At 44.7% G+C, this 576,716-nt stretch overlaps 6 protein-coding genes, 3 long non-coding RNA genes, 1 other non-coding gene and 1 pseudogene across 18 annotated transcripts in view; 7 read left to right on the top strand and 4 right to left on the bottom strand.

The window, feature by feature from the left end:
* CDKN2AIP (CDKN2A interacting protein) overlaps positions 1 to 327 on the bottom strand; it is a 4,614-nt gene extending 4,287 nt beyond the window's left edge. Inside the window, exon 1 of the mRNA XM_069573180.1 lies at positions 1 to 327. This exon is cut by the window's left edge and continues 1,176 nt beyond it. The gene's annotated coding sequence lies outside the window, so the exon portion shown is untranslated.
* A 2,547-nt stretch (positions 328 to 2,874) lies between these two features.
* Positions 2,875 to 4,661, top strand: LOC138431128 (condensin-2 complex subunit H2 pseudogene; annotated as a pseudogene).
* A 23,607-nt stretch (positions 4,662 to 28,268) lies between these two features.
* On the top strand, positions 28,269 to 35,944 carry LOC138431056 (uncharacterized). Its single transcript, XR_011253515.1, has 3 exons — positions 28,269 to 28,388; positions 31,775 to 31,884; positions 35,579 to 35,944. It is a non-coding gene; the product is annotated as an uncharacterized lncRNA (long non-coding RNA).
* Positions 35,945 to 71,127: 35,183 nt separating this feature from the next.
* TRNAG-CCC (transfer RNA glycine (anticodon CCC)) lies at positions 71,128 to 71,200 on the bottom strand. The gene has a single exon. It is a non-coding gene; the product is annotated as a tRNA-Gly (tRNA).
* Positions 71,201 to 93,162: 21,962 nt separating this feature from the next.
* On the top strand, positions 93,163 to 93,825 carry LOC138430898 (putative claudin-24). The gene has a single exon (XM_069572916.1). The coding sequence runs from the start codon at positions 93,163 to 93,165 to the stop codon at positions 93,823 to 93,825; it is 663 nt and encodes a 220-aa protein (XP_069429017.1).
* Positions 93,826 to 95,267: 1,442 nt separating this feature from the next.
* On the top strand, positions 95,268 to 95,961 carry CLDN22 (claudin 22). Its single transcript, XM_069573192.1, has one exon. It carries the CDS (start codon positions 95,296 to 95,298, stop codon positions 95,959 to 95,961), a length of 666 nt encoding a protein of 221 aa, XP_069429293.1. The 5' UTR covers positions 95,268 to 95,295.
* Positions 95,962 to 97,013: 1,052 nt separating this feature from the next.
* WWC2 (WW and C2 domain containing 2) lies at positions 97,014 to 245,927 on the bottom strand. Its single transcript, XM_069573191.1, has 23 exons — positions 244,554 to 245,927; positions 167,164 to 167,273; positions 161,138 to 161,341; positions 160,356 to 160,432; positions 146,989 to 147,068; positions 143,453 to 143,582; positions 140,334 to 140,480; positions 139,107 to 139,180; positions 134,636 to 134,878; positions 129,803 to 129,892; positions 128,073 to 128,695; positions 125,507 to 125,636; positions 124,435 to 124,515; positions 124,256 to 124,342; positions 122,580 to 122,772; positions 121,187 to 121,351; positions 118,287 to 118,408; positions 115,994 to 116,192; positions 114,116 to 114,280; positions 112,227 to 112,319; positions 104,540 to 104,782; positions 102,090 to 102,217; positions 97,014 to 99,817 (listed from the first exon to the last, which is right to left on the bottom strand). Exons 1-23 carry the CDS (start codon positions 244,682 to 244,684, stop codon positions 99,751 to 99,753), a joined length of 3,582 nt encoding a protein of 1,193 aa, XP_069429292.1. The 5' UTR covers positions 244,685 to 245,927; the 3' UTR covers positions 97,014 to 99,750.
* LOC138431053 (uncharacterized) lies at positions 245,342 to 317,664 on the top strand. Of its 2 annotated transcripts, none has more exons than XR_011253511.1 (7): positions 245,342 to 246,108; positions 246,913 to 247,041; positions 288,475 to 288,548; positions 310,251 to 310,425; positions 311,209 to 311,276; positions 315,360 to 315,463; positions 315,884 to 317,664. It is a non-coding gene; the product is annotated as an uncharacterized lncRNA (long non-coding RNA). The 2 variants fall into 2 exon arrangements; XR_011253512.1 differs by lacking the exon at positions 245,342 to 246,108 and adding an exon at positions 246,316 to 246,392.
* Positions 317,665 to 326,454: 8,790 nt separating this feature from the next.
* On the top strand, positions 326,455 to 331,833 carry LOC138431054 (uncharacterized). Its single transcript, XR_011253513.1, has 2 exons — positions 326,455 to 326,536; positions 331,647 to 331,833. It is a non-coding gene; the product is annotated as an uncharacterized lncRNA (long non-coding RNA).
* A 9,225-nt stretch (positions 331,834 to 341,058) lies between these two features.
* Positions 341,059 to 367,857, top strand: DCTD (dCMP deaminase). Of its 4 annotated transcripts, none has more exons than XM_069573187.1 (6): positions 341,059 to 341,205; positions 343,806 to 343,920; positions 344,262 to 344,397; positions 362,487 to 362,603; positions 363,946 to 364,042; positions 366,599 to 367,857. In XM_069573187.1, exons 1-6 carry the CDS (start codon positions 341,153 to 341,155, stop codon positions 366,675 to 366,677), a joined length of 597 nt encoding a protein of 198 aa, XP_069429288.1. In that variant the 5' UTR covers positions 341,059 to 341,152; the 3' UTR covers positions 366,678 to 367,857. The 4 variants fall into 4 exon arrangements, with proteins under 4 accessions (XP_069429288.1, XP_069429290.1, XP_069429289.1 ...); XM_069573189.1 differs by lacking the exon at positions 341,059 to 341,205 and adding an exon at positions 341,585 to 342,265; XM_069573188.1 differs by lacking the exon at positions 341,059 to 341,205 and adding an exon at positions 341,635 to 341,820.
* A 100,918-nt stretch (positions 367,858 to 468,775) lies between these two features.
* TENM3 (teneurin transmembrane protein 3) overlaps positions 468,776 to 576,716 on the bottom strand; it is a 629,396-nt gene continuing 521,455 nt past the window's right edge. For 3 of the 5 annotated variants that reach the window (XM_069573182.1, XM_069573183.1, XM_069573186.1), the window contains 17 exons: positions 558,081 to 558,227; positions 543,955 to 544,171; positions 542,826 to 542,945; positions 541,742 to 542,003; positions 537,749 to 538,016; positions 536,334 to 536,477; positions 529,464 to 529,713; positions 528,736 to 528,756; positions 519,301 to 519,533; positions 518,048 to 518,202; positions 516,393 to 517,267; positions 498,450 to 498,625; positions 492,791 to 493,026; positions 483,283 to 483,579; positions 478,694 to 480,305; positions 475,007 to 475,137; positions 468,776 to 472,346 (listed from right to left, as the gene is read on the bottom strand). In XM_069573182.1, coding sequence (XP_069429283.1) covers positions 471,591 to 472,346; positions 475,007 to 475,137; positions 478,694 to 480,305; positions 483,283 to 483,579; positions 492,791 to 493,026; positions 498,450 to 498,625; positions 516,393 to 517,267; positions 518,048 to 518,202; positions 519,301 to 519,533; positions 528,736 to 528,756; positions 529,464 to 529,713; positions 536,334 to 536,477; positions 537,749 to 538,016; positions 541,742 to 542,003; positions 542,826 to 542,945; positions 543,955 to 544,171; positions 558,081 to 558,227 — 5,900 coding nt within the window. In that variant the 3' untranslated portion in view covers positions 468,776 to 471,590. The remainder of the gene's footprint in view (positions 472,347 to 475,006; positions 475,138 to 478,693; positions 480,306 to 483,282; positions 483,580 to 492,790; positions 493,027 to 498,449; positions 498,626 to 516,392; positions 517,268 to 518,047; positions 518,203 to 519,300; positions 519,534 to 528,735; positions 528,757 to 529,463; positions 529,714 to 536,333; positions 536,478 to 537,748; positions 538,017 to 541,741; positions 542,004 to 542,825; positions 542,946 to 543,954; positions 544,172 to 558,080; positions 558,228 to 576,716) is intronic. The other 2 variants (XM_069573184.1, XM_069573185.1) reach the window with 2 other exon arrangements.

Genomic DNA, 576,716 nt, shown 5'->3' with positions numbered 1-576,716 from the left:
CCCCTTGGGTGGATTTTTGGTCAATATGAAACGCTGCACCAGGACCTTCTGTCTCCGTATTTCGTTAAATTTACAAACAGGAACGCCTAGCTGGACGGAAGGGAGGAATGCATTTGTCTCCACGGCCCCAACTTTACCCTCTTATAGCATTTTTTTCTTTGCATTTTTTTTTCCCTTTTAGAATGTCCACTCCCGACTTGCTTGTTTCCAATATTAGGTGTTGAGATGGTTGGATGGCATCACCGACTCAATGGGCATGAGTTTGAGTAAACTCCGGGAGCTGGTGATGGACAGGGAGGCTTGGCATGCTGCAGTCCATGGGGTCGCAAAGAGCGGACACGACTGAGCGACTGAACTGAACTGAGGCAGTCAACAGTCCCTCCCCCTCAGCCCACCCTACCCTCATTGGTTTTCACAAGTTCCCTTCTCTCATTTTCTCTCTGAATTCTTCCTCCCTCTAGTCCAGTAATGTCTCCTTATAGTGAGAAGGCAGTTTGATAGTACGATATATGGTATTATTCTTAACTTCGTGGTCCGTGGTCTATGCCCTGAACCTTCATATGCAAAGTAAACCTTAAAAAAAAGGCATATATCTTTTAGGTCAAGCATCTGGCTCCTGCAAATCACGAATACTCCAGCTTTCAGCCCAAAATCCTTTCATTATAATTTTAACAATCAGTTTTGAATCCAGTGCCCTCCAAAGCAACATGGCTGGACTGCTACAGGGGGAAAAAAAAAAAGAAAATTCTTGGTTTAAAATGTCCAGATATCCAGTATCCTTGCCTGGAAAATCTCATCAACAGAGGAGCCTGTGGGCTGGGGTTCATGGGGTCACAAAGAGTAGGACATGACTTAGAGACTGAGCAGTCTACAGTAATGCTAATCTGAAATTTATGTTATTTGAGGAAAACCTCAAATAATTCAATTTACTAAGTTATTAAATGCCCCAAACTAGCAATCATGTTTTCTCTATATTACAAATAAAAGTAATTTATTTTTGAATAGCTAGGAACATTGAAAGGTCATTTTTATTTCTTAGACTAAGTTTATATATACCTACACACACACATACACACACACATATAATTTGAAGTCATTAAATCATTAGCCTCTTTTTTGGCAAAGTGGAATCTGTGTATTTTTTAAAAAGGAAGAGGAAAACAAATATTGTATATTAATGCATAGATATGGATTCTAGAAAAATGATACTGATGAACCTATTTGCAGGACAGGAATAAAGATGCAGACTTAAGAGAATGGACTTGTGAACTCACGGCGGAAGGAGAGGTTGTATAGCACACAGAGCTCAGCTCAGTGCTCTGTGATGAGCTAGAAGGGTGGCATGCATGGGAGGGAGGCTGGGGAGAGGCGCTCAAGAGGGAGGGGTATATGGACACATATAGCTGATTCACCTGGTTATACAGGAGACACAAACACAAAGCAAACTGTAAAGCAATTATATTCCAATAAAAATTTAAATAAAAAATAATAAAATATCCAGATATCATCTAGGTGTGGAATCATACTTACCATCTCCCCCATGCCAGATAATTCATCAAAGGAACAACCAAGAGGCTCTTCAGTTCTTCTTCACTTTCTGCCATAAAGGTGGTGTCATCTGCATATCTGAGGTTATTGATGTTTCTCCCAGCAATCTTGATTCCAGCTTGTGCTTCATCCAGCCCAGCATTTCTCATGATGTACTCTGCATAAAAGTTGAATAAGCAGGGTGACAATATACAGCCTTGACATATTTCTTTTCCTATTTGGAACCTGTCAGTTGCTCCATGTCCAGTTCTAACTGTTGCTTCCTGACCTGCCTACAGATCTCTCTGGAGGCAGGTCAGGTGGTCTGGTAGTCCCATCTCTTTCAGAATTTTCTACAGTTTATTGTGATCCACACAGTCAAAGGCTTTGGCATAGTCAATAAAGTAGAAATAGATGTTTTTCTGGAACTCTCTTGCTTTTTCCATGATCCAGAGGATGTTGGCAATTTGATCTCTAGTTCCTCTGCCTTTTCTAAAACCAGCTTGAACATCTGGAAGTTTGCAGAGCACATATTGCTGACGCCTGGCTTGGAGGCTCTGCCTAGACCTTTGGAAAAAGACAATCCACTAGTGCCCTGAACCAGGTTGGGCTGGCCTTCAGGAGAGAAGTGAACACAGAGAAGATCAAGAAATCACCTGACATGAGATTAAAGGGATCAGACACACTTATTAAGATTAGGAGGCCATCACGTGAGACAAGATTAAGAGGTTCTCCGGGGGGCTCAGACAGTAAAGAATCTGCCTGCAATGCAGGAGACCCAGGTTCAATCCCTGGGTTGGGAAATCCCCTGGAGAAGGGCATGACAACCCACTCCAGTATTCTTGCCTGGAGAATCCCATGGACAGAGGACCCTGAGCGACTAACACACCCACACACAAGCCGTGCTCATGCCCTAATCTTGTCAGAGACTCCCACCTTTTGAACTCCTGTTCAAACCCCTCAGCAAGTTCTCCAGGGTTGAGACACAGTTTCTCGAGGCAAAAGTCTAGTCTGTCACCCTTTGCCTGGTAAAGCAATAAAGCTATCTACCCTTTTTTATTTCTCCCAGAACTGTTCCCAGGATTTGATTCAGCATTGCTGTACAGGGAGGCTGAGCTTTTGTTAACATAATTACAGTGGTGATGTGTGTGTGTCCTGAAAGTCAATGATGAGAATGTTTTAAGAAGAGCGTAGTGCCCTGTGTCAGAAGCTGTTCTGTGAACAGAGAGAAACTTCATTTAAAATGGAGTGGAGGAAAATGGCTCCAGAACTAGTGGCGGGCTGAGCACACTGGCCCCTCTCGAAGCCAGCACTGTGGTCCCCGGGCTGATCCGGCCCCTCCCGAACATGGAGGATGTTGAGGCGCTTCTTCGCCCTCCTCCTGCTGCCCACCCGCTACCCCAGCAGAAACTGGGAGATGGACGTGGCGGCCCAGCTGGGCGAGTATCTCAAAGAGCTGGACCAGATCTGCATTCCTTTCGACAAAGGCAAAACCACAATGGGCTTCACTGAGGCGGCACAGCTGATGCAGGGCTCCGCTGTATCTCCAGTCAGAAGGCGGACTAGCTCTCCTCCCTGGCCCACCAGGCTCTCGACTTCATCTCTGACCAGAGGCAGGCCAAGCAGCCCTCCTCCGAGCTGGAAGATGGGACGGTAGGGGAAGCAGCTCTAGGGCCCCCCAGGAGGCAGCGCATAAGTTCCTGTCATTGGACGGCCTCTCTGACTCCTGTGTTAACGCGCTCTCAGGGTGACCAGGTCCCCAGTGGGGCTCTCATCCGCCTCCTGCCTGATGCCCCGGTAGCCCCCGATGAGATGAAGAATAGTAACCCCCTGTACAGCCATCAGGGGGAGGTCCTGGCCCGCCGGAAGGATTTTAGGATGACTGCCCGCCCCAGAATAAGGTTCTTGTTGGAGCCGGTGAGAGTGTCTCTCATGGAGGCACTGCTGCCAAGGAACCAGAAGGAGCCTGGTAGGGTTGAGGAGCAGCCCATGGAAGTTTCTGTGTGGGGGAGTTCCGGCCCGGTGCTCAGCATCTCCCAGGAGCCAGGCACCTCTCCAGAGGGCCCAGTGCCCAGAAGCAGGGGTGCGGAAGAGGCGGAAGAGAATGCAGAGCGGACAGCCAAGCCCACTGAGGCCTCAGCCCCTGAGGTCCCGATCGAGCCCCAGGAACCCAGAGCAGACTGCTGCCCACTCCGGGAGCAGAAGGGGGCCTTGAAGCCTGCATCCTGGCTGCAGGAGACCCCAAACTCCTGGCAGGGCCTGGAGCCCTTCCACTCCCTGGATTCTGAGCGCTGCAGGAAAGGGAGGCCCTACCCCATGCCTCCCGCGTGGAGGGGGTGCCAGGACAGAAGTGAAAGAGGAAGGGTGGCGTCAAGCTGCAGGACTTCCACCAGAGGTACCCGGCCCCGTGCCATCAGCAGGAGGCCCTGGCGAAAGGGCCCTTCCTTCGCAGCCAAGGAGGTTCTTTACTGGAAGCATGGGAGGGAGCAGCTGGAGACACTCCAGAAGCTGCAGAGAAGGAAGGTGGCTGAGCAGTGCGACCTCCAAGGGCTGAGGAGGGGCAGTAGCCTGTGGAGGAAGACCACCTGAAGGACTGCGTGGAAGACCTGGGAGCAGCAGATGACCTCCCAGAGCCTGAGGGGTACACAGAGCCCAAGGAGGCAGAGCCCGGGGAAAAGGCAGACAGGGAAGCGGCAGCCACGCCAGTGTCCCTGCGCTGTGAAGAGCTGGTCCAAAAGAATGTGGAGCTCTTCGTCACCGCCTGGAAGCAGGAGCTCATCCAGGAGACAGAGCTGAAGCAGCACGTCCGGGCCTGGGAGGACACCATCCAACCCTGCTCCAGGAGCAGGAGGAGCATGTGCCCTTTGACATCCACACCTGTGGGGACCAGGTCTCGAGGTTCAGCCAACTCAACCAGTGGCGTCCCTCTGCAAAGCTAGTGGTAGGCCAGCCTGCTTTTGAAGTGCGTCGCTCCATGCCGGCCTCCTTGTAGCTGGCTAATGACAACACGGTGGAGGTCACCCAGCAGCCGGGTCTAGAGGTGGCCGTGGACACAATGTCCCTGAGCCTGCTCACATACCAGCAGGCCCATGAACACCCAGACCTATGGTGCGCCCTCCACTGTGCTGCCCTGAGAGGGGAGCACCAGGGTTGGGCCCTGGAGCCCATCTCCCACAGATGCTGGGCATGCGTCATCTCAGTCCACTTTGCTTCCTGGCTGGTCCAGCCTAATAAAGTGTTGCCATCTCACCAGTCCCTTAAAAAAAAAAAAAAAAAAGATGAAGTGGGGAGGCCAGAAGGGAGCCTGCTCAAGCCGTTACACTCAAGGTCAATTGCTGACCCAGTAAGAAAACAAGTGCCTTTGCATCTTCAACAGGAAGCAGGCTATTACTTCACAACCCAGCTGGGGGATGCATTTCTCCTCCCCAGGCAACAACCTAGTCAATGAGAGACTGAAAATCAGCCAAGGAACTCAAGCCGGGGCCTTGGTAACAACCTAGAGGGGTGAAATGGGGAAGGAGGTGGGAGGGATGTTCAAGTGGGAGGGGACATGGGTAAACCTATGGCTGTTTCATGTTGATGTTTGGTAGAAACCAACACAATACCGTGGGAGAAGGCAATGGCACCCCACTCCAGTACTCTTGCCTGGAAAACCCCATGGATGGAGGAGCCTGGTGGGCTTCAGTCCATGCGGTTGCTGGGAGTCAGACATGACTGAGCGACTTCACTTTCACTTTTCACTTTCATGCATTGGAGAAGGAAATGGCAACCCACTCCAGTGTTCTTGCCTGGAGAATCTCAGGGACAGGGGAGCCTGGTGGGCTGCTATGTATGGGGTCACACAGAGTCGGACACGACTGAAGCGACTTAGCAGCAGCAACACAATACTGTAACACAATTATCCATCAATTAAAAATAAAATTTTTAAAAAGCCACTACACTTGAAACTCCGTTTCCTCCAATGGACTCTTTGTTTATACTAGCTCCACCCAACTCCTTCTCCTCTATAAAACAGCCCTCCTCTCCTTCCGTTTTTGGACTTGCCTATTTTTTCTGTGGATTTGCATGTTCTAAATTGCCATCCTTTGCTGTTCCTGAGTAAGTCCATTTTTACTGGGAAAACAATTGACTGTCTTATTGTTTTAGGTCAGCTATGCCAAAGCCTTTGACTGTGTGGATCACAGTAAGCTGTGGAAAATTCTGAAAGAGATGGGAATCCCAGACGACCTGACCTGCCTCTTGAGAAATCTGTATGCAGGCCAGGAAGCAACAGTTAGAACTGGACATGGAACAACAGACTGGTTCCAAATAGGAAAAGGAGTGTGTCAAGGCTGTATATTGTCACCCTGCTTATTTAACTTCTATGCAGAGTATATCATGAGAAACGCTGGACTGGAAGAAACACAAGCTGGAATCAAGATTGCCGGGAGAAATATCAATAACCTCAGATATGCAGATGACACCACCCTTATGGCAGAAAGTGAAGAGGAACTCAAAAGCCTCTTGATGAAAGTAAAAGAGGAGAGTGAAAAAGTTGGCTTAAAGCTCAACATTCAGAAAACGAAGATCATGGCATCCGGTCCCATCACTCCATGGGAAATAGATGGGAAAACAGTGGAAACAGTGTCAGACTTTATTTTGGGGGGCTCCCAAATCACTGTAGATGGTGATTGCAGCCATGAAATTAAAAGACACTTACTCCTTGGAAAGAAAGTTATGACCAACCTAGATAGCATATTCAGAAGCAGAGACATTACTTTGCTGACTAAGGTCCGTCTAGTCAAGGCCATGGTTTTTCCAGTAGTCATGTATGGATGTGAGAGTTGGACTGTGAAGAAGGCTGAGCGCTGAAGAATTGATGCTTTTGAACTGTGGTGTTGGAGAAGACTCCTGAGAGTCCCTTGGACTGCAAGGAGATCCAACCAGTCCATTCTGAAGGAGATCAACCCTGGGATTTCTTTGGAAGGAATGATGCTAAAGCTGAAACTCCAATACTTTGGCCACCTCATGAGAAGAGTTGACTCATTGGAAAAGACTCTGATGCTGGGAAGGATTGGGGGCAGGAGGAGAAGGGGATGACAGAGGATGAGATGACTGGATGGCATCACGGACTCGATGGCTGTGAGTCTGAGTGAATTCCGGGAGTTAGTGATGGACAAGGAAGCCTGGCGTGCTGTGATTCATGGGGTCGCAAAGAGTCGGACATGATTGAGGGACTGAACTGAACTGAACTGTGGAGAAATCAAGAAAGAGGAATACTGGTATTAATGATCCAACGGCTTCCCAGGAGGCTCAGTGGTAAAGAATCAGCCTGCCGATGCAGGAGACATGGATTCGATCCCTACTCCAGAATTCTTGCTGGGAAAATCCCATGGACAGAGGGACCTGGTGGGCTAAAGTCCATGGGGTCACAAAGAGGCTGACATGACAGAGCACACAGAACGCACACATTAGAGACTGGAACCATTGGCTTAGCAAAAGCAGTTTTGGTGGAGTGACGGAGGCAGACTCTGTCTTGGAGTAACCTCAGGAGTAGGAAGTGGAGACATCGGCTGTGAAAGAGAGAAGAGAGAGGAAGCTAGAGAGGGTCATGGATCCAGGCAGTTTTTAAATTTAAGATGAGAGTAGCTTCATTGTGTGTACCAGCTGACTGATAGGAGCTAAGGGAGACAGGGATTGAGGATATGGTCGAAAACGGGGGTAAAAGAAAATTTCTGAAGAAGTCCGAGGGTCTGGGATCCAACATGGAGGAGGAGAGATTAACCTCAGGTAGATGGAGAAACCTTTCCTCCATTTTAAAAGAAAAAAAAAAGTTTGTAAAGATTGGAGATGGGAGGTGAGATGGAGTCTGTGTGATGGAGTAGAGAATGTTTGAAGTGGACATTTCAGAGAACAGGGAGCAAGCTGCCCAGATAAACAGTTAGTGCAAGCGAAGTCGCTCAGTCGTGTCCGACTCTTTGCGACCCCATGGACTGTAGCCTACCAGGCGCCTCTGTCCATGGGATTTTCCAGGCTATAGTACTGGAGTGGATTGCCATTTCCTTCTCCAGCGGATCTTCCTGACCCAGGGATGGAACCCAGGTCTCCCGCATTGTAGACAGACACTTTACTGTAAGTTCTGGTCAATTTTTTAAAAATTGTAAATTATACATACATACATACATACAAAAAGGAAATGTCTAAAGAGGATTGAAAGTGAAAACATCCCTCCCTTCTCAGCCTGGTTGCCCTTAGAGAGATTATAATGAATATCAGTCTCTTGCTTTCTTTGGGGGGCTATTTTCATAACTCCACATTATATGCTTACATTGTGTGTGTGTGTGTGCGCGCGCGTGCTCAATCATGTCTGATGACTCTTTGTGACCCCATGGACTGTAGCCTGATAGGGTCCTCTGTCCATGGAATTCTCCAGGCAAGAATAATGGGATTGTCCCTACCCAGGGAAGGAAACCGCATCTCCTGCATTGGCAGGTGGATTCTGCACCTCTAGCGCCACCTGGGAAGCCCATAGTTACATTATTTCTTGATTTTTCAACTTTATGCATTTCATTCCACCTCTGAATGTGAAAAATGATAAATCTGTATCACTTACACAGTCTCTTCCCTCACCTAATGTTTATTAAATATTTAGTGTTCTTCTGTTGGTCACCTGTCACACATTAAAATATTATATCTAATCTTTAATTTCTTAATCTATCAACTTTAGATGGTTAGCTCTTGATTCCCATGTAAGGTAAAAAATTCTGGGGCAGAGGCCATATAGCAGATATTTGGACATTCAGAAAAATCTGGCTTGAAGAGAAAATCTAACCCCTAGTGGTGAACTGGCAACAGGTAGAGAATTCTAAAGTGTTCCTCCAATATCTATGCGATTTTGTTTTTACATTAAGCCTTGACATTAATAAATGTCCACAAATGTGTTTGCTGCTATGAGAGTTAAATAGGATTGTGAAGTTACATCTTTCACGAGGGTTAGTTTCTAAAAAATCAGCATCTAAGATGAAAGTCAGATAAGACATGATAGCACTCTGCTTTCTTTTCCTGTGGCATAGCAATCACCTCAATTTTAGAAGGGCTTCCTGAGTGTCTAGTGATGTGAAGAAGTGGGGTAACTGTGGGCTTCCTCTACAGATTCACAGGTTCTAGTTTGATTAATTTTAGTTGCATGTGACAAACCTAATTATGAGTTAAAGCAACTTCTGCTCAAACAGAAAAGGGGAATTTATTGGCTATATTCCCGATATTTCAGGAAGTAGACTTTTGGGATCCAGGTACTCAATGTAATCAGGAAGCCTGTTTCTTTTCATCTCTAGGCTTTGCTTTTTCTGTGTTAGCCTCAATCTCAGATAAGCTCTTCTTGCAGAATGGCAAGATGGTTCCCAGCGGCCCACAGCATGTACATCTGCCAGAGCTCAGCAAAGACTTTGGAAAGAGCCTTTCCTGGTAGTTTCTGTGATCATCTGGAGGTCCTTTTGGGAATTCATTCATTCTGCTGAGGTGTATTTTTATTCCTCAAGCAGTCTAGCCAGGAATGTGAAGTATTCTGGTTGTGCAGGTCTGAGCTATGCGTCTACCCTAAGAACAATAAAACATCTGAGTAGAGTCAATATCATGCAAGAGAAATAACAAAATCAATAAATAAAGAATTCACACTCAAAAAAGTGGGAGTAACAGCCGTATGCACTGTAGAATCACCAAATACCAGAAAATATTTTAAAGAAAGGATGATAATAATGTTTCAGATGGCACACGATAATCCTATACTGTGGGAAGCCCTTTTATAAGATGACTTCCCTTCCTGCACATTTTAGCCAAAGCGATAAAACCTTTTCACAGCAATTAGTATAGTTCCTTACCTAATACTGGGCTTCCCAGGTAGTGCTAGCGGCAAAGAACCTGCCTGCCAATGCAGGAGACAAAGAGATGCAAGTTTGATCCCTGGGTCAGGAAGATCCCTTGGAGGAGGAAATGGCAATCCACGCCAGTATTCTTGCCTGGAGAATCCTATGGACAGAGGAGCATATAGTTCCTTCTGGAAAACAATTCCATTTTTTTAGTCTTCATGTTCCTCCTAATGCTGGTAAGATGAGGTCATTATTACCTGTACTTTCCCATACGTTTGTGACAGTCTTTCTTTGTGCCTTATCCTTAGGTTTAAATCTAGGAGTGAGATACAGATAGAGATCAGACAAGAGTTGGTGCTTGAAGAAGCGCAGTTCAAGCTCCCATACCCATAAAATAATAAACTTGATCCTGGCTCTTCGAAATCATGGAAAGTTAGCACCAGAAGGGAACCATGAGATCGTGTTTATTTCACACGTGAGGAAGCTGATGGTGAGAGTGGTTAAATAATTGCCCAAGGTCAAACAGTGGGTTAATGGGAAAGCAAGAACGAGAAACTAAGAAAAAACAGTCAGCCTGTTGCCTTTTGGTCTAGGACCCTGTCCCCTGTCATATATTGCTCCCTGCTGCTGTGCTCAGTCATGTCCAACTTTCTGCGACCCCACAGACTATAGCTCCTCTGTAGGTTGGTCATAACTTTCCTTCCCAGGAGTAACCGTCGTTTAATTTCATGGCTGCAATCACCATCTACAGTGATTTGGGAGCCCCCCAAAATAAAGTCTGACACCGTTTCCACTATTTCTCCATCTATTTCCCACGAAGTGATGGGACCAGATGCCGTGATCTTGGTTTTCTGAATGTTGAGCTTTAAGCCAACTTTTTCACTCTCCCCTTTCACTTTCATCAAGAGGCTTTTTAGTTCCTCTCCACTTTCTGCCATAAGGGTGGTGTCATCTGCATATCTGAGGTTATTGATATTTCTCCTGGCAATCTTGATTCCAGCTTGTGTTTCTTCCAGTCCAGCGTTTCTCATGATGTACTCTGCATAGAAGTTAAATAAGCAGGGTGACAATATACAGCCTTGACGTCCTCTTTTTCCTATTTGGAACCAGTCCGTTGTTCTATGTCCAGTTCTAACTGTTGCTTCCTGACCTGCATATAGGTTTCTCAAGAGGCAGGTCCGGTGGTCTGGGATTCCCATCTCTTTCAGAATTTTCCACAGTTTCTTGTGATCCATGCATTAAAAAGCAGAGATATTACTTTGCCAACAAAGGTCCATCTAGTGAAGGCTATGATTTTTCCAGTGGTCATGTATGGATGTGAGAGTTGGACTATAAAGAAAGCTGAGCCCCGAAGAACTGATGCTTTTGAACTGTGGTGTTGGAGAAGACTCTTGCGAGTCCCTTGGACTGCAAGGAGATCCAACCAGTCCATCCTAAAGGAGACCAGTCCTGGGTGTTCACTGGAAGGACTGATGCTGAAGCTGAAACTCCAATACTTTGGCCACCTCATGCGAAGAGTTGACTCATTGGAAAAGACCCTGATGCTGGGAGGGATTGGGGGCAGGAGGAGAAGGGGATGACGGAGGATGAAATGGCTGGATGGCATCACCAACTCAATGCACGTGAGTTTGGGTGGACTCCGGGGGTTGGTGATGGACAGGCAGGCCTGGCGTGCTGCCACTCATGGGGTTGCAAAGAGTCAGACACGACTGAGTGACTGAACTGAACTGATGTGGAAGTTCCCAGGCAAGAATACTGGAGTGGGTTGCCATTGCTCCTTGGTGAAGTCTAATTAATTCTGATTAAGTGTCAAGGTGTAGTGGCTGAAAAGAAATAGGAACTAAATCAACATTGGCTAAATCCAGGCACTAAAATAGGACAGCAATATTCCACTTAATTATTGGGCAATTTGAAAACTAGGAAGAGGAAACATTGAAATGTGTGCTTCGTTATGCTCTGGGCTCCAATACATGAATGTATGGTTGCCTTGAAACCATGGGCAGGGGAGGAGGTAGAAAGGTACGTTTCTGGATGGATCCAGGATGCCAAATGAGAGGCTGGTGCTTCACCTAACTTAGTGGTTAAGAACAACCATTTGGCGATCAGACATTCGTAGGGTTGAATTCTTGCTCCATTATATATCACCACTGCCGCCTTGGGCAAATTGTTTAACTTCTGCAAGTCTTTGTTTTCTTTTTTTTAGGTATTTTTGTGTATTTTTTTATGGCTGTGCTGGGTCTTCATTGCTGTGAGGGCTTTCTCTAACTGCGGCAAGCATGAGCTACTCTCTAGTTGCAGTTTGTCAGCTTCTCACTGCTGTGGCTTCTCCGGGTGGAGCCAGGCTCTAGGGTGGGGCTTGGGTAGTTGTGTACACTGGCTCAGTAGCTGTGGTTCCCAGGTTCTAGAGCACAGGCTCAGTAGTTGTGGAGCATGGGCTTAGTTGCTCCGAGGAATAAGGGATCTTTCCAGAGCAAGGATCAATCAAATCGGTGTCTCTTGAATTGACAGCTGGATTCTTTACTACTGAGCCACCAGGGAAGCCCCAAGTCTTTGTTTTCTTAATTTCAAAACAAGGATAATGGTACATATGAATTATAAGGAATAAATGAGATCACGTTGATAATACTTCTTTTGCCTTCTACATTCTGCTCCAACTTGCAAAAGGCAGAGACCACAGCTACCCTCCCCTCCACCACCACCACCATCACAAACTGGCCAAGTGGTAACAGAAGTCAGAGCCACCTCTGGAATTCCTGAGGAAAATGGGCAAAGGAAGCATCTTTAGCTATATCTGTCACAGGAAGGGGGCCCCCTTCCAGAGCCTGACAGTGGGCTCTTGCCTAACACTCTGAAATGAACTGTCCAAGGAGACACATGTACTGAAAAATCAAAAGGCTTTGTTGGGAATGGGAACCCGGGTGGAAGGCAGGAGGGTAAGGGAACCCCAGGAGGACTGTTCTGCCACGTGGCTCGCAGTTTCAGGTTTTATGGTGATGGGATTAGCTTCCCGGTTGTCTGTGGCCAATCATTCTGACTCAGGGTCCTCCCTGGGTGTGTGTGCATTGCTCAGCCAAGATGGATTCCAGCAAGGAGGATTCTGAGAGGTTGGTAGGACAGGGATTGGCATCTCCTCTCTCCTCTTGACCCTTCCCGAATTCTTCAGTTTGGTGGTAGCTTGCGAGTTCTGCATTCCTTACCAGACCTCCTGTGTAAAGTAACTCATACAAGTGGTTACTATCTTGTGTGGTCAGGGCAGACAGTTTCAGTCAGTGAGGCTCCCCTTGACCTATCTATCAAGACCCCTCAGATATTAACGTTAGACACTACTTTAAAATTTTTAATCAGCAATTTATTTAACCCCGCTGAATAAGTAGAGTAGTCGTGTGAAAAATCTGCAGGCTTATAAGGAATATCTGGGTCAATGGATTCAATCCTTCATTCTTTCAATCTAGCAAGTACCTATTAACTCCCTTCCAAGGGTCATATCAATGAGACCAATGTTATAATACATAATTGGGGTAGGGATAAAGCTGAGGGGCAGAAAAGTGTTCAGCAAGTGGTCTAAACAGAAAGAATGTGCTGGAACCTTTGATGGGCTACCAAAGGCTACACTTAAAAATCCCATCTTCCTGCCTCCCCTTCTATGCAAATGTTGGTTGAATAAGGATGTTTTTAAAAACCTCAATTAATTTTAAGGAAGGAAACAAAGTAAGTGTTTTTCTTCTCACCAGGGAAGGCAATTTTGATGTTAAACACCTCATTGATAGTGGTAATACCATGCAGTTAATTTTGAAATGGGAACAAAAGAAGTGTTTTCATTCTCACTAGGCAAGGCAGTTTTAAACACCTCATTGAGGGTAGTACTGCTAGGCTCATTCGAGACTTGATTATAGCCCCTCTTGATATGACAATACCGAACGCAGGGTGAAACCTATCAGCACTTCGACGAGTTTTCACCCCCCACCCCCACCAGCAAAGCCACATTTTCTCTATTTCTTGAAAGGAGTATCGGAGAGCTGCGCAATCCAATTATTTTTACAATGCCAAGTCCCATGGAAATGAATTCAGGAGCTTACTCCATTGATTTCAGTAGGGCTTGGTGTGGTGATATTGATTCCACAGGGCTTTGATAAAGAGTGGAGAGAGTGGGCCAGTTTTTATTCACATTTATTTATTTTTCCAAGCTCAAGCTTAAGAGGATCAGAATGCGCTTTTTATCATGCCTTATGACATTTTGACACTAGAACTAGTAAGCAGGGAGGGGAAAGAACATAGTTCTATTACCTCCATAGCCATGAATTTACTCACTTTTTGTGCAGAAAATCTGAGTGCACTTTTCAGTAAACATGTGACAGGAATCAGACATTAGGCTTCAGCTTGGAGTCACAGGAAGAGACTGAAGGGTTGGACTGTTCAGCAGCTCAGACTGGCCATATCATTGCCTGGGTGGCTCTGGACCTACTGGCCTCCTTTTTTTTTTTTTCTCTTTTTTTGAAAGACAAGGGTCATAGTTCTCTAGTTTTTGGTTCCAAGAGAGGAGATGTAATATATCCATTTGAACAAATTTGAAGAATTACTTTAATTCTCTTCTGACATGTAATTCTCTTTCTGGCGGTTTCTATAGCTGATGCCGTTACCTTGTTTTCAGGAACAAGGAGCATCAGGAGACAGGGTCAGAGAGGCCCTTGAACAGTGCCTAGCACTTGATTTCCAGGCTGGCATTCTTTCTACCAGCTCTAGTTTTTGAAAAGGGGTTAGCCTCTCATCTTGAGAGGTCCCTGAATCATACAGAAAGAAACTATCACTTCCAGGGAACCCACTGATTTATAGTGAACCTCATGTGGGGACTTCACAGTGGCTGAAAGGGCAAGAAGAAGATGGAGACCCGTTCACAACACAAGGCAAAAAAGTCTGGAACGACAGCTGCCACCTAAGGTGTGATTCCCTCTCTGGCTCAGAAAAAGCCCTCCCTTGGGAGATTCCAGAATGGGGCCCACATGGGCTCAGTGGGAAGAGTGAAGTGGCGCCTGGGGGCTCTGTTGTAATCCTTCCTTGGGGAGGGAGGGGAGCTTTTTCATTTAGCAACTGACTTTCACTCTTGCCAAGCGTTCTTTCTTGAGTCTTTCCTGTAAGCAAGACATAGGTTTTGAATATTCTAAGGGTTTTTTGTTTTGTTTTGTTTTTTACAAAAGAAGCATGGTCAAGCAATAAGATAATGTTGGCTAGGTGCTTTGTACTGAAATCGCCCCCAAAACAAAAGCACGATAGAAATATAAAGCATGCTATTCTATTTATTTTGTTCCAGAGTAATAAAATGATACTCCATTCGCTTTGACCATATCAGGCCATTTTTCTCTGGGGACAGCGAACTCTCTCCCAATACATCTGAGAAGGAGCTTAAGTAACCCCAAGGGTGACTATTAAATAAAACCGCAAGTGTGAAATCTGTCCCTTTACGGTCTATAGAATCCCACTCCAGGATCTTTTAGTTTCCCTCACGGGCAGCCGGAGACTTTCATCTCTTCTCGGTTCTCGCTGGGCTCTCAGGAATCCAGAGAAGTTGCTGATTACTCCCGGCTTCAGTTCTTTCTGCGCTTCAGTCCTTCTGCTAAGCCACTCCCGGTTCCGCCTCCTCTGAAGCCTGGTGGGTTCTGCCTGCGGCCAGTGCCAGGGCCCCAGCGTTGAAGGAGCCCGAAGCAGAAACGCGGAGGAGTCGCGCCGCCCAGCGGAGAACCTGCCAAAGCACAGGTTGGGGCTCACCCGCTCTTTCCAGGTCTTTCTCGCTATTCTGGATTAGCTGGTGAGAAGGAGCAAGAGGGGAGAGCTATGTATCCCCGCTGCTGCTGCTGCTGCTAAGTCGCTTCAGTGGTGTCCGACTCTGTGTGACCCCATAGATGGCAGCCCACCGCCCCCCTCCCCGTCCCTGGGATCCTCCAGGCAAGAACACTGGAGTGGGTTGCCATTTCCTTCTCCAATGCATGAAAGTGAAAAGTGAAAGTGAAGTTGCTCAGCCGTGTCCGACTCTTAGCGACCCCGCAGACTGCAGCCTACCAGGTCCCTCCGTCCATGGGATTTTCCAGGCAAGAGTACTGGAGTGGGGTGCCATTGCCTTCTCCATGTATCCCTAGGGTGGGATATTTACAAGTAATGCTACTATGAACATTAGGGTGCGTGTATCTTTTTGAATTAGTGTTTCGTTTTGTTTTTTCCGGACAGACGCCCAAGAGCGGAATTGCTGGGTTTGGGGGCAGCTCTATTTTTAGTTCTTTGAGAAACGTCTATGCTGTTTTCCACAGTGACTGCACCAATTGGCATTTCCAGCAACAATGTACAAGGGTTCCCTTTTCTCCAAACCCTCACCAACATTTGTTATTTGTAGTCTTTTTGGTAACAGCCTTTCTGACAGATGGGAAGTGATATCTCATTGTGATTTTGATTTTCAATTCCCTAGTGATCAGCAAGGTTGAGTCTCTTGTCCTGTGGCTGCTGGCCATCTGCATGTCCTCTTTGAAAAAATGTCTATTCAGGTCTTCCATTTCAAAAAATCAGCTTGTTTGTTTTTTTCTTGATGTTGAGTTGTAGGAGCTGTTTATATATTTTGGATAGTCATGCCTTATCAGTGTTATGCCCAAGTCCCGAAATCTCCCAATGACCACCAGGGAGCCAATATCCGATGCAAAAGCAAGAGAGTTTTTATTACCAAGCTCGAGCTGGGGCTCCCACCGATAGGGATGCAGCAGCTATAGGGAGGAGCCCTGAGCTCTGGGTTACATTGCTTATATAGGGTATTCTCCAGCGAAAAATTCGAAAAACAGGAGTCTCCGGGTCTGATTGGTCACCTTCTGGTGAAGGGTTAGGTGTTGAGTTCTGATTGGTTCTCGTTTCCCGGGCTGGCCACGGGTGCTGATTGGTTCCCATTTCCTGGGCTTGATTCCAATTTCCCCTGGGCTGGCCAAGGGTTCTGATTGGTTCGCAGGTGGTGGGGTGAGGTCAGGGGATTTCCAAAGGCTCTTGGATTTCCAAAGGCTCTTGGATTTCCAAAGGCTCTTTTCCAGAACCTTACAAAATGGAGTAGCTTAGATTCTTCCATCAGTTATATCATTTACAAACATTTTCTCAACTCATCATTTTCTTAAAGACTCTTAGTCACCATCATGAATATTGTTCATCACTCCTTGGCACGTTGGTGGACTGTACAGGTGGCTCTACCGAGATGGCCTTCCAACCACTGTCTGTGCTGGGTGAGACCTTGTGTTGGCTGTGGGAGTCACAAAGACTGTTGAGGCACTGTTTGTGCTCTCAAGGAGCTTACTATACAGCATGGAAGCAAGAATATACATTTAAAAATATATACAAAATACATAAAAATACCAGATGGATGCTGCAGGTGCCTTAGTGCTTCAAAGGTGACAGAGACACCAGGGTGCCTTGGAGAGAGGGGCTAGGTCTGGACCTTGAAGGAAAGCATGGTCTTGGCTCAGAGCAAGGGGAGATGGTGATCAGAGGGCAGAGTGAGGAAGGTGCTGGAGATGTGATGGGAACGATGAGTGGACTTACCAGAAACCAGCTGTTAGAACTTGGGTGAGTTATTTAACCTTCCCAAGTCCTGCCTGCCTCCTGTGTACCCCCTCCCAGGGTTGTGATGAAGATAAAATGAAATACTCCACACGAATTTCGTGGCCTAGCACCTAGCACTTTGTGAATGCTCAAAAATATGTCTACGGTTAATAATACAGACTCTGGGCCTTTTGCGGCTGTTGTTGTTTCGTCTCTAAGTTGTGTCCGACTCTGTGACTATAGCCCTCCAGGCTCCTCTGTCCGAGGGATTTCCCAGGCAAAAATACTGGAGTGAATTGCCATTTCCTCCTCCACAGGATCTTCCCAATCCAGGGATGGAATCCATATCTCCCTACACTTGCAGGTGGGTTCTTTATTGCTGAGCCACCAAGGAAGCCCCTTTTGCAGATGAAAGCCATGTTTACCTGGCCTCTCTGATCTCAGGATTTCAAAAGATGTTAGACAGACACCTAATAGCAGATATGACTTTTCTCTGCCTTCTACATAAGACCTTGGAGGCTCAGTCAACAGGCAGTGGTAGAACCAGGAATACACCTGAGGTCACATATTTAGAGCTGAGATGGGATGTTGCAGATGCACTAATGAAGTGGGTTTCAAACTTGAGGGTTCGTAAAACTCACACGAGAAAATTTCTCAAAATTTCCTGAGCCCCACCCAAAGAAGATTCTGATTTAGAAGATCTGGGTGTGGCCTCTGGATTCTGAGTTTTAAACTAGGTTTTCAGGGACTTCCCTTGGTGGTCGGATGGCTAAGACCCCACACTCCCAATTCAGGATGCTGAAAGGTTGTTGTTGAATGAAAAGACGCCGGGATTTTTGGCCTCCAGAGGAGAAGAATTCAATCTGGGGCCAGACATGAGGCTTGATCACTTAGAGCTTTTGTATAATAAAGTTTTATTAAAGTATAAAGGAGATAGAGAAAGTTTTTGACATAGGCATCAGAAGGGGGCAGAAAGAGTACCCCCCTGCTAGTCTTCAGCTGGATGTTATATAGTCACTAGCAGTTTGTTAAGGAAAGAAAGGAATGTCTTAAAACTCAGAATGGCACCAGGTCCCTCACCCATAAAATGCATCTTGGCACCAAATGGTTCATCCTGGGCCATAAAATGATTAACTTGAATTTTATAGAAGGACGGATTACCATACAAATAGTTTCATTTACATAGATTAGGGGAACAACATCTGAGTATAACATGTTGCTTTGTCAAGTAGGTTCTGAGCCATGAGGCGGAACCGACTTGAAGACAGAGTTTGGGGTAAATGCATAGCACATTAGCATCAGTTCAGTTCACTGCAGTCGCTCAGTCGTGTCCGACTCTTTGCGACCCCATGAATCACAGATGCCAGGCCTCCCAATCCATCACCAACCCCCGGAGTTCACTCACACTCATGTCCGTTGAGTCGGTGATGCCATCCAGCCATCTCATCCTCGGTCGTCCCCTTCTCCTCCTGCCCCCAATCCCTCCCAGCATCAGAGTCTTTTCCAGTGAGTCAACTCTTTGCATGAGGTGGCCAAAGTACTGGAGTTTCAGCTTCAGCATCAGTCCTTCCAATGAACACCCAGGACTGATCTCCTTTAGGATGGACTGGTTGGATCTCCTTGCAGTCTAAAGGACTCTCAAGAGTCTTCTCCAACACCACAGTTCAAAAGCATCAATTCTTTGGCACTCAGCTTTCTTTATAGTCCAACTCTCATATCCATACCTGACCACTGGAAAAACCATAGCCTTGACTACATGGACCTTTGTTGGCAAAGTAATGTCTCTGCTTTTCAATATGCTATCTAGCCTGGTCATAACTTTCCTTCCAAGGAGTAAGCGTCTTTTGATTTCATGGCTGCAGTCACCATCTGCAGTGATTTTGGAACCCCCAAAATCAAGTCTGACACTGTTTCCACTGTTTCCCCATGTATTTGCCATGAAATGATGGGACCAGATGCCATGATCTTAGTTTTCTAGGATCTTGGCAATTGAACTTTAAGCCAGTCTTTTCACTCTCCTCTTTCCCTTTCATCAAGAGGCTTTTTAGTTCCTCTTCACTTTCTGCCATAAGGGTGGTGTCATCTGCATATCTGAGGTTATTGATATTTCTCCCAGCAATCTTGATTCCAGCTTGTGTTTCCTCCAGTCCAGCGTTTCTCATGATGTACTCTGCATAAAAGTTAAATAAGCAGGGTGACAATATACAGCCTTGACGTCCTCCTTTTCCTATTTGGAACCAGTCTGTTGTTCCATGTCCAGTTCTAACTGTTGCTTCCTGACCTGCATACAGGTTTGTCAAGAGGCAAGTCAGATGGTCTGGGATTCCATCTCTTTCAGAATTTTCCAGAGTTTATTGTGATCCACACAGTCAAAGGTTTTGGCATAGTCAATAAAGCAGAAATATATGTTTTTCTGGAACTCTCTTGCTTTTTTCATGATCAGCAAATATTGGCAATTTGATCTCTGGTTCCTCTGCCTTTTCTAAAACCAGCTTGAACATCTGGAAGTTCACGGTTTATGTATTGCTGAAGCCTGGCTTGGAGAATTTTGAGCATTACTAGTGTGTGAGATGAGTCTAATTGCGTGGGAGTTTGAGCATCCTTTGGCATTGCCTTTATTTGGGATTGGAATTAAAACTGACCGTTTCTAGTCCTGTGGCCACCGCTGAGTTTTCCAAATTTGCTGGTATATTGAGTGCAGCACTTCCACAGCATCATCTTTCAGGATTTGAAATAGCTCAACTGGAATGCCATCACCTCCACTAGCTTTGTTCATAGTGATGCTTTCTAAGGCCCACTTGACTTCACATTCCAGGATGTCTGACTCTAGGTGAGTGATCACACCATCGTGACTATCTGGGTCGTGAAGCTCTTTTTTGTACAGTTCTTCTGTGTATTCTTGCCACCTCTTCTTAATATCTTCTACTTCTGTTGGGTCCATACCATTTCTATTCTTTATCAAGCCCATCTTTGCATGAAATGTTCCCTTGGTATCTCTAATTTTCTTGAAGAGATCTCTAGTCTTTCCCATTCTGTTGTTTTCCTCTATTTCTTTGCATTGATCACTGAAGGAGGCTTTCTTATCTTTCCCTGCTATTCTTTGCAACTCTGCATTCAGAGTCCAAGGAGCAACGGAGGCCAAGAGGAGCTACTCCAAGTTCAAGGTCAGGAGGGGTGGCAATGAGGAGATACCCCTTGTCCAAGGTAAGGAGCAGCGGCTGCACTTTGCTGGAGCAGCCGTGAAGAGATACTCCACATCCAAGGTGGGAGAAACCCAAGTAAGACGGGAGGTGTTGCGAGAGGGCATCAGAGAGCAGACACACTGAAACCATAATCACAGAAAACTAGCGAATCTGATCACCTGGACCACAGCCTTGTCTAACTCAATGAAACTAAGCCATGTCCTGTGGTGCCACCCAAGACGGACGGGTCGTGGTGGAAAGGTCTGACAGAATGTGGTCCACTGGAGAAAGAAATGGCAAACCACTTCAGTATTCTTGCCTTGAGAACCCCGTGAACAGTATGAAAAGGCAAAATGGTAGGATACTGCAAGGGGAACTCCCCAGGTTGGTAGGGCCCATGAATATGCTACTGGAGATCAGTGGAGAAATAACTCCAGAAATAATGAAGGGACAGAGCCAAAGCAAACACAATACCCAGCTGCGGATGTGACTGGTGATAGAAACAAGGTCCAATGCTGTAAAGAGACAAATTGGGAGTAGTCAAACAGGAGATGGCAAGAGTGAACATCAACATTCTAGGAATCAGCAAACTAAAATGGTCTGGAATGGGTGAATTTAACTCAGATGAGCATTATATGTACTACTGTGGGCAGGAATCCCTTAGAAGAAGTGGAATAGTCATCATGGTCAACAAAAGAGTCTAAATGCAGTACTTGGATGCAATCTCAAAAACGTCAGAATGATCTCTGTTTTTTTCTAAGGCAAACCATTCAATATCACAGTTATCCAAGCCTATGCCCCAACCAGTACCGCTGAAGAAGCTGAAGTTGAACAGTTTTATGAAGACCTACAAGACCTTTTAGAACTAACACCCAAAAGAAGATGTCCTTTTCATTATAGGGGACTGGAATGCAAAAGTAGGAAGTCAAGAAACACCTGGAGTAACAGGCAGATTTGGCCTTGGAATGTGGAATGAAGCAGGGCAAAGACTAATAGAGTTTTGCCAAGAGAATGCACTGGTCATAGCAAACACCCTCTTCCAACAACACAAGAGAAGACTCTACACATGGACATCACCAGATGGCCAACACCAAAATCAGATTGATTATATTCTTTGCAGCCAAAGATGGAGAAGCTCTATACAGTCAGCAAAAACAAGACCAGGAGCTGACCGTGGCTCAGATCCTGAACTCCTTATTGCCAAATTCAAACTTAAACTGAACAAAGTGGGGAAAACCACTAGACCACTCAGGTATGACCTAAATCAAATCCCTTATGATTATACAGTGGAAGTGAGAAATAGATTTAAGGGACTAGATCTGATAGACAGAGTGCCTGATGAGCTGTGGATGGAGGTTCTTGACATTGCACAGCAGACAGGGATCAAGACCATCCCCATGGAAAAGAAATGCAAAAAAGCAAAATGGCTGCCTGAGGAGGCCTTACAAATAGTTGTGAAAAGAAGAGAAGCAAAAAGCACATTAGCATAGCTTAAGACAAACATTTTCATAAGAAAAATGCATCGGTTATCTCAAGGTTTGAGAATAGTTAACTTCAGGTGAAACCAGGTGACATTATGGCAACACAGTATTTTAAGAGAAACCTCCTTTTAAATGTATATAGAGAAGAAAAAAATATCGCTGGTTTGTTACCTCCTGCCACTTAAGAGAGATAAAAATGTCTGACACTTGCAGGCTGTTTCCTCCGTTTGGAGACCCCTGGCCTTCCTGTCTGTTACCCTCTCATTACCCCCTTTTAAAGGGGTGTCGTTCTCATTCCATAACTGTTTCTGAGCTGACACGGGGCGTTGTCCCTAAATTGGTGAGGCAGCTTATTCTCCTAATCCTCATATTGAGGATATCTGATCCAGGGGCCCCAAATCTTAGTTGGAAGAAGCTGTAGCAGTAGCAGAACTTTGAGCAACCAGTTGTAACTGAAAAGCTTTTATGCGGCTAGAAACAAGCCTAGTTACACAGTTACAGATGCAGGGAGCAAACAGCAGTTGTCCACCATGGGGAACCTGTTAAAGTCTCCCAAAGTGAGGCAATTGAGGCTTCAGGAGTATCCATGGCCCCAGTCATCTTGCTCATGTGCTTGGTAAAATGAGTAGCATGCGTGCTCATATCAGGTGCATATGTACAGCATTGGGTATGAATAATGGCACATGTTCTTCCTTGCGCAGCTGTCAGAATATCTAAAGCCAATCTGTTTTGTAAAACCACCTTTCTAACTTGTGCTTGTTCAGCAGTAAGAGCTGAAAGAGCTTTTTGAGACTCTTGTAATGCCTGTTGAGTAAAATTAGTCAAAGCACCCACTCGTAGTATAACATCTGTAGTTCCCAAGGCGGGAACAAGCACTGCAGCCAAATAATCATACCAGTGAAATACAGACCTTGCCCACCGAGTTTTAAGGTGGGGGTAAATTAGCAGGCTTTTCTGGAAGCTCTGAAAATATTAAGCCGTGAGTAAAGGCTAGACCTAGGGTGCATCTCCCTATCCAACCAGGGGGAAGCCATGCCCACAGGTAAGAGCCACATATCCAAAAAGTCCCGTTTGGAGCAAGCCAGTGTGACTGAGATATCCAGTCCCAATTAGTGCCTGGCCAGACAAAGGGAAGACCTGAACTGGGGTTGGAAAACATGGGAATGATTATGTTGCATATCTTCTGAGGCAAAAATTTCAATTGTTTCTAATCATTGTAATTAAGTTGTTGGCTAACTTTTGGGGATGGCTTTGTGCACCAAGCGCAGGCGGCTGCGACCTGGTGCACCAAGCGCGGCCAAGAGGAGTTACCCCACATCCGAGGTCAGGGGCAGTGGCCGAGAGTACCAGGCTGCGACGGCGCAGGAACGGCCGAGAGGAGCTACCCAAGTCCGAGGTCAGGGGTGGTGGCCAGGAGGAGCTACCATGCGTCCGAGGTCAGGGGCAGTGGCTGAGAGGAGCTACCCCACGTCTGAGGTCAGGGATGGCCGGGAGAAGCCACCTTGAGCTCGAGGCCAGGGGCGGCAGCAGGGAAGAGCTACCCCTTGCTGGAGGCCAGGGGTGGCTCCTGAGGCCAGGGTCAGCGGCCGGGAGGAGCAACCTGAGGAGCGGTGGCTTCGCTGGCGCAGGAGGGCCTAGAGGAGACATCCCACATTGAAGGTCAGGAAGGGCGGCAGTAAAGAGACACCCCTTGTCCGAGGTAAGGAGCAGCGGCTGCACGTTGCTGGAGCAGCCGTGAAGAGATACCCCATGCCCAAAGTAAGAGAAACCTAAGTAAGATGGTAGGTGTTGCAAGAGGGCATCAGAGGGCAGACACACTGAAACCATACTCACAGAAAACTAGTCAATCTAATCACACTAGGACCACAGCCTTGTCTAACTCAGTGAAACCAAGCCATGCCCGCGGGGCAATCCAAGATGGGTGGGTCATGGTGGAGAGGTCTGACAGAATGTGGTCCACTGGAGAAGGGAATGGCAAACCACTTCAGTATTCTTGCCTTGAGAACCCCATGAACAGTAGGAAAAGGCAAAATGATAGGACACCAAAAGAGGAACTCCCCAGGTCAGTAGGTGCCCAATATGCTACTGGAAATCAGTGGAGAAATAATTCCAGAAAGAATGAAGAGATGAAGCCAAAGCAAAAACAATACCCAGCTGTGGATGTGACTGGTGATAGAAGCAAGGTCCGATGCTGTAAAGAGCAATATTGCATAGGACCCTGGAATGTGAGGTCCATGAATCAAGGCAAATTGGAAGTGGTCAAACAGGAGATGGCAAGGTTGAACGTCGACATTCTAGGAATCAGTGAACTAAAATGGACTGGAATGGGTGAATTTAACTCAGATGACCATTATATGTACTACTGCGGGCAGGAATCCCTCAGAAGAAATGGAGCAGCCATCATGGTCAACAAAAGAGTCTGAAATGCAGTACTTGGATGCAATCTCAAAAATGACAGAATGATCTCTGTTCGTCTCCAATGCAAAACATTCAGTATCACAGTTATCCAAGTCTGTGCCCCAACCAGTAATGCTGAAGAAGCTGAAGTTGAACGGTTTTATGAAGACCTACAAGACCTTTTAGAACTAACACCCAAGAAAGATGTCCTTTTCATTATAGGGGACTGGAATGCAAAAGTAGGAAGTCAAGAAACACCTGGAGTAACAGGCAGATTTGGCCTTGGAATGTGGAATGAAGCCGGGCAAAGACTAATAGAGTTTTGCCAAGAAAATGCACTGGTCATAGCAAACAAACTTTCCAACAACACAAGAGAAGACTCTACACATGGACATCACAAGATGGTCAACACTGAAATCAGATTGATTATATTCTTCGCAGCCAAAGATGGAGAAGCTCTACACAGTCAGCAAAAACAAGACCAGGAGCTGACTGTTGCTCAGATCCTGAACTCCTTATTACCAAATTCAGACTCAAATTGAAGAAAGTAGGGAAAACCACTAGACCACTCAGGTATGACCTAAATCAAATCCCTTATGATTATACAGTGGAAGTGAGAAATAGATTTAAGGGCATAGATCTGATAGATAGAGTGCCTGATGAACTATGGAATGAGGTTCTTGACATTGTACAGGAGACAGGGATCAAGACCATCCCCATGGAAAAGAAATGCAAAAAAGCAAAATGGCTGTCTGGGTGGCCTTACAAATAGCTGTGAAAAGGAGAGGCGAAAAGCAAAGGAGAAAAGAAAGATATAAGCATCTGAATGCAGAGTTCCAGAGAATAGCAAGAAGAGACAAGAAAGCCTTCTTCAGCGCTCAATGCAAAGAAATAGAGGAAAAGAACAGAATGGGAAAGACTAGAGATCTCTTCAAGAAAATTAGAGATACCAAGGGAACATTTCATGCAAAGATGGGCTCGATACAGGACAGAAATGGTATGGACCTAAGAGAAGCAGAAGATATCAAAAAGAGGTGGCAAGAATACACGGAAGAACTGTACAAAAAAGATCTTCACGACCCAGATAATCATGATGATGTGATCACTAATCTAGAGCCAGACATCCTGGAATGTGAAGTCAAGTGGGCCTTGGAAAGCATCACTATGAACAAAGCTAGTGGAGGTGATGGCATTCCAGTTGAGCTACTTCAAATCTGAAAGATGATGCTGTGAAAGTGTTGCACTCAATATGCCAGCAAATTTGAAAAACTCAGCAGTGGCCACAGGACTAGAAATGGTCAGTTTTAATTCCAATTCCAAAGAAAGGCAATGCCAAAGAATTCTCAAACTACCGCACAAATTGCACTCTTCTCACACGCTAGTAAAGTAATGCTCAAAATTCTCCAAGCCAGGCTTCAGCAACACGTGAACCCTGAACTCCCTGATGTTCAAGATGGATTTAGAAAAGTCAGAGGAACTAAAGATCAAATTGCCAACATCTGCTGATCATGGAAAAAGCAAGAGAGTTCCAGAAAAACATCTATTTCTGCTTTATTGACTATGCCAAAGCCTTTGACTGTGTGGATCACAATAAACTGTGGAAAATTCTGGAAGAGATGGGAATCCCAGACCACCTGACCTGCCTCTTGAGAAATCTGTATGCAGGTCAGGAAGCAACAGTTAGAACTGGACATGGAACAACAGACTGGTTCCAAATAGGAAAAGGAGTACATCAAGGCTGTATATTGTCACCCTGCTTATTTAACTTCTATGCAGAGTACATCATGAGAAACGCTGGGCTGGAAGAAGCACAAGCTGGAATCAAGATTGCCGGGAGAAATATCAATAACCTCAGATATGCAGATGACACCACCCTTATGGCAGAAAGTGAAGAGGACCTAAAAAGCCTCTTGATGAAAGTCAAAGAGGAGAGTGAAAAAGTTGGCCTAAAGCTCACCATTCAGAAAACGAAGATCATGACATCCGGTCCTATCACTTCATGGGAAATACATGGGGAAACAGTGTCAGACTTTATTTTTGGGGGCTCCAAAATCACTGCAGATGGTGATTGCAGCCATGAAATTAAAAGACGCTTACTCCTTGGAAGAAAAGTTATGACCAACCTATATAGTATATTCAAAAGCAGAGACATTACTTTGCCGACTAAGGTCCGTCTAGTCAAGGCTATGGTTTTTCCTGTGGTCATGTATGGATGTGAGATTTGGACTGTGAAGAAAGCTGAGCGCCGAAGAATTGATGCTTTTGAACTGTGGTGTTGGAGAAGACTCCTGAGAGTCCCTTGGACTGCAAGGAGATCCAACCAGTCCATTCTGAAGGAGATCAGCCCTGGGATTTCTTTGGAAGGAATGATGCTGAAGCTGAAACTCCAGTACTTTGTCCACCTCGTGAGAAGAGTTGACTCATTGGAAAAGACTCTGATGCTGGGAGAGATTGGGGGCAGGAGGAGAAGGGGACGACCGAGGATGAGATCGCTGGATGGCATCACTGACTCGATGGACGTGAGTGTGAGTGAACTCCGGGAGTTGGTGATGGACAGGGAGGCCTGGCATGCTGCGATTCATGGGGTGGCAAAGAGTCGGATATGACTGAGCGACTGAACTGAACTGAACTGAACTTGTGTGTTTTCAGCATATAGGTGCAGAAGATATTAGACGTCTTTTCTCAGGAGTTAGCCATATAACCTCATCTCATATTTGATAAACGTCAGGTAAAAAACCATTAGATCTAGACCTATTTGCCTTATGTGTAGCAAAATAGTCATTGAACCGAGCCAATGTATAATCAAAATTAAAAATCACATTATGTCTATAGTTAAAGTGAAACGTGTTGCACCATCCATTTTAGGGTTGTTAGATGTCGTCAGATGAAAAAGAGACATCGCATATGATTGTTGTCGAAGGTATTCATAGACTTGGAGGAAGTCTTTTCCTTGAAGTGGAGATATCCACCATGGGAAGCCTTCCACTGATGACTAGGGGAGTGCTCCGCAGAAGCAGCGTAGGAGTGAGCCCAGGACGGGAAGGCATTGTCTTGAGGATCAAACAGCAGACCCAGGATTTTTGCAGCCAGCAGAAGTAAGCTCACATAGGGTATCAGGCCCATCTGAAAAGTACAAAGTCAGAGCATAGAAAGTAAAGACACAAAATGAAGTCACTTAGTTTTGGTCAGGATGCCACCTCTTAACTCGAGTATGATGTACCCACGAATCAATTCCTGGCACTTTGACAGCTGTGGGAGAAGAAAGAATAACCTGGTAAGTGCCTTCCCAGAGGGGCTCGAGGGATGGGCCCCCAGATCCCAACGTTTCTATGAGGACCTCGGTTCTTGGCTCAAACAGAGGCTTACTTGACTCAGACTGGGTCAGGAGTCGTCTCCCAGAGTTTTGTTAATGTCTGTTGAAAAGCCGAGAGCTGAGTTACATAGCTAGTTAATTTCAAGGCTTCAGGGTCTATAACAATGTCTGTGTGTAAGAAAGGCCTTCCATAAATGCATTCAAAGGGGGACAGTCCCTCCTTTTTGGGGGCAGTTCGAGCCCTCATTAAAGTTCTGGGTAGGACTTTAATCTAATTGTCTTGTGTCTCTTGAGTTAATTTGTGCAAATGTCTTTTGATAATGGCATTAGCTTTTTTAACCTTTTGTGATGATTGGGGTCTCCAGGAACAGTGTAAGTGATATTTTATTCCTAGAGTTTTAGATACCCCCTGAGTTACAGCAGCTTTAAAGGCGGAGACATTGTCACTCTGAAGGCTCCGTGGCAGCCCAAACCTGGGGATAATTTCATGGATTAAAATCTTTATAACCTCTTAGCCTGTTCACTACGACAGGGAAAAGCCTCAATCCATCCAGTAAAAGTATCTACCCAAATTTGTAAGCAAGAATATCCATTAGCTTTTGGCATATGAGTAAAATCAATTTCCCAGTCCTCTCCAGGATACTTCTCACTTAGTTGTAACCCAGATTTTGTTAGCTGTTCAGTCTTTGGGTTATTTTTCTGACAAACTTTACACCTTTTGATAGCGTTCTTTAAAGTTTTCATTACATTTTACCTTCAAACAAATGAGAAGCCATTTGATAAGTACTCTCTGTACCCAAATGATAACTCTGATGTAAACCCTTAAGAATTTTGCACTGAGCATTTTCAGGAATTATTAATCGCAGATCCTCGGACTGTAACCATCTTTTATCAGTAATCTTTGCTCCTCTTTCTTCATGTCTTTTTAGTTTTTCCTCAGTATATTGTGGTTTTTCCTGTTCCACAGGACCGGTCAGATCAAAGGCGTCTGCAGTGAAGGGGTTTCGTCAAGTGCTGCTTTTCTCGCTGGACAGTCAGCCAACTGATTACCTTTGGCTACTTTACGCCCATCCCTCCCGTGCCCTTGGTAATGTATAACAGCTACTTTTTTGGACAATAGCTTCTCTGGTGGCTCAGAGGTTAAAGCGTCTGCCTCCAATGTGGGAGACCTGGGCTCGATCCCTGGGTCAGGAAGATCCCTTGGAGAAGGAAATGGCAATCCACTCCAGTATTCTTGCCTGGAGAATCCCATGGACGGAGAAGCCTAGTAGGTTACAGTCCATGGGGCTGCAAAGAGTCGGACACGACTGAGCGACTTCACCTTCACCTTAGCAGTTAAAAGTCTCGATCTCTCTGAAATGTTGAATAGGTTCTCCTGTTGTTGTTTTAAACTGTTTTTCTTTCTATATTGTAGCATGAGTATGTAAAGTCAAATAAGCATACTTAGAATCAGTGTCGGAGAAGGCAATGGCACCCCACTCCAGTACTCTTGCCTGGAAAATCCCATGGACGGAGGAGCCTGGTAGGCTGCAGCCCATGAGGTCGCTAAGAGTCAGACACGACTGAGCGACTTCACTTTCACTTTCCACTTTCATGCTTTGGAGAAGGCAATGGCAACCCACTCCAGTGTTCTTGCCTGGAGAATCCCAGGGATGGAGGAGCCTGGTGGGCTGCTGTCTATGGGGTCGCACAGAGTCAGACATGACTGAAGCGACTTAGCAGCAGCAGCAGCAGCAGAATCAGTGTAGATATTTACTCGATGTCCTTTGTTTAACTCTAGAGCTCAGGTCAGAGCCACAGGCTCCGCTAACAGCACTGGTTCCCCGGGGGAGAGATTTTGCTTTTAAAACCTGTTCAGCAGTCACCACGGCACATAACCTGCTTTATGCTTTCCATCCCGAACAAAAGAACTGCCATGTGTAAATATGTCCACGTCAGGATTGTTTAATGGGGTATCCATTAGATCCTCCTGGGCTGCATAGTTTAAAGTTAGCTTAAACTTGGGAACAATCATGATCAGGTGTTTCATTTTCCTTCTCAGGATGGAAAGTGGCAGGATTTAAATTTCCACAAACTTTAAGCTTAGTTATTGGACTTTTTAACAACAATGACTGATATTTAAGAAGCCTACTGTCTGTCATCCAAATATTAACCTTAGAATTTAAGATTCCATTCACATCATGAGAAGTCAGTACAGTAAGGTTTCATCTATTAATTATTTTTAAAGCTTCAGGAGCTAATAAAGCCGCTGCCCCAATTACTCTTAGGCAGTGGGGCCACCCACGTGAAATTACGTCTAATTTTCTGTTTAGATAAACAATAGATTGTTGGTGAGTCAAAACTCCCAAGGCCACACCTTTTCTTTCAGTGACAAACAAGTTAAATTTTGACCCTGTGGGCAAGCTCAGAGCTGGAGCTTGTAGGAGAGTAGTCTGAAGAACCTTAAAAGCCTTTTGAGTTTCTGGAGACCAAACCAGTTTGTCGGTTTGGGCCTGTTGAGTTTCAGCTATAAGTTTATATAAAGGCCGGGCAAGTTCCGCATAACCCGGAATCTAAACGTGACAGTAATCTGTGATTTCCAAAAATCTTCTCAATTGTCTTAAAGTCATAGATAGGGGATAATTTAGTATAGGTTTAATTTTCTCAGGGCCTATGGCCCTAGTCCCTTCTGATATGATTAGGCCCAGATATCTAACCGATTGTTGACGAAGCTGAGACTTTTTTCTTGATGTCTTGTAACCACAGCCTGCCAGAAAGTTTAAGAAATCTTCTGAGGCTCACGAACAAGCTTCCTCTGTCTCAGCACAGAGCAAAATATCATCTACATATTGTAACACCACCACTTCAGAGCTATTAAGGTTTTGTAGATCCTGTGACAACTTTGTCCAAATAAGTGAGGACTGTCACGGAATCCCTGGGGCAAAACTATCCAGGTTAACTGAGAAGCTGGCTGCATAGGGTCTTCAAAGGCAAATAGAAATCGGCTTTCCTCCACCAAAGGCACTGAATAGAAAGCATCTTTCAAATCAGTTACTAAGAAATATTTGGCTCGTTCAGGAATTTCAGACAACAGGGTATAAGGGTTAGGCACCACGGGGCGTAAAGGAACCACAGCCTCATTTATTATTTGTAAATCTTGAACTAGTCTCCATCTACCATTTGAGTTCTTTATACCCAAAATAGGAGTGTTGCAGGGACTGTTACAGGGAATTAATAGTCCCTGCTCTTTTAAATGTTCAATGATGGGTTTTAACCCTTCCTCAACCTCAGGTTTCAGTGGATACTGTTTCTTATGTGGAAATAAGTGTGGGTCTTTGAGCTTGACAGCTACAGGAATAGCATTTTATGCTCGACCCACAGATTTTCCATCAGCCCAGACTCTAGGATTTACATTTTGTTTAACTAAAGGGAGAGAAAGGGAGGGCTCCATATTCATGAAAACAGAGGCATGGACCTTGTTCAGTATGCTGCTAAGTTGCTTCAGTCGTGTCCAACTCTGTGCAACCCCAGAGACGGCAGCCCACCAGGCTCCCCTGTCCCTGGGATTCTCCAAGCAAGAATACTGAAGTGGGTTGCCATTTCCTTCTCCAATGCATGAAAGTGAAAAGTGAAAGTGAAGTCGCTCAGTCGTGTCCCACTCTTTGCAACCCCATGGACTGCAGTCTACCAGGCTCCTCCGTCCATGGGATTTTCCAGGCAAGAGTACTGGAGTGGGTTCTCCATTGCCTTCTCCATATCCCTCCCCAAAAGGGGTGAGGGAGATTCTGGCACAATCAGAAACTCGTGTGAAAATAGCACATAATCCCAGTTATAAGATAAAGAATAACTGAAATAATACCTTTTGGCTCATCTAGACAGTCTCATTATGGAAGCAGATCGGGAAGAAAGTGGGCCAGGGGCTTTAGTAAGTACAGAGTAAGTTGTCCCAGTATCTAAAAGGAAATTGATGGATTGGCTCCTCACAATTATTAATACCTGGGGTTCCTCAGGTGTAATTAGGACGGGAGCTTGTGTGGGGACCCCCGGGCACCTTCAGTCTTGCTTGTCTTGAGAGTCTGACCCCTGAGACCTATGCCTCTGGGGACAGTCTCTCTTACAGCATGGTCCTTTGTAGACCGGACATGGAGCCGGGGGCGGCTTAGATACCTGAGGGCAATCCCTCTTGAGGTGCCCCTCTTTTTCACAGTAATAGCAAGCCCATCTCTTTTCACCTGGGTCCCTCTGGGCATTTTTCTCAGGCTGTTTAAGAACGTTTTTTATAGCCATTGTGAAGGCTTCCACCTTTTCCTTTGTCTTTTTCTGCCTTTCTTTCTTTCCTCATATTTCCTACCATAATAGACTGTCTGAGCCAGTCGTAACAGAGTATTTAAAGACTGATTTGGTCTTTACGCCCATTTTAATAGCTTATGGCAGATATCTGGAGTCTACTGAGAAACCTATCCTTTAAGACCACTTTTTTCTTGTTCTTTACAGAACCCGTCTAATTGTAAAACAGTGTTATACTTAAGAGACCCTCCAACTGGCCACTGTTCGCCGTCCTCCAGTGGATACCGTGGCCACGCAGTATCACATAGGAAGACCAGGTGTGTCTTCTTTAAGCCCTGGGGATCAAATCTACCCCTATTTTTCAGGATACAGTTCAAAGGAGTGAGGCTGGAATTGTTAGCTCCCATCTGTAAGAAAGAAAAAAGCAACCAGTGCCATCTTTTTGCAGGAGGCGTCCCTCCTTGCTCTAGATGGGGGTGTAGACAGACTTTACACCAAAAGCTTTTCCTTCCTGGTCGGACTTAGTCAGTTCCTTATCGATGCAGGTGCTGTACTCGTCCCTCTCGGTTCTACCACCGAGGCAGGGTGGGGATGTACCAGGGGTGGGTCTGATGGCATCCTTACCTCACATCCAGCTCTTCACCATTAACCTTGCTTGCCTCTGATGTCACCCTGGGTGCAATCAGAGTAACCTTCCGGAATGCCTCCCGAGCTAAGACCTCTGGGGGAAACATTCGTCACCGGAGCGCCCGTGCTGAGTATATTCCTGACCACAACAAGAGCAAAATGAACATAAAACTGAGATGTTCCTTCCAAGCATCACCACACCAGAATAAGAGCCTCCTCTGGTCCACTAAGAGCCAGTGTTACCAAAGCGAAAAACCCATTGCGGTCCCAATCTGAGTAACCTTTAACCTCAGAGATGTTCTTGGAGCTAGAGCTCCATCTAGCTTCTGAACTTTACATTCCTAGCAAGGCTAGGTGCCTTCCTGACTACCAATCCAAGTTTGGGACCTAAGCCACAGTAACAGTATAGATCACAAGTCCCTTGAAAGTCGATGATCCGATAGATTAGGTTAGTACTTCTAATTCCCAAGGAGTTATGAACTGGTCAAAGAGACCGAAAATTTTGACTGCGAAAGGGGAGTTTGGTCCACATGCTATGCCCATTTTTGGTCGGTTCCCAAAGGAGACATTCGGTGCCTCCTGGCATTGGCAGGTCGGTATAAACCCCCCACAGGTTTCTGCCATAAGCCGTATGAGATCACCGTGGAACTGCAGAGCAGGGCTCCTCACTTGCTTCGTGCAGGGCATGTCATTCATTCACACAAGCACACCGTAGAGTTAGTAAAGCACAGCAGAAAACGTGTTCCCTAAGAGAACAAAGAACTAGAGCTCCAAGCATCCTTACCTTCTCCTGAAGGATCCGGGACGAGCCCCCAAGATGAAAGGTTGTTGTTGAATGAAAAGACGCCAGGATTCTTGGCCTCTGGAGGAGAAGAATTCAATCCTGGGCCAGAGATGAGGCTTGATCACTCAGGGCTTTTGTATAATAAAGTTTTATTAAAGTAAAAAGGAGATAGAGAAAGCTTATGACATAGGCATCAGAAGGGGGCAGAAAGAGTACCCCCCCTAGTCTTCAGCTGGATAGTCACTGTGTGTGTGCGTGTGTGTTAGTCACTCAGTCGTGCCTGGCTCTTTGCGACCCCATGGACTGCAGTCCACCAGGCTCCTCTGCCCATGAGATTTTCCAGGCCCAGGATACTGGAGTGGGTTGCCATTTTCCTTCTCTAAGGGAACTTCCCAACCCAGGGATCGAACCCGGGTCTCTTGCATTGCAGGCAAATTCTTTACCAACTGAGCTACAAGGGAAGCTGTTAATGAAAGAAAAGAATGTCTTAAAACTCAGAATGGCACAGGCCCCTCACCCATAAGGTGCATTTTGGATCATCTTGGCACCAAATGGTTCATCCTGGGCCATAAAATGATTAACTTGAATTTTATAGAAGGACAGATTACCATAGAAATAGTTTCATTTGCATAGATTAGGGGAACAACATCTGAGTATAACATGTTGCTTTGTCAAGTAGGTTCTGAGCCATGAGGCGGAACCACCTTGAAGACAGAGTTTGGGGTAAATGCATAGCACATTAGCATAGCTAAAGACAAACATTTCCATAAGAGAAATGCATTGGTTATCTCAAGGTCTGAGAATAGTTAACTTCAGGTGAAACCATGTGTCATTATGGCAACACAGTATCTTAAGAGAAACCTCCTTTGAAATTTGTGTAGAGAAGGAAAAACATATTGCTAGTTTGTTTCCTCCTGCTGCTAAAGAGAGATAAAAATGTCTGACACTTGCAGGCTATTTCCTCCCTTTGGAGACCTCTGGCTTTCCTGCCTGTTACCCTCTCAGTGCCTGGGTGCAATCCCTGGTTGGGGAACTGGATACCACACGCTGCTACTAAAAGTTCCGATGCTGCAACTAAGACCTGGCCCAGCCAAATAAGTCAATAAAAATAAATAAATAAACTAGGCTTTCAGGTGGTAGTCTACCACACTTCGAGACATACTGGTCTCTTTAATAGTCAGAACAAAGCTCCGTCTTCTGTTTGGGGCTTGGCCCCTGCATGACCGACAGAAGCATCTCCAGGCTTTTTTATCCAGTGATGAAATGTACATAATTTACATTACAAAATTTTGTCTTCTGGGGGAAAGGCACGACAGAATACAGACTCAAATGTTGTAGGCTGACTCAGGTTTATTAATGAAGCAAAATTGATTTCTCCGAAAAGTGAAAAGCGACGCAGGTCCTTGAGGGAAGGAACCTTTCAGCTGCCCCTACCAGGATCCCTGATCCTGGGACAAGTTGTAAAAGGCTTGGAATTGGCTGATCCATGGCCTGAACCTGCCCCTTCCCACTGCTGGCAACTCAAGGTGTTTCTTGGCATTGCTCCCATCACTGACTCCATACATGTGGAAATTAATTTAGGACGAATGGCCATACCCCAATGTTGAGTCTTCTCATCCAGAAAGATGGCATGCCTTAATCTGGATGAGCTGTTCACCTACATTTCAGCTTTTCTTTCCTCCCGAGGTGGGACAGGTGTGGGGAGTGGATGGAAAAGGTGGTGCCCGCCCTGTCAAGGCAGCACCGCACCCTCTTATGCTGCAGGTAAAGGGTGAGCCATCCAGACCACATTTCTGCTTGGGGAGGCTTCCCTGATGCTCAGTTCTTGTCCACCCTTGTTCATTGGGCATTTATGGGGTGGTGCTAGTGGTAAAGAACCTGTCTGCCAACGCAGAAGACAAGAGACACTGGTTTGATGCCTGGGTCGGGAAGATCCCCCGGAGGAGGGCATGGTAACCTGCTCCAGTATTCTTGCCTGGAGAATCCCATGGACCAAGGAGCCTGGAGGGCTACAGTCCATGGGGTCTCAGAGTCAGACAGGACTGATGCAACTTAGCATGCTTGCTCATCAGGTCCATTCTTTCCCAAGGTCAAGGATGGAAGGATCTCCCCACCCTTGTCCACCCTAGAACTTTAGCCAGAGAGGGCATTCGGGATGCAAAGGGAGCGGTGCCTGTGAAACTTTGGCTTTGTTCCATTGTTCACTCTTGCTCCGTATACTTTTGCTAGTATTTTGTGCATCCATTTAAATAATATTGGTCTTGTCTGTGTGTGTGTGTGTGTGCACTTGACAAATGTTGGTGTTAAGGTAATGTCGAACTTCCAAGAAATGAAATGGAAAGCCTCTTGTCCTGTGCGCTGCAGCAGGCAAAAAGCAGGGACTATTAGCTATCACTGTGCCAGCTGGCCTCAGGGAGTTTTGTGCAAAAAAGGCGCAGAAAAGGAACAGTTAGAAATACTACTTGGTGGGGGAGTGGTCTCTGGAACTGGCAGACAGAGCATCCTGTTTCCAGATGTTCGCCACATGGAACAGATTGCATCTCCACCGTCCCAGCTGGCTTAGATCGTCAACTGCACTGACCTCACAGCTCACTTGTCAGAATTTCACAGGACACTCCTGTCTGGGTCTGAGCCACCTCTTCCCTGCCATCCCCCGACCCCAGCTGCGGCTCTCAGCCCTGCGCTCCAACATAGGACACGCGGAGGAGCAAGGAGGAGCCCCGCGGAGGAGCAAGGAGGAGCCCCGCGGAGCGCCGAGGGGCGGAGGGAGACCTGGCTTCACAGTCTGCCGACGATGTGTCTTCCTTGCCGAGGCCAAGGCGAGTGAGCGGGGCTCTGGCTGCCCGAATGCAGGGCCAGGCTGTACAGGCGCCGAGGCTCCTCGGTGGCCTTAAAAGTAATGTTCACCACAGTTGGTCTTTTTAATTAAAAAAAAAAAAAAGGCTATAAGATGCAAGGAGATGAAACTGTGAGTCTAATTTTCTTCATCTTTGTGGAAGAGGAGGTTTTGCTGGAAAGGTTTTCTCACCAGCAGGTTAATGGACTGCTGTAGTCAGGCGCTCCATTTTGAATGGCACTGGGAAGTAAGAAAAACCTTTTCCTATTTTATAGTTAGTTCCCCGGAGCCTGTTGGATGGACTAGGTGATGTGTGCTGCAGGGCGGGGGTTGGGGGGCGACTGGGCGGGTAATGGAAAGGGATGGAGGAAGGCCCCGAGTGTCTTGTTAGAGACACTGGTCACTCTTCTCAGCTAGAACCAGATCACCTATATATGCTTCCCTGGAGGCTCAGTGGTAAAGAATCTGCATGCCGGTACAGGAGATGCAAGCTCAATCCCTGGGTCAGGAAGATCCCTGGAGTAGGAAAGGGAATCCCACCCCAGTGTTCTTGCCTGGAGAATTCCATGGACAGAGGAGCCTGGCGGGCTACAGTCCATGGGGTTGCAAAGAGTGAGACATGACTGAGCATGTATGCATATATAAATTATATTTTATGTACAATTATATCTTACATCATTACCTGTAAATATAACTACATATAGTTTTTAAACTATATGAAGAAGTGAAGTGAAAGTTGCTCAGTTGTGTTTGACTCTTTGCGATCCCATGGTCTACAGTCCATGGAATTCTCCAGGCCACAATACTGGAGTGGGTAGCCTTTCCCCTTCTCCAGGGGATCTTCCCAACCCAGGGATCGAACCCAGGTCTCCCGCATTGCAGGCTGATTCTTTATCAGCTGAGCCACAAGAGAAGCCCAAGAATACTGGAGTGGGTAGCCTATCCCCTCTCCAGTGGATCTTCCTGACCCGGGAATCAACACAGGTCTTCTGCATTGCAGGCAGATTCTTTACCAACTGAGCTATCAGGGAAGCCCTATTTAACTATATAGTTAGCTATAAATAACTATATATTATATATACTTTAATAAAAATACTTGTATTATAAAATGTGAAAAATATCTGTGAGAAAGAGAGGAAGTGCTATTTGATTTAAGGAACACTGTTCACTTCAATATACAGACATTTTAACTAAATTACATAAAGGTTTTCCTAAACTCCACCTTAGGGTTTATGAATGAAATTCCTTTCTGACATTGTTCATGATAAAGATTTAAATCATGATGAAGATTTAAAATTAGAGTATAATGTGCCTGGAACAATACTGACACAGAAATAATTGCTTTTATTTTTTTGGTTGTGCTTCATGACCTGTGGAATCTTAGTTCCCCATCCAGGAATTGAACCCAAGCCTTCATGGAGCCCTAAGCACTGGATCACCAGGGAATTCCCTTTGTTCTGCAACCCCCCCCACCGCCCCCACCCCAGCTTTGGTTTTTTAGACACCACAGATGTGCCGGTGATTCTTCTGTGACCCTGGAATGGGAGGAGACCTGAAAATGACTGAGGTTGAACTGTCTCACCACACAGGCAAGTCGACTCAATACGACTTGGAAAAATCTAGAATGTGGCATTTTTTAGTATGACTGTTCTGTAATAAAATTCATGACCATTATATATATATATATATATACATATATATATATATATAATCTCATTAAAACTCACATCACTCCTACTGAGTAAATAGATATTACTGTTGTCCCCAATTTGCAGAGGACATCAAGCCTTTAACTCAGTTACTCACAGCTACCAGGTGGTGGGGGGAACCACCTGAAAGGGATCATCCTCCTCCTTCGAATTCTACTTTGCATAATTGGCTATGGACTTTTCATTTTTAAATCTGTCTAAACCTTTATTATGAAGTTGTTTCTCCTGAATCCCTTCATGGGAATTGAATTCATTATATAGTGCAGATCTAGCCGGTCACTGCAGCCATATGGCGAGCTCCGCTGATGGACGGTTGCTTGGTGGAGAACAGGAGGGTGTCACTCACTGCATCTCCCCAAGCCTCCTTGCTTTCCACCACGCAGGAAGCAGGGAAAGGAAATGCAGGCTCAGCGTCATTAAAAAAGAAAAAAAAAATTCTGAAAAAAAGTCAAAGAAACACCTATAAGAGAGTCCTTTGTAATAGTAACATTTTGGTCACCCGAACAGAAACCCTTTGATAAGATCCCCAGGAGCGTAAATAATTCTCTCTCACTCTCCGAGTACGGATGGCTGCGGGTCAACTCTGAAACAAGATGACCGGTTCCACCAGCATCAATAAGGCCCTAATCCTGGAGGGAGGAAGTGAGGTTCGGTTTCCACTGCTGCTATTAAAAAAAAAAAAAAAAATCAGGGCTTTGTTTCCATGATTGCTCTTTCAGTCGTTGTAACACACAGCAGTTCGCTTTGGCAGGAAAAGCGCCTTCTGAACACAAAGGGCTGTGGTTTTGCGGGAGTCGCGCTGGGCCGGCAGGATGTTCCGCCCTGAGGCCACTGGGTGGCGCTCGAGGAGTCGGGATCGCGGGGGAGGGACCCCAGGCCCCCCGCGCCCCGATCCTAGCGCTTCCAGCTCCGTCCTCTTCCAAGTGGGCCACACGCGGAGGTGACTCCAAAACCGCGAGAGTGAGCCCATCCCTCCTCCCAAAGCCATTTTCAGTGAGGACACTCTTGGTTTGCTCCCTCTTACACAAAGACGAGTAAAAGCGTATTTAGAAATGATGTTTGACTTGTAAAATGCTGTGTGTATTGGTCTGTACTCCCCAGCGTCTCCGCCTTCCCCGAGGGCCAGCGGATGGTCTTCCCTTGCGTTTTGAATCCTGGGTACCACCCCCTTCGACCTCTCCAGGGAGCGACCAGGCCTTAGAGGTCAACCCTTCCCCTGGGCTGCTCTCTTGAATAATCTTGCTTAACACTCCTCTTCTTGGAAACCAACCATGAGAAATAAGAGGTGCCCAACGCCCCCGCCCCACTGCACCTTTAGCTACAGATTGCCTGCCGCCTGGCTCCTATTCCCAACAAAGAAAATGGATTTGTCCTTGAGCATGGCCCCGACTTCTTTCCTACTCTTTACTCAGATCCACCGGGTATAGTTTCTAACTCTCTAGCTCCCTGAAACTGGGTTTGCTCATCATCCCAAATCCAAGAGATGCTTCTATCTTTTCTCTGTTTTGTTTGATACAGATCATCCCTGTCTCCTCCTAAACCTGCTAAACTTCCAAACCACCCCTTGGCTCCTGAGACCTTCCTTGGGCTTCCTCCAAGGCCCCAGGCCTCCCAGACACCCCCATCCCATAATCCCCACCCCGCTTCTGGAATCCACTTGCCCACAGCACTGTGCAGAGCTGTGGCTGGGAGTGCACAGAAGTCCCCACTAGAGGGTAGTGAACTTGGGCCTGGTAGACAAGGTGACGAGTTCTCAGTCTCCATTTATTTATTTATTTACAAATAGCCCAGTAAAGAATCTGCCTGTAATGTAGGAGACCAGGGTTCAATCCCTGAGTTGGGAAGATTCCCCTGGAGAAGGAAATGGCAACCCACTCCAGTCTTCTTGCCTGGAGAATCCCATGGACAGAGGAGCCTGGCGGGCTACAGTTCCACGGGGTCACAGAGTCCGACATGACTGAGTGACTAAACCGTCACCCCCGTTTATTTGTTTGGCTGTGCTGGATCTTAGTTGCCCCTTGGAGTATCTTTGATCTTCATTGCAGCATGAGGGATCCAGTTCCCGGACCAGGGATCGAACCTGGGCTCTCTGCATCGGGAGCGTGGAATCTCAGCCACTGAACCATGAGGGAAGTCCCCTCATTTGTTTTTCCTACGTTAAAAGGAACTGGGGGAGGATCTCCAGTCCTGGGCAGGTCCCCCTGATCAGAGGACATGTGAGGGGCATAGTGGGAAAGAGGGTTGGACAGTGTGTGGAAGGTGTTCAGGGCTGGGCCAGCCGTCTTGCGACCCCACCTCACAGACTCCACATTATCGTGGAGAGGCTGAGCGGGGGGCCGCTTCTTGGGGAGGGGGCTTGGGGAAGGTCAGCGTCCCTCCCTGGCTCCCCCATAGAAGGCTGGTGGAGGCGCTCCAGTTCCTTACTGCTGTCTGACAAACCATCCCAAAGCTTAGTTGCTGACAGGTCAGATCTGCCATTTGGATGGGAATCGGGGAGTGGGAGAAGGCTCATCTCGCCTCCACGTGGCATCACCTGCAGCTCCTCGGGGGCTGAGGATCCTCTGACAAGATAGCTTTTGCCCGGGGAAGAGAGTCGGCGTTGGCTCTTGGTCCAGAGCTCAGCTGGTGCTGAGAGCCCGGGGCCTGGGTTCCTGTCCCCACGGGGCTCTCCCCAGAGGCCTGGCCTTTCTTACATTTAGCTGGCTGGTACCTGAGGGGCAGAAAGGGGACATTCCCAGTTTCTTAAGGCCTGGTCCCCAGATTGGCACAGCAGTTATCTCGCATTCACTGTATTCTGTTGGTTAAATGGTTGCCGGCTCTACTTCAAGAGTACAGAGATGCCTCCTGTGGGTCGAAGGAGTACAGGAGAGTTAATCTGGGGCCATGTTTTCACGGCCACACCTAAGAGTCTGCCGTTACCCCTCTCTCCTCCCTGGGCTGCTTGTTAACCTTCCCCTCCGTCCTTTCAGTTGGGGCTGCGTGGGGACAGTCACTGAAGTGGAGCCCAGGAAATCATGACCACAGCTCACACCCTTTCTCTCTCCACCCCAACCGCTTCCTTGAAGGGTGGCCAAGCTTGCAGATGAAAGAAAGGCTGTGGTAATTTAATGTGTCCCTTCCAGGAGCAGGGAGGGGAGGGAGGGGAGGAAGGAGCCTCAGAGAATTTCAAGCAACCTTGCATCCGAGGCAAGAAGAGAGCTGCTGGAGCCCCTCTCGGTGTTTCTGAGAGGCCTCGGGCTGATGGCCTGCTCTCCCAGGGCAGGGCAGAGGTCCTGCTGTTACTGTGATGGTTATAGATGATGGATTATTATTAGAATGAGTTTAAGCTTCTTTTCCATGTTTTCTCATTGTGCTTCAAAAGTAATAGAAATTAATAGTCACGGGGCCCAGCCAGCCCGGGGAATTTTCCTATGAGGTTGATGATGAAGAAATGAGGTGTCTGCCAACCAAGGTGTCAACTGAAGCCACTAATTCAGCTCACAAACGCTGCCAAGTGACTGTGGGAGCAATCATGGTCTCCCTCCAGACCCAGACCACACTTGGGCCCATGACCTTGAGCGTCACTGTACCTCCCATGGTGGTTCTGAAAAGGGGAGAATGATGGCAGGTGGTGGCCTGGCTCCTTCCAATTAGGAAGGTAATGAAAGGCATAAATACATGAAGTGTCAAGGCCTGCAGGGTGAGAGTGGCTCAGTGCAGCAGCCTTTTCACACCATGAGGCATGCTTTCCTGTGACAATCTTCTTTTTCTTTCGAGCCTTGAATTAATTTCTCTTACACACACACTGGTGGCTGAGCAATAAAGAATCTGCCTGCAATGCAGGAGCAAGGCAATAAACATAGGTTTGATCCCTGGGTTTGGAAGCTCCCCTGGAGAAGGAAATGGCAACCCACTCCAGGATTCTTTTTGTGTGAGTGTGTAAGTGTGTTTTAATTTATTTATTTTTAATTGAAGGGTAATTGCTTTATGGTATTGTGTTGGTTTCTACCAAACACCAACATGAATCAGCCATAGGTTGACCTCTGTCTCCTCCCACTTGAACATCTCTCCCACCTCCCTCCCCATCCCACCCCTCTAGGTTGTTACTGAGCCCTGGTTTGAGTTCCCAGAGTCATCACTCCAGTATTCTTGCCTGGAAAATTCCATGGACAGAGGAGCCCGGTGGGCTGCAGTTTGTGGGGTCACAGAGAGCCCGACACAACTGAGCAACTGAGCACACAGACAAATTTCAAGGAAGAAGCTGACACTAAGGACACTCCATAAATAGTTGCTATTAACTACCATGCCTTGCTTTTTATTACATGCTCATTGAGACCAGAAATTTCACATCCTCTATGTTGCCTGAAGCCCTGGGCAGATTTAATACAATGCCATTGCTACTGAGAAGCACTTGGGAAACATTACTCAGTGTTGATGAAAATGGTGACCACTTTCATTGAGAAGCAGACTACAGAAAGGGACTAAATACTTTGGGCTCTTCACCTCCGCTGTATTGGGAGAGACTGATTTTTGCAGGCTTCCAACTACTTGTCCTTCCCTCTCTGAAACTCGGACGCACTTGTGTCACTGAGCAGGTGTGTAGGTGGATGAGAGGCTTTCTTGGGCTTAAGCCAGAGAACCAGGCTATCTGCAGCAGGTTTAGACTTTTAAGATATGGAAACTTGTTAATATGCCAAGTAGGAGACAAGGATGAGATGGCTGGGTGGCATCACTGATGCAATGGACATGAACTTGGGCAAACTCTGGGAGATGGTGAGGGTCAGGAAGGCCTGACGTGCTGCAGTCCATGGGGTCGCAAAGAGTCGGACCCGACTGGGTGACTGAACAAGGAGACAAGGAACCAGGCCACGTCAGGTCAGGCCCCCGCATGGGGCATCCAGAGAGGCTGGGAGGCCATGAGGGCGTGTGAGTGCAGAGACACCAGACAGTGGGAATTCCTTTGAGCAACAGAGGGCTTGGGGTAGCTTTGCGGCCAGTTGGCTGTGTCTCGTCCCCAGTCTCCATTCATTCCTTCAAGCTGCATTTTCAGCTGAAAGTGCGATCACTATCTTGCTGAGTGCAGGCAAGATAAAATCTGGGAGGGGCTGCCAAGGTTCACATTTCCATCATTCTTAAGAAGTCAGAACCCAGAGTTCTCACTCCTTGCCCAGGGGTAAGTCTGTGGTCAGTTTAGTTCCCAGGATTCTCACCCGGGAGTGTTGGGGGGAATACCATACTCAGTGATTTCTATACAGAAGCTTGGGGAAAAAGCCCTAGGTGGGACTGAAGCTTTGTAGAGAATTAACACCACTGTGAGTTTTAAAACCAAAACTAAATTGTGACTGTCACCAACAGCCAATATCTAGGGACTTGGGTTCCTTTGCAGATTATACTTTTATTTTGTCCAACTCTTATACATGAGACAATAACATTTGTCAATGACTTAGGCTTACCGGGTCCGACTCTCCTCAAATATCTGGCAAAATGAAACCCACTTTGTTCTAAAGAAAGAGTAGAGAGAGTGGAGGGTTGTGTTTAAACTGCCAGGTTGACTTAAAACACCGTCCCCTCCCATTCAATTTATTTTCCCTAAAGCCAAAGATTCCATTTTCATTAGCCAGGAGTGTTACATAATAAAAGCAAGCTGCTTTTATTTATTTTTTCCTTCCCAGGTGATCAGGATTTGGATCAGTAAATTTTGGTCTTTCCTCCTTCCCGGAGCTAGAATGACAAGGACCCAAGGCAGGATGTCTACGTTGATTTTAATGACTTTGCCAGAGGTCACTTGGGCTTCCCTGGTGGCTCATGGTAAAGAATCTGCCTGCAGTGCAGCGGACTTGTGGCAGACGGGGCCTCGATGCCCGGGTTGGGAAGACCCCCTGAAGTAGAAGTGACAACCCGCTGCAGTATTTTCTTTCCTGAAGAATCCCATGGACAGAGGAGCGTGGTGGGCTACAGTCCATGGGGTCTCAGAGTTGGACACAACTCTGAGCGAGTAAACAACAGCAAGGTCACTTTGGGGGGAAAAGGTTCAAAGGCAATCCACCCAGCAGTGAAGACTACACTAATGGTCTGTGTGATTCCCCTGGGCATATTAATATGCGAGTATGTGTAACACTCAATTCCTGGCAAATGATACGTCAGGGCAAGCTTGTCACCACGGTGAAGAATGCAATTACCTACCTTATATGACTGTCCCTCTCCTCTGACCCTGAAGTCAGCCCTTCCTCCAGCTCTCTTCCTGGGAGTGTCATCCAGGTGGCTGAAATAGTAGGAAGACTGCTCACATGCTTGTAGAAAAAGGAAAATGCATAATGTCTTTGACTCCATTTAGATTTCTATTGACATCACAGACCATCCTAGGTTAAGGTTGGTCTGCTGAATTAAATAGACTTGGTTTTGAGTCTTGGCTCTGCAACTTCTTAATGTTTCTGTGCTGTGCTTAGTTGCTCAGTCATGTCAGACTCTTTGTGACCCCGTGGACTGTAGCCCAGCAGGTTCCTCTGTCCTTGGGGATTCTCCAGGCAGGAATACTGGAGTGAGTTGCCATGCCCTCCTCCATGGGATCTTCCCTACCCAGGGATCGAACCCAGGTCTCCCACATTGCAGGCAGATTCTTTACTGTCTGAGCCACCAAGAAAGCCGTCTTAATGATGAGATCTTGGGAAAGTTTGGAATCTCTCACGTTCTCATTCGGTGCTCACGCCTCTGTCATGGGCTTGGGGGAATATAAAGGATGATGTGCACAAAAGCATAGGGTCTTGGCACCTTGCAGAGACTTGGGGTCGGCAGGGAGGTGAGTCTTTCTCTCCTGGTCACAGCCTCTCCCGGAGATGGTCCTGCTGTCTCCCAAGCAGCACGGGGACATGTGGGAAAGAGAGGCGACCTCCACCACGTGGGGATCGTGGGAAGTCCTTCTCAGGAACTAGCCCAGAGTGGCTGCGTGGATGGGGACACCTTAGAGAGACAGGGCTTTCTGTTGCCTCACCGATCACAGAAGCTTCAGATGCCGAAGGCAGGGTAGCTGGGTGAGGCAGTGAGCAACAGCCTGATCAGGAAACGGGTCACAGAGCAAATGAAGGAGGTGGGCGGGAATGTCCTGCAACAACCCACACAACACCGTGTTCCTGACATTATAATTCAAGACCCAACCCTTTCCCTGTGTGTCCCCACACCCCCAGGTTACATTCGGAGACTGTTTATTCGCAACTGAATTGCCAGTGCTCACCCACTACCTGGCACTTAATTATAGGTGCCCTATCATAATTGATGACTAATTAACTGAATGAATGACACTCTTCTAGTCTCCTAAGGACCCAGATTTGCATTTTTCTCTGCCTCTGAGGAAAAAAGTGGGCACTTTATAAGGCAGTTCCCAGAGTCTACTTTCCCGAACTACTATCTGAAATCCTTTTAGAATTCACTCAAGGTTCTCCTCTGGAGCCACAGGACAAGAGCAGAGGTGCCAAGAAGAGATTGTTTGTTTTTTAGAAAAGATTGCATTGCAGTATAATGGCAACCCACTGCAGTATTCTTGCCTGGAGAAGCCCGTGGACAGAGGAGCCTGGCGGGCCGTGGTCCACGGGGCCACAGGGAGTCGGACACGACTGAAGCGATGAAGCATGGCTGCTTTAGAGTGTTGTGTTATTTTCTGCTGTACGGCAAAGTGAATCAGTCACACCTTTACACACATCCAGTCTTTTTTTGAACTTCCTGCCCGTTCAGGCCACCACAGAGCACCGAGTAGATTCCCCTGCGCTATCCAGTAGGGTCTAATTAGTTATTTATTTTATACATAGTCGTGTATATACGGTCAATCCCACTCTCCCAATTCATCCCACCTGCCCCCGTTTCCCCTCTTGGTGGAAACCATTAGTTCTGGTTTTCTGAGTGCCCTTTGTGACAGAAGTCCAGAATGAGGGAGGCTCTGCTGCGGATTTTGCCGGGAGGCCAGCAGAGAACAGACCTGCTGAGTCTGAATTCACAGCAAAAGGACGGGTGTAAAGTGCGGTACCTTTACTAATAATCTTGGTCAAAGGTTCTACTTTTATTGCCTTAAAAAAAGTGACTGAATATTTAAAAGCTTGGAGTCTCCAGGCCGATAGCAATTACTGCCATTGTTCTCAAAGGATACATTCCCAGTGTTTTCACTTTTATTTTCTATGGATAAGGCACCTCTTCTTTGTTCCTTTGCAAACTACTGCACACTGGAAGCCAGCATCTTAAGGACTACACAATCCAGGGGTTCCCTGAAGGATCCTTTGTACCTGGAGCTGGTGTTAAAAAGATTATTAAGAACAGAGCATCCAGTCATTCCCTGGAGCTCCTGGTAATTTGTGTTTAAAGACCTAGACTCTAGCAGAGTTAATATTTACAGTGAGGTAATATATTATTCACATGGACCCCAGACACCAAAGCATCTATAAATTCACACCTAGTTAAGCTCTTTCTGGTCCTTCCTTTCTTTACTTATTAAGTCAATTCAAGACCCCATCTATTCTCAGAGATAATGTTCTCTCAATAATTTCACCCACAAGCCCTTTAAAAGGAAAAAAAAAATTAAGAACTTGCCAGATTCTCATTTAACATGAAGAACCTTTACAGACTTCAGAAGGAGTGGCTCTGGGTAAGGAAATGATAGAAGCAAATTATTGCCATTTTGTCCTTTGGAGTTATATACATATTGAAGAGTAGGAAATGGATTCTAACGGGTGAAATCTTTGTCCAGAATATAACAGGCTGTTCCTAAGGATTTCCAGGGATAAAAGAGTGTGCCTATGAACAAACTAATCCAAAAGAGAAATTGTACTGCTTAACAGGATGCGCTCATTAACAGGAATTAACAAAGTATAGATTAGTGTTAGTCGCTCAGTCGTGTCCCACTCTTTGCAACCCCAGGCTCCTCTGTCCGTGGGATTCTCCAGGCAAGAATCCTGGAGTGAGTTGCCATTTCCTTCTCCAGGTGATCTTCCCAACTCTGGCATCGAACCTGAGTTTTCTGCGTTGGCAGGCAGGTGGGCTGCCAGGGGAGTCGGATCTCAGGGTCGTAGACCTTCTTTCTGGGAGTGGCTTCCGGAAGAGCTTGCTATCCAGTGAGTGGTAGACGGCGCAAGGTTCCTCTGACCTAGCCTTGGAACTCACTCAGTGCCCCTCAAGCTGTGTTCTTTTGGTTATAAGGAAGTCACAAGGCCAAACCAGATTCAAGAGGATGAAACGATACACAGGCATGGATGTCAGGAGTTTTAGCCCAATCAGTGACCCATCTTTGAAGCTTACATACTACACCCTGGCTGTGTGTCTATGTCCAAGTGTTTGATGTAGTCTCGTATTTATAAAGTGGGTTAGAGTTAAAGTTACTTATTTTGGTTGTGAGACTTCCCCGATGGCTCAGCAGATAAAGAATCTGCCTGCAGTGCAGGAGACACAGGAGACTCGGCTTCCATCCCTGGGTTGGAAAGATCCCCTGGAGGAGGAAAATGGCAACCCACTCCAGTATTCTTCCCTAGGAAATCCTATGGACAGAGAGGCCTGGCAGGCTATATAGTCCACGGGTCACAGGAGTTGGATAGGACTGAGTGACTGGGAACATAATGATAATAATAATATCTGCCATCCATGAAGCAATTGCACTATTGTGCAAAGAGTTGTGCAAAAATAAATAAAAAATTCCTGCTCTCACAGAGCCAGTAGGAGAGAAAGGCAATCAAGCGAAAAAGGAAATATGAATTATATCAGATGGTGATAAACTCACCAGGGAAAAGTGAAGCAGGAAGAGGATTAGGAAATGTGTGCCTGGACAAAATTTTAAATAGGCTCTGGGAGGAGGCGGCCCTGATGAGGGGACACCGTTCTGCCAATGGGACTGAGGTTCGGGACCTGGGCGCCCACGGTCCCCTCCTCTGTGCTGCAGCGCTTTTCCTGCCGACCCTCTGGCCGCCCCATCCTGCCGGTAGGCATCAGCGTGGAAACCGTGCCCCCGGAGGCCTGTCCCGACCCCCTAGTCAGTGCTGCGGTCTTGGTCCCCTGCATTTCTCCTCCTACGTGATTGTCACACTGTATCTACTCATCCTCTGTATCACCAACTTGACCAAGGAAGCGGAGCTTCTGTCTCCATCACTGACAGGTGTATGCACCGTGCTTACAATGAGTCCTGGCACGAATCTGGACCCAATGAAAGTGCTGTGGATAACCGGCCAGTCACCCCCTGCCTCCCCAGTCTTTGTTTTTGTTTTTTTTTTTTCAGATTGCATAGCTGGTAGGTTCTGGACTCATCCCCGGGCCTCTGACTCCACCGCTGGCCTCCATTATTCTCTGGTTCCCTGGTGGAGGACTTCAGCTCAGACCCCTCAACAGTCAACCAGCACCGTTCGGAGGACGGCTTAGGTCTCCTTGTTGCTTGTCTTGTAGGCTCAGTCCCAGTCCCAAACTTCCAGCCTTGCGTTTCTGATGTGCATTCTTTGGAGAGCGAGAGCAAAGAATCTGCATATTTACTTTGGATTTGATCCGTGAGGAAGGGACAGTGCAGTTGGCTTGGAACAATTTCGGGAGCTGGCTCTCTCTTTTTGGCTGTTGTCAGCATGCTGATTGTTTAACTTTATAGCCACCATCCGTGTGCCCCGAGGGGCGGACAATGGGAAGACTTTAAAAGTCTAAAAATAAAAGTCAATAAACCGATAATGAGGATTGTCGAGCTACCGTAACTCACACACGACTGAATTTTTTTTTCCCCTAAATCCCAACCGCTTGTTTCCAACACTGACACCAGACTCTGTATCCGAGTTTGATTTGTCTCGGCTACTTACTCCCCGCCCTGGTCCGATTGGCAGCAGGCGTTCTGCCCGTCTGGCGAACCACTGGTCTAGGGTTAGGTGTATCTTTGCATCGATTGGCTTTAGGCTCAGGCAAAGTTCCTGTGCAGACAAAGACCCAAATCTTTCCTGTCAGGAGGGAGAGCACAAAAAATCCCAATCATCCGTGAAAAATTCATTTCCAAAAACACAAGGGAAATACAATAACACAGGAACCGTATTGAAAGTAATTAAAAGCCGGAGACACTGCCTTTCAATGTGGCTCCCGGTTCTAGTTATCAGGGCTGCTCAGAACAGCCTCTGTATTTTCTCACTGGGCCCTATCGCAAAGGGTTTCTTGCATGGAAAGAACAAAGCTCCACTATAATTAAATCAAAGGGTGATATTATCCTCCCACTGAAGTGTAAAAATTCAGGAAGGGCTATGGTCAAATCAGTAATCCTGGCTCCCTTTCTGAACTGTCAGTGGGTGGTTCCCTTTGGTGGCAGCCCCTGGGGGCAAGGTCTGGCTTCTTGTTCTGCATTCTTTCTTAATGGTGTCTCAAGAAGTCTGGCTGTTTCTCAACTGGTCACTGAACTGTGGGTTAGAAAGGGGTGGGGTGGGGTGGTGTTTAGTTGCTAAGTTGTACCTGACTTTTTGAGACCTCATGGACTATATCCCACCAGGCTCCTCTGTCCATGGCATTCTCAAGGCAAGACTGCTGGAGTGGGGTGTCATTTCTTCCTCCAGGGGATCTTTCTGACCCAGAGATAGAACCCACATCTCGCAGGCAGATTCTTCACCATTGAGCCACCAGGGAAGTTAGAAAGGGATGTGGGGGAGGGGGGAGATCAGAAAAGAAGGAGAAGGCAGAAAAGAAGACGAGAAAGCAGCAGAAGAATATTTTTGTGCAGAGAAAGGTAAAAAAAAAAAAATCCCCTTGTGGTCACGTGACCTTGATTCTTCTGCTCATTCTTACTGTGCCCAAGGGTGAGCCCCTCCAACCTCCCAGAAGAAAAGTCCTCCCTGAGCACACACAGAAGTTCCCTTTCTTGTGACTCTTAGTACAAAGGAGATAAGTTGGCATTTTCCAAAGTGTGTTGACAAGGGACAGGGGGAAAAAAGTGCTCCAGGAAATATCAGTGGTATGCAAAAGTCAGATTTCCCAAAGACGGATTTATTTTTTTAAACATTTTTAAAAGGTTTTTTTTTTTTCTATGTGAACCATTTTTTAAAAAAAACCTTTATTGAATTTGTTACAATGTTGTTTATGCTTTATGTTTCGATTTTTTGGCCATGAAGCACATGGGCTTTTAGCTCCTCGAGGAGTTTTAACTACTGATCCACCAGGGAAGTCTCATATCAGTGGTTTTCTTTTTTTTTTTTTTTCTTTAGTTTTTTGCTATACCCCAAGGTATGTGAGACTCTAGTTCCCCAACCAGGGGTTGAACCCATGACCCCTGCTTTGGAAGGTGGAGTCTTAACCATTGGGCCACCAGGGAAGTCCCCTTCTTTTCTTACACATTTTTAAATTATTATTTATTTTTGGCCACACCACTTGGCATGGGGAATCTTAGTTCCCTGTCCAGGGGTCAAACCCATGCCCTCTGCATTGGGAGTTTGTAATCTTAGCCACTGGACCGCTGATGAAATTCCCCAAAGACAGATTCTGATCCTACCATGATGATAGCCTTACTCCCTATGATGGTGCAACACCACAGCCACCAGGGCATCCTCGTGTGATGCGTGCCACCTTAATCAGGTCACCCGGGAGCTGTGTCCTCCTTGACCCTGAGGAAGGCCCCGTTCCCCACATCCTCTGCCATTCGGGTCCACTTTTCCACATGAGGGGTTTACCAGGCAGACCCTCAAGACCTGTACAATGAACTGTCCACCTTCTTGGGGAAGCTGCCAACCCCACCTGCTGGAAGATGACTTTCCAAGTCTGCAGGTCCACTCATGTAACAATAGCTGAAACCCATGATGATCTGTGATGTTCATACAATCACATACACACATTCTATCCTCAGTCTCAGAGGCCCTGCACAGCCTCAATAAAGGCTGAGTGAATGAATGGTATTTGAGATTTCAGATTGATTTATAGAAGAGAAATGATGAGAAAGCCTGTAGCCCAGTGAATATGCTATGTAAGTATATTGCGGGATTTGTGAACTTCCCCGGGTTCTTCTAGACTGGGTCATTACTTAAAAATCTTTCATCTTTTTTGTTCCCGTTTTCCACCAACCCAAAGCCTTCTGCCTGTCCTCCACATTTTGTACAGAAAGAATCAAAAACAGGTATGTGTTAATGAGAAGTCCTCAGCTCTCTGAGGCAGTGGTGGGTACTATTCAGGAAAAATCGGGCTGGGGGCAGCCCCGTGTGGACGGAAAGAAACGCCGAGGGTTGCAGGCCTTGAAGCACAGCGGGTCAGGGAGGCTGGGGACCTCCACTGGACCGCCTGAAGTGACTTCAGCTTCTGAAGTTTGCCTGAGTACGAAAACCGAAGCATATCTTTGGGAAATTAAGCAATCAGCTTCTGAAACTGCGCTTACATGAAGGCAGGGTTGCTAAGTGTCTTTTTAACAAATGGACAGGACAATAGAAAGGTAACCAGAGATCTATTTACATAATGCCTATACCATGAGCTCCGTCAAGAGAGCAACTTTGACCTTTGGGATGGGCCAAGACGAAAATCAATGTGGGTTCACGGGGTTGCCTATGGAAGTAAGGTGCTTGCAAACCTTCTAGGGGAGGGTATATTTACATAAGGTTGCTCAGGGAGCAATTAGCTGAGCTGTAGCAAGAGCCTTTTTAAAATGCATTTCCTTTGAGCCAGAATACTCTGTACTTTCCCCATGAAAACACTCATCGCACTTTATTTGAATTCCTTGTTTAATTAATACTTAAATTTTCTACCAGACTAACAACGCTGAAGGAGGGACCTTGCTGGTCTAGATTCTTGCTCTATTCTCAGAGCCAACAGAAATGTGTGATAGTAGGTATTGAATACACGCATTAAAGAATTAGTCACTACCTCATACTTCTAGGATGTATCCCCAGGAAGCAGGTGGACAAGTGTGCAAAATGTTGGTAAAAGGCCATTTATCTCTTCATTGCTTCTAAACTGTCTGTAAATGAAAGACTGGAAAAAGAAATGAAGGGACTCTATCCAACAGAATACTATACAGCTGCTTAAAATGATGCTCCACATTCATTGACATAGATGTTCACCATATAGAGCTAGAAAGAAAAGAAGCTAGCTGCACAACTGTGCACCATCTCTTGGGCTCAGTGGCAAAGAATCTGCTTGCCAATGCAGGGGAGGCGGGTTCAGTTCCTGGGTTGGGAAGATCCCCTGGAGGAGGAAATGGCAACCCACTCTAGTATTCTTGCCTGGGAAATCTCATGGGCAGAGACTGGTGGGCTACAGTCCATGGGGTCACAAAGAGTTTGGCACGACTGAGCTCAGCACAGCAGCAGCACCATCTATTATGGAGTTTTTGCAAAAAAAAAAAAAAAAAAAAAAGCTGTGTTGTAGGAAATCAGGTGTTTTTATTTTCCTCTTTAGTTTTCTATATTGTCATCAGACAATCATTTAAAAAAGTTTCTTTTTTAGAAAGTTCCTTTTATCGTGTGAAAAGCCAAGAAAATCACTTCCATTTTGAAAACAATGTAATTGTTCGTTCCCATTTGGCCTTTCTTTGTATACAGGGCAATTCTGTGCTGCGCTTGTGAAAGGAGGAAGAATGGCTTCAATTAGAACACAAGAAATGAGCACATCTGTACCTGAAGGAATTAAAAAGGAGGAATTGTGTCTACTAGAGCCTCTCCCCTTTGTAGCAGACAAAACAAACAAACAAACAACACAGCAACAACTCTGAAAAGTCTTTTGGAAAAGCCCAAGAAATCATGTGGCATCACGGGCCACAGGTTGAGCTGGTGCCCAGTGAAGAAGTCAGAGCAGCAAATCTGGAAATGATGAATCACCAGGGCTTCTCTGCTTTTGGTCCACACTCATAATTATGTGGAATTGTCATCAGTGTCAGCGGCCTGGATGCTTCGATGTTTTCCAGGCTTTTGCAGATCTCCCTTTTTCTTTCATATTCAGACAGACTCGATGGAGGCCCTATGCCAAACTCTGGCTCTAGGACATTCACAGCTCTTCTGAGATTTCTAATGACGTCCCAGAACTGAGGGGAGGGGGTTTATGGGCTGTATTCCCACAGTCACCTGTTGGTACAAATTCCTGCCTTTATTGAATCTGAGCGACCTGTCCATCTTGTTGCTTCCTAAGGCTGCTCTGTCCACCCTAAACACACCTCTCTCTCTTTCCTAGAGCACAAACAGCAGTGAAATCTGGTGAACATTTAGGGCCTAAGAAGACTCTTACATCACTGCTCAAACAGGCAAAGACTTGGCTGCTATACTCTGCCCTCTGTATCCATGGGTTCCTAGTTTGTGGATTCAACCAAATGCAGATGGAAATATAATTTTTTAAGTTCAGAAAGTTGCAAAAAAGCAAAGCTGGCATTTGCCATGCCAGGAACATAATATTTGCAACTATTTAGGTGGAATCTACACTGTATTAGGTATCGGAAATAAACTAGAGGCAATTGGGATCAACACGTACATACTGCTGTATTTAAAATGGATCACCAAGAAGGACCCACTGTAGAGTGCTGGGAACTCTGCTCAGTGTTATGTGGCAGCCTGGATGGAAGGGGAGTTTGGGGGAGAATGGGTACATGTAGATGTATGACTGAATCCTTTGCTGCCCACGTGAAAATATCACAACATTGTTAATCAGCTATACTCCAATATAAAATTTTTTAAAATGTAAAAATAAATGTGAAGGTGTGTATGCTGCTAAGTCGCTTCAGTCGTGCCTGACTCTGTGCGACCCTGTAGACGGCAGCCCACCAGGCTCCCCGGTCCCTGGGATTCTCCAGGCAAGAACACTGGAGTGGGTTGCCATTTCCTTCTCCAATGCATGCAAGTGAAAAGTGAAGTCGCTCAGTCATGTTTGACTCCTAGTGACCCCATGGACTGCAGCCTACCAGGCACCTCCGTCCATGGGATTTTCCAGGCAAGAGTACTGGAGTGGGTTGCCGTAGTTATATGCAAACAATGCAGCATTTTATATGAGGGACTTGAGCATCCGTGGATTCTGGTATCTGTGGGTGGAGGGGGTCTGGAACCAGTTTTTCCACCTTGGATGCTGAGGGACGACTGTAGGAATCAAGCGTCGTAGCCCTCTGGTCCCTTTGCGCTCCCTGCCGCAAGTCTCATCGGCTGTCCTGCTCGTGTTGGTGTCTGCCAGCATATCTTCTCAAGACGCCTCTTTTCATCCCCGTCAGCTCCTCCTTTGACCACCTAGGCCCCTAGAGCCATTTTCCTCCAGAATGGCCAGAGGACCGTGCCTGCTGCCCTTTCTTTATCAAGAGAGTAATTTGGTTTTCTCTCACTCTCTGCCCTTCCCTGCCTAATCTCAACCCACAGAGAGTGAGTAGGGGATGTCCCCTTTCCTGACCCAAAGGTCCCCTTTATTTTCTTCTGTGGCACTAGTGGTAAAAAATCCGCTTGCCAATGCAGGAGACGTGAGACATGGGAAGACCCCCTGGAGGAGGACATCGCAACCCACTCCAGTAGAACTCCCTGGAGAATCCCATGGACAGAGGAGCCTGGCGGGCTACAGTCCATGGGGTCACACAGAGTCGATGTGACTAAGCACACACATGTTTTCTCAAGCGTTTGTGCTGCCCACTATGAGTACCGCTTTTTCCCTAGAATGTAGAAATTCTGCAGTAATTCTATTCTTTAAGCAGTCATTTCCCTTTCTCATAAGGGATGCCCAGATCTCAGATGTCGGAGGCACCTAACTGCGTGGATATTTGCTGCGTTTCTGTCTGTCTGTACACCCCTGCTTATTCCTTTACGTGCACAATTAATTTGTTAAATAAATCAAAGCTGGTACATTCTTCCAGAATCTGTTCCCATTTCTGCTGGGCAAACCTTAGAGATGGGGAAGTCAAACAAGAACATATGGAAAAGGTATTTTGGGCGTTTGGCACAGACAGTTCATAAGAAGCAGCCGTGTATCTCAGAGTGTGCTTGCAGGGTGGGGTGATGAACCACAGAGGCCAAACAGTTTCCATTCGGAGGGCGGTGCCTGCCCCTCAGAGGCTCAGCTTGAGAGGTGTCTGCCTCTCGCTCCTGGCAGATGGTCCCCCGGACGGTCCCCCCTCAGCAGGGCTCCTTCTCCCTCACCTCCAGTGGCGAGGGCACCCCCAGGTCCAGAAGAAAGATGGTAGCCTTTGATGTGGCCCTTGGAATGTAGAGCTACAATTTTTTTTCTTGACTTATTCCAAGCCATTAATAATTTCAGGTCTCATTTCAACCCCTAGACTCCATTGAGTATTCAACAAATCTCTGCTCTTTTCCCCACTTTCTGTCTTTGATTGCCCTGGGAACATTTAATAGAGGATTTTGCATTGAGTTTGTGCCTAAGTGTTCAAGAAACATGACTGAAATAACCCAAGCTGATGCGTGTGCATTGACTGGAACTGGCATAAATGTTGTCTTGAAGTCACGTCTGGGAAGCACGATACCCACGTTCTGGAGGGACATTCATAGCAGCAGCAAAAGGGCCAGATAACGGCCCCATTTAGCCCAGCCATTTAGTACCATAAATGCATCCCGTCAAATAAATCTGCGGTGATGCTCGGGCTGACTCCGCCGCTTGGCCACGTGGTTTGCCCTAAATGCAGCCCAAGGCCCCTCCGGGCCTTCATCCCACATCTGGGACATGAGGAGAAACCCAATCAGCGGGCCCTTTTTTGGAAGTGATTGCACAAAATGAGCGAAGAAATGGGGGAAAAGAATCTCACAGGGGCAAGCATTTATTATCTGGCTGGTCGTCCTTACAGAATCATAACTACTGCTACAGGAAAAAATGGGCCACCCTTCAAGACCCAGACGAGTGTTACTACAACTATTTTTGAGATAACAAAAGAAAAACATAGGTTTTCTTGTAGATACACTATAAAGATCAGGGTGGACGGCAGCACGCTGGTTTGTTAACCCTTTAGGGGGCGGGCTTGTTTAAAATCCCCCAGGGCCTCCCCTTGGCTTTCAGGATAAAGCTCAGCTCCCCGAGGATGGAGAGGATGGCGGAAGGGCTCTTCCTGGTTCAGCTGTGTCTGCTCTGCCACCAGGCGTCCTCCAGGGCCTGCTCAAGCCTTCCAGAACCACCAGCACGTGTCTCTTGCCCTCTGGGGTCTTCTCCCAGTCCTGTCTGCTCCTCTCTTCATCGAGTGAACAGTTGCAGGGGTTCAGCACACGGGGCATTCCCTCTGGCAGGTCTCCCTGGAATCTCGCCCTCTGCCCCAGAGTGGCTTGGGATGGCATCCTGCCTTGCTCCCCTCCCACCAGTGACTGCTCTGATCATCTCGCGGGATTTTCTTGCCCATTTTCCAGTGGGCTGAGACACGGGCCAGCTCCCTGGCTTTGAAACGCAGTGGGTGTTTGATAAACATTTCTTGCCTCATAAGAGACAACACGTATGTATTCCTACAGTGTAGCAGGCATTCTTCTCAAACCTCTACACGTCTGACCTCCTTCAGTCCTTCAAACAGCCTTGTTTTTTTGGTCATATTCATGAGTTCATTGTATTTTTTAGATTCCACATACAAGTGATACCATACGGTATTATTATGCCTGACTTATCTCACTTTGCATAATACCCTGCAAGTCCATCCATGTGGTAGGTTTTCTTTTTACATATATATATATATATATATATATATATATATATATATATATATATGGCTGCTCCTGGTCTTTTTTGGGGGCACACGGGATCTTTAGTTGCAGCATGTGAAATCTAGTTTCCTGGTCAGGAATTGAACCTGGGTCCGCAGGCATTGGGAATACAGTCTTAGCCACTGGACCACTAGGGAAGTCCCCCGTGGTGGGTTTTATTTTTAACTTTCATTTTAACATCTCCTCCCCACAGCTCAGTTTCTTTCAGGTCTTAAATACATGTCAATTTTCCTATCTGCAGAACTTAGGTTTTGTGGGTGAATAATTTGCTTCCTTGGGATTCTGAACAGCCCTCCAAGGTCCCAAGGTAGCTCTAATGCAGGGATTTGTCACAGCTCTTTTCTGTATCCACTCAGCATCGCATGGTAGAGATTTGCTCCTGATTTCACTGGAAATACCAAATGACTTTACAACATGTGTATTTTAATTCTAGGCAAAATTGGTTTTGGAATAGTCTCAGAGAGTTTCAGAATGGGTTATAGAACTAGGTCACCGTAATCCACTTCCCACCATCTCACAACACAGGCCTCCTAATGAGATTATATCTAAACCTTACCCAGTTGCTCATTTATTATTTTCCTGGGTCTGCCCAGATAGAAGGCATTGACAAACCCAAACTCTGACTATCTTATCACTGTGAGGTCAGCTTAGTGAGAAATCTCCTGGCTGAGACCCAGAAAATATCAGAACTCAAGTAAGGTCAATGTCATGGTGTAAGTCACAGTCTCTATAGTTAGAACAACCCTCCCCTCCCTGCTGACGTCTGTTTTCAGAGTGTACTTAATCAGGTCTTTCAAACAATGTGTTCTTTATTGGACGGGTTTGCTGCTTTAATCTCAGACAATAATGGCCATTCACTTACTCAAGTGACCTTCTCCCCTCGGCTAAAATTCCTTAATTGGAATCACCCTCTCATTGACCTAAACCATTCATTGCAAACTATTTCAGACAAGCTCCTGATAACCTGAAGCAGAGGGGCTACCTGTTTTGCTCTCGTCTGAGATGCTTTCCATCCGTGAGGCTCTAGTCACTGCTCAGAAAGCTAATTTATTTTGTCCTCACATTCTCAACCAACAGTTTTCGCGTGTCTGTAGCAGCAAAATCTGAGACAACTAGATCTTTAGGTTTCTTTAATTATCCAACAAGGTTGATGAGAGCTGACGTGAGAAAATAGGTCTTCTATGTTCCTGAAGGGAGCGTAAGCTGATATAACAGTTTCGGAGGGGAGTTTTGTGCTATGTATCAAGAGTTTTGGATTAAATCATTAACAGAGAATAATATATATTAAATAAACTGTTAGTTAATAATTTAAAATTATTTGATCAAGTGAGTGTATTTCTAGAAATTTTTCTTAAATAATCAAGGGTCTATCAAATGATTTGATTCCAAAGATGCTCACTGATTAAATAAATCCTGAGGGTGTGATGTACAGGATACTGACTTTAGTTAACCATACTGTATCATGTTTGAAAGCTGCTAAGGAAAAAAACTTCCCTGGTAGCCCAGACGGTAAAGCGTCTGTCTACAATGCGGGAGACCTGGGTTCCATCCCTGGGTTGGGAAGATCCTCTGGAGAAGGAAATGGCAATCCACTCCAGGACTATTGCCTGGAAAATCCCATGGACAGAGGAGCCTGGTAGACTACAGCCTATGGGGTCGCAAAGAGTCGGACACGACTGAGCGACTTCACTATTCACTATGAGGAAAAAAAAAAGAAAGTTGCTAAGAGAGTAGATCTTTAAAGTTCTCATCACAAGAAAAAAATTGTAAATAGATGTAAACACGCAGAAGGTGGAATGTCTCTGAACAGGAGGAAAGAAAAGGGTGGAGTTTTGGCTCTGGGTGGGAATTTGAAGTTCCCTATGATCTATTTTTCCACATTCCAAGGCCAAATTTGCCTGTTACTCCAGGTGTTTCTTGACTTCCTACTTTTGCATTCCAGTCCCCTATAATGAAAAGAACATCTTTTTTAGGTGTTAGTTCTAAAAGGTCTTGTATGTCTTCATAGAACCGTTCAACTTCAGCTTCTTCAGCGTTACTGGTTGGGGCACAGACTTGGATTACCGTGATATTGAATGGTTTGCCTTGGAGATGAACAGAGATCATTCTGACGTTTTTGAGATTGCATCCAAATACTGCATTTGGACTCTTTTGTTGACCATGATGGCTGCTCCATTTCTTCTGAGGGATTCCTGCCCGCAGTAGTACATATAATGGTCATCTGAGTTAAATTCACCCATTCCAGTCCATTTTGGTTCACTGATTCCTAGAATGTCAACGTTCACCCTTGCCATCTCTTGTTTGACCACTTCCAATTTGCCTTGATTCATGGACCTGACATCCCAGGGTCCTATGCAATATTGCTCTTGACAGCAGCGGACCTTGCTTCTATCACCAGTCACATCCACAGCTGGGTATTGTTTTTGCTTTGGCTTCATCCCTTCATTCTTTCTGGAGTTATTTCTCCACTGATTTCCAGCAGCATATTGGGCACCTACTGACCTGGGGAGTTCCTCTTTTGGTGTCCTATCATTTTGCCTTTTCCTACTGTTCATGGGGTTCTCAAGGCAAGAATACTGAAGTGGTTTGCCATTCCCTTCTCCAGTGGACCACATTCTGTCAGACCTCTCTACCATGACCCGCCCATCTTGAGTTGCCCTGCGGGCATGGCTTAGTTTCATTGAGTTAGACAAGGCTGTGGTCCTAGTGTGATTAGACTGACTAGTTTTCTGTGAGTATGGTTTCAGTGTGCCTGCCCTCTGATGCCCTCTTGCAACACCTACCATCTTACTTGGGTTTCTCTTACCTTGGGCATGGGGTATCTCTTCACCGCTGCTCCAGCAAAGCGCAGCCAATGCTCCTTACCTTGGATGAGGGGTATCTCCCCACCGCCACGCTTCCTGACCTTCAACGTGGGATAGCTCCTCTACGCCCTCCTGCGCCCGCGCAGCCACCGCTCCTTGGTCGCGGGGTGGCTCCTCTCGGCCGCCGCCCTCTTCCAACAACACAAGAGAAGACTCTACACTTGGACATCACCAGATGGTCAACACCAAATCAGATTGATTATATTCTTTGCAGCCAAAGATGGAGAAGCTCTATACAGTCAATAAAAACAAGACCAAGAGCTGACTGTGGCTCAGATCATGAACTCCTTATTACCAAATTCAGACTGAAATTGAAGAAAGTGGGGAAAACCACTAGACCATTCAGGTATGACCTAAATCAAATCCCTTATGATTATACAGTGGAAGTGAGAAATAGATTTAAGGGCCTAGATCTGATAGATAGAGTGCCTGATGAATTAGGGAATGAAGTTCACGACATTGTTCAGGACACAGGGATCAAGACCATTCCCATGGAAAAGAAATGCAAAAAAGCAAAATGGCTGTCTGGGGAGGCCTTACAAATAGCTGTGTAAAGAAGAGAAGCAAAAAGCAAAGGAGAAAAGGAAAGATATAAGCATCTGAATGCAGAATTCCAAAGAACAGCAAGAAGAGGTAAGAAAGCCTTCTTCAGCGATCAATGCAAAGAAATAGAGGAAGACAACAGAATGGGAAAGACTAGAGATCTCTTCAAGAAAGTTAGAGATACCAAGGGAACATTTCATGCAAAGATGGGCTCGATAAAGGACAGAAATGGTATGGACCTAACAGAAGCAGAAGATACTAAGAAGAGGTGGCAAGAATACACAGAAGAACTATACGAAAAAGATCTTCATGACCCAGATAATCACGATGGTGTGATCACTAATCTAGAGCCAGACATCTTGGAGTATGAAGTCAAGTGGGCCTTAGAAAGCATCACTACGAACAAAGCTAGCGGAGGTGATGGCATTCCAGTTGAGCTATTTCAAATCCTGAAAGATGATGCTGTGAAAGTGTTGTACTCAATATGCCAGCAAATTTGGAAAACTCAGCAGTGGCCACAGGACTGGAAAAAAGTCAGTTTTCATTCCAATCCCAAAGAAAGGCAATGCCAAAGAAAGCTCAAACTACCACACAATTGCATTCACCTCACATGCTAGTAAAGTAATGCTCAAAATTCTCCAAGCCAGGCTTCAGCAATACGTGAACAGTGAACTTCCTGATGTTCAAGCTGGTTTTAGAAAAGGCAGAGGAACCAGAGATCAAATTGCCAACATCTGCTGGATCATCGAAAAAGCAAGAAAGTTCCAGAAAAACATCTATTTCTGCTTTATTGACTATGCCAAAGCCTTTGACTGTGTGGATCACAATAAACTCTGGAAAATTCTGAGAGAGCTGGGAATACCAGACCACCTGACCTGCCTCTTGAGAAATATGTATGCAGGTCAGGAAGCAACAGTTAGAACTGGACATGGAACAACAGACTGGTTCCAAATAGGAAAAGGAGTACGTCAAGGTTGTATATTGTCACCCTGCTTATTTAACTTCTATGCAGAGTACATCATGAGAAACGCTGGGCTGGAAGAAGCACAAGCTGGAATCAAGATTGCCGGGAGAAATATCAATAACCTCAGATATGCAGATGACACCACCCTTATGGCAGAAAGTGAAGAGGAACTCAAAAGCCTCTTGATGAAAGTGAAAGAGGAGAGTGAAAAAATTGGCTTAAAGCTCAACATTCAGAAAACAAAGATCATGGCATCTGGTCCCATCACTTCATGGGAAATAGATGGAGAAACAGTGGAAACAGTGTCAGACTTTATTTTTGGGGGCTCCAAAATCACTGCAGATGGTGATTGCAGCCATGAAATTAAAAGATGCTTACTCCTTGGAAGAAAAGTTATGATCAACCTAGATAGCATATTCAAAAGCAGAGACATTACTTTGCCGACTAAGGTCTGTCTAGTCAAGGCTATGGTTTTTCCTGTGGCCATGTATGGATGTGAGAGTTGGACTGTGAAGAAGGCTGAGCGCCGAAGAATTGATGCTTTTGAACTGTGGTGTTGGAGAAGACTCTTGAGAGTCCCTTGGACTGCAAGGAGATCCAACCAGTCCATTCTGAAGGAGATCAGCCCTGGGATTTCTTTGGAAGGAATGATGCTAAAGCTGAAACTCCAGTACTTTGGCCACCTCATGAGAAGAGTTGACTCATTGGAAAAGACTGTGATGCTGGGAGGGATTGGGGGCAGGAGGAGAAGGGGACGACAGAGGATGAGATGGCTGGATGGCATCACGGACTCAATGGACATGAGTCTGAGTGAACTCCAGGAGTTGGTGATGGACAGGGAGGCCTGGCGTGCTGCCATTCATGGGGTCGCAAAGAGTTGGACACGACTGAGCGACTGAACTGAACTGAACTGAACTGATGATCTATTTTATCTACGTGACAGCCTGCCAAGGTCCACATCCCACCAGTAGGAACCCACCTCTCCCAAGGCTTCTTTTATAAATGTGGCCATGTGAAATTATTAAAAAAAACTATCCCTAATAGAGAAAAGCATTTAATTACCCATTAGAAAAGGAAGGCTATTTTTGTTTTTAAATTTTAATTTTTCTGCTGCACTGTGTAACACCAGAAAGCAAAAGCTTTTGAGAATCATGTTTCAGCAGAAATTCCATTTATCTTGCAACTGGCAAGTCCTTGGTTAGTAGGATGAACAGTGATCTCCCACAAAATGTCCATGCCAAACCTGTGAATGTGGCCTTATTTGGAAAATCTACTTGGCAGATGTAATTAAGGCTCTCCAGAGATCATCCTGCATTATCTGGTGAGCCCTGAATCCAAAAACAAGTCTTTACAAAGAGGCGAGACACAGGCTGGAGAGAAAAACACACAGAGAAGGCCCTGACAGAGCCGAGGGACGCCAACAGCCGCTAGGAGGGGGAAGAGGCCAGGAACGCCATGCTGCACCACCATCCACGGCCTCCAGAGGGCGCTCAGCCAGCCGACACCGGGATTTCAGGCTTCCTGCCCCAGAACTGAAGGGGGATAACTTCCTATTGTTCTAAGTGTTGATGATTTTTTGTGACCCCACGGAAGGAAGCCCGCCGGGCTCCTCTGTCCATGGGATTCTCTAGGCAAGAACATTGGAGTGTGTTGCCATGCCCCCCTCCAGGGGATCTTCCCTACCGAGGGATCGAATCGGGGTCTCCTGCATTGCAGGCGGATTCTTTACCAGCTGAGCCACCAGGGAAACCCCCTATTGTTCTGAGCCATCTGTAACGTCTTACAGAAGCCAGAGGAAAGCAGTACACCTCATCTCGGCATATTATCCATCCTTGTTACTGCGCTGGTCACCAGGAGGCCCTGGAGGGGGTTATATGATTCCTGTCTATCATTCCTGTCAACTCCTCTCAAGAGCAGTTTTCCATTAAAAAGTTGTAGCTGTTTTGTTTGGAACACAGGCCTGCAAATGCATTTCAACTTTGCCTCTTGAATGTTTTCCCGAGTCTCAGCTTCTTTCTCTCATTTCCTGTCTGAGTTCTTCCCATTTGGGGGTGCCCCATTGATTTCTGGAGACCTTCTCAGGCAGCAGAGAGGATCTGAGAGGCTCCACTGTGCGTGGGGTCCAGCCTTGGTCCCCAGGAGCCCTGTCCCTGTGATCCATGATGGACCTCCTCTTCACCTTTTGCCCTTGACCTGAGTGAATATTGGATTATTGGATTATTTTCTTGTACATTCTCATCTATGCAGGGAGGCTGGGTTGTCTCATAAGAAGCTGGGGAGAACTCTTTCACTGTAGATTTCCATGGATTTAGAGGAAACTCCTTTAGTCTCACAACATGGATGGATTCCCTGTCGGGCTCACTTGGTTTGGCAGGGCTGTGTGGGTCTATTGTCGATACGTAGCAGAAAAGGAAGAAGGTCATTCAACTTGGGCCTGATGGGTGGAAGGTGATGCAGGTGAGACAAAGGCAGATGAAGGCATGAGAACCAGAGACAGGAGACAGGAAGGAGGGAGAGGCTTGACCCCAGGCTGAGGTCACTGAGTCTAGCCCACCCTGCGGGCGAGGCCCGTCCAGACCTTCCCAGTTATGTGTGCTGATAAATTTCCTTTTTTGAGGGAGGTAGTTCATGGTAAGTTTCTGTGACCTACCATTGAAAGAGAACAAACTCTTAAGCAAAAATTGCCAATGATATTCTGATTGTTAAAGTTTTTTTGCTCATAACAGGAAAGCAATAAAGCATTGGCATCTTCAAACTTTTAGTCCCATGTTCTTACATTTAAAAGGGAGCATATTTAAATTTGTCTCATGTGCCAAATGCAAGTCATGTGGAAGGTATAATCAAAAAACTCAGTAAATGATAATTTAAAATTTCACAAAATTCAGTTAAAAATGGACACAAGATTAGTGTCTTCCATTTGCTTCCCTGTTATACCAACACACTGATGTCCCCACGTGCGTGTCTTGTAGGCACAGGAAACTGAAACTCCAATCAGAAGGACTATCAGGGTGGATCCGGTGGTTTTGATGGTGGCCAATCCATGGGGGGAGCCTGGTGGGCTGCCGTCTCTGGGGTCGAACAGAGTCGGACATGACAAAAGCGACTTAGCAGCAGCAGTAGCAGCAGCAGCAATGCATCCCTATGGTTGGTCTCAATTTAAAGATTAGTCCAAAAGTTACAAATTGACTTTTTGGTGGATACATTTTCTTGCCTCAAATCACAGGATGGAAAGTGATGTTCACAAGTTACATGCTGCTTAAAATTCGACATTTTCTTTTTTTTTTTTTTAAGGCTTAAAATGTATTTTAATAAGTTCATGTTGCATTATTTCATTTCTCAGAAAAACTTCAAAGGTATTAGGGACAAATCAAACATGGTACACCAATAAAAAATGCACAGCATAACTACCTAAGATAGGCAAAGCTAAGAGCTACTGTCTGACATTCAGCATACAGCAACCCTGTTCTCAAGATTGTACTAGGCCTATCAAAGCTGTGAATGGCAACATCACAGACACAAAAGGGCCATTTCTGGGTTGTCCTTACCCAAGAAAAAGATGGAGGCAAGTTTAACACAAGATTTTTTAAAGATACACTAAATGAAAATCTCTAAGAGAAAATGTCTTCCTTGGGACATGAAAGGGTAATATATGGGACATAACAGAACCGTATGTATGTTGTCTGTGACCTCTATGGACATGTGCCTGAATTCCCACCTGGGAGTGATTGGAACAGTGGGGCCAAGGTCATTGGGGGATGTTTCGTTTTTGTGGTATATGTGGCAGGATCTCTGGGGTAAGAGAGTGCACTAAGTCGTGTCCAACTCTTGTGACCCCATGGACTGTAGCCTGCCAGGCTCCTCTGTCTACAGGATTCTCCAGGCAAGAATACTGGAGTGGGTTGCCATTTCCTTCTCCAAAAATTCGACATTTTCAAAGAAACTTGCTAGTAAGCTACTAGGTGAAACTCATTGGACACTCAATATAAGACCTGCCCTGAAAAAAAACAGACCTGCCCTGCCCAGAGGTCATCAAGCAAAGGTTTTGATCACATTGTCCATTAGCCTGACTAATTGATGTTTTCTGGTCCCCTGGGAAGTTCACGGATGGACGCCACCGTAGGCAGCAGGCTCTCAGCCCGCAGGCTGTTCTAAGCAATTGACTCCCCAGTTGAGTGGTATCATTGCCTTAAATTAGTGACATTTGTTTCCTAACTGGTTTATGCCATTTTTTTCTTGGTACTGATTTGTATTTTAGTTAAATATCACATGAACTAATTCAATTTGAGTGAGAATAAACTTCATTCATATGAAAACTAGTTTGAAAACTTCGGAAAAACGGATCGAGGTGAGTAACTCAAAACTGCTCTTATCTTCAGTGTTGGTGAGACAGTTATAACAGATGAGGGGCAAATCAGAAGAATCCTGACATCAGCACCTGAAATGCTCAAAAGCTGTAAATTTTTACTCTGTTTTAAAGAAACCAAGAGCCGATCCAGTGGAGGCTGCATTCAAGTTTGTTTTCTGCACAAAAGTCAGAAATTTCCTAGTCCATTGAGCCGTTCTCCTGAAACGGCCTGGCCTGATGTCGCGAGATGAGTGTCGACAGGCAGAATGTTTATTTCTGTCTGCGAGTAAAGTGATGTGATTCAGGTCAGCACGTCATTTACTCACGTGGCTGCATTGGGTTTAGTCCTGGCCCGCAGGATCTTTGTTGAGTCATGTGGAATCTCATTGGGGCATGGGATCAGTAACTCCAAGGCATGTGGGATTCTTAGATCCCCAACCAGGGATTGAACCTGTGCACTGCAAGGTGGATTCTTAACTGTTGGACCACCGGGAAGTCTCTGTGTCGTTGTTCCTGATTCCCTACTTTAAGAGACTGTTTTTCCATTTGATGACTCACTCCCCACGCTGATCTCATCTGATAAGTGGGCTTCTGCCCCTCTCAGCCCTCGTCTCCCTCCTGAACAGGAATCTGCAGAAATCAGCAGCGGCTGGAGGCTCACATGCCTCCTTCTTCCCCGCTCTCGGCTGTCATTTGCCTCTAGGTCAAGCTTCCACATTTTTAAAAACTGAAATACAGATGATTTACAATACGGAGCTAGTTTCAGGGGTACAGCAAAAGTGATTCAGTCATATATATTTTTTTTCAGGCTATTTTCCATTAGAGGTCATTACAAGATATTGAGTATAGTTCCCTGTTGTTGTTCTAGTTGCTTCAGACCTGTCCGACTCTTTCGCGACCCCATGGACTATACCCCACTAGGCTCCTCTGTCCATGGGATTTCCCAGGCAAGAATACTTGAGAGGGTTGCAATTTCCTTCTTCAGGGAGTCTTTCCAACACAGGGATCAAACCTGCATCTCCTGTGTTGGCAGGCAGATTCTTTATCACTGAGCCGCCAGGGAAGCCCCATGGATCACTGTTCAACACACTAGATACTCGTTGCTTATCTATTTTATTTTATTTTTTTTTTTAACATCATTACAGAGGTTTATTGAACGTCATGTATCAGTTACAGTAATTTTATATATATCATAGTAATGTAGTAATTTTCTATAAGTCTCTCACATAAAGATAGAGAGTATTCTTTCTTTTTAATTTAATTTAATTTAATTTTATTTTATTTTTTTTTATAATTTTAAAATCTTTAATTCTTACATGCATTCCCAACTTATCTATTTTATATGTGGTAGTGGGTATCTGTTAATCCCATACTCCTGATTTATCCCTCCCCCTCCCTTTCCTTTTTGGTAACCATAAATTTGTGAGTCTGTTTCTGTTTAAGCCTATGCAATTTTTTTTTTTTGTCAATGGGATAACATACTTAGTATTCACAGGGGCCAGGCAGGTAACATGAGGGAGTGAAATTGTCAATTGTAAGAGCAATAGATACACTCTGCTTTCATTTTAAAAGGGCAGGGATACTCTTTACACTTACAAATAACTATACCTCTTTGTTTTGCTGTTTTTAAGTTGAAATGTGTGCTTCGCCCACTGTCTTTTGATTTTTACCTTTGCTCAAGACTTGGGTAACTAATAAGGGCGGATCCAAGTTTTTCAAGAGAAACAGATACAGTTTGGAAGGTCTACTTTAAGGAAGAAGGTGTAGGGACATCCCTGGTGGTCCAGTGGTTCAGACTTTGCCTTCCAGCGCAGGGGGTGTGGATTCAGTTCCTGGTCGGGGAGCTAAGATCTCACATGCTTGCGGCCAAAACCCCAAACATGAAAAGCAGAAGCAATATTGTAACAAATTCAATAAAGACTTTAAAAATGGTCTACATCTATTCATCTATATATAAATAAACAAGTGTAATAGGAAGCACACTCATGAGCCATGCAAATACATTTTAAATGTTCTTTGTTCTGTTGAGCTGCACAAATGTGATGGCAAATAACTCTGAGATGAAATACATTGACACACTGACGACTGTGTGCCATTCTGTAACTGGAAATGCTTATCTCTTGGGTGATCTCACTCTGCTGGTAGAATTTTGTGTGCTGTTCTGTCAGCAGCTGCGAGACTTCAAGACAAAAGTCGTGTCAGATACGCCAACGCTTGATATAACACTTTGGATGCATAATGCATGCAACTTCAAGTACAGGTGGTTTTTCTGATTGAAGTACTGCTAGAGATTTGTGCCCTCAAACACAGGAATTTTGATAAATTCTGTTTCACACAGTTTTATAGTCGATCAGTCGTGTCCGACTCTTTGTGACCCCATGGACTATACAGTCCATGAAATTCTCCAGGCCAGAATACTGGAGTGGGTAGCCATTCCCTCCTCTAGGGGATCTTCCCAACCCAGGGATTGAACCCAGGTCTCCTGCATTGCAGGTGGATTCTTTACCAGCTGAGCCACCAGGGAAGCCCAGGAATACTGGAGTGGGCAGCCTAACCCTTCTCCAGTGGATCTTCCTAACCCAGGAATTGAACCAGGGTCTCCTGCGTTGCAGGCAGATACTTTGACATCTGAGCTATCAGGGAAGCCCAGAAAGCCAAACATGCACCCCTAACGGATGGCAAAGGATGCCCAGCTTCGAGTGGCCCACCTAGAGCTTCCTGGGGTCTGCAGCTTCCAATTAGGGCCGACTGGAAGCCTTCCCTTTCTTCCTCTACAATGCTCTCCCACCCCTCTGCCTGCCTTTGCGTCTCTGCCGGAGTTCCAGTCATGACAGTTGACCCCTTTACGTGTTCTCATTTGATTGTTTCTGTTTACCTCCATAGGCCTGAGGGGTTAAGCTGGATGGTTTGAGATTAATCCCACCCAATAAAAAGATAGAATCTAAAAATTATTAAGAAATTTCTTGATGGGAAACGAAACCTCTGTTCCCCTTCCACCCATCCTTCTGTGTATACAATCAGTATTGCTGGTAGACCAAGCTTTTTCCCTTGTTGTAAGTTCTAAGGTCAGGCCTTCCCATTAACCATCCCATGTCAGCCAGGATGCGTTAAACCGCCAGAAACTAAAACCTTGGCTTAAACAACAAGCAAAGTCTGGAGGTGGTGCGCCCCTGGGTCACTGGCTCCCAGGGTTACAGTTTCACCAAGGGCCGGGGGTCCTTCCGTTGCTCCATCGTCATCCTCAGCATTGCTTGAGGAAGCATCCTTGCTTCCTCCTCAGGCTGGAAGCAAGCAGTCGGGGCACTTCTGTGAAATGCAGCCGGATGAAGAAAAGAGACCCTGCCTTCCCGTGAGACTGTTCTAGGGCAGATGAAACTTTCCCCAGAAGCCCCTAGTCAGTTTGCCACTTCCTGTTGGGCAGCCTCGGGTCCTAAGCCCATTCTAGGACACTCACCTGGAGGAAGAGGATTATGCTCGGTCCAGGAGGGCCCACCCTGATGGGGTGAGGTTGGTCGGCACCCCCCTACCCCCAGGGTGCCCAGTTGCCTTTGGGGAGGAGTGGCTAACTGAACCGAGCTGGGGGTGGGGAGTAGATGTTGGGAAGGAGGAGGGGGTGATGAGCCCTGGGTGGGCAGGCATCACCCCCACCCCGACCTGGTTGTACACTTTGGTTCTGTGGTGACGGAGTAATTACAATCTTTCCACACTCTGCATGGATGATGAGGGATTAGGAGGTGATGGCTAAAGGGGACGCAGGGGTTTTGAAGTTGACCGTGGTGATGACTACACAGCTGTGACTACCCGAAAAGCCATTGAATGGTGCACTCTAAATGCGTGAACTGCATGGTGTATAATTACATCTTAATGAAGCTCTTACCAAAACAACAGCCTTTGGGTTGGAATCAAATAGAGGTAATACAATGAAGAAAAGAGAACTGATTGCAGCTATTTCCTGAAGCCCCACTTTGCACCAGGATTGGTGCCTATAAGCTTCTGAGTTGTTAGACCCTAAAGGTCCTCAATACCAGGTTGCCGCTCATTCACTTTCTTGCGTGTAGCTTCTTTACAGGCAGGCACAGGAGATGCCAGTCTGGCTAGACCAGCCCTCCCCGAGGAGAGGAAGATGTCTTGGCTTCTCCATCAAGCTGAGGAATTCCTCCCCTGCTCCTCCCAGGGGCCCCTTGTGAATTCCTGCTGGGCACCACCTGACGCAGGAATGGGACCAGAGGCTCTCCTTGCCCTGGGCTGGCCCGTGGTGCTTGGAGAAAGAAGAGGTGTGTCTTCTGTCTGACGCGGGTGTGTAACCATCAGCCCCAAGTCAGAGATGAAGCAGCATTAAGGACAGCAGCCTGGCAGCGAAGGAGACACAGACGTAAAGAACAGACTCCTGGCCTCTGTGGGAGGAGGCGAGGGTGGACGATGCGAGAGAGCAGCGCTGAAGCATACACGCTACCATCGTATGAGAGCTGACCGGCGGGAGTTTGATGTATGATGCAGGGCACCCGAAGCCCGTGCTCTGTGACAACCTGGAGCTGTGGGGTGGGCAGGAGGTGGAAGGGGGCTTCAGGATGGGGGAGACAGGTATACCTAAGGCCGATTCATATTGATGTTTGGCAACAACCATCACAGTATTGTAAAGTAATTGTCCTCCAATTAAAAAAAACAAACACCAGCAGCCTGGGGTCCTGACACTACAGGACCCTGGGGCTCCTTTGAGCCCTGGATGGGGTTTTGTTTTCCTTTTAAGGAGCCATCTGTACATCAGCTTTTCAAAAACTTGCTTTGTAAATGACCAACTTGAGCAGCTCTACAAGGCAAGGATTCAAGGACCACTTAAACTTCTTTCCTTTTAGGTTATCTTGTAATGTTTAGAGAATACCTACAAACTTTAAAAACTAGTCACCTTCAGCAGGACACGCCACTTTACATTCTATCCCGGCTTAAACATCCAGATCCGAACGTGCTGGCAAGGTCCGCACTGGTCATGGCTAACGGCCATAGGCTGTTTCATGTCATCATCACACAATTCTCTTAACCGTTTCCCTATTGTGTGTCCTGGCTCGTTTCCAGTTTTGTATTGTGTTGAATCGCAGTTGCTGTGCATATATTTGTGTGTGCTCGGTTATTTTTTTCTTGGAATTATTTTCTTGCATCATATTCCCAAAAGTGGAATGACTGGGTCACACCGTTCTTAGCTCCTGTTACATATTGTCCAAATTTTTTCTTAAGAAAGAGAGGAACCACTATAAACTCACCAGCAGTGTATGAATGTGCTTATTTCCTTAAAGGCCTGCCAGCATTGTGCTCTATTCTTAAAAAAGAGTTATGCTAGCTTAATAGATGGGAGATTGTTTTAAGTGACATATCTGTCATTGCTGGGGTTTGAAATCCATCAGCCTGGCATGGGGCCAGGTGGCCACAGGTCAGCAGAGTTTCTAGCATGAAAAAATGTAGCTGGCCGCGCCCAGGGGAGAGTAAATAGGTCACCTGGGAGGCAGGCCCCCAGTGCCCAGAGGTCATTTCTCTTTCACAGAAGCGGCTCCTAAGGAGGCTTGTACCACATGTGGGAGGTGTCTGTTGTCCCCCAGGGTAGACTCCAAGAATTCTGAGTCTGGCCCTTCAAACTCTCCCATCCCCATCCTTAGGTGGGTAATGCGTTTGGGGCTCGTGAGACACGTCTGGATGTTACGAAAGCGTGGGGAGAGCCCTGGGGAACCACACAGGGGCTGGGAGCACGGCTCTGCCCTTGCTTCTCTCCACCTGCATTTGTGCTGAGGTTGTGGGCCCGCTGCCTCCAACTGCATCTCTTCTCCAGCCAACAATGTCCTTCCACCCAAACTGGAGCCATTCCAGGTGTCTGAGCCCGGAGGTCCTTGCAGATGGAGTGTAATTTAACCCAGATGATGCTTGGTTGGGGGGCCCCAGAGGGCAGGGAGCTTCCTCCTGGGGCATGGCCTTAACTGTGGACATTCTCAGGATCAATCCAAGATGATCCCGACTGGAGAGGCGTCAATACACCACGGGGCTTCTCGCCTCCAGGTCTCCTGTTTCCTCTGCCTTGACGCCTTCCTCCACCTTTGCTCTTGCTAATACCTATTGTTTCAATGTCATCTTCTTCCAGAAGCTCGTTCCTGACCTCCAGTTCTGGGTTAGGAGCTGCTCTTCTGAGCTCCCATAGCATCCGGCACATACCCCTCCCTGTACTTTTAAAGAAAGATTATTTATTTGGCTGTACCAAGTCTTAGCTGCAGCATGCAGGATTTGTTGTTGTTGTTGTTGGGGGTGGCCTTGTGGGATCTAGTTTCCTGACCAGGGATTGAACCTGGGCCCCCTGCTTTGGGAGTGCAGAGTCTTAGCCACTGGACCACCAGGGAAGTCCCGCGTCCTGCTCTTTCCTCAGTCTAACACTCATCACACTGGACTGTGGTGGCTAGAAGCCTGTTTGAGCCATGTCCAGTCCATGGGGCAGGGCTCAATTTGTGGAATGAATAGATGTATGGACTAACATATGTGATGATGGAAGCATGGAGTAATTAACCCTGGTACTGACAGTGGCCACCAGGGCTGACATTCCGCAGCAATCCAGGGCTGGACCGGAAACTTGTGAGGCATCCACGGCAAGTGAGCCCTTGGATTCTCTTCAGTTCAGAACCTGGAGATGAGTAGGACTGACTCCCAGCTGAGGCAGCAAGGAGAGCGCTCTGGGGTCTCACAGTCAATGGGTTCTTCAGTTATCTCTCAGCTTTAATAAAGTCAGAATCAATTCTTCTGAACACATTCTGGGCTATGGTCTTAGAGCGTCAGATTCCCATTACGGAATGAGGCCAGAAAGGAAAAAGGAAATAAAAACAATCAATCAAAACTTCGTTGCGAGGAAGCAGATTTCCTTTTCTTTTATGCTGCTCTTGGAAGACCTCACAAAATATCCCATGCGTATTGCAGTCCGGGCCCTTGATGAGTCCTTACCACGCTTCATCCTGGTAAGGTTAGGGTTAGTCCTTAAGGTTAGGTAAGTCCTTCACCACGTACATCAATGAGCCACCGCAAAGTTCTGGTCACACTGGGGGCCAGGGCTGGGGTTCCTTGGGTGGGAAGTGGGCACAGAAATTCTAAATTTGAGGCAACTGTGAGGAACACAAAAATGAAACAGAGAGAAAATTTGAGCTGGAAATTGTGCTGAAAGCTGGGCCTAAGAACAAGGACAACTCTGAGAGTGGGTTGGCAGAGAGGAGAGGGCGTGAGCGTCACTGGGCAGGAGGGCACTGCGGAGTCCAAGCCTTGTTCTGAGCGGTCATGGCAAGATGGTCTCTGAAAGGCCCAAGGCCCCAGAGGAGATGAAGCTTCCGGAAGGGGACAGCATATGGCCACTGCCCTTAAGGACTTTCCCAAACATCTAGTCAGCAGGGAAACCAGACAAGCAAGCGGTCGCAGCACACAGAAGGCACTGGTGAGAGCGAGTACTGTTTTCTAGCCATGGATAGTTTCTTGTTGCAGTGACAAAAAATATACCAGCAGCAAATTTTTTATCTAATAATTTAGACAGGATTCACATTAGTCTTTTTTTTTTTTTTAATTTTTGATTCCTTTTTCCCCTTTATTTCTTTTAAAAACAATTTATTTTTGGCTGCCCTGGGTCTTCATTGCTGCTCTTGGGCTTTCTCTAGTTGTAGTGAGTAGGGGTTACTCTTTAGTTGCAGGGCATGGGTTTCTGTTGTTGAGGCTCCCAGATTCTAGAGCACGGGCTTCAGTAGTTGTGGCCCATGGACTGAGTTGTCCCGAGGCATGTGGAATCTTCCTAGACCAGGGATCGAACCCATGTCCCTTGAATTGGCAGTCAGATTCTTAACCACTGGACCACCAGGGAGGTCCTGCACTTTAGTCTTTGCTTAGGCAAAGAGTTTATTTTGTGTGTGTTTGATATTAAAAATGGTTGCATAAATCTATCGTTTCATGTAATCTTCAAAATTTAATGTTGGATGTATTCTGGTGGAAAAGTGATAAATCAGTAAGAGGAAAAATTCTTGAAACAGTGTTGCTTTGCAGGGTTTTTAATTTTGTCTTTGCCAACCTCAGATTCTTTAGAGAAGTAGGTTAGGTGGGATATAAATTATAAATTAATAAGTAAAAAGATAGAATCCCTAGATTCTACTATTTTCTCTCTACCATAGGTTGTGCCCATTAAAATTTAACTTTTTTCAGTATATCGTGTAAAGACAATAGCAACTATCCTTTCTTAAGCAACTAGATATCCTATTTATTTTAAATGTAATTTTTTAAAAGTTCCTCAAACTGGGAATCACAGATGATTAAGCATCTGCAAAATTTTAATTTTGGATTTTCACCTTATTGATAATTTTTTAAAATTGGCAATTATAAAGAGAAAACTTACAGTGTCAATTTGCATTTGGTATTTTCATAAAAGACTGCATTTCTTAAGTCATCGTTTCCTCAAACTGGGATTCATGAGCAAATTCTGAGATGACTTAAAAATTATTTCTCTGAAAATTCCTCAAGTTTAAGAAACATTCGCTCTAATCAGTTCAGTTCAGTTCAGCCACTCAGTTGTGTCAGACTCGTTGCAACTCCATGAACTGCAGCATGCCAGGCTTCCCTGTCCATCACCAACTCCTGGAACCTACTCAAACTCATGCCCATCGTGTCAGTGATGTCATCCAACCATCTCATCCTCTGTCGTTCCCTTCTCCTGCCCTGAATCTTTCCCAGCATCAGGCTCTTTTCAAATGAGTCAGCTCTTCACATCAAGTGGCCAAAGTATTGGAGTTTCAGCTTCAACATCAGACCTTCCAATGAACACCTAGGACTGATCTCCTTTAGGATGGACTGGTTGAATCTCCTTGCAGTCCAAGAGGCTCTCAAGAGTCTTCTCCAACACCACAGTTCAAAAGCATAATTCTTCAGCACTCTGCTTTCTTTATAGTCCAACTCTGACATCCATACATGACTACTGGAAAAACCATAGCTTTGACTACATGGACCTTTGTTGGCAAAGTAATGTCTCTGCTTTTTAATATGGTGTCTAGGTTGGTCATAACTTTTCTTCTTATAATACAAAGTCCATTTTTCTCTGGTTCTTTTGAGCCTCAGATTAATGACATATTAGCATTATAGCTCATGTTTTTCGATGTCTCTTTGATATTAAATTAAGTCCTAGCTTGTTAAAGATCTGCTTCTACCTTTATTTCCTGAAGCACTTTTGTTTTTCTATTTGGTTTTTGATTTATCAAGAAGCAACGTGTTTGGTTTTTTTTTTTCCCCCTTAAGACCATGATTTTCTAAAGATTATTAGAAAATTTTCTAAAGATTGTTACTAAGGATTCAAGTGGGAGTTGCATGAATGTCACAAGCCAGGTGAAATATCTTTGTCTTTTCCTTACTGTAAGGATCATGGAACTGCTCGAAAGCTTCACCTTCACAAAAATAAGTTTCAAATTATGCAGGAGTCCTGATGGCTTTTAAGTCCGTCCAATTGAACACTGAGGGCATGTGAAGTAAAATTCAGATGAGGAAGGTTTACTTACAGTATCTGATGGTTTGAACTGGATCTTTAATAAGGAGACATCAAGGAGATGGATGAAGACTTCCAATCTGTGATCACTCTCTACTGGCAAGGAATAAACCACGTGCAGTGAATTTTTTTCAAGTCCTGCCCAATCTCCTGGGCTGAACTCAAATGCCACTTTCTCTCTGACACCATCCCAAGTCAGTCTATTTCTTCCTTTCCTTAGCTGGCCCTCCTCCTTCCCCTTAATACATCTCCTTTAATAAGTCCCTGGTCTGTGGCTGGCCCCATCCTTACCTGTGTTATTTGTCTATGGCCCGCTGCCCCGTCTTCACCTGTGTTAGTTATACTGGTGCATGTCTTGTCTTCCCTGTAAGATGGTACACCATCTTCTAAAGAGGGGCCACATCCATCTGCCCAGAGCAGTCACAGCATTATATATGTATTCAGGCAGTCAGCCAGTAGTCTTGAGTACAAAATGTTGCGGGGGGGCGGGGGGACATGCTCCAAACTCACAGGGACCGTATCTATCCATCTTTGTGTGAGTCAGAGATCCTACTGCAATGCCCTTCATCTGTCAGCTCTCGGTAACTCTCGGCTGAGTGAATGGAAGGCAGGAATGGCAAGGTCATCACACAACCTTCAAAAGCACCAGAGTCACTCTGCACCCATCCTGACTCCGCCTCTGAGCCAGAATAGGTAGAATAGCATTGGTAACACCTCACTGGTTTTGGTTTCTTTTTTTCCACTCTGCTTGAAATCCGCAGGTACATCTCATGATGACATTGCAACCCCCGACCCCCAATCCCTTTCCAAACTCTAAAATCCTCAGGGTGGCATAACTCATTCACTCATTCAACAAACATTTACAGAGCACCTAACACATGCAGAGACTTGCCTCTGATAGGCTCCAGAGATACAGAGGTGAAAAGACAGATGGATTCGGGTGTGTAGGGAGCTCATGTTTTAGTAAAGACAGAAGGACAAAGACCAGGAACAAATACATCAGAATCCAGAGTGGCTGGAGGGGGTGGAGCTGGAGGAGGTAATCAAGTTGGACTAGGTGTTTGGAGGCTCAGAGTCAATGAACTCCAAGAGAGGGACTCTTCCAAATGGGAAAAATTATATTTTCATTAGCTTAACTTATTATAGGAACACAGCCGGAAATACCTGGTGCAGAAGGGAACAAGGTGATGGATGGCTAGGTGGATGGATGGATGGATGAAAAAATTCAGGGCAGATGCAAAGTAGTTCACATTTACAATGCCTTTAAATCAATTCTTCTCCTCTTAGAAGTACAATTTTCCTCCCAGCTAAGGCTGATGGAAATCTTTGTGCTGATAGTATCGACAACCCTACTCCCTAAGCAAGATCCTAGGGAGACTTGGCAAGAAATGCTGACTCTCGATTCAGCCTCCCAGGCTTGGCCACGGGTCGAGTAGGTGGGCTGATAGCCACAGGAACCACAGTTGATGACCGGGCCATCTAATCCTGCTAATCTGAGGGCAAGGGAGACAGTCACCCAAAACTGCCCTGGATGGAGCAGTGTCAGAGGAGTAATCCGATGAGAGAGTCATTCACTCTTGTCTAAAGGGAAAGAGCGGGTTTCACCAGCAGGCCGGCGGAGCCAAGCCCGCCTGCCAAGGCTTTTCCAATGGCACAAACCCCGGTTTTAGAAGACTCCAGGTGTACAAGGACTTTGGAAAGGAGGACTTGTACAACAACCACCCGACCGCTGAAGAGGCACAATTTCCCATCATCCTGCAAATGTGGGTTTGAAAGACAAAATGCAAGGTGAAAATAGTAGCTCTGTTGGTTGAGGGCCTCCTGTGCTTTGCACTTTCCACAGTTCTCCGCAGCCCTCTCTGTCAGCTGGTGAATGCTGGTGAATTGTTACTATTATCCCCGTCTTACAGATCAAGGCTCTGAGGCACAGAGAAGTGAAAGAAGCGGTCTCCACTGCAGAAGTGTACGTAACTAAGTTAAGTGTTTCAATCAGGTCTTTCTGATGCAGAGCCCAAGCTCTTGCATTTCCTTTAAGTAAGTCTTTGATTTATGGAGAAATCTCATTCTGTTCTGCAGGGGTAGGGGTGCCATGTAACAATTCTGAAGTAAGACCATTTTATGAGTGTTAGGTGTGGATTTTCCAAGGCCCTTTATATTGACTGGGTAAATACTATGGGTCTCTGGGAACTGCTCACAGGTGGGGGTCAAGTGGCTGCCGCCACCCCTTCCCTTGGAGCCAGGGAGGGGATAGCTTGAAATCCACTGCTGAATCTCATCACTCCACTCCAACTCCCAACCCCAAATTCCCTTCCAAACTCTAAAACCCTGAGCAGGAACAGGTGTGTTAATGAAGAGTTTATGAAAAAGAGGTCAAGACAAAAACTGTCATAGGGACAGAAGGATTTCCTTTGCAAGGGGATTTGTGAGTGAGACCACCTTCAGACCCCCTGAACACGCTGCCCTGGGGAAACCCGAAGGAAACAAGCTCTTGAGAGAACAGAGGGGCTTGTGTTCGGGGAGCTGGGTGCCTGGCAGCGGCAGATGCGCTGGGATGGGGAGGGCCAACGTGCCTGCCCCTCCACGGACTACCCCCCGCCCCGCCCCTGGACTGGGCAGCACCTGCCTCGCTCTGGGTTGGAGTGATGTATCCCTCCCGGCTCTGAAGGCCCAGGGGCACAGCCGGCTGCTCAGATGGGCCATCTCGCCCGGATTTTTAAATTCCCTCCGAAGGCCGGTGACTCCCAGCATAGGTCTCTCTGCTGGGATCTCTGAGTGCCGGGTGCCTTTATCCAGCCACCTACTTGGCATCGCCGTGCGGATAACTAACAGGATCTCGAATATGAAGCGACCCCAAAGGGCTCTTGAGCCTTCTACCCCCTGCCGTCTCCTCTGGTCTGTCTCATTTCAGGACACATTGTCACCAGCCACCCAGAGCTCAAGTCGCGACCCTGGGTGTCCCTGTCGACTCCTCCGTGCCTTCTCCCCGACCCCCGGTCCAGTCATCAGGAGGTCCTGCGGGCGTCCGCTCCGGGGACCCACCGGAATCCCTCCATCCCCGCTGAGCCGCGTCACCTCCGCCCTGAAGCTGCCTTGTCTGCTCCTCCTGACCTCTGGCCTGCACTTGCTCCCACCTGGTCCCGCCTCACCTTTAAGCAAGGAGACCTCACACGTCTCCTGCCACTCGACACTTTCTTTCTGGCTCCTCAGCCGCACCAGGCGAGTATCCCCTTGGCTCCTTCAGCCTGGAGCAGTCCCCCTCCCGGGTCTCAGCTCGGTAGACCTTCCATTGGTTAGTTCTCGGCTCATGCTTCACGTTCTCAGAGAGACAGAACCACCCATCTCGCATCTCAGAGCTTCCCCTTCACGCATCTCAGAGCTTCCCCGTCACGCATCTCAGAGCTTCCCCGTCACGCATCTCAGAGCTTCCCCGTCACTTGGCTTCTCCTTTCACTCCTGCACAGTCTGTCCCCCTCGCTGATGGGCGAGCACCGCGCATCTCTTCATCACCCTTCCTGACCCCAGGGCCTGGCGCTTGGCCTCACGTCTAGTAGCTGTTCTGGAGCCGAATGACTGTGACCCCAGCCTGTCTGCTCAGTATCACCCCTGTTACCCCACTGTCCATCTCATCCTCCCGCTGGCCAGAATCTGGGAAGAGAGGCTACTGTGGCCCCAGACTGGCTGCCCCATGCCCTCCACCTGGAGCCACACCTCCCTCCTGGCTTCTCCCCTCCCCTAGCTCCTAGCACTCTCCCCTGTGGGGCAGGTGTGAGGTTATTGTCCCATGGAATTTGGTCTCTCTCCTGCAGAAATGGCAAATAAATGCCTGGGTGGCCGGGGCACCATCGGGGGCTGTGGATTCCTTCCAGAGCCCGGCAGCGTGGGAGAGCTTCAGAAAGAGCTCCGCAGACCCAGCCTGGAGGCCAGGCCTTCATCTTGATGCTGGTCTTAACCAGGTGCCTGGTTTCTTTAGGCCTCAGTGTCCCATGGAAAGAAGCCACTGTGTGTCTGAGATGTGGGCTGACCCTGACTCCAGGCCTCTCCTGACATTCACCTCCCCAAGAGGGAGGCGCCAAGGCTGCCGCTGATGGGCAATGTACTTCCCATCTGTTAACTGGAAATTAACTTAGCCCCAAGGGTGGTGAGCCTAGATTAATATTTAGAAAGGATTTACAAAGAAAAGGACCCAGTTAATCCTGAGATAGAGGGCTTCTTATTTCTATTTGTGAAGTGGGTGGGGACAGAGTCCCTGGCTAGGACAGTCCCCACTTCACTTTCCTCCCTGAAAAGGTCCTTTGCTGACGCAGTTTCTAGCTTTGCAGCCAGGAAGCTGGCCCCAGATTCTGTGGCTTCAGCCTCCCTGCTGTTGGATGCACTCAGCGCCCAACTCTTGTCCAAGGAGGAGACACCGGGCCAAGTGGATGCTGACGGTGAGCGGGTAAAACTTCCAGACAGGATGAAGAGGTGGTGGTGACAACGGCCAAAGATGACTTTTTACACCATAAACTGATTAAGACCTGGACTGCTGCTGCTGCTAAGTCACTTCAGTCGTGTCCGACTCTATGCGACCCCATAGATGGCAGCCCACCAGGCTCCCCCGTCCCTGGGATTCTCCAGGCAAGAACACTGGAGTGGGTTGCCATTTCCTTCTCCAATGCATGAAAATGAAAAGTGAAAGTGAAGTCGCTCAGTTGTGCCCGACTCTTAGCAACCCCATGGACTGCAGCCCACCAGGCTCCTCCGTCATGGGATTTTCCAGGCAAGAGTACTGGAGTGGGGTGCCATTGCCTTCTCCGAAGATCTGGACTATTTGAGTTGAATTTGAGCTTGAATCTTCCTCTATGCAGGGCAAGCTAGTTGGCTTATTTAAGCCTCAAATTCCTTATCTATTAAATGGAGGTAACAATTGCATCTAATTACATGGTTCTTGTGAGGATAAGCAAGATAATACAGATAAAGCTCTTCTCCTAATGCCTGACAGGCAGTAAGTGCTTGGTAAACACTGGCTATTAATATTATATTTAAGTATGAATATTAAACTTTATAAAGTATGTGTGCTCATTGCGCTCAATCGCTCAGTAGTGTTTGACTCTTTCCCACCCCACGGACTGTAGCCTGCCAGGCTCCTCTGTTCCTGGGTCTTTTCAGGCAAGAATATTGAAGTGGGTTGCCACTTGCTTCTCCAGGGGATCTTCTCTACCCAAGGATCGAGCCTGCATCTCCTGCATTGGCAGGCAGGTTCTTTACCTCCTGAGTCATCGGGAAAGCCCTATAATATTTATAAAATTTTATAAAGTATATAGTATATTAGTATAATATATATAGTGTATAGTATAATATTATACTTTAATATTAAAGTGTCCCTCAATCCCATCAGTCACTGGATAACAGGATGTCCTCTTCATTCTCCAGAACTCAGATCTCACATTATCTTTTACACATTTGTCCTTTTAAGGCTTGGGATAAAATGTCAGCTGGGGCCTCAGAGGATGGAAACATCGCATGATTTAGCTTTCTGAAACATTCCACTCCCACACACCAGTGATGAAAAGGGCTTTCAATCCCAGGGCTGGAAATACACCCCTTCCTCAAGGGTTCCCATACTTCCTCTCTTAAATGCCACCTCCTGAAACCGCCCGAGAACTCCTGCAGTCGCTCACACACTCACACACACCAGTGCTTATGTGTGGGCGATGCATCCTGGTGTGGACATCCGGACACACCCTCTTTGCACTGGGGCTTGGAGGGCAGCCCCCAGGGAAGGGTCCACGTACTCCTTCCGGATCGGCTCTCTGGAAGCTCTCCTGCACTGGTCCCCTCCCACCACCTGCTCTGTTTGTTCATCCCCAGAAAGTCCTGAGCAAAATGTCAGGCAGAGGGAGTAACTTTCAGGTGCTGACCACTACCCCGCCTGTGCCCCCAAGATCTTCTAACGCAGGAGGCCTCTGGCTACAAGTGTAAAGACCGGCGCACGCATGTTAAAGTTGCAGAGCAGTACTAGTTTATACTTGATAGATGTTTCCTTACAGTTTTGTAATGTCCCCCAACTTGGGTTTTTATTTTTTTTTCTTTCTTTTCTTTTTCTTTTTTTTTGCCACTTGGTTTTTGTTTTTCTATCCTTTTCGGTTGTGCTACATGTGGAATCTTAGTTCTCTTACCAGGGACTGAACCAGGTTTTTTGTTTTAACTCCAATGGGCAAGGATGGGGTCTTTTCTTCTTACCAAACATTTTCGATGAAAGTTTCAAGAGCCACTCAATATACTGCCTGGCAATTGTATAAATTGATAAGGGCTCTGAATTTTTAAACATTCATGTGAAAATGAACAAGCATCCATTTCTAGCATCCGCTGAAAACTTTGGTTCAGCCTTCCTTCCTTTTCCCCAAACCTAGCCTAGGCCCATCTTGACACCTTTCAAGAACAGGGCTGTCTTGTAGGTCAGCTCCTGATGCTTTGACAGCATTTACTATCTCACTACAGGCGGTTGACTGAGTTCACAGCTTTGAGCCTGTTCATCCTGCTCAGGTACCAGCATGTTGTGCTGTTGAGAGGACAGGCCTTGAGATCAGCGTTTGCAGGGCTGCCGTCGTACACCAACACTCACTGTCAGTTCCCAGGTGCTGCAGTGGTAAAGAGTCCTCCTGCTAAGGCAGGAGATGCAGATTCAATCCCTGCGTCAGGAAGATCCCCTGGAGGAGGAAATGGCAACCCACTCCAGTGTTCTTGCCTGGAGAATCCCACGGACAGAGGAGCCTGGTGGGCTACAGTCCATGGGGTCACAGGGAGTCGGACACCACTGAGTGAAGACATGCACACGAGCACAAGGAAAAGCCAGCTCACGCGTTTCTGAGACACGTGCTTGTTGAGCGCTGGGTAGATACAAGGTGCTGCGCTCTAGGGGCTGGAAAGGTACAGGGTGCTTTGTCCCAGTCAGTGAGTTCACAGTGTTGATTGCGAGGATTACTATTTAGCAAACTAGGAATATTAAGAAAAAAAAAAAAAAGCTTAGGTTTCCTTTAAAAAAAAAACACAACAACCCCAAAAGCCTTTGAGGACTTCCCCGGTGGTCCAGTGGTTAGGGCTTCACCTAACCAGGCAGGGTGTGTGCATTTGATCCCTGATCAGAGAGCTAAGATCCCACGTGCCTTGGGGCCAAACCACAACATAAAAAACCAAAAACCAATATTTTAACAAATTAAAGATTTTAAAAAGGATCCACATCAAAAAGAAAAAAAATCTTAAAAATAAAACAGGGAACTCTGTTCAATGTTATGTGGCAGCCTGGATGGGAGGGGATTTGGGGAGTGTGTGGGATATGGATACATGTACTTATGTGGCTGAGTCCCTTGGTTATTCACCTGAAACTATCACAATATTGTTAATTGGCTATGCTCCAATTCAAAATAAAGTTAAAACAAAAAACCAACCTGTGTTTGGCAGGAGGCACCCCTTTTTTGGAGAACTTGTCCATAGAAAAGACAAGCCTGCCCTGAGCAAGAGGTGGGGACATTTGGTTTCTCTGAGTACTTGCCCCCAGGGCCCTCCTCTCTCAAAGCAGTTCTGACTCTACTGTCTTCATATTCAGTGGGTGTGTGTCCTAGAAGATCCTAAACCCAGCCAACCATTTCATCTTGTCCTCCACATGCTGAGCAACCTGCTGGTAATATTTGTTTCCTGGCTGAATTTCACTTCTACCTTCCCTTCTGGGAGCATCAGATCAGAGCTGCTAATCTGTGGACAGGGAGGTGGAGACAGGAGCCCCCAGGTCAGGGGAGCGGCGGCTTCATGCTTCCGGTTTCAGGCTGCTGCCCTGGGGTTTCCTCAGCCTGGAACACTCACACCCCCGCTTTTTTGTTTTTATTGCTTTGAATGATGGTATTTACTCATTTGCTGACAGCTTTTCCCACTTGAACGTGAGCCCACCCTCTCAACAACCACCACCCCCCCACCAGCCCCCGGACCCTGCCATCCCAGGTAGGGGTGGTGCCTGCATCCCTGTAGGTCTTAGCAGTGTCTCCATCACTTACTGCCTGGTCAGTAAGAGGTGCTAAAAAAAATTTTTTTTTTGCATGTTGCAAGAACAAAAGAGTTGGAGGTTATTTCCCACCACGGAGAAATTTCCTCCCCATAGCCCTGACAGGTGAGAATCACTTTTTTTTAACACATTGGAAATGCAGAGCAGCCTATTCCATTCCATTTTTAAAGTGTCAATGCAATATTAAGAACCATCTCTAGGTGGTGAGTGGTGAAGAATCTGCCTTCATTGGGTTCAATCCTTGGATTGAAGGAGGATCCCTCGGAGAAGGAAATGGCAACCCACTCCAGTGTTCTTGCCTGGAGAATCCCAGGGACAGAGGAGCCTGGCGGGCTGCAGTCTATGGGGTCACACAGTCAGATCCCACGGAGCACTCATGCACACACGCATGCTCTGTAACTGTTAGTGATGCTCTGGAGAGCTTGACCAACTTGACCTCCTCCTAGAAGGAAACTCTAAGTTGCCAGTATCTTATTCCCTGGGATGAGCCCGCCCCTGCCCTCCGCCAGCCCCCCCCCCCCCGCCCCCCACAGCAGGTTGTTAGCCCTTTCTGGATCCTTGTGCCTTTGTGCAAACTGAAACAACTTATTTCAGTATACTGAGGATAGCAATCGATCCTAGGGGATCCTGAATATTTGTAAAAGTTGAGAAAGAATTCATCCTGTTTAATTAATGTCTGATGATGGAAAATGTTGATGAAGGAATGTCTTCTAACCTGACTCCTGTGCTTACTTAGGTGCTTCAGGATCCAGGTGCTGTCTTTCTGATCACTGAGCGACATCATGAAGGAACTCCCTGCATCGTGGACTAGAAATCTGATGATGAGTGGTGGTCTGGTTCATGGATGAGAATCTTCAGGGTAGTAGTGGCTCCGTTTTGGAACCTGCAGGTCCTTTCTGTTCTGGGTGTGCCTATCTGGTCCTGCCCCTCTGGCTATGGGTACAGGAGCCCAGGGGCCCTGCCAGGAGGACCAGCTCTGGAGACATTGGGTGTGGTCTCTTGTCCTGGGCCCCTGAGGCCCCACATTGAGGATACTGTTCTGCAGAAGCACAAGCTCAGGTATGGCTTCAGTCAAAAACACAGACAAAGCCTGTGATCGCGGCGGCTGCTGCTTTCCCCCACTTTATGGTGCACAGTGTGTGTTGACCAGCAGGGTTCATACACTGTGGACTCAGCCAGGGAGAGGGGAGCAGAGCTGACTTTCTGGAGCAGCTGCCTGAAACCTCTGGAAACTGGCTGGAAACATGCTGAAAACCTCTGGAAACTGGCTAAGGAGCTGTGAGAGCAAGCCCTGAGCCTTTGGAGTGAGAGCACTGACTCCAAGACCCTAGACTACCAGCGAACTAACCCCAGGGAGTATCAAATAGTGAGAATTCACACAAAGGAAACCACTTGACTATAAGACCCGGCATCACCCAAACACCAGTAGCACCCTGTGCAGGACGCTTCACGTAAACAAAAAGCAAAACAAAAATATAAACACAGTCATCAGCAGACAGGATTACCACCTCACTCAGCCTTTCCCATCAGAGGAAAAACAAACAAAGAAAAAAAAAAACTTAGCACAAATCTCACCCTATATGAAGCTTACACAAACCACTGGACCAAAGAAAGAATTCAACCGTGAAGCCTGGAAAAGTGAAAGTGAAGTTGCTCAGTCGTGTCCGACTCTTTGCGACCCCATGGACTGTAGCCTATTAGGCTCCTCCGTCCATGTGATTTTCCAGGCAAGAGTGCTGGAGTGGATTGCCATTTCCTTCTCCAGGGGATCTTCCCAACCTAGGAATTGAACCCGGGTCTCCCGCACTGCAGGTAGACGCGTTACCATCTGAGCCACCAGGGAAGCCCCCAAAGCCTGGAAAAGGAGACCTCAAACACAATAAGTTTAAAAAAAAAAGAAACAAAGAAAAGGCAGAGAAATACTACACAAATGAAAGAACAAACTAGAAACATGAAGTCCAAATAAATGAAGAGAAAATAGGTAAACTACTTAAAAAAGAATTCAGAATAATGATAGTAAAGATGATCAAAAACCTTAAAAACAGAATGGAGAAAATGCAAGAATCAACTAACAAATACCTAGAAGAACTGAATAAACATACAGAGACAAACAACATAATTACTGAAATTAAATATACTCTAGAAGGAATCAATAGCGGAATATCTGAAGCAGAATGAATCAGTAAGCTGGAAGATAAAATGGTGGAAATAACTTCTGAAGAGCAGAATAAAGTAAAAAGAATGGAAACAACTGAGGATAGTCTCAGAGACCTCTGGGACAACATCAAATGCACCAACATTTGAATTACAAGGGTCCCAGGAGAAGAGAGAAAGAAAAGGTATGAGAAATTTTTTGAAGAGATTATAGTTGAAAATTTCCCCAACTAGGAAAAGGAAATAACCAATCAAATTCAAGAGCCGCAAAGAGTCCCATACGGGATAAATCCAAGGAGAAACTCATCGAGACACATACTAATCAAACTAACAAATGCTGCTGCTGCTAAGTCATTTCAATCGTGTCCGACTCTGTGTGACCCCAGAGATGGCAAAGACTAAACACAAAGAAAAAATATTAAAAGCAGCATGGGAAAAGTAACATACACAGGAAACCCCATACGTTTAAGAGCTGATATTTCAGCAAAAACTCTGAAGGCCAGAAGGAAATGGCAGGATATATTTAAAGTACCAAAAGGGAAATATCTACAACCAAGATTATTGTACTTGGCAAGGATCTGATTCAAAATTGATGGAAAAATAAAAAGCTTTTCAGACAAGCAAAAGTTAAGAGGATTCAGCACCACCAAACTAGCTTTATAACAAATGTGAACAGGACTTGTATAGTCAAGAAATACAAGAGAAGAAAAAGGTCTACAAAATCAACCCCAGTTAAGAAAATGGCAATAGGAAACATATATATCAATAATTACTTTAAATGTAAATGGATTAAATGCTCCATTTAAACCAAAAGACACAGATTGGTTGAATGGATACAAAAACAAGACCCATATATACGCTGTCAACAAGAAATCCACTTCAGACCTAAGGACATATATAGACTGAAAGTGAGAGGATGGGAAAATATATTCCATACAAATGGGAAGCAAAAGAAGGTTGGAATATCAATTCTCATATCAGACAAAATAGACCTTAAAATAAAGAATATTACAAGAGATAAGGAAGGACAATACATAATGATCAAGAGATCAATCCAGGAGGAAGACATAACAATTGCAAATATCTATGCAACCTACATAGGAGCACCTCAACACATAAGACAAACACGAACAGACATAAAAGGAGAAGTGGACAGTAACACAACAATAATAGGGGATTTTAACACCCCACTCACCCCAATGGACAGATCATCAAAACAGAAAATTAATAAGGAAACACAAGTCTTAAATGATACATTAAATGAGATGGATCTCCTTGATATCTTCAGGACAGTCCATCCAAATACAGAAGAATATACCTTCTTCTCAAGTGCACATGGAACATTCTCCAGGATAGACCACATCTTGGGTCACAAAAAAAACCTCAGTAAGTTTAAGAAAATTGAAATTGTATCAAGCATCTTCTCTGACCACAACACTATGAGACTAGATACCAATTATAAGAAAAATACTGTAAAAAACACAAACACATGGAGATTAAGCAATACATTTCTAAATATTGAATAGGTTACTGAAGAAATCAAAAGGGAAATAAAAAATTTTCTAGGAACAAATGACAATGAAAATACAACTCAAAACCTATGGGATGCAGCAAAAGCAGTTCTAAGAGGGAAGTTTATAGCCATACAGTCCTACCTCAAGGAAAATAAAACGTTGAATAGACAATCTAACTCTACATCTAAAACAACTGGAAAAAGAAGAACACCCCCCTCCTCCCCAAATTAGTAGAAGAAAAGAAATCATAAAGATCAGAGCAGAAATAAATGAAAAAGAAATGAAAGAAACCATATTAAAGATTAATAAAATAAAAGTTGGTTCTTTGAGAAGATAAACAAAATTGACAGACCTTCAGCCAGACTCATCAAGAAAAAGAGAAAAGAATCAAATCAACAAAATTAACAATGAAAAAGGAGAGGTTACAACACAGACACTGCAGAAATACAAAGGACTTTAAGAGACTATTATGAACAAGTATATAGCAATAAAATAGATAACCTGGAAGAAGTGGACAGTTTCTTAGAAAAGTTCAATTTTCAAAGACTGAACCAGGAAGAAATGGAAATTATAAACAACCCAATTACAAGCACTGAAATTGAAGCTGTGATCAAAAATCTCCCAAAAAACAAAAGCCCAGGACCAGATGGCTTCACAGGAGAATTCTATCAAACACTTAGAGAAGAGCTAATGCCTGTCCTTTCAAAACTCTTTCAAAAAATTGCAGGAGGAGGAACACTTGCAAACTCATTCTACGAAGCCATCACCACCCTGATACCAAAACCAGACAAAGACAACACAAAAAAAGAAAACTACAGGCCAATATCACTGATGAACATAGATGCAAAAATCCTCAACAAAATTTTAGCAAACAAAATTCAGCAACACATCAAAAAGCTCATACACCATGATCAAGGTGGGTTTATTCCAGGGATGCAAGGATTCCTTAATACATGCAAATCAATGTGATGCAGTATATTAACAAATTGAAAGATAAAAACCATGTGATAATCTCAATAGATGCAGAAAAAGCCTTTGACAAAATTCAGCACCCATTTATGATTAAAACTCTTCAAAAAATGGGCAGAGAAGGAACCTACCTCAACATAGTAAAGGCCATATATGATAAGCCTACAGCAAACATTATTTTCAATGGTGAAAAATTATAAGCGTTCTCCCTAAGATCAGGAACAAGACAAGGGTGTCCACTTTCCTCACCATTATTCAACATAGTTCTGGAAGTCCTAGCTACAGCAATCAGAAAAGAAAAAGAGATAAAAGGAATCCAGCTCAGAAAAGAAGTAAAGCTCTCACTGTTTGCAGATGACTTGATATTGTACATAGAAAACCCTAAATATAGTATCAGAAAATTACTAGAGCTAATCAGTGAATTCAGCAAAGTTGCAGGATAGAAAATCAAAACACAGAAATCACTTACATTTCTATATATTAACAAGGAAAAATCAGAGAGAGAAATTAAGGAATCAATCCTATTCACCATTGCAACAAAAAGAATTAAATATCTAGGAATAAACTTACCTAAGGAGACAAAAAGAACTGTACACAGAAAATTATAAGACACTAATGAAAGAAATCAAAGAGGACACAAACAGATGGGAGGTATTCCATGTTCCTGGGTGGGAAGTATCAATATTGTGAAAATGACTAAACTACCAAATGCAATCTATAGATTCAGTGTGATCCCTATCAAATCACCAGTGGCATTTTTCATAGAACTAGAACAAAAAATTTCACAATTCATATGGAAACACGAAAGACCCCAAATAGCCAAAACAGTCTTGAGAAAGAAGAATGGAGCTGGAGGAATCAACCTTTCTGACTTCAGATTATACTACAAACCTACAGCCATCAAGACAGTATGGTACTGGCACAAAAATAGAAATATAGACCAATGGAACAAGATAGAAAGCCCAGAAATAAACTCACGCACTTACGGGTGCCTTATTTTTGACAAAGGAGGAAGAATATAAAATGGGGCAAAGACAGCCTCTTCAATAAATAGTGCTGGGAAAACTGGACAGCTACATGTGAAAGAATGAAATTAGAACACTTCCTAACACCATACACAAAAATAAACTCAAAATGGATTAAATATAAGTCCTAAATGTAAGACAAGAAACTATAGAACTCTTAGAGGAAAACATAGGCAGAACACTCATGACATAAATCAAAGCTAGATCCTCTATGACGCCCCTCCTAGAGTAATGGAAATAAAAAGTGTGACCTGATTAAACTTAAAAGCTTTTGCACAGCAAAGGAAACGATAAGTAAGGTGAAAAGACAACCCTCAGAATGGGAGAAAATAATAGCAAATGAAAAAATAGACAAAGGATTAATTTCCAAAATATACAAGTAGTGCATGCAATTCAATACCAGAAAAACAACCCAATCAAAAAATGAGAAAAAGACCTAAACAGACATTTCTCAAAAGAAGACATACAGATGGCTAACAAACACATGAAAAGATGCTCAACATCGCTCATTATTAGAGAAATGCAAATTAAAACTACAATGAGATATCACCTCACAGCAGTCATAATGGCCATCATCAAAAAGTGTACAAACAATAAATGCTGGAGAAGGTGTGGGGAAAAGAGAATGCTCTTGCACTGTTGGTGGGAATGTAAACTGATACAGCCACAATGGAAGACTGTATGGAGATTCCTTTAAAAACTAGGAAGAAAGCCACCATCAGTTCAGTCAGTCAGTTCAGTCGCTCAGTGGTGTCCGACTTTTTGCGACCTCATGAATCGCAGCACGCCAGGTCTCCCTGTCCATCACCAACTCCTGGAGTTCACTCAGACTCATGTCCATCGAGTCCGTGATGCCATCCAGCCATCTCATCCTCAGTCATCCCCTTCTCCTCCTGCCCCCAATCCCTCCCAGCATCAGAGTCTTTTCCAATGAGTCAACTCTTCTCATGAGGTGGCTAAAGTACTGGAGTTTCAGCTTTAGCATCATTCCTTCCAAAGAAATCCCAGGGCTGATCTCCTTCAGAATGGACTGGTTGGATCTCCTTGCAGTCCAAGGGACTCTCAGGAGTCTTCTCCAACACCACAGTTCAAAAGCATCAATTCTTTGGCGCTCAGCCTTCTTCACAATCCAACTCTCACATCCATACATGGCCACAGGAAAAACCATAGCCTTGACTAGACGGACCTTAGTCGACAAAGTAATGTCTCTGCTTTTGAATATACTGTATAGGTTGGTCATGACTTTTCTTCCAAGGAGTAAGCATCTTTTAATTTCATGGCTGCAGCCATCATCTGCAGTGATTTTGGAGCCCCAAAAAATAAAGTCTGACACTGTTTCCACTGTTTTCCCATCTATTTCCCATGAAGTGATGGGACCAGATGCCATGATCTTCGTTTTCTGAATGTTGAGCTTTAAGCCAACTTTTTCACTCTCCTCTTTCACTTTCATCAAGAGGCTCTTTTAGTTCCTCTTCACTTTCTGCCATAAGGGTGGTGTCATCTGCATATCTGAGGTTATTGATATTTCTCCTGGCAATCTTGATTCCAGCTTGTGTTTTTTCCAGTCCAGCGTTTCTCATGATGTACTCTGCATAGAAGTTAAATAAGCAAGGGGACAATATACAGCCTTGACGTACTCCTTTTCCTATTTGGAACCAGTCTGTTGTTCCGTGTCCAGTTCTAACTGTTGCTTCCTGACCTGCATACCGGTTTCTCAAGGGGCAGGTCAGGTGGTCTGGGATTCCCATCTCTTTCAGAATTTTCCACAGTTTCTTGTGATCCACACAGTCAAAGGCTTTGGCATAGTCAATAAAGCAGAAATAGATGTTTTTCTGGAATTCTCTTGCTTTTTCCATGATCCAGCGGATGTTGGCAATTTGATCTCTGGTTCCTCTGCCTTTTCTAAAACCAGCTTGAACATCAGGGAGTTCACGGTTTATGTATTGCTGAAGCCTGGCTTGGAGAATTTTGAGCATTACTTTACCAGCATGTGAGATGAGTACAATTGTGCGGTAGTTTGAGCATCCTTTGGCATTGCCTTTCTTTGGGATTGGAAGGAAAACGGACCTTTTCCAGTCGTGTGGCCACTGCTGAGTTTTCCAAATTTGCTGACATATCGAATAAAGCACTTTCACAGCATCATCTTTCAGGATTTGAGACAGCTCAACTGGAATTCCATCACCTCCACTAGCTTTGTTCGTAGTGATGCTTTCCAAGGCCCACTTGACTTCACATTCCAAGATGTCTGGCTCTAGATTAGTGATCACACCATCATGACAAGGGTGAACGTCGACATTCTAGGAATCAGCAAACTAAAATGGACTGGAATGGGTGAATTTAACTCAAATGACCATTATATCTACTACTGTGGGCAAGAATCCCTCAGAAGAAATGGAGTAGCCATCATGGTCAAGAAAAGAGTCCGAAATGCAGTACTTGGATGCAGTCTCAAAAACGACAGAATGATCTCTGTTCATCTCCAAGGCAAACCATTCAATATCACAGTAATCCAAGTCTATGCCCCAACCAGTAACCCTGAAGAAACTGAAGTTGAACGGTTCCATGAAGACCTACAAGACCTTTTAGAACTAACACCCAAAAAAGGTGTCCTTTTCATTATAGGGGACTGGAATGCAAAAGTAGGAAGTCAAGAAACACCTGGAGTAGCAGGCAAATTTGGCCTTGCAGTACGGAATGAAGCAGGGCAAAGATTAATAGAGTTTTGCCAAGAAAATGCACTGGTCATAGCAAACACCCTCTTCCAACAACACAAGAGAAGACTCTACACATGGACATCACCAGATGGTCAACACCGAAATCAGATTGATTATATTCTTCGCAGCCAAAGATGGAGAAGCTCTATACAGTCATCAAAAATGAGACCTGGAGCTGACTGTGGCTCAGATCATGAACTCCTTATTACCAGATTCAGACTCAAATTGAAGAAAATAGGGAAAACTGCTAGACCATTCAGGTATGACCTAAATCAAATCCCTTATGATTATACAGTGGAAGTGAAAAATAGATTTAAGGGCCTAGATCTGATAGACAGAGTGCCTGATGAACTATGGAATGAGGTTATTGACATTGTACAGGAGACAGGGATCAAGACCATCCCCATGGAAAAGAAATGCAAAAAAGCAAAATGGCTGTCTGGGGAGGCCTTACAAATAGCTGTGAAAAGAAGAGAGGCGAAAAGCAAAGGAGAAAAGGAAAGATATAAGCATCTGAATGCAGAGTTCCAGAGAATAGCAAGAAGAGATAAGAAAGCCTTCTTCAGCGATCAATGCAAAGAAATAGAGGAAAAGAACAGAATGGGAAAGACTAGAGATCTCTTCAAGAAAATTAGAGAAACCAAGGGAACATTTCATGCAAAGATGGGCTCAATAAAGGACAGAAATGGTATGGACCTAACAGAAGTAGAAGATATTAAGAAGAGGTGGCAAGAATACACAGAAGAACTGTACAAAAAAGATCTTCACGACCCAGATAATCACGATGATGTGAAAGCCACCATATGACCCAGAAATCCTGCTCCTAGGCATATACCCTGAGGAAACCAAAACTGAAAAAGATACATGTGTCCCATTGTTCATTGCAGCACTGTTTGTAATAGCTAGAACATGGAAGCAACCTAGATGTCCACCGGCAGATGACTGGATAAAGAAGTTGTGGTGCATATACACAAGGGAATATCACTGAACCATAGCATATTTGAGTCAGTTCTGATGAGGTGGTTGAATCTAGAACCTGTTATACAGAGTGAAGTGAGTCAGAAAGAGAAAGATAAATACTGTATTCTAACACATAGATACGGAATCTAGAAAAATGGTACTGAAGAATATATTTACACGGCAGCAATGGAGAAACAGAGAGAATAGCCTTATGGACATGGGGAGAGGGGAGGAGAGGGTGAGATGTATGGAAAGAGTAACATGGAAACTTACATTACCATATGTAAAATAGATAGCCAACAGGAATTTGCTGTATGGCTCAGGAAACTCAAACAGGGGCTCTGTATCAACCTAGAGGGGTGGGATGGGGGGGTGGGTGGAGATGGGAGGGAGTTTCAAAAGGGAGGGGATATATGAGTACCTATGGCTGATTAATGTTGAGGTTTGACAGAAAACAATGAAATTCTGTAAAGCAATTATTCTTCAGTTAATAAATTAAAACGTAGTGAGAAAACACACACACACACACACACACACACAGACAAGATGAAGCCTCAAAGCTCAGCCCCAGGGAAGCTGTTTTGTCTTGGAATTGGTAGGAGTTTCCTTGCCTGGTGCTGCTTTGTCTTTGTGGCTTAAATGATAGTGAAGACAGCTTGATTCTGGACAAAAAAATAACTACCTGTTGGATACTAAGAAATCAGGTTCTATCTCAGGTCCTTAACAAGGATGGAGAAATTCTCAGAATGAAATCCAGAGATGCCCCCTTCCTCAGCTGGTACCTCTGGGCATGGCCTTGGTGTCTTTCATTTTAATTAATCCAGTGAACCCGCCTCTACCTTTCAAAGGAATCTGAGGGAAACGTTCTCTGCCAAGTCCCAGCCAAGTCCCTGGGACACTCAAGAACATGGGCCAGGTTCTCGTGTAGGTTAAGGAAGCCTGAGAAGAGTAAAGATTATAGACAAACAGTCTACCTTTCTTTACAAGGTCTTGTTTTGCATCTCTGAAATCTCAGATTCAGCTATTACAATGAGGTCCTGTTGTAGAAAGAGCTGGCCTTTTATCACCACTTAAAATCTAATTAATCCATATTGAAGCACAAAGATTTCTGTTGTATTTTAGGGTGAGGGGTCATAGAGCCCTCTTTGTTCATCCTTAGACTTATAATCATCAAGCATAGGGGATAGAATTTTACCAAGCAAATTGGAAGGTAACAGATCAAATCCTTATCGGAAAGCGTAACTCATAGTTTTAACAGAGCCCTTCGTCCTTTACATGAAATACTATATTTGAGAAGAACAAAAACGCATTTCAGAGTGCACAAAGAGTTAATGACCAAAGCTTATATTCCCTGAGCAGCGTTGAACCGAGATTGTCACGCTACTGCCCACCTCGAGACGGCAGCTCCTATAGGGGTTGCAAGGGTCCTAAGATCTGTTGCAATGGCTTTAGTTTTGAGAGTAGCAATGCAATTCGTGGGGATTTTGCTCTCATCGCTGGGATGGGTTTTATCCATTATTACGACTTACTTGCCACATTGGAAAAACCTCAACCTGGACTTAAATGAAATGGAAAACTGGACCATGGGGCTCTGGCAAGCCTGTGTTGTCCAGGAGGAAGTGGGGGTGCAGTGCAAGGACTTCGAGTCTTTCCTGGGTTTGCCTGCTGAGCTCAGGATCTCCAGGGTTTTAATGTTCCTCTCGAATGGGCTGGGGCTCCTGGGCCTGCTGGTGTCGGGCTTTGGCCTGGACTGCTTGAGGATTGGAGAGACACAGCGGGACGTCAAGAAACGGCTGTTGATCCTGGGAGGAATTCTGTTCTGGACAGCGGGCGTCACAGCCCTTGTTCCCGTCTCTTGGGTGGCCCACGTGACAGTGCAGGAGTTCTGGGACAAGCGCATCCCCGAGATTGTGCCCAGGTGGGAGTTTGGAGAGGCCCTCTTTATCGGCTGGTTTGCTGGATTTTCTCTCCTGCTAGGAGGGTGTCTGCTGAACTGGGCTGCCTGCGGGACCCAGGCTCCCCTGGCTTCCGGCCACTACGCAGTGGCAGAAATGCAAACTCAGTGTGCATACCTGGAAAATGGAACTGCCAACCCTTCAGTATAAGGCACTGAGGAGAAGAGAGAGGCATGTCTTCCTTCATCAACTGGGATGGAGTGTCTGCAGGAAAAAGGGGTCTTCGTTATGTAACTAATTCTGTGCTGCTCACATTTTCTCATCAGACAATGACTTTTCTATCCTAGAAAGCTCATCTTCCCCAAACCTGGAGAAGAGGCCAATCTTATATCTAAAAGAAAACTGTTGTGGTAAGCATTACATAGGTATGAACAAAAGAAATTTCATTGATCTGGTTATTTCAATCAAAACGTAGTGGTGATTGTTCAAGAGAGTCAGCATTAAGCTTAATATGTTAATTTGGTATTAGAAATTGTTTTTGGTTTTGTTCGTAGCTGAAAATGATAGCCTGTTTCCTCAAGAAAAAAAAAAAACTAAACTAACAATTTGAAATCCTTTAAGCATTCTGTACTAGCAAAACCACATGCTAAGCCTCTCCAAAGTAGCATTTTCACAACAATGACTTGGTCTTTCTTGAACAGAGGTGGTTTGTGTTTAGGAAATTACTAGGAACCCTGCTATGCAGGACTTTATGAGGCTGAAGGTTTTCAGTACATTGTGATACTCTTGAGATTTAAAATACCAGCCAATCTCTTCTCTTGTCTCTTCCCTCAAAAGCTTCAGACTTAAAAAAACATTTCTTTGTTCAGTTAAAAGTTATAAGCATGGGGACAAACTGAAACGGACGTGGATTCTAACCTACACAGTACTACTGCTTAACTTTTCTGCTGCATAATTATTCAGGAAAAGAAAGAAACAAAAAATAGCAAGTATTTATGCCCACATGAGTATAGCTGTCAGGAAGGCACTGGGGTTAAACAGACCTGATACTTAGTTCAGAATGGTTTGATATATTATAGGGTATATGTAGCCTAAGAGATTAAAAAACAAAAGTCCGATTTAAAGCCTACAGAAGAAATTTCTCTGTTTGATTTGGTTAAGAAATACTTTGTGTTGAACCTATTTTTAGAGCTGATAACACCACAACAGGCGTACTGAAATATGAGACCTCTGAAAAGGAGAAAGTCTGACAGGTGCAATTAGATAAAAAGCAGCAGGAGTTGACCCAAACGTCAATTAAACATTTTGCCTGCAGACTTCTTAATTCTTTGACTTATCAGAAAGTTTGGGAACATGAGAACCATTTATGCATTCACAATGAGAGGGTTATTACCAGTTCATGTTATTTTGGGGACAAACTGCACACTACGAAATGCAGTCCATAGGACGTGAACATGATCTTGGCCACACCTTGGCATGACTGGTTTGCAAAATTATTTCCCTATCCTTCTGAAATCTATTCAACACAGAATCGAACAATAGCAACTCTGGCAAGAATCCTCCTATATACACAATGAAAAAACCGTTTTGAGCTAAGCAAGTGATAATATTAATACAAGTGTCACACTTTTCACAGCCACTGAAAGACAGGGGTGAGCCTGGCTAAGGTCGCAGGATTTTATGATGGCTTTAGTGTTTAGGGCAGTGGTACAATTAGTTGGAATTTCATTATCCTTGCTGGGATGGGTTTTATCCTGTCTTACAAACTACCTGCCGCAATGGAAGAATTTCAACCTGGACTTAAATGAAATGGAAAACTGGACCATGGGGCTCTGGCAAGCCTGTGTCGTGCAGGAGGAGGTGGGGATGCAGTGCAAGGACTTCGAGTCTTTCCTGGGTTTGCCTGCTGAGCTCAGGATCTCCAGGGTTTTAATGTTCCTCTCGAATGGGCTGGGGCTCCTGGGCCTGCTGGTGTCGGGCTTTGGCCTGGACTGCTTGAGGATTGGAGAGACACAGCGGGACGTCAAGAAGCGGCTGTTGATCCTGGGAGGAATTCTGTTCTGGACAGCGGGCGTCACAGCCCTCGTTCCCGTCTCTTGGGTGGCCCACGTGACAGTGCAGGAGTTCTGGGACAAGCGCATCCCCGAGATTGTGCCCAGGTGGGAGTTTGGAGAGGCCCTCTTTATCGGCTGGTTTGCTGGATTTTCTCTCCTGCTAGGAGGGTGTCTGCTGAACTGGGCTGCCTGCGGGACCCAGGCTCCCCTGGCTTCCGGCCACTACGCAGTGGCAGAAACGCAGCCTCACCGTCTGCATCTGGAGATGAAAACCACTCACCTGAAACTCTAAGCCAGAAGGGGTCCGCGGTGTCTCCTCCTCGGATGATTTGGTAGGATTTCCTGGTTACATGGTCACCCATTCACTATGCTTTCCATTTTCTAAAATGCATTTTCCTTTGCTGTTTCTGAAATTGTCATTTCTTTCTAGGGTGGTAAATTATTTTCTTCTACTCTGAGACCAAAACCATTCAAGACTTAATAGTTATCATACTCATTACTGGGGATGGGTTTTCTCAATTTTAAAACAGATTCAGTGACTGCACGGAACTGGTTAATAAAACATTACATTAGCACCTACACATCTTTTGAAGGTGTTATTCATAGAGATAAAATCACTTGGCAAATGAAAATGTTACTGAGAATCATTGACTTCTTTTAAGTGTTTAAAATCATGTTATACTGAAACCAGAAGTCTGGTTTCCCTGGTGGCTCAGTGGTAAAGAACCGCATGGATTTGATCCTTGCGTTGGGAAGATCCCCTGGAGGAGGAAAGGGCAACCCAGTCCAGGTATCTTGCTTGGGAAATCCCACGGACAGAGGAGCCCGTCAGGCTACAGTCAATGGGGTGGCAGAGTCAGATGCAACTTAGCAACTAAACAACAGAAGTCTGGCTGTCTGATTATACTAAAAGAATCGCTGGTTGTCTGAAAGCATGAGAGATGCCTATGGGGGACACACCATCTCCTTTTTAATTGTAGAGCTCAGTGCCTCTTTGGAGACTGTCTGAAGCACAGGGCAGCCTGGAGGTTTAAAGATTCATGTAAAAATCTACCGCACAGATATGCTTTTGCTTCTGTGCCCCGTGTTCTGGAGTAGATGGAGCAGGCACAGGGGCGCTGTGGGCCAGGACCGGGGGCTGTGGGCAGAGCACCACCCCTCCCCAGGCCCCCTTTTAAAAGAATCATTGATATATATGGTCCAGCCAATAGCTATTCACAAGTGTGGGCTTGAGGAATTCTTCCTGAAAGATCTTATATTTGTTTGTTACATAGTTTGAGTAAACTTTTGTGTTTGTGCCAGTCAGGAAAATTAAGTGAACAATAAAGACACTGAAATAAAGTATTAGGCAATATGTATCTTTGTTTAAAAAAAAAACACTGAATTTTTTTCCCATCCACGAACACATGAAAAGTGCAGAAACCAGAGTTAATCTATGTGATGTATTTGCATACTTTTACAAACAAGACAAATTAAAACAGAAACATATTCAGAATTTAACCTGATTAAATATTTAGTTTCAGTCCTGAGCTTTTGATATTTAATACAATATAAAGTAATACCAAAAAAGATTTTAAATTTATTTGATTTGCATGCTACAGAGATTCAGCTAAACTTTGTTCATTTGGCTAGCAATATTCTTTTTGTACCTGTAACACTTAGATTCTGATATACAAAATTGTAATAACATACTGATAATTCAAACTTGAGAACTAAATATTACATTCTTTTTACCCTGTGAAGAATAAATTCTACCTTTAAAAAATAGTATTTATAATATTAAAATTCATGTTGTCCAGATGGTTTTGTGATCAAGTTATTAAAATGTTTTGTCACTGTGAATCATTTGGGTTAGTACAAATACGACAGGATTGTTAAAAGCTGCCTATAAATACATAACACTATTGCTGATTTTTAAAGTGTGAAAAAGGATTATATTAAAATAAGTTTGTCTTTCATGTTAGAAATGAGCAAATGCTGTAAAATAAGACCGAAGCATCTTGCATACAACTGCTAACTACCAGCCTGAGACAGCTTTTACTCTTTTATGCCTGTCTGAAACTCTTGTGTAGTACAAAAAGTTAACAGCTAATCTGATGGAATTTATAAAGCTGTAAATATTCCAATATAGCCTCTTCTATGTCAAACATTTAAGATGGCCAGAACCAAACTATATATTAAACAGAACATAAATAAGACCGTAAATAAATAAATGAAGAAAATAAAATCGTACGGTACAACCACACATAATCCTATAAACATTTTCATGGTCAAACTGAGAAGCTGAAGACAGCTGACCTTCATTTAACTCTACATTAAATAAACTTCTGTTTTTCACATTTGACCTTGACAAGGAAGACCGGTGCTCTTTCTCCGGTTCTCCTCGGTCACCTAATAGGATGAACTGGGCTGCCTGCGAGGACTGTGCTCAGTCAATTCACGAGGCTGGTTTTTGTTCAAAGTACTGTCACGTCCAGTTATCACTTCAGAGACTTTTGTACATAAACGGTGGGGACACTTAGGAAAAGTCATTCCAGTTCTAGGCTCAGAAATGGCTTGATTTGAATTCTGATTCTGAAAAAATGAACTTTCCAAAACATGTGTAATTTCTTTCAAATATAAATTCTTACCAATGAGGATTCTAGCTTAGGAATAGAACTCATGTTTCTTGTTTTATGGGACCCATTCCTTTAAGATAATTTTTTCATCTCTTAAAAAAAAAATTTTGATTTCACTTGCTACCTAAGGTGGCTCACCAAACCCTGCCTCTTCCAGTATTACAGACTGGGTAGAAAGTATGGCTTAACTTGCACAAAAACTTTATTTTAAAAGCCTTGTATGCAGGCAGGACTACACTGGGGATTTGTTTAAGAAGTGCTTGAGTTGGGTAAGCTAACATTCTCCACCGGAGGGAACTTTAGTTGGTTTCCATCTTGTTCGTCTGGAATATACTTTCTTTTTTTTTAACAAGTGACTCAGCCTTTACTTCAATTTAATAATCTTCCCAGGCACTCTCTTCTCTTTGCATCCTAACAGTTTACCACAATTTACAGACAGGATTCCCTAAAAATGACGGCTGCAAAGTAACTTCTAGTAAATGTTTGACGAAATCTGTTTACTGAAGTATTTGGCAACCCCGATTCAGTCAAGACATCCCTTCCTCTGCTCCCAGTTGCACCGCATGAGGCTGACGCGTCTCCCTTCGCATCGCCGGCACTGCCGTTCCTCCAAGCCCCGGGCCCCTACCTTCCTCTACCGGGTACCACCCTCATGCCTCGCACCCAACCCGCCTGGTGCACGCCTGGCACGTGGGTGTGAACACTTACGCTCACGCCGACTGAGAAGCAGCGGCTGCTCACTGATGTGCTGATTCTGTTGTGTTGGAGGCGAACTGGCCTTCTTCCCCTTGCATTTCCCGGCCTTTAAAGACACACGTCACGAGATGTGAAGTGTTGCCAGGAGAACGGCTCCTTTGCATCCTTACCTTCTTATACTCAGCGTTTTGTTTTTATTTTCTTTAGACACATAGAAAAGGACAAAAAGGAAGCTGTTCTCAGGACATGGTGTTCCAACAGAGGTGATGGAGATGAACGTGCCCTCTGTCCCACGTGGACCTGGGACCCTGCACTGAGGCTCCTGCTCCCGTGAAAGGAGCCGCCCTCAGGCACCCAGGGTCACCAGCTGCCAGCCTCACGGTGGCTCAGAGGAGGACAATGGAAACGCGAAACCGCCTTCTGCTAAACCAAGTTATTTTTCAGCAGTCGGTCCAGTGGGATACATGTGGGGTCCTGCCTCTATTCCATTTCTATAAAATAAAGCCCACTGGCAATACTGTACATTTGGGTACTGGGTGATCCTGTTTTGGTTATCTGATTTTTTTTTTCCTCTTTTTTTAAACAAATAAGAATTATATTCAAGGTACTTCACAAAGTAACATGTTTGAAAATCTGATGTGAAATAAAAGCTCTTTAAGAGTTGACAGTTATATTACAAAACAAAATCCCGAACAAGACACATGTTCAGTCTTTTGCCCTCCCTAAGAAATGAAGAGGTGGAAAACACGAGCTCATTGGCGATGTGGTCACACGTCATCAGCGGGCAGGGATGGGATGGTTATCTTCGCTCTGGTGAAGTAGGCAATCTTCTCCCTGGAACCAGGGGTGAGAAACACACCAGCTTAAACAGGATGCTGAAAATGCTCTGGGCCTGAGAGAAACAGTCCCAAGGACGCCAGTGTCTCTGCAGGCCTGGATGGGAGCTTTTGTCCTTAGCTAGAACTCCATTTAAAATCAAGATTGCCTTCCCCTTTGTCCGAAGGACCTGAGGGACAGCAGCAACTCTGTGGACAGAGGTAGTAAGGTCCTTCCAGCGTTTCCAACCTCAGTTTTTAAATCATTGCGGGGGGGGGGTGTCAGTCTAGGCCTGCGTGTTTCTCGACCAGGGGGCAGAGAATTCCAGAGGCCAGAATCCTTACAGAAAAGTAGATGCTCCTGGGAAAATTCTTCAAACTCAATACCACGCTAAGGTCGGGGGCAACTTAACAAGTGATGGGTACCGGGACGAGATGGGAGAAGAGATGGGGCCTGACCATTGTAAAGGCAGATCCGCCCGAATCCGACTTGGGCAGGGGCGAGTATGGTGGAAACAACCTTAGAGGCACAAAGTGACTAACAAGGGGGTGGGATGGTCTTCAGAGGTCAGCAGAGTGTTAAAGAAAGAAGGTTTCAGGGTTGCAGTGCCACCCAAGGCAGGAGCAATAGGTCTATCCTCTACAAAGTCTTCATGTGGAACACAGTCTGCTGAGGGGGTCCCCACGCGGGGCATGCTGGCTGCTATAAGGAGGGATACAGATTAGATGGTTGAGGACGATGGTGAAGATGCAAGGACTGAAGAGAGAAGCTCCAAGTCTAAGGAGAGAGAGAGAGAGAAGGAAGGAAGCATGAAAACCCCCAGGAAACTGGAAGGAGAGCTATTTTTGTGGTGCAGAGTCCTGTCCATTTGCTCAATTCCATGAGATAAAATGAAGAATTGAAGAGGCAGGTGAAAGTGGTCATGACGTCACTGAAGACAGACCTCAATACTGGGACCTCTGCTTTGACACTCTCTGAAAACAAATGTCTTCGGCTTACATGGTGCTTTATAAACTCCCGAGTTAGTTGTCAGGGTTTCCACTTGAGACAGGTCATATCAAATTCCTGATTTCTACCTTTGATTCCAGGTGAGACAGCAGCTCAGGCAGTGTCCCCGGGGCTGTGGAGGGACCCTGGCCTGGAGGCCTCCAGGCAGATGCCTTATCCTGGCCCACCTCCCTCATCTGCATCACCTGCCTGGTGACGTGCGTGGGTCTGGATGCTAAAGGACTGGGGAGTGTTTACAACTTATTTTGGGGTTAGTAACTGCTGGGGTTGGATGACTGTGTTTCTTACTCTCCAAGTGACCACAGCACCAAAGGCATGAGAAGGTTCCTCTTGCCGCCCTGCAGTTCCACAACCCCCCGCCACCCCAAGCAGCATCCTCTGCAAGTTCCAAGAGTGATTCTGGAGCTGAATGGAGACAGGAAGATGCTGACTCTTCAGGGCAGCATACTAAGAAGAGTCTGAGCCCATGATGCGCCTGTCCCCTCTCGCCCCCCTGGACTCACTCAGGCGACTCTGACCTCCCACTTCACCCTCTGGCACGAAACCCCATCCGTTCCCGTCCAGCCCCTCCACGTCACCCTGCCTCTGCCATCAAACACGCTCCTCGGGTCTCTCCCCTTCCACCAGGAGCTTCCTACAGTCTCCTCTACACCACACACACACACACACGCACCTCTCCCGCCCCACACACATGCACACACACACACACCCCACAGCCAATAAAGCCACACCTCTTCTGTGTCCCCCTCCCCGCTCCACTGAAAGTGTCCTTGGATGATCACATGGCTCTCTGTTCAGGGAGTGTCAAGCCTCTTCTTGCTGCTGTGTTTGACAACATCCTTCACCACGACCCCAGACCAGGACCAATCACCACCCCCACCCACCTCTCTGGCAGGTTCTTCCAGCACCCCAGCCATCTCCTCTGCTGGTCACCTTCTCACCCTCCTGGGGTGTTGGACCCACATCTGGTTGGGGAACCACTATACGTAGGATGCAGGCTGGCATTTTTATCTCCCACCTGATCCTTAATCCTGGCTCCAGATTTTTATCTCTGCTTGTCTACAGGCCGTGGCTCCCTGAGCTGCCCTACTGGAAACGTTAGGCTGGTGCGTACAAGAGCAGAAGTCACATCACCCAGCTCCGGCCTGCCACCCCTTCCAGCCTTCCGTTCCCTCCCCCGACTCCCCCTCACCACCCCTCCGTCCCCTTCCCCCACCGCCCCTTCCCAGGCCCCGTGTCTGGACCCTGCGAGGCACGGGCCCCCCGGGGTCCCCGCGCTCACCGGAAGGACTGCACCTGCCGGGGCACCTTGCGGCTCTGCTCGCGGAGCCGGCACACGTCCTTGGACACCTGCCGCATCAGCTTCTCCGCGTTCAGGTCCTGCTTCTGCTCCTCTTTGGACTGCTCGGCCTGGCGCGGAAACGGAACCACAGGGCCCCCAGGACGTTACTCGGAGGTTCCCGAGGTCGCGCTCTCAGGCCTGGAAGCTGCCGGGGCTCCCGTCAGGAGCGGGGCGGGCAGCGCAGGCCGCGGGCGCTTTTCTCCAAGTCCGGGGTTGGGGGAGGGGAAGACACGCGCAAGCCCACCTTGCACCGACCACAGGGAGCAGCCCCTGGGTTGGGGCAAGGGGGGGCTTTAACCCATTAAAAAAATAATCTTTTGATATAGGCAATATGGGATCATTTAGTTACCTCTAGAACTCCTAGTAACCCTCCCTCTCAAAAAAAAAAAATTAAAAAATTATAAAGTACTTATAGCACCACGTTCAAGAAGTAGCTACCGTTAAATTTTGGTGAACAGGCTTTCAATCTCTTACCTTTCTTTCTGTCTCACGCCTTTTAAAAGTTGTTTATTGATATAAAACTGACACACTGTGCCAGAAAAGTGCACAGGGGCGAGCGGCTCAGAGTTTTATAAAGTGATGTCCTTCTCACCCAGCAGACTGTAGACACCCTGGGGGAGGGGTTGGGGTTGGGGGGGGGCAGGGGAAGCCCCGACCCCTAAGTTTCCACAGAGCCTCCAGCTGCAGAGAGGATGAGCTGCGCTGCGGCCCTCAGCAGGGAGGAGAGTGTGCGTCGGGAGGGGTCACTTGAGCCGGGGGGCTGGGGACACAAGCTCGCTTGGGCACCCATGGCCTCCCAAGTGGGTGCTCCAGCAGCGAGGTTTAAGTGTGGTCCTGCCTCCTGGAGACCACTGGTCACGGTGGGGGCAGCGAGGGTAGTAAAGGAAATGGGTGACGAAATTCGGAGTCTTACAAGAGAGGTCAGCTCAGGCCAGAGGTAGGCAGTCGGCACTAGGAGACAGGCGGGAAAATGGCTTTGTTGATGGCGTTGCCTGCAGCGAGCTGATGGGTCCTCCCGTCAGTGGGACCCTTCTGGGCTCCTGTTATTAACGCAGGCAGCTATACACTTTAGAGTCAAAGAATAAGGTCTTCAGGCTTAAGAGACAGGACAAAGTCTGGTTTACAGCCAAGCTGATACAACAGCAATCGTAGGACTAGGAGTTTGTTCTTTGCAAAAGCTACTGAAATGAGAAAGGTGCCCCAAACTGTACAGGAGTGTTAACGTCCACAGGGTCCTGTGATTGAAATCTGGGAAGCCAGTGTTATGCCCCGGGTTTTAGGAGAGGGTGGGGTTCTCTCATAGCTCAGCTGGTGAAGAATCTGCCTGCAATACAGGAGACCCCGGTTCGATTCCTGGATTGGGAAGATCCCCTGGAGAAGGGAAAGGCTACCCACTCTAGTATTCTGGCTTGGAGAATTCCCTGGATTGTATAGTCCATGGAGTCACAAAGAGTCGGACATGACTGAGCGACTTTCACTTTCACTTTTCACTTTCAGGAGAGTGTGATTAACCTTCAGAGTACTGGATAGGGGCTTGCCCCACAGGGAAGTCCAGTGATTTAGTCCCAGTCACGTTAAGGAGCCGGGTGGAGCGGGAACATGATCCTCGATGATTTACAGTCCCGGCTCCTCGCTCTGCCTCCCACGGGGCTTGTATGGCGCACGAAGACACTGATTCTGATTCCCTTTTTATTCTGAGCTGCAAAACAGACTTCCTGCCATAAAGAAGGAAGGTAACGTGTGTGACCTGCAGGCCTGGTGGCTTTCCGGACGAGGAAGGCCAGCCTGGGCTCTGCCACTGACTTCTGTTCACGGCTTCCCTGGGAGCCATATCTTTTATGACAACTGGCAGGCTCTTCGCTCACTGCTAGACACTTTATGGCCACAGTGCTGAAAACCCCACAAATCCCCAACCGCAGGAGACAGGTGGACATGAAGGGGTAGGGGTGTGTGTGCACGTGCAAGTGTGCACTGGGGTGTCCCCGTGTGTGTAAGGAGTGGACGTGGGGCTGCAGAGCAAGCAGGAGAGAAGCCAGTGGTTCTCACTGACCTCCGTGGCCAGAATGCAAGGCGTACAGGGGACACAGTCTCCAGCTGGGGACAGCAAACTTCAGAGACGGGAAAGAAAAGCTCATGACTCAGGTGACCTGCCTGTACACAGAGCTGGTAAACACAGAGATGAAAAAGCACCTGTACTCAGGAGAGGCAGACCCTTCTCCAAAGCCGATGCCCTGTGTGCTGTGGTTCTTTCCTCTCTGCGGTCTGATGCCATGGCTGCCACTGGGCAGGAGAAACATGACGGGGATAGACACGCTGGGTGTGAAGACCGGAGTGGGGCGGGGTGCAGGCTGGCACCCTCCACTGGGGAGAGGCTTTCAGGCGCCACGTACCTGCTTCCCCGCCTGTCTCAGGAGCTTCTGGAAGCGCTCGTCGTCCAGCACACCTGGCGGCAGGTCCGTCTCGCCCTGGGCCTTCAGTTCCTCGAGCCTCTGCCTCAGGCCCCTGAGGGCCTGCAGCTCGTCGTTGAGGCGGCTCTGCCGGGTCAGGGAGGCCTGCAGGTCCAACTCCAGGTCCAGGGAGGTCCGCACGGGGCACTCGGGTGCTGCCCTCCGGAGGACCGGCTGGCACACCGCCTGCGGGGTTAGAGCACGACACGACAGCCCCGCTGCAGTGGCAGTCCCGGGACAGGAGGGCTCCTGGGCTCCTATGTTTGCCGCTGAGGGCCAAGGGGTGGTGGCCCGGTCCCCAGGGAGACAGGAACCAGGCACCGCCCACCTCGGAGCATGCTCGGCCAAGGCAAACGAGCTTGTCCTGCCCTGAACTGCAGAGTCTCTGAAGTTGTTACCAGGGTGCAGCCTAGCTCAGCCTGACCAGCTGACTGCCCAGAGCTGCCCTCTGCAGACCGCAGATACGTCGTGAGGAACTGACTCTGAGTCAGGCCTGCACCTGTGTCCCCGCAGTGCACGCCTTTGCCCATCACTTCTGTACGCCCAGCTCAGCGGAGCTGGGGTCCGGACGCCCTCCTCTAACCAACGTCCTTCGACTCTGGCTCCTTCCTCACTTCCCATTGTCTGACACCCACTCTCGCCCCTGAATCACTGTGTTCCTTCTGGGGCCAAGCTTATCCACTTATCAAGAAATAATCATTGACCGTGTATGAGTAAGACCCCCGCGGGGGGTCTGTAGGCAAAACAAACACTAGGAGGAGAAGACATGATTTCTGACCTAGAGGAACTGGTTTAGAGGATGACGTCGAGAGTCAGTTCCTAGGCAGGTTGATAAGAAGTCCGGGGCTCGAGGAGAAAAGGGTCTGGGGCTCTCAAAGTGGAGACAGGGGCCTGGAATCCTCATGGAGAAGGAAAGGACAAACATCTTTTTGTTTCCCCTACATTCCTTAGTCTAAGTCACATTAAATGTCTGTTTTTCTTTAAGTCCCCAACTGATGATAACACAACAAACAACTCAGTTTAAACTCTATACTAAGGATTATATAACAACATGTATCCTGCTTGAGGACAGTTTCTCCTTCCTGAACCTTTTGGCTAATCCTGTTATCTTAAAATGTAAATTATGGGAGTGGGCCTAGTAAGATCTTTATAACCTTGAGATATTCTTTTGATTTATTGTAATAACTAATTTAAAAAGTACATAACTCCCTTGCTAACACCAGCTAGGGGGCACTCTCCGTCCCCCTTCTGATGTCTGTGTCAGAAGCTTTCTCTGTCGCTTTTTATACTTTAATAAAACTCTGCTATATAAAAACTCTTGAGTGATCAAGCCTGGTTCCTGGTCCTGGAGTTAAATCTTCTTCAGAGATCTTGAATCCTACATCGTTTGGCTATCATCTTGGGGGCTCGTCTGGGATCTAGCCTCTCTGATTTCTCAGTATGCACGTTTTCCACTTTACTAACTCTGCAGTGTGCCTGTGAGAATGAATGACACGCCCCGCGAGAAGCAAGCGATGAGCCCTGCTCTGCGGTTTCGCGGTGCCTCGTCATGACTGAAGGCAGCCCCTAAAAGGGGAACCTTGTCGGGGTTCATACTGATCTGCCAATGCCAAGAGGCACCCAAGGTCCCTGCTAGGAGAGCGGCCAGAGATGGGCAAAGCGTGTGCACCGAACTTTCCTTCCTCGGTCACCTTTTCCTGGTCTCTTGGACCATTTCGTAATTGCGTGGGGAATTAGAACTACTAACATAATCTGCTGGATCACAGACTTTCAGTGGATTGTGATTCATGCCATTACTATGTGCTTTTACTTAGACCCTAAGCTTGGTCGTCATGGAAGCGCCTAGCCTTGCTAGGAGCTGAAAGTTACAGGAACACGTTTGGGAGTGAGGTGGAACTCCAGCTCCAGGAACGTCTCTCAGGCTAGAGGTCACTCTCCTGGTTGCTGGCCTCAGGAGCCAGCGACCTGAAAGTGAGTCTTTGTCACAGCTGCGTCTCCTGTCTATGTGGACAGAAGCACCGCTGGTGACCATGAGGTTTCTGAGGACACAGATCGGGGACTGCAGGATCTGGTCTGATTGGAAGTGCAACGGGCTTCTTCCCTTGGTAGCACTAGCTCTTAGCAGACCCGAGGAGGTTCTCTGGTGGTGTCTGTCTCAACTCCCTGCTACTGCTACTGCTAAGTCACTTCAGTCGTGTCCGACTCTGTGTGACCCCATAGACGGCAGCCCACCAGGCTCCCCCGTCCCTGGGATTCTCCAGGCAAGAACACTGGAGTGGGTTGCCGTTTCCTTCTCCAATGCACGAAGGTGAAGAGTGAAAGGGAAGTTGCTCAACTCCCAACTCTCAACTCCCTAGATACTCCTTTTGTGGAATCTGTGGAAATGAACCGGAAGGACTGGTCCTAAGAGCTCAAGGACAAAAATCACTTCTTCCTCGCTGGCCAGCCCTCCACCACCTCTTTTGCTATCACATATCCTGGCATGGAGACACTCAGAATGGGCATCCCGGTTGCCGTTCATCCCTTTACGACTCTCTGCTTTTCCTGCGGTCAGGACTACACTCAGGAATGCACAGAGGCAAATAAAGACGGACGCTTCCCCGAGGAGTCCTAGCTTGGCAAACGTTCTGGGAAAACTACTCTGCTCCACCCTGGTGGCATCAGGGCAAAGAGCAAACCACACCAAGGTCTTGATGGTAGGGAACCAAGTCAGTCTGGGGTGCCATAGGTCTACCCCTGGTGCATCTCCACCCCCTCGGAGGTAGAACCGGGAGGGAAGAGTAAGACACCTGTGTCGGTAAGGGACAGACTAAGTCCGACCAGGGAAAGAAAGCTTCGGTGGAAAGTCTGTCTACACCCCCACCTAGAGCAGGGAAGGATGCTTCTGGCTGAAAAAGTCATGGCTGTGGATGCTGCTTTTTTCTCTCTTACAGATGGGAGCTAGTAGTTCCAGAACCACTCCCACTCCTTTAAAATGTTTTTTTTTTTTTTTTTTTTTCCCTTAAAAAAAAAGCTGGGACAAGTTTGATCTCCAGTGTTTAAAAAGACATGCCTGATCTTCCGTGATACTGAATGGCTGGGTATCCTTTGAAAGATGGGGAACATTGGCCAGTTGAAGGGTTTCTTAACGATACTGTTTCACAACTAGACCAGTTCCATAGAAAACAAGAGAAATAGGTAGAAGTGCCCTATGTGTTGCTCTTTATCTCTCTGCGAGACATGCCAGACTTGTGTCCTAAGGGTACAGATTTGGGTGTGAAACCTTCAGCTCCCTCCTGTCCTCTGACTTTGCCCCTGTATCTGGGGCTCCCAACTGACCAGGCTGAGAGTCAGGGCACCTTTCCAGGAGGGCTTGCCTCAGTCTTGAAATTCAAACAGTACCAGTTGTGGTCGAGACTATCCAGAGGATCCAAAAAGTACACAGAAGCCTTTACAGGACTAACTTTACTTTATGAGCTTACTTGAAGAGATACAATGTATGTTTTGGGACAGACACTGACTCCAGACTTGAGAGCTTGAGTTTTGCAGGAAGCTTTTGGAGACCCCTGGCCTTCCTGCCTGTTACCCTCTCAATATGAGACAGTAAACAATAGAAAACCATAGAAATAGGGCTTCCTTGATAGCTCAGTTGATAAAGAATCCACCTGTAATGCAGGAGAGCCCGGTTTGATTCCTGGGTTGGGAAGATCCACTGGAGAAGGGATAGGCTGCCCACTCCAGTATTCTTGGGCTTCCCTTGTGGCTCAGCTGGTAAAGAACCCACCTGCGATATGGGAGACCTGGGTTCAATCCCTGGGTTGGGAAGATCCCCTGGAGAAAGGAACGGCTACCCTCTCCAGTATTCTGGCCTGGAGAATTCTATGGATTGTATAGTTCATAGGGGTCACAAAAAGTTGAACACGACTGAGTGAGACTTTCAAGAGACAGTAAACAATAGATAACCGTGAGACAGTGTCACAGGAAGGAAGGCAGGGAGGGATGCTCAGGGCTGGGTCACACCTGCGTGAGGAAAGGTGTTCAGATAGGGTGGGTGGGACTACTGGGGTGGAGGGAGATGAGATGGATGTTTCCTGCCTAGACTGTTGGCAGTGGGGATGGAAAAAAAGGGATTACTGCTCATGAAAACGGGTACTGCCTGATACGAGAGAGAAGGACTCAGGCTTGACAGGTATCCCAGCTGGGAGGGCTGGCATGACGACAGCGCTCATGACAGACGGGAGGGAGAGGTCCGTCCATCCCTCTTCTCGTTTCAGAGCCGTCGCCCAGACCTGAATAGCGCTCACTGTCTCCTCCGATTCCCCTTCTCCGCCCAGTGTATCCTGCTGGAACGTTCTCTGCTGCTCTTACTACTGGTGCTGTTCAGCTGCTCAGTCTTGTCTGACTGTGTGACCCCATGGACTGCAGCACGCCAGGCTTCCCTGTCCTTCATTACCTCTCAGCGTTTGCTCAGATTCATGTCCATTGATTCATGCTATCCAGTGATCTCATCCTCTGTCACCCCCTTCTCCTCCTGCCCTCAATCTTTCCCAGCATCAGGGTCATTTCTAATGAGTCCGGTCTTCGAATCAGGTGGCCAGAGTACTGGAGTTTCAGCATCTTATTAGCATTCCCTTTATTCAACCTCCTCTCTAACAGACAGCAGAATCATCTGGACACACACCCTCTCTGACTGTTTCAAGACCAGAAACCCTTCCCAGCTGTCGGGCACGAGGAGGGTTTGTAAAGAATCCCGTGTGCACAGCCTGCTGGTGAGTGTGTAACCAAGGGTGTGCTTGTGTGTAAGCTCTGCCCATCTCCCTGGTGTTGCTGAGCTGGGAAGGGGTGTGTGGACGAGCCCCCGGAACCCTGTGCCTCTCGTGGGGACCCTGCCTTCCCAGCCAGGACGCCCGTCCTGCTCCCTTCAGCTCCCTTCACGTCTTGGGCTGTAACTCCTACATCAGAATACTCTTCTTCACTCGCATCTACTAGACTCCACCTGCTCACTTCAAAAGCCATCAACAATGATCTCCTAAATGACGTTTCCGGATTAACCTTTATCCAGTTCAAGAAGCTCTGGGAACTAAGGTTTATCAGTAACTCCCCTGTTTTTCAGCTTCACCCAATTCATAAAACACTTCTGGTTAAAAGTTCTCTGAAGAGTGTTATCATTCTCTAAAAGTATGTGTTTTTAAAAGCTCAGGGGCCTTGCAATCCCACTTCTGGGCATGTATCTGGAGAAAAACAGGATCTGAAAGGATATAAGCATCCTATGGGAAATAGATGGGGAAACAGCGGAAACAGTGTCAGACTTTATTTTTTGGGGCTCCAAAATCACCACAGATGGTGACTGCAGCCATGAAATTAAAAGACGCTTACTCCTTGGAAGAAAAGTCATGACCAACCTAGATAGCATATTCAAAAGCAGAGACATTACTTTGCCGACTAAGGTCCGTCTAGTCAAGGCTATGGTTTTTCCTGTGGTCATGTATGGATGTGAGTGTTGGACTGTGAAGAAGGCTGAGCACCGAAGAATTGATGCTTTTGAACTATGGTGTTGGAGAAGACTCTTGAGGGTCCCTTGGACTGCAAGGAGATCCAACCAGTCCATTCTGAAGGAGATCAACCCTGGGATTTCTTTGGAGGGAATGATGCTGAAGCTGAAACTCCAGTACTTTGGCCACCTCATGCGAAGAGTTGACTCATTGGAAAAGACTGTGATGCTGGGAGGGATTGGGGGCAGGAGGAGAAGGGGACGACAGAGGATGAGATGGCTGGATGGCATCACGGACTCGATGGACATGAGTCTGAGTGAACTCCGGGAGTTGGTGATGGACAGGGAGGCCTGGTGTGCTGCGATTCATGGGGTCGCAAAGAGTCAGACACGACTGAGCGACTGAACTGAATGTCCACTGCAGCGCTGTTTACAGTAGACAAGACAGGGAAGCAGCCTAAGTGCCCATCGACAGAGGACCGGCCACAGGAGATGTGGTTCATTTATTACCACGGAATATCACTCAGCCAGTAAAAAGATGAAACAAAGCCACGTGCAGCAACATAGATGGAGCCAGAGATCGTCATACTGAGTGAAGCAAGTCAGACAGAGAGGAAGATATATCCTATGAAATCCCTTATATGTGGATTCTAAAAAAAACGATGCAAATGAACTTACAAAACAAAAAGAGGCTCACAGACTAAGAGAATGAACTTATGGTTGCCTGTTATATTTGAAATGGAAAACCAACAAGGACCTACTGTTTAGCAAAAGGGACTCTACTCAGTGTTCTGTGGCAGCCTGGGTGGGAGGGGAGTTTGGAGGAGAACAGATACATGTATATGTACGACTGAGTCCCTTCACAGTTCACCTGAAACTACCACAACATTGTTAATTGGCTACACCCCAATACAAAATAAAAAAGCTTTTTTAAAAAAGTGCAGGGGACTTAGGAACGAGTGGAAAAGAATTTTCATTCTAGTTGATGGAAACTGAGGTGCTTTTAAAGCATAAAGTTTGGTAACCTGAAACAGCTATACTTGAAAATGTCCTGAAAATGCTGAGGTTGAATCAATGCTTGCATATTTACCTTTGGAAAAAAAGAAATGTGCTTATGACTGTCAAGTAACTAGGAAGCTAAATCAGAAAGCGCAGTGTTAACCAGTCACTGCACTTTGCCCAGAGGCATTAAACTGGGGTCGCTGGTGAAGACAAACGATTCACCATGCCCTCCAGTCTTCACTCCGGTCCACCAGGCCCAAGCTCTGGCCAAGCAGGGTCACTCCTTCTCTGAATGTGTTTCTGGGCCCCGTGCCATGTCAGGCCACCTACCGGCAGTGCCCAGCATCCTGCTCCATTACCCCAACAAAGCTACCACCTTCTTTTGAGATTGTCGTCCGAGGGCCAGAGACCTTCCCCATGGAGGGTTTCTGATTCTCCAGACAAGGTGAGCTCACTGCATAGCTTAGCTCACACAGGGCTGTGCTCCCACTGAGCAAGACACTCTAAGCCGATACAAAGCAACTTCAGAAATCAGCCCAAAACAAAAGATTAGCAAACGAAAACTTTCCATTAGCATTTCAGCTGCAGGTAAGTGAACAGGAGTTTCTGAACACTCCAACTGTATTATTCAAATATTTGCCCAGAGCGGTCCTTGCACTCTTATCCAGAGATCTCTGGCTCCCAGGAAAACCTGACTTGAGCTTTTCCATCTACATTGATCTTAGTCTTCTGAAATGATCTATCTTCTAAGCAAGCTGCTGAAACCAGGACGTCCCCTTTACGTGCTCCTTTACCAGGACATCTGCCCTTCACACAAGGTACCAGGTGTTATACTCTCCCCACAGCTGCGCCAGAGCTAGCCTCCCCCAACCCCCAGTGGCCAAGACGCCCCCAATTCCCAGCAGCCTTTTCTCCGTCCACACTTCATACCGAATCTATCCTCCGCTATCACAGGTTCTACCCCAGCGATGAATGAGCAGTCTCTAACTCATCCTTCTCCGGAACAGACACTGCGTTTGTGTCTCCACGATTACAGTGGCTTCAACCCACAGACCAGGAGCATGGAGCAAGGAGGCCCCAAGGCCCTGGGCTTCTGCGTCTGACATGCCCGACTCGGGGTGGTCCGCGACCTCGGGATGCTGCCGATGGACTACATACCCTCTTGACTCTCAGACTTCGCCGTTCGGTGGAGTTCCTCACAAACAGTGATTTTTTAGCCAGCGTTGAACTGTCGCTGTCACTTCGATTTAACTGGCAACAAAGGATTAAAAAAGAAAAAAGGAAGAAAGAAATCAGTGCAACACCCTGTGCTAGAGGAAGTCTGGAACTGAGAGCTTGATCACAGAGAGAACGTAGCTACTAGTTTGTCTTTTTTTTCTCTTTTAACAGAGGGTTATGCCCTTGCAACTCAAAAGTGTGTTCTGAGGATCAGTGACATCACCTGTGTGCGCGTGCTAAGTCGCTCAGTCGTGTCCGACTCTTTGCGACCCTACGGACTGTAGCCCGCCAGGCTCCTCTGTCCATGGGATTCTCCAGGCAAGAATACTGGAGTGGGTTGCCATTTCCTTCTCCACAGTTAATTTTTTTTAAAACATCTTCCTCAAACAAGTTTTTCCCTGTTTGATGCTTTTCTAATTTTATTAAATAATTACCTTTTGATTTTAGTTAAAAGTTATGTGTTAAGATAATTACATACATTTTGAAATAAAATTATCCTTTGAATCGTTAGCTAATATGCATTATCCATTCTTTAGAAGAAAAGTTTGTGTGAGGCACAGAGCTCAGGGTCAGAGTGAGGTCACAGCATCAAGGACACCCTCACCCGGGTGGGCCGTCCCCACTGCCTCACCTGCTTTAGGTCTTTGCTGAAACATCACCTTCCAGGGACATCTGCTCTCAACGATACTTTAATTTGCGACCCTCATCCTCAACATCCTAACCCTTCTTAACTTGCTCTACGGTTTTCCATAGCACTGGGCCTCACCCAGAGACGTCAGAGGTTATTCACCATGTTTACTGTTTGGCTCAACTCACGAGAATGAAAGCCTTACAAGGGCAGAGCTCTGGGTCTTTTTTCACGGATGAATCCCAAATATCCGCAGTTATGCTTAATAAATAGCAGATGCTTAATAAAAATGTTTGTGGAACTGAATGGATAAATTTAGAATTTAAGTATTTTCTAACTCACTTTGTAACGTCAAAACTAAATTACTATAAATTACAAATACTTATGGAACTAGAATGTGATAAACTGATACATATCACACAATACTCTCCACAGAACTACGAATCTGTTTGGAGGCATCAATGAAGGCGATTTTTGTTCTGAAACGCAATTCACTATTTTTAATTCGGCAGGACCAACGTGGTTTGAAGCAGGCGCGATACACTGCCGAAATACACCAGCCACCGTAGCTCTTGCGTCACTGAAGGTTTTGAATACACACTGGGGTCCAGACAGACTGAGCGGCCAGGCCCTTAAGGTCAGTTATTTGCCAGATCAAAGGCAGTAGAAACGAACAGATGGTAAATGTGGGAAAAGAAAGGAAAGGAAAAAATTCCACAACCCACACTAAAAAGAACGACCGGGAGTGTGATATTTCATGTATATTTTCTGGCATTTCTAGTCATTAGTATTTGCTAATTTGAATTTGAAGATGCCCGTGGCCCCGGGGGCAGGGGGTGGATGTGGCAGCTCCCCAGAAATGACCTGCACCTGACCCTGCTGATCTGTCACTCTGCAGACCCCTGACCCTGCGGACCCCTGACCCCGCAGACCCGACCCCACAGAGCCTTACCCTTCAGACCCGACCCCACAGGCCTCTGATCCCGCAGACCCCTGACCCTGCGACCCCTGACCCCGCATACCCCTGACCCCGTGGACCCGTGACCCCACAGAGCCTTACCCTGCAGACCCCTGACCCCTTAGGCCCCTGACCTCAAAGACGCCTGATCCTGCAGACCCTGAGCCCGAAGACCCCTGACCCCTTAGGCCCCTGACCCCAAAGACTCTTGACCCCTAGGCCCCTGACACCACAGAGCCTTACCCTGCACACGTACTGGCTCCGCTCCCCGGGGGAGAAGGTCTGCGAGCGCACGATCACGCTGCTCCTCACGAAGGGGCGCTGGCGCGCACTCAGACTGCTGCGGTCTTTGGGGCGTACAGCCACGCTGGCACTGCCGGCCTCGTCGGTGTTTGTCTCTTTATCAACCTGGAAGAGAGGTCGGTGATCTGTCAGGGGTGGTGAGACGGGAGCATGGGGTGCTCCTCTCCTGAGTGTGGAAGGATCAGCTTATAAGAGACCCAGGGAGCACCAGGGCCTTTCTCCAGATGCAAAAGCGGTTTTCTATTAGTTTCTGGGAAGTCACCCTCAGTGGGTAGGATCGTATTTGTCCAACAAGGTCACCCATAAATGGAATGGCGGGGCCCCCTCTAATAGGTCAGGCCTAAAACAATGAAGCCTTGGTTCACAGAGGGGTAAATGTGCTTTTACAAAGAGTCTGATTTGGGAGTGCTTCATCATTAAACATTATTCAACCTCATGGTTAGTTTTTTGGCTGAATAAATGATAAAAGTAGTTAAAGATAGGGAGATGGAAATACACTAGTTAAACCTCTGGTTTGCACAGAATACAAATTTATATAGAGAGCCATCGTGGGTCTCCGTGGGGGTGGGGTTCCAGCACACTGAGCTCTGTGGATGCGCAGGGCCCACGGCTGGCCTCCCCATCTGGGGTTCCCCATCATCGCGGTCAGCCACTGGTGGACCACGGTTACTATCTGCAGGTCGCTGAGTCAGATCCGTGGTTGGCTGAATCCACGGATGCAGAAACCATGGACACTGAGGGCCGAATGTACTCATACACATGAAGTTTTCAGTCAAGGTATAGCACTGTTTTTAATCAGAAATTAATTGGAATTTTTAAAACTCCCACATTTGTTGGCACCCTCAAACCTTGAAAATGGTTTCCCCCCTTTGGAGATGGCAGTCTGGTGGTCTCAACATGTCTCTTTGTTGAGTCACTAAGTTGTGTTTGACTCTTGGTGACCTCATGGACTGTAGTCCACCAGGCTGTTCTGTCCATGGGATGACCCAGGCAAGAATCCTGGAGTGGGTTGCCATTTCCTTCTCCTGGAGCTCTCCCTGACCCAGGATCAAACCCTCGTCTCCTGCGTTGCAGGCAGATTCTTTACCACTGCACCACCAGGCAAGCCCCCACATCCATCACTAACCGGCAAAACCACCTGGTTAATGGGCCTGGCAACTGCATGGAATCAGGTCACCTGCCCCTTCCGGACTGGTTTCAGTGAGAATCCCATCTAACCAAAACAGGCTTCACACGCTCACCTCACGTTTGAGACCAAAACAGACTCGTAACATTTATGAAACGTAAAACAGTTAAGCAGGCATCCTGGAGTTTTCCAGGAAATCCTGAAAACGTAAATATTCACAGGACACTCACAGAGAGCTAAACAGCACTGTTTATCTTCTTTTATGAAATTTAAGCAGAGAATGAATATTTGGGGCCCACTTGAAAATGTTCATGAGAAGAGTTGACTCATTGGAAAAGACTGATGCTGGGAGGGATTGCAGGCAGGAGGAAAAGGGGACAACAGAGGATGAGATGGCTGGATGGCATCACCAATTTGATGGACATGAGTTTGAGTGAACTCTGGGAGATGGTGATGGATAGGGAGGCCTGGCGTGCTGCAATTCATGAGGTCGCAAAGAGTCGGACATGACTGAGCGACTGAACTGAACTGAAAATGTTAAGGCATTTATAATGCTTCTTGTGTTTCCACAAACACTCATCTTGATCAGCTCTGGCACAAAAACCCTAACGTGAATTATGCACAGAGACACGCTTGGACTCCGTGGTGCCTCTAGGAGACCGCTTTAGGAGGGGACGGCTGGCCACACTCACCAGGGCCGGTGTTCCTGCAGGGGGCTGACTCCCAAGGTCACTGGCACAGCTGCTTTCTTTCCTACTTGCGTCCTCATTCATCTCGGGCACACTTGGGCATGAGCTTACGTCTTCCACACAGCGACTGCCCTCCGCCGATTTCACTTCGGCCCCTTCCTCGGCCACAGTTTCATCCGAGGCCTCTCTCAGCATGGCCAACCTATGGGTGAAACGGAACACAGCCCCGTTCAGGGTCAGCCAGATGTGCTCTGTGCTCAGTGCTGCTGGGCATGTCAACCCGTCGTCTGGGTCACGAACAGACTCACGCATCACAATACAAGCCAGTTTTCTGGCTGGAACTTTTACTAAAATGCCCCTGAAAAATAAAGTCAACATCTTACTCTCCAGCAGTCTGCAGTAAAGTCACCACATTTCATACCAAAAAGTGAAATTCATGAAACTTGATATAATTCCTGCTGCTGCTACTGCTAAGTCACTTCAGTCCTAAATTATGCTAAATATGCTAAAACATCACATACGAAGTTTAACCCACCATTTAAAAATATTGTCAATATTTTTAGCTACACTATAACTTGGTGTCAGTTGTTCATTTATTACACAATTAGTCAAACCACAGAATAGAGCAACTCTGCTAAGAGTGAATAAAAATATCTATTATCAACTGTGCTCACGGTGTAGCAAAGGTGGAACCCTGGATAGAAGAGTCTTAGCACTCGGATAAGAGAAGACTCTGAATGGTCTGTGATCTTGTCTTTAACAAAAGCCACTACCTGGGCTTGGGTGGCCCTACAAGTCAGGCTCCAGGAAACAAATATGGTTCATATTCTGCATAAACTGATTTGACAGGAGAGCAAAGAGTCTCCGGATGAGGAAGAATATCTCATTCTTTGTTGAGTTTCATGTTCTTGGTATGGGAACACTTTTTCCACTGATAACTAAAGGTCAAGCTTTAGCGATCAGTGACATCCGACAAGTTGGAACAGACTAGTTGTTCAACACCTGGTCATGAAACGAACGTGGGGGAACTAGCAATGAGGACTGCAAGTCATCAGTGCCCGCAGGTTACAGTCTCAGCGTATTTTTAAAAATATTTATTTGTCTGGCTGCGCCAGGTTCCAGTTGCAGCACGTGGGGTTTTCGGTCTTCGTCGCGGCGTGCAGGACCTTCAGCGGCAGCGTGTGGGACCTAGCTCTCTGACCAGGGGTCGAACCTAAGCTCCCTGCGTTGGCAGCATGGGGTCTCAGCCACTGGACCACCAGGAAGACCCTCTAAGTGTATTTTTTCGAAATAGGTATAAAACAAGTTGTACTTTATGTAAGCAAGGTATTTAAAGATACGATGAACCTCATAATCACTCTCATACTTACTTTTTGGGGGGCAGTGCTCTGATTTTTATTCACTATAAAGGACTTTTGGTAAGAACAAGGTATCTCTGTACTTTTTTAGGTCGCTGTAGTAAACTGCTTCTTCCAAATATCCACAGTTTTGTTATTTACACCTTGTTACTCCAAGTTTGTAAAAACTCTTGTATATACACACACATACACACAAATGCTGCAATATATGTATGTAAATGCAAATATATGTTGACAGTAGTTCAAACGTAACAGTGTAACAATACACACAAAATTAGTCCAAATGAATTTACATATGTACTAGAAAAAAACCGACACCGTCACTAAAATATGTTTTTTAGAGAAAACAGTGCAAACTTGGAAATACAGTTCTTTATACGTATGTGTATCTAGACAAACGCTGTAATAACCTTTTTTTCTTTAAAAAAATTAAAAGACCGAGGTATGAAAAACGAGAAGGATATAGTAAAAGAAGGTAAATAGCGGCACAAACAGCAAAGTAACCACTCAGAAGCTGCTTTCTAAAACTCTGGCTTGAACTACCAGCGCCTAAATGGCGCCTCCAGTAGTTTTCAGAAAAAGAGTCTGTGTTTAAATTTACCTATGACTCTGTAGTAAACTATCATGTTTTTCAAAATAGTTTAGACTTTAAACAAACGAACAAGAAAAGCTCAGAAAGTTGTGTCAAAATTACTGAGGTAAGAACAAAGAATCTTGCTCACACGTTAGTAACTTTGCCCACGGTCTCACCATTACTTTTTCAACTCTCTAACACCAAGAAACAGCTTTGCCTGGGGCTACTTCCTGAAGCTGCGTTACTTTCTATTAATTCCAGAACAAGATCTAAACCCATGAAGGTGTCCCTCAAAGTGTCTTCTGAGAAACTAAACACACCCTCTTTGAGATCCCAGGAGCAGAAAGAAATAACTCTTATTTACCAGTCTCCATCTGGACCTCTGGGCTCCTCTTCCTGCCCTGGTTCTTCTTCTTCTTGTGCTAATTCTTGTTCCACGGCCAACAGCTCAGCTGATGTTCTTGCAAGTAAGGCTGACACTGCATCCTGGAGAAGGTACGACGTAGGGCAATTAATACCACAGACTTCAGAAAGGATTTAAAAACTTGTCAGATGGGGACTTGGGCTTCTGGTTGTGGAGGAGAAGGAAGTATGAGACTCCTCTCGCCGAGAACAAATATGAAAGCTGAGCACAAGAAAATGAAAAGCAAAAAACTCCAGTTGTTTCAAAGCAACGAAGAGCAACAAAGGCAGTTGGGACTCAAGTGTGAAGATCCCAGGGAGGAGGGGAATGTAAGGAAATTTAATGCCACTCTTCTTCTTGGGGGTGTGTCTCGATGCCGTGGCGAGGCACACAGGTGATGGGCCATGGTCGCCCGGACTGTGGCAGTGAGGGGAGGATGCAGAGATGAGACAGAGCTGAGGACAAGGCACTCCGCCTGGGAAGATAAACTGTGAAGTGGGCCCAATATTCTGTACAATATTCCTATCGAGACCTTTGCCCCGACTAAGCCACATACGTGCAGAGTGAGAAGGTGAGAAAGTAAAACCAGCTGCCAGGAGGCTGAACGGCAAGCAGACATTTCAGCTGCCTCACGGTCCTAGGGAGAGAATCACGAATTCAGGTCCCTCAAGTGATCCAGGTGAGCTGCCCATGTTGTCATCTGCCTTCCAGAAGGATACTGGATCATCTTTGGAGGAAGCTACCCGCCAGATCCTCTGCACTCCATACATAACATCCAGCACCCCGCTGGAAACAGAACCCTATGACTGAAAGCCAAGAAGAATGACCCGCAAAAGAAGCAGACCCATAGGTGATCCACATACCTAGTTACCTAGAGAAGAAAGTAGAAGTTTTGTAATTAATATGTTCAAGAAAACGGATGAAACAATGGAGAATTGAATTAGAATAAACAGAAAAACACATGAGCACATCTGAATGAAACTGCTGAAAACCAAAGAAAAAGAGGAAATTTTACAAGCAGTGGAAGAAAAAAGGTGTAATACTTTTTAAGAATCAACAATTAGCCTGTCCTCCAGCAGCTGAACAGAATCAATGGAAGCCAGATGACATCAAAACATTTTTTCAATGTGTCCAGAGAAATAATCGCTCACTTAGAATTCTGAATATGCAGGAAAAAGAGTCCTTCACAAATGAAATTGAAAGAATATGCCAACATACCTGTACTAAACGAAACACTAAAGGAAATTCTCCAGGCAGAAGGAGAGTGACCCTAATTGGAAGCACAATAATGCAGAAAGGAAAAGAAAGGCTAAAGGGTATAGGAGGAAACCTGACTAAATGCTGATAAATATCAATAAAACAATGATAATAATGTATTGCAGGATTTAAAATAAACGTAACTAAAATATATCTGGTAATTGCACAAGAAGAGAAAAGAGAATCATGAAGTAAAAAAAAAAGCCTTTAAAAATCTTTGTACCATCTGCAAAAAAGCAAAAAGCATTAATTTAACACAGTTTCTAATAAGTCAAGGATGCATGCTGTAATCATCAGGGAAACAACAAAAAAGAAGACTGTAGTACTAATTAATGATCTGATAGAAAAAAATCTAAGTTTAAAAGTACTTGGTTAATCCAAAAGAAGGGAAAAAAAAAGGACTAAAAGGGAACAAAGAGTAAGATGAAAGGTTCAAAGCCAAATATAACAATAATAGCATTAAGAGTAAATAAATATTTCAATTAAAAGAAGATTTTAAAACTGGATAAGACATCAAAACCAACTAAGTACTGCTTACAAGTGAAACACTTTAAATATAGGAACCCAGAAACATTGAAAGTAAAAGAATAATAAAAGATAAACCATGCAAATGCTAACCAAAAAAAAACTGATATGATTATTAATATCAGACAGTGTTATTAGCAACAGAGGGATATTTTATAATAATAAAAGGGTCAGTTGAACAGAAAGATACAATATGATGCTAAATTTATATTCATCTAATAACCTGGATTCAAAATACATAAAGCAAAGACTAAAAGAACTAAAAGAAGAAACAGTCATCTATAATCGTAAGCTGGAGATGTTACTGTACCTTTAAACAGTGATAACATAAGCAAACTGAAAAATCAGTAAATGCAGAAGATCTGAAAAGCAAAACTAACAAAGGTGACCTGCAGAAAATACATCCTTTTCAAGAGTACAGGGAACTTATACTAAAACTGAACACCTGCTAAGCCATAAAGCAAGTCTCAATATTCTTTACGATAGAATGTATGTAAAAACATGTATTAGATACACCACAATTCAGTCTGCTTTATTCCAGGAATCTGAAACAGATTTAGCATTCAAAAGTCAATCAATGTATAATCCACTACATTGAGAGAATAAAAGAAAACAGCTATGTAATCATCTTAGGAGATACAGTAAAAATGCTTGATAAAATCCAATATCCATGCATAATAAAACCCTTAGCAAACTAGAAAGAGAAGGAAACTTCCTTAATCTGATAGCAAGTATCTATAAACAGCCTCAGAAAAAAATCATTCTAAATGATGCATTCTTAAAAGCCTTCATTTTGAAAAAGCCTAGTATTGTCAACAGAGATAGACAGCTAAGCCAACAGAACAGAAAAGAAAGTTCAGGGACAGGCTAACACACAGAAGTCATCTGACTTAGGATAAAAGTTGGCACTGCGGTGCAGTTAAGGAAAGATATATTTTCAACAAATAATCCTGGGTCAATTGGCTATCACATGGTTTAAAAAAAAAACAACAACGATCCTGACCTCTCCCTCAAAGCCTACACAAAGATTAATTTCAGATGGACTGCAGATCTAAGTGTCTCAGTAAGACTTGACTCACCAAGTCTACGGAATCCACGAGTGGCTGGCTTGGTGGAAATACCGAGTCCTCTGTCTCCTCTTCGCTCTTCTTGCAGGGCGTTTGCTTTGAAGGAAGCAAGTTATACCACAGAGTGAAAATCTCACTGGAAAAGGGTAGGTCGGCCAGGCTGATCTGAGTTCCCGCCTGTGTGAAAGGAAAGGAAAAAAAAAAAGAGAAAGAGAGAAAATGAAATGTTTCAATCCATATTTGCTTCCTCTAACATAATGAAGATTATTGGACAAGCTTGTTTTAGGGGGACAAAAAGATGCCATGCTCATGATACAAAGCATTGGTGGATTTCTTTTTTTAAACCTGGAGATGCCTTATATTTTCAGGTGTGAAAAAAATGCAGTTGACTTTTGAACACCATGAGGGTTAGGGGGGCTGACAGCATTTCCCACTCTGCCGTTGAAAATCCATGTCTAACTTTACAGTTGGCCCCTGTATTCAAGGTTCCACAGCCTCAGATTCAACCAGCCACAGATTATGTAATGTTATGGCACGAATTTAGTAGGAAAAAAAAAAATCTGTGTGTAAGGGGACCTTGAAAGAATCCCAGGGTTGATTTTTTGATTGGTATTACAGCTGACCCTTGAACTACATGCGGTTCAGCTGGAGACCGCATGGCTTCCTGAACACCTGGGCACACCTCTACACACCTGTACCTGAACACCCTGTGCAGCTCTGCTGTGCTGTAATGATGTACACAACGGTGGGTTGAACCCGCTATCAGTGACGTACGAAGTCTTCCGTGCTGGCATGCAAGTGACCCATTGCTCTTAACAGTCACACTGAGGTCTTCCTACCAGCTCTACCCCCATCGCTGGGAGAACGTGCTGAAGTAGGGAACTTTACCCAGCGTCCTGCTTAAATTAAATCTGAACAGTGAACTAGGGGTGGGATGTCCTTTTGATATCTATCCATATTCACAAGCTGCGTGACCTTGAACACATGACCCCTCTAAGGAGTTCCTCATCTGCAAATGTCATCATACCCTTTTCCTAAGACTGTCAAGGGGATGAGTGAGATAATGTATGTAAAGTGCCCAGCACTGGGCTCATATTGGGAATAAATATGCATACTCTACAGTGATGGTCATAACAGAGGCCAAAGTTCTTTATCCAAAGGTTAGAAATAAAGAACTCGATTTTTACAGAGGATCATAATTGCTGAGCAAAATCAGAAAGGTCTGAAATAAAGAGAATGGAAAGCAGAAATTAAGACTTCCGGCAAAAAAATGAAGCCACCGCTGGACTGTGTTGGAGACACTGGGCAGACAGGCAGTAGTTTCGGGGCTGGCAGAACGGCCGCTGGAAAGGGACTCTCGGCACGACCAGCGGTGCCACCTGAGGGTCAAAACGAGAGGTCCTACCAGGCACTCCTCCCTGCGGTGTTTCCCGACGGAGCACAGGTCCACCCTCAGGGTCTTCTGCTGCAGGGCCGTCTGGGAGACGGCCACTCTGAACACATCACCGAACAGCAGGGACTCCGCAGCTGGGTGCACTTTCGTTCGAAACAGACAGCTGACGTCACTTGAGGAGGGAAGCAGAGCAACCCGGAAATACCTGCAAAGAACAAGGATGAAACAGATTCACCGGTTCAATCCTGGCTTCGCAGCTGGTGTGTGGAATGCTCCTCCTGGGGAAGGAGCACGGGGGGACACCGACTTCATCACCAACCCCAGCTCTCGGCCACCACGGTCGTCGTTGTCATACCCAGGAGCTCGGAGGCTCTGTTCCTAACACCCCGGTGCCCGCAGCATCCTGGATCATGCCAGGCAGAGCTTGCCCCCTCCCACCCTGCCCCACCCTGGGGCTGCAGCAAAGGCCCTCGGTAGGGAAGTGAGGGGGACAAGGACCTAGGAGCGGACGGATTTACGTCCCGCCTGCCCATGTCCGGCTGGTTCCACAGTGACCACCATCTGGACCTGGGAAAGTGGGGACACCAAGTAGACACGGGTGACTGTGTCCCAAAGAACACTCATCCTGTGTATTAGACAAGAAATGCTGATGGTCATTCCCTAGGGATGGGACGTCTTGTCCTTCCAGAGGAAAAGAAACACGAAGGAGCGGACAGTTATGACAATTTAAGAGAAATGAATTTTTAAGTTCAAAAAATCACTGCCTAGCATCTCAGAAGTCTCAGATATGATAAACGATTTTATGCTTTGTTAAATTCAGAGGAAGAGTCTGACAAAACAGTACCTTCTACCACCACTTCCAAGTGAGTTTTCTGAGCACATATTACGTGAGGACCCACAGTCTCTATAAACAGCATGAGGTATCTTCTGTTAAATTCCCAGAAACAGAATACCCATTAAATCCCTCCCCACAGCCCCATTTCCAGGCTTTCTAATTCATATTCTAAAGAGCTTCCTTCTCCGATCATGAAAAGTATAAGTTCATGTGAAGAACTGAGGAAGGCCATATTATTTCTGTGTTTTGTATCAACACTGATTACCGGGACTCAGCATGAAAAACCTCGTGGGCCCTGGGCCGCAGCCGTTAAGGCTGCAGGTGTAGAGGGAGAAATCTCTCTGCCTTCCTGTTGCTGTCCTTCAGTCGCTGAATCGTGTCCGACTCCTTGTGATCTCATGGACTGCAGCACGCCAGGCTCCCCTGTCCTCCACTGTGTTCCGGAGTTTGCTCAAACTCATACCCATTGAGTTGGTGATGCCATCCAACCATCTCATCCTCTGTCTCCCCCTTCTCCTTTTGCCTTCAATTAGGAGGGAGAAGTCACTGATAGACTCATCAGCCAGTCATCCCTGAACACTACTGATGGGGACCCCCAACCTCAGCTCTGGGAGGCAGGCTCCTGGGGTGTTGGAACCACCCCCTTAAGCCCCCACCTCGCTGCCCTGTTCTTAAAACCAAAGGAGGGGGTGAGCCCGCATCACTCCCTCTTCGTCTCTATCTAGAGCTCATGAAGGCATGACCAGCCCTGCCGCATCTTTCCCCGTGTCTTCACCTGGATGAACTGCTAGATGTAAAATTCTCTCTCGGGAATTTGAAGTTCTTCAATTTGTTCTCCACCGATTTTACTTACACTTTTGAAGAGTGAGGTATCAGGAAGGCATGCAGATTTCGGAGTTGTGCTACAATCACCATGAAACTCGACCTTTTTGCGTCGTATCTGTAAAGAGAGAAGTGGATGAGATAAGGCAGGGCACAGGCCACTTGCCGGTGCACGGAGGTGAGAAGCCGCCCTTCCGGAGCTGTCCTCACCTCAGCCCGATCTGCACCTGGGCCGTCTCCATGATTGCAGCGTCCTCCTCGCTGTACAGCACGTCCTCGGCCTCACTGGGCCTGCGGGCGGGGCAACGGCAGGCGCGGGTGAACGTTTTGCGAACCGGGAAACGCGGAGCTGTGATTGCTGTCTGCCTGCGTGCGTGCTAAGTCACTTCAGTGGTGTCTGACTCTCTGCGACCCCCATGGACTGTAGCCCACCAGGCTCCTCTGTCCATTGGATTCTCCAGGCAAGAACACTGCAGGGGGTTGCCGTGCCCTCCTCCAGGGGATCTTCCCGACCCAGGGATTGAGCCCATGTCTCTTACATCTCCCTGCATTGGCAGGTGGGTTCTCCACCACTCGTGACACCTGGGAACTGTTTGCCCCTCACCGATTCTGAACAAAAACCTGAACTAACGGCACTCCTGGACTGGCCCGTGGGCCTGACCCCAGTGCAAGCTTGCGCTTTCAAATCTGGCTTCCCCTCGTCGGGAGGACTCTGTACCTGGGCTCCGAGGGGGAGGCCTGCCTGGTGGCTGGCTTTCCCACGGCTCCCCGGGACGTGCCGCACCCCGGACTGGGCTGCCCAAGAGCTGCACACATGAGACGCTCCGTGAGCCAAATGGGCACTGGGCGGCCGCTGTGGCGTGCCCAGCAAATCACGCTTGCGGGATTTCCCTGGGGGTCCAGTGCGCAGGGGACACGGGTGTGACCCCTGGTCTGAGAACTCAGATCAACACGCCTCAGGGAAACGACGCCCTTGCACCACAGCTACATGGAAGTCTGGGCGCCGAAGCTAGAGAAGCCCACAAACCACAGTGGAGATGCCCCGTGCTGCTACCTAGACCTGACACAAAAAAATAAATAGATTTTTTAAAATCGCGTTTATGTCTCTTAAGAGGTTCAGCTGATGAGCACATCAACCTGTTCCTCACTTCCCTGCCAGTGGGATGCTGCCAGCACCTCTGACCTTCTCAGCCCTTCCCCGCTGCAGTGAGTGGACAGAGGGCAGGGCCCTCCCAGCCGGTCACCCACGTGCGTGCAGCAGCCACTCGGGCTGGGTCCTTACTGTTTCACGAACGCTTCGTAGACCCCGCTGTCCCCAGCCACCGACTCATCCGAGACCGCAGCCGACACACAGGCGGTCTTCTCCCCCAGCAGGCGGATTCCTCTTCTTTTTGGTAACGATTTTTCAACATCTAGGGAGACGAGAGTGATAGCAACCATTAATATTTCTTCTTAGGAAAAGTTAAGTCTAACACACGCACGCACGCACGCACGCACGCACGCACACACGCACGCACGCACACACGCACGCACATGGTTTGGTTCTGAGAAACTCAAAATAAAATTTCCACTGAGAATCAAGGATGTTACTATTCAAGTCAACAGAAGCGGATGATTCCAGGCGCTATGACTTACAAAATCCTGGGATGCTCGTTATTTTGGTCATTATTTGGGAAAGAATCTGGTGTTCCCGTCCCGGGATGTTTTAAGGGGAGGGATCAGTGGCACACTGTCTCCTGGGTCCCCTGCCTCCCTCGTCTGGGTGATCACTACAGATGCCACGGTCGGGGATAAGAAGCTGTCTGCCTCCCTCAAGTGTTGGAGAAGTTTCTGTAACAGCTTCTGGCACTCGATGGAAGAAACGTCTCTCCAGTCTCCATCTCCCCAGCTGCTGCTCTAATAGAAGTTAAAGGGGAAACGTCTTTGACTTACAGAATTCCTCACTGGCTAAATACCATTAAAAACTGTGAGTTACTGAATCCTCACTGACTCCCACTTAACTTTTATCTCTGACTCATATTCATGGCTGGGCGTCCTGCGGAGAGCCGGCAGCCTCCTCTGAAGCTGCGCTCCCGTGTAATAAGCTGCAAGCCTATGGTGCGCTTTCATCCTCGGCCAGTGGAGAGCCCGGCAGAGAGCAGGGATCCACACTGGTATGCATTTCGCCCCCCTTCTGAGTCGTGACTTTACATCTTGTTAAGATGTTTAAGTCTTGAGGCTCTAGATTCTGGATTGATTGCTGCCTTTCCCTTTCTATTTCTGGCAGGGGGAAGGCATCTTCCTTGATGATGGAGTGCCTTCTCTCCATCCACCCCTCCTTCAGGAGTGGTGAAGGTGATGACATGATTTATTGATTACCCCCAGGAATAACCACAGCAGCCTGACAGAGAGTGACTGCGGAAGGACTTCGGAGGTGTTCTTGATTTCCGCCATCCAGCAGGGACAGGATGAAATGCTCGGGAACTGGGGTCCTTCAGGCCCAGAGCAGAGGAGAAAGGCACAATACTCACTCTTCTCTCTTCCCTCTTTCTTGCTTTATCTTCCCTTTGTAGATGTCAGTGGTTTGTGGTAGGAACTGGGTTTGGCAGAGTTTGCACTGCTCCGTGTCATAGGGGTGATATTAACTCCCATGAGCGGCACACTGAGGGCCAGGCATGGCTGATGCTCCTGATGCATTATGAGAGCATCAACCTTCCCAGCACCCCACGAAGTAGATACCGTGTTGCCCCCACCTTGCAGGTGAGGAGCTAATGAGCCTGAGAGATGGGGCAATGTGCTCGCTGGAACTGAGGAGCCCCTGAGATGTCAGTGCAGGTCGGGCGGGCTCTGGGGGGTGGCGGGCCCCAGTGCCACACACCGCACGCCTCCCTGGGGGCAGGTGCGAGGCCCTGCAGCAGGTCTCTGCTTTGCTGGAGCCATTCTGTAAACACTGCTTCGGTGCTCCTTTTCTTTGCGGCTAATTATTTCAGTCAACACGTCACTTGCAGCTTTGGCACCTGCCGGGCGAGCAGCACACGAACCACCCAGCATCTCTGTCTGCACCCCGGGCGCTGGAGTCTCTTTCTTATCGTGTTCGGGGCGGGCTCCTCAGACCACAGCTGTGACCACCTGCCAGCCAAGGTGCACGCCATCCCGGGATGTTTACAACCACATCCACTGTATTAAAAGCTCTGGCCTCGCAAAGGCGAGCAATTAAAGCGTAGGAGACTCCCCCTCTGTTTCTGCTTCTCTGAGCTCAGGCAGGAGTGGGAACTCAACCCCATGGCAACTAGCTCTACAGCCAGAAGGTGGCAGGGCGACACTGCAGGCTGGGACCGCTTTCTCCAAATTAACTCTCTGCGGAAAGGGAGAGTCTGGCATGAAACAGAAACTGTATTTATAGAGAATTCCCATAGCAATCTAAACATTGAACCTTGGTACTAATTAGCTGCTATGCTAATTGCCTTGGTTTGAATCTGTTTTAGGCCAACTTTGAAAAAAAAATAAAAAAAGTCCTCTTCCCCACCTCACTATTTCAGAAACAGCCCCTTATCTGGAAGCCTGAAGAATGTTCACAAAGTATGTCCCCAGGCAGCTCAGGACACTGCAGGGTTCCAGACGACAAAATGGACATTTAACGGTTAAATCTATTAAATACGGAAGGCGATTTATATTCGATGAGAAAAAAAAAAAAAAACTGTGCGAGTTATAGCAATAAACGTTCTTTCCCAAATGAAGCCAAAATGAAAAAAGAGCAGCAGAAAGAGAAGGGGGACGTGTACCAATACTTGCTCCCACAGAAAAAGTAACCTCCCCTCATCCCTGAAGATGGTTTGTCGGGGGCAGCTTAGAGCGTGGTCTCTGTGTACCTGCGGGCCCCTCGTACAGTGGCTCCTGAGCACACTCGCCAAGCTCCTTGTTCTCGTCCAGCAGAGACGGGGGCGCTCCTCCCGGGTCAGGGTCCAGCAGCAGCTGATGCTCTCTGAGGCTGATGTCTGCAAAGTGGCCGCTCAGCTCACAGTCCTCGAAGTCAGCAGAGAACTGGTGGAGGGGGCCGTCGTGGGGAGACATGGGGAATGCGCCTTCCAAGACCAACGGGGAGCCGGGCGGGGACAGGGAAGACAGGGAGGACCTCGAGGACAGGGACGTTACGGACTTGGGGGCCTCTGCCAGGGGGGTGGGGTGGCCTGGGGCTGTGGCCGCCGCCCCCCCGGGGCCGCTCTGGCCAGGCTGGCTGGGGGACTTGGCCACCTCGTGTTCGTGGATGGTGGTGATGGGGCCGGAAGGCATGTAGCCGCCTTTCTCCTGCAGGAGGAAGTCCAGTTTGTACTGATAATCCGCGTCCAGCTGGTCGCCCTGGCTGGTGTAGTAGAGCTCGCTGGAGCTGAGGGAGTTGAGTGACCCTCTGCTGGATGTGTTCAGGGACCCCCGGCTGGAGGCCAGGGAGCCCAGGCTGCTCCCAGAGGACACGGACAGCGTGCTGGCGGAGAGGCTGGGAGAGGAAGGCGCACAGTGAGAGCCTGGACGTGGGCTTCCCTGGCGGCTCAGCGGCAGAGACCCCGCATGCTGAGCAGCCGTGCAGCCTGTGCACCACAGCTGCTGAGCCTGGGAGCTGCAGCTACGGACGCCCGAGCACCCTGGAGCCTGTGCTCAGCGACAAGAGACGCCACTGCCACAAGCAGCCCAAGCACAGCAGCTAGAGGGGCCCCTGCTCGGCACAGCTGGAGAAAAGCCCGTTCAGCGACGGAAAACCAGCGCAGCCAAAATAAATAAGTAAGACCAAACAGAAACAAAGCAAGAAGCTGCGATGATGTGGATGGAAGCCCTTGCTGGCTCCTTCGGCAGAGAGGGAAGGAACCCAGTGATGTCAAAGATCAAGGTCAGCGACCGGGGAAAGGGCACCTGCAGCCACGCCACACGTTTCCATGCCCAGTCTCAAACATTTCCAACCCGGCTCTCAAAAGATTCTCTAAGGAGCAATCCTACCTTACCAAAAATCATCCTCCTTGTGTAAAAGTTTACAAAAAATTTAAAAAGGGATCAAACATCTACTGATAAATCTATCCGCATAAATATCCAGAAGCAACTGTGCAACTAAAGATATATAAAAGTGTGTGTGTGGAGGTAAACAGCATGAAGGGTTACTGCTGTGACTTTACTTAAAGAACGAAATCTTTTATTGTGAGAGAGGAAAAAGCCAGCTTCTAAAGACAAAGGCCGCTAGGCTCACTCCCCTTCTTCCTCTTTCTGTGTATATTTTGGAAGTGAATGTGTGGCTATTTTAGGGCAAATCTCCCTTTTTAAAAGAAGGGATGATGTGGAGAAATGTGTTATTTTCCTAAGTATGTCCTGGTCATTAAAATATATCTTCTTCCCAACACACTGCAAACAGCTTCCAAATAGGACCCTGGGGTTCATGAAAGCAAACAAACAAATCTCTCCAACTTTAAATCTGGTCATTCAGGTTTTAACCGTACTAGTGCAACTATTTTCTTACTTTTAAGTCATCAAAAATAAAGAGGAGGTAATTGAAGCAGAATTGCAACATGCCTGAAGGTAGCCAAGAAAAATTTTCCCTTCAGGAACAAAACAGACTTACTTTTTAAGTTGTGAATGCAAATATGTAGTTAATTTAGTAGTTTCTTCAAGTTTCTGTAGCAGCTCTTTCCTTCGCTCTTCCAATTTCAATCTAGACAAAAAAAAAAAAGGAGATAAATAAATTTATTTTCAACATAACGAAAATAAGCATAGAAACTGAAGGGAGAATAAAAAGATTCTTATTATTTTCCCTTGTGAAATCCAAATGAACTCAACACAGAGAAAACAGAACCACCCATCAGAAGGAAAGTGGTCAGAGCCATCCGCAGCCACTGGGCGAAGGTGGAGGGATGTCCACATGGCCAGTGTTACTAGACCTTGCAGAGTTCTGGTATTCTAAAATTTTCTTAAATGAGTAAAAAAACCTCACACTCACAAATTAGGGAAAGACAGTGGGGAGGAAAAGAAAACAAAGGAGATGAGCGAAGATTAAGGATCCTTCTGCAGGCTCGTGACTTCCGCTTCCGTTACTAAAACATCTGACAACAATAACAGGAATTAGGAAATAACAGGAATTAGGAAAGATCATCTGAGCATGGAATTTGGTAAGGACTGCTCCGAAATCACATTCAGTGACAAGAATTCCAATCTCATTTTGATGAGAATTCTGGCGATTAAGAAACAAATTAGTCCAGTGTCCATATTGCCAATGTGAGCTAATCTTGGCTTAACCCTTTGAGCAAGCAAAAGACATAAAAGTGATTTCCATTAACAGCACCTCTCATCACCTGCGACTGGATTTTCATGAAATTTAATCCACATTCAGCTGAACAAGTGTTTATGAGATTGAAAAAAAATCCAAGTATTATGGAACTGTGTACTTGAGTAAGCCATTTTAAAAATACATCAAGCATACTGTCTACATCAGGGTCTTTAGACATCATTGAAAAGAGCAGAAGGAGACCCAGGAAACCACCACAATTTCGGTTCTGGAGTGGGCTGCTTACTGGCGTGTGCTTATGGTAAGTCACCTAACTGTGGCTCCTGACTTCCTCATCTGTAAAATGGTGATTATAATCCTGCCGTGTCCACCTGCTAAGGCTGTGCAAGAGATCAAACAGAGCCAGCCACGTGCGTGAAAGAACTCCGCAGACATCAAAACCAATCTCCCGTGTTCAGAGTCTCAGCACACCCCGCAAGGTGCCAATACAAAAATTAGCTACTTTTCTTTGCAGAGAAAGAAAAATTCCCTAATTTTTCAACCTCTTTGAAATCCTATGTACGTTTTAGGCAGCGAGGAAACATGCCCATATTTTATTTATAGATATCTATCCTTTGATGTGCCACCAACACAATTTCACTCTGTGTTAAAATAAAAAAAAAAAGTAACTCTTGTCATTCTGTTTAGTACTTCAAAGGGTGATAAATTCTTAATTCACAGCTTTCACAGGTGTATTTTGAAAAGGAGTACGGTCCCTTTTTTTAAAAAAAAATCTCTTAAATATAAACAAAAACAAGGAAAAATATTAATTCAAAGTAGATGAACTGAATTAGAAGGTACACAAGGTCTGGAGAAAGTCCTTCAATCCACCTGATACAGAAGCAGTACTTTTGAGGTAAGTTTTAAAACTGTCACATATACACAAAGGTGTTCTGGTGTGTTAAAAAGAGAGACATTACTTTGCCAACAAAGGTCCATCTAGTCAAAGATATGGTTTTTCTAGTAGTCATGTTTGGATGTGAGAGTTGGACTATAAAGAAAGCTGAGCACTGAAGAATTGATGCTTTTGAACTGTGGTGTTGGAAGACTCTTGAGAGTCCCTCGGGCTGCAAGGAGATCCAGCCAGTCCATCCTAAAGGAAATCAGTCCTGAATATTCATCGGAAGGACTGATGTTGAAGCTGAAACTCCAATCCTTTGGCCATCTAATGCGAAGAGCTGACTCTTTTGAAAAGACCCTGATGCTGGGAAAGACTGAAGGCGGGAGAAGGGGATGACAGAGAATGAGATGGTCGGATGGCATCACCGACTCAATGGACATAAGTCTGGGTAAACTCCAGGAGTTGGTGATGGGACAGGGAGGCCCGGCATGCTGCAGTCCATGGGGTCACAGAGTCGGATACGACTGAGTGACTGAACTGAACTGAGAGGCTTCAATGTGACTGTGTTTCATGCTGCAATTTAAATTCAAAGCTTTGTGTCCTAGTCAGTCATACTTGATGGTCCCTGTGTCCTCCCCTGATGATGGCTCAGGTGCTGCTCTTCTGGACCCTTTCTGGTTCCCTTGAACCCCCGAGGCCTGGCCTGTGTCCTGCCACTGTACCCTAAGCTCCTGGAGGGCAGGCCCCAGCTCTTTCTCCCCATTCCACCCAGGGTGCCTGGAGAGCCCGGGACCCCCTCCCCAGACCCCGTCCAGCAGGTGTCTAGGTAACAGGTCACTGGGAGAAGCTTAACGAAGGCAGGAGTCACAGAAGCCCCACCAGGTGGGTGCGGCTGTCACTGTCCTTGGTCAAGCGCCCCACCTCCTGTCTTTGATGGAGTCAGAGCCTCTTCCGGTGGGAGCTGGTTCCTGGTCTCCTTCCTGGAAAATGACCTCTCCCCCTTCCTCTGTGGTAGGGCCCAAGTTGCTCAGACGTCAGCTTGTCTCCCCTCACCCTTCTCCAGCCCCGGCTGGTGGTCCTCCTGAGCGAGAAGGATCTCTTCCATCTGGCCCTGAAGGAGCCCTCCCACGGTCCCACGGCTCCACACCACAGCTCATCATACCCCTCACCTCTGCCCCAGTGTCCCCAGGGGGAAGGCGCACATCATCTACAGAAGGAACAAGTTCCTTTTCCATTTAAAAAACCCCCAAAACAAAAATACATTCATACCCCCTCCCACTTGTTACAATTTTTTTTTTCAGTGAGTGAAGTGAAAGTCGCTCAGTCATATCTGACTCTTTGTGACCCCATGGACGGTATAGCCCATGGAATTCTCCAGGCCAGAATACTGCAGTGGGTAGCCATTCTCTTCTTCAGGGATCAAACCCAGGTCTCCCACATTGCAGGTGGATTCTGTACCAGCTGAGCCACAAGGGAAGCCCTTTTTTTCAGAACCAGTGGCAAAAATATTCATATAATTAAGAAAGAATGAAGACATCTTGGCAAGACGTAAGGCAAAACCTCTAGCAATGTTAAGATCTTATCAGCTGTAGGAAAGCTCAGGGTTTAAGGAATTTCAGTAACTGTAAGGAAAGGACAGGCAGATGCGTAGGAAGGCTTTTTTCGCTGGAGAGCCGTTTCTCTTTGCGGGAGATGGGTCACACGGGAGCATTACTCCGCCGGATGCGCCTTACGACCACTAGGGGGCGAGCTTGATCTCCTTGGTCCTGAGAGTCAGTGACCCCTCAAGGACTGGGGCTGGGGGATTCTAGGGGCTCACCCGCCGGCTGAAAATTCATGTGAGTTCTGTGGGCTCCTGCAGAGACCACAAGTCAGTAACGACCCAGAATCTCACCTGAGAATCTCTTAAATCTTGAAATTTAAGAGACACAGACACAGACGCTCAAGAGCATCAAGGTAATTCAGGGAAACAACTGAAGTCTGCCTTCTGACCCTTACATTTTTTCCTTTTGGTCTTGCTCAGATGGATCCCTACCTGGCCAGCCCGGCTCACACCTGCCTGCGGGCTGAGCCTGCAGCTCACAAGACTAGAGATGTCAGCGCGGGAGGGGAGGAGATGCGGGGGAGTGACGACAAGTGTTTAAGACAGTGAAAGGCCGTCATCTGTAAAGGGTCCCCTTGGATATTTTCTCACTCCTGAAAGCTGTGACGCTGCAGCCACCAGTCGTCGCCGTCAGCACCTTAACTCACGGAGGCCAACGCTCCCCACACAGTCACGGTCAGACAGGTGCCCATGCTAATGCGTGACCAGGAATGTCAGAGGTGCTTTTCCCTGCCCACCACCCTCACCTTCTCCAGCACTCTACTTCTCAAATGCTTTGGTATTATGTCAGCACACAACTTTAAACACGTATAGAGGACAAGGCATGCAAGAAGCTAAGAAGTTTAAAAAAAAAAAAAGGGAAAACCAAAAGTGACTGGATTATGGCTGGGGATTTTAAACTTACTTCCAGGTCACCTGAAAATATGCAAATGTGAGTTTCTTGCCCTTCATTCTGCTCCTTACCTGTGGGCCTAAATGATGGGTGCGGGGTGGGGTTCTAAAGGGCTGCTTGGCCTATGGTTGAGACAGGGAAACAGGTCTGGGCATCTGTCAGCGCAGCCTGGACCCCGGGGGGTGATGGCCTCATGGCGAACCTGCACACACAGGTCCCCCGGCCTGAGAGTGCAGCTGATCCATTTACAAAACTGCATTTTTTTTTTTTTTAGATCAAATGATCAATTTATACCTTCCCACAGGAAGATCTAAAAATGGCTTAAAGTATTTTCCTTTCTATTTTCCACCTGCTTCAGATGAGTGTTTCAACTGACAAAGTCCAAGCGAACGTCTTGTGACCTGGTGAAATATCAAAGGGAGCAAGACGCCTTTTCCTTGTGAACTGAAAAGCAATCAACTTTTGCATTCTTGTGAGCAATAAAGCCCAGAGTAGGAAGCTTTGCGCTGCTCTAACAGTCCAGATAATCTCTCTTATCAGAGTGCGATAGTTTACAGCCACTGTTATCAGACTGCATTCCTGGTTTTCTGTCAACATTCCTTACTTATTCAACATCTGTCTCAGGCATTTTCACGTTCTCAACAATCACGGAGGAGCCACGGGGCCCAAGGAGAGTGTGCTTTACTGCTCTATGTGGGGGGGATGTCCTTTCGTGCTGGCTCTCGGTCCACCAAGGGCAGGTGCATTTGAGATTTCCGGACCATGGAGGAGGGCCCGGAGCCCTGGGCGGGAACGCACCTCTCGGCCAGGGCCCGGCTGGGCGCGCCCCTCACGGCCAGCAGCTCCTCCTCCAGCCGCTGCCTCTCGGCCTCCAGGCTCTCCAGCTCGTCCTGCGTGCGCCTCTGCGGGGTGACGAACTGCAGCTCCTTTAGAAGCTCTTCCTTCTCGTGGATCAACATCAGTTTCTCCTTCTCTATGTCCAGCGTCCCAGGCCACGCCTCGCTGTCCAGCTTTGACAGTTCAATTTTCAGGTTGGCCATACTGAAATAAAACCTAGAGTCAGTATCTTCTAAGAACCTATAATGGAGAATAATCTGAAAAATAATATGGTGGTGGTTTAGACGCTAAGGTGCGTCTGACTCTTTTTCGACCCCATAGACGGTAGCCCACCAGGCCCCTCCATCAATGGGATTCTCCAGGCAAGAATACTGGAGTGGGTTCCCTTCTCCAGGGGATCTTCCCAACCTAGGGATCGAACCCATGCCCATGCATTGCAGGCAGATTCTTTACCATCTGAGCCACTGGGGAAGGCCCCCACCCCCACAATAATATATGTGTATATGTATAACTGATTCACCTTGCTGTGCACCTGAAGCATTGTGAGTCAACTGTACTTCTATAAAATATATATTATGAAAATAAAATAAAATAAAATGGTCGTGCACATTCTAAGAAGTCCCAAGGAGGGGGAAACACTAGGCAGGCTGAGTTTGGGGTTGACCCCCAGGGGCAGCTATGACAGGGAGGAGAGGGTGAGAGGCTGACCGAACCGCAGCCCCTAGTCGGGTCCCCAAGCTGACGCTACACTTCTCATCCGCCTCACCCTCCCCACCTTTAGAATCCAGGTTATCACACCAACTACCTGAAAAGAAGGATGAAGGTCAAACTATACAGATGCTTAAGAAGCAGAGGACCAGTCAGTCCTGATGCGTGGAGGAACACCTGAGGACTGTTAAAAAAAACAAACCAGCAACTCTGGTGAGTGACGCCTGAAGGGCTGTCATGCTGGCTCCGTTCCTCTGGGTCGAGATGCTGAACCCGGCTACGCTGGCAGCAACTGAAGAGCAGCCAGTTGGGGGAGGGGAGAAGACAGGGCTGGGCCACCCGGAACCACAACCAAGGCAGCCCCTCAAGGTCCCAGTGCCGCCGGGCTGGGCCTCCTCCAGCCATGTCCTTCGACGCGCACAGGGAGCTCGCTTCCCGCTCCGGGGCCTGGGTGGAGTCTACACCACGCGCCGCGCGCTCCCCGAGCCGGCCCTGCAGATGCCGCCTCGACCTGGTCTTGCTCTGCACGAGGCATCCAGCACAGGTGGCACCGGGGTGGCGGCAGGAAGGGGCAACGGAGAACACAGCCAAGGGACTCCTCCCCAGCTTCATGGTTTTGCTGACCCCACTCCTCACCGCGTCTAGAGCTTTGTATTCAACCATCAAGTCAACTCCGGATTTAACCAGAAGGACCACCCGAATCCAATAACTTGGTCTGGGGCACCATGAGGACTGTCGGGACTGTTCACTAGAGGAACGGCACTTGGCTGTTTTGACCACAAGCACAAGATCAAGACAAATTATGGGGAGTCCCCTGGTGGTCCAGTGGCTAAGCCCCTCACTCCCAACTCTGGGGGCCCTGGGTTCAAATCCTAGTCAGGGAACCAGACTCCACATGTCACAGCTAAGAGTTTGCAAGCTACAACTAAGATTTGGGGCAGTGAAACAAATAGATAAATAAATATCTTTCAAAAAGATAACTATGAACACAGCTGATATTGGCATTGCTGGTAAGTCACTTCAGTCGTGTCCGACTCTGTGCGACCCCATAGACAGCAGCCCATAGACAGCAGGCTCCCCCGTCCCTGGGATTCTCCAGGTAAGAACACTGGACTGGGTTGCCATTTCCTTCTCCGATGCATGAAAGTGAAAGGTGAAAGTGAAGTCGCTCAGTCTTGTCCGACCCTCAGCGACCCCATGGACTGCAGCCCACCAGGCTCCTCCATCCCCGGGATTCTCCAGGCAAGAGTACTGGATATTGGCATTAGGAACCCTATATTCCTACTTCAAAATGTTGGATGATTACTCTGGTATTATCACAGCACATAGCAGAAGATGATGAAGGCAGAAAAGGGGGCACCTGCCCCCTCCTTTTAGATGGAGGAAGTTGTAGAGGAGAAGAAAAAGTTGACTGAAAAATGTTATCAGGACCAAGAGGGAGGCAGCTCCACATTCTGGTGCCTTGAGTTTCCTGTTTGAGTTAAAAAGAAAGTTGCCACCTTAAACTATGCTGTGTGTATAATGTACTTGTGATTTTCACCTGTCGTCTGCACTTATGATAGATGTAACATCAGCTATTCTTCAGCTTTAACCACAAAACTGTAAACAACTGTCTCAACGTACTGGAAAATTAATCATCAAAATGCTAAATAAGCATGATATTATTGGCTTCATTAAGCATGTAAAACAAAGGCTGCAGGAGAAAACAGGTTTCCGAGAAACACAACCCAAACACAAGTAAACACAAAATTCTTTACTTATTCAGAATTAAGGAAGAAAAAGCACTTTCAACACATGCAGAAACCCCCGAGACGTACCATCTCCTCAGAATCACTAGTAACTAAAGCAAAACCTCAAATGGTAACAAAGAGCAATGTAACCGAATGGGAAAGAACCAACATCTTAAGTCTTGATGGGACTGAATTAAACAACTGAACCGTGAGCAATGATGTAGTGAAAGAAAGAACAGCACCTGTTGCTTGTGGGATTGGGCATTAGGTAGGTCTTGAATTTGATTTGGAAAGAGTGCGCTAAATCTGAGCAAGAAACTGTGATGCTTTCTTGGAACACCTAGAAGACAAGTGCTGTTTAAGCTCCAGATGGAGCCAGCGTCCAGCAGAAGCTCAAGCTGGCCCAAGGGAAGTCGAGTCAAACCCCAAGGACGAAGGCGGATGAGGCTCGCCTTCCCAAGATTAATTCTGAGTTACGGCCATTCTCCTTCGGAAAGCCAGACACTGATCCTGGCTTTGTTTATGTCAGAGCCAAGGAGTTCTGGCGGCTCGGGGGCTGGTGTGCTCATAGCTGGAGCGACCCGAACAGGCTCCCAGGTCCCCAGGCCGCAACAGCACAAAGGAGCCCTCAGTCCCGGTCGAGGGGAACCGCTAGTGCCGGACGTTAGAAGCAGACAACGCGGTGCATGACGCTTTTCCTACCCTCAAGAAATTTACAGTCCACCTGGGAAACTTTACAGGCATTAAAATTAGCCGGGTATAATTCTGCTCAGAGAGGCGAAGTGACTTGCTCAAGCTCACGGTGGTTAATAATTTGTGGAACAAAGCTTACGGTTCTTTCAGTAAATCAAAGAGCCAAGTAATATTAGTAACAGAGGCTACGCAGAGGTAAATATTGGATTGAGGCAGATCAAATAATGGCATTGTTAAAGCCAGACAACCTCTAAGAAATCTGGCCAATGACTATTTTAAAAAAAATTTTTAAGATTTATTTATTTATTTTTGATGTGGAATGTTTTAAAAACCTTTATTGAATCTGTTACAATACTGCTTCTGTTTTATGCTTTGGGTTTGTTTTTTTTTTTCGGCTACGAGGTCGATGGGATTCCCAGCTTCCCACCCCCTGCATTGGAAGACGAAGTCTTAACTACTGGACTGCCAAAGAAGTCCCTAGCCAATGACTTTTAAATTCTCATCATCACCAGCATTAACAGATGGACTTCAATATCCACCTACTGGGCTGCCTTGCAGTGGGAAACCACATACTTTCTCAACTGAGCAGCTCATGCTTCTGATAACACGGGCCTGTGCCCCCAGTGCCTTCCTAGACAATGGAACAGTAGAACCCGCACACTCTTAAAAGCAAAATTATGAAGGGTTTTGGTGTGACCCTCTCTCTCAGAACAAGCACAGTTCCTACGTTATGAAAACCTGCTCAGTCTGTCACCAACTTGAGGACAGAGGAGTCTCCCAGACACTCTCTGGAGGCACAGGTGAGAGAAAGGCAGTGAGGCTGTGCTGAAGAAGAGTGGAGAGAATAAAGGAGGGACCACCCCAAAACTGAGCGACACCCAGACATCCCCCAGGACACCAGTGGGGGGCTTCCCTCTGACACCGAGGAAGGTGCTGGAAGCTGTTTACCTTCAACTCCGAGCTGCTACCAAGCCCAGCACCCGAGTCTCTGCAGCACTGTCTGGGGAACCAACTTCCTCACTTTAAATTGTGAGTAGGTACCGTACAGCCTTAAAGCTTCTTCCTTCCAGAAAGAAGGGGACAGTTCCATTCCTGCCCTTCTCACGAATTCTCCTTGTTCTTTGGCTTTGGGTGGGGTGGGGGAGACCCCACAACATTTATATTCCAAGATCTGAAGGGTGATCTCAGTAAAACACGCTTGGCGAGTGCCCAGCAGATGTCACCACAGGAATAAAGACGAACTCTGGAAAACGCCGGGGAGCCCACTGACCCCTGACTGCCACACAGTGCCCTGCTCTTACCTTCTTTTCGCTTCTTCATACTGGAGGCTCAGCCTGACCTTTTCAGCTAAATTTGATCTACTTCTCACTCCGATCTAGTTAAAAAAAACAAAAGGGGAAAAAGTCAATTAACTCTGCTAATGAATGAAGTAAAACTGCTTTTGTTTCTAGGAAGTACGAGTAATTGAAAAGCTAAAGAAGATAGTTTTGAAATTGGGAACACCAGTTTGCAAAGGCACTTACTTTCGCGTCTCAGTGGGGACAAAACATTTCTTTTTAATTCAAGCTTGTTGAATTTTTTTCAAAGACTTTAACATCCTTTTCTCTACACATTATAATCAGGATTTAAAAAAAAATCAGGTAAATGCTTCTGGTGTCTAAAAGTTTATGAAGGGCGTACAGGTCAATAAAATTTATGAACTGGAACTAATTTCCTTGTCTCTGTGAGCCAAAATTTCCATCATTTAACTTCCAAACGCATAAACATAAATTACTTCAAAACTTAATTTTTCAAACAGGTAAGCCCTACTGTTGATCTCTATCTGCTCTACTTTCATAGCACAGAATTCAAAGAACACAATAATAACTGGGAGCTTATTGAAAAGTAAATATCTGCTAATGGTGTCCCAAAAGGTAGACTATAAACTGGTAATAATATTCAGACCACATTAAATATTTTCAAGTGCCAGTTATAAACCACCAATCAAACATTTTAATATAATCAACTTCAGATGTGTAAAAACAAGTTCTTTGGTTTCATTTTTAAAGGCATGTATTTATGTTTTTCATTAGCCTTAATGTGTATTTGGAAGGACCTTAATTTCCAAGGCTCTAAACTTAAGAGGAAAAACTTAAATTCTCACGTGTCTCTTATCTTTCAATAGAGCCTCTGAATAAATACAGTATGAGAAAGTTTGAACCAAGCTATTTATCTGGACAGATTCTGATATGCTTGGCTGCTGCTGCTACTGCTGCTAAGTCGCTTCAGTCGTGTCCGACTCTGCGACCCCATAGACAGTAGCCCACCAGGTTCCGCAGTCCCTGGGATTCTCCAGGCAAGAATACTGGAGTGGGTTGCCATTTGATATGCTTGGCACTTAGGCAGAAAAGATAAGGCTAAGGTTTGTAAATCCAGTCTTATGAGTACGAAATGCTGCATGCACACAGCTGGAACTCGCAGCCCCTTTCTGGCCCCCTCGCATCTGCCAGCAACGCCATAATCAGGGCCCTTTCACACGGATAACTTACGTCCCCAGAGATGCTGGTTTGTGAGCCCGCGTCCAGGGTCTGTCTGGAGAGGGAGAGATGCGAGTTCACAGGACTGGATCTCAGGTCTGGCTCAGATGTGCCGATGCTCTGGTCCATGTGAAACCGCCCCTGCAGCTTAGCAAGGCTCTGTTCAGGAAACACAAAGCACTTCGTAGAGCCGAGCACTGAAGGGGGTGAAACTTCCCCACCAGGGAAAAATTACGTCGAAAGAGCTAATCTCAGTGGAAATAATTCCTTTATCTTAGTGGGTGTTTATCACTTTAAATGACTGACAAAAATAAGGGTATAAGACAGTTTTTGCACATACATGCAGACTCTGAAAATATGTGAGATCATATTAAAACAGGTTATCTTCTCTTTCTCAAGACAGCCTGGGAATTCTTCACCCTGTGAATCATGGTATCTTTATATTGAATAGATGCATTTCTTATTTTAAAAAATTTTTGAATTAATTTTTAATTGAAGTACAGTTGAATTATAATGTTGGGGTAATTACTGCTGTACAGCAAAGTGACTCGTTATACATACAAATGCATTTCTCTTTTTGAAAAATTTGTTAAAAAGTCTATTTTAATGAGGGCTACCCATTTTATGCAGTAGAAATTCTGGAGACATGGGATACCTATAATGCAATCTCACTTTAGATAAAGTAGGCAAACTTCCTACTGATGTCTACAGTCATGCCATTTGATATCTGGATAGGATCCAAGAGATTATTTAGCTCACGTAGACGTCAGAGATTAGGAGACTGAGGCCCAGAAGCTGCAGTCGATCAGTACCTGCAATGATGTTTGTTTTGGGAAAGTGCATAATTACAATTGAACATGGCTGCTGTCAGCATCCAGGTTTAATATAGGGAGTTTATTTTAGAGGGAAGATGTGAGCCAGTGATAGCATTAAAAATGAAAAATCTAAACTTCTACCAACAACCCCCCCCTTGCAAAACACTAACCAAAACCTAAGAAGCTCATTATTATCAGCTTTAAGAAGAGCCAGGATTTATTCCTGATGTATAAAATCCTCATGATAAGAAATTAGGACTATCAGAGATCTGATACTTGTTTTTCACCTAACCTCTATTTTCTTTCAAAGGCATTTTTATACAAAATATATATTTTTATACAAAATGTATGAGGGATAAAATGTAAATGGTCACATGGGATAATACATTACAAAAAGAACAATGAATCCTTTTAAAGACTTTGGACAAGTCTCTTCTACATTTTTCTTGTGAACAGTGAAAAGATGTATATTTTTCAAACCTATCTGGGATGACCACGAATTCAATTAATTTAGTAGGTCATGACTAGTATGTTTTAAAATGAAATAGAGGAGACTAGGAAATAAAATCAAAGTATACTACTAGTATCAAGAGCAAGCATATTTCTGTGAAATTTGGCGTGTGTGTGTATATCTACAGGTGAAGAAATTTGTGTTACTGTGTTTTGATGAAAAATATATTTCCTACTGTGGGTCATATCCAAAGAGGTTTGAAAGTCACAGAAGATATCTAAAGTCCTTTTCAGCTCTGTTGTTGATTTCTAGATCTATTACTTACTTTACATATTTTAGTAATTTAAAAGTTATCTAATTTTTAAACTTAATCTGGCCTATGTATAAATTCAAAGTTTACAGGAAGAATCAAATAGGACCTAAAATTGGTAAATTATGAGGGTCCAATGTAATCTGTACACGAACCATTAACTTTTTTTCAGGGATGACTGATTTAATCAGCAGGCTTGCTGTAGAACAACAAAAAGCGAATCCAAGTAAAGTTCTGTATTCGTTATGTGCATATTAGAACCATCTATTCTGAAGCAAGGCTGCCTGGGTTTGAACCTCGGTCCTGCCACTTATCCGATGTGTGACTTTCAGTAACTTAACTTCGCGGTACAGTGGTTTTCGTATCTGTAAGTTGAGGATAATAACAGAGGCTATCTTTAGGGCTGCCGTGAGAATTAAATGGAAGTATTTCTATGCAAAGCAGGCAGAAGACCGTCTGGCCCGAAGTCAGTATTTTAAGTATTTGCTATTATTACCGTTGTCTTTTATATTTAATTGCTTCTTGAAAGCTATTTTAAAAATCCCCCAATGCAAAATTATATGGGTTCAAGAATATTCACTTGTATTCAACCAGAATTTTGGAAACGGACATTAAGTAGCTGAATATTTTATTTAAATGCAGAGGCGCTGTTCACCGTGGGCTGAAACATTTTTTGAAAGACACAGACTAAATCCTCACCCAGCCAGGTGAAGAATTCCAAATATCTGAACTATTACAAAGAATTCTCAGTGCTTGTGATAATTATGGGATAGAAGGAGGGGAGGAGGAGGAAGAGATACCTCTTAAAAAAAACACTTGACTATATGTGCTATATATAGATGCAGAACACTGCTCCTGCAACGGCTGTTTTATCTACACGTGGGGCTGGACCAGTGGCGCTCAGGTCCGTAAGGTGAGGCGTGTACAGGTATGACCAGGGCGTCTAGTGCCATAGGGCTGTCTCCCAGGTGACTTCACAGGTTCCTCCCCCCACCCGCCCCGCCGCTGGCTCAGCGTCTCTCCGTGCCACGCCCAGCTAGCACTTGAGAATCTCCTGGGGTGGGGAGTAACTTTTCTAAGCTCCTTGCCCTCCCCCACTTCTCAAGGCCTATTATCTAGTTACTGATGGCAGGCGACATGCCCTTTCTGTATCCTGGGCTAAGGATCACTGGTTTAGATAACCCTGCCTATCAGGGCTCCACCTGAAGTTTGCAGTGAGTTGCAGGGCGCACCAAGATGGCAATCTCCATACACAGGCTCCAGGATCCACCAGGCCCTGCCTCAAAGGTCACCCAAAGCCAGCCTTCAAATAAGCATATTGGAGCCTTAGAGCTCATCTGTCCTCCTCCAAGGCAGCGGCTGGCTCAGTACCTGTAACCATCTCCAATGAGACAAAATTCCGTACGAATGGGGTGCAGGCGGGGGTGGGGGGGATGGGGTCCTGGTGGAAAGGGGCCATCCAGACTCTGTTGGAGAACTTTCTGCTCAAGGACGACTTCTGAGGCCCAAGAAGGTAGTAGTTTGGCTTGACCCACAAAAATGTTCTATCACATACCTGCATCAGATCTTGTTTTTCTTTTTCTCCTGAGCTAATAGCCTTTCTGATAGATTTCAGTTCCGTTAGGATGGCTTTGGCTTCACTGAGTTCATAGCCACTCTGGCCTCCAGACATTTTTTTATCAATTCTGTTAAAAGAGAGGGGGAAAAAATCAAAGAATGTCAGAGTACAGGCTAAACAGACCGCGGGAATTGGGTGTGGGGATGTCGTGGTTAGCTGATGTTTACTGCTTGGACTCACACACAGCAGCTTCAGGGTGGTGGTTTCTCCTCCTTTCTCTCCTGACCGCTTCGAGCTGAGACCCCTGCCACCCTCGACCTCATACCCAGCCCACTGCCATCAGTGTCAGGCTTCTTTCTTTCTTTCTTTATTGTTCAGGCTTCTTGTTTACGGTCTGGTTGGGTGGTCCCACTGCTGGCTGAACCCAAACCTCATCACACGCTGATCCTGGCAAAGGTTCGGGGCCCGGGGAACTGATTTAGCAGGAAGACAGAAATGCCAGTAAACTGAGCGAGCCCAGGAACCTTGGGATTCATCACTGCCATCTAATTTTACGTGCCGCGATGTCTGTGCAAAAACCTAGCACAGGGAAGAGTCTGGTGACCGTTAACAAAGGGTGGTGATTTTCGCTTATACTAGTGAGTATCCTATAGTGCTTGGATTGTTTGGTTAGTCCCCTGTTTCTTTTTAAATATATGAAAAGTATTCTGTTTTCATGACAGTTATGAGTCAAGATAACATTGCCTGTCTTGCTGAATGAGTTCAAATCTAGGAACAAGACGCAAGGGCAGATGTGTTCATTTGTCCATTAGTGTTGAATCAAGAGCTCCCAGTGAGCTTGTTGACTAGTACTTGGTAAGCAGTACTTGCTGACTGAACGTCCACATAGTTCACAGGGTCACCCTACGTCAGAGGATTTCAGGTAACTGAAGGGGTCACAGGGCCCAACCAAATGACTTATTCTTAAAAAGAAAAAAAGGCTAAAGTTCTTCATTATCACCTATGTAGCTTGGGACTCATCAGGAAAAACCTGGGCTTTACTTCAGAAACACATAGCCACCCCCTTGCCCCACCAGCCAACAGCGCTATGACACAACGATCTCGGGCATGTCCTTGTCTAATTCCCAGACTCTCCAGAGATACAGCACCTATTAAATCCCAGAAAATTGTCTCTGAGCTAATTTGGTTTAAAACATTTACTAATTTGTATTTATTTCAACGTGAAGGGTATAGTTTGAAAAAAAATTAACTAACGTCATATTATCTTATTCACTCTTCTAAAGTTTACTCAAATGAGGGCAGTTTGTAGATAACTTATTTTTACAAGTAGCATTTTAGAAAATATTTTATGGTGCTGAACAAGTAATTAAAGTCTGAAAGAACCTAATAAAATAAAATAAATCTCATCATAAATCAATTCTATAATAAAGTACATACAACCAGTGCCACTGGACGGGCCAAAGTGGAAATACGCCTGTCTTGCTGGTGTCCATCTACACACAAGCTACACTACTGCTGAGGGCCAAAGTCCAACTTGGGACCACAGTCTTAAATGAATGACACGGAGAATAAAACTACATTCATTCATCCAGCATAAATGATGGCACCAGGTGGACTGACAACCGGGGCTTAAACCGGTCCACACTCCACAAAATTATTCCATTTTACTGTGAGTGTGAAGTTGCAAAATCCTACAGCGGGATTCTGCTTAAATTTATCCCTGAAGTATATTTTCGGTCATAACCCCAAGTAAGATTCCCTTTAGTATCAGGAACGTTGGTTTCTTGAAAAATATGGTCTCTGGGTATAATAAATTATTATTCAGTGTTCTGGTAGTATGGTGGTAATCATTTGAACGAAAACAGCTTTACTCTGTCTATAGTTCAGATGCACGAGGGGCGTCTAACGTTAGATATGGTATCTCTCTGCTCTTGCTTCCTCAGATTAGAATCGCTGCAAGAGAAAGCCTGGGTTTCTACAACAAATGGCTATTGTTTTCTTGTGGAATGTTATTGACAGATTCTTAAACATGCCTTGGATTCCTATAAAAATTGCTTGCAAGCAAACTGCTTTGAAACAATATATCATTGTTACATTGATATAACAAAAACAGTAAGTTTGGCTAACCTTTAATCCTGGTGGTGACATGAGTTATAATTTCATGTGTCTTAAAAGTATGTAACTTGTGGCTAAATGCTTCCTGGTGTTCCTACCCTGACACCCTTCTGTATGTTGATGGACAACTGACTAAACAACACATTTAGGGGAAGCCAGGTCTGCCCAGGTTTTGCGGGTGCGCTGCAACCTCCGCAGAGGTTCTCTGAACAGAGCTGGACCTGAGAACCACGTGGGGGTCTTGGGATGGAGACCAGACACGTGTATTTTTTTTTAAAGAGCGCCTCAGATTATTCTAATATGCAGTCAGGCTGGAGAACCACCAGGGTGGGAGCATCTGAAAGAATCTCATGGTCATGATCACATGAGGTGAGCGTCAACACCAAAGACTGAGCCGGAATGCCAAGTGTCTGAGATGAAAGTCTCCTGGCTGGTAACGGAGCGGAGCGATGGGAGTCCTGAAATACAGCTCTTCAGCCAAACACACAGAACGATCTGCTCAGACGGCCCGGCCAGTGAACACGTGGGAATCTTTAAGGGGGTGACACCTTGCTGCCTCGGATGCTGCGGAGGCAGACGGAGGAAGGGCGTAAACCTACCTGGAGAGGGGCCCCTCGGGAAGCCCCAGTGAATCCCGCCTCACTGCTGGGGCCCCACACGGGGCCGTGGGAGAGAAGGGGTCTGGAAGGGCCGCCGGATGCCTTTCAAGGGATGATGGCTTCAGCCCTCCCCGAGGCCGTGGGCTGCGTGAACCGCCACCGCGTCCCTGCCTCGGAGACCCTGGGGTGGGCGCTGCGGGAGCTGGACGCCTGGGTGCACATCAGGGTCTGGGAACAGGGCAGGGAGCCCCAGTCCTCCAACCTGCCCTCCATCATCCGCATTCTCCTTTGACCTGGCTCAGCCTGGGGCCGGGTCCAGCGGACTTCAGCACAAAGCAGGAAAGGGCAGAGGGAACTCGGGGGCCTGGACATGCACTCGGCCCCTCCGCAGACACCCCTGACTGGCTCCGTGAGGGCGGGAGGCATCAGAGGCAGACAGGCCCCCTGGGTCGGGCTCCACAGAGAACCTGGTCACCCCAGCCTGTCCTGGGCCCCATCTCCCCGCTCCGTCTCTACCTAAGGCCGGCTGGGGGCCTGCGAGATGAAGCTGAGTCTCTCCCTTTGGTTTCCTTGGGTCTTCCACCCATTAGGTAAACTTCAGACCTTTTCAAAGTGTATAGTAGATTTTCCCGAGTGTTTTTTTATTGTTCTGTGGTTGATTGTTTTCTTGGGTTTTTTTTTTTTTTGGTGCCAAGCTTTGCGCCTCCTACTTGACTACTCTTTGAGGAAACTCTTATGTCGTCTGCCCTTCTGCTTTCTTTGGACTGGCTCAGCGGTCTTGGATTATTTGAGAGTTAATTTCATTATATTCATACTCACTGTTTCAGAGTAGCGAAGCCTTGTTCTTTATAGAGCAATTCCTGCTTCATCTGTGAGAGTTCTCGCTTCAGCTTTTTGACCTTTTGTGAGAAAATGTAAATATGAATGTTTGTAAATAATTAGCAACACAGTTTTAAAAGGTAACCTATTAGTAAACTATTAAACACATAAATACAGCCACTGGTTTAACGTTTACTCGACTCGTTTCCCCTGGATATAAATTCCATGGAAAGAGATTAATAAGTTTAGATTAGTGGTGATGTGTATTATTACTCAAAGTTGCTCTCCTTATCTTGTGTAGCAGAGTTGCTCTGAGCTGGGCATCATGACTGGCAGTGCCAGGCGGCACTTCTCTGGCCACCCCACGAAGGCCATTCCTCTGTTTTGTTCAGTTTGCAGTATTTTCCGAGAGCTGGAATTGTCTGTGTACTGGTTTCCTGGCTGTCCCCCATGGCAGAGTAAGCGGAATCACTTCGGCTGCACCCCCAAACTTGCAGAGTGACACCAGGTGAACACCACGGGGTTAATACATAATTTGTTGTCGAACGGGTAACAATTATTTTTTCCCCATTATCTTTGGAAATAAGAATACTAAAACCTCCAGGTCAGAGATATGGTACAAGCCTGGTTCAGTCACAAACTAAAGGTCTTCTCATGGGTGTCAGAAGCTTATTTCCATATAGTAAGTTGCAGCCTGAAGTTTTAAGCACGTTCTGTTGTATAGTAATTCCATGTGTTTTGCACTTTTATTTTCTGTTTACTCATTCCATAAATATGTGTTGAATCCCCACAGTGTGTCAGACCCTGGGTCTGAAAGTGTGAACACAACAGATCTGATCTTTGCCTTTATGGGTATAATAGAACAACGAGGGAGCCTGACAGTGAGCAAATAATCATCCATTGAAATAAACCTTACCAATTGCCATTGGTGATTGAAAAGAAAAGCACAGGATACTTTACGATATAAAATGGGGACAGAGGGACTTCCCTGGCCAGAAGGCCCATAGGCCTCACTGATAGAAGGGTCCCTGCTGGGTGGAGCTTGTGCACACACCCTAAGCTGCGTGGGGCCAGGGCAACCTCAGCAGGCGTCTGGGATTTAGAGATGTTGCCACTGCTGGGTTACAGAGGTGCTGTGTGGGGCAGGAGGTGGGATGGGAAAAGGAGGCCCGCTGATACAGCACCTGAAGCCACGCTGAGGATCTCTAAATTTCCTCCCAAGAACGATGAGAATCACAGTGGGATTGTAGAGCAGGAGCTGCTCCATGGCTGCAGAAGGCCACTGCGGTGACTACAATGGCCCAAAGGGGCTGTCCTATCTGCAAGGTGGGCGGGCGTGCTACAGGGGACGCTTCAGAGGTGGGACCCACAGCGAGGGGTGATGGCCCCAGGGTGGGCGGTGAGGGAGAAGATGTGCCAAAAGGGAAAGGGAAAGTAGCTCAGTTGCATCCAACTCTTTGAGACCCCATGACTACACAATCCATGGAATTCTCCAAGCCAGATTACTAGCCTGGGTAGCCTTTCCCTTCTCCAGGGGATCTTCCCGACCCAGGGATTGAACCCAGCTCTCCCACACTGCAGGCGGATTCTTTACCAGCTGAGCCACCAGGGAAGCCCAAGAATACTGAAGTGAGTAGCCTATCCCATCTCCAGCAGATCTTCCCGACACAGGAATTGAACGGGGGTCTCCTGCATTGCAGGTGGATTCTTTACCAGCTAAGCCACACGTCAGAGGTCACTTCCAAAACATGAAGATGCTCTCATGGGGAGGGGGACCGGATTTGTCCGGGGGGAAGATCAAGGGTTTCTGGTAAGACAATTATTTTTCTGATACCCGCGGCACTTCGGAAGCAATTGCAACTGTCCAGACTAGAGATATAGAAGGGAGGGTCACTGACATAAGGATGTGGTTTTTACATGCATGCGCATAAGTGAGATCATCTAGAGAGAGCGTGTGCGCAGAAGGGACAAAAGTTCAAAAACAGAACTCGGGTGTCTGCAGCGCTCAGAGATCCATGAGCGGAGGAGATACAGGACATGGTGAGGCAGAGGCAAGAGAAGCCAGGGAAACAGAGAGCACTGTGGACCAGAAGGGAAAAATGTCAAGAGGGAGAAGAGCCACTCTGAGGACTCAGACGATGAGGACGAGGGCAGTATGACACTCACGATTCTAGACTGTGAGGCCCAATATTTTGGATACAGTAGATGCTGCATAATTTACCTGCTGGGTTTACCAGAAGGCTTAACAGTTTGAGCCCTAATGCACTTCTATTGTGTTAGGGAAAAGGAAACAGAAATAATTGTGTTAGAAGAACATAAATGTCTGTGTGTGTGTAACCAAATCACTTTGCTGTATCAGAGGGATGAACAGCATTGCAAATCAACTATACTTCAATAAAAGTAAACTAAAACAATTGTGTTGCAGGGCCCAATTCCTAACTACACAGAGAGGTACAAATGATGCTCCTGGACCCCAAGGAGGAGAGGATTTCCCTGGCCAGGGCAGGAGGGCTGGCCTGGGAGAGGAGGATCTTGAAGGTGCTTTAACATTCACACAGAGCAACAAGCTCACACACACTGTCCAGCGAAGACACTGCAGTTTTAGCATCAGACTCTGACCACATCAGGAGCCATCAACAATCTCAGTTCAGTCCACGTGCGATTCTACTTTTGACAGCACTCTCAAACAGTTTTCTACCAAAGAAGACCAGCATTTTCACTTAAAAAGAACAATAGCAGCAGCAGCAGAAATCCAAAAGATCAATAGTAACTCAACTAGCTGGGCTGAAACTTGTGTCCACCTTTGGAAACACAGTTGATACAAGCATGATGCTATCTATCTATTGAGCCCTCTTGGAACAACCAAATTAAAAGTGTCTCTCACAGACATAAAACTTGAAAATCATTTGGACTTCGATGACACACCCATCTAATTTCTTTCAAAAATGATCATTTAAGGACTTCCCTGGTGCTCCAGTGGATGGGAATCTGCCAGTCAATGCAGGAGACACGTGTTCCACCCCTGGTCCGAGAAGATCCCACGTGTCACGGAGCGACTAGGAGTGTACACCACAGCTACCCAGCCTGCGTGCTGCAACTATTGAAACCGGTGTGCCTAGAGTCTGTGCTCTGCAACGAGAGGCCACTGCCAAGAAGAGTTGCTCCTGCTCACTGCAACTAGAGAAAGCCCATGCACAGCAACAAAGGTTCAGAGCAGTCCAAAGAAAAAATTTTTTTTTAATGATCATTTAAAATTTAAATAAATTTCTGACAACTCAGACTCTGCTCTGCTTAAGTGACGTGAGGCTGTATTGTGTGCTGGGTAACAATGATGGAGGAGACTGACGCACCTGTGCTTTCCTTTCTCCTCCATTCTTTACTTTACCTACACTTGGCTGGAAGCTACTGCTTTTATCCTGGGGAGGCTTCTGAACGGATTACATGAGTGATTCTCAGCTGCCTAACACCAAGGTGCATTTTATTTTGTTAAGGATGAAAACATTTGATTCTATTATAATGATAAGTGAAAACAGGTATTATTTCCAACTCAATGTTATTTGGGATTGTTTCTGGTTTTCAAGAGTTTGGTCTTGGGACTTCCCAGGTGGCCCAGGGGCTAACACTCCTTGCTCCCAACCCAGGGGTTGCGGGTTTGATCCCTGGTCAGGAAACTAGATTCCACATGCAGCCAAATAAAGATCCTACATGCTGAAACTGAAAAAACTCCCGCATGCTGCAGCTAAGACTTGGTGCAGCCAAATAAATAAATAACAGAAAGATTTAAAAATAAATAAGAAAAATAAAATAGAACCCATTTCCATTTCTTATATAGGTCAAAGTTGCAAATGGAAATGTTAGAATACAATTGTATTTTTTAAAAAAGAGAGTTAGATTGTTAAATGTCCAATACCTTTTCTTCTCAGAGAACCATTTGACATCTTTAGCTATCACTGTTTTCTACTCTCATTCTCCAACCCAGTTTCAATGCAGGACACAGAACATAAAAACAAATACCCTCAGGTCACAGCAAAGGGTTACGCTAGTGCTGACTGGCACGTTTAGCACAATGAGGACTCTCAGTTCAGTTCAGTTCAGTCGCTCAGTCGTGTCCGACTCTTTGCGACCCCATGGATTGCAGCACGCCAGGCGTCCCTGTCCATCACCAACTCGCAGAGTTTACTCAAACTCACGTCCATTCAGTCAGCAATGTCATCCAACCATCTCAACCTCTGTCGTCCCCTTCTCCCACCGCCTTAAATCTTTCCCAGCATGAGGGTCTTTTCTAATGAGTCAGCTCTTTGCATCAGGTGGCCAAAGGATTGGAGTTTCAGCCTCAGCGTCAGTCCTTCCAGTGAATATTCAGGACTGATTTCCTTTAGGATTGACTGGCTGGATCTCCTTGCAGTCCAAGGGACTCTCAAAAGTCTTCTCCAACACCACAGTTCAGAAGCATCAATTCTCTGGCACTCAGCCCTCTTTATAGTCCAACTCTCACATCCATACATGACTGCTGGAAAAACCATAGCCTTGACTAGACAAACCTTTTTTGGCAAGTAATGTCTCTGCTTTTTAATATGCTGCCTAGGTTGGTCATAACTTTTCTTCCAAGGAGCAAGTGTCTTTTAATTTCATGGCTGCAATCACCATCTGCAGTGATTTTGGACCCCCCCAAAATAAAGTCTGTCATTGTTTCCACTGTTTCCCCATCTATTTCCCATGAAGTGATGGGACCAGATGTCATGATCTTAGTTTTCTGAATGTTGAGTTTTAAGCCAACTTTTTCACTCTCCACTTTCACTTTCATCAAGAGGCTCTTTAGTTCCTCTTCAATTTCTGCCATAAGGGTGGTGTCATCTGCATATCTGAGGCTATTGATGTTTCTCCTGGCATTCTTGATTCCAGCTTGTGCTTCATCAAGCCTAGCATTTCTCATGATGTACTCTGCATATAAGTTAAACTAGCAGGGTGACAATATACAGCCTTGATATGCTCCTTTTCCTATCTGGAACCAGTCTGTTGTTCCATGTCCAGTTCTAACTGTTGCTTCCTGACCTACATACAGATTTCTCAAAAGGCAGGTCAGGTGATCTGGTATTCCCATCTCTTTCAGAATTTTCCAGAGTTTATTGTGATCCACACAGTCAAAGGCTTTGGCATAGTCAATAAAGCAGAAATAGATGTTTTTCTGGAACTCTCTTGCTTTTTCCATGATCCAATGGATGTTGGCAATTTGATTCTGGTTCCTCTGCCTTTTCTAAAAATGTGGACTAAAAAATTATGGATGAAAATAATGTGGACTCTCTAAAAAAAACATGGACTCTACTTGGAGGCAAAGATGAGAGGTAACATTCTAGGCACTTCACGTGTTCCAGGCACTGTCCTCTCAATTCTCACAACTACTCTATTAGACAGATACAGTTTTAATGCTTATTTCACAAGTAAGGGATCTCAGTACTAAAGCGAATAAGTAATCCACTGAAGTTACTCTGCTACTAAGCAACAGAGAGTGGTCTAGAACCCTGGAGAATTTTTGAAAACTATAATTATAAAGGTTTTAGTTATCAGTGGTATGATAATATATGTAAGATCAAAGACAATCTTTGTTGCTCAGTCAGTAAGTTATGTACGACTCTTTGAGACCCCATGGGACTGCAGCACGCCAGTCTCCCCTGTCCTTCATTATATCCTGGAGTTTGCTCAAACTCATGTCCATTGATTCAATGATGCCATCCAACCATCTCATCCTCTGTTGCCCCCTTTTCGTCCTGCCCTCAATCTTTCCCAGTATCAGGGTCTTTTCCAATGAGTCTGCTCTTCACATCAGGTGGCCAAAGTATTGGAGCTTCAGCGTCAGTTCTTCCAGTGAATATTCAGGACTGATTTCCTTTAGGAATGACTGGCTTGATCTCTTCACTGTCCAAGGGATTCTCAAGAGTCTTCTCCAGCACCACAATTCAAAAGCATCAGGTCTTCAGCTCTCAGCCTTCTTTGTGATCCAACTCTCACATCCGTACATGACTACAGGAAAAACCATAGCTTTGACTATATGGACCTCTGTCGGCAAAGACAAACTAGACCTGTAGCAAAATGGCCCACATAAAAACCTAACAAATAAGCTAAGCATAAGGACGTCACTCATGTCTAGTCAAGAGACAATCCCTATTGGTAGCAATTTACATTCTCAGAAGGCATATTTCTTCCTATTTGAAGCACATAGTTATGGTTTTCGTAGGTTAGTTACAGCATTGGTTACAGCGCCATTGTTTGACGAGCACATGAGCTAACTCTGTTCACAGTTACAAACTAACCCCTACGGTGAACCACTATTCTTTTAGAATCTATGGACACAACTACAAATAGGTGAGATTGTGGATAGCTCTTCTGAGTCCATCACCATTGGTAAAAATAATTCAAAGTGAATTAATATTAACAACGTATGAGTAAATATATTTAAGAACAAAAGACAGCACACTGTTATCAATAGCAGTGCCCAGGAACCAGCTATGTATTTTGCATGGAGAGCAAATAATTTAACCAAAGGAGCGTTTGCTTCCTTTTTGACACAACTAGAAGTTGGTTCATAGAGCACATGCTGTAGTGACATGCTGGAAGTCTCGAATGTGAGACTTCCCTGGTGGTCCAGCGGTTAAGACTCTGCCTTCCAATGCAGGGGGTGCAGGTTAGATCGCTGGGTGAGGACCTGAGATGCCTCCCAGCCAATACACCAAAACATAAAGCAGAAACAATACTGTACCAAATTCAATAAAGACTAAAAATAATCTAAAACATTAACTAAGTTAATAAAAAAATTTCTCAACTGCATCTGTATTTCTAAAGAAATTTACACTTTTACACTTCCAACATTGTATTTCAGTTTGATAAACAATCAGTAAAAGCGAATTTTGGTCAAAATTCACCAAAATTTTCCTGCATCAAGTTTTTACCAAATCCCACTTATTTGTAATTTTTGCTATGAACTTTTTAAAATATCAGTTTAGTTGAAGGTTTAGTTTATGTAAGATATTCTCCTATCATAAGTATCCATAATGAACAAATGAAATGATGAATTTTGGCTTTGTAAGTATCTATAATTAACAAATGAAATAATAAATTTTGGTATAAATTTTTCACATTCCTCATCTTAAAAAAAAGGTGTTTTTTTGTTTTTTTTCTTTTACAAAAACTTGAACAAGTCAAGTGGGCCTTGGAAAGCATCACTACGAACAAAGCTAGTGGAGGTGATGGAATTCCAGTGGAGCTCTTTCAAATCCTGAAAGATGATGCTGTGAAAGTGCTGCACTCAATATGCCAGCAAATTTGCAAAACTCAGCAGTGGCCCCAGGACTGGAAAAGGTCAGTTTTCATTCCAATTCCAAAGAAAGGCAATGCCAAAGAATGCTCAAACTACCGCACAATTGCACTCATCTCGCATGCTAGTAAAGTAATGCTCAAAATTCTCCAAGCCAGGCTTCAGCAACACGTGAACTGTGAACTTCCTGATGTCCAAGTTGGTTTTAGAAAAGGCAGAGGAACCAGAGATCAAATTGCCAACATCTGCTGGATTATGGAAAAAGCAAGAGAGTTCCAGAAAAACATCTATTTCTGCTTTACTGACTATGCCAAAGCCTTTGACTGTGTGGATCACAACAAACTCTGGAAAATTCTTAAAGAGATGGGAATACCAGACCACCTGACCTGCCTCTTAAGAAATCTGTATGCAGGTCAGGAAGCAACAGTTAGAACTGGACATGGAACAACAGACTGGTTCCAAATAGGAAAAGGAGCATATCAAGGTTGTATATTGTCACCCTGCTTATTTAACTTCTATGCAGAGTACATCATGAGAAACGCTGGGCTGGAAGAAGCACAAGCTGGAATCAAGATTGCCGGGAGAAATATCAATAACCTCAGATATGCAGATGACACCACCCTTATGGCAGAAAGTGAAGAGGAACTCAAAAGCCTCTTGATGAAAGTGAAAGAGGAGAGTGAAAAAGTTGGCCTAAAGCTCAACATTCAGAAAACTAAGATCATGGCATCTGGTCCCATCACTTCATGGGAAATAGATGAGGAAACAGTGGAAACAATGGCAGACTTTATTTTTTGGAGCTCCAAAATCACTGCAGATGGTGATTGCAGCCATGAAATTAAAAGACGCTTACTCCTTGGAAGAAAAGTTATGGTCAACCTAGATAGCATATTCAAAAGCAGAGACATTACTTTGTCGACTAAGGTCTGTCTAGTCAAGGCTATGGTTTTTCCTGTGGTTATGTATGGATATGAGAGTTGGACTGTGAAGAAGGCTGAGTGCCAAAGAACTGATGCTTTTGAACTGTGGTGTTGGAGAAGACTCTTGAGAGTCCCTTGGACTGCAAGGAGATCCAACCAGTCCATTCTGAAGGAGATCAGCCCTGGGATTTCTTTGGAAAGAATGATGCTGAAGCTGAAACTCCAGTACTTTGGCCACCTCATGCGAAGAGTTGACTCATTGGAAAAGACTCTGATGCTGGGAGGGATTGGGGACAGGAGGAGAAGGGGACGACAGAGGATGAGATGGCTGGATGGCATCACTTGACTCGATGGACATGAGTCTGAGTGAACTCCGGGAGTTGGTGATGGACAGGGAGGCCTGGCGTGCTGCGATTCATGAGGTCGCAAAGAGTCGGACACAACTGAGCGGCTGAACTGAACTGAACTGAACTGATTCTCTAAAAATGATGAGTATATTATTAAAGAGCTTAATTTATTCATTTCACCTTTTCAACAACTAGACGCCAGGAAGGACTGCCATCCCATTAGCCTGAGGAGGAAACTAAAGCCTGGTGATCACCAACACCTACGACCATAACATAATATACAGCAGATGTTTTAGACTGAGGCTCCTATGTACCTGGTCCCCAAATACTTGACCCACTTGCTCTAATTCAATAAAAAGAAATAAAGCACACCTGCTAATATTGTTACATTAAAACAATGCGGTATGAAACCAGTGCTAGGCTTTGTACGAAAAACTGTTACTAGAACCCAAAATGGAGACAGGTCCTATAAGACACCAAAGCAATGAGGAGCTAGCTAATTCTTGAGTTATTATTTTTGTGAGTCCTCTGAACTGCAAAGAGATCAAACCAATCAATCCTGAAAGAAATCAATCCTGAATGCTGAAGCATTCAGGAAGCTGAAGCTGAAGCTCCAATACTTTGGCCACCCAAAGTCAAGAGCCAACTCATTGGAAAAGACTCTGATGCTGGGAAAGATTGAAGGCAGGAGAAGGGGACGACAGAGGATGAGATGGTTGGATGGCATCACCGACTCTATGAACAGGAGTTTGAACAAACTCTAAGAGATAGTGGAGGACAGAGAAGCCTGGTGTGCTGCCGTCCATGGCATCAGAAAGAGTCAGACACGACTGAGCGACTGCACAATTTCTGTGGCATTACTTTGTGAAAGGCATGGGTACATGCAAGGACTTCTCCGGGATAGGCGAGCCAAGAAAAGCTAGGTTGTCAAAATCCAGGAAACTCGGCTCAAGCTATCCAGGCACTTCAGAACACCTGCTGCTACTGCTGCTAAGTCACTTCAGTCGTGTCCGACTCTGTGCGACCCCATAGACGGCAGCATACCAGGCTCCGCCATCCCTGGGATTCTCCAGGCAAGAAAACTGGAGTGGGTTGCCATTTCCTTCTCCAATGCATGAAAGTGAAAAGTGAAAGTGAAGTCGCTCAGTCGTGTCCGACCCTCAGCGACCCCATGGACTGCAGCCTTCCAGGCTCCTCCGCCCATGAGATTTTCCAGGGAAGAGTACTGGAGTGGAGTGCCATTGCCTCTTGGGCATTCTCAAAGAGCTACCTCGCCAGAACATGCCCACGTGGCAGAGAGAGGGCACCATCTGCCTTGCCACGTTCAAACCATGATATGGCTAAAAGCATCACAAGAGAATGTGGACCATGAGGGCCCATGTGCTGTGGAAGCATTCCTATTAAAAGGCATTTTCACTGACAGGAAGTGTTGGACAAGCACCTCCTCCTTAATGGAAGAGAGGCTCTCATCTTTCACTCCAGTTACTCGTGAATTCTTCCTCCCCCTTCTTGAGGGGAGTGCCTTGTCGAGAAGGGCACTCCTCCCGACTCACTCTGTCATCCCACAGCGATGACACACAAGTGAACACAGGCTCCTAAGCGCGCATTAAACCTGCCGCAAAATAAGCTTTATCGGAGGGGTTCTGCGGCATCAGGTGATGGGTCTGGGGGACGTGACTCCGTGGGGTCTACTGGGATCTCTCCCAGTTACACAGGGCTCCGTTTCCTCCGGCGGCTATTGGTGTGAGGCAACCTGTATGCTCTCGTTTATTCTTTTTTGAATAATTTTATTTATTTCGGCTGTGGTGGGCTTTTGCTGTGCAGGCGTTTCTCTAGTGGCGGCGAGGGGGGCTACTCTCTAGTTGTGAGGGCGTCTCCTTGCAGCGGCTTCTCTCGCTGTGGGGTACAGGCTCCAGGGCATGCGCGCGCAGCAGTTTTCGGCTCCCGGCGCTACAGGCTCCACAGCCGCAGCACAGGGGCTTGCTGCCCCGAGGCATTATGGGCTCTTCCCGGAACAGGGATCAAACCCACATATCGTGCGTTGGCCGATGGACTCTCTACCACTGAGCCACGAGGGAAGCCCTGCTTTTGTTTTAAATAACCCGTCTCTTAGTTTGCATCTTTTCTGAAATGGGATTTAAAGAGGCAGACTACCATAGCCTGTTGAGGTATTCCATATACAATATGAGGTACTGCATTTATGTTCAAAGAAAAGAACTGTGAAGAATGGTTAACATTTTAAAGGGGAAGCAATAATACGTAGTGACGTCAGAGATGGGCACAGGTCCAGGGAGTACTGAAGTTTAGCAAGGGTAAGTTTTGACAACATACCTTCACCCGTCGTCCCACCCCAGCCTTTTTTTAGATAAGATGTCTGCCTGAGAGATTATAGAAATGTACAGACAAGACACAGAGACGCAGAAACGAGGTGTCCCACAAACCGCTCATGAGCTCCTGGAGGAACAGACAGAGAAATGAAGGCGGGTGGACAGGGCAAAGGGCTGTTTGTGGCAGAAAAGAAAACTTCCAACAGTGACTTCATAAATTACACCCAAAAGTCCACACCAAAGAGGTTTGCTTCCAGAAAGTATAGATGGACTTTCTTCATACGTTTTCTGAGAACAAATAGAAATGTTGTGAGGTTAAACAAACAAACATCTATTTGCACACACTGGAGAATTACCAAGACAGCAAGAACTTCTGTTAAAGAGCCAAATGATAAGAGAGGCCTCATAGGCAAGATCCAAACTTGGCATCAGTTTTCCTTCTGAGGCATCTGCGTACGTGATCGAGAAAGTGAAAAGCTGGGAAAATGCAGCGACCGGGAGCCTGACACGCAGAGAAGCACTGGCTGTTCCTCAGAGCCAAGGGCTCCAGCCTCAATCAGCCTGCTTCCTCAGGAAACAGCCCAGGAATTCCACTGGGATTCTGAAGACCTTTGACCTAAGAGAAAGGGTGCTTGGGAAATAGACCCACTCTGAGGAAAATGAATGAAGCCCAAAGACTTCCCTGTGGGTTCGATTCCCAGTCGGGTCACAAATTCCCCTTATGCCACGGGTGTGGTGAAAAAGTTAAAAGAAGGAGAAGAATGAAGCCCAGAATTCAGAAAACTCAAACCCTGACTGAATGGAAGTTATCTGCCCCTGAACTAACTTCCTCTAAGAAGCAAAAGTAAATCCTCTTTGAAGGATAACAAGATCATCCCAAACCTTAAATTATCTTTATTCTCTTTCATACATAATATATGGCTCTTAATTAAAAGCAAGCAGCTGTTGAGAGGTCAAATACTGACCAAAAATCCAGAGAAAAAAACCCAGACCAGACCGAAGAATTCAACACGTAAGTTTTAGATATTATACTAATCAAGACATGGAATTTTAGAATAACTGTGATTATTTTGTTCAAAAAATTATTACATTGATGTGCAGAATTTGGGCAAGTAACTAAAAACAAAAAATAAACAAATTTTAGAATTGAAAACGTGTGGTGGAATTAAGCTGAATAAAGGATAAGAAAATCCCTAACTGTTTAAAAACTAAGCAGAACACTCTGATGAGAAATCATAAAGAAATCAGGAAATATTTTGCACTGGTTGACTAACAAGGCCGGAAACTGTGTGTGAGTATCTGCTCGAGTGTATTTTAACACAGCAATTCCACTCCTAGTTGCATAACCAACAAAAACGCGTACATCTGTGAACCCAAAGGCATGTGTAACAGACACACACAGTAAGATGCAAGTTATTAATTACTAGCAATTTGTGTAAACTCTAACGTACATCAATAGTAGAAGAAATGAAGGATTCATGGTATCTATACAAAGGTGGGATGGTTTACACGAAATAAAAGTGTATGTGGATGAATCTCAGAATGTTGAACAAGGGTCCAGTGGTTGAGACTCCAAGCTCCCAATGCAGGGAGCAGTGGGTTCGACCCCTGGTCAGGGAACTGGATTCCACATTCGGCAAGTAAGAGACCCTGTGGTTCAGCTAAAACCCAACACAGGCAAAATAAATTAAAATAATAATAATAAATTTTTAAAAATACATAAGAAATGTTGAACAAAAGAAGCCATCAGTAATCCATGTGGTAGCAGTTCAGTTTCACAAAGTTCAAAGCAGGCAGGAAATTGATTTACAGCATTGTCAATAAAGGTCACTAGTGTCACCTTTAGGGAGAAGGACAAGGGCGACAAGGGAATACCATGGGGGCTTCTGGGGTCACGGCAATAATCTCTTTCATGACCTATGCAAGGGTTGCATGAGTTTATTTACTTGGTGAGCAGTCTTTAAGACTCCAAAACTCAAGGATAAACAAGCTGTGACCTTAACAGCCGTGTGGTCAGAAAGATTTAGGGTAAAGATCAGCAAACAACCCATAAGGAAGTGTGAGGCACCAGTAAAGTCTGACCTAGAAAAAGAAGTGATTTGGTAATGTGAACTGTGAACACCTTGATAGATTGGGCCGTCTGATGAAAAAGCAACTAAGCTCCACTTTGGACGTGTACTTTCAGCACAATAAGGAAAATTGAAGTTTTTTAGACTCAGAGTTTGATTCTATATACTAACTGCAAACAATAAAACTGCCCAGAAATGGAACACAGTCTGTCACATTAATAAGAACAATCTCACAAACGTGTTTCAACAAAAGTAGAAAGACCATCCATTGAGGATAAGTGGAACGGTTCCTTCACTGAATTGAGATGGCAGATGACCACAGAGGCCCCTTCCAGATTCTCTGCATATGTTCAGCATATTAATAAAACCACAGTCAAAAAAAAAAAAAATCTTACCCTTAATCGTGTAGTGGAGATCTCAGCTTTTAAGATATCAGGGTCATATTTAGTACTGGATGAAGAGCCTGAGAATACTTTCAAAGGGAGAAGAGAGGGGGAAAAAAAAAAAGTAACTTGTACAAGTTGCGTAACTAGCTGTCAACTTAGAAATTACAAACGCTAAAAACGACAGGATTTACATGCTTCTCGGATACTTACTTAACTTTACAACTCCTTTATTGTCATTCATCAGACACCTAGATATAAAAAGTCATCTTCAAACCTTCATCATTTTTTTCAATAAAAAGGAACGTTATCAAGACCCCAGTGCCTCAGTTTCCTGTGGATTTTATATCTATGGATAAAATCTTAGAGGAGCTTATTGCAGATACAGCTTAACTGCGCTTTGTGTTACCCAGAAACTTGTCACTTAAGTGGGACGTCTGAGCCCATCACGGCCGCTTGCTTTACAAAAGCCCAGCCTCTGAGATGAGAGAGAGATCGGTCAACTCAGGTGGTCAACAGAAACTTCGTCTGTGCTAATAACCGCTCCAGTTTCAGTTTAGTCCCACTAAAAACAACGTACAAGAGCAGCACAAGGGCCAGATTATTTGCCCTGATCTGAAAAGGTAAACGTCAATCCCTCAGCGAGGAGACCTTTATCTGAAACGGGGCTGAGGGGCTCCTCCTGCCCAAGAAGGGACAGGACCCAGAGCGCCGTCCCACAGACACCCAGTGGCCTCCCGTCACCTGCAGGTCGGTGCCCACTTCTCAGGTCTGAACAGCCACGCTGTACTTACAGCTGGTGCGAGAGCTGGACTTCTCCTTGTAGGCATCATTCAAGCGGACGTATTCGTCCAGGGCCAGGGCCAGCCTCTGCTCCTTCACGTGGTACAGCTCCCGCTGCGTCCGCAGGGCGTCCTGCGCCACCGACAGGTAGTCCTTGAGCATCTTCTCCTGCTCCCCCCGCCATTGTTTCCGCGGATCTTCGATCTGTGTAGTTTCTGGAAATAAATCAGGTGGGTTATTTTTCAGAATTTAAAAAAGAGGTAGCTGGGACTTCCCTGGTGCTCTCTGTGCTCTAAGTAGTGGCTAAGACTTTGCGTGCTCAATACAGAGGACCTAGCTTCAGTCCCTGGTCAGGAAAATAGACTCCACATGCTGCAACTGAGAGGCACAGCCAAAAAAAAAAAAAGAGTAGCCGTCTTTAATTTTTATCTCCTTCAAGTAGTTAGTATTATGAAGTGACGTCTCCAGAAACGTGACAGAGTTTTTGCTTTATTTTACCCAGTCCATCGCCACTCTGACCTCTTTCTGTCCTCGTCATCAATTTATTCACACTGCAAATATATCATATACAATGTCAAAGGAAGCACAGTGACATGGTTATGCCTGGGTCAGCCCTTCCCAGAACCCTCTGGCCCCTCAACACCTTCAGAATAGAAGCCACGCTACTTGTGGCCCTGTGTAATCTGAAGCTAACATACTCCCTACGCTTCCGTGCACTTAACACAGGACTCTTACCAGGCTGCCCTTTGCATCTACATCCCTCAAGGTCTGGGATGCAGACCCGCACCGGTCCATGAGCTCTGTTATGTGTCTGTGACAATACGTACAGGCGTCGAGAGTAAGCATTTTGAAACCTTACAGCAATTTCATACAGTTACTGTGTGCCTGTTGACTCTAATAATACTGGGGCTTGCATTTTAAATTTTTTCAACTTTTCTAATTCATGGTGATTGTTCTTTTATGAAAATACCAATCAGTCCACAGTGGATCAGAAATTTTAAAACAAGCAAAAAGACCAAACCCCGGTGTCCCGCTTCAGGAGAATAGCCCACGGGACTGTCCTGGGTCCTGCACTTCTGCACACGGGCATCACCTGGAGGGCTCTAAAAGAAATCCCGGACCAATCGGAGTGTCTGTGGGTGGAACCCAGGCAATGGCAGGTTTATAAGCTCCTCCAGCGATTCCCGGGAGCAGCTGCAGCTGAGAGCCTCTGCTCTGCGACAGCTCACCCACTGCATCCTGCGTGGAATTATGAAATTATTTGAAATATCTCATCTTAAACTTGCTGAAACCTGCCTCCTGCACCCCTCCCAGAGGAAACCACAATAAAAGCCCAAGTCGTAGACAGAGGTCAGCCAGTAAGAGCCCAAACATCTCTATTTCTAACATTCCTTATAACTCAAGGTCTATGGCCATGTAAATGTCCAATATTTACATTCAATTCCAGTATTTTGAAAAGTATGAATGCAAACTGTCTGAAAGTAGAGAGAATTCATCCTCTAACACACAGAAATGTATGGTCTTCACTCTGGATGACCCAGGATTATCCTTACCTCTTAGTGTGCAAGCCTCTGAGGGTATTCAGCACTTAGACCAAGTGACAAGCTTCAAACAGAGAGCACATGGATGAAGACGGGGTGTCTCTGGAGGCTGGGTTACAGGGTCTGCAACCACCATCTTGCTCTCTCTGCCTGACTCTTCCTGGCTTTTTCAATCTAATGAAGCCAACTTCCAAATTAAAAGCCGTCCTATGGACACAGCGGGCTCTTCTGGTGGCTCAGATGGTAAAGAATCTCCCTACAGTGCAGGAGACCTGGGTTTGATCCCTGGGTTGCAAAGATCCCCTGGAGAAAGGATTGGTAACTCACTCTAGTATTCTTGCCTGGAGAATCCCATGGACAGAGGAGTTTGGAGGGCTAGAGTCCACGGGGTTGCAAAGAGTTGAACATGACTGACCAGCTAACACTTCCACTTTCACACTATGGACATAGCAGGCTTTCCACCTGGCGCTAGTGGTAGAGAACCCGCCTGCCACTGCAGGAGATACAAGAGACGTGGGTTCAATCCCTGGGTTGGGAAGATGTTCTGGAGAAGGAAATGGCAACCCACTCTGGTATTCTTGCCTAGAAAAATTCCATGGACAGAGGAGCTTGGCAGGCTACAGTCCACGGGGTCGCCAAGAGTTGGACATGACCGCATGACTGAGCATGCGTGTGCGCACGCACACACACACACATACACACACACACACACACACACACGCAAGGAATGAGGAGGGGGCCATCAGCTGGCAGCTGACAAGAAACTGAATTGTTCTGACAGCCACACACGTGAGCGCAGAAGCATAGTCCCTCCGGTCATGCAGCCCGGCTCACACCTTGAGGTCAGCTGGAGAGAGCCCTGGAGCCAGAGGACCGACCCCGCCCAGCCTTGCTTGGATTCATTGCCCACAGAAACGATGAGATAAACGGACTTTAAGTCACAAGTTTGGGGGTAACTTGTTGCAGTGAGGTAAATAACTAGGAAACTAACCAAATAAAGAGTTGACATAAATTGAACGTGTAAATGAAAAACCTGAAATGCTTGTAAGTTATAAAAGCTGTAGTAAGATATGTATTCCCAGTTCTCTCTCAATATCTTTCGAGGTTTTACCGAATCGTATCTCCCTATATATTGGCGAATGGGCATACTTTTCAATAAAATGCTTGTCAACAGCTAAATTACCACAAAGCACTGAAAGTAACACTGATGCACACTTAAGTGACTAAAGTACAATGGTAATAACCATAATAATAAACTGTCAGCATTTGTTTTGGATAGACTAGCTGAAATACTCCAGTCAACTGGTTTAAATAGCGATGCTACTAGCTTCGGCAGGCACCACTGACATTTCTGATATACCGTCCCATTCAAATAGGAACTACAAACGTGGGTTCCCAGAGGCACTTTGAAGAAGGCTTCATAAAGTAGGACTGGGCTTTATCTCCATCACTTATGTTTGCTGAATAGATCAGTGAAGAATATTTATTAAATGTAAATACTCAAAAAAAGTATATTACACAAACGTGTTTTTTTTTTTTTTAAGACCTGGTGGCCTTAGGAGATCACTGTATTATAATGCAATATAATTTGCATGTTGTCTACTATATAAGAGAAGTAATATATCACATACTGTTAAGACATCACGCGCCTCAAGGGAATTCACATTTCATCAGTTTTACAGATGGGGAAATTTATAGATAGCAAACACACTGTGAGCTACAAGAACTTATCAGGGAAGATAACATTAAACTCTTCAAAGGAATATTACTTCTGTCTCTAACGCACATTTCTACTCTCTCTGCTGTGCTCAGGAAGAATGAATCAAGTGAATATGAGCGACTCTCCTTTTCTCCCATTTTAGAAATTCTCTGCTACGTTTACCTGTTATGGTGTGTTATTTCTATGGACAGTTGAGCATCTACGGCATGACTAGAGAAAACAAGATGCTTGGGCGTGATCCCTCCTGCCAAAGAGATTGCAAGACTCAGGACAGGCCATGACACAGGAATTAGAGCCATAAGGCGACAGCAAGCATTCTGTACGGTAGAAAATGGTGAGCGCCCGAAGAGAGCAAGGGTGAGTGCCACGGAGCCCAGAGACGGGGGGCCTCTTCCAGCTGAAAACGTCAGGTCCCGTGGAATCGGCAGTGATTAAGCAGGGCTTTGAAAGGTCTGAGACAAGAGGCCCTTCGAGCACCAACCCCTGTCTGGCGCTCCAGCCGTTCTCCCAGCCTCGTTCACACCAGCCTCTGATCACTGACTTTCTCTTCCTTCTTTCATTAAGTCCTGCTTCCTGTGGCCTCTTCAGACCTCTGGCTTTACTTATGGGGCTTCCTTCTGCAGCCAGTTTCTCCTTCCAGCCCCCAAACTGTACCCCATCCCCTCATTCCCCAGCCCTGGTTAACTCACTCATCCTTTGGGCATCAGCTTAAAGCACCTTCTCTCGGGAGCTGCAGGCACGCCGCTCAGAATGGCCGTGCTGCTTTACTTGGTCTCCTTTGATCTACTGGCGATGGTGGGACTAGAATCTAAGGCTCTGCTCTCTCACTTCTTCCCCAAGACCTCAAGAGGGACGAGCTGTGGTTTCTTGACTGTCACGTTGAGAAATACAAAACTCATTCTGTAAGCAACAGTGTGTGGCAGGAAGGTTCTGAGTAAGGGCATGAAAGGATCTTAGTTATATTTTAGGAAGATCACCTGAGAGAAGTGTGAGGTTCTCTTATCAAAAGAGTTGATATGATACGCAGAAAATTTTTTGGATGAAAGATTATATATTAAGTTTAAAAAAAGCAGTTTATAAAACTATGTGATATAGTTCCACTTGATGTAAAAAATATATTGAAAATGGTGTGTGTGTGTGTGTGTGTGAACATGAAAAGGTCTGGACAGACACACTGAAAGGTTTAGAGTATCTGGTTATTTCTGAGTTTTCTTCCTTTTCTTTTAACCTATAGTTTATACTTCTCTCCTCAGCACATGTATTGCTTCTATGAAAAATATTTTTAAAATTTTTAAATATTTTTTTAAAGGGAACGGCACAAAGTATCAAGGGTCTGAGAAGGCTACGGGAGCAAGTCTGAAAACACAGAGGGAAAAATTATGTATCTTGATTGAGAAGCAGCTGCAAAGGAATATATATTTGCCAAAATTCACTGAAATAACATGCTTAAAATTTGTGCATTTTTATATGTAAATGGACCTTAATTACTAAAAGACAAAAGAGTTAAGGTGCAACTCTGACTCTATCAAAAAGTGATTTACTTCTGATTGCAGTGATACTATCAAAACCTTACAGATAGTACTTCATAATTACCTTCTATAAATGGCAACCCATTCCAGTATTCTTGCCTGGAAAATCCCATGGACTGAGGATCCTGGTAGGCTATAGTCCGCTGGGTCGCAAAGAGTTGGACACGACTGAGCAATTTAACTAACTAACTAACTAACGAATAGTTAGTTACAAACACCCCCATCAGTATCTATACAGAACCCTGACTCCACACGCATAGCCACCGAAAGGTGAATTCTATTGCAGACACTTAGGGCCTAAAGTAACAACATTGTCAACATCAAAACTTTTACTTCTAATAATTTAATAGTGTGACATAGAAATAGTATTGAACAGCCAAACACTCTCTAATTTTTTCCTGAAAAAAAAGAGAAAGAAAGAAAATAATGCTGAAACCAAACAATATCAAGACATAACATACGTGCAGACCAGCTGCTAAGAGAAGAACATGCAACTTCCTCCCGAAACCACTTCACAGGAATGTCTTTAAGATTAATGAGATAACGGATCAGAGCCTTTTTAGTGGGAAGACTACTTGCTGTGGGTAACTGGGGCACTTCGGGGCACAGTAAATCCTGCAGGCCACTGGGATCCTATTACCGTACCAAAGAAAAATGGGAGACCTAAAACTTTATATTCTGATCATCAAGTTTTTAAACATTTAGAACATTTCTCAAGCATAATTTAGAACCGAAATGCACTTTAATTTCTTTAAAATCCATCAGAGAGGTTTTTAATCTGCGCGTCACACCGCAAAGCTCTGCACTGGTCTCACATGGAAGAATTTATCGCCATGCGAGGCACCCAGAGGTGGGGAAGTAAAGCTGTCACTGTGGACAGCCACTGTCCACAAGAAGCTCACAATTGAGGGAGAAAAAACCTGCAAACAGATAACGCGCGGGCAGTACAATGAGTGAGTAGCTGGTGCTGTGGGCATACCTGCATGGGGCGCGCCACTCGGCATGGGGGAGGGACTTGCAAGGGGAGGGTCTGGTGCCCTTCCAGACAGACAGACAGACAGACAGACTCCTCTCTTCCTCTCTGCCCTCAGAAGCCCAACAAAACTTCCAAAATGGACATTTCTGTTAAAGTGAGGGTTTGAAATACAGAAATGCCTTCTGCAGAGTGTTTGCTCTCCTGTATGACTCTAGGTTTGGGGGGATTACTTGTCTGACATGCTTGTCTGTACTGAAAAGGAAAAACTCACTGTTTATGTGATCGATGTAGTAGACACCAATCTGAGGGTCGAACCCGGCTTCCCATCCCCACGGCAGTTCATCGCCAACACAGTCAGCAAACGACAGGGGCTTGGTCAACCTGGAACAGACCAGAACAAAGGCACAGGTGACTCTTCCATCCAACCGCACGTGTCGAAGCCCAGCACCACCCGCGTGCTAAGCGTCCAGGCTGCATTTCTGTTTTGTTCTTTACTGTTTCTGCTACTGTGTTTGAAATCTTTAAAGAAAAAGAAAAACACAGGACTAAAATGTAGAGATGAATATAGCAAAAGTATACACCAAAAAAGTAGCAAGTCATGATACCTTCTGAAAGTTTACAGCTTAAGACTGGGAGATAAATCTGTACAGTAAATGAATAAGGTCATCCAGGAAGAACTCCAAGCTGAGGGTTAGGACGGCTGGGATACAGAGTGAGCTCTGAAGCTAACTAGCCTTCCTACTGAACAGAAAAGGGCTTCCCAGGTGGCTCAGCATAAAGAATCTGCCTGTCAATGCAGGAGCCGCAGGAGGAGTGGGTTTGATCCCTGTGTTGGGAAGATCCCCTGGAGGAGGGCGTGGCAACCCACTCCAATATTCCTGCCTGGAGAATCCCATGGACAGAGGAGCCTGGCGGGCTACAGTCCACGGGGTTGCAAAGAGCTGGAGCATGCACACGTGCTCAAGACAAGATATACACCTGGTTACACCAACTACAGATTTGGCTGCTCTTCGAAAAATTAACTCGACTGCAAGGTCCATGAAGAGCTCTCCTTGAGAGGAGGGACAAATAGATCTTATTTTCACACTTGGACTAAATAGTCCCTCAACAAAATGTTTAATGGAACCAAACACAAAGTATTAATATTTATATATCGACGTGACCTCACCTTTTGAGATGCCTTATACTTTTTCTTTAAGCCTTAAAAGTAATGGGGAAACTAGTTATCTAAGCAGGTACAGGTTTTGGGCTTTATCATGGGTTGATTTGCTCTCTCACTTGCTTCATTTTCGCTTCTCAGATTTTCCTTGGTTGTTAGAGCAGCTGCAGGCAGGCCAGCGCCAAAGACTGGTGACCACCCTGCTGTAGGGTGGCCAACTTCAGGTGACATCTCTGCTCACTTAACACTAGGGCCCCATCAGCGCAGTTCCAAATATGAAGTCACCTGGACTCTGTGATCCACGCTGGTGGGTATCAGTGATTTCACAGCACAACTGAAATACAGGTCATTTCTAGACTTGCATCATTCATCAGAGTAATGAGCTGTGTCGTGTTTCAGAACTCTGGGAGGAAAACATGAAAAGGAAGGAAATCCTTTCTTCCCAGGTGTGGCCTGCGACAGCCCTCCTCCGAGGACGTAGTACACTGAGGATCAAAAGAAAGACGCGTCTCCTTTTCTCTCAACCTTCCCTGGGCATGAAATCTACTTCTGGACGTGGCTACAGGGGTCCCAGCCTTCCCAAGCAGTCCAGCCCAGACAAGAGTCATGAAGAATGCCCTCCCAGGACCGACCTCGGGGCCAAGTCACTTCATTTCCATCAAGGGAATGATTTCTAATTCCTGACTTAGCTTTTTTCCTCTTTAGTCTCCCAACTAAACCAATCCTTTTCCAGTAGTCATGTATGGATGTGAGAGTTGGACTACAAAGAAAGCTGAGCACTGAAGAATTGATGCTTTTGAACTGTGGCGTTGGAGAAGACTCTTGAGAGTCCCTTGGACTGCAAGGAGATCCAACCAGTACATTCTAAAGGAGATCAGCCCTGAATATTCATTGGAAGGACTGATGATGAAGCTGAAACTCCAATCCTTTGGCCACCTGATGCAAAGAGCTGACTCACTGGCAAAGACCCTGGTGCTGGGAAAGATTGAAAGGCAGGAGGAGAAGGGGGTGACAGAGGATGAGATGGTTGGATGGTATCACCAACTATATGGATGTGAGTTTGAGCAAGCTCTGGGAGTTGGAGATGGACAGGGAAGCCTGGCGTGCTGCAGTCCATGGGGTTGCAAAGAGTCGGACATGACTGAGTGACTGAACTGAACTGAAAGCAATCATTTTAAGAAAATGATTTTGAGCAGAGAGCTGTTTATTCCCCAGGTCTTTTCTAGAGCTCTTCTAGATATGGCCAGTACATTGATGAGCAGCGAGGCCAGCATCACAGGCCCAAGCTTGCTGTTAACATCAAGCGAAAGCAGGTGACTGGCCTGGCCAGTGTTGTAAACATCAGGGGTCAGCACAGCCACGTCACAGGGCATTTGCATTGTACGAAACTGACTTGAGGAAAGCTTCTTTTAAAACCCCCATTTCAACACAGGAGGCTTTTCTTCAGTTGTTTTGAGGACTACTGTGGACACTGTATCTACTTGGGTGGCAAGGGCTGCTAAGAACTGTCAGATGCCTTTTCCATTTATCTCCAGGACTTGCGGCTCACTGAGATCAGCCCTGGGATTTCTTTGGAAGGAATGATGCTAAAGCTGAAACTCCAGTACTTTGGCCACCTCATGCGAAGAGCTGACTCATTGGAAAAGACTCTGATGCTGGGAGGGATTGAGGGCAGGAGGAGAAGGGGACGACAGAGGATGAGATGGCTGGATGGCATCACTGACTCAATGGACGTGAGTCTGAGTGAACTTCGGGAGTTGGTGATGGACAGGGAGGACTGGTGTGCTGCGATTCGTGGGGTCGCAAAGAGTTGGACACGACTGAGCGACTGAACTGAACTGAAATGAACTGAGGATCCTTTTATGATCATCTTGTGTATCACTGCAGGGAAATTGCCACAAACGGAGGAGCCTGGTAGGACTACAGTTCATGGGATCGCAAAGAGTCGACCTTCACGACTCTTGCGCGTGCAAGTCGCCCGACTGAGCAGCTTCACACCTTGTTTATCATTACCCTCACATTTTTTTTTTTAAATTTACAGAAAAGGTTGAATTACATTAAAGAAAAAATAACCTATAGGGTGGGGCTGTCTTACTGGACAGCCTTCCCTACCTCAGTTTCTTTCTCTTCATTTTAAGTGGTGGTCACAACCCCTATCATCTTGCAGTGTGACTACTGGCTACAATGAATGGAAGGATGAGAACGGATTAACTCAAGAGTGTCCAGGACATGGTTAGGCAGTCCATAGATGTTGGCAACTATGAACCCAAGCAAGACACGTGACTTCTCTCAGTCTCCAGGGAATGGAACCAGGCAGCACCGTGTACAGCAGTGTTTCTCAGAGTCCAGTCCACATGATCAGCAGCTTCTACATCTCAGAACCGGTTAGAACCAAATCCTTGGGCCCTGGAGTACAGTATATATTATGCCTACAGGATCAGAAACTCTAGGGCCCAGCAGTGTTTGTTTAATCAAGTGTTCCAAGTAATTTGAAAGAATTTGGCTCAGAAGTTAAGAACTTGAAGTTTGGCCTCAAAGGGACCTGGATTCAAGTCCTTGTTCTGCCATCTTACAACGCCGGGCAGGTTATCAACCTTCAAAGCCTCTGTTTTCCAATCTATTATTTTTTTAAAAAGGTAGGGACGGAGTCGGGGGGAGATCATGAAGTTTAAACACGAACCAACTGGTGTGATGCCTGACAAGTGGAAAGCTTCCACATGCAGTAGACGAGCGAAACGAATCTCAGCCGTGTTAAGCAAGGCATCTAACATGGCAACTGGCCACACTCACTCTGCAAACCTGGCGTCAATTTGAACTTAATCTGAGTCCAAAATCTGGCTCTTAGAATTGTGCTCAAATCCCACCTTATATCATGAAAAATGTGCAGGAAAATTGGGTTTTCTTTTGAAAAAGGGACTAGATTCTATGTGTATCAAACGCTCCCCACCCCATGGGACGCAGCCGTCTTCATACTCTGTCGGTGGGACTGAGCTTCCATCACCTGATTGGACAGAGCCCCTTGCACATCCTTCTGCTGGAGGATCCTCGCTCCCTAACCTCCTCTATCCTGGCTGTCTAAAGGGCACAGGCATCCCAAAGAAATAAAGGATAAGGAGACATGGAAACGGTATGTTTGAATGACAAAAGAGAGACATTATGCAAGTTTTATCCGGGCACCAAGTATGATGCGAATATACCTGCTCCTTCGACAACCAGAAGTCATGAAAGTTTCAGAACATGCACTATGATTACAAGTTATAGTAACTTGGCTACACTTGGAAATAATCCGGCTTTTCCTATTATTGCTTAAAGCAGATAATAAGCACTTTTTTAACTGTCACTGTCCTAACACTGGCATTACTTCTACACGTATAAATGTAACTGTGAACTCACTTAAAAATTCAGACATTTCCCTTCCTGGAACTTTAACATAAATGGTTCCTTGCAGTTATGCTGCAAAAATCAATTTAACACTGTATTTTCTGTATTTAGAAAAACAGATACACGATATTGATAAGAGTAAAACCATTAAATACACATTAATAAATTTCAAACTTTTAATTCTTTTGCAAATTAGGAAACAGAAATAGAGTAACATTCTCAGGTACCAAACAAACAAAAGCACTCAGATACGCTGCTATCCTGATAAAGAAAACACATTACTATGATACGCTAAGAAGTAACAAGAAACAGAAACAACAGACATATTCCAAAATTAGAAACAACGGGACTCAGGAGAAATGTTTCTAAATTTCTTCCTCTTGTTTTGCACAAGGAATCTCTGAAAGAGTCAATCTTCCTTTGATGTCGAGGAAGTAAAAAATGGATGGAGTTTGTTGGTTCTCCCACAAAGGAGCAACAGCAGGCAGAAAGCCTGAAATTACCAAGCGTCTTTATGCTAAATTCCAGAGATTACTCTTTGCTTAAAAAACAGTCTTCCTTTGCACCGTGACTAATGTGAAGAAAATGGCAATTTACTGCAGTACTTTGCCACAGTTTACATACAAAACTTGAACTCTGCGTGGTATTTCCTCTCCTTGTGGGCATTATATCATTCTTTCATACAAGCCATCACTGAGTGTTTATTGTCAGGCCACCGAGTCAGGGTCCTATGACAGGAGACGTCACACACAGATGACTGTACTCCTCCCGCTTATATGATGGCGAATAGTGTTGTGTGTGCAAGCGCACAACCAGACACACTCACTCAGTGCTAACTGCAACCGAGTTTGTGCTAACTAACGTTAGGTGAAACGGCACGTGACAGAACCGTTTTCAGGTTGACGAAACCCTTGCCACGGTTCCAGCCTCCCAAATGTACAGTTGAGCATGAATGTTAAAGGTCTGAAGAGTTATTTTTGCTTCACAGCATCTGTTGCTGCCGACGTTTAACTCAAGGCGGAGTCGCACCGTCAACTGCGATCGCTACAGAATCGGTCCACACAAACCTGCTTGAATTGCTCTGAGAATAGGGGTAGGGTTAAAGATGAGGTTCACAACGTGAATTTTACAGGGAAGGTAAAAAATTACAGAACTCTCTCTACTCCTCAAAGAATTTTAATTTACAATGATGCTCATCAGTCCCCAGAAAGCAACTTGTGTTTCCATCACTCTTCTTAGCGGGGAAACTACCACCACCAAGGAAAGAAAGGGAGTGGGGAGACACAGGGCTGAGTGAACAGCGGCAGGGAGAAGAAACCGACTTTTAAGAGTACAGACCTGTTCAGAGGAGGGTAGGGCAGTTAGTTAGTTCTGCATCTTTGGGAAAAATAGCTGAAATTCTTCTCAGCAGGTCCTGCTGGATAGAAGCAGGCTGGCAGACAGGCAGGACCACAGATTGGGGAGGGCACGGCTGCCCTGGGGCTTGAAGGGCTCATCCGAGGTTACCAGCCGTAAGGGGCGTCACAGGGGCGTCTAGCCGGGCTCACTTCTTCAGCCTGAGTCCACGTCCTCTCTGATCCACTGGCTCCCATTCCGGTCTCCTCTGCTAGACTCTGGTCTTCCTACAGCTGAGACCCACCGTGGCCGATTTTATTCGTGGTGCCACAGAGAGCCAGGTTCATCCTTCTTCCATGTGACGGGCTTTCAGATATTTAAACACAGCAGTCTTGTTTCTGAGTCTGTTCGCCTACAGCCTGGGATGCCCCATCCCCTCACCAGCTCACCTCTCTCCCTCCACTGAAAAGCCCGCCAGTCTCTGTCCATAAACCCCTCTGCTTCTCTCTGCGCTGCAACGACACTCCGTCAGTAATCATCCAGCGTTAACTGGATAACTGTCTCACACAGTTAATTTCTTCTCCCGCAGCCGACAAGTAAACAGGACACAACGGATGGCATCACCGACTCAACAGACATGAGTCTGAGCAAAACTCCGGAAGAGAGTGAAGGACAGGGAGGCCCGGTGTGTCCATGGGTCGCAAAGAGTTGGACACGACTGAGTGACTGAAAAGCAAGCAACAGTAAGAACAGTCCCCTCTTAACCCTTCAAAAAGCCTTCCCTCAGGTGTTCTGGCTTTTTTTTTTTTTTTTTTAATTTTTTGGTCACACCCCAGGCAATCTGGAGCTGTATTTTCCAGACCAGGGATTGATCCTGTGCCCTCTGCATTGGAAGGCAAGTCTTAATCACTGGACATTTACTTCCTAACTTCAGTCTAACTCTGGCATAGAGATTTCAAATCTGGAGGATGGCAGGAGGCCCGATTAGCACATCCATTACAGCACCAAACGGGATCCTCTCATTCCTTCAGAAATAGGAAGGAGAGGCAACATTTGTGAATAATTCACCTTCGAAAGCACACATGGCTTGTGTGCCCCCAAAGTGCTGCTGCTTTGGGGACGCAAACACAGTACCTACAAAAATGTCAATACTTCCAATATTCTATGTTAAAAAAAAAGTCAATTTTTACAGAGTAAATTATCCTAATAAACATTTTCTGAGTGCTTCCATGTACTACACACGCTTTAAATATCTATGTATGAGTTAAATCCCCATAAAATCCTGCCAAGTAGAGGCAAGTATTATCTCCATTTGAATACCCTGTGCAGGAAAAACAAAACAAAAATCAAAGGAGCTGGGACTGTGCCGCACACGCCCCTCCAGTCCAAGTTTGTGGTTTCCAGCCATTAAGTCTCTTGTGCAGGATACAGCCATTGGTACTGCCAATTCTGGGCATGGATTTAACTGCTGATACGCTACTTGGATTGACTGGCCACCAATTTCTGGAAGAAGCTGCAAGAAAGAATTTCCTTAAAAAAGTTCTGGAGGGCTACTTCCTTGGTGATCCAGCGGTTAAGACTCCATGCTTCCAATGCCGAGGGCCTAGGTTCAAACCCTGGTCAGGGAACTAAGATTCCACGTGACTTGTAGTGTGGACCCTCCCAGAAAAGAAATTCTGGCAGGAGGAGGTGGAAGGGGCCCTGGACTTTAAGACGACCCCACTGAGAATGGGTCCATCGCTGCCTCTGCCTGAGCACACCTGTGTCCAGCAGCAGCGGCTGTGAGTGCCCATGGGGGACTCCACACCAGAACCTTTGGCAGGAGGGGCTCCAAACAAGTGAGAAATAAAGCCCAGCCGCAGATGAATGAAAGATACACTCCAAGGACATGCAGCTCTTAAATTCTTTGGAGATTTGATCAAAGATCAAAAGCAGACTGGATAGCAATTTCTAGGTAAAACTATATGATGCGTGCATGTTTAAGAATTAGCAGGAGACTATAATACAATTCAATTTAACTGTTTGTATTGCCTGCCTACTAAAGCTAAAAGAGTTGATGCTAACAAAGCCAAAATTGTGAATTCTCTTTCCCTCAGGGGCTCTTTAATACTGGGACTGACCTGAAATTTTGAGTTAGAGCAGAGGTTCTCAAACCTAAGCGTACATTCCACTCATCTGAAAAGATGATTAAAACAGATTGCTGGGGCCACCTCAGGGTCTGGGACTCAGCAGATCAGGGGTGGGGCCTGGTCTACTGATACCAGGATTTGTAAGTTTGTTTTTTTTTTTTTTTTTTTGAGAATTTTTAAAATTTTCATACAGTTCAGTCAGTGTTCATGATTCAGTTCAGCTCCTTCACTGCCAAATCTGGGGGCAGGGACTGCTTCAGCTTCTCTGCCTGCTCTTTGTGATGACCAAGGAGTAAAGGGATCTGCTGCATCGAACTTTAAACTTCACATTTTTCTTATTTCTCTTGTCCTTCCCCTTGGCTGTGAGCAGGAAGTCCTTGATGTCCCCAGTTGTGTAAGACACGGCCACAAGGTGCAAAGAGCCTGGCTGGAACATCCATGGAAGGATCTGTGTCTGTGATGAGTTCCCCAGCGATGCTCAAGCCGTTGTTCCCTGGATCACACTTCTGAGAACCATTGTTTAAAGGCACATTATACAGCCCCAATCCACCCAGGTGATAGAGAAAATGAAAACAAACTCAACTTAAAAATGAAACTGAAGGGAATTCCCTTGTAGTCCAGTGGTTAAGACTCTGTACATTCACTACCAAAGGTAAGGGTTCAATTCCTGGTTGGGGAGCTAAGATCCTGCAAGACCTGCAGCATGGGGTGGGGGGCGGGGTGGGGAAACCTGGAAGCAAAAGCCTATGCTTCAGAAATCTCTATAATGACGATGACATATTTAGCAAAATTAGTAGCTTGCTAATTCTCAAATTTGGGCCACTTTGTTTAATTTTAAGTAAACTTTTTCCCTCAAAGAACACCTGAATAATTTTAAAATAAGTTCTTCAGAAACACGGTTTTCTCTTTATCTCATCTTCTCACTTATATACGAAATACACAGTAACAAGTATTCAACATTATTAGTCATCAGGGAAATGGAAATCAAAACCACAATGAGGTACCCACTAGGATGGCTATAATTTAAAAAACAGAAATACCAAGTGTTGATGAAGATGTAGAGAAATGGGACATTGTTGATGGGAAGCTAAGACAGTACAGCCTCCATAGAAAACAGTTCGGTAGTTCCTCAATGAGTTAAACACTGAATTACTGCATAACCCTGCAATTCCACTCTGAGGTGAATAACCAAAGGAACTGAAAACAGGTACCCAAACAATTACATGTACCTGCAGGTTCATAGCGCCACCGAAAGCCAATAGGTGCAAAGAACTCAAACGCCCATCAGTGGATGAAAGGATAAGCAAAGTGTGGTATATATGTGCAATGGAATACTATTCAGCTATAAAAAGGAACGAAGTATCAATACCTGGAAATACTAAATATGCTACAATGTGGATAAACCTCCAAACATTATGGTAAGTGAAAGAAGCCAAACACAAAGGTCACATATCATAATTCTATGTATATAAAACATCCAGTATAGATAAATGCATGCAAATACAGAGAAGATCAGTGCTTGCCACGGGCCACAGAGAGGAGCAATAGACAAGTGCCCATCGGTGGTAGAGTGATGGAAATGTTTTGGGACTAGAGAGAGGTGGGGGTTGGACACCATTGCGAACACATATACGCCATTGAATTGTTCACCTTAAAGGGACTGATTCTGTGCTTTGTGAATTTCACCTCAATAAATTGCTTCATAAAATTAGTAACAAGTTTTAAGAATGCCAAGACTCCAAGTGATTATTTGGAGTAAGTAAAATAATAAAAACATGGGAAAATACTCAACTTCACTAATAATAAAAATAAATGCCAAATAAAACAATAATGAGGCTTGATTTTTAAGACTCTCAGGATATCAAGTTTTTGTTTTGTTTTGCTTTGTCCCAAGGATGAAATTCAGTTCTGGTGGAGGATATGGGATCAGTTCCTTTCATTTATTGCTGGTCTTTCTGTAACTTGATACATCCTTTTAACAAATAGTTTGGCAGTATTAAAAAACCATTACACTGTTGATCCCATGTAACCTAGGAGTGCAATTCTTACACAGTGTTCCCCGAACCCTGTCCCACCTGATCACCCCCAGGAAGACTCAGGAGCCACCTTAAGCATCTTACTAGGTTCCTGTCTTTCCCATCAGCCTATGGGCTTCTCAAGGCCAGGGCCCCTTCAGCCTTCTCTGCACCTCTAGCCCGATGCTTTCCTCACACAGTCGGCATAGCATCTGTGTTGGCTGACTGAGTGGGTGCAGGTTAGAAAGGAAGACAAAAATGGAAACAAGGACACCATGGAAGAATGTCATTTTTAAAAATGTTCTGTTTACACAGATGTAACAGTAAATTGCATTAACTGAAATAATAATAGGAAGGTTGATATTAAGATGATGGGACAGGATAGGAGGAAAACATCTTTAAAACCTGAATCAAAATACCTGGTCTCATAATTTATTTCAGTTGACTATCATTACATTATGTATCAGAAATGAATAGCTAAACAGAAAACAGATTCTTAGTTACAAAGAGGGCAAAGAATTTATTTCAGGTGTTTAAAAAATTCAGCAAGTTCTTTTTTTTTTTAAAGTATTTTACCAGGAGAAAACACAGAGGTCAGCAAACACTTTAACCTGCACCTCTTTTCTCTGCTAAGTGCCAAGAAATGTTTGCTTGCTGGATTATTTGGTTTTGGAAAATAGTTTGAGAATTTAAGTGGATATGTTGGCAAAGAAGGTAGGAATGTTTAGAAGAGGAAGAGGGCTTAAGAGATTACTGTCCAAACAAACGAAAACCCACCACCAAGGTCTTGTTCTCCTACCTAGAGTTTAAACAACACACAATCGTTACAGATTGCATCACAGATGACAGCTGTTCAAGGACCAGGATGGGAAGAAGCTTGACATTCACTCTGGAGAACATACCCATCACAACAACAAAGAGATGACACACGGCTCACTCACCCTCTGTGTGGACAGAACCTTGTTAGATTCAACCTCATTCTTACAGAAGTCGACCAAATGAACCTGAGTTACTTTTATCAAAACTTAAGGAACTAGGCTTCCCAGGTGGCTCAGCGGTAAAGAACCGCCTACCAATGCAGGAGACACAGGTTCAGTCCCTGGTCTGGAAAGATCCCCTGGAGAAGGAAATGGCAACCCGCTCTAGTCTTCTTGCCTGGAAAATCCCATGGACAGAGGAGCCTGGTGGGTTACAGTCCATGGGGTGTCAACGAGTTGGACACAACTTAGTGAATAAAACAACTACAAAGTAAGCGAAGGTTCATTTAACCATATACCACCGTTCCTTGACAAGATAACTGGAAGGGGGACAGAATCTAAAAGACCACTAAGGTTCATAATCTTTCTATATGCTTATTTGCTTCTTCTGTGAATTGTCCTTTTAAAAATTATGTTGTTTATCCTTAATGATTTGTGACAATTTTTAATATATTTTGATATTAATCCTTTGTTAAGCTGTAAATATTTTTCCAAGGATATTACTTACCCATAAACTTTGTTTATGATGAGTAAAAGACTGATTATTTAAAAGTGTTAGGCTAATTGGATAGCCAGTTAGGGGATAAAAGCTAGATCCTCTCTCTTCCTTACAACAAAATTAATTTCAGATAAATCCAAAGAACTATACGTGATACATGAAAATAACTGAAGTATGAAACCCGCTGGAAGAAAAGATAAGCAAGAATTCTTTAGGACTTCTGGATTCCACCCCTTAACCTAGTGTTTCAAGCTGTAGCCTCTTAACTCTTGCCATTGAAAATAAGTTCAATGAAAATAAAATTGTAATATAAAATTTTATCAGACTGCTGGCAGCAGCTTTGAGCTAATGGCTTGCTCTCTTTGTTAAACAAGCAACTAAGTATTAGAACAACAAATGGATTCAAAATTGGGAAAGGAGTATGTTAAGACTATAAATTGTCACCCTGCTTATTTAAGTTATATACAGTGTACATCATGCAAAATGCCAGGTTGGATGAAGCACAAGCTGGAATCAAGATTGCCAGGAGAAATATCAATAACCTCAGATATGCAGATGACACCACCCTTATGGCAGAAAGTGAAGAGGAACTAAAGAGCCTCTTGATGAAGGTCAAAGAGGAGACTGGAAAAGCTGACTTAAAACTCAACATTAAAAAAGCGAAAATCATGGCATCTGGTCCCATCACTTAATGGCAAATACATGGGGAAACAATGACAGACTTTTTTGTGGGCTCCAAAATCAGTGTGGATGGTGACAGCAGCTATGAAATTAAAAGACACTAGCCTGGAAGAAAAGCCATGATAAACCTACACAGTGTATTAAAAACCAGAGACACTACTTTGCTGACAAAGGTCCATCTAGTCAAAGCTATGGTTTTTCCAGTAGTCATGTATGGATGTGAGAGTTGGACCATAAAGAAGGCTGAGCGCTGAAGAACTGATGTGGTGTTAGAGAAGACTCTTGAGAGTCTTGGACTGCAAAGAGATCAAACCAGTCAATCCTAAAGGAAATCAATCCTAAATATCCATCGGAAGGACTGATGCTGAAGCTCTGATACTTTGGCCATCTGCTGCGAAGAGCCGACTCATTAGAAAAGACTCTGATGCTGGGAAAGACAAAAGGCAGGAGAAGAAGGGGACGACAGAGGATGAGACAATTGATGGCATCACCGACTCAATGGACAAGAGTTCAAGCAAACTCTGGAAGATGGTGGGGGACAGGGAAGTCTGGTGTGCTGCAGTCCATGGGGTTGCAGGAATTGGACACGACTGAGTGACTGAATAACACCAGCAAGTGTTAGAAAGGTGCTAAAGATATAATATTAGCACCATTAGATCTCCTTGATCTAATAAGAAGACTTGAAAAGTAGGGGAAAAAAAAAGGCTAAAAATGACTGACTGTGATTTTCCTACTCCACTATACCTACCTGGGGAATACAGTCTTAGGCTGAATAGAAGACCTCAGCAAGGAATGCAGACCTGGGGCAAATTTTAATTTAGGAAGGCCGACCTGAGAGTGATGGACTGGGTGCATAAAAGTAGCGGGTCTCAAAGTGTGGTCCCTGAACCAGGAGCGTCAGCACCACCTGGAACCTGGGTGGAAATTCAAGGTATTAAGTTCCTCCCCCCAAACTACTAAATCGGAAATGGGGAGGGCACGGTCATGCTTTCCACAGGATCCTCAGGGATCCTCACGCCTGTGAGTGCTGCAGAGAGGCTGAAACGGAACCCAGTCCTCCCTCCCACCTGCGGAGAGGAGGTGATCACAGTGACAAGGAGGAAGGCGACCGAGGTAGGGGTGACGCGGAGGGCCGGGAAACGAAATAACAGGATTCGAGGCTCCTGGGGCTGGCAGCCCTGCTGGATATTTGAAAGCGGAAAAGCTGGGTAATGAAACATTGGGAGTGTTACTCAAACAGTGCGCTCAACAGACGTGAGAGCAGGAACCGAGAAAGCCCACAAGGCTACGATTTGCAGTTTCAAAGGAGTGTGTTGATACCAGCACAGGTAAGCAAAATGATAATCAATTAATGTAAAAATATGTCGTGTGCCAGCTGCCAGAGGGACAAGGCAGGTGAGATGCGGGGTGAAATTTCCAGGCGGAGATCAGATAATGGGTGAGACTGATGAGCCAGGCAAGGCCTTGGGATGGGCCCACGTTTAGGGAATAAAAGGAGGTCACGGTAAGGATGCCCAGGAAACCAACTTCAACTGGAAGAGGAAAAACAACCACAAGACACGTCAGTCTTTAGCCTTTTTATTCCTGCCAATAGGAAGTAACAATAAAACTACCGACAAAGAGACATTTCGTTCATGCGTCCGTCGGGTCTTCCGATGTTTACCGACAGCCTCTCTCAAGCTCTGGGACACACGAGACACGAAGTCTGGCTCTGGTCCCACCACTGCTTCTGCAGACCATGAGCGCCTGTCCCCTAGGTGCGAGCTGCATAGAAATCGCCTTGCCGGTGGTGGCTAAACGTTTGCTCAGGAGACAAATACACTTGGACTCTGCCTCTCCGTGGTGTCATGGCTGAACACCAGTGTCTTTGTGACCGTGCACAGAGCTGAGGGGAACACAGAGGCATCCTTGTAACGACAACACGGGGCTAGGCTCCTGGAACCAAAGTGCCCATTTCTCTTTTATGTGCGGAGGCTCAATGTTTGTTACCAGGGGATGTAACCTCCAGAGTCCGGAAAAACCAGCCAGCGCAGAGACCCTGTGGACGTGGTCTCTCTCCTTTCCACTGAGTCCACGGTAACTACCCCCCTTCGTGCCCCTGGTCACTCTGACCACAGGTAGCAGCTACGGGTCATGCTGGAATTGAATAATCCCAAGCCCAGAGCTTTTTTTTTTTTCCCATAGCATTACTGTAGTTTAATTTACATACCAGAAAATTTGCCCACTGTAAGTGTACAAATCAGAAATTTTTAGTAAATTTATAGAGTTAAAACAATCCCACAATCTAAGTAGAGCAATTCTGACCACCCCAAAAGATGACCCCTGCTCCAGCTGCTGTGCTTAGTCGCGTCTCTTTGCGACCCCATGGACTGTAGCCCGCCAAGCTCCTCTGTCCATGGGATTTCCCAGGCAAGAATACTGGAGTGGGTTGCCGTTTCCTCCTCCAGGGGATCTTCCTGACCCAAGAGGCCGAACCCCCAGATCTCCTGCACTGGCAGGGGGATCCTTTACCACTGCACCGCCGGGAACTCCGTCTCCCCCGCCCCCGGCTACCACTAATTTACTTTCTGTCTCTACAGGTTGACTTTTCCTGGACTTTCATACAAATGGAAATCTGTGCTTTCTTGTGCCTGCCTCCGTTTAGCATGTTTTAGTGGTACATCCACGTAGTCTAAAGATTGATTTATCTTTCTTCCCGCCTGCCTACGACCTGTCCTGTCTGCCGCAGGAATCTTTGGGGCCCGGAACGACGACGACATCCAACACGTGCTCAACGACTGTCCTCTCGGCCTGCCTCCTCTGCTGAGGACTGCATCTGCGCTGATGACGTCATGCCCGACTCCCCATTCCCCCAGTCACGCTCTAAAACCCTCTCAGGGTATAGGCTTTTGCATTAAAAAGTGCCTCATTCTGGTTCTGAGTACAACCAAAAGAATCACAGATTTCTTTTTTCTTTTTTTAAAGCTACAGGAATGGAATTCTGAGAATCAAGTATCAGAAAACGAAGAAATGTTCGTAAGCAGCCCAAGGAAAGGCGCTAACATGCTACAAATCAATTCCATCCCCAGCATTTGGTCTGCTGGCTAAACACATGATTGGCTTTTTATAACTTATAGGATGGCTTTCTGTGGCGGCCTTTCCTTGTGCCCTCCAGCCTCTGCTTTCCTCTGGCAGGGCACCAGGTCCCCGGAGCACTAGGAATTAGACGTGTGGCATGCCAGGAATGTCTGATAACTACACTAACTTCGGAGCTCACCCATTAGTCATAAACAGAAATGCCCTTTGAGCTCAGACTCAAATTCAGCTCGAAGCAAACAAAAGTCATGAGGCTGAGCGCTGGCCAAGCGCACAGGCTGCTGTCGGGTGGGCTGAGAAGGTTCTAAATGCAGTTCTTCATCGCAGCAAAGACTGCTTCATTATCCAAAATGTTAACACACCCAAGGTGCGGAGCATCGCTTGGTTAGGTTTTCGATTAGTGACACCTGAGTGAGAAACACCAACCATTCAAATTATAAAGTTTGCCCTATTCCTGTATACTTTTACTAGCATCTCCTTAACAGGGGCTCATTTTTAGTTATTAATCGAGTTCTATAGGTGGTGGTTGGAGAAGGCAATGGCACCCCACTCCAGTACTCTTGTCTGGAAAATCCCATGGACAGAAGGGCCTGCAAGGCTGAAGTTCATGGGGTCGCTAGGAGTCGGACACGACTGAACGACTTCACTTTCACTCTTCACTTTCACGCATTGGAGAAGGAAATGGCAACCCACTCCAGTGTTCTCGCCTGGAGAATCCCAGGGACAGGGGAGCCTGGTGGGCTGCCGTCTCTGGGGTCGCACAGAGTCGGACACGACTGAAGCGACTTAGCAGCAGCAGCAGCAGCATAGGTGTTGGTACTGCTCAAGATTAACTTAAAGAAAAAATACAAGAAAACGTTGAGGAGGGACTTCCCTGGCAGTCCAGGGGTGAAGACTCTGTGCTTCCACTGCAGGGGAACACAAGTTCAATCCCTGGTCAGGGAGCTAAGATCCTGCAAACTTCCAGGTGGGGCCCAAAAAAAAAAAAAGAGAGATAGAGAGAGGGAGAGAAATAACCAACTATAGCATGTTTATCTCAATTGGATCCCAATTTTTAATTTAAAAAAAAGGATAAAAGAATTATTGGGTAATTTAAATATACTAGATGTTATACTAGATGCTGGATGACAGGTGTTAGATGATATGACAGGATTTTTAAAAATTTCCCATAGTTGTAATAGTCGGTATTATGGTTTATAAGGATACTTCTTCCTTGGAAGATGCATGCTGAACTAGTTAATAGTTAAGGGTCATGATATCTGTAACTTACTTTCCAATGTTATAGCCAAAAAAACAAACAAACAAACAAAAAAAAACCAACATAAACACAATACACACACATATCTAAACAGAGAGGGAGGAGAGAATAAAGGAAATGTGATAAATTGTCAGATTTACAAATTTTTCATAATAAAACATTAAGGAAAAAAATCCCTCATTAAGGAAATTTCAATAAACACAACAGATTCAATACATTCCATCTAGAAAACTGCAGGAAAGGGATTTTAAAAAATCAAGCACAGAAGGACATAGGGTAGGGCTGGTGGAAAGTCGTGTGGTAACTGAGGTAGCAGAGCGGGGAAACAGGAAGCCTAAGTCAGCAAGGGAGAGCCAGGCAGCTGATTGATTCATGCTGCAAACCCCTGAAAGGTCTGGAATTCTGGCTTCAAGGACCTCGGAGAGTTGGGTGTGGCTGTGGAGGGCTGGCCGGAAGTCTGTTAAGAAGTAGCCAGCCCATCAGCCTGCCTTTGCCCAACCTCGGTGAAACTGAAGGTTTCCTCTCTAGAGAGACTCAGCCAAGGAGATTTTGCACTTCCCGGCAGCTGGTATAGGCGCCCCATCATTACTCAGCTCTCAGAACCCCTGGTAGAGGGGCTTACATTTACCAAGTTGTATCATGCAGGTGAGGCCAGGTAATGAGTTCTATAAAAAAAAATAATACCAAGGTCTCAGCGGACTCTGATTTCCTACTCAAGCCAAGTTCAAAGTGGTTCTGGATGACTCCCCCGGGCAGCTGGCCTCCACAGTACAGCTCAGGGTTCCCGGATATACCTCGGGTGACTGGCACCTCCATTACAATGCTAGATAGATGGACAAATCTCAATCAGTCTTGTGGGTGGGGGTTACATGTACATCCACACTCTTCACATCCCATGGCCAAAACACATCTCTTGGAGGCAGGGAAATTAATCCCCTCATGTGCCTGGAAGGAGTGGAAGAACCAGAATGATTGGTATTAGCTATTCTAAGGCAAAAGTTCAGGGCACTGGGCCTCTTAAATAAAAGCAGAATCTAACACAAATACACTAAAACAATGAAACATGCAATTTAACGCACTGGAGAAATTTTGAACTTCATTCAGAGAAACTGAAGGAAATTTAACCAATTACCATTTTTGGAGAGATATAACAGATTGTCTAAAAATAAACATTTGGAGTAAGAAATTTAAGACCTTTGGAAATGAACAATATGATAGAAGAAGTGATCCTATCTATTGAAGTGTTAGAAGATTAAGAAAATTTCCCAGAAAGTAAGACAAATAGAAAGAATGGTAGAAAAATTAGAGGACCAGTCTTGATGGGCCGGGGTAGGGAGAACGTGAGGTCTACTATTTGAGTAGCAGAAGTTTCAGAAAGAGAGCGAGCAAAGTACACATGAAAAGAGATGATATTATCAAAGATGCAATAGAAGAAAATTTCTCTGAACAACCAGTTTCTTGATTATAAACAGCCCGCCCAGAAGAACTGTTTTTTTTTTTTTTTAAAGAAAAGACCCAACTCAAAGCACAATACGTGGAATTTTAGAACACAGATGCAATTGAGAAGAGTCTAAAAACTTTCAAGAACTAGGTCACACACAAAAAAATAAATAAGTAAAAATCAAGAATCAGAAAGGCTAGGGCTTCCTAGGTGGTGCTAGTGGTAAAGAACCTGACTGCCAAAGCAGGAGAAAGGCTATACACTAACAACAAATTTCTGACAAAGAAATAAAGAAATTAATCTCAATTACAATGGTGTCAAAACCAGTAAAATACCTAGAAATAAATTTAACTACAGAGGTGACATACCTCTACTCTGAAAACTATAAGACACTGGTGAAAGAAATTGCAGACGACAGAAATAAATGGAAAAGTATCCTGTTTTCATGGACTGGAAGAATTAATATTTTTAAAATGGCAATACTACCAAAAGCCATCGATAGATTCAGTGCAATGCCTATGAAGATAACAATGACATTTCTGTTAAGCAGAAGTAAAGAAAATACTCCTAAAGTTTCTATGGAACCACAAAAGACCCTGAACAGCCAAAGCAAACTAAACTAAAAGCAAAGCTAAAACTCAACAGCAAAAATGAACAAATAACCGAATTAAAAAAAAAATGGGCACAGGACCATTGCTTTGGATAGTCTTCTTTGGATTTTTTTTTCCAAAGAAGACACAGGAAAGGCCAATAGGTACAGGAAAAGATGCTCAACAGCACTAGTCATCAGGGAATGCAAATTAAAACTGTGGTATCACCTCATGAGTGTTAGAACGGCCATCACCAAAAAGACAAGGGATAACAAATGGAAGATGTGGGGAAAAGGAAACCCCTGTGAACTCGGGGCAGGACTGTACAGCCACCATTGACAATAGTATGGAGGATCCTCAAAAAAATAAAAAATAGAACTACCATATGGTCCAGCAATTCCACTTCTGGAAATATATCCAAAGGAAACAGAACACTAACTCCAAAAGGTATCTGCACCTCTACGCTCATAGTAGTATTATTTATAATAGCCAAGACATGTAAATAAGCTAAGGGCCCATCAATGAATGAACGGGTAAAGAAGTTCTGCTATTGGTCCATATATCACACAACTATGTGTGTGTGTGTGTATACATCTATTATTCAACTATAAGAAAATGAAGAAATCCTATTATCTGTGCCAACATGGATGGAACCTGAAGGCATCAGGCAGAGAAGAACAAATTCTGTATGATCTCACTTATTCGTGGAATCTGTAAACAAACAAACAACAGAACAGAAAAACCCTCAGTAAAGAAAAGAGATCAGACTTGCAGTGGCCAGGGGAGGAGGATGAGGAAAGAAGGAATTGGAGGAAGATGGTCCAAGGCATAGACTCCCAACTGTAAGGTGACTGAGTGCTAGGGACGTGACATTGGGCATGACGGCCGGCAGCGAGCCCTGCGGTGTGATATACAGGGAAGTTGTCAAGAGAGTCAATCCTAAGAGTTCTCCATAAGAAGACAAGTTTTTCTTTTTTCTTCCTTTTCTTTTTAGTGTATTGGTTGCGATACACTATGAAATAGCTGAACCTGTGGTGGTGATCATTTCACCATATATATAAATCAAACCATCATTCTGTATGCCTTGAACTGATAGAGTGCTGCATGGCAATTATTTCTCAATAAAACGAGGGGTGGGGAGGGGGTTGGCTGGAAAGAATCAGAAGGGTACCAGACTTCTCAAACACAAGACTGGAGGCTAAGAAGTCTGTAGAAAAATACGGTCACATTTTTTAGTACAAAGTATTTCCAATCTGAAGTTATATCCCCAGGTACAACATCTGTCAGGTATGAGAATAGAATCATGTGGCATTTTCTGAGATGCAAAGACTCAACAAATTTATCTCCTAGGTCTCCTTTCTAAAGCAACTCCACCAAAATGAGAGACAAAAATCAAGAAAACTGAAAGACAAGGGTTTCAAACATGTAAGTGTTTCAACTTTTAGTAAATGGCCATCCCATGAGTGTATGATTCACGCAACAGTTCTGCTACGTGACTCACCAGGTTGAACTGGAGACCAAGAACAGAAGGAGCAGCAGGTGTAAAGCGGAGAGAATACCTGTTGTGCTTAAATGTGCTGAACGGAGACTCTGGCAGTAAATGGGCGGCAGGGACACAAAAAATTAAGCCAATGGAAAAAAGAGACAATTATTAACTACAGAGAGAGTCAAAGGAGATTCAGCTGGAGTACACTAGATCGGCCATCCAGAAACAATATTTATACAGCCAGAAAAAATGTAAACACTGAATACTGACTTCATGCTGAAGCTGAAGCTCCAATACTTTGGCCACCTGATGCAAAGAGCCGACTCACTGGAAGAGACCCGAATGCTGGGAAAGATTAAGGGCAGGAGGAGAAGGGGGCCACAGAGGATGAGATAGTTGGATGGCATCACTGACTCCGGCCGTGAGTTTGAGCAAGCTCCGGGAGACAGTGAAGGGCAGGGAAGCCTGGAGTGCTGCAGTCCATGGCACTATAAAGAGTCGGACACGACTGAGTGACTGAACAAGAACAAATAATACTCCGAGGATGAAAGGAAGGGGAATGTGTACATGGGGAGGGCGCCTAGGAGAGCAGAGTCCTCACCCCCAGGGGGAAGTCAGTTCTCCAAATCTACCAACTAAAAACTCAAGACATATCCAAGTGTTATTTTAAAATACAGAGGTGAATACCAAGAAAAGCCATTAAATACGTAAAAGTGGTCGGCTGGTGAAGAGTGGTGGGTTAGTCTGCCTCCTGCATCTGACGTTTTAAACTCATGTCGTGTCACAGAGGACCTACTATTTCCTGAAAAACCCACTGGTTTCCGAAGAATGGAAATCGCTCTCTGACCAGCACAGCAACTGTTCACCTAACGTTTCTGGGGTTTTTTTTGTGAATGACTAAGCACCTGGACTGTACATCTGGAATCGTCCTCTCATCATTATTTCTGCTGCGGCTTTATGCTCATTTTGTCCAACAAACCTACTACTGTCTTCTCTAAGTACCTTGAAAACTCATTTTCCAAAGAAAATAAAATCAGCCTTTTAAGTAGGCTCTTCTTTTGAAGCTCAGATTGTTATCCTGAGAAACTATTGATAGCTACTTCCTTACATAGGTGAACAACAACCTGATTGTTTATATTAAAGTAAACTAGAATCAGGTTTCAAACATTTCTGGGGTGAAAACATATTATTTTGATATTCATACTGAGTATTCAACTATCAGATACTCAGCAATTCTCTGGTTTACAATGGGAAGCTGTTTAACACTTAACACTTCCATGTTTCTACCCCAGGTCTTGAATCTCCAAAATTACCTCCTTTAATACAAAAACTATGTGATATAAACTACCTGGGTTTACATGCATCAAGATTTATACTCCATCACTTGGGTACACCAGAGTCATTCCAAAACTGTATTTCACAAACTCTCTGATGGACATCTAAAAATATGGTGATTAAAAAACCTAAGCTAACTTTCCAAAAAGTATACAAAATATGACATGCCTGTCTTTTCTTCCTCAAACATCTTTATAATAACGAATTTAATTAAATGAGTACCAAAACTGTGATTATGCAATTAAAGTTCTTTCATGCCAACGATTTCTAAGCTTGTACTTGTTTGGTCAATCTTGTTAATTTTAATATTTCCAAAAGTTTTTAAAAATGCAAAGATATAGACTTCATAATACTTTATGACGTAAAAAAGATATTTCATATTTAGAGATAACTAAGAAAAAAACTTTTGTAGTTCTACACATGCCGTGATTTAAAATCCTGTTTCAATGTGTGAAAATGGTATCTCTCCTCATTTTAGACTTCTGTCCTGGACAATTTCTACCGTAGCCAGCCTGCACCCTCAGACTCAGTGACAGACAGGGAGGGGATGACTGGCTTAACAATCTGTCCTTAATGTCTGTTTTCTTCAAAGAATTTTGAGGCACCAGACACTTAAAAAAATAAACCTCAACATCCCTGACGTTGAAGTAGACGTTTTTCACTCCATCACAACTAAGCCAAGACACAGATACGTGGATGTGTGGGCCAGAAGTAATCGTGGGGTCTCCCAAGATACAGCTCTACAGTGAACCGAAATATCCACCACACCGAAAATCAGAGCATCTGGGTTTGACCCTGTCTTTTCCAATAACTTGCTGGGAGAGCCCTAACACTTAGCAATCTCTCTGATTGTTAGTTTTCTTCAACTACAAAACAATGGGGTTTGAGTCAAAGACTTAAAGTCAATTTATGCTTTCAAGCTTGATGATGTTTTAGATTTTGCAACCCTTCAGTGTGTTGTCATTCATAACTTACTTTCCCACTGATCCAGACAGAAATCTAAATGATCCTTCATCTAAATGACCCTTAACTGGCAGTTGTTGCTGTTCAGTCGCTAAGTCACGTCCATCTCTTTGTGACTCTCCTGTCTTCCACTGTCTCCCAGAGCTTGCTCAGATTTGTGTCCACTGAGTTGGTGATGCTATCTAACCATCCCATCCTCTGCTACTCTCTTCTCTTTTTGCCTTCAATCTTTCCCAGCATCAGGGGCTTTTCCAATGAATCGGCTCTTCACATCAGGTGGCCAAAGTAGTGGAGCTTCAGCTTCATCATCGGTCTTTCCAATGAATACTCAGGGTTGACTTCCTTTAGGACTGACTGGTTTGATCTCCTGGATGTCCAAGGGACTCTAAAGAGTCTCCTCCAGCACCACAATTCAAAGGCATCAATTCTTCAGCGTTCAGCCTTCTTTATTGGCAGTGACCCCTAACAATTCTGTTTCAAACCCCTGTGCCCCCCCAAAAGCCCTTCACTGTATCTGGCAGGAAATACAAGGATCTTTTTAAATCTTAAAAAAGCAAACGCCACTCCCTGACTTCAAGTGCCAACTACATAAAATCCAAGGGATGTGGTCTGGCGTTTAGGACATTCAGAATCTGACCTCAACCCACCTTCCCAACCATTATCACCAAAGAGTCCCTTTCTTGTTGCCAAAGTTACAAACTAAACCTGTTTTTCTTTTCTTTTGGCTGTGCCACATGGCATATAGGACCTTAGTTCCCTGACCAGGGATCAAACCCAAATCCCCTGCATTAGAAGCAAAGCGTCTTCACCACTAGAGAAGTCCCTAAACATGTTTCTCTCAAGAATACCAAAGTCTTCCTGGTGCCCATGTGTTTTGCTCATAGTATTATCTTTACCTGGACTGCTCTCTAGCTCCAAAAGGTTAAGTTTTTCCTGATCCTCAGGTATGGGGACCATATATCATCCAAACTGGGACAATTTTGACAGTGACAGCAGACGCTAATTGGTAGGACACTGGAACATCAGGAATAAACTGGGGCTCCCCCAACACACCGGGCCATGTGAGGGCCCACCTATAGGAAATGTCTCTCCTTCCATCGACATAGATCTCACTGGAGATTTGTATCCCCTTTCGAAGATCATTTCTGCTGTGCATTTGAGTTATGGGTGTAACAGTCTGAATCATGAAATGATCTGGTGTTTGACTCCCCACAATGGCTGGCACTTAGTGGGTGTTCAGCAAACGTTTGATAAATGAGTCTCTTCCTAAGCACGTGTGATTCCAGTAGACAACATTAGGTTCTTTCAAGTCAGCAGAGGCCCTTGTATAACCAGCACCCCCATTCACACAGAGAAGAGCCATACTCCTCGGTCACCCCACAGACCCATCTCCTCCAGGGATGGCCCTATGCACACTGCAATTGGAGTAAGAGTCCTGTGGTCCGGCGGAAGCACGCTGTAAACACACGCTGATCCAGGCCTGCTTCACCCCTGGATCCCAGCTCCTCCATGGGTCAAAACATCCTGTGCAGTAAACACAATGAGTTCCCATTTTACGAACATCTTACGGTTCACAGAAATGATGAGCACTGTCCAGAATGGGCTGCTAAGCGAGAAGCCAGGTCTTAAATCCAGACACTGTCACCACCAGGCCTATCGTGGTCCCCTCAGGACACTTGCAATGAACTCGCAGATACGGGATCTGCATAACAGAAAACATCACTCTCAGCCCTGAATGCCGCAGGCCAGGATGCACAACTGCCCCAAGGGTCCTACGCAGTTCTGCTGATTTTCTCAAAATGAGAGGGAAAAAAATCTTTCAGTAGCTGCTTCTTTCAGCTACTGGTATAGAGCGAACGGGCTAAGTTTGGATAGGAGGGGAAAAAAGGAAAGGAAACGTAAGTAAGAGAAAGAGAAAATTTAACCCAGTACGAAACTGGAAGAAGGAAGTGTGTAGTGTCAGCGTATCAGTGGTGCTCTGGGTCTGCCCCAAGCACACAGCACGCTGGAGACACAAATGCGTCAGGTTACTTCGGGGACACAATAAAGCGGCACTTTATCATCCGGAATGTGCCCCCCGAAGATGGACACTTCTACTAAAACAGAAAGTCTTACGAATTTAACCAGAGCATTAAAAAAAAAAAAAAAATCAAACGCACTAATTTTTTTGTCCAAGTATTTTCATGATCCCCTGTTTCAAACACCACACATAGGGTTTGGATGAAAAATTAAAACTTGTACTTTGTGCCAGTTTTTTAAGTTCCTTCATTACCTATAGGGTTTCTACATTCTTTCTTTGTAACAGTAATTAAATTTCAGCCCCAACGGGCTTCGCTCCCGTTGGCTGAGTCTGAAGGCATGAGAAGTATGTAGCGTTTATACAACAGGAAATCTCTAAGAGCATGCTGCTGAGGTTTCCTTCCCCGACACCCCCTCCACACCCATTCCTTAAACTGCCTTCAAAAGGCCTGCTGTACTCCTTAAAAACGAAACACACGTCGCGCACAGAAGCAGCGCACCACTCCTTGGTTTGTTCCGACACCACCGCTGAGGCTGGATGGAGCCTGGCTTCGACAGCTCCCTGAGCCCGTCCCTGACCTCCAATGCTCAAATCCTGTAATGTCAGGCAGGCCAAATATGCTTTTCTGCTGTTATCAGAGTGGAATTTGGGAGGGAAAAAAAAGGAAGCTTACCAACTTGGCTTTCTACTCTCTACATACCAAACCTTCGTTGAGAGGCCCTTCCACGCCTTGACGCGAACGTGCCTCTGACTCTCCAGGTTGGGAGAGGCCTTTCACCCCTGCCCACCCCCGCCCTGCCCCCCAACCCCTGACCCTCAGATCAGTGCTGCCCAACCGTGGTCTGAGCTCCCATGGGTGTTTACTGAGTATATGTGAGACTCTGGAACAAAAGAAATGTTTCTTGATGGTCCATTAGAGGTAAAGCTTGTGAATATAGTGCTGAGATGAGACTAACATTTGTTAGTTGTTACGACTTCTGCAATGGGCTTCCCAGGTGGCACTAGTGGTAAAGAACCCTCCTGCCAATGCAGGAGGCCTAAGAGACGTGGGTTCGATCCCTGGGTTGGGAAGATCCCTTGGAGGAGGGCACGGCAACCCATTCTAGTATTCTTGCCTGGAGAAGCTCACAGACAGAGGAGCCTGGCTGACTATAGTCCAGGGGGTTGCAAAGAGCTGGACGCGACTGAAGTGATTTGTCACGCACGCAATACATCTGCAATAGTCCCCAATAACACTTATTAGTACTTCTGGTTTATGAAATGCCGCCAGTGTGCCTTTTCTACAGGGCATCATTGGTCAGGATAAGTTTCATTATGGTAATGAGGGTGTGAAGGCACCACACCACACACTGGAGGCTGTCACACAGAACTGGAAGCCAGCCAGTCATAATTTGCCTGGTTTTTTGAAAACATCTATCAATGCCCCCAGAAGCCAATCAAGGTCAAGGAATACCAAGGTCAAGCCAATCAAGGTCCAGGAATACCAAGGAGGGCTGACTCCACTGAGGAGCATCCTCATGATATGGTTTAGGGTCAAGCTGGCCTAAACCAGAGCTCTTCTGGGACCCAGACCCACAAGAAAGGACTTAATTCCAAAGTCATATGTATCACAGGGATTTTCTCCAACAGTGCAGACTGCCTTAAGACTTTTCTAAAATAGCGTCGATTTTTAAGAAAGCAGAATCTCAGGCTTACTTCAAACTTTGTCTTTTGAAGACCAGTTCCCAATCTCTTCTTTCTTTTCCCATTACTTAAAAAAAAATGTTGAATCACAGAGGACACTGACCTGCCATTAAGTTATAATATTTTACAAGTAAAGTAATAGGCAGTTTAAGATTATGAAGTCTTACTAAATGAAATTTAGAGCAGAAAGTGAATTTCTTATATGGACCTTCCTAATTGCTGCTCACAGAAATTATTTTGTCCAAATGGCATGAGAGAATTTTAATTTCAGTTCCATTTTCTCATTACCCTCAAAAACTCTCAAAGTACCATTTTGTTAAATTGAGTCTGTCCCAACTGAATAGAGTAATTCAGGGGCTTAGCTCACTTGTCCATTGGAACACTAATTTCATTTTTTCTAAAATTAATACAACCTGTAACATTATAGCAAACCACGCCTACTAATCTTGCCATTTTATTCAATAATTTAATTCTATGTGTAATTACGTTATAAAATTATAAGCTAGATCACAAATCACTTTTGTACAATGACCTAGAAAATACCCAACATCTCTTCATGAAGTTGAAAACATTTAGATTCAATTTAATAATTTTGGGCAATCTACACACTGTAACACAGTCAAGATGGAAGAGACTTCCAAAGTCATTTGAGTCAATTCAAACAATCAAATGAAAAATAATAAAGGAAATAGAACACTTGCTGGTTTACACTGGAGTTGGGTTCCAAAAGGTCATTTATTGTAAATCAGCTGCTTGAGCTCTTGGGCTACTTACTTGCTTAGGCCCCCAAATCAGATCACAGAAGTCTCTTAAACCCAGAGTTTATGTAAAGAAAGTTCTCTGCATCTACCCTGTTGTACGACAAGTTTTATCACTGGAAGAAGGATCTGTCGTTCTGTTCTGACCACTTCCATCAGCTGAGAGGAGACACTTTCCAGCTCCAGTTCACCAGGTTCTGCAGCCCCGTCGAGCTGGGAGCGCAGGTGGATAAATAACCCTGGGACGTCGAGCGCACACATCTCCCAAGACTCTGGCCTTCTGATCTCTCTGCGGCATCCGGGTGCACCTGCCTGCTTCCCTTTCTACTGTCATCACTGCCTCTCACCATCCAGAGCGTTCCTCCTTTATGTTCACTGGGGAAACGGTCTCATCGCTTCCTTCTGTTCTCTTTGCTCCCTACTCTCCGTCACAGTGATATCCTAAGGCTTCTCATTGCTAGTCTCTTAGGGGCCAGGGCTCCTCTTCCTTTAAGTCATCTCCTCTCGCCAAGGCACTATAAGTGACGTGAAAGTCGCTCAGTCGTGTCCGACTCCTTGAGACCCCATGGACTATACAGTCCATGGAATTCTCCAGGCCAGAATACTGGAGTGCGTAGCCTTTCCTTTCTCCAAGCGATCTTTCCAACCCAGGAATTGAACCCAGGTCTCCCACATTGCAGGCAGATTCTTTACCAGCTGAGCCACAAGGGAAGCCCAAGGTGTGAGAAGAACAAAACTTGAACGCTGGCAATAACAATGCCTCTTGGAACACAAAAGAACGAGGAACCTGTTTTGAAAAGGCAAACGTATAAAAGGCCTTTGGTAAAGACCTTGGGGTTAATGATGGGACCAAGTACATGCTCTAGGAACCAAAGATAACCACTGAACTAGATTAACTAGACTTGGCAATGGTATGGGGTGGGGGGAAGTGAGAAAATTGGGTGATAGAGTTGAGTTAGCAGAGTTGTTCCTTGTGAGTCAGAAAACCTAAAAGTCCCCCGCCCCCCCCACCACACACACACAAAAGAAGGAAGGAAAAGAAAAGGACACCTTTGCCAACATTGCAGACTAGAAGCAAGGCCAGGGGAGTGGAGAACAAGGTATCATGCATTGGTTTGAACAGAAAGTTTGTTCGGGGTTTTCTGTACCATCTTATGGAAAAACCCAAATGAACTTTTTGGCCAACCCGATAGAATAATGGGTAGCATGTTGATGGGAAACACCATGAAGAGTCTAACAATATGGCAAGGCATAGACAACAAAACAGCTGATAATGGTTGCTGCAGTGTTGGCAACGGGAGATGAAGAACTTTTATTTTTAGCACAGGTAGTCTGTGAGGTGGTGTAGGACCATAAAAATGAATGTAAAAGCCAAAATTGTGCAAAATAATCTTAATAATTAGTGAGAAAAGACTTCAATTGTTTCAGGACCTTTGGGATTTTTCAACAAAATATTAAAAGCTCTCAGTGTATAGGGAAATGAAAAAACGGTAAAATTAATATTTATTTAGTATACTGTAATTTACTAAATTATTTAGTATACTGTAATTTGGGGCCTTCCCTGGTGGCTCAACTGGTAAAGAGTCTGCTTGCAGTGTGGGAGAGCCAGGTTTGATCCCTGTCTGGAAGATCCCCTGGAGAAGGACACAGCAAACTACTCTAGTAGTCTTGCCTGGAGAATCCCATGGGCAGAGGAGCCTGGTGAGCTATGGGGTCAAAAAGAGTCAGACACGACTAAGCAACTTCACTTTCACACTGTAATTTAAAACACTGAAACAGAATTAATGTTTTTATTTGTGAAAAAAACTTATCAAGAGTAGTTTGAACAGGGCTTGTCTTCTTCACGTGGTATAACTTATGATTCTAAAAGAGAATCTCTTCAATACCTTGACAAACTGCCACACTCCTTTCTAAGTTTGGATCAATTGCAAACACTTTATCTTTTGTGAATTATCTCCAAGAGTTTTTTTACTGTTAAGATATTCGGTGGCATCACTTGATCTGGGATATCTTCGTCTTTTTCATTATAGTCACTCGCCTCATTTAAGCCAAAAAATTTGCCTTCACTAAGTTCCTAGGGGCACACACCTCGTCTTTCGTGTGGTGGCAGTGTCAACGTTCCCGCTGTCAACTATTTCTTCTGTAACTCTGTTCACATTTGATTTAAACCCTGTGGTGTAATTCCCACGGTGTGGCAAAAGTTTCTGCCACTATTACTCACTGTTACTTCCCACTGTAACGCTTGGTTGTTTCCAATGCATGCTTCATCTTGTATTTCTTCCAAAATTCAGCTGCAGAAAATGCATGGTCTCTGGTTGTAGCATCAATAATCAGTCTGAAAGTCCACTTATGATAACATGCTTCAAAAGCTATTGAAAAGCAAATTTTGTCATTTTCATGCAAGTTCCTGAGAGAATATAACTGTAGGGGTTGTGCTTCAAAAGTTAAATTATTTTGCATACTTCTGGACAAAAACACAATTGATCCGAGTTTTGAAACAATGATACTATAACCCATGATCTTTTATTTATGTGCTAAATGACTGGTTGAGATGCTTTTTCAGGCTGTTTAATGATCTAGGATTCTCAGATTGATGGATACACACAGGTTTTAATTTAAAGTCACCCAATGCAAACAGGGTAAACACAGTTACTCTGTGTTTATTTAGCCTCTTCCTTCATAACCACGTTGAGACCTGACATCTTTTATGGTACAAGTTTCAACCTGTCCCATCAACATCAATATCCGAGTTTCATCATCATCACTTGCAGCAAATAATCCTTGGGACCTGGATGCAAATTTCTCAGCAGCATCCTTATCTGTGCTACAGTTTCACCTGATGGCTTAGCAGTAATCAATTCATGCCAACTTCTGAATAATGAAGCCAGTCTTTACAGACAGTATGCCTTCTTCACTATCCATGTATTTACTGTTTTCTTCCAGTGTAGCAACTAATTTCCCTGTTTTGGCCTGAATGATAATCAAGCTGACTGGGATATTTAAAACTACAGTCTTTGGTCCAAAATATAAGGAAAGGCCCCATGTCAACCAAAAGCAACTTTCAGTTCCTAGCTCAATTTAAACTAAAAGATGCTGAATGGACTTCACCTTGTTGCCACATTCACAGGGCGTGTTTGATGAGTTTCACGCGGGCCTGAGCCGCACCTTCTCTGCTTTGCTGTCACACCTGCACGTCTCCTAACACTTCCAGTTTCACTTCTAGCACTCTCACTTTTCATTTCTTTGCCGCACCTTCAGTTTTTGTGGGTCCAATTTCCTCTTTCAATTATTCATTCTTGTAAAACGCCACAGGGGGTTATCACTGGGAGATAAAGAGGCGGTACAGATGTACACCCTGTTGTCTGTGCGTGAACTGAATGACTGACGCACGGCGAACAATCACTGGCAGAGTTGAAAAAAGGAACATGATTTGTCACTGATAATTGCACACATTTGTTATCTAGGCAGTGATTTGTGGATGGAAGTGAGGCTTGTACTTTGCACAGCTACAGTTAATATGTGCTGGAAGCTGCAACCTGAACCCTGTCACTGCGGGGCCGGTGTTACACACAGAAACCACACCGTGCATATCAAAATCGTGCAAAATGAGCTCTGCCTTATTTCATTCCAGTCCCTGCATAAAAATTACCAGGGCTGAATCAGGCTAAAGATTTTAAAATCTTACTGAAAAGATGAAACTTTAGGGGAAGACAAAAAGAGCTCTAAAGTCTGACGGATAGGGAAAGTGAATCCTATAAACAAGGCATATGGAAGTAGAGGAGAAGGGTTATAATAACATTTCATTATAAAGTACAATTATTCACAAAGTTGACTTACTGTGATTCAAGTGTTTCTAGTACATTATAAATCAACTCTACTTCAATACAAAATTATAGCCTAAAAGAGAAAGTCCCTCTAAATGTGAAAATATTGGGGAGTGGAGAGAAGACTACAGGGAAGTGCATCCGACTATAGATGATAATACAAACAGAAGAAAGTCAGAAAGACAAATATCATGTGGTATCACTTACGTGTGGACTCTAAAACACGACCCAAATGACACTATCTATGAAACAGAATCAAGGACACAGAGAGCAGACTAGTGTTTGCCAAGGGGGAGGAAAATGAAGGAGAGGGTTGGATTGGACGTTGGGGATTAGCAGATGCAAACTGGTGTGTATAGAATGGATGATAACAAGGTCCTACTGTTTAGCATTGGAAACTATTTTCAATATCCTGTGACAAACCATAATGGAAAAGAATATGAAAAAGAACGTGTATGTATGTACAAATCGGAGTCACTCTGTTGTATAGCAGCACTATAATTCAACTACACTTCGATTAAAAAAAAAAAAAAGCACATCCAGACACCAGGAGGCAGTCCTGGTAAGGCAACTATTTGGGGGAAAACAAGGTAGAAAGGAGAGGGGAGGCATTCTCTGGAAACTGCATGGTAAAAAGGAAAAAGCCAAGAGGTGGGAATTCAGAAAACTGCAAGGGAAGAAGCATGCCAACAACTGAGGGACACACAAATCCTCCCCCGGCCCCTGCCCTCCCAGAAGCCACCCAGCAAAGCAACCACACCATGGACACCGCCAGAACCCCGTCAGACACCCCCTGAAACAAGAGGCCAAAGTTCACATCACCAGCCATGGGACAGACAGAATCACAGACCCCCTGATATGATGCACTAAGAAGGATACTGGATCACTTCCGGGTGTTTTGAGCAAAAAGCACAACCTGAATCTAACTGTGATTCAACACCGGACAGACACAAATCGAGAGACATTCAATATACCAAAAAATGGCTGATACTCTTAAAAAAATGTTAAGTTCAAGGAAGACAAATAAGTACTGAGAGTCTATTTCAGATTGTGAGAAAGTGACGAGACATTACAACCAAATAAAACAGGTGAGCCAGAACTGTATGGCGGACATGACCTCAAAGGCCAATGGTGGGGCACAAATTCGACACAGCACAATTTTAAGTACATAGAACAGATCACTGTACTGTGACTAGGGGAAAGAGTGTCGTGTTGTAGGAAATGTAAAGTAATTTAAGGGTGAAGGGGGTATCAAGTCTATAATTTACTCTCAAATGGTTAATAAAAATTAATGTATATAAGGGAGAGAGAGAGGGAGAGGGGGAGGGGGAGAGAGAGAGAGAGAGAGAGAGAGAGAGAGAGTGTGTGTGTGTGTGTGTGTGTGTGTGTGTAGGGAGACAGGGGAAAAGGGAGGAATGTTAACAATTGAGGAATCTGGGTAAAGGATAGATGGGAATTCTCTGTACTCTTTTTGCAACTATAAGTATGTAATGATTTCAAAATAAGTTAAAAAGAAAGATAAATTTTGCCCAGCCTTCCCATTAGTACTTGCTGGTCAAGCCCTTAGTTCATTCACTGAGAACGACAAAGCCAACCAAGAGTAAAAGGGAGTATAATTAAAGAACAAAGAACAAAAGAGAACGGGAAATTCACAAATAACATTATTACATCATCCTCAAATCTGAATTCAGAAAGCAAAAAAAGGCAACAACAACCTTTTAAGTAATCAGGCTCCATAATATAGCTTGCAAAATCCTGATTTAAACCACCAAGCCTGCCAAGTAGCACAGGGAAAAATTCTTTCAGTCTTTGCTTGGGTGTTCCTGCATCAGTGACTCTGTAAGTATAGAGGGGTAGGCACTCACATACAGAGAAGGGCCAACCAAAAAGGTTATAGTATGAGAGATTTTCTTTCAAGTGCACACAGTCTAACCAACTGCTAACAGAAGAAAGGCTAATGGTGTAACCTAATATATCTTCATTCGCACAGCAGCACTTGACCAAGGCACCCTCATCACCCAAGATCATCATAGTTTTGTCCCAATTAGTCCCCCTCCCTCCAAGCACTCTTCCTTTCAATCTTTCCAGCCACATGCTTCCAGATTCTTCATTCTATACACCTTCCATGCCATGACTCCTTTATCAAGACCCTTTGAAAGACACTTATGAAGAATCAGGTTCAAATCTCTTTCCCTCAATACTCATGGTCTCCTACCAGCTAGTCTTCAGCTTCTTTTCCCAATTTGGTCTCTAATCGTCGTTCAACCAAAACTGGCTACTGCATCTGTGCTGACCCCCAACTATACCCGCTGATCCTCGAAGCCCGTCTGGTGGACCATCAGCTCGGTGAAGCCTGTTCTCACCATCCCAACTGCCTCCCTCTCCTTTGAAGATGTAGTAATTAGAACCTGCTGCATGTAAGGGTTTTTTTTTTTTTTTTTTTTTTTAAAGCATGGAAGGAAGGAGGGAAGGAAGTATTAATAGAAGCCCTACAAAGTTCTGGTTTCTTCGAGTATCGATTGTCTAACTTTGCCTATCAGTTCCCCCTCCTTTCATTCATTTTTCTGCTCCGGTTTTGCACATTCTTATTCTATGATAGGGCTTCCCAGGTGGCTCAGCAGGAAAGAATCTGCCTGCCAATGCAGGAGACACGGGAGACGCGGATTGGATCCTTGGGTCAGGAAGATCCCCTGGAGAAGGAAACCCACTGCAGTATTCTTGCCTGGAAATCCCATGGACAGAGGAGCCTGGCGGGCTAGACTCCATGTGTTAGAAAAGAGTCAGACACGACTTCGTGACTGAACCCCCACCATTCTATAATACAATAGGACAGAGCAGATGTGAGCGTATAGCGATAGCAAAGGAATTGTAGTTCTCAAAGAGGCGTGAAAAAAGAGCTTTCAGGGAGAACTGGCGCTGGTGCCCTGAGAGAAGGGCCGGGATGGAGGGAAGGAGCAGAGTGCTGGGGCGGGGTGGGGACGGCGCTGCCAATGGGCGCTTCCAGCAGAGGCCGCGGGCGCTATCCCAACCAGGAATGCAAGGCTGGGATATATACAAGGCTACATCCCAACCGGGGAGGGACTGATGATTAGTCAGCTTCGAATGCCACCAAACACACAAGGGTAAACTACATCCTAATCCAGTTCAAATTATTGTTATAATTAGATAAATCTCAGTTAGTGAAATGCTGCTACATTTTCAAAGTATAGCAGTAATAAAGGGTAGGTTCTCTATGGAAGACATAACCATGTGATTACAGAAATAGAGATCCCACTGGTAAATGTACTGGGGCAGACTCAAGGTTATACCTGACCCTTCCCTCCTCTTCATTCAGGACAGGAGGTTCAAGGTCATTTCAAGATATACCCTGGGGGTAACCATGTGTGGGGACCAATGTCAACTAGACTTATTGTGGAGATCACTTCACTGTAGACGTATAAATATCAAATCATTACGTTGCACACCTACACTCAGGATATATATCAATTACATCTAAATCTTTTAAATTAATGAATTTTTTTGAAAGAAAAATTCTTATAATTGCAGTCCAGTTATACAAACTCAGTAGCCCAGCTCAAAGGGGGAAATTTAAAAAATGTGTTTCCTCTTTTAAAAGTCTTTAAAATAAAGACAGACAAAAAGCACTTCAGCAATGGCATTCTGCAACCCCCACAAGGGCTCCCAAGGATCAGCCTCAGCCCAGAGAGCTACACGCTTCACTTTCCAAGTTTCCACATATGAAAACCCTGCACTCCCTTGCCCACTCCTCCAATGGACTGAGTTCTTTGATAGCAAACTGCCTTTTATTTACATATCTACTGCTTCCAGCCCAATATGGGCCCCAAAAATGTTTGTTATGAGAATAAATATTTAACCAGAATGGTGAGAACATAGCAAAAATAGTTGACCATTTTGATTAAAAAAAAGAGAGAGAAAGATTTTTCCTATAGGTCAGAAACTTCAGGAATAGTACGTTAACTCAAATACTCAGTCTGCACAATTCAAGGTAATCACAGAAACAGTTAACACATTTCCAGCAGGTATCTAATCACTTACTCTTCATTAACAAAAATTTGAGTTAGGTACTCCTATGACTTAACGAAAGAAGCAACTGAGGCTCAGACAGGTTAAGGAACTTGCCGCAAATCACACCGCCAGAGAAAGCAGAGCCAGGATTCAGAAGCAGGCAATCTCCAGAGTCCACACTTTCAATATAAATACAAACATATCCAAAAAATCAAATAAATGCATTATTAAAATTAAGCAAAAGTATTATATTTTATATAAAATATAATTTATATTATAATATTTTAATTGCATATTTTGGGGTTAATTTTTAGAATACAGTCTACTTTAAACAGAATTAAATGATTAAAAACAATTTTTGTTTTGCTTTTAAAAGCTACCTAAATTACTGTTAAAATAGTGAGCTCATTAATCATAACTATTTGTAGGGCAATAATAATTACTAAAAATTGGCATTTTAATTATTAGTTTAATCAAAATAACATTAATGTGGTATGGAGCTTTTTCTTTAATAACAATAATCATTTTTAAAAGGCATAAAACAATAATCATTTTAAATGTTTAAATATTTAGATGTAAATATGAATTACATATTTAAATATGAAGGAGATCCAACTAGTCCATCCTAAAGGAAATCAGTCCTGAATATTCACTGGAAGGACTGATGCTAAAGCTGAAATTCCAATACTTTGGCCACCTGATGCATAGAACTGACATGTTAGAAAAGACGCTGCTGCTGGGAAAGACTGAAAGCAGGAGGAGAAGGGGACGACAGAGGCTGAGATGGTTGGATGGCATCACCGACTCAATGGAGATGAGTTTCAGCAAGCTCTGGGAGTTGGTGATGGACAGGGAGGCCTGAGGTGCTGCAGTCCATGGGGTTGCAAAGAGTTGGACACAACTGAGCAATTGAACTGAACTGAAATATGAATTATAGTGGTAAAAACCAAAATGAAATAAACACAAATGAAATAGAACATTTCAGCTGGGTTACCATGAAAAAATACCTGGTATGTGACTCCATCTCCCCATCCCTTTTTCTGAGAGCTGGTGAACCACAAAGGACCACCTCCAGGCTGTGAAGCACTGTTAGAATCACAGCTGGTCCGTTCTCCAGCTCTGTGACCTCAGGGAAGGTATTTAACCTCTCTGAGCTGTGTAACTAACACCAACAGCCTCAAGTTATTTTGAAGACAAAAGTATGTAATATACACAAGACAGCATACCTAAAGGAAATAAATGTTAAATCCTTTTCTTTGTTATAAGAGAAACAAGCACTGACAGATTACCTTTTTCTTTTTTAAATCTTTTTGCCACTACGCTAGGCATGTGGGATCTTAATTTTCTGACCAGGGATTGAACTCACGCCCCTTGCATTGTCAGCAAGGTGTCTGAATCACTGGACCACCAGGGAAGTCCCAATAGATAGACAGCTTTTGGTCTCTCTTCATGAGTAAGTCCAAACTACACTGCTGTTTTCCAGAGTCCAAGGAACAAGAAATCTGTCAATATCCCTCTTTTTCATTTCTGACACTTTGAGGAAAACAATTGCAATAATATCAGCCCTGGGTGTTCCTTGGAAGGAATGATGCTAAAGCTGAAACTCCAGTACTTTGGCCACCTCATGAGAAGAGGTGACTCATTAGAAAAGACTCTGATGCTGGGAGGGATTGGGAGCAGGAGGAAAAGGGGACGGCAGAGGATGAGATGGCTGGATGGCATCACCGACTCGATGGACGTGAGTTTGAGTGAACTCCGGGAGATGGTGATGGACAGGGAGGCCTGGCATGCTGCGATTCATGGGGTTGCAAAGAGCTGGACATGACTGAGCGACTGAACTGAACTGAACTCCAATTGATATGGATGGCTTATGCGAAAACATTTACTTTAAAATTTAACTTCCGAAATTATTTTGTTTTAAAAAATCTTTTTCTAAAAAACTGACAACTTTGGCCTCTGTGAGCCTCTGTGATGACTTTAAACTCTGTGTAAGATGGAGATATCTTCACGTGACCCACTGAAGGCAAGAGATACGACCAGATGACATTCAGTGGTTTCACAGCCAATGCAGGAGATGCCAGTTCAATCCCTGGGTTGGGAATCTCCCCTGGAGGAGGAAATGGCAACCCACTCCAGTATTCTTGCCTGGAGACTCCCATGAACAGAGGAGCCTCTGGGGCTATAGTCCCTGGGGCCACAAAGAGTTGGACTCGACAGAGTGGTTAAGCACACATGCACACATTAGCAAAATAAGGTTTTAGATTTGTCGATAAACAGGAATAGATAAAAAAAAAACCCTGAGTAGCTCTAAAGCAAAGGCAGAGTTCATTCTCCTGAAAAAAGATCCACTGATAGTGAGGAGGTAACAGCTAACAATTTGCAGCACAACCACTTGTTCCCTGTCCAAGCCAAGAACCAAAATGCCTATCAAATGGCCTTTTCCAGGTCTATTTATCATCTCAGGCAGTCAGGTAGGCAGAAGAACTCCATGGCTCACACAGGTCCCAGCACCCCAGAAGCTCCCATGAACTCTGTGTGCAGCAACAGAGGGGCAGATGAAGGAAATCCTTCCTTACAGAAATAGTCCAGCTAACAAATGAATGAGGAATGCCTGAATGACAGCATCGGTTTGCAACTCCCTAGTATTCATAGGTCTAGACAATGAACATCCATGACTCAGACACTAATTGTTTTCCCAACCTCATTGAGAAACATCTCATATGTGTATGCTTTCTACTACCAAAATATCTGTTATCTATCTTTAATTTGATCAGATTTATAGCTCTATTATTCATGTACAAGAAACACAAAGTTGCACAAGGGAAATGCTATCAGGAAAAAAAAAAAAAGAGTGAAGACAGAAGCTGTGGATTAAAAAAGTATTCAGAGGAATTCTTTTTCAAAGAATCGATTCATGGTGCTTACAGTCTTTTCAGGATAATTACTTTGTAAGAAGGGATATAGAAGGCTTCCGGAGTGGCTGGTAAAGTTCTAGCATCCTGGGTGGTGTTAGAAAGGTATTTCCTTTATAACAGTTGATTAAGCTTTGTATTTTTAAAAATCTAGTTTCTCTCTCTCTCTACCTGCACACAAACACAGGCTTAAAAAAAAAAAAAAGAAGAGTTTAAAACTCTTCTTTCCTGTTCTTACACCAATTAGAAAGAATAATTTTGGATTTAATACTAAAAAAAATAGAAATGAAGAGGTCATTAGAAAAAGTCAGAACCCTGAGGAGGTCCTTTATAATTCTCTTACTCTTTAGTACCCTTTTTATTTTGAGGTATCCTGGAGGAACACCATATAATCTTTGCAATGCTCGGGGGCCCTAAAGGTTTGTATTTGCTCTGCCTTTTCTTAAAAAGTAAACCTCTGACCTTATCGTGGGGGTGAGACGGAGGTTTGGTGGATCTGTTCTTAATTGCTCAGGTCTACTAAACGCTTGATCTTTTTTTCTAGCTCTTTCATGACACCCTGATTGGGGAGAGAGAGCTTCTTCTAGAGATTCCAACTTGAATAAGAAAGTCCACGTCACAAGGAGTTCAAACTCAGGGAGAGAAGTTGCACAGAACCATGGATAACTACTTGGTGAGCTGCGAGCAGAGCTGGGATACAGACAGAAGAGCTACGATGCTCCACCATCCCCAGAACTCAACAGCCCACTCTTGTCATTTATCTTTGGATGGGAAGGGAGCCACGTTTACTCTGCAGGGAAATGGAGAAGGCAGCAGGAGAGAACAGAAAAGCAGAGTCTGGCAAACATCAGTTCACAAGAAAAATCAGAGACGTATCTCAGGTTCCTTATCTAGTTTCAAAATGGGGAGGAGGATGTAGAAGCAGCATGGTAATCTAAATATGTTCACTTCGTTAAAAATCTAAGATCTAGACATAATTCAAATAAGGGTCAACAGGCTTTCCATATCAGTTTATTAAATTTCACTATTCATTAACAGTGATATAAATATGGGCTATGTCATTACCAGATTAATTCTTGAATAGCGTATCTACACCTCTCTCTTTCTCTCTCTCTCTATGGTAGCAGTTGTTTAGTTGTTAAATTTTGCCTGGAAAATCCCATGGACAGAGGAGCCTGGTAGGCTGCGGTCCATGGGATCGCTAGGAGTTGGACACGACTGAGTGACTTCACTTTCACTTTTCACTTTCATGCATTGGAGAAGGAAATGGCAACCCACTCCACTGTTCTTGCCTGGAGAATCCCAGGGATGGGGGGAGCCTGGTGGGCTGCCGTCTATGGGGTTGCACAGAGTTGGACACGACTGAAGCGACTTAGCAGCAGCAGCAGCAGCAGCATGTCCAACTCTTGGACTCCATGGACTGTAGCCCACAAGGCTCCTCTCCTGAGCCACCCAGGAAGCATTTATACATACATATCCAAAAAACCACTTTATATCCCAAAACCACTGCTTAGCCAAGATAGGTATTTTTTTTATGGAGGAGAAACGGGCATACCAAAAGTACAATGAGACACCCACAATCTCACACGCTACATATAGCTTTTGTACTCAAGGAGGTAAACCAGGGTTTAAGGGCGGTTTGGTAAGATCAGCTAGCTGCAGAACTATAATTTCACAGAGTTCTAAACTTTCTTATAACCTACTTTTAATTTTTTTAACTACTCAAAACAAAAGGATTGTTCAATATAATCATTCTAAGTGTTTGTTTTCATACTGAACAATGACACAGAATGGAATATATTAGCACGTGCAAATACATACTTCACCGGAGAAACGTATGTTTCACCTTTTCTTCTTATATTTGCCCTCATCTGCTTTTGTGTTTGTCTTTATGTTTTGGAAAACAGAACTTAAAAGAAATAAATTGTTTGGACGAGTCTTCATTTTAACATCATTCAAGATCACTTACAAGATTTAACTGAAATCCTAAAGAAAAATGTGCCATAAACCTCTGTATCATTTTCAGCTTGATCCTAAACTTTAAAAAATTTCATTATTTTTTCAATATCATGTTTTTACCACATTCTAAGCAAAATGTTGAAGAGGTTTTACCAATTAAAAATATGTGTGATTCACGTGCCAGAATCTAGGTCCCAGTGAATGTAGCAATCTACAACAGCACTGGAGGAATCCAAGCATTTGTTCCTTATCACAGGTGTGAAGCCTCCCTCTAACTGCCCTGTTGTGCAGTTACTTGTAAGGAAAATAATATGAATTATAATAAGGACCTAGCTGTAACTCAGAAAACTAGTCATAACACAAACTAGCTGTGTGGCTTTGGGCAAATTACTTGGTCTCCTTGAGACTCCACAGCCTCACAGAAAACAGACTATATTATGTACGTGCGTGAGAATTAAATGATGCTATATATATATAATGTATATATATCTCATCTGATTTACAGTAAGAACTCAAAAGTTCCTATTTCCTTCTCTTTTCTCATCAGAGGTGTTGAGAGTGGAGGGATGAGAAGAGTTCACCTGAGATACCACTCTTGGTCTAGGATAATTGGCTCTTCAATTGCGGTCCACGGCCAATAGCGCTGACACAGCCTGTGAGCCTGCTAAAAAGGCAAACGCATGGCACACTGAACTCCATCTAGCAAATCACAATCTCTTTGGATGAGCCCAAGAAACTGTGTTTTAATAAGCTTTCTAGGACGGGGGAGCCTGGTGGGCTGCCGTCTATGGGGTCGCACAGAGTCGGACAGGACTGAAGAGACTTAGCAGCAGCAGCAGCAGCAGCAGGTGTTTCTTTTAATCTTTTTTTTTTTTTTTTGTCTTGCTGCCAGCTTGTGGAATCATGGTTCCCTGACCAGGGACTGAGCCCTTGCTCCCTGCAGTGGAAGCACGGGGTCCTAACCATTGGACCACCAGGGAAGTCGCTAGAAGCTTCTTAAGACCATTAAAGTCTGACAACTTCTGTTCCAAAAACAGAGTCCTGATGGGCGGCAGCCTCTCGCGACCCCTCATCCCGTTTCCTGACCCGGGCTGGCCACCTCCTCCCTCGGCTTGCCACGCCAGCTCCCGCCACTGCCCTGCTCTGGAGAGTCTGCTCTTGACTTCGCTGGCTCACTTCCCAGACCAGAGCTGGTTGCTGTCCCTCCCGGCAGTCCTCTCCTGCTGACAGCGAGGTAATCCTCACATCGCCATCCCCGGGACCGTGCTATTAGACAAACAGGTATCCACCCACTTTGCATGATGCCCCTCAGGAGTGGGCTGATCTGAGCCCATCTGAATCCCAAGTGGTCCTTTTCATCCAGAAAAAGCATCATTCTGCCAGCCCACGGCCTGGGGCAGAGAACTTGCAAGAACTCTGAATTCCCTGCACCTCACATTCAAGGCTTTCCTTGGAATTGACAAGTCAACTGAGGAAGGTCTTACAGATCTAGCTGGTCCAGGTCCCAGAACTGAGTCCACACCCACATCCCACTTCCCTGCCCCAACTGCAGAGAGGGTTTGTCCAAACACCTTGTATTGCGATGTTCTGAAGGCAGCTCATTGCAATTTATATCCCTTCAACCATTTCCATCATACCTATGTTTGTTGGTTGGTTTAATTGCAAAGTCGTGTCCGACTCTTTTGCAACACCATGGACTGTAGCCTCCAGGCTCCTCTGTCTTTGGGATTCTCCAGGCAAGAAGACTAGAGTGGGTAGCCATTCCCTCCTCAGGGGGAATCTTCCTGACCCAGGGACTGAACCCGAGTCTCCTGCATTGCAGGCGGTCTCTTGCACTGCAGGCGGATTCTTTACCACTGAGACACCAACTAAAAGCATCATACTGATTTATAATAGACAAATATTTCTGGATGAGAAAGACCGTCCACACAGTTTGAGGAGCCCACTGTGCACTGTAGTGGATTTCTGTTGCTTCAGCTGCTCAGTACCCCATCTATCTGCAAGAGGGAATATGTCCTGCCCTCTCCCTTGGGGCTACAGTGGGCACCACCGTGCCCAGCCTGCTCCCTAGCAAGGATATGACCAGGACGGGCCAGTCACATTCAGCTGCCCAAGGTGATTGCTTCAATTAATATAAAATATTCATGCAAATCAACTATACTTAGAAGATAATATGCAAGCATTATTTTAAAATATTGGGTATATGGGTAATTATTTGTAAATTCTTCCTTAGTACTGCTGGTCTGTCATCTTTTCAACAATATGAGAAAACAAGCTTGCCAGGTATGTTTCCAAACAGCTTGAGGAGATCAAGAAATATTACTCGAAAGTTTCTGTATTTATGTAAAAGTTATTTATATGCACTTATTGTGAGTCTGCTGTGATCCTTCAGTGTTTTCTAAATAACACACATTTCTATGGGGTTGCACGGAGTCGGACACGACTGAAGCGACTTAGCCGCAGCAGCAGTCCATAAAACAACCCTCTGAGGAAACAAGCAGAGAAGCCTACTGCAGCTGCACAATCAGTAATCCACAATGCCAGAATCAAACCTCAACTGCCAGGCCACTGGGCTTCTTAGCTGCAGGACTAAAACTCATTCAACCTCTTTTCCGCCTATGGGGTCCACACCCTAAGAAGAACAGAGAATTCTGTGAGCACCCCATCTCGTCTATAGCCATGCTCCACTGAGCTGTGATTTTTGTCAGATCTCATCAGCTAAATAAAACCAAAAGCAGCCGGTAGAAACATGAGAAGCGCACAGTGGCTTTAAGAATGCCCTAGATGTCACTGAGGTGGCACGTTTCCTCAATATTTAAAAATAATAACATTGTTTGCATACAATCTCCTAATTAGAATACAATGTGTTTACAATGAACAGTGTTCCACGTACAATAAACATCATTAAACAAATCTTGTCCTGTTAAAAACACTTTATATGAAAACAAATGAAGTCAGAATAACCTCTTATTAATGAGACATGGCATGAATGGATAATGACATCTGGGATCGTATATTTTCTCTCTATAAAAATTTCAATTAGTACTGGCAGCCACGGACTTAATTATTACCTTCAAATATTAATTTTAACCTTCAGAAGAATGATTTAGCAACGCTCCAAGATTAAGAAATTAAACCAAGCAGTTTTCTTCACTTGAGTACCTTTCAGTACTAATCTCCTAGTAAAACAATCTCTAAATTGGCAGACTTTCTTAAGATCGAACCCGGGTCTCCTGAATTGCAGGAGGATTCTTTACCATCTGAGCCACCAGGGAAGCTCAGAATTCCAAAACAGGTTACTAAATTAAGCACCAAGTTTTCACAGTAAATAATTACTATTTATTCAAGTCAAAATGGTCACATTTCACCCAATTATTACCTTATTAAATCATCTCTGCAACCTCATCAACACATACACACCAACCAGCGGAAACGCTCCCTGATTCAGACTAATAAACATTCCTAAACACTAAACTAACGAAATTAACTAACTGCCTAAAGAGCTGGACAGGACTTGGTGAGGGAACAACACATCAACTATTAAAAGGAAACTTAACTTTGTTACTTTTTGAATACTCAAGCCAGAGAAACAAATTATTCAGAAGTTCTGAAGATGTGTAAATGGCATGGGTTCACACAAGATTCTGAAATACAGACACCCTTTAAAGACCCTTGGAAACAGTTTATTATTACTTTCTTCTTCGTGGCTCTGAATCCATTATCTTGGTTTCATATTCACTGGTAGGTTAGCCTTTCTGCTAAGGAAGAGTTCACACTAAGAACATAAATGCCATACAAATTCATGACTCAAAATAAGTAGCATTTTCAGTTTTACTAAAAACTTTCGTTAGATTTTATTTACTATTCTAGAAATAGAACTGAGTGTAATTCTTACCTTAAAAAATGTTTGCATATTATTAAAAATACAGAAAGCTGAAAGAATGGTCATCGGATTATTTATAGCTGGTTCCCAATTATCCAAAAAGGTCCATACGTGCTTAACATGAAAGAGACAGCAAATGGGTCTCATCTCCATGGCAACCCTCATCAATTCGTAATGATCTCCCACAGCACATTTTCGAGAAGGATGCTTAGGCAGCACGGCCAGCGCTGGGACGCGAGGGGAGAGGGCAGCAGCCTGGGTGCCATGCTGCAGTCACCTCTGCCCACTATCAGTAAAGGTTCAGAGACCGGCAGGATAATAATTCAGTCAAACATAGTCCAGAAGGAAAATGAGCCTGCAAGAGTGAGTGGCACGTTACATGTTCCAAAGCCAGATAAAGGCGATTTGGGGGTAAATGCTTGTTGCTGCACCATCTATCTGGTGGTTCTCTTCCGATGGCGCCAGGGTCAATTTCACTGTTCGTTCTTGACAGGAGATTGGGTTTTCTTAGGCTTCACTTTACATTGCTCATTCTGGGAAGAAAACGGCATTTTCTTGGTTTTTACTTTATATATAATTTATGGAAGGAAGTTGGACATTCTTGTGTTTCACTTTACAGGATACTAACAGTAAAACCACCCAGCCCACACCCTAATCCCCCTGGGTAACATTAGCTGCTGCTGGACGCGGGCCAGGACATCCACACACGGCTCTGCTCCAGAGCTGCTCAGCCTGGTGCAGCCCGGGAATGTGCCTGGGGGCGAGGGTACGCAAACCTACAACACAGGCCGGGCATTTGAAACGGTATTTCAGTTTTAAAGTAGGCACAAATGTATTACTTAGAAGAACGTAAAATTGCAATGGATCTCTAGAAGGAGAAAAGAGATTACAAAAAAATGCTCCCTTTATGGAAAGACCTGTGCACATATGCACACACACACACACACACACACACACACTCTTGGGTTCAGTCTGTGCATCTATAACACTTTGGTGGAAAGCTCAGAGAAACACAGCATCGTTCCATTAGTGTCCATAAACTGAGGACTGACTCGGAAAATGGAACATTTAATCTTGATTTTAAAAGGGGAGAGGGGTGGCAAGCTGATCCTCATTACAACTTAACTGCCGACAAGTACATTTGGGCAGAAAAAGTTCTGTTTCTTAATCTGCACCATAATCACATTAATGGTAGCAATACTAAACATTTATTTGAGTATTTCCAGGCAATATGACCCAGTACCTGGTGTCCCCCTTCCAGTACTTGCCAAGAATATTCCATCTAGAAGTGAACCTCTGTATTTTGTATTACATCTCCTCTGTCCAGAACGTTCTCTCTCAGATAGTTCCCTGGCTCTTGCCAATACTTTTCCACCATTTTTCTAAAATAGCACCCCACCCCATCAAGACTTCGATTCCCCAGTGGCTTCACCTGTCTGTATTCTTCTCAGCACAGATACTGTGCTACGCGTTTCTGCTGATTGGTCAGTTAACCTACAGGGAACACACCGCTAAGGCAGCCCAGCATTCCATGCTGCTTATCACATACTGTCAAAGCCCATGAACAGTGCCTGGCATACAGCAGGAGGGTTAAATATTTGTGACATGACTGATGACCAGATGTATCTGTATATTCAGAAATGCATCACAGGAGGCATGACGACATCAGACCTCCACGCCCACAACACAGCCCTCCTGGCATGGAAAGACAGGCTCCCAGGCCTCCCCCGCAGGGCCACCGTCTGCCCGCAGAAATGCCAAATAAGCCCACTGGTGATACAAAGGTGAACCCAGTCCCTCTGGTGATACCTTTTTTTTTAAACTGCCACTCACCAAGAGGCAGTAGAGAACGTACTAGGCACAGGAGGGGTCATATTTGTCCCCTGGTGCAGAGGTGGGGTGCTGCAGACTGTGCCCTTCCGAAACCCAAATGTCAAAGCCCCAACCGTAAACGGGGGTCTTTCGGGGTTGATGAGGGTTCAGTGAGGTCATAAGGGTGGACCCTAATCTTATAGGACTGGTGGTCTTAAAAGAACAGGTGGAGGTGGTGGTTATTTGCCAAGGCACGTCCGACTCTCGCGGCCCCATGGACTATAGCCCGCCAGGCTCCTCTATTCAAGGGATTCTCCAGGCAAGAATACTGACGGGCCATTCCCTTCTCCAGGGGATCTTACTGACCCAGGGATTGAACCCGAGTCTCTTGCATCTCCTGCACTGCAGGCTGATTCTTTACTGCCGAGCCACCAGGGAGCCCCAATAAGAGAAGGAATAGAGAACAGTTCTTCCCTCTCCACACACACTGATGGCAAAGAGCCATATGAGGACACGTGAGAAGGGGGTCAACTACAAGTCAGGAAGAGAGCCCTCGGCAGGAAGCAAATCAGCCAACCCCTCGGTCTTGGAGTTCCAGTCTCCAGAACTAGTGGCATTGTCTTACGGCAGCATGGATTAACGGGCAGAGGGTGGAGACCCTTAACAGCCTTGAAATCCTCTAAAACCCATTTCTCCTTTCCTGTTAACTCCTCCTCAGGTAAAAAAAGAGGCAGTATATGTAAACATACAGCTGATTCAGTCTGATGTACAGCAGAAATTAACACAACCATGTAAAGCGACTATAGCTGAATGAAAATTAACACCAACCAAATCTTCCCAGTGTGGTTCCCACAAGCCTGGCTCATCCTCACGCAGGAGCTGCTCTGGCTGGGACTCCCCACTGCAGGAACACAAGCCAGCAGGCCTGAAAAGGCTTTCTTTCTATCCCGACATCTTTCTAAGGCTCAGTAAGTCTAAATATGGGGGGTTTGTTGATATAAACTTCTTAGGGGTCTATGAAAATTAAATTAACCTATGGTAAAAGTTTAGAACACTGTGTCACACAGAGTAAACGTCATATAATATTGGTTACGATTATTAGTGATGCATCTGGCCCCTTCATTTCATGGCCAATAGATGGGGAAACAGTGGAAACAGTGACAGACTTTCTTTTCTTGGGCTTCAAAGTCACTGCAGATGGTGACTGCAGCCATGAAATTAAAAAGACACTTGCTCCTTGGAAGAAAAGCTATGACAAACCTAGACAGCATATTAAAACGCAAAGACATCACTTTGCCCACAAAGGTCCATATAGTCAAAGCTACGGTAGTCATGTATGGATGTGAGAAAGTGAAAGTCGCTCAGTCGTGTCTGACTCTTCCATTGACTATACAGCCCATGGAATTCTCTAGGCTAGAATAGTGATTTATAGTGAAGTTGCTCAGTCGTGTCCGACTCTTTGCAACCCCATGGACAATAGCCTACCAGACTCTGCCGTCCATGGGATTTTCCAGGCAAGAATACTGGAGTGGGCTACCATTTCCTTCTCCAGGGGACCTTCCCAACCCAGGGATCAAACCTGGGTCTCCTGCATTGCAGACAGACACTTTACCATCTGAGCCACCAGGGAAGCCGAGGCCAGAATACTGGAGTGGAAAGCCCTTCCCTTCTCCAGAAGATCTTCCTAATCCAGGGATCAAACCCAGGTCTCCCACATTGCAGGCGGATTCTTTACCAACTGAGCCACAAGGGAACCCAATGGATGTGAGAGTTGGACTATAAAGAAAGCTGAGCACCATAGAATTGATGCTTTTGAACTGTAGTGTTGGAGAATATTCTTGAGAGTCCCTTGGACTGCAAGGAGAGCAAACCAGTCAATCCTAAAGGAAATCAATCCTGAATAATCATTGGAAGGATTGATGCTGAAGCTGCAGCTCCAATACTTTGGCCACCTGATGCAGAGTTGACTCATTTGAAAAGACCCTGACGCTGGGAAAGACTGAGGCAGGAGGAGAAGGGGACGACAGAGGATGAGATGGTTCGATGGCATCATTGACTCAATGGATATGAGTTTGAGTAAACTCCGAGAATTGGCGATGGACAGGGAGGCCTGGTGTGCTGCAGTCCATGGGGTCGCAAAGAGCCAGAAATTACTGAGTAACTGAACAACAACAACTATTATCAGAAGCAGGATCATTCAATTTTACTCCCAAAATAACACTATGCAGTGTATACAACCAGCAGCGCCGTTTCAGGAAACTGAAGCAAAGAAAGGTCACTCAGGTCTAACTGGGGGAGCCGAGATTTGAAGGTAGGCAGTCCGCGTCCAGGGTCTAAGCTCTCAACTCAGCAACCGGCTCAGGATGAAAACTCTGTAAAGGTTACTGCTTTTATTACTAATGCCACACTATCATATTAGTAAAAGTAAACAGAATAGGACATAAATCAAGTAAGCAATTACTTTTTTCCCATGCTGTTCTTATAAGGGCTCATCAATCATTTTATCAATGGCAAAACCCTAATTTTATCTGCTTATTGAAGAGAATGCTTTTTTGTGTACATGAAAAATAGTTGTTATCTCGATATATTCTTTAAAGTATTGAGAAGTTCTGAGTAAGTAGTTCATGTTTGTAAGTTCTATGGGAGGTAATACCATCACCAATAACAATGAAGGAAGTCAGCTTTGGTCTTTCTCTCTACGGGCAGCGTCTGACCACTCTCCCCTCGGAACAGTGGTCTCAAGTCTCATGTAGGAAAGAAACTTTGTAATAACAGCCTGCTGAATACACAGTATTTTCAAGCATATATGTATTGAATAATATTCACTAAAATGGCAATGGGCTCCTCTGGTGGCTCAGCGGTGAAGACTCTGTCTGCCTTTCATGCAAGAGACATGGGTTCGATCCCTGGGTCAGGAAGATCTCTTGGAGAAGGAAATGGCTACCCACTCCAGTATTCTTCCTGTGGATAGAGGAGCCTGGTGCTACAGTCCATGGGGTTGCAAAACAGTCAGACATGACTGGGCAACTAAACAACACAAATGGCAGTATACATAAACATGTTCTCTGACTCCAGTTTAACTGCATCAGGAATCAGATTCAATGACAAACCTTTGTTATGGGGAAAAAATAGCTAAAAATTATAAAATGTGTGAAACAGAACGATAAAATCCTACATGTAAAAATATAAACAAACTCAAGAACAATACCATTAGTTTTACTAGGTAGGAAGTACAATTTTTAAAGGGAAAAGACCAAAATCTTAACCATCTCTTTTAAGAAGTTTTAAGAAAAAAAATTCAGCAAAATCAACCCAAAGTATTTGAAGAATGGAAATAATAAGTGCAGAAAATCATAATAGAAAGCAAATGATAAGAAAGATGAATAATATCAATGTCAAAATTCATTTCTTTCAAAAAAAGTAAAATTGGTTAACCTCCTACAGGAACAGAAAAAGGAAGAAAATAAAAACACAAACAGAAAATAGCAGAAATGAAGAGGAAGTACAACTACAGATGCTACTACCTAGATTAAATATATATGAATTTCTCATGAATCATTTTGTGCTAACAGATTTGGACATGTGAATGTAATAAACAAATTCCTGAAAACTGAAACTCAAAAGAACTGAATCAAGAAGAAATAGAAAGCCTGAATTGTTTCAAAAGCATTAAGGAAACTATATCAGCAGTTAAAATGCTACACCCATTTGATTTTACAGGCGTGATCAACCAAACAGTCAAGAATGAATTACGGCCAATATCATTTAATCAATAGAATAGAAAAAGTGGGCACATTCCCCAACTCATTTTATCATGGTATAAATACATAACCTTAATACCAAAATCTGACAAGGAAAGAATGAGGAAGTACAATTATACGTCAAGTTAACTTAAGAATGTAAACATAAAACAGAACAATAGGACATTATATGTTAAAGTATTTTAACATCTCTGAAACCAAAATACATCTTATAGCCTAAGATACTTTACAATCATCATGTGCCACTTAAAATATTAATATCATTGAAATAGGACTGCATGTTGCCTAAATGGCATTTTAAAATTGAAAAAAAAGTATTGTAAGTAAAACTAACAATATGAATTCATAACCATCTTGGGTTTATCCTAGAAATGCAAGGTTGGCTTAACATTAAACTACCAATTATATTTAATGCAACATGCCATTCACAGAAGAAAACTTATTTGATTATCTCAAAGAGAACAGAAAACCTTTTAACAAAATTCAACACATTTGAGAAAGAAAAAAAAACAGCACCTTAATATGCTAAGAACAGAAGGGAACTTCCTTAACCTGATAGAGGTGTCCACAAAATGCCTATTTACATTCAAAGCATTTCCTGAAGGATTTAGAACAAAACAAAGGTGCCCATTATTACTACTTCACTTCAACACTGTATTACGAGTCCAAGCTAGTACTGTATGGCAGGAAAAAGACATAAAGGAATTAAGGATTAGTAAGGAAGAACAAAAGTGTCATTATTTGCAAATGTTATCATTCTTTTCATATAAATAATCTAGGAGACTTTTCCTACCAAATACTGAGATTCATTATAAAACTATAATATTTAAGATAACATTATAATGGTGAAAGGACTGAATATATAGACCAATAAATATAAATTGAAGAACATTGCAAAAATAGAACCACACAAAGACTGACACTTCATACAGAGAAGCGGACGTGAAAGATATATTGATGTATTACTGCTCAGTGGGAAAAGTTGGACTTTTCAACACATAGTGCTGTGGTGACAAGTTAGATATAAACGGGAAGAAATGAAATTGGCTTCATTCCACCCCCCATACTCAAAAACCAAGCCCTAGTGATCTGAAGACCCAAGTGCGAAAGGCAAATCTTTAAAGCTTTGCAAAGATAATACAGTAGACTACTTCATGACCTCAGGATACAGTGTTCTTACACAAGAAGCAAATGCACAGTCGTAGATGCGACGATGGGCAGAGCCAACTATATTAACTTAAGAACTGGCACTCAGCAAGTGCCCTGGAAGGGAGGCAGAAACAAGCTACGAACTGGGAGAAGAAACTGACAGCAGATATAACTCACAAAAATTTGTTTCTAAAATATGTAAGAAACTCTTTTAAGAATCAATATTAAAAAATAAAACAAAACAAAAAACCAGTAAGCCCACAAGAAGATGAGGAACCAAAAAAAAAAAAAATCCCCACCCAGGAGTTTAAAAGAAAAGGCAGGATGTCTCTGGTGGTTCCCTAGCTAAGACTCCGAGCTCCCAAAGCAGGGGGCGCAGGTTCAATCCCTGGTCAGAGAACTAGATCCCACATATCACAAGAAGAGTTTGCATGCACAACTAACAGACATGCCACAGCAAAGATCGCAAATCCCACGTGCCACAGCTAAGAGCAGGTTCAGCCTAATAAATAAATAAATATAAATATATATATATATATATATATATAAAAGGTGACCAAATGCCCCCTACACATACGAAAATATCCTCACCATGGATAAATTCTAAATTTTAATTGTGTGTTGGCCTTAATGGAGTCTTTTTATTTAGGCTATTTTTTAAGTTGATTGACATTTTTGGAGTGTTTAGTAGATGTACAGATTTAAGTTACCACCATCACAATGAGAATACAGAATATTCCATCACACCCAAAAACATCCTCATCTAGACCTCTGTAGTCACACGTTCCTCCTCCCACCCTGCCCCCAAACCCTGGCAAACACTAATGTGTTCTTCATCGCTATAAATTGATCTTTTTAAGAAGGCTGAATAAATGGAAGTATAGAGCATTGAATCTTTTGAGACAGAAGTCTTTCACTAAGTAAATACCATGAGATTCATCCAAGCTGTTGCCACCACTCTCTCTGCTGAGCAGGGTTCAACTGGATTTAAGAGCCATAATCTGCTCACACCTTCACCCCTTGAAGGACATCTGGGTCATTTCCAGTTAGAGAGAATTATGACCAGAACTGCTGTAAACATTTGTGCACAGGTTTTTGTGTGAATGTAAGTTTTTACTTTTCTAGAAAAAATGCCAATGAGTGGGACTGTTGGGTTTTATGGTAAGTGTGTATGTGACTTCATGAGAAACTAGCCAACGTTTTTCCAGAGGAGCTGTCCTATTCCACATTCCATCAGCAACGGATGAGAGTTCCGGTTACTTCACATCCCCATCAGCACTTGCTAATATCACTGCTTTTTTCATTTTAGCCATTTTAATAGGCATGCAGTGGTATCTCATTTTGTTTTCCAATTATCCACTATTAGCTTATACAAATACTGTTTTACACAGACTTAGAAAATGAACTTATGGCTGCCTGGAGGAAAGATGGGGGGAAGAGATAGTTAGGGAGTTTGGGGTGAACATGTACACACTGCTATACTTAAAATGGATAACCAACAAGGACTGCTGACTGTACAGCACCAGGAACTCTGCTCAATGTTATGTGACAGCCTGGATGGGAGAGGAGTTTGGGGGAGAATGGATACATGTATATGTATGGCTGAGTCCCTTTACTGTGCAGCTGAAATTATAAAAACATTATTAATCGGCTATAGGCCAATACAAAATAATAAGTTTTTTAAAATACTGTTTTAATTTATGTACATATGCACATCATCACTCCCCAGTTCTTAAGTGTGGGCTGTTCATGGTGACTTTCTTCTCAAGAGGACAGAATGGAAAGAGGGGAGGAAAAAGGAACTTTATAATATTAAAAAAAAAACACAACACCCTGACAAGACGCTGTCTCAGCTGAATTAAGGTCAACACCAACGGGGATAAGTGAAGCGAGTGAAAGTCGCTGAGTCGTGTTCAACTCTTTGCGACCCCACCAACCACAGAGTCGATGGACTCCTCTAGGCCAGAATACTGGAGTGAGTAGCCTTTCCCTTCTCCAGGGGATCTTCCCAACTCAGGGGTCGAACCCAGATCTCCCGGATTACAGGCGGATACTTGCATTATAGAAACACCTGTAGTAATTGTGGGAGACGACAGGTTAGGGGCAAGGATACACTGAGTCAGCTGAAAACGTGATTTAAATTGAAGAAACCTTGTCTTCAATTTCATTTGTATTCTCCATGTTCCTAGGAAAAGTGCTCTCTCACTCAGTCGTGTCCCACTCTTTGCGACCCCATGAACTGTAGCCCACCAGGCACCTCTGTCCATGGGGATTCTCCAGGCAAGAATACTGGAGCAGGTTGCTGTTTCCTTCTCCAGGGGATCTTCCCAACCCAGCGGCTGAACCTGAGTCTCTTGAGTCACTTGCATTGGCAGTCGGATTCTTTACCACTGAGCCACCTGGGAAGCCCATATTCAGTACTGTAGTATAAAGATTATGAAAGGCGTATTTTCCCTACAGCAATATCTGGGAACCTTCCCAGAATATGTGACAATTCAGTAAGGGCTTTCAAAAGAAAAAAAAAAAAAAAAGCTAACTTGTCACCATATCTTTTAAAATATAACATTTTGGCTCAGAATCAGATGCCATACAATGATTACATGTAAGAATGTTAATATAGGAAGAAACTCCATTTCTTGGCAACATTTAGAAATTCAAATACTTTTGTTAAAGGTATTCCAAAAGCAAAACCTGTATTTCCACCACCCCTGCTTCTCCAGGCTCCTCTTGATACAGGATGCTAACATACTTCATTTGGAGCCTACAGTAAAGGAGAAAAGTCTTGGCTTTAACCATAAAAAGGCAAATGTAACAAAAACATTTGCCCATGTTGGCTGCCACAGGAATTGGAAAACTTTCTACCAAAAGTCAGACTGCGAAACGATAAGCCAGCTTCCACTAAGAAGTAGAAACCACTTTCCTTCTGCTCTTATTTTTTTTCAACTTAAATCTCAACCTGGTTTTAGCAAATCCCAAGGAAAAACTAGGATTTCCAATCCTGATTAATCTAGATTAGCCTCTGTGTCAAGGACACAATCCTTACGACTCCCCAGACAACCTCCGTTTACACTGTTCTTTCACTGCATCTTCGGTTGCACATCGTGTGTGTTTCCAGAAAACTGTATGTGTTTAAGGATATCTCCTTCCTGGGATTATTTCTGTAGTTCATTACTAGACAAGTTTCCCTGAAAACAGCCAAAGCTATCTTGAGAAAGAAGAACAAAACCGGAGGTATCATGCTCCCTGACTTTGAACTGTACTACACAGTTACCATAATCAAAATAGCATGGTACTGGCATAAAAACAGACACACAGATCAATGGAACAGAACAGAACACCCAGAAGTAAACTCACACACATATGGTCAATTATTATGAAAACTTCTGGCAAAATTATGACGATGAAGGAAGCAAGAACATAACAACAGGGGGAAACACTCTCCAATAAGGGGTTTTGGGAAAACTGGACCGCGACATGTAAAAGGATGAAACTAGACCATTTTCTCACATCCTTTACAAAAATAAATGCAAAGTGGATTGAAGACTCTGATCTGATGGATTTTCCTGTTGAAGAATGCCATAGAAATGGATTCCCACCATACGCAACCACTTGAATTTGGCTTCCTTCCTTAGTCCATGCGTTCTCAGTGGGTGAGTGATACTGTCTCCAAAGAAGTGAAAACTGATTCCTGGCAGGTGTAAACATCTTAGATATTGCAATGGTCTGCCAAAGGGCTACAGCACATAAACAGAGAGATGATACTTCTGTGGCATCATGAAGGGAACAGGCAGGTGGGGGAAGTATGTAAAAGGGCTGCAGGGTGTAATAATTTTTTAAAGGCTGAATCATCGATTTTACGTAATGCATCTGAGATTCATCTACAACAGTTTGTTACTTTTAACAGTTGATGGTATTTTAGTATTTTAAAAAATGCCAGTTTGTTTATCATTCAGATGAATCTGAATGGACAAACGAGGAGACCTGGGCTTGGGTCCAGCTGAGACCCCTACTGGATGGGTCACTTCTGGCAGATCATCTAACCTTTCTAAACCTCATTTATAAAACAGAAAAACAGAAGCAGTCGTAGGTGCCTCTTCTGTTGTAAAGGACTCAGGCATGAAACCAGAGCTCCCTGGAAACCAAGGAAAGACCACAGCACCCACAGCAAGACATGAGCAGACCCGAAGCTGGGATCCCTGATCATATAAGGGGCTGCTCCCTTGTGGAAGAAGAGACATCTTCTATTTAGCATGAAAGCCAAGACTTGTGGAGACAGAAATAAAAAGAGAGGCATGCAGAAACCGGGAAGAAATGAACACGACAACAGCAGCAGAGGCCGTTAGTGCCCTAATGCACAGCGACTGGAGCCTGCAGCTGGGACAGATCAACCCGCTGCAGAGCCAGGCCTGTCGGAAGGGCCATCGCAGCCACGGCTCTAACCTTCGCCAGGCACGGGGCCAGCAACACACACACGGCCGGGCCAAACGTAATGGGGAAAAACGACATCTGCCGAGTACTTAGGAAGCGTGAGCACACAGACACTTGAGGGACTGGCACAATTTCATTCACCTAATCTGCACATTACCAAGACTTAGAAAGGGCAGTTAAAACTCTTGGCATCAGCAGTGATGGGGAACACACCCCCTTGTAATCTACTTCATTCTTCAACAACCGAGTATCAGATTGGGGCTCATTATAGGGAAGAACATGCGGGTCTTCTTGCAGTTGTGCCCACTGGCCCTATCACTCGAACAGGCAAAGTCCAAACTTTCTTTCCTGTAACAGACCTTCAAATATTTCAGATCATTGTCATTAGGTGATCATGTTCTCATTCGCCCAGGACAGTCCTAATTGTATGCACATCAGCCCAGCATAAGCACTAATAGCACCTTCTTTCACTCTCAAAGAGTTCTGGTTTAGACAATAAATTATAGGATCACTCAGTACTGAGATACCTTCACGATGCCCTCCTCTTCAGACTAAACATTCGCCTTCTCACCACCCACTCCACCTGTGACTTTGTCTCTGGACTCTCACTCTCCCTAAGCCCTGAGCTCTGAACAAGCTCCAGGTGACTAATATCCCTAAACCAAACCCAATAGTCTAGGTATAACATCACAGGAAAAATCAGAATTTATTCTTCTGACCATATAGGAGCACTTTTGCATTTTCAGAAATCAGCCCAAATTATCAATGAAAACTTTCTCACCCTTTCCCCTCATGTTTCCACTAGGCGATCCTATATTCATGCAACAGATTTTTAGATCCTGGTGCAAGGCCTTTAATGCTGCATTGGATTTTATTTAGTTCATTACTGTATCCAAGTCTATGCGACATTAAGGTCCTGATTCTCTCATGAACCTGATCTTTTGCTGCCTTGTCCTGTCTGCAAGTCTGATAAACTTGCATTATTCTCTATATTATTAATTAAAATAGAAAAAAAAAAAAAGACTGAACTTGGAACTATTATCAGAATCCTAGAATAAGCCCAAAGAAATTGCCTCTCCAGATTCCATTGACCCCTCATGGACACATTTAGGGATGCTCACTCAATTACCAGCATGTCTAACTAAAAAGGGTACCATGTCCGCATCTTACAATGCTCTTGGTAAGAACGGTACACAATATCTTATGTAGATGTTCCATGTCTACAGCAGGAGACTATTCTGGGACACTTAAGTTTGCAGGTAGCATCTGGATGTCAATGTGGAAATATCCTGAAAACAGATCACAAGGACAGAAGCACATTCACTCACTGGTGTTCCCCAAGTCATTCAGTACATACAGGTTCTCACGTGTGTCGAGCACCATGACTGCCTTGGTGGTGCAGTGGTAACAAGGTACCTGGCCCTACCTACATATGACTGTGAAAAAAAAAAACCACTCATTTTTAAAGAGTTAGAGGAAGGCCCAAGAAGAAAACAAAGTAGGGAGTCAAAGGTTACGGTGGAGAGCAAAGAGAATGTCTTACAGAAAGGGCCGAGAAAGAGGCTGGATGATGGCAGAATCAGAGGACCCTGCATCAACATATATGCACAAACGTGTAGAATGGACAGCTGGTGAGAAGCTGCTGGACAGCACAAGGAGCCAGGTCTAGGGCCCTGTGATGACCAAGGGAGGCGAGATGGGCGAGGGGAGTGGGCTCAATCAGAGGGGATAGATGCATAACTATGGCTGATTCGCGCTGTTGTATGGCAGAAACACAACACTGTAAAAATTAAAAAGCAAAAAAAAATTTTTAGAAAAGGACCCTGAGCCCAGACGGTGAAAACTAGTGATACAGACATCCCTGGAATGCAGACAAAGCACAAAGGACAGGTGGTGGTGGGTTTGGCTTTGTGCATGTTAAATAATGATGGGAAACTGATGTGAAGATTAAATGCATAAAAGAGTCCTTAAAAATAGACTGGAAGAAAAATAATGAATATTTGCATAATCTTCACACAGAAATAGGCTTTCTAGGGATTTTAGAAAACACCTAAGGGCTTCCCAGGTGGCGCCAGTGGTAAAGGACCTGCCTTCCAGTGCAGGAGACTCTGGCGACTCAGGTTTGATCCCTGGGCTGGGAAGATCCCCTGGAGAAGGAAATGGCAACCCACTACAGTATTCTGGGCTGGGGAGCCCCATGGACAGAGGAGCCTGGAGGGACACAGTCCATGGGGTCGCAAAGAGTCGGACCCGACTGAGCGTCTGAGCACACAACACACAAAGCATAAAAGCAAAAACACAAAAATTCAAAACAGTAAACATCATAAAAGTCTATAAAATCTAAATGGAAAATACACGTGCATCACATTACAGCTTTGACTTCACACTCAGGGCCACGTGTCTGAGAGTCCCAGGTGGGAGGAGGGCCCCAAGCACCCGGAAGAGGACGAAGTCAGAATCGGCGAGGGGCATGTCACGTGGGCGGAGGAGGCAGAGGAGGAGGAGGGTGGGCGCGGGACCCCGCCGAGGCCAGGACCTCATCTCTGTGCGTCCAGCCGGCGTGGCTGCTGGCGGTCTGTCCGAGGGCAGGACCTCCACGGAGGTTGGCAGTGGCTTCCTAGCCTGGGTCCTGAGAACCGTCCCCTCCCCGCAGTGTAGACAGGCCATCGGTGGAAGCCCACGGAACTCCAGCCGGCTCTGCGGTCCAGCCCGCGGCCCTGCCAGCCTCCCTGACCTGCAGCGGCAGCCTCTCCTCACTCTTCCAACAGGGGTGAAAGCAGCTGATTCTGTACTAAGCCCTTTTTCCCTTAGAATACAGACAGGAGCCTGTTTTCCTGAACGAACCCTGATTGACACCCCACTGGATTTATTAAGAGGATCACTGTTTACTTTTGAAAGGTCAGATTATAGTAAAGCAATGAACAGGAAAATGAGATCAGAGGGTATTAAAAAAAAAAAAAAAAACAGCCAGCCATCATTCATATCATTTATAGAGCATATGCTCAACAAATATTTGTTGAATGTTGAGTGTGGAAGGACTATTTCAAGAAGATAGGCAATAAAAAAAAAGAGACATATTAAGGTACTTCAAAGGCTCATGGGTCACTTTCTGTTGTAAACCCTAAGACAACAGAGAATACAATAACAGTGACACCAATAATAATAAGAAGCTATTTATTGAATGATGTTTGTGTAATATGTCCTGCATGAAAATCATCTCATTTAATCCTCCCAACAGTTCTAAGAGGTTGGCATTAACGTGACATCACCATTTCTCACATTAAACAATGAGGCTCTGAGAAGCTGGGTCAAATACGTCTGTTTTTGTTTCAGTTCTTACTCACAAGCTGAATTTCTCTCAACCTCAGTTTTCTTCACCTAGGAAATGGTAATATAAAAGGATTAACTGATATAATTATGTTGGCACCAAAACAAACTTAAGCCTCTCTGTTGTCATTGTTTAGTTACTTAGTCATGTCTGACTCTTGTGACCTCACAGACTGTAGCCCACCAGGCTCCTCTGTTCATGGGATTCTCCAGGCAAGAATATTGGAGTGGGTTGCCGTTTCCTTCTTCAGGGAATCTTCCTGACCCAAGGATCGAACCCATGTCTCCTGCGTCGGTAAGCGGATTCTTTATCACTGAGCCACCCTGGGAAGCCCTTTAAGGCAAAGTTAGCACCATGCATGATACTGTGAAGCTACCAAGCAGACAAAACAGCCAGCATTTTGATCCATCAAGATCCCAAAGCCTACATTCCAGAATCGCAACACCACACAGAGGGGCAAGGGTGACGTTTCTGCTGCAGATGAAAGCTTTTGGTCTGCAGCTGGATCACACAACAAGAAGAACCATCATCCCACCTAACACAAGGGTGGCTGGGACTCCAGCGCTGCTTGGCTCCATGGCTCAACAGTGTCACTGAAGACTTCGCCTCTGTCCATCACGACCCTGCAATCCTCCCCGTGGGCTTCATTCTGAGGCTGGCAGCAAGATGGGGACCATGGTTCCAGGCAGCACCCACGCAGAACAACATCCAGGAGGATAAGAAAAATTGTCCCCTTCTCGAGCTGTTTCCCAGCCTCAAGCAGACTCCCCCTGAAGTCTCAAGGACCAGAACAGGCCACCTGTCGACTACTGAACCAGTCTTCACAGAAGGGCTAGAAGTTGGCATACACTATAGATCTAAGGTAGAATGAAGAATTAAAAGATGTATTTCAGGAAACTGAAAACTTAAGGCATCTCTTCACAGACTCACAGGGCATGGCTTATAATGATGAAGAGGTAAAAGAATTCCGAGGTGGGGAGAGTGGAGAGCCAGAAACAACACAGGCATTGGAAAAACCACTCTGGTTGGAGAAACGTGGTACCCTATGACAAAGGAAGTCCAGTGTGAAGTCGGTTGTGGGGGTTTCACCGCCCCTGGTGTTAGTCAAGGAAGCACCCAGTAAAGCCACTAAGTGTACAGCAATAAAGACCTGAAATACTAAAAATATGTACACACTCAACCTCGCACCTAATTCAAAATCCAACATACTTTAGGGTGTAGTAACTCTATTGTAGTAGCAATAATTTTGGTACAGCATTCTGCTTCCTTCTTACAATTCTTTTTCCATTCTCACACATGAATAAAAATAAAGCAGTGTGTGCATACATAGCACATAGAAGACGTACCAGGTCACAGTCATTTTTCATACTCACACAACCAGGTTTGATGTAAAGGCTAACCTGTCCATCCTTTGACCTGAAAATACGGTAATAATGTAAACCCTACAGAGTTCTAAGGAAACTGCTTCCATTTCATCTACAACAGTTCTCTGCTGTTCCTAAGAAATGCCAGGTCTTTTTGCCTTGAAAATGACAAGAGTGGGTATGAAGAACATCACATATCTCCCATGGAGTCATTTTCATTATCCCATATATCTCCCAGGCACTGGATATTTAGAGGAGCCCCAGGATACACAGGGTTGGGAAGGGTATCAAGGTCACTGCATCTGATACCCTTCTCTGCCATAAGAGGATTCCAGGGGATCAGACGCAGGAAGAAGCTTCTAGGATCAGGTCTTCACTACGGCACAGGTCAGCCTGAAAGAGCAACAGTGCCGTCACTGCTCAAGAATCCAGAGCGTAACTGATTCTCACCCAGCTCTGGCCTGCAGCAGACGAAAGCTCCCTGCACACCTGAATGGCCAAGACGGTGGCTTCTCACTTACTTCGAGGACTGTTGGGCTCACCTGGGCAGCACCTTGGTTCAGCACTGGCGACACTTTGTGCACTTTAGATGGTTTCTTTGGCCACACACTGCATCAGAAAAAGGCAGTGTGTCTACCACATCTAAGCTTTTGTGGAGAGGTTTGAGCTATCATGGATTCGAAGTTCTGACATAAGGAGGAATTCAAAACTGAATACTGGTGATTAAGTACCAAATAACCATGAAATCATAACATTTCAGAAGCTCTGATACGACAGCAGGGTTCAGTGGTCTGGGGGGGAGAAAAAAGCCTTCCTCAACCCTCTTAGGGTCCTTGGCAGGGTTGAAAATTAAATTGACAAAAGACCGATTAGCAGAAGAACACACAAATTTATTTAATAAGCTTTACGGGAAATCTTCATAAGGAAATAGAGATCTGAAGAAACAGTTAGGCCTGTGTCTTCTTACGCTAAGTCTGATGAAGAGGGGATGGTTGTGAAGAACGTGACAGGTTCAAGTTTGCCCCAAACCATCAGAGAAAAAGAACATTCACAGCTTTAGCTGCTAATATGACTGAATAAACAATGAAAATAAATTAAGCATCTAAAGAAGTTACAAAAAATGAAAAGGCAGAAGGACGGAAGGAATAAAGATAAAAAGCCAAAATAACGGAATTGGAAAAAATAGCTGATAACAATAAACTTGGGAGGGTTACTTTAAAAAGAAATATGCAAAACAGCTGAGCAATTAGATACCCTAAAACCTGAAAAGAAAAAATGAAAAAGCACAAATTGAGTAATAAATGAGAACGGGGAACAACCAGAGATACAGTAGGAAAGTAAAGTATGTTAAGGGATTACCTCGTCCAATCAACTGGAAAACACTGACGATTATCCAGGAAAATATAAATACCAAACTGGCCCCTGAAGACAGGGAAAAATCTAATCAGTCGTATAGACACCAAAACTGTTAGCCAAGAACCAATCCCCCAGAAAAAGTACAAGACCAAGTAAGTCGTGAACATGAACACTACTAAACGGCAAGGAACACACAATTTCAGTGAAAGCTGAACTGTTCCATGGAAAACAGTAAAAGCTTCCAAATTCTTTTCAGGAAGTCAGCAGAACATTAGAACGAAAAATCTAATCAAGGGAGCATCAAAAGAGGGGAAGAAAAAAATTAGAAAATCAGACTTATGAATATTCATATAATATTCTCATGAATATTAAAGTACAAATCCTAATACTAGCCATACATTTTTTAAGTGACCAAGTGGGCTTTACACCAAAATTCAAAATTAGGATATCTATTAATAAAATTCATTATGCATGCTCAGTCGCTTCAGTTGTGTCAGCCCTCCCGGTTCCTCTGTCCATGGGATTCTCCAGGCAAGAATTCTGGAGTGAGTTGCCATGCCCTCCTCCAGGGGAGCTTCTCAACCCAGGGACTGAACCTGCATCTCTTATGTCTCCTGCACTGGCAGGCAGGTTCTTTACCACTAGCGCCAACGTGGGAAGCCTGAGCACTTGTATCCATAAATGCTGCCGCCGCTGCTGCTAAGTCACCTCAGTCATGTCCGACTCTGTGCGACCAGACAGAGGTCCACCAGGCTCCCCCGTCCCTGGGATTCTCCAGGCAAGAACACTGGAGTGGGTTGCCATTTCCTTCTCCAATGCATGAAAGTGAAAAGTGAAAGTGAGGTCGCTCAGTCGTGTCCGACTCGTAGCGACCCCATGGACTGCAGCCTACCAGGCTCCTCCGTCCATGGGATTTTCCAGGCAGGAGTACTGGAGTGGGTCACCATTGCTTACACACTCTAATTTTGGGGGGTTTAAAAAAATAATTTAACATGAACGATATACTATATATGTACTTCTGAAACCTTCCTTGTTTCTCTAAACACTATCAAGATTTATCTGTGCTGATATATGTAGGAATATTCTAGTTCATTTGTTTCAACCACTGTATAGCATTCCATTATATGACAAAACCACAAAAGTTGCTTAATGTCCCCTACTGATGGACATTTGGATTTCTGACAATTTTCTGTTTTTATAAATTCTGCTACAATGAACTTGCTTGTATATACTTACAAATATCGATACTAAGTGGCACTCCAGGCTTATGGGAATGCAAATGTTTAAACTGACATATATTGCCAGTTGCTATCTTAGTAGTTTTATCAATTCACCTTTTTATCAGCAGTGGTGAAAGCTTCTATTTCTCTGCATCCGCTCCACACCTGATTGCTACCAGGCTTATTAATTTTAGTAAATCTGGTAAAAATGAGCTGGTATTTCACTGTAGTTTTCCTTTGCATTTCCCTTATTAATAGTGAAAGTGAGATTTTCACCACATTCATTAACCAGGCATCATGAGGAGACATGAGTTCGATCCCTGGAGTGGGAAGATTCCCTGGAGAAGGGAATAGCAACCCACTCCAGTGTTCTTGTCTGGAGAACTCCATGCTGGTGGGCTACAGTCCATGGGGTTGCAGAATTGGACATGACTGAGCAACTAACACTTTCACTTGCATAATTATTTAACATGAATAAAGATGTTTCTCAATAAAATTTATATATTACACAAACACACACCCCTTCAGGCAGCTGATCGTGACCTTAAAAATTCTAAAATAACTGGCTTTTCAACAAACAGGACTTCTCTTTTTCGTCTTCAAGACCAGTGAAGGAAAGTCAGCTTTCTTATCTTTTCTTCAATCCCCAAATTATTAACTTAGAAGGATTTAAAGTGGTAAAATATCCTTTCTATATTTGCAAAGGTAACTTTTATCTCTATAACTAGAACAAGGCTTCTGATACCTTGATGAAACCGGAGGTTTAGATGACTTGTTTCCATTGTGACTTTCTTTAAAAGTCATCAACAAACAAATGCAAGTTCCTTGAATGAACAGCTTTAGAACTATATAATTATTGCTATAGATAAATATATGAATAAAGAATTTCTGGGTGAAATATTGACCTTGGAAAAAGAACTGACAATAGTGAAAGGAAATGTACTTTACATACGAGAGGCATGGTTTTCTATGATTTACACATAAAAAACATTCCTTGATGAGTTAAGAGAATATTCATCTCAAACACTATATGTTCATTTAAGTTCTCACTCTTAACTCAGAATATCTTTTAGAATTAATATCCAAACATTGTATCCCTGCTTTTAAAACTGGCATTTTAAAAAAATATAAAAATCCAATTTAAATTTTTAAAATTAAAATGAAACTGTTGTTTCAAAAAAGAAATCACTGTTTCCCAACACACAAGGTGCATAGATGGCTACACAGAGGTGCTGGGAGGTGGGTGTCTGACCCCTTCCTGAAGGTGGAGGGCTCCACAGGTTATTCTGAAATTTACAGAAGAAAGTTATGTTATCTTCCTGCAAACTGTGTCAAGGGCTAGAGCTTCAGGGTTTGCTCTCAAGAGTGAGCTGGGGAGGAGGCAAGGATGCAGGAGGAGGACAAAGGGCGTCTCTTCACTGAGTCCTGTATTCTCCGAGGGAGAATGAATTACATTATCGATATACATCCCTGAAACCCACTCCAGGATTCTTGCCTGGAGAATCCCCATGGACAAAAGTCCATGGGGTCACAAAGAGTCAGACGTGACTGAGCACACACCCATGCACGCATATGTCCCTGCAACAGTCAGTCCAGTTCCCAGCTCACATGCCTCTAACTGGGGAACTGGCCGCCACGGGCCGGCCCCATTCCTGGTACCCTTCTGCAGAGTGAATCCACGGAAATCCACCCAGTAGCCTCCACCGCGGGGCCAGCTCTAGATTTCCCTTCTGAGAGGACAACCTGGGCCTTCACTACTGCTGCTGATCTAGGTGAACACTGCTCGTTTCCACAGCACAGAGCAGTATAATCAAACAGTCACACGACAGACAGAATCAAACAGCAAGCCGTCACCAGGTCAGGGAAATTTAGGCTGAAGTAGGGTAGAGAGCAATGAGACAAACATCAGGACAAACCAAGTCTTTAAGGAGGAGATAATGTGCAGTGTAGGGAGGAGGAGAGGCGAGGTCTTTTTTTTTTTTTTAAGAAGAAGAAAGTTGGGAAATTTCAGATAAATCATGGGTTTCCTACGCAAACCACTACACACGGCTTCTTTTTGGCCACAATAATAAACGCAGTCAGACTCAAGGCTTGGCTACACTCGACTGCAGCCCGTGGTCTTTCCTCATTTGAATAGTATTTTAGGAATGTTTTGTCAAAGTGTGGATGAGTATTCACTTCTACTGCATTCTTCCCTTCACCGAGATCATTACGGTCCTAGTAACGATTTACTTTATAGGCAGAACATTCACAACATTCAAGGATGACTTTTTTTTTATCCTGTTAAAATTCATATATTTATTTGCCCACAATTCCTTTAAAAGGGAAGATTAACTTTAACAACTGTTGCTCATAGCAACACAGGAACAAAAGATTTTTCACATGCCTAATCTAAGCATTTAATTGAAATTCACAAACTTAGATCTCAAACCAAGTCAGAAGTGGAAATGTAAGAATACTAGCTTCCCATATAGCAGCAGATACAGAGTATATGCTTCAGCTCTCACAAAGGAAAAAAAAAAGCGTAGCTTGTGATAGGGATAAGGAATGCGAAAGTTTAATGATTCCTTTACAAACCACGGTTTTAGTGAAACGTTCATATTTTTCCAGGTAAGTTTCACAGCTTCATCTATTTGTTTCTGCCACTTCCTACTGGGTTGTATTTCAGCGTTTAGCTCTGTGCAAGGTCTTCATAAATATTTATTGAATAAAGGAAAGCTTTAACAGGAACCATTAGCGACCCAATTTTAGGAAGCTGAGGCTTAATAGGTGAAGTGTGCCTCTTAGTTTCTGCCACTTCCCCTTAACCGAGGCCAGAGCCTGAATCCAAATCTAAGCAGCGTAAAGCAAATGCTAACAGGGCAATATACAGAAAGAAACAATTGCCCCTGGCCAAGACTTGGGCTCAAAGGTTAAAAAAGAATTCCAGTCAAGGTCTGTAACTTACACACTTGTGGAACCAAGGCAGTCTCACAACAGACTGCTCTTCAGGGTTTCAATCAATGCGAGAGAAAGAGTTCTGTCAAAGAATCTGGGAGAGCTGGAGCTCAGCGTTATGGCTTTGAAAATTCTCCATCCTTTTAATAATCAGTTCACCTGTCCTGGACATGGGGGGGCAGTACAGGTGCTGTAGATGGCTCTACAGATGCCTGGATTGGGAGCAGGCTGTGGTACAAGGTCAGAGCGGTTTTAGAAACAGAAAGATGTAGGATACAGCCAATCAGATCTCAGCCTCTGAAAGAACTCAAAGCCCTGGAATGAGGCAGGAGTGACAGAATCAGATCTGGCTTCAACTGAGCACCAAATATGCACAAGACATTGGGCTGGGTGTCCTGTGAAGGGGCATTAAATAAAGAGGAGTGAGCATGGTTGACCCAAATGGAGCCTACCCACTTGTTCGGAAAAATAAAAAGTAAATTCTGAAAAAGGTAACAGTTCAATTACAAAAATCAATGAAGTATACATTTAGTTTTGATACTGATGCTGAAAACAAGCACCATGAGAAACAGGAGCTGGAAGATCTCGTGGGGCTGAGAGGTCCAGGGAAGCTTCCAGTGTTGAAACTGAATCTTGAAAGGTGGCCGTGGCCTCCAACCCCAAACCAAGGCCGAGGGCCCTTGTGAGTAGCACCTGGAGGTTCCGCATGGTGAAAGGCACAGCTTTGAAGTGAGATGGACATGGGCGAGTCCCACCACCACTGTTCAACAGCTTTGTGCCCTAGACAAGATGCTTCACCTATTAAGCCTCAGCTTCCTAAAATCGGGAGGCTAATGGTTCCCGTCAAAGGTTCATTTATTACATAAATATTTATTAAGACCTTGCACAGAGCTGAACATTGAAATACAACCCAGTAAACAAGACAGAGGCAGGACCTGCCCTCCTGGAGCCTGAAATGACATGCATGGTACTTAGATCATTATCATCACCGTCTTCATCATCTTTAGCACAGTGGTGGAAAGTACAAGATATGTTCCCATGAGAATGAATATAACATCTCAGCTGGAACAAGGATTCACTCTCCTGCTCCAAATACTTCATGCTTCAAGGCTCAGTCCTGGGACCTCTTCTTTTCCTGCATTCCCAAGAGTCTCACTCCATCCCACAATTTTGAAACACTAGCTATGTATCCTTGAGTTTAGCGCCTCCAGCTCTGGAGCTGTCTCCCGAACTCCAGACTCTACATCCAGCTGCCTATTCGATGTCTCCATGTACATGTCTTAACAACCATCTCAGACCGATTAATCTGCAACAGAACTCTGGAGCCACTGATGCAGTGGATGCCAACCAACCGTATTCCTTCCTCGGTCCTTACTGTTAGTTGCTCAGTTGTGTGACCCAAAGGACTGCAGCCCACCAGGCTCCTCTGTCCCCGGGATTCTCCAGGCAAGAATACTGGAATGGGTAGCCTTCCCTTCTCCAGGGGATCTTTCCGACCCAGGGACTGAACCCGGGACTCCTGCATTGCAGGCAGATTCTTTACCGTCTGAGCCGCCAGGGAAGCCCTCCACGGTCTTTCCCCACCAGTACATGTAAGTTCTTTCACTTTCACCTGAAAAAACAATCTCCAATCCATTGCCAAAGCCATCATTCCAGTTCAAGATCTGATTGTTTCTCACCTAGATTACACGACTGCAATAGCTGCTGTGATTCCTTCTCCATAATGATCTCTTTTAAAAAAATGGAAAAAAAAAATGGGCATACACACACACACACACACAAGCCCCATCACTGCTCCATTCAACCGAAAACTCTCCAATGGCCCCCAGATGCCCTTAAAATGTTGATGGTGTACAAGGCATCCCTGATCAGACACCCTTTTTACCTCTATGCTTCCTCTCTTGAGTTCCTTCTTTCCCCATCTCTGCACTGCAGCCACACGGGCTCTTTCAGTTCCCCGAATCCAGCAACCTCCCTAGCACTTTAGGACAATGTAGTCCGACAGCGCTTTCTGCACTGGCAGAAATGCTCTCTATCTGTACACTTGGCTACTGGGCACTTAGCATTCGGCTAGTGAGATTAAATATTTAGTAAGGAACTAAATATTTAACTTTATTTAATTCTAATTGATTTAAATAGCCACACATTCCTAGCAGATATTATACTAGGCAGGAGGGCTAGGAATCTAACCTGTTCCTCTGCTTCGGACTCTTCCTCCGGATTTTCACACGGATGGCGCGTTCTTATCCTCAGGCCATAATTTCACAGAAAAAAAAAAAAAAGCCTGGCATTTCAATTCATTCCTATTTAAAACCACAACACAAAGGAAAACTGTAAAGTTTTGCATTAAGTGAACCGGTGTGCTCTTCAAACCTTTGAGAGTAAACATTATCTACCATGCTTTACATTTGATTTGAGTTAACAGGGCCGCTTAACGAAACCACCCTCGCATACAATGGAGTGGTATCAGTCAAGTAATTTCTGGTCTCTCATTAAGTCAGAATTTTCATCAGGAGTTTGTAGCACAAATCTCTCTAGGTCAACCTTGCCTACAACGCAAACTGTCGGTACTCACGTTGGAGCCTGTGAGAAAACACAACACAAATGGACTCTAGCAAAGGCTCTCTGCCTGCCCACTCCTCACACACTCATTTCCCCCCCAAAAAAGGGACATTTACTTGGCTGAAAGTCACTATTAAGTCAAAATAATGTCTGAAAGTGTCAAAGTACTAAGTCGGTTGGTTGTGTCTGACTCTGCGACTCCATAGACTGTAGCCCGCCAGGCTCCTCTGTCCATGGGCAAGAATCCTGGAGTGGGTTGCCATGCCCTCCTCCAGGGGATCTTCCTGACCCAGGGATCAAACCTGGGTCTTCTGCTTTGCGGGCAGATTCTTTACTGTCTGACCCACCAGAGAAGCCCTCAAAATAATGTCTACATTTCTTTAAAAGTAAATCTCCTACTCTGCTCCCCCCAGCCCCTTCCCCCGAGACCGAAGCTGGTTAAGTGAACATCTCTGCTCAGATTCTCCACTGGGACCTCCTGGTGGGCCTTGATTCCAGTGCTACTCACTGCTGTCTTCTCAGAACTGTGATTTCTTTACTGACATCGGGGTTAATAGTGTCAGAAAAATTATTTGCAGAGGAAAATGATTTTAGCCCTTCACAGCATCTTTGCAACACCTGCACTTGTGAAAGCTTTGTGAAGAGAATACACACAAGTATTTTCTATTTGATCATCATCACCAACTCTGTGCTTTACAAACACTATCAAGATGTCCCTGGGAAAGTCAGCCCTTCCAATGATCAACACAGATCACTGTAATGTTTATACTTCCAAGAGTAAACTGGACACAAACAACTGGGGTACTTCCAAGAGTCTGTGGAGTTTTCTTCTGCCTGTTTCTCTCCTGTCCCAGTGTACAATTCCAGCTAAGACAGGCAAGAACAGGTCTGGAAAACTTTCAGGAGTGTGCTGTATGTCATTAGAAGAAAAGCAGTAAGAGAAACAAGGCATTTCCTCCGATTCAGCATCCATGTCTGATTTATTTTTATACAACAGTGCCTAGAGTCCAAATTATTTGTGAAATCAATGGTCAATGACCACTGATAAACATTCCACCCTATCATAAAAGACTAATATTTCTTTTAAGTGTTTGTATAAAATATTTTGGGCTTTCCTAATAGCTCAGCGGTGATAAAGAATTTGCTCGCCAAATGCAGGAGACGTGGGTTCCATGTCTGGATTGAGAAGATCCCCTGGAGAAGGAAACGGCAACCCACTCCAGTATTCTTGCCTGGGAATCCCATGGAGAGAGGAGCCTGGCGGGCTGCAGTCCACGGGCTCACGAAGAGTTGGACACGACTGGAACAACTGAGCATGCACGCACGCATAAAATATTTTTAAGGCTTTCTCATTTCACTTGACATCAGAGGTTGGCAAACTTCTTCTGAAAAGGGCCAGAGAGTAAATATTTAAGGCTTTGTGGGCCACGTACAATCTCGGACACATATTCTTCTTTGTTTTTGTCTCTTACAACCCTTTAATGATGTAAGACCCATTCTCAGCTAGAAGGCTCCACAAAAAGAAGGCTGTGGTCTGGGATTTGGCCCTTGGGCCATAGTTGGCCCACCCTGCTTTTCAAGTATACTAAAAAACCATAATTACATAGTATGGTCACACTTTGACGAAAGAAAAACACTTCCAACTGTTTTGCGTGTTTTTCTGTAATTTTTTAAAAAGTAAACTAAAATTTTTTAGAACAGTTTTAGATTTACGGAAAGCAAACAGTTGGTACAGAGTTTCCATACATCCCACTCTCAGTTTCCCCCACGGTTAAGCTTTTCAAATCCGTGAACCAATACTGATACACTGTTATTACCTAAGATGCAGGTTCCCTTAGCTTTAATGTGGTGTCCTTTTTCTGCCCCAGGATCCCATCGTGACACCCTACTGCATATTCATCCGGCCTTCCTAGGCTGGGACAGCTTCTCAGACATGCCTTGTTTTAATGACCATGTCAGTTTTAAGGAATACTAGTCAGATAGTTTATGAAATGCCCTCTATGGAGATTTGGTTGGTGTTCTCCTCATGATTAGACTGGTTTTCTGGGAGAAAGACCACCAAGAAAAAGTGACCATCACATCGTATCAGTGGTACCTCAACATGACTTATCACTGTGGACATTCACCGCAATCGCCTGGCTGAAGCTTTGGCGGCACACTTCCTCTAACTGCCTTTTTTTTTTTTAAACGATTTTAATTCTTACCATATATTACTAGTTTAAAGCTTTTAAACATCAAATCATCGAATAAGCTGGCTGTTTACATACACACAGATTATGATTCATTATCTATGCAATTCACATCTATGTCTCTTAGAATATCTTATCCAAGATGAAGACAAAAAATTAATATGTACCTTATCAGTATTTTCTACTTTTAATTCACCCTAACTCTTCTTCCTCTGCCTGTTGGGAGACACAAAAAGGTGGGTACAGTAGCAAAGGCTAAAAGGCTAGGATACAAGGAGAAAACTTGGGTCATATCCAGACTATCAAAACACGGAGGGAAATGCAAATCAAAACCTCAGTAAGGAAATTCCCCCAATGGTCCAGTGGTTAAGATTCCATGCTTGCAAGGCAGGGGGCATGGGTTTCATCCCTGGTTGGGGAACTAAGATCCCATATTCGGCGAGGTGTGGCCAAAAAAAAAAAAAAAAAAAAAATTACAGTAAGATACTAACTCTACTAGCTCATGTCCACTAGAAATGTTCAAAAAAAAAAAAACAAAACAAAACCAAGCATTGGTAAGGATGTGAAGAAACTGGAACACTCACACACTGCTGGAAGAAGTGAAAATGATGCAGCCACTGTGGAAAAAGAGTCTGGCAGTTCCTCATGAAGTCAAACATACAATTAACACATAACCCGGCAGTTCCACGTCTAGGTATTTTATCCAAGAGAATTAAAGACATATAGTCATATAAAAATCATGCACAAATGCTCATGGCAGTGTTTATTCATAGTAGCCAGAAAGCAGAAACAATACAAATGCCCAATAGCTGACGCATGGGTAAACAAAGTGTGGTATATCCACACAATGGAATATTATTCAAAGTCACAAAGAGGAATGAAATGCTGGTACAGGCTACAACGTGAATGAATCTTGAAAACCTCATGCTAAACATGAGAAGCCAGACACATAAGGAAATATACTGCATTTCTCCATTTATAATGCCCAGTTAGGCAAAAACATAGAGACAGAAAGGAGATTAGGGGTTTCCAAAGGCATCAGGGGTGGAGGAAGAATGGGGACTGAACTCTTAATGGGTACCAGGTTTCTCTTTGAGGTGATAAAAACGTTCAGGAATCACATAATGATCACAGTTGCACAACACTATGAACACACTAAAAGAAAAAAAAAAAAACAACAACCTCTGAACTGTGCACTTTAAAATGGCTAATTTTATGTGATGTTTTTATCGCAGTAAAAAATAAATAGCTGGGGAAAAAAACCCACTAAAGACACTGAAAACATTCTGAAGCTATATATTTGGGGAATCATTTTTACCTACAACTTACATACATAGTCAGTTCAGTTCAGTTGTTCAGTCATGTCCGACTCTTTGTAACCCCATGTACACCAGGCCTCCCTGTCCATCACCAACTCCTGGAGTTTACCCAAACTCATGTCCATTGAGTTGGTGATGCCATCTAACCATCTCATCCTCTGTCGTCCCCTTCTCCTCCTGCCCTCAGTCTTTCCCAACATCAGGGTCTTTTCCAATGAGTCAGCTCTTCACATCAGGTGGCCAAAATATTGGAGTTTCAGATTCAACATCAGTCCTTCCAATGAACACCTAGGACTGATTTCCTTCAGAATGGACTGGTTGTATCTCCTTGCAGTCCAAGGGACTCTCAAGAGTCTTCTCCAACACCACAGTTCAAAAGTATCTATTTTTCTGCGCTCTGCCTTTTCTGTAGTCCAACTCTCACATCCATACATGACTATTGGGAAAACCATAGCCTTGACTAGACAGACCTTTGTTGACAAAGAAATATCTCTGTTTTTTAATATGCTGTCTAGGTCATAACTTTCCTTCCAAGGAGTAAGTGTCTTTTAATTTCATGGCTGTAATCACCATCTGCAGTGATTTTGGAGACCAAAAATATAAAGTCAGCCACTGTTTCCGTGCCTTTAAAAATCCCTTTCCTTTTCTTTATATTTCTGTGGTGATTTTTCCAATTAAAAGAGCTTTAAAAATGGATGAAGAAATCAGCCCAAAATTCAAATAGGAAATCAGTTCAACCAGTTTCAGTCCAGTTCATGGGACTAGGGCGGTACACAGGACCAGGGCCAAGTCTCTAGGGATCTACACTGTATCAGGGCTAGAGCAGTTCAAGTCCCACCTCGGCTCCACGAGGCTGGCTACACTCCTCTACAGCGGGGACATGGTTTTCCTACAGACGTCCACGCAGAAAAACTACCCACGTGCCATCCGTAGGGCAACATGTCCAAGCCCCAGAGGCAGGTGGAGCACGACCCACCAGAGCTCACCCACAGAAAAGTGAGATCTTGGCTTGCAGGCCATGTATCATAGTGTCTGATTATGTAGCTCACAACTTAAGTAATTTGTTGCTAAAAATCAACCAATTGCCTATGCATAAATAATAGTCTTTCTTGGAAAAGGCAATTCTTGTCCTGAGAGTTCTAACAAAATTAAACTGCAATCTATGGACCAGTAAAATTCAGGGGAGAAATCTCAGTTGTGTACTCAGCAACCACAGCTCACTCCAGCAAGCGTCACAGCCTACTGTTGGAAACAAGAAGTATTTCTGCTGGGAACTTTTGGAGGACAGCACAGTTATATTTAAATTAGGGCTTCCCAGAGAGATTTTAAAAAAAAAGAAAAAAAACCTTCTTCTAAGAACCTCTCCACACTTCAAATACCATAATCACTCAAATCACAGTAAGCACTCTGGCACTCAGAGTTGGACAAGGCCCGGAGAGGGACAATCCCCAGCCATCTATGACAAGGGCGACTGTGATCAAGACAGTTGGGGCTGATTTTCTGTTCTTTGCTCTCATAAGTAATTCACATATTTATGCTGTTAGTCAAAATGCAGAGGCTTAATGTTCTCATTATTTTTAATCTAACTGGAAAATCAATTGTCTCTGGTTGTTGGTGGTTATGGGTATAGTTTTTGAAAACCCAACAATAAGAAATTGGAAACGAGAGTGGCTCCACTTGCATTCTTTCATTAACTTGACAAACTTTCTTCATCGAGCTCCCCAGGTGGCTCAGTGGTAAAGAATCTGCCTGGCAACGCAGGCAATGCTGGTTCAAGCCTTGGGTTGGGAAGATCCCCTGGAGGAGGGCATGGCAACCCACTCCAGTGTTCTTGCCTGGGAAATCCCATGGACAGAGGAGCCTGGTGGGCTATAGTCCATGGGGTTGCAAATTAGTCTGACATGACTTAGCGACTACACAACAACAGAACCAATGTTCATTTAACACCTACCAGATACAAAGGACAAAGAGAGTAATATTGAAGAATTCACACTCCAGCAGTAAGTTGAGAAAAATTACTTGCTTTGACTTTGAAAGAAAGATAACATAGAGTTTCCACAGAGCCTAACCAGGTGCTGGTTAGGCCGGGTGTGGAGAGCCAAAGGTAACTTAGACGCTGGTGATACCCAGCTGACATCCTCTTCCTATACCCCGCTCCCAATCCCCAGGATTTTTCCCCACCAGTCAGAAAGCACAAGTTGCTCGACATCTGACGCGAGCCATAAACCAAAGATTGTGGCCCATCAACCCGTTTTAACGTAAAGTGGCTTTGCCTGCATGCGTGCTAAGTCGCTTTAGTCGTGTCCGACTCTTTGTGACCCCATGGACTGTAGCCCGCCAGGCTCCTCTGTCCATGGGATTCTTCAGGCAAGAATGCTGGAGTGGGTTGCTGTGCCCTCCTCCAAGGGATCTTCCCGACCCAGGGATCGAATCTGAGTTCTTAGTCTCCTGCATTTGCAAGCGGGTTCTTTACCAAGTCGCTTTATGTGGTGATAAATCTTTTAAGTTCAATGAGACAAAGTTACTGTAACATCCAATTCGAGGACAGAAAATGAACAGAATTCCCCTGGGAGTTTGTAAAACCACTCATCCTGGCCCTGATGCCTGTTTGCCTTAGCCATCTACTCCTCCAAGAGGCAAATAAATCCAACATTCCACCTTTTTCTCCTTCATTGAATAGGAGAAAACATGGACTAGCTTTTTTTTTTAAAGCACCAGGCCATTTGGCCATGATCTATGGCCCACCATAAACACCATTTGGTGTGGTCAAAGGGGGCCTATGTTGAGCAAAATAAGAGGTAAGTGAGGGTCAGACTTGCAAAAGAACAGTTGGTCCACTTGGGGTGGGGTGGGTTGCCAAGGAATCATGGACACGGAGGAGAAGTTTTCCCCGGGGACTCGGGGAAGGGGAGAGGAAGGGCAAAGTCAGGGTTGTTACAGTAAAACTGTAATCTATTCACATTGATATGGAGCCCTTAACTCTTCCCCAAACTGAACTTCTAACGTGCTCAAGAGAACATTGAACTGCTAAGTTCTAGCTGGACCAGCTCTGTGGTTCAGTGGGGTCAGCCTGACGGGTCCCCAGCCCACATCCCAAGGCATTCACCCTGTGTGGCGAGCTCAGGCATCAGAGAATCCTACATAGTTGACAGGATCCTCTTAAGACCAAGAAAAATGGGTCATGTGAAAATAACTTAAGTGTCCATCAACAGATGAATAGACAAAGACGACGTGGTATATATATATATATACATATATATATATATATATATACACATATGTATGTATATATATAATGAACTATGACTCAGCCATAAAAAAGAACAAAATTTTGCCATTTGCAGCAACGTGGATGGACTTGGAGGGTATTTCACTAAGTGAAATAAGTCAGATAGAGAAAGATAAATACTATATGATATCACTTATACATGGGATCTAAAAAAATACAACAAACTAGTGACTACAACATAAAAGAAGCAGACTCACAGAAACAAACTGGTGGTTACCAGCGTGGAGGGGTGGCAACACAGAACTGAGAGAGTGAAAGGTATAAACTACTGACGTAAGACAGGCTGACAGAGGTACTGTAGAACATGGGGAATATGGGCAATACAGTGTATTAACTATACATGGAAGCAACATTTAAAAACTGTACAGAATGGAAAAAAATTATATGAAAGTAAAAAAGAAAAAAGACTGGTCAATCAGCCGAAAAAATCAACCTTAGGCAAAGAGGTTGTCTGCCACGCAAAGACCCCTGAGCATGCCCAGATGTCCAGTAAGCCCAGAGGGATGACAGCGGACACAGACTCTCCAGTCGGGTTCTGTGGCTGCAAATTCCCACTCCACGTGTCACAGCAACGGTCCCTGTGGCTCCATTTCCCCAACTGTAACTGGAAGATAAGAACGACACCCACCTCTCAGGATGACTGGCAGGATAAAATGAGATCCCAGTTAAAGAGCTTAGTGCGGAGGCTACCACACAATAAACACTGAGAAAATGTGTGTCAGAACATCTGTTCTTTCCAGGGCTGCCCTGAGCGACCAGTGGGTTCCTGAACTAGAACGACAACACTCCAACTACTCCTCTTTGGCTGGGCCCTCATCATGGGCACCCAAGATACCCCTATGGGGCAGGTGGTATGACCTTCATTTCAGAGGTGAAAAGGCAGCTTCAGAGGGGTTCAGATACTCATCTGAGCTTTTTTCCAGCTAATAAAGGTGGAGCAATGAGACCTCTGATCATGCCACAGCAGAGTTTGCATTGTCATCGACCTCCAAAAGCTTAAAAGCATTTAAAACAATACTGCAATATGTTAAAATCACCATTGATTTAATAAAATTATGTTCCTATGAAATCCCCCATTCTTCCTCCAAGATATCTGCATAATTACCTATGCAGTCAGAAATACCTTACAGATTCTGGTAGACCATAAAAAACACAAAATTATTTTTCTGAACATAAATATGGGTAAATAATCATAATGGCTTTAAAAGTTAAAAAGTACTGCAGACCCACAGTTTATCAAGTCACTTTTCTTCCAGGATTTCTCATTTGATCCTGTAAAAAGAAGGGGTGCACTCCAATTGACCTGTATGACACCTCTGCCCATGTTTGGTAAGTGTGTAACAAAACTGCCCACAGCTTCCTTCAAATAACATCTCCGACCATCTTCTACACTAGTGAGCAAGACCATATAGACACTTCACTGCCCTAAAAGAAAATACAACCAAATTTAAACTGAGTATATCAGCTCTGACTCTGATCTTGCAGAATATCTTTAAAACTCTTATTATTGATATCCAGAAATATTTATAAGCAGTCAGATTTACAAATACTTAAAGGTACAACAGCTTCAAGAAAAAGTGGAATAATAACAAATCACCTTAGTCAAAACTGTCCCCATCAAATGAAGTGGTTACACATTTCCTGAAAACAGAGTTCATGATAATTGTTAATCCATTAACAATTTAAAATAAAAGACATGCTTAACTTGTTTAAGAAGTGGTGATAAAGATAAGCCAAGCCATATAATTTTACTTCACTTTCTATTTGCTTTACCCAGGCATTACCTAGTCTTGTAGTCCTTATTAGTAAACACAAGAGAGATGATATTAACAAATCATGTAAACTGAAGCAGAAGAGAACCTCAAATGCCTAAATATTTCAAGAATGCATTGAAATTTCAATAACCTGAAACTCCAAGTATCAGAAAGCAGAAAGAATGACCCTACGACTATTAAAGTCAAGTATTTATACAGGTGCCTTAAAAGCCACTGTTGGGTGCACACCATCATCACTGACATTTACTATCTGTTAAGTAGTTTCAAAGTGCAATAACTGGCTTGGAGCGTGAAGTTTATGACAACAGCTAACACGCCTGGAGAGACTGTGAAGGTGTGATGCTTGTCATAACTTTCATCAAGCCAGTAACAGGCAACCAGGGTGGAGCAAGACACGACCTCAGCACAGGTGTCTTTTCTCATTTCAAGAGGGAAACCTAAACTGATACCTTCATGGATAATTTAACAAGGATTGCTCCATAAATTTATAATGCCACTTGTGACTTTCTTATAACTGCTCTTTAATAGCATTCAAAAACAATATTCTTAGGATAAAAGTAACTGAGAACATAAAGTAAGAATAACACACAAAGGTGGAAAGAAAATTCAGAAATGATAACCACCCAAGATTTGGAATTTTCCCTAACAGTATACTATTTAAATTTATAAGTAGGAATATTTCCTTAATAGACAGTTTACAAATTTACTATTAGAAATCTTTCCTATGATTCTTCTAAAAATCTAACTGTGAGACATTTTCTTTTTCAGGGTGAAAAGAAAGATGGAAGAGAGAAACAATGTTTGTGAACATTCACCTAAACTTCAGCTCCTAAACTTCTTAGAATGTCATGTTTTTCCTCTTTGCTTCTGAGCAGGAATAAAAAGTGTGTTAAAAACTTAAAGGAACACATGCTAAGCTCAAGTCCGCCAATTCCTCAATAACCAAGGTTCAGTTCTACGGTTCATGTCACCACTTCTTATTTCAAAACAGAATCTGTCTTTTCAAGATCTGGGAGGCAGTTCAAGTATTCAGGTGAAGATAAACGCCAGGCAGCAAACCCCCAAACAAGCGTCTCCAGAATCTGAGGGGCAAAGTCAATTGCACCCACCAGCCGGGTCCAGCAGGGAAGGGCTCCCGGACCCCCTCCCTCCACGCCCCGGGCCTCCGGCCTTCTTGCGGGCGCGCCCCGGGTCAAGAAGTGCACTCGAGGCTGGAAGCCAAGAACGGCCCTCAGAGATGCCACAGGTGGCCTAGCCAGTGGGTGACCCCCCCCCCACCTGGCGCTCGGGCCTTGCTCCTCTGGGAGGCCCCGGGCCCCGCCCCGCCACCCAGGCCGAGTGTGCCCTCCAGCCTCCATCTGGTCAACTGCGGGCGGAGGCGGGCTCCGAGCAGGGCTCAGGTGGCCCTTCTGGGTCCGTCAATCGGACACAGCGCTCGCCCAGGGCATCGATCCCACCCTCGCCTTCGCGCCCCGAGCGCCTCAAGGTCCCGGGGCGCTCGGGTAGGTAGTGGCCAAGGGGGAGCCCGGTTGCGGCGGCTCTCCGCGGGCCCCTCGGGCCAGGGCGCCTGGCCGGGCTGACGCAGCCCCGGCTCGGGCGGAGGGTCCCAGCGCCTCCTCCCCGGGACCCCTCCCGGCAGCAACCCCCGGGGGCAGGCGACGCCCCGCGCGCCCCACGCCCCCCGCGCCGCGGGCGCCGCCGCTCGGCCGGGTCTCCCGGACAACAGCCGCCGCCGCGCTCCCGAGGCAGGTCCCCGCGCCCGCCCCGCGGCCCGGCCGCCCACCTGTCCCGGGGGTCGATCCAGCTGGTCCTCCGGGTGTTGTGATCGATGTAGAAGACCTTGCCGTCGTAGTCCCTGGCCTCCTCCCAGCCCCGGGGTAGCGGCAGCTGCCCGCTCCCGGCCCTCCTAGGCATGGTCGGCGGCCTCGCCGGCGGGCGGCGCCTCCATAGGGGAACCGGGCGCGGGACGCGGCGGGAACGCGACTGCCCGGGCCCGGCCGCCGCACCCCAGATCCGGGCGCCGGCGAGGGGTGGGGGCCCGCGGGGCTGCGGCGGGGGCCACGCGAGGGGACTGGGGGCGTCTCAGGAAACCCTGCTCTCGGCCCCGCCGGGGATCAGTCCACCATGTCTGCGTCGGAGCGGGCGAGCTAACCCTCCTCCGCCTCCTCCTCCTCCTCGCGATCGCCGCCGCAGCCTCCGCCTCTTCCTCCTCCTCCTCCCCGTCCCCCTACGGCCGCCGAGGGTCGCGGCGCCCAGGCTGCCCGAGTCGCCGCCGTCTGGGCTCGGATCCGGGAAGCTCGGCAGAGCGGCGGCCGAGGCGGCGACGGGGCTCCTCATTTGCATGCGATTAGCATGTGTCCGCCCCTCGGCACGCCCCTGACCCGCCCTCACCACCCCTCCGGACCAGCCCCGCCCATCGCCCCGCCCCCCCCCCGCCCGGCTCATCTGCATGCACATTCCTCGCCGCCACATTCCAGGGCTTAACCCTGCCGCTCCCGCGGCTCTGCGCGCGGGCCTGGGCGCCGGCCGGAGCCGGGCGTCAGCGGCGGCGGGGGAGGGGAGCCGCGGGCCAGGTGGGAGGGAGGCGGACGGAGGAATGCACGGCTCGCTGCTTCCTCCGGACTCCCGAAGTCTCCCTACGGCCGAACGCTTGGGGTTTATTTATTTTTTAAGAGTTTCGGGTCGGAAAACTAACGAAAAAGCGCCCCGCAGCCCTCTCCTTCCACCTCTTTCTGACTTCCAGGGAAACTACAAGACTTTGCCCGAGAGGAAGGGGGTGTGGGGAGGCTCCCTTCAGAAGCAAAAGGTCCCGGCAAACAGCGAGGGCACAAAAGGGTCCCTCGCGCGGCGCTCCGCACCCCCTCTCGGTTCCCCGGGCGGGTCCCGTGGCGAGGGGTGGGGTAGAAAGTGTGAAAAGCCCCGCCGGCGCCGGAAAGCGCGTCCGGGGGCCTCTGCGAGGGCGCCCGGCTCTTCGGGAGCTCCGAGGGGCCCTGCGGGCCTCGCGGCGGACAGCGAGGGCGAGTCCCGAGGTCCGAGAGCGCCGCGACCCGCCTTGGCCCCTGAGGGGCCCCGCCGGGAGGACTCGGGCCAGACCCGGAGAAGCCGCTGACCACCCCGCCCTGGTCGTCGTCCACGTCCGCTCGGCCCGCGCGGCCCCGCGCTGGACGTGCCCGCCCCGGGCACCCAGCCCCTTCCGTCCGCCCCCGCCCCGGGAAGTCCCCGGCCCCGAGCCCAGCCGCCGCCCGGGGAGGTGTGGGCGAGCGCGCTGGAAGGAAACCGCGGCGGCCCGGCCCCTGGACGTGTCCGGGAAGGAACGCGGACTTTCTCTCATTCCACAAGTATTTATTCAGCAGCTACTAAGTCCTGGTCGGCCCGGACGTCGGGCTCCGGGCTGGACTGGGTCACGGGCAGCAGGCCTGGCAGGGCCCGGACCCACAGCATTTGCGCCCCCCAGCCTTTCCGTCTGAGAGGGAGCCTCCCAGTCCCCCAACTCCTCTCCAGCCCGGCCTGCACCACCGTCCCCACCATTCAGAGTCTTCCGGGTTACTGAGCAGCTGCTTTTATAGTGGGGGGCGGGGGCGGGAATCAAGGAAGACCCTGGGGATCGGTCTTTCACCACTAGGTGTGAAATCGCTTAATCCTGCCGCCTTATACGTAGACTTTTTCCCACCTTGCGCCGGACACAGCGCACAGCAAGGGCTTTCAGGGTGGGGGTGGGGGTCTGCAGCCGCGTCCGCCTCCCCTCCTGAATCCACCCACGGGTAAGGAGGTCAGGTTAATTGAGGTTCCCCAGGGCGCGGAGCTGCCCCCGTTAGTCTGGCAGCCGCCTTGGAGGTGGGGACGGCCTTTGGTCCTCTAGGCCGTCGGGGTGTCAGTGGTCCATCTCCAAGGAAGAGGAGGTTGGTCCCGCAGAGTAAGGATGGAGGCTCGGGGGCTTGGAACAGCTTCGTGGTGAGGACTGGACCTGCCTTCTCGGGCGAGGTTCTTAGAGGGGTTGTATCCGTACCTGGAGCATCTGAGTAGAAACTTTTACCATAAGACACTCTAGAGCGCCCAGAGGGTTGCACTCAGGAGCTACCCTAGGGAGCAGGAGGCAGGGAAGGTAGCCACCCAAGATGAATTCACTTTCTGTATCTTTCTAGGTCTTCCTTGTGTACACCCAGGGAGTCAGGCTTCACCGGTGACAAGGGAAGACCCCGCTTGCTCCCTCGTTCAGCCTCACTCCATTCATCAGGAAGTGATCCCACGGGGCAAGCTTTGCCCTATTCCAGGTGAGATGGGCCATCCTAGTGTGTAAGCTTAAGGTTATACTTCTGAATGCTGGGGAAAAGATAGGACTAAAACTAATCTCTCATGCTACTGAGTAAAGGAGAAGCTTTGTTTTGGACTGCTCTAAATTGGCCCATTACCATGGTCAAAATTTGTGTCCTGGTATACTATTAATAATAACATCATCTGGCAACCCAGCCAAGCCATTCTTTAAACCTTGCTTCCGATATGCTTCCCTCCCCTAAACAGAAAACATGTTTTATATTAAAAATGTCTGCATCCTGCTATCAGAGAAAAAAGTGACACAGTTTGCCATGGCCACATTTTAGTTTGTTTCACTGGGATAAACTACAACATGATACTTCTCAGTTAATTTCAAATTTGATAAGCTTTCAGATAAGTCAGTATTCTTACCCAACTTCTAAAATGGATGAGGAATCCAAAATAGCATACAGCTGTCAATGGCTGTTTATTGTTCCATAAATCTAAGACTTTGAAAGTGAAAGTGGCTCAGTCTAGTCTGACTCTTTGCCACCCCTGTGGACTGACTATACAGTCTGTGGAATTCTCTAGGCCAAAATTCTGGAGTGGATAGCTGTTCCCTTCTCCAGGGAATCTTCCCAACCCCAGGGATTGAACCCAGGTCTCCCACATTGTAGGTGGATTCTTTACCAGCTGTGCCACTAGGGAAGCCCAGGACTTCAAAAAGGGACCCTAAATAGACAGACAAAACTCGAAAGCATTTAAGAGACAAGCTCACTTCTTCTCCCCTCCTGGGTGGCACAGGGAACATTTGGCCACACAAAAGCAGTTCAGATGATAGGAAAGTCGCCCCTCTGCAGGGTTTTTGTCTTGATCAAGTTTTACTCTGCTGTTGTGAGTTCACTCAGTTTACATAGTACCACCCCTTCAGAGAATTCCTAGGGGTTAAGATGAGGACTTTTCATTTTGTTTACATTCACATCTATAAAAATAAAACCAACCTGAAGATTATCCACTGTTTTATAGGTGATATGTTTAGATTTCATTTGGTTCCAGTTCAGAAGGACGAGGCTGTCTCTTGCCCCAGATCCCAGATTATTCCAGTTTTCTGGCCTTCAATTCCCTTTTCTCCTAGCTTTCCAATGTTCTCCAATACTGATAGTCGGTGGGGATGAGCTGCCATTAAACAAAGCTCCCATGTCAATGTCCAGATCCTGGGTGGCAGGAAATTGAGTGGTATCAAAAACGAGAGTGGAGAGTGAAAATTATTTCAACAGAGAATTCCTTATATCTATCCAAATTGAAATACATGTTTTTAGTCCAGTATAGGTGCATATTTAGCAATCCTAGCTCTACGATATGTAAGATTAGTTCGTTTTGGCTGCACTGGGTCTTCGTTGCGGCGCCAGGACTTTCTCAATTGCGGAGAGTGGGGTCTGCTCTCTGCTGCTCTTCTCACTGGGGCGGCCTCTCTTGGTGCAGGCAGGCGTCAGTAGCGGTGGCACATAGACTTAGTTGCCCCGAGGCGTGTGGACCCTTCCCAAACCAGGGAAAGAAGCTCTGCCCCTTATACTGGCAGGTGGATCCTCACCCACTGGACTGCCAGTGAAGTCCCTCAGGGCTACTACTTTACCTATAGATAGTTCCCCTAGATACGCAAGAATGTTCATTGTAGCATGCTTGATAATAACGAAGCTGGAAAAATGACCAGTGTCCGTCATTAAGGGGCTAAGCAAATGCATTATCCATACGCAGCGGGCATTTAAAAAGCTTGCGTAAAAATGTGTTTGCTGATACGAAAGGATGCTCAGGATTCTTTTTAATCCAGTATATATACATATACTGGAAGAAAAGTAAGGTGCAAAAGACGCTTGCTTGTAAGGAATTCATTTACATTCTTTCTTACATAATGAAAAAACATAAGGTTCCATTCTCCTTTCACCATCTTTAGTTTGCATTTTTCCCCATTCCAACTTTATAATCCATGAAAAACAGCTTTTTTTTTTCCTTGCTAACTTCATTGGAGATGGAGCCAGTCATAAAATTCAAAGAACACAGTCTCGTGTATGCTTCCTTAGTGTCAAGGGGGGGGGGGGGGGCATTCAGACAGTAAATGAAGAGACTGGGGGCTGTTGGAAAGAAAGGTCTCATCAAGGCAGTATACATGATGAAAATGATCGGTAAGGCAAATGGATGGGGTTGAGATGCGAGGATATGATTCCAAAATGGACCAGCATGCAGGGACAGCAGGCTTACAGAAGGACATGGGTGCCGGAAACTCCAGGCTGAATCTGGCGTGCAAGGACCCAAGACTGGCTGGAGCCATCTAGTTAGGAGGCTGGCGTGATAGTATAGGTATGAGAGAGATAAAAGCCTGGATTAGAAATAAAGTGAGGAGGGCATGAAAAGGAATGATCCGGCAAGAATTTGCTCCTGATTAGATTAAGAGGTGACTAGACCAGAAGGAGGAACCTGGTCCGATTCCAAGATTTTAGGCCATCAGGAGAGACTCAAATAGCTGAAATAAATGAGGAAGTCCAAAAGGGGATCTGATATGGGCTTTGATTTTTAGAAATTAGAGATACTCCAGGAGAGAGTTAAAGGTCAAGACTCAAAAGGTCAGGACTGCAAGTGTATCATTCATTGAATGTTGCCCATCCGAAAATTCTGTAAAGGGCCAAGGATTTGGGACAAAGTCTTGGGAAGGAAATATCCAAGTCTAATAGAATTAAATAACCCATCTGTAATCCTGTGTTTGGCCTAGAACTCTTCAGTAATTTGATATGATTTAGTTTATTTCTTTGTAAAATGTGGTCTCCATTTTCAAGGATGTGTGTAGGAATTCGTTACTGGCTTGTAATACATCTCTGAATGAATTATTGTTATAACCTTTATCGTTAAGCTATTGAGTCAACTCACGTGTAGGACAAGAGGAACTGGTTTTTAATATTTTAATATCCCCTGTCTCTCCAGGAGATCAGGGATTATATAAACCAGAACTTCTAAATAAAGAGAACATTTTTTCCCCTAGATCGAGCTAGTGACTTTTTTGTTTTTGCTTTTCTGCATCCGAAGTGTTAAATAACATTTCTATCTCTATGAGTTATTATGAATAGGTAACCCTAATCCACAGTTCCTAAACGGTATTATTTGGACAGTCCTTAAAAAGACAGGCATATGAGGGACTCCCCAGGTGATCCAGTGCAGGAGGTGTGGGTTCAGTCGCTGGTCAGGGAGCCGACTAGTGCAACCAAAAAATAAAAATTTAAAAAAGAAAAAAAAAAAGAGAGGCATATGACCTTTTAAGAATTCCCAGTGCCAGGCCAAACCAGAAAGCTCAATTACCACAGCCACTTCCCTTCCAGTTAATAACAATACCAACACCTTAGGCAGCAACAGTCATTCCAGTTCAGTAGTAAGCAGCATCAAACAGGTTAGATTTTACCTATTTCACTGCAGATGGTGAGCCACATTGAGCAAACCCCATGATTGCTAAAATGATAGGAAACATTTAATAGCTGTCGTATTAGTGCAGAGGAACCAAAGTTCAAATGACATGTTTATATGTGTGAGGCACTCAGAAGGTACCTCTTATATGCTCTGTGAGGTAGACTTTCTTTTTTTTCTTTTTACATGATAAAATAACATGAGTTTCCATTTTCCTTTTACCATCTTTAATTTACATTTTCCCCCCATTCCAACTTTATAATCCATGAAAAACAGCTTTAAAAGATGGGATCTGGGACTCCTGGCTTCCAATGCAGGGGGCTTGGGTTCGATCCTGGTCGGGGAACCGAGATCACAAGTGCTGTACAGCGGGGCCAATAAGTAAATAAAGAAATAAAACAAACGATGGGATTGTATCCCCTCATCCCTATCTTTTAAAACAATTTTATATCTCCTTTCCTACCCCTCTGGATTTTCCACTAAAATCTTTCTTTTCTACTTATTATTGATCAGCCTCTCTTTCCCCGCTTCACCTTCTTTCTTCATCTTAGTTCTTGATTTCCTGATGTTGACTCAATGCTGTAGATTTGGCTTTGAGAAATTAACTACAACATAATCTCCCAAATTCATTTGATTTGTGGATTTTCAAATTGAATAAAGAGAAAAAAGGTCTGTGTAATAAAGCATGTTCAAAGAAATAGATTTTGCCAATAAACATGTGGAAAGGTGCCCAACATCATTAAAAGCCAGTAAAATGAAAACTAAAACCACAATGAGAAATACTCATGCAGCTGCTGGTGGTGGTGGTTTAGTCAATAAGTCGTGTCCGACTCTTGTGACCCCATGGACTGTAGCCCACCAGGCTCCTCTGTCCATGCGGCCACCACATGGGCAAAAACTTAAATGTAGTAATGTCAGGTGTTGGTAAGTATGTGGAGCAACAGGAATTGTCATCAGTGACGGGTGGGAATGCAGATTGCTACAGACACATTTTGGCTGTATCTAAGAAAATGGAGGATATCCACACATCCTATGACCTACTGATTCCATTCCCAAGTGTATCCCTAGAGAAATTCACACATACATGCATCAGAGCCATGTACCAGAATGTTTAGGGCTTATTATTTACAATAGCCCAAAAGTGAAGCATGCAAATGTCTGATAAAGACTGTAGTGGATAAATATAGCATGTGGTTTGTTTAAACAACACAATAGAGCGGTGATAAAAGGATAAACTATAGCTACACAAAAAAGAACTGATGCTGAAGCTAAGGCTCCCGTATTTTGGTCACCTGTTGCGAACAGCTGACTGACTACTGGAAAAGTCGCTGATGCTGGGAAAGATTGAGGGCAGAAGGAAAAGAGGGCATCAGAGGATGAGATGGCTGGCTGGCATCACTGATGCAGTGGACATGAACTTGGGCAAACTCCAGGAGGTGGTGAGGGACAGGGAGGCCTGGTGTGCTCCAGGCCATGGGGTTGCAAACAGAAGGACCTGACTGGGTGACTGAACCACCCCAACAAGAAGCAAGAAGCAAAATAATTTGTTCAGAAAGATTTCATTCATATAAAGACCTCCAGGGAAGTTCCTGTTTTTGTCTTTAAATATGTGGAATATTGTTATTACTGTTGTAACAGTGTTATTTTAATATTTAAACAATAAGAAATTGGAGCCATTCACTTCTTGAGACATGCCCAAGACAGTTGGATTCTTTTTATTTTGAAAAACGTGAAAACTAGAAAAATTGAGAGCAAGATAAAATGAATACCTAGACTGTCTTCTAGATTCACCAGGAGATAATGACATGTTGCCACGTTACTTTTATGTCTCTATCTATAAAGATTTTTTTATGCAACCATGAATAAAAGTAAAAATAAGGACATGAAAGTAAAAATGACATTCTCTGCTATAGCCATAGCATTATTATCAACGCCCCCCTAGTTAAAATTGATATAATGAGTATTAGTTAACATACAGTCCATACCCAAATCTCCCTGATTACCCTAAAATGTCCTGTATAGCTTTTTTTTTTTTTAAGAAAAAAAACAGGATGCAGTCAAGGACGTCATGTGGCACTGAATTGTCCTGTCTCTTTCATTTCCTTTAATCTTGAACATCCTTCTGCTTTTTCTTTTTTTTAGATTTTTTTTTTTTTTGATGTGGACCATTTTTAAAGACTTTATTGAATTTGTTACAACACGGTTTCTGTTGTTTATGTTCTGGGTTTTTGGCCCCAAGGCACGTGGGATCTTAGCTCAGGGATCAGGGGTGGTTGGTTAAGACTAACCACTGGACTGCCAGGGAAGTCCCCTTCCTAGTTTTTATTCTTTAAAAATTCTTCTATGACAGTGACGAAGAGTCAAGGCTAGCAGTTTTGCAGAATATCCCACAGTCTGGTTTTTGATGACTTCCTCAAGATTCAGATGAAAAGTCTTGTCAAGAAAATGCCACAGTTAGGTTTGTACTTCCCACGTCATCACATCAGGAGACCTCTCACGTCCTCATCGGTCCGGTGCACGACCAAGTCACCCAAGGTGGTGTCTGACAGGTGTGTATGTGATGCCATTGTAAAGGCGTCTTTTCTCCTTGGTAACTAGTAACCATCTGTGAGGTGATACTTGGAGACTATGTGCATATCCTTTTCCCAAACAAACCTCTCACCTGCTGGATTTGGCATTTATCCAAGATCCATGCTTCAGTCAGTTTAGTTGCTCAGTCGTGTCTGACTCTGTGACCCCATGGACAGCAGCACACCAGGCCTCCCTGTCCATCACCAGCGCCTGGAGTTCACTCAGACTCATGTCCATTGAGTCAGTGATGCCATCCAACCATCTCATCCTCTGTCGTCCCCTTCTCCTCCCGCCTTCAATCTTTCCCAGCATCAGGATCTTTTCAAATGAGTCAAGTTCTTTCATCAGGTGGCCAAAGGATTGCAGTTTCAGCGTCGGCATTAGTCCTTCCAGTGAATATCCAGGAATGATCTCCTTTAGGATGGACTGGTTGGATCTCCTTGCAGTGCAAGGGACTCTCAAGAGTCTTCTCCAACACCACAGTTCAAAAGCATCAATTCTTCTGTGCTCAGCTTTCTTTTTTCCACACTTGCATATATCAGTTATTACATTGATGGTTCCAAAATGGTGTGTGTTTCCCTTCCATTTATCAGCCAGCTTTTAAAATCTGGCTCTGTTTTCATTTTATTTTTTAAATGTTCACGCTGGCTCTTTGTTGTGGTGCACGGGCACTTCTCTAGTTGCAGAGCATCAGGCACAGTAGTTGTGGCAAATGGCCTCTCTAGCTGAGGGGTGAGTTGCCCCTACTTGGGATCGAACCTACGTCCCCTGAATTGCAAGGCAGATTCTTAACTGCTGGACCACCAAGAAAGTCCCTCAGCCAGCATTTTATGTGAAGACCTTTTCCTATCTCTTTTTGCCCTTATTGTCATTTAAAGAAAAAATTCTGATCATTAGGGACCTATGGACTGTTTTTTATTCTGTGTGTTATACTCCACTCCGTCATTTTTATGCCAAAATAAATACAGCGCTTGCTATTTTAGTCATTTTTAAGTGTACAGTTTAGGGGCCCTCAGCGCATTCACACTGTTCTGCAGCGTCGCCACCGTCCATCTCCAGGACCCCCATCCTCCCCAGACTCTGTACCCATGCTCCCCTCCCCTGAGTTCTTGGCAACTACACCATCTTTTTTTTTTATGCTCAAATTGTCTTAGGTTTGGCCAAGGACGCAAGCTCCTGTGGTCTGTTTCCTGTGTCCTCTGATGTAGCTCCATCTTTCTTTGAGCACTTCCTTGTTGTCTGGCACAAGAAGACTTTCCAGGCTCCTTTCATCCTTTCTCAGCCTCAGCGCCCGACTCCGCTATTTCTCCAGGGACCCCACCCAGTTCCTTTTTGTGGGCAAGGAACGGTATTTATAAACTGGCATTTGGGCACTTAGGTGGACTCATCGCTCTAGGAGGGCCATCCCAGCCCTCCTAGTGAACATATTTACCTGCGTATCTCTTTCTCGGTCTCAGGAATTCCTTCACGTCACACCCAGCATCACAGCATTCACTCCAGTCTTCTTCCTTTTCGTGTTTGTTCACTCCCTTCTCGACCTGGGAGAAAACTGACTCTTCTTGTCCTCACTGTATTTATGTGTGTAATCAACACCTGGGAATGTAACCAACAAGGCTGCAGAGGCGACTTCCCTGATGGTACCACCCGCCCCCACGTGGCCTGCATGCCTCATGCCTGGCCTACCCCCTCCTCTCGGAGGGCTCCCACATCAGGGGCCACCCCCTGAGGACAACATCCTCGTGTTGCCCATCTTCCTCCCCATCCAAGCACACACTTCTCTTACCCTCCTTGGGCTCTGATGTTCCATGTCCCATGCCGGGGGTGGGGTGGGAGGAACTACCCCTCTGTGTGGATGCCGCCATCTGCCCCCGGGCTAGGACTCTGACCCTCACACCTGCAAGGGCAGCATTTCTCCCAGCTTCAGTGAATCTTGTTCACCTCTTGGTAACCTTGTTAAAAATGCAGACTACAGGGTCCCGCTCCCAGAGGTTGTGTATGACTCAGTCGATTGACACGAGATGATGAAATCCGCAGCCTCAAAAGCTGCTTCTGATGCAAGTGGTCTGAGCGACAATTTCAGAAATTCCATTTTCATCTGGAATTATAGGATCAAAAGATAAAGCACATTTAATATTTTGACATGTATTGCCAAACCGTCTGTCTGAAAAGCTGTACCCAGTTGCAACTCCACTGGCCATGCATAGCAGCAGCTCACTGTCCCCAAACTTTCAACATACTTTCAACATAGGAGGAGGCACTTCCCAAAAACCCTGGGTGAGTGGATGGAGGTGGCGGGTGGTGGTAGGGAACTTCTTCCCTGGGATTCAGTTTCCTTACCAAATCAGGATCTTGGATTAAAATCAGTGTTTCCGAATGTACCTGGTGAGGAACATCACCTGGAACTCTTGTTAAAGAGTCCGATTTGCAGATTCAGGTCCGATTTGCATAAGATTCTCCTGGAGATGGGGGTAGGGGATTCTGTGAGTTTAATAATAATCCTGAGCTTCTCTTGAATAAGTTCCATCCACGTTACTCCTTAGACTAAGTGAGTTTTGTAAGTATTGCTGTGATTGACTTTGCATGTTGTCTCCAGTTCTATAATATTTTGATGTCGCCTGACTATACCAGACCTTGTTTAATTATGAACCAATAGCTGTGAACTTTAGAGGAAAAAGTACAGGCTGTCTACAGAGCAGCTATAATGCTCAAATAAGATATATCTGAATGATAAATTCAAGACATGTCTTTTATATCTTTGCGAAGGCTAAATATTTCAGACATTTTTTACATTTTTAAAGAAACTGCCAGTGCAGAGATTTAAAATATTCCTAAAATGTCAAGGTTGCATACTAATACCCATGTGCTGCTTTCTCATTGGGAATATTAAAGTGATGGATTAGTACGTAATAAAATAAAAACTTCAGACCTGAAGGAAGATCAGACTTCACGTAAAAAAAAAAAAAAAAAATTCAACTTTCTCAGCGAAAAGGAAATAAGTCCAGTGGAAAACAGTAATAATGATAAAAGAGGATTGAAAGTAGATAACATGACAGCACGCTAAAGGAATGATGTGTAATTTGGAGAAGTTATGGTTAAAGAGTTTGCTGCAGAGGAATGCATTGATTCATCTTGAGCAAATATTAAACCGCTGAGGATTTTCCACACTGAAGTGACTTTTCTTTTTGTATTAGATTGATTGACGAATCATATTTACAAAACACTCAGAATTGGAAGTCATCAGGTCACTTTTGGCTATTGGAGATTTTGGTCAAATAAATCTTCTGGTATATACTTTTTTAAAAAAGTTAATTACTGAGCATGTACTATGAGCCAGGCTCTATTCTAAGTGCTTTCTTCTATTAGCTTCTTTTCTCTTCCATCAACCCTGTGAGCTATGTCCTTTCTGAATCCTTTTGAGAGGGGAGGAAGCTGAGACAGATGGCTTAACTGGTTTGTCCACCGACAACACAGCTCTCAAGTGACGAAGCTGGAACTCCCACCCAGGGGGCTGACTCCAGGACCCACATTCTCCGCCACATCACAGCAGAGTGGTGGTTAGTGTGGACAGTTGTTATGAAGAGCACATTGCTTCTTTGTTTTCTATCTTCATTCAAAATTGATTCATTATTATCAGCGGTGGTTTGGGTAGACCTGAGCCAGGTTTCTCACTGTCAAAAAAAAAAAAAAAAGTTACAAATAAGCAAGGGGGAGATCTAGAATGAACCCCGTGGTTCTGAAATAGTTTTGGAGGCATCACTATGAAGTTGAATATAGGTAGAGAGATGATAGGTAGATACAGATAATCAGAAATGTGCATGTGGGACTTCTCTGGTGGTCCAGTGGTTAGGAATCTGCCTTGCAATGCAGGGTTTGATCCCTGTTTGGGAAGCTAGAATGCCACATGCCACAGAGCAACTAAACGTGTGTGCCGTGACTGCTGAAGCCCATATGCTCTGGAGCCTGGGCACCGCAACTCCGGAGCCCACACGCCACAACTAGAGAGTTCATGCATCGCAACGAGAGATTCTCCAACACAGCCAAGACCCGACACAGCCGGATAAAAGCAGTATGCATGTATATCCTTGGGTTTATGCACACACATGTATTTCCTGGCTTGTCTCATCAGAGGACCTGGAAACAATGGCACCTCACTGGCCAGAACTTACTACTGCAGACACAGTACTGAGGACCAGCGTTGACCGCTTGGTTTCCAACACCATGTTCCAATAAAAGCAACCTGGGATCCTTGAAGAGGCGACTGCTTCTAGGGGTGGAGCCGGGAAAATGCGAGAGGTGTCTGGATCACCCCGTAGGCCCAGAAAATAAAGAAGTTCCCAAAGGGACTTCCCTGGCGGTCCAGTGGCTAAGCCTCCAGGCTCCCAATGCAAGAGGCCCAGGTTCCGCCTCTGGTCAGGGAACTAGATCCCGCATGCTGCAACTAAGACGCAGTGCAGCCAAATAGATACAAACATGTGAAAAAAGAGGTTCCCAAAGGGCAAAACAATGGGGTATATTAAAGTGTTGTGATTGTGTTCGCTTAGATTCTGTGTTTGTCCACTTGGCAGTCAGCCATCCCAGGGCCAGACGAACAGCCAAAGTTGTTTCCATATCCACTGTGGTCCAGCTTTTGTGGGGGGTGGGGTGTGTGAAATTCGTGCCACAACCTGCCCCCCCCCCCCGCCCCCGCCACCCAATCCCAAACGCATATTCCCAACCACCTCCTTTATTTAACTCTCACACACCAAGCCAGTATTTCCCCAGCTCTGTATCAACCCAGGGCTGTGAACCAGACAACCAAGGACAGCCCCTATGCTTTGAAGCCCATGCTCGAGTTATTCAAGCTGACCCTAAACCTTGCCTTTCCCAGGGAAACCCCAGTAGAGGTTGGGGTCTGTGGTCTCCCCACTCCTGCTTGTGCTCTGACCAACCCTGGTGCTTCTCCACGTGCCCCCGTGTGCCCCATTTCCTTCGGAAAATGTAAGAAATTCTTCTTTCAACGGCGTTAACCTCTGCATGTTCACTTAGTCATCTGCGTAAGTTAGAATCCCACAGGTTTTAACACAGTTGGCACAGCGAGAGGGCGTCTGTATTCTGTAGACAGGCCTCTAGGTGCACTCGGCTTGCTAACTGGGCTCACCAACAGCAGCTCTGTCCGGGAGGTGTGCCCACTGCTGTGGTCCATGCCCTGCTGCTGTCTCTGCCTGATGCCGTGTCTGCCACCATGGCCTTCTAACCCAGACTGTAAGAGGACTCAAAGTCTAGTCTGGCAGCTGCCCTGATTCCCCAGTTGCCACCTTATTTTTGGACAACTTGGTCCACTGGGCCAAACCTGGTTTCCCCCATTCAGTAAACTTAGGTTCCAGGCAGTGACCCCAGGCTGTTTAGGATGAGGCAAAAACTCTCCCACAAAAGGAGCAAGCACAGGCTTCCTCCAATGAGACTGTGCTGGGGACAAGTGTGTCCAACCTACTCAGCCTTGAAGCCAACAGTGGGCCATCGGCTGCCCTATTGGAGTCTCCCTTCCTCTGCCCTTCAGAGGGTGCCTTATGGAGAGATTTCTAAATGTGCAGAGACCACCGTCGCCTCTTACAGGAGATTGGTTGGTGCATCTGCATGGGAGCAGGCTGAACCGTTTGCTAACTTGGGATTTCTTCCAGATCTATGATTCTACCTTGATAGGAATTTAACACAGTTCATGCAGCATGGGCTAGTACTCTAGGACTGCCATAAAATACATATCATATGGACAATTTAAAAATATTGTATATTTTGTATGTAACAAAAGTTTACTGTATGATACAATCAAACCCCTTGAAGTAATGTTTTTAGTACAAACAAGAATAATTAGAACTTTAAAAAACACTAGCCAAAATCTTTAAATAAGAACTATTTCTAAATAATTTTGCTTGCTTTTGCAGTTTATGTGGCCTGATTGGGACTTTCAAATATCCAGTATTCTTTTTATTATTGAAAAAATTTATTTGTTTTTATTTAGAGGATAATTGCTTTACAATACTGTGTTGGTTTCTGCCATACATCAGCATGAATCAGCCATAGGTATACATATGTCCCCTCCCTCTTGAACCTCCTTCCTGCCTCCCACCCCTTTAGGTTGTCACAGAGCTGCAGGTTTGAGCTCACTGTGTCATACAGCAAATTTCCCGACTCTCTAATTTTACATACGATAGTGTGTATGTTTCAACGCTCTCAATTCGTCTCACCCTCTTCTTCCCGCCCCAACCCCTTCTCCACAGTCTGTTCTCTATGTCTGCGTCTCCACTGATGCCTCACAGACAGGTTCATCAGTACCATCTTTCCAGATTTCGTGTCTGTGTGTTAATAAACAATATTTGTCTTGAATAGCTGTTTTATGCTAGACACTGAACTGGCAGGTTGAAGACTCAGAGAAATAGAATTCTGGAGCCCCAATACAATAAATTATCCAAGATTTATAGAGGAGGTGCACATAAAGCCTATTTAAATATGTAATGCAACACATCTGTGCCCAATCCTTGGCTAAAAGTTTTTGTTTGTTCTTAAAAGTTCAGGATGATGTAGAGGAAATAAAGTCCAACCGTTCAGACAGCCAAATAGCAGATGAAACAGATGGACTCTGAGCTGCCATAAAGCCCAGAAAATCCGCCTGCTCTTCTGGCTCTTATATTCTAACTGGCATGAAAACTCCATTTTTCTGCCATTGTGGTTGTAAGTTGCACAGCCTTCTGCTTTTTTCTCTCTTATATATTGACCCCTCAAAGTTTATATCATGGATAATAGAATGATAATTTATAAAGAATTTACTTGAAAATAAATATGAGAGATTGAGCTCCATAAGACTAATTTGGGCTCCGTGCCCAGAGAAATCTCATATTGAGAACTTCTTGACTTAAATATATTCACTGGAGCCACCTACTAGCTAAATCCCTTGGTGGATTTCTGTTTAACTCTGTGAAGGCAGAAAAATGTATCACAGGGCGGGTATTGATTAGCATTGAACGTAGAAAGGTTGTATGTGCTACAGTGACTTTCTATGTGAAAATACACGATGTAACATACATTTGTGTTTGCAAACACACAGCTAAAAGTCACGGTCATCCAACCACTGTTGGCTTCTAAACCATCTGGCTGGTCTTTGGTTTTTGAGTTAAATAGCTACAAATTTCACTCCTACGTTTTGCTCTGGTTTCTCAGTGCAAAAAGAAAAAAAAAATAGTGTGTTGACAAGTGACAGCAAAAGATGTGTTGAGAAAGGGGGTTTTTCTTTTTAGCAGAGAGCACTCTTGGCCTCTTTTGAAAAGTCCAAGGTGCAAGCTGGGAGACTCTCCTTACAAACGGGTGAAGCAATCTTCCACCTATTTGATTAAGCCCTGTTCTTGGCTCTGTTCAAGCATTCCTGGGGTGTGAATGCCTTTGCTACTCTGGCGTCAGTAAGAATCAGACACTCCCCTGCCTGTAAGTCTCTGACAGTATCCAGGAGGGGGTGGGGGAGCAGGACCGTACAGGTGAAGCTATAAAGACCTGCTGTGGAACTGTAAAGAGGGCATTTCCCTGGTGGTCCACTGGTTAGGACTCAGCGTGTCCATTGCAGGGGGCATAGGTTCGACTCCTGGTGGGGGAACTAAGATCCTGCATGCTGTGTGCCACAGCCAGAAAAAAGATCTGTTAAAAAAAAAAAACAAACTGTCACTCACAAGGAGGAGTGACACTCTTTGTCTCTCCCTCCTGCTGTATGGAAAGACGACTAGAGAGTCTGACTGCTGTTTCTGAATCTGCTGTTTCTTCCCGGTTTAGTTCTTTCTCTTTCAGTGAAGGTGGAGATGACAGACGTGCATAAACGTGGAGATGTGTGTGTATTCCTTTCTCCCGGTTTTTTTCTGTGTGTGTGCTCAGTCACTCAGTCATGTCTGACTCTTTGGGACCCTCTGGACTGTATAACCTACCTGGCTCCTCTGTCCATGGGATTCTCCAGGCGTGATACTGGAGTGGGTAGCCATTTCATTCTCTAGGGGATCTTCCCCACCCAGGAATCGAACCTGCGTCTCTTGCATTGGCAGGCAGGTTCTTTACCACTAGCGTCACCTGGGAAACCCCCCTTTGTATATATGTATGTATGTACGTATGCATATGTGTGTATATATATATAGGAGATAGTTGGATAGCATCACCAACTCAGTGGACATGAATTTGAGCAAATTCCAGGAGACAGTTGGAGAAGGAAATGGCAACCCACTTCAGTGGTTTTGCCTGGAGAGTCCCATGGACAGAGGAGCCTGGCGGGCCATGGTCCCTGGGGCCGCACAGAGTCGGACACGACTGATGCAACTAAGCATGCATGCACAGACAGGAAATAGTGGAGGACAGAGGAGCCTGGCATTCTGTAGTCTGGGGTCGCAAAGAGTCAGACATGACTAGCAACAACATGTGTATTTGAAAGCACACACACACACTCACACATATGCATATATACCGCAACTTCTTTATCTGTTATCTGTCACTGGACACTTACAAATAGTGCTGCAATGAACACGGGGTACAGATAGCACTTCGACATAATGTGTTCATTTTTTCAGATACATCCTGAGATGTGGACTTGCTGAATTATATGGTGCTTCTATTTTTCACGTTTTGAAGAGCCTCTGTACTGTTTTCCATACTGACTGTACCATTTTCCAGTCTTTCCAACAGGGCGTCAGGGTTACCATTTCTCTTCATTCTCACCAGCTTCTGCTATCTCTTGGCTTCTTGATGATGACAGTTCTAACAAGCACAAGGTTAGAGATCTCACTGTGGTTTTGATCTCATCCTATCTTATCCACATTAACGTGCAGAACTGAGGAGAATTATTTGGGTGCAGGCATCCCTCATTCATCCTAGGCCTATTGAAAAAACTTCCAGGATACCATGGATACCGTGGATACCAAGGATGCCATGGCCCTGCATCACTGTTGCAAATGGTCAAGGATCAGAGGCACTCCTTGGAAAGTGTCAAGAATCCTTGACTCAAGTCCATTGCAGTCAAATGCTTTCCTGGGGAGCCTTGCATAAATATTCCTATGAACTCTTCCACAAATGTTACGTGAATTCGTATGTGAAATCCTGCATAGTAAAGAAAAGGAAATGGAACCTCACTTCAATCTCGTTCTTGGGGCAGTTCAAGATCCACAGACTCCCAAGGGAAGGTCTTCAGCAGATAAAGGAGTGAGACTTGGTGGGGGAATGGAGATCTCTGTGAGGGCCGAAACTTTGCAGCTCTTCCCCAGGAAATCAACAGAACTTTGCCGAAGGATGGCTCGTCAGCCAGGGAATGCAGAAGGAGATGAGGAACTGAATCTTCTGTGTCCACACAGAGGAAGGCGGATTCATGGAAAGTGATCCCATTGTCAGCACTTCAGTTCAGTTGCTCAGACGTGTCCGACTCTGCGACCCCATGGACTGCAGCACGCCAGCGTTCTCTGTCCTTCCCCATCTCCCAGAGTTTGCTCAAACTCATGTCCATCGGGTCAGTGATGCCATTCAACCATCTAACCCTCTGTCATCTCCTTCTCCTCCTGCCCTTGATCTTTCCCAGCATCAGGGTCTTTTCTGATATGCAGCTTTTTGCATCAAGTGGCCAAAGTATTGGAGCTTCAGCTTCAGCTCAGTCCTTCCAATGAATATTCAAGACTGATTTCCTTTAGGTTTGACTGGTTTGATCTTCTTGCAGTCCAAGAGACTCTCAAGAGTCTTCTCCAAAACCACAGTTCAAAGGCATAAATTCTGTGGCGCTCAGCTTTCTTTATAGTCCAACTCTCACATCTGTATATGACTATTGGGAAAACCATAGCTTTGATTCTACAGACCTTTTTTGGCAAAGTAATGTATCTGCTTGTTAATATGCTGTCTAGGTTGGTCATAGCTTTTCTTCCAAGGAGCCAGTGTCTTTTAATTTCATGGTTGCAGTCACCATCTGCAGTGATTTTGGAGCCCAGATATGTCACTGTTTCTATTGTTTCCCCATCTATTTGCCATGAAGTGATGGCATGATCTTAGTTTTTTGAACATTGAGTTTTAAGCCAGCATTTTCACTCTCCTCTTTTACTCTCATTAAGAGGCTCTTTAGTTCCTCTTCACTTTCTGGCATAAAAGTGGTATTATCTGTATATCTGAGGTTGTTGATATTTCTCTCTGCAATCTTGATTCCAGCTTGAGCTTCATCCAGCCTGGCATTTCACATGATGTACTCTGCATCTAAATTAAAAAGCAAAGTGACAATATATAGCTGTGATGTACTCCTTGCCCAATTTTGAACCAGTCTGTCTGGTTCTAACTGTTGCTTCTTGACCTGCATACAAGTTTCTCAAGAGGCAGGTAAGGTGGTCTGGTATTCCCATTTCTTGAAGAATTTTCCACAGTTTATTGTGATCCACACAGTCAAAGGCTTTAGCGTAGTCGAAGAAGCAGAAGTAGATGTTTCTGGAATTCTCTTGCTTTTTCTGTGATCCAACAGATGGTGGCCATTTGATCTCTGATTACCCTGCCTTTTCTAAATCCAGCTTGACCATCTAGAAGTTCTTGGTTCTTGTACTTTGAAGCCTAGCTTGGAGAATTTTGAGCATTACTTTGCTAGTGTGTGAGATGAGTGGAATTGTGCGATAGTTTGAGCCTTCTTTGGCATTGCCTTTTTTTGGGGATTGGAATGAAAACTGACCTTTTCCAGTCCTGTGGAAGGACTGTGTCCAAGGGCAAAGGAGAAGCTCCAACAAGACCGTAGGAGGACGAAATCATGTTCAGAAGCAAATTCCATACCCACTGGAAGTGCTCGGAGGGCTCAAACAAAAACTTGTGTGCATCAGGACCCAGGGACCCCACAAGAGACTAAGCCAGACCTGCCTTTGAGCATCTGAGTATCTCCTGCGGAGGCGTGGGGCAGCAGTGGCTTGCCGCAGGGACAGGAGCTCTGGCTGCAGCAGACCCCAGTGGCGCGATGTGTGGCATAAAACCTCTTGGAGGAGGTCGCCATTATTTCCACCATAAAGCCACTGAGCAGATGACCCAGAGACTGGAGAAGAATTATACAGAAGTTCTCACACTGTTGGGAAAGTTCTAGGGCCCACAACAGATTTCCCAACCTGGCGATCCAGCAGAGGGTCTGAGAACCCCCAGGGAATTTGAATTTGAGGCCAGTGGGATTTGATTACAGAACTTCCACAGGATTGGGGAAACAGACCCTTGGAGGGCACAAACAAAACCTTGTGTGCACCGGGACGCAGGAGAAAGGAGCAGGGACCCCACAAGAGACTGAGCAGGACATGCCCGTGAGTGTCCAGGAGTCTCTGATGGAGGCGTGGGTCAGCCTTGGCCTGCCTTGGGGTCAGGAGTGCTGAATACAACAATCCTGGGATCCGCTGGCATAAGTCCTTTTGAAGGTAGTCGCCATTGCCCCTACCATAGGCCTCAGGTGATGAAAAGATGTCTTTTTCATCAAGGAGGACAGGAATGCAAACGTAGGAAGTCAAGAGATACCTGGAGTAACAGGCAGATTTGGCCTTGGGGTACAAAATGAAGCAGGGCAAAGGCTACCAGGTTCCTCAGGGAACACAGCCCCACCCATCAACAGAAAATTGGATTAAAGATTTACTGAGCATGGCCCCACCCACCAGAGCAAGACCCAGATTCTCCCATCAGGAAGCTTCCCACAAGCCTCTTATCCTTATCCATCAGAGGGCAGACAGAATGAAAACCACAGTCACAGAAAACTAACCAAACTGATCACATGGATCCCAGTCTTGTCTAACTCTGTGAATCTGTGGGCCATGCCACGTAGGGCCAAGACGGGTGGGTCATGGTGGAGAGTTCTGACAAAACGTGGTCCACTGGAGAAGGGAATGGCAAACCACTTCTGCATTCTTGCCTTGACAACCCCATGGACAGTATGAAAAGACAAAAAGATGCAACACTGAGAGATGAACTCCCCTGATTGGTAGGTGCCCAATGTGCTGCTGGAGAAGAGTGGAGAAATGGCTCCAGAGAGAATGAAGAGGCTGGTGGTGGTGGTGGTTTAGTTCGTGCTAATTCGTGTCCAACTCCTCTGGCACCATGGACTGTAGCCCGCCAGGCTCCTCTGTCCATGGGATTCTCCAGGTAAGAATACTGGAGTGGGTTGCCATTTCCTTCTCCAGGGAATCTTCCTGACCCAGGAATCAGACCAAGTTCTCCTGCATTGCAGGCAGATTTTTTACCAACTGAGCTACAAGGGAAGCCCATGAAGAGGCTGAGCCAATGTGAACACAACAGCCAGTTGTGAATGTGACTAGTGATGGAAGTAAAGAACAGTATTGCATAGGAACCTGAAATGTTAGGTCCACGAATTAAAGTAAATTAGAAGTGGACAAACAGGAGATGGCAAGAGTGAACATCCACATTTTAAGAATCAGTGAACTAAAATGGACCGGAACAGGCAAGTTTAATTCAGATGACCATTATGTCTACTACTGTGGACAAGAATCCCTTAGAAGAAATGGAGTAGCCCTTATAGTCAACGAAAAAGAGTCCAAAATGCAGTATTTGGGTGCAATCTCAAAAGTGACAAAATGATTGTTGTTCATTTCCAAGGCAAACCATTCAGTATCACGGTAATCCAACTCTATGCCCCGACCACTAATGCTGAAGAAGCTTAAGTTGAATGGTTCTATGAAGACGAGACCTTCTAGAACTAACACCAAAAAAAAAAAAAAAGATGTCCTTTTCATCATATGGGACTGGAATGCAAAAATAGGAAGTCAAGAGATACCTGGAGTAATAGGCCTCCAATTTGGCCTTGGAGTACAGAATGAAGCAGGGCAAAGTCTACCAGAGTTTTACCAAGAGAACACACTGGTCATAGCAAACACCCTCTTCCAACAACACAAGAGGTGACTCTACACATGGACATCACCAAATGGTCAATACCAAAGTCAGATTAATTATATTCTTTGCAGCCAAAGATGGAGAAGCTCTATACAGTCAGCCAAAAACAAGAGCAGGAGCTGACTGTGGCTCAGATCATGAACTCCTTATTGCCAAATTCAAACTTAAATTGAAGAAAGTAGGGAAAACCACCAGACCATTCAGGTATGACTTAAATCAAATCCCTTACAATTATATAGTGGAAGGGGATTCAGGGGATTAGATCTGATAGACAGAGTGCCTGAAGAACTATGGATGGAGGTTCATAATGTTGGGTAGGTAGAATAGGGAAAAGGAGTCCAAAATGGCGGTGGCTAAAAGACAAGGAAGGGGAAAACCCGCGAAAATAGAACAAAAGAAGGTCTGAGGACCAGAGAGAAGACTTCAGGTAGAACAAACAGCACTCCCGGCTAAGCCCAGTTTGCACAGGGCAGGCCCGGGGTGGGGGGGAGGACATGCAAAAGGAGGGGCCAAAGCCTTGCTCTCTCTCTCTCTCTCCTGTGTGCGTGCACTTTCTCTCTCTCTTTCTCTCTCTCTCTCTCTCTCTCTCCCACGCGCTCCTCCACTCTCTTCTCTTCAAGTCTTTGGGTTGGCATGCCCTCATGCTTCAAGGATGTATTCTCCTGCTATCTTCTAAATAAAATAGAGCTGTAACACTGATTTGCCTAAGAGCTATAACACAGTTTGTCCAAGACCCGAGAGCTGTGATGCGCCGAGGGCTTTAATGTCCGTCGCTCCAAATCTTTGTTGTGACGAGACAAAGAACCGAGGAACATACACTCGCGTGACAGTAACATTGTACAGAAGGCAGTGATCAAACCATCCTCAAGAAAAAGAAGTGCAAAAAGGCAAAACGGTTGTCTGAGGAGGCCTTACAAATAGCTGAGAAGAGAAGAGAAGCAAAAGGCAAAGGAGAAAAGGAAAGATATACCCATTTGAATGCAGAGTTCCAAAGAATAGCAAGGAGAGATAAGAAAGTTTTCCTAAATGATCAATGCAAAGAAATAGAGAAAAGCAATAGGATGGGAAAGACTAGAGATCTCTTCAAGAAAATTAGAGATACCAAGGGAACATTTCATGCAAAGATGGGCTCAATAAAGGACAGAAATGGTATGGACCTAACAGAAGCAGAAGATATTAAGAAGAGGTGGCAAGAATACACAGAAGAACTATACAAATAAGGTCTTAATGACCGAGATAACCATGATAGTGTGATCACTCACCTAGAGCCAGACATCCTGGAATGCCAAGTCAAGTGGGCCTTAGAAAGCATCACTACGAACAAAGCTAATGGAGGTGATGGAATTCCAGTTGGGCTATTTCAAATCCTAAAAGATGATGCTGTGAAAGCGCTGCACTCAATATGCCAGCAAATTTGGAAAACTCAGCAGTCATTGCTTAGGTAAATGGGGAAAAAAGAGAGATAGAGTGGGGGACTTTCCTGGCAGTCCAGTGATTAAGACTTCCCCCTTCTAATGCACGGGGTGCAGGTTCAATCCCCAACGGGGGACTAAGATCCCACATACCATGTGGTGTAGTCAAAAAAAGGGCGGGGGGGCGGGGAGAGAAGACATCTCTCCAGTTATGTTTTCTGTCTTCTTTTCAGGATTTATCCAAATCTTCATTAACATACTCTAAGGACGTTTTGTTTTTCTTTCTACTTTACTTGCTTGAAACTTTTAAACTACTTTGGTATTCTCTAGCATGGGCAGATGTGTGTGTGTGTGTGGTTTTTTTTTCTTGAAGTGTTTCTTTAGGGACCATTAAATATAGTTTTTAATCTGTTTCACTTGATTTTTATTTTAGTAATACCCAGAGGAATATTCATATATGAATCAGCCTGAAATAATGGAGCTTGGAATAATTGTATTTTGGGAAATAGGTCAGTTCACAGCTGCCACTAAAAAGTAGCATCTTTCAGCAGTACTTCCTGAATATGGATCACCAAAACTGCTGCTCAGGCACCCATTCCACCTGTTTGAAGCTTGATATTAACGGTTAGAAATGTATAAATGTAGTTCAGGGGGGCAAATTTTTGAACAAAATGACTTTAGGTTAAAATTTATAGGGCGTTTGGGACCCAAATTTCACCAATAGGATTACTCCAGCACACTTCACCTGATTTGAGAGCATTCATACAGGTTCTTACTCACTTCTGAACCCTTAGCTGGGGACATTCAGGCACAAGAATCCAGTGTTTGTACACTGACGCCTCCTCTTCCTGCCTGCCAGGTTTTACCTGGGACACCAGAGAGGTCATGAGGTGATGCTGCCACCTGGTGGTCAATAGGGGTAATCGACAGTGACCCCCAGACTCTCATCTCCAGGCACCCTCCATCCTGTTCAGTTCCAGGTCTGCCCTGTTCGGTAAATATTTATTGAACTCACATGAGGGCCGGGGACTGTGCTAATCCCTAGGGGACATACCTATCTCCTGTCCACTTTTCTTTCTTTTTACCATTTGCAATTCAATTCATTTAATCTCAGGCAATTGCTTTCTGGGGAACAGACTCATTCTGTTTCCCCGTCTCGGTCCCGGTTCCGTCTCTCAGTTCTTGCTTGGCTCCTTTAGAAATGGTTAGCCCTTCTCTCCTTCTTTCTTAGCTTCCATTTGGGCACCATCAGTGACGATAACAATAACTCAAAGCGAAGATGTTACGCTGTTAGACATTGTTCCAAGGAAAAGGGAAGTCATACATTTTATAATTTCCCCACAAACTCCTAAAGCCTTTGAGAGGGCCCAGAGTTTCACAAAGGACTCTGTCTTCTCATCTGGTTGTGTCTACACTATTTTTTACTTATTTTTCCTGAGGCACTAACATTGAAAAAAAAAAATTCTAATTCTTCTCATCCATTTTCTATTTCTAGCCGTAGTAAGTGTTGCCTTTTACTACTTTCAGCTCATTGTGGGTTATATAAGCTTATTTGAGATTGTTTGTGAGCATAATCACCATTGATTAAACTGCTTTTAGGGAAAATTCATTCCAGCCGAAAAAAGAAGCTAAAAGCTTTTGAAATGTAGTCCACGTCAACAGGAAAATTTTCTTCAGTTAAGAATCATAAATTAGGGGCTAGTTCGTTTATAATATTAAAAAGATTTACTACTTCGTAGATCAACTACCATGGAACCTCTAAATAACACGATCTTCTGAATGCATTTAAATTGTGATTCAATTATAAAGCATTTAGAAGTGGAAGTTGCTCTAAATCCAGTGGGTATAAACACAGAACCAGTCAGAATCAAAGAATTTGGAAAGAATCGCACAATTTCAGAATTCTCTTAGTTCCACAAAGTGTACACATATTTTCTGAAATATTCTTATGTGCAATCAAAACATTTGGGATGACTAATCTTGAGAACTGTGTAACTTTCAAATAAATTTGTAGAATTCATGGTGGGGTTGCTAAATCAAAGGATACATACATTTGTAATTTTGATAGATATTGCCAAATTTCCCTTCATAGAGATTATGCCAGTGACGTTGTTATCGTTGTTTGAATCCCCAAAGACGTCATTATTATTGGTTTATACAGTCAGTGTTAGAGATTTAGCCAAACATTTATGGTTTCCTTTGTTATTCATTCCCTTCTCATCTCTGGCCTTTCATATAGGGTTATTTTCCTTTCAAAAGTATATCCTTCAGAATTTCCTGTAGTGAGTTTCTGCTGGTGGCAAATTCTGTTTTGTTTGTCTGAAAATGTCTTCATTTGCCCTCCTTCCTGAAATAGTTCTAGGCTGACAATTATGGTCTCTTAATGGCAACCCTGGTTGGACTTCCCTGGTGGCTCAGACGGTAAAGCATCTGCCTACAATGCGGGAGACCCGGGTTCAATCCCTGGGTCAGGAAGATCTCCTGGAGAAGAAAATGGCAACCCACTCCAGTACTCTTGCCTGGAAAATCCCATGGATGGTAGGCTACAGTTCCATGGGGTTGCAAAGAGTCAGACATGACTGAGTGACTTCACTTTCGCTTTCAGCGGCAACCCACTCCAGTATGCTTGCCTGGAGAATCCCATGGACAGAGGAGCCTGGCAGGCTATAGTGCATGGCGTACAAAGAGCTGGATTCGACTTAGTGACTGAGCATGCAACCCCTGGAAGAATCTCATCCTTTGAGCTTCCTTTGTTGCTGTTAAAGACTTCGGAATTAACGAAGTGTAATTCTCTCTGCTGCTGTCGCTCACTCATGTCCAACTCTTTTGTGACCCCATGAACTGTATCCCTCCAGGCTCCTCTGTCCATGGGGTTCCGCAGGCAAGAATACTGGAGTGGGTTGCCATTTCCTTCTCCAGGGGGTCTTCCCAACCCAAGTATCGAATCCATGTCTTCTGTGTCTCCCGCGTTGTAGGTGGATTCTTTACCTGCTGAGCTGTTGGGGAAGCCCGACTATAACTCTTTCCAAGGTAATTTGTTGTTTTCCTCTCTGGCTGCTTTTAAGATCTTTCTCTTCGAATTTTAAAATAATTGATATTCTTTTAGGGCTTTTCAGAAATTTGTTTCGTTTTCATTTTCTTTGATGTGCCTAAAGCTGGATTTTCTTTTTTCCTGCTTTGGCTTTGATGAGCTTCTTAAATCTGTGGATTTGTCTCTTTTAAATTTGGTTTTTTATTTACTTATTTTTATCCTCTCCAGACTCTCAATAAATGTATATAAGGCCCTCCTAATTCTTCCTTCTCTGACTTTATCCTCTTTTCTGTATTTCTTGTCGTCTGTGCTGCATTCTAGGCAATTTCTTCTAACCAGCATCATCATTCAGTTCAGTAATGTTCTTTTTAGTTCTGTCTAACCTGCTTGCAAGCTTTTTTTGAGTAATTCATTTCAGTTATAGAATTTTTCAATTTTAGAAGTTCTGTTTGCTTGTTAATGTAATGTTTATAGTTTCTGGTTACCTGGAGATACGTTCAAGCTAGTTTTTTACTTCTTAATGCTTGAAAGCAGTTGTTTGATAGCACATGCCTGAGAATCCCCGTGTCTGGGGCGTTTGTGTGCTGGCCATGAACACGCTCCTTCCAGCTCCCTGTTGAGCGAGGGAATGAATGGCTGTGGCAGCAGCCACTGCGCTCTGGTAGCCGTGAGTGGTTTAGGAAAAGCCCTTGGTTCCAGGCCAAGGGTGCCAGTTTGTGGTCATTTCTTGGTTTAGGGGTAACTGGACCTGACAGTGGGAAACCCCCTGCCAATGTAGGTTAGAAGTAAGAGACACAGGTTCGATCGCTGGACTGGGAGATCCCCTGGAGGAGGGCATGGCAACCCACTCCAATATTATTGCCTGGTGAATCCCATCGACAGAGGAGGAAGAAGAAAACCACATTCAAAAGACCAAATTATGAGAATAAATAGAAAGCAAACAGATATATACATTGTGGCTAAAATTTAAAAAGCACTAGCTATGTAATCTAATACATATAATATACAGTCAAGGCTGTGTATTGTCACTCTGCTTATTTAACTTATATGCAGAGTACATCATGAGAAATACTGGACTGGATGAAGCGCAAGCTGGAATCAAGATTGCAAGGAGAAATATCTAACCTCAGATGTGCAGATGACACCACCCTTATGGCAGAAAGTGAAGAAGAACTAAAAAGCCTCTTGATGAAAGTGAAAGCAGAGAGTGAAAAAGTTGGCTTTTTTAAAGCTCAACATTCAGAAAACTAAGATCATGGCATCTGGTCCCATCACTTCATGGCAAATAGATGGGGAAACAGTGGTAACAGTGAGAGGCTTTATTTTAGGGGGCTCCAAAATCACTACAGATGGTGACTGCAGCCATGAAATTAAAAGACACTTACTCCTTGAAAGGAAAGTTATGACCAACCTAAACAGCATATTAAAAAGCAGAGACATTACTTTGTCAACAAAGGTTTGTCTAGTCAAGGATATGGTTTTTCCAGTAGTCATGTATGGATGTGAGAGTTGGACTGTGAAGAAAGCTGAGCACTGAAGAATTGATGCTTTTGAACTGTGGTGTTGGAGAAGACTCTTGAAAAGTCCTTTGGACTGCAAGGAGATTCAACCAGTCCATCCTAAAGGAGACCAGTCCTGGGTGTTCATTGGAAGGACTGATGTTGAAGCTGAAACTCCAATACTTTGGCCACCTGATGTGAAGAGCTGACTCATTGGAAGAGACCCTGAGTTGGGAAAGATTGAAGGCAGGAGGAGAAGGGGACGACAGAGGATGAGATGGCTGGATGGCATCACCAACTCAATGGACATGAGTTTGAGTAAACTCTGGGAGTTGGTGATGGACAGGGAAGCCTGGCGTGCTGCAGTCCATGGGGTCGCCAAGAGTCAGACACGACTGAGCGACTGAACTGAGCTGAGCTGAATGTAAACTAAGAGCAACAACAATAGTGACTGACTCGAGACTATGTGAATAGGGTTGTAGCTGCTGGAAAATATAATATGTAAGGTAATAGGTGTTTAAAAATGCATTTTGAAACCCTAGTGTCAGTTGAAAAGAGAGTAAGGAAACTGACTAAATTTGGCTTTAAGTCAAATATTCATCATGAGTATTAAGAGTAACTCCTAAAAGAAGAGAAGTAGAACATATCACTTAGAAATGAGTTGAAAATAAGAGAGAAGTGATGATGACAATTATTAATTCACTAGGGGATAGGCAAGGAGAAATAAGAGGCAAAGAGAAGTATGGAAAGTAGCATGAAAATAGGGCAGTAGAAATAAATCCAGTGTATCAGTGGTCCTGGCAAACATAAATGGATAAAAGTTTGTGCTATATTCTGTATACAAGAGACGTACTTAACACATAATGACTTAGAAAGGTTAAGTAAAGAATCAAACAAGTGAAACCAAAGGTATACTATCCAGAACCAAAAAGCAGCAGATTTTGCTAGTCATGACAATATGGGGCATCACAGAGCTGGAAGCAAAAAGCACTGCTGGGGATGATTAAAAGGGTTAAATAATGAACAAATTCACCTAAAAATATAATTCTGAAATAGTATGTACCTAATGGTAAAGTCTTAAATGTGAAATGCAGATATTGACAGAAGAGAACAAGAAGTAAACAAAAGTACCAACGTAAAGAGCGGTTTTTAACCAGATCACTGTCTGTCGCTGATGGATCAGGCAGGTGAAAGTTTAAAGTAAAGGTTAAAGTTTAAAGTTTAAAGGTAAAAGTAAAATCCAAGATTTTAATAATACACCAAGTGTGCCCTAATGGCTACATATATATATATAAATATAAAACAACTTATGCCCCATAGAGAAGGGCCGCAATACTTAGGCATATGTGCAACATAGTCAGGGTCACAAAGGAAATACCAACAAGTGCCGAAGCATTGTTATCACCGTGGCCACCTTTTCTTACCTCACTGCTATTAACTTGAAATTAATAACAAATAGCAAAGTTTCATGTTTTTGTAAATGAAGAAAAAATGTCTAAAGCATAGACAATAGTTATCATGTAATAGTGATTGCCAATGTTACTTGAACAGTGACTAAATACCAGGCACAGGTTAATGCATCTTACACGTATCAGCCAGTTTAACGCTCATAACAACCCTATGATGCAAGAAGTATCATCTTCAGATAGTGGTATTCAGTTCAGTTCAGTTCAGTCGCTCAGTCGTGTCTGACTTTTTGCGACCCCATGAATCGCAGCACTCCAGGCCTCCCTGTCCATCACCAACTCCCGGAGTTCACTCAGACTCACATCCATCGAGTCAGTGATGCCATCCAGCCATCTCATCCTCTGTCTGATATTACAGATATTCTATTAGCTTACAGGTAATGAAATTCAGGCACAGAGTGATTCAATAACTTGTCCAAGAGGCAGAACCATCTTTTTTTTTTAAAATCACTACCCCAAACTGCTTCTCCACTTAGAAAATAAGCCTGTAACTGAATGATCATGAAAATAAAATACACAGAAACACGCAGGGTGCATCAAAAGTGGTAACGACTGGGGCATTTATAGTCTTAAATACCATAGCTGAGTTATACACGCAGCTGAATGAACCCTGCTGTAGTAAATGCGATGAAATTCATAGAAAGCGTAAATTGGTAAAATAGAAAACAAAGAAACAATGGAGGAGATTATAAAACCCAAAGCTGATTCACTGCAGAAACTAATAAAATGGTAAGACCTGCAAGCAAGATGGAGCAAAAAGAGAGAGATAAAGCACGTACAAAAATGCACTGAGACACGTTGCCAGAGATGGAGCAGAGAGTTTTGAAGACCAAGAGGGAGTGCTGTTCACAACACAGAACCAGGGCTGGGAAAATAGGTAAAATGGACAGTTTTCCCAAATAAACCTAACTTCTCAAGGGACTGGAAGAGGAAGAGAAAAGCTGAATATCAAAAATCATGGAAGAATTCTGTCAGTACTTAAAAGTCACTCCCCAAACCTAACCCCAGAAATGTTCAGTGCATACCCAAAGATTATCTGAATGCTAGAAGGACTCTTTTAAATAGATTATGAGGCAACGCTTCTAACTCACTTCACAAACTCATACAGTGAAAGGAAAGTTACAAAGACCCATTTGCGAATGTCTACAAAAATCCTAAATAAATTTGGCAAACTGAGCTTTGGCAATATATAAATAAAAGAATTCTTCCTGAACAAATTGGGTTAATTGCAGAGTGCAACGACAGTTTAAAATTGGAAAATCGTGTTCGTGTTATTTGTCACACTAACAGATTAAAAGAGAAAAAAAACGAGAGCATTTTGGAAAACAGAGAAATGGCACTTGATAAAATTCAACATGAGTTCATGGTAACGTTTTGTTTTTACTAAAACAGGAATAGAAGAAAACTTGCTTAACCCACTTTTACTTTTATTCAGGAAAATTAAAATCGGAAGCCGATTTGCAGAGCAGTGAGCCCTCAGGCATTCGCAGTGTCGTCCTCGGAACTTGGTCATGTGTTTATTTGTTTGGTTTTGGTTCTGGATCATCTAGGCGTTAAATGGAAAAATAATTGAGATAACAGAGGAAGTGGTGATACAGAAAATTTATAAAACTGAAACACTGATGAAAGGGTAGAAAACAAACTATCACTAAGAAAAAAGGTTGAAGAAAAGAGGACTGTGGTTGGTACCACTTTAGACACTGGGTTAGTCCACTCACTTTGCTCTAACAAACTATCACTGACCGCGTGGCTTATAGATAATAGCTATTTGATGGTTCTGGAGGATGGAAGTCCGCGATCAAGACTCTGGCAGGTTCAGTGTCTGCTGGGAGCGGGGCGGGTGGCCTGTTTCCTGGCTCTTGAGCAGCTGGCTTTTAACTGTGTTCTCAGGTGGTGGAAGGATTCCCTGGTGGCTCAGTGGTAAAGAATCTGCCTGCCAATGCAGGAGACGCAGGTCCCGTCCCTGGTCTGGGAAGATCCGCTGGAGAAGGGAATGGCAATCCATTCCAGTATTCCTGGGCTTCCCTGGTGGCTCAGCTGGTAAAGAACCCTCCTGCAATGTGAGGGACCTGGGTTCGATCCCTGGGTTGGGAAGATGCCCTGGAGGAGGGCATGGTAATCCACTCCTGTCTTCTTGCCTGGAGAATGCCCATGGACAGAGGAGCGTGGCGGGCTACAGTCCATGGGGTTGCCGAGTCGGAAACGACGATGCATGCGGTGGAAGAGGGTAAGGACTTTCTGGGGTGTCTTGTAGAACATCTCTGACCCCGTCTCCAGGGCTCTGCCTCTCTCCAAGCTCCACCTCCTAATACCCTTACACTGGGCGTCTGGTTCCAACAGATGAAGTTCCGAGGGTCGTAAACATTCATCCCGCGGCAAATGGTTAGGGAATAAAAACAGTTTGGAGAACTGGGAAGCAGACAAGAAGAGGTGAAAACTTACAAGAAGTAGAAAAAGAAGGACTCGTAAGTAAAAGCGGTAGAAGTTCATCTAGATGAACTTGCAGAGCTCGCAGTGTTTCGGGAGCGGCCCGGTACTCAGGTATAACACCAGGCAGACGGAGGCGAGTGCCTTGAGACCCACAGCCTCGTCCTGTAGAGGCAGAGCTCAGTGAGCTGTGGGCATCCCGGAAGGCTCCGTGGAGGAGGTGGCGTCTGCCCGGACCCTGAAGCTCAGGAGACATGTGAACGTGAAAAGATGGAGAGACGACTCAGACAAACGAAGCAGTCCTCTTTCCTTTCAGGTAACACTGGATACTCTCCACTCACCCATTCAAGACTTCCCTGGTGGCTCAGACGGTAAAGCGTCCATCTACAATGCGGGAGACCCAGGTTTGATCCCTGGGTTGAGAAGATCCCCTGAAGAAGGAAATGGCAAGCCACTCCAGGACTATTGCCTGGAAAATCCCATGGACGAAGGAGCCTGGTGGGCTGCAGTCCATGGGGTCACAAAGAGTCGGACATGACTGAGTGACTTCAGTTTTAAAAAATTTATTCCTTTCATGTAACACTGGATACTCTCCAGTCACCCATTTAAGAAATGCAAGCATAGGTCAGGCACGTTTGTGTTAGGAAAGAGGAGCCCAGAGTCTGGCATGGAAAACCCCTTAGGGGCTCCCTGGACATTTAGGATGAGCTGGAGGAGACAGGAATATGCAGGTTTCTGGCTTCAGTACCTCGACTTGGGACAGTCTTGGAATTCCAAGTCTCAGATGCCCACTGCCCTTTCTTCTCAGCCAGCTTCCGGCACTGCGTAACAGAAACCAGCGAGGAATGATGCCTGTCCGCCCCTGCCCTCCAGGCGCAGGGGGATGCCAACAGGGTCGGCTTGGACCTCCACGTGGCTTCCCTGTTCAAAGGAATGACTCTAATCATACAGATCTCCTCCCATAGCCCAAAGCAAGGGTACGTATGAATAATTTGAAAAGGCAAGCAGAAATCTTTGATTGGGCTACTTCAGAATATCTCATAATAGAAAGACTCCTGTATTTCAATCATCAGAATTATAATATCCTTCCACATTCACACTTAGGCTGACCATTTTGAGTGGTGGTGTTTCTTTGCCAGCTGGAATAACTGTGGTCAATGACAAGCAGAAATGTCCCCTGCCGGGTTCGTAGAGATTTCCCCTGGGAAGTTTGCCCTGAGGGACAGATTAAGACTCTGCCTGCAGTGCAGGAGACCTGGGTTCGGTCCCTGGGTCGGGAAGATCCCCTGGAGAAGGGAATGGCAACCCACCCACTCCAGTATTCTTGCCTGGAAGATCCCACGGAGAGAGGAGCCTGGTGGGCTACAGTCCATGGGGTCACAAAGATTCAGACACGACTGAGCAAGCAATACAAAGGAATCAGAGCTAAAGGACAGACGTTGTAAGGCACACACTCTTTAGAGACGCTGGTAAAGTGTTTTACTTGCCAAAGTGTATAAAGGCGTCGACAGGTATGAGAGGCCTTAAAATCTTTGGCGGCTGGTGATCCAGACCTTGTTATTCCTAAGTCCTGGAACTGGGAGCCTAGCATCTCTGCAGAAATGCACACTCCAGCCCCACCTTGGAGCCAGATCCCCAAGGCATTTAGTACGAACAGCACATTTTGAAAAGTCCTGGCTTAGACAGCCTTGAGAGGAAGCCATCGATAACCCTGCTCAGATCCCGTGAGGTTCCCTAGCGGAAAGAAAGCCAAACACTACTGCTTTATATACTCTAATACTAATGTTGATATCAAGCAGCTCAGGCCATACTCTTAAGTTATTTCCCATCAGTATCCATGACCCAACTAGTTACACTGTTTTTCATTAGTTCTCAGAAAAAATAGGGAGGAAATTCAGTCTATTTAAATCCAAATTAAGCTTTGGCCTGCAGTACTCCCACTACGAGGACATGTAAAAAGTCACCGTACCACTTCTGACTGCGCAACGATTGAAAGTAAACACTGACCCAAAAAGGCCTCAGCTTGGCACACCTTGTTTTCCTCAAATGAATCCTTATTCTTTAAATGGCTGAATGTTTGTGAATAAATATCATTCCTATTTTTAAGATCCGAAGACAGATAATTAATGAACTATACTGATAATTACAGAATTTTAATATTTATAGACATCTGTCACTTTACATTTTAAGATAGTCTTACCATATGTGCGGCTGTCTTTTAATTCCAGTAATTAAAGTTTATGAACATATACTGCGAAAATGTGGCTGTAACATTGTCAGATTGATTATTAGGAGGCTCTCTTACAGATAAGCTGTCTTGTTTTTTAAAGGGAAATTATTACAAAGATTAAACTTATCCTAGAATCTTGTTCCTCTGTTGTTTAAAAAAAAAAGATTTTGTGTACACTTTTTAGGTCAAGTTCAGCCCCTGGGTATGTGGCTGTACTTGGGTTATATCTGTACTGGTGACATTATCTAATATGTGAAATGTACCACTGATTTGTCAGAATTTCTGCCTAAGAAGGAAGAATTGCATCCTTTATATGTTTTATTTATGTGTTGGCTGCGCTGGGTGTTTGTTGCCTTGTGTGGGCTTTCTTTGGCTGCGACGAGCGGGGGCTCCTCTTCCTTGTGGTGGAGTGGGCTTCTCATTGCGGTGGCTCTGTCTGTGGAGCACAGGCTCAGCGGTTGTGGCACACGGGTTTAGTTGCCCCGCGGCACGTGGAATCTTCCCTGACCAGGGATCGAACCTGTGTCCCTCACATTGGCAGGCAGATTCTTTACCACCATGCCACCAGGGAAGTCCCTTCCATTTTAACCTTCACTAACTTTTCCGTGTCTCCGGCAGAGCTCAGAAGACACTGCACAGGTTGAGAAATGCCTTTCTGGCTTCTTTTATTCACCACTTGGTGCGGCGTCCAAATTGATTATTGTGTAGTTGAGGCGGGTGAAGTTGTTTTTCTCTTTTTTGCGCTTGCCTGAAATATCACCCAGATTGGTTTTGAGTTTCCAAATCCAGGTTGGATTTGACTCAGTCTCCAGGCATTAAAAATAGTAGACACATTTTAATTTAAGTTTTAGCAACAGAGACAATTCCCCAACTGTTCTCAAGAAGTCTATCTCTTGATGTGGGTCTGGGAAAGGAGTCCATCGATTGAGGCACTGAACATGCATGTGGGCAATGGCCCGACCACACGTAGAAACAGTGTTGATCCACAAGCCTGCGGCTGCTCGCCCAGAACTTAAGCCTGCTACAGGGCAGACTCGTAGGATGTTAGGCTGGTCTCAGGGAGCAATGCCCGAAACCAAACCGCAACAATAACCTCCCCACCAATCAGTCCAGAGTGGCCAGGACTTGGATAATAACTGACAGCTTCCTTAATTTTGTCCCTGCTTCCAACCTAAGGCCAGCCAGAGAAAGCCACAATACACACCCCTAACTAACCCCGTGTTGTTTAGTTGCTCAGTTGCCTCCAACTCTTTGCAACTCCATGTTCTATAGCCCACCAGGCTCCTTTTTCTGTGGGATTCTCCAGGCAAGAATACTTGAGTGGGTTGCCATTTCCTTCTCCAGGGGATCTTCCCAATCCAGGCATCACACCCTGCATCTCCTGCTTGGCAGGCGGATTCTTTCCCAGCGAGCCACCTGGGAAGCCCAACTTAACCGCATAGGACGCCCTGGTTCTAGTCTCTCCATCTGTAGCTCCCTCAGCCCAGCAGCCTTGACTCAGGACACGCCTGCCACCATCAGTGCTTTCCTCTGTGAAGCTCTCCCCCTCCTCTACTGTTCTTTCATCTCTGCCGAAACACAGGTGCTGGTGGCTGACCCCTTGACCTGTGACACGGAGAATCTCCACAGTAGTGGCCACTCTGCTCTCATTTGATCCAAAATTTGGACCCAACCTGATTCCTGGCAGGCAGGAATCTAAGGAGTCCTGGCCTGGTCTCTAGATGCTCTAGCATCGTAAACCCTTTTTATTTCCTTCCATCCACGCATCCGTCCATTTGAAAAACATCTCTGCCTCTCTTGGTGTCGTCTCGTCATGTAGGTAAGGCCTTGCTGTGCTGACTTCTCGTTTGCTTTAGTCATTAGATTCTTGCCTTATACCTTGTGACTAAGACCAAACTTGGACCCTGCTTGGACCCAGCTTTCTCTTTCCAGGTTTCCTGAGTCTTTCCCTCCTGCCTAGCATTCCACTTCCACTTGTTCTCATCGTCTTGGGATGGAGCGAGTTCAAGCCCGCATCCTGAAGTCCTCTGGGCCTCAGTGATGTCACGTGGCCTTTAGGGTCCTGCTGTGACCCTGACTGCGTCTCTCTTCTCCCCTGCACTCCTTGCCCCTGTCCCATCCTCCTGGCGTGCTGCTGTCCTGGCCGCTTCCTCTGTCTGTCTGCTCGGGCTCCTCCAGTTCTCAGCTCCTTGCGGTTTGGCCCGTTTCCTTGGCTCACCCCGAATTCACATATGCTGGGGTCATGGACGCCTCGAGTCAGAAGTGTTCCCTGCTTTCTGCGGAAGGGAGGCTTTTCCCATCCAGCCCCCAGGGGCAGCCGGGTGAATGGGGGGCGGTGACGCTTAGACTCGGCTTCTGCTCTCGAGGTGTGTTTAACATGGTGAAAGGAACAGTGAGCAAAGCCTTAGTTACAGAGCTGGGAGGGTGAGGTCTCAGGGCGCCAAGGAGGATCTCGTGGGAGCATCAAGGAGGTTGTCTGAGTCAGCCGGGGATTTCTCTCCCCTTTGGGAATTGACAGCGTTGTGTCAGGAACTGCAGAGTTTGCACTCATCTTCCCTTGCTTTTGGAGTGTCTGTTCTCTATTTTTTAGCCTGAGCTGTTGCCTCTGGTTCTGAGCTTAATGGCTAAACTCAGGCAAATGTGCCCTGAGCTCTGAACAAAGCAGACTCACTCATTGCCAGCCTTCCCACCGTGCTGGTGTGTCCCCGAGTTCACAGGCTCACACGGCTCAGCTGAGAAGGGGCTGTGGTTGAAGCTGTGGTGGCCTCAGGCTGGCGGTTCTAACCAGAAGGGGTCTCACTGAAGGCAGCCCAGGTGGTCCCGTGCCAAGGGAGCTGGGTGTGAGAAATCTGAGGGCTTAGGAAAGGACAGATATGTGAGAATAAACAGCAAAGTCTGTGATCAAGAAATCTGAAGATGAGTTTGGGCAAGGGAGGAGCAGAAGTTCTCCAGTGGTGCCATGAGCGGGAAATATACTGAAAGTCTGCATTCTGTGTTTGCTGGTTGTGGACAGAGCTGCCCTCTGCAGAGTGAAGCCTGGACATGTGTGCTTTTATTTAAGGACAGGGCAGTGACCTCAAGAGATTTGGTGTAAATACCGGCCCCTCTGCATTAATACTTCCTAATGTCATTTTATGCTTTCCTATGTCCACCAAAGCCCCACCAAGGAAGGCACGGTCATCTCTCTTACATTCTGACATCCAAGCCAATGCTCTCCATACATGCTGCTTTAAAAAATTTTTTCAGCATTAAAAAAATTTTATTTATTTGTTTTAACTGGAGACTAATTACTTTGCAATATTGTAGTGGTTTTTGCCATACACTGGCATGAATCAGCCATGGGCATACATGTGTTCCCCATCCTGAACCCTCCTCCCACCTCCCTCCCCATCCTATCCCTCAGGGTCATCCCAGTGCACCAGCCCTGAGCACCCTGTCTCATGCATCAAACCTGGACTGGTGATCTGTTTCACATATGGTAATATACATGTTTCAATGCTATTCTTTCAAACCATCCCACTCTCACCTTTTCCCATAGAGTCCACAAGTCTGCTCTTTACATCTGTGTCTCTTTTGCTGTCTTGCATATAGGGTTGTCGTTACCATCTTTCTAAATTCCATATATATGCATTAATATGCAGTACTGGTGCTTTTCTTTCTGACTTCACTCTGTATAATAGGCTCCAGTTTCATCCACTTCATTAGAACTGATTCAAATGCATGCTTTTTAATAGCTGAGTAATATTCTATTTTGCAAAAAAAGCAAAACAGCTGTCTGAGGAGGCCTTACAAATAGCTGTGAAAAGAAGAGAAGCAAAAAGCAAAGGGGAAAAGGAAAGATATACCCATTTGAATGCAGAGTTCCAGAGAATAGCAAGGAGAGAAGAAAACATTTTTCAGTGATCAATGCAAAGAAATAGAGGCAAACAATAGAATGGGAAAGACTAGAGATCTCTTCAAGAAAATTAGAGATACCAAGGGAACATTTCATGCAAAGATGGGCTCAATAAAGGACAGAAATGGTATGGACCTAACAGAAGCAGAAGATAATTAAGAAGAGGTGGCAAGAATACACAGAACTGTACAAAAAAGATCTTCATGACCCAGATAATCACGATGGTGTGAACACTCACACTCACTGAGAGCCAGACATCCTGGAATGTGAAGTCAAGTGGCCCTTAGGAAGCATCACTAGGAACAAAGCTAGTGGAGGTGATGGAATTCCAGTGGAGCTGTTTCAAATCCTGAAAGATGATGCTGTGAAAGTGCTGCACTCAATATGCCAGCAAATCTGGGAAACTCAGCAGTGGCCACAGGACTGGAAAAGGTCCGTTTTAATTCCAATCCCAAAGAAAGGCAATGCCAAAGAATGCTCAAACTACCGCACAATTGCAGTCATCTCACATGCTAGTAAAGTAATGCTCAAAATTCTCCAAGCCAGTCTTCAGCAATACGTGAACGGTGAACTTCCAGATGTTCAAGCTGGTTTTAGAAAAGGCAGAGGAAACAGAGATCAAATTGTCAACATCTGCTGGATAATTGAAAAAGCAAGAGAGTTGCGGAAAAACATCTACTTCTGCTTTATTACCTATGCCAAAGCCTTTGACTGTGTGGATCACAATAAACTGTGGAAAATTCTGAAAGAGATGGGAATCCCAGACCACTTGACCTGCCTCTTGAGAAACCTGTATGCAGGTCAGGAAGCAACAGTTAGAACTGGACATGGAACAACAGATTGGTTCCAAATAGGAAAAGGAGTACATCAAGGCTGTATATTGTCACCCTGCTTATTTAACTTCTATGCAGAATACATCATGAGAAACGCTGGGCTGGAAGAAGCACAAGCTGGACTCAAGATTGCCGGGAGTAATATCAATAACCTCAGATATGCAGGTTATACCACCCTTATGGCAGAAAGTGAAGAGGAACTAAAAAGCCTCTTGATGAAAGTGAAAGAGGAGAGTGAAAAAGTTGGCTTAAAGCTCACCATTCAGAAAACGAAGATCATAGCATCTGGTCCCATCATTTCATGGCAAATAGATGGGGAAACAGTGTCAGACTTTATTTTTTGGGGCTCCAAAATCACTGCAGATGGTGATTGCAGCCATGAAATTAAAAGATGCTTATTCCTTGGAAGGAAAGTTATCACCAATCTAGATAGCATATTCAAAAGCAGAGACATTACTTTGCCAACAAAGATCCGTCTAGTCAAGGCTATGGTTTTTCCAGTAGTCATGTATGGATGTGAGAATTGGACTATAAAGAAAGCTGAGCACCGAAGAATTGATGCTTTTGAACTGTGGTGTTGGAGAAGACTTTTGAGAGTCCCTTGGATTGCATGGAGATCCAACCAGTCCATTCTAAAAGAGATCACTCCTGGGTGTTCATTGGAAGGTCTGATGTTGAAGCTGGCCAACACTGGCCAATACTTTGGCCACCTGATGTGAAGAGCTGATTCATTTGAAAAGACCCTGATGCTGGGAAAGCTTGAGGGCAGGAGGAGAAGGGGACGACAGAGGATGAGTTGGTTGGATGGTATCACCAGCCCAATGGACATGAGTTTGGGTGAGCTCCAGGAGTTGGTGTTGGACAGGGAGGCCTGGCGTGCTGCAATTCATGGGGTCGCAAAGAGTTGGACACGAATGAGCATCTGAACTGAACTGAACTGAATGGCAAAGAATCCACCTGCCAATGCGGGAGACTCAGGTTTGATCCTTGGGTTGGGAGATCCCCTCAAGGAGGAAATGGCCACCCCCTCCAGTGTTCTTGCCTCGCAAACTCCACAGACAGAGAAACCTGGCGGGCTGCCGTCCACAGGGTCGCAAAAAGTCGGACACAGCTGAGCGGCTGAGCACGCGTGATGTGAACGAGAAGAGCTGATGCAGTGGGACGATTAATTCAGGGCTTTGACAGAGAAGGAATGGGACCCTGAGGCTTACACTGGGTTTTTCTAGGTGGATGTAACTGCTGTGTCCCCTGTATCCCCTGTGAGTGGCCACACTGCTGGTTGGAAGACGGTGGGCATCCCTCTGCCTGGAGACCACGTGGCAAGAGAGTGCCTTGCAGGACAATGCCTTGTCTTCCTAAGGGTCTGTCTACACCTCTAGGTCTGGCCATGGGATCCACAATTAGGGTCATAGATCAGCATGACCTGCCTGGGGAAGAGCTGAGCCAGCAAGAGAGGAAAGGGGTTCTGAACCCGAGTGGCTGCTGCTGAACCCACTGACACATCCGGGCAGGACCCTGAGCGAGAGCCTGCAGGAGGGTGCAGCTCGCAGCTGGCAGGCCGTCTCCCATCCTGCAGGATTTAACTCCCAGGCCAGCAGTCGGCTCTGACATCCTCCTCAGATGACTCCTAAGGTCTTGGACAAAGTGTCAGCCTGCATTTGTTGTTGTTCAGTCACTAAGTCAGGTCCAACTTTTTGTGATCCCATGGACTGCAGCACACCAGGCTTCCCTGTCCTTCACCGTCTCCTGGATCTTGCTCAAACTCGTGTCCATTGAGCCGGTGATGCCATCCAACCATCTCATCCTAGGTCACCCCCTTCTGCTCCTACCTTCAGTCTTTCCCAGCATCAGGGACTTTTCCAATGAGTCAGGTCATTGGAAAAGTTAGGGGGCCAAAGCGTTGGAGCTTCAGCTTCAGCATCAGTCCTTCCAGTGAATATTCAGGGTAGATTTCGTTTAGGACTGCATAAGATGAAGTAAAGATGGCAGAACTGCCATAGCAGACTCTGGAGCAAAGAAAAAAGGCTCAGAGAGGTGGGTGCCTGAGAATAGGTCCCCAGGTACCATCCGCTCCCTGTGTCCCCTGGGGATGAGGACCACCTGGCGAGGAGCACCAGCATCATCCAGAGGCTCTCTGGTGGCCGTCATCCCATGCAGACTGGGGCTGACTGTGGGATTGCTGTTACAGAACTGGTTTCTCCCGTAGGGGTAATGGGGTCCCCAGACTAGCAGAGGCCAAGTGGCAGCACTTAATCACTGTCAGAAGCTAGACAGCATGATTGTGGTTAGGACAATACGTTTATACTGACGTCGGGGAGGGGGCTAGTCTATAGTGGCATCTCTGAGAGGTCGGTAGTGAGTAATAGGATGTGGAGTTTCTTGGGGCAAGATAAATGGGCAGCCAGCTAGGTCCTATTTAATATGCTAGAAGCCTCAGTGCAGTTTTAAGCTTCAAGAAGAGATCACGACCGTGTAACCTGGTCACGGAACTAGATTCCACCCAGTGCAGTTAAGAGTTCGCATGCCACAATGGGAGATCCCACACACTGCAGCTAAGACCAGGCACAGTCAAATGAAATAAATAACAATGAATATATATTTTTAAAAAAACAACCCAAGAAACTACCCTCTCTGACTATGGTAGTAAATATTTCATTTCAGAAAGACTGCAGAGATTGGTGCCTCCCCTCAAGACTTAGATCTTTCAGTTTGACCAAATCCTTCCAAATGGTGTCTTCTTTAGGACCCCACTTTAATGCACCAGACTGGCCTCCTACAAAATCTGGGTGATCATTGAGATGACAGCGGGCTGTCACAAACTTAGCATTCAGTACCCCAATTTTAGCTGCTGTTCTGGATATGGTATTTTAGTAGAGCACATTAGCTCCATCTGGGTAGATGGTAAGCAACTGTTATTCCGGAAAATACACTCTTTCCACCTCATCAGGAGGATCGGTTCTCATTGCGCGGGAACTTGAGAACTTGCTTTCACTGTCTTGCCCCGAATGACGTTATTCTCCCGCTCTAGAGTATTTCTATTACATTTCTGATTTTTGGGAATGGCAGCAAGGATTTGAGAGAGTTTTTCAGCTGGTTCTGGGCTTCCCAGGTGGCGCTAGTGGTAAAGGACCTGCACTCCAATGCAGGAGACATAAAAGATGCCAGTTCCATCCCTGGGTTGGGAAGACCCCCTGGAGGAGGGCATGGCAATCCACTCCAGTATTCTTGCCTGAAGAACCTCATGGACAGAGGAACCTCACAGGTTACAGTCCATAGGTTCTTAAACAGTCAGACGCGACTGGAGTGACTTAGCTCTCACACACGTCATCTAGTTCTGCCTGCTAAGATAGAACATAAACCTAGACACTGTGATGAGCTTTTCAGCTCAAGTCTATCTTCACTCTGCTATGGAGGCTAACCCAACAGGCCTGTCACTGCCAAAGCTGTGAGACTGAGAGCTCTGACTTGGGAGATAGTAGTAAATCTGTTTCTATTAAATTGCAGGCAACAAGTCCCTGGAAATCATCCCAAGGTTGTTATGGGTTCTAATGAGGTTATAAAATTATCTAAAGACTGCTGTCTTGGGTGATCCCTTTGCTTTCAGTGACCAGTGTGCTCAGTCACTCAGTCATGCTCAACTCTCTGCGACTCCGTGGACTATAGCCCGCCAGGCTCCTCTGTCCATGGAATTTTCCAGGCAAGAATACTGGAGTGGGTTGCCATTTCCTTCTCCAATGACCAGTGTTCAGTTTAGTTCAGTTGCACACTTGTGTCCCGACTCTTTGTGACCTCATGGGTTGCAGCACGCCAGGCTTCCCTGTCCAGTGGAACCTCTGTATAAGAAAGCAGGTCAACACTCCTAGTCATTTATTTCCCCTGCACAAGGTACACTTATCGTGGTGGTGACTAGATGATATTTACATACTGCACTGTTTCTTTCAATACTCATGAAGATCAAAAGGCATCTTTCTGGCCACCAACTGTTCTCCATAAATAAAGAGAGGCTGGATTGACTGAATCGTCATTTGATTCATTAAATAATCATGACCTAAACAAGGAAATACCTGTTTATGTAGCATGGCTTTTCAGAGATTAACAGAATCAGAAGCCACGGAGAGCGTCTTCCTTGTGCATATGGCACACACATGCTGGGAGCAGAGCTGCCCTCTGTCCCTCAGTGTTCTTGTCCAACAAGAAACAGAAATAAATATCTGGCAGCAGGAGGACATGGCAGTGATTGCTCCTTCACTTTTTCTGCCGTTGGCCTAGGTTGATGTTCACCAGTGACCTAGGATGGTGTTCACTATTAACCTGGGATGATGCCCACCATTGACCTTGGATCAGAGGCATTTTGCCCAGAACTGTTCTGCTTTCTCTTTATGCATAATATTGGCTGTTAACTTCTGGACTGGTTTAATTTTTTTTCCCTCTTTTAAACAGTGAATATGTTTGGCACATAGCATTGCATGACTTTAAGGTAGACAATGTATGCATTTCATTCATGTATATATGATAATGGACTTCCCTGATAGCTCAGTTAGTAAAGAATCCGCCTGCAATGCAGGAGACCCCAGTTTGATTCCTGGGTCAGGAAGATCTGCTGGAGAAGGGATAGGCTACCCACTCCAATATTCTTGGGCTTCCCTTGTGGCTCAGCTGGTAAAAGAATCTGCCTGCAAAGCAGGAGACCTGGGTTCAATCCCTGGGTTGGGAAGATTCCCTGGAGAAGGGAAAGGCTACCCACTCCAGTAATTCTGGCCTGGAGAATTTCATGGACTATATAGTCCATGGGGTCGTAGAGAGTCAGACATGACTGAGTGACCTTCACTTCACTTCACTTCATATATTATAATGGTCTATCACTGGCTTCCCTGGTGGCTCAGAGGTTAAAGTGTCTGCCTGCAAAGCAGGAGACCTGGGTTTGATCCCTGGATTGGGAAGATACCCTGGAGAAGGAAAGAGCAACCTACTCCAGTATTCTTGCCTGGAGAATCCCATGGACGGAGGAGCCTGGTGGGCTGCAGTCCATGAGATCGCAAAGAGTCGGACATGACTGAGCGAGCAACTTAACTTAACTTAATCACTGACATCTGTTCCTGTCACTACCTCTTCTTTGTCTTTAGGGATAGAATGAGTCAGAGTCTTACTTGGAGGGCAACATTTTGCTTTCATTCCAGAAAACCTTGTATAGATGACAGAAAGGTCACTGACTGGTCTGAAGATGATGCAAAAGTTTCAATGGCTTCGTGTCATTCTATGGCAAAATTTCAGTACAGGCGGTGCCCAGCGACCAAGAGTCATGGCTTCCTTGTTGAACAAAATCCAAATTTTAGATATTCATTATCTGACATCTTATTCACACTTTTCTTTTAGAATTCTTGTATGAAATTACGACCACTGGAGGCTCGCTTGTCCTGGCATGCACGGATTCATTCTCTATTTGTACTGGGGTCTCATTTATTATGAGCTCCTCAGATAGCACTAGTGTTAAAGAACCCGCCTGCCAATGCAAGTTAGATGAAACACATGCAGGTTTGATCCCTGGGTGGGGAAGATGCCCTGGAGGAGGGCATGGCAACCCACTCCATTACTCTTGCCTAGAGAATCCCATGGACAGAGGAGCCTGGGTGGTTATGACCCATAGTGTCGCAAAGGTCAGACATGACTGAAATGACTTAGCCTGTAGGTACACACTCGTTTATTATATATGTGTATGATGTTGTTCTGAGTGGTATGTATGTTATTTTTTTTTTTTAGTTTGTTTTTTGGTTCACAGTCAACCCCTGTGAGCGATTAATGCACCTTTGAGAAGTGGAGCTAAAATTCAGCGTGTGAGTAAAAAGAAATGTTTTTAATTTTATTTTTATTAGCATGTTTAATTAAGCCAGCACTACCGTGCGAATGATCTGAAAGCACAGAAATCAGAAGGTAGTAAATTGATTCACAGGATGGTGCGCCCTCCAAAATGATCAACCCAGTGGAGCTTCTGTGCAACCTCTAAATTCATAATATTTTTAGTCTTTCATGGCATTTCTGTGAAAATCATCATTTATCTTATATTTAAAATATACAACATGTATATGAACAGAATCGGTTTGCAGCTTTTGCTCTGTTGCTGGCAGGCTCCTTGATAGACTGAGGGGGGCAGAGGGTTTGTGAGCTCTGCTGCTGGACAGCTTCTGCCTTTCCCACCTTGGGGCTCAGAAAAATATCTGCCTACATTTTTAAAAAGTTTTTAAAAAATAGTTTCATTTTTTTATATTTAATTCTTCTCTAGACTTTATTTGATTTTGATTGATCGGAGTATAATTGCTTTACAATGTTGTGTTAGTTTCTGCTGTGCCATGAAATGGGTCAGCTGTATATATATGCAGATATTTCCTCCCTCTTAAGCCTCCCTCTGCCCCTGCCATCCCACCCCTTTAGGTCATCACAGAGCATTGAGCTGAGCTCCCTGTGTTATCCGGCGGCTTCCCGCTCGCTCTTTATTTTACGCATGGTAGTGTCAATGTCAGTCCTAATCTCCCAATTCATCCCACCTTCCCCTTTCCTCTTGGGTCCACATGTTCAGTCTCCACATCTGCATCTCGATTCTTACCCTGCAGATAGGTTCATTTGTACCATTTTTCTGGACTCCATATATATTTGTTAATATATGATATTTGTTTTTCTGACTTGCTTCACTTTATATGACAGACTGTATGCCCATCTCTGTCACTGCAAATAACCATATTCCATTCATTTTTATGGCTGAATAATATTCCATTGTGGATAGGTACCACCTCTTCCTTATCCATCCATCTGTCAATGGACATTTAGGTTGCTTCCATGTCCTGGCTATTGTAAACAGTGCTTCAGTGAACATTGGGATACACATGTCTTTTTGAATTATGGTTTTCTGAGGATATCTGCCCAGTAGTGGGATCTCTGGACTTTATTTTGGCATATTAAAAGATGTGAGTATCTTTCCCATCCCTCAGAAAGTTAGCTTATTACTTAGTGTTACTTATTGACTAATCTTCATTGTCTTCATTTATTTCAAATGCCGCATTTTTTGCTCACACTTTTTTATATACTTAGGTACAGTTTTCTGGGGCTCCAGTCATATTGGATCTGCCTGTGGGTCTTTGTTTTCTGTTCCACTCACTGGTTCCTCATTCTTTTCTTTCATCTGCACCAGATGACTTTGTTAGTCACTCAAGTCATGTCTGACTCTTTGTGACCCCATGTACTGCAGCCCACCAGATTCCTCTGCCCATGGGATTCTCCGGGCCAGAATACTGGAGTGGGTGGCCATTCTCTTCTCCAGGGGATCTTCCTGACCCAGGGGTGGAATTCTGGCTTGCAGGCGAATTCTTTATTATCTGAGCCACCAGGGAAGCCCCAGTTCCACCAGATGACTTTATCTATGTTTAATATGTTTCAATATTTAATAGTGTAGAAAGAAAGTGAAGTCGTTCAGTTGTGTCCTGCTCTTAGCGACCCCATGGACTATAGCCTACCAGGCTCCTCTGTCCATGGAGTTCTCTAGGCGAGAATACTGGAGTGGGTTGCCATTTCCTTCTCCAGGGGATCTTCCTGACCCAGGGATTGAACCCAGGTCTCCTGCAGTGCAGGCAGACGCTTTACTGTCTGAGCCGTAAGATCCACCTAATGTTTCTCCTACTGTCAAAGTTTTACTGGCTATTTTTTCCCCAGGGATGTGTGTATTACTTAGTGGGTTTAAAAAATATATATTTTTATTTGGCTACATCAGGTGTTAGTTGTGGCTTGGGCTTTCCCTTGAGGAGCACAGGCTCTGGAGCACACGGGCTTCAGTAGTTGTGATGTGGGCTCAGCAGTTGGGGCTCGAGGGCTCAGTTGCCCCCCCCCCCATATGTGGGATCTTAGTTCCCCGACTAGGGATGCAACCTTGCCCCCTGCTTTGGAAGGCGGATTCTTAACCACCAGACCACCAGGGAAGTCCCTACTTAGTGGGCTTTGATTTGAGTTTTGATTTTTCTGTACTTGACTATGAAATCATTCTCCAGATTCAGGATATTTTTCTCCCTACTTAGTGGGCTTTGATTTGAGTTTTGATTTTTCTGTACTTGACTATGAAATCATTCTCCAGATTCAGGATATTTTTCTCCTTGTTAGTTTCATCATGACTATTAACAGGCTATTTAAATAAGATAAAAGCCTAACCTCACCTTCACCATCTCAGGTGCTGAGCATGCTACCAGTATGAACCACGTTGTAAGAACCCCTTCATGCTGTGACTCTGTCTCCCTAGTCTGGGATGCTGGGGAAATGAACTCATGCGGATCTCATCCACTAGTGCAATACACCAAGTTTCCCGCCCCACCCCCCTCGCCCAGGGGCTTATGTGAATACTGCCATAATATAGGGACCAGAAGAGTTATGATTCGGACTGCATCTCTGGGGTGCTAAAAGAGCCAGTTGAAAAGTGAAAAATTCAGTCAGCCAATCAGTACCTTTGTTTCTGTGATCCTAAGCAATCAAATTCTCCCAGACTCCCCTCCCCGACCTCAACCCCCGCAGCCGTCTTAAATGAACTAACTCAGCAAGTTCAGTTTGGACACCGGGGAGGCACAGCTTTAAGGTAGCACCTTATTAAAAAAAAAAACAAAACACCAAAAACCCTGTGGGTCTTGCTAATCATTTGCCTACTGTCTGCTAGAGCATCAGCAAACATCTTAGAGATCCAGATGGTCCATGAAGCATCTTGTGATTAAGTGATCTGAAGCGAAAGACCCATTGGTGGCCTAGTATTGTTAGTAGTTAAATATGATTTGGCTTCTGTAATCAGAATTCATGAAATGAAAACAGAGCGGGTACTACGGTTTGTATTCATTGTGCCAAGTTAGGTTTCTCTGTGGACTTCAAGAGGTTTTCTGTTTTGTTTTGTTTTTTTTCATGTTGTTTTATTATATTTGTAATTAGCCCTTGTGAAGAAGGCTCTTTTAGATTCTGCAGTGATGCATTGCAGCTTTCATTACAACAAATATCCATGACCCCTGTTGCCTAACTGTAAACAATGCTAGTTACCAGCCTCATTAGGAGACCGGCAGATGGCTTATAAAGTCCTCGTTGGAGTTTAAATCCATTTGCGGCTTGCAGCGCACAAATGTTTATCTTTAAACAGTATAAAATACGTCAGAAGGGGTCTGTGTTCTGTTTTCGTTAGTGTTCAATGCATTCTGATCCTAACAAGAAAAAATTCTCTGCCGTTGCGCTTTTTTGGTTTGTTTGCTTATTCTTTGTGAACTGATTCTCAGAATTTTTTTTCTGGCTTCTTCCCTTTCAGAAGACCAGTTTTCTCAGCTTCTCACTTTGACTTATTTTATAAGTGTTTGTTGAAGTTCTGCTCTGAGCTAGGCTAAAATGTTAGATTTGCAACAATGAATCTGATGTAGTAGAGGCTTAATAAATGTGTAAGAAAAAAGTAAAGGCCAATTTTATTTTACATCATGATGCTCTTCAGCTAACTAGCACTTCAACTGTGTTTCCTAGACATAGAACCGTATCATTTTTCTCTATAAACATTAAACAGTTTTAACTACAAATTGTTAGAAACTAAAGAAAGCATTAAAAACTTTTTTCAGTCCAACACGTACAGAATTTTCAGAGCTAAGATTCACCTACATAAAATAATAATGGTGGTGGATGGGTCGGTGTGTGCTCACTGAGTCGTGTCTGACTCTTTGCAACCCTGTGGCCTGTAGCTCTCCAGGCTCCTCTGTCTGTGGGATTTTCCAGGCAAGAACAGAGGAACAAGTCGCCATTTCCTCCTCCAGGGGATCTTCCTAACCCGGGAATCGAACCCACGTCTCCTTTGTCTCCTGCGTTGGTAGGCATAGTCTTTACCACTCAGCCATGTGGGAAGCCCTCCCAAAATAATAATAGTGAACATTAACTGAATCTTTACCATATTTCAGCACTCACCTATGGTAAGGACTTTACATTGAGTTCCTCTCTTAATTTTGTATTGTTTAAACAATCCGTGGGAGGGTACTATTTTCCCATTTTACAGACAAGATTGACTTGAAAATGTTCAAGTGGTCCAAGCTCTCCCAGTGGCAGAGCCCAAATTCGAATGGAGGCAGTCTGACAGGGGACCCCTTCCACCTTTGACTGTCAAGCATTCATTTCAGCAGCTTTCGCATCCAGGCGTGCACATGTCTACCAGTCTGTTCCTCCCTAGCATTTCTGGGGAGACCATATATTACCAGTGCTTAACTGTGTGGACTCTGGAGCCAGCCTGCTTGGTTCAGCCAAATCTTGGCTCTGCCATTTAAACTATGTGACTTTGAATGAATTACTTGATCTCTCTTCGCCTTGTTCATTTAGAAATTGAAAATAATGACAACACCTACTTCACAGGGTTGATGTGAGGATTAAAGGGCTGGATACATTGCAAAGCACTTCAGAGAGAGTGTATGGTGAGTAACAATGCTGTTATTACACAATTAGCTAAAACTTCTATTATTATTACCATTGTTATGAAAGAATCAGTTGCTCCTGTTTGAGCTCAATGCAGCCACACAGGAATCCATGCCCAGTGTTGCCACATCTTTTGATTTTTAAAGAGAAGATGGGAATTTAGATTTCTTTTTTCATATTTTAGAAAAAAAATGAAGCCTCTAATTTTAAATGTTAGCACCGAACACAAATTTTCCAAACTGCAAAGGGAGCCAAAGAAATTGTCTGTGGGCCATATTCAGGCCATCATAGCCAGATGTGGCCTCTGTTGGAAGAATGGTAGTGAAGAACCGCAGAATAAGGACCAGGGAATGTGGCCGTGTGGGTGGGGAGGGTCTGAGCCACTTGGAATATGCCGTGTCCAAATAGGTCTTTGGGAGACTCAGTCACTCAGCTTGGAATTTTTATAGATTTAATCTGGTCCTACTGATTTGGTTCCTCCACTGTGTTTCTAACTAAGAATTCTGTCAGGCACCATACCGTTCGCTTATTCTTCCTTTCTGAAAGATGATCAATGTGAATCAATTACTTAAAAAGGGATTGAATGGTGAGGGAAAGTTTAGTAGAGTTCCATTTCCAGAAAGGAAAATCCTCAAGTTTATCCACAGGCAAAGAGTTGCTTAGAAGGAAAAAACAAAAAAGTGCTATGTTCCCTTAAAAATTAAAATGATTATGTGTTCATTTCCGTTTCTGTGATGGTTATCCCAGAGTGTCTGGCCTCGGTCACAGCGTGTGGTTGTGGTCTAGTTGCTCAGTCATGTCTGACTCTTGCAACCCCACAGGGTTGTAGACCCCATAGACTGTAGCCCACCAGACTCTTCTGTCCATGGGATTTCCCAGGGAAGAATACTGGAGTGGGTTGCCATTCCCTTCTCCAGGGGGTCTTCCAGACCCAAGGACCGAACCTGAATCTGCTGCATTTCACGTGGATTCTTTACTGCTGACCCACTGGGGAAGCCCTTGGTCATAGTATACTGTGGTCTATAAGACCACACTTAACTCTTTCTAAAATATGATCTAGATGGAAGTTGATCTATCTGCCAAGTATCCCCGCACTCGAGTCCTCCGCAACCTGACCGTCAGCAGTCCTGGCATCACTGGCTTGATTTCCTGCCCCCAGCTCGGCCCCTGACACGCATTCCAGCTGTTCCAGCAGCTGCCCAGGGGTGCACTCCATGGATACAAACATCTTGAGATGGACACTTAAAAGCTCAGCCGTGGTTAGTGAATACCCATGTTAACTTAAAGAATAAATGAATGAAAGGATTCACAGGATTAAGTGACCCTGTGTGGTCAGAGATGTCAGGGAAAGGAAAAGGGACTGTGTGCGTTCCTACTCCTCTCCTCCCCGGTGTCCAGCAGCGCTGAATGCACTTACCACTCAACAGGGAAAAAACTCACGTGCGAGGGCTTCCAGTCTCTCTTTGCTGTTGAAGAATACCGTGTTCAGCATTGTGTTCTTCTGAGCACCAGCTTGTTGTGTTCATTCATTTGTTAATTGTGTTAATTGTTGTATCAAACATTCACTGATCTCCTACCGTGTCCCAGGCTAGGGGCCAGGAGGGTGGGAGGTGCTGAAGATAGGACAGTGAGCAGGATACAGTTCCTGTCCTCAAACTGCTGGGAGAGGTGGACAAGCGGAAGTGGGATGCATGGAGGTGAGTGCTGGGAGAGGGGAAACCAGGGGAGGCTTCACAGAGGAGGAGGCATCTAGCTCCTTTACCTGGCTGTGAAGTCTGTGTCCTCACATGCAATAGCTCGGTCTGTCTGATTAGAAGGCAGAAAGGCCAGCCCAGAGAAGTCTCCTGCAGTTGGAAGGGAGTTAGAAATAGAAGGACGGATTTCCCCAGGAGGTGTTAATGGAAGCAGCCTGCTCTGAGCTCTCCACCTCCTCCAGGACCTGTCCTACCATGACAAGGCTGTGATGTGGGGACCCCGCAGGCCAAGTGCATAGCAGGGCCCCTCTTTCTGTGAACCCTGGGATGAAGGACACAGCGCTGGTCCTGCCCTCCACCCCTCTCTTCATCATCCTAACATCTTTGCACTGATCTCACTGCTGTCGCTCACTCTGGAGTCTTTTTCCCCTTTGCTTCCCTCGGCTCTGGCTCACTTTTCTTCCCAGAGTTTTCCTTTTTTTTTTTTAAAGTCCCTATTGAATTTGTTGCAGTATTGCTTCTGTTTATGTTTTGGGTTTTTTGGCTGCAAGGCACCAGGGAATTGAACTCTTCTCCCCTGCATTGGAAGGTGAAGTCTTAACCGCTGGACCACCAGGGAAATCCCAAGCATTTCCTTTTATTTTGGGAGCTGGTGGCTGGGAAAGGCATTCATTGGACCCCCTAGTCCCATTGTGGCTGCACTTGGCTGCTCAGACTCTGCTGTTTTCGGGAGAGAGACAGCCCTGCAGGGGGATCTGCTGTAACTTCTTGCCTGCGGGAGGTGACAGAGCTGCAGGAGGTGAGAAAACAAGTCACGTCTCCAGAACTGAGCACTGTTGGTCTCCCATGGAGGAGGAGTCTTTCCTCTTAGGTGTCCATCCGAACGCCTGTCTCTGTTCTTCTGGGCATGGAACTAAGGGGGAATCAGAAATAGCAGTGTGTCCAGGCAGCCAAAATGTTACACGGTCCCAAGGAGGAAAGGCTAAACAAGTATGTCACATGCAAAATACAGTTGTGCTGATGGCACTCAGAGAAAAGAGTGGCTATTTCAGACCCAGCCACTTCTTAAAAGAGGAATGCTCACCTGCCAGGAAATGGAGGGAAACCACAGAGTCCCTTCAAGGTATAGCGTATTGACTTGCCAGCAAGATGCTGTGAGTGGGCAAGGATTGGGGGGAGATGTGCTCGGGGAACTAATGACAGGTTGGAGTGAAAACAAGAATAAAAGACTTTGCATTCAACTTCTGCTCCCTTGAGTCGCACTGCCCTGTGGGAGCCATCCATAATTAATGATACGACCAGGCACCAGGAGAACCACAGAGATACACACTAATACTGATGAACACTTTTTCATTTTTATTGCCCCTTACAAGTATGCCAAAAAGCATTAAAAGTTCATAAAAGAAAAGAACTTGGCTTAATGGTGACTGATCTCATCCCTGAACACGGTCCATGGTACCACAAGTTTCCCAGCCATCTGCACTGATGGGGACGGTCCCATTTTTCACTGTCGGCAGCCCCAGATATCTGGACATTCCAGATAAACTCTTGGGTTTGGGTATTGGCTTTTACCAGAAGCAACGCAGCCTTGGGAGACTAAACTCATTTGATTCCAGAATTACACTGAGGAAGGAAATAGACATTGGTAAATACGATGCTGAATCTGTCAGCTGATGAGTTATTTATTATATCAAGCAATGCTGATTGACCTCTTAAGCTTAAAATTGATTCCTCAAATTGTGACTTGCCCAGGTGGAGTACATAGGAGCTAAGCCCTACTGGCTGAGTCAAGTGTGCTGAACTTTTGCTGCTCAACAGCAGGCAGGTGCAGATCCCTCTATGCCTCCGTATTCAGGAGGGAAATAGGTAGGTAGTTCCCCACCCCTACACCCAGCGCGCACACACAAAAGCACGAGGAGGCACGGGGAGTAGGAAACCATCACCTGACGATGCTGAAAGGCAGGCTTGATCAGGTCCAGCTGTGCAAGGGACAGTTGTACTCCCCTGCAAACTCAGCCCCACTTCTAGGTAGACGCGAGGGGGACGAGCGCCCCCTCTGGATGAGGGGTGTAATAGCGATGCTGGAAGCCAAATGTGGAGTTTAGTTCAGTTCAGTCACTCAGTTGTGTCCGACTCTTTGCGACCCCATGGACCGCAGCTCGCCAGGCCTCTCTGTTTATCACCAACTCCTGGAGTTTACCCAAACCCATGTCCATTGAGTCGGTGATGCCATCTAACCATCTCATCCTCTGTCGTCCCCTTCTTCTGCCCTCAATCTTTCCCAGCATCAGGGTCTTTTCAAATGAGTCAGCTCTTCGCATCAGGTGGCCAAAGGATTGGAGTTTCAGCTTCAACACCAGTCCTTCCAATGAACATACAGGACTGATCTCCTTAAGGATGGACTGGATGGATCTCCTTACAGTCCAAGGGACTCTCAGGAGGTGGAGGAGAAGCCAATAGTGTGAAGTGACCTGGCTCAGTGATACGCAGGAGGCCACTCTGGAGAGTCACCAGGCCCACTGTGGACCTTGTAGAAGCTGGAAAATGAACCTTTAGGAAGTCCTACATCACTGAGATTTCAGAATTTATTTGTTACCCAAGTTTATCATCAACCCAAGTTTATCATTACCCACAAACATGAGTAGGCTGTTAAGGAAATTCCCTGGTGTCCCAGTGGCCAGGACTCTAAGCTTTCACTGCTAAGGACTCAGGTTCCGTCTCTGGTCAGAAACTAAGATTCTGCAAGACAGAGTGGCCAAAAAAGTAGACTTTTGATCCTATTTTTAAAACAAACCCACAAATCCATAAGTACTTGTACTTATAACTTGACATGTAAGGGCGCTTAAAAGTGAGATCCCTCCCTAGGAAATATAGTAGTTTCTCCTTGGGACGCTGACTCAGTAGTCATTGTTCCCAGGGGTGCCCAAGGACCGCCCAAACTCTGAAGACTGAAGACAATCCAACTCAAGAATTTATCTGTCACCCACAGCCACTGTTGTGGAGAACGCATTGGCTCTGATGCCAGAAACTCAAGTTCGCATTTGGTATCTAATGTCATTTATCTATTTACTTATTTAAAAAACTGTGAGTTTCTTAGTTTGAAGCATGAAAGCACATTTTGTACTTGCTGGCAGATTACTGTCTTTTGAAAGACATCATCTGATGTAATTTCAGATGCCTCATTTTCTTCCTAAATCAGATTACCATAAAGCTCCCATCACAGAACTTCCAAAGCATCCTTCTTCATGTACCGTCACTCCTAATGGGCCAAATTTTAGAATTACTTCTGACTTTTGGGTGTATAGTAAGGGGTGGGTGGAGCAGAGCAGAGTAAACCAGTTGTCTCTGAAAGTTTCATGAGAGGCTTGCTTGTCAGAAAATCCTTTTGAGTGTGTACCTGATGGAGCTTACTCTTGGAAAGAAAGAAGGAGTGCTTTCTTTCTTTTTTTTTTTTTGGTAAAACAGAATCTTCCTTGCCTTCTAAATTTTTATTGCATTGTTTATTTTTGGCTGTAACTGGGTCTTGCTTGCTGCACGAGCTTTCTCTAGTTGTGGTTCACGGGCTTCCCACTGCGGAGGCTTCTGTTGTTGTGGTGCACCGGCTCTGGGGCGCGTGGACGCGCCGGTCGCTGCAGCACGTGGGCCCAGTAATTGTGAGTCGCAGGCCCTGGAGCACAGGCTCTGTAGTTGTGGTGCATGGGCTTAGCTGCCCTGAGAGAATGCTTTCTGGTTTGTTGCTGGCCTCTCCGTGGAGTTTTAATGAAAGAAGAGGGAAACTTGATCGAGGAAGGAGAGAAGGGAGAAGAGAGTGATGAATATCCTCAGTTCTCAAGTGCCAAGGAATTTCAGTGAGCTGTAAAGTTTGAGCATGTGTATAACTTTTTATTTTCCCATAATGTATGATCAGGTTTACTAGCTCTTGGTTGTTAACATTTCCACACCAGCTGTAGCAGCAACACATGTACGTTCATTTGCAAATTAGTTTCTAATCTAGTATATCTCCAGAAAAGGGAATAAAATCCTCCTAACAAACACAGGATAGCTCTCACAAAGCAGAATATTCTGTTTTTGACAGAAACTGAAGGAAAGATGGAGAGAGGAGAACTGAAAATTTGCTGAGCATGTAGCCTGATGTGCGCTCACTGCCGTAATATACGTTGTGTAAATCTCACCGCAGCCCTGAAGGTAGAGAGGATTCCCATTTCACAGAGGAGAAGACTGAGCCTTGAGAAGAGATGGGACTTTCCTAAATTTCAGCCAGCTGGTCTCACTAGGGAAGGGTGGAGCTTGCATGCAGACCCTGGTAAGTTTCTCTCCATAGCTGGCTTCCTTTGCCAGTCTGCCAGATTGGCCACAAGAAGACGACCCATCACGGCTCTGTCTTCAAATCACAGCTAGTCCAACTGGTTCTCCAAAAGAGTGAGGGCACTCATCTTCTTCGGGGGCCGCCTTGCCCCCTAGGGACCAGAAGTTGGTTCTTGGGAAGGGGTGGAAACTTTGTGTTTATGATAAAGTATGAATATGCTCATGGAACAGAAAGAGATCACCTGCATAAAGGTCCCGGGGCTTCCTTGGTGACTCAGACGGTAAAGAATCCACCTGCAATGCAGGAGACCCAGGTTCAATCCCTGGGTTGGGAAGACTCCCCCTGGAGGAGGAAGTGGCAACCCACTCCAGTATTCTTGCCTGGAAAAATCCCATGCACAGAGGAGCCTGGCGGGCTACAGTCTGTGGAGCCACAGAGTCAGACACAGCTGAGTGACTTAACACTTTCACTTTTTCACTTCATAAATGTCCTATTAAAATTTCAAGGAGGAGGATAATTAGAAAAAAAGTCAGTTCTTGCCTGGAGAATCTCGTGGACAGAGGAGCTTGGAGAACCATGATCCAGAGTCAGACACGACTGAAGTGACTTAACAGGAGGGTCTCTGAATCTTTGCCCCAGGAAGTGTTCACAAAGGGTCAGACATGACTGAAGCAACAGTGTTAGGATCCATTTTTCTTTAAAAAACGGTGATGAATAAAAACTAAAGAACAGCTCCGGACTTCCCTGGTGGCCCAGTGGTTAAGACTCTAGGCTTCCACTGCGAGGGGGCACAGGTTCGATCCCTGGTCGGGGAAGTTCCACATGCCGCGTGGTGTGACCCAAAAGGAAAACCAGACCAGCCAGTCAAGCAAACAAAACAGGGCTCCAGCGCCCGTGCCTCCCCTGCATTGTGACGGAACACAGAGCATTTCCGTGAACTTCTGTCTTTGTCTTGAGGAAGGGAAAGGACTCTTCAGGGTTTTAAAATGCAAGATAAAGGAAGACTCCGTTAATGGTAGGAGGAAAGCCATGCATTTAGGTCACTCACTAACACACTTAGAAGAAAATGTCTCCAGTGACCATAAATAATTGGATTTCTTACAGGGGCACACAATGCTTCAGATAACTCCTTTCCCCTTTATCTGGGTTTTTGATACCTGGTAGGAGGGAGTGGGGGAGAGACACTTCATAGTGAATGGAGGCAGATAAAAGGGGGAGATCTGACAGTTGCGATTACTACGCTGCTGTATTATTTACCTCAGCCAGGAGTCACTAACGCGCCGGGTCACCCCCGAGGTCGGGGGCAAGATGGGGAGTTTACGCAGCCAAGCAGGGTAGCTTGCAGGCCAGGGGCACACATCAAAGTCTGACAACAAACATGAGAAGAAGATTTGTTCAGGTACAGAGATCGAGCTGACAGTGCTTTCCTTGCAATATTCAACCACTTTGGTGGAAGGGGTGCTTTAAATTTCAGCATCAGTTCTTTCTGATCTTTTGAGAAGGAGCAAACACAATTAAGGGTTTAGTGAAAGACCCTGTTGCTTTAGAAGTGGGCTCTTGCTAATAATGTATTGTTTCACTAGCATCTTCCTCTGCACCGACTCCATTTTTGAAGTAGGAATCTCCCCCCCTTTATTTACCGTGGTAAAATACACATAACATAAAGTTTACCATTTGTAAGAGTACAGTTCAGCGGTATCAAGTACATTCTCATTGTTTTGCAGTCGTTGCTACCATCCCTCTCAAGCAGTTTTCATTGTTTTCAGCTGAAACTCTGTACCCATTAAATGCCAACTCCACATTCCTCTCATCACCTCATAACCCCCCAGCCCCTGATGATCACTACTTTACGTTCTATTTCTATAAATTTGACCGACCTACTTATCTCATAAAAGTGGACTCATACAACACGTGCCCTTCTGTGTCTGGCTTTTTTCCCTAGCACAATGCCCTCTGGGTTCTTCCATCTTGTATCGTGTGTCAGAATTGCATTCCCTTAAAAATATATTTATTTTTATGTATTTATTTATTTGGCTGCTCTGGGTCTTAGTTGCAGCAGACAGGATCGTTAGTTAGGGCATGCAAAGTCTTAGTTGTGGCATGTGGGATTTAGTTCCCTGACCAAGGATTGAACCCAAGTCCCCTACATTGGGAGAGTTTAGTCTTAGCCACTCACCAGCAGGGAAGTTCTTCCTTTTTTTGTTTTACAAGTGATTAATATTCCATTGCTGGAGAAGGCAATGGCACCCCACTCTGGTACTCTTGCCTGGAAAGAGTACTCCTCCCATGGATGGAGGAGCCTGGTAGGCTGCAGTCCATGGGGTCGCTAAGAGTCGGACACGACTGAGCGACTTCACTTTCGCTTTTCACTTTCATGCATTGGAGAAGGAAATGGCAACCCACTCCAGTGTTCTTGCCTGGAGAATCTCAGGGACGGGGGAGTCTGGTGGGCTTCTGTCTATGGGGTCATACAGAGTTGGACACGACTGAAGCGACTTAGCAGCAGCCTCAGCAATATTCCATTGTATGTATAGACCACATTTTGTTTATCCAGTCATCTGCTGATGGACACTTGGATTCTTTCCATCCTTTTTCTATTGGGAATAATGCTGCTGAACCTGGGTGTATAAGTATCTGAGCCTCTGCTTTTGTCCTTTCATGTGTAAACTCAGATGTGGAATAGCTGGATCACATGGTAATTCTGTTTAATTTTTTCAGGAACTACCATGCTGTTTTTCTCCACCGTCTCCATTGTTTTGCACCTTAAGCCTCTGTTTAAAGTTTATTTATTTGTTGGGCATTCAGCGAAAGGGTTTCCTGACAGTAAATGGCTCTGTACACTAGAGAGTTTGAAATAGGTTGTACTTTCCACAGCGGCATTGGTGGCTTGTGTGTAGTCTCCAGACAGTAGGTCTCTGGACCATCAGGTAGCCGGTGAGAGATACCCAGTGAGCGTGGTTTCCCAGGAGACACTATTTCAGTGAGATAAGTGCTCAGTGTCAAATCAACAACAGCAGAGCAGATACCACTAACCCAGGGTGGCCGTTCTCCACTTGAGACCTGGGGTTTGCAGCCATGTAAGAAATGCCGTGAGCTCTGAATTCAGCTCACCAGTCCCCAGTCACAGAGTAGCAGCCATTCAGGGAGATTTGGGAGACCTGGCTGCTCATTCTAATCCTCAGTTCAGTTCAGCTGCTCAGTTATGTCTGACTCTTTGTGACCCCATGAACTGCAGCACACCAGGCCTCCCTGTCCATTGCCAGCTCCTGGAGCTTACTCAAATTCATGTCCATCGAGTCAGTGATGCCATCCAACGATTTCATCCTCTGCTGTCCCCTTCTCTTCCCGCCTTCAATCTTTCCCAGCATCAGGGTCTTTCCCATGGAGTCAGTTCTTTGCATCAGGTGGCCAAAGGATTGGAGTTTCAGCTTCAGCCTCAGTCCTTCCAATGAATATTCAGGACTGATTTCCTTTAGGATGGACGGGTTGGATCTCCTTGCAGTGAAAGGGACTCTCAAGAGTCTTCTCCAACACCACAGTTCAAAAGCATCAATTCTGCATCACTCAGCTTTCTTTATAGATAGTCCAACTCTCACATCCATACATACATTATAATCCTGCCATAAACAATATCTGACCTTGAAAAATACCCACAACCTCTCAGACCTGTAGCTTCCCTGAAGTCATTTGAGTTCAATGATCCCTAAGTTACTTAGAGTTTTTAAATCCTGTGATATAACAGTTACTTTAATACTGTGCTGATGAACAAACACTGATGATTCCTTGTGAATCTGCCTTTTTTAATGAATCTGATAATTTTCAGACAATGTGTAATAATTCTTCACTTTTTGTTCCTGGTTATCGAAAGCGTTCTGCTTGGTTATGGAGTATTTCTGGTAGCAGCTGCATTTCAGCAGCTCCGTTGGGTGTTTCGGTTTTGCCTGTTTGCTCAGCAGTTGTGAGTGTCCCTGGTGTCACCTCGCTCAACATTATGAGGCCTGAAAAACACCGCTGGGAAGAGGAAGACACCTGGGCCTCCTGAAGGCGGGCCAGGGCCAGCGAGTGTCTGTAATTGCCTGTACGAAGATATCAATTTCCCTGCAGTTGAAGTAAAATTAAGTGCAGAAAATAAGATTGTTTATCTGTACAGAGTCATAGGTTATTTTCCTCTCAAAGGCTACGATGAGATAAACATGATTTCCCAGGTTTTCGTGAAAAGGTGATTGAATATTGGGCTTGGAGTTCCAAGTTCAAACTACTTGTGTATTATAGTTCTTACAGCAGTGCTGAAGTCTGACCAAAATGTCTAGGGCCATTGGGAAAACCCGCTGATAGGAGTTTTTGGTTTGCAAGAACGACAGACAATACCAACTTAGAGTGCACTTTCTTATTAGCTAAAATGTTGGTCACACTTGGAGAAGAAAGCCTGGAAAATCCCACAGACAGGGGAACCTGGTGGGCTACAGCCCGTGGGGTCAGAAAGAGTCAGATACAGCTGAACAACTAAGCACACGCAAGACATCCAGGAGAATGTTGAGTAGACCTGGTGAAAGAGGACATCTTTGCCTGGTTCCTAAAAAGGGGGCAAGTCTTCAGTCTTTTGCTATTAAGTGTATTAGTGGTAATGTTTTTATAGATGTCGGGTCAAATAGAAAACCCATTCTATGGCATTGAAACATGTATAATATCATATATGAAACGAGTCGCCAGCCCAGGTTCGATGCATGATACTAGATGCTTGGGGCTGGTGCACTGAGATGACCCAGAGAGATGGTATGGGGAGGGAGGAGGGAGGGGCGTTCAGGATGGGGAACATGTGTATACCTGTGGCGGATTCATGTTGATGTATGGCAGAACCAATGCAATATTGTAAAGTAATTAGCCTCCAATTAAATAAATTTATATTTAAAAAAAGAAGAAAACCCGTTCTAGAGTTTTCCGTGTGGGGGAACTAGCGGTTGAATAACAGGACTTCACTAAGCCTTCTTAGTTGTATATCCTGATGCTCACATTAATAGGAAGGGTATGGAGTTCTCACTTCAGAGTGAGGGTTGCATCATTCTGGTCAAATCTTTTCAAACATTATAAGATTGTAGAATGACTCTGATATCTTGTTATATAGAGACCTCTGGGCTAAGAGGACCCTGTCTGAACATCATGGGGAGGATTTTGATGATTAGCAAAGCAGCCCCAGCTACAAATTTATTCAGCTGTAGCCTCTCATGGCTCAGTGGTAAAGAATCCAACTGCTAATGCAGGAATAAGAGTTCAGCCCCTGGGTCGGGAAGATCCCCTGGAGAAGGAAATGGCACCCCACTCCAATATTCTTGCCTGGAGAATTCCAAGGACATTCCACGGACTGGTGGGCTACAGTCCATGGAATTGCAAAAGAGTCTGACACGACTTACTGACTAAACAACAACAAGAACAAAGCCACTCATACTTTGGCCTATAAATGCTATGTGTTTATTTGTTTTCAATTTTCTCTTCTTGGGCTTAATTTTTAACTTAACAGTGGGTTTCTGGTGTGACCAACTAAAGACTATCTTTACAGTTCATGCACTTCACATATTACATTTAAGACCAAATCTAGATTTTAAAAGAACAATGTTAGTGTTGATAGATGTTATAAAAATTATTTCCTATACGTAATTTCCTTTAAACCCTAAAATAAAAACCAACAAAGTGGGGACTTCCCTGGCGGTCTGGTGGTTGAGACTTAGCCTTCCAGTGCAGGGGATATAGGTTCGATCCCTGGTCAGGAAGCTAAGATCCCACATGCCTCTTGGCTAAGAAACCAAACGTAAAAAACAAAAGCAATATTGTAGCAAATTAAATAAAGACTTTAAAAATGGTCTGGGTCCAAAAAAAAAAAAATCTTAGGGCCTCCGTGGTGGCTCAGTGGTTAAGAACCTACCTGCCAATGCAGCAGACACAGGTTTGATCCCTGGTCCGGGAAGATCCCATATGCCACAGAGCAGCTAAACCTGTGTACTACAGCTATCAAGTCTGTGCGCCCAGGAGCCAGAACTACTGAGCCACGTGGCAGCTGCTGAAGCACATGCAGTCTACAGCCTTGCTCCGCAACTGGAGAAGCCGCTGCGATTAGACAGCCAAGCACTGCAACCAGAGGGGGTAGTCCCCGCTTGCTGCAACTAGGGAAAAGCCTGCGTGCCGCGGGGAAGGCCCAGCTCGGCCCAAAAACAGGTCTTAAAAAAGAAAACCAACAAAGCTCTAAGACGCATGACTTTTCCAATTATTCTTCATTTATTGTGGAAACTAGATTGAGTTTTGCTTTTAGCCAGGATATATGTAACATGTGTCCAGTGGATACAATATCACTTACCTTTATTGTACTTATAGATCTTGGTTAGACAAAATAACTGGATTTATTGAATGTTACACAGAAGAGGAACTTATTAAATTAATGCTTGCCAGGGTTCTTCTTTCATACCTCTTCTGGAGGAAAATCGTCAATTCAGAATTTCTCTTATGGGTCTCAGAGGCTAGTAACTTATTGAATACAGAAAATGTCTTGTTTTAAACTTATATGCATGTGAAAAATCACCTCTTAAAAAGTCTCCAGTGTGATATAGTACAGCCTACGCAATAGCTGTAGGTAGATTTAACTATATTTATAGAGATGCACAGATATATTTTCTCGGGCTTCTCCACACATCTTTGAGGATTTTTCTTCTGAGGCTCATTCCCAGGGCTTTTTGTTTAGATGAAAGGAAAGATGACTCTCTAGCTTTCACTGACAGTCCCCATTATTTATGAATTTCAGTCTAAAATTTTGTCTAAAAAGCAAAACGTGCCTCCTTCACACATGAGCATTAGAAAACGCCTTTTGCTCTCAAGTGTTGAATATGTTTTCAGAACTTGAACTGTATTTGTAGATTATTGCTTGAAACTGGTAAATTGAGAATTTAGTTTACCTTCATAATTTTGACGTATTTGGTGTTACAGATATTTGATGGAATTCTACTGTCTGTGATAATGAATTCCTGATTCAAATTTCCTGTTTGTTTAGGGCACACAGGAAGAGGGGGAAAGATGGATCTTTGCTGTGTTTTTGATTTGCAGCCCTAAAGCTCTGCTGTGAAATTACAGAGTCAGGCATTCGTTTATGTAAAAACATGAATCTAGCAGGAACTAATCCCTCTCTAATGTCACCCTTTTCATGGAATATTAATATCAAGAAATATGATTGCATTTGGCTTTTGAAAAAAATCTGATTTTCTTTCTTTTTTTTTTTTAAATCTGATTTTCTATCGGGGTGGCTCAGAGGATAAAGAATCTGCCTGCAATGTGGGAGACCCAGGTTCGACCCCTGGGTCAGGAAGATCCCCTCGAGAAGGGAATGGCAACCCACTCTGGTATTCTTGCCTGGAGAATCCACGGACAGTGGAGCTTGGCAGGCTACAGTCTGGTGTCACAGAGAGTCAAACACGGCTGAGTGAATCTCTTGACTGTGTGTTAGCAGATTATTGATGTGATAGTTTTGGGTGAACAGCAAAGGGACTCAGCCATAAACATACGTGTTGCATATTGCTTTATGTTGGATTCTGACTATCTAAGGCTTGCCTGCCAATGCAGGAGACCTGGGTTCGATCCCTGGATCAGTAAGATCCACTGGAGAAGGGAATAGTTACCCACTCTAGTATTCTTGCCTGGAGAATTCCTTGGACAGAGGAACCTGGTGGGCTACAGTCCATAGAGTGCCAATGAGTTGGACACAACTGCTTAACTAATACTTTCACTTTTTTTGTACCTGCTATAGCAAAGCACACACCCAGGAAAATGTGGTGACTCACGCAAGATAGCAATTTAATTTTCATTCAGGTCATAGGGCACGTGTTCTGTGTTGGCAGGTGACTCTTCTCTACATGTATGTCCTTAGGGCACTCTGGCTGACGGTGGCTCTACCATCTTCAGGAGATGACTTCCAAGGTCAGGGTAGACTTCCATCTTAGCGGACGGAAATGATGGCATGCCACGTCCAAGGTTAGAGCCTGTCTTGTCTCTTAGGTAAGGGACAAGAAAACGGTACCCAGTGCTCTCATCTCATTTCTTCAGCAAGACCTTGGGCACACCACACTAGGAGGGCTGGAAAAGGCAGTCCCTGTCTCACACAGTCTTTTGAGAAAGTCCTTGTACTACACCTTAGATCTGTGTATGGAAGGGGTTTATAGGAGGCTGACTAAAACTGTGAAAGGTCTGAGGTGTTGTGGACACACGCACACACCTTTCAAGGCATATCATCATGAAATGCCATATTTCCTCCTTTCTGTACAATTATTGTTATGTTTACGAATATCACAACCCCAACAATACATGGTTATAATTATTAATGTATATAACTATAAATTTTAAAGAAGCTGATTGAAGAAAGAAGACCAAGTTTGTGATTATAGCATTTTCCGTCTTACCATTCCTGGTTTTGTCAACTTGTTTTTGTGGATTTGAGTTGCCGTCTGGTGTCATTTCCTTGGGCTTTCCCAAGTGGTAAGGAGTCTGCCTGCAATGTGGGAGATGTGGATTCAATCCTTGGGTCAGGAAGATCCCCTGGAGAAGGAGATGGTAGCCCACCCAGTATTCTGGCCTGGAGAGTCCCATGGACAAAGGAACCTGACGTGCTACACAGTCCATGGGGTTGTGTAGAGTTGGACACGACTGAGTGACTTTCACTTTCCTGGTGGTGCTAGTGGTAAAGAACTTGCCTGCCAATGCAGGGGACATAAAAGACTCAGGTTCGATCCCTGGGTGGGGAAGATCCCCTGGAGGAGGGCATGGCAACCCACTCTAGTATTCTTGCCTGGAGAATCCCATGGGCCGAGGAGCCTGGTGGGCTACAGTCCATGGGGTCACAAAGAGTTGGACAGGACTGAAGCGACTTAGCATGCACACACCTCATTTTCTTACTCTGATGTAGCCTTGCTCAGACACCTCCTTTGTTCTATTATTGGGAAATATACTGTATTTCTATATGTTTTTGGCCCAACAATACGTTAAGTACATTTGTTTCATACAATTGTTTTTGAAGTTAGTTTTTAAAAAAGAGAAGAAAGAAGAAAAATGCTTTTACAGTATCTTTCATAATTATACAATTAACGTTGCTGGTGCTTTTTGTCTTTTCATGTAGATTAGAATTACTGCCTGGGTCAGTTGCTTTCAGTCTGAAGAAGTTCTTTCTCGAAAGGCGGATCTAAGTGCTGTGAAGTCACTCAGTTTCTGTTTATCTGGGAATGAGGCTGCTCTGCTTTCCTGTTTGAAGGCTGGTTTTGCTGTGTATAGGATTGTCGTTTGATACGGGGTTTGGGTTTTTTTGTTGTTGTTGTTAGGAGGGGTTTTGAGAACTTTGGATGTATCTTCCCACTGCATTTGGCTTCCATTGTTTCTGATGAGAAGTAGCTGTTAATCTCTTTGAGATTTCCTTGTGATAAGCTGATTTTTAGTTGCTGCTCTGAAGAGAATCTGTCTTTTTCAGCACTTTTACTAAACTGTACCTGGGAGTGGCCCTCTCTGCCTTGATCCTGCGTGGAGTTTATGGAGATTTCTGAGTGAGCAGATTTACATTTCTCATTAAATTTGGAGACTCTCCAGCCACTGTTTCTTTGACTCTTTCCTGCTCTCTCCTGTCTCCGTTCTTCCTCTGGGGCTCGCATCGTGTGTGTCCTGGGACTCGGTGCTGTTCTGCATGCTTCCGCGGCTCTGTTCATCTCTTTCCCTGTGTTTTTGCTGCACTCATCTGGGGTTAGATTTCCTCATGCTGAGCTGGAAATGAGGCCAAAGGAAGAGATCTGTGGTTCACATGCCATAGACTCTTGCTGTTCTTGCTGAATTTGGGTAATTTTCTTAAATTTTCTTCACTTGCCTTTAGTACAAGTTTTAGAGACTTTACACTTTTATAATTTTCACCAGTTAGGCTTGGTTCACTAAGAAATGGGTCTGTAGAGCTCTTCACGTTGCCATTTGGAAAGCAGAATTCTTACGACATACTTTTTTATAAATCCATTTTTTAAATTGCAGTATCGTATGCATGGGCCTCCCAAGTGGCTCAGTGGTAAAGAACCTGCCTGCCAAAGCAGGAGACACAAGTTCGGTCCTTGGGTCGGGAAGATCCTCTGGAGAAGGAAATGGGGACCCACTCCACTGTGCTTGCCTGGACAGTCCTGGGAACAGAGGAGCCTGCAGTAGGCTCCACAGAGACATGCGCTGACAGCAGGCTACAGTCTATGAGGTTGCAAAAGAGCTGGACTAAACCACTTTGTGACTGAACAGCAACGTAGCGTGCATAACGTGAAATTCGCCATTCACACCATCTGTAAGCGTACAGTTCAGTGGCACCGAGCACACCTCAGTGCAGTGATGAAACCATCACTGCACACACCTCCAGAACACTGTTCATCTTGCAAAACAAGTGCTGTGCCCGTTACACAATAACCCCTCAGACTTTCCTCCCTTTAACCCCCGGTAACTGTCCTTCTGCTTCCTGTCTCCATGTATTTGACTATGCTAGATGACTCAGATGAGTGAAATCATGTAATTTATGTTCTTTTGCCTCTACTAATTTCACCTTACAGTGGCTTAAAAAATTTAAAGGTTTTTTTAAAAAATTACTTTTTTTTTTTTTTTAGGAATGAACCAACTTTTAAAGGTTGAATCTGCATACCTAAAGCAATGAAATGATGACAGATGTCAAGGGTCTCCACTTCTGCTCTAACATTCAGACACAATGATAATTGAGAAATATCTCACATGAAGTTTCTTATCCTCCTTCCTCATTTTTTGAACTCTGTGTTACTTTTCAAATTTGCAAATTGCTGCTAAGCACATGCTAGCATTAAGTACATTAACATTCCTCAGAACAAATGTCACAGTGAATACAAAACCTGTCCTCTTACCTAGAACATATGGCTTTAACAACAGTGATAATTTTTCATGAACCAGAGTGAACAGTTTGGCTTGTGCCTTTTTTATGAATTCAATCTGTTCTGGTCCCCGGCTTGTAGTATGTCTCTTTCTCTCTGAATGGCTCTCAAAAATGAGATGACAATCTGTAGCTGTTTCCCTTTACCACCAAGGGTCCTAATCTTTTGGAAGACACGGGAACAGATGAAAGTATTTGGTTCTGGGAATGGAAATTACAGATGGATAGAATCCCATCACAATGAGCTTCGCTGGCATTTTCTGTTGAGCAATTAGCTTTGTCCGAGAAGAGGCTTCCTGCCATGTCCAGAAGGAAATGCATAAGGCAAGGTGGGTTTTTATTTATTCCAGAAAAGCAAATACTCTTTATTTCTAGCTTTAAATTCCAGGTAAATGCATTCTTTTGCCAAGAGGATGATTTTCCACGTAAAGCCTAAGACTCTGTGTGTGTGTGTGTCTCTGTGTGTGCATAGTATGAATCTCTCATCTTGTGACTGGAATATAAATGTAACTAAATAAAAGGTGTATTAGAGGTACTTACTTGTTCCATTAATTTGTCTTACACATATTTTTAAAATCTAATTAATTTTTAAAAGTGGAAGCTAAAGCCATAATGTTGCATGACATAGATGCTATCAATGATATAATAACTCACCGAAAGCAAGCTTTTGTCAAAATAACACAAGCACAGTAAAAAACCACCTCGTGTCTCTTAGTTGGGTAGACGCTGTCATTAGTCACAAGTAAGCATAAATGCAAGGAAAAATACTAAGAAAGACCTGTTTTCTAGAACTGACCAAAATATTGACGCACACCCCTTTTCTGTGGGTACTCTCAGACCTTTTAGAATAGAGCATGTCGAAACACCGCCCGTTATCCTGTGTACTTCTGTTACTGGTTTTTCCCAGTCTCTAAAAGGCTGTGTACTACGACTCCGATGTGCCAGGAACACATGGCTTGTTCCTCTGGTTGATAGAATCTTGTTTCAGACCTTCAGTCTTTCAGACTCTTCAGGGAGAAGAGGAAGGGCTTGCCAACGCGTGCTTTCTCTTCTGGTTTAACTCCACTTCTCCAGGCAGAGGCTCAGGTGTTCCTTGCTTTCTCCTCCTGCAGATGTTGGGCGTGTAGACAAGCCTCAGTGTCCTCCTGGTGGTCGGGAGAGGAGGCCGCAAGCCCTCAAGGTGAGGCCCTCCTGCTGCCCGCGGAGACTGCGCCGTCGTCAGGGTTGACGTCCCCATCGCCTGCCGCCTGAGCGTGGCCGCCAGCGGTCCCTGATGACCCCTGCGGTTGATGAGTGCGTGCTCTCTTCTCCTGTGGTCAGGGCGCTCCTGTCGTCCCTTGCTGCCTCGATCCTGCCTCCGATCTTGCTGCCGTTACCGATGCTGTGACCCTTGCTTCCACCTGGTGCCTCTGCCGCCTCCCTTCCCTCCTTCCTTTCTGCCCTTCTCCCTGGTTGCTCCCTCCTTCCCTTCTCTCTTTTCCTCCGCGAGTATTTGTTGAGTACCTGCCACGTGTCAGGCAGCTAGTCATTAGGCACGTGGAGTCCAGGAATGACCCTAAGACCCCTGATTCCTTGGAGCCTACATCTAAGTGGAGGGGATCAGACAATAAACAACAAGCAGTGAATCAAGTAGAATGGTCAAAGGTGATGAGGGCAGTGGGGAGAAGAAAAGAAAAATTAAAGCAGCGTAAATGAGACCACGAAGGGCAGTGAAGTGAAACAGGGACTTCTCTGGTGGCCCAGTGACTAAGAGACTCCAAGTCCCCAATGCAAGTGGCCCAGGTTCAATCCCTGGTTGGGGAACTAGATCCCACAGGCAACGAAGAAAGATCCTGTGTCCCTCAGCTAAGACCTGGCACAGCGAAATAAATAAACAAAATATTTTTTTAAAAAAGCAGATGCCATTTTTTAAAAAAGTAGTATAACAGTGGTTGGAAGAGGTGGGGACAGCCAGGTTTTGTGGTACCCAAAGCTTGTAAAGTTGGAGCCGGGGATCCACCTTAAGAAACAGATGCAAAATTGGGAATTAAAACTTAGTCCCCAAAGCGAATATTTATGGAATGAGAAAAGGTTACAAGAAATTATGGTCACATCAGAGTTATAGGTCCCTATCTCTTGATGAAGCCAATTACCAGAAATGTTGACATAGAAATACTACCTAATTGTAAACCCACGTCCTTTTTTCCACACTCAAAGACTACCAGCAGTTTCCAGCCCATGCAGGGGATTGTGCGAGTGATGTGCCAGGAGACTTAAACATCACTAGCCTCACACATCACTCCACCTCTGCAGGTGTGTTTAACTGAGAAGAAAATATTTGTCCAGGACTTGAAGGAGGGGAGTGCGTACGCCAAGGACATAGAAATCTGCAAAAGACTGCTCCAGGAAGAGGAAACAGCCAGAGCAAATTCCATAACAGTCTCCATCTGTGCCGCCTGGCTGTTTTGTTCACGAGCACTTTTGCAAGCACTGGGATGGCAAGGATAGAGGCTGGCTAACATCAGCTGGATGAGCCGTACCATCTGCCTGCTTGTTTAATGCCTTGCTTGTGGCAGAAGCTCTCTGATAGACACCATCGTGCCGTGGAAAGATTCTCGCGCTTTGTGTCCACTTCCGTAGGTTCATCCATATGTCTCTTCCCTAGACCTCCTTGTCCCCTTCCAGACCTACCTTTCTGATGCCCATAACAGACTTGCCAAAACCATTCACCACTGCCCAAGAGTCCATATACATACTTACCTTGAGCCAGTTCTCTCTCAATATGGAGGGATCACTAGGGACAGTGCCCACTGCTTTGCCCAGTGCAATCGCTGCCACCCAGGGGCACCTCTGAGCGGATTTGCAGGGTAGCAGCAGTCCACTGTAGCTAACTTCAGCGTACCCCATTGACTCATCTTTGAACCAGGGCTTTTTTTTTTTTTTTGGCTGCGCTGGGTCTTGTTGCAGCTTGCGGGCTTTCTCTAGTTGCGGAGCATGGGCTCTGGAGCGAGGGTGAGGCATGCGGGCTTGGTTGCCCTGCAGCATGTGGGGTCTTAGTTCCCATCCAGGGATCAAAGCCGCATCCCCTGTGCTGGAAGGCAAATTCTCAACCACTGGACCACCAGGGAAGTCCCTGGCCATTTTTAAAATTCTCAGTGAACTGGACATAGGTGCGAGACGATAGTTGATGGCACGTGAATTCATGTTCTAGGGCTGTTGTAAAGAGTATTGCAAACCAAGTGGCTTAAAACAACAGAAGCTGTGTGCTGTGCGTTGGTGTCTGGTGATGGTGGGAACAGAGACTGGAATGCACACTGATTTGGGGGCTGCCTCTACCCAAAGGGAGGACCTTTTTCTAGGTGCACAGAAGCTAGCAGTGGTTCCATGGGAGAAGTTTATGGTGTGCTGACGTCATGTAATTCAGCCCTGTTTTATCAAGGGCAGAGCCAAGGTTAAGCTGATTTGAAGGTTAAAAGATTTTATATCTTTCACATCCCAATTACTGTGTATCTTCTGGAGTCACAGTGGGATCCAAGAAACTAAGCAACATATCCAAGTCAAAAATTAGAAAGGAATTTGGAGGATAAGTATTACTCAGTTCAGTTGCTCAGTCATGTCTGACTCTTTGCGACCCCATGTACCGCAGCACGCCAGACCTCCCTGTCCATCACCAACTCCCAGAGTTCACTCAAACTCATGTCCGTTGAGTCGGTGATGCCATCTAACCATCTCATCGTCTGTCGTCCCCTTCTCCTCCTGCCTTCAATCTTTCCCAACATCAGGGTCTTTTCAAATGTATCACTAGCAGCCAGGAAATTCTTTATTGTGTATTTGTCTAACAGCAACAAAAAAATTCCAAAGCACATCTTGAAAATGGAAGAGGAAGTACCTGAAAAATTCCCAGTGTATTATAGCTGGAAAATGAGAATAATTCATAGTAATGATCATTACTAGTTACATATGTATGTACATTTTATGATGTTTCCTTAATTGATCGCTATTTCTTACCTAATATTTATTATTTTATGGATAGAAAATTACTCAGAGGGGTCTCAGTATTTATTGTTTTATTTTTCTGAACATAAAAATTCATGACTTCCATAAATTTGGGTACAATCGTTGCCTCCACAATTCTGTTCCCCCCCCCCCCCCATAAGGTTTTAAGTTATTCAGCTATGTATCTTCTGCTGTGGACCTTTTCGGGATCCTAACTTTCCTGTTCAAGAAGATAATACTGTAGATCATGTATTATTTATATGAGCTTTTTTGTCAGTGGCAGTTACAGTGTGGTTCCTGTCTCAAAACTGATTCCCTTTTTCCCTGTATAAATCAAAATTCCACTTACTCTGACATTTTTTTCACTCTTAACATTGAAGATTCTTCTTTTACAACATCTCTTGCAAGTATGGCTTTCTGCTTCCCCAGTATCACCACCCTAGTTGATACTTAGATTCTTGCAATAGCCTCCTAAGCAGTCTTCCTAACTTCAACATCTACTCTTTCCCATCTAATCCCTATACTTCTCTTAGATTGTCCCCCCCACCCCCCACACCTTTCAACATGTCATTCCCCTGGCCAAAATTTTCAGTAGTGCCCCTTCATCTCTAGGAGCACTCTCAAAACTCATTTGATTGTGTACATATTAGTAAAGGTATTTTGAGCATGCACCCCAAATATATACATATGTATGAATATTTACTTATAACTTATACATCAGTACTCACGTCTGTTCATCTACTTAATGCTAACTAAGCTTAACTTTACAATTTTTAAATTAAAAATAATTAGAAATGAAGTTATAATATTTTTCTCCTGGCATCCCAGAGGAACATTTAGTGCAACTCACTTTGGGTAATGATGTGTAAGTAGAATATTTTAAAAAATCAGAGATGGGCCAGTGAGTGCTGTCCCACTGTCCATGGTGCTGAACTACGATCGCTATTACCGCATAATTGTATATATCTTTCTACCTACAGATACTGGGTATTCCTGTCTATTTTCCCCCTTATTTTTGAAACAGAAGGAAATGTTATAGGCTATCATCTCAATAAGATTCTAGTTCTTGACATGATATTCCAGAGGAGTAAACATTCTCTTTCCTCCATATTGAGGAACTAAGTTGTCATTTTTTTCCTTGAAAAGATGCAGACTGACATTAAAAAGAAATGGAGGGTTTAAGTAAGTCTCCATATTAGCTGAATAATTGCACTTTTCTGTTGAAAAAACAAAGACAAGGAAGATGTTGAAAGAAGATTCTAATACTGATGTTTTCTTAATTTTATAGCTTCATAGCCGAGAATGATTGAAAACAGGAGAAAGCATTGCTGTCAAAGATTATACAGTACAATGAAGTTGTACAGTGGGGCTCAAGAATATAAATGTTAGCAGGTACATGAATACTTCTGTGACTGTTGGCTATTGGAAACAAGACTGTAAATTTCTGCCTTGAGGAAGATTCTGATGATCTATAAAATGTCAACTGATGTTGTCACAAATCAGTGGTTCATATGAAACTCATAAAGATTATAGAACCTGCAGCGCTTGTTATATAAATGATGAAAGAGTATTTCCTCTCTAAATCTCCAGCTAGCTATAGTTCAGCTGAATGCAAATTAGAAAGCTTAAGAGAAATCCAAAGTATTGAAAAATGTTAGGTTTCTCATAAAAGTAAAAATACACTGAGAAATTAGAAAAACAGAACAATATCTGTTATTAATGGCTCTACTGTAATGCCACTAGAGAATTTATAACCATTATAGCAACTTCTAGTAGACCATTTTAAAACTTGCTTTTTCCTTTCTATTGCAGCAAACTTCTGGCCACTTGATAATGAGAAAAACTAGTGTTTGAATGTGGATATCACCACCAATGTTCCACTTCAATACTGACTGTAATACTTGAATGACTCAATGCATTGAAACTCTTTTTTGATGAAAGTTTTAAATGTATATTTCCATTTAATAAATATTTGTTTGAGAATGTTATGAGCCAGGCCATGTGGATATAGAGATTAAAAAGAGACTGATATTTAGGATACCAGACCACCTTACCTGCCTCCTGAGAAATCTGTAAGCTGGTCCAGAAGCAACAGTTAGAACCAGACATGAAACAACAGACTGGTTTCAAATTGAGAAAGGAGTAGGTCAAGGCTGTATATGGTCACCCTGCTTATTTAACTTCTATGCAGAGGACATCATGCAAAACTCTGGCTGGATGAAGCACAAGCTGGAATCAAGATTCCTGGGAGAAATATAAATAACCTCAGATATGCAGATGACACCACCTTTATGGCAGAAAGTGAAGAGGAACTGAAGAGCCTCTTGATGAAAGTGAAAGAGGAGAGTGAAAAAGTTGGCTTAAAACTCAATACTTAAAAAACTAAGATCATGGCATCCGGTTCCATCACTTCCTTACATATAGATGGGGAAACAGTGGAAACAGTGAGAGGCTTTGTTTTCTTGGACTCTAAAATCACTGCAGATGGTGACTGCAGCCATGAAATTAAAGGACACTTGCTCCTTGGAAGAAAAGCTATGACAAACCTAGACAGTATATTAAAAAGCAGAGACATTACTTTGCCAAAAAGGTCTGTCTAGTCAAAGCTATGGTTTTTTCAGTAGTCATGTATGGATGTGAGAGTTGGAGCATAAAGAAAGCTGAGTGCCTAAGAATTGATGCTTTTAAACTGTGCTGTTGGAGAAGACCCTTGAGAGTCCCTTGGACTGCAAGGGTATCCAACCAGTCAGTCCTAAAGGGAATCAGTCCTGAATAGTCACTGGAAGGACTGATGCTAAAGCTGAAACTCCAATCCTTTGGCTATCTGATGCAAAGAACTGACATCTTAGAAAAGACTCTGATGCTGGGAAAGATTGAAGACAGGAGGAGAAGAGGACAACAGAGGATGAGATGGTTGGATGGCATCACAGAGTTTATGGACATGAGTTTGAGCAAGCTCTGGGAGTTGGTGATGGACAGAGAAGCCTGGCGTGCTGCAGTCAATGGGGTTGACTGAGCGACTGAACTGAACTGAACTGATACTTAGGAATTTAATGATCCAGTGAAGGACATGGACAAGAAGATAAACTAATATCACTGTATTATATTTCTTGATAGTTATATAAACAGAATAGCCTGTCAGCACACAGAGAAGTACCTAATCAGACTGGGACAGCCTTCCCAGATGAGATGATGCCTGAGCTTGCTCTTTCAAGGGCAGTAGGAGTCAGCTAGGGAAACAAAAGAAAGTCATTTCAGAGAAAGAAAGCAGTGTGTGCAGAGGTGCAAGGCAATCAGGTAAGATTTTGAAATTAAATGCACTCACTATGGTGGCACAATGGATATGAATGGACAAAAAACAAGATCAGAAAAAGCTATGGAGAGGATTCTAAGGAGTTTAGATGTTCCCTGAGAATAAAGGGGAGATAAAGGAAAAAAGGATTCTGAGCAGTGAAGGGACGTGATGCTGTTTTCATATTTTAAAAAGTCCTTCTGACAGTAATGTAAGGAGTAGATTCAGAAGTAGTGTCTAAAAGAGGGAGACGATTTTGGAATATGACGGAAATACTGAGTTATCGGTCATTGAAAGTAAAGATGGAGAATAAGAGAAAATTTTAAAGATATTTAAGCTGTAGTTTCAACAGGACATATTGAGCTATTACATTTAGGGAAAGAAAGAAAGAAGAGTCACAGATAACCCCAAAGTTTTGTGTGGGAAAAGGCTGTTTCATGCAGGAAAAGGATGTCACTTGCTGAGCACAGGGTTACAGAAAGGGGAACATGTCTGGGGGAGAGAGGTCCAGCAGGAAGAAATAGACTTGATTTTGAAGTCCCGAAGAACAGTGCTGGCTCAAAGGAGATATTTGAGAGCCATCAGTGGTAGGTGAAACCCTGTGTAGGATCCTCAGAGTGTGTAGAGTGAAGAGAAAGCCAGATAAAGTCTGCAGGGAAAGATAATATTTAAGCAGTGACTTAAGGAAGAGGAACTATCAAAGGAAGAATAAATTTGAGTGAACTGAGAGGTCAGAGGAAAACAAGGAGAATGTGTATCATGGAAGCCAGTGGAGGGGCGGTTTCCAACAAGCCAGTGGAGGGGAAACAGTGAGTAAGACTGAAGTCTCCACGTGACTCACCGTTGTTGATCATTTTTTTGACCAGTTGACCAATTGAAATTTATATTATTGGTACTGAGTTACTGAAGTCAAGAAACCTGTAGTAGGTTTCACGCTAAGTTCAGTCATGTCCGACTCTTTGCAACCCTGTGGACTGCAGCCCGCCAGGCTCCTCTGTCCATGAGATTCTCCAGGCAAGAATACTGGAATGGGTTGCCACTTCCTCTTCCAGGGGATCTTCCTGATCCAGGGGCTGAACCCGCATCTCGTATGTCTCCTGCATTGGCAGGCAGGTTCTTTACCACTAGTGCCATTCTATTCATACTAGATACTAAATATATTAATAAAATACTAGAAATTTAAATAAATTACTTAAAATATACATGTCAGATTATAGATATCACAGCTAACAATCATGGCCAGGTCCGTGTATCTTCCCTCTTGTATTCTTATGATTATGCCAGAGGTGTCATTTCTTATTGTGCTTGAAGCCAAGCCTGGAATCATATAGAGCAACTCTTCCTGAGATTCCCCAGTGTAAAAATGAAAGTTTATGTTCTAGAAATGAACTCTAGTATACGGCTGAATGGATCCTTTTGAGAGATTCTTTATAAATGCCGTAATATAACTACTTTGCACTCGCAAGTTTAGCCATTCAGGCTTTTATATTTGTCTTAATGTCAGAAATTACCCTGAGGTGTCCAGAGAATAGAAATACCTTGAATATGAGGGAAACGTACTCAGAGTTCTCAACACTGTCACGTAGATGTTCAACCTAAATAGCTGAGTGAGAAAAATACATTTAGTAAGGTTTATTCCATGAGTTAGAGTCATAACAATTTATAATAATCTCAAAAAAGAATCTTCCCTCGTGGTTCAGATGGTAAAGCATCTGCCTACAATGCGGGAGATGGGGGTTCAATCCCTGGGTCTGGAAGATCTCCTGGAGAAGAAAATGGCAACCCACTCCAGTATTCTTGCCTGGAAAATCCCATGGATGGAGGAACCTGGTTAGGCTACAGTCCATGGGGTCACAAAGAATCGGATGCGACTGAGCGACTTCACTCTTCACTCAAAAAAGAATGCTGAAATCTAAATCTGGGATGCTCATCTTTAGGGCTAAAATACAAATTAGTTGCAAGTCAGTGCATCGGGTTTAAGGGATGTCTGTGCAAAGACACATCTAGAGTCAAGATTGCCTAAGAGGTGGGATGGCATAGATGAGTAGGAACTGGTCCACACTTCCCAAAGGGATACACATTCTAGACGGATCATCTGCTCAGTTTTCGCCTAGTTTCTCAAAGGAGATGCAGTCTTATACGTCTTAACATCTGCCCGCTTAACCAAGATGTGGATTGAACAAAAGTCGACCAGTTTGTTTACAACTAGTTACTTTGTTAGAAAAGAAGTGTAGGTATCATCTGTGTGAAGCAGTATTGGTTGCCATAAACCACCACCCACAAAAAATACAATAATTCCTTCAACTTACCGCCTTGAAAATTTTCAGAACTAAAGAAAAGTTGAAAGAGCAGTGCATTTATTTACATTTCATCCAGAATCACCAGTTGGTAACGTTTGGCTCCATTTGTTTGGGCAGTCTTTATGTGGGGACGTGTGTGTGTGTGTGTGTGTGTGTGTGTGTGTGTGTTTAATGGTTTTATTTGAACCATTTGAAAATGAGTTGTAGACATCAAGAAACATTTTCCCCCCAAAATGAAGAAATCTCCTGTATAACTATAGCAGCACTAACAAACCCAAGAAGTTTAATGTAATGGCTCAGCCTGCAAAGAATCTGCCTGCAATGCAGGAGACACGGGAGACATGGGTTCAAGTTCAATCCCTGGGTTGGGAAGACCCCCTGGAGGAGGAAATGGCAACCCACTCCAGTATTCTTGCCTGAAAAATCCCAAGGACAGAGGACCCTGGCAGGCTATAGTCCATGGGGTCTCGAAGAGTTGGACCTGACTGGGCACAAAAACGTAATCTTTTCTATCCATATTCAGATTTCCCCAGTTGTCCCTTTAATAGCCAGGGCCTACTCAAGTCACACAGTACATTTAATTATCATGTCTCCTTAGTCTCCTTCACCCTAGAACAACATCCCACCCATAGTGTGTGTGTGTGTTGGTGTTGTTTATAACATGGATTTTAAAAAAAGTATTTATTTGCCTGTGCAGGGTCTTGCATGAGGCACGTGGGATCTAGTTCCCCGGCCAAGGATCAAACCCAGGCCCCCTGCACTGGGAGCGGGAGTCTTAGCCACGGGACAACCAAGGAAGTCTCAACACGAATATTTTTAAAGAATCCAACTAGTTGTCCTGTAGAATATCCCACAATCTGTGTTGTGTATTATCAGTTTACTAGGGCTGCTGTAACAAAGAACCACAAATAGGTGGCTGGAACCAACAGGAATGTGTTGATTCACAGTTCTGGAGGTTAGAGGTTCAAGATCAAGGAGTTGGCAGGGTCACACTCCTTCCAAAGGCTCCAAGAAAGTATTCTTTCTTGCCTCTGCCAGCTCCTGCTTTCCCTCGGCCTTGGCCAACATAACTCCAATCTCTACCTTTGTCTTCATATGATGGTCTTATAAGAAATACCACTTGTTGGATTTAGGGTCCACCCTACTCCAGCACGACCTTATTTTGACCAATTAATTACACGTACAAAGACTCTATTTCCAAATAAGGTCACATTCTGAAATACTGGGGATAAGGCCTTCAACATATGAATTTTGTGGGATATTCTACAGGACGACTAGCTTGATTCTTTAAAGATATTCATGTTGGCACTTCCTTGGTTGTCCAGTGGCTAAGACTCCTGCTCCCAATGCAGGAGGCTTGGGTTCGATCCTTGGCCGGGGAACTAGATCCCACATGCCTCATCTAAGACCCTGCACAGGCAAATTTGGGGGGAGACACAATTCGACACTAAACAGTGTGATTGTTTCCTTATGATTGAATTGAGCTTGAAGTTTTTTTGCCGAGAATACTTTGTAGGTAGGTGATGCTGTGTTCACTTCCCATTGAATCTGTTTGTCCCATCATTGAGGATGTTAAATTTGTCCATTTAGTTGAGATGTGGTCTGCCAGACTTTTTTTTGTTATTAATAAGTAATCTGTAAGAGTGGAAACAAAATGGAGACCGGATTCAAGGCAAGTTTTTATTTGGAAACTCTTCTAAAAGCACAAATAGCAGAGGGGAAAGTGAGGCAGGGCAGGAAAGCAACTTATATGGGGTGGACGTCAAGCCAACCACAGCTGTGGTCATGGAGCTTAACCCTACTTGGAAAGAACCCTTCCCTGTCTCGGGTTGTGGACTGCTGGGGTGGGGCTGAGTTGCTTTGTTTAGCCAACAGTCATATCTCAACTATTTTCAACCCCATGGACTGCAGCACACCAGGGCTCCCTGTCCCTCACTGTCTCCCAGAGTTTGCTCAAACACATGTCCATCGAGTCGGTGATGCCATCCAACCATCTCATCCTCTGTCATCCCCTTCTCCTCCTGCCTTCAACCTTTCCCAGCATCAGAGTCTTTTCCAATGAGTCAGCTCTTAGCATCGAGTGGCCAGGATATTGGAGCTTCAGCTTCAGCATCAGTCCTTCCAATGATTTCCTTTAGGATTGACTGGTTTGATCTCCTGGCCATCCCTTGGACTCTCAAGAGTCTTCTCCTGCATCACAGTTCTCTGGAATTTCCACCGTCCTCTGCTTGCAGGCCAGGCTGGTACTGGGACCCTAGAAAGCCCTTAGACCTTTGTCTGCTTGTGCTTCTGTTAAGGCTGGGGTTGAGGGGTGAGGAGGGTAGGTAAATTATTTCCTTCCTTTCTCACTGGTTCCATCCAGGATCAGCTGAGTTCTATGTCTGGAAGAACTTCTTCACCCTGACTCTCTCTCTCTCCTTTTCTGCATCTCTGCCTTCCTGTTGGCGTTCATCCCACCAGACTTTTCTGAGTGGTCAAGGGCATGGAGAATTGGGTTTTGCCTTGGAGGGTCTTGGGAAGCTGCTAGTACTCTGGATTAGAAGGATTAAATATTTCAGATACCTCTGGCTGGAGCATCTATAAGGCAGATCCCTCTCTCTCTTGCTGAGATTGATAGCCTGCCATGTTTGACTCTGGGATCAATCTCACTTTTCTGAAACTTGTCCCTGGTCTCCTTCTTCATATCAGCCTCTCACGGGCAGTCAGACTGGCAACGTGTCAAATGAAGCTTGGGGCCAGGAACTTCACCATCTGTAATGGTAAGCGGGAGGGCAGAGAGGTTGGCAGAGATTCCTGGAACCCTTCAAGAGACTCAGAGCCTCAAGATCTACACAGTTTACTTCTGTAAACCCTCTCCAGGGAAGTGACTGTCCAGACAGCGTGTTTTAGTCCATTGCCCAGTAATACACAAAAGGCTGACGGACAATAGTCACTACCTGCAGGCATACTGAGAGTGCACACCCAGGGGCATGGGTGGTACTCAGCTTCCCATCGTTACCTGGACAACAGCCTCTACCCCATCTCTCACCTATCTCAGGAACACAAATGTGACAGTTGGCCCCTAGTGGGGTCATCTTTGTGACACTGGAGTCCCCTACAACTATTGCAAATGGTTTAGAGTGCGTATGAGAGATCACCAGTGTCACCAGGGTGTTCCCCACGCCAGGGCACCCTACCTCAATGTGAAAACATCGTCCATCCAGAGCACCTGGTTTCCAGCAGAGGTGATGCAGGTGCCATTCCTGTTCTCTTGGATGACCAACAAGGTCAGTACTCCAGGGAGAAGGGGGTCCTTGCACGAGGTCAGGCTGCAGCAGATGCGGCTGAGTCTGCTCTGTAATCATGACACTAGCTGGTTGATTCCCCTAAAAAGTGTTTCCACCACTCACCCTGAGTCGACCTTGCCTATATGCTGAGATGCTGAGAGGCTAACAGACGGAAGATTCAGGGTTTTTGCTTGTTTTTAAGAAATGCGTGTGTGTCGCTCAGTCGTGTCCGACTCTCTGCAGCCCCATGGACTGTAGCTCACCAGGCTCCTTTGTCCATGGGATTCTCCAGGGAGGAATACTGGAGTGGGTGGGTTGCCATTTCCTTCTCCATTTAAGAAATGAGGGAAGGGAAAATTGGAGATGAAATAAGGGAGAACTAAGGAGCAAAGTACTTGAGAAGGAATCACTTTTCAAGCAGGGATGAGATCCAGAAAACACAGGAAGGATCGCCCTTGACAGGAAAGGAAGCTGTTTGCTCAGCTGCCAAAGGAAGGGAAAAATGGGCAACGGCACTGCTGCTGCTGCTGCTCAGTCACTTCAGTCGTGTCCGACTCTGTGCGACCCCATAGACGGCAGCCCATCAGGCTCCCCCGTCCCTGGGAATCTCCAGGCAAGCACGCTGGAGTGGGTTGCCATTTCCTTCTCCAATGCCTGAAAGTGAAGAGAGAGAGTGAAGTCGTTCAGTCGTGTCCGAATCTTAGCGACCCCTTGAACTGCCCCCCCACCAGGCTCCTCCGTCCATGGGATTTTCCAGGCAAGAGTGCTGGAGTGGGGTGCCATTGCCTTCTCCAGACAACGGCACAGGGGAAGGTAAATTTGTGAAGCAGACAGTGTGGAGGTCTTTCTTTCTCAATCAAGTAAAAGGTAAAGGATCAGTGATGGAAGATGTAAGGAAGGCACTAGGTTAGGCAGAAGGTTTGAGAGGAGAGAAGAGACAGTTCTGCTGGAGATGAGGACAGTAATCCTACCAGCAGGCAAGCATCGGCACACCCCACATCTGGGGTGTGGGACAGAGAAGTTCACAGTAAAAAGTGCAGCTGTTAGTCACTCATTCAGGTCTGACTCTTTGTGACCCCGTGGACTGTAGCCCACCAGGCTTCTCTGTTCATGGAATTCTCCAAGCAACAATACTCTGGAGGGTAGCCATTCTCTTCTGCAGGGGATCTTCCCAACCCAGGGATTGAACCCACGTCTTCTGCATGGCAGGCAGGTTCTTTACTGTCTGAGCCACCAGGGAAGCCCAGTGAAGTTCAAGGTGAAGCCCATTTGCCCAGTGACTGCTAGGGGCAGGTGTGGGTCTGTTCAGGCAGGTGTGATGGAGGGAAAGACAGGCAAGGTGATTAAAGGCCAAGCTGTGGAGTCTCATCTGGAGAATAAATATGAAAAAAGGAAATCAACGTTGAAATGTTTGCTGGCTTTGCCATCTACTAGCTGTGCAATCTTGGCCAAGAATTCTTAAATCTCTGACTCAATTTCCACATTTTAAAAATGGAGTTAGAGCGGTTTTTGTTTCCAAGAAGCCAAAATTGTTTAGAATTTGCTTCCTATTTTGCACCAGCCTTTAAACACTTTTTGTGAAGAAATTTTGCACAGTAGTTTAAATCTTTTGTTAACACTCCTCTGGAATTTTTCAGGGGGTAAAAGTAACATCAGTGGAGGGTATTATTTTAAATAAATTTTAATTGAGTTTGTTGCATTTTCAGTAAATTTTAAAACATTTTTAGGTTTTATAGAGATTTTAACCTTTAAACAACAGATCTTTAAAAAACAGGTAAATTACAAGTGAGTTTAACAAAGAAACATTTAAAATAGATCTGAATGTAAGAACTACAGAACTGTTTCAGAAATAAAACATACTACCTTGATGTGAAATTTAAAAAATAAAAAATAAAAAAAGTGGAGTTAATATTAATAGTAGAATGAATTATGTTAGCAGTTAACAGGATTAAAAGAAACAGTTGTATACATAGCAACTTAACCGCAATGTCTGGCATACAGTAAGTACTCCAGAGAAAAGTTTTCTCTTTTCTTTAAGATATGATGAACATTTCTCAACTATTACATACTTTTTTTCAAATATAGGGTTCTTTCTGCTTGGTTCGTATTCTTTATATTTGTGAACTCAGTATCCATCCCTTTTTGATGATGGTGCAATGTAGAAACCAGGACAGTATAGCACAGCAGCAGGCTCCAGAGTCAAACAAAATGCTTGGAATTGACTCCTAGCTTCATCACTTACCATCTGTGTGGACTTGGGTAAGTTACTCAACTTCTGCAGTCTCAGTTTCCTAATCTGTGAAATGGGTATAATTCTATCTGGGAAACGGGTATACTTCTATTTCTCCAGGAATGCTCAGCAAGTTTTAAGTGCTGCTGCTGACGGTGGTAGTGGTATTTCCAAACATTTAACGTGTTTCCAAACATTTAACACGTTTCCAGAGTATGTCGATTGCATTTCTGTTTTTATGATTTCTAGAAAGTGGGTTAACTGAAAGGGCAGAGCTTACGAGAAAGTGTAAATATGACCTCTGGTGGGACCAATTCTTCAAAATTCTGAAAAGTGCAGGTATTGATAAAATAAAACTTGTGCAGTGACAACTAATATGTCATTTTTTTTTTTTAAGTAAAACTGTTGAGTGAAAGTAAAAGGCCAGCCACTCTAAGAGGTCATGCAATTTGATTATAAAGTAATGGACTCCACGACAGTCAGTCTTATTATTTTTGAGTTATAGCTAGAATGCTTACTCTCTTTTGGATATAGGAAGCTTTGGTGAGCCTAGTGACTATGTCACTGGATATTAGTTTATGATAAAAGTACACACACACCTATTAATATGTTCTGTCTGGCTTCAAGACTTGATACTAAAAATATGATATAGCATATGTCATACTGGTTTTCATATAATCACTAAACTCATTATTTCCCCCAGATATCATCCTCTGTTTGATAACTCAACTACTGATGAATTCCATGCAATATTTGCTATTGTCGGAGAAGAATCCTGGTAGATTTTCAGGTATTATCTCAGTTGATGATATAGGTCTGAATTCAGAAATATAATTCAAATTCTTTCGAAGCTGTGTGAGATCTGTTTGCTTCATTTTCTGCTCCATGTGTGAAGCAATTAACCTTGGTTATATTAATATAATACTTTCCTGTACTAAAAGGAAAACTATTCCAACTTTTTTCAAGCAAACCACTGTGGTTGTTTTTTTTAATGTTAAAATCACAGGCCTAAGAATACCAAAACTGGAAGGTAGAACCTGGCCAAGAACAATCCAGCAAAAATACTGAAAATTGCTGTTTACTAGCCAAATGCTATTGCCAAATTAAAAAGAGGAATGTGGGTCATGACCCTTTCTCACCTTTCCTTTGATCGGTCTTTTGACAGAAGTACTGATGGAAAGGAGCCCCTGGTGGCTCAGACAGTAAAGAGTCTGCCCGCAATGCGGGAGACCTGGTTTTGATCCCTGTGTTGGGAAGATTCTTTGGAGAAGGAAATGGCAACCCTCTCCAGTATTCCTGCCTGGAGAGTCCCATGGCCGTGGGGTCGCAGAGTCGGACACGACTGAGTGACTCCACTTTCACTTTCAGATGTTTCAGGTGAGTGGAATTGTATGGGATTCATCCTTCTGTGACTGGCTTATTTCACATAGCATAATGTCCCAGAAGCTCTGAATTTTTATTAAGTACTCTTCCATGTCTGATTTTTAAGAATTTTTTTCCTAATGCACGGTCAGTTCAGTTCAGTTCAGTCGCTCAGTCGTGTCTGACTCTTTGAGACCCCATGAATCAAAGCATGCCAGGCCTCCCTGTCCATCACCAACTCCCAGAGTTTACCCAAACTCATATCCATCAAGTTGGTGATGCCATCCAGCCATCTCATCCTCTGTCATCCCCTTCTCCTCCTGCCCTCAATCCCTCCCAGCATCAGGGTCTTTTCCAATGAGTCAACTCTTTGCATGAGGTGGCCAAAGTATTGGAGTTTCAGCTTCAGCATTAGTCCTTCCAATGAACACCCAAGACTGATCACCTTTAGGATGGACTGGTTGGATCTTTTTGCAGTCCAAGGGACTCTCAAGAGTCTTCTCCAACACCACAGTTCAAAAGCATCAGTTCTTTGGTGCTCAGCTTTCTTCACAGTCCAACTCTCACATCCACACATGACCACAGGAAAAACCACAGCCTTGACTAGATGGACCTTAGTCGGCAAAGTAATGTCTCTGCTTTTGAATATGCTGTCTAAGTTGGTCATAACTTTCCTTCCAAGGAGTAAGTGTCTTTTAATTTCATGGCTGCAATCACCATCTGCAGTGATTTTAGAGCCCCCCAAAATAAAGTCTGACACTGTTTCCACTGTTTCCCCATCTATTTCCCATGAAGTGATGGGACCAGATGCCACGATCTTAGTTTTCTGAATGTTGAGATTTAAGCCAACTTTTTCACTTTCCTCTTTCACTTTCCTCAAGAGGCTTTGTAGTTCCTCTTCACTTTCTGCCATAAGGGTGGTGTCATCTGCATATCTGAGGTTATTGATATTTCTCCCGGCAATCTTGATTCCAGCTTGTACTTCTTCCACCCCAGCATTTCTCATGATGTACTCTGCATAGAAGTTAAATAAGCAGGGTGACAATATACACCCTTGATGTACTCCTTCCTATTTGGAACCAGTCTGTTGTTCCATGTCCAGTTCTAACTGTTGCTTCCTGACCTGCGTACAGGTTTCTCAAAAGGCAGGTCAGGTGATCTAGGATTCCCATCTCTTTCAGAATTTTCCAGTTTCTTGTGATCCACATAGTCAAAGGCTTTGGCATAGTGAATAAAGCAGAAATAGATGTTTTTCTGGAACTCTTGCTTTATCGATGATCCAGTGGATGTTGGCAATTTGATCTCTGGTTCCTCTGCCTTTTCTAAAACCAGCTTGAACATCTGGAAGTTCACGGTTCACATATTGCTGAAGCCTGGCTTGGAGAATTTTGAGCATTACTTTTACTAGCGTCTGAGGTGAGTGGAATTGTGTGGTAGTTTGGGCGTTCTTTGGCATTGCTTTTCTTTGGGATTGGAGTGAAAACTGACCTTTTCCAGTCCTGTGGCCGCTGCTGAGTTTTCCAAATTTGCTGGCATATTGAGTGCAGTACTTTCACAGCATCATCTTTCAAGATTTGAAACAGCTAAACTGGAATTCTATCACCTCCACTATCTAAGGCCCACTTGACTTCACATTCCAGGATGTCTGGTTCTAGGTGAGTGATCACGCCATCATGATTATCTGGGATGTGAAGCTCTTTTTTGTACAGTTCTTCTGTGTATTCTTGCCACCTCTTCTTAATATCTTCTGCTTCTGTTAGGTTTATACCATTTCCATCCTTTATCAAGCTCATCTTTGCATGGAATGTTCCCTTGGTATCTCTAATTTTCTTGAAGAGATCTCTCGTCTTTCCCATTCTGTTGTTCTCCATTTCTTTGCACTGATTGCTAAGGAAGGCTTTCTTATCTTTCCTTGCTATTCTTTGGAACTCTGCATTCAGACACTTATATCTTTCCTTTTCTCCTTTGCTTTTTGCTTCTCTTCTTTTCACAGCCATTTGTAAGGCCTCCTCAGACAGCCATTTTGCTTTTAAAAAAATTTTTTTTTAATTTTTACTGTATTTTACTTTACAATACTGTATTGGTTTTGCCATACATTGACTTGAATCCACCACGGGTGTCATTTTGCTTCTTTGCATTTCTTTTTCTTGGGGATGGTCTTGATCCCTGTCTCCTGTACAATGTCACAAACCTCTGTCCATAGTTCATCAGGCACTCTGTCTATCAGATCTAGTCCTTTAAATCTATTTCTCACTTCCACTGTATAATCATAAGAGATTTGATTTAGGTCATACCTGAATGGTCTATGGGTTTTCCCCATTTTCTTCAATTTAACTCTGAATTTGGCAATAAAGAGTTCATGTTCTGAGCCACAGTCAGCTCCCGGTCTTGTTTTTGCTGACTGTATAGAGCCTCTCCATCTTTGGCTGCAAAGAATATAATCAATCTGATTTTGGTGTTGACCATCTGGTGATATCCATGTGTAGAGTCTTCTCTTGTGTTGTTGGAAGAGGGTGTTTGCTATGACCAGTGCGTTGTCTTGGCAAAACTCTATTAGCCTTTGCCCTGCTTCATTCCGTACTCCAAGGCCAAATCTGTCTGTCACTCCAGGTGTTTCTTGACTTTCTACTTTTGCATTCCAGTCCCCTATAATGAAAAGGACATCTTTTTTTGGTGTTAGTTCTAAAAGGTCTTGTAGGTCTTCATAGAACCATTCAACTTCAGCTTCTTCAGCATTACTGGTTGGGCATAGGCTTGGATCGCCGTGATATTGAATGGTTTGCCTTGGAGACGAACAGAGATCATTCTGTCGTTTTTGAGATTGCATCCATGTACTGCATTTCAGACTCTTTTGATGACCATGATGGCTACTCCATTTCTTCTAAGGGATTCCTGCCCACAGTAGTAGATATTAATGGTCATCTGAGTTAAATTCACCCATTCCAGACCATTTTAGTTTGCTGATTCCTAGAATGTTGACATTCACTCTTGCCATCTCCTGTTTAACCACTTCCAATTTGCCTTGATTCGTGGACCTAACATTCCAGGTTCCTATGCAGTATTACTCTTTACAGCATCGGACCTTGCTTCTATCACCAGTCACATCCACAACTGGGTATTGTTTTTGCTTTGGCTCCATCCCTTCATTCTTTCTGGAGTTATTTCTCCACTGATCTCCAGTAGCATATTGGGCACCTACTGACCTGGGGAGTTCCTCTTTCATTATCCTATCATTTTGCCTTTTCATACTGTTCATGGGGTTCTCAAGGCAAGAATACTGAAGTGGTTTGCCACCGAATGGCAAACCATCCTGACCCATGGTCAGGAAAGTATTATCTTGAATTTTCCTCCAAATCTGTGCCGATGTTGCAGTAGCCACTGGCCATGTGTGACGTGCATGCATGCTAGGTCGTTTCAGTCATGTCTGACTCTTGAGACCCTATGAACCCCACCAGGCTCCTCTGTCCTTGGCAGGAATACTGGAATGGGTTGCCATGCCCTCCTCCAAGGGATCTTCCCCACCCAGGGAACTAACCTGGATCTCTTTTATCTCCCGCATTGGCAGGCATGTTCTTTTCCCACTAACGCCACCTGGGAAGCCACTGGCCATTTACAGCTCAGCTGATAAAGAATCTGCCTGCAACGTGGGAGACCTGGGTTTGATCCCTGGGTTGGGAAGATCCCCTGGAGAAGGTAAAGGCTACCCAGTCCAGTATTCTGGCCTGGAGAATTCCATGGGCTGTATAAGCCATGGGGACGCAAAGAGTCAGACATAACTGAGTGACTTTCACTTTCACTTTTCAAACTTAAATTAACTAAAATTTAATTTAATTTAAAAGACAGTTTCTCAGTTGCACTAGCCACATTTCAGGGGCTCAATAAGCACACGTAACTAGTGGCTAATGTATTGGGCAGTGCAGAATTATAGAACATTCCACCATCATAGAAAGTTCTCTTGGACAGCACTGATCTCCAAGTTTTATTGTTTACTTTTCACATTTGGATCTGCAGTCCACCTGGAATTAATTTTTGTGTTCATGTTTGGTAGTGGTCAAGTTTTAATTTTGTCCATATGGGCCTCCAACTATTCTGGTACTATGGATTTCCACCCCACCCCCACCCCACCCCCTGCTCTGCAGTTGCTAACATGGTAATTTATAAAGTCTCCGTTCATAAGTGAGCTTGTTTATGGATTCTCTTTTCTGTTCCAGTAACACATTTCTCTACCCTTGTGCTGATAAAGTGTGATTGTCTTACTTATTTACGTATGATTTTAAACCTGAAAAGACCAAGTCTACATTTCTTTTGCTAGACAACATTATAGCCCAAAGTAAAAGTTAAATCTAAACTCTAGAAAAGATAAGAAATTTTTGTGTGTATGTGCCTGGGTATTGTGACTTGAAATTCTTCAGACTACAAGTGAGTTAATGCCTGACATGCTTTTTTTTTTTTTTTTGTCTGCTCTGGATCTTAGTTGCAGCTTGAGAACTTAGTTGTGGCTTGTGGGCTGTATTTCCCTGACCTGGAATTGAACCAGGGCTTTCTGCATTGGGAGCTCAGAGGCTTAGCTCCTGGGCTACCAGGGAAGACCCGCCTGACACTTTTGAAAGTAGGAGGCCTGGGCTCCTGGGAGGGCTATCTCCTAGCAGCCCCTCTTGTCATGTGTATTGCCCTCCAGCTAAAGGTGATTGTATAGACACATGCAAATTTTAAAATGTGTTTTGATGATTTCCTCATATGCTCCTTCTATGATACCAAGTCTTTTGAATTCAAGGGCTGTGCCTTCCACCTGATTTAGAAATCTCCACAACGTCTTGGTCTTCCAGGAAGGGCGCTGTGCGTCACTCTTAATGCTTAATTGCCTACCTTCAATGCTTGTTTTCTTTTCCCCTGTCTTTGTCTTGGCTCTTTCTGGAGAAGTTCTCATTTGAATTTTCTCTTTCATAACAAACAAAAACCAAATCTACTCCGATGCTGAAAGCAGGAGCGGGAGGAGGTCTGATGTACTAGAAATGAAGGCCCAGCTTGTGACGCACAATTCAGCCGGGACCACAGTCAGGCTGGCTTGACTGCCGATGCCACCACTTACAGAATTGTGGACTGAGATTCAGTTTTCTTATCGCAGGACTCAGCAAACTCTGGCTGGTGGCCACTACAGCCCACTGTTTTTGTACGGCTTTGTTACCTATTTTTGTATGGCCCGTGAGACAGGAATGATTTTTACATCGTTAAATGGCTGAAACCAAACCAGAAGAAGAACAGTATTTGGAGACACATTTCAGTGCCCACAAATAAAGTTTTTTTGGGATACAGCCTCTCCCATTTGTTTGTCTATCGTCCTTGACTGTATTCACGCTGAAACTGCAGAGTCCAGTGGATACACAGAGGTGACAGAGGCCAGGTGGCCCTCAAAGCCTGAAATATTTACTCACTGGTCCTTTCTAGGAAAAGTTTGTCAACCTCCACCTTATCTCTGGAAAAAAGAAAAATCCAGACAGTGATTCCTCCATCAGAGGAGTCTTTGTGAGGATTAAACAAAGATGCTAGTGGTAAAGAATCCACCTGCCGATGCAAGAGACACAGGAGACTTGGGTTTGATCCTTGGGTTGGGAAGATCCCCTGGAGGAGGAAATGCAATACGCTCCAGTACTCTTGCCTGGAAAATTCCACGGGCAGAGGAACCTGGCAGGCTACAGTCCATGGGGTCACAAAGAGTCAGACACAACGGAACAACTGAGCATGCACACAGAGATAAAATATGGGACTGTGCTTGGAATATACAGGTGCTGAGAAACGATTTTCTTTCAGCCAAGCCTGACGCCTAACCTCATCGCATTCCCTAAAACAGTGACTTACGCTTACGAAGCAGAGCGCAATGACTCTGGCTTATGAAGCAGAGCAGAGAGCACTGGCCCAGTCAGATAAATGGACAAGCTCAATGTACTTTGTATTCTGTTTCGATATAGCTTTCACTAATGAGCCCCCTACAAGTGCTTCCCCCTATGAATTTGATAAGCCTCTAGCACACAGTATAGAAATTACACTGCTGAGCGTAATGATTTATCGGTGTTTTACAGGTAGCAACACAGTGGTTGGAAATGGCAAGTTTGCTCATAAAAGGTTCCCACAGACCCAGGATAGAGGAGCCTGGGGGGCTACAGTCCATGGGGTCGCAAAGAGTCGGATGCGCCTGAGCGGCTAACACTCCAGACCCCCGAGATGCAGACTGCATTAGAGAGCGTCTCCACCCTGCCGGTCCCAAGACCTCTCCCTAGTTCTCAATCATCCCCCGAAGTGCTTTCCAAGTGTCAGATAATTTTCTGTTCCTCTGGCCACTAGAGAGCACTTTGAGACTAACAAACCTGGGCCTGAGCACCCAGGCCTCCGTTTGAACCCTGCTCGCCTGCGATCGCGGGGTGTGTGGTTGCTCACTGCGCCATCTAGCTACCAGCGGCGGCTTCCAAATGGCTATCCAGGCTGATGGATGCGTGGTGTGAAGTTTAGTGACCTGTGGTAGTGATAATGAAGTATTCTGAAGTCCAGATCACATTTGATTCTGTCACTGTGGTTTTCTGCTTCTGGTGACATCACCTCATTTGGACTGCTTTACAGCGTATTTTCTAAGGCAAGTGTTTAGCCAGGGTCCCGGTTTCCTTACGGCTCCTTCTCTTTTCTGTCGGGTTGAATTTCTCTCAAAGAGAAAATACCGCTTGATATTGATTCCAGTGCACGAGATAATTTCAGGTTCTCACTCTGCAGTCCATCCAGAGCCCTGCTTAAAATCTCGAAGAGGTTTTCCAAGGCTAAGAGGCGCAGTTCAAAAGAACAGTTCTTAAATGGGTTTAAAAGACCCTTGGCTACATTTTCTGATGTTTCATCAGCAGTTTGCACTGATACAGTTTCTATTGTTATTACAACTGAACCATATCACAGGGAGTTGTACCAGCAAGACCATCAAGTTTTCTCAAAAGCTATAAAGCTTTGATGTTTTCTGGCCTATTTCTTACTGTGCTCTTAAAAATGTTTAGCTTCTGCTGAGCCAAATGTGTACCTCTAAAGGCATACGCGGTGAAAAAACTCTTCAAGCATCTCGGTTACTGCTGCAATCTCTGTATATACAGCAGGAGGATGTGATTCTGTTTGGATGAAGCAGGCGGGGGAAGAGCTTTGTCGTGTGCATTGTGAATGAATAATGCCAACCATCAACTGGGCTTCAGCCCATCAGCGTGGGGGTCTGGCTGGTAACATAGAAAAATCCACTTTCCTGACCACTGCTTATGAGCATTTCCCAAAGCCATTCCATCCTGTATTATGGTTTGCATCAAAGAGAAATCAAAGCCATCGGCTCTGGCCCTGATTGCTAAACTGATCGAGGCGTTTATGGGGATGGTTTGCGGGGGATTCCTTTGATGTTTTCAGAAATCCCAAATAATTTCTCCGTCTTTTGAAGGACACTTGACTTTCAAGTAGAGAATATGTCTGCATGTGAAATGTTGGTTCTGTCTAGTACTAACCGGCTTAATGTGCCACTGAAATCAGTGATAGAATTTGCCCCCATTTTTAGAAAATCAAGTTCTTTCCTCTGTCCCAGAGCCTGGCGTACTGCATCTGGCTGGAACAGTGGCAGGCTGTTACAAACAAAACGAATTGCTTCATAGTGAAATTACACTCTAAAATGTAAACTTGCTATCTCACCTTTTGCCAGCACATAGCATTTGTGATGTTGCGTGAGAATAGCAAGGGAGCGAATAGGCTATTAACAAAGACTTTCAAGAAAGGGAATTCCTCTGGGTCTCACAGGGAGACATGCATACAAAAACATAAAGGAGTGGAAGGCAAAGATAACGAGTTTATATGGGGGTCTCTGCATTATTGTGGAGATATTGTTGGTTTCCAGCAGCCAGACTTAGTTTTTTAAGCTATCAGCCTCCAAGCCAGATCCAGGCATCTTCTCCAATCCGCGAGGGTGTGCTCCCTGCCTGCTCTTATTTATGTATTTCATACGATGCTTTTTGTATAGGTGCAAAGATAGTGGGACTCTATCTAAAAAAGCAATGTTATCCCTGGGATTTCAACAAGGCTTGAATTAAATAGAACAAAGCGGAAAGACCTTGTATATGTGTGTTGTATACTTATTTGTTTGAAAGTCCATGGTTTCGGAGGGAGGGGGCTGTGAATATGTTAGGGACATAGTAACAGTTAATATTCAGTGAATACAAGAAGAGGGCATGCAGTCTTCCTTATCTGGGCTTAAGCACAGGTCTAGTGGCTCAGATTGGAAAGAATCTGCCTGCAATGCTGGAGACCCAGGTTCGATCCTTGGGTCGGGAAGATCCCCTGGAGAAGGGAGTGGCAACCCACTCCAGTATTCTTGCTTGGAGAATCCCATGGACAGAGGAGCCTGGCTGTCTACAGTCCATAGGGTCACACAGAGTCTGACACGACTGAGCAACTCACGCAGAAACACAAGACGATTCCCTGAGATGGGATCTTGTCCCCAGGTTGTGAATGGCTACAGTTTGGGCAACTTCTGGTACTGATGGTTGAGATGCGTGTGATCCTTATTATGTCGCAGGCTCTCATCCTTTGCATCTTGTGTATTTTGCCCTCCTTCCGAAAAAGGAACTGGGTTATAAACAGAATATTGTATCTACTGGCACTGATGACAAAGAGAGCAGGGGTAACTCTGTCTATAAACTACTTCCCGGGTGGGCAGAAAAGGCTATTTTTCTGTAGAAGACGCACACCAAATCATGTTCTACTCTGGACAGCTCACGCAAATTGTTTTTTCTTCCCCCCTAGCCATGCTGTGCGGAATGTGGGATCTTAGTTTCCCTGACCGGGGATCAAACCTGTGCTTCCTGAGTTAGGATGTGTAGCCGTTACCCTTGGACCGCTGGGGAAGTCCCCTGGACACCTTTTTGATCATCACCTTACATTGCAACCTAACCATTGAAAGTTGGTTACCCATCATGTGGTTTTACCTTCTCTCAGGCGCCGAGTTGGGAGAAACTGATTCCGCTTTCTCTATGCTCCTGGAAGGCTGAGCAGAGTGCCTTCCTTCGAGGCTCTAAATGAAGAGCTGTGTGCTTTTGTTCATAGGCTCTAACACTGGGGACGGGCCTTGTGACGCCTGGAGGAAATCTCACCAGGTCAGCTGGGTGAATGGGAGCAAGCCAAGTCATCTTTCTGGGCCTCTATTTCCTCATCTGTAAAGAGAAGGGGCTGGACTCGGTGATTGTTGAGGTCACTTTCAGCTTTGTAAATTCTGTGCTTTTCAAAAAAAAAACAAACTTGGATCCTGAAAGAAGAGCATCTTCTTGAATTTGCGGACAAAAGAGCCCAGGTTGTATTTGTGCTTGATCTCCCTGCACATCCTGACTTCCTGCTCTAATGAATCCGAGTTTCTTCTTCAGTGACAGGGCTCGGCTCCAGGACCCCTTGGTGTGATTCTAACACTGCGGAGATATTGATTTTTCTAGCAGGCTAGTGGTTACTGTAACCACCAAACTATTAAATCTCTCCTGTTCTCATAAGGATGATTTCACGAGGATCCTTCCACTCCTTTCGGTGGATATTTAACTCAACCCAGGGCTAATTCGAAGATAGCATGATTAGCAGAGTGTCTCGGAATGCTCCGTGGCTGGCACTGGGCATCATCTCTGGGTTGTCAGTCACAAGCTGCAGCAGACAGAGGCTGATCCCAAAGGGGCGTGACCTTGTCATTGCCACGTTGTTCTCCATCACCTCCTGCATCCAAGCTTAGAATTTCTTACTGTGAACAGTGTCAGTAGCGACTCAGACAGGAGAGGCTTCCTGCTCTATTTTGCTGGTTCATGCCTGTAGAAGCTGACTTTTCACCTCATGGCCTTGACTGTTGCTGTCATTAGCAAGACCACAGATGTTACCCTCACTACACACACGGAGGGAGCTGCAATGGGCTGTCCTGGTGGCTCAGAGGTAAACAATCCCCCACCAATGTGGGAGACTCGAGTTTGCTCCCTGGGTGGGGAAGATCCCCTGGAGAAGGAAATGGCAACCCACTCCAGTATTCTTGCCTGGGAAACCCCATGGACAGAGGAGCCTGGTGGGCTACAGTCCTTGGGATGCCAAAGAGTGAGACGAGAATTAGCGACTGAAGAACAGGTGAACTGCAGTACTAAAACATTAGTTTGATTCTTGCTTTCATTTTAGACGTTTACCCCTAGTGAGCGATCTGGTGAGCTGATGGAAGGCACAACACTCCAAGCAGATTATGATAGCCATTAACTTCCCAGTACAGTTTAACAGGGCCTCTCATTTATGCTGATTCCTGGGCACTCACCTTGTTACATCAGTTAAAAACACACTACAAAATGAGTGGTGACTTTGATGTCAGTAAAGATTTCTGCATCCAGAACTGTAATACCTTGTTGATTACCTTTCCATGATGACCCCAGAGCTGAGGGGATCATTTAATGAGGTCATTAATATTTTTCCCAAACCAGCAATCTGCTAAATTCTCTTTTGGTAGGCAGGCACGTCTGCAGAACTAACATAAGTGACTGTTTCACATGAAGCATTATCTTTTCTTGTACAACATTGAAAGCCTGCGTGCTGCTCGACAAATTTGAATTTTATAAAAGTAAGGATGACTGGCACTTGGTAACTTACACAGAAATATAAAGTGGTACCAGAAAATTGCCCGTTTCTTTTAGATTTACATTTTCTATATATTTTTTTCTTTTAAGAAGTGATAAGACATGTAATTTCCATCAACTTCAACCAGTTATGTGTGAAAGAGGCTGCAAGTGCAGCTCTGTGAAGGAAAAGCAAGTCGTGGGGAGAACTGATATGCTACAGACAGCCTCCCAGCTGCCTGCAGCTCTGGCCCTGGAGATGGCTGGTTACTTAAAGGCCAAGACTCGGATCCTAAGACTAAGATACTTCAAGTCTTGAAAACAACTCAACGCCCCCTTGGCTCCTCAGCCACTTGCTCCAGGGTCTTACTTATTAATGTCTTTCCAGGTCCATCAAGCACAAGGAGAAAAAGGAAGCAGATAGAGGCGTATAATAAGAGTTTACAGAGGAAGACTTCCCCTTCTTTCTTTAAGCTACTAAATCTTCCTGTGCTCCCAGGGTTGCGACAAAACCCTCCTCATTTCCTTCCTTTCCTTTTAAAATATTTATTTATGTAGGCTGCTCCGGGTCTTAGTGGCAACACGTGGGATCTTTAGTTGCAGCATGCGAATTCTGACTCGAGGCATGTGGGGTCTAGTTCCCTGACCAGCAATTGAACTTGGGGCCCCTGTGTTGGGATCTTGGAGTCTTAGTCGCTGGACCTCCTGGATAGTCTCAAGGAATACTTCTCTTGACACATGGGATGGATGCGCCGAAAAGTTTGGCATAAAACAATTATTGCCTATTAATTCCTTTATTTAGGCTTCCCTGGTGGTTCAGTGGGCTTCCCTGGTAGCTCAGCTGGCAAAGAAACAGCCTGCAAAGCAGGAGACCCGGTTTGATTCCTGGGTTGGGAAGATCTGGAGAAGGGAAGGGATAGGCTACCCACTCCAGTATTCTTGGGCTTCCCTGGTGGCTCAGGTGGTAAAGAATCCACCTGCAATGTGGGAGACCTGGGTTCAATCCCTGAGTTGAGAAGATCCCCTGGAGAAGGGAACAGCTACCCACTCTGGCTCAGTGGCAAAGAATCTGCCTGCCAGTACAGGAGACGTGGGTTTGATCCCTGGGTCGGAAAGATCCTTTGGAAAAGGAAATGGCAACCCACTCCAGTATTCTTGCCTGGTGAATCCCATGGACAGAGGAGCCTGGCTACTGTCCAGGGGGTCGCAAAGAATCAGACATGACTAAGTGACCAAACAAAACAACAAAATTCCTTTATTTAGTCCACAAACATTTATTGATACACAATAGCAAAGCACCCAGCTTTGTGCACATGACAAGTTAACACTTCTTCTCTGATCTTTGTTATCATTCTGAAGCTCTGTCATGATAAAAATAATTGGGGACCTCAACTCATAAACCCACATCTTGTTTAGGAATCTTGAAGTCAGTTTGCAGTCTGGCTGCCTTTCATTAACCAAGAACAACCGACTTCCTGCTCTAACACATGTATACAAATGTATATATTGACAAGAGCATATACTTAATTTTAATTTCCTATAATTTACATTGACTTCTCTTCTGGTCCACGCATCCCCTTACTTAAGGGTTAAACAGCTCTCTCTAGTGGTCCTTTGTGTCTAAGGGTTGTGGTTGAGCTATGGAAAGAAGTTTTTGGTCCTGACAATGACTGGATAAAGAACAAAAATATTCCGATGGGCATGTTACCTAATAATAGCATTTGTTGCATTAACTGAGCCAGCAACAAGAGTCATTTATTTAGTATTTATTTTGGGGGGTGGCGGGTAAGCTCTGTGAAGGCAAGAATGGGTTTATCTTGTTTGTCATTGAGAGTCACAGCACTTAATGCATGGGCTTCCCCTGTGGCTCAGCTGGTAAAGAATCTGCCTGCAATGCGGGAGACTTGGGTTTGATCCCTGGGTTGGGAAAGTTCCCTGGAGAAGGGGAACGGCTATCCACTCCAGCATTCTGGCCTGGAGAATTCCATGGACTGTAGAGTCCAGGGGGTTGCAAAGAGTCGGACATGACTGAGTGACTTTCACTTCACCTAATGCATAGAGAATTACTTAAAAATGATCAAATGCATGAATGTTGTTGATTTTACAGATGAGGAAACAAAAGACTCTCGAAGATCACATGGTAAGAAGTGGAATTGGAGGTCACAGTCTCGTTAGACGCCAAGGCAGGTGCCCTTTTCCCATGACAAACTTGATGCCCCTGGATCGGTGACTTTCCTCACTTCCTGCCTCTGTTTCTGGGTTGCGAATCACCTCCTTTTCTGGGTAGCTGAGAAGTGGTGAGCAGTGTCTTGATAGAGCCGACATCTATGAATGCCATCAAAGCCCCATCTGAGGCTGCCTTTTAACCTGGATCCACCACCTTCAAGGTACTGAAATATATTCCGGATTGTGCTACAGATCAGACATAGATAACCCACAGGCCTGTAAATAGAGGCACCAAGCCAAAGCCCGTGGCCATAATCCTTCAAACAGCTGATTGTGTTCACCGCGTGTGAAACCTCCTCACACTTGATGTGGCTGAAAATAGTGAGCCCCTGTGTCTGCGGTGGGTGGAGGAAGATCTTCAATTATAAACCAAAATGCAAGGTATTAACAGGAGACCTCTAACACCTACAGTCACACTTGGAGTTACAGGGTGTTAATGAGCAAGATAACCAAGGAAGGCATTTTTTCTCCCTCCTGGGCTGCCTGGGTTCACTGTGTGTGTAGAATAATTGAAACCTCAGGTTGTGAAACCATGAATCAGGAGGGTTTCCTGTATTATGAATGATGTCATCTAATAAGATGAGAGACTTTCAGTGAAATGCAGGAACACTGAGGGTAATGTGTTTGCAGCAAGCAGGATCCTGAATTTATTGCAGAGGGGACTGTGAGAGTTGACCAAAATGGAGAATGATGAGAAGTAACTAAATTATGTATGACAGTCTTTACAGAGCAGAGGAAGGAAGAACGCTTAATGATGTTGTGGTTGAAAGACCAGCAGCAATGGGTGATGTATAGGTTGGAGGTTGGTAAGAGAAATGGATCTATGAAGATGCAAAGACTGTAGATGAGGGTGACATGGACCAAGCAGTGGATTTGGGAGAGGGGAGGGGAACCAGGGGCTCAGCATATAATATATTTTAGTTGCAACAAGACAGCCAAGTAAAGTTAACTTGACATTAAAAATCATCATCTTAATCTATGTAGCTCTTTCCAGACTGAGTCTTATAAAAAAAAAAATCTATAGTTAACGATGAAGTATTTTCCCCCTTCGCTTTCCCGGCATTCACTGAACGCAGTACATAATTTAATTATTGAATCTACAGGCTGGACCATGGAGATGAAGAATGATGTGTCTGCTGTAGTGAGAAATTAGATAGAACCAACTGTTTATTCTCATCATTCTTCCTCTGTGAGGCTAAATTAATATAGTTAACACGCTTTTGTTTGGATTAGAGGCTCAGATCTGGGAGGTGCTGATCAGAACTCATGATTACTACACTAGCTGTTATTTATGGAGTGCTGACAGTATCCTCAAGCCCCATATGTGAGACAGAAAGGGGTTCCTTTGTCATTCTCTGTTGTGGAACCAGTGTTCCACCAGACTTAGGGGCTAGATGTCTGAATAGAATACCAAAGTTAAAATCAGATTTAGTGCCTTGGAGCATATGACTCAGAAATGTCACCCAAGGGCTTTCCTATTGACCTGTACTGTGTGTTGCTGATCTTTTTAACAATTGTAACAAAATATGCACAATTTTATAGCCAGCAAACCTTTCATGGGGAATACCAGGAGGGGGTGTGCACAGGGCTGGGGGCCGGCAAGGGGTAGCAGGCTAGTTCAGCACACGTGTCAGGCCCTTCCGCAGAATCTGAGTAGGAACTGGAAGCTGGCCAAGCAAAGCGCCTATGCAAATACAGCTTCGAGGCATTTGTGCCTCGAGGCAGAGCTTCTGCGCGCTGCCTCGGAGGAACCCTTCCTGCCAGAAACCGAAGCTGCTACTGCGACATGGGAGGCCCACTCCAGAGGCCAAAACCAGTTCTTCCTTCCTGCCCCTTTCGGTTTGATTGCTATGGACTCTTTCGGGCCTTTTACTCTCATAGTTTCTATCTATCTATCACATTGCTTTATAGCGAGAGCTTTAAGTAGCTGACGGTAGATCCAAGCGGTGGTGGTGGTGGGGAAACACCCCAAACCTTTACCATCAACAACAAAAACTACCCTCAGATCCAGAGTTCTGAAAAAAAGCAGCGGTTGTCTTGAAGTCGGAGCCCGGCGGGGAGCGGCTGCCGGTGGTCCCTCGGGAGGAAGGACCCAGGGCGGCTGGGCGACCGCGCAGGTCGCAGCCACCCCATCAAAGTCACGGCGAACCCCAAACCACACCCCCCACGACAAAGTGGGGACAGGGGCCCCGGGAGGAGGCGTTCCCGCGCCGGGCCCAGAGGCCGCCGGCCGGACCTTCGGGTGGGCTGGCCGGGCTCCCAGCGTGCCGGGACGCGGAGGCGCCCGCGACCCCCCCCCTCCCACCCGGGGACCCCTCCCCGGCCGCGCGCCCGCCCCGGCCTCCGCCGCCTTCCGGCCGCGCGGCGGGCCCGCCCCCTCGGCCGACTTCCTCCCCGGGCGCGCGGCGGGAAGGCGGCGGCGGCGGGACGGCGGGGACTGGCGCTGGCCTGCAGGTCGCCGGCCCGGGCCGGAGGGGGCGCGGGGGCGGCGGTGCGGGCCACGTGGCGCGGCCCGGGCGCGCGGAGCCCCGGGGACTCCCCCTCTCCCGGCTACACCTGCTGCGGGGGGAACGCGTGCGTGGTCGGCGGCGCTCGGTGCTTTTCGCGGCGGGCCCCGCGGCCTCCGAGACGCCTTCTCCCCGCTGCCGGAGCCGAGGGCGCGCGCCGGGGCCCCGGGGGCGGGGGCTCTGGAAGTCACTTCCAGCGGCCACGTCTGCAGCGGGGCGGCGGGCTCCGGCCCGGGATCCGGGCGGGAGGAGGGCGGGTTGTGACCCTGTCGGTTGACCAGCGGCATCTCCCCGGACCTGTGGTCCTCTTGTGCTTCTAAACCGGCGGCGAGCGCTAGACCAAACCGGGGTATTAAGTTCCCCTCTCCTTCCCGTCTTCGCCTTCTTGTTTGGCAAGCACTCATTCCGGGGCCCCCACAGCGAGTTTGGGTGCTAACCTTTAAACTTTGAATGAACGAGTTCAGGGACATCCCCGGTGGCTCAGTGGTAAAGAGTTCCCCTGCCAATGCAGGAGACACGGGTTCGATCCCTGGGTAGGGAAGATCCTCTGGAGAAGGAAATGGCAAGCCGCTCCAGTATTCTTGCCTGGGAAATCCCATGGACAGAGGAGCCTGGAGCCCTGCAGCCCACGAGGTTGCAAAGAGTGGGAGGTGACTGAGCGACTGGCGACTAAACAACAACAAATCGGATGGTTCCAGTGGATGGTACCCAGTCGTAGGCACCCTCTGGCGCTGCTCCTAGCTGTAAGCGTCACAGCTGGATCCCGAAGCGGAGCTGCGGGGAAATGCTCACCTTTCTTAAGCCGGGATGCCTAGGCTTTCTCCAGACTCACTGAAGTCGGTTCCTGTGTTGCTCTGCTTTTTAGCTCTTGTTTTCCTCTCCCTTGAAAGGGCCCCTCCCCCTTACTGGCAGTTTTAGCCCACTTTAGGGGCTCTGTCCCCGTTGTGGAGACAGTTTCTTTTCCTGAGTGTAGCCCAATGTTACTGAAATCTTGCCATAATCATAGCAAGAGTCTAAATAGTTTCTCTTCTTTTGAGTCACTACTCAGGGTGGATAATTTCTGTCCTATCTGGGGAAACTAAGGGAAGGGAAAGGATAGGGATCCAGGAATATCACAGCTAGGACGGAGTCATATGGAATCCTTCTGGCATGGATAGTAATCCCACCTAATTTAGGGCGAGTTACATAAGTTCTTTGAGTCTCTGTAAGAGGGGTGTGAGTTAACTTAATTCAGAAGGAGCCTTTATTGAGTTGATATGTACAACCTTTAAGAGTATCTGAAATAGGTTGTACTCGGTAGATCCGGCTTCCTGGGTGGCCCTATTGATAAGAAATGTGCCCGCCAGTGCTGGAGACATAAGAGACATGGGTTCGATCCCTGAGTGGGGAAGATCCCCTGGAGAAGGAAACGATAACCCACTCCAGTGTTCTTGACTAGAGAATCCCTGTGGACAGAGGAGCCTGGTGGGTTACAGTCCATAGAGTCACGAAGAGTTGGACGCAACTGGAGTGACTTAGCATGCACGTGCGCAGGGTAGATTAGATGGTCAAAAAATGTTCTCTTTTCCCCTGCCGTCTTGTGCTGACATCATTTGATAACGGAGAGAGGTGAAAGATGAGAATGATTTGTAGTTCAGGCATGTGTAGTAACTTGCAAAAAAAAAAAATCCTATGAGAAAGTAGTAAATAGATACAATATTTGGGAAAGTGCAGCCGCACAGGCAAACTTTTGAAATAGTTAACTTAATTTTTTTTTTCTTAAGACCACAGAATGTCCAGGGTTAATGTGCTGTGATGTCTGATTGATAAATGTCAATAGACATTGTTTTAAGTTTGGAGAGCCAAAGCTGATGTGTGCTTGGGTCGAATTGGAAAGCAGATTGACCAAAATGTGTTTGTCGACTGCTGTTTTGTTGTGTGTTTGCCTTCTAGACCCAGCATGAGCGAAGTTCCCTGCAGAAAACGTGATGACTATCTCGAATGGCCTGAGTATTTCATGGCGGTGGCCTTCTTATCAGCACAGAGGAGCAAAGATCCAAATTCCCAGGTAAGCGAGTTCTGCAGGAGAATGTGTGGACACTGGCAGACAGACACAGAGATGCCCACAAGTGAGCAAATTACAAAAGGAAGAGGCTTCGGGGACCCCTGCCAACTTAGAAAAGCAGAGTGAATCTACTGCCTTTGGCGCAGCATTCCTGCCTGCTCACATTTTCCTGTGAGAGAGTAAATTGTCACACACCCCTGTTCACTGTCTCTCGTACCCCAAGGAGACAGAGCTCTTGGCCTGCTCGTTCTGGAGCTCCGCAGGCCTCTGGTCTCATTTGCTGCCTCTGCAGTGGCAGACCGGCCCCTCGAAGTCATCAAGCCTTTGGGCGTGTTTCCCCGCAGGTCGGTGCCTGCATCGTGAATGCAGAAAATAAAATCGTGGGCATCGGGTACAATGGCATGCCAAATGGGTGCAGCGATGACCTCTTGCCTTGGAGGAGGACAGCGGAGAACATCCTGGATACCAAGTACCCTTACGGTAGGGCACGTTGTGTGTTCTGTCCTGCTCATGGCATGGCCTCGGTGAGGGCTTACATACCAGGGATGGCCAGAAAGCATCGTCTTCCTTTCCAGTTAAGAAAACAAATCCTGTTAAACTAGCCCAGCTTCCCACCCCCCTTCCCTTAAATTCCAAAGAGAGCCGAGGAGTGGAGGTGGGGCAGTGGCTGGGCTGGGCAGCGTTGCAGGTGGCGGGCGTCTCTGCAGAGTGCCGCAGCCCTGGGGCGCTGACTGTGAAGTAGGCACGGTGGCCCCTGCCTTTTGTGTCTTGGCGACTCATGAATGGAGCCAGTTAACCAAGTGCCATCCTGGGCTTCGCTCTGATGAGGAGCAGCATGTATTTCCACCTACCGAGGACCTCTGGCTCAGGCTCACCTCTGGCGGGCAGGACACAAACTGTGAGCTGGGAGTTGGGCGAGGGATGACGCGGTCACTTCCTCCTGTTCTCTGGGGCGCTGCACTGCCAGGGTGGACGGGGGTCAGGCCACAAGCCAGATGTGTGGAGCCGACCCTGGGCCTGGCCATCTCTGGATTTTATCGTTAAATTGGGGAAGGATGCTTGTGGCCCATCTGAGCCCCAGGGAGACTCCCTTCAGAGATAAGCTGGGAGGGCCCAGCAAGCATCCTTTTCTTCCTTGAATTCCTTGGAGAATATGAAGCTAATGCTGGGAAGAGGTGCCTTGGGCTTCATATGCTGCTGAATTTCTTATAAGGTGTGGACCTGTGTTTATGAACAGATCGCCTCTGCTGGGAGTCACGTAGATGGGGGCCACCCAAATGGGAAAGATGTGCTTGCGGGAAACGAGTGCGGGGAGGCAGTGAGTTCAGGTGTGATGTGAGCCCTTTCTGTTAAAGTTGGCTCTTGCCTGTGAGGTTTTCCTCTGGAGTTTTCCCTCACGAAGAGCTCCAAGTCTCCATTTAGCTGACTTCACGTATTTTTTACTAACATTCCTGGACCTTAATCATGTTAAATACGCCCCATAACTTTCGTCTAAGCTGTTTCAGGGCAAGAAGAAAAATGTGCCCGGAAGTGGAGAAGGAATTGAGGAATGAGACTGGGGAGAACTACGGAGCACTCTGGGTTCTCAGGGAATCAGACACAGTTTGGTGCTGCAGGGGGTTTCATAGTCGGGTTAGTTCGTTTCACTCCCACCCCTCTGGAGGAGTAGAAAGGGAAAAGGGTAGAACTGCCTTTTCCGCCTCAGCTGAGAGGAGTGAAGTGTGGGAAAGATGGGCCTACATGTTTTAGAAACTTTTGGTCTTCTTGCTTGTGATTCTGTGTGCTTTCAATAAGAAAGAAGGGAAATGGTTCGTTGTTTGTAGGCACATGCAAAGGTGATTTCTCATGGGACAGTCCAAGGTCCCATATAAAGATCGGAGAAATGAGTCAGTGAATTCAGAGTCTGCGCTGAAGGGTGTGAGTACCCCAGCCCTTATTCACTGAGTCCGGACAGTGCTGAATGCCTGATAGAGGGATTCTTGGGGGGTGTCTGGTGCTGAGGCTGGTCACACAAAGAGACGCCAGTGGTCGCCTGGGTGTAGAGGGCTCCTCATGGGTTACTGAGCTCAGTTACTCATGAGCTCAGCTTACTCATAGTAAGCTCAGTTACTTCCTAAAATGCAGATTCTTTTTTCATTTTATGACTTAAAACAATTAATGACAAAGTTAAGTGACAGTGTCTGGAATTGTGTGGGCTTGACCTGGTGGACAGACTGCTATTGCAGGAAGGAAGGACGATGTGGCCATCCCTATAAAGGAGCCATAGAGATGATCTAGATTCTAGACCACTGATTTCCTAGTTCTTCTGATTATGTAGTGAAGGGCAGAGGAGGCTGGCATGCTGCAGTCCACGGGGTCACAAAGAGTCAGACACGACTCAGCAACTGAAGGACAACAACTGATTATATGGGACCCTCTTTTAAATGTCAAAAAAACTTCCAAGACCCCTTTATATTTCTAGTTAAACTATGAATAACCTCATGGGTTACTCCCAGTGGGACCTGTGCGTCCTTCAATCACCGGGAGCCCCGGGCACGTTTCTGGCAGTGACCTAGAAAGCCCAAGTCTTTGTAACACACTTACCGCCCCCTGTCCCCAACTCCCCACTTCCAGAACCTCTCCAGTAGCTGATTGTGTTTGTTCTGAGACACTCTCCTTTTGTCCAAGTTCAGAGCTCCTTTCCAGGAGGAATTGGAAAGAAAGAGAACCCATACAGGCATTTGTCCAGCTTCTGTGATTGCTTTTTATTGAATGCTTGCTGAGTTTCACGGCACCAGTTGTCTGTCGGCATTATTTTTTACTATTCATGTGATACCTCTAGGTTTTCTAAGCACTTTGCCCCTTACTTATCAATTATTCATTTTTACATGGAGCTGTGTTAGAATGTAGACTTTCTTTCAGAAGAGTGAGCTTGTAATTCGATGTACCATAAAAGTCAGAGAAGGTATTTAATGGTTTTTAAGAGGCATTTAGTATTACTACATCATAATACAGGCGGAGATGGACTTTAAGTCTAAATAACTGTGACTGGCTGGAAACCATACACTCAGTTCCCGTCTTTTTCAGGGTTTTCGGGCCACAGAGAAGTAAAAGTTTAGGTAGCCTTGGATGTAATAGAAGTGTTGGGTGATAACTGACTAAACTGCAGATTCTTTTTTTCCATTTTATGATTTAAAAAAATCAATGACAAAATAAATGACAATGTCTGAAATTGTGTGAGATTAACCTGGTGGACTGCTATTTCAGGAAGGATAGACGATGTGTCCATCCCTATAAAGGAGCTGTAGAGATGATCTAGATTCTAGACCACTGATTTCCAAGTTCTTCTGATTATGTAGTGAAGGACAGAGGGGCCTGGCATGCTGCAGTCCACGGGGTCACAAAGAGTCAGACATGACTCAGCAACTGAAGGACAACAACTGATTATATGGGACCTGCTTTTAAATGTAAAAAAAAAAAAAAAAAAAAACCACACCAAACTTCCAAGACCCCTATATAATGCTAGTTAAACTATTAGGATCTTTTAAAAAAGTTGAGGTATAATTGACATACACACTTAGGTTGGTTGCAAGTATATGACATGGTGATTCATACATACCGATATTTGATAATGTTTACAGAAAATTGTTTTTTCTTATGATGAGGACTTATAAGATCTACTCTCCTAGCGACTTTCAAGTGTGCAGTACAGTAGTATTATCTGCAGTCACCATGCTAGTACATCACAGTCTTGGGACTTATTTTATAACTGAAAGTTTGTACCTTTGACCCCCTTTGCCTGTTTCTCTGCCCCACCTCCCGCCTCTGGCAACCATCCATCTGTTCTGTGTACCTGTGACCTTGTTTTTATTTTATCGATTCCATATATAAGTGAGGTCATACTTTTTCGTAGTATCTTTTGAGTCAGGAAATCCATGATGACAAAGAGTTGTTTATCAGTAATACTTTGCATTAATCTGAACGTTACTGAACAGCATTTGTACATGTTTGGAAAAAGTGTAGGTAAGTGCTGGATGTCTGTTTGCCAGCCTGTGGTCCTGTACCCCTGGAAGAACCTCACTGGTGCCTTGGGGTTCATGCCCACTGGGTCTAAGCTGACCACATCATTCATGGTTAGGAATCTGCAGGCCCAGAAACGTTAAGTAACTAATACAACGCCACACAGGCGGGTGACATCATCTAATGCTGGGGCTGGTGCTCTGTGTTTCCTGCAGGGAGGCACAGGAGTTCAGCTTTGCCGAAATGGGTGGATCGAGGCTCAGCAGGCCTCCCATTTTCGTCTTCTCACTATGCACTTGAACAAATAGAGATTTCCATGAAACGACCTGCCAGAGGTGGAATGCTCAGGTGGTTGGTGGCCTGTATCTAGGACGGGGTAGGAAGCCATATTCACCCGGCATGCCTTCACATTACTGCAAAGGGGAGCTTGGGAATTGTGTAAGTTTAAGTTTACCAGTAAATTATACAACTTCGTAATTCTCCTTATTAATGCTGTAAATTTGGAAGTCACCAGTCTTGACTGACACTTTGTGGACAGGAGGTAAGCACAGAATACATGTGTCAGAATAGGAAGACGGGGCTTCTTCTGGGCCAGGTCTCTGGAGGGGCATTTTTAAAGGGTGTTTCTGTTCTTCCAGGCTTAAGATCAAAACTTCAGGAAATGATTTGATGATAATGTAGTATTAATATGGAAAATGAAAATTCCCCCTGCCAAGGAAACTGCCTTTTATCTCATCTCTTTCCCGAAAAATCCAAAAGATAGTATGATGTCAGTTAACAGTGTCGGGAAGAAATCAGCATTATTATAGTGACACCTTTTCACATGAATGACAATGAAAAAAAAAAAAAACCCAGGAAGGAGCAGATTTATCTAATTTACCAGGTAAAAACCTTTGGAAGGCTTTGATTTTCATGAGGGGGTGGTTGCTAACCCCAGGATGAAGAATTCAGCTGACATTTTCCATTCGTTTCTCTTTGTGGAATTCATCAGAGTGAAGCACATTTAATCAAAATACCAATTTTATAAAATGGAGGTGAAATACTTGTGGTAATGCAGAGATCGCTCTTTCTGTGGGTTTTCATAAGCGATTTTGATGACATGGTTTACAGACCGAGTGTTGGCATGAAATCAGCTTCTTTCTTTCTTAGGAGCTGTTGTTAAACTTCATGTTTGTAAAGGAGCTCCTCATGCACATCGAGCTTGCCTGGGTTTTCTTGCCATGCTGGTTCCCACTGGAGAAGGGATTCGTGGGGAAGCGCATGTCTTTGCTTGGCCTCCTCTTCCCATCCCGGTCAATCACGGAGCCAGGATTGCTTTGCCTGTTGCTTTGCCGTTTTCATCATGGAAGGGACCATAGTCTTGATGTCCCAAGAGGGTGGGTAGCCCTGTTCTCTGATGCATCAGCTAAACATGGCAATGTGGGGCTTTTTCCAGAGTCAGTTTGTATTTCTGCAGAAAAACTCTAAAAAGGGTATAATGCTGAGAAGGAAAGTGCTGGAATTAATTAAGGCAAGAGTTGAACATGGCAGCTTGAAACAGTTTTGCCAGTATGTGGCAGTTCTTCTTGCAATTTTATATTTAAATGTAATCTTTATTTTTCAGATTTAGCATATTGTTAAGCATGCATAGATGTCATTTTCTTGATTTCCTTAGCCGTTTACCTTACCCCCTTGAACACTGACATTTTCCTGACTGCCACGCACGTGATATATTTCTTTGGCATCCAAAAGGTTAGTCTTGAGAAACTAATTTATCAAGAACTTAGGAGGCTGATCCTTCTTAAGCTGTGGCTTCCTCACATCTTGTAGGAGCTTCTTAGTAATTAAGATCAAATTTGTTCCCTCAGCTGGTTGAAATTGAATGCCCTCTGGTTCTGTTGGGCAGATCCATGGATTTGATGACTTGCTGTTTCTTTTCCTGCAGAATTCTAATTTCACTGGTGGCAGCCCCCAACCCCCCAACCCCTGGCCCTGGCCATCCGGCACTCGTATCCTGACAGTGGGTCTAATTAGGGACTTTGTACAAAATAACTAGTGTAATCAATGGAAAACCTTGAAGCAAGTTTACAGGAAAGAAGTAAAGGAGATCGTTCTTATGAAAAGAGGGGCAAACTTGGCTTTCAACCATGTACAGTCTTAGACAAACAGGGAAACACAATGGCTTATGTATGAGGCTCCCCCTGAAATTTAACCAGTTTAACATAAGTGTATTTCATTTTCAGGTATAAATGTTTATAAACATTTATAAAATGTCCTTAGGAAAGAACAAATCATGATTTTATTCATTTATTTGACTTTTATCTGTACACTTTTAAAAAGTTTTTTGATGTGGACCATTTTAAAAGTCTTTTTTGAATTTGTTTCATACAATTTGTTACAATAGTGCTTCTGTTTTTATGTTTCTGTGAGATCTTAGCTTCTCCACGAGGGGTTGAACCTGCACTCCCTGCAGTGGCAGGCTAAGTCTAAACCACGGGACTGCCAGGGAAGTCTCATTACCTATACATTTTAATCTATAATTCAGGGCTAATTATTTTCAAAGAGCAGGAGATTACTATTTCACCATGAGTATCTAGAAAGGATATATAGTAACAATGTATACTAATACGTGGCTCTGTGGAGGCAATGTAGGAACAGCTCAAATGCTCATCTAGGAGATCAAACCTACCCATGAAAATACACATATTGGCCTTCGGTTATAAAGAGTCTGTTTACTTCATGGAAGTTTATAATAAAACTTAAAATAATTCAAGGTTAGTGATTTCCAAATTGATGACCAGGAAGCAGGCTAAAGTTTGCACTGTCTCTAAATAAAAGGTTTGCTGAGAGATTAATAGCCTCTATAAAACTTCAGGGCCACATTCAGCCTCGTTCAGGTTGTGTCAAGTGTGCCAGCCCATTAATTATCTGAATGATAAATATAACTTCTTTAATCCTCTACACTGATAAGCTTTTGCTTAGAAACTCTGTGTGACCAGGCAGTGTGCTGACAGGGAGCAGCTGACTCCGATGAACCTTGGGGTCTTTATCGATCTATTCTGTGTCAGTTATGCTGATTTTGTTTGATCTGTTCTGAAACTGGCCTGAATTATTAAGGTTTTGTTTTGAGGTTTTTTTTTTCATCAAGACTCCATCTTTCATAAACTGTGTTAATGCTGTCACTGATACATATTTTCTCCCAGAAATACACACCAAAATTTGGTTCCTAGAGATTTTTGCGAATATTTATATTGTTTTTTGCTTCTGCTTCTTAAGGGACTATTGTTTTATATTTGCATAGGACTGTGCAAACCTTTAATATGCATACTGGCTAAGAAAAGCTGCACAGCGCTTAAGATGACAATTATCAGGTTCAAACGAGGGAATCCTCCTAGACTGACTGTCCAGAGCCTGGGCTCCGGGTGTGGTGAGTGTGAACCCAGGGATTGTGGGCTGTCAGATATACAACTTGACTTTCATGTCCCAATATCTTTATGAAATGAGTGATTACTGAGGACTCTGCCAGTTCTAGACTTCTCCAGAAAAATTAAACAATATAGCTTTGATTGTATTCAATCAGGGTGCAGTTTCTCTGCTTAGGGTTTTTTTTTTTTAAGGCATTCTGGAAGCATCTGGGGTGAGAGCTACAGCAAACGGCTGCTGATGGCAGCAACACAGAAGGAATACGCATCTGTGCGTGTGGACAAATTAATAGAGAACAGGCTTTATACCTTCCCTTCCTTCCAGCGATTCAAGTCTGCTCCAGTTCTGAGATGTATAAACCAGATGGAGATGGTACACACAGGCAGGAGGGGACAGTTAAAGAGTGTTTCATCCACAAACAGATGAAAAAAAGTTTGGCAGACAGCAATGAACAAGACCCCACGTGGGTGTGCGTGCTTGAGTCGCACAGTCATGTCCAGCTCTTAGTGACCCCATGGACTGTAGCCTGCCAGGCTCCTCTGTCCATGGCATTCTCCAGGCAAGAACACTGGAGTGGGTTGCCATTTCCTACTCCAGCCCATATATAAGTACAAGAAAATATATGAAGAGAGGAGACATGCTTAGTCAAGAGGTGATTCTAAGACCAAAGAGAAAGAAGGGACTGGGGAGTCCTGTGAGTCAGTCCATTTGGTGGTGTTTATGGAAACACGGATACTGGCTCGGCTTCAGGAAATCCCATGATAACTGGAGAATTTGGGGGTTAGACCGTGCCCGTCTTCTCCCTGCTCATGTCGTCTAACCATCTGATGCACAGGTCCTGGCCAGTTAGTGGAGGTGTAAAATTTCATCTCTGTGCTTCTTTCAAATGATAGATGCCACAGTAACTTTAAAATATTGAGTAAGATAACCGAGCATGAATTTTTAAATTCTGCAATTAAAAGACTTTGTTCAAAATGCCATTAATTTTGAGTTTAGGTGGGAAAAAGAAGCAGAATTCCTCCGTGTCCTTTTTCCCTCTGCAAGTGAATTATAACTTTTTAGAAGTTGAAATAAGTACTAATGAGCCCTCTAGTCTTGTATCACTTTGAGTGGTCTGTTGCTGAGTTCTTGAGGCTTCTTGCTTCCTTTTTTTAAAGTCGTAACTGTATTTTATAATACGTGATGTCTTCCCACGTATGTTCACCTATAGTTATTCATTTACTCAGCAGATACTTACGGGAGATCTGTGATACGTACTCTGTGCTGGGCACTCAGCAGCAGTAAACAATGGCTCTGGTCTCTGTGCTCAAGGAGCTTGCGGACTGTAGTAGAGCAGGTGGGTGGGACTGGGATGAACAGATGTTGCTGAGTGTTCTTTTTGAGGAAATGAGCGTTACCTGGAGATCTGAAGGATTCATTGGGCCGCATCAGGTAAGGATGGGGTGGTGGGCTGGTGCTGGGGGATGGGAAGAGCTCTGGTCCCAGGACCTAGGTCTGGGGTCAGAGCGAGGGAAATCTGGAGCCATGAGGTTGGAGGTGTCTGTGGGAGCTCCCCGAGAGGGTGTGAGGTCTGTAGGCTGGGTGTGAGAGCAGAGGGTGATGTCCGCGTGGCCTGTTGGCCTGGGGTGACTTCACGGGGATGGGTGAGGTGACGCAGGGAGAGCACGCAGAGGCCGGGCCCTGGCCGTGTCCCTGGGAGCCACAGGTGCTGAGGCTGATGGAAGCGGAAGGGGCTGCAGGGAAGGACTGTGACGTTAGGGAGCTCACAGAGCAGTGTTTCCAGAAGGAGCGAGGGGCAGCCACACCAAAAGCTGCCGAGAGGTCCAGGGAGGTGGGAAAATGCCCATGCGGTTCAGCACCACGGGGTCATGCCCACACTGCAGAGAGCAGCTCCAGGCAGCAGGGAGGGCTGAAGGTACACTGGAGGCAGGTGGAGGGCACACACCAGGTGAGGCAGTGGGCAGAGCGGATGGAGATCCGGTTTTGAGATGTCTGGGAAGAGAGCAGGATGACAGCCAGCTGGGGGCCTGGGGCAAGGGAGAGGTTTATGTTGTCTGCCCAAGGGGAGGGTCTGGTGTCTGTCTGTTTTTGCAGCACATAGTTGCTTGCGGATGGGAATACTCCAGGAGAGAGAGAGAGATTGATGAGGAATGTGAGAGGCCTGGTCCCCAAGCTCATCGCTTAGTGATGGGGGAGGATGTTGTGTGAGGATAGAGCCTGTGACAGCCGCCCTTCAGTTCCTGGAGTTATAGGTGGGGATGTGATTTTCCTGGGCTCCAAAATCACTGTAGACAGTGACTGCAGCCATGGAATTAAAAGATGCTTGCTCCTTGGAAGAAAACCTATGACTAACCTAGACAGTGTATTAAAAAGCAGAGACATCACGCTGCCAACAAAGGTCCATATAGTCCAGGATAGATGGTTTTTCCAGCAGTCAAGTATGGATGTGAGAGCTGGACTATAAAGAGGGCTGAGTGCTGAAGAATCGATGCTTTTGAATTGTGGTGTTGGAGAAGACTCTTGAGAGGCCTTGGACAGCAGAGAGATCAAACCAGTCCATCCTAAAGGAAATCAATCCTGAATATTCACTAGAAGGACTGATGTTGAAGCTGAAGCTCCAATCCTTTGGTCACCTTTGATGTGAAGAGTTGTGTCACTGGAAAAGACCCCAATTCTGGGAAAGACTGAAGACGGGAGGAGAATGAGAAGGAAGAGGATGAGATGTTTGAATGGCATCACTGACTCACTGACCATGAGTCTGAGCAAGCTCCAGGAGATAGTGAAGGACAGGGAAGCCTGGCGTGCTGCAGTCCATGGGGTCACAAAGAGTCAGACACGATTGAGCAACTGAACAACAGCAATGTGATCAATTGCCTATTTCGGTGAAGGACGGGGGAGGCCGCGGCAGGAAAGGGGAGGGAGGAGGCGTGGGAGTGGCACGGATACTGGGGAGTAGGGAGAGGCGTGGTTGTCAGGAGGGGCTGAGAGCTGCCCGGGAAGTGTGGGGCAGGGACAGGAGCTTGGGTCTCACCCGGGAACCTCGAATGATCAGTTCAGCCCGCTTTCCTCCGGCTGAGTCAGGATCAGCATGTCACCCGAGGAGGCATGCCTGATGGAGCTGGGGTCGGATAGAACCCACGTCTTGACTCCTGGTCCAGTGCCCACTGGTCAGTCCCAGTTCACCCTTAAAAGCTGTTAACCCTGGAGGGGAGCGGGGGAGCTTGACTGTTCGCATCACGGCGCTGTCCGGTGGTGATGCGCGTCCCCCTTCTCTCTGCTGCTTCGGTACCTTTTTAGCATCAGACGAGTCTGCATCGCACATGCACGGTGAGAAGGGAGCTGGGCACGGCTCACCCCGTGGTGAAGTGCAGCGTTTCCAGCTCCTCCTCCCTCTGACCTGATTGTGTGCCCTTAGCACACAGGGAGGCAGCGTAATTAGAGTTCCGGGGGCTGTGTTGTCAGTAATGGAAACACCACAGTCAGAAGTCTCTTTAGCCCTAAGCACTACCACTGGGGCTAAGTGGCTCCCCTAGGTGCCCTGAGCTGCTCGCCAGCAGCTTCAGCAAGAGGAAGGGGGCAGGGGACAGGGACCAGGGCAGGGGACGGAAGGGAAAGAGATGTCTCCCCTCCTGCCCGCCCTGCTGAGCAGCTGGGGGGCCACAGGGTCTCAGGTGGGCAGCGATGGGTCTCAGGAGGGTCAGCAGGCGCCGACGTTCACCAAGTCCACCTTTGGGGCTGCACACATTACATGCATGACGGTCTCAGAGGCAGGTCCTTTTCTTTCAGTTTCATAGGCCAGGAGGCTAAGCTTCATGGGATGCAGAGGGTCACAGAACTCACAGGTTGGGGTGGGGGGCAGAGTCCCTGAGAAGGGGGCTCAGATGGTAAAGAATCCGCCTGCAATGCAGGAGACCTGGGTTTGATCCCTGGATCGGGAAGATTCCCCTGGAGGAGGGAATGGCAACCCACTCCAATGTTCTTGCTTGGAGAGTTCCGTGGACAGAGGAGCCTGGGGGCTCCTGTATTTCGTGAGATCGCAGAGTCGGACACGACTGAGCGACCAACACTTTCTTCTAAAGAAGCGATATAACTGCGGGTTTCTAAGTTGGCCCTCCCTTTCCCCTATCCGCCGTAACCTCCAGTCCATTAAAACTCTGATAACAAATCCAGTCGCTGCTTTGCAGATGTGGGAACTTCACGGACGCGAGATGAGACACAAGAGTGATGAGGAGTGATGCTGAGAGCCAAATTGTAGCTATGTTTGCTGTGGGTTTGGGGGATAATGAACAGTTTATAACCTTTGTGGGGGTGCTGGGGGGTGGTCAGGCAGGGAGGGATTCACTTTTTGTTTTTGTTTTCTACTTTTTCTTTTGTATTGGAATATAGCCGATTAACAATGTTGTGATGGTCTCAGGTGGACCGTGGAGGGACTCAGCCATGCATACACATGTATCCATTCTCCCCTAAACTCCCCTCCCATCCAGGCTGGCACATCGCATTGAGCAGAGTTCCCTGTGCTGTCCAGTAGGTCCTTGTTGGCACTCCGTTTTAAATACAGCAGTGTGAACCTGTCCAAGGGAGGGCTTCACCTTGCAGGCTCCCCTACTGTTCAATTACTGCCTTGAAGGACGGGTCCTTTGGAGGCTGGTGGTGATGGATGAAGCCCTGTCAGGATATCCTTCAATAATTAAGAAACAGGTAGTGGAAATTCCGTCTTAACTCCTGAAGCAGGGAAGCAGCCCCTGCATGGATTTGTTGGAGGAGTGGACACACGTCCACCCCTCAGCAGAAGCCCCCCATCAGGTGTCCAAGGGGGTCAGCGGGTGCTTCTGCTGCAAGAGACGGACCCGGGTGAACCCCTCGCTTCCCTCTATGACTCCAGCAGTAAAAACACAGACCCTGCTTTCCAGAAGGAATGCCAAAAAAGCTCTGTCATTAGAAGAGAAATGGAGTATCTTGAAAGAATTAACACTGAGTTATTTTTTTTTAACGCACGGATCAGCCTTGCACTCCGGCACCCCATTTTGTGTCAGTTATTAATTGCAGGGTGAAGCTTCCCACATATTTCCGGCCCCGAGCGCACCCTTCTTGGCTCTGAGTCCTGACCCTCTGTCTTGGCAGTGAGACAGACTGTCCCTACTTTAATCCTGGGTGGCCTCACTGCCCCAAGAAATGTCACGACCATCAGTCAGGGGCCCGGGAGTGTCCCCAGAGACGCCAAGGCCTGTCCAGTGCAGCTTGGGGAGTGCTGGCAGAAGGCAGGGCGGGCCAGGCTGAGTTCAACAGGTGCCCTGCGTCTGGACCGTTCACTCGCCCCGACACTGCTTGCTCCCCAGCCTGTCCCGCTTTCTAGGTCAGCCTTGGCAGAATAGCCCTCAGGCCCTTGAAAGTCATTTTCTTCAAGTAAAATCCTGTACTACTAACGAGAAGGAATCTTAAATAACCTGGAGAGTTTAACTGGAATAGAAACTTCATTTTCCTGACCCCAAATTATATCAGGACCTGGTAGCTCCCCTCACGTCCTAGCAGCCACGTGATGATCAGTTTGGGCTAGAATCACATTATTAAATTATTTGTACAGCAATTAGCAGTTGTTTAGCCTTCATTCTGAGGCTTCTTTTTTTTTTTAAACCTATTTAAGTAAACCTTAATAATGCTACTGTCTAAAATAGATCTTGTATTAGTCTTACATCAAATGAGATGAAAGTTAAATCTATAAAATGTTGAGTCCCTTAAATCTAACGAAGGATGGAATATATCCTGTTAATTTGTCAAACTTCCAGAGAAACGCCTACATGAGACAGTAAGGATTAATCAAGCCCTAGTAAGAGGGAATTTGAAAAATACAGTTTTCTAATTATACAGTCTCTTCTCAGTGGGCCAAGGTTAATGCGTTCTGAATTCTGACAGTCGGTAATATAAAAGAAAAAAGACCAAAGCATATGAATTGTCTTATAATTACCTGAAACAGAGGTTCTCTTTCTAGCAATCAAGAACTTTTGGAAGCATGAATCTGACATTTTCAGCATTTGGTCCTTTTCCTTTGCAGCAGTGTTGAGAATTGGTGGCAGTCTCTGTGTCGTTGTGCTTAGCAAACACACATGTAGTATTGGGAGACTTCTTTTGCTTTTTGCTCAGCCACAGGTGAGTAATTCTGGGTAAACAGAAAATGAGTCTTGTGTGTGTAACAATTTAACTGTCTTCTGAAAACTTCCTAGACACTGTGTCTCTTTGGAATACTCGGTCCTGATTCTTGCAGTGAATGTGGAAACCAGGCTCATCTTGAGATCAGTAACAGAACCATCCTCCTTGCTTGGTTTTTGTGCTCAGGCCTGTGTGTAGTTCCAGCTGAAGCTCTTCTTAAGCTACATCATAGAAATGCTAACACTCAAAAAGATAAAGAAAGAAAGTCGCTCAGTCGTGTCTGACTCTTTGCGACCCTGTGGACTGTAGCCCACCAGGTTCCTCCATCCATGGGATTCTCCAGGCAAGAATACTGGAGTGGACTGCCATTTCCTTCTCCAGGGGATCTTCCCGACCCAGGGATCGAACCCAGGTCTCCTGCATTGCAGGCAGATGCTTTAACCTCTGAGCCACCGGGGAAGCTTCAAAAAAAAAAAAAAAAAAAGATAAAGGCATCCTTTAGCTTAGTGTCATCAGATATCTGCAGAGTGTTTATCATAGTGGACTCAGCCCCCCGCCCCCATGCCAACCCCCAAAGAAGAAGCCTGCGGAGAATATGGGAAATTGGGGTTAGAAATGTAGATTTCAGGGTTTTGCAAGTAGATCTGCTCTCTGAGAATCTATGAATGGATGAATTCTCAAAGTCAGCCATTGTGGGAGGAAAACCGAAGAGCAGGATTGCACCTTGGGAAATGCCCAGAAGCCTGAGAGCAGGGCAGAGACCCGCAGAGACAGGGTCTGGTGATGCTGAGAGGGCTGGTGGGGGGAGAGGGGTTGAGAATTAGGGCCAGGAGAGCAGGGAACCCAGAGACTGAAGCCAGAAAGGGACTGGATTCAGGTAAGGAGGAGGCTGCCTGGCGGGGTGTGGGCGCAGCCTCCTCCATGCATCTCTCCGCAATGATAATCACTTTGGGAGCTTGGAATTGGCCCCAGGGGAGTATTTCTACCACAGAAATTGGCAGATGCTACCCCCTAGGGCTTAGGTTTTATTTTATTTTTTTTAATAGTTGGCTATATACAGGTCCCTTGGACTGCAAAGAGATCAAACCAGTCAATCCTAAAGGAAATCAGTCCTGAATATTCTTTGGAAGGACTGACGCTGAAGCTGAAACTCCAATCACTTTGGCCACCTGATGCAAAGAACTGACTGATTTGAAAAGCCCCCGATGCTGGGAAAGATTGAAGGCAGCAGGGAGAAGGGGACGACAGAGGATGAGTTGGTTGGATGGCATCACTGACTCAATGGACATGAGTTTGAGCAAGCTCTGGGAGTTGGTGATGGACAGGGACGCCTGGCGTGCTGCCGTCCATGGGGTCACAAAGGGTCAGACGCGACTGAGCCGCTGAACTGAACTGTGTCCATGCACTGGCACGTTACAGGGGTCAGCGGGTTTCCATGAACTAGTATTTCTTAAACTTTTTACATGGCGATCCAGCAAATACAGGTTATACCCAGAACAGTTTTTAGGAACTTGCTTAACTTTGCCAGGGCAGTTTTGGAGGGGAAGCGAGGGTCAGGGCCACCGAGACTGGAGGCGGTGGAGCTAAAAGTTCAGCCAGGCCGGGAGACTTTCAGACCCGGGGACCCAGCTGATAGCACAGGGGGGCCCCTGAGTGTCAGGCGCTTCCAGGGGCGGGGATGGGGGGCTTCTCCCCTCAGCCCTCAGATGCAGGCTCGAGAAGCAGGTGTTAGACTTCAGTGGCTGGGGCAGGTGTTGGATGCCTCTGGATTTGGAGGGGTACGTGGGTTGGGTTAGCAAGGGCAGCGAAGCGCGGGTGGGACGCCTGGGTTTCGCTTTTGTCTTGTCTGGTTTTGAACATGCAGGATGGTGGATTGTGACTTGTGCCCAGCACTCAACTGCTTAAATGCCCGGGAGACCTCTTGTTTCTCTAACAAGAAGCTCTGTATTCTCCATTCTGTGATTTTTGTAGTTAAGAGACAGGAAGTCTGTTTTATAGTCCTGTGTATTACTTCTATAAACTACCCTTGATACAGGGATGTCGGATGCTACCCAAGAGAATCTGTTTCATGTGATAATTTTCATTAATGAGTCCAGACATAATGTTAAATTTTGCCCCAGACTACCTCCAATGAATTAGAGGAAGGTAGTTTCAATGTGACTGTTTTTAAGAGAGGCAAAAGAAGACCATATCCTAGTGTTTCCTAACAGATTCAGCAACTGCAGTTCTGAATATTAATACCAGCACCATCAAAAAACAGTCATTAGAGGGGAAAGCATATTTTTGATATTTGAATTTAAGAGGACCTTCTGTATTTTCCCCAATGTCCCCATCAATAATTGGAATCTGAATTCCCTCCTTTATTCACTCAGTAAATATTTAACACCCATTATATTCATGGCATAACATTGGGCTCTGGGGGAGTTATCGAGAACCTGAAAGGCTGGGCTCTTCCCCCAAGGGGGAAGTAAAAGAAACAATTACATCTAATTGTTTTGAACACTGAGCAGTGTTAATACCAGCTAGGGAACATCTTAGGTCACCCGGAAGGGAAATGAGGCTACAGGGCCCCTCCCAGGCCAGTGCCCTGAGGGCCTGGAGCGTCCCCCCACCCTGGGGTTTACAGCACAGAGCCTGGGGAGCCTGCTCGGTCCCTCTGCAGTCAGCGAGGATTGTTCTCTCACTGGCTGTGATCTGATGAAACACAGCTTTTTTTTCCCCCTTTAGATTTTCTTAACAATGCCAGAGACTGTTCATTTCCGCATGCGGCTAAATCGTGGTTATTCATAGGCTAAAATGAGCTCCCCTCAACATCTCCCGAGAGGCCCTTGGTTAGCTTTCTGCCTGCAGCATTGCAGAGTTGCTGTGGAGTTTGCAGGGACATGTAGGACGTCCCCCCAAAACTGGAGACCTGGGGAGGAAGCAGAGCGGGGTCTGTGTCTTGTTCGAGCCAGAGTAAAAGTCCACTGATTGAAAAAAAAAAAGTGCATTGATCAAGCGAGCACGCCCTGGCTCAAATACGTGAGTGCCATGAGTTCAGACCTCTCTTGTTTTAAGGCCTGGTCGACTGAGAGAAAAACTGAGATCATAAGAGCTCTTATTCAGAGCTTATTCAGGGCTTTACTAAGGACTGTAGCCCAGGATTCAGCCTCTCGGGTAGGTCAGAAGAGCGGCTCTGAAGAGATAGCGAGGTATACATGATTTTGGCTAAGGAGTTTGTGCCATCAGTATAAGCCAGTCGCGAGGAACAGGTATCTCAGTTAATGAGTTTAGTGCTTTCCTAAGTCCTGAATATTTATTGGAAGGGCTGACGCTGAAGCTGGAACTCCAGTACTTTGGCCACTGATGCGAAGAACTGACTCGTTGGAATGGACCCTGATGCTGGGAAAGATTGAAGGCAGGAGGAGAAGGGGATGACAGAGGATGAGATGGTTGGATGGCATCACCAACTCATTGGACATGAGTTTGAGCAAGCCTCGGGAGTTGTTGATGGACAGGGAGGCCTGGCTGTGCTGCAGTCCATGGGGTTGCAAAGAGTCGGACATGACTGAGTGACTGAACTGAACGGAACTGAACTGAAGTATGGGAAGATTCATGAATTCAGGTTCATCAAAATATGTTCTTGGAATCGGTACCTGGTTTTTTCCTGAAAGATGTCTCCAACTGTCTAAGGGCCTGTTCTGCCTGCTTTCCCAGAGCCCAGAGTGCCTGCGCCTGTGGTGTGTCCTGAATTCCTTTCGGGGTGCACAGCTGCTGACCTGATCTTGTAGAACCGATTGGTAAGCAGCATTTTTAGTTTTACAGCCTCAGTGCTCCTGGAAGAAGATGCTCAGGGTAGAAGGTGGATGAGTTGGAGACGGAGGGAGAGACCTTGGAAGGCCCTATATTAAGAATTAGGACTTTTGTATGATTTGGACCAGGGCCAGATGGTAATTCATTCAATAAACATTTATCTAGCACTGGTGTGCCTGGAATGTGTTGGGTCCCCCTGCAGATATGAGACGATTCTATAAGGCAATGTTTCCTCAACATGTCTGCAGAGAGAATCTCATAAATTCCAAAGCCCTGACCACACCCCAGACCATCAGTGTTCAGGTGTGGGTGTGTCCTCCCTGGGGGATTCCAACCGGGCAGACAAGTCTGCACATCACAACCACAAGGAGAACAATTTTAGATAATGCAGCCAGAAACATAAGTGATGTTATTAGAAAGCAATACAGCAGCCTGACAAAGCAGGTCGAGGATTCTGGCGTAGAGCCCAGTGGGGAAGGACTCTAGCTCCTTCCCAGGAGTGCCCTGTGGGTTAGGTGATGGGAACAGTTCGCCAAGTAGCTGGGAAGATGGGTGGGCTGCAACAGGTGCAGAACAGGAGAGGACGGGGCCTTCTTAACCCTGGACTTAGTCAAGCCTGGGGATGCCCTTAGATCACTGACCGGGGTCACTGACCTTTATAGCAAGAACTCAACTTTCCATGGTCATTAAGTGGATGGATGTTTTTTGTTCGGGTGACAAACTCGTGGTTATCCGCTGATCTTTTTCTTGGGGGTGTGTGGACTGAGAACCAAATGGAGCAGCAGATCCCTGGGGACAGAAATGCTTAACTTCACTTCCTGATTCTTTTGCTCTTAAAATTGCTCTTTGCCCTTTTAATGGCTCCGGCAAATATCCCCACGTGTGTTTATCAACACACAAATGGTGCTGGCAGTTCCATCCCCAGAGTCTCATGGAGCCGTGAGCTCTTGCTCTGCATGGGGTGGGCGAAGACACTTGACCTTGGTCCCTCCTTGCTGTTCTAGGTTCCGACAGGCCCAGGGCTGCTGCGATCAACAGTTTCGCTGCTCATCGCCAACCCGTCAGTCCAGGCGGCGCTTGTTTTTCAGTACTTTCCATCTCTAATCCATTTTTGAAAAATCGAGTCTATCGTCTGTGTGATTTCAGAGGGGCAAGCGGAATGCCTCAACACTATCAGCAAATTCTTCATGAGCTTGCAGTCTTAAGTTTTTCTTTTTCCTTCAAATCTACAGTGTGCCATGCCGAGCTGAATGCCATTATGAACAAAAACTCAGCAGACGTGAAAGGCTGTACCATGTACGTCGCCTTGTTCCCGTGTAATGAATGTGCTAAGCTCATCATCCAGGCAGGTAGGACCCGGGCCGTCCCATTTGTCGCATTTGCATCTCTGCCTGCTCAATGCAGATGTGCTTGATCTTAAATCGCTATTGTTTAGATCTGAATTAATTGCACCATCAACTTTGCAAGGTGTTTCCCGTTTTATTTTTGAACTGTGCCAGGTATGCTAAGACTAATTGCATCCTCTGTGATTCTTAGCATGTTTTTAATTTAGTTTGCAACTTCTTAAACTGCAGCTGCCAAAAAACAACACAGGCGTTGCATATAATTACTGTCAAGTTACCATTTTCTGACATATTGTGCATAGATTAGGGGGGAGGGAGAGAAGTGAACTTCTGCCAGAAACAAGGTCAGCTGGGAGTCTCTACGTGAAATTTTAATTTGCCTCTAATATATGGTAGATACTTGGGACGTAAACATCTTTCTACATATAAACGTCGTTAAGACTCAAATGGTCCGACTTCAGGTTTTTCTCACGTTACGGTTACCACAAATCTGCACCATTGTGTGCTGAATATTTCACGTTTTTCAAACTGTCACATCTCAGATTCAGCTACACTTTATCTCCATAAAGTTCTCGGCTTGAGATTTAAAGACTTATCATGTTAGCCAGATGTGTGCTTTAACGGGGCTGTTTATCACAAGCCCGTGGATCTCTGAGCAGAAGGGGTCTGGGGGATTCAGGATCGAGAGTCTCCGTTAAGGAACGTCGTGGGCTTCCTCACTGGCGGCGCACCATCCTCTGCGAGTTTTCCTCGCCATCCTCAAGCTCAGAGGTGATGGCGGGTGCTCGGGAAGAGCAGCTTCCGAGGCTGCTGGAGGAGTGGGTGACGTGTCACGTGCTGTTCAGACTCTTGGCCCTTGTGCTCTAACCGCCTGGTGAGACAGGGAAGGAAACCAGTTGAGCCCTTTGTCTTGGACTGGTCTGCTGGCTTGAACTGGTCTACAGAGTCTTACTTGGCAGCACGCTGGTCCTCATCTCTTGATTGTGCCAGCCTTCTCTACCATCCCCACTAGCCTCTTGAGTTAAGGAGTCATTGCCTTGTGAGAAAAAGAATATTCGATTGCCTGCAGTAAAGAAAATTTGTTAATCAGATCAAGGCTTGACTATTTGACCTGTTTTCACTTTGCATTTATTAAAAAAAAATCCATAAAGACTGGAGGGCAGATGACATATAATCCGTCCGCTGCTGTATTTGACAGCAGCAGACACAGGTGTCAGTAACTGGACGGTGTGTGCCGGTCCACTCAGGAAGCGTGACTCGTCAGACTTGCCCAGGGCCCCTGTCCGCGTGCCTGTTGCAGTGTCTCTGCATGCCCATAATGAGATTTCTTCCATCGTTGCCTTTTAAGGTATAAAAGAAGTTATCTTCATGTCTGATAAATACCACGACAGCAATGAGACAACAGCTGCGAGGCTCATGTTTGAAATGGCCGGGATCTCCTTCAGGTGAGTGAGGGATGCTGGGGGAGAAGGCACTGGGAAAGCCTGAGGAAGACTGCACGTTTGACCTTGTCTGCGGTTTGATTTCTGCCTGGGAGGCCTGACTGCCACACTTGGGAGCCTCTTTTATTTTTTTTAATTGACGCGTAGTTGACTTACAATGCTGTGCTAATTTCTGCTGTACAGCAAAGTGATTCAGTTATACATATATATATATATACACACACATTCTTTTTTTTAATATTCCCTTATGGTTTATCATAGGAGACTGACTATGGTTCTCTGTGCTACACAGTAGGACCTTGTTGTTTATCCATTCCATATATGAAAGCTTACATCTGCGAACCCCACACTGCCACTCCGTCTTTTCCCCAGCGCCATCCCCCTTGGCAACCACAAGACTGTTCTGTATGTTTGTGAATCTGTTTCTCTTTCATAGATATTTGGGTCATATTTTAGGCTGCACATATAAGTGATACCATGTGGTATTTGTCTTTCTCTTTTCTGACTTGCTTCACATAGTTTGATCATCTCTAGTTGCATCCATGTGGCATCATTTCATTCTCTTTTATGGCCGAGTAGTACTCCATTTGGAGAAGGCGATGGCACCCCACTCCAGTACTCTTGCCTGGAAAATCCCATGGACGGAGGAGCCTGGTAGGCTGCAGTCCACGGGGTCGCTAAGAATCAGACATGACTGAGCAACTTCCCTTTCACTTTTCACTTTCATGCATTGGAGAAGGAGATGGCAACCCACTCCAGTGTTCTTGCCTGGAGAATCCCAGGGACGGGGGCGCCTGGTGGGCTGCCGTCTGTGGGGTCGCACAGAGTCAGAGACGCCTGAAGCGACTCAGCAGCAGCAGCAGCACTCCACTGTGTATGTCTCCCCATCTTCTCTATCCATTCACCTGTTGATGGGCATTTAGGCTGCTTCCATGTGTGCCTGTTGTGAATAGTCCTGCTGTGGACATAGGGGTATCTTTTGGGGGTTAGAGTTTTGCCTGGATACAGGAAGCACCTTTTTAAACATGATGAGTTACGGCTATAAAGATTATCCTCAGGGTCGATTTTAATGGGTAGTGACAGAAGTATCAGAAGACGGTGTAATGATTACACTTTAATGTTAATGGCTTCCCAGGGCTTGCACTAATTATTCTGGTAGTGACAAATTTTAAAATTCATGTGTTTTATTATATTAACATTAAACCTTTCTAAATCTTGCAGACCTAACATAACAACTCTGGCATAAAAAAATTTAAGGTGCAAGTAACCTGCTAGGTTGGAGCGCTGGGAATTCTTTTTACAGGAATAGTTTAAGTTGGGGTTTAAAGTTGTTGAGATTTGCATGCTTTTTTTTGCTATGCAGATATTGGGAGATACATGTTACTTGCAAGTCAGTCCGACCACCTTTGGTTTCTGGTAGTAACTTCTTTTAGACTGAAAACTCTTGAAGATGTTCCTTTATAGTATCTGTGGTCCACAACTAGGGTCCTTATAATTGGTAACATGGCTAACCTTTTGGATTCTTTAGGGATGTAGGTTATATGTAATGAATCTCTTAGACTATTGTGCCTTATGAGACACAAATTATTTACAAGTAGGAAAGAGTCTGTCGGGTTGGGAAGATCCCCTGGAGGAGGGCATGGCAGCCCACTCCAGTATCTTGCCTGGAGAATGCCATGACAGAGGAACCTGGTAGGCTATAGTCCATGGGGTCGCAGGGTAGGACATGACTGAAGCAACTAAATAAGCAGCAGCAACAGCAGAGAATCTGCCTGCCAACGTGGAAGACACAGGTTTGATCCCTGGGTTGAGAACATCCCCTGGAGAAGAAAATGGCAACCCTCTTCAGTATTCTTGCCTGGAGAATTCCTTGGACAGAGGAGCCTGGCGAGCTGTAGTCCATGGGGTTGCTAAAGAATCCGATATGACTTAGCGACTAAACAACAATAATTAGATATTTACTGTTTACTGATTTTTTAATAATATGTTTAGTTCTCAAGTATGTTCTTTTTACCTTTTTGAGAAGATATATTAATGAGAAAAAAGATCTTGAGTTTATTTTACTTCTGCATTTATAGAACATGATTTTTAAAATGACTCTTCATTAGAGCTGGCTGACTTTGGCTATGCACAAGAGCAAAAGAAAATGTACTCTTTTTTTTTTTTTTTTTTTTGCTTTAGAGCAATTGCAGGTTGGCTGCAGAAATTTCCTAAACAATAAGATAAATCTGGTGGGGAAACTAGTCATCGGATGTCATGCCGGGCAGCTAAGTTGTTAGAAATCCTCTGATTCCCCAGTAATTCCTGAACTCAGCCAGCTGACGAACACACAAACCAAGCCACCCCATGCATCTTTTTTTGTCTTTAGTCTTTTCCTGTCCGTGTTTCTCTAGGTATGGTGCACTCTAATTGGCTCCTATAGAGATAAAATATCAAGTGAATCCCAGGGAATTTCTTTTTTCCCCCTCCCTGCAGAAAATGTAGGTTAAGCCAAAGTAAACAAATGGCTCTAACTCCTCACTGGATAATGTCTTTCTATGTTTTGTTTCTTACTTTTAGGAAATTCACACCAAAGTGCAGCCAGATTGTCATTGACTTTGATTCAATTAACAGCAGACCGAGTCAGAAGCTGCAGTGAGTGCCATCTCATTAAATCTCCCGAAGATTGGGATTATCCTCTTCTAAGAAGCTGCTAATGCGTCTCATCTTGAAGTTACACATAACTTTTTAATAGCTGGGACGGCCAAAGTCGACATCTAAAGGATATAAAACCTCAAGTCTTCCCGATTCCCTCTCCAGTCTCATGGAATCTGCATCTGTTGAGACTCTTGATTTAGGATTTAAAGTAAAGGCGCCGCCCCCTCTGGTCTCCGGTCTCCGGTCTCCTGGTTCACCGGTGGCTCTGCAGAAGGGGGTCAGCCATGTGTTATCCACTGTTTCACAGCCACTCTTCAACACCACGAATGCTGGCAACAAACAAATAATTGCGGTTGTGTTCCTTCCGGGATGAGCAGACACCCTGCCTGAACATCTGGCCTCGGAGGGAAGAGAGAGACCCATAGGACAGTAGCATTTAGGCATTTGCTCTGGAGAGTTGAGGGGGTGCCCCCACCCACCCAGAAATCCTAACAAGGGGTGCACCTTCATCCTGACTGGTGATGAGCATCGCTGAGGCGGGGGGTTCTTTCTCCACTTCTGTGGTCCTGCCACCCCCGGGGTGGTGGCACCCTGTCCCTCTAGGGGCTGGGGACCCCTATTGTTCCAGCTTCTCACTCTTGGTTTGTGGGGGATGCAGAGCTCTTACCTTAGCGTCTCTGAGTAACGAGTTGCTCCCGGAGGAGGCAGCCTGTCTCCCTGCCTTGCCCCAGGTCCACACTCTGCCGGGCAGTGGGTTATGTGGGTAGGCATGCACCTGCCACCCACGTGCCACCAGGGTCCATTTCCAAGGCTGCCCTCTTCTCGCCTATCAGTGAAACGGGAGCAGGTTTCCGTTTGGTCCAGGTCTGTTGGTGACGCGAGCTCCCATGTATGCCTGGCGCCCTGCCTTCATCATCGACATGAATCTCACCTTCCTAATCGCCACCATTTGGGGAATGGGTCACAGTGCACCTTGTCTTTAATCTCATTTAATTCTTATTAAATGCGCTCAGTACCTTCGTTGAGAAAATGGTTTCTTTATCCTAAAGATTATGACCATTTTAAAAGACTCTCCTATTTTTATGAGTTTTTATTTTGTCTCTGAGGTTCTGGACTCCAGATTCTGGGGCATTTGTAATTTGGCTCCTTGCCAACATTATTAAAATTGTATTAGAATCTGCCATGCTGAGGTATGTTCATTTTTATATTATAATGATGTGATCGACTCTGTTTCTGTCGTCTCCGGGTTGTCTGTGAAGCACGCTGTGTGTATTTTCTTTTATTTATTTATTTTCCATCTAGCATAACCTGGCAAACAACATAAAAACCTGACCATAATGCGTTATCTGAACCCCAGGAAACTCTTGGGAGAAAACTCCCACAGGAGGTGGTGGTGGTGGTTTAGTCTCTAAGTCATGTCCAACTCTTGCGACCCCATGGACAGAGGAGCCTGCTTCTCTGACCCTGGGATTCTCCAGGCAAGAATACTGGAGTGGGTTGCCATTTCCTTTTTCAGAGACACTGCATGTGCTTTAATGCTCAGAGAACAGATTGAGGGACCGATGCTGTGTGCCTTCCCCAGGGCTGATGGGTGATGCGTCTCCATGGATCAGAAATGAGACACGCAGGAAGGCTCTCTTCCCCCTCTGTCTCCCCAGCACGTCCTGCTCCCGTCTCAGGTGTGGCTGTCCAACAGGTCATCCCAGCAACCTGACCAGTCCCAGGCCCTCCTCCCTCCCAGAATCCTCCAGCCTCCAGTCTGGTTTTCCTGCTGCTCTCCTGTCACATTCTTTCTCTAAATCTCCTTTACTCTCCTCATTTTTTTTCCTCTATTATTTTCTCCAAACCCCTGCCCCCCGCTGTAAAATGCATAGAACAAAAAGTAGGTAGACAAAAACGTCAGTACAGATAGTTAAAGATGGACAATATAGGTTAAGATTTTTATGTTGCTGTAAGTGAGTTGTGAGCCCTTTTGGCCAGGATGGCACCAGTGGTAAAGAACCCGCCTGTCAATGGAAGGAGATGCAAGAGACGCGGGTTCGATCCCTGGGTTGGGAGGATCCGCTGGAGGAGGGCATGGCAACCCACTCCAGTATCCTCGCCTGGAGAATCTCACGGACAGAGGAGCCGGGCCGGCTACAGTCCATAGAGTCAGGCAGTCGGGCATGAGTGAAGCGACAGCGTGCGCACATGTCATTGTTACGTCACATCTGTGAATATGCCTAGGGGTTAGTATCCTGGGCAGTCAGCCCTCCGTGATCATGGATTCCACATATGCAGGTTTAACCAACCTCAGATCAAAAATATTCGAGAAAAAAATCCAGAAAGTTCTTAAAAGCAAAAGTTGAATTTACCATGTCCGTTTATTTCCGGGCAGATCCCTATTTACCGTGTTCTGCAGGTACTGCGTTTCTTACGTATGGAAGGTTTGGGCAACGCTTGTTGGAGCAAGTCTATCAGCACCATTTCTTCAATGGCATCTGCTCACTTCATATTTCTGTGTCACGTTTTGATAATTCTCACAATATATTAAGCTTCTTTATTAATGTTTATTATGGTGATCCGTGATCTTTGAGGTTACTGTTGCAAAAAGAATATAACTCACTGAAGATTCTGATGATGGTTAGCATTTTTAGCAGTTAAGTATTTTTTGATTAAGGTATATGCATTTTTTGGCATAATGCTGTTGCACACAATAAACTGTAGTATAGTGTAAACATAACTTTTATATGCACATAGAAACTCAAAAATGCACATGACTTGATTTATTGTGATACTTGCTTTATTGCAGTGGTGTGGGACAAACCCTAACTACCTCTGAGGTCTTGCCTATATGTAGGTTTATATTGTATTTACAACTATTTACTTAGGTATGATAAATGATCTAGAGAGGACTTAAAATATACAGAGGATATTCATGGGTTATATGCAAATACTGTGCCATTTTATTTAAGGGACTTGAGCACCCATGGATTTGGGATCCGTGGGGGTCCTGGGACCAATCCCCTAGGATACCAAGGAATGACTGTAGTGCATATAATTTATTTAATTTTGATACTGTCTTATATTTTGTCCCATTTGATTACATTTTTAGTGAAAATAATTTTTTTTTTCATTTCCTTCTTGGGAGGAGATTAACAGGGAGGATCCTTGCTAGAAAGGAAGCACGTCTTTTGACAGTCTGGTGGGTGGTGTTTGTGGTGGCGATCGCCCACGGGTGGGTATATAAAGTGTCCACGTGTAGACCACGTTGCTGAACTTCCTGGTGACTGGAGTGCACGTAATTCCATGTTAGTTTCCCGCATCACTGTAGGAACGGTGGAATCTTCTGTCCAGAGAGCTCGGCAGGTATCAGCACTCCAGTTAATAGGCGTGTGCTTTGAGCTGTTGCCTTTGGGAATGGCGCTCCAGAAGGAAGGCGTCTCGAGCCTTCTCTTGCCTTGCAGGCTCGGCTGGGTAATTGTGAATGGAGGCTGATTTGGAGGCAGTGTTGCTGCCTGTCATGGGTAATAAATGACAATAGGGAAACCATCTTTCACGGAACTGTTGGTAGGAGAACTCCATTTAAAAGGCAAAATTTCTCAGGGAAATGATAGGAACTCCATTTCCCTGACACATTTTGTGCTCTCTCTTCCTTTTTCAAAGAGTCTATCCTTAGAGACTTATGAAGCCCAACAAGATCCAGCAGTGGAAGTGATCGGAGATATTAGCCATTTCCTTCTTAATTAAAAATGAAGCAAAATAAGGAAACAAGCATAAAAAGAAAGGTTGAGAAGAGCTTGAATAAAAATGTAGGCTTGTATGACCAGTATCTACACTTCCTCTGTGCCTCTAGAGGAAGCAGGGTTTTGTGGGGTTTTTTGAACATGCTTATTTCTTGCATTTAATTTTTTTTTTTTTTTTTGCCAAGCAATGCAGCACACAGGATCTTAGTTCCCTGGCCAGGAATCAAACCTGCACCCTTTACAGTGAAAGCAGCGAGTGTTAACCACTGGACCACCAGGGAAGTCCCGAGGCATAAGTTTTGATCTTCTAACGTCCATATCCACCTGAGGATTAAAAATATTTGGGTTGGAGAATTGACTGTTGTAATAGGAAAGCCTTAGAGTGCAGGGCAGGTAGTTTTCCTCTTGGTGATGCTGGTGAGATGTTTTCACACTCACAGTTCACTTGTTGTTGTTTTTTAAACTAAGGTTACTCTGAAAGTGGTAGATTCTGCAAATCATCAGTCAGGAGGGCGGCCTTTAAACTCTGTGGGAGGACCAGGCTCTCTCTCAGTGAGAAGGTCTGTGCTCTGCTCAGTTCTGGGAACCATGGTGATGAGAGGTTAGCATTGGCAGAAGCTGGCAAAGCAACTCTGGGCCACAGTCTTGGAGTTGGGACCACATTTATCCCATGAAGGGTGCCCAAGAATTCTGGAAAGACCTGGAGCTGGTTCCATTTTTCAGAATTGTTGTTCAGTTCAGTTCAGTCACTCAGTCATGTCCGACTCTTTGTGACCCCATGAATCGAAGCACGCCAGGCCTCCCTGTCCATCACCAACTCCCGGAGTCCACCCAAACCCATGTCCATCGAGTCAGTGATGCCATCCAACCATCTTATCCTCTGTCATCCCCTTCTCCTTCTGCCCTCAATCTTACCCAGCATCAGGGTCTTTTCCAATGAGTCAGCTCTTCACATCAGGTGGCCAAAACATTGGAGTTTCAGCTTCAACATCAGTCCTTCCAATGAACACCCAGGACTGATCTCCTTTAGGATGGACTGGTTGGATCTCCTTGCAGTCCAAGGGACTCTCAAGAGTCTTCTTCAACACCACAGTTCAAAAGCATCGATTCTTCGGTGCTCAGCTTTCTTCACAGTCCAACTCTCACATCCATGCATGACTACTGGAAAAACCATAGCCTTGACTAGACGGACCTTTGTTGGCAAAGTAATGTCTCTGCTTTTTAATATGCTGTCTAGGTTGGTCATAACTTGCCTTCCAAGGAGTAAGCATCTTTCATGGCTACAATCACCATCTGCAGAATTGTTGGAAGGGGGCTAAAAGCCATTGATTTGTGAGACTAGATCAATCTCCAAATCATTATTGAGGTGCCTAACCAAATATCAGGGCTTATCAGGTAGCTCAGTTGTAAAGAATCCTACCAATGCAGGAGACTCAGGTTCAATCCCTGGGTCAGGAAGATCCCCTGGAGAAGGGCATGGCTCCCCACTCCAGTATTCTTGCCTGGGAAGTCCCACGGGCAGAGGAGACTGGTGGGCTGCAGTCCACAGGGTCTCAAAAGAGTTGATGTAACTGAGCATGCAACCAAGTGTTCAGTGGGTTCTCCAGTGCTTCCTCGTTCAGAGTCAGAGAAGGTATAGGCTTGTTAGAGGAAGCCCAGCTCTGCCGAGCTCAGGCTAAAGAACACTCTCCACCTGCCAGAGCCATGTGAACGTGACCTGCGGTTAATTTTTTCTGGATCAAGCTGTCTGAAGTGTCCACATCCATGTGAATAAGGCCAGTGGGGAGATGGCTGGGGTCACAAGTGTCTGCAGGTTCCTGGCTCTAACTGCACTTCCAAAGTCAGATATTTTAAAAGATTTTTAAGGTCCTTCATTAATTTAAATTGTGTTCAGTATTTCCAAAGAAAATTGGAGCAGAGTTCTGTACACCACCTGCTCCCCTCTCAGCAAGGGGATTACTAGGTGGAAACCACAGCTCCAGGCCTGGACCCTGAAGAAGATGCTGCTCTTAATTTTAGAGGCCAGCAGCCAAGTAAATTCTTCCTACCTGCCCTGGACTCCCTCCTGAAGCCCAGGCCATATCATTACCTGCCAGCTGCTAGTCTTTTCTATTTTTAAATACATTTTACAGTGTAAAATATACATAACATAAAATTGACCATCTTAACCATTTTCAAGCATACAGTTCAGTGATAGCTAAAAACATTCACATTTTTTGAGCGCCCATCAGCAGCATCCAGACCCAGAAGTCTTTTTATTTACAAAACAGGAACTCGGGACTTCCTGGGTGCGCCAGCGGCTAAGACTCTGCACTCCCAATGCAGGGGACCTGGGATCGATCCCTGGTCAAGGAACTAGATCCCACATGCTGCAGAGAAGATGGAAGATCCTGGTGCTTCAACTAAGACCTGGTGCAGCCAAATAAAATATAAGTAATAAAAAAATCTGAAACTCTTGTGTCCACTGAATACTAACTCCCCATTCCCCTCTTCCCTCAGCCCCTGGCAACCAGCATTCTGCTTTCTGTCTCTGAATTTGACTATTCCAGGTAACCTCCTAGAAGTGGGATCATACAGAATTTTTTTTCTCGTGACTGGCTTATTTCACCAAGTGTAGTATCCAAGGTTTATCCATACTGCAACACGTGTCAGAGCTTCCTTCCTCTTGAAAGCTGAATGATATACTCCATCACACACCACATTGTGTTTCTCCATGTCTGTTAATGGACTCTTACATTGTTCCCACCTTTTCCGCCATCTTCTTTTGAATGTCTAATGATCCTTTCCAACCTGGCATTGTCCACATGGGTTCTGGACTGCCTCCCTTCCTACACAGGTCACCCAGATGTCCTAGAATATTCCTCATATATATATATATATGTATATGTATATATGTATATCTATATATGTATGTATATATATGTGTATGTATATATATGTGTATATATATATATATATATTTTTTTTTTTTTTCCTATAAGCCAGCCTATTTTTTTTTGGCCACATTGTGAGGCATGCTGGATCTTAATTCCTTGACCAGGGGTCGAACCCGAGGCTCTCTGCAGTGGAAGCTCGAAGTCTTAACCACAGTTCAGTTCAGTTGCTCAGTCATGTCTGACTATTTGCAACCCCATGAATCACAGCACCCATCACCAACTCCTGGAGTTCACCCAAACTCATGTGCCTCGAGTCGGTAATGCCACCCAGCCATCTCATCCTCTGTCATCCCCTTCTCCTCCTGCCCCCAATCCCTCCCAGCATCAGAGTCTTTTCCAATGAGTCAACTCTTCACATGAGGTGGCCAAAGTACTGGAGTTTCAGCATCAGTCCTTCCAATGAACACCCAGGACTGATCTCCTTTAGGATGGACTGGTTGGATCTCCTTGCAGTCCAAGGGACTCTCAAGAGTCTTACCCAACACCATAGTTCAAAGGCATCAATTCTTTGGGGCTCAGCCTTCTTCACAGTCCAACTCTCACATCCATACATGACCACTGGAAAAACCATAACCTTGACTAGATGGACCTTTGTTGGCAAAGTAATGTCTCTGCTTTTGAATATGCTATCTAAGTTGGTCATAACTTCCCTTCCAAGGAGTAAGTGTCTTTTAATTTCACAGCTGCAATCACCATCTGCAGTGATTTTGGAGCCCAAAAAAACAAAGTCTGACACTGTTTCCACTGTTTCCCCATCTATTTCCCATAAAGTGATGGGACCAGATGCCATGATCTTAGTTTTCTGAATGTTGAGCCTTAAGCCAACTTTTTCACTCTCCTCTTTCACTTTCATCAAGAGGCTTTTTAGTTCCTCTTCACTTTCTGCCATAAGGGTGGTGTCATCTGCATATCTGAGGTTATTGATATTTCTCCCAGCAATCTTGATTCCAGCTTGTGCTTCTTCCAGCCCAGCGTTTCTCATGATGTACTCTGCATAGAAGTTAAATAAGCAGGGTGACGATATACAGCCTTGACGTACTCCTTTCCCTATTTGGAACCAGTCTGTTGTTCCATGTCCAGTTCTAACTGTTGCTTCCTGATCTGCATATAGGTTTCTCAAGACGCAGGTCAGGTGGTCTGGGATTCCCATCTCTTTCAGAATTTCCCACAGTTTATTGTGATCCACAATATACTGTTTATTAATAAAGTTTATTTTAATAAATAACGTTTACTGTGTCAAAGACTTTGGCATAGTCAATAGAGCAGAAATAGATGTTTTTCTGAAACTCTCTTGCTTTTTTGATGATCCAGCGGATGCTGGCAGTTTGATCTCTGGTTCCTCTGCCTTTTTTGTCTTAACCACTGGACCACCCTAAACCAGGCTCTTATAATGCATCCTCTGCCCACACACAACTTTCTATGTCTCTTTCAAGACTGCACAGGAATCCTGCGCTGTCTGTTTAGTCTCCCCTGGCCTTCCCCAGCTGGGAGCGATCTGTGTCTTCTCTGCAATCCTACAGCACTTATCGTCAGCAACAATCTTTTTGGCAGTGAATCGTGCACTGTTTTATGACATCTCTTCTACCGTCTAGAACTGTTATGGAGACGTTTCGTTTACCTTTTCACCGTGATCGCTTCCTGTTCTAACTAGATGATTAACTCCACTGGAGCGTGTCTTGTTTCTCTGTGCCCACTGCCTCCCGTCGCACTCACATCGTTGCATTGTACCTGGCACAGATGTATTTAATACACGTTTAACATTTCCATTTAAAAGTTATGACCCTGATTGCACTTTAATTCAGTGAAGGAGCTGATCAGAAGCCAACTTCCTAAATTAGTTTTGCCACGCTGATTTCCTCGTGACCATCTTGAAAAAATATGATCACACGGAATGCAAGAGAAAGAAATCTTCCTGTTAGCGTCCAGGGTTAATGGGCCCATTTATCTTTGAGAGAGAAGGGCGATAACAATTTAAATGTCTTATTTTTAACTTCTGTGTTTCAGTTAAAGCATTCTTATACATGGTTTTGGATTAAGAAGCTGGCAGTAATGTATGCTTTTGGCAGGACCTCAGAGATGATGTTTCCATGTAAACCCATCTGATTAGAGGATGCCTTGATCTTATTGGGTCTTAAATCACTTATAGGATCCTTACTGTTGAGGGATGCTTTATTTTACCTTTTATTAATGAAGACTGTTACATCTTTGGTATTGTTAAAAATGCCATTCGGTCCAGGTTTTGGATGGGTGTTTTGGTATTGAATGGCTTCCTCTGCACACCGATGTGGCATGCAGCCTTTTGTATTTATTCTCCTGCCTTTCTCTCATTTTTCCGGAATAAGCAGGCATCAGTAATATACGAAGCTATAAGGGACAGACACCTGGCTCTCAGTGGCTTAAACAAATAATTTATTTTTCTCACGTAATAACTGTATCTGCTGGAGTGGATTCAGCTGCTCAAAGATCTGGGCTTTCTTTTATTTTTTACTTGGCTAACTTTAGCATTATTTCTTAAGGCTTTTTTTGTCAAGCTCCAAGCATCCTCATTAAGTACAAAATGAGAAGATGGGAGGGGGAGTGAACAAGAGACTTCTCCCCTCTTGCCTGTCCTTTTCATCAGGAAAGCAGAAACTTCCCCTGAAGCTCCCAGCAGATACTCCCTTCTGTCTCACCGGCCACATGTATGACTCAGGGCTCCCTTAGCACCAAGGGAGGCTGTCTGGGTACTTCCATTCCTGTTTTGTTATTGCAGTTGATCCTTTAGAAATATAATGATACCACATTAGAAATTAAAACAAATTTTAAAAATGTTTTAATTCATTTAAAATAACAACGATCTCTTTACATGCTAACATAAATAACATACTTTTGTGAAAATAACTCTTTTTCCAGAACAACAAAAAGTATTTTTTGAAAAGACTAACATGGTCTTACATTTTTGCAACTCTTTTAAAAAAGTATATTTTTCCAACTCTTTTAAATATCTGGCTTAATAGCAAACGGATTGTCAATTCTGTGAGTGCTCTTTATTTGCTGTGATACATTACCTTGTTGGAAATGCATGAAGGAAATCAGGCTACATGCAGGTAGTTAGTTAGAAAAGGGCAGGCAGATTTCCCTGGTGGTCCAGGGGTTAAGACTCTGCACTTCCAAAGCAAGGAGCATGGGTTTGATCCCTGGTTAGGGAACTAAGATCCCGCTTGCTGCACAGTGAGGCCAATTTTTTTTTTTTAATTAAAAAAAGAAAAAGGAAGACTCTTTTAGTAGCCTTAAAAAAAAAAAACAAACCTACAAATACTCTTCTTTGGTACCACACCACAACTTGATGAGTGATAGTTTCTTAGAGCATAGCTTCTGTGTAAAATCTGAAATCATGACAGTGACCACTTCCTGTCATCTTACATTGGACTCCATGGGTCTGTCTGGTGCTTTGAATTGATGTTTTACTCCTGTGTGCTCTTATAACATGCCTTGGTCACTGGGAAAATCCTGGCTCTCTGAGTTATGAAGACCTTCCACGTGTTGTCTGTATGATACAGTATCCAGAATCAAGTTTGTAAAGATTACAACTGATCTCATGAGAAAGTTCCTCTAAGTATCGGAAAGTTGTCAAACTCACAGTGCCAGATATCAAGTTTTTGTTGTGTTCAGTTGCTCAGTCATGTCCAACTCTGCGACCCCATGGACTGCAGGTTTCTCTGTCCTTCCGTAACTCCTGGAGATTGCTCAAACTCATGTGCATTGAGTTGGTGATCCCAACGACAGTTGTCCTCTGTCGTCCCCTTCTCCTCCCGCCTTCAATCTTTCCCAGCATCAGGGTCTTTTCTAATGAGTCGCCTCTTTGAATCAGTGGCCAAAGTATTGGAGCTTCAGCTTCAGCGTCAGTCCTTCCAATGAATATTCAGGGTTGATCTCCTTTAGGATGAACTAGTTGGATCTCCTTGCAGTCCAAGGGACTCTCAAAAGAGTCTTCTCTAGCATCACAGTTCAAAAGCATCAGTTCTTCTGCTGAAACTTTTATCTTTTCGTTTTCCTTGATGCCCTGAGTTCTAGTGATGACCAGAACCACCTTCTGGAAGCTTGTTTCTTACTTCCTTTTCATTGAGTGAGGACACGTGGTTCTGTCTAACCCCTGATCAGGCTGGCTGGCCATCTTCTCAGTGGAGCTGGTGCTTTTAATTACCTGCAGCAGCCCTTGAGGAGGGGATCAGTGACAGGGCCTCACCTCTTGAACAGCACATGTTGGCAGCACTGATAATCGCGGCTGGTTAGAGCTGGGACTAATGAGGCCAAGGTCATGGACTCGGTCCTGAGGCCCAGGTAGCCGGGCCACCTCCAAACTGTCCCCCTTGGCCGGTTAGCTGCCTTGCAGATGCTCCCCGCCTTCTGGATAGGGGCCAGGGAGGCGCCAGCCAGCAGCCAGCAAGGGCTCCTTTTGTTTAAAACCAAGCAAAATAAAAGCAGGGTCTCTAATGTACCACCCCCTGTGATCCTTCTCTAGGAATATCAGACTTAATTATTTACATTTAATTTGTTAGCCATTGGGTGGTTAATTTTTTAAAAACCCGATGATTTATTAGCACTCTGATAATAAGCAACATTTAATATCTATTAATGAGAGTTCATATGGATCAGCGATTTAATTTTCTTAATAAAATGAATCAGGAAAGTATTGTTTAGGAGCCACTCCATACTGTGAGCAGGCTCTCTGCGTGTGTTGTGACCTGGATTTGTTTTGTGAGCCAGAAATGGAGGGGAAGATGAAGGCGATTGCAGTACCTCCACCAGCTGGCTTCTAAGATCGAAGCCTGGTGGGGCGAGAGGACAGTTTTCACGTGGCTCACAAATATCACAGACTAATGCCGTGGAAGCTCGCTGTCTCCCCTCACCTCTCTTTTCCACTGTATCCGGGATGATGCTCAGGCTGACCCCACATCACACTGAGGAAAAAAGGGAGGAAGGTGCAAACTGGCTCCAGAAACATGCTCGACAAAAACGCACCCGTAAATTAAGACAGGGCTCGCCTGGTGGCTCAGTGGCAAAGCATCAGCCTGCAAATGCAGGAGACATGTTTGATCCCTGGGTCAGGAAGATTCCCCCAGAGAAGGAAATGCCTACCCATTCCAGTATTCTTGCCTGGGGAATTCCAAGGACAGCCGAGCTCGCTGGGCTACAGTCTGTGGGGTCGCAAAAGAGTCAGACATGACTGAGCAACTAAACAACAACAACAGACACAACCTTGTAAAGCAATTATTCTCCAGTTTAAAAGAAAAAACAGCACCTGTAAATAAATCCAGCACTTCCCTGCCAAATATGAGTGTCAGTCTTCACTGCACGCTTAGATTAAGCAGCTATCTGGAGGGAAAGTTCCACAGTGCAGGTCCAGCTTGTGAAATTCAGAGGAAAGAGGTGTAGAGCAGGACTGTGACATGTGCTTGCCCCCCCAAACCCCACCCCCCAAAAAACCCTGGGAGCTCTTTACCCAACAGCAACAGCGCCCTGACTTGAAAGCATCACCGCATACTCTCACTGAGTAATAGGTGCCTGGCACGATTAGGATTCCATCGGGTGCGTCTCTCCCATCAGGAAACATTTGGGTTTTGGTCTTTGGGGTCGTAGGCGGGGAGGAGCCACGGACGTGGAGGTCTGGGCGTGAGCTCCCGTCTCTGTAGCCTGGACGCTGTATCAGAACAGTCAGTCCCCGACCCCTCCATGCCGCCTGGGGAACCTGCTTTAGTTGAGTCAAGGATTGGTTGACTCAGTCTCCCGCGGTGATGCGCGTGAACTTGGTGCTTCTGAACAGTGGACTTGCTTTGGCCCAATTAGGACGCCAGCCGGAGCCTCGTGCGCAGGCAGCCGCGGTCCGCGCCGTCTGGTGCTTTTCCAACTTGCTTCCGCGCGATCACAGCGCTGAGCCGGGATGATGTTTCAATTTAGACTCCCGCTCAGTCAGGAACCCTTGCGAGCCTCATTGTCTGGGAGCGGGCGCCCTGCCTGCTCCCGCTCTCTCGTCCAGCCTGTCCTCTTTTGGACACGGCCGGGACATTGCTCACGGGCCAAGTGAGTTGTTAGTGTCCCCGGGCTGCGGTTGGCACCCTTCCACTCTCACACGAGCCGCAGAGGCTTTCCAAGGGAAGAGCTCAGACTCTTGAAACGCCAGCGCGGTGCCCGTGTGCTTGGATCCCCAGGGTGCCCTGAGAATCCGCCTCCTGTGGGTGAGCAGCCTCCCACAATTGTTGCTAAAGAACATTAGTGTTTACAGTCATCTGTTCTCCAACTGTCCACCTACCCGGGCTTCTACAGCTTTAGAGGTAGACACCCCGGATGAGAATGCAGGCTTCCCAAATGTAAACTATAGACGTTAATTCATAATCATTTATCAGTATTGGATTATCATTTATAGCGAATGTCACACTAATGCACGATAATAATAGCTGAGTTGTGTATGTGTGTGTATGTTGTAGGGGGAGAGAATTTAACTACCCAGGGTAGTTAAAATAGAGACAGAAAATAGAATGGTGGTTGGAGGCTCAGATGGTCAAGAGTCTGCAATGTGTGAGACCTGGGTTCCATCCCTGGGTTGGGAAGATTCCCCTGGAGGAGGGCGTGGCAACCCACTCCAGTACTCTTGCCTGGAGAATCCCCGTGGACAGAGGAACCTACCTGGGGGGCTGCAGTCCATGGGACACGACTGAGTTGGTACACGACTGAGCAACTAGGCACATATATACTCAGGGGCTGGGGGCCCGGAGTGTAGGAAGGTTTTTCAGTGGACACAGCCTCGGTTTTGCAAGATGAAAAAGTTCTGGAGCATGCTGGATGCATACTGGTGTGAACACACTTCACACTACTGAACTGTGCACTTAGCCAGATCAAGATGGTCAGTTTTATGGTACTCGTGTTTTACAGTGATGAAAAATAAAAGCAAAACAGCTGCCACACCCCCGGAGTACTCACCAGGGCCACATCGTGAATGTGCTCATCATTTGGGGTGAACTTCTGAGCTGCCCCCCACCACCACCACCTTGCGTCTCTCAGCAGGCACTTGGTGCCCAGCCATCCTTACTCTTAACTCAAGAATCCAAGGAAGCACATACTCAGCTTCCTGTTTTATGTCTGGATTTCTCCACCTGAGGGTCTCAGACTCTCTCAGGAGGACGATCCTGCTTCATCCAGCTCCCTAGGCCCCTGCAATGCAGAGCACCATCCCCAGGAACGACCCTTTCACCCCAGGCTCGGGAAGATTTCTCACCCTTGTGACATAAATGAGATTTTAACACAACTGTGTGGGGGAACCTGGGCTTGCCCTGGACCATGTATTCTCAAGAATTCGAGGCAGAGCCGAATTTCTATTATCACTCAGTAATTGGAGTTTCGCAGGCTCGGGATTACTGCTAATGGAAAGCAAATGGGCTAAGAATCAAGAAATAAGCACTTGAACAGCCAGTGCCACTCAGTATAAGCGAAGAGGCTATTATGGCACTTTATGTGGATAGAGATCGTCATTTGTAGCAAGATTTGCAAAACCCCTCACCACCCCAGAGACACGAAGCCCCACTAGGCAGTCCAGCGGCCCTGCCCTGCCTGCCGGGAGCAGCTGAGTGACCACTCAGGTGGGAAGCCCTCGTCTCCAGGGCAGCTGGCTGCCCAGGGCCTGGCATGCCTCCTGGGAAGAGGAGAGATTTAATTTTGCTTTTTCTCTCTGTCTGGTACCCAAGCCAATGGGCTTCCCTTGTGGCTCAGCTGGTAAAGAATCCACCTGCAGTGCAGGAGACCTGGGTTCAATTCCTGGGTTGGGAAGATCCCCTGGAGAAGGGAAAGGTCACCCCCTCCAGTATTCTGGCCTGGAGAACTCCATAGAGGGTTGCAAAGAGTAGGACACGACTGAGCGGCTTTCCGTCACTTGCTCTCTGTCTGGTACCCAAACCTCAGAGAAGCCCCCAGGGCCCAGAGCCCTTGCGTTTGCCCCTCCCCAGGGTCCCTCAGCCTTGTTGCCCCCCTCTGCCCAGAGAACAGGCAGTGACAGGCCTGGGATGGGGTCCCGCAGCGAGGAGCCCCGAACGGCGACTCTTGACCCCAGGAGAGGGAAGTGGCTGTACAGAGTGACATTTCCCAGGGTGTGCTGACCCCTGGTCTCCGGGCTCTTCTTGCCCTTTCTCCTCCTCCTCCGAGTGTCAGCCCCGGCATCCATTGACATGAGGGCTCGCTTCTCCGCAGATCACGGCCACCCCCTTCCTAGTTGCTAAAAGGCAATTTAATATGCAGAAGCTCTGCTAGAATGGCATTAGGTTGTGACATGAGGAGATGGGAAAAAAAAAAAAGCAACCTAAGCCCACACTCTGCCCTTCAGTCGTCCTCCTGAGCCTGCCTGGCCGTTGCCCAAGGACGGAGCGGCTGTGCTGGGGCTCCACCGGCAGGAGGGACACAGGCCGGTTCAGCGGTCGGCCGAAGGCTGTCAGGGCTTGAGGGAGTTCTCAAGTTCAAGTTGGTCCCAGGGCTGCAGGGGCCCGGGTTATCGCTCCCTGGGGCCGGCAGACACTGGGGCATTTCCATACCACCTCTTGGAGGTTGTCCCCAGCACCTCCACTCAGCGGTGACTTCCTATCACTCAGCCGTTAAATGTCATGGCAGCCCGTTCGCACCGGGGACAGAATCTACATCTCGCCGTTAAAAAAAAAAAAAAAAAAGGTGATGAAATGAAAGAAGTTGTGAAATGACATTTTTTTTTCCAGCAGGTTTGTCATATCTCCTGCATGGAGGGAAATTGCTTTCTGTAAATCTTGGTCCAACAGAACAAAAACACCTATTTCTTTCCAGTTGGGGAGACAGCCATTCTCATCGGCATAATGAAGGTATTGTAAGCTGTGACTTTTACGAAGTCTGGGGGAAACCAATCTGAAATCTTGACAGATATGATCTTTCCGGGATGCACCGTTCGTTGATGGACCACGAGAGACCTCAATTAATTTATGAGTGAGGACAGCGGGGTGCGACCCCTTGTGAGTCGTCTCGAGCTGTCCCTGTCTGCATTTATGTTCTGGTAATTTAAAAAGATTTATATTAAGCTTTTCTTTCATTTTGAGAGTAGATTAAAATTCTAATGGAAACCATTTGTATGCATTTGTTGAATTGAATAGTATTTATGGCTGTGTTAAAAAAAAACGCTGCAAAATTCTGCCGATAATAAAGTCAGTGAAGCAGGAATAAGTGTAAAAACAGGAAGGGAAGGCTGAATAGAAACCATACTGTATTATACAAGTATAATGAGGGAGGCAAGCCGGGCAGAACGGGGCCGGAATTAGGCCCCCGAATGGGATAGGTTTCCTTATTTAGCGTAAGGTTTTTATAGCCCTTTTATGACTTAAAAGCAAATTTACATTTCGAAATGGGCCAAATCGGGTCCTCCCGGACCCCATGGCCACGTCGCCCTTTCCTATCGTTCTTGAACCCCTACTGTGTCCAGGACACACTGGCAGGAAGGAAAATCTAAGCAGTGACTCGGAGAAAAGATGCTGATTTAGGGAAAGAAGACAGAGCGCGTGGGAGGCCTGAGGTTGGAGAGTAAGGGGAAAATCTGAGTTCAAGAGCATCAGGCAGGTTGAAATAGCGCTCCCTCTCCGCAGCCCCTTCTGGGCAGGACCAATGTGCCCCTGGCATCCAGGTTCGTCACTTTGGCCACTTGACCTGGACGCGGAGCCGCTGCAGTCACCTCCGCAGGGAAGGGCTGAGGCTTTCTCACGGGCACCTTCCCTAGAGGGCAGAAGCTGGGGCCTCCCGCCTGGCTGCGAGGGCAGAGAAAGCAGGCAGCCAGCCTGTCAACATCCACCTCAGGGCCGAGAGAGGGCATCTTCGAGCCAGGGAAACGCCAAGTGGGATGGTTAACGATTCTAAGCAAGGAGAAAATGGAAATTTCCCGAGAGCACACACGGCTCTGTTCCTGGGCTGCTGTTGTTGTCTCCTCCTAGCTGTAAGCGTCTTCTTTAACAGAGCTGCACGGATGTCATCAAATGCCTTACAAAGCATCAGAGAGGAGTTGTGCATTAGCGAATTTCACAGATGAGAAGCTGTGTTGCTGTCAACAGAAGCCTGCATGGAAAATCAGGGGCATCTTAAGAAAGGACCGTCTTCTTTCAAAATCATACCGAAGCCGAAATGCAGACATTCTGGGGCTAGGTGTTTTCTGAGGCAAAGAACATCCCCACACCACCCAAAACACAGCCCTGTTCCAGCCCTGTGGGTCTCACTAGCCTGAGTCTGATCACTTCTCCTCTGTTTAGTTCATGTGGCCTCTGTGAAGCTACAACATGGGTCTCTCTGGTCAACTGTGTACCCCTGGCATCTGGCACTGTTCCTCACACATACAAGATGCTCAGTTCATCCTTGCTGAGCTAAACATCTATGTTCTAGGCCCCATGGAAGATGCAACATGTGTGAGACAAGGTTCCTGCCCTCACGGACTGGAAACCTCAGCCAGGGTAGGTGGTGACTACACCCAGTAGACACCCAACTCAGGTCCTCAGCTTCAGTTTCAGTGACTAGAGTCTTGTGTGGTGGTCCAGTGGTTAAGACTCCATGCTGCCAATGAAGGGGGCCCGGGTTCCATCCCTGGTCAGGGAACTAGATCCTGCATGCTGCAACTAAAGATCCCATGTGCCGTAGCTAAGATCCGGCGCAGCCTGATAAATAAATATTTTTAAAAATATGATAGCAGAATTTTCTTTAGAAAGTCTGTGACTCATGACAAGTTTTCAATCTTTCAGTCAGTTCAGTTCAGTTCAGTCACTCAGTTGTGTCCAACTCTTTGCGACCCTGTGAATCGCAGCACGCCAGGCCTCCCTGTCCATCACCAACTCCCGAAGTTTACCCAAACTCATGTGCATCGAGTTGGTGATGCCATCTCATCACCAGCCATCTCATCCTCTGTCGTCCCCTTCTCCCCCTGCCCCCAATCCCTCCCAGCATCAGGGAGGGAGTCCAGTGAGTCAACTCTTCGCATGAGGCAGCCCAAGTATTGGAGTTTCAGCTTTAGCCCTTCCAATGAACACTGATCTCCTTTAGGATGGACTGGTTGAACCTCCTTGCAGTCCAAGGGACTCTCAAGAGTCTTCTCCAACACCACAGTTCAAAAGCATCAATTCTTCGGTGCTCAGCTTTCTTCACAGTCCAGCTCTCACATCCATCCATGACCACTGGAAAACCCGTTTACTTTTCTATTAACTGCCCTTCACCCTCAGTATCAGAACACAACTTTATATAATTTAATAAAACCCTTCAGCCGGTTGCTAGAAGCTGTTACATACTTTTGTCCTCCTTGGATTCCCAAGTTACTTCTGGGAAGCAGCTGATATCATCACCATCATCTCATTCACAAAGGAGAAAATAGCTGTGGGGAGATTTCATAACTTGCCTATTGTCATGTAACTGCCACACAGAAGAGGGATTTGAGTTCACATTGGATTCCAAGCCTAGTGAGCAAGTATTGACCGGACATTTGTGGCTGTCACCGTGCTGAGGAGGATTGGGGGGAGGTCACAATACATTGCCTCTGCCTTCCAGAAGCTCATAAACTATTAGGCAAAGCCTTTTGTAAGCAAAAAACAAAACAAACAAAAAGACTGAATAGGATGCCAACCATTTATGGTATGGGATATATGGAAAGTCATTTGGCCAGGGGAGGTGGTGGATAGACTAAGGTTTCCCAGAGGAGGAGAACTTGACCTCGTTCTTGGAAAAAGAAATCTTTTTTCCAGGACAGCCATAGGAATGCTAAGGCAGGTCTAAAGTCTCTGCTCAAACATCACCTGAGACGTTTGAGAGGGTGCCCCTGACTCCCCCATATTTTTTTCTGACTCCCCCATATTAAGAGCAGACTCACTCCCATTCATTTACAGCAGCCTCGACCAGTTTTATTTCTTTCTCCACAGCACTCCATACATACAACACACCGCATGCCATCAGGCTGAATACTGGTCCCCCTCAAATACCCACATTCTCGTCCTCAGAAGCTATGAACATGTTAGCTTACACGGCAAAAAGGCAGACGTGATTATGTTAAAGATCCTGAGATAGGGGAGATTATCCTGCATTATCCAGTGGGTCCTGATGGAATCACGAGTTCTTCTAAGAGGCAGGTGGGAGGTTGGAGGAGAGAAGATACATCTCACCTCATCTTCAGATGGAGAAAGCTTCTAGACCATGGGAAGCCATGAGTCACAATTAGATGCTGAAAAAGGCAACAACGGTGAATTCTCCCCGGAGCCTCCGAAAGGAACCAGTCTTGTTGACAATTCGGTTTTAGTCCTGAAAGTCTCATTCTGGATTTCTGACCTGCAGAACTGTAGGAGAATACATTGAATATATCTGTGTTGGTTCAAGCCACTCAGTGTGTAGGAATTTGTTACGCAGCAATAGGAAGCTAACACACCAGCTGTGTACTGGGTGTCTGTTTATCACCTGCCTTCCTCCACTAGAAGATGAACTCCATGAGTCCCAGGGACTTTCTCTACCATCTTGACCCTTGTATCTTTGCTGGCACAGAAGTTTTGTCCAATAGCCCCATAAGTATTTGATGAATTAACCAAGACAGACAGAGTCAGCACAGGAAGAGGGACAGCTGGTGGAGAGGGGTCCTAGGGGATGAAGATCACGGTGTTCTCTAGAACAGCAGTTTGGTGTGGTTGATGAGCTATAGGATGCGGGGAGGGGCAGGGTTTGGAGAGGCTGGAGGGAGCTGATGCCGGAGCATTTGTTCTGCGAGTGAGGAAGAACTCCTAATGGGTTTTATGTAGAATGGAGGCATGACCATATTTGCTTATTGCTTTTTAAGTAATTTTTAAAAATTTTAAGTAATTTTAAAGTAACCATTTCCCTGGTTTATTGTTAAAAATTGGGAATATAGACAAATATGAGCTAAAAGACAAAAATCACTCATAGTCTCATTTCCTAGAGACAGCCACCTTCTCCATTTTAGTGGGAGTGTGTGTATTTCTCCTTTCAAAATTGGGGTTATACTTTATGTACTACTTCGAAACTGGCTTTTCCCCCTTAATGTGGATTTCTCCATGTTGTTAACCATTCTTTTAAAACTGTGGTATTTAATGACTACATAGTATTCTATCATATTAATTACGTAACTAACTTTACTTAACTAACCTCTCTAACCTGACAATTATTTTATCCCCTCAATACTTCATTTTCAAAAAGTAATAATAGCAGTGCCTAGTGGGAGGCCTGGCATGCTGCGATTCATGGGGTCGCAAAGAGTCGGATATGACTGAGCGACTGAACTGAACTGAGCATATAGTAAGTATCAAGATTTGTGGAATAAGTAAATGAATGAGTGATTCAGAGAACATTCCGTGTATAAATCTTTCTGTGTATCTCTGATTGCTTCTTTAGGAAAATGATTCTTGTAAGTCACAGTGTTGGGTCAAAGGCTGTATTTTTTTTTAATGACTCTCAACACAGATGGCCAAATTGCCTTTCAAAAAGATTGTAAAAATTATAACCCCACCAGCAGTATGTGAGTGCATAATATCACTGCATCAATGGTGGCACTGTAATTTTTTAAAACCCCTATTTGCATTTTAGAAAAGTTTCCATGGGGACTGGAAGGTAGGTGGTAGTTAAGGGGTCATGTGAAGTTCAGGCAAACAATGGTAGGAACCTGAACTATAGCCATCAAGGTTAAATCAGAAAGAAAACAGATCTGAGCTATATATGCAGGACAGAGAGGCTGTACAACTTGAATGCAGACGTTGGAAGATCTGTTAGAACCCAGGTTTCTGCATTGGGTAGAGTATTGATTAGGAATCTTTGTTGCAGATGCCGTAAGAAATAAGTCTGACTTGTTTAAGCAGGGCTTTGTTGTGAGGATACAGAGCAAATCAGAGTCAAAGCAGAGGGATCCCAGAACCCCTCAGGAATCCAAGAGGCAGAAAGGAATTGAAGGGACTTCCCTAATAGTCCAGTGGTTAAGACTTCGCTTTCCAGTGCAGAGGACGTGGGTTTGATCCCGGGTCAGGAAGCTAAGATCCCACATGTCTCGAGGCCAAAGAGCCAAAACATAAAACAGAAACAATGCTGTAACAAATTCAATAAAGACTTTAAAAAATGGTCCACATTAAAAAAAAATCTGTAAAAAAAAAGGGATAGACATCACCTGCTCCTGCTTCCTTTGATACCTGTATGCAGGTCAAGAAGCAACAGTTAGAACCGGTCATGAAACAATGGACTGGTTCAAAATTGGGAAAGGAGTATGTCAAGCCTGTATATTGTCATCCTGCTTACTTAACTTCAATGCAGAGTACATCATGTGAAATGCTGGGCTGGACGAAGCACAAGCTAGAATCAAGATTGCTTGGAGAAATATCAATAACCTCAGATATGCAGATGACACCACCTTATGGCAGAAATTGAGCCTCAAGAGCCTCTTGTTGAAAGTGAAAGGGGAGGGTGGAAAATCTCGTTTAAAACTCAACATTCAGAAAACTAAGATCATGGCATCTGGTCCCATTACTTCATGACAAATAGATGGGGAAACAATAGAAACAGTGAGAGACTTGATTTTCTTGGGCTCCAAAATCACTGCAGGTGGTGACTGCAGCCACGAAATTAAACGATGCTTGCTCTTTGGAAGAAAAGCTATGACCAACCTAGACAGTGTATTAAAAAGCAGAGACATTACTTTACCAACAAAGGTCAGTATAGTCAAAGCTATGGTTTTTCCAGTAGTCATGTGTCAATGTGAGAGTCTGACCATAAAGAAGGCCGAACGCCTAAGAATTGATGCTTTTGAAATGTGGTTTTGGAGAAGACTCTTGAGAGTCCCTTGGACTGCAAGGAAATCCAACCAGTCCGTCCTAAAGGAAATCAATCCTGAATATTCATCAGAAGTACTGATGCTGAAGCTGAAGCTACAATACTTTGGCCACTTGATGTGAAGAACCAAGTCATTAGGAAAGACTCTGATGCTGGGAAAGATTGAAGGCAAGAGGAGAAGGCAAAGACAGGACGAGATGGTTGGATGGCATCACTGACTCAATGGACATGAGTTTGAGCAAGCTCTGGGAGATGGTGAAGGACAGAGAAGCCTGGTGTGCTGCAGTCCAGAGGTCGCAACAACCACCTGCTCAGGACCCCCACCTCAGGGTCTGAGGCTCTGAGAAGGATTAACATGGTCTACTTTGGGTCAACAGTCCTCACTGTTGCCAGAGGCAATGGGGAGCCATTCATGGGCAGTCCTACCAAGAAGAGTGAGGGGGATTTCCCTGGTGGTCCAGCGGTTGAGACTCTGTACTTCCATTGCAGAGGAAGCAGCTTCCATCCCTGGTCAGGGAACTAAGATCCTGCATGCTTCTCGGTGTAGCCAAAAAATAATTTTTTAACAAAAGAAGAGCAAGGGGGTTGCACTGTTCCTGTCAGAAGACCTGGTGGCTTTCCTGGTGGCTCAGATGGTAAAGCATCTGCCTACAATGCAGGAGACCTGGGCTCAGTCCCTGGGTGAGGAAGATCTCCTGGAGAAGGAAATGGCAACCCACTCCAGTATTCTTGCCTGGAAAATCCCATGGATGGAGGAGCCTGGTAGGCTAAAGTCCATGGGATCGCAAAGAGTTGGACATGACTGAGCAACTTCACTTCACTTTACTTCAGAAGACCACGTAAATAAATGGCAGGTATACAAGAACCAATGGCTGGCTTCTTCATATGGCTAATTTAAAACATACCATTATTTGCCAGTAGAGATCAAAAGCTAATAAGATTGTGAAAATTTCATCGAGGGGGGACTCTTCTAGTCCCCAGTCAATGAATCTCAGACCTCTAAACCCCCACTGTAAGAGCTCTGAGATCCTCTATACCCCCAGCCCCAACCCTGGGCAGTCCTGGGGGACCCTGGATTCTGAAGCCCAGCACAGACCCCCTATGGCACAGACATTCTGCTTGGTGGCATGAGCAAGTCTTAGGTGCTCACCAAGGTCTGTGTGACCAATTCTGGACCAAAAACCTGGAAGGTTTCTGATAGAAGAGAGAGGCTTGCAGGACTGACAGGGAATTTCAAGTTCGTTGAAATACAAAATGGACTTTGCTGCTAACAAGCATGTGTGTGTGGTGTGTTAGTTGCTCAGTCATGTCCAACTCTTTGCAACCCTGTGGACTGCAGCCTGCCAGGCTCCTCCCATCCGTGGGATTTCCCCCGGAGAGAGTACTGGAGTGGGTTGCCAGTTCCTTCTCCAGGGCATCTTCCTGACCCAGGGATAAAACCTGCATCTCCCACATTGCAGGCAGTGTCTTTACCATCTTAGTCCCCAGGGAAGCCCACGCTAATAAGCACCTGATTTTATTAGTTCTGTGGTCTGTTCTCTTGAGACAATACCTCCTGCTGCCTTTCTTGGGGAAGGATTCCTCTATTTTATCATGAAGGAAGGGAAGAGCACTTTTCCATGGTGAATTTTTCCATCCTGCTACTTCTGGTGGATCAGCAGCTTTTTATAGACGGGGAGAATGGGGTGTGGAAAGGTTTATTAACTCTCCCTGGGCTGGAATTCAAACCCAGCCCTGACCTTCAAGTTCACGGTCTTTACATCACTTCCCACAACCTCCAGAGAAAAACGACTTCCCCTGCTCCCCCTCGTCCAAGAAAAATGAGCTTCCCTTGTTTCCTCTGGGGGGAAATAGTGGGAATAAAATTACTCTGTGTTCATAGGTAACTCATGCTGCTGGCTGTACAGAATGATTTTGATAGGTCCAGGCTTTCTGACTTCCGGAGGCTCTTATTTATGGTTTATTTTCTGTTGCAAGTGAAGAGTGAAGTGGGTGTGCGTTTTTCCTGATTATCTCAGTGGTTGAACCCAGCAAAAGCTGAAGTGAGGCTGTGGAATGGTAGAACACGGTGTGGTTCTGTGTGGTTGAGATTTTCATGAGAAATGTGGGGGGCTGGGATTCCAGGACCCCAGCCTGTGTTGGAACATGGTGGGGCTGTGGCTTAGTTGCCAGCTTTGAGGCTGGTCTGTTCTGTAAATGCTGGAGGCTGCTCCTTCACTAAGACCCAGCGGCTGGTCAGCAAGCCTCGGGGTGTCCTCAGCCTCACCCTGTTCCATTTCTCCAGTGTGGCCACTGCAATGTGCTGTCACCAGAAACATGTGGGAAGTTTTCCGGACTGGTTTTTATACTGCTGCTGCTAAGTCGCTTCAGTCGTGTCCAACTCTGTGCGACCCCATAAATGGCAGCCCACCAGGCTCCCCCGTCCCTGGGATTCTCCAGGCAAGAACGCTGGAGTGGGTTGCCATTTCCTTCTCCAATGCATGACAGTGAAACTTGAAAATGAAGTTGTTCAGTTGTGTCCGACTCTTAGCGACCCCATGGACTGCAGCCTACCAGGCTCCTCCGTCCACAGGATTTTCCAGGCAAGAACATTGGAGTGGGTTGCCATTTCCTTCTCCAGTGGTTTTAATGCAGGGATTCTTAAACTTTTGGGGGCTAAGGACCCCTTTGGCCATCTATGGGTCCCTTTCAGAGCAATATTTTTTAGTGCATAAAATAAGATACTGAGTTACCTAAGATACTAGTTACCATGGAAACTAGTTATATTGCTATACAGTTATCAAAATATTTTTTAAAACTTGTGATAGAGAAAAATACATGCTTTTTTTAAATTAATGACTTACATAATGAGATCTAGCTGGGGTTTAATAACCACCGTAATTTTGAAGTAGTGATAAGGGTAAATAATATTTCAAGACATTTGCAGCCCCTAGCCCTGAGATATGAAAATATCTGTGATTTCTACTGGGAACAAACCACAGGAACTGTTAATACTGCCGTGGTTCAGTGCCCGCATTTTTATAATGAAAGGAAATGCTAAATTTCAGCTAGAGGTTAGTGAAAATGAAGATGTAATTGTTTTCTTATGCAACTTGAGGATCCCCTGAATTCACTGAACTCCTGGAAAAAAGCCTAAGTTTCTTCCCCTCAAGACTTTTTAGAGAAATCTAGTTTCTTATTGTTGTTTCCCCCCTCCTTTTGTTTTTTAAGTTCTTTTAATTTCCCAGTGTCTTGATTACTCTTGTTCATCCTCCCTGCATGCTCAGAATCCTTTCCTTGGTCTTTTGAACACCTTTACTTTCTTTTAAAAAAATCCTTTTATTATTCCCTCTCTGTCCTCTGAAGTCTGAGGTCCTCCCATCTCTGGAATCTGGGGTCCACCCTCCTCTAGATTTGAGGGTTTTCCCTCTCTGGAGTCTGGGGTCCTCTTGCCCTCTTGTGCCCCTTACCTGTGAATCAGGCATTGGCTCAACCTTTTTACCTGTATGCTGCTGCTGCTGCTAAGTCGCTTCAGTCGTGTCTGACTCTGTGCGACCCCATAGACGGCAGCCCACCAGGCTCCCCTATTCCTGGGATTCTCCAGGCAAGAACACTGGAGTGGGTTGCCATTTCCTTCTCCAGTGCATTAAAGTGAAAAGTGAAAGTAGAGTCGCTTAGTCGTGTCCGACTCTTAGCGACCCCATGGACTGCAGCCTACCAGGCTCCTTCGTCCATGGGATTTTCCAGGCAAGAGTACTGGAGTGGGTTGCCATTGCCTTCTCCCTCAAAGAATTTTGAAGCCCTGTGTTTCCATTTTTAGGTAAACGGCTCAAAATTTTAATTATATGTTTAAATCATTAAAAAATATTTATTTTCCTGCATATTTTATATTGTCCACCTTCTTCAAACACATATTGTATTAAAATCTTAGAAGTGCAGATTTTAGCTTATCCAGTTCATGTGACGGAAATGACAAGTCTTTGCTCTCACATCAGTCAGTGAAATCAGACATCTTTTGGTAGAAGATGTATCCGTTCCCAGGATGACCACCTCAGTTCTGAACCTGAATCCTGACATGGGCCAGGACGTGGCCTCAGCTGGAGACAGGAAGCTGGTGGGCACAGAGGTGGGTGGAAGGATGAGCTGATGCCTGGGTTCCCTGTCCAGATCAACTACGCCCATCAAAGTCTGTCTGAAGTTGTCCACGCCTCACCCTCAGGGCTTCATCAGCAACAATTCCTGGAATTATCCCTCTTCTGGTGTCCTAGAGATGGAGGTGTCTCAGAGGGTAAAGAGTCTGCCTGTAATGCAGGCGACCTGGGTTTGATCCCTGGTTCGGGAAGATCCCCTGGAAGAGGAAATGGCAACCCACTCCTGTATTCTTGTCTGGAAAATCCCACGGATGGAGGAGTCTGGCGGGCTATACAGTCCACGGGATCGCAGAGTCAGACACGACTGAGCCAGTAACACTTTCACTTTCAGAGATGGTCACACTCCAGAGCGACTCAGGATGAGTGATGGACAGTAAGGTCTTCCTTTTTCCCTCCTCCAGTTTCACTGAAGTATAATTGACATCACAGCACTGCATACATTTAAGGTATAGAGCGTAATGATTTGACTTGCATACATCATGAAATGATGACCACAATAAGGTTAGTAGCTGTCATCTCGGATAGACACAGTATAAGGAAGGTCTTACTGAAAAGACAGTTGCACAAGGGGATGCAGTGGAGGGTAAGCAATGCACAATGCTGGCGTGTTTTTGGACCCATCAACTTTAGGCAGTTGAGAACCTAGAAATGGATTCCTGGAAAGCTACCCTGGTCCACTGGAAAGCCTGTGGGGGCTTTGGTTTCTTTGGAGACTCGTGAAATAAAGGAAACGGTTTATCATTTGCAGCAACATGGATGAGCACAGAGATTGTCATACTGAGTGAAGTAAGTCAGAGATGGAGAAATGTCCTATAACATCTCTTATACAACTGAGTGCGTGAGCATGCTCAGTTGTGTCCAACTCTTTGCGACCCCATGGACTGTAGCCCACCAGGCTCCTCCGTCCATGGGATCTCCCAGGCAAGAATACTGGAGTGGGTTGTTTCCTTCTCCAGGGGCTCTTCCTGAACCAGGGATCGAACTGGGGTCTCCACTGCAGGCAGATTTTTTACAATTAGAGCCACATGGGCAGGACAAGGCTTTCCTTTTAAATACACCTTGCTTTTTTTTTTTTCTTTTTATAGGGATAAGTGGAAATCCCACAGGTGGGACTGATCCTCTCCAGAACGATAGGGGGGCCCAGACCTTGCTGAGGAGGCAGGGAGAGCTAACTAGGTAGCCAGTCACCACCAGGGAGGTCGCCCGGGCCATCGGTCAAGGACACAAGTGAGTGGGGACGGCTGTGGGTCGGCTGGGCGGGGGTGGGGGGCGGGAGAGGCCCTGAGAACGCCTGGAAAGCTGACTATGGGCACACCTCTGCTCCCCTCTCGGGTCCTAATAGAGTCCCCAGGTGCGGTTCTGGGAGGAGGATGGGCCCAGTCCTGTCCTGCCAGCCACCTGCCCATCATGGGGCGTCCCCAGCCCAGAGCTTTTGTCCCTGCCTTGGCTTTTCCTTGCTGAACTTGGCACAGCAAAGCCAGTCCCAGGAGGAGAACACTTTCCCAAGAGGAGGTTAAGCTTTTTTGCATGCCGTGCCAACTTGCTTCACTCTTTGCAACCCCACTGACTGTAGCCCGCCAGGCTCCTCTGTCCATGGGGATTCTCTAGGCAAGAATACTGAAGTGGGTCACCATGCCCTCCTCCAGGGGATCTTCCTGACCCAGGGGTCGAACTCCAGGCTCCCACATTGTAGGTAGATTCTTTACAACTAGCTCCACCTGGGAAGGCAGAGGCTTTTGTTTTAAATGTGCCCTGCTTTACTTTTTTTTTCTTTTCACAGAGATAAGTGGAAATCCCACAGGTGGGTGCCAAGGAGGCAGGGAGAGCTAACTAGGTAGCCAGTCACCACCAGGGAGGTGGGGTGTCGGTCAAGGACACAGGTACGTGGGAACAGCTTGGCGACCACAGGCTGTGGGTCGGCTGGGCAGGGATAGGGGGCGGGGGAGGTGCTGAGGACGCCTGGAAAGCTGTGTGTTTGAACGCAAGGGCTCAGGGCACAAGCAGGGGCCGTGGCTTTTGCCATTTTGTCTCTTAAAGGCTGTCAGCTGGCGCACAGCAGGCATCCTCTTTAACTTCGGGGTTGCTGCAGCAGCTGCCTTTTGGACGAGGTGGAGGCTGAGAACTCTTCTGCTCCTGGTGGCCGAGCTCGTCTGCTTGTGGCAGTCAGGGCCATGCTCTGCCAGAATGTGGTGCTTGCCTCGGGGGCCTGGTGAGAGGCATCCTTTTACTGAAAGAGGCATTTGTTCTTGCTGTGGATCTGAGTTGCAGCGGAGCAGGCTGACCTCTGGGTGGCAGCCTGGCAGAGGTGGGCCAGCTGCAGTGTGTCAGGGAGGCCGCAGCACAGAGCTGGGGCACGAGTGAGCCTGGCTGGGGGCTTCTCCACTTCTTGTCTGCCCTTGGTTGGTCCCTGGGGTGTGCCAGCATCTGGCGCTTTACCCAGGGCCCCAGGAGACAGGCAGGTCTTGAAATGAAACTACCATGAAGCTCCCTTTGGCGCCACTCTCTTTGCTAATTTTTAAGGCCTTGCCTTAACATCTTAGCAAAGAGTGGGTGTTCAATAATTCCTTGCTTGGGTTAGCAAATTGAAATAAATGACAGTGTAGTATCAGTATGCCGGCCTTGGACTCAGTGTCCCGGAAGATAAGGGCCGTGGTTTTCTCATAGGCTCTGTGAGCCCCTGGCTTCCTGCAGTAGGGATCTGCTGGTACTTTTGATGGTGATTGTTAATACCGTATCTGTGTTCTCTGATCTAAAAAATAATGGAGCTTGAGAAGTTAGAATCATGTGTGTTTATAAGGAAAATTGGGACAGATAATTTGACATCAGGAGTATCCTGGAAAAATATTGTTGTTGAGTTGTGTCCGACTCTTTTGTGACTCCATGGGCTGTCCGTGGAATTTCCCAGGCAAGAATACCGGAGTGAGTTGCTGTGCTGGGCTCCACAGCATCTTTCCAACCCAGGGATCGAACGCTGAGTCTCTTACCTCGTGCATTGGCAGGCGGGTTCTTTACCACTAGAGCCGCCTGGGAAGCCCTTCCAGGCATTTACTTGCTGTCAATTAATCAAGCCTCTAAATATGCATCAGTGCAAAGTGGAATAACCTGTGGTTGAGAGGGGGCGAACTGGTCCAACAAAACTCTCCATTCTGCCCTAGACTGGCTGCAGCCCAGTGTCGGGGGCCCGGGATTTCTGCTTCTCCATGGTGACTATGGGCACACCTCTGCTCCCCTCTCGGGTCCTAATAGAGTCCCCAGGTGCGGTTCTGGGAGGAGGATGGGCCCAGTCCTGTCCTGCCAGCCACCTGCCCATCATGGGGCGTCCCCAGCCCAGAGCTTTTGTCCCTGCCTTGGCTTTTCCTTGCTGAACTTGGCACAGCAAAGCCAGTCCCAGGAGGAGAACACTTTCCCAAGAGGAGGTTAAGCTTTTTTGCATGCCGTGCCAACTTGCTTCACTCTTTGCAACCCCACTGACTGTAGCCCGCCAGGCTCCTCTGTCCATGGGGATTCTCTAGGCAAGAATACTGAAGTGGGTCACCATGCCCTCCTCCAGGGGATCTTCCTGACCCAGGGGTCGAACTCCAGGCTCCCACATTGTAGGTAGATTCTTTACAACTAGCTCCACCTGGGAAGGCAGAGGCTTTTGTTTTAAATGTGCCCTGCTTTACTTTTTTTTTCTTTTCACAGAGATAAGTGGAAATCCCACAGGTGGGTGCCAAGGAGGCAGGGAGAGCTAACTAGGTAGCCAGTCACCACCAGGGAGGTGGGGTGTCGGTCAAGGACACAGGTACGTGGGAACAGCTTGGCGACCACAGGCTGTGGGTCGGCTGGGCAGGGATAGGGGGCGGGGGAGGTGCTGAGGACGCCTGGAAAGCTGTGTGTTTGAACGCAAGGGCTCAGGGCACAAGCAGGGGCCGTGGCTTTTGCCATTTTGTCTCTTAAAGGCTGTCAGCTGGCGCACAGCAGGCATCCTCTTTAACTTCGGGGTTGCTGCAGCAGCTGCCTTTTGGACGAGGTGGAGGCTGAGAACTCTTCTGCTCCTGGTGGCCGAGCTCGTCTGCTTGTGGCAGTCAGGGCCATGCTCTGCCAGAATGTGGTGCTTGCCTCGGGGGCCTGGTGAGAGGCATCCTTTTACTGAAAGAGGCATTTGTTCTTGCTGTGGATCTGAGTTGCAGCGGAGCAGGCTGACCTCTGGGTGGCAGCCTGGCAGAGGTGGGCCAGCTGCAGTGTGTCAGGGAGGCCGCAGCACAGAGCTGGGGCACGAGTGAGCCTGGCTGGGGAAGAGGGCTGGGCGGGGACTCCCCCACCTCTTGTCTGCCCTTGGTTGGTCCCTGGGGTGTGCCAGCATCTGGTGCTTTACCCAGGGTCCCAGGAGACAGGCAGGTCCTGAAATGAAACACTACCATGAAGCTCCTTTTGGCCCCACTCTCTTTGCTAATTTTTAAGGCTTTGACTAAACATCTCACTCCACACAGCGAAGAGTAGGTGCTCAATAATTCCTTGCTTGGGTTAGCAAATTGAAACAAATGACAGTGTAGCATCAGTATGCTGGCCTTGGACTCAGTGTCCTGGAAAATAAGGGCCGTGGTTTTCTCATAGGCTCTGTGAGCCCCTGGCTTCCTGCAGTAGGGATCTGCTGGTACTTTTGATGGTGATTGTTAATACCGTATCTGTGTTCTCTGATCTAAAAAATACTGGAGCTTGCAAAGTCTGAATCGTGTACTTTTCAGGAAAATTGCAACAGAAAATTTGAAATTAGAGTATCCTGCAAAATGTTGTTGTTGCGTCCTTAAGTCGTGTCCGACTCTTTTGTGACCCCATGGGCTGTCCAGGGGATTTCCCAGGCAAGAATACTGGAGTGGGTTGTCAGTTACTTCTGCAAGGGATTCTTCCAGACCCAGAAATCAAACCTGTGGCTCCTGGCGCATCTCCTGCATTGCAGCTAGGTTCTTTACCACCGAGCCACTGCAGAAGCCCAATATACAAGCTCAATCTCATAGATCCTTCAACCTGAAGAGCCCCTTTATGACATATGATGTTTCTTTATCATCCCCAGTTTATTTCTTTATAGCAAAAAAAAAAAAAAGCTAGTCGGAATATCTATTCTTTTCCTAGGCTGCCCTCACGAAATGCCACAGGTGGGGTGGGATGAGAGGGCAGTGGTTAAGCAGCAGGAATTTATAAGCTCACAGGTGTCAGAAGTTTGAGTTTCTCATTCCCCTGACCTCAAGTGGTTTGCTGGCCATGGTGTTTCTTGGCTGGTAGAGGTGCCAGCCCAGGCTCTTCACATGGCGTCCTCCCTGTGTGTGGGTCTGTGTTTCGATTTCTCCCTTTTTTAAAAATAATGCATTATTGACTTTTGGCTGTGCCGGGCCTTCGTTGCTGCGCACGGGCTTTCTTAGCCGTGGTGCTCAGGCTTCTCGTTGCAGTGGCTCCGCCTGCTGTGCTTCGGTAGTTGTGGCGCAGAGGCTCAGTTGCCCCATGGCACGTGGGAATCTTCCTGAACCAGGATCGAACCCCTGTGCCCTGTATTGGCGGGTGGACTTTTAACCACTGGACCGCCAGGGAACTCCTAAATTTCTCCCTTTTATAAGAAGAGCAGTCGGAGTGGGCCAGCCCCACCAACCCCTCCCACAACCACCCCGTATGACCGACCGTATGTCAGCTGAACTCTTTCTGATGATCTTATTTCCAAATGAGATCACATTCTGAGGTCCTGAGGGTTAGGACTTCATATAAACCCGGAGTTTATAACATATAAACATATAAACCTGGGAGTAGGGAATGGGGCACAATTTGGCTCACAAGAGAGCTTTTCCAGCCTCGAGAAAGGAAGAGAGAAACATCCAAGGGGCAACTGCCTGTGAAGAGGTGGGAAGGGAGGGAAGGGAGGTGGGGAGGTGGGAGAGGAAGGGACAGCCGTGCAGAGCAGCAGCGTCAGAGCGGGCCCACCTCCGCATACTCTTTCATTCATTCCTGAGACTCTGCTGATGGCTGAGTGACATCCTAGATGGTGGCGTGAATCCATTTTCTTCTACTTCACCTCGCGTATGTGGCTATTGAAATTAAATAAAATGGAAAACTCAGTTCACCAGTCTCACTAGTTGGATCTCAAGGGTGGCCTGTGGTTACCCCCTTTAAGCATCGAAGCTACAGAACATTCCTAGCATCACGGAGTTCTGTTGGACAGAACCAGTCCAGAGGGTTGCACCAGAAAAGTGTGGTTGACCAAGACAGAAATGGGGACTGGGAGACAGATGGAAATGGGTTGAAGGGAGGTGGAAGGGCCAAAGGTAGCCTTTGAGTTCCAGCGGTGTTCAAGTGCTGTGTAGGGTTCAGAAATCTAGGAGGAAACCACGGAGGCCTGAGAACACTTGAGGTGGGCTGTACCCACCAGGCTAAAGTGCTAGGTGACAGACCAGGTGACCTTGGAGCTTATGTTCATCTCACAGCCCACTTCTGAGAAGCCGTTCCTCATCATGATGGGTGGCGCTTTGGAAATGTCCCCAGAACCTCCAGTTTGGGATACACTGGCCCAGAGCAGAACGGTGGAGTGGGATAGAGAGGAATGGCCCTGGCTGCTCGTTGCTTCCTGGAGGCCCAGAAGAGCTGCCGTGAAGGGCCCTGGGTGAGGCTGGAGGAGCCAGTGAGGCCCCCAGGCCCCTTCCTCATGTTCCTGCAAATGCCTCCAAATTGGCGAAGCTCAGAAGACAGAAGAGGAGTCCCCGCAATCTAGTTCAGTTAGACAGACGTTTGATGAATAATAAGGTGTCTTTGAGTAATAACACGGATAACATGCTTCTAAGGGCTGAATACAAGGTATTTTATGCATATCCAGGTGGGAGACAGCACAGCTGACAAAACCTTGGGGATTACTGGGTCTCAGAGGCAGAAAGCGACGGCCAGCGCCTGGCCAGTATTGACAGAGGAGCCGGGAGGGGCAGGGGGCAACCCAGTGTCACCGAGCAGACACAGCGGAGGTCAGGCGCGGTGACAGGCCTTCGCGCCGGGCTCTGCTCTCTGAATTTTAAGAGCAATAAAGTGTAAAACTGCAGCAAATCAACAGCAGCGATGAGCAAAGGTTACAGAGGGGCTGGAAGCTGTTCCGCTTGTAAAAAGAGAAACGTTAGGCGCGCGCAATACAGAGTCTTATTCTCAGGCGCCCAAAGGAGCTGTGACAAGGACACCGGACCTCCTCCTGGCACTGGCTGGGGTGAGCTCCGATCTTGCTGGAGGGGGCCTGTGTGTAGAAGCGCGCTCCGATGGCTAACGTTTTCATTGATAAGTATTTCCTGGGGGGCGTTGATGCGGTAGACTCCCCAGGGGCACGGGCCCCGGCAAGAAATCTTTGAGCCCACACGTGATTGGATGCTCTCCACTTCTCTCACCAATACCTCACTCTCACCTTCCATCGCCTCTCACCTGGGTTGGTAGGACGCGTCTCCTCTGCAACTGATGTGTCCTTCCTGGTTGAGGAAGCTTGGTCCCCATAATCTCCCGGCCTCTCTCCACCTTTGACCCCCCTGGACCGCAGCACTGGTTGGCAGCTCTGGGAAGCCTGGACTGGGACTGTTTGCTCAGCTTCGCCGTCTTCCTTTTGGGGGCACTACTGGCAAGGATGCTGAAGCTACGAGGGCTGCCAGCTCTTCATGGGGTGCGGCACTGGCCTGTGGTCGGGGGAGGGGAAGGAGTGTCAACATTGGGAAGCCCTCTGGGCTCTTATACCTAGTTTTCTCAGCACTAAGCGCTTCCCTGGTGGTGCTAGTGGTAAAGAATCCACCTGCAAATGCAAGTGACTTGAGTTCCATCCCTGGATGAGGAAGATCCCCTGGAGAAGGAAATGACTACCTGCTACAGTAGTCTTGCTTCAGAAATCTCATGACAGAGGAGACTGGCAGGATACAGTCCATGGGGCTGCAAAGAGCTGGACATGACTTAACTTTGACTAAACAACAACTAATAACATAATGGTGTGTACTTGTTGACTCTCCTTTTGTTGACTCTCATTTATTCACTCTCTCCAACACAGAGGAGCAGAGCCTTCCTTGTAGAGCAAGGATAGGGTCCTTCCCCTTTTGCTTCATACTCTCAGTACCTGGGGTAGTAGTCACTCCATAAATAATGTGAGCACTGAATGTAGGAGGGAGGGGGCGGTGAGAAGCAGGGACACCCACAGGACCACCAGGAGCCAAGAGAAACGGGGCTTCATGCCCGGCTCACCGCTAGCAACTGTGTGCTTGCTACTTATCTCTGATTGTCCCCCTTCTTTCATCTCTCTAAAACAAGGAGGGTTCACTCTGCATTGGGAGCCTCTTGCAAAGGCCTGACATCCTTTTGGAGGAGTCTCTTGCTTCTTAGGAAATGCGTGTTTTCCTGGCCCCGGGGCTGTAACTATCTTTCCCCCTGCCTGTTCCTTTTAGTACTTAATGGCAGTCGCTGAATTATTTAACTGCGTGAGTGTTCGGGGGACCGCGTTTGAAGGGCAAATAAGATAACAAATGAAGCAACGCTGTGGCATCATTCTTTCTGCTGCCGGGGATTCGGGAGCTTTTATTTTTCTTGGGCATCTTGACTTTCCCAACAGAAAGAGTAAAACACATCACATACACAAATCACAACCCGCCCTCCTCGCCTGCCCCACCCCCTCGCCCCCCAAGCCCTGCCGGAGCCGCTGCGGCCAAACGGGAGCGATTTTAAATGAGATTATAGTCGCGGCTAATGGAGCAGGAGCGAGAAACACTTGTCCTGGGCTGGCGGCACCAAATACCCCTTATCACCTCGGAGAGCGTTATTATTTTAATGGTAAACGCAGTAAATTGCAAACTAGTAAAGTCACAGTCAGACCCCTCTGGTTGCCCGGTGACAGGCGCATGCATTAATACGCTCGCCTTATTGTGAGGTTTCTCATCCGCCAGAGTCCCGTTCACAGCCCTTATCTCTGTTTGGTACCTTCCGTGGAACTGTGCAATAAAGTCTCCCTTTTTAAAGTACAATGCGTTTCCCCCAACCCTATTCTTCCTGGGCTTTTATGACTCACAATTGACAAGGGCCTCGCTAATAGAAATGCAAATTTCCTACCTGTCAAAGACTGAGAATGCCTTCCAAAATAGTGGCTGGCGGGGCAGAAAGTATATTAGCATCAGCACCTGCCGGTTGAGGGGGCGGGGAAGGAGAAGCCACTTCCCAGGAATTTGTGGGATAAAAATGTTTGTTTGATGCTGGGGTATAAATAAAACAGCTGTGGTCAGAGCTCACGTGCCCACAGGACAATTCGGGAATTTTAAACTTTTGTATTCTTCTGGTTTCAGCCCATGTATTATTGAGATTCAAATCACCCCATACTGCTATTATGAAGTCTTTGATTTGGGGATCAGGAATGTTAGGGGCCTTGATATCTCTTCCTGTTTTCCTGAGGAAGTCCCCTGATGTGAGGCTGTCTTGGGACCGGACACATCTGCAGCATCGTTCCTGCCCCTTCTCCTCATCCTCTTCTCTTGTTATTATTTAACTGTGTGTGAGCGCGTGCACAAGAGCAGTGATGGAAATATGGTCTTTGCCCGAACTTTTAGCGGAGAGCAGGGCTGACTTCCTGTATGAGCCTGCCAGGGCTTGTCGACTAGGAAAAGAAAAAAAAAGCATAACCTAAAAGTTGAGAATTATGTTTTGTTCGGCAGACAAACTGAGGACTGAAGCCTGGCGGTATGAACTAAAAGAGATACACAAGTTGAGAGAGGCGAGTTAAGTTTTGTTTGAGGCAAAATGAGGACTGCAGCCTGTGAGACAGCGCCCGAGAGAGATCTGGGAGACTGCTCCAAAGAGGCAGCGGGGAAGGTCAAAATACAAAATTTTGGTGAAAGGGGAGCTCAATACAATTAAGCACTCATTTTACAAAAGGTTTTTTTGCTAGTCAAACAGATCCGATGTCATCATGAAGGGATTTAGTGCTTTTCTAGACAGGAGGAGGTGCAAGGATTGGGATCATAAAATCTGTTTCTGAGAAAAAAAAAATCCAACTATCTAATGACTTGTCCTACTAGACTCCCTGGAGCACAGAGTGCCTCACTCCGCCCTGGGCTCTGTGCAGGTGTTAAGGCCAACAGCTGCAGCTGTACAGGGTTCGGCCTCCGCAGAGGCAGGTGCAAACGCCCTTCTTGTTCAGTCCGCGACAGTGCTCTTGGCAAGTGCCAATCTGTGGCTGGCAGGGCCCCCTTGTGGTCATCAATTCAACCATACGTGGGGAGCCTTTTCATGACCGTTCGGTCCCGTGTTGCTAGGAAGACTCACTCCCAGTTCTGAAGGTCTTTTTGCTGGTAGACCACTCAGTGTGCAATTACTGGGCTAGGTCTTGATAGTCAAAGATCTCTGGATACCTGTCTTGTTGTTAAGGTTCAGGAAACTATTCCCTCTCATTGCATCTTCCCATATCTAGAGTTACACTATTACAATCATTGATCACATACATTTGACCAATAGCTTCAAGTCTAGTTATCATTGCTTTCTGTACATTCTGGGGAGAAGCTCATTTCATTGGAGGCTCCGTCATACACTTGGTAATAAAAGAGACAATAATCTTGTAAAACAGGCAATATACAAGTAATATAGCTAGTAACATTAGTGGAATTATAAGTTAATATTTCAGCCATGAGCCTCCCATACCATACCAGTTTTTTGGTTTTGTTTTTAATAAAGATTGTCTAGACTGTGGAATCGGAGAAGGCAACGGCAACCCACTCCAGTACTCTTGCCTGGAAAATCCCATGGACGGAGGAGCCTGGTAGGCTGCAGTCCATGGGATCGCTAAGAGTCCGATACGACTGAGCGTCTTGATTTTCACTTTCATGCACTGGAGAAGGAAATGGCAACCCACTCCAGTGTTCTTGCCTGGAGAATCCCAGGGACTGGGGGAGCCTCGTGGGCTGCCGTCTATGGGGTCGCACAGAGTCGGACACGACTGAAGCGACTTAGATGTAGCAGCAGACTATGGAATGGGTCACTTAAAGCAGAAATCTAATTTTTCATAAGGTCCATCAAATGTGTTATATTAGAGGACCCATCAGGTATGAGAAAACATTCAGTTTGAATTATGGCGCAGGTGCCTCCCTGAGATTGCTATAAGGATGTCGAGGGCCATGCAATTTTATAGCACCACCTTCCTCATCATAGAGACCTCAGAGTTCAATAGATTAATAGCCTGGTTACTATCATTTAAAGCTTATTGAGTGAAAGTTCTTAAGGCTTCAATATGACCAGTTACATCCTCCAATCCTATTGAAAGCACACACACAATAACATAGCTGCTAAATGGTCATACCAGTAGAATACAGATCTCATGACTCGTTGAGCCCACATCAATGTTTGATTGGCTCAAATTGCCTCTAATTTATTATGTAAATGACCTTGAGTTTATGGGAATCCCAGGTTGCACCTTCCTATTCATTCTGCTAGAAGCCAAGCCATAAATTAGTACCATAAATCAGCTGAGTTCCATACCACTCACTCTCTAAGGGTGATAGTAAGCATAGTTCATAAGGCACCCAGCCTAGTTTTAGAAGATTACTAGGTTGATCATTTGGGATTCCTTGGTGGCTCAGATGGTAAAGAATCTGCCTTCAAGGTGGGAGACCTGAGTTCGATCTCTGGTTTGAAAAGATCCCCTGGAGGAGGGCATGGCAACCCACTCCAGTATTCTTAGCTGGAGAACCTCCATGGACAAAGGAGCCTGGTGGGCTACAGTCCATGGGGTCACAAAGAGTTGGACACGACTGAGCAACTAAGCACATAGGTTGATTATTTTAGTATGATTTAATTGTTCCCAACATAGAGGAACGTTTAAACCTAAAAGACCATAACCTGGTACTAACCATGGATTATAGATCCATCCCGTAATTGTGAGAGTTTTCCTTTTAGTAGACAAGAGGTTACAGTTTTTGATTGAGACTTGGTTCATCACTCTGGGTTTGAGTGACCCTAAGAGTAAACTTAAATCTATTGCCAGGGTCAGAGCAGGTATTATTATCCCATCTAGCAATATCATGAATAGGCAGAACAGGACTGAACTCTCTTCTAAAATAAGCTTCCTGTGTTAGTCGCTCAATCATGTCCAACTCTTTGTGACCCCATGGTCTGTCCATGGAATTCTCTAGGCAAGAATACTGGAGTGGGAAAGCACCATTCCCTTCTCCAGGGGGATCTTTCTGAACCAGGGATTGAACCCAGGTCTCCTGCATTGCAGGCAGATTCTTTACTATCTGAGCTACGAGGGAAGCCCAATAAACTTCCTCAAGGGGTATGCTGTCAGAGCCCTGAGGAGAGAAATCCACCAAGGTAACCCAGAAGTACTAGACACAGGTAGTTGGCCACACACCCAACAATTGGACTGAGTCTTAAACTAGCATAGGATCGTGTCCTTGATGGGAAACATTTGGTTTCTATGCAAAGGTCCAGGAGGTCAAGAAAGCGTTATAAAGGATCACGTGACTCAGGTCCGGCATCTTGGGCCAGGGGTCTACTTCTGATGTCTGCTTTTCGGCCCAGTGTAGCGCAGTGTCCTCGGTGTGAACGTTGTTTTAAGGTGGGTTTGAGGTCAGCAGTCCTCTCTATAGGCCAGTCTGGTATGCGGGCCTGTGGAAGTGGGAATTAATCCGAGAGTCTACTTCCCTGCAAATTCACTGTGCATGAGCTGCTTAAGAGTACCTGATAAAGAGATCCTTCCATCTAGGTTGGAGACAGTTCCTTAAATTATGTCTTTTTCCAGTCTTGGTTGTAGGTCATGAGGCATCTGACCTTTTCCCAAAGATAGATTACTGAGATAAGCTTCAAAAAGAAATATGGAATGTCTTTTAATAATTCAGTTAAATTTTACAGTAACATAACAGCAAGGAACTATACAGGAAATGAGTCTTAGTAAATACAGACAGTTATTAACAAACTGAGATTTAACATTCATTGAAACATCTTTTTCTCTCTAAAATTACCCTTGTTTTTACCAAATATAACCAAATTGAGACTAGTTTGTTTGCGAAATATGTCTAGTCTCAATAAACTTGGCATGATGATTTATTTAATCATAATTGATCATAGACTTTTTTGCTTTGCTGAAACTTTTATAGGGTCTCAGACTGAACTTTTAAAATAAAATCTTTCAGGGCGAGGAAAAGTCATGCAAAAAGCTTACCACAGATTTTGCCTAACAGATCTAGGTGAATTCCTGCCTTCTCAAGTTCTCCAAAATTTCTTGCGATTTTTGTATCTGTTAGTGAGATAATGTTTCTAACTTACCTGCTAAAGTTACTGGAAATCTAAGAGTTTCCAATCTCTGGAGGGGTCAGAGAGAAAAGATAAATGTTTCAGTTTGTTTGTAAAGTATATTCACCAAATTACTATCATAATTAGTTTGAGGGGAAGGTTTTCCCTACATCTGGAAAACACTGATTCAAATCAGTAATTTTTCAGATAGAAACCATAAAAGTTGAAAGCATATTTGCCAGTTCATTCAGTCCTTTCGTTAACTTTTGTGAAGTCATCAGGTTTCCCATTCAGTTCAGTTCTGTTTAGTCGCTCAGTCGTGTCCAACTCTTTGCGACCCCATGAATCGCAGCACGCCAGGCCTCCCTATCCATCACCATCTCCCGGAGTTCATTCAGACTCACGTCCACTGAGTCAGTGATGCCATCCAGCCATCTCATCCTCTGTCGTCCCCTTCTCCTCCTGCCCCCAATCCCTCCCAGCATCAGGGTCTTTTCCAATGAGTCAACTCTTTGCATGAGGTGGCCAAAGTACTGGAGTTTCAGCATCAGTCCTTCCAAAGAAATCCCAGGGCTGATCTCCTTCAGAATGGACTGGTTGGATGTCCTTGCAGTCCAAGGGACTCTCAAGAGTCTTCTCCAACACCACAGTTCAAAAGCATCAATTCTTCAGCACTCAGCTTTCTTCACAGTCCAACTCTCACATCCATACATGACCACAGGAAAAACCATAGCCTTGACTAGATGGACCTTAGTCAGCAAAGTAATGTCTATGCTTTTGAATATGCTATCTAGGTTGGTCATAACTTTTCTTCCAAGGAGTAAGCGTCTTTTAATTTCATGGCTGCAGTCACTATCTGCAGCGATTTTGGAGCCCAGAAAAACAAAGTCTGACACTGTTTCCACTGTTTCCCCGTCTATTTCCCATGAAGTGACAGGACCAGATGCCATGATCCTCGTTTTCTGAATGTTGAGCTGGTGAGCATAAAAACCAGTAATAATTCTGAAGAAACTTTTAGAATAGAAAACATGTCAGGATGGTACCAAACATTCTTCATTAATAGTCCAAAATCTCTTTAGTTTTTTTTGTAAGAAGGAATTCGTTTTCAGTAGTTGGTGTTTCAGAATCTTATTTTATTTGGAAATGATCTAGCTGTTCTTAAACTTTCATCACCTAGTTTAGCATAACCCTAGAAATTCAGGCTACCAAAATTGGGAGGGAGTATTTTAGGCAGAGATTCCTAAAGCATAATTACTCTTAATAGAATTTATCTAAAATCTCGTATTTCATTTACAATTTTTGGATGTTTCTTAACTCGAGGAACTTTCCTTGCTGACACACTTATAACAGATATAGCAATATTTAATTTATGTTAAACCTAGGAACAATGAAAATATTCTGCTTAATATTAATGACTCTTAGACAAGTCTATATTTGTCAGATCAACAAACAGACACTAATACCAGGTATTTAATACTGAATATTTCCCAGGTCAGGTGAACCTGAAATTCATTTAGGTTTATTCTTTTGTATTTAGAATTGTTTGATTTATAAGCACTTACTTTTCTCTGTGTTATTGTTGTTCAGTCCCTAAGTTGTGTCTGACTCTTTGGGATGCCACGGACTTCCTGTCCTTTACTATTTCCCAGAATTTGATTAAACTCATGTCCATTGAGTCAGTGATGCCATCCAACTGTCTCACCCTCTGTTATCCCCTTCTCCTCCTGCCTTCAATCTTTCCCAGCATCAGGGTCTTCTCAAAGGAGTCAGTTCTTTGCATCAGGTGGACAAAGTATTAGAGCTTCAGCATCTATCCTTACAATGAAATATTTAGGGTTGATTTCCTTTAGTTTAATCTCCTTGCAGTCCAAGGGATGTTCAAGAGTCTTCTGTGTTACCAGAAGCCTCAGTTCTTTGGTGCTCAGCCTTCTTTATGCCAACTCTCACATATATACATGACTACTAGAAAAACCATAGGTTGAACTAAACAGACACCTTGTCCACAAAGTGATGTCTCTGCTTTTTAATACACTGTCTAGTTTTGTCTTAGCTTTTCTTCCAAGGAGCAAGCATCTTTTAATTTTGTGGCTGCAGTCACTGTCCACAGTGATTTTGGAGCCCAAGAAAGTAGTCTGTCACTGTTTCCACTTTTTCTCCAACTATTTGCCATGAAGTGATGGGACCAGATGACATAATCTTAGTTTTCTGAATGTTGAGTTTTAAGCCAGCTTTTTCACTCTCCTCTTTCACCTTCATTAAGAGATTCTTTAGTTCCTCTTCACTTTCTGCCATTAAAGTGGTATCACCTGCATATCTGAGGTGGTTGTTTCTCCCGGCAATCTTGATTCTAGCTTGTGAGTCATCCAACCCCGCATTTCGTACGATGTACTCTGCATAGGAATTAAATAAGCAGGTGACAATATACAGCCTCGTTGTACTCCTTTCCCATTTTGGAACCAGTCCATTGTCCATGTCCAGTTCTAACTGTTGCTTCATGTCCTGCATACAGGTTTCTCAAGAGGCTGGCAATGTGGCCTGGTATTGCCATCTCTTTATTCCACAGTTTGTTATGATCCAAACAGCAAAGACTTTAGCATAGTCAGTGAAGCAGAAGTAGATGTTTTTCTGGAATTCTCTTGTTTTTTTCTATGGTCCAGCGGATGTTGCCAATTTGATCTCTGGTTCCTCTGTCTTTTTAAAATCCAGTTTGGACATCTGGAAGTTCTTGGTTCATGTACTGTTGAAGCCTTGCTTGAAGGATTTTGAGCATAATATTGCTAGGATGTGAAATGAATGCAATTTTATGGTAATTTGAACATTCTTTGGCGTTGCTTTTCTTTGGGATTGGAATGAAAACTGACCTTTTCCAGTCCTGTGGCCACTGCTGAATTTTCCAAATTTGCTGGCACAATGAGTGCAGCATTTTAACAGCATCATCTTTTAGGATTTGAAATAAAACAGCTAGAAATCCATCACCTCCACTAGTTTTGTTCATGGTAATGCTTCCTAAGGCCTACTTGACTTCACACTCCAGGATGTCTGGCTCTAGGTGAGTGACTATACCTTCGTGGTTATTGGTGTCACTAAGGGGTTTTTTTTTGTCCAGTTCTTCTGTGTATTCTTGCTACCTCTTCTTAATCTCCTCTGCTTCTCTTAGGTCCTTCCCATTTTTGTCCTTTATTATACCTATCTTTGCATGAAGTGTTCCCTTGGTATCTCCAATTTTCTTAAAGAGATCTTTCCCATTCAATTGTTTTCCTCTATTTCTTTGCATTGGTCAGTTAAGAATGCTTTCTTATCTCTCCTTGCTATTCTCTGGAACTCTGCATTCAGATGGGTATCTATTTCCCTTTCGTTTCTCTTCTTAGCTATTTGTAAGGCCTCCTCAGACAACCACTTTGCCTTCCTGCATTCCTTTTTCGTGGGGATGGTTTTGGTCACCACCTCCTGTACAGTGTTACGAACCTCTGTCCATAGTTTTTCATGCACTCTGTCTACCAGATCTAGTCCTTTGAATCTATTAATCACCTCCACTGTATAATCATATGGGATTTGATTTGGGTCATATCTGGTCTAGTGGTTTTCCAAACTTTCTTCAGTTTGAGCCTGAATTTTGTAATAAGGAGCTGATGATCTGAACCACAGTCAGCTCCTGGTCTTATTTTTGCTGACTGTATACAGCTTCTCCATCTTTGGCAGCAAAGAATATAATCAGTTTGATTTTGGTATTGACTGGTGATGTCCATGTGTAGAGTCATCTCTTGTGTTGTTGGAAGAGATTATTTGCTGTGACCAGTACATTCTCTTGGCAAAACTCAGTTAGCCTTTGCCCTGCTTCAATTTGTACTCCAAGGCCAAACTTCCCTGCTACTCCAGGTATCTCTTGACTTCCTACTTTTGCATTCCAGTCCCCTATGATGAAAAGAACATCTTTTCTTTGGTGTTAGTTCTAGGAGGTCTTGTAGGTCTTTATAGAATTGTTTAACTTCAGTTTCTTCGGCATTAGTGGTTGGGGCATAGACTTGGATTCGGAGAAGGCAATGGTACCCTACTCCAGTACTCTTGCCTGGAAATTCCCATGGAAGGAGGAGCCTGGTAGGCTGCAGTCCGTGGGGTCTTGGAGTTGGACACGACTGAGAGACTTCACTTTCACTTTTTACTTTCATGCATTGGAGAAGGAAATGGCAACCCACTCCAGTGTTCTTGCCTGGAGAATCCCAGGCATGGGAGAGCCTGGTGGGCTGCCATCTATGGGGTCGCACAGAGTTGGACAGGACTGAAGTGACTTAGCAGCAGCAGCATAGACTTGGATTACTGTGATATTGAATGGAAATGAACCAAGATCGTTCTGTCATTTTTGAGATCGCACCCAAGTGCATTTCGGGCACTTTTAGAGCTCAGTTACAAACCAGTCTCAGCAATCAGCAATATTATCCAGAGACACATACTGAGACATATATATATCCAAATAGACACACCAAGAGATCTCATAGCTTTTGTTTTCCAAACTTAGTTATGAATCAGATATCACAGTATGAAAAACATCTACTTCAGCTTCATTGACTAGGCTAAAGACTTTAACTGTATGGATTACAACAAACTGGAAGATTCTTAAAGAGTGGGAATACCTGACTACCTTACCTGCTTCCTGTGAAACCTGTGTGCAGGTCAGGAAGCAGCAGAACTGGACATGGAACAATGGGCTGGTTCAAAATTGAGAAACATTCTGTCAACTGAGTAGAGGAAGCAAGATTTTGTACAATGCAGACCAGAGAGTTGTCTGTCCAGTCCGCAGACAAGGGAAATAGGCATAGAAAAGCTAAGGCAATGGACTACTTCATAGTAGCACCAGTCAGGGTCATATCTAAATCACCCAGCGTAAGCAGAGTGCAGTGAATTCCAAGAGCAAGGATGCGAGCAAAGAAGACAATAGTTCTCTACATTTACCAGACCATTCCTCTGTGGGCTTCCCTTGTGGCTCAGAAGGTAAAGAATCTGCCTGCAATGGGGGAGACCTGGGTTCGATCCCTGGGTTGGAAAGATCCCCTGGAGGAAGGTATGGCGACCCGCTCCAGTATTCTTGCCTGGAGAATCCCCATGGACAGAGGTGCCTGGCGGGCTACAGTCCATGAGGTCATAAACAGTTGGACACGGCTGAGCGACTACTCACAGAGTGGCACAATATTACTGTGAGTGGGCTGAGTGCTGGGAAGCATAAAGAAGATAGTTGCTATGGGTACTTAGCTTAGGGTTTAAGAAGATGTTTGGCCTTTCTGAATGGCAGCTTCAGGTCTTCTGGAGGCTCACTCATCCAGCTGGGATTTTCAGGCTGTCCTAAGTCCGCTGAGTCCTGTGGAGACCTGGAGGAGGGGGTGGATTCACAGGGGTGGCTGGAAGGTGGGCCCTCAGGTTCCTGTGACGTATCAGTGGGGACAACTTTAAACCAGGACAGATGAACCCAGCTGGCGACCCCCTGGAGTTTGACTGCCCTCGGGGTGCTCAGCAGAACTTGGTAAGAACCGTTTGGGGAGAAGCTGGTTGCTGGGGGACTCATTCTTCCTGGCCTTTAAAAGTACCCAGTGTCCAAGTTTTGCTGCAGGATAAGGGGGACTGGCATCTGGAGAGGGCCGCATTCTGTTGCCATATTCTTGTATAGCTTTCTAGAACTGGCCCAGATTTGTAATGTATGCAAGATGAGCCTGGGTCTCTGGGTTAGTTAGCATGTCCAGAGTAGTGAGGAATGGCCTTCCATATGTCATTTTGAAAGGGCTTAACTTAGTGGTTGTTTTAGGAGCTGCCCTGACCCTTAAGAGGGCTATTGGTGGCAGGCAATACCACGACTCTGACGTTTCCTGACAGTTTGCCCACAGTTTTCTTTAGTGTATAATTAGCCTGTTCCACTATTTCCTGAGGACTGAGGTCTTCAGGATGAATAGAGATGGTATTTAATTCCTAAAGCCTGCGAATGTTGTCATGTGACACCTTTGCTACAAACGGAGATCCACTGTTACTCTGCAGATGGCAAGGCAATCCGAATCAAGGAGTGCCTCGGTACTTCAACTGCCCTCTCTGCTCTAGTAGGGAAGGCTTCTATCCATCCAGTAAAGGTATCTATAAAGACTAATAAGTGGATCTATAAAGACTAATAACTGTTTGAAGCCCTGGAAGGGCATCTGAGTGAAATCTCTACACCAGTCCTCTCCTGGGTGAGTCCCTTGACACTGGGCTGGGTGAGCGAGAAGGGGAGGCTTGATGTTGCCTCCTGGGTTATGTGTGGTGCAAAGGACACAGGCTCAAGTGACTCTCTTAATCATCTCCGGGAGCCTTTTCCCTGTAAAAAGTTGGAAAATTCTCATAGACGTTGCAGCTCTCTGCAGATGCAGAGAATCAGGTAGCCCTTTAATAATGTTCCAGTGATCACAGAGAGGTATGAGCAATTTTCTGATCTATGTGCCACCAGCCATCTGCTCCCTTCACTCCCCCTCTATCTCATGCCCAGTTCGCTTTGGAAGTTGAGTGCCTGGTAGTATGAGGTTAGAAGGGGTAAGGGATGCGATTAGAGCCATTTCGTTTCTGGGTGTCTAGGCTGCTTTCCTAGCTTCCTGATCTGCTCTGTTGTCTCTCTGAATAAGTTGGGAAATTGCCTCTTGGTGTCCATGGCAGTGGACGACTGCTACCTGCTTTGGTTTTGGGAACACTTCTATGAGGTACAAAATTTCAGTCCCACGCTTTATAGGAGAGTTGTGTGTTTGTTTGTATTTATAAGTCCTCTCTCTCCAAGGAGTTCCCTGGTGGCTCAGATGGTAAAGAATCTGCCTGTAATGTGGGAGACCTGGGTTCGATCCCTGGGTTGGGAAGATCCCCTGGAGAAGGGAATGGCAACCCACTCCAGTATTCTTGCCTGGAGAATTCCATGGACAGAGGCGCCTAGAGCCTGGTGGGCTACAATCCATGGGTCACAAAGTGTTGAACACGACTGAGTGATTAACACACCCATGTGCTCTTTCTCCAGATGGCTGCAAGAGCAAGTAGAACAAGGAAGGCATATTTTGAGTCTGTGTATGTACTGGCAACCTTTCCTTCTCCTAGGATTAAGGCTCAGGTTACAGCTAGCTGTTCAGCCTTTTGGGCTGAGGTGTTAGGTGGCAAAGGTTTTGCTTCTCTGATGCCGCGTGCGTTCACAGTACCCTGCCCTTCTGACTCTATATCTGACAAAACTATTACCATCAGTAAACCATTCCTCCTCAGGGTTTCTACGGCTTGATTTGTTAGATCCGACCTACAGGAATAGACTTGGTCCAAGGTTTCAAGGCATCAATGTATTAGCTCTGGTTCCTCAGCAGGCATCAATGTAGCTGGGTTCAGGGTGTGACATGTTTTGAGAGTCCCTTCTGGAGAATCAAGAAGTAAAGCCTCGTATTTAATAAGACAGCCTCCTGCTAGCCAGTGATGGCCTTTCATCTCTAGGATCCCCTGTACTTGATGAGGGGTCTGGACTTGAAGTGACTGCCCAAAGGTAAGCTTGTTAGCTTCTTTGACCAATTAAATGATGCAGCTACTGCCTGGAGGCAGCCAGGCCAGCCTTGGCCATGGCGTCTAGTTGCTTGGAAAAGTAGCCTATGGGCTGGGGAACTTCCCCTAGCTTTTGTCCTAACCCCCAGAGCTGTCCATTGTTTTTCAACTACTTACAAGAAGAATGGCTTGTTTAAGTTGGCGAGACCCAGAGCAGGGGCTCCAGTTAGGGCCTGCTTGTTATTGCAAAAAGCCTTTTCCTGCTCCCCATTCCAGAGTAAAGGCTCTGTATCTGGGCCTTTGATGGCTTCATACAGGGGTTTGGCCACTAGCCCAAATCCAGGATTCTGCAGAATCCTGCCATGCCTAGAAAGGTATACAGATGTTTCTTAGTCTTTTTTGGGGGTATGTAGGCCCAATGTAGCTAGTTTTCCTCTCTGGAGATAGCTGTATACTCTCCAGGTTTATAATTTATCCCAGATATTTAACCTGTTGCTTTGAAATCTGTGCCTTTTTCTGAGAGACTCTGTAAGCGTGGGTTCCAAGGAAATTAAAGACTTCATGGGTGTTTTGATCTGAGGCCTCCCTTGTGGGATGACAGATTAATATATCATCCACATATTGTATAATAGCACCTTCTCTTAGGTATTTCCTTTAGCTCCTTTCCTAGGGCCTGGGCGAACAAGGGCAGGCTGTCCCGATACCCCTGAGGCAATACCATCCAGGTATGCCTGAGTCAGGGTCAGTCCACTCAAGTGCAAATAGGTACTGTGACAAAGGTTGAACTGGGATGGAGAAAAAGGCATCCTTGAGATCGAGAACAGCAAACCCTTTAGCATTTTCAGGGACCTGGGCAAGTATCTTATAAGGATTGGCCACAAGGATGTATAGGGATCATAGCCTTGTTTATTGCCCTAAGGTCTTGGGTCATCCTACATTCCCCATTTGGCTTAACAACTGGCGGAACAGGAGTATTGCTTGGAGACTGGCAGGACACCAAGAGGCCACGCCTTAGGAATTTATCCACGAGGGGGTGCAAACCCTTCTTGTGCTTCCAACTTTATAGGATAGTTTTTCTTTTTAGGATAAGAGGTTTCTAGTCTAAGGCTAATTCTTACTGGTTGGGCGTTTATGGACTTCCAGGGATTCCCTTGTCCCATACTGAAGGGTCTACCGCTTGTAGAATATGGCTAGGAATAGAATCTTGCTCTTCTGACTTGTCTGTCTTAGAGTTAAAATATGGGGCTCCTTGGGGGCTCCTAACTGGAGTATGGCCCCAAGGGAGCTCAAAAGGCCCTTTCCAAGGACAGAGGTAAGACACTGAGGCACAATTGGAAAGGCATGTGAAATCAACCGCAGCTCAAATCGGCCAGTGAAAGGCCCAGGGAAACAATGGACTTGAGATTTCTATTGACATCAGTCACAATACAGCTTTTGGAGGAGTAAGGTCCCGCATGACAAATTAAGACCAAATAAGTGGTTCTTGTCTCAGTTAAGAAATTGAGTTTTTGACCTGCCATGTGAAGGACTACCTGGGGTGCCTTAATGGAGATAGACATCTCATTGAGGGGAGCTGCCAGAATCCCCTGGCCGCCTGTCATCCAGCATGATGGCCATCTCGGGAACAGGAGCCCACCTCTTCCCCTTCAGGACTGAGGGCAGTCCCTGTTCCAATGACCTGTTTGTTTGCAGGCAAGACATGGCCTGGGGGGCTCTTGGGGCCCAGTGGCCAGTTGACTTGCATTTGCAGCATTGCCCCTTGCTGGTCCTACCTCCAGACGGATAGCTGGGCTTTCTCAGCCCCCATGGGCTGTCCTGAGATAGCGAGGCACAGCTGACAGCAACGACCGTCAGGTGTGCATGAGCCCTGGCCTGCCTGTTCTCAGGTTGGGTTCTCTTTTCCTCCTGAGCTTGGTCTCGATTATTAAATACCCCCAAAGGCCACATCTAGGAGCTGGGCCATAGGCGTCTGCGGGCCAAATTGTAACTTTTGGAGTTTCTGCCTAATAGGGGGTGGACTGGCTAATAAAGTACTGTCCCAGCAGGGACTGACCTTCGGAGACGGAGGGATCTATATTGGTATACTTCTTAAATACCTCCACAAGCTGCCCGTGAAAGAGGGCTGGATTCTTCTTTTTTTTCCTGGGTCACTCTTTTAACCTTTTCATAGTTAACTGACTTCTTGAAGCACTTTTTCATCCCTTCTAATACACATCGGATCATGTGCTTCCTGGCTTCTGTTCCCTCCTGGGTATTATAATTCCAAGAGAGTTCCTGCTTTGGGACTGTATCTCGGGGCTTTCCTGATGGTTCAGATGATAAAGAGTTTGCCTGCAACGCAGGAGACCCAAGTTCAATCCCTGGGTCAAGAAGATACCCTGAAGAAGGAAATGGCAACCCACTCCAATATTCTTGTCTGGAAAATTGCATGGATGGAGAAACCTGGTGGGCTACAGTCCATGGGGTTGCAAACATGACTAAGTGACTTAACACTTTCACTCAGTAGCTCAGCTGGTAAAGAATCTCCCTGCAATACAGGAGAACCTGGTTCAATTCCTGGGTCAGGAAGATCCTCTGGAGAAGGGATAGGCTACCCACTCTAGTATTCTTGGGCTTCCCTGGTGGCTCAGATGGTAAAAAATCTACCTGTAGTGTGAGAGACCTGAGTTCAATCCCTGGGTTGGGAAGATGCCCTGGAGGCAGGCATGGCAACCCAATCCAGTATTCTTGCCTGGAGAATCCCCTTGGACAGAGGTGCCTAGAGGGCTACAGTCCATAGCATCACAAACAGTCAGACACGAATGAGTGACTAAGCACAGCTCCACCCACAGCAAAATGGTTAGGTTGGTCAGCATGCCCCGGGCTGCTGTCTAGATTCTCTGTTTTCCCTGAGAATTGCAGCAGGTAGGCAGAACTATTTGCACATTCTTCCAAGTTAGATCAGAGACCAGAGTGAGGGCATGAACCCCTTCAAGAAACTTACTAGGGTCTTCAGAACGTTGGCTCAGTTTCTGTCTACAGTGGGCCAAGCCAGTTAAAGAGAAGGACATGTGTAGCCGATTGTCCCTTTTCCATTTGCCACCTCCATTGGACTGCAAGGAGATCCAACCAGTCCATCCTAAAGGAGATCAGTCCTGGGTGTTCATTGGAAGGACTGATGCTGAAGCTGAAACTCCAATACTTGGGCCACCTGATGCGAAGAGCTGACTCACTGGACTCCTTCCCTGATGCTGGGAGAGATTGAGGGCAGGAGGAGAAGGGGACGACAGAGGATGAGATGGCTGGATGGCATCACCGACTCGATGGAGATGAGTTTGAGTGAACTCCGGGAGTTGGTGATGGACAGGGAGGCCTGGCGTGCTCCGATTCATGGGGTTGAAGAAAGTCAGACATGACTGAGCTACTCAACTGAACTAAGAGGACATAACCTTTCTGGTTCTGGGTGATAGGAAGCTCCTACTGTGAGATACCCCAGAGGGACTAGTCTCTGTTTCTTGGGATAATGGGAGCTCATGGAGGGGAATAAGGAGGTGAAGTTTGGGATGGAGGAGAGAGACCGGGAGAAAGAGATGATTCGGGAGAAGTGGGTGACTCAGGAGGAGAAGGTAGCTCTGGAGAAGTAGGAATACTGTCGGGAGCAGGGAGAGCTTAGTTTCCCCTCTGAGAGATGGCAGAGCTTAGGAGGGGATCATCCAATACGTCAGAAGCGTTTTCTGGTTTTCCAGGTTTTAAATTACGAGAGTCATATAGGGTGGGATTTTGGTAAAGGACCATGAAAGCCTCAAGATAGGGAATCTCCTTCCTCTTCCATTCTGCAGCAATGAAGATCCAATTGCAGAATGGTGTTATAATTTAGAAACCCGTTCTCAGGCCATTTTTCTCCATTTCCCAGCTTATACAAAGGCCAGGCACGGCTGAATTATGACTTCAAGTTTTCTCCTTTTCTAACCGTTCGATTTTAGATAATTTCCATTTCTTAAGTGTTTCTTCAGGCCTGGAAGGAGATCCTCCCACGGTGAGGAACCTTCACTCCCAGGTTTTGGCACCGGATGATTTTGGACACACGCAGCAGTAAGCAGCAGCTGGAAGCAGGGCCTTAGTTTCCCAGACTGGGAGTCCTAACCACTGGACCACAGGAGCCAGCAGGTGGGGCTGAGGTCCCTAGTCTTGGCTGCCTAGTCAAGAATGAATTCAGGCAAGGAGGCAGAAGGTTAAGAGTAAAGTCAAACTTTTATTGAAAGGAAAAATACATGTGGAAAGGTGCATAGGTGAGCTCAGAGAGTCTGACCTTCGGGAAGTGTAAATCCTTTGTAAGGGGGCAGCTCTCTGGGTCTTTGTCTTCTCTCAGCCAATGGCCTTGCTTTGTCCTCCCTGGTTAATTTGTCTTGGTACCTTCCCCTAGGGTGTGGACACACACCTTAGCCACGATGGACCTCACAGTGAAGGCTTCTGGGAGGAGCAAGACTCATTATGGCCTGGAATTATCCTCTGATTTTTTACTGGTTCCTGTTCATGCGTAGCGTCTCCCTTATCTTTTACTCGGACAGGGTTTTTCCTTCTCTTTGTCCTTGCTGTGATTATTCCCTTGAGGTGTTAACAAGAGACAAAAACTAGCTAGTTACTATGTTTTTTTGTTGTTACTTCCAAATGTAAATGCAAATGAGGGGCTGGTTATAAAATCTTCAACTGGAGCCCACCTATCTCTTATCTCAGGAAATGCAAAGAAGAAGCTCGCTGATTGTAAATGTCCAGAGTTCTGTTATTGTTTCAAGCTAAAAAAGGCTGCTATCACTGACTCTTCTAGGTTGCAGGTCTAGTGGGACTAGGAAGCCACATTTGGTGACTTCCATGTAGTTTCAAGAAATTTCTTGAAATTTGGTTTCCTGAAAAGGACTTATTCTATTGTTTCCTCTTTTAGAAGCTTCTAGATATCAATCAAAGTAAGCACGGCTGGACGTTTCTAAAGGTGGGTGCAAAAATATCAATTTTGGAAAATCAAAAGAGCCCCAATTTGGCTGTTTTTGGTTGAGATATCTTCTAGCATAACTTCCCCAGTTCACTAGGTACTTGCAAGTATGAGCTCTGTACATATCGTACGTGAATATGGCTGGAGTGTTAGACAGAGGCTGGCTTTCAGAAACCCCTCTGTTTCTATTTTTGAGATTCTGTTTCTCACTTTAAGTTGAATTTCAGGGATAAAAATCACTAGAGAAACTGTGTGGTGGGCCTGTGTGCTGCTTGTGAGCTGAACTCCTCCGGGAGTCACCCCAGAGTCCTTGCAGCTCCTCTTCATGCCTTGGATTCTGCCTCCAGCAGTCTGAGACCACTGTGTGTGCTCAGGTCGCTGAATGGCCAAGTCTTAGGTGTGGCCCCAGGGGAGCAAGTATTTTAATTATTGAGTGGGTTTCCCTATGGGCCCACTGCACAGTATGAGGATAGGCCTCCACCGCTCCTGAAATTTACTCAGTTGCCTGAGAAAACCGTAATGACTGGGTGGAATCTTGTCCCTTTTCCTTGGAGCAAAGCTCTCATATACTCTCCTCACGTTTATCTCGACAAATTCTATAAAGGCAGTCAAATTGAGGAAAAGTGTAGGGTCGGCCTCTTACCTAACCACTCAGCCAAGACCACTCAGTCCCCTACGACAGAGCGACCTCAGCATCTTTCAGCTGAGCCACCAGTATTCCTGGATTTTTTTCAATATAACACCCCTCCCCCCCCCAGTATCTTTCCACTGGGTGGGTATTCTGGCATTTTTCAGGCAGTCCTCCACCCAGTATCTCTCACATGGGTGGGAATTTCTCAGTATCTTTTAACTGAGGCCCACTCAGTGTCTAGACCATGAGTGGGTCTGTTCCTGATGTTTCACCTGGCCCCAACAACCCCAGTATCTTTCCACCTGGGAGGGGGCTGGTAACCTGCTCCACTTCCAAATAAAACTCAGACTCTCAGCCAGTATTGAAGATTCGAGAGCCAGGAGAGACTTACCCAAACTCATCTGCACTCTCGGAGGAGGTGGATGGTGCAAGTGGCCGCTGCTGGTACCAAAGCTCTGGCTCCTCGTGGTGTTCAGGAGAAGGAAGGAAGTCCACTCTGGGCTGCTTCCTCGGTCACCATAACTCTGGGCTAAAAAAGATATACAACTTGAAAGTGTTGAGTTAACTTTCATTTGGGGCAAAATGAGGACAGCAGCCTGGGAGCAGCACCTCAGATAGCTCGGAGAGACTGCTCCAGAGGCAGTGGGACAAGGTCAATATGTAAGAGTTTGGTGAAGACGGAGTTGAGCACAGTTTAGCGCTTATTTACAAAAGTTTTTCTGCTAGTCAGGAGGATCTGATGTCATCATAAAGGGGTTAGTAGGTATGAGGAAATGCAAGGATTTGTTGTTGTTCAGTCACTCAGTCAGGTCTGACTCTTTCTAATCCCTGGACTGCAGCAAGCCACGATTCCCTGTCTATCACTGTCTCCTGGAGTTTGCTCAAACTCATGTCCATCGAGTTGGTGATGCCATCCAACCACTTCATCCTCTGTGGTTCCTCTCCTCCTGCCCTCAATCCTTCCCAGATCAGGATCTTTTCCAATGAGTTAGTTCTTCGCATCAGGTAGCCAAAGTCCTGGAGCTTCAGCTTCAGCATTAGTCCTTCCAATGAATATTCAGAGCTGATTTCCTCAAGTGTTGACTGATTTGATCTCCTTGCAGTCCAAGGGACTCTCAGGAGTCTTCTCCAGCACAATAGTTCAAAAGCCTCAATTCTTGGCACTCAGCCTTCTTTATGATCAAACCTCACATCCATAGGTGACTACTGGAAAAACAGTAACTGGGACTATTTGGACCTTTGTTGGCAAAGTAACGTCTCTGCTTCTAATATGCTGTCTAGGTTTGTCATAGCTTTTCTTCCAAGGAGCAAACGTCTTTTAATTTCATGACTGCAGCCACCATCTGCAGTGATTTTGGAGACCAATAAAATAATGTCTATCATTGTTTTCACATATTTCCTATCTTTTTGCCATGAAGTGACGGGACTGGATGCCATGATCTTAGTTTTTTGAATGTTCAATTTTAACCCAACTTTTTTACTCTCCTCTTTCGTACTCATCAAAAGGCTCTATAGTTCCTCTTCACTTTCTGCCATAAGGGTGATATTATCTGCATATCTGAGGTTATTGATATTTCTCCCAGCCATCTTGATTCCAGCTTAAGCTTCATCCAGCCCAGCACTTCACATGATGTACTCTGCATAGAAGTTAAATAAGCAGGGTGACAATATCCAGCCTTGATGTTATCCTTTCTCAATTTTGAATTTGTGCATTGTTCTATGTCAGGTTCTACCTGTTGTATCCTGATCTGCATACAGGTTTCTCAGGCAGGTAAGATGGTCTGGTGTTCCCATCTGTTTAAGAATTTTTCGCAGTTTGTTGTGACCACATAGTCAAAGGCTTTTGCATAATTCATGAAGCAGAAGTAGATGTTTTTCTGGAATTCCTTGCTTTTTTTCTATCATCTAACAGATGGTGGCAATTTGATCTCTGATTTTTCTGTCTTTTCTGTATCCAGCTTGTACGTCTGAAATTTCTTGGTTCATGCACTGTCAAAGGCTAGCTTGAAGGATTTTGAGCATAATCTTGCTAGCATGTGAAATGAATGCAGTTGTGCAGTAGTTTGAATATTTTGTGGCATTGCCCTTCCTTGGGATTGGAATGAAAATGACCTTTTCCAGTCCTGTATCCACTGCTGAGCTTTCCAAATTTGCTGGCATATTGAGTTCAGCACTTTAACAGGATCATCTTTTACCATTTGAAATGGGACAGCTGAAATTTCATCACCTCCACTAGCTTTGTTCGTAGTAATGCTTCCTAAGACCCACTTGACTTCACACTCCAGGATGTCTGGCTCTAGATGAGTGATCACACCATCCTGGTTGTCCAGGTCAAAAAGGTATTTTTTGTATAGCTCTTCTCTGTGTTCTTGCTCCTTTTCTTTATCTCTTCTTACTTCTGTTAGGTCCATACTGTTTCTGTCCTTTATTGTCCCCATCTCTGCATGAAATATTCCCTTGGTATCTCTAATTTTCTTGAAGAGATCTCTAGTCTTTCCCATTCTATTGTTTTTCTCTGTTTCTTTGCATTGTTCACATAAGAACAGTTTCTTATCTCTCCTTGTTATTCTTTGGAACTCTGCATTTAGAAGGGTATATCTTTCTTTTCCTCCTTTGCCTTTCATGTCTTTTCTCAGCTATTTGTAAAGCCTTCTCAGACAACCATTTTGCATTTCTTTTCTGGGGATGGTTTGGATCACTGCCTCCTGTACAATCTCATGAACCTCTGTCCATAGTTCTTCAGGCATTCTATCAGATCTAGTCTTTTGAATCTATTTGTCACTTCCACTGTTTAATCATAAGGGATTTGATATAGATCATACCTGAATGGTCTAGTGGTTTTCCCTACTTTCTTCAATTTAAGTCTGAATTTGGCAATAAGGAGTTCATGATCTGCTGCTGGTGGTCTTACTTTTGCTGACTATATACATAGCTTCTCCATCTTTGGCTGCAAAGAAATATCATCAGTCTGATCTTAGTATTGACCATCTTGTGATGTCCATGTGTATAGTTATTTCTTGTGCTGTTGGAAGAGGGTATTTGCTATGACCAGTGCATTCTCTTGGTAGAGCTCTGGCCTTTGCCCTGCTTCATTTTGTACTCCAGGGCCAAACTTGCCTGTTACTCCAGGTATCTCTTGACTTCTTACTTTTTTGTCTTTCAGTCTTCTATCATGAAAATGATATCCTTTTTGGTGTTAGTTCTAGAAGGTGTAGATCTTCATAGAACAGTTCAGCTTCTTTGGCATGAGTGGTTGGGGCATAGAGCCAATTGCTGTAATGTTGAATGATTGGTTTGCCTTAGAAATGAATAGAGACTATTCTGTCCTTTTTGAGATTGCACCAAGCACTGCAAGTACTTCAGACTCTTCTGTTGACTATGATGACTACTCCATTTCTTCTAAGGGTTCTTGTCCACAGTAGTAGATATAATGGTCATTTGAATTAAAGTCACCCATTCCTGTCTGTTTTAGCTCAAACAGTTTGTACCAGATATCTGCACGCTCAAACCAAGTCAACAAAATGAAACCAAACCAGAACCTCACCAACTTGGTGTCAAGCTCCAGTTCAAACAAACGGCAAAGTGATGCCCAGAAATCAAAATCCAAGTGGTGCCCCCAAAAGATGGCAAAGCGATGCCCAGAAAGTAAAAGCAAAAACGAATAAAGGCCGGACCTGAATTCCCAGTCCCACTAGAATCTCTACCTGGTAGAGTTAGTGCTAGCGGAATTTTTCAGTCCTGATATAGTTTCAGGCAATTTCTTGTTGGTTTCCTGCAAAGAAGTTACTTTATTGTTTCCTCTTTTAGAAGTTTCTAGATACCAATCAAAGTAAGCATGGCTGGCCTTTTCTAATTGTGCAAAAGTATCAATTTTGGACTATCAAAAGAGCCCCAATCTGGCCATTTTCATTTGAGATCTCTTTTAGTATAATTTCCACAGTTCACTAGGCACTTGCAAGTGTGAGCACCATCTGTATGCACATGAAGCTGGCTGGAGTGTTAGTCAGAGTTTGGCTCCCTGATACCCCACTGTTTCTGTTTTTGAGATTCCGTTTCCCACTTTAAGTTGAATTCGTCAGGGGTAAAAATCCCTCCTTCAGGAGTCACCCCAGATTTGTTTCATCTCCTATTCTGGGCCTCGGATTTTCCATCCGACAGTCTAAGATCACCTTGGGTGCTCTGGTTGCTGAATGGCCAGTTCTTCTGTGTGACCCCTGGAGGAACATGGATTTTAAAGAGTGGGCTTCCCTATGGGACCACTGCATGGTATGAGGACTAGGCCTCAACCACATCCGTATATTTCTCAGTTATGTGAGACAATGGTAATGGGCCAGGAGGAGTCTTCTCCCTTTCCTTTGGAGCTAAGCTCTCATGTATTCTCCACACTTTTATCCTGACCAATTCTGTAAAGGCAGTTGAATTGAGGAAAAGTGTCAGATCAGCTTCTTAAGTAACCACTCAGCCAAAGCCACTTAGACCCCTACATTGAACATTGAGGTGACCTTGGCATCTTTCAGCTGAGCCCTGGGTATTCCTCCATTGTTTTCAGTTGAGCCCCCCGCCCCTGCCCCATATCTTTCCACTGGGTGGGTATTCCTTGGCATCTTTCAGGCAGCCTCTCACCCAGTATCTTTTGACCGGGTGGGAATTTCTTGGTATCTTTCAACCGAGCCCCACTCAGTGTCTAGACCATGAGTGGGTGTGCCCCGGATATTTCATCTGTGCTGCCCACCCTGTATGTTTTTAAGTGGGAGGGGGCAGGTAACCTGCTCCACTGCCAAATAAAACAGAATCTCAACCAATGCAGATTTTGAAAACCACGAGAGACTTACCCAAATTTGTCTGAACTCCCTGAAGAGGCGGAGGGCCGCTGCTGGTACCAAGCTGTACTTCTCGTGGAGTCCAATCAAAGGAGGGGAGTCCACTCTGGGTCACTTCATCGGTCACCAAAACTGTCAACTAAAAGAGAAGCACAATTTGAGAGTGGCAAGTTAACGTTTATTTGGAGCAAAAAGAGGACTTTAGCCCGGGAGATAGCACCTCAGATAGCTCTGAGAGACTGCTCCAAAAAGGCGGTCGGGAAGGTCAATATGTAAGATTTTGGTGAAGGGGGTTTCAACACAATTAAGCACTCAGTTTACAAAAGGCTTTCTGCTAGTCAAGAGGATCTGATGTCATCATAAAGGGATTTAATGCTTTTCTAGATATGAGGAGGTACAAGGATTGGGATCATAAAATCTGTTCCTGGAAATATCCAACTATCTAAAGACCTGTCCCACCAGATTCTCTGGAGCACGGGCGCCTCACTCCACCCTGAACTCCCTCAGGGGCTGTTGAAGGTCGACAGCTGAAGAAGCACAGGGTTCAGTCCCCACAGAGGCAGATGCTAAATTCCCTTGTTTTCCATGACAATGCTCCTGGCAAGTGCCAATCTGTAGTTGACAGGAGAGGGCCTCTCAGCTAGCACTGAAGGACTGTTCTGAATAGGTTAGGAGGAGCCAGGATTATGTAGGAGTTTTGGCAACAAACAAAAAAACCCCCAACCACCCTAAAACAAAGCCAGGTAATTGTAATATCAAAGATTACTGCTGATTTGAAAAAACAGACATCTGAAATTAATGAATTTGGCACACTTCTATTTATGGAAAGATACAAGAATCTGGGCTTGTTGAAGTTATTCCTTTGATCTGCTTCTTGACTATCAAGGACCAGTATCTTATTTTTCTCCATCCTGAATCCCTCAGGGTGAACCCAGTGGAGGTGTGTGTGTGTGTGTGTTTGTGTGTGTGTGGTTGCAGTGGTTCATGGTTTAACGGCTACAACATCCATTGTTTACTGATATGGCAGGAGACAGTCTTTGTATACAGACTGCTATAACAAAGTACCCAGACTGGGTGGTTTAAACAACAGAAATTCATTGCCTCACAGTTCTGGGGGCTGCAAGTGAAAAAAATCAAGGTACGAGGAGTGCTGATACTTCCTGAGGGCTCAGTGGAAAAGATCTGCTCCAGACTGTTCTCTTTAGTTGGCAAAAGGCCATCTTTTCCTTGCGTCTCTTCCCATCCTTGTCCCTCTCTGCCCATCTCTGTGTCTAATTGTCTTCTTCTTATAAAGACACAGTCCTATTGGGCTAGAGCCCACCCTTAGAAACTCATTGTACCTTGATTGCCTCTGTGAAGACACTCTTTTCTAGTAAGGTAACCTTCTGAGATCCTGGGCTTTAGGACTTCAACATACAATTCTAGGGCCGTGGGTAGAACATCATTTAGCCTAGTAACAGTTGTTATTGTTGTTGCTGTTCAGTGACTCAATTGTGTCTGACATTTTGTGACCCCATGGTCTTCCGTAGGCCATGCTTTCCTGTCCTTTCCTATCTCCCAGAGTTTCCTCATAATTATGTCCACTGAATTGGTGATGCCATCCAGCCATCTCGTCCTCTGTCGTCCCCTTCTACTTCTGCCTTCAATCTTTCCCAGCATCAGGGTCATTTCCAATGAGTCAGCTCTTCCCATCAGCTGGACAAAGTACTGGAGCTTTAGCTTCAGTGTCAATCCTTCCAATGAATATTCAGGGCTGATCTCCTTTAGGATGGACTGGTTTGATCTCCTTGCTGTTGAAGGGTCTGTCAAGAGTCTTCTCCAATACCACAGTTTGAAAGCATCATTCTTTGGTCCTCAGCATTCTTTATGGTCCAATTCTCACATCCATGCATGACTGCTGGGAAAACCATAGCTTGGTCTAGACGTAACTTTGTCAGCTGTGTGATGTCTCTGCTTTTGAATATGCTATCTAGGATTGTTATAGCTTTTCTTCCAAAGAGCAAGCATCTTTTAATTTCATGGCTAGGGTCACCATCCTCAGTGATTTTGGAGTCCAAGAAAATAAAGTCTGTCACGAATTCCATTTTTTCCCTATCTATTTACCGTGATGCGATGGGACCAGATTCCATGACCTTAATTTTTGGAATATTGAGTTTTAAGCTAGCTTTTCCACTCTCCTCTTTCACCTTCATCAAGAGTCTCTTTATTTTCTTTTTACTTTCTGCTGTAAGGGTGGTGTCATCTGCATATCTGAGGTTATTGATATTTCTCCTGGCAGTCTTGATTCCAGCTTATGCTTCATCCAGCCTGGCATTTCACGTGATGTACTCTGCATAGAAGTTAAATAAATAGGGTGACAGAATACAGCCTTGATGTACTCCTTTCCCAGTTTGGAACCAGTCTGTTTTTCCATGTCAGGTTCTAACTGTTGCTTCTTGGCCTGCATAAAGGTTTCTCAGGAGGCAGGTAAAATGGTCAGGTATTCCCATCTCTTTAAGATTTTTTCATAGCTTGTTGAAATCCACACAGTCAAAGGCTTTAGCATAGTCAATGAAGCAAAAGTAGGTGTTTTCCTGGAATTCCCTTTCTTTTTCTATGTTTTAATGGATGTTGCCAATTTGATCTCTGGTTCCTCTGCCTTTCCTAAGTTCAGCTTGTATATCTGGAAGTTCTCAGTTCACGTACTGTTGAAACCTAGCTTGAAGGATTTTGAGCATTAGGCTACAGTCCATGGGGTTGCAAAGAGTCAGACACGACTGAGTGACTTCACTTCATGTGAAATGAGTGCAATTGTGTGGTAGTTTGAATATTCCTTGGCATTTCCCTTCTTTGGGACTGTAATGAAAACTGATCTTTTCCAGTCCTGTGGCCACTGCTGAGTTTTCGAATTTGCTGGCATATCAAGTGCAGCACTTTAACAGCATTGTCTTTTAGGATTTGAAATAACTCAGCTGGAATTCCATCACCTCCATTAGCTTTGTTTGCAGTGATGCTTCCTAAGGCCCACTTGACTTCACACTCCGGTGTGTGACTCTTAAGTCAGTGTTCACACCATCATGGTTATCAAGGTTTTCATTAAGACCTTTTTTGTATAGTTCTTCTGTTTATTCCTGCCACCACTTCATAATCTCTTCTGCTTCTGTTCGGTTCATACCATTTCTGTCCTTTATTGTGCTCACCTGTGCATGAAATGTTTCCTTGGTGTCTCCAATTTTCTTGGAGAGATCCCTAGTCTTTCCCATTCCATTGTTTTCCTCTATTTCTTTGCATTGATCATTTAGGAAGACTTTCTTATCTCTCCTTGCTATTCTTTGGAACTCTGCATTCTCATGGGTATATCTTTCCTTTTCTCGTTTGCCTTTTGCTTCTCTTCTTTTCTCAGCTATTTGTAAAGCCTCCTCAGACGATCATTTTCCCTTTTGCATTTTTTGGGGGGGGTGATTTTGATCAACGTCTCTTGTACAATGTTATGAACCTCTGTCCATAGTTCTTTTGGCTCTCTATCAGATCTAATCCCTTGAATGTTTTTGTCACTTCCACTGTATAGTCATAAGGGAATTTATTAGGACATACCTGAATGGCCTAGTCATTTTCTCTACTTTCTTCACTTTAAGTCTCAGTTTTGCAATAAGGAGTTTACAATCTGAGCCAGTCAGCTTCAGGTCTTGTGTTTGCTGACTATTTAGAGCTTCTCCATCTTCGACTGCAAAGAATATAATCAATCTGATTTTGGTATTGACAATCTGGTGCCATCCATGTATGAGTTGTCTCTTCTGTTGTTGGGAGAGAGTGTTTGCTATGACCAGTGCGTTCTCTTGGCAAAACACTGCTAGTCTCTGGCCTGCTTCATTTTGTAATTCAAGGCCAAATTTACCTATTACTCTGGTATCTCTTGACTTCCTATGTTTGCCTTCCAGTCCCCTATGAGGAAAAGGACATCTTTTCTTTGGTGTTCGTTCTGGAAGGTCTTGGAGGTTTTCACAGCACCATTCAACTTCAGTTTCTTTGGCATGGGTGGTTGGGATGTAGACCTGAATTACTGTGATATTGAATGGTTTGCCTTAGAGAGGAACTGAAGTCATTCTGCCTTTTTTGAGATTGAACCCAAGTACTGCAAGTCATATTCCTTTGTTGAAGAGAAGTACTACTCCATTTCTTCTAAGTGATTCTTGCCCACATAATAAGCATAATTATCATCTGAACTGCATTTGCCCATTCCTGTCCATTTTAGTTCACTGATTCCCAAAATATTGATGGTCATTCTTGCCATTACCTGTTTGACTTCTTCCAATTTATCTTGATTCATGGACCTAACATTTCAGGTTCCTATGCAATATTGTTTTTTATTGCCCGGGACTTTAATTTCACCACCAGACACATCCAGAACTGGGTGTCATTTGTGCTTTGGCTCAGCCTCTTCATTCCTTCTGGAGCTATTTCTCTGCTCTTCTCCAGTGGCGTATCAGACACCTACTGACCTGTTCAGTTCAGTTCAGTCGCTCAGTCGTGTCCGACTCTGCGACCCCATGAATCGCAGCACGCCAGGCCTCCCTGTCCATCACCAACTCCTGGAGTTCACTCAGACTCACATCTATCGAGTCCGTGATGCCATCCAGCCATCTCATCCTCTGTCGTCCCCTTCTCCTCCTGCCCTCAATCCCTCCCAGCATCAGAATCTTTTCCAATGAGTCAACTCTTCACATGAGGTGGCCAAAGTACTGGAGTTTCAGCTTTAGCATCATTCCTTCCAAAGAAATCCCAGGGTTGATCTCCTTCAGAATGGACTGGTTGGATCTCCTTGCAGTCCAAGGGACTCTCAAGAGTCTTCTCCAACACCACAGTTCAAAAGCATCAATTCTTTGGCCCTCAGCCTTCTTCACAGTCCAACTCTCACATCCATACATGACCACTGGAAAAACCATAGCATTGACTAGGCGGACCTTAGCTGGCAAAGTAATGTCTCTGCTTTTGAATATACTATCTAGGTTGGTCATAACTTTTCTTCCAAGGAGTAAGCATCTTTTAATTTCATGGCTGCAGTCACCATCTGCAGTGATTTTGGAGCCCCCCAAAATGAAGACCTGGGGGGTACATTTTTCAGTGTCACAGCTTTTTTCCTTTTCATACTGTCCATGGGATTCTCAAGGCGTGAGGCATACTGAGACATACATATATCCAAATAGACACAACCAGGTGATTTCATAGCTTTGTTTTCCAAACTGTTGCGATTCAGATATCACAATATAAAACTCACTAATTGTAAAAGTTGGAATGAGAAAATTTTTAAATGGCTTTGTTCTTCCTCTTTTTTTGTGTGTGGTTTCAGAATTAGAGATGGTCTAGATAAGATAAGTGATCCAGAGAGCTCTGGTCACGAGGTATAGGAGGAGTTATTTCCTCAGGGCAAGAATTCTAAGAGATCTTTTTTTTTTCCTTCAGCTTTCTCTGTAGTCTAAAGAATACTGTGACCACACTGTCAAAAGTGATCTTAATTTTTGTGTTGTCATAGTTTTATAGCCAAAATTTAGACCAGATAGTGGTCAAATTGGCCCTGAGAACAAAGGCAGATTGGTCTCAGCAGGGACTGACCCTCTGGAGAAGTGGGTGCCTTAGTTTGATCAGCCCCAGCCTATTGATTATCGGAGAAAGTCCTGGACAGAAGGGAACTTCAATCCATTTTCCTATTCTGTGTCAATATAGATTTAATATTTTTAGGTCATTTTTCTTGTCATTGGATCATAGCTATAGGTTGACAGGTCATTAAAAATTTTTTTCCAAGGGATTCCCAGGTGGGGTGTGGAACCTTAGAGGAAGCACTTCCCATTTAATCTCGAGCAGTGTACCAGATGTCTGTGCTCAAACCACGCCAACAAAACCAGACCAAACCAGAACCTCACCAGCTGGGAGTCACACTCCAATTCAAACAAAAGGCCCTAGAGATGCCCAGAAATCAAAAGCCAAGTGGCAAGAATGCCCCCCAAAATGGCAAAGTGATGCTCAGAAATCAAAACCAACTGGCATTAATGCCACACGTGACTTCCCAGGCCTACTAGACCTGTGACCTGGCAGGATCAGTGCTAGCAGCCATTTTTAGTTCTGATATCGTTTCAAGCAGTTTTTTGTTGGTTTCCTGCAAAGAAGTTACTCTATCGTTTCCTGTTTTAGAAGCTTCTAGATACCAATCAAAATAAGCACGGCTGGCCTTTTCTAATTGTGTGGGGAAAAATATCAATTTTGGAAAATCAAAACAGCCTCAATTTGGCCGTTTTCATTTGAGATCTCTTTTAGCATAATTTCCCCAGTTCACTAGTAACTTGCATGTATGAGCTCTGTACGTATTGGGCATGAATCTGGCTGGAGTGTTAGTCAGAGTTTGGCTTTCTGACACCCCTCTGATTCTGTTTTTGCGATTCTGCTTCCTACTTTAGCTTGAATTCGTCAGGGATAATAATCACTAACGAAATTGTGTGGTGGGCATGTGTGCTGCTTGTGAGCTGAACTCCTCCAGGAGTCACCCGCGAGTCCTTTCGGCTCCTCTTCCATGTCTGGGATTCTCCCTCCAGCGGTCTGAGACTGCCATGAATGCTCAGGTCTTGAATGGCCACTTCTATGTGTGACCCCCAGAAGTTCAAATATTTTAATTGATGAATGGATTTCCTTATGGGACCACTGCACAGTACGAGGCCCAGGCCTCCACCACTGCTGTAAATTCCTGTTAGCTGACAAAACCATAACTGGCCAGGACGTGTCTTGTCCCTTTCCTTTGGAGCAAATCTCTCTCGTATTCTCACTTTCATCCCAACAAATTCTATAAAGGCAGTCGAATTGAGGAAAAGTGTCAGATCAGCCTCTTGTCTAACCACACATCCAAGGTCACTCAGTTCCATACACTGGAGTGACCGCAGCATTTTTCAGCTGAACCCCTGGTAATCATCGATTTTTTTCAATTGAGCCACCCCTCACCAGCACCTTTTCACTGGGTGGGTATTCCCTGGCATCTTTCAGGCAGCGCCCCCCACCTAGTATCTTTCACCCGGGTGGGAATTTCTTGTATCTTTCCACCGAGCCCTACTCTGTTTACACCATGAGTGGGTGTGCCCCAGATATTTCACACAGGCCCCACCCCCAGTTTCTTTCCAACCAGGAGCTGGCAGTAACCTGCTCACCACCAAACAGAATCAAAATCTCAACCAATACGGGATATCTGAAAACCAGCAGAGACTTACTCAAATTTGTCTGCACTCCCTGAGGAGACCACTGCTGGTACCAAAGCTCTGGTTCCTCGTGGAGTTCATGAGAAGGAGGAGGTAAGTCCACTGTGGGTCACTTAACTGGACGCCATAACTGTCTACTAAAAAGATGCACAGCTTGAGAGTGGCAAGTTAAGTTTTATTTGGGGGCAAAATGAGGACTGCAGCCCAGGAGGTAGCACCTCAGATAGCTCTGCGAGACTGCCCCAAAGAGGCAGAGGGGGAAGGTCAATATATAAGGTTTTGCGGAAGGGGGAGTTCAGTACCATTAAGCACTCATTTTACAAAACGTTTCCTTCTAGTCAAGAGGATCTGATGTCATCATGAAGGCAGGTATTGATTCTCTAGATATGAGAGATGCAAGGATTTGGAGTTTTTGTTCAGTCCCTCAGTCATGTCAACTCTTTGGGACCCCATGGACTGCAGCACAACAGCTTCCCTGTCCTTCACTATCTCCTAGAGTTTCCTCAAATTGATGTCCATTTGAGTTTGCTCAAACTAATGTCCTTTGAATTGGTGATGTCATCCAACCATCTCATCCTCTGTTGACCCCTTCTCCTCCCACCCTCAATCTTTCCCAGCATCAGGGTCTTTTCTATTTAGTTGGCTCTTTGCATTTGCAGGTACTCAAAGTATTGGAGCTTCAGCTTCATCATCAATTCTTCCAATGAATATTCAGGGTTGATTTCATTTAATATTGACTAGTTTGATCTCCTTACTGTCCAAGGGATTCTCAAGAATCTCCTTTAGCACCACAGTTGGAAAGCACCAATTCTTTTTTTTTTTAATTAAAAAAATTTTTTTTACTTTACAATACTGTATTGGTTTTGCTATACATTGACATGAATCCACCACAGGTGTACATGAGTTCCCAACCCTGAACCCCCTCCCACTTCCCTCCCCATATCATCTCTCTGGGTCAAGGAAAGCACCAATTCTTCAGCCTTCAACCTTTTCTATGGTCCAGCTCTCACATCTGTACATGACTACTGGAAAAACCATAGCTTGAATTATACAGACCTTTGTAGGCTAAGTGATGTCTCTCTTAAAATATGCTGTCTAGGTTTGTCATAACTTTCTTCCAAGGAGTAAGTGTCTTTTAATTTCATGGCTGCAGTTACCATCGGCAGTGATTTTGGAGCTCCCCCCAAAATAAAGTCTGTCACTATTTTCTTTTTTTCCCATCTGTTTGCCATAAAGGAATGGGACTAGATGCTATGATCATATTTTTTTAATACTGAGTTTTAAGCCAACTTTTTGACTCTCTTCTTCCATCTTCATCAAGAGGCTCTTTAGTTCTTCTTCACTTTCTGCCATTTGGGTGGTTTCCTGTGGATATCAGAAGTTATTGATATTTTCCTGGTAATCTTGGTTTCAGCTTGAGCTTCATCCAACCTGACATTTTGCAGGATGTACCCTGCATATAAATTAAATAAGCAGGGTGACAATATGCTTGACATACTGCTTTATCAGTTAGAGAGCAGTCTATTGTCTTCTGTCTGGTACAAAGTGTTGCTTCTTGGCCTGCATACAGGTTTCTCAGGAGGCAGGTAAGGGGGTCTGGTATTCCCATCACTTGAAGAATTTTCCAGTTTACTGTGATCCACACAGTCAAAGAATTAGGGTACTCAATGAAGCAGAAGTAGATGTTTTCCTGAAATCCTCTTGCTTTTTCTGTGATCCAATGGAAGTTGGCATTTTGATCTCTGTTTCCTCTGCCTTTTCAAAATTCAACTTGTACATCTAAAAGTTCCTGGTTCATGTACTGTTGAAGCCTAGCTTGAAGGATTTTGAGCATTACCTTTCTAGCGTGTGAGATGAGTGCAAGTGTGCTATAGTTTGAGCATTCTTTGGCATTGCCTTTCTTTGGGATTGGAATGAAAACTGACCTCTTCCATTTCTGTGGCCACTGCTGAGTTTTCCAACTTTGCTGGCATATTGAGTACAGCAGTTTAATGGCACCATCTTTTAGGATTTGAAATACCTCAGCTGGAATTCCATCACCTCCACTAGCTTTGTTTATTTATAGGAATTCTTCTTAAGGTCCACTTGGCTTCACTCTTCAGGATGTCTGGATCTAGGTGAGTGACCACACCATGTTGGTTATCTGGGTCATTAAGACATTTTTGTATAGTTCTTCTGTTATGCAAGGATTGGGATCATAAAATCTGTTCATGAAAATACCCAACTCTGCAAAGACCTGTCCCGCCAGATTCCCTGGAGCGCGAGTGCCTCACTCCGCCCTGAACTCCCTCCGGGGGTGTTGAAGGCCAACAGCTGCAGAAGCAGAGGTTCAGTCTCCACGGAGGCAGGTGGCAAACGTCCTGTTGTTCAGCTGCTGGCAGTGCCCTTGGCATGTGCCAGTTTGTAGTTGGAGGACATGGCCCTCAGATAGCTGAGGGGATGTTCTGAATCATAAGGGGGCAGAAAGGATATATAGGAGTTTTGGCAAAAAAAAAAACCCACCACCATAAATAAAAACTTCAATGACCCCCCGCCCCTCCCCACCATCCAAGAAAAAAAAAGAAGCAAAAACTCAGGTAGAGGTAACATCAAAAGATTACTGCTGATTAATGAAAACCAGATATCCTGAGTTAATGAATTTAGTGCGCTTCTATTTCCTTTGATATGCATCTTGACTATCAAGGACCAATATCATGTTTTTCTCCATCCTGAATCCCTCAGGGTGAACCCAGTGGAGGCGCGCATGCGTGTGTGTGTGTGTGTGTGTGTGTGTGTGTGTGTGTCTGCAGTGGTTCATGGTTTAATGGCCACAACATCCTTTGTTTACTGATATGGCAGGGGACGTTCCTTGTATACAGGCTGCTATAACAAACTGCCCAGACAGGGTAGCTTAAACAACATATATTCGTTGCCTCAAAGTTTTGGAGGCTGGAAGTGAAAATCTCAAGGTTCGGGGAGTGTTGATTCTTCCTGAGGGCTGAGTGGAAAAGATCTGCTCCTGACTTTTCTCTTCAGTTGGCAAAAGGCCATCTTTTGCCTGTGTCTCTTCCCATCCTCTTCCCTCTCTGCCCATCTCCGTGTCTAATTTTCCTCTTCTTATAAAGACACAGTCCTATTGGGCTAGAGCCCACCCTTAGGACCTCATTGTACCTTGATTGCCTCTGTGAAGACCCTCTCTCCTAATCGGGTCACTTTCTAACTCTTGGGGGTTAGGACTCGATACACAGTTCTGGGGCCAGAGGCAGAACACTGTTGGGGCCAGCAACAGCTGCTGCTGTTACTATTCACTCACTCAGTTGTGTCCGACTCTTTGAGACCCATGACTGCCACGTGCCAGGCTTCCATGTTCCTCACTATCTCCCGGAGTTTGCTCAAACTCATGTCCATTGAATCTATGAAGACATCCAACCGTCTCATCCTTTGTTGTCCACTTCGCCTCCTGCCTTCAATCTTTCCTATGAGCTGCCTTTTCCAATGAGTCAGCTCCTCACATGAGGTGGCCAAAATATTGGAGTTTCAGTTTCAGCATCAACAGTTTAGTTTCAACATTCAGTTTCAGTTCTTACAATGTATATTCAGGATTGGTTTGTATATTCAGGACTGACTACTTTGATCGCCTTGCTGTCCAAGGGACTGTCAAGCATCTTCTCCAGCACCACAGTTCGAAAGCCTCGATCCTTTGGCTCTCAGCCTTCTTTATGGTCCAACTCTCACCATACATGACTGCCGGAAAAACCGTAGCTTGGACTATATGGATCTTTGTCGGCCAAGTGATGTTTTGCTGTTTAAACCTAAACGCTGTCTAGGTTTATCATAGGTTTTCTTCCAAGGAGCAAGTGCCTTTTAATTTCATGGTTGCAGTCATCACCATCCGCAGTGATTTTGTTGACCAAGAAAATAAAGTCTGTCACTGTCTCCATTTTTTCCCCATATATTTGTCATGAAATGTTGGGACTGGAAGCCATCATCGTTAGTTTTTTGAGTGTTGAATTTTAAACCAGTCTTTTTACTCTCTCTCCTTCATCTCTTTAGTTCCTCTCCCCTTCCTGCCATAGGGTGGTGTCATCTGCATATCTGAGGTTATTGATATTCTCCTGGCAATCTTGATTCCAGCTTGAGCTTCATCCAGCCTGGCGTTTTGCATGATGTCTTCTGCATGTAAGTTGAATTAGTAGGATAACAATATACAGCCTTGATGTACTCCTTTCCCAATTTGGAACCGGTTCATTGTCCCGTGTGTGATTCTAACTGTTGCTTCTTGACCTGCATACATGTTTCTCAGGAGGCAGGTAACATGGTCTGGTATTCCTATCTCTTTAAGAATTTTCCACAGTGATCCACACAGTCAAAGGCTTTAGTGTAGTCAATGAAGCAGAAGTAGATGTTTATCTGGAATTCCTTTGCTTTTTCTATGATCCATCAGATGCTGGCAATTTGTCTGGTTCCTCCACCTTTTCTAAATCCAGGTTGTACATCTGGAAGTTCTCAGTTCATGTACTGTTGAAGCCTCACTTGAAGGATTTTGAGTATTGCCTTTCTAGCATGTGAAATGAATGCAAGTGTGCTGTAGTTTGAACATTCTTGGGCATTGCCCTTTTTTGGGGGGATTGGAAGGAAAATTGACATTTTCCAGTCCTGTGGCCACTGCTGAGTTTTCTAAATTTGCTGGCATATTGAGTGCAGCACTTTCACAGCATCATCTTTTAGGATTTGAAATAGCTCAACTGGAATTCCATCACCTCTACTAGCTTTATTCATAGTAAGGCTTCCTAAGGCCCACTTGACTTCACATTCCAGGATGTCTGGCTCTAGATGAGTGCTCACACCACTGTGATTGTCCTGGTCATTAAGACCTTTTTGTGTAGTTCTTCTGTGTATTTTTGCCACCTCTTCTTAATGTCTTCTCCTTCTGTTGGATCCATACCATTTCTGTCCTTTATTGTGTACATCTTTGCATGACATGTTCCCTTGGTATATCTATTTCCCTTTAAGTCATCTCTAGTCTTTTCCATTCTATTGTTTTCCTCAATTTCTTCACTCTGTTCCCCTCAGATGGCTTTCTTATCTCTCCTTTCTAATATAACTCTGCATTCACATGGAATCATCTTTCCCTTTCTCCTTTGCCCTTCACTTCTATTTTCTCAGCTATTGTTAGGCCTCCTCAGACAACCATTTGGCCTTTGTACTTTTTTTTCCCTCAGAGATGATTTTGATCAACCCCTCCTGTTCAGTGTTAGGATCCTCCGTCCACAGTTCTTCTGGCACTCTGTCTATCAGTTCTAATCCCTTGAATCTATTTGTCACTTCCACTGTATATTCATAAGGGATTTGGTTTAGGTCATACCGAATGGCCTAGTGGTTTTCCCCAATTTCTTCCATTTAGGTCTGAATTTTGCAATAGTAAGTTCATAATCTGAGTCACAGTCAGCTCCCAGTCTTGTTTTTGCTGGCTGTATAGAGCTTCTCCATCTTTGGCTGCAGTGAATACAGTCAGTCTGATTTCACGATTGACCATCTGGTGATGTCCACGTGTGGAGTGTCTCCTGTGTTGTTGGAAGAGGGGGTTTGCTCTGACCAGTGCGTTCTCTTGGCAACACTCTGTTACCGTTTGCCCTGCTTCATTTTGTTCTCCAAGGCCAAATTTGCCTGTTACTCCAGCTATCACCTGACTTCCTTCTTTTGCATTCCAGTCGCCTATTATGAAGATGACATCTTTTTTTTTTTTTTGGTGTTGTTTCTAGAAGGTCTTGTAGGTCTTTACGTAACTGTTGTATTTCTGTTTTCTCAGCGTTGGTAGCTGGGGCTTTGACTTGAGTTACTGTGACAACGAATGGTTTGCCTCAGAAAGGAACCAAGATCCTTCTGTCATTTTTGAGGTTACACCAAGCACTGCATTTCGGTCCTATGATGGCTACTCCATTTCTTCTAAGGGATTCTTGCCCACAGTAGTAGATATAATGGTCATCTGAATTGAATTCTCCCATTCCTGTCCATTTTAGTTCACTGATTCCTAAAATGTCAATGTTCAGTCTTGTCAGCTCCTGTTTGACCACTTCCAATTTACCTTGATTCCGGACCTAACATTCCAGGTTCCTATGCAATATTGTTCTTTACCATATGGGACTTTAATTTCACCACCAGACATATCCACAGCTGGGTGTCGTTTCTGCTTTGCTCAGCCTGTTTATTCCCTCTGGAGCTGTCTCTCCGCTCTTCTCCAGTAGCATTTTGGACACCTACTGACCTGGGGGTTCGTCTCTCAGTGTCGTAATTTTTTCCCTTCATACTGTTCATGCGGTTCGCAAAGCCTGAGACATTAAAACATACATCTGTGAAAAAATGCACAGCAAGAGATCAAACTTAGTTATGAATCAGATATCACAATATAAAACTCACTAATTGTGAATAACAGTTGGAATACAAAAATTTTAAAAAGGCTTTGTTCTCCCCTACACACTTTTTTTCTTTTGGTTTCAGGAATTAGAGATTGTCTAGATAATATAAGTGATCCAGAGAGCTGTGGTCTCAAGTCATTGGAGGAGTTATTTCCTCAGGGCAAGAATTCTGAAGAGACCTTTTTTTTTTTTTTCCTTCCAACTTTCTTTGGAGTCTAAAGAATATTCTGACCACATTGTCAAAAATCGTCTTTATTTTCCTGTGGTCATAGTTTTATAGCCATAATTTAGACCAGATAGTGCTCAAATTGGCCCTGATAACAAGGTCAGATTTGTCTCAGCAGGGACTGTCCCTCTAGGGAAGTGGGGCCTTAGTTGGATCATCCCCAGGCTATTGATTAACAGGAGAAAGTCCTGGACATAAAGGAACTTCAGTCAATTTTCCTATTCTGTGTCAATAAAGATCTGATATTTTTAGGCCATTTTTCTTTTTGTCGGATCATAGCTATAGGCTGACCAGTCATTTAAAAAATTTTTGAAGAGGTTCCCACCTGGGGTGTGGAGCCTTAGAGGAAGCGCGTCCCACTTTAGCTCGAGCAGCGTACCGGATGTCTGTGTGCTCAGACCACGCCAACCAAACCAGAACCTCACCTGTGGGGAGTCACACTCCAAATCAAACAAAAGGCCAAGAGATGCCCGGAAATCAAAAGCCAAGCGGCATAAACACCAAATGTGATTTCCTAGTCCCACTAGACCTGCCACCTGGCAGAGTCAGTGCTAGCAGCCTTTTTTAGTTCTGATACATTTTCAAGCAATTTCTTGTTGATTTCCTGCAAAGAAGTTACTCAGTCCTTTTCTTTTTTCGAAGTTTTTCCTAGATACCAATCATAGTAAGCATGTCCAGCCTTTTCTGGGAGTGAAAATATCAAATTTGGAATGTCAAAGGAGCTCCAACTTAGCCATAATAGGTTGAGATCTCTTAGTATAATTTCCCCAATTGACTAGGAATTTGCAGATATGAGCTCTGTACATAGTATACATAAATCTAGCTGGAGTTGAGTCAGAGGTTGGTGCTCTAATGCTCCTCTGTTTTTGAGATTCCATTTCCCACTTTAAGTTGAATTTCAGGGATAATAACCACTAGTGAAATTGTGTGGTGGGCCTGTGTGCTGGTTGTGAGCTGAACTCCTCCAGCGGTCACCCCAGAGTCATTTGAGTTCATCTTACATGCCTTGGATTCTCCCTCTGGTGGTCTAAGACCACTGTGGGTGCTCAGGTTGCCAGCTGTTATGCGTGACCCCTGGAGGGACAAGCAAATATTTTAACTGAGTGATTTTCCCTATGGGACTATTCATGGAAGACTGTAGGGGTCCGGTTACTAGATGCTCAAAACCCAATAAACAGGTCAAAGTGGTGGAAAGGGAAATTTGCTTTATTTCAGATCTTGGCAACTGGGGGTGTGGGTGGGAGAGTGATAGCCATGTGTCCAAAGGCCAACTCCCCCCACCACCTTCCACCACAAGCAGGGGGTGAGAGTTTTTATAGATGGGGATGGGGGGGGGGGTGGCTACCTGCAGAAACAGCACAGCCATCTCTAACCATCAGCTTCAAACTGATCATCAGTGTGGTTTGATCACCATCATCTTGGTTAGGTACAGTTAATCTTCAGTTCCAGGATCCATTTGATCCTGTATCTCTGTGGTCAGTTCTTGGAATTGTGGCAGCTCATGTCCAGGATACAGCCTGGTCATCATGTAGGTAACTTCTCCCACCTGAGGTTTCAGTATCTATAAGACAGCTCACAGGCTGTGACTCAGAATATTACCTGTAGACCTTGAGAAGAAACTAAGGGTCCTTGGCTTTGCTTAAGGGCTGTTATTATTATTATTTGGTCTTCTCCGACTGTTTTCCTTTGTTATCACAAGTTCTCATTTTTCTGATTACATATATTCTTTGTCTAAAGTTTTTCACAGACAAAAGGCAGGCAGAGGTCATGGTGGGGGGCAGCGAGGACCACAGTCTGCACTGTTTCAGGACACTGCCCATGTGAGGACGAGACCTCCAGCACTCTCGTAAATGTCTCAGTCACCTGAGAAATCCATAACCTCCCTGGAGGGGTCTTGTCCATTTATTTGAAGCAAAGCTCTCATGTATTCTCACTTTTCTCCCGACAAATTCTCTAAAGGCAGTCGAATTGAGCAAAAGTGTCAGATCAGCCTCTTACCTAACCACTCAGCCAAGACCACTCAGTCCCCAGCAATGGAGGAACCTCAGCATCTTTCAGTCAAGCCCTGGGTATTCCTCCATTTTTTCAGTTGAGCTCCACCGCCCCCCTGCCCCATAGCTTTCCACTGGGTGGGTATTCCCTGGCGTCTTTCAGGCAGCCCCCCACCCAGAATCTTTCACCTGGCTGGGGGGAGTTTCTCAGTATCTTTCAGTTGAGCCCCCCTCAGTCTGTAGACCATGACTGGATATGCCCCGGATACTTCACACCCCACCCCCAGCATTTTCCAGTTGGGAAGGGGCAGGTAAATTGCACCACTGCCACGTAAAACTCAGAATCACAAACAGTATGGAGATTTGCAAACCAGGAGAGACTTTCTCAAATTCATCTGCACTCCCCGAGGAGGAAGACGGGTGCAAGGGCCGCTGCTGGTCCCAAAGCGTCGGGTCCTCCTGGAGTTCAGGCGAAAGAAGAAAGTCCACTCTGGGTCACTTTGTTGGTTGCCATCACTGTGCAGTAAAAAAGACGCGCAACTTGAGAGAGGCGAGTTAAGTTCTATTTGGGGCAAAATGAGGACCGCAGCCCAGGAGGCAGCACCTCAGATAGCTCCGAGAGACTGCTCCAAAGAGGGAGTGGGGGAAGGTCAATATATAAGATTTTGGTGAAGGGAGAGTTCAGTACAATGAAGTACTCATTTTACAGAAGGTTTTCTGCTACTCAAGAGGACCTGATGTCTTCATGAAGGGATGTAGTGCTGTTAGATATGAGGAGAAGCAAGGATCTGTTTCGTTGTTCAGTTGCTCAGTCATGTCTGACTCTTTGGGACCCCATGGACTGCAGCACAATAGGCCTTCCTGTCCGTCACTGTCCCCTGAAGTTTGCTCAGACTCGTTTCCACTGAATCGTTGCTGCCATCCAACCAACTCATCCTCTGTTGTTCCCTTCTTCTCCTGCCTTCAATCTTTCCCAGCATCATCCTGTTTTCCAATGAGTCAGCTCTTCACATCAGGCAGCCAAAGTTTTGGAGCTTTAGCATCAGTCCTTCCAATGTATATTCAGGGCTGATTTCCTTTAGGATTGACTGGTTTGATCTCCTTGCTGTCTAAGGGACTCTCAAGCATCTTCTCCAGCATCACAGTTCAAAAACCTCAATTCTTTGGTGCTCACCCTTCTTTATAATACAACTCTCACATCCATAAGTGACTACTGGAAATACCATAGCTTGGAGTATACAGACTTTTCTTGGCAAAGTGATGTCTCTGCTTTTGAATATGCTGTCTAGGTTTGTCAGAGCTTTTCTTCCAAGGAGCAAGCGTCTTTTAATTTCATACCTCCAGTCACCGTCCACAGTGATTTTGGAGCCCAAGAAAATAAAGTCTGTCATTGTTTTCATTCCGTACCCCCCTCTATTTTCCATGAAGTGATGGGACAGGATGCTAGTATATTAGTTTTCTGATTGTTCAGTTTTAAGCTAGCATTTCTACTCTTGTCTTTCACTTTCATCAAGATACTCTTTATATATATATATATATATATATATATATATATATATATATATATATGTTTTTAAAATTTTTTAGTTCCTCTTCATTTTCTGCCATAAGGGTGGTATCATCTGCATATCTGATGTTATTGATATCTCTCCCGGCAATCTTGATTCCAGTTCAAGCTTCATCCAGCCAGGCAGTTCACATGATGTACTCTGCATAGAGGTTAAATAAACAAGGTGACAATATACAGCCTTGACGTACTCCTTTTCCAATTTGGAACCAGTTCCACACCATTTGTAGCTGTTGCTTCTTGACTTGCACACCGGTTTCTCATGAGGCAGGTAAGATAGTCTGGTATTCCCATCTCTTTAAGACTTTTCCACAGCTTTTTGTGATCCACACAGTCAATGGCTTTAGCATAGTCAATGAAGCAGAAGTAGATGTTTTTCTGTATTCCCTTGCTTTTTCTATGATCCAGCAGATGTTGCCAATTTGTTCTCTTGTTCCTCTGCCTTTTCTAAATCCAGCTTGTACACCTGGAAGTTCTCGGTTCACGTATTGTTGAAGCCTAGCTTGGAGAATTTTGGGCATTATCTTGCTAGCGTGTGAAATGAATGTGGTAGTTTAAGCATTCTTTAGCATATCTCTTTTTGGGATTGGAATGAAAACTGACTTTTTCCAGTCCTGTAGTCACTGCTGATTTTTTCAATGTTGCTGGCATACTGAGTACAGCACTGTAACAGCATCATCTTTTAGGATTTGAAATAGCTCAGCTGGAATTCTGTCACCTCCACTAGCTTTGTTCATAGTAATGCTTCCTAATCCTGCTTGATGTTACACTCCTGGATATCTGCAGTCACCATTTGCAGTGATTTTGGAGCCTAAGAAAATAAAATCTCTCACTGTTTCCATTGTTTCCCCATCTATTTGCTATCAAGATGGGACTGGATACCATGATCTTAATTTTTTGAATATTGAGTTTTAAACCAGCTTTTCCAGTCTCCTTTCCTCCTTCATCAAAAGGCTCTTTAGTTCCTCTTCACTTTTTGCCATTAGGTGGTGTCATCTGCATATCTGAGGTTATTGATATTTCTCCTGGCAATCTTGATTCCAGCTCGATCTTCAGAAGCCTGGAATTTTGCATGATGAACTTTGCATATAAGTTAAATAGCAGGTGACAATATACAGCCTTGATGTACTCCTTTCCCTGTGTGGAACCAGTCTTGTTGTTCCAATCCAGTTCCAGGTATTGCTTCTTGACCTGCATATAGATTTCTCAGGAGGCAGGGAAGGTGGTCTGGTATTTCTGTCCCTTAATAACTTTGCAAAGTTTGTTGTAATCCACACAGTCAAAGGCTTTAGCGCAGTCAGTGAAGCAGAAGTAGATGTTTTTCTGGAATTCTCTTCCTTTTTCTATGATTCAACAGATGTTGGCAATTTGATCTCTGGTTTCTCTGCCTTTTCTAAATCCAGATTGTACATTTTAAAGTTCTCAGTTTACATACTGTTGAAGCCTCACTTGAAGGATTTTGAGCATTACCTTCCTAGCATGTGACTTGAGGGCAATTGTGCGGTAGTTTAAACATTCTTTGGCATATCCCTTTTTGGGATTGGAATGAAAACTGACTTTTTCCAGTCCTGTGGTCACTGCTGATTTTTTCAATGTTGCTGGCATACTGACTGCAGCACTTTAACAGCATCATCTTTTAGGATTTGAAATAGCTCAGCTGGAATTCCATCACCTCCACTAGCTTTGTTCATAGTAATGATTCCTAAGGCCCACTTGACTTCACACTCCAGGATGTCTGGCTCTAGGTGAGTGATCACACCATTGTGGTTATCCAGGTCATTAAGACCTTATTTGTATAGTTCTTCTGTGTATTCTTGCCACCTCTTCTTAATATCTTCTGCTTCTGTTAGGTCCATACCATTTCTGTCCTTTATTATACCCATCTTCGCATGAAATGTTCCCTTGGTATCCTTAATTTTCTTGAAGAGATCTCTAGTCTTTCCCATTCTATTGTTTCCCTCTATTTCTTTGCATTGTTCACATAAGAAAGTTTTCTTATCTTTCCTTGCTTTTCTCTGGAAGTCTGCATTCAGATGGGTATATCTTTCCTTTTCTCCTTTGTGTTTCACTTCTTTCCTCAGCTATTTGTAAGGCCTCCTCAGACATTTTGCATTTTTGCACTTCTTTTTCTTGGGGATGCTTTTGATCACCACCTCCTGTCCAATGTTATGAACCTCTGTCCCTAGTTCTTCTGGTACCTGTCTGTCAGATCTAATCCCTTGAATCTATTTATCACTTCACTATATAATTGTAGCTGACTTGATTTAGGTCATACCTGAATGGCCTAGTGGTTTCCCCTACTTTCTTCAATTTAAGTCTAAATTTTGCAATAAGGAGTTTATGATCTGAGCCACTGTCAATTCCTGGTCTTGTTTTGCTGACTGTATATTGCTTCTTTGGCTGCAAAGAATATAATCAATCTGATTTCAGTGTAGACCATCTGGTGATGTCCATGTGTAGAGTCTTCTCTTGTGTTGTTGGAAGAGGGTGTTTGCTACGACCAGTGCATTTTCTTGGCAACACTCTTTTAGCCTTTGCTCTGCTTCATTTTGCACTCCAAGCCCAAACTTCCCTGTTACTCCAGGTATCTTTTGACTTTCTTCTTTTGCATTCCAGTTCCCTACGATGCAAAGGACATCTTTTTGGTGTGTGTTCTAGAAGGTCTTTAGGCCTTCATATAATTGTTCAACTTCAACTTCTTTGGTATGAGTGGTTGGGGCACAGACTTCGATTACTGTGATACTGAATGGTTTGCCTTGGATACGAACCAAGATCATTCTGTTGTTTTTGAGATTGTACCCAACTATTGCATTACAGACTCTTGTTGACTATGAGGGCCACCCCATTTCTCTAAGGGATTTTTGCCGAAGGTAGTAGATGTAATGGTTATCTGAATTAAATTTGCCCATTCCCATCCTTTTGAGTTCAGTGTTTCCTAAAATGTCAATGTTTACTCTTGCTATCTCCTGTTTTCACCACTTCCAATTTACATTGATTTATGGACCTAACATTCCAGGTTACTACCCAATATTGTTCTTTCCAGCACTGGGCTTTGCTCACCACCAGAGACATCCACTCGTAGGCAGTCAGCTCTGCTTTGGCTCCGCCTCCTCATTCCTTCCTTCTGAAGCAATTTCTCCGCTCTTCCCCAGTAGCATAGTGAACACGTACCAACCTGGGGGTCTCTTTCACTGCCATATCCTTTTGCCTTTTCATCCTGTTCATGGGGTTCTCAAGGCAAGAATGCTGAAGTGGTTTGCCATTCCCTCTCCTGTGGACCACGTTTTGTGAGGACTCTTCCACCATGACCCATCCATCTTGGGTGGCCCTGCATGGCATGGCTCACACAAAGCTGTGATCCGTGTGATCATTTTGGTTAGTGTAGCAAAGATGGCACAGTAAAAGGACACATGCTCATCTTTTCCTGTGAGGGTCTGGGAGTCTCTGGTGGTCAATAGTGGCCTGCCATGGGGTCAGAGACCCTGATGGCAGCTGTCATGGGAGGCGCAGCCTGCCGGCGTAAGTCCTTTTGGAGGAGATCACCATGACCCAAGTAAGAGTGATCGCCTGGAAAGGTGTGTGGTGTGCCGACCAGCAGAGCTCCTCTTCCATGGAGAGTGGGTAGAGATGAGAAACTTGTGGGGTATCCCTGCCCTTGGAGGCCTGCGTTCTATCACTGAAGCTGCCACTAAGTGGCTGAAGCTTTCCAAGGATTCATTTATGTCTTCTCCTGGGTGTTCACCACAACACTTTAGCTACTTTTAAAATGTGCCCTAATCACGTAGACACTGCAGAGAGTCTGACCAGGTAACTTTCCCTGTGGAGGGCGTTCTCCATGGAAGTGGGCTTTTCTCGGGGGAAGAGAGAGGGAGACCAAGCCGAAACGAGGGCAGGAGATCCTCGGCCTCCTGAGGCCAGCAGCATATTTTGGATTTCTTCTCTTTGGCTTAAAGGTGGCAAAACAGTGGGACATGGCTCAAACAGATGGGCTGGCTTTGGCCCAGGGCAGGCCCCAGTGTGCAACCCCAGGCCCTGTAGCATCCTGTGAGGCTGAGTGATTCGTCAGAAATTTAGAGCAATGGAATAACCGGACAGAAAAAAGGAACTGTGTCTCGTTCACTCGGCTGTTGCCTTACAAGTGGGAAAGCCACTTCGTCTCCTTCGCTCAGTTCTAGAGTTTCCCTGGGAAGGGTTATCAGATGTTATTATTACTGGCTTAAAACAACGGAAATGGTCTCATGGTTCTGCAGTCTGGCAGTCTGAGATCAAGGTGCGGATAGGCCACGCTCCCTCTGAAACCTGTGGTGCCATCCTCTCTGGCCTCTTCCTAGTTTGTGGGGTGTTGCTAGTTGTCTCTGGTGTTCCTTGCATTGCACATCTGATCCTTCTGTTGTTCTAAGCTGTCACTGTGTGACACTTTGTCACTGCAGCCCTAGGAAGCCAGCACACCCCCTGGGGGCAGTGGGAAGCGAGGAAAGGACGTTCAGAAGCGGAGTGACTGGTCCTCTGATCTGGAAATTGTTAAAGAGCTACCAGGTGTGACTTAATACATCTACAGATTGCAGTATGATTACGACCCTGGCACTAGTGCATGCCTCCATCGTGTCGGGAAGATCCCCTGGAGCAGGGCATCACAATGCATTTCAGTATTCTTGCCTGGGGAACCTTCCCATGGACAGAGGAGCCTGGCAGGCTACAGTCCATGGGGTCACAAAGAGTAGGGTGAAACTGAGTGGGTAAACAGCAGCAACAACAACGCTGAAGTTTATCACACAGTGTTGTCTGTCATCTTTCCGCTCTGGATCCGATTTCTGGGTCTTCCTTATCTACTGGTTGTAAGTTTGTGCTCCCTAAACCATGTCTCCCCAATTCCCACCCTCCCCAGCCCCTGGTAACCACCATTCTACTCTCTGTTATTATAAGTTTGGTTTTTAAGATTCCACATATAAATGAGATCATATAAAACTTGGGCCACCTGATGCAAAGAGCTGACTCATTGGAAAAGACCCTGATGCTGGGAAAAATTGAGGGCAGGAGGAGAAGGGGACGACAGAGGATGAGATGGTTGGATGGCATCAGCAACTCAATGGACATGGGTCTGGGTGGACTCTGGGAGTTGGTGATGGATAGGGAGGCCTGGCGTGCTGCGGTTCATGGGGTTGCAAAGAGTCGGACACGATGAGCAACTGAACTGAACTTACACAGTATTTGTCTTTCTCTGTCTGACTTCGCTCACATAGCATCATCCCTTCAATGGCCATCCATGTTGTGGCAAATAGTAGGATATTCTCTTTTTTCTTGAGCAAACAATATTCCATTATATGTACACATCACATGCTCCTTATCCATTTAACCTCTCTTACTCCGATTTTCCTGGGACAAAAGTTCTTGATCTTACTAAGAAGAGAAGTTTCTGCGGTTTCCAACTCCTAAAATGAAATCTCTTCCCTTCCTCTCCTCTGAATTCCCTTGCTCACTTTTCCCGTGGTTGCCTTTACTTTTACGGTCCTGTCTTCTTTTCCTTAATTGTCAGTCCTTACTCGGTTAAAAGACAAAAGAATTGGATGGAGTTGGTCCCTGACCCTGGTCCGGTGCAGCCTTGCAAGAGAGGAGGGGCTGGAGATGAGACAGGAAGGATCAGGGCATTGCCGTGACCGCTGGAACCATCTGAATCTCCAGGGTCCCTGCTTGTGTAGCTATCGATTTCAGTTTATAATTGTCACTTAGGGCGAATGGGGCTCTGGTGATGAACATGTTTTGAAGGGGAAACAAACGGGATGATTGACTTGTTACTGAAAAATAAAACTAGATTCCAGCAGAGAAGAAGAGAAAGATGTCAGAATAATTTAGCAGGGTGGTGAAGGAAAATCACAAGATATACAACTTAGCAGCATCTCTGATCATCATCAGCAAGGAGAATCAACAGGTCCTTGTTCAGAATTTTCAGACAGAGCTGACTCGAGCTTCCAGACTCTCTTGGGTTCCTGAGATCCTTGTGGAAAGATCTGCCACGATCAGATTTCCCTCCTTCACTGGTGGCAGGGGTGGGTGGGGGGATAATGTTCCCCACCTTTCCCAAAATTATAAGAAAAAAAAAACATTCCTCTGTGGCACCTCCCCCACCTGAGATGTTAGTGGAGGCTATTCTGCCCACTTCTCTACCCCGTAACAAAGTCTTTCCGAGGAAGAGCTGAAATGCAAAGTCATCTGAAACAAGATAAACATTTCTAATTTGGACTTGTCCTCTAGAGGTGATCTTTCAGAAGGCTCCAGGGCCTTTGATAAATTAGCTCTCTGGTTCTAATTCCAGGACTGATTGGAAGGGAGATTGAGAAAAAGTGTTGAGAGAAGAGGAATTTGGAGAAATCTTCCTTTGTCAAGGCCAAGACTGCCAACCTTTCTGAGTGAGGGGCTGGCTTGCTCAGCCTGCCCTCTGGGGGTGCGTCCCCGGTGGAGGCCAAGGGGGCAGGAGCCCTTCCTTGGAAAGCATGGACTGTTCAAGTCCCACGGCCCTGGGGTCATTTCCACTTGACTCCTTCTGTGATATCCGCCCTCTGGCATCTGACTTCACCTCTAAACCTTAGCTACTGCTTTATAAAATGAGAGTAATCATAGCATCTGCTTCCCTAGTGGCTCAGGGGTAAAAAACCGGCAGGAGATGTGACCTCGATCCCTGGGTTGGGAAGGTCCCCTGGAGAAGGAAATGGCAACCCACTCCCGTATTCTTGCCAGGGAAACCCCATGGACAGAGGAGCCTGGCAGGCTACAGTCCACAAGGTCACAGAAGGGTCAGATACGACTGAGCAACTAAACGACACAACAGTAGTGGCGTGTACTTCACAGGCTTACAAATACTTAAAAAAAATTCACAGGAAGCATTTGGCTCAGTGCACGGACAGAGGAGCCTGGTGGACAGAGGACAGTCCTTAGCGTTGCAAAGAGGCTGACAGGACTGAACACGCATGCGCAGAGCCTGCAAGGTATAAACTTTTAGGTGTTTAATGAGTGTCTTACGGGGTCTTAGGTGACCCTCAGCCCAGACTGCTGGCCATCCAAGGTGTGCCAGCCCCAGCAACTCTGCGTCTGCCTGCCCCGTGCAGGAGCCCAAGGTGGCCGAGACGGTAGGTGGGCGGAGCCCAGGGGAGGAGCGTCTGTCTCCCTTAGCCGTGGATGGAACCTGAGTCTGGCTTTGCGGTTCCTCTGTTGCTGGACATTTTGGCCTCGGCGAGTAGCTCAGCTCATCCCCGTAAGCATAGGGGTGACAGAGCTCCGGAGACCTCCTTTTTTGCAAGCCCACAGAGGGGATGCTCCCTGCCTGGAGGTTGAGGCGCTGCAGGGCCTGCTCGATGCGCTGGGGTGCGCCGGGGGCTGCCCACCCCCCCCCCCCCCCCCGCAATGTTAATCAGGCCGCCCGGGCTTCTCCCCCAGTGCGCTGTATCTGTCTTCACTGAAGCATGCTCTCGGTAATTTCATTGTGGGGTTTTCCATTAAAAAGTTTGATTAATTCCATAAATATTAAAATAAGACAGATAATTAGAATCCAGGTACTCACTGTTACACGAAAGCGGTCAGGTCGGCACTAAATTATTATTATTAATAATAAGCACTCGCGCAGCCCTGGTAATAAGTGCCGAGGAAAAGAAGGGCCCACAACCGCTGTTATTAACACCATTCCCGCAGGACGGTCTGAAGCAAGGGCTGTGAGCGTCTCTGTGGCCGCAGGGAGAGATGTTCGTGGGGAGGAGGGGGCTAGGGGGTCTGTCGCGAGGGGGGCGGGCTGTCCTCCAGCTGCGGGGCGGGGGACTCATCTGCTCCTTCTAGTGGTTTCCAGGTCTTCTGTCCCCGGAGACAGGGCCTCTCCCTCTCTCCTGACCCGGTCCCTTGATACTGACTGAGGCTGTTATGCTCCCTCCGCTCCTGAACTCACCGGATGCTGGCGGTGATGTGGAAAGAGGCGCAGGACCTGATTGAGCACCGAAGCTAAAGAATAGGTGTGTCTGAGCTTCAATGTCAGTCCAGTGGACAAGTCTGAACTATGAGTCATTAAGGTAGGAGAGGGTGGGTACGTCTGATGATACCCAGCCAAGCAGGGGCCTGACACTCTTCCGTCCAGGCCGGTCTTAGTTTCCAGTCGTCATTGTCTCACTCATTATTTGATGGGGCGAATTCCCCTGGTGGGGACCTTACAGAATGAATACTAATAATAATTTTTAAAAAGCCTGTTCTTGTTTTTAATCAGAGGAACAAGTCAAGTATCCAGAACCTCTTTTCCTTTTTTTTTTTAAAGGCTTCTTGGCAGCTGATTGAGGAAATGGCCTGGTCTTTCCCTATCAGGCTTTGACACCTGGGTCTCAGGTGGGACTCTTTTGCTCCCTGCTGGATGGGGCATTTTAGAACACACTCTGAGCATGGTCTTCAGCGCCAAGCAGGTGTCACCACACTGAAGTGCCAGGCCCAAGTTTAACAGAGATTTGTGACCTTTTTTAGAGGGCTAGGGTCCCTGCAGAGTAGCTGGATGAGGAACAGGGAGAAGGGCAGAAACTTGATGAAGTTGGTGGGCAGTGTAGGGGGTAGTGGGCAGCCAGGATAACCCAGCCACTTATGGAAGGAGGGGGAGTGTTTAGACTTAATTCCTCAAGGACCCAGGAAGCCGAGGTAGGATCAGAGGTTAGAAGTCACAAGTATTGGGACTTCCCTGGTGGTCTACTGGTTGGGACACTGAGCTTCCAGGGCAGGGGGCCTGGGTTTAACCTCTGGTGGGGGAACTAAGATCCCACATGCTGCATGATGTGCCCCCCAAATGTAAATAAATAAAATAAAATTTTAAAAATTTAAAAATAGGAGTTACAAATATTTGGGGGGCCAATACAAGCCAGTTGTTCCTATCCAGTGGAACTGCCCAGCAGTGGACTAAGAGACCTCATGGGGTGGAGAGTTCCTTGTCACTGGGGCATCCAAGCAGGTGCCGCCCTGGCTGGGATGAGGAGAGGGGATCTCTGCATCTAAGGGGGTCTCTTGCAGCATAATGCGGCTGGTGTCCCATCAGCTGGCCCTGTCTTCAGAGGAGGTCTCCTTGAACCTTGGACCAGGAGCACCGGTTTCTGATTGCAGGCACAGGGGAGCCATTCTGTGTTTCTGTTTCCTGGTAAACCAGGCAAGTCAGACAAGGAAACAGAAGACGATCAGAAACCTCACCTCCCTTCACACTCCCTTCTCTTCCCTCCTCCTCCCTTCGTTTTATTTGCTTCTTATTTCAATGAACAAACTGTTCTAAAAGATATCTGACTCTGAAAAGGGAGGCTATTTTACACATGGGTTTACATCTCTTCAATGAAAGAACTTTCCAGATTGAACATTCTGAGAATTTGGCTTTGGATAAAGAGGGTGGGGCAATTTGGCGGTCTGAGCTGAGCGAACAGATTTGTAAGGAGGAAAATGATGTTCTCTTTCACATCAGTGGTTAAGGATTTAAAAGCCCATGGCTCGGAACTCAGATCTGGTACTTGGAACAGGACAGCCCGGTCCAGGCTGAGTTTGCAGCAGTGTCACTTTGCCATCAGCCCTGAAGGATTCAGGTGCTTTGAGAGCTGCAGGTGTGGCACTAAAGTCATTGTCTAGGACAGACCCCTGAGCCATGAGCATGTTATTTCCCCCAAGTCAGAAAATCTGGGTGTTCTTGGTGTTTTTCTTGTTCAGTTCCTCAGGCGTGTCCGACTCTTTGCGACCGCATGAACTGAAGCAAGCCAGGCTTCAGTGTCCTTCACTATCTCCCAGAGACTACTCAAACTCGTGTCTGTTGAACTGGCGATGCCATCCAGCCATCTCATCCTCTGTCACCCGCTTCTCCTCCCGCCCTCAATATTTCCAAGCACAAGGGTCTTTTCCAGTGAGTCGGCTCTTCCCATCAGGTGGCCAAAGTATTGGAGTGTCAGCATCAGCACTTCCAATGAATATACAGAGTTGATTTCCTTTAGAATTGACTGGCAGAGAAGGAAAAGGCAACTCACTCCAGTATTCTTGCCTCGGGAATCCTGTGGACAGAGGAGCCTGGTGGGCTGCTGTCCATGGGGTCGCTCAGAGTCGGATATGACTGCAGCAACTTAGCAGCAGCAACAGCAGCAGCAGGGCGATTGACTGGTTTGATCTCCTTGCTGTCCAAGGGACTCTCAAGAGGCTTCTCTAGCACCTGCGTTTGAAAGCATCAACTCTTCAGTGCTCAATCTTCTTTATGATCCAGCTCTCACATCTGTGTATGACTACTGGAAAAACCCTGGCTTTGACTTGGTCAGCAAAGTGGTGTCTGGGCTTTTTAATATACTGTCTAGGTTTGTCATAGCTTTTGTGGCTGCAGTCACCATTCTCAGTGATTTTGCGGCCCCCCCAAATTGTTTATCATTGTTTTCACATTTGTCTCATCTATTTGCATGAAGTGATGGGACTGGATGCCATGATCTTAGTTTTTTGAATGTTAAGTTTTAAGCCAGCTTCTTCTCCTTCACCTTCATCAAGAGGCTCTTTAGTTCCTCTTCGTTTTCTGCCGTAAAGGTGGTGTTGTCTGCATATCTGAGGTTATGAATTTCTCCCAGCAATCTTGATTCCAGATTGAGCTTCATCCAGCCTAGCATTTTGCAAGATGTAGTTTGATTATGAGTTAAATAAGCAGGGTGACAATATACAGCCTTGATGCACTCCTTTCCCAATTTGGAACCAGTTTGTTGTTCCATATCTGGATCTAAGAGTTGCTTCTTGACCTGCATACAGGTTTCTCAGAAGGCAAGTAAGGTCATCTCGTATTCTTATCTGTAAGAATTTTCCACAGTTTGTTGTGATTCACACAGTCAAAGGCTTTAGTGTAGTCAATGAAGCAGAAGTAGATGTTTTTCTGGAATTCCCTTGCGTTTTCTATGATCCAACAGATGTTGACAATTTGATCTCTGATTCCTCTGCTTTTTCTAAATCCAGCTTGTACATCTGCAAGTTCTCAGTTCACATACTGTTGAAGCCTAGCTTGAAAGATTCTGAGTATTACCTTTTAGCATGTGAAATGAGTACAATTGTGTGGTAGTTTGAACATTCTCTGCCACTGCTCTTTGTTGGGATTGGAATGAAAACTGACCTTTTCCAGTCCTGTGGCCACTGCTGAGTTTTCCAAATTTGCTGGCATATTGAGTGCAGCACTTTAACAGCATCACCTTTTAGAAGTGGAAATAGTTCAGCTGGAATTCCATCACCTCCACTAGCTTTGTTTGTTGTGATGGTTCTTGAGGTCCACTTGAATTCACACTCTGTCTGCTTCTAGGTGAACAAGCACACTATGGTGGTTATCAGGGTCATTAAGAGGTTTTCTGTACAGTTCTGTGTATTCTTCCCACCTCTTCTTAATATCTTCTGCTTCTGTTAGATCCATATCATTTTTGTCCTTTATTGAGCCCATCTTTGCATGAAATGTTCCCTTGGTATCTCTAATTTTCTTGAAGAGATCTCTATTCTTGCCCTTTCTGTTTTCCTCTATTTCTTTTCATTGTTTGCTCAAGCAGGCTTTCTTATCTCCCTGCTATTCTTTGGAATTCTGCATTTAGATGGGTATATCTTTCCTTTTTTCCTTTGCCTTTCACTTCTCTTTTTTTCTCAGCTATTTGGAAGGCCTCCTCAGACAACCCTATTTTTGCTTTTGTGGTTCTCGGGGATGGTTTTGATCACTGTCTCTTGTCCAGTGTTGTGAACCTCCATCCATAGCTCTTCTGGCTCTCTATCAGATCTACTCCCTTGAATCTATTTTTGTTGCCTCCACTGTATAGTCAGAAGGGATTTGATTTAGCTCATACCTGAATGGCCTAACTCCCTACTTTCTTCCACTGAAGTCTGAATTTTGCAATAAGGAGTTCATGATCGGAGACACAGTCAGCTTTCCGGTCTTGTTTTTGCCGACTAAGACCTTGGTGTGTGTACCCAGCCTCAGAATCCTCACCTGTAAATCGGAACTTATAAGAATACATCCTTTATAGGGCTGTTATGAGCATTAAGCAAGGTAGGGAGAATACAGTGCTTTAATACAACATGCGTCCCAGAAATAAGCTCGGAGGACTTCATGTTGACTGTGAGCTTGTCGCCAGGGAGGTCATTTTAGAAGTTCTATTAACCGCCACTAGGGGGAGTGCTGGCCCAGTTTCTGCCTCGGGGTCCTGGGGGGTGGGGGTGGAGGGCACATTGTCCTCCCACAGAACGAATGACAACGAAGAGGAGCTTCGGGAGCAGAGGGTGGTGTTGGTGGATGGGATGCCCTGGAGATCCCAGGACACTTGCAGACCCAGCTGGCAGCGACTGAGGGACTCATCTTGCAGGCACGTGGAGGGCCAGCAGCCCCGCAGAGGAAGCCTCTTTTCTGGAGATGGGATTCCTCTGGGCTTTCTAAGCCTCTTCTGACCTGTTTCCCACACCTGAACGAGTAGGGTGCTCACAATGGACACCCAGAGACCACAGGACGTTGCAGTGACCTCAGTCTACAGGTTTGATTCGAAACGCGGGTTTCCGATGAAGTATCTTTTCGGGTGAGGGTGTTTTGCAAGCTTTTGGCAGGAAGTACTGTGTTCTCTGGTGGATGATGCCAGACATTAGAATTTGGAGCTGCTGTCAACGCAGTGAATGCTCCAGGCATTTACCTCTGCCATCCTGAAACCCAGCTTCCTGCTCTCAGCTCTGTGATGCTGGGGCTGGGACTTGGCGGGCGAGAGCCATTTCTCCTCTGCAGGCCGACTCCTGCTGTTTCAGCCGAAAGGGTCAAGTTGGAGCAGGAGAGGGGACGGAGCTGAGAGCGGGACTCCTGTTCCTTGGCTGTTTACTGTTCCTGTCATTGCAGCTCCTCCTGGCCTGGTGGCAGCGGCTGGCTTCTGTTTCCATGCCCAGAACCGGCCTCATAGCGCTTTCTTGGAGGTACCCGCCAGCAGCATCAGAGGGCAGCTCAGAGGGCTGTGTCCCAGCTCTGTGGGGGAAGGCCCTCTTCCAAGGTTCTAGCTTTAAATGCACCCAGCCCTTCCCATTGTCCTCCTTGCACTGAGAGTAGTATCTGTTTTCTATTGTAATCATTTTTTTGTATGTTGATGTCCCAAGCTTTCTTGCTAAGTTGCTTCAGTGGTGTCTGACTCTCTGTGACCCCTTGGACTGTAGCCCGCCAGGCTCTTCTGTCCATGGGATTCTCCAGGCAAGAACACTGAATGGGTTGCCATGCCCTCCTCCAGGGAATCTTCCTGATCCAGGGATAGAACCCACTTCTCTTAAGTCTCCTGCATTGGCAGGTGGATGCTTTATCACAGGTGCCCTGGGAAGTACCCTCTCACCCCGCTTTTCTTCTCTTTCAGCGTTCCACTCCCTATGTGACCAGTTCCCTCTGTTGGAGTAACTGTTCCACGGGAGCTGCTGTGGCTTTGACTTTTGTACATGGAAGCAGTTGACACCAGGGCTCCTGACTGAAGGTTAGAAGGAGGTGTCGGGCATGTGGAGGACTGCAAAAGCGATGAGTGGACAGACCAGAGGAGCTTCTGTGGGGAGTGAAGTGCCCACAGACAGGCTCTGTTTAGTTTTGTAATTCTGTCAGGAGGTAGAGAGTAAGTGGTGCAAATGCCCTAATTGGCATGCCAGGACCAATTTTAAAGACGGCACAACTCTATTTCCCAAAAATGATCATTATTTTTCACATGAAGAAAAAGATGAAAATAAGTAAAACAAAGAAGAGGAAGAGATGGAGATGTATAACATCAGTATCAATTCAGTCGCTCAGTCGTGTCCGACTCTTTTCGACCCCATGGACTGCAGCTTACTCAGACTCAGGTCCATTGAGTTGGTGATGCCATCCAACCATTTCATCCTCTGTCATCCCCTTCTCCTTCTGCCCTCAATCTTTCCCAGCATCAGGGTCTTTTCAAATGAGTCAATTCTTCGCATCAGGTGGCCAAAGTATTGGAGTTTCAGCTTCAGCATCAGTCCTTCCAATGAATATTCAGGACTGATTTCCTTTAGGATGGACTGGTTGGATCTCCTTGCAGTCCAAGAGATTCTCAAGAGTCTTCTCCAACATCACAGTTCAAAAGCATCCATTCTTTGGCCTTCAGCTTTCTTTATAGTCCAACTCTCACATCCATACATGACTACTGGAAAAAACCATAGCTTTGACTAGAGAGACCTTTATTGGCAAAGTGATGTCTCTGCTTTTTAATATGCTGCTTAGGTTTGTCACAGCTCTTCTTCCAAGGAGCAAGCGTCTTTTAATTTCAAGGCTGCAGTCACCATCTGTAGTGATTTTGAGGCCCCCAAAATAAAGTCTGTCACTGTTTCCACTGTTTCCCCATCTATTTGCCATGAAGTGATGGGATGGGCAAAGTCAAATTTTGGGATATGTCCTGGCTCAGGATCACCTTTAAGAGAAAGAGAGTTTTAAGAAAGGGAGAGAGGGACTTCCCCGGTGGTCCAGGGGTTAAGAATCTGCTTTCCAGTTCAGGGAGGGTTGAATCCCTGGTCTGGGAACAAAGCCCTGGAAAGGCAAATATGAAGCCCTTGCATCATAACAGAAAGTCTTGTGTGCTGCAGCTAAGACCCAATGCAACCAAATATATAATAAACAAAAATTTAAAAAACAGGGAGAGAGAGAAAAAGCAATTAGGGGTCATAGGCTCTGTGCAGGAGGCAGGTGGATGCTCAGGAGGGAAGTGGAGGCAGAGGGCAACACAGAGGCTCTGAATTCCTGAGAGGGAGAAGGAGGAGAAGGGCAAAGTTGGAGGAGGTCTGGATGTTGGGGAGGAAGACGCTAAGAACAACTTGACTTTGAAATTTTGCTAGGGTGTTACCCTCTCCTTCTGGATCTAATAGGTCTTTTTTTTTCTTCTTTTTTTTTTTAAATAAAGTTTTTAAGAAGTCCAGATGTAAACTAATTTCCACCACACATTTCCTGCTGTGCCCCATCAGTATTCCTCCACGACCACATGGCACCAGGGAAGGTGGGATGGATCCTGCCTGCAGGCTTTCTGGGCTCTGCCCTGGGTGCTGGGCAGGCCATCTGCTTAAACAGTGCCTCTGAGGACAGTGGACTGGCTTTGGCTGGTGCACAGATGGCCTTCCCTTAAATGACACTTACTTGCTTCCTGTTCAGGGACATTCCGAAAGGGAAGCCAAGAAAGGAGAGCTAGTAGCTTTTTGTGTTAGTCCCGGGGGACCCTGTGCTCAGGAGCGGGGAGGTCAGGGCCTCGTGGGTCTACATCTTCTGGACCGAGTGCCCTTCAGCAGAGCCCAGAAATGCTCCATGTGTCGTGGAACAGCCAGGCTAATTGCAGTCATTTGGGCAAATTGATTACCACTTAGGCCTAAGTGCCAACTGCACAGTCATGATTCTGCCGATCATTATACATGTGTCAGATGAAGCTGACTGCAAGGCTTTATTTGATGACAGCAATAAATTCTCCCCTATCTCAGGCTTTGTAAACTCAGCCTTCAGTCACATTGCTCACGTGGCTTGTCCTAGATGCCTGGGGAGGACCCGTGCAGAGGCTCGCTGAGTGACAGGCCCAGAGCCGTCCCTCCCTCTCCTGTTTGCCTGTGACCACGCTTCTTGACATCTCCTTGACATCAGGCAATGCCATAGCTTCCCAGGTGGTGCTAGTGGTAAAGAACCTGCCTGCCAAAGCAGGAGACATAAAAGACCCAGGTTCAATCCCTGGGTTGGGAAGATCCCCTGGAGAAGGAAATGGCAACCCACTCCAGTATTTATTCTTGCCTGGAGAATCCCGTGGACAGAGGAGCCTGGTGGGGTCCTGGCAGAGTCCACGGGCTCGCAGAGAGTCAGACACGACTGAAGTGACAGCGTGACATCAGATGATGCTAGCCTCCTTTGTGACATGGCTTCTCTTGGCCTGAGGATGGGGAATCTCAAGAATCCTTCCGTTTCTTTTTGTAAACTATTATTTAATTTTGGCTGTGCTGGGTCTTCATTGCTGCTTCATTCATTGGTTGGAGAGAGTGGAGGGTACTCTCTAGTTGTGGTGTGCAGGCGTCTCATTTCGGTGGCTTCTCTTGCTGCTGAGCACAGGTTCTGTGTGGCCCATGGGCTCAGCAGGCGTGGTTCCGGAGCTCTCGAGTGTAGACTCTATAGTTGGGGTGCACGGGCTCAGTTGCTCCGTGGCTTATGGGATCTTCCCGGACCAGGGATCAAACCCATGTCTCCTGCATTGGCAGGTGAATTCTTTACCACTGAGCCAGCTGGGAAGCCCAAGAATACTTCCATTTCTTTCCAGCAGACCCCCAAAGTTGCTTCTGTCCTTTGCCAGGGTCTGTGTGTATACGTGTTGTGTTCAGTTGCTCAGTCATGTCCAACTCTTTGCGAACCCATGGACTACAACACGCTAGGCCTCCCTGTCCATCCGCAACTCCCAGAGCTTGCTCAAACTCAAGTCCATTGAGTTGGTGATGCCATCCAACCATCTCATCCTCTGTGATCCCCTTCTCCTTCTGTCTTCAATCTTTCCCAGCATCAGGGTCTTTTCCAATGAGTCAGCTCTTCACATCAGGCGGCCAAAGTATTGGAGTTTCAGCTTCAGCATCAGTCCTTCCAATGAATATTCAGGACTGATTTCCTTTAGGATGGACTGGTTGGATCTCCTTGCAGTCCAAGAGATTCTCAAGAGTCCTCCCCAACACTGCAGTTCAAAAGCATCAATTCTTCACCGCTTAGCTCTCTTTATGGTCCAGCTCTCACATCCATACATGACCTCTGGAAAAACCATAGCTTGGACTATATGGACCTTTGTCAGCATAGTGATGTCTTGCTTTTTAAAATGCTGTCTAGGTTTGTCATAGCTTTTCTTCCAAGGAGCAAGTGTCTTTTAATTTCTTGGCTGCAGTCACTGTCCACAGTGATTTTGGAGCCCAAGAAAATAAAGTCTGTCACTGTTTCCATTGTTTCCCCATCTATTTTCTATGAAGATGGGTCTGGATGCCGTTATCTTCATTTTTTGAATGTTGAGTTTTAAGCCAGCTTTTTCACTCTCTCCTTTCACCTTCATCAAGATGCTCTTTAGTTCCTCTTCACTTTCTGCCATAAGGGTGGCATCATCTGCATATCTGAGGTTATTGATGTTTCTCCCAGCAATCTTGATTCCAGCTTCTGTTTCCCTCCAGCCTGGCATTTTGCATAATGTATTCTGCATATAAGTTAAATAAGCAGGGTGACAATATACAGCCTTGACGAATATATACTCCTTTCCTTATTTTGAATCAGTCTGTTGTTCCATGTCTGGTTCTAAAAGTTGCTTCTTGACCTGCATACAAGTTTCTCAGGAGGCGGGTAAGCTGGTCTGGTATTCCCATCTCTTGAAGAATTTTTCACAGTTTGTTGTGATCCACACAGTCAAAGGCTTTAGTGTAGTCAGTGAAGCAGAAGTAGATGTTTTTCTGGAATTCTCTTACTTTTCCTATGATCCAACGGATGTTGGTAATTTGATCTCTGGTTTCTCTGCCTTTTCTAACTCCAGTTTGTACATCCAGACATTCTTGGTTTGTGAACTATTGAAGCCTAGCTTGGAGGATTTTGAGCATTACCTTGCTATTTTGTGAAATGAGTACAATTGTGTGGTTCTTTGAACATTTCTTGGGACTGGAATGAAAACTGACCTTTTCCAGTTTGTGGCCACTGCTGAGTTTTCCAAATTTTCTGGCCTATTGAGTTCAGCACTTTGACAGCATCATCTTTTAGGATTTGAAATAGCTCAACTGGAATTCTGTCACCTCCACTAGCTTTGTTGGTAGTGATGCTTCCTAAGGCCCACTCGACTTTGCATTCCAGGATGTCTGGCTCTAGGTGAGTGATCACACCATTGTGGTTATCCAGGTCATTAAGACCTAATATGTATAGTTCTGTGTAGTCTTGCCACTTCTTCTTAATATCTTCTGCTTCTGTTAGGTCCATACCATTTTGTCCTTTATTGAGCCCATCTTTGCATGAAATATTCCCTTGGTATCTCTAACTTTCTTGAAGAGATCTCTAGTCTTTCCCATTCTATTGTTTTCCTCTATTTCTTTCCATTGTTCACATAAGAAGGCTTTCTTATCTCTCCCTGCTATTCTTTGGAATTCTGCATTCAGATGGGTATATCTTTCCTTTTCTCCGTAGCCTTTCACTTCTCTTCTTTTCTCAGCTATGTGTAAGGTCTCCTGAGACAACCATTTTGCCTTTCGTTTCCTTGGGGATGGTTTTGATCACTGCCCCCTGATTTAGTTCATACCACAATGGCCTAGTGGTTTTCCTGCTTACTTCCATTTAAGTCTGAATTTTTCAATAAGGAGTTTATGATCTTAGCCACAGTCAGCTCCAAGTCTTGTTTTTGCTGACTGTATAGAGCTTCTCCATCTTCAGCTGCAAAGAATATAATCAGTCTGATTTCACTATTGACCATCTGGTGATGTCCATGTGTAGAGTCGTCTCTTGTGTGGTTGGAAGAGGGTGTTTGCTATGCAGTGCATTCTCTTGGCAACACTCTGTTAGCCTTTGCCCTGCTTCATTTTGTTCTCCAAAGCCAAACTTGCCTGTTATCTCTTGACTTCTTACTTTTGTATCCAGTCCCCTATGATGCAAAGGACATCTTTTTTATTTTTATTTTTCGGTGTCAGTTAGGAGGTCAAGCCTAACAGTGTTGCCAAGAGAACATACTGGTCATGGCAATATTGTTCTTGACTGCACAGGACTTTCCTTTCTCCACCAGACACATCCAGAACTGGGTGTCATTTCTGCTTTGGCTCAGCCTCTTCATTCCTTCTGGAGCTATTTCTCTGTTCTTCTCCAGTGGCGTATCAGACACCTACTGACCTGGAGGGGTTCATCTTTCAGTGTCGTTAACTTTTTGCATTTTCATACTGTTCATGGGGCTCTCAAGCCAAGAATGCTGAAGTGGTTTGCCATTCCCTTCTCCAATGGACCATGTTTTGTCAGAACTCTCCACCATGACCCATCCATCTTGGGTGGCCCCACATGGCATCGCTCATAGTTTCAATGAGTTAGACAAGGCTGTGGTCCACGTGATCAGTTTGGTTAGTTTTCTGTAATTGTGGTTTACATTCTGCCTGTCCTCTGATGGATGAGGATCAGATGCTTGTGAAACTTCCTGATCGGAGGGACTGGCTGTGGGAAAACCTAGATCTTCTTGCTCTGGTGGGCAAGGCATGTTGTATGTGTGTGTATGTGTGTGTGTGTGTGTGGGGGGGGTAGTTTTAATGCAACAAGTTAGGGACATTCTCCACTCCATCATGGTTTATCCTGGCCACCCAGACAATGGCCTCAATCAGTATTAGGTGTCTGAATCGAGGCCTTCACGCAGAAAGTCTCCACATAACAAGTGAAGCATCTGTTGGCTCTGCAGACTGTGGATTTCCACTGCGCAGTCCAGGCCGGAACCCCGAGGCCAGAGCGGCCCCCGTGGAGGGCTGGGCGCCCGGAGCGTGAGGGGGGCTCTCCCTGGGGTTCCATCCCCTCCTGGGGAGCAGCAGCTTCTGGGAGGCTCCTGGCAGCTCCGTGGGGCTGGACCCCTTCTCCCTGGCAGGAGGGGCGTCTGCACTGAGCCCGGCCCGGGGCGCTCAGGAGGCACACCTTTCCCAGCTGGGGGGATCTTCCATCTCCCAAGGAGGTCCCTCCTTCTCTGCGGGGATTAGCCTTTCCCAGGACCCGGCTTGCAGCTCCACCTGGGGCCCAGCACAGAAATCCCCAACTCTGGGTTTCCTGGCAGCTAACAGGGTTGCTTTCGGCCTGTTTCTGGGGTCTGGTCGGGCACCCTTTCTGATTGGTTCTTTGCAGGAAGAGATAGGCAGCTCTGGCCCAAGGCAGCCCCGGCCCAAGGCAGCCCCTGTTGTGGGGTCAGTGAGCATGGACATTTCTGGTCAGTGTCCCGAGTGGTTGGGATCTGAGAGTTTTAAGAGTTTTCAGCGAGGTCGGTGTGGCTGAAAGCAGAGTGGATTCTCCCCTGGCACAAAGGGTGCCCCCGAAGCCATTTCCACCAGGGCTTCAGAGTGGGACCTTATTTGGCAAATAGAGTTCTTTGCAGATGTGACTGGATTAAGATGAGACTGTACTAGAGTTGGGAGGGGCTGGCCCTCCGATAACTGGTGGTGTTATAAGCAGAGGAGAGAGAGGCCAGAGACCTGCAGGGTAAACTCTGTGTGACGCTGAGGCAGAGGAGGGACAAGGGACCCCAAGGGCCCCAAGGTGGCCGGCAGCCACCAGGAGCTGGAGGAAGCAGGGGTCCTCCCCAGGGGCCTTCAGAGGGCACGGCTCTGCCGAAACCTAGAATTCGACTTCTAGCTTCCAGAACCGGGATGTGATAAATGCCCGTTGTTTCAGCCACCCTGTCGGCCATACTGTGTTCCTGCAGTCTTAGGATTCAACACACCCTCCACCCCCCACCCTGCCCTGTGTCTCTGTCCCCACCCGGTGCTGAAGCATGAACACCATCAGGCTTTCCCATAGGTCAAGGTGGCCAGGTTTAGCACAAACAAAACCAAACAGGATGCCCACTTAAATCTGACTTTCAGATCAACAACAAATACACCTTTTTAGTATATGTTCTTAATATTAAATGGGACATACCTTACATTGACAAATGATTCACTGCCAAACTGAAGTTCAGTCTTAATTGGGTGTCCTGCCCCTTATCTGACATTCCTAGCTCCCAGCCCTTTACTCCCAGAGGGCCTGCTCTGACCTGTGTGTGGGCCGGTCAGGGGGGCGGCTGGCAAGCCAGGCAGGGCAGCTCTAACCCTCGCGCGCCCCGCTCAGGGTTCCCTGAGCCCTGCCAGCAGCCTGCAGGCTGAACAGCCTCTCCACCAGCTGGGTGTGAGTCTGGGAGGCTTAGAAGAGACAGGAGGAGGCTCAGAGGGGAGCCTGCCGCCTGCCTGGGGGTGGATGTTTGCGGGGAGGAGGAGGGCCCCTCGTGGTTCCTGCTGAGCATCCATCTCTGCACTTCGATTTGTTCTATTTTAAGCTGTCTGCAGTTTCCCTCCTGGGGAAGGGAGAAGATAATGGGGAGGGGACTGGGGTGGGGTGTGTGGAGTGAATGAGGGGGACTCAGGAGCAGTCAGGAGGCCAGTTGGTGGGGCTGTGCAGGATTCGAAGGCAAAAGCGAGGAAAAGCGAGCTGGCAGGCAGCCTGGCCAGAGTGCAGGGCACCTGAACACCTGAACGGGGTTCCCTTTCCAGACGCCACACTGGGACGGTGGCTGTGGGCAGGATTCCAGAGGTGGTGGTAGTGTTCAGTTGTCAAGTTGTGTCTGACTCTTTGTGACCCCAGGACTACAGCATGCCAGCCTCCCTGTCCCTAACCATCTCCTAGAGTTTGCCCAAGTTGATGTCCATTGAACTGGTGATGCCATCCAACCATGTATATTCCGTATTATTCAGTATTTTTCTGTGTGTGATCACACATATTAACGCCCACTAATTTCCATCACCTTAGGGTGAACAGAGAGCCTGGGTGGAAAGAGGCTTCATTCTCAGCTCTTTCCTGAAGGTAAAGGGTCGGACCTCAGCAAAGGTGGCAGCCCCCTCCCCTCTGGGAAGGGAGCCCCCACCCCCTTTCCCTTTGGAGGTGCCTCCTAATGCAGCCTGGACAGAGAGATGTTGGAGGTTGTGTCTGGGTGAAAGTGTGAGTCACTCAGTTGTGTCTGACTCTTTGCGGATCCTGTGGACTGTATACCCCACTAGGCTCCTCTGTCCATGGGATTTCCCAGGCAGGAATACTGGAGTGGGTTGCTGTGCCCTTCTGCAGGGGATCTTCCTGACCCAGAGATTGAACCCGGGTCCCCTGCATTTCAGGCAGATTCTTTACCGTTTGAGCCTGTTGAAAGGTGTCTGGGTAATAACCTTAAAATCACCATGCTGCGCTTGGTCGTTCAGTTGTGTCCGACTCTTTGAGATGTTATGGTCTGCAGTCCACCAGGTTCCTCTGTCTCCTCTGTCCTTGGGCATTCTCTAGGCAAGAATCCTGCAGTGGGTTGCCATGCCCTCCTCCAGGGGATCTTCCCAAGCTGGGGATTGAACCCAGGTCCCCTGCATTGCAGTGGATTCTTTACTGACTGAACCACGAGGGAACCTATAGGCTTTTACCCAAAGTAAAAAAAAAATTGCTTTGTCTCTGTCACACAGGTGTGTACACAGACACACACACAGAGACACACAGCCCTTTTGGTCAGGGGAGCCTGAGAAGGATCTGCTTAGGGACAGAGGGCTGGGCCCATTTTAAAGATGGAGAAACTGAGGCACAGACACAGCAGGGGGTCTGGCAACTTAGGACCCTCTGGTTCTTGTCTGCTGCTCCAGGGCTCCCACCAGCTCTGCTGCCCCCATCCGCCCCCACCCCAGCCAGGGCCTCGCTGAGTCTGAAGACCGAGAACGCTAACTGGCGAGGCTGCAGAAAGAGCCTGGATTGCCGCGAGGCCTGCATCCTGTGATTTACAAGAGCATCTTAACAAGCCACAGAGGACTGGGGAGGGGCGGCCATCCCAGAGTCCAGAGCTCTGGCTCTGACCCGTTCACTCCTGCAGGGTGGCGGGGGTTTGGGGTTGGGAAACAGATGTATGAAACAGACCCTCCTCATCTGGACGGCTGGCAGTCTGCTGACGAGGTGAGGACTTGGGTTTTAGGACTCGTTTCTGAAGCAGCCACCAAAAATCCCCGTGGGTGTCAGAGCAGGAAGGGGGCGCTTGATAGAGGCCCAGAGGGGTGAAGCACTGTGTTTGGGAGCCATGAGGCTGCAGGCAGCATGCGGCTGCCTGCTCGGTTCCTGTGTGTGTGTGTGTGTGAGTGTGTGCGTGAGTGTGTGCGTGAGTGTATGCGTGTGTGTGAGTGAGGTCTCATGCCTGGTGGGCACTGGTAGGGAGACCTGGGCCTCACTGCCCCCACCCTGATGGCGGGGGCCGCCCCGGGTCAGAACCAGCAGCCGAGTGCAGGTCTTTTCTTTGCCTAGTTCCGGCATCCGTCTGGCTTTTCACATGAAACTACATCCTCCGTCTTGGTCTTTATCTAAGGTGATCCTGTGGTTTTCACATGCCAGCTTTAATCGTCTTTCTCATTTCTGCGAGTGCTTGGGTAGGGAAAAGAAAGTGTTGCTTATGCGTTGGGTCCCCACAGGCCTCCAGGAATGACAGTGGGCTCCAGCCGAGGAGTGTTTCTGAAGCCAGGACACCAGTCCAGGCTGCTGGGTAAAAGCAGCGTCCATCAGCTCCTCTGGGGGGGACAATGTGGGACAAGAAGGTTGAACCCTAGGTCCTCCCCCTCAGCGGTCACTGTGGGGCCGGCAGGTGGGGGAGGTGGACGGTCCACCCTGGGGGCGGCCCAGCTCAGGCCTCAGCCGAAGGGCTGAGGGAGCCTGGCTCCCTCGGAAATAAAAACGCCACTCTGCATTTAAAGCATCTGTCCTTCTGGGAAATTCTTCAGAGCGACAGGACTGCTCAAACATGAAAAGTAAAAGGGAAACGATGTGATAGCTCAGAAACCACTGTTTTTGGGGGGCTGCAAAACTCAAACAGCCCGCGGACAATTCCTGGGAGGAAGGGCCTTATTTTGATCTGCGAAGCGAGAGGAACATTGTTTGACAAAGTTTCTGCTTGACGGGAAGGGAAATCTTACGGGAGCGATTTTTTGCGAGGACCGGGCCTCAGTGAGGTGGTGCGTGAAGCAGAAGTAATTGTTTTATGTGTGAAACTCCGTGCGTAGAGCAAAGATGGAAAAATAGAGGCTAATTGGAACTGGCCTCACCCGGGAGAGGGGTCGGGCTGGTGGTTTCTGGTCCCCAGGACGCGCGTGGGCGTCCCTCCTGGTCCTCGCCTGAGATGCCCATCACTAGGGGGCGCTAGAAACCTTCTCCAAAAGTACCTGGGAGGAAGCCATCACCCGGAGGGTGGTCCGGGAAGAGCCCCGGGGTCCCCAAGTCCTCCCTAACCTGGTCCCTCCTTGGGGTTCAGGAGGAGGAGGAGGGGTCCTTGCTGAAGGGTCCTTGTCCATATGTTGAGGTGGCTTTCCATTCCTGCAGGACCAGAGCTCTGGTTTTGATGGGAAGGCAAAAGAGCAAGGGAAGGGTGCTGCGTCCCTGTGAGCCGGGCGGCCTGGACCAGCCTCTCCTGTTGCGTCGTCTCTGCCTCTGCTCTCTGTTCTGCGGTGGTGCGTGTCCATGCTTGTCCGCAGAGGATAAACAACCCCCACCCCCCGCCCCCCAACCCAGGGCCTCCTGCTCGCTCTTTCTTTTTGCTGTAGGGCCAAGACTAGAAATCATGCCATAGCTGAAGTGAGGAGATTTAAAAATCTGCTTGTTTATAACCTTTTGTAAGTAAGCAAGCTGGGGACAAAGAACTCTACTTTCCTGTGTGATATCCTGGGTTATTATTTAAAGTCCATCAGGTCTACGAAGGGAGACATATGGGTTTTCCTTCTAAGCCTTCCTTAGCCACGTGGCTCAGATGGTAAAGAATCTGCCTTCAATGCAGGAGACCCAGGTTCAACCCCCAGTTGGGAAGATCCCCCTGGAGAAGGGAATGGCAATGCACTTCTATATTCTTGCCTAGAGAATCCCATGGACAGAGGACCCTGGTGGGCTACATTCCATGGGGTCCCAGAGTTGGACATGACTGAGTGACTAACACTTTCTAAGCCTTAGAAAGATATCTCATTAGATACAGCCTAAGTGGTTGCAACCTAGACAGGTTCTACCAGGAGGTAAAGGGTAAATCCAGTGAAAGAGAGAGAGAGAGAAATGATGGGGAGAAGAAAAAAGAAGGGGAGGGGGAGGGGAGGAGGAGGAGAAGGAGAGAGAGAGAAATTGCCTTCCCTGGAAGAGCATCATGGATGAGTCCTGGGGATGGTTTTCCTGGTGTTCTGTGGAGCAGCTATTCTACAATCTCCCTCACATTCACTGTGGAGGAAAATTTGGGTAGGACTCTTTCTTCACCTCTGTGGTCGTTAATCACTTCTGTGATAGAACTCCAGGTCCACCAGAGCCTTTGGTGTGTTCCTTATATTCTCCACTGTTCCATTTTCAGCCTTTCACATCAGAGAATGAGTCATTTTCACTCCTTGGGTATTTCTGCTCCCCTCACGGCTCACTGATAAAGTTAACATGTGAAAATTTTACAGAATTCACTGTGACCCTGTGGATGGCTCATAAATCCTGTCAGTTCTAGGAAGCAAGTTAGGCTGGACAGAAAGAGCCATTGTGGGTGGAATTCAGGAATTCTCTGCACATGTGTAAAAAGAAGGCGATTTCCCTTCCCAGTGCAGGCTGAACGCTGTGGTTAGCGCCCAGCTCATGATTCACCTTAGGAGCAGGAAGGCTGAAATGTTCCTCCACCGCCTTGCCCCAGAAATCACAATTTATGCTTCTAATTTTTAATTTTCCTTAGCTTAGGTCCCAGAAGGATTTATTGAATTCGCTTTGTGGAACCCATTAACTCTAAACTGAATAATGATGTTACTCTAGGCTTACGATCCATTTATAGCAAATTCGCTACATACGAGACTCTAAGAATCTTCTATTCCTCTATGACGGAGTTTTAAGTCTGTGCATACATGAAAAGGTTTACTCACTTTACCTAAAAGTAATTCGTAATTAACTGACGTCAAGAGACCATGCTTGCAGAGGTGGTGAATAGCAAATAAGAACTCTGGCGAGAGAGGATGTTCATCATGTGGCTTAAATTACAAGGCAGGAAACGTGAATGGTTTATCACTGTGTCTTTGGGACTCTGGCTTAACTCTGTCCTTCAAGTGGGTAATAGTGACTTATAACTAATTTTTAATTTTTCATTGCCTTGGTAGGATAACCAAAGCTGAATTTATAAATCACTTAGGGAAAACTTGATAAAGAGTTTAACATGAGCGTGTATGCAAATCTATGGTCTTTCTTTTATAAATCGCTTTAGAAGTGAGGAAGTCATTAACACCGCATGGCAGACTTTCTCATCCAAGGTGAGGCCGGCTGAGGAGCTGGAAATATTGGCAGGTGGTGGGGAACTCAACACATGTGCCCTGTCGGAGGGTCTAGGGCATCTTTATATATTGAAAAACGCTTGTCAGGACTCTGAATTATGGCAGCTTTGGAAAGACTCATGCCCCGAGGGACTGGTGGTGGCAAGGCGTGTCTGTCGCATTTCCTGGGTGGTGGTGCCGGGAGGGGGCTTCCCAGGTGGCGCCAGTGGTAAACATGCACCTGCCGATGCAGGGGACGTGAGACACGGGTTTGATCCCTGAGTTGAGAAGATCCTGGGAGGAGGGCGTGGCAACCCACTCCAGTATTCTTGCCTGGAGAATCCCAGGGACAGAGGAGCCTGGAGGGTTACGGTCCATAGGGTTGCAAAGAGTCGGACATGACTGAGCACGCACGTTCCTGGGAGTCTGTGGGCTACAGTGGAGGGTACTAGCTGGCATCTCTGTTCACCTGGGTTTGAGCCACCTCTGTGAACCTGGGCAACTCGCTCACACGTCTCTAAGTGCCTTTCGGCTCCCACTTCTAGAATTTGATGCATTTCACAGGGTGCTGGAGTCAGCTCCCCTCTTGGAAGGAAAGTGGGGTGGAATCTGGGTACCGGAGGACTGGGAAGAGCTCTGTGGCCCTTCAAGGCTGCCCCTGGGTGGGCCGACTCCACTCCGCAGGAGCGCAGATAGCAACCCAGGCGGGCAGGGAGGCAGATTCTGGCCCAAGGGGACCTCCTCCTCCTCTGAACTCAGGCAAGCGTGCTGCTGTGGGCGCTGCCCAGGTGGCTTTGGCCACAGACAGGGTGCGATGTGGACCAGCGCCCTCCTGCTGCCTCTTTCAGAGTCCTCCAATTCTAGAGCATCTCGAATAACAGATTTCCTGCTCAGCAGGTGAGAGAAGCAGCTTCGTTTGGGAGCAGGCTAAGACAGAAGGAGAAGGAAAAGGTGGTCCACAGAGAGTGTGGTGGGCATGGTTAGGGCGGCATCAAAGACAGAAACCTCCCATCATCTTTAAAGTGCTTGGGGACTGGTGTTTAGAGAAGGCGTCATACGTATGTGTGGGTCCGTCACTTAAAACCACATCCAGTGATTATGTCACGTGTGCAGCACGTTAACATCTGAAGGCGCATCTCACAGGAGGCGCAGCTGCGTATTCCATGCCCAGAAAATTCTGCTACAAAGAAACAATTTTTGCCTACATTTTTCTTTGCATTCATTCAGACATGACCTCTGGGGAAAGTGGTGTGGAAAATGAAAGCAGCAATTCGCGTGTGTTTTTGTGCCCCCCCCCCCTCCTCATTTGAGGGTTAATCTCTAATAAGAGGAGAAAAAAAAAAACAGACCCTTTGGCTGAGTGGAGTGACCTGATTCTTCCTGGATCAACATGTTATCAGGTTGAGGTTGTCACTACAAAGCAAGTATGATGAAGCCTGCCTTTTCAGACTAAAATCAAAGCCTTGGCTGGCCAGGCTGAAACTGCTGATCTAAGCATCCCCTAATCAGGCGGTCTATATGTAGATTTAGACATCTCCAGGAGGCTAGGAGACTATCAGGCCCAAACTGATTATTCTAATCAAGTGTTTTAATTAAGCACTTATTGCCAGGATCACAGGAATGGGGCCTGCTCTCAAGGAGTAATGGGCAGCATCTTTTTCCTCCTCCTCCTTCACGGTGATACGGTTTGGCTTTGTAAGGGTACATTTAACGTTTTTTCTAAACTAGGCCATGGACAGAGTTTTCTGTGAATTGCACACTGATGAACAGGCTGTCTGGCCAGCGGACACCACAATTAGAAAAGAAAATAAAAGGTATGATCAACTGGGTTGCAGAGAAATCAGTACCCCAACAACTGCATCTATTTGCATCTTCCACCCCCAAAACACAAAAGGAATCCTGGCTGGCCCAAGATATTTTTAAAAAATATATATAAAACACACACACATTGGGTTGGCTTTTATTGGAATGCCTAGATGCAATCTATAGTCATCAAGTTATGGAAAATTCAGGTCACATATAAAGTTAAGAAGGCAAATGAAAAGAACAATACAAATCAGACAAAATTTACATCTCAAAATATCATGAAAGCATTTTGACTGGCTTTGCCTAAAATACTTTGAATATCAATTTCTTTTTTTGTAAGCTAATTCTTCTCATTATACAGCCCCTTCCCACCCTCCCAACTCTTAGAAAAAGGTCTTTTGTTTACATATTCCCCAAGGTCACTATTTCTTGTAAAAGCATGTCCAGATCACAAGTCTTTTTAGAAAGAAATAGGCTCATTATACCCACTAACAAGACACTAATTGGGTTGATTTGACTTCACCTAAAATAAGCACCAGGAGAAGACTCCAAATCTGTTATTTATCGGTGCCAGTGTGAAGGACCAGTCCACGTCAAGAGGAGGATAAGGTTATGATTTCACTTCCGTCATGTGGTACAAGCTTTTTTCATGGTCAATACATCTGAAATATTTCTGAGAATGTAGACTCAGAGCCTATTTCAACCAAAAGTACTCACAGCATGCTAAATACAGCCCTGCAGAAATGCCATGGAACAGAACTGCAAACACCTAAGTTAACAGTTAGAAAATAAAATGTAAAACAGAGCCATGTTTGTGTGGTTTGAAATCTCAGAGTTGTCTAAACTGGGGCTTCATAATACTCGCCAGAGGATTTCCAGGATAAAAAATATTACTGCTAATCTGTGCTTTCATTCTAATAAAATATCAGCATTCATTAGAAGATTAATTACTTCGGTATGCTCTACCAAATACACAAAGACAGTGATAGCACTGATACTGTAAATTCAGTAGCTATTTTGAAACTTTCCCAGCCCATCTGTTTAATAAACACGCCTACTGTGCAATTTAGAGTATGTGATACATAGCAGTTAGAAAATTAACTTTCAATACATCACTTGAACCTTTATATTTACGACATGTTCACTTGCTAAGTTTTATCACCATTGTACATAGAGGAAAACAGTGTGTACTATAGCTCGATGAACTGAGAAAGATTTTCTAAAAATATTTTTGTGGCTGAATTTAGTGCTCACGAAAGAGACGTGCCAGAGTGGCTGAGCCGCAAGGAAGTGCAGATGCTTGGCGCACCTGCACGCGGGCGGTAGGAGGGCACAGCTCTCAGCTCACTTCCAGCGGACCGCCACCCCTAGCTTCCCCGAGATGGAGCAGAGGCTGCCATTCAAACCAGCTCCGAGTTGGCTGGGTCATCTGGGCTTACAGGAGCTTTTGATCTCCCCTTTATGTCCCTCTTTGTGACCTGAGGGTCCAAACTCGAGACTAGCTGAGTGACCCTGACCTTCCCTGTCTGGATGTCTCACGCTGCTCGGTTTCCGCTAGCTTGCGGAGATCTTAAGACATGCTTAAGGTGACGACTAACTACATCAGCTCCTTTCCTGCTCACAAAGCATCTGATGGGGCTCTTGCGCCTCCATCATGAAAAGAGGCTCCCAGGAAGGTAACAGTAAAACCCTGGGGTTAATGGTATCAACTCCCCCATAGACTTTTTAGGGGCGGAGAGAGGGACAGTGCCTCCTGCGCTGTTTTATGTATTTTTGGGTTTGTGTTTCGTGGCTTCCGTTACATTCCACCAGCCTTCGTTTTCTACCGTGCCTCTTAGCTGATAATGGTTGAGGACACTGGCCTGATGAAAAAGAGGAGGAGGAGAAAGGAGAAGGTCTCTGATTAGCCACCCACGTAGGATCGCACAGTCTATCCATCTAGTGATAGAAAGTTGCACGTTTTTTTTTTTTAAACCTAATACAAAAATATTAACACTTCTGGACATTATAGGCATAAGTCGTTATATCTCTACAATATAATAATTTATACTGTACAGCTATAACAGATAACAAAAGGTGCAATCCTTTTAAAAAAATCACACAGTTCACATGTTTTTATCGTTTTATTTTTTAAGTATAAACTTTTTAAACACTTTACATAAATTAACTCCTCTGAGACTAATATCTGATGTACAGTAAATTGTAATTCATATAAAAATCCATAAACAACTTGTCTCACATAATTTACAAAAAAATCAGGGTTTCCTTTGCTTATCAGTGACAAGGGTTCTATTTGCCAGTTTTCTTCCCCCCAAGGCAAACCACATAAGCATTGTAAAATTCCTTAGAAATCCCCGCCCTGGCAGCAGAAGTCACATGTGCCAATGTCCTTTTACAAACCAGCACAGGGAAAGCAGTTGGGTTGTCTAGAAACAGTAACTTTGCCCCACATTTTAAAATTAACAGATATTTATCACATCCTATGCAGAGAGACTACTTTTTTGTAAGCAAAGGTCGACAACGGTAATACCTGGAAACACTGTATGCCTTTCTACCTTCGTCAGATACAGTGCCTCAGAGAACAAGATGGCCCAGAAGCAAAAGGTTTGGGCCACTTTCTTTAATGATCTGTTTTTCCTTGGAATACTTTCAGTCCAACTGAGTGCAGTGATATGCATATGTAAACATATTCTTTAAAGCCGATCACCTTTTAAGGTCATTCAGAAGGAAGTCTTTTGTTTTCTTTTTGTAGATTTTTTAAAATAGCAGTCTGATTCTCCCGGAAGGCTCTTCGGTGCCGGAGAGTCCCCCTCGGATTGTGCTACAGACAGATCTGAGCAGAGGTGGGGGAATGGGGCGGTGCTGGGGCTGGAGGGGCAAGTGGTGCCCCGCCGGCTCGGTCCCCGCAGGGGTGGTGGCGGCGGCGCGCGCCTCCCTGCCGCCGGCCCGGGGGTTACCTCTTGCCGATCTCGCTCTGGCGGAGGAACTGGATGTTGTTGGCGCTGTCGGCCAGCTCGGGGTACTGCTCCACCGAGAGTACGTAGTACCCGTCGTAGCCCTGCACCTTGCCGGCGCTCAGCAGCTGCCGCTTCTCGCCCTCCGTCCAGAGGCGCGCGCCCTCCTCGCCGTCGCGCACGCGCTGCTGCTCGCGCGCCCAGGCCCGGGCGAGCGCGCGCTGCCGCGCCTGCTCCAGGATGCGCGCCTTCTCCTCGTCCAGGGTCATGCCGTAGCGCACGTGCAGTGCCAGCGCGCCGAACTGCATCTCCACGTCGGCGAACCTGCGAGTCCTGCCGTTGACTACGGTGGTGGACTGTGACACGGTCACGTTGATGCCATTCTCCAGCGCCTTGCGGCCGCTGGTCAACCGCAGAGTGCCCAGGTCGCTCTCCGGCGTGCTGGTCTTGATGAAGTAGTGCGTGTCCTTGCCCTCGATGGTGAAGTGCAGGTTCTCCAGGTAGAAGGCGTTGTTGAGCACGGCCGCCACCTTGATGCAGTCCTCGTTGGCGATGTTCAGCACGTTGGTCTGCACGCGGCCCTGGCTCACGGCCAGCATGACGCCCTTGCCGATCAGCGACTTGACCGTGGCGAACCATAGCCACGACGGCGCGCCGCTGCCTTTGCGCCTGCTCACCTGCAGCTCGGCCATCTTCCCCAGGGACAGGAAGGCCTTGGCCTGCCTCGCCACTTGCTGCTGGACTCCAAAAATGGGCTGCAGAGAGAAACAGACCCACAGGATGGGTTAGAGAACAGTCGGGCTCTTCTGGCCCCAGGGAGCCAGGCTTCTGGGGGGTGCTCCAGTTCTGGGCAGAAATGAAACGCGGGGGAGTGGGGCGGGGGGTGGCGGGGGGTTGTTGATTAAAACCTCAGTAGGTTCTTTAGACGGAGAAGGCAATGGCACCCCACTCCAGTACTCTTGCCTGGAAAATCCCATGGACGGAGGAGCCTGGTAGGCTGCAGACCATGGGGTCCCTAAGAGTCGGACATGACTGGGTGACTTCACTTTCACTTTTCACTTTCATGCATTGGAGAAGGAAATGGCAACCCACTCCAGTGTTCTTGCCTGGAGAATCCCAGGGACGTGGGAGCCTAGTGGGCTGCCGTCTATGGGGTCTCACAGAGTCGGACACGACTGAAGCGACTTAGCAGCAGCAGCAGCAGCAGCAGCAGCAGCAGCAGCAGCAGCAGCAGCAGCAGCAGCAGCAGCAGCAGCAGGTTCTTTAGAAATGAAAAGGCTAAAAAACCCTGGGGGGAGGAATGCACTCAAGACCCTGCTGCCCTCAAGTTGATCCCAATATGTTTTGAAAGGTAAAAAGAGGTAACTCCATCAGGTATGTGTCAAGAGTTTTTTAGTTTCTAATGTGGGTGAAATGGGCTTCCCTGGTGGCTCAGTGGTAAGGAATTCGCATGCAATGCAGGATTTGCAGGAGACTTGGGTTCAGATCCATGTGCCAGGAAGATCCCCTGAAGGAGGGCATGGCAACCCACTCCAGTGTTCTTGCCTGGAAATCCCACAGACGGAGGAACTTGGTGGGCTACAGTCCAAAAGGTTGCAAAGCAGCTACAAGACTGAAGCGACTTAGTCCGCACACATGAAGGTGGGCAAAATATTCAGGTTTTTGCCTTTTCTCTTTCTGTTTCTAGATACCCTTTTCCCAGGCTCACCCCATTTGGGGAACCAGCTTACCAGATGGTCCTTCCCAGTTTTCTCCATAGGTTGGTGAGAAAGTGTCAAAATGCAGAGGAAGGTTGCAAAGCCTGGGGGGGGCTCCAGTTGGATCACCCAGTCCCACTTTAAGCTAAAGTCCCACTTTAAAGCACATGCTTTTAATTTACTTACAGGCGTGTGCTTTAATTTAGGTAAACTCTGTACTGTCTCCCAGTGAACAGAGCTTTCAGCTGAATTTGACTGTATAACTGACGGACTGAAATGGGCCAGGATGAGCACACAGTGGGCAGACAGCTGTCAACGAGTGTTTATCGCTTTAGGAAAACATTTGTTTTTTGCAGACTGAGGGACAGTGGGCCTTCTGCATTCACAAGGGTTTTCAATTGGGGACATCTTAGGCATCTCTTAGACTACCAGATGTTCCTCTGGCCAGCATTTTCCCCAATTGGAAGCACGTGTTTCGTTTGCAGCGGTGAAAGACACATTTGTTTTCTATTCTCCAGGCATCCTTGATGTCTTTGCTGGCGATTCCCTAAGCTGTCCTTATGGTGCACTTCTTGTGACAGAGAACCTGAACTGTATGGAAAAGGCTGCCTAGGAAAAAAGGTGGCAAATCCATTTGTACAGTATGACTTAACTGTTTTCAGACATGTTGGAAAGTCATCTGCAGTTATTAGCTGCTCAAAGGTATTAGCAAACTTAGGGATGTCTTCATGGCACTTGATCAGTGCAGGTATATTTGCAATTAGCAATGTTAAAATGGCTCCCAGGTCCCGGAAACTGAATGGGTTTTGCCTTTTAAATGTGAAGGTGACATCTGAGAAAGGAATTGCTTTTAAGTTAAGTATGAAACATGTACCAGAAAGCAGAGGTATTGGCTTTGTGTGTATGTGTATGTGTGTTTTAGCCAGGCTTGCCTTTTTGTTTTGAGTTATTGCGATTATAGGAAATTGCTCAAGGGGGGAAATTAATCTAAGAAACACTGTGCTCTCTTCTTATCATTATGGGGTAACCCAGTTTCTTGATCTTTAATTATTTTTGCTTTAAGCTAGAAATTCTGATATTTTGTTGTTGCATTGCTTTCTGATCTCTGAATGGTGGGAATTAAAAAGTGTCATTTTGTGAAATGGCAGCTTTGATTTCGCAATTTTCCATTCTTTCTCCTTTTATTTCTCAGAAAGGTTCCAGGCTTCCTGGTCTGTTAGTTTCAGGAAAATTTCATAAACACCTAGTGGTAGGTGGAGCTTTACCGGAGGCCATTTTATTTTTAATCTTTTTCCCTTGAAAACATGGCTAACATTTTAAAGAAGTAGAACTTTGTGGCATTGTTGGTGAGCTGCTAATTTGTAACATGAATTCCCTGTCCTCCTGTTTATTGTATCTTTGCCTTAAGGTCCCGAATCTTATAAATGTGCATTCCTGGGGTTCTCTGTAGAAGCCCTGCACTCAACAACGAGCTTTCATATTTTATTACTGTTTGATAATGTCTTTCTGTTTTTATTAGCATCACTAAAAGCAGACTGAAGCCTGTTTCACAGGCCCCTGGTCTGCTGAACAGAAATGCAAGACAGAAGTGGTGCTTTCTTTCCTGAGTCAAAAAAAAAAAAAAGTCTTTGGTCCCCAGGGAGTCTGATTAAACAGGGGACTATAAGGCACAGGCAAGCCCTTTGTCACCCTTCATAGTTTCGCTTTTTGTCTCTTACCGGTATATCATCCCACTGCTGACTCTTCACGAGTTCGTAAGAAGGCTCCGTTAAATCAAATTTGGGCACAGGGAATCCAGGAATAGCATTGTGCAGATGGAAGCCAAAGGTCACCAGCCAGCTGTTAACATCTAGGAAAAGAAGGTCCAAAATGAAAGGCTTCCGAGTTCACTTTGTGCTTTCCCACCCTGAGACCCTTACCTGAAAACCCCGCCTTCACAAATGGTAACCTGAGCAAGAGCTCCTGTTTGCCTCTGCCCTACAATTAAAAACACTATTTTCAGACATGGTAAAAATACCTTCAGTAGCAGAAGGAAGTGAGGCAAGGGCTACAGACAGTGTGGATAATAGAGACTCACTTAGACAGATGAGTACCCAGTCCCACCTGGAAGTTGCAACCCATGCTGGTAATAAGTATTTTTTTTTTTTTAAAGTTGAATAACAATGCCTAGCAGTGTGAAAGAGACATGGTTGTTGAACACAAATGACATCTGTAGTTAGTGAAGGCTGGTCTTAACTAGAAGTCCTGTGTTATTAGCATTCCAAAGTGGCTGCCCAAGGATATGCAAGTTTCCACCACCCATTTTCTATTAATAAAAACCCCACATCGAGTGTATGAAAATCAACAGTCAACTCTTAATCAAAGATGAATGCCAAAAGCTGGCCGAGGGCACGGAAGTTCTGATTCCCATCAGTTCTGACTTCAAAGGCTCACTGCACACAGGTGGAGACAAACTTTTAAGGGAGAGAAGCTGGAAACCTTTAAGATGGTATTTTAAAATATTGCCATGTGACTCCAAAAGCCATTACACTGAGAATAAAGCTTTTATTCTATTCTGGAGGTTATACTGTTACAGAACTACTCAGCAGGCTTGCAGCTTTATGAGTACAGTTGGGTGTAGATTATTTTATATATTAAGCACATTGCTGGAAAATTTGAAATTGCATTTCACCTAATATATTTTATGCTGTTCCATCTCTCTTTTGATGTTTTTCAAAAAATGCTGCTGTGGCATTCCCTGGTGTCCATGTTGCTAGGAGAGGATGAATTCAGGAGCGGTGGGTTGCCAGCCTCTCGGGCAGCCACTGTCAACACCTCTTAAATAAGCAGTGGGGGACTGCTCGTTGGAATGATGGAGGTCACTTGCTCCCTGATTCCTTCTCCAGGGCACCAACTCACACCTCTCTGTCAGGCTGGCAGGTCCCTTTCTGCAGGCATCATATAGGCTATAAACTTAGTGGTATGTTCCCTCTTTTTTAAATTAAAAAAATATTTATTTATTTGGCCAATATTTATTTATTTGGTCTTGGTTGTGGCACTCAAGAGCCTTCACTGTGGCCTGAGCTGTCTAGTTATGGCAAGAGGACTTAGCTGTGCCAGGGCGTGCAGGATCCTGGTTCCCCGACCAGGAATCGAACCAGAGTCACCTGCACTGGGAGGCAAATTCTAAGCCACTCAACCACTAGGGAAGTCCCATCCCTATTTTAAATGGAAGGCTGGTGGTGGTGGCGGTGGAGAGAGAAAAACCCCAAGTTTGTTGCGTAGGAGAGAAGTGATATATGTGTGTGCATGTGCATAAGATTGGAGGGGGGCATGGTTTATGTTTTAGAGGAAATTTTTGAATGGGGTTAGAGGTACTCCTACTATGAACGCTGTCTGTGAAGCAGTGAGAAATCAGAGGCTCTTAACATGCTGAAGGTTAGTGCCCAGATACTGGGACATGAATGCAGATGTGTACTGGGGAACCCTGAAGGAGAATACCCATTTGGGTGTTGCTGAGTCAGGATGCTGACAGCAGGGACTTGGAGCGGGTTCGTTGGGGAGAGAGCTAGGCGAAGCTGGAGACAGTCTGCGGAAGCGGGAAGCAGATGTGAAATGAACAGGGGCAGTATTTTGAGAGCTGTACTGAGAACTGAGAAGACAGAACATCCTGGCATGCTTCAACTATTGAACAAGGAGAGAGACAGCCAGACGGAGCATCTAACACGAGGCAAAAACAAAACAGGAAACCCCAAACCAAACCAAACACAGAAAAAGAAAACGGGGAATAACCTTCCTCTAGGAAGCATAAACAAGGGGGTTAATTATGGCAGTGTAACTCAGGAATAAAGTGGAAACAGAAGGGCTCAGCGTCCCTGGGGCCGAGGATGAGTGGAGATCTCCGCTCGCTGAAGGGAAGCCCTGTGGACTGTGGGTAGAAGCGTAAACTTGTGCAGCCACCAAGGAAAGCAGGATGGAGGCTCCTCACAAAGCTAAGACCCGAATTCCCATGTGATCCAACAGTCTCTCTTCTGGCTAGTTATCCCCCAAATGCAAAAACACTAATTTGAAAAGATACACGCTCCTCTGTGTCACTGAAGCATTCTTACAATAGTCAAGATAAGGAAACGCCCTAAGTGCTTATCCATAGATGAATGGATAAGGAAGAATCGGTGTATGCCTATACATACCTACACACACAATGGAATGTTAGTCGCAAAAAATAAAATCTTTCCATTTGTAACAACACGGATGGATCTTGAGAGTATTATGCAAAGTGAAGTAAGTCAGATGGAGAAAGGCCAATACTGTATGATTTCACTTGCATAACTTTTTTTTTTTTTGCTGCACCACATGGTGTATGGGATCTTAGTTTCCTGATCAGGGATTGAACCCCGGGCCCCCAGCAGCAAAAGTGTAGAGTCTTAACCATTGGACCCCCAGGGTATTTCCCTAATTCCTCTGAAACAAATGATCAAACCAAGCATGCAGTAGAGACCGGAGTAGTAGTGGCTACCCGGGGGGAAGGAGATGGGGGGAAGGACAAAGTGGATTAAGGGCATCAGCTTTCTGGTGACAGATGTTGAATAAGTTTTGGATGGTACACTGTAGTGTATACAGAAGTAGAAATGTAATGTTGTACACATGAAACATACAATGTTATAAAGCAGTGTTACCTCAATAAACAGTAATGAAGCTTATTTCAGAGAACTAGAGTTTTGCTTGGGCTTCCCTGGTGGCTCAGATGGTAAAGAATCTGCCTGCAATGCAGAAGACCTGGGTTTGATCCCTGGGTAGGGCAGATTCCCTGGAGAAGGGGATGGCTACCCACTCCAGTATTCTTGCCTGGAGAATCCCATGGACAGAGGACCCTGGTGGGCTACAGTCCATGGTGGTCCAAAGAGTCGGACACCATTGAGTGACTAACACTTTCACTTTTTTTCTACTACTACTTAAAGCAGAATTGCATGTTATTGTATTTTATACCACAAAGTAGGATTGCTATCCCCATTTTATTGTTGCGGAAACAGACTCATAAAGTCATGTGACTTGTCTAAAAGGCACATGACCTGTTGTTGGAGAGGCATTCAGATTGGAACTCCAGTTTGGGGGCTTCAAGGTCATGTTTTCCGCAACCCCGCCCCCCCCCCCCCCATGTCCCTTCCCTTCAAATGGCATGCCTAGATTCCATGTCATTTCAGGAAATCTGTGGTCTTGTGCGCTGGCTGGCAGAATAGGAAGTAACAGACTATGTCCCAGTGTCCCTCTATTGGGTTCTCCTTGGTTTCATTGAAAACATTAGACATTCGATTTTTTTTTTAAGACATTTGATTTTGCAGGAGAAAGGCATCAAGTTAAACCCCCAGCAGTTATTTTATGGATTCAGTGATTAACTCAGTACTTGAAGGAAAAACAATTCTGCTTACCTGTGATGTAGTCTTTCACATCATGGATTTTGCTTGCTGGGTTGTTATTCCTAAACATATACAGGTTAAAGGGAGCTGGGTCCTTCCCAATTCTTTTCCAGATTTCTATGTCAGGTGTTGTCCACCGTCCTGCCAAAATGTCATAATCCCTTTCTCCAAAATGGATTAATTTTGTGAGTGGGTCATACAAGCCACCGTGAAATCCAATTACCAGCTGGAAGTCAATATTGGAGTCGAAATAGATCTCACCATAGGCGGTGTACTGAATCTGTTTGAGCATAAGCCCGTTGCTACTGAAAACAGCCAGGGGTGTCCCTGTGTTGTCTGATGCGATGTAGAATTCATCCCCGCTGCTGATTTCCATGGCAAAGAGATGTCCTTGGAGATCATAATAGAGGGAGGTGATCTCTGAACTCGAGTGGTTGTAGACATGAGTAATTCTGGTGGGGTAAGTGAGGTCCGCATAGAAAAACTGCAGGTGCTGTCCCAGACTGGTCTTGCTGGACACGCGCCTCCCCAGGCCATCGTAACGATAGATCACCGTCCAGCCGCTGCCTTTACTGTAGACGCGGGTCAGAAGGCCCTTGGAGCTGTACTCGAAGATCTCGGTGCCTCTCTGGCGCAGGAACCCATCCTCATCCAACCGGTACTGAACGTCACCCAGCCGGGTGATCCTGTCTCGCAGGTCATAGCGGAGCGGGGTCAGCCGCGCGCTGCTACTCGGATTCAGCAAGTGGAGATTCCCATTCAGGTCGTAGTTATAACGCCACATGATTTTTTCATTCAGGTAGACTGTCTGGAGCTGTCCGTCGACGTCATACTCATAAGCGTACTTGGTGGTGTTGGCGAAGGGCCCTATTTTAATCTCTCTCTTGGTTACCCGACCCATGTTGTCATACTGAATTGTAATCCAGTACATGAGCGACCTGAATATCTCATACTGAATCTCCTTGATCCGGCCGTGGGCATCAAAGTGCTTTGTGTAAGTCATGACAGCTGTGGAGATGATCTGGTTAATATCGTAATAGATGACGCCGAATTTTCCGAACTGCTCCACTTTGCCCGAAATGTCGTCGAACTGATAGAGGTCAATGGGCAGGGGAGTCTCATTGATAACACCCTGCATGCTGGTCACCCGAAAACTGTTGTCATAGCTGTAGTCGAATCTCGCGTTCACCATCCCGTCTTCACTGAAGCGGAAGATCTGTCTGTCAATCAGGGGGCCGATCTGCCTGTATCTAATGGTGCAAATGAAACCATCGCTCTGGAGGTTTACTGTTTTGAGGACTCCCGCCGTCTCATCGTAAGTGAAACTGACCCGCGTACTGTCGTATAAGATCTCTGAGAGCCTGGTCTGCCTTCGATACTTGAATAAGACCCTCCTGCTGGTCCCCAGGAAAGCCGTCTGCAGAAGCAACCCCTCCTCATTGTAGTCGGTGATGACGGAGGCGTTGCTCTCCGGGGGATTGTATATGTTGCGGTAGTAGCCGATGGAGCGGATGGTCTGCATGGTGTGGCGAGCCACGCTGGGCATGGTGATGGCAGAGAGCTGGTCCCACATGTCGTATTCAAAGATGTACTGCCGCTGGCTATGGAGCAGAAGCACCATGGACTGCAAAGAGGGAGCATGCCATTAGCAGATATTTGCGAATGAGGGGGCGGGAAGTAAAAGTAGATGTAGTGACCACAAAGACGCAAAAATAGTCCGCCTGAGAAAATGATTTTTGTTTTAATTGAGTTCTCCTTGACCTTCCCTGTCCTTAACGATTTCCTGCCTAATTTGCCTGGATGCTTAATTGCCAGCGGTTTCGCACTGAGTGCCTCAACTCTCATAATGGGCTGTCAGGATCAGACTTTTTTTTTTTTTTTGTATCTGGCATTCACAGCCAAGCAGCAGATTGTCAATGGATCTGGATAAGTCATAATACAAGCATGAGCAAAGCTGCTTCAAAGACAATATTTCATGGGGAAAACAGCATATGGGAAGTGCAGTCCTGTCCATAATTAGCAATTATTTAGTAAGGTGGCTTTTCCCCAAACATTTCATGGAAGAGCCATTCAAATCATGCTTGAATTTCCAGTGGACTTGGAGGAGGAGCAAAGCATTCAAAATATTTATTTTATAAAGAAGAGACATAAAATTAGCCCCTAAAGGGACTGTGTGTACATAAAGCATCATCAGCAACACTGCTTGGTTAATCGCTTGGTGAACAAGAGCTGTCAATGCTCTCATTAGGAATATGGATCCAGAGATGGTTTTCTGTTTGCAAATTCTTTACATGACATCTGAAATGACAATGAAATCTGCATTCTGAAATTTCCTTTTGTAAGAACCAAATCTGACTTGTCCCTTAGGTGCAGTAAGGATGGTTTCTGGGCTATACACTGCTTGGGTGCTAAGTTATGAGGTGAATAAATATATGACTCAACGTAAGCTTGGCTTATTCTTCAAGTGATTTCAGAATGACAAAAGACAGTTTATTAGGCCAAGGGAGAGGTCAACCCGGAGGCTGGTTTGGTAGCTCTGCAGTGGTACAGAGAGCGGGCGGTTCTTTCCTCTGGGAGGCTCCCTCTAAACCCTGTTAGACCAAATGGAGTGATGGCTGAACTGGGTGGATGGTCAGACTAGGAGCTGATCCCCCTCTCCTCTCCCCCTGACACCGGGATGTACTCTTTGCTTTTGACATAAAAGCGCATAACCCCTTGTCTAGGCTTACTGCTTCTCCTATCGTCTGCTGTTTTTCAAATGCAGTTTGTCTGACTCAGGCTTCTGCAGGATCTCCTCCATGGACACATCTGGGGGCAATTTTTGTGTGCAGGTTGTGTGACCAGTGTCTTGAGACTTGTTGCTAACAGTTTGAGTTCTTCCAAGGAAGGCCTGGACCGTTGCTGAATTCACAGAACCCTGTTGGCAGTCACTTAGAATCACGTGTGGAGAAGGCAATGGCACCCCACTCCAGTACTCTTGCCTGGAAAATCCCATGGACAGAGGAGCCTGGTAGGCTGCAGTCCATGGGGTCACTAGGAGTCGGACACAGCTGAGTGACTTCACTTTCACTTTTCACTTTCAAGCACTGGAGAAGGAAATGGCAACCCACTCCAGTATTCTTGCCTGGAGAATCCCAGGGACAGGGAGCCTGGTGGGCTGCCATCTATGGGGTCACACAGAGTTGGACACGACTGAAGTGACTTAGCAGCAGTAGCAGAATCACGTAGGTAGTAAAATATTACTTGCTTTGCCATGAATACATGTTGGCTTAGGATGCCTGTCCTGGTGAGGAAATGGAAATGGTTTGGGTGGGTTTTAGGGATTTGGGAGAGATACTGAGAACGTGCTCATTGGCTTTTCTGACCCCTGTCGATACGTGAAGGTGATCTCTGTTACGGCTGGGTCACTTTGACAGCGGCTCTTATCAATGGTATGCCCCTTGGCTTCCTTTAAAGATTTTTCAGTCACATTACGGTCACTACTCTCAATGTCGGGGGTCCGGGAATTTATTTTATTAATTTATTTTTGGCCAAGAGATCTTAGTTCCCTGACCAGGTCTTTAGGAAGAGGAGTCTGTGTATAGTTCGTCTAGAATTATCTGAGCTGACTTACATGCACGAGGCTGGTCCAGAGCACCTCTGGGGGAGAGCAAGATGGGGTGCGTGAGGGGCACAGCGATGCAGATGTGAGTGTGTGGAGGACACAGGTCACTCCGCACAGTCGAGGAAGGGCAGTCTGAGCTTGCGAGCGGCACGTGCCTCAGTGGCCCTGTGGCTGCTGGCGGAGAGGATCACTGGGAGCAATGGGAGGCACCGAACTCAAAACCAGGGCGAACCTTCATCTCAAAGGGGAATGAAACCCCTCATGAAGATGCTCTCTGCAGGATTCTGTCTCTTTCAGAAAGGAATTACAAGGAGGTGGTCCTCCCCATACCTCCTTTTGCTTTCATTCCCTTTTAACACTGGTCACTACCTGAAACCTGGCGCCCTGCACACGTGTAAATGCATCTTTTTTGGTAGCATGTTACTGTCTTAAGCATGGGTTCCCTTTCAGTGCAGACGAAAGGGGAGACGGCCCGGAAGCCCAGAAATGTGGCTTGCTTAAGAAACTGGCTTCTTTCGGTTACTGATGCGTAAATAGGATCTATGGGCTTTTTACCGTTATGTCGAAGCTCTGCCAGGAACGACACATACCTGACAGCTTTAACTGTGCGAATGTGTAAGGCGCTTTCTGAAACGAAAAAGCTCGTGCTGAGATGATTTACAAATGACTTACAAGCTCAAGGTCTAATGTGTGAATGTTGTCCACGGATGAGCTTGGCAGGTGGGCGGTGGTGGTGTTTGTTTACAGCGTAAGTCATGTAAAAGGGTCTCAGAGAGCCAAACTGTACTAAGGAGAAACACCGTGGCTGATGCGCAGATTCCTCCGTGCTCTAAGGCTGTGACTTACATATGGATGCTCAGAATAGTAAATGGAACTCAGTCAAGTACCGGTGGCCCCGCCTCCTGCCCCGCCCTTCCCCACTGTGCGTCCGGGCAATTTGCACGCTGGAAAAGACCAATCATTGCTTTCCTATGTTTCCTCTCTGGGTGCAGCGTACCTTTTCCAAGTATGTGTAACTCCAGGTTTTACCGTCAGCAAAAACCCGGGACACTATCCTTCCCTGTCCGTCATAATCGACTTTCTCGCTGGTGGTTCCTCGCTGGATGCTGGCAATTTGACCCGTGGACGAATAGGTGACATTGACGGCCATCAGCTTGCTGCTCGGCAGCCAGAGAGTCGGGTGCCCTGCCGTGTCGTAGGCGATCCTCAGGAGAAATTTACGGTGGTCATCATAGATCTTCTCCGTCTTTGTCGTTCGATCAAAGTCAACTGAAAGGAGGTTTCTGCCATTAACCTGGTACAACACAAACAAGATGATAAAATAAATCATGCTGTCCCAATACCAGCCCCTTATTACGCTTCAGGGTCCCTGCTATTGTTTAAACACCATTTATGATGATTGATTCTCTTTGTCAGTAAATTAATTTAGCAACTTCTTGGGTACAAGTGCAAGGCAGTAGATTAACTCCTCTTTTAAAAGGTTTCATTAAGCAGAGAGACAGCCTGGCGTTTGTTCAAAACCCTTTCAATTAAATTTTGTAAACTTAAGCAACTGATAAGAAAAATGCCGAGATGTATTTACTTTCAAGTTTGCTCAGAAGATAGGAAGGTGGTAAGCCTGACATCGCTGCAAATTACTCAAAGCCCCGCCCTCCCAGAAGACACTGGGAAATAACTGCTCACTAGATTAATCATGGCTACATTAAATAAAACGGTGGTAAATGTGATTCCAGCCCTTTGAAGAACAGTTAAGTAGAAGCTGGAGTCCACATTACTGTAAATTATTAATCAGTTTAAATAGCAGGAGGTTACAAACACGATCCTCGCTTTGGGCTGAGTGCTGAAACGTCACAATTTTTTGGAATGCCTTTTTCTTTGATAACATCTGGTTAACTGGCAAGGACTTCAGATCCTTCGCTCCCACATCTACACAGTCTGACCACCGTGCTTACTTTACAAATCGAGCCCCATGTTGTCCTAGGAGCTCCGTGGGGCTCTCTGCCACGCTCAGAATCCACAACTACATCTGGCTTTACTGTCTGTGATCCAAGGTGCACACCAGCCGGCGTTCGTTGCTATGGTGGACACGTGGCCTTGGTTAAATTCTACTTTATACATGATCTACAGGGTTTGCAGAAGGCCAGGGCCAGTCCATTCTTTTGATTTTCTACTGCCCCTTTGTGATAATGGTGGCTTCTCCATAACAAAATGCTCCTCAACTGCTCAGACTGTTACAAGTTAAATGGGAAAATCTTAACCTTAAATGACCATGTCCTAGCTAGAACCTTCAAAATGACAGCTCCAGTTGATCACTTATATACACACACACACACACCAATATTATTACCTGGGAAATCCCATGGACTGAGGAGCCTGGTGGGCTACAGTCCATGGGGTCAAAAAGTTCACAACAGAGCAAAGGAACACCACCACATACACACACCACACCAATACATGTAAATACATATTTATGTACCTATAAAAGATACATGTATATTTATGTAAAATCTGGGATAAACATTTGTGTCTTCTATCATGGCCATTAGACAAGACCCATGAAAAAATACTCCTTAAGCTTTTATTTGAACTCTTCCAATTAGCTCTTCAAGGGGAGTATTGTGAAGTCCAGAGAAAGATAAAGATACCAGCTGAAAAGAAGTTTATGTCTAAAGGCAAAGTGATTTTGGGGGAAGAAATGTCCAGAGAGATGATCCACAGCATACGAGAAAGCAGAGCCCGGATGAAGTTAGGAGACCTTAATTTTTCGGTTCTGTCATTGTGGATCCCTAGGTCAGGAAGATGCCCTGGGGGAGGGCATGGCGACTCCGGTATTCTGGAGAATCCCTTGGACAGAGGAGCCTGGTGGGCTATGGTCCCTAGGGTCACAGAGTCGGACATGACTGAAGCCACTTAGCACCCACACATGATGTAGGAAAAAGAAAACAACTCTGGACCACAGGGCAACTGGTTAGCGTTGGTATGGGTATGTGTGTGCGTTGGAGGAGGAACCCGAGAATCTGAAAGCCCCATTTCCACACCCACAGGGTCTAGGAGCTGCACAACTCTGGGCTCGTGGCCCTCAGAGTCTGTTTCATCTCTCTGTAAATAAAGAGGTCGGAATGGAGTGTCAACTACAAATTAGTACTTGCCATGTGTATGTGTTAGTTGCTCGGTCATGTCCAACTCATTGTGACCCCATGGACTGTAGCCTGCCAGGCTCCTCTGTCCATGGGATTCTCCAGGCAAGAATACTGCAACAGCTTGCCATGCCCTTCTCCAGGAGATCTTCCCAGTCCAGGGATTGAACCTGGGTCTCCCACATTGCAGGCATATCCTTTATGGTCTGAGTCCCTAGGGAAACCCTGGGCATTTGCCATCTACCTCTTACAAGGATTAAATCATGTGCTACTTCAGCTTCTGACCTTCAACATCTCCTGAAAGGAGTTCAGCGTGGAGAGCAGAAATGAGACACTGTGTCCTGGAAAAGCTGGCAGGACAGGTATTCAGAAAGACACTCTCAGGGGCTGATTTCAGGAACCCAATGCTTCTCATATCTAGAAAAGCACTAAATTCCTTCATGGTGACGTCTGCTCCTTGTGACTAACAGAAACCTTCTGGAAAAATATGTGCTTGACTGCATGTATTGTATACCCCTTCTCCAAAGTCACATATATACTGACCCTTCCCTTCTCTTTGGAACAGTTTCTCAGAGCTATCATTTTATATGATTCTGACCCGCCAGCTGAAGGCTTCCTGGGCTTCCGTTTTCCCAAGTGGAAGTGTCTGCAGATTAGTAGCTCAGCCTTCTGTGAATTCTGTTGAGACTTTACAAGTTTCTCTTGGAAAAAGCCTGATGAAGGCACCGCTTGCCGAATGCTTTGTGTACCCTGGAAGGAAGCTACTGGCTAATGTTACAAAGATACATTTTGAAGTCAACAAATTTACAGATTTGATTTGATATCAAATTAACTCAATACTGGACTGGCAGAATTCAGCTCTTCAGCTTTTATTTGCACACTTATGATGCCTGAGCTTCCCTCGTGGCTCAGATGGTAAAGAATGTGCCTGCAATGCGGGAGACTGGGGTTTGATCCCTGGGCAATGCGGGAGACTGGGGTTTGATCCCTGGCTGGAGGGCATGGCAACCCACTGCAGTATTCTTGCCTGGGAAATCCCCATGGACAGAGGAGCCTGGCGGGCTGCAGTCCACGGGGTCGTAAAGGGTCGGACACGACTGAGCACACAAGTGATGCCTGAAGAAGCGGCTTTACACAATTTAAAAGCTTTCTGAGGGCTCTTGTGTTTCTCACATCGTGACTTGGGAGGGAAACATAAGCCCCAGAGTGTTTAGGTTTGCCCTCCTTTGCCCTTCCTTGGGGTTATTCCAGGCTGTGAACAGCCAAGCAAGACCGCCTGTGTAGTGAGCGTCTGCGGATGGTGCGGCCCACGGCCTTGCCCCACCTTTTTGTGATTTACTTGCATTCATCTAAATTTGTATCTCGGATCTTTATCGCCTTCCTGATTCCTCCTTGTCTCCACAGTGTTTCCTCTGGATCGAGCATAACAGAACATCTGTCCTGCAGATCTGGTAGGACTGTTGGACTAGCGATGGTAGAAGGGCCAAAAGACAGGTCTGGGACCCCTTCTTTGCAGGCCTGCACCCCGCTCCTGGGCTTCCGATTCATCTCCTTGGTTTGGGACTATGACTACATCACACTGAAGCATCTAGAGCGTCTAACACGGCCATCCTGTGAGCCACCACACCAAGCACATCACATATAGGAACACCTCGAAACACCACGAGACCAAACATCTGGGAAGCACTTAACATTTTCCTCTTATCCTGACCAATGCCTTTCGTGGGTCCTCCAACTGAAGAGATGAGGAAAGAATCAGAATGTGGCTGTTTTTCTCCACACTCCAACACAAGCCAAGGTTTTCACTGTTCTTACTATTTCTAGACACCAACCACTGTTATTCAATATGCAACATTTCAGAAGATACTAACAACAAACAAAGGATTAGTCCCCAAAATATACAAACAGCTTATGGAGCTCAATATCAAACAAGCAAACAACCCAATCAAAAAATGGGTGGAAGACCTAAATAGATCTCTCTCCAAAGAAGACACACAGATGGTCAAGAGGCACATGAAAAGATGCTCAACATCACTAATTATTAGAGAAATACAGCTCTCCGCCCCTCCCCCAACGTTCTCCTTCGGCAGCCGCACACACAGTGTAACACAATCCCACTTCACTATACCTGTATGAACCACGGCAATTCTGCAAACTTGTTTTGACAGTCATAACGGGCTAGCATTGTTCCATGCCCCAAAGGCCTTTAATAAATAACATTTAAAAACATCGTTACATCGTATACTTCACCTAAGATGAAAAACCTATGTAGTTGTTAAAATACCTTCAGCTACATGACAGTGAATCCAAATGTTGTGACTAGGTAAGAGGCCACCATGAATTCCTTTGTGATGTACAGTGTTTCTTTGAGCTAAGCATAGAAAAATCTCCATTTTTCTATGGAAAAATGGTGACAGTTAATCACAATGTCCCTTTGATATTGGGAGGGAGGGAGTTTGTTCCCTCTGGAAGGCTTGAAAAACTGAGGCTCAAACAAGTTAAACAGTGTCTGTCTGACAACACAGGGCACGATCAGACCATATGCAGGTACCTGCCATGTGGGTCAGTATCTCGCCTCCCTGGTTTCCTTGTTAGAACGTCCACTGTCTGCAGATGGTTGTGCGTCCCCTCCACAGGTCAGAAGTGCCAACTGCTCTGCATGGCCCCCTCCAGGCCCTGCCGCTCAGATTATACAGTGAGACACAAGGATGTCACACACACATGACGGGCATAGTAAGAGGTACATAACGGTCTTTGGAGCTACCATGTCTAGGTATGCCTTGAAATACCGCTTTGGCTTTCAAGTTTTGAGAATTTCTTTTTCAAACAATTCACTAAGTGTTTTCCTTTAAGGATGAGAGTTCTGGGTAAGCTTAGATTACTTTTTTTTTTTTTTTTTTTTGACAGGGACCATTTTCAAGGTCTACTGAATTTGTTACAACATTGTTTCTGCTTTATGTTTTGGTTTTCCGGCCAGGAGGCATGTAGGATTACCTCCCCGACCAGGGATTGAACCAACAGCCCCTGCATTGAAAGGCGAAGTCTTAACCACTGGACCACCAGGGAAACCCCCTAGAAGGTGACTTTTCATTATTCAGATGCCATTATAATTTTGGGGAATGGATCAAAGGCTGATTCCAAGTTCAACCACTGACAAAAATCAGGACTATTAAAAACAAGCAACTGTTATGCAGGTCCTTTAAAAAAAAAAACCAAATATGTAGGTACAAACAAGTGAGCTAAGGAACTGTCAAATCTTTGTTCTGTTTTTCCACGATTTCCTCTGCTGGTTATTCCTATATATCCAACCCCTTTTCCTCTTAATACAGTTTCACAGAAAATGCTTTTCATGTTGCTCATTTCTTTTACAATTTTTCCTTTTCTCCTCTTTGCCCTTTTTTTTTTTAAAGCCACTGCATCTATCATTCTATTATATCCATGTGATCTGTTCAATCTAGAGACAGGTTTGCTTCCTGCAGTCAGACGTCGGCAAGGATGTGCTATTCCTACAGCTTCTCTCTCAGAAAGACCTAAAGGCAATAACATAATCTGTATTTTAAGCCTGGCTCTTTCTCATTCTTTCATTTATTGAATAAATATTTGACTGCCCACCCATGGGTCAGGCCCATAACTTCAAAACAAAAAGCACTTTCTGCTAGAAGATAAGGAAAGGCAAGAGAGGCGATGCCCTCCTGAGCGGCCAAAGTGGTAAAGAACCTACTTGTGCCCGATCCTCCAACCAGATTTTCAGAGCATCTCTTTCTCCCTGGAATTCCTCCCTTAGGAGCCACAGAGGGGTGGAATGACCAGGCATGGCTGGCACATCCAAGCTTATCTTGAAAATAAGAAACCTTCCCTTGTGATCTTGGCACCGTCTCCATGTGAGCCATCACACAGATCCGCTGGAAGTCTCCTTTCGGTGCAACTGAACAGGCCATTCTTAAATACTGGATTTTCTGAAATGGCCTGCTGAGGCACTGTCGGTCAGCGATTTAGAAACAAACTAACACCCATGCTTGTGTGCGCTGGTCTCTTCCTCCCCAAAGGAAGATTCACTTAGAATCAGGCTGAGCAGCAGAGACTTAAAATTGGATTTTCCCTCTGCTCTTCTTAATTTCTTTTTCTGTCTAGGAAAGCAGTGTTAGAGGGAAATAAGAGGATGCACTTAGGCCAGCTTGTCTCAAAGAACAGTGGGCCACGTGTTACGTGGTCACTTTCAGGGCAAAGCATCTCCCTGGTTTTCCCTCTTCTGCAGCTGTGTTTTCCTCACCAGCGAGCTAACCAGCTCTTTCCTGTGCGTCTGTCGTGTGCGTTTATATGCCCACTATTTGTGCCTGTGGTTCAGATTCTCTGGGTTAGAGTTACAGAATATGTAGTCATGCCTTCTGTTTTCAAAGGACTCTCACATCATCTCACTTGATTCTGTAGCAATTGTGTGAGACCGTGGCAGGGTAGGGCAGTCAGTTATATTTATCCGTAAAACAGACAATCTGCATCAGGTCTGTGGCTTCCCAGGTGGAGCAGTGGTAAAGAATCCACCTGCCAGTGCAGCGCATGCAAGAGGCACGGATTCCATCTCCAGGGTCAGGAAGATCCCTGGAGCAGGAAACGGCAACCCCCTCCGGTATTCCTGCCTGGGAAGTCCCATGGACAGAAGAGCCTGGTGGGCTACAGTCCGTGGGGTCACTAAGAGTTGGACAGGACTGAATATATACACACCATGTCTACATCATCATGTTAGAATATCCAGATATTATAGTATTGCTATCATGATACAGATACTATCATATAGATAAAATGATGTTAGGTCTGTTAGATGTTAGAATTTTCCTGTATAGTTTAGTAACAAGTGGAGCCTGATCTAGAACTCATACTTTGTGAGCACATTCTTTCGATAAAGTAAGTTCTCTGTCTGAGTACAGGTGTGCCTCCACGCCTGCCTTAGGGATGGCAGAATAAGACAAAGCCTGGGAACTAGCTTCCAGTGTGCAGCGGCCCAGGGAAGCAGGGGTTGAGGCAGTGGTCAGCGGCAGGCAGACATGCCGGCAGCTCGAGGCCTTGCTTCAGCGGAAGAAAATGCTGGAGCTGAAGCTGGCTCCGGCCACTGACCAAGGCCCTCTGCAAGTGACCCTGAAACAAGCCTGGAGCTGGTTTTCTTGCCCATCACGTTGTTGCTGCTGTTCACTCACTAAGTCCCGCCCAAGTCTGCGACCCCATGGACGGCAGCACACCGGGCTCCTCTCCTCCACTGTCTCCCAGGGTTTGCTCAAACTCATGTCCAGCGAGTCAGTGATGCCATCTAACCATCTCATCCTCTGCACCCCCTTCTCCTTTTGCATTCAATCACGTTACCTCCCCGCGAATCTTGTTCTTCTTTCTGATGTTCTATTTTTTCTTTTTGCCTCTCTCTCAGGATAACCCCCCTCGAGCCTCCCCAGCTTCTGTGCACCAGACCTCCGGGTCTAGTGCCCTGGAGCTGGGGCATCCTGGGGGATGGTAAGATGGGACCACAGCTTTGGTTCCAGAAGATTACGTATTTAAGAGTCCCAAACCCTTGCCTTGCAACGGAAGTGGAACTGGAATATAACCTGTGAGCTGAATAGCCTGTATCTGATCACTGATTCTTTTTTTACTTTATTTCTATTTCTTGGAAATGGCCAATATGTATTAGCTGTTTCTTAACTGTGAAGTATTAGCCTGGTGAATAATGTTAGCCCAACTTAACCATTTTTTGGTGCCATTAATAGAACACAAATGGTACACTCCATGTTTTCTTCTCTCTCCTTGATTTTGAGTAACTTTTCCTTTTAAAGGCAAGGGAAATAATTTTAGGAATGGTTATCTGCATTTATCTGTTAAACAAAAATCTGTTCACTAATAGGAAAAATGAAGCACGTTCAGTTTATAGTGGCCTGAAGGGGGTTCCTAGTAACCTGTGTTTCAGTCCTTAATCTATATTGTCTTTACTGAACAACTGTCATAAATCACAGCTTGCTTTCTATTTGTATCTGGCCCACCGCATGAAAAGGAGGAATAAAAACACCTAACAAGGCAACACAGAGAACATTCTGCAATCTACCCGAGCAATCAGCAATGTCAGCACGTGTCTCATGGCAATAAGGTAATTCTGGGACTTCCCTGGTGGCTGTATGGTTAAGAATGCGCTTGCCAGTGCAGAGGACATGGGTTCGATCCCTAATCCGGGAAGATCCTACATGTCACAGAGCAACTCAACCTGTGCACCCCAACTTCTGAGCCTGCGCTCTTAGGGACTGCAAAGCACAAATACTGAGCCCATACGCCGCCACTGCTAAAGCCTGAATGCCTGCACTCCGCAGCAAAAAAAGCCTGCACCATGGCAGTGACCCAGCACAGTCAAAAAAAAAAGGTAAGTCTGGGTTTTTCATCAATAGCGAGGAGGTAGGTTCTGACACTGGTTATCTCCCGTGTGCCCACATTACACTTTTTTTTTTTTTTTTGATGTGGATCATTTTTAAAGTCTGTTGAATTTTTGTTACAATGTTGCTTCTGTTTTTAAGTTTTGGTTTTTTGGCTGCAGGCATGAGGGATTTTAGCCTTCTGACCAGGGATAGAACCCACATCCCTTGCACTGGAAGGCAAATTCCCAACCACTCTACCACTAGAGAAGTCTCAAGCCCACATTATACTTTAAAAATACTGAGAATGCAAAGGCAGACTCCATCTTCCAAAGGCCAGCCCCTGTCTTGCAAGATACATATTTAGGGTTTGGAATACTTGTAATGTTTCAGCCAATGCTTACTCATCCCTATGTCATTACAAAGTCAACTCTCCTGAGTGGGTGAAGGAAAAGCATAAGATTATTAAGGTAATATTAGTAAAACAAGAATCAGTTGTCATCAAGGCTATCTGGGACTGTCCTACATGCAAAATCTTTCCTGGTAGCTCAGATGCTAAAGAATCTGTCTGCAGTGCAGGAGACCAGGGTTCAGTCCCTGGGTCGGGAAGATCCCCTGGAGAAGGAAATGATGACCCACTCCAGTATTCTTGCTAGAGAATCCTGTGGACAGAGGAGCCCGGTGGGCTACAGTTCATTGGGTCACAAAGAGTTGGACACGACTGAGTGACTCACACATTTTACATGCAAAATCCTAATTTCCTAGGAAAGAACTGATTTTTAATCAAAGCTATATTGAGAGAACCATTTTCTCAAATAGTTGGCTTTTACTATGAGCAATCTGATGGCTTGAGGGCTGGCTGTGAGTCAGGCTCTAAGGTAAGGTGTTCCCCTGAGCACGAGCAGGTCAGTTCCAGGCCCGCCCTCGTGGACAGGCCATTGAATGAGGCAGAGGACCAGCCAGCCATCACCACCCTCTGACACTGACTTACCCTGAGCTTTCGACCGAAGACATTGACTTTGCCTTGGGCCTGCTCCTTCCGGAATCTCCATTCCACCAAATTCTGACCGTTTTCGCCAGGCAGAGTCATGTTTCTTTTGGCAACTGTTGGGTTAGCGGTGCCGGCCAGAACATGGGGCTCAGTCTGGTAATGCGAGTCCAGACCACTGGCATAGATGATGCGAAGGGAACCGTCATAACCAATCTGGTAGCTGTTCCTTAACTGATCTAGAAAAAAAAATTGCAGAAAACACGAACTATAGGTGTGGACTGAACACTTGGTTGGTTGTGGGGTTATATGCATGTCTGAAACACTGACGGGACTCCGTTTATAAGGAATGAAAAGTACTTAATGATATTCTTGTAGAAAATAACAAACAACTTTGATTTCTGGCATCTCACGCTATAATGCAGGGGTTCCGAACCTCCAGGACCCAATGCCTGATGATCTGAGGTGGAGCTGATATAATAATAATAGAAATCAAGGGTACAATAAATGTAGTGCTCTTGAGTCATCCCCAAACCACCCCCTACCCTCTGGGGGAAAAAAACTGTCTTCCATGAAACTGGTCTCTGTTGCCAAAAAACCTGGGAACTTCTGATGCAATAGGTTTGGCTGAATATTAAGGGTAACCTTTAGGGGAAAATTTAAAGTCCTTCACTTTAACAGATTTCTTTTCCTCATGTGCCTGACAAAACAGATGAAGGTTCAACCTCTATGGAATGTGCAGTAAATGTTTTGCAAAGAACCGAATAATATGGGTTCTTTTAGGAGTCTCTGTGTCACCTTCAGGGTCTTATGAGACACCCCTTCCTACACCTATCTTTATATCTATCCTTTGTTAAAGATATTTTGAAAAGATTTAATATCTATACTTTCCACACCAAAAATATATAAGGAGCTATTTCCCCCTGAAACTGACTTTAAAATAGGCAGTCACCTTATATTTTATACAAAACACCCTCTCATATTGTAGGTTATGGACTTAACTAAAGAATTTTAATAATATAGGACCATTTGGAGAAGCAATAAATTCAACCAACAGTAATTTTAGGTGACTGTAGAGAATACCTGACAGAACTGGTTAAAAAAAAAAAGAGTCAAAGAAGTTTAACTCAAACTCCCTGGTGGTCCAGTGGTTAGGACACTGTGTTTCCATTGGAAGGGGCCTGGGTTTGATCCCTGGTGGAGGAAGTAAGATCCTACAAGCCAGGAGGTGTGGCTAAAGAAAAAAACAGCAACAACACACATCTATAAAATATTATGTAAGTGTGTTAGTCGCTCAGTTGTGTCCAAGTCTTTGTGACCCCCATGGACTGCAGCCCACCAGGCTCCTCTGTCCATGAGATTTTCCAGGCAAGGATACTGGAGTGGGTTGCCATTTCCTTCTCCAGGGGAATCTTTCCAAGCCGGAAGTACATCTAGCCACAATCTGAAGTGTAACTCAGATTCAACAATTAGTCTTACAGCAATGACCTCACAGTTGCAGTGGTCATTCCTGAAGGTTACATCAAAAAGGAACATGGCGGGAGGCGCTATCATGGAGCTATTGGATGTTTATGCCTACATGAGAGTGGTAAGCATTAGTCGCTCAGTTGTGTCTGACTCTGACCCCATGGACTGCAGCCCGCCAGGCTCCTCTGTCCATGGGATGCTCCAGGCAAGAATACAGGAGTGAGCTGCCATTCCCTTCTCCAGGGGATCCTCCTGACCCAGGGGCTGAACCTGTGTCTCTTGCCCTGCAGGCAGATTCTTTACTGTCTGAGCCCCCCAGGAAGTCCATATACTGAATGAAAAAATGGAAAGCCCAGATAGTACATCAATACTTGGAATTTGGTATAAATTTCCAGTGATGGCATGAGAAGTGGATTCAAAGACTGTATCACACATGGATTCAGAAAGTGCTTGGCCTCATGCTGCTGTCTTTCTATGGCCAGTGACGCTGATGCAAAAAGGGATTGATGAGACAAGCAGAGAGTAAGAATTAACTTATTAAGTGGTAAAGAAATAAGACTATTTCTAGGTTAACAGAAATATTTAGATATTATATGATTTTAAATACGTATGTGTATGCTCAATCATGTCTGACTCTTTAAAATTAGATTTCTTAGTCTTCTCCACGGACTCTTTGTGACCCTGTGGACTGACTGTAGCACCTACCGACCTACTGACTCATTGGGCACCTACCGACCTGGGGAGTTCATCTTTCAGTGTCCTATCTTTTTGCCTTTTCACACTGTTCATGGGGTTCTCAAGGCAAGAATACTGAAGTGGTTTGCCATTCCCTTCTCCAGTGGACCATATTCTGTTAGACCTCTCCACCATGACCTGTCCATCTTGGGTGGCCCTACACAGCATGGCTTAGTTTCATTGAGTTGGAGAAGGCTGTGGACGGAGCCAAAGTAAAAACACCTCCCAGGTGTGGATGTGACTGCTGATAGAAGCAAGGTCCGATGCTGTAAAGAGCAATATTGCATAGGAACCTGGAATGTTAGGTCCATGAATCAAAGCAAATTGGAAGTGGTCAAACAAGAGATGGCAATAGTGAACGTCGACATTCTAGGAATCAGCGAACTAAAATGGACTGGAATGGGTGAATTTAACTCAGATGACCATTATATCTACTACTGCGGGCACGAATCCCTCAGAAGAAATGGAGTAGCCATCATGGTCAACAAAACAGTCCAAAATGCAGTACTTGCATGCAATCTCAAAAATGACAGAATGATCTCTGTTCGTTTTCAAGGCAAACCATTCAATATCACGGTAATCCAAGTCTATGCCCCAACCAGTAACGCTGAAGAAGCTGATGTTGAACGGTTCTATGAAGACCTGCAAGACCTTTTAGAACTAACACCCCAAAAGATGTCCTTTTCATTATAGGGGACTGGAATGCAAAAGTAGGAAGTCAAGAAACACCTGGAGTAACAAATTTGGCCTCAGAGTACAAAATGAAGCAGGGCAAATGCTAAGAGTTTTGCCAAGAAAATGCACTGGTCATAGCAAACACCCTCTTCCAACAACACAAGAGAAGACTCTACACATGGACATCACCAGATAGTCAACACCGAAATCAGATTGATTATATTCTTTGAAGCCAAAGATGGAGAAGCTCTATACAGTCAACAAAAACAAGACCAGGAGCTGACTGTGGCTCAGATCATGAACTCCATATTGCCAAATTCAGACTTAAATTGAAGAAAATCAGGAAAACCGCTAGACCATTCAGGTATGACCTAAATAAAATCCCTTATGATTATACAACGGAAGTGAGAAATAGATTTAAGGGACTAGATCTGACAGAGTGCCTGATGAACTATGGATGGAGGTTTGTGACACTGTATAGGAGACACGGAGCAAGACCATCCCCAAGAAAAAGAAATGCAAAAAAGCAAAATGGCTGTCTGAGGAGGCCTTACAAACAGCTGTGAAAAGAAGAGAAGCCAAAAGCAAAGGAGAAAAGGAAAGATATACCTATTTGAACGCAGAGTTCCAAAGAACAGCAAGGGGAGAAAAGAGAGCCTTCCTCAGTGATCAGTGCAAAGAAATACAGGAAAACAATAGAATGGGAAAGACTAGAGATCTCTTCAAGAAAATCAGAGATACCAAGGGAACATTTCATGCAAAGATGGGCTCAATAAAGGACAGAAATGATGGTATGGGCCTAACAGAAGCAGAAGATATTAAGAAGAGGTGGCAAGAATACACAGAAGACCTGTACAAAAAAGATCTTCATGACCAAGATAATCATGATGGTGTGATCATTCACCTAGAGCCAGACATCCTGGAATGTGAAGTCAAGTGGGCCTTAGAAAGCATCACTATGAACAAAGCTAGTGGAGGTGATGGAATTCTAGTCGAGCTATTTCAAATCCTGAAAGATGATGCTGTGAAAGTGCTGCACTCAATACGCCAGCAAATTTGGAAAACTCAGCAGTGGCCCCAGGACTGGACAAGGTCAGTTTTCATTCCAGTCCCAAAGAAAGGCAATGCCAAAGAATGCTCAAACTACTGCACAATTGCACTCATCTCACACGCTAGCAAAATAATGCACAAAATTCTCCAAGCCAGGCTTCAGCAATACGTGAACCGTGAATCTCCAGATGTTCAAACTGGTTTTAGAAAAGACAGAGGAACCAAAGATCAAATTGCCAACATCTGCTGGATCATCGAAAAAGCAAGAGAGTTCCAGAAAAATATCTATCTCTGCTTTATTGACTATGCCAAAGCCTTTGAATATGTGGATCACAATAAACTGGAAAATTCTGAAAGAGATGGGCATACCAGACCACCTGACCTGCCTCTTGAGAAACCTGTATGCAGGTCAGGAAGCAACAGTTAGATCTGGACATGGAACAACAGACTGGTTCCAAATAGGAAAAGGAGTATGTCAAGGCTGTATTTTGTCACCCTGCTTATTTAACTTATATGCAGAGTACGTCATGAGAAACACTCGGCTGGAGGAAACACAAGCTGGAATCAAGATTGCCGGGAGAAATATCAATATCCTCAATATCAATATGCAGATGACACCACACTTATGGCAGAAAGTGAAGAGGAACTAAAAAGCCTCTTGAAAGTGAAAGAGGAGAGTGAAAAGTTGGCTTAAAGCTCAACATTCAGAAAACAAAGATCATGGCATCTGGTCCCATCACTTCATGACAAATAGACAGGAAATGGAAACAGTGGCTGACTTTCTATTTTTGGGCACTAAAATCACTGCAGATGGTGATTGCAGCCATGAAATTAAAAGATGTTTGGTCTTTGGAAGGAAAGTTATGACCAACCTAGACAGCATATCCAAAAGCAGAGACATTACTTTGCCAACTAAGGTCCATCTAGTCAAGGCTATGGTTTTTCCAGTGGTCATGTATGGATGTGAGAGTTGGACTATGAAGAAAGCTGAGCACCAAAAAATTGATGCTTTTGAAATGTGGTGTTGGAGAAGACTCTTGAGAGTCCCTTGGACTGCAAGGAGGTCCAACCAGTTCATCCTAAAGGAGGTCAGTCTTGGGTGTTCATTGGAAGGGCTGATTTGAAGCTGAAACTCCAATACTTTGGCCAACTGATGCAATGAGCTGACTCATTGGAAAAGACCCCGATGCTGGGAAAGATTGGGGGCAGGAGGAGGGGACGACAGAGGATGAGATGGTTGGATGGCATCACTGACTCAATGGACATGGGTTTGGGTAAACTCCAGGAGTTGGTGATGGTCAGGGAGGCCTGGCATGCTACAGTTCATGGGGTTGCAAAGAGTCGGACACGGCTGAGTAACTGAACTTGACTGACTGTAGCCCACCAGGCTTCTCTGTCCATGGGTTTTTCCAGGCCAAGAATACTAGAATGGGTTACCATTTCCTTCTCCAGGGGATCTTCCCGACACAGGGATCGAACCTGGGTCTCTTGCATCCCTGCATTGGCAGGTGGGTTCTTTAACATCGCTCCACCTGGGAAGCCCTTACGTCCCCAAATAAACATTACATGTAGATATGAGGCTTCTCATCCTTATCTCTAGAGGTTTACAATTCCACCTTCCCTTCCCTAAGTTCATCTTAGAAAAAGCGCGGGGAGGGAGGGGGATGGCCACATGCTACTTCCGTGCCAGCAGTGTTTCAAACAGCGCCGTTGAAAGCTGTGCTTGCGTGCTTACCTTGAACCATGGTGTAGAACGAGTCGATGGAGGACAGATTTGAAGTGATGCTGACATCTTCTTCTCGGCTGGACGACTCAATGTCCACTGTGATCGCCTTGTCCATGTCTCCGTGAAGGTTGGTGACCACGCCGGTTGGAAATGTCACGTTGGTCAGACGACCTTCACTGTCATAGCTGAATAAGAGAGGAAAGAACTGGGTGGTAAACAGGCAACTGCAGATTCTTCTTACTTATACGAGAGTTGGCAGCAATATTAGCTCCACACGTTTGGAAGCATATTTGTCTTTGTGCAGGAGCTGTGCTGAGTGAGGACTTCAAACATGCTTTGAAGTCATCAGAAGCCTGTTTAACATAGAAAAGCCATGCCGGTGAGAGGGAGAGTAAACAGACAGCTCTCCACCTCAGCACATTTTTCTTTGAAGTGTGACCAAAATCCTCCTGCACATCTAATTTGCTGTTTCAAAGGGAACATGTTTGGTGATATTAAATTTCTTAGTATTCCTCCATATTTTCTACAAAGTAGATTTAATTCGCTGTTATATCCTGTTTGAAGGTCTTACTAACTTACGCCCTCTATGGCAGTGCAATGTGAAAAAATTGTATCCATAACTTTGTAAAAGAGTACATATACATTCATGTCATATATCTGCATATGCAAAGATATTCCTTCAGCATCTTGAGATATCTTCAACAAATTAGTATAATAAAGACTTGTAAGAAGACTTTATTTCTCAGTGATTGGCATATTTCATAATGGTACACGGGGACTTAAATGTCGGCAGGGGTTGCGATAATCTAGTCTACACTGACATTACAGGAATGGTGGTGTTTTGAATGCTGATTCATTATGTTTACTGAAATGAGATGCAATACTTCCTGACATTTAATGACTATTTATTATACACTAACTCTTTCTTAGCATATATATAAGGAGGAACTCATAATTTAAATGTTAGGATGTACCTTAAAAAGCTATCCTTTAATCATAACTATGCATTAAAGATATAACATTTTACTAACATATTGATTTGGGGAGGTGACTTTTCTACTGGTGGCAGCACCAGAGAAAAGTTAAAAAATGACAATGTGCTTTAAAGAAGCGGGGGGTGGCGGGGAATAGTGAATATTGAATGAGAAATCAGGGACTTCCCTGGGACAAAAATGCATTTAAGATAGGATTTCATATTTACACTAAAGTTGCTTCATTAACAAAAGACCTAAGAAATGGAGTGCTGAACCACGTCCTACTAAAAATAAATCCGGATGCAGAACTAGGAGATGAAAGAATCTTAATAGTGAAAGACAGAAGTCACGGGGAAAGGGGGAAAGTGAAGATATAATAGTAAAAGGCGTAAACATGGGGCGACAAAGAGATGGGGGTAGAATAAAAAGTACTGTCATTTTGGAATAAAAGGATAGCGGGCTTTGATAGTGTCACTTAGAGAAACGTAGTTGGGAATTAGGAGTAGCATCTAGGCATTTGAGGGAGAGAATTCTGCAAGGACAATGTCACGGTGGAGACAGGAAGGTGGAAAGTTGGGAGGAGAGAGAGGGATGTCCGTTCAGGCCCCATTAATTCAGTGGGGACAGTATCAGTCAGATCAGGGGTTTGACTGACTTGATCTGACAATCTGCCTTGCTGCTTCGCCAGCGGCAGGAACGGGCACTTAGGAGAGGCAGGTGATGCAGAGAGAGAGAGAGAGAGAAAATGCACCATTAAGTGTAATCATTGTTTGGACCCACAAAAGGCAGAGCTGAAATAAAAAAGGAGACTCCCTCTCGTCCCCAGCAATCCAAATGCCCCTAGCAGATTAAGGCATCAATGAAAGAAACTCAGCAGGGCTTATTGCTGTCATTACTTTTTTTTTTTGAAGACATTATTACTTTTGAAGAAACAAACAAGCCTAGGTTTATAGAATTACTGACCATACCAGCCTCAAGTGCAGTGTTAACCAGGACATAATTCTTGCATTGCTTTATATTTCTCACAGCATAAGATGGAGAAAAAGTTACTGTGTTTTTACAGAAATTAACACCCTAAGGTAAATAAGTACCAGGGATGCAACGTACAACCAGATAATTACAATTAACACTGTTGTGTTAATTGTTTGGTTGCTAAGTCACGTCTGACTCTTTCATGACACCATGGACTGTAGCCTGCCAGGCTCTTCTGTCCATGCGATTTCCTAAGCAAGAATACTGGAGTGGGTTGTCATTTCCTTCTCCAATAATTAAACTGCTGTATGTTTTATGTATATATATATAAGTTGTTAAGAGAGTACATCCCAAGAGTTATCATCATAAGCAAAAATTTTCTATTTCTTTAATGTATTATTTATAAGAGATGCTTCTGCTGCTGCTAAGTTGCTTCAGTTGTGTCTGACTCTGTGCCACCCCATAGGGAGCCCACCAGGCTCCCCCGTCCCTGGGATTCTCCAGGCAAGAACACTGGAGTGGGCTGCCATTTCCTCCTCCAATGCATGAAAATGAAAAGTGAAAGTGAAGTCGCTCAGTCATGTCCGACTCTTAGCGACCCCATGGACTGCAGCCTTCCAGGCTCCTCCGTCCATGGGATTTTCCAGGCAAGAGTACTGGAGTGGGGTGCCACTGCCTTCTCCAAGAGAGGATGAATGTTCACCAAACTGTGATATTCATGACTTCCCTAAGTCAAATCACTGTGCTGTGCACCTTAGACAGTGCTGTCTGTCCATTATGTGTCGATAAAACGGGAAGTAAAAAGCCATAGAAACATTTTAAAGAGAAACTGACATCCTTTTGCATCCTCCTATATCAAAGGCAATTCAGTACTTCATCAACCCTTGCCTCCCTTCCCATTTTACAGATGGACAAATGAAAATCTGATGTGGTTAGGTGATTTGATCAGGCGCTCTCTCTGCATCTCACGATGGGCCCATGCCTGGAGCTTCCCAGCACTGGACCCAGGTCCCTGAGCCCGTCTGTAAATCACAGTGCTTGACTTAGAGTGGGGAACGATAGCTTCATACGGATGACGCCACTTGCCAGCACTCCACTGACTCACTCCCGCTGCTGTCACTCACCTGCCCTTTTCTGCCCCTTTGCTGGTTTATGTTTCCTAGCTCCATTCAATCTACAGTGGGCCCATCACCTTTCTCGTGTGGAAAGCATTTCTTCCATCCTTGCCACTGCTCTTTCACTGGCCAACCCCGTGGTTCCTGTCCTGCTGGGCAGGCATTTCCTATCACAGGTTGCCGAGCGTGCAGCCTTCGAGCACGGGGCACTGCGTATTCAGACACTCACCTGTTTGCTTCTGGTTCTTTGGGAAATAAAGCCACAGGTAGCCTTTGTAGGCAGTGCGGTTAGAATGACAGAGGGTTAAGCTGGCATCTTAGTGGCCCAGCTCCACAGTGTAGCCCCGAATGCCCTGAGTTTGCCAGGGGCTGCACGTAAGGCACTCAGAGGCCTGAAGCGCTCACACGGGGCTGGCCAGGAAAGCTGCTATTTTCCAAAGGACTCTTAGGGCATCCACCCCGCTGGTCACCTACAGTTTCTGAATAAGCTTGTAGGCAAGTTACAGCATGAGGGAACTGTGGGTATGAACAGCATCAGAAGCCCGCTGAGTGCAGGTGATGGTGTGAGGTCCTGCTGAGGTGGCAGGCAAGCGCCATGTCAAGGCGGGGACCTATGCTGGGCCTTGAAATAGACGTGGATTAATATGGGAAGATAAGGAAGGCACGGGACATAGACCAGTTAAGAAAACAGGCAGGGAGAGGGTGTGGAGGTGTAAGGAAGGACAGGCTCTGAAGTCAGGGCGTGGAAGAGCCCGCTGAAGCAGAGGGTCCAGGTAGGGGCCTCGAGGTGATGGAGGGAGGCCCTGGACAGGGGTCACCACTCGGGACTGTGATGGTTTTTAGGAGAAGCAAGGCTTTAATCAAGCTTAAAGGAGCCCAGAGGCGGGGTGACAGGTCACGCAGGGACTCCTCCCCAGACTCGCCGATTCCACAAACCAAGACAAAACGTAAGATTGGGAACCAACAGAGAGTTTTGAAAATTCTTCATGTGTTACCAGCATCCTTTCATAAAAAGAGGCCATTTAGCCACGCCACAGGTAAAAAGGACTTCAGGGGGAGACCATTCTTGACAAGGAAGAAGTAAAGCTTTATGAACACATTCTCTCCATCATTATGGGTTTTTTTTTTTTTTCCCATTTCACTGTGGATCTGTGAGAACTTTTGCACGGATTCGCAGCTAGGACAACAGAAGTGAAACAAGAAGGATGGCAGACATTAGAATTACCAGGGGACCTTGGATGGGGGAAGGAGGGAGAATGAGATGCCTGTCAGACAGGGCAGGTGATCCCATCTTTAGCAAAAGCAGAAAACCAATGCAACAGCCGATGTCCGGCCATCCTCCGAAAAGCTTTGATCCCAGGTTCTAACGGGGCCTTCTCATCAAATACACGCCTCTGGACACAGTCTCTGCCCCTGTGCAGCGTTGTGGCGCTCCGGAACGCTGCCTGGCCTCACTCGTGAGAGCTAGCCTGCCTAGCTTGTAGATTTGAGGCATGGTTTTCTTTTATGAGCTTTTGAATTCACAACGCTACAGGCTCCAGGGAATCTGACTGGAACATCACTTTCATGCCCCGCACCCCTTCCACTCATTTGGCCTCAACCTCGTGGCTTCAGATTCATCACACAGCACATTCCTTTTTACTCCCGGTTGACCCCTCTTGACAACAGCCCCTCGCTGGAAAAGACAAACTCCCTCAGGCTCTCCATGACCTTCTGCTCCTTCACTGATGGGCTGCCCCGTGTTGAGGTTTCTCTATTTGTTCATCTTTAATTTTGATTGCGTTTTTGCCTAGACTTGCTGTTTTAGCCTTTGTGGTATATTTTTAAATCTCTTTTTAAGTTTTCTTAGCAGCAGGATTCTCGACAAGTGCCCTGGAAAGCCAGAGGCTCAGACCATCTCAGTTGAAAATGCTGATTTCCATCCTGATGTGAAATCCTCTCTCTCATACCCCCTTATAGACGAGAAGTTCTGACACTCTCCTTTGCCTTCATGATGTCTCGCACGTATCTTTCCACTCCTACAGCCGTCCTAGATTGCAAAGTTGGTTTGGCTGCCTCTCCCCACATCCACAGCTACCAAATCCATCTTCTAAGCCATGCCATGCCCCTGCTCCCGAGGGTAACACTTCTGTGCTCAAACATCCCTAGCAGTTCCTTAGCTGAGACAGACATTGCCTAAGACTGTCACCAGCTAAGACCCAAAGACTGTTAACACTGCATATACATTCAGGTGGAAGCAAAGTTCTCAAAAACTTAAAAAAAAAAAAAATTCAACAGCAAAAAAAAAAAAAAAAAAAAAGGTGCGTGTGTGTGGAGGGGGAGGCAACTTCCCAGGTAATCCAGCTGTTAAGACTCTGTGCTTCGAATGCAAGGGGCAAGGGTTCAATTCCTGGTCAGGGAACTAAGATCCTGCATGCCCATGGCATGAAGCCCCATGCAAGTGTGCTAAGTTGCCTCAGTCGTGTCCAACTCTTTGCAACCCTATGGACTGTAGCCCTTTAGGCTCCTCTGTCCATGGTATTCTCCAGACAAGAATACTGGAGTGGGTAGCCATGCCCTCCTCTGGGGGATCTTCCTGACCCAGGGATCAAACCTGCATCTCCTGCATTGCAGGCAGATTTTTTGCCACTTGCTCAAAATTCTGAGCCACCAGTCACAGTAAGGACTCCCAAGAAAGACTTAATCAACCTGGCTTTTCCACTGTCCTCATGACACAGAGGGAGAATTTTTTCCTCCCATCTATCAGAGTTCCTTTGGTTTCAATTTCCTTTCATCATTTAACAGCCAGTAAAACAAAACAAAAAAATTCCCCCAGTCTTGCCATCTGTATGGCAATTCTTTTCTCACAATGCTAATCTGTAGTAACTTCTCTGTCATTGCAGTAAAGGAGAACACAATTACCAACTGTATCATAACAAAAGCATAGATACAAATCATTCCTGGATCTGCATTTCTGATGGAGGACATGGGCAAACAGCAAAACCAGAACCTGATTTTACCTTCTCGCCATGGACTGAATCCTAACAGTCATCATGTGATTTATAACACACACATCCTGAAGAATCCATAATTCAGTATTCTGGGAATGAACCTGAGGTTTATATATTTTATCAATGATTTCACAGGCAAATGATAATTTCTTTGAATTCAAGAGCAAATGTTGTCGGTGAGCAATCCTCAAAAAATCAGATTTGGAAGAGAAGATGCAAAACGTTTCCATCATCACAGGAAGCAGAACAATCAACTAGTTTCTAAATCATGGATTCGTCTGGTACTCAGTTGTCTGCTACCTACCTATACGCATATTCCCAGAAATCACAGGGAAGAGGCAAGATAAGAAAAACACCAAAAGATGTTCTTTCACATGAATTCTGTCTCCAGAGCTAAGAGGATCATGTCTGTAAATTCATATATATTCATACTTTTTCCTCCCTAACCAGATCTTCCCAGTGGGACTGCATTCACACTCGTGGCTCTGTTTTTCCCAGAGCCCTCATGCCTATATCTCTAGAACTGACTCACCTAGAGTTCTTTTTTTTTTTTCTTTTTTTATTTAGTTGGCTGCACTGGGTCTCAGTTGGAGCATGCAGGATCTAATTCCCTGACCCGGGATCAAAGCCGGGTCCCCTGCGTTGGGAGCTCAGGGTCCCAGCCACGGGACCACCAGGTTAGTCCCTCACCCTGAGTTCTCACCAGCCATTTTTGACCACATGCAGGGCTGGACTATGGTCTCTCAAATCATAACTTCCAAATCAGAGCTCACCTTTCTCTACCATCCTGCATCTTCCCTGTATTTCCTACCCACCTGGTCCCTAGGTCAGTGGATTTTCTCTTCCCTCCCCTCGTGCATTAAGTCCTCAAGCTGTATTTCATTTCCTGATGACTAGCCTACCTCTTTCTCTGAAATTTCCACGCCCAACTGTGGGTCAGACATTCACTACTCAATTAGATTTACTGTCTCCTAACTCCCCTTTCCCCCTTTTTTCAGCCTCCTACTTTTCTACGTTCAGTCCACCCTTATGTCGTCGTCAGATGGAGCACTGTGCTTCCCTGGGGAAAGCTCCTTTATGGGAGCCCTGTCTAACTGCGATCGCCAGGTGGTGAGAATAAGCCCTGCCGCATCAGAACTATGATCTCCCTCTACTCACCTCCCTACTCCCACACATACTCTATGCTCCTGTTATTCTGAGCTGCATGTTCTTTCCAAAGCCTGCCATGCTCTGCCTCCCGAGTAAATGTTTGGCTCTGGCCTGGAACACCCCACCTTGGCTTGCTCACCTTGCTTCGTACCTCTGAAGGTCTCACTTTGAGTCGATGGCATGATTGGCTCCATGGACATGAGTTTGAGCAAACTCTGGGAGAGAGTGAAGGACAGGGAAGTCTGGCGAGCTGCAGTCCACGGGGTTGCAAAGAGTCAGACACAACTGAGTGACTGAACAACGACTCTAAGAACCGCTAGACTGGCTGAATTTGGGGATGAACTGAGGTCTAGGAAATCTGTCTGGGAGTATGTGTGTTTTTAAGAGAGGGATGCTAAGAGGAGTCAGAGATGATGATATCCCCAGTCATCTTATCTCCTTCCTAGGTCTCCTCCCCCAGCCCTGGGGCAGAGGACAGAAGAGAACAGTGTCCGTATTAGCTTGCTTTGATGCCTCAAGACAATGTGAAACTAGGATCCTGGAACGCAGGCAAGGGGCCTCCTCTGGGAGGCTGAGAAGTGAGGGTAGCCAGGAGGGAGGGAGGCTGAAGTTGCTTTTATTTTGATATCCTCAGAACGAGTCAGAGATGCCAGACAGTCTCTGGAATACACCAACTGTCCATCTTCAGTTCTGGGATTATAAAATAATAAAGTTTCCTTTCACTGGTTGTCACTGTGTAGATTTCTTGCCCTGTTATCAAACAACCCTTTAAAATGGCTGGAGTATGTAACTTGGTCTCAGAGTAAATCATCTGAAGATCACCCTATTAGGGAAGTTGCTGACACACTCAGATAGGATGCTATTGGATCATCCGGTTTAGACAGCTATGTAATTAGTTTAAGGAAGGAATTTGACACTTTGAGAAGCTGCATTTACCTGAACCATTATGGAGCATTAATTGCCTAGATAAAACACACCAAAAAAGTTAATGGAGGCTTGCCACTATTGACACATTGCAAATTATAGTGAGAAAATATGCAACATTTTCTATTATTATATATATTGTGAGACAAGCTGAAACTAATCTGACAGATTAATCTATTTTTTAATTTTTCTGGGATTTTCTCAAATAATCTGAATAACACACAATTTCTCCATTTCCCTTTCTGCTTTAAAACCTGGACAGAATGAATGATTTCTTAAAACTAGACTGCAGAGGACTAATACTAAATCAAGTATTAGTAAAAAGTATTGCCTTAGTAGCAATAGTAGCGTTTGGCTTAATGTTTGAAATGTACAAAGATTTAAAGGGTTAATGTTTGAAATGTGCAAAAATGTATAATTATTCAATTGTCTACACATTTTCTTTTTCTTTTTTTTACTGATGTCCCCGGGACTAACCATACTGGTTAAAAATTTAATGTAAAATTGTTAAACAATTAAAATAGCAAAAAATGGAAATCAACCATAACATTTCCCCATGAATTTAAGTAATCTGCTGATTAAATCTTTTAAAATCACACTTAATGCAGTAAATGCTTTTTTCCATGAAGAAAGTAAGAAAAAGGAAAATAAAAGGAATTGGGTACCATTTTTAGAGATGTGTTTGTAAAGTGGGCAGCTTTGTTGTTAATGCAGTTTTGGGCAGAGACAGCAATGAAATGTGGTTTTTCAGTGTTTGAGTTTTTAGGGTTGGATGTCAGATGCCTACCAAGGGAAAGGTTATTCTCTCAGTTTGTACAGACTGACGCAGATGTCTGGCTATTTAGACGTGATTCACTGTCAATACTGGGAGAAATATCAATCACCTCAGATACGCAGAGAACACCTCCCTTATGGCAGATAGTAAAGAACTAAAGAGCCTCTTGATGAAAGTGAAAGAGAGTGAAAGAACTGGCTTAAAATTCAACATTCAAAAATCAAGATCATGGCATCTGGTTACATCGCTTCATGGCAAATAGATGGGGGAACAATGGAAACAGTTTACAGACTTTATTTTCTTGGGCTCCAAAATCACTGTGGACAGTGACTGCAGCCATGAAATTAAAAGATGCTTGCTCCTTGGAAGGGAGAAGGCAATGGCAACCCACTCCAGTACTCTTGCCTGGAAAATCCCATGGACAGAGGAGCCTGGTAGGCTGTAGTCCATGGGGACGTGAAGAGTCGAACATGACTGAGTGACTTCACTTTCACTTTTCGCTTTCATGCATTGGAGAAGGAAATGGCAACCCACTCCAGTGTCTTGCCTGGAGAATCCCAGGGATGGGATAGCCTGGTGGGCTGTTGTCTATGGGATTGCTGAGTCAGACACGACTGAAGCAACTTAGCAGCAGCAGCAGCTCTTTGGAAGAAAAGCTATGACCAACTTAGACAGCATGTTTAAAAGCAGATACATTACTTTGCTGACAAAGGTCCGTCTAGTCAAACCTGTGGTTTTTCCCATAGTTACGTATGGAGGCGAGAGTTAGACCATAAAGAAGGTTGAGCATCAAAGAACTGATGATTTTGAATTTTGGTGTTGGAGAAGACTCTTGAGAATCCCTTGGACTGCAAGGAGATCAAATCAGTCAATCCTAAAAGAAATCAGTCCTGAATATTTACTGGAAGGACTGATGCTGAAGCTGAAGCTCCAATACTTTGGCCACTTGATGTGAAGAGCCAACTCACTGGAAGAGACCCTGATGCTGGGAAAGACTGAAGGCAGGAGGAGAAGGGGACAACAGGGGATGAGATGGTTGGATGGCATCACTGACTCAATGGAGATGAGTTTGAACAAGCTCTGGGAGATGATGAAGGACAGGGAAGCCGGGAATGCTGCAGTCCACGGGGTCACAGAGTCGGACGCAACTGAGCGGCTGAACAACACTGTGAAGGAGACTGGATTCATCTTTTCTGATCTGGAATAATCACCAGAAAGTTTTCCTAGGTTATCTGCGCTATCTGCACACTAGTTTGGACATGAAGTCCAGGTATTATTTACACCGCCTCTCTCTCCTCTGAGATTCCGTTTTCCATCTTCTCTGGGATGATCAGAACTGATGTCAGTGGCAGCCGTGGGTCTGCACGGGCACAGAGTTATGTTCATTATAAAGAAATGAACTGAGAGGCTCATTCTGAAATTGCTAAGTTTGAAAAAAGGACAATAAAGCACCTTAAGGAGAGGCCAGAGACCCATATATACCTACATAAACATGTAAGAGTGGAAACTCATTTATTTGCTCCTTGAATCTGAATAGAACTCATGACAGACCACAGAGTCAACCCCTCATATATAAAGCTCCAAATATTCAAAGTCCCATGACAGAAAACTGCTACCAACTCGGCAGTGTGCATGTACATATCAGCCAGAACTCAGAGTTTTTCCCCATGATGTCTTCTCTAACCTGACAGAGTGCCTCCAGATATATCCACACGCTTTGATTTTATGCGGTAAGCAAGCAGAGAGCTGTGAAATGCCATTAGCTATTAAATAATTTATTCTATTGCCCAACTCAATACACTGGGTCTGTTTTTGTGTGCATTCGAGTGTAAGAAGTGAGGTCTAGCTCTGGCTATGAACTTTTTAAATAATATATTTCCAGTAGGTAAGATCTTTTGGGTCTCCCTGGAATTACTCCAGCTATGGAAACATAACGTGGGATAATTGTTTTAAAATTGTATGAAGAACAGCACAGAAGAATCCCTATTACTAAGAGAAGGGGATAACCAGCCTTATCACAGGGTCATCAGATAAGGGGACCCCAAAGCTAGATGGACAGCAAGTCAACAGAAGAGGTGGTCTGAGGAAAGAGGGTTTATTCATCAGCAATGAAAAAGTCTTCTGTTCATGACACATATTAGTCTAATTCAGGGATCTCAGAGCTGGATTATCAACGACCTGACACCTGCTGTTGTCTTCCTACCAGACCATCTGTAGTGTGTCTAAGAATGCTGGACACTTCTTAAGGAATCACGGTAGGGATACAAAAAGAACAAATAACATGGAGAGAAATTGCTGCCCAGAAGAAGACGGTACCTCCAGTTTCTGAAATGAAAAGTTCTTTTGCTTTGGAAATTCCCTGTGAACCCTAAAAAGTCATTCTATCATGCTGGTGAAGAATTTCAAGTTTAGAATTTGGGTTTGTTTCCCGGAGCCATTCTTCCTGCTCTCAGGGGCAGCAATATACTTTAACAGTATTTGGACGGGAAACGTTTTCTGTTCTCAACTCTTCACCCCCAACATTTCAGAAGAAAGTGCTATCAATATGGAGTCTTAATTTTTTGTTAATTATTTAATAACGAGGTCAACTGAGGAAGTCCTTATTTTATAAAACAAAAGACAGTAAATAGGTAATAATAGGTACATACATTCTTAAAAAATCAACAACAAAAGCAAGAAGTGTTAATATTTTCAGCACTAACTATTGGTATGGAAAGGTCTGAACTATTTCAGAAAGCAAATATTTACATGGTAGTCTTCCAATGGAGGGTTCCCCAGGTAGCACTAGTGGTAAAGAACCTGCCTGCCAGTGCAGGCGACCTAAGAGATGCAGGTCCCACCCCTGGGTCAATAAGATTCCCTGGAAGAGGGCACAGCAAACTGCTCCAGTATTTTTGCCTGGAAAATCCCATGGACAGAGGAGTCCATGGAGTTGCCAAGAGTTGGACGCTACTGAGGCAACTTAGCACGCATGCATACACTTCCAATGGAGCCAGCTATAGGCTTCATCAGACTCTTCTCTATAAAAAAATGTTCACCAATCACATCTTTAACAACAGTAAGAACTGGACATGGAACAATGAACTGTTTCCAAATTGGGAAAGGAATACATCAAGGTTGTATATTGTCACCCTGCTTATTTAAATTCTATGCGGAGAGCACCATGTGAGATGCCGGGCTGGATGAAGCTCAAACTGGAATCAAGGCTGCTGGGAGAAATATCAATAACCTCAGATATGGAGATGATACCACCCTTGTGGCAGAAAGTGAAGAGGAACTAAAAAGCCTCTTGATGAAGGTGAAAGATGACAGTGGAAAAGCTGGCTTAAAACTCAACATTCAAAAACCAAGATCATGCCATCTGGTCCCATCAGTTCAGTTCAGTTCAGTCGCTCAGTCGTGTCCAACTCTGTGACCCCATGAATCGCAGCACGCCAGGCCTTCCTGTCCATTACCAATTCCCGGAGTTCACTCAGATTCACGCCCATTGAGTCCGTGATGCCATCCAGCCATCTAATCCTCTGTCGTCCCCTTCTCCTCCTGCCCCCAATCCCTCCCAGTATCAGAGTCTTTTCCAAGGAGATCACTTCATGGTAAACAGATGGAGAAAAAATGGAAACAATGAGATTTGTTTTTTTATTTTCTTGGGCTCCAAAATCACTGTGGACAGTGACTACAGCCATGAAATTAAAAGACGCTTGCTCCTTGGAAGAAAAACTATGACAAACCAAGTGTATTAAAAAGCACAGACATCACTTTGCTGACAAAAGTCTGTACAGTCAAAGCCATGTTTTTTCCAGTAGTCATATATGGATGTGAGAGTTGGACCATAAAGAAGGCTGAGAACTAAAGAACAGATGCTCTTGAACTGTGGTGCTGAAGAAGACTCTTGAGAGTCCCTTTGACTGCAAGGAGATAAAACCAGTCAGTCCTAAAGAAATCAACCCTGAATACTGATTGGGAGGACTGATGCTAAAGCTGAAGCTCCAAGATTTTAGCCATCTGATGCGAAGAGCCGACTCACTAAAAAAGACCCTGATGCTGGGAAAGACTGGGGGAAGGAGAAGAAGGGGGCAAGAGAGGATGAAATGGTTAGATGGCATCACTGACCCAATGGACAGGAATTTAAGCAAGCTCCGGGAGACAGTGAAGGACAGAGAAGCCTGGTGTCCGCTTGGGGTTGTAAAGAGTCAGACACGACTTAGCTACTGAACAACCACAACCCTTATAAGGTCTAAATTAGACTTGCGGTACTATCAGAATATGAGGGGATGTATTACAGACATGAACCAGGATTCCGGGATCTGCCAGCTCACTAATAATGACAAACGCCAAGGAATCCTCCAAAGTATTGGAGAAATGTGTTTTACAGTTTTTCACACTTCAAAGGGTGGGCCCTTCCTCATTCACAGCTAAATTAAAAGACTATATAATTATATACTATACCATTATGCTATGATTATATTATTATAATTATATATATTATAAGAAAAAGTCCTTTGTCATTCTGATATAATGGTTCTGAATTATTTAGGTTAAGTTCTCTGTTTTTTTCCCCTGTCTTGTATGGTAATCCACTGTTTTGCCAAGTGCATAAATATTTCTTGAAAATGTTTTAATCATGTCTTTGCTGTAAACATCTAGAGGAAAATTAATAGAAACATTGCTTTTGATTTTTTTTTTTTTTGACCATGCCACTCAGCGTGTGGGATGCTAGTTTCCTTACTGGTGATCGAACCCACACACCCGCTGCATTGGAAGTCTGCAGTCTTAACCACTGGACTACCAAGGAAGTCCCTCCAAATCTGTTTATTCTATCCCACAACAACTTCACAAGTGGAGTATGCCCATTTCTCATCCGAGGTCATTAGTGAGCCCGTCCATGTGTTGCAGAAGTTCAATCAGTAGTAACCCACGTGACGAACTTCTGTGCATTGTCAATTCCCAGGAGCAAATAAGAACACATTCAAGAATGGCCCACAGAGCAGAGGTTGAGTCCTAGACTGTACTACAAATTTATTTCTCTATTTTCCCCCATGCTTTTAACTAAACCGAAACCCTACCAATGCCGCCATCATTTCCTGAAGATCTTATCATCAGAGCAGCTCTCCCGCCCAGCCTCATCAGATGGGGGCACTTTTGCTGTATTCTTCTGCTGTCTCTTTGGCAATACAGCCTGCTATCTCTTTGAAAATGGTGCAAAGGAAGTACTTGCCATTAACTTCCAATTTATTCCTTTCCTATTGCGATCCCAAAATGAGCAAAAGGAATGTTAAGAACAGAATTTTAATGTAATTCAATTGAAAAGGTTTGTTCCTCTGACAAAATCAGGCTGCTGGGGAACATTCATTTTGTTAAAAGGGAATCTGTCAAAAAAGAAAAGGGGTCCAGGCTACAGAACAACTAAGCCTCAATGTGCAGGTTCTATTCCAGAGAAGTTGCATGGAAAATATTTGTATATTGGGTCATTTTTTTCTACTGACTTTTATTATAATTTTAGAGGTGTGTTCCTACAGAAAGTACATTTGCTCCAGCATTTCATTGTAGAAGTCATACTAAGGATCTCGGTATTCATTTCCAGGACTATTTTGCATTTGTCAACATGCCATCTCTGCACGTCTAATTTCCCCTTATGCTTTGTGCAATGTCAGTGGAATGAACAAGTAATGGAAAGTGATTTTACACAGTCCACAAAATGTGACTGTTCTTAGAGCACACTGGCTGGGCCATTCTTCCACAAATTTAGTAGAATAGCCTGGCTGGATGCTCCTTTTCCTTTTTCATATGCTTCCAGAATGACCAGCTATTTCTGATTTGCATTTAGTGCTAAGGTTCTTTCAAGTGGAGTTTAGATTCTCCAATAACCAATTATAAGAAGTTCAGCCTGTCTCAGTCTGAATGGAAGGGGTGTTTAGGGGAGAATGGATACATGTATATGTATAGCTGAATCCCTCTGCTGTTCACCAGATACTATCACAACAATGTTAACTGGCTATATCTCAATACAAAATAAAAAGTTAAAAAAAAAAAAAAAGTTAAGCCTTTCTTTATGTGGTACTGATGGAATCAGCCAAGTTCATTGTAAATGTTTTTAAAGTTTCCCTTCAGGGGAGTTTGGGAAGGTCATGTACACACTGCTACATTCAAAATGGATAACCAACAAGGACCTACTGTATAAGCACATGGAACTCTGCTCAATGTTATGTGCCAGCCTGGATGGGAGGGCAGTTTGGGGGAGAATGGATGAGCCTGGTGGGTTATAATCCATAGGGTCACAAAGAGTCAGACACAGCTGAAGCGACTTAGCATGCATGCATGGATATGTGTATATGTATGGCTGAGTCCTTTTGCTGTTCACTTGAAACTCCCACAACATTGTTAACCAGCTATGAGGGAGTGAAAGTTGCTCAGTTGTGTCAGACTCTTTGTGACTGCATGGACTACAGTCCATGGAATTCTCCAGGCCAGAATACTGGAGTGGGTAGCCTTTCCCTTCTCCAGGGGATCTTCCCAACCCAGGGATCGAACCCAGGTCTCCTGCATTGCAGGCGGATTCTTCACTAGCTGAGCCACAAGGGAAGCCCAAGAATACTTAAGTGGGTAGCCTATCCCTGCTCTAGCAGATCTTCCTGGCCCAGGAATTGAACTTGGAATCTCCTGCATTGCAGGTGGATTCTTTACCAACTGAGCTAGGAAGGAAGCCCTTACTCAACATAAAATGAAAAGTTAAAAGTTTGAAAAAAAAACCAGTTTTCCTTCAGTGACTACTAACATAGCCAGCTTTAGCACATGGGTAAATATAAACCCCAAAAGTTTATGCCTAAAACCAAGACTGCAGTATGTTTCCATGAAAGTTTGCTGCTAATATAATATTAGGCCTACGTGAAGCAAAATATTAATCTTTAAGCAGAGGTAGACTGACTCTGATGGTCATGAAACTTAAGCTTAAGGACCCCCCACTTGCCTCAGTCTCTTCCAAGGCCCTGACCCTAATTTTGTCTTCCTTCTCCAGAAAAAGGGATCCCCAACTTATAGAAGTTTCAGGTCCCCCCAAAACCTGGATCTCACTTGCCCTTAAGATTATATTATTATTATACCTACTATAAATAAAGGACATACTATGATAAAGGACAGAAATGGTATGGACCTAACAGAAGCAGAAGATATTAAGAAGAGGTGGCAAGAATACAAAGAAGAACTGTACAAAAAAGATCCAGACAATCACGATAGTGTGATTACTCATCTAGAGCCAGATATCCTGGAATGTGAAGTCAGGTGGGCCTTAGAAAGCATCATTATGAACAAAGCAGGTGGAGGTGATGGAATTCTAGTTGAGCTATATCAAATCCTGAAAGATGATGCTATGAAAGTGCTGCACTCAATATGCTAGCAAATTTGGAAAACTCAGCAGTGGCCACAGGACTGGAAAAGGTCAGTTTTCATTCCAATCTCAAAGAAAGGCAATGCCAAAGAATGCTCAAACTACTGCACAATTGCACTCATTTCACATGCTAGTAAAGTAATGCTCAAAATTCTCCAAGCCAGGCTTCAGCAATATGTGAACTGTGAACTTCCAGATGTTCAAGCTGGTTTTAGAAAAGACAGAGGAACCAGAGATCAAATTGTCAACATCTGCTGGATCATCGAAAAAGCAAGAGAGTTCCAGAAAAACATCTATTTCTGCTTTATTGACTATGCCAAAGCCTTTGACTGTGTGGATCACAGTAAACTGTGGAAAATTCTGAAAGAGATGGGAATACCAGACCACCTGACCTGCCTCTTGAGAAATCTGTATGCAGGTCAGGAAGCAACAGTTAGAACTGGACATGGAACAACAGACTGGTTCCAAACAGGAAAAGGAGTACGTCAAGGCTGTATATTGTTACCCTGCTTATTCAACGTCTATGCAGAGTACATCATGAGAAATGCTGGACTGGAAGAAACACAAGCTGGAATCAAGATTGTGGGAGAAATATCAATAACCTCAGATATGCAGACGACACCACCCTTATGGCAGAAAGTGAAGAGGAACTAAAAAGCCTCTTGATGAAAGTGAAAGTGGAGAGTGAAAAACTTGGCTTAAAGCTCAACATTCAGAAAATGAAGATCATGGCATCTGGTCCCATCACTTCATGGCAAATAGATGGGGGAACAGTGGAAACAGTGTCAGACTTTATTTTTGGGCTCCAAAATCAGTGCAGATGGTGACTGCAGCCATGAAATTAAAAGACACTCATTGGAAGGAAAGTTATGACCAACCTAGATAGTATATTCAAAAGCAGAGACATTACTTTGCCAACTAAGGTCCATCTAGTCAAGGCTATGGTTTTTCCTGTGGTCATGTATGGATGTGAGAGTTGGACTGTGAAGAAGGCTGAGTGCCGAAGAATTGATGCTTTTGAACTGTGGTGTTGGAGAAGACTCTTGAGAGTCCCTTGGACTGCAAGGAGATCCAACCAGTCCATTCTGAAGGAGCTCAACCCTGGGATTTCTTTGGAAGGAATGATGCTAAAGCTGAAACTCCAGTTCTTTGGCCACCTCATGCGAAGAGCTGACTCATTGGAAAAGACTCTGATGCTGGGAGGGATTGGGGGCAGGAGGAGAAGGGGACGACCGAGGATGAGATGGCTGGATGGCATCACTGACTCGATGGATGTGAGTCTGAGTGAACTCCGGGAGTTGGTGATGGACAGGGAGGCCTGGCGTGCTGCGATTCATGGGGTTGTAAAGAGTCAGACACGACTAAGTGACTGAACTGACTGAACTCATAGATACTATTATATATATGAAACAGATAAACAGGGACCTACTGTATAATACATGGAAGTATATTCAGTATCTTGTAATAACCTATAATGGAAAAGAATCTGAAAAGGAATATATGTGTGTATAATATATATATACACAACTGAATCACTTTGCTCTGAAACACACATTGTAAACCAACTATACTTCAATAAAAACCAAAAAAAAGGCAGAAAAAGGATCATACTGTTATCTTACATTATCATATACAATATTTTATAATCAGAGTAGAATTTTGATATACTTACTCAAAAAATGTTGTCCATCCGGTTTCATCGCTTTTAGTGGCTAAAAGGCCACTGTTGCCATGGTAAGTAAACAAGACCAGCTCCAGTCCTTGAGCGGTCATGCTTTTCAAGCATCCGTTTGTCCCTATGGTCAGCCATATCACTTGGTTATCTGGAGACACCACTCGGACTGGCATGCGATTCGGGTCCCGTCTAATCCTAAGGGTGTTGCCGTTACTGTCGGTCACAGCGGTAATGTCATTATCGTTGCTGTAGCTGAAGTTGTACAGGTAATCGCCAGTGACTAGGCTGACAGTATACTGGTGAGTGCCGTTGATGTCGAAGATGTAGAGCTCCTGATCAGCCGGAGAGGCAACTTCGTAGAAGTTCATAGAGTTAAGTAAAGGCTTGTTCTTTGACACCGCCCGGATCCGAATGTTCCCCAGGTCTGCGATGTACAGCGTACCATCCGGGGAGGCGGCGAGGGAGGACGGTGCGCTCAGCTTGGCATCTTTGGCGTAGCCATCTCCGCTCTGGTAGCAGTCACAGTTGGCATCGTTTTTGCAGTCACACTCTGACGGTATCCCGGCGACCAGGGAGATCTCCCCATCGGTGGTGACTTGCCGAATCCGGTTAATTTTCTTCTCGTCGGTTTCGGTGATGTACAGGACCCCGCTGTAGGACACAGCAATGGCAGTGGCGGACTCTAGGGTCGTCTGCACTGCATGCTTGCCCGCGGAGTACTCCACCCCCGGCACCTGGCAATGCATGGGCCTCCCGGCGGCGATGCGCACCTGCCTGTTCTCAGTGATCTGTAAAACGACATTATTATCCAGCACGTAAATGGAGTTGTCCATTGGGTTAATGGCTAGGTCAGTGGGCCATTCCAGGCGTACCTGAGTTAAAAAAAAGAAGAAACGGTCTGGTTAGCCAGTTGCTGAGCTGCGGGTCATTTGCCAGGAGAGTAAATTAGACCGTTTAGGGAAATGACCGTTAATTTGATAAGCTGTTTTAAAAATTGTTTTTAAAACATATACAGTGAAATAAATGTAACCGTTTGGAGTGGAGACAAATGGAAGAAATAAATTTTATTTAAAAATGCAGCTCACTGAAAGATTTTGCAGATTATAGCTAAGCAGCAAATGAACCTCTAAGTAGTGAGTTAATAGATATCAGTGAGATATGAATACAGTTCCTTTCAGCAGTAACAATCACCAAATGCTGGGGCTTTCTAGGTTATGAATACATTAGCGTTCTCTTGTGTTTTCAATCAGGCCAATAGTAAAGTTTCTAATTCTAAACAGAAGTCCCTGAGGACTGATCTTAGGGGGGGGTTCTCTCTACTACCTAAGGACCTCTCGCATTTATAAGCTTAGAGATTTAAGCAGTTTTGTTCTTGGAATATCTGCATGCTGCTGCTTTAATGGTATTTTATTACAAATGATTAGCATTTCTTAGTGATAATTGTCCTGCATTTCATTGAATTCTTCAAATGCAGAACTGGAGAAGAAAATAACTTTGTATTAGCTCTGGAGACATATATCAATGGAGGAACTTTATCACAAGGACTGCTGCCATGACACACGTGTATAAGATGGTGTTATCACAGTTTACGGACACTGTAAATCAAGTCATGCAGAAGGAAAAAAGACACTTTGGGGCAATGTTTTCACTACCTGGCTGATGTGCATGCTAGTGTCACAGGTTAAAGGTCTGGCTGAGGTCAGATCATTAGAGCCCAGGAGAGTTGATATGATTCCATTCTGATCAACTTTTCGGATCATTGTTCCATCAACAAAGTAGATTAACCCATTTTTATCAACTGCCATTCCTGTATCCAAGAGAGTACCTGTTAGTAACCTTTCAAAAATGATTTAATTAAATGCTCACAGTCCTCGTTAAACTCAACATTTAACATCAATAACATGGGCAGTAGACAGGAGGTAAGATTGCAGACTGCCAACATATTAGAAAAAAATCCAACACAGGCATTTTTTAACATTACAAATCAATGTAAAATGTAATAAAGAACCCAAATTTGTAAGAATCTGTCCTTAGCATGTGGATCATATGGGTAATACGTGTGTTTAAAATATAAACACCGTATAGTGTTGCTGTCTATAAATTATAGAAACAGGTCAAATTCTGTTATGCTGAACTTAGAGTAACTCTATTCTAACAAAAATAGATCTAAGCCAAGGTTAGTGTTTTGTTGACCTTGTTACAATGAAATCTGCTAGGATGAATAATTCAGCACAACAAATACTTTTTTCCAGTCTGTGTTCACATAACAATCTCTAGCTATAATGAAAAAAAAAAAAGGCTCAAATCGAAAAACACTGTAATGAATGGCATAATACATGAAGAAGGAGTCAGTTCTGACTGGTTTAAAAGCTAGAGGCCTCTGTCACATAGAATTTTTAGCCCCTGTTACCTCCAGAAATTCATCACAGCAAGCATTTTTTTCCCATGGCATAGAAACAAAAGTTTAGTAGCTCCAAACTGGGTGATGGCTAATAGGGTCACTTAGTGATGGTTCTTAGAGAGCCCTGGGACTCATTCACGACAAAGAAATTCCAGGACAATGAAAGAATGTAGACACTTCCCTGAAGCTGAAAAGGATGTGACCTGAATGATACTGAGTAGTTGCTTGATTCCTTGACAAGTTGAAAAAAATGGTATGATAATAAAAAATGCCAAGCACGTAAAATCAACCTACAGTTGATCTTATTGTAAAATCAACTTTAAGATTTTAGCCATTTCACACTAAATGGCTTTTCAAAACACTAGATGTGAAACGGCTTTCCAGAACATAGTTGAGAGGAAAATGTTAACTCAGCATTAAACACAATCAGGCACTAACTGGATTTTCCACCTTTTAATTTTTTAATGAAAAGAAATCCTCCAATTGGTAAATGCCGGTCGGTACCTTTGGGGCTCATGAGTGTTGCTTCCACAGCCTTCCCACCATCCCCACATCTGGCTTCATCGAAAGGAAGGCACTGCTCCCCTGTTCCTGCCACCACTTCGGCATTCTTAGTCAGGTCTTTTGCACCCATAAGTGACTTTGGGCGATAAATCCTGCGGGTGTTAGTGTCAGAAACATACAAATCTCCCGTGACTGGATCAGTTGCAAGGTAGTACCTATGAGCTGGGTTGCTGCTGTAAGAAAAGATCATATAGAAACATCACAAAAAAAGTTACTCCTAAAACACAGAAATTAAAAGCAAAATAAAACAGATGATGAGAAACTAATTATAAACTGAGACTCCTCATCAATGACTAGAAAATGAACAGCACTGTAAACAACGATTTAAAAGCACTGGTGCCAATCTCTGACATGACTCGTTTCCTTGTCTGTTGTTGAGGATGTAACAATTTATTAAACAGCCATCTTAAAAGTAATTACCTTTAGAAGGCGATATGCTTCCAACCTAAACAAAGAAGCAAGCTCTCGAAATATTTTTGGTTCAATGCAAAGCCATTAGTATACACCCCCTGAGTGACGGGCTTAAGGATTATTCCAGGGGAAGGGGGTCACTAACAAATTCTCCAGTGAAGTATAACATTCTAGTGATTCTACTTGCATCTCATTGTAGGGAAATCTCCAGTTTTCTCTTGCAATCAAACCAAAAACACCTGGCTTCAAAAATGGAAAAAAAAATTTTTTTTTTTTCTTTTTGCGGCATGTAGGATCCTAGTTCCTCAACCAGGGATTAAACCATTGCCCACTGCTTTGGGAGGTCAGAGTCTTAACCACCTCCAGAGAAGTCCTGATGCCTGAAATCTTAAATGCACTAAGACATACTGTGTTCCTTAATGTGGTAGTTTATTACTTTGTACTGAGGTGAAAAGTTACATATCATTACAATATTCAGAAAAATTTTGTAGAGGTTTTTTTTTTTTCCCTCCAATAATCAGTCTGGTATTGGCAGAGTTGCTCTTCCAGATATATATATATATATATACAGCTGTGACACAGTCGTAACTCAATCAAGCTGGGTCTATTTTGGAAGGCAGGACATTGGAAAGATTCTCTAGTCTTTCCTATCTCCCTGATTATACACTAATTATGATACAGTTGGTTTTAAACATATACACACACATTTTATCTTCCTGCCAGCTGTATATAAATATGAGCATAACCTCTGGGCCACGTTGCCCGTGTTTGAACATCAGCTTCATCACTAAACTGTGTGACCTTGAGCAAGCCAGCTAACTTTGCCTCAGCTTCCTTATCTGTAAACGTGAAAACAATGCAGATTTCATAGGCTGTTGAGAGGGTGACATGAACTAGTGCAAGTAAAATCCTGACCGCACAGTACATACTCAATACGCATCAGCTGTTCTTAATATTGACTTGTGTCCTGTCTCCTCGTACACTGCACTGTCTTTGGCCTTGTGACTCAACCCGTGTAGAAGTGTAATAATTATTGTTAACGAAACTATAACTTGCCTTCTGAACATGTAAATCAGGAAAAAAGAATTCTCTAAACTTGAATAGGTTCAATTTGTTTCTTTAGTCCTGCTATTATTCTGTAATGTCAAAACTACCAAAACAATGCAGATCCTTCTTGCAGATCCTTCAATGCAGTCTGAATGGTTTCTAATTGAATGATGCTAAAGGTAAATGAAGAATGCATACTTTTCACGATGCCCCTCATTTTGAGAAGAAAACAACAGATTTCTGAGACGCCTGCTTGAATAGCAATGGTATACTCTTTAGCTATAGGGCATGAGTTTCCTTGGTCCAAAAATAATAGACATTCAGGTCATAAGCTTTGCGTCTGTTGGCATCACTTTTATTCCAGTGGAACGGTAAAAAGACGAGGTCCAAAGTGATGCTTTATACTTTCTGTCCTGAAGCATCTCTTTCCTTGAAGACACAGAACTTTCTAATTCAAGCACTATCTGCCAGTGGCTTTAAAAATGTCCATCAAGTGAAGGCTCTAATTTTGCACAGAAGTCTATTGTCCAGAAGAACAAATGTGGAGGCGTATGCAGCCCTGGGGAGGAGCATTCGCCTCTGGAAATATTACCCACAAAACAGCAGGAAATGAGAGCGAGCTCCTTTCCCTACAGTGCAGCCTGCCATGGCAAATTAGAGCTGCTTCTTGGGACCCAGTTTCCCTTAAATGAAAAAAAGGGGGGATCTGTACTGAAACCCTCAAAGAAAAAAAAAAGTGAGTGTGGAAATTTTCAGCTGACAGGCTGGTGGCAAGAAGCTCTGAGTAGCGTGTGGGATGTGTTTGGGATTCAAGGACACCTGATTTAAGCAAAGAGTTTTCTGAAGGGGGTGTTAGTTCTTGCCCTTCCAAGTTCCTGCAAAGCCAAAGCACTGGAGAGGCTGGGGTGGTGGTACAAATGGGTGATGAGCTTTAAATCAGTGATGTATCTCCTGTGAAAATGCGAGGCTATGATGACTGCCAACTGTCAGATGCTGATAACTAGGGTGCAGGAAATTTACCAAGTGCACAGTTTGGGGGAATCTCTGTTCAGCAGAATTATATACAATAGCCTTCTTGGGTGACCAACTGAGATTTTTATTTCAGAAAGGTTTATGAGAACATTGAGACTTTGACCAATAGCATCAAAACCAAAGAAGCTGAGATCAAGCTACCCTGGGCCTGGACTCAACTTACCCTGAATTGTCTAGATCCAAGCTGTCTTTTCTACGTCTTACTCAATTAGATTATAGATTTAGACAGATCCAGTGGTAAATGCAGACTAGGTTTCCTCATTTATTTTGTCATAATTCAGCCTTCTTAGACTGGAGAAATATTTGCAAAGGACCAGCTGTATGTAGAATGTTAGTTGTTCATTCGACTAACATTGTGTCTGACTCTTTTGCAACCCCCATGGGCCCTGCCAGGTTCCTTTGTCCATGGGATTCTCCAGCCAACAATACTGGTGTGGATAGCCATTCCCTTCTCCAGGAGATCTTCCCGACCCAAGGATCAGAACCTGGGTCTCCTGCATTGCAGGCAGATTCTTTACCATCTGAGCTACCAGGGAAGCCCAAGCTATAGAATAGATATTATTAACACTTATAACGCTTTTCAGTTGGAAACTGTACCACAGCCCTTGGAATACAGAGTGTTTCTGAAGGTGTATAAATTATATTAATGTATAAAACTATGATTTTCTGGCTAACAAAAGATTATTTATATTATTGCAAGCAAGGCTTTGGGTTTGGGATGTGATATTTTTGTTCTTGCTTAATTTTTAACTATTAAGTCAATGACAAGTACTGAATCAAATTTTTAGAGTTTTCTATCTAAACTTTAATCTGTTCAATTTCACAGACCTGTGACTGACACTTGTTTGATCTTTTAATTGGTAATATAAAATTCACAAAGTTGATTTTTAGAATTACATGCTTAAATGCCCCTTGGCTGGTATTAGTTAATGAATTTAGTTTCCTTTGTTTTGGAATTTTAAATAATTGGGATCAGGAATGATCTAACATTTACTACCTACAAAGGGGGTTTGTTAGCAAACATACTAGGAACATCATAGGGGGAAATGTTGAACATATATAAAAAAACTTATTTTCTAAGCATTTTGGAAGCTCTCATTTATGTAAAAATTCAATATGTTGGCTAGTATTTATATCAATTCAAGCATAGCTAGACAATTTGGTTTGATACAATATCCTGACAAATACTTAATATGTTTGGTATGACAGAATACTCTGAATTTTAAAATATTAGGAACACTTTTATATTTATTTTATTAGTCAATATATTTATTATTTCCCCCCTCAGTCCAATTAATGAGACTGTTGATATGCTATGAAGCATGGGAAGAGGAGAAGAAACATTCATTTTTCTATTTTACTTCATCATTAACAACTGACTTCCCTGTTCATCTTTATATATTTAGACATATTTTTCTTCTTCTTTCTACCGCCTATCCCTAAGTCTTTCATGTCTTCGGTGCTAGCCAGGAAAGTGGGACTAAGGAGAAAGCCAGGTAGGATCCTTTCGTTGTTGTTCAGTTGCTAACTCGTGTCTGACTCTTTGCGACTCCATGGACTGCAGCCCGCCAGGCTCCTCTGTCTGTGGGATTCTCCAGGCAAGAATACTGGAGTGGGTTGCCATTTCCTTCTCTAGGGGGTCTTCCTGACCCAGGGATTGAACCTGTGTCTCCTGCATGGACAGGCAGATTCTTTACTGCTGGGTCACCAGGGAAGCCCAGGTAGGATTCTATCACCTGATACAAGGAAGATGATATTGGTAGGTAAATAGGAAGAAGCATCTGTAAAGAATTTTCATTTTTTAAGCTAAATGAAGACACTCTGATGAGCTGAAATACCTTGGCTTTGTTAAATCAATTTTGATGAATTAGTTACTAAGCAAATGAATCCCTAATTTTTGTCAAGGATTATTATCATCCGTTTGATGATATGAACTTAAAAGCCTTATTTTTTAATTTTTCCTACATCTTTCTCTTTCTCATCACTCACACACTGTGTCCACTCTCTGCCTTCCTTTATCTCATCAGCTGATTCCTTCATGACTCCTCAGACTATTTCAGGTACCTAGCATCTCATGGTTTCACATAACAGCTTCCTAACTGATCTTCACATCATCGTGGACACTGACACCAGATTCATCTTCCTAAAAGGCCACTCTGAGATGCTGCTATCTTGTTCAAAATCAGACCATGGTTCCCCACTGTCTGCTACTCTGCAGGACCAGAGAGCAACTCCTTAGAGCCATCAAGGCCCTGAGCTCTCTGACCTTAACCTGCCTTCCTACTGATCTCATTACTACCAACACGGTCACTTTGATGTTGTCATAATTTTGAGCTGGATTGGGTTTCTTTCAGAACATGTGCCACTCATCTCTTTGGAGCAAGTAACTTGACTTGTTCTATATTCTTTCTTCATGACTGCTCGCCCTTCTCCTGGTTGTTCTGTGTCAGCAGATTTCATTTTAGACCTGCGTCAAATCAACCTCCCAGGAAACTTTTCTTAAACACACTCCCACTTCCCCGTAATCTCTCCCTTCACAGAAAGTGAAAAAGTGTTAGTCGTTCAGTAGTGTCTGACTCTTTGCGACCCTATGGACTGTCAGGCTCCTCTGTCCATGGAATTCTCTAGGCCAGAACACTGGAATGGTTTGCCATTCCCTTCTCCAGGGGATTTTCCTGACCCAGGGATCAAACCTGGTCTCCCACGTTGCAGGCAGATTCTTGACCACGTGAGCCACCAGAGAAGCCTCCACACGTTTACTCTTGAAATGCAAGCCATGTGATCAGGTGTCAAAGAGTGACATTGATGATGTCATTTAGTCTGTTACAGGTACATCTTCTCCCTACTGGATTGTGAGTTCTGAGAGCATGGGCTTTATCTCAATACTACAATCTGTCCAAGAACCCAGCACATGGTAAGTGATCAGTCAACACAGTTTTAATAAAGATGGGTATCAATTTAAAACCTAAACCACTGTATTTTACACGGATGGTACATAAAGCAAATGCAAGAGTCCATGTTTAGCAGGGATACTGTAGAGAGAAGGATCATGAGAGAGGGATTACAATGAGCATCACTGCCAAACATCGTGGGCTAGTACATAATGAGTTCATTGCACAAAGTATTGTTAATAATGTAGCTCTAATCTCACAGATTTTTTTCTAGAGAGATGACAGTTCTACATAATTTATCAAATGATTGTGAAATAAATCTAGCTTTTTATAAATCCAGGGAATTAGCCTATAGAAACCTGGCTGCTTAGACAGATGAAAACTGACTATGTGGTGTAGTGTAAAGAAATTAAAAGATGCTTACTCCTTGGAAGGAAAGTTATGACCAACCTAGACAGCATATTAAAAAGCAGAGACATTACTTTGCCAACAAGGGTCCGTCTAGTCAAGGTTATGGTTTTTCCAGTGGTCATGTATGGATGTGAGAGTTGGATTCTCAAGAAAGCTGAGCACCGAAGAATTGATGCTTTTGAACTGTGGTGTTGGAGAAGACTCTTGAGAGTCTCTTTGACTGCAAGGAGATCCAACCAGTCCATCCTAAAGGAGACCAGTCCTGAGTGTTCATTGGAAGGACTGATGTTGAAGCTGAAACTCCAATACTTTGGCCACCTGATGTGTAGAACTGATTCATTGGAAAAGATCCTCATGCTGGGAAAGATTGAAGGCGGGAAAAGGGGATGACAGAGGACGAGATGGTTCGATGGCATCACTGATTCAACGCACATGAGTTTGAGTAAACTCCGGGAATTGGTGATGGACAGGGGGGCCTGGCATGCTGCAGTCCATGTGGCTGCAAAGAGTAGGATGTGACTGAGCAACTGAACTGAACTGAATTGATGTGGTATAGCGTAAAGAACACGCTTTTCAGACTGGTTCAAATCTCTGTTCCCCATTTCTTAGTTACGTATCTCGGGGGAAGAGGCATAACCTCCTTGAGCCTCTCTTAGTTCCTGTGTAACCTTGAAGGGCTGCTGTGTGGGTGTGAGACATTGTGTATCTGGCACTGTGCCTGGCCTGGAACAGCCCAGCCTGTTAAAAAGGTGGCTGTTTTGATCATTTTTTTCTGTATCGCCTCCAGCGTTTCCGCATTTAGTTGGTATACACATCAGCTTGTCTTCTCTTCTCCACAGTTACTAAAAAGACCAGGCCAGAACAATTTTGATATTCAACTAACAGCAGAGCTGATATTTCTAACAGCAGAGCTTTTCATGCTCAGAAGTCTGGAGAAATTCTGTGCTAGTTTCTGCATGTGGCTGGGCTATTAGTTGATAGGTAAGATCAACAGGGGAGCTTAGGTGAAGGCCTTGGGACTGTGGCTATGGGTCGTATGGATATGTGACAGCTACACACCTTTCAGCTGACCTTTGCTTTTTATTTCCTAGTTGGCAATCTCTACACAAAGGTTTAATTGAGTCACAGGGATTTATTCATCTCAAGGACTTCACGCTAATTACCACTAACTTTTCTATCCAATATCATTGTATTAGTTATTTTAATGGCCAAGCTAGATTGAGCATGTCCAATATACCTTGCCTTTTTTTCCTTTTGCTAGCTTTCCTTTAAAACATACCCCCCCCCCCCCTTTCTTTTTTGCTGTCCTGAGGAAACCTTCTCAGTTAAAAGTGCCCATACATTATACAAGCTTGTCCTGTACCTTCTCAGCTAAGTGTACAGAGCAAATAGAATCTGGAAAACTTTGGAGCCTATATATTTGCTTCAGTGACATTCATTCTGAGCCCTGAAGAAAGTCTTTTCCTCCATAATAATGTCAGTGGAAACACTACTTCTTAAAACTCAAATCTATTAATTCTCTCAACTTAGGAAAATATACAGTTTAAATGGGGTTTAAAGCCAGCAAATTTGGAAAACTCAGCAGTGAGTGGCCACAGGACTGGAAAATATGTTTTCATTCCAATCCCAAAGAAAGGCAATGCCCAAGAATGCTCAAACTACCGCACAATTGCACTCATCTCACATGCTAATAAAGTAATGCTCAAAATTCTCCAAGCCAGGCTTCAGCAATACATGAACCGGGAACTTCCAGATGTTCAAGCTGGTTTTAGAAAAGGCAGAGGAACCAGAGATCAAATTGCCAACATCCACTGGATCATGGAAAAAGCAAGAGAGTTCCAGAAAAACATCTATTTCTGCTTTATTGACTATGCCAAAGCCTTTGTGTGGAACACAATAAACTGTGGAAAATTCTGAAAGAGATGGGAATACCAGACCACCTGACCTGCCTCTTGAGAAATCTGTATGCATGTCAGGAAGCAAAAGTTAGAACTGGACATGGAACAACAGACTGGTTCCAAATAAGAAAAAGGGGTACGTCAAGACTCTTTGACGTACTTATTGTCATACTCCTTGACGTATATTGTCACCCTGCTTATTTAACTTCTATGCAGAGTACATCATGAGAAATGCTGGGCTGGAAGAAGCACAAGGTGGAATCAAGATTGCCAGGAGAAATATCAATAACCTCAGATTTGCAGATGATACCACCTTTATGGTAGAAAGTGAAGAGGAACTAAAAAGCCTCTTGATGAAAGTGAAAGTGGAGAGTGAAAAAGTTTGCTTAAAGCTCAACATTCAGAAAATGAAGATCATGGCATCCGGTTCCATCACTTCATGGGAAATAGATGGGGAAACAGTGGCTGACTTTATTTTTTGGGCTCCAAAATCACTGCAGATGGTGACTACAGCTGTGAAATTAAAAGACGCTTACTCCTTAGAAGGAAAGTTATGACCAACCTAGACAGCATATTCAAAAGCAGAGACATTACTTTGCCAACAAAGGTCCATCTAGTCAAGGCTATGGATTTTCCTGTGGTCATGTATGGATGTGAGAGTTGGACTGTGAAGAAAGTTGAACACCGAAGATTTCATGCTTTTGAACTGTGGTGTCGGAGACGACTCTTGAGAGTCTCTTGGACTGCAAGGATATCCAACCGGGCCATCCTAAAGGAGATCAGTCCTGGGTGTTCACTGGAAGGACTGATGCTGAAGTTGAAACTCCAATACTTTGGCCACCTCATGCAAAGAGTTGACTCATTGGAAAAGACCTTGATGCTGGGAGGGATTGGGGGCAGGAGGAGAAGGGGACGACAGAGGATGAGATGGCTGGATGGCATCACCGACTAGATGGATGTGAGTCTGAGTGAACTCCGGGAGTTGGTGATGGACAGGGAGGCCTGGCGTGTTGCGATTCATGGGGTTGCAAAGAGTTGGACACGACTGAGCGACTGAACTGAACTGAACTGAAATACACAATTTAAACTACAGCAGCAATGAATTTACCAGGAAGTCAGCAAAGCTTAACCTTTAGGGCTCCTCCCCCTGTATAAGTTCCTTCCAAGTCCAAGGGCCCCTGGCAGCATGTTCATGAGATCTTATGTTTTAAAAAATTTGCCAAAGTAAACTATCTTAAGGTTCTTTTTCTTTAACCTAGGCCCCTTATTCATAAGCTTTGGGCCCCATAATGCAGATCTGCCCAGGCTATTGGTCAAACCGAACACTCCTCAAACTCTCCCAACTGTGCTTCAAATGTTGTTCTGTTCAATATGGCTTAGTCAGTACCTGAAATTTACAGGTTTCTTTTTTGTCACACAGAGATGCTCATTATAATGGTTTTCTGCGACAAAATTTAATCTGTTAGCCAACTCAAAAATATTTCTCAAATTATACTGCACAATATAGGCTTTGCAATATGCTGTATCATAATAGTTCATTTGTGCAGTTTTCATTCCTCAGATGTTCTCTGCTGCTGAATTTCCTCTCATGATAGAATGTGCTTAGAAAACAATGTCAGAGAGTCAAGTTGACACATACAAAGGACATCCAAAAATACACAATAACCTTTAAGCAAGATGCTTACCTATGTCTAAAATCTTTATTTCTTGGTGGAAGCAGATAAAAAGGTGGAGAAAAAAAGCACAGTTAGAAAAGGTTTCTATATAAGGAACTGAATACTGAGATTTTAGTTATTTTATGGAAAATTGCTAACTTAAGCAGAACTAACACTGGAATGAATTTTGTAGGTCAAGGCTTATCAAACAATTTATAGAACAGAATGATTTTGATAAACATGCTTAAATGAACAAAGCAAAAGCAGCAATTTGTTAACTTTAACTACTGGCATTATGGTTAATGAGTTAACCCAACTTGAAGATTTGATATTCTAGCTGAAAGCTACAGGCTTAGTTTGTTTACTGTTATGTCCTAATATTGTAGGAAAATATTTTATGCTTTAATTTCAACCAATGTGAAATAAAAGTATAACAACTTATATCGCAAGATTTTTCTAAAGATAACTACAGAAATTTAAAACCCATAGTTCTAGCTTATTGGAGTATAGAAAATTCACTGGAATCAGTGAGCTTTTATATACTAGGTTAGTTTACACTCTTTCATACAGTTACGGCACAATATACATGCATTGGGCTTTTTCAAATTTGAACCAAGAATTTCACTGCTTTCCAAGGAGAATTTTAAACACTAGAAAGGTATGTTTAAGTAAATAAATTAGTACACCATATGCAACATTATTTTAAAATAAAAGCATGTTTCACTATGATCAAAACCCCAAAATAAGGAGAGACATACCTTAGCTCTAAAACGCTTGTTACATTTCCAGAAGGGAATATCCGCCGAACATAGTTGAAATCCCCCACGTACAGACTGCCGTCGATCCCACATGCCAAGGCCACCGGGGCCAAGAGTTTATTACCATCGGCTTGACCGTTGCAGCTCGGGCATGAGATGCTGCGCCTTCTTCCGTTGCCCATGATACTGCTCACCACGGGGGGCTGCTGGGAGATAAACTGATTCTCCCCGTTTCCCTTGTATAGGATACCTGGATGAGATAAAAATTTTTCTTATGATAAAAGGAGTAAAGTTGAAAAGTCACCAGGTTCAGTACAGAAGCCACAGTTTGGTGCCTTTTCGATTTGGACTGGGAAAACTTTTATCTAAAGTTCTACCAGAAAAAGCTCCATTCAATGACCCACTGTAAAATATTATATAATAAGATATAGGAGAGAGCAAAAAATGCTAACCATTATGGGTTTAAAGAATGTCTGGTGAAAGAAACAAAGGTCTAACAAGAAAAATTAGAAACTGAGTTCTCGACACCAGTGATTCTCAAACTTGGCTACATGTTGGAACTGACAGGGAAGTTGTATAAACTACTCATGCTAGGATCTCACCTCGAGGGATTCTGATGCAATTGATCTGGGGTGCAGCCTTGGCACTGAGATTTTTAAAAACTCTCCAGATGACCTTGATGTGCACGCAACCAAGTGTGCAGCCATCTCTACACAATGTTCTTTGAGAGTGAAAGTCGCTCAGTCCTGTCTGACTCTTTGCGACCCCATGGACTGTATAGTCCAGGGAACTCTCCAGGCCAGAATACTGGAGTGGGTAGCCTTTCCCTTCTCCAGGGGATCTTCCCAACCCAGGGATTGAACCCAGGTCTCTTTAGGGGGCAGCAAGTTTGCCTAATTGTTAAATGATGTTGAAAACATTCCATATGAATCCAACTAATAAAAATAAGTGCCAACAATATGACTTTCTTCTTAAGGAGTTTATCACTGATTTTTAAAAGATTAAATATACTTTACAGAAAACAAAGCTAGAAAATGTATATCAAACCTCTAACATATTACTATACTATGAAACAGCATTTTTCTCACTTATACTTCAACTTGATATGAAAATGTATGCACATGTAATTATTCAAAATTTCAGACATTACAAAATTGGGAAGGGCAGTTTATCATTTAAAGTGAGTTTTGTTTTTAGACATGAAAATACCAATAATTTTTAAGGCAAGATGCCAGTCTGCTCCATTTTGGTCAACGAAAAGCTGAGAAAAAAAAATCCTAAATAAATATTTTCAAAGTGAGAAACTACATGTGAGTGGAGATTCTAATTTTACTCATTTACCATTATTAAACATAGTTCACTGGTTGCATTTCGCTACGATGTAACTGGATGGTCAGCTGTTATTGTTCCACACGTTCAAGACACTTCTCAATATGTTATTATCTGTAAACCACCTGCTGTTTATACTTTTTAAACAGATATACTGTGAAAAGAATCAATCCCAAGAAAGTCCCAACAGGAAGTCTGAGAATGTGTTTTTTCTTCCCACTTGGGGATAATTTTAAAGTGAAGAAGAAAGCAGAATAATCGTGTTCCTCTTACAGTTCAGCACATTTTAGGTGAATTCTGCCATTACTTTTCTAATGCTCTGCTACATGGGTGATGTAATAATCATGGCCCATTTACATAAAGAAATCAGGACTGAAAAAAACAAGTTTATTCACATTTAGGGAAAATCATCTAAATAAGGCTTGATCATAACAACAGACAAAAGGCATTTTTCCTTGAATATTCAAAGACTACATTAATGATCCCTAAGATCTTTCTGTGATTGCGTTATTTGACAGTGATGGAACTATAATTTCCTAGAACAGCCAGTTCTGTAATTTTCATCAGAAAATCCTACAAGTCAGCCTATGGCTCGCCTGCATCTGATTCACTCAGTCATTACTCAGGACGATCGGTCTTCCATGATTCTCCTCTATTATGACAGAATAGAAAGATGAACATTAGAATATATATTTCCATGTTCCAGGGTGCTTGCGCAAACACCTGTCACTGTCTATGTTTTCGCCTTCTTGTCTTCCTTACTGTATTTCCATTGCTCGTCCACCTTGTCACGATTACAAATCACTTTGTTTATTCGATTAGACACACGTCACTTTGAAAAGCCACTACTTGTCAAACTGCTCTGGGATAACATTTGAAATCATATTCAGTTCACTCTGTGAAGTAGGTTACCTCGCATTTTAAAATAATATGTATTTTATCATTTATAACTTTTTGGGGAGGATGGAATTGGGGGTCAGTTTTTACATCTGACCTGTTATTTTAATAAAATTTAACTATCTATTATTCTCTGGAAGAACGTGTATGTGTATTTTTATTAAATGTATCCACGCACAGAATATTTATGAGTTTCTTATTCTTTCTGAATATTACACTGAGTGCTGAATATCATACATATGGCTTTTCCTGAAGCTCCTGGCTTGTAGTCTTTTTACTGGTTCATAATTTCTTGGGTGAAATTCTGTGGCTAACTGGTTATGAACTTTACCCTAAAATCTCATAATAATGAAAACACGTGGAGGTTTTTCTCCGGGTTTGTTTATAAAGAACTTCTGGAACCTTCCTTGGTGGCTCAGGTGGTGAAGAATCTGTCCTGCAATGCAGGAGACCTGGGTTCGATCCCTGGGTTGGGAAGGTCCCCTGGAGAAGGGAATGGCTACCCACTCCAGCAGTCTTGCCTAGAGAATCCCATCCACAGGAGCCTGGTGGGCTACAGTCCATGGAGTTGCAAAGAATCAGACACGACTGGGCAAGTTTCACAGCAATAGGAGGAATGTGGCAATATGTCAAACCATGCGAAATAGAATTGGAGAGACTGTCAAAATGTATCCTCTATTTATTTCAATTTTTTGGCCATGCCATGTAGCATGTGGGATCTTAGTTCCCCGACAGGGACTGAACCCACATTCTCTGCACTGGCAGCACAGTCTTAACCGCTGGACCACCAGGGAAGTCACAACCTTAGAGAATTTTATCACGAGCGACCACTGGCATGGCTGGCACAAGGCTTTCAAATTCATGTCCATCAAGTCCATAATGCCATCCAGCCATCTCATCCTCTGTCATCCCCTTCTCCTCTTGCCTTCCATCTTTCCCAGCATCGGGGTCTTTTCCAATGAGTCAGTTCTTCGCATTTTAAAAGACTGAGGTTAAGCCTCGTGTGGCTAACATCAGAGTGGAAACCACCACTGCTTTAGACACTGCTAATGATCAGACAGGACGTGTGGGACAATCTTTTTCTTACTATTGATTAACTCATTCAATTCTCTTCTGGAGAAGAGAATGTTTAAGTCCTGGATTTAGAAGTTTAAAACGTATCCTCTTCAACTCCAATGAACATTTTTTTTAAAACAAAAAGAACCAGTATCAAAGCAATATTAATTAGAAAAAGTAGCCATCAATCATAGTTAAATATTTATTTAGTTGTACTGGATGCTTAACTCAACATTCTGAAAACTTCTGCTAAGACAAAAGCTAATCTTGACAAAACTGTAAAATCTCCTTCTTTGGCTATTTGTAAGAGAAGAGCAGAGAGTTACTAGCACAGTAAGACTTAATTTCAGTTCAGTTCAGTTGCTCACTCGTGTCTTAACATTTGTGACCTCATGGATTGTAGCATATGCCAGACTTCCCTGTCCATCACCAACTCTGGAAGCTTGTTCAAATTCATGTCCATCAAGTCCATAATGCCATCCAGCCATCTCATCCTCTGTCATCCCCTTCTCCTCTTGCCTTCCATCTTTCCCAGCATCGGGGTCTTTTCCAATGAGTCAGTTCTTCGCATCAGATGGCCAAAGTATTGGAGCTTCAGCTTCAGCATCAGTCTTCCAATGAATATTCAGGATTGATTTCCTTTAGGATTAACTGGTTTGATCTCCTTGCAGTCCAAGGGACTCTCAAAAGTCTTCTCCAACACCACATTTCAAAAGCATCAGTTTTTCGATGCTTAGCTTTCTTTATGGTCCAACTCTCACATCTGTACATGACTATTGGAAAAACCATAGCTTTGACTACACAGCCCTTTGTTGGCAAAGTGCTGTCTCTGCTTTTTAATATGCTGACTAGGTTGGTCTTAGCTTTTCTTCCAAGAAGCAAGTGTTTTTTAATTTCATGGCTGCAGTCACCATCTGCAGTGATTTCGGAACCCAAGAAAATAGAGTCTGTCACTGTTTCCACTGTTTCCCCATCTATTTGCCATCAAGATGGGACCAGATGCCACGATCTTTGGTTTTTGAATGTTGAATTTTAAGCCAGCTTTTTTCACTCTCCTCTTTCACTTTCATCAAGAGACTCTTTAGTTCTTCACTTTCTGCCATAAGAGTGATGTCATTTGCATATCTGAGGTTACTGGTATTTCTCCTGGCAATCTTGATTCCAGCTTGCGCTTCACTCAGCCCAGCATTTCTCATGATGTACTATGCATACATCCGACTCAATGGACATGAGTTTGAGTAAACTCCAGGAGTTGGTGATGGACAGGGAGGCCTGGCGTGCTGCGATTCATGGGGTTGCAAAGAGTTGGACACGACTGAGTGACTGAACTGAACTGAGCGTTTAAGTTAAATAAGCAGGGTTACAATAGACAGCCTTGACGTACTCCTTTCCTAATTTGGAACCAGTCCACTGTTCCCTGTCTGGATCTAACTGTTACTTTTTGACCTGCATACAGATTTCTCAGGAGGCAGGTCAGGTGGTCTGATATTCTCATCTCTAAGCATTTTCCACAGTTTGTTGTGATCCACACAGTCAAAGGCTTTGGCATAGTCAATAAAGCAGAAGTAGATGTTTTTCTGGAACTCTCTTGCTTTTTCGACGATCCAGTGGATGTTGGCAATTTGATCTCTGGTCCTCTGTCTTTTCTAAATCCAGCTTGAACATCTGGAAGTTCTTGGTTCACATTCTGTTGAAGCCTGGCTTGGAGAATTTTCAGCATTACTTTGCTTGCATGAAAATGAAAGTGAAGTCGCTCAGTCGTGTCCGACTCTTTGCGACCCCGTGGACTGTAGCCCAACAGGCTCCTCCGTCCATGGGATTCTCCAGGCAAGAATACTGGAGTGGGTTGCCATTTCCTTCTCCAGGGGATCTTCCTGAACCAGGGATCGAACCCAGGTCCCACATTGCAGGCAGACACTTTAACCTCTGAGCCACCAGGGAAGTCCTTGCTTGCATGAGATGAATGCAACTGTGAGGTAGTTTGAACATTCTTTGGCATTGGCTTTCTTTGGGACTGGAATGAAAACTGACCTTTTCCACGTCCCGTGGCCACTGCTGAATTTTCCAAATTTGTTGGCATATTGAGTGCAGCACTTTCACAGCATCATCTTTTAGGATTTGAAATAGCTCAACTGGAATTCCATCACCTCCACTAGCACTGTTCATAGTGATGCTTCCTAAAGCCCACTTGACTTTGCCTTCCAGGATGTACGGCTCTAGGTGAGTGATCACACCATTGCAGTTATCTGGGTCATTAAGATCTTTTTTGTATAGTCATTAAGTTCTTCTGTGTATTCGTGCCATCTCTTCTTAATATCTTCTGCTTCTGTTAGGTCCATACCATTTCTGTCCTTTACTGTGCCCATCTTTGCATGAAATGTTCCCTTGGTATCTCTTATTTTAGAGCAAGTTACCTTAGGGTTCTGCCTTTCTAGCAAAGTTGTTGAGTCACTAAGTTGTGTCTGACTTTGCAACCCCATGGACTGTTGCCCACCAGGTTCCTCTCTCTATGGGAATGTACCTGTATATTATCTGAGATGTAGCCAAAGAAAGTAAAAGTGATAGTTGGTCAGTTGTGTCTGACTCTTTGCAATCCCATGGACTATGCTGTCTATGGAATTCTTCAGGTCAGAATACCGGAGTGGGTAGCCTTTCCCTTCTCCAGGGGATCTTCCCAACCCAGGGGTCAAACCCAGGTCTCCTGCATTACAGGTGGATTCTTTACCAGCTGAGCTACCAGGGAAGCTAGCCAGGATGTGGGTAAATGTTAGAAATACAGCAAAGACAACATAATTTGTTTAATGTAATTAATGTTCTTTATGACATGAAGTTGGTCACATTTTGCAAGTAATTTATATCTCTTGATTTATGAGATCTGACATGTGCTTCTCAGAGCATATTTATCTATCAGATGTACAACAAGTAATACTCTTTGATTCTTGCTTTCTTTTTTCCAGAGTATTTTTCCTAATATTTGTAAAGTCAAAAAACAGTATATGTAACACAGTTTGAGTGGAAGAAGTTTTTCTTTCCCTGAAATGCCATCTAAGAAGAACTGTAAAAATTCTAGATACTGAGAATGGACTACTTTTTTTTAAAGATTAAAATCTATTAGAAATATTTTTATAAAGCCACTTGGATGGATGGAATTTTAGTTTTCTTGGAATTTTAGTTTTCTTTACTTAAAAAATCCCTCCCTCCATTTTTCATAAACCTACCTAAAGCACTCTGGATCAACTGCAGTACTTTCCAGGAAAACTATGTTGGTGATGAGACTATGAACACTGTGAAGTATATTACATAGTTTCCATTTTAAGCTTTTATAGTTTTTAATCTATTTATTATTTTGGTCATACAATGTGGCATGTGGGAACTTTGTTTCCCAATCAGGGATCAAACCCATGTCTCCTGCAGTGGAAGCATGGAGTCTTAACCTCTGGACCACCAGGGAATTCCCTGAAGTCTTTAAAAATATACTTTTTGTCCCCTTGCTAATTCTGATCCTATAGCATGCATGGGATAAAATGTTGCTCCAATTTAACTGGTTTGAAAGTGAATAATATTAACTATCTGTGGACAAGCTCTTACCATTCTGAACATCCAACACATGATGCTTATTTAATGTCCAACCGCCCATGTTGGAAGCATCCAATTCATAGCCTTGCAAAATGGCAGTCCTCTTCTCCCACAGAGTCAGGTCCAAACACGACTCATATTCATATCCTACTGACACTAGAATCAGAACAAATCATGGTTCATTTTCCCAACCACAGGCAGAAATGCAATTTATTTTATTATCTTGATAAAACTGCTTTTTTCACAGATGTGCTCTGGAGACCATATTTCCACTTATTTGTGAACAGAGTCTATTTTTTTATATGAGAAGATTTGATCATATAAAAGGTGGTTTTTGAAAAAAAAAAGTCTCCAAATATTATTTTTGTATTGACTTAATAGAAAACTAGTATTTTTCCCTACACCACTTTTTCACAAAGGGTCCATAGTACAAAATGAAGCTCAGGTTGAGCAACTGGAGAAGTCATTATTAGTTAGATCAGATAAATCAGCCCCAAATGGTGATCAGACAATAACAACAAAAAGTACTATTTACTATCTGAACAATTAGAGATGCTTAGGCTCCACGAGTATTAAGCTATGGAAAATATTTATGCTAAGTAAGGTTTAATAGAGCAAACAAATAGCCAGGTTACAACATTATATTCACATGCTCTTATCAGGAATAAACAATAAAATTAGCAGCAGATTAACAGGAACAAGTCTCAGAAGGAAAACTTCAGAGTTCACAATGAAACATGGATTTTAAAATTTAGAACAAAGTGAAGGGAGAAGAGGCAATTATCTGATCTGAACAAATTCCAGTCCAAATTACATGTTAATTTCAAGATAAAATGCCTACTGTATTTTCAGGTAACATCTTTTCCTTTAGTTTTTGGTATTCTGAGCCTGAGCCTGGAGCCACAGTGTGCGTATCTCAACAGATCAAACTCTGATTGCATTGTCCCTTCATGCGGGGAAGCAACTGGTTTGATGGTTCATGAATATCATTCTGCTGAAGTGACTGGTCCTTCCAGTCAGAAGAGCTGACATAATTTTTGGACACAAATGTTGTCTGATGTCATATTAAAATATCATTATGATTTGAAACTACATGTTGTTAGATACTGAAAATGTAAAAAAGGTTAATGAAAATTGAGATAAAATTATAAAGGAAAGAAGAAAATGAAAAAAGGAAGGGACGTGATGAGGAAAAAAAACATGAAAAAAAGGATATGAAAACCTGAAATTTCACATTCCCTTTCATCATATGGAATACACTTCTTTTTCCTGTGGTAAACCAACCATTTACAACCATTCTAGGCAACCTTACTGTCACCCTCTCTGCTTATCCATGGATTTCCTTGGATTATAATGAATTTCATGTTAATTCTGAGTTCAAGACAGTGTTTTTGGTGCAGAATATAATACATTTACAAGGGACTTACCAACAGCTTCAGACAGACCATAGACCTTTTGATTATATGCATCTGTTTTATCCCATATAAACGTATAGGCCAAGTTTGGTGATGCAGGAAACCACTTTTGAAAGAGTCTTCCTACAACAGCCACCATCAGATGCACCTTCATTAGATTAAATGGGATAACAGACTGGGTCATGGTGATCTTAAGTACTGACTTATACCCAGCAGCTCTGGAACTCAGGTAGGAAAGTTTCAAGTCTGTTCCTGGAATTGTGGTTTCTTCGTGGAGGACCTAGGTTTAAAAAGAAAGCAGAAGTTGCCAACAGGGATCACGTATGACTATTAGGTAAAATACATTTAAAAGGACGCAGCAAAACAATTAACAATAAGATAAGATCCTAAAGAGTCACTATCCACAAAAACGCATTTGAGATGTTATCTTATTCAATAATTAAAAATAATGCTGCTGCCAGCTCAATTTTTCTCCTCCTAAAAGCTTCCTGTCATTTATCTTGAATTAATCACAGTTCAGGTGTTACTTCTAATACAGGAAATTTTGTGACTGCTCCATCAGGCTGACATGCACTGACTTGTTAGTTTATAGTCACAGTGGATTCTCACTAACCCATCTTTCACCCCCGTTGCCCTGGAGAATTAGAGCAGACGTTTGTAAGATGGTTCGCTCAGCACAGAAATATGGCCCAGGCCAAAGATCTGGCCCGTGCCAGCTGGCTCATTTAGGGGTTAAACCTACGTCTACGGCCTCATCAGCTGACTGGTCACAGCCTAGAAAGACAGCAATGGTAACAAAACAGACCAATTCTCTTGGGTTAAACTGTAGCAAACTCCATATTCATGTTGGAAGGTAATATAACAATAGCACACTCCCACAATTAGTTAAACACTGAGCTTGGACTCATCGCTGATTTTTGATATGATGGTACATGAACTAATATTTTCAAGTTGCATAAATTTCCCCCCCGAGAACAATTAATGTATGTTGAATGTCTGCAAAAGACGCTCGATATACATTTTGAGTTGAAATGAGCATAAAGAGTTAACATAATTACCTGCATAAAAATTATCTGTTACAAATTTTAAAAATCATATTCTTAACTCCACAATTTACCCATCAGTGTGACATGCTCAATGAATGCCAATAAACTTATCCTGATATATGCAAAATACATTATGCCGAAACAGGATTTCAATATTTTGAAAAAAATCTATGTTATGCTGTATATAAAATAAATCCAAATAATTCAGATTCTACTTGCTAATGGTGCTCCTATTCGTTTGGTTAATAATAGTGGCTCTTCTTAGGCTCAGGCTTCCCTGGTGGCTCAGATGGTAAAGAATCCACCTACGATGCAGGAGACCTGGGTTTGATTCCTGGGTCAGGAAGATCCCCTGGAGAAGAGAATGGCTATCCACTCCAGCATTCTTGCCTGGAAAATCCCATGGACAGAGGAGCCTGGTGGGGTACAGTCCACAGGCTCGCAAAGAGTCAGACATGACTGAGAGACTAACGCTTTCACTTTCACCTGGGCTTACTACCTCTTGTGTAATGTACAAGGCTCTCTTTCCTTAGGAATCCACTCCAGGAGCTTATCACCTTCTCTACTAAGAATTAAATCGCATTCTCAAAGGTTTCCTCAGATTGCCCTATTCATTACTCAGACTTAAAGGACTACCTTTTCGTGTTGGAAAAATCAAAATAGCGACTCAGGGTTCAGTAGTATTTCTCTTCCTCCCAACTCCTCTCACATGAAACAGTTAGGAATGATGTATGTCTGTCATACAAATGTTAATAACTTAAGTAGGACCCTTGGGTTCAGGGTAAATCATCTGAACAGAACTCACTGTTTCGTATCATTGGGGGTGAAACACTGGTGGCTTAGTTTGAAAAACAGATTCTGTGACTTGGATGGCCCTGAAAATGTAAGTGATTATAACTTAAAGCATATCATTTATTTTGTCTTAATTTATTTTCAAAATAATTTCACATAAATTTGATAGGTTTCCTATAGATACCTTCATGAATATATACTGTGATCTTCCAGGAGTTGTATCTCTGTTTCAAAATATCATGTTATTCCTAATTTTAATAACTGATTTCTGTCTTTGTCATCATTAGCTTACTTCACTGGAACAAATAATCTGTTTTTTAACTCATTAAAACATGTTTCTCCTAGGTAATTTAATTTGACCATACTATTTTGCACTAGTGGAAAAGCAAATCAAGCTAGAGTGGAAAAACCAACCATTAAACCAGCTGTAGGCTTCTTACCCCTTCTTACCCCCAGCTACCTTTATCTAAGACACCATCATTTCTCCTACCACTGACGCTGCCTCCTGACTGGTCTTTTTGTTTCAAGCCTTGCCCTAAATAGAAGATTCTCAGCATGGCAGCTGCAATGATCTTTTAAAGAAGCAAATAAGAAACTGTATTTGGTCTGCCTAAAATCCTCTCACAGCTTCTAATTACTCAAAGATCACAGGAAAAGTCCTCATCCTTGCCATGGTCTTCAGTGATCTGAGACATCATCTCCTTCATTTCAGCCACACCTGCCAGCTTCTCTGCTGTTCTGTGGACAGGCCCAGTTCTTGTTCTTCCCCTTCTGTTTGTTCAGTTGCTAAGCTCTGTCTGACTCTTGCTGGACCCCATGGACTACAAAGCCCGCTAGGCTACTCTGTCCATGGGATTTCCCAGGCAAGAACACTGAAGTGGGTTGGCATTTCCTCTGATATTGGATCTTCCCAGCCCAGGGATCGAACCCATGTCTCCTGCACTGCAGGTGGATTCTTTACCACTGAGCCACCAGGGAAGCCTGTTCTTCCCTTGGAGCTTTAGAACCTGCTCTTTTGCTCTGCTTGGAATGACCTTCTATTTTCCAGGTTTATTCTTTCTCTTCTCAAAGTTTCCACTGAAATGTAATCTTATCACAGACATCTTCTGGGGCCATGCTATATAAAACTGCAATTCCATCCACTTTACCCTGCTTTATTATTTTAATTTAGTCTCATTCACAACTTGACATATATTTATTTGTTTTCAGTCTCTCCATGTAAATTGGCAAACTTCTTGGAAGCAGGTACTTCATCTGATTGGTGTACTGCTTTCTTTCTTTATAAGAGCGCCTGGTGCAGAACAGGTATTTCAATAAATATTTGAAGAATAAATGCAGCCAAGCTGTTCAGTGCTGTTGTATTTTAAAGACCACAAGTTTTTACTCGGCTATTTACATATGAAGTCCATTATCGCTGTGCTTAATGTCCTGCCTTTAAGATCTGAAAGTTATTTCTAATTGGAAACATACAGGAAGGAAAACAATCCCCTGATATTTCAGCAGACAAAAATGAATAGTGAAAACATGGTTATTTTTTAAAACTTATAAAACTTTCCCTGTGAAAAATATGGCTTTATGAACTACATCATTAACCCTGTATTATTAGGGTTTAAGACATGATACTGTGTTTTTAAAATATTGTGAGAAAATTAATGAACATTTTTTATGGAGATTCATCTGTTCTAATGTATCTTCTGCTTACAATAATAATTAAACAGTAAAACACTGAGAGTAATGGCCACGTATAGTAGCACTTGGTATAACGTCAGTCAGGAGGTCAGATACATGCAGGCACGAAAAGCCTTTTCCAATGAATGAATCAATGAGCAAAGACATTACTAGCTGTTGCACTTAAAGCTGTTTTCCCATCTGGCTTCAGCTAATAAATAGACACAGATATATATATATATATATATATATATATATATATATATATATCTTGAAGAAGAAGTATTTTGAATAGATCTTTAAGAAATAGTTAGATATCCTAATATAATAACTCTTATTTACTACACACACACAGACACACCCCACATTCTACATGTCATTCCAGAGAATTACTTAGGATAGCACTGGAATTCTGTAATCCTTTAAAAAAAAAATTCTTTGGAAACCACGTGATCTGAAAATGGTTTACTGCAAAGCACTGCCGGCTAGAATAGTCTACCTGTGTCTCGGGAATAATGGGACTGTCTTCAGGAGATGATCTAAAAAAGGTGGATAAAGGCGAGGACACGATGATAGGATTGGGCCTCACAAAGCCACTCAGATCACAGCTGGGAATGTCGTTTTCTTCTTTCTTCATGACGAGGGTATCCATCACATAAAAGACATTCCATGGAATCCACACAGTGTGATACTGGGTGAGGAACGGGGATCGTTCAAACACCAACGTCAGAGAAGCCCCGCCATTTGCCACCAAGTCAAACCTAGGAAAACGTAAGACATATTTAGTGAATTACCTGGGTCTTGTGTAACTCTCAACACTCACCTCCTTAAATCAATATGCTTTATAAGAAAGACCTTTTTCTCCCAACTTTTACATGAAATAGTTTAAAATCTATGAGACTATTAAAAGAATTATGCAATGACCATCCATATATCCTTCAGTTCAGTTCAGTCGCGTCCGACTCTGTGACCCCATGGACTGCAGCATGCCAGGCTGCCCTGTCCATCACCAATTCTCGGAGTTTACTCCAACTCATGCATATATCCTTAACCCAGATTAACTAACTTATTAACATTTGTACAAGCTTGCTTTATCTATCCACTCCTTTTCTAGAACCATCTGAACTTAGGTTGTAGATATTACAAAGTCTCACTCTCAAATATTTCAACACGGGGGCTTCCCTGGTGGTCCAGTGGTTAAGACTCTGCCTTCCAATGTAGGGGGGCACTTGTTCAATCTCTGGTCTGGGAACAAAGGTCCCATGTGCTGTGGGGTGTGACCAAAAATTAAAAAGAATTTTTTTCAAAATGAATCTTCTGAGACAAAAAAAAGAACATTCTCCTATAAAACCATATACTCTTATTATGCCTTAGAAAATGAGATTAACTTTTAAAAACCTACATGAATATATAACTTTAAATTTTTGCCACCATGTACTGTCACAGATCTCTGGTCTAAAAGTTGTTGCATTTTCAAACTAAAAGGGCCATTAAAGCATTATGCCTGGTAATTAAAAAAAAAAAAGCCTAGTTTTTATACTTAAAATACTTCAAAGAAATATAGGGTGCTGGAACTAACTTACATTCCGTCTTGGCGGGTAATAGTATATCCATACTCTGGGTAATGGAAAAATGAGACATTCACTCCAATAAGTGGAGTTCCATCGGCAGTCAGCACTTGGCCTCTGATGACGGACGCTAGGCTGTGAGAAAAGTAGAAGAGTTAGACTGAACATTTATCTCCTCAGACAAACATTATCATGATGTAGAGATAATTCAACCTAAGGATAAAATAACAGTACATAAGGCACTTGTATTCACAAAAACCAGACTAGAAACACTCCCAAGACAGTGTTCCTTATAATTCACTGCAATCCACATTCTTGAAATACCTGGTGTTTACCCTGGGTTTTAATTCATTGCAATCTGGGCTTTGGAGAGTTATCAAGACCAATAATTTAGAGATGAATTTTTTAAATTATAAACTGTGCCTTTTTTCGTGAGTCATATATCTGGTGCTGGCATGAAGGAAAGTATACTTTCCAATTAATTCCAAGGCAATCCGGAAACCCGCAGGGACCGAGAAGTACAAGATTTAAGGGGGCAATGAGGAACATTTGTGCAACAACTTTTAATCAACTGCTGGGTCTAACTGCATTAATGCTGTTAAATTGCTGCAGACCCAGGAGTTCTGGTGTAAATCATCTTCTTTTGCTCAGTGAGACACAAGACACCTGCTTTCACTTACTGGTTTATTTTCAAGTCATTACTGCTCTGCAAAGCACCAGGCCAACAGCTCATGCAATCTTACTGCCATGCTGTTAGCAGTTCCATTACATTAATTCATAATTTATATTATTTAGTGAGCTCAGCTTAAAAAAAAGTGCACTTCTGTTTTGCCTTTTGGGGTCTTTTCATTGCTTCTTTTGAAACACTTCCAACTGTGCTAAGAAAATCAACCAGTTAAATGAGGATTTACTGACTCCTTAATGGGATGTCCTGTTATGCTTCCGGTACTGAAATTGACAAAGTATGTGAACTGTGTCAACAATGCTTGAAACATGAAGTTTGGTGAAGGATGTGCCGAACGATGAAAAACTACATTTTAAAAAAGGCACTTTCCTCAAATTTGCAGTCATCAGCATTTTATATTAAGGGCTTATAACTGTTGATAATATCATCACGAATCTATGTAAGGGAAAGTGTATGAACCTCTTATTGAAAGGACTTTCTCCAGGTATGACATGGGTGCTATCAGATCCTATGAGAAAACTGATGCGGTCATAGAAGGATTTGGCAGCTTGCTGAGATGGTGACTGTAAGCTTTGGCTAATGATATCCTGGGGGTCGGGCAGTCCACGACAGTAAGGCTGATTTTGGCAGGAACTCTGTAAACAGCAATCAGGATCCATGCAGTCAATGAGTCCATCTGTAGAGAGAGATGTAAACCAGTTAGAGATGTAAACCAGTTATCTTTTTTGGCCATGATGCAGAATAAGTTTTGTTTGTTGACGTGGCTATTTTTTTTTTCACATCTAATGATTTGTTCCTCCTGCCTAACAGTGATTTCTGGCATCCTTTTTGAAATCAAATACAAGGGCTGCAGTTGCTTTCATAGACAGTAAATGTTTGCTTTGGAGATGACCGAAAAGAATTATATAATGTTGGTTCTGAATAAAAAATAAAAAATGACTGTTTAGAACAATGTATTACAGGCAGATCTCATTTTATTGCCTTTTTCAGATGTTGAGTTTTTTCTTTTGTAACAAATCAGAGGTTTGTGGCAACACTGCATGGGGCAAGTCTATTGGTACCATTTTTTTCAAACAGCATCTGCTCACTTTGTGTCTCTGTTACATTTTGGTAATTCTTGTGATATTCCACTTTTGCATTAGTATTATATTTGTGATGGTGATCAGTGAACTCTAGTGTTACTGTTGTAATTGTTTTAAGGTGCCACTAACTGTGCCAGAATACGTCGCACTTGGACAACGTGTGTAGACTGACAACTACTGTGTGTGTGCAAACCATTCCATCAACTGATAACCACTGCATGTGTGCAAACCACTCCACTGACTGATAACTACTGTGTTGTGTGCAGACCGCTCCACTGACTGACACTACTGTGTGTGCAGACCGCTCCACTGACTGGCACTACTGTGTGTGCAGACCGCTCCACTGACTGGTGTTCTCCTACCTAAAATTTGGGGAAAGGTTTGAAAATGAAAGTCTGTGCAACACTAACATAATTAACATATAAGAGACAAGATGAGTCAGTCGCCTTTCAAGGAAGTCATTTTCCCAAGGATGGTAAACATTGGTCGCTCAGTTGTGCCCTACTCTTGGCGACCCCATGGACTGTATCCTGCCAGACTCTTCTGTCCATGGGCATTCTCCAGGCAAGAATTACTGGAGTGGTAGCCATTTCCTTTTCCAGGGGATCTTCCTGTCCCAGGGATCGAACCTGGGTCTCTTGCATTGCAGGTAGATTCTTTACTGTCTGAGCCACCACGGAAGCCCAAGGATGGTAAAGTATATTTCAAATATAATTAAGTTATTTCTCAAAATTTAATCTGGAACCTGAGTTCTATTAATATGCTTCCTTTAAAATGAAGATGTTAATAAAAATACGGGTAATGTAAATAAGCTATAATATTGAAAATGATAAGAAATCTATCACTAAAAATTGACCTACAGGTGTTGGTGACACCTGTAGAGAATAAGGGTTAGAATCTTCTCGAGCCTTCTCCAGGAACATCAAAAAGAAACTATATTCAATGGGCCATGTAAGAATTTTGTTTGAAACATATAAACCACCCCATTCGCGGATAAGTGTTAGGATAATGGTTTCATGGCATTAGTCTTTAAGGTCATTTTTCAGTGACCAGTTGATACATGAATTTTGATCTGTTTGGCTACTACATTTCTCAGTACAGATTAATAAAAACATTAGTTTCTGCAGACTTTAATCACCATTGGGAGAATGGATAAAATCATTATAAAATCTTAAAACCTAAGTTTCAGGTCTCAGCATGACCCTATTATGGCAAACTCAGCTGAAAATATCTGGTTGACCAATGTTTTATTTACACAGGTGTTTTGAAACAACTTTTATTAAAAAAAAATACACTGGTCTTTTTTTCTTTTTTGCTTTAGGCTACTCTTATTAATAGAACATATGCTTGCCCATTCATTATCTGAAAGCAAACTGAAACAAAATAAAACAGACTAAACTGAATCATATTGCCCAGTCTATAGCACTTCCCCGGTGGCTCAGACACGGAAGTGCCCAGTCTCTAAGTAGGTCAACAACAACACAGATAAGGCAGGAGACAGGAGATGAGTGGCCTGGCTCAGCAGCCTTCAGTCACTTGCCACCTGATCAAGAACGCTGTGAAGGTCTGGTTTCTCCTGACACCCGTTCTCCTTTCTTTGGATAGCTACTCTGAATTTTCATTTGGATGGCCAGTCCCCCCCAACTTTCAGTCTATGTGCATATCTCTCTTTGCCTTTGGTTCAGAAACGGACATGGGACCTAATCTGTCAAACTGGACTGAACTTCAGGAACTATCTAAAAACCCATCCTCCCCCCACCCCAATCCCTCTAGGCTTGGAGCTGGAAGGCCGTGAGGCTGGGGTTACCCCATCTCCCCGGCTGCCACGACATTAGAACCTGTCTGGGAATGGAGCCTTCCCAGAAGAGTCAAAGCCAAGAGCTGGAGAGAAAAAGCAACACGTTGCAGTTACATCTTTGGGGCTTTTGCAATAAGCTGCATCTGATCTGGGCTTTTCAGTTCTAGAAGTCAAAGCACTGCCTTCTTTCCTAAACCTGTTTGGGCTGGCTTCACTTAAAACTGAAAGAGATGTAGCTTATCCAGAGACATTAACTAAAAATTTCACTATTTCCCATATGGTTGAAAAAAAGAGCTTAATAAGTATTAGAATTAAATGTATGATGCTGAACTCTTTTGCATGACTATTTTAACTTTTTGACACCATAATTTTTATACACATGAAAATGTATGAGTCAGAATTTCTGATAAGCAGATCTTATAATTTCTTTATTATAGCTACATTTTCATGTGTATATCTGTTATAGTTCTAAAAAATGGATTGTTAATTATTTGAAAGCACATATCTATTCTGAGACAAAAATTCAAAATCATGTTTTAAGAAAATCAAATGAAACTGAGCTTTGAAATTTCAGAGAAATTTATCAAAAATATTCCTTTTTTAACCAAAAGGCCACAAAGATGAAAAATGTCTAAATATTTCTCAATATTTCTAGTGGAAGAAAGATGAAACTATGCTAGAGGCTTATTTTTCTTGAGGATATGTTATAATATGCAATATACTGAATTTTTTCTCCATCTGTCTCAAAGACACAGAAGCATAAGTTATTAAGACTCAGATTTTTAAAGTAGCAGATGATTGACCTATTGCATCCAAATCATTTTAGCTTCAAAAAAACAATTAAAAAATTCTTTTAGTAACAATTCATGATTTATAATCTCAACTTCATGAAGGTTGAGACTTCATGAGGAATCTTTAGTATGTTTTATAATTTAAGCTTCCCTGGTGGCTCAGCTAGTAAAGAAACCATTTGCCAATGAAGGAGACACAGGAAACGTGGGTTCAGTCACTGGGTTGGGAAGATCCCTTGGAGAAGGAAATGTAAACCCACTCCAGTATTCTTGCCCGGAAAATTCCACAGACAGAGGAACCTGGTGGTTTACAGTGCATGGGGTCACAAAGAGTCCGACATGACTGAGCACACACACACACGCGTGCGTGTATATATATATACACACACAAGCACGCGCGCGCGCGTGTGTGTGTGTGTGTGTGTGTGTGTGTCTGTATATTTAAGAGTTCTTACTCTATGGATTTAGAATGAGTATGCTTGGGAGAATAATTCCATATAAATATTTGATATTCTTGCAAGTTTTCCCCTTACATTAATCTTTTAAGCATAACTAGAAAGTGAAACCTCCAAAAGTTATATTTTATCTCCATTAACCTGGTCAATTAAGGGTTAAATCCCCCCTCCTTTGGTCCCCCATAATACTCCCTGAATGCCTTCCTTTAGGCACTGTATGGTACAGTTGCCAAACAGGAATGCTCAAATCTCATCATTCATCTTTGTTAGTTTATAAAAACCAAATGTGCGTCTGGCATGTGGTCTGCAGGTCATAAAACTGCATGAGATTGACACCTTCTGAACTAATCAGTTGGAAATGCATTTTTACAAGCCTCTCTGCTAACATCAATCAGAGATAGAATCTCATTTTCAACAGCCAAGATGCAGGGACGCATGGTTTGTTATTTTTCTGCAGAGTTTATCAGTAACTTGCCCAAGCAAGTGACGGATGCTTATGAATCTGGCTTCCTATAACTTGAGAAAACATTTTTCATTCTTTGCCTATATTCACATAGCTAGGGCTATCTAGTGCCACTAGAGTTGATTATCCACTTGCCCAAATGTCTATTGTAGTAAAATTGACTTCATAGACGAGCTTCTTAAAATCATCGACATTCCGTTTTAGTCTCAGGAATATGAGGTTGGCTTAAATTGGTATTGGCGTAGAAGCCATATCTAATAGAATTAATCATAAAAAAGATCTAAAGAAACTCAGAAATGTTCAAACCCACTAAATAACAACTTCAATGATCAGTTAAGAGCCTTTCTTTCTCCAGGTTAGGCTTTGCACTATGAGTGGTATTTAGATATAAAGTAGACAATATAGTTTATGCTTCCTTCCACTTAATCCTCAGGATTACTGCTCTAGTTATTTAAAAATATGCTCTCATCTTTCCTAGGACTTTCATTGGTTTGTAACAGTGGTTGGCAAACTTACTTTGTAAAGGACCAGATAAAAAATATTTCAGGTTTTATGGGCCATATAGTCCTTGCTACAAGTATTTAACTCTGCCTTGATAGCTCTAAAGCAGCCAGAGATGATATGTAAATAAGTGGGTGTGACTGTGTCTCAATAAAACTTTATTTACAAAAACAAGCTTTGGCCCAGAGGTCATAATTTGTCAACCTTTAGTCTTGCTTTTAAGTTTCTACCCTGCCCTGTTTCCTTTGTCTTTAAATCATTCTTTTCTTTTCTTTTTTTTTCTGGTAAAGTTAAACAATGCACATTTTATTAGATTATTAAAACGTCTGACTCCATCATTTCCTAATTTACACTCTATGCTGACTTCGACCTGCTTGTCCAAAGTCTCACTTTTGTCTTTTAAGCAGCTATGGAGAGTTTAACATTTTTTTTCAAAACCTTGATATACTAACTAGATAAAAAGTCATGAATTTCCTTTGAATGAATTTTCATCTTCACTCTAAAGGTAATTAAAGCCCTTACCCACAGTATTTGGAAGTATTTCTCCCTCATTCCAAGCTGGAGGTAGAGGTAGAAATTCTTTAAAAAATTTAAAAAATATATATTTAATTTTATTTTTAAAAAGTGTCATGGCTGCTCAGCTATGTCAGACTTTTTGTGATCCCATGCACTGGTGCCTAACAGGCTCCTCTGTCCATGGAATTTTTCAGGCAAGAATACTGGAGTGGCTGCCATTTCCTTCTCCGGGGACCTTTCGGACCCAAGGATCAAATCCACATCTCTCGTGTTTCCAGCACTGGCAGGTGGACTCTTTACCACAAGCACTACCTGGGAAGCGCCCCCACCTCCCCTAAATATATCTTTATGTTTCTTCTTGGCTGCACAGTGTGTTTGTAGGATCTTAGTTCCCCGAACAGGTATGGAACCTCAGCGCCCTGCAGTGGAAGCACAGTCCTAACCACTGGACCGCCAGGGAATTCCCAAGGTAGGATATCTGATGCAGTATTTTATCTGTGGGTTTTAGAATCTTCAAAGGGTACGGGTATACCTTTTGTTTCTCTTTTGGGTCACCATTCTGTAACATACATGAAATTCATTTGCTTATTACTGAATCTGGATCATGTTTGGTCTTGCGTATCTTCCTGGTTTGTCTGATTAACAGAGTTCTCCTCGTGGCTTTAGTCTATGTTCGCATCATTTCAATTGTAATGACCCCAGGCTGTTTATTCTCCTGAACTTCCAATCTACAGCCTGCCTTCTAGATATTTCCACTTGGATATTACACAGGCATCGAAAACTTAACATGTGGGAACCACAACATACACGATCTTCTCTGAATAGACCACTTTCTCTGCATTTCTTACTTCAACGAATGTCTCCGCTATCCACTCACCCAGGTTCTGAAAGTAGAAACCTGAGCGTCATCCTTCACTCCTCTCCTCCATTTTTCTCTGCACCTAATCAATGGTCAGCTCCTCCTTTTTCCTACTCCAAACATGTCCTAAGTCAGCTTTCTTTTTATTTCACTGAAAAGACCCTTCAGGCCACCACCGTCACCTCTTGACAAGATCTCAACAAGAGCTTGGTTTCCCAGGCTCCAGTCTTGTCCCAGCTATTCATTCTCAACACTTCTCTCAGAGTATTCTTGGCAGAAATCAAATGTGATTATTTCACTTCTCTAGGTAAAATGCTTCCTTTAATTGGTCCCTGCTGCTTTCTGAGTAGTTAGAACTCCTTAACATGGCTTATGAGACCTTTGTGATTATTATTTCCTCTGCTGGAGACCTCTCACTGCTCTTATCCCGGCTCCCTCCCCAATTCCGTTAGCAGTCAGCTCAGACAATGGTCTCACCAAGTTCCTTGAGGGCTAATCTAGCCCACTGTTGTAGCTCCCAGAATTTAAGACATATTCTTTTTGGCACTGAGCACGCATACAAAAATTTAGCGGAAGAAAGTGAGGAATAAATTCAGTCCCTAGAGATTATGAGATTGAAACAGGCCAAAAGGATGTCTTAAAAGCACAGCAGATTTTTAGTTTTTAGTTTTTTTTTTTTCCAGGAACCACCATACTGTCCTCCATTGTGGTTGGACCAATTTACAATCCCTACTACTGCTTACAATTTACAATTTACAATCCCAATCTACTGCTTGGAGATTTTTTGATGATGGCCATTCTTTAAAACAGATAACCAACAAGGACCCACTGTACAGTGCAGGAAACTCTGCTCCATGTTATGCGGCAGCCTGGGAGTTTGGGGGTGAATGGACAGATGTATATGTATGGCTGGGTCGCTTTGTTGTACATCTGAAACTACAACAACATTGTTCATCGACTCTACTCTACATAAAATAAAAAGTTAAAAAAACTTTTTCTACAACAGAGACACATACTGCTTTCTTTCATCACCATTTTCCTGTCCTCAGATACCATGCTAATCCTTGAATTCCTTTTTCTTTTTCACTCTAATAGGTACTTTTACATGTTCTTGATAAATTGGACATTAGGCAATCCATACAACTGTAAAAAGTATTAAAAGAAACTATATGAAATACTACATATAATCTAAACAGGGCAAGGCCTTATGTACTCATAAAGACAGATAATCCCAAATTCAGGAAGGAAAAGGTAAACCTCATGAACATTTGCCTTGTAAAAGTTTATCATCTGGAAACCTCTGCATGAGGAAAGATGTCATAAGCAAGGTTAAAAGATAATGAAAACTTGGGGTAAATTATCTACAACACACTTCATAAAGAGCTGATGTGCAGAATATATAAACAACTCCTTAAAATTAACAAAGAAAAGTCAAAAAAACTCCATAGAAAAAAAACGGTCAAGAGAAATAAATAAGCAACCAGCAAAAGAAGAAACATAGTCAAGGAACATATATAAAGATCATCAATCTAACTCGTAATTAGGGAAATGCAAATGAAAACAATAAAAGTGGAATCATTTCCACCCAGCAGATAACAATTCATATTTTTCATTTTGTTGCACAATTTTGTTTATGTACAATGATTATGTACAGACTATGAACATGGGGAAAATAAACACTCTCCTCCCGATGAAGTGTACAGTGGTGAAACTTACTGTGAGGCAATTTGGCAGTAGCTACCAGAATTAAAGTTAAGGCACCCTGTGACCCAGCAATTTCATTCCTACAAATCTGTTCCAAAGAAATATGTGTATATTTACACAAAGATTTCTATGCAGATAAACACACAGACATCCACACACAGATTCACTACAGATCTGCCTTTATACCAAGAGCAAGAAAATAAGAAACAGCTAAATTATGATTAATGGGGCAGTTGTAGAATTAACCAGGACATCTGTGCTTCTGTTATAAAGTATGAGACAGACCTACACATACTGACATGAAAAAATCTCTTTGGCAGAATCAAATTTAGAACAGTACCTATCCTGCTTTCGTTTAAAAACATAAATGTGCATCTACTGTAAAGTAAAATTAAAAAAAAATAAGCTCACTGAGGAGGTGTAGAGACACACACTCTGAGTTGTTAACAGTGGTGATCTTGACTGTTGTTGATCAGCTGCTAAGTCATGCGCGACTCTTGCGACCCCAAGGTCTGTCTGCAGCACACCAGGCTTTCCTGTCCTCCACCATCTGCTGGAGCTTGCTCAAACTCATGTCCATTGAGTCAGTGATGCCATCCAACATCTTGTCCTCTGTCGCCCCTTTCTCCTCCTGCCCTCAATCTTTCCCAGCACTGTGTATGACTGCTAGCAATAATCCTGCCCAAGAATGCAGAGGTTCTTAACCCAGAGAAATGGGACACTGTCTAAAGAAGTTCTGGGCAATGCTCTTTGTTGTTCTAAAGCTTGCAGTGGCAGTGAATGGTAATGGGTATAAAATACAGGGAAGACTGTTAGTTTCAGCCTGTGTGAATATTTTTCCTCTCCTAAAACTCATTCAAAAACAGCAGTCAAACCCCATGCTTCTGAAAGCAAAGCTGGACTTCTCTTTTCTAGAATGGGATTCTCCTGGGATCTAAAACTTCTGTGGATAATAAAAGGGTTCAGAGTAACCTAAATCTCTCCCTTGAATGCATGCTAACTCGCTTCAGTGGTGTCTGACTCTTTATGACCCTACGGACTAGTCCTCCAGGCTCCTCTGCCCATGTGATTCCTCAGGCAAGAATACTGGAGTGGATTGCCCTGCCCTCCTTCAGGGAATCTTCCTGACCCAGGGATCGAACCCATGTCTCCTGCACTGCAGGGGAATTCTTTACTGCTGAGCCACCTGGGAAGCCCCTCTTCCCTGCAGTAGGATCTCACGGAGTCTTTAAAAAAAAAAGTAATTTCCCCCTAAATCATCTGCCAGGATAATGTATTTCAAGGCTCTGAGACTGAGTGCCACTCTTCATTCTGACATCTGGATTCTTTTTAAGAAGTACTCAGGAACTCTTATGAGCTTACCTTGTGGCTCAGCTGGTAAACAATCTGACTGCAATGAGGGAGACCTGGGTTCGATCCCTGGGTTGGGAGGATCCTCTGGAAAAGGGAAAGGCTACCCACTCCAGTATTCTGGCCTGGAGAATTCCATTTGACTGTATAGTCCATGGGGTCACAAACAGTCAGATACGACTGAACGATTTTCACTTTTGGAACTCATTTCCTCTCCTCTCTTCCTTCCTCTTTTTGTCCTTTTTTAAACCATTCCCCTTCTGATTTTTTTCTATTTTATTTAACTTTTATTTATTTATTTTTAATATATTCTGGAGGACACAGCCATCTCATCCTCCTGCTAGAACTTTTAAAAAATGTATTTTCAAATGTTTCCTTATTTTCATTTGGGAATCTCCAAACTTAGACTGCCTCTGTCCATTTATCACATTTATTCTGAGGCTCACGTTAAACTATCATTCATCACTTCCCTCCTCTGTCATTTTTAGCACACACACCTGCTTGCATCTACAGTTTGTATCTTGTTTGTATTTTTTTCTTCCTTCCTCTCTCAGTACTGTTTTTTTAATTTCTAAATAACCTCAGTTGAATTGTGCTTCTTTTTTCTACTATGATCAGACTCTGAAGGCATTAAGAAACACCTGTGTGAGGTATATCGTCCTGGCATATCCCCACGAAGTAGTATTAAAAACTCTGAAGGACAATGAATAACTTCATCTACTTAAAAGTAAGAGGCATCATTCCTGGCAGGATACATATTCTGACATTCTACCATCTTGCACAGAATTTAGGAAGAGGTTTAAGTCATTCTTGGGCCTTCCACCATCCAATCTGCAGAAGATTTGCCTCTTATGCCTCAGGTATCCACAGGGGAGCTGTCTATTTGAGGACCAGACAGGAAAGCAAGATGTCAAGGGGAGCTCTGATCACATCTCCCTAATGAGAAGAACAATAAGAACATTGCAGCTACTGCCACAGATTATGTATTTTGGAGAAATCAGCTCATTCGTGAGTATCTACCTTGAGTTTCTATAAAGGTAAGAGTGGTCTCTGGCAAGCTGTTGCATTTTGATGCTCACACTGTGGGACCACCATATGGGGAGCTATTGAAAGTCAAGACACTCCCTATCGAATGCGAGTGTTAGCAACGTGACCAGGTGCAATGGTGCTTACTGAAGTGTTGGGGGAACTGGAGAGCTGCCTTGTCAGGCTGGGGCATGGAAAACATGCCAGAGACTCCAGCACTGATTTTCCTGTTCTCAAGTAAGAGGGGAGCAAACTCCAGGAGGCAGTGAAGGTGGGCTACAGTCCATGGGGTCGCAGAGAGTTGAATATAAGTTAGTGGCTGAACAACAACAAAGTAAGAGGGCTGGAATTTGGAGGGAAGGAATGAGAGAGAATAGAAGATTCCTCCGTAAAGTAACAGAACTCTACTAGCCATATGAAGTGGTTATTGCAGTATATGACATGGTTATAGTAAAACGAAATGCTATTGATGGCTATCCATATTCTGATAGAATAATCTGTTTTTCTGCCTACCCACCATCCTTGAAAAAAAAAAGTGAAAGTAAAAGTGTTAGTCAGTCGCTCCGTTGTGTTCAATTCTTTGCGACCCACGGACTGTAGCCCTCCAGGCTCCTCTGTCCATGGAATTCTCCAGGCCAGAACACTAGTGTGGATAGCCATTTCCTTCTTCAGGGGATCTTCCCTACCTGGAGATCAAAACTGGGTCTCCTGCATTTCAGGCAGATTCTTTACCATCTGAGACACCATGGAAGCTTCTATCGTTCTTACCTGGAGACAGAACTTTTCTGCCACTAGTCAGCAACTTTCTGTGTGTGTGTGTGTGTGTGTGCATGTGTGGTCTATAAAGTTCTTAGAGTAGTGCTCTACAAATTTGCTCAGACTAAACTATGATGCATTTAATTTTTGATTCGAGTCAAATCAACCTCTTCATCTTCTCCTTGATTTTAAGTTGCTTAATGGCAACCCACTCCAGTACTCTTGCCTGGAAAACCCCATGGGCAGAGGAGCCTGGTAAGGTGCAGTCACTTTCACTTTTCACTTTCCTGCATTGGAGAAGGAAATGGCAACCCACTCTAGTGTTCTTGCCTGGAGAATCCCAGGGACGGAGGAGCCTGGTGGGCTGCCGTCGCCTGGTGCGCTGCCGTCTATGGGGTCGCACAGAGTCGGACACAACTGAAGCGACTTAGCGGCAGCAGCAGCAATGTGTTAAATGAAACTACTTAGCAACTTTCTGACTAATTCACCATTTTTTGACACCAAATGTAGACAATGTATCTATAATGGCACAGCTCCCACATGTCATAGAATTTCAACTACAGTCCTTATTTTAAATGTTCGGTTTTACTGTTTTCAACTAATGGTAATGGTAATAATATTCTTAATCACCAGATTATGTGTCTTAAGTTGGTGTTTAGTGTGAAAAATATTGTCTGTATACACATAACCCATGCTTAAGTTCAAGGAATCCTCTAGCTTGGGCTATAAGGCAACCAGGTTACAATCTTAGGGTGTAACAAAGCTGGTGCTGAGGTTCCTTCTCAGAAGATGAGCAAAATTAGGTTAGGGACAGGAATACAAATTATATGAGATAAGCAGAGAAGCCACAGGAGGTCTTCTATTAGGTCCGATTTCCCCTTGGAGAGGGAAGTCTAGAGATAGCAGAGCTCCATGCTAATAAGAATAAACAAAGAGGGACGAGGCCAATTCACAGCTGATAAATTCCGAGGAAAGAGAGAGACCGCCTTAGCCGATAAGGACACTGAAGAGTTGATCAGCCCCTAAATTACTCTGCAGCGGCTCTGCAGGCTGGGCCCTGCAGTTTGCTTCTCTCTGCCAGAGGTGTAACCTCCTCAGTGTAATCTCTTAGCACATGAGGGTGAAACATCTGATCAAGGAGGAAGGCAAGCTAGCCTTCTTCCCAGGGGCAGGGGCTTCCTCGGAGGGAGGGGAAAGCTGCTGTACGGGCGTGCAGAAGACTGATGCTGCGGTCTCTACGACAGCACCAGGGCACAGGGAGGCGAGAGAGGCAACTGTGTATTATCAGGCAGAAAAAGCTTCGAGGGCTAAGGACCAAACACCTACATCCATCAGGACAGACAGCAGAGCGCAGAATCTGTGGCTTAAGCTTCTTGACAGTCCGCATTAAAGGAGCACAGGGAAAAGAGTCAACAGTTAGGCAAGAATGGAAGAGTGAACAGACAGCTAGGAATGGACAGGGAGAACTGCAACTCGTAGTCAGGAAGATGAGAAACAAGTAACATTTGGTTTGAGAATGACTCTGTGTTGTGTGTGTGTGCGTGTGTTGGGGGCAAGGAGGAGAGCTGAGACTTGGTTCTGACTACCCTGCTTCCCAGAGAACAGTACAAGGCAGGCCTTGTTTTACTGTGCTTCCGTTTATCGTGGGGAAGATGTTGCATTTTTCACAATTCCAAGGTGTGTGGCAACTTGAAGTGGAACAAGCCCAACGTGCCATTTTTCCAACAGCACTTGCTTACCATGTGTCTCTGTCTCTCGTTTTGGTAATTCTTGCAATACTTCAAAGTTTTTCATTATTATTATATTTCTGATGGTGATCTGTGACCTTTCATGTCACTACTACAACTTGCTTAAGGCTCAGATGACTGTTAACATTTTTTAGCAATATTTTTATATTAAGGTATATATGTTGGTTTTAGACATAATGCTACCGCACACTTTAACAGGCTACAGTATAGGGTAATTTAACAGTATCCGACAGGCATAACTTTTATATGCACTGGGAACCCACACCCCCCACATTCACATGACTTGCTTTTTCATGAGACTTGGTTTACTACAGACATCTGTCTGATGTTATGTCTGCTCTATTTAGAAAGGAAAGGGCCAATTCAACCTTCTCTGACAACCTTTTATGAAGTTCACCTAGTCAAGGTGAGCACTTTGAAAGCAAAAGAAGGAAAACTGGATAATGAGAGCTGCTCCTTACGATGTAACATAGCCCTGGCAACACACACTCTTTCAAAGCTTCCACAAACTCCGTTATGTCTATTTTACGCGTGAAACACTTGAAGTTTAGCACAGTCAGGATCTTGTCTGTGGTCACATGAGGACTACGAGGTGGTGTGATGCATGTGCGCTCAGTACGAAGTCATGCCTGACTCTGTGACCCCATGGACTGTAGCCCACCAGGCTCCTGTGTCCGTGGGATTTTCCAGACAAGAATACTGGGGTGTGGTGCCATTTCCTGGTGGAGTGAAGACCTGACTCCAAACTGGCACTCATAACCATCACCAAACTGCCCACGTGGACACTCCCAGCAGGGCAGGTTCAATGAAGGTGGAGGAAGGGAAACACACACTAGGAAGGTCACATGTGGAGCAGGTGACCAGAGTGGTCTAGGCAGAAACTGTAATAATTCCTCATGAAAAACTCAGTCCGAAAGGGACACCAACAGTGAACAGCTCCATCGCTGGAGACACAGACACTAACTCTCACTCTCTACTCTCTGCGGTCGAAACACACCAGCACAGAGGACGGGCACAACGGGAAGAAATAAGTATTTCTTCACTCTGGGCTTACATGGGGTGCAATACCGTAATCCTTTTCACAGGCTGTAAAGTTAAGGACAAAAAGACACTGGAAGTACAGCTTCAAGGGGATTGCTTTCTCTTCCTGGCCTTTCAACAGAAGAGCTTGGGAACTACCTTGCCTCTTTTGGACTGCTCCATTATTAAAAGACTGCTCTTGAGCTCCCAATTCACAGAGCCCTAAAAACTGTATCAAGGAGAATCATCACCTGGAGATTAGGACAAGAAATGGACAATAATGCACATTATACAGCAGCTTGGTTACCTTGCCTTTTCCCTGAATGATAATAATCTTGCATTTGTTTCAGGGAAAACAGGGAGCAAAATTATTCTATCAGCACTCATACATTTTTCAGTCAATCTAACCTGTGGGGATCAAATTTTTTTTTTTGGCAACAGATAAACCACGGGCCCACGAGAACTTATAAACCTGAGCTCTGGCACAGGCTCGCTTTCCTGCTCCGCGTCTCTTACCTCCCTCATTGTCCTTGCTGTCAGTGCAGAGGGTCTCCATGGCTACGTCACATCCTGCTCCTCGCCACCCTGGCTGGCAAACACAGTGCCAGCCGTTTTGGTCCAGTGTGCACCTTCCATTGCTGTTGCACAGACCGGGACACCCCTCTGTCAAAAGACAAAGAAGGACAACACAAGTGATTTGAGTATTTAAAGTCTCTGCACCTCAGATAAACAGATGAGGGACACTTAGTGGGAACAGGCCTTTCGAAACAGCACAAATACTGTAATTGCACATGGATAGAAAGAGCAACGCAATCTAAGGAATCTGATTCTTATCCAAGTGGCATCTTTGATTGGCCTGACCCTTGAGACACCACTTACCTGTGTAGGACAGAAATGTCTGCAATGACCCACTAAAATTGCTGCAGGCCAGACAAAATTAACTTAAATTTTTTTTCCTTTTTTAGCAAAGCAACAAGATTGATCATTAAAGTGTGAAAAAAAGCATCACAGCGAGATCATTTCAGAAGCCCTAGAATAGATTTTTAATCTGCTGTAAACATTACCGGTCATTGGTTAGGACACGTCTTCTTAAAAGTGCCTTGTTGCTTTCAAAAATTCCCTCTAAATTTAAAAACATGAATGCGTGGGTATGTGGCTATGAAGGATGTTCAAAAGAGAATGTTAATTTTATCTGGCCTCAGAGTTGCCGTATATTCATGTGAAATTACAGTGCATTAAATAATTGCACAAAGTATAGGCCAGTATCAATGACTATACTTTATGCCGAGAATACATTCCTTTTCACAGAATAAGCAAAGCCCAGGAAATAGTGAAGCAGCTTAGCATCTATTCTAACAGACACTAGGATTCAGGCTGCATACGGATGGGACGGGACTGACAGGATTTCCAACTGAATGTAATAGCTGTGCATATCTGATTACTCAGGACGGACAAAATGAAATACCGTAAGGACCACAGTAAAACATCGAGAGACTGAACAAAAACACGGTAGTGACGTGCTTCAAGACAGAGCGCAAAAGAGTGATAGTTTGTGACAATCTCCCTAAAGCTTTTATGCTGTTACCTTTATATCCTATCTTGTCTGCTTTTATGGGCAAGGAGGGAAAATTTGGGAAACAATGAAAATAATTTAATATATCCGAAATCTATAATTGTTTCAGTCTAACATGACATTAAAAAAAAAAAAAAAACAAATTTTGCCACTTCCTACAGATGGTAACTGGCATGCAGCCAACATGATCTGTTTATGAGGATGACACTAGGGTAGGTTCTGGTGCTCTTCTCTATGAGTGTGACATGATACCAACAGAAACGAGGGTATAAACGCTCTAAGATGGCAAGAATAACGGGCTATTAACCAGATCTCTTTGGAAAGAATTAATTTATAATTTGGTATAAAATATATATATATATTAGTTAATGCCTGTTCTAGCAGTTGGGGGTTTGTTCTAGCTTCTTATAACTAGAATGCTTGTTTCGGTGACAAAATTTAAGGGAACCATCTCTTTAAGGATGTTTATTTTAGGTCTGTATTAAAAGAATTATTCATATAACTGGCTTTCCCTCCTTCACTGTGGAACTTGAAAAGATCTCAAAGAGACTTTCTGTCTCTTCAGATTAGAGTTAACGGAAAGAAGACTGTTTTGACAGTCCCTTGCGGCGGGGTATGATGAAATTAGACTTACGGACGCCATCAAGTCAGGAGAATATTAATTTTGCTGCTTCTTTTCTTTCAGACAATTACCGTCTGTTTTTATGGATTATTCAATGCCTAAAAGGTAAATTTTCCTTATGGATGCCTCTGTTTTGTTTTTAATAATAATAATTTAAAAAAAAGGTTTAATTGCCCCAGTGACAAAGGGGTGCAGCAGTCGACTGCGGGCACACAGGAATTTATTACATGAAAGCCTGGGTACTGCCATGAATATTTTCATATTCCAATGAAAAGCACAAACAAGGAATTAAAAAAGGTAATCTGAGGAGCAAGGGAAAGGGACTCTTCTCTTCTGAAAGATATGGTTTTCACTTATTTCTATGATAACTGAAGACAAAGAATCTGCTGTTTTCTGCTGAGCAGAGTTATCATTTTCGTTCTCTAGAATGCACAGTATTTTGTAGTTTTTTTTAAAGAAAATCACAAAACATAAATTATGATATCACATATATTTTGAAACACTGAGATAAAGCCAAAGAAGTTTCCATATGAGGATAAATGAGATTTCTCTCAACATATGTTAACCAGAATCTTCTTTAGATTGACAATTTCTTATTCTGTGATAAGAGGGAGTGTTCGTGATTCTTTGATTTAGAATTTAAAGCTTATGAGCTGAATTGCCAACAATGAAGATCTTAAAGCCAAAAAAAAAAAACACCCCAAAAAACTCCATAAACAAAAAACAGCAAATATACTGTTATCTTCAGTTTTTGGTTCCAGTGACGACTAATGCTTTTACATAGGAATGAAATCTGTGATAACCCAAAATTATACAAATGAGACACAGACGCTGAAGTCTCAATACTTTAAATCCAAAGGATTTCACATAATGTAGGCCTGATTTACCATTTACAAAAATATGCAGGAAAACAATCTGTTTTCATACCTACTACAAGCTAAACACGGTTATATAGAGATATATATGGAGATATGTCAACAAAGAGCAAGTATACAGTACCTTTAACTATCTTATCCAAATAGTGAGCTTGAGAAATTAAAAAGGAAAAAAGAACAGACAGACATTTCAGAAGTGTCACATGGGACAAGGAAATTTTCAGAATTTACATGCAAATTGAGCAGCTGCAGCTGACATCAGACATCACACGACAGAGATGCACTTCATATCTTCTACAAATGCAGTATATTCCCATTTTAGCAAATGCAGTCACGATTCCAGATAATATTCAGCACTTTAAGGGAAAGTGTGCAGGTAAACGAACACTTCCTTTTGCAGATTATTTGGGACGGACCCACTCCGATTCTTCCTAAGATTATACCTTCATAACTAAGTAGAACAAATGGAATCAATTTTTGTCATTAGAGAATTTTGGAAATTTACAACTATGAGATATACAAACATCAAACTTTTGGAGGGGGTGAGAAAATAATTCTCTTTCAGTTTGTTTTGAACAAAGTAGTTTCATAAGGGTTACATGGTGGAAGGGCAGAAAGAACACACAGCAGCCCTGGAGGAACCTTGATGCATTTTTAGATGCTTTCTTTAATCTGTGACATACACCCACAGAAATTCTACTTCATTCACCTTCTCTTGAATCACTTGCATATTTACAAAAAATCAAACTTTAATTGTTAATAATAAAACAAAAAAGCAAATGTAATATAGTATTACGAAAAAGGCATGCATTAAATTCTATATGATTTACCCAGCAGCCCTTGACTACTTGTTAGACGGACAATGACGTAACCAGTATGTAGTCCATTAGGAAATACAGCCTGTTCTAAGATCTTGTTTCCTTTCAGGATTCATACAGGAATAGGCTCTGTTTCTCACAAAAGCTTTGCAGGAAGAGTCAGGATGAAGACTGAAGTCTCTTACTGTACCTGTCCATTTAATCTTTCATGAGGTTACAATTAGCCTACACCTTTCGTCTTGAACAGAAGCATAAAAATCCCTCTCTCTTCGCTCAACAGAGAGACCTAATATATTCTTAATAAGCCTCAAATCTTCTTGCTTTGTCAAAATTCATGCATCTTTAATGATCTAAAATTGCTTTTCAAAGACGCTTATGTTGATTATTTTTCATTACTGACATATGCAAGTGGTCGCGGAACTCTTAACAGATGATTTAAACGCTAACTTTCAGCGAGCTACTAAAGCCTGGCAGCTCTGTCACGCGCATGAACAAAACCATCAATGGTTCAGACCCAGCTGTACCGTTTACATGGAAGGGCGCTTCACTTTGCCACAGGAGTCCATTAGAGGCTTCTGAACTGCATTTAAAAATGAGCATGTTTATAGCTGATTGACAATATATTGTTGGGGGAGTGAAGGGGGGTTCGAGAAACAGTGTCAGGCACTAACCTGCAATTATAATTTCATAAAATAACTGTTTTTCAAGCATTAAAATAAAACTATTACTGTATGACATCATTCATATCATTTCTTAATAATTCCTTCCAAGCATTATATAATCCAGTAGAGTCCCATGAGTGCTCATTTGATATGGAGGATAAACAAGTGCCTTAAAACATTCTGGAGTTTCTGGTTCAGCCAGGTTTGAGGGAATTATTAATATCACTTATCAGAGTTGGAGAATAGCTTTTGGCTTTTACATCAGGTCCACGTCAATTAACACACAACAATAAGGAATATAATTAATCCTGATCTGGATTAGAAGTTCTAAAGGAAGAATAAATTAGAATCCAGCCAATCCTATTACTTTCGCAAACAATCGATTATGCAAAACAAGGAATTACAGGTAAAGGAAGGTTTGTCATTGGACCAAAAGAATAGCAAAAGTAGCGCTGAAATTAGAAAACAGATTTAAAGTACCCAGCAGGTCAAATTTTACACAAAGATTTAAATATTAAACCAATACAATACTGTAAAGTAATTAGCCTCCAATTAAAATAAATTTATATTAAAAGAAAGAAAGAAAGAAAAACACTAAAAAAAGGAAGAAAAAAATGTTTATGACACATTTTAGAAACCAACCATAAGAAAAATATCTGCACTGAGGAAAAGATACCAAGATTTGTCATTTGCATTTTATATCATAGGGAATAGTTATTAGGCTGATAGGTTAAAACTAAGAGAGGAAGGAGGTAAAAAAAAAAAAAAAATAAACCACCTTCTACATTTTGGCCTTGAAGAGTAAAATTTCCAATAATACCACAAGAGCCTAGGTCTAAATAATGAAGTCAAAAGAAGATGTCCATAGATGAGGTTCAAAGAATTATTAAAAGTAATAATTGCAACAATGAAAACATCAGTATATAAGTCAATACAGGAAATTATCAGAAAAATGCAGGCATGTTGTAAAAAGCCATTAGGAACAATAATCATAAAAAATAATACAGTATATTTAAAAATTAATACACCTAATAATTGCTGAACTGCACATTAAGTTGCAAAAAAAATCACTTTGAAAATGAGTAAGTGTATTCTGACACTGAAGGAAAGTTGTTCCTGTTAGATCTACTAAGAAGTTTTAAATTTGTTTTATAGAAGAAAACTCTATTTATAAATATGAGTGCTTGACATATAAAATGGAGCCCTTGGAAAAAAACTGTTCCCTGGTAAAATGTTGTATTCATAAAACACTTTCCCTGGAGTTTTGATTATTTATCTTTTAAGAAGACCAAATGGGGCATAAGTGGATGAGTATTACCGTATTTTCTATAAGATAGTGGTTTTTAATCTTTTTCATAGTCTCAGTTCTCTGAGAAAAGTGCTGGGAGTTATGGATTCTCCATAATCTTCGGTTTCTCTCCCTGCTCCCTGAAAAAATGCACACGTGCTCACAAAGTGCTGCTTATGACCTGAGCATTGCTGGAGCCCTGGTTTCATAAATAGCAAATTATGAACACCTGGCTGATGTATGAATGATGCCCGAATTTCTAGCTCTAAGCACTACATATCATTCTCTCATTTAATCTCCACCACAACCCCAGGATGTAAATACAGCTGATACCGTAAATAGAGATGAAGAAAGGAAGAGTGAGGCAGTCTGTGTGAGGTCACAGGCTAGCCGGCCAGGCTGCCTGGCTCTGGAAGGTGCACTTAACCACTGTCACAATGCCTCTTCTTAGACATTTCAGTTCAGTCACTCAGTCATGTCTGACTCTTTGCAACCTCATGGACCTCAGCACACTAGGCAGGCCTCCCTGTCCATCACCAACTCCTGGAGTTCACTCAAACGCATGGCCATTGAGTCAGTGATGCCATCCAGCCATCTCATCCTCTGTCGTCCCCTTCTCCTCCCGCCTTCAATCTTTCCTAGCATCAGAGTCTTTTTAATGAGTTGGCTCTCTGCATCAGGTGGCCAAAGTATTGGAGCTTCAGCTTCAGCATCAGTCCTTCCAATGAATATTCAGGACTGATTTCCTTTAGGATTGACTGGTTTGATCTCCCTGCAGTCTTAGACCTTTAGAAACTAACAAACATTTTTTCTTCAGTAGAAGAAATGGATGAAAGAAGCTCAGAAGTATTGTGCAATCTTTCCTGACTTCATGTGAATCTCAGCAGGTAACTGTTTCCCAAAGTCAGGGTGGCATTCCCACGTTTTTGACATCTACATGGCTTACTTGGCAAAGTGCACAAAACAGGTAAAAGTGAAAGTGTTAGCTGCTTAGTAGTGTCTGACTCTTTGTGACCCCATGGTCTGTAGCCTGCCAGGATCCTCTGTCCATGGGATTCTCCAGGCAAGACTACTGGAATGGGGAGCTATTCCCTTCTCCTGACCCAAGGATCAAACTCAGGTCTCCTGCATTGCATTGCAGGCAGAGTCTTTACCACCTGATCCACCACGGAAGAATGCAGGTGAGTGCTGGACATTTAAAGACGGAGCCCTTGATCTCCAGATGCCTTGGCTCATCATGGTCTAAACTGTCTTTCAAAATCCATTCGGATACACAGTCATCCTGGAACATGACAAATGAAACCACTGCTCTCGTTTCAAGCTCATGCATGGGAAGCCCTTGTCTACTTGCTGGTACAGGTGGGCAAAGGGCTCAGTGAATCTGAGATGTGGGAGAAGGGTGTGGCTCAGCAAAAGAATTGTTATTATACTATCAGCTCATAAACCTCCAGCATCACCAAACCAAACGATTAGCACTGTATCCTCTTCACACACTTCCCTTGAGGTGCTTCTTTTTAAAAAGAATGCTTTCTCTTTTCATGGTCCCTGTTTACCATATTTTTCCCTTTACTTTTGGGGAAGCGAGGTGGGGTTGAAAACAGAATGATTTGCTCTTGTCTGTACCACTTAGCAAAGGACATGGATTCCACACACCCCTGGGAAGAAGCCTGCTCACAGTCTTGTACCATTTTGCATTCCCAGCATGGAGAGTAAGGAAGAACAGCACCTTTTAAAAAATTCTACCTACATGTTGCTGCCCCACTTGCTTATCTGTCAAAATTATGTGGATGTCCCTGGTAGTCCAGTGGTTAAGACTCTGTGCTTCCAATGAGGAAGTGTGGGTTCGATCCTTGGTTGGGGAACTAAGATCTTACACACTGCATGGTGTGGCCCCTCGCAAAAATAGAGAAAAACCGAAATCGTGGGCAGCCCTCCTCCCTCCGTTTCCTCTAGCTAACTGATAGTTCTCATTTTCCCCTGAATATGTCTCATGGATGAAGTCTAGGAGTACAAACAGCAGGCTAAATGTAAAAGGAGAAGAGAAAATATCCAGAGATCAATTCATGTCAGTTAAGACAGTCCAGGAAATCACAAGGCTTTAACGATACATAGACATATGCGACTTAATCTGTAAACCTTTCCCATTAGAAATGCAAACTCTGTGGGCATGCTAATCACTGTACTCCCATTGCTCATAAGGGATTCTTAATATCTGCTGAGCAAAATGATTAAATGTACTTATTATGGTATTCCTACTCTGTCCTACATGTGCCTGCAGCTTTTGAAGACATTCTCTGAATAATACAAAGACTACCTTTTGTGAAAGAAGTATATGTGAACAATACCTCATTTTACATCCTTCCCCTCTCCTTTGTCCATCTCTTCCTCTCCCCTTGCCCAATCCATCCATCCTAATTGAGTACTGCGCTATTAACAATCACTAGCCTTGACTGACTGTTACTATGTGCTGAAAACTATGCTAAGCATTTAACACGAATCGGCTCATTTAATTTTCACCACCTCTTTATTATCTTCCCTGTTTCTCAAATGAGGAAACTGAGACATGGGAAATTAAATAACTTCCTCCAGGTCAAAATGCTAGCAAGTGGCCGAAATTTCAAAGTCCGTAACACTTAACGAAGAAGCTCTATGTACAACTCGGCATACGGAGAATGGTGTACCTGGGTAAGGCAGACCATAAGCCCATCTGTTTTTGGATTATCAATGAACTCACCTGAATGAACAAATAAGACGAAAAAAATGTAGAAATCCTCAAATCAACATCAACAGTCAAAAGGAGAAATGGGGAAGTTAGATTAAAATCCAAACAACTTGAAATGTTCATTTGTGAACATAGTCTCATATGTTGAGGGTTCTTTATGTAGTTAAGAAATCTCTATAATGAGAACTGTTATAACCTGTTCTAAAAATCCCATGTTTGGGCAACCGATTGGCAGGTTATTAAAACTGAGGGATAAATCAGGGAAAATGAAAACAAATGTGTCTGAAAAATTAAAGAACAGAAGCAGTTCAGTGGATGCCTGCTGTATATAAAAAAAAAAATCAGCTGAGTGATAGCTGCAAAGAAGACTGCTCCTTTAAAAAGGACGTCAGAGGAGTGTACGTGCCTGTTTGTGGGGAATTGGGATATCTGGAGGTCTTCCTGGAATAAGATTGATTCCAACTTTGTTTTCCCCTCACCATCAAACTGATTCTTCAAAACACAGAGAAGAAACAAAGGCAAACCCAGTTGCTGATATATCTCTATTAGGCAGTTCACAAGGGAAAAATACAAAGAGTTTGTGTATATTTGTATTTGTTGCTGATATGTGTAGTTATGATCTATTCACTGTTTCTGCTGTCAACAATGTGCCCAGTTGGAGCATATTAAATAGGGCCGTATTTTCACTGGGCTATTGAATTCACTCCTGGGGATAGCCTAGGTATAGGGAAAGAAGACAGAATCTAGAATCCTGGAAATATTGCTCAGCTTAATTACAACACTAAAATCTTAGGGGCCCATCTCTGAAAGAGGGTAATTCAGTCAATGAACCCATAATAAAATACAGACATATCCTTTACTACGGCGAATGCTGCAAAGGCCTCGAAGTCAAGGACAGATGTTTATTTAGCACTGTGTGTTTTGTAATACTTAAAAAATACAGTCTTAGAAAATAATTCACATTAGTATGTCATTAAAAGTTGTACATAGGTATCATTCTTTTAGATTACTCATATACCAGTTTCTGTAGGATGCCAGAAAAGCTACAGTTTGTAAATAAGTACATATTAAATCCATGTATTCCAACCAGCAACTGTTTAAATCAGAGTGCAGCCTGCATACCCATTGATCTGATGTTCCTTAATTGGTACCCACTGCACTTTTATCACTGATTACCCTGTCACAAAGAGTTATAACACTGACATAATTTTAAACACTGCAAAACAATTTACTCAGGCTCCTTAAAGACATGTGTTCCCTCACCATTGAACTCTCATTCTAAGACTGAGATAAAACATTGCAAATACTTTTTTCTACTTAGGAGCATCAAATAATTTGAATTTTAACAACTAGCAAGTGAGTGTTAACAACTAGGTTGTGCCAGTAGAGAAAAACTGTTTGTGCGTGTGTGAGCACATACGTGTGAGCACACACACACGTGCACGTGTTCTTGAAAGAGCTTTTGCTCCTCTAAAATTGGCAGCATATTTCTGAAAACCTGCTTTAAATAAATTGTCTTTGGAAGTTTGCATGTTTCATTCTTTTTAGAGATTGGAAACTTGGTGAAACAATTACCTGTACAATACACTGCTTCTTGCATGCTCCTCCCTAAGCAAAATGCCATTCTTCAGTTAGGAACACTATTTATGCCAAGACATTCCAAGAAAGTGAAATAATATTTTTCCTGATTTAAGTCTGCCCAGGGGAAAAAAAAAAATCTAGATTCTATGGAAAAGGCGCTTTGAGATAGACCGAAATTTTCAAGTCAGCACTGCTGAAAAAGTGCCAAGACAAGCTGCAGAATTTTGTACAGACAACTGGGAGAATATTATTTGGTATCTTCGTTCAGTTTAGAATTTCATGTCTTACCGTAGAGTGCATCTACATAACAGAAGTCACAGAGAAGCCGGCAGAACACAGAGAGCACCACTGACGCTGGCATGCACACAGACTACAAAAGAGATGAGTGGTGTTTGGCGTGTGATGCGGGGTTTCTGGTGCAGTCTTTACACATGGCATGACTTCATCTGCTGGACCACATACATAAACATGGAGTAACACATGTCTCCTTCAGATTCTTACTCCTTGTTTGAATTCAGTGAATGACATAAGCAAACCCACATTTCCGTATGATTTCCTAGATTTAAAACAGTCAGGTATATTTCAGTACCTTGATTTGGAAACTAAGCTATTCAGAAAAGTTCTTATATATGAAAATTAGAATACAAATGTATTGTACACTAAATAAATATGTGGATCGCTAACATCCTGACACAATTAACTTGGTTATTGCAATTACCAAGTGTTAGTCACTCTGTGCCTCTTTGCGACCCCATGGACTGTAGCCCACCAGGCTCCTCGGGATTCTCCAGGCAAGAATGCTGGAGTGGGTTGCCATTCCCTTCTCCAGAGGATCTTACCCATCAAACTTGGGTCTCCTGCATTGCAGGTAGATTCTTTGCCATCTTAGCCACCAGGGAAGCTCTTACTGTAATTACCAAAGGGATGTCTTGCTGGTAGTTCCAAGTCTTGTGGCAGGAAAACCACAAAAATCATCTACTGATTTGGTCAATATCAATGAGTTTTAATTTCTTATCTACCATTATTACTTTTGCCTACTTATAAAATTTAATATTTAAGAACATTTATAGAATAAAGTTTAAGTGAAAGTGAAGTCGCTCAGTCGTGTCCGACTCATAGCGACCCCATGGACTGCAGCCTACCAGGCTCCTCCATCCATGGGATTTTCCAGGCAAGAGTACTGGAGTGGGGTGCCATGTTTATCTTCAGCAAATTAAACAGATTATCCAACTTTGTTTTTTCCTGATATGGTTTTAAAAATTGACAAGAGAAAGACCTAGTTATTTTACAATATGTAAGGAAGAGTGTTGTGTTTTCAGCAAATAGTTTACAACTTTCTTAAATCCTCTACAGTATAAATTGATTTTACCTAAACTGTTTTTTTGTTGCTGGGATTGTTATTTTTATTTTGGCAAGCTATGGATCCTATTACCAGTTATAATTTTCTGAATAGAAAGTGACATTTTATTATTAACACATTACTGACATTGTTATCACTGCATCTGTTTCTATGACAATTCAATCTTATGTGACAGGCATATAGATAATAATGTATCTTTATCACAGAACAAAGTTCACTTTCACCTATTCCGCTGTATACATACAAGGTAAAACAAACAGTAATTTAGGAGACAGCATAGTCTAGTGCTTAAGAGGATGGGCTTGGGAATGGTTCGTGTGGATTTGGATTCTGGTTCTATTACTTACCAGCTGCGCATCCACAGAAAAGTTTTAGAACCTCTCTGAGCCTGGGTTCTGTCGGCGGAGATTTTAATAGCTTCTACTTAATAAGATAAGATAATGTACACTGAGAACTTTACATTGTGCCTTAGTTAGTTAAGTCACTCAGTCGTGTCCGACTCTTTGCGGCCCCGTGGACTGTGTAGTCTACTCCGTCCCTGGGATTCTCCAGGCAAGAACACTGGAGTGGGTTGCCATTTCCTTCTCCAGGGGATCTTCCCGACCCAGGGATCGAACCCAGGTCTCCTGCATTGCAGGCAGACGCTTTAACCTCTGAGCCGCCAGGGAAGGCTGTGCCTTAGCACACAGTAAACACTTGATACATAATAGGTACTATTAGTCAATCTTGTAAATAAAGCATATAAAAAGGACAAAATTACGAAGTGACTGGTATCTTTTAAGAGACACCAGAAAGAAAGGAACCTGACTTTAAGCAGAGCACCTCAGGACTGCCAATGATCTGTTTTCATAAACCAGGACGTCCACTCTGCCCCGATAATGTCAGGATCGGATCGGCTGCCGCATGTTCACCTCCTCACGATATACTCCCTTTAATGGGACCATCCTCCATATGAACAGGCTAGATCCCAAAGTGCAGACAACCCTACTTTTATAGTAACAAGTTTTCTCATTGTCTCACATAACCCTCAGATGGTACAGATGCACAGTTCCTAAGCAAATGCCAAATCAGCTTTTTGGAAGAAAGAACACATCACCAGTTGCCCTTATATATTTTGTGTTCCCTCATTAGTGACTTGAGCAACGTACATTAATATTTTCTACAGGGCTATAAATCTTCGTATAATCTGCTCATAAACTTGGAAATGCAAGTCACTTTTACAGTAACTACTTGGGAAGTAAGACATCTAGATATTCTATTTTACATGCGTATCACAATCCCCAGACTACAATTTGGCTGAAAAATTTTCATTCTGTTCTTCATTATGGGATGTACTGAGCAGGCCTGACAGAATATACATTGCTAACTTTTGAAACAGAATGATCTGAGTTTGCGTATCACCATTCCTACAAACAGGAGGAAATTCACTGTCACTTGGCTGAGAAAAGGATTCCCAAGAGCTTGTGGTTGTCATCATGGGTGCTATGCTGGTACACCCAATTGAAATGGCCCATCTAGACTTTTACTATGTGGCTTGAACCTACACTGATCACAGATCAGAGAATGAAGCTTTTGGTGGCAGGAAAGTCAGGGTATGTGCAGTAACCACGTGGAGAGTTTTCTCTTTGCTTTTTATGATGGTTTTTTTTTTTTTTAATGTATGGTGAGTTTTTTCCCCTGCATATGCCAATGTATTTGGAGTGGGTTTCTCGCATGCATAATAATCACTACTGGGGACTCATCTTAAAAGCCAAGAGCGGAAGTGTATGTGAAAAGCATTATTTTACACTTCATTGTTCATGTGGGGACTAATTAATGAATACCTAACGCCATTAATTCACAATTAGATCACTTATGTTTAACCGCATGCTTTCTGTGCATACATATATAAATATTAATTTTGGATAGAACGATAATCATTCAGCTTCATAACAATTAAACAGCTGTAACCTGTCTCGTGTGTTAAGTCATGGAGCTACAGGCAAGCTCCAGAAGCAGATGGTCTTACCCACCCATGCTTAATGTTACAGACTTTTTAAAAAAAGAGGTGTTGACAAATCAGAACAAGGAGGCATAGTTTTAATGCAAATCGGCCCATTTGCAATGGAGATTACCCTAAAAACTAATTTGGTGTATAGGAAAAAAATTAAGCTCTGTTGTTAAAGGAAGACATTATATTCCATTTGGATATAACAGATTCCCCACCAACATAATTATTTACTAATTTCATTCAACCAACAGCGTTTAATGGAAAAGCAGCTGGCAAAGTATTCATATTTATGGACCTCCTCTGAACTGCTCCTTAATTTATCCAAGGCACATGTCTGTTAAACCCCAGAAATAATAGCCATATTTCAGGCAGCTGTTTTCCAGCACCACTAAAGAGTACTCAAAGAAGAGAGGGTCAATGAACCCATCATGAAGAGGAGCAATAGGAAAAAATTGGCTCGAGTCACACGGTAATCTGTGAAAATAATACGTTAAATATGAAAAGGGAGAAAGGCCACGGCTTTTGCACCGACTAACACTGTAACTGAACTTGCATTTGAAAACCAGGTAGGTGGAAAAGGAATGGTTTCAAGATGAAAAGAGGCTATTTTCAATTTGTCACATTCAAGAAATGACAGAGAGAAATTCCACCATTCAAAGGACACTGAGGTATCACTGCAGGAAGAAATAGTCATGTCCCTTAAAATTGTGGGCTTAATGTTTCCACCCTTACATGACACTAAATGCTAAGTTCTGATTTTTTGTTTTAAGGCAATAGGATCTTTGTAGATAACGAGAATTACTTAAAATTTACACAAACACTTCATTAGGTGACTGGTGGTCTATGATTATCTGTCTTCAGTTTACCGAAGACAGTGACATATTCATAATCTGGCTCTCTTGTAATCTTTCTCTTCCTCACTAATACTATGAAAATATCAACTGATAATATATTATTTTGCCCTTGGTTTCACTCCCAAATGCCTTGGAACTAAACTTCTCAATAAAAGCTTCTGATGAAGACTTTAAAGGAGCATCTTTCATCTTTATTTCTGGTTAAAGGGTATATCCAGTCAATGGTGCTTTCAAACTTCCTCTCCACTAGATGTGGTGGAAATTAAGGTATTAGATGATTTTTAAGAGATGCAAATTGACGTAGTATTCCAAACTAAAAAAGATGCTTTAGTATATTAGTGAAGGAACACAATGGCATAATAAAACATTATGATATACATTTGATGTGCTACTTAAGTGGTTTTTATCCTGATACCCTATCTTTTCATAAACTTTTAAAACTATAGCATACAACATTTTAATTCAAATGAACAGATTAAACATCTTTGCGATTAAAAGTTATAATTTATAAATTGGTTCCCTAAGACACAGAGCACTTACACAATAACTTATTTTGAGAGACTTAAAAAAGCTAGCTGGAAAACCTCTACGTTCATAGTGGGGATAAACACAAAACGGTAAGAAAGGAGGGAACTGGTTTGTCCAAGTGTATTTCAAGGTCTGTCAGGTATATTTCAATGACACCTAAATGATCACAATATAGTACAAATAACCACTATTTTCTTCTACTGCTCTTATTAGAGAAAAAGAACAATGGATTTAACCCTCCATTTTTTTTTCCCCAAACACACAGTACCTCTAAAGCCAGAGGGCCTCACAGTAAGCTGAGTAGGAGTAAGGTTAATTTATAGCAGCTCTTGGGATTCAAGCTACACCACAGGAAACAGACTGGAGGAAAATTTGTGTACAAATAACCACCACAGGACAGAATTCTTTATCATACAGTCGACTCTAAAGAATGTCAAGCATATTTCTTCTAAAGAACTCAAAACTCTCATCCTTATAGGCTACGTGTAAATCATCTATATGGAAAGATCTATGTTAAATCCAGATACACTTAACCAGAAGTATCTACATTCAGAGCTGACTTTGAGACGTCCTAAAAATGCCCCTTTTCTGAAGTATAGAAACACACGCGACATTTCCCCAAACGAGGCCACTGTCACTGGGGTTTACACCTGAGCAGCACTGCTGCCGTGTGAGCAGAGTCTCAGCTTCAGGCTGCTCAGGGCAAACACAGCAAGAAGGACCGGACAGAGGAGCGCATGCGCAGCCGCTCGGCCGAGTCCGACTCTCTGCGACCCCGTGGACTGCAGCCCGCCAGGCTCCTCTGTCCATGGGACCCTCCAGGCAAGAATACTGCAGTGGGTTGCCATTTCCTCCTCCAGGGGATCTTCTCGAACGAGGGAGCGAACCAGCATCTCCTACATTGGCAGGCGGACCATTTACAGCTGAGCCACCTGGGAAGCCCCAGACAGAGACCAGAGGAACTCAGATACCTGAGGGTCACAGCAAAGGGTGTGAAGGGTGTGAAGTCAAGTGGGCCTCAGGAAGCATCACTATGAACAAAGCTGGTGGAGGGGATGGAATTCCAGACGTGCTATTTCGAATCCTAAAAGATGATGCTGTTAAAACGCTACAATCAATATGCCAGCAAATTTGGAAAACTCAGCAGTGGTCACAGGACTGGAAAAGGTCAGTTTTTATTCCAATCCCAAAGAAGGGCAATGCCAAAGAATGCTCAAACTACCGGATGATGGTACTCATTTCACACGCTAGCAAGATAATGCTCAAAATCCTTCAATCTAGGCTTCAACAGTACATAAACTTCGGTCTGTACAACTTCCGGATGTACAAGCTGGATTTAGAAAAGGCAGAGGAACCAGAGATCAAATTGCCAACGTCTGTTGTATCATAGAAAAAGCAAAGAATTTCAGAAAAACATCTACTTCTGTTTCATTGACTATGTTAAAGCCTCTGAGTGTGTTATCATAACAAACTGTGGAAAATTCTTCAAGAGATGGGAATACCAGACCACCTTATCCACCTCCTGAGAAACTTGTATGCAGGTCAAGAAGTAACAGAACCAGACATGGAACAGTGGACTGATTCCAAACTGGAAAAGGAGAACAACAAAGCTATATATTGTCACCCTGCTTATTTAACTTATATGCAGAGTACATCATAAGAAATGCAGGGCTGAATGAAGCTCAAGCTGGAATTAAAATTGCCGGGAGAAATATCAATAACCTCAGAAATGCAGATGACACCACCATAACGGCAGAAAGTGATGGGGGACTAAAGAGCTTCTTGATGAAAGTGAAAGAGGAGAGTGAGAAAGCTGGCTTAAAGCTCAACATTCAAAAAACTCAGATCATGGCATTGGTCCCATCATTTCATGGCAAATAGATGAGGAAAAAATGGAAACAGTGACAGACTTTATTTTCTTGGGTTCCAAAATCACTGCAGATGGTGGCTGCAGCCATGAAATTCAAAGATGCTTGCTCTTTGGAAGAAAAGTTTTGATGAGTCTAGACAGTGTATTAAAAAGTAAAGACACTAATTTGCCGACAAAAGTCCGTCTAGTCAAACTGTGGTTTTTCCGGTAGTCATGCACAGATGTGAGAGCTGGACCATAAAGAAAGCTGAGTGCTGAAGAATTGATGCTTTCAAACTGTGGTTTTGGAGAAGACTCTTCAGAGTCCCTTGGACAGCAAGGAGATCAAACCAGTCAATCCTAAAGGAAATCAGTCCTGAATATTCACTGGAAAGACTAATGCTGAAGCTGAAGGTGTATTACTTTAGCCACTGATGTGAAGAGCTAACTCACTGGAAAAGACCCTGATGCTGGGAAAGACTGAAGACAGGAGCAGAAGGGGACGACAGAGGCTGAGATGGTTGGATAGCATCACTGACTCAATGGACATGAGTTTGAGTAAACTCTGGGAGATAGTGAAGGACAGGGAAGCCTGGCATGCTGCAGTCCACGGGATCACAAATACTCCGACACGACTGGGTGACTGAACAACAGAGCAAAGGGTGGTTAGGTACATTTACTCCTATTCTTAGGGGTACATAAACTGATGCTGGGGGAGATAAATCATCACAACAATGAATGAACATTTATCACAATGGCTCTGGGGACTGTGGATTTTACTGATGGTCACCCAGCAAATCAGGAGCAAAGTTCTGTGAAGATTCTAATCCAGACTTTCCCCAGCATTTGTCTGATTTGAGGGTGTAATTCTCCCGATGGTCTTGAGACCCGATACTACTTGTGCAGGCAGGTTGACAAGTTAAGGGAGTTAGCAAATTAAGGAGTTGGGGTTAACATGTTAAGGGTGCTCAAAGTTAAGGCTGCAAAGCAGTTCCCAGAAAAAAGAAAGTGAAGTTGCTCAATCGTGTCCAACTCTTTGCGACCCCATGGACACCAGGCTCCTCCGTCCATGGGATTTTCTAGGCAAGAGTACAGGAGTGGGTTGCCGTTTCCTTCTCCAGGGAACTTCCCGACCCAGGGATCGAACCCAGGTCTCCCACATCATAGACAGATGCTTTCCGTCTGAGCCACCACTTGATCTTAGCCAAAAGGCCAAGAAGAAGAGTCAACACTAAAAACCACTCTGAAGCTTTAGAAGCTACAGATTGTCAAAGTTATTAGAGATTCAGAGCGATTAAAAAATCTAGACATACAACCTTATGCCTCATGTATGATGGAAGCACAGGGCTTCCCAGGTGGTTCAGTGGGTAAAGAATCTGCAGTGAAGGAGATGTGGGTTCAATCCATGGGTCAGGAAGATCCCTGGAGGAGGGTCTGGCAATCCTCTCCAGTATTCCTGCCTGGAGAATTCCATGGACAGAGGAGCCTGGTGGGCTACAGTCCACTGGGTTGCAAAGAGTTGGACACGCCTGAAGTGACTGAGCATATATGCACACACACTAAAATTTCAAATTTAAGACGGTGAACTTTTTTTGTTGGTTCATTCCTCTCTTCCGCAAAGGTTACTGAACAGTGAGTGAGATGACTAATTTAGCTTTAAGTGCAGATCTGCCATCGCTGGCAATGCTGGCTTCAGTTAAATGGAACCCTGGCTTCATTCACATCCTTTGAGGCTGACATTGGTACAGACACATAAAAACAGACTGATAGAAAATAACAACTTATACAGTGAGGAGAAAAAGCACTTAGAGGAGAGTTGAATTAAAACTTCAAAATGGACAGCGAGTGACCATGATCTTCAACAACGTCTCTGATTATCCAAGCACTTCTTCACAAAAAATGAAAATAAATGGAATACGGTGACACTGACTAGTGAGACAAACACAATCTCTGTGATGTGAATACTGAAACCACGTAGAGAGAGGGTTGACAACTTAGCAAAATGGGGCCTCCATTATTCAGAAAGGTCCGAGAAACTAGTTTTGCATTTTTCAGAAGAGAGATTAAGCGACCTCATTAAAAAAAAAAAAACACAAAAAACAGTTCTGAGGGGATTACAGAGGATCAAGCACTGTATATAAAACCGTTAACTGAATAAATCAGACTCAGAGAAAGAAAATAATAGTGAGAGGCCCCCAGTGGATGCGACTGTTATCTCAAAGGAAGAAACAGACATCTAAAAAACCAGCCTGGTTTTCAGGACATGGGTGATTCTCAGTGAGTTGTGAAGGAGGCTTTCCAGGGTTCTCTTAGGAACTGCCAGGCTCTCGGTCACATGAAATTACTTAAGAGTCACTGAGACTGCAGCGCAGGAAGAAACTTAAGGTCTCCTTTTCTGCACATTCCATGGGACACTTTCTAGCCTGTCTG

Source organism: Ovis canadensis, chromosome 26, assembly GCF_042477335.2.
Source record: "Ovis canadensis isolate MfBH-ARS-UI-01 breed Bighorn chromosome 26, ARS-UI_OviCan_v2, whole genome shotgun sequence".
Lineage (NCBI taxonomy): Eukaryota > Metazoa > Chordata > Mammalia > Artiodactyla > Bovidae > Ovis > Ovis canadensis.
This window is presented reverse-complemented; position numbering and strand designations above follow the sequence as displayed.

Excerpts from the sequence above, each read along its gene's own strand:
- CLDN22 (XM_069573192.1), top strand. The coding sequence starts at position 95,296 with ATGATGGCTTTAGTGTTTAGGGCAGTGGTACAATTAGTTGGAATTTCA.
- WWC2 (XM_069573191.1), bottom strand. The coding sequence starts at position 244,684 with ATGCCTAGGAGGGCCGGGAGCGGGCAGCTGCCGCTACCCCGGGGCTGG. Across the intron at positions 118,409-121,186 it reads TCGTGGATTCCGTAGACTTG|GATGCAGTGTCAGCCTTACT; the intron begins GTGAGTCAAGTC and ends TACCTTCTCCAG. Across the intron at positions 114,281-115,993 it reads CTGCAGGAACACCGGCCCTG|GTTGATAAAGAGACAAACAC; the intron begins GTGAGTGTGGCC and ends CCTCTCTTCCAG.
- DCTD (XM_069573187.1), top strand. The coding sequence starts at position 341,153 with ATGGGAGGCCCACTCCAGAGGCCAAAACCAGTTCTTCCTTCCTGCCCC. Across the intron at positions 344,398-362,486 it reads GGATACCAAGTACCCTTACG|TGTGCCATGCCGAGCTGAAT; the intron begins GTAGGGCACGTT and ends TCAAATCTACAG. Across the intron at positions 364,043-366,598 it reads ATGGCCGGGATCTCCTTCAG|GAAATTCACACCAAAGTGCA; the intron begins GTGAGTGAGGGA and ends TCTTACTTTTAG.
- LOC138430898 (XM_069572916.1), top strand. The coding sequence starts at position 93,163 with ATGGCTTTAGTTTTGAGAGTAGCAATGCAATTCGTGGGGATTTTGCTC.